General features: G+C 44.8%; 1 protein-coding gene across 1 annotated transcript; it reads left to right on the forward strand.

Annotated features, from left to right (window-relative positions):
- The first annotated feature begins 6,555 nt into the window (after positions 1-6,555).
- On the forward strand, positions 6,556-366,345 carry DDX10 (DEAD-box helicase 10). The gene is made up of 18 exons (XM_074981972.1): positions 6,556-6,777; positions 11,575-11,635; positions 11,841-11,971; positions 14,879-15,037; positions 15,894-16,014; positions 20,162-20,351; positions 22,925-23,051; positions 25,049-25,211; positions 27,534-27,618; positions 52,510-52,611; positions 55,121-55,208; positions 73,285-73,373; positions 102,848-103,292; positions 222,820-222,933; positions 233,618-233,779; positions 273,550-273,606; positions 342,538-342,671; positions 365,697-366,345. Exons 1-18 carry the CDS (start codon positions 6,604-6,606, stop codon positions 365,884-365,886), a joined length of 2,592 nt encoding a protein of 863 aa, XP_074838073.1. The 5' UTR covers positions 6,556-6,603; the 3' UTR covers positions 365,887-366,345.
- Positions 366,346-576,716: the final 210,371 nt, after the last annotated feature.

Genomic DNA, 576,716 nt, shown 5'->3' on the forward strand with positions numbered 1-576,716 from the left:
GGGTAGGCTGGGGACAAGTCACTCCCTGCTGCTGGTGCCAATGTGCTTCAGGAGAAGACCTGGGAACTACAAGCTTTGGGCTACAAACTGTGGCATGTTGGGAGACCTTTCTGGTTCCTGTCAGGATGGAACCTCTGTCTCCCCACCAGTCCCACCCCAGCAGGGTCTCAGCACTGACTGAGCTGGGAGCATAGCACATAGGCTGCAAGCAGAGAGAAAGTTGCTGAACTGCAATCCTGTTTTATGTTCTTTACAGAATAAAGTCTATTCCTGGGGGTTTCTTTATGTGGGACTGGTGTGAGGTGCACACACTGACGTACAGTGCAGAATACACAAAGGATCCTAAGGCCAAGTCTCCCAAAGTTGTGTAAAAAGTCACAAAGCTTCCACTATGTTGAATAAGCTCCCACTGGGCTAGTGAACAGGAGGGGCTACATCCCCCTGAAGTGTGGGGCCCAGAGTGCTTTCCCTGGTCTGCGCTATGGATGGGATAGATCTACTTGGACTTGTTTTGGGCACCACCAAAATTATGCAATCCTAGTGCCCATGCCATTGTGTGCTCTCCTGCACTGGTGTCTCCCACCCTTTTAAAGCCAATGAATTTTTTGAAATACCTTTTCTTGATAGCCCAACTTGGCAATTCATTATTGTTTGCAGTTGCCAGGCTACCCATGGTGGCTACATGCTCTGACTTAGAGTAGACAAGAGATACTGGTTCTCCTGAGCTTATTGGGAAATGAGGCTCGGAATTTATGAGCAGATTGCCCTGAGGATGGGGAAGGAGTGATGGGACAGGGACAAGCAATAGTGCTGTGTGAAAGTGAGGGAGCTGGGGCAGGCATATGAGACGCAGTGGTGGATCAGCCAGTGGACCAAGGGAGCCTATGTCAAGGAGCCTCAGCCTATTGGGGCACCCAGAAAAATAGATGCCCCCCGATCTGCTTCTCCCTCCGACTTGGCACCCTTATTGGGGAGTAGAGCCAAGGTGAAGGGGTTTGCCTTACTCTGCCGTCCTGCTGCAGGGAGCAGGGAAGCCCCTCAACCCATCCCATTTCCCCAACAGGAGCACTAGGGGTGGGGCAGGAGGGGAGAGAATGCAGGCAGAAGGGGTAGGGAGTGTTCCCCACTTGCTCAGGTCCAGGGCCCCACAAAATCTTAACGCATGTCTGATGAGAAGGGCAGAGAGGTCAAGAGTCAATCCAGTGCCAAGCCACAGACTTGCTGCTTTTACAAAACGCTGCATGCCATGCTTGGTGAATACTGCATCCCATCCCTGTCCACGCACCACCATGGATACCTCCAAAGAACGCAAGTCAGGAGGCCCTGGCCTGGATGAGGACAAGGAGGAAGATGTGGAGTATGTGAGTCAGGGGGATCCAGCTGTGCCATGAGCTTGTTTAAGGCTCCATAACAGTCTAGTAAGTCTCAGCAGCTGAGCACAGGCAAACCCAATGCTAGGGAAGAATCCTTGGGCAAGCAAGTAAATTATGTCCCATTACAATGATGGTGCCCCCAGCTTAACAGGACAAAGTTATCAACTGTCATTAATTTAGTCGCATTTGAAGAGACAGCAGTAGACCAAAGAGAGGGAGCACTGTCATCTGCTTTTCAGTCCTTTCTACAGGTAGACACAAGCTGTTTAGGTACATGGGGATGTGCCTTGAATCCTACTGAGTATGGGATGAGGAGGTTTATAAGACATTCTTTTTCCTGTAGGCATGATTGTGAATTGATATCCTGGTATACTCATCCCTGCTATGCACCCACTTGCTTAGTTCTACGGGAAGCAGACCCAAACTTTTTAATGGTGTTTAATGACTTAAAGGTACCTGAGGGTATATCCATTCTTCTTGAATGTCTAGTAACCTGAAAACTTATGTCATAAATGTGTTATTATTGGGCAAATATGAAAAACTGACTAACTTCAGATACAGAAATGATATATGTGTACTATTGCCCGAGGGGTCTGGACACACAAGCAATAATTAATGTGGGCGCCTGGTGTCAGTGCCCCAGCAGAAGAATGGCTTCATCTTCCTGCCATCCATATCTGTGACCTTGGAATCAGTGGTGAAATCCTTTCTCCCACACCTATTATGTGATGGGAAAAAGAAAAAAGATGATATCAAGGTGGAAAAGATTCATGGTATCAAAGAGTAAGTTAAACATTAGGAATGGGAGAAAACTTGATGCAATTGATAAATTCAAACAAACAGTGGAAACAAACAGACATAAAACCTAAAACCTAAATATAACAGTCCCTTGGCTAGGTGGAAACAAATGGTAAGTATTCCCTAAAATGCATTAAGCTTTTGCCTTGTCACAGAATCGCAGTGGTAACTACAGGGTTGCCCAGGACCTGCTACCCTTGGATCAGTTGAAAAAAGCCACCTGGGGAGTCTACCAATGTCTGGAACTCTAGTGAAGAGGCGCCACTGTTGGATGGAATTGTGTCCAGATGGTAGATGGGTGGTGTCCCTCTTTTCTCTGTCATTGCTGCTGCTGGGCCTTTTCCTTGCTGTTGGATGGCGATTTGTAGGAATCAATGTACATGCTGCCACTAGGGCAGACAGCCTCAAATGACTGCAGTGGAGTCCTTGTAGTAGTTTAGGAGCAGGATAAGCTCAAACCCACATGAAGCTGCATCAGGGGAGAATTTGTCTAATGAAGTGCTGCATATGCATCACAGCACTTCATTTGTAGTCTCCCATCAGCCTGATTACCATGCCCCCTTCAAAGAAGGGGGCAAATGTAGACATAGCCATAGATTACTCGTGACTGTTCAGATGCATTCTTAAGTGCTTATATAATTTTCATTTAAGTCTTAACAAGAGTTTTGCTTAAGAAATCTTCCAGAGTTTAATTACAAGACATGCAGCTGAATTATCTTGGATATATCATGTTGTTACATCAGGGATCAAATTGGCTTGAAAAGTTCTATATTAATTATTGATTAAAGGAACTTAGTCTACATCTACACTAGCCCCTTCCTTTCAGAAGGGGCATGGTAATGAGTGAGGTCAGAAAATGCTAATGAGGTGCTGCCATGAAAATGCAGTGTCTCATTAGCATAATGGCAGCCACAGAGATTTGAAAGTGCTGCTTTCGAATCGCGCACCGCTCGTGTTTACGGGGGCCTTTCGAAAGGACCTCCCAGTCTTTGAAAGCCCTTTATTCCTGTTCGGTTTCACCTCATTAGCATCTTCCAACCTCTCTCATTACCATGCCCTTTCTGAAAGGAAGGAGTTAGTGTAGATGCAGCTTTAGTGATAAAGGTTCATAAGTGAATTTGTTCAAGATCTTATGTAAAACTAAATGTTAGATGCACTGAATTACACTCAGATCCTGATGTAATGCTTGTATACTTTTAAGTAAGGTGACCATATCTACTTGTCCCAAATACAGGACAGGGAGATATGGTGGGAGGGGTGGCTCCTCCCAGCTCCATCAAGCCCTGGGGAGCCCAGAAGAAGGTGGCAGCTGCCGGCCCTCCCCTGGAGCCCCAGGGAAGTGGCAGCTGCCAGCGCTCCCAAGGAGCCCTGGGGAAGCAGCAGCCACCAGTCCTGCCCCAGAGCCCCAGGGAAGTGGCAAGGATGCGTCAGCTGCTCACGCTTCTCCGAGGCTTGAGGACATGACTTCTGTCAGCAGCTGCGTCTGCACAGCTGCTGGCGGAACAGGTCAGCGGGGGATGGGCTGAATATATGACAATTTTTCCCTTTTTAAAAATAAGTTGGGATGCCTTTTTGGTGTCCCAAATACGGGACTGTCCTGCCCAACACAGGACAGATGGTCACCTTCCTTTTTAGAGAATGGATGTTACCACAGAGACAAATTCTGTGTTCAAATATGTGAATGCAACTTCCCCTGGAAGGTGTGGGAATTGATGTAAACTACCTCAGTTCAACTTGTTTTCAGTTTCAGATGATTTAGGATCCAATTGCGAAGACCACTTACACACTTAACGTTAAACTCATGCTTAAACGCTTTCCTTAATTGGAGCTATAGCCTCTCCTAGGGCACTCTGATGTGCATTCATGAGTAAGACTTGCTGGTCTGAAGATTTCTTTTCTGCCTTTAATTACTATGCTCCTAATGGACCCAAGTGTGTTACGACCTCTCGTGGTTTAGATTCTATATGAACTAACAGACGTACCTGGCATTGATCAGCTCTTTAATTAAAGACATTTTTGAAAATAAATGAAAAATGTACATTTTTTTCAATCATAATATTTTACAAAGATGAAAAAAGTTAACTTCAAGGATGAAGAGGGGCTGAGGCTAGGTAGCTGAGGGTAGAGGATTCATGGAGGCTCAAGGTGGGGGACTCAAGGCAGAGGATGGGGGTGCAGAAGTCAAGGCAGTTGGGAGGGTGCAGAAGTTAGGGTAGTGGTCTCAGGAAAGGGAGTCGAGAGGAGGGGGTGTTATCAGGACCACCTGTGCCGGTGAGCGTTTGACATTGCTTCAGTGGCAGCTCCTCCCAGGGGGCCAGGGCGGCAGTCCCTGGCCAGTGGCTCCTCCTTGATGTGGTCAGGGCTATGCTCCCTGTCTAGTGATTCCCCTCGGGAAAGATCCAGGGCTGCATGCTTTTTGGGTGTGGGCGGGGGCTCTGTGAGCTGACCCTGGCCTCCAGCTGCCCCCTCTTAGCCTGAAGCCTATGGGGGTCAGCACTCTGGGGCAGCCCCCAGCCTGTCTTTGGCCTCCAGGTCTGCAGCTCCTCCACGGAGTTTTTGCTTAGGGTAATGGCCACCCCGTCCTGCAGCTTCTTTGGTGAGGGCAAGGGGGAGGCAGCACTAAGAGGGCTGACTCGCCTCCAGCTGGTCATTGCCCCAGCCCTGCACTGGTTTGTGGGGGGAGATGGCACTTTAGGGGCTACCCCCAGCTTACAGTGGCCGCCTCTATCCTGCAGCCTGTTTGATGGGGCACTCCAGCAGCTGGCCAGGCTCCAGGTGCTGGCCCCAACCTCCAGTGCCCCCAGTGGCCTACAGGATGTTGGGAGGCACCAGGCTCTGGATGTTGCCCTTCCCTCCTGCAGACACCTCCCCACATGGTCTGTTGGCTGTTGCAGTGGGAGGTGAAGCTCTGGGGGCTGTTCCCAGCCTCCAGGAGCTCCCCTTACCTCACAGCCTGCAGGCTGTCTGAGGGGAGACTACAGGGGACAGCCCCCCATTTATACCTGTGTGGCCTCCAGGCTGTTGGGAGGCGGCAGGGAGAACAACCAGACTCCAGGGACTGCACCTTCCTCCTGCAGGTAAGAAGCAGGACTGAGCCCTATTGCAACACCACTGGATGCCTTTGAGATTGTAACAAAGAAACTTTTAATAACAAGGGAGGGAAGTAGTTTGGCATTAATTTGGGATAAGACCACAAATAGAGCTGACAAACAAAACCATGAGTAAAAGTCCAACCCCAAATAGGTTGAACAGTGAGTGTCCTTTTCCTCTCAGGTTCTTAAGTCCAGCAACCCAAATGTCCCCTTCACAACTGCTACATCTACACTAAAGAGTTTTCGCAACAAAACTTGCAGACCATCTACTCACAAAATGCGCTTTGTTGACAGCTGCGTAGATGCTCCGAGGGGCCCTCTTGTTGACAGAGCTGGTCAATAGATTGATTTGCTTTTATGCGTAGACGCGATTGGCAACAGTTTTGCCCAACTTCTCGTCCAACAGTGACTACTGTAGACAGATGCTTCTAGACTCAACATAGCCAAGAAGTTTAAGGAATTTAACAGGATGTGGGTCTTCTTCTGCAGCAATAAAGAATTGACCACATGGTCACACTAGTGACTTCCCCCCTTTTGATGAAAAGTTTCTTTGCTACACTTAGACTCTGTGCTTGCGAGTGGGTAAGCATTGCCTCTCCGAGGTGCCGAGGAGTGTTGTGGGAATTTCCCAGGTTACTGAGCAGGAGCTCAGCTGCTTCTGTGTTGGAAGGATGGAGAGGAACCCCCAGAAACTGAACATAGCCCTGAGAGCTGCTGACTCCACCTGCAGAGGGATACAGCCGTGAAGCTGTGTGCACCAAAATGAAAAATGGCACTGAGATGCAGTACCTGGGGGCTTTGCTCCACCCTAGGTCCGCACACAGGAGGATTAATAAGGATTTGGGAGAGCGATAGCTCAGTGGTTTGAACATTGGCCCACTAAACCCAAAGTTGCGACTTCTGCCTTTGAAGGCGCCATTTAGGGACCCGGCGAAAAGAGATTTAAAAAAGGGATGGTGTTTGGTCCTGCCAAGGGGGCGGGGGGGAACTGGACTCGATGATCTCGTGAGGTCCCTTCCAGCTCTCTGAGCTGTGTATCTCCATAGTTTATTTTATCACACGCCCCGCCAAGTCAATCCCGCTCCACCAGACACGGCCCCTCACGTAGAGCCTTTCGGTTCCCTTCTGTGCGGACAGCCCACCCTGCTACGCCGGGGAAGTGACACAAGAGACAGCCCAAGCACCCAGCCTGGAGGCAGGCGGAGCCGGAGCCTGCGTCTGCGTCTGCGTCCCGCTCACCGTGGGAGGAGCAGCGCTGGGCGGAGTTGGGTGACGCGCTCTCCCTGCGCCTGCCCGGCCGGCCTGCGGCAGCAGCGGCGCGTGTGGCTTCAGCCAGCGGCATGGGCGGCTCGGGGCGCCGCGCGGGTTTGGATCCGGTGCGCAACTTCGAGCGCTGGAAGAAGAAATACACCCGGCGCAAGGACAAGCTGCGGCTGCAGCGGAAGCAGCAGAAGCGGCCGGCGTGGGAGGTGGAGCGCGAGGCAGTCGCCCGGCTGGAGCAGCGCTACCCGGAGGTGAGGGCCCGGGCCCGGGCCCGAGGGCACGTAGCATGGGAAGGGAGCCGTGCTGCGGCACCGCCCTGCAGTGAAGGGCCCCGGGGGTGGGAAGGAGCACGGTCTGTGGTAAGGGCCATAGTCTGGGGCTTGCTAAGTCATCCTGGGGCTAGGGGCACCCAGGTGTCCTTAGGAGGGTTCACTGCCTGGTGGTTGCAGAGGTGTCCGGGGGCCCCTGGTGGGTTGGGAATGTCCGTGGGTTGCAGGGCTGCCCTAGGCCGAGGAGCATTAGCCACTGGCAGTGAAAAGGGGCATCGCAGGTGAGGGGGGCACCCCGTGGGTGCTGTCTCGAGGACGCTGGCCTGGAATCGTGCTGCTTCAGAAGGGAGGAGTACCTGCTAGGAGAGGTGCTGGCTCGAGTTTCAGCTTACCCGTTAGACGCATTGCCCAGCTAGAAAGGTCCTTTCTGCCCATCGGGGAGACATTCACCAAAGGGGTAAGTCTTCCACCTGAATCGGGCAGGCTGTGATGGGATCCACATGTAGTGTGTTTGTGTGGGGAGCTACAAAAGCAGCTCTGGGCTGGGGCCTAGCTCAGCTGTGGTATTACTGGGGGGGCATTTGCTGTGGGAGATGTGATGACATCAGCTGATTAGAGTAGCAGGGAAGGAAGGGGATACCAGCTGGTTTCAGCTGAGCGACTCTGCAGAGGAGAGTGGGGCCCTCTAGTTTCGAAGATTGCAGGATGGGGAAAAAGTGTGTGTATGACCGAGGGAGGAAGTGGTTCGTTCTGTACTGGTTGTAATTGTTTTGGTACTGGGGATGGTGCTTATTTGTTATGGAGGTTGTAAAACTCTGCTTCGCTTTTAGCAAGTGGAAAGGTTCTTTAACTGCGGGGACCCCACCAGGAAAGTGTAAATGACCTGATGCTTCTTATCTCATTGATTTCTCCAACAGGAGCAGGAGAGGGCAACTAGGATCAGTTTCTCTCTGAGGCTGCTGCAAAGTCAGTCAGATCCTGTGCAGTGACTAAGTCTTTGTCTGCACTACCTTTTTTTTTTAACCACTTTGGTAAAACTTCTGTGGCTCTGAGATGTGAAGAAAGATCCCCCAACTGACATCAGTTTCACTGACAAAAGTGCTGATGTGACAGGAGAGGCAGAAGACATTCTGTTGCTAGCATAGCTACTGTTGCTTTCTGAGGGTGGTTTAATTATGCCGATGGAGGAGATCTGTGTCCTGTGGGCATAAAGCAACTATATGGGAGATTTTAAAGTGATGCTGTTGTAAAAGATGTAATGCAGATATAGCCTGGGATGAGAGGGATGGATGCATGAGAGAATGGTATTGGGTCTCTCTTACTGCCTAGCGGGGATGTCTTTGTGTATTGGAGAGTAGAGGGAGAAAAGGTTTCCAATCATTTCAACACTGTGGCAAAGATGATGAGATTAAACAAGTTGTTTGTAGCCAATATTCACTATAATTTTACTCACCCATGTGAGAATCAATGACTGTTGTGTGCACCACTGTGGCGGTGATTGGTACTGTTTGACTGGGCAGCAGCTCTGGAGCTTTCCGCAGCTGGAGGAGGTTTGTGGAGGTGGGTCTGAACTGTTTGCTGCTTGGAGTGTCCCAGCCAGTGGTGAGTTACTTGCACCCAGGAGCACCGATCCATTTGAGGGCCCCTGAAGAAATGGGCTCCTTGAGTCTTGACAGAAGCCACAAGCTTCTGGGCTCTGGTAGGAGCTACTGAGATGAAATCCCTGTGCTGTGACAAGAACTCAGCACTTCCGGCTCCACACGGAGATTAGATTTCAGAGGCAAGGACTTCACAGTCCCTGACACCTTTTTCACAGCTGTGAAACTGGTAGGGCTCTAATTATTACGAAGAGGCAGTAATCTTTTGATGGATATGATTCAGTAAACTTCCGTTGTAGGATTCCACACTAGCGCACCTTACACGTTATCTCAGAAAAGTCATTTGGCCTGAAGATGGTTAAATAAAATTGCTTAAGTTATTCACCATAATTAAAATTAGTCCAGTTTCTTTGTCTCCCCTGTACTTCAAACTGACCTGTTACTGCATCTTTGAATTTAATATAGAATTATATTTTGATTATTGTTGTATTCTGGCTACATATGGAAGGGGGGATGAAAAGGACTGTAGCTAAGAAAAAAGTTTAGGTTTTTTTTTTTTTTTTGGGGGGGTGGAGGGGTTCGTGTAGCATGTTTGGGCCCAGAGCTGCTCTGATTTTAACACACTAGGTTTCCCCCCTCCTGCCACTGACAGTGGTAGCACACTGACAGTGTGTGTGAGAGCACCTTAGCTGGTTGCATTTTAGAAAGAAAGGGCTGTTGTATAGATGACAACTAACAAAGATCTTCTTTTGGATTAAATGAAAAGCTTGGAGTTGTGAGACCAGGGCTCTTGCTCTTTTTTTGTAGGAACGTGTGGCTTAATATGGAGAGATGTTAACTCTTTGAAAGTCAAGCTGTAACTACATTTCTGTTAGAATATGGATTGGAATTACTGTTGTGATTCCAAAGAGAGTGAGTTGAGAAATCCTCAATCCTTCGGATTTTTAGGATTAAACCTTGTTGACGACTGACATGTTCTGCCTGGATTACATTAAGGATTTCCTGAGTTAGAGGACTTAAAATAGTTCCTTTTTGAATCGTCTGCCAAATTTCTTGTGTTTTTGTGTTCCTCTGCCTGCCAGTACATCTCAGCGTAGTGTAAAATTTAAAACGTGGGTCGCCTTTAATGTTGGCGCATGGATATGTTACTATACAAAGGCTATAATAGTGAAGTGTTCAAGCAATTTCACTGTCAGGGTTGGGTGCAGCCTTGCCACTAAGTCTATGCTGCAGGGCAGGTGGGGATTTTCAGGATGATATTCCACCTCTTGAGCAGCCAGATCATGGCCCTTGCCCTGACTGCTGTGCCTGCCCTGAAGAGGTGTGCGGCTGACACAAGCAGCTCCAGGGAAGCCTCAGGAAACTTTAGCCGGGGTGCCATTTAGGGAAGGTGGAGGGGCAACCTCCAGCCCCTTGTTCTGTACTGAAGGTTTGCTCATGGTGTACAACCCAGCTCCATTTGGACCTCTTACCTGCTGTACCATGCAGGCAAGTTCCCTCCTCCAGGAGCCAGGGTTTTCCCATGATCAGTTTCCTTCAACGCACTCAAGCTCCTGGGGATGGGCAGACAAAGGAGGTGGTCTGTTGGTGGGGGGAAATATAGGGTACCCCAGGACTGAGGTGTGGGAGGAAGCACAGGGCCTGGGTCAGATGGGGAAAAAGCTGGAGAATTCCTAGTAGTGGGATAGCTTTAGAAAAATAGAGAGAAATTCTGCTTTTAGGGTTGATACTGTTTTATCAGCTATTTAGTGTGAACAGTTGCATGTCATGCCTTCAGTTTTTTTGGCAAGTAGTATATGGAATGCTTAAACCTTGATTAAGTATCTTAGCATTTTGTTACAAGAGGATGTTGCTGAAGACCCTAGATTAGCAGTTCCCGGCCTTTATGAGACCGAGACCCATTTCGACAATTGAGGAAGATGTGGTGACCCAAGGTAATTCAAAACCAGGGGAGGTGTGTGTAGTGGGGAGAGGAGGTTCTCCCCTGGGAAGAACACCCCCTCCGCACCCTGCTTCCTGGCTTTTACCCATCTCAGTCCCAAAATGCCCCCCCACCCTCCGGTCTTAAACTCCTCTCAGCTAGGGTTGCCAGATTTTTGGAAAACTTTTGTGGGACAGGCAGCCCCACCTGCAGGATCCGCAGCCAGGGCTGCCTGTCCTGCATAAGATTTTCAAAAGCTGGGGCGGGGTGGGGTGGGCAGACCTTGGCAACCCTGCATCTGGAAGCTGGCTGGGAAGCAGAGTCCTGGCCAACAGCACAAGCTGCAGGATCCCCAGCTGGCAGGGCAGAGATCTGGGAGCCAGCTGGGGTGTGGAGTCCTGGCTGGCTCTCAGCCCCCTGCACCACAACTGACAAGTTCCGGGCGCTGCTATTGCTGCCTCCCACTGCTTCTTCCCTAGTGGCTCTGCTGCTGCCTCCTCTGCATGGTGCTCCCCAGCCTTCCTACTCTCTTCCCCCACTTGCAAAGTGAGCAGTTCCCTGCTCTGCTTTGCTGAAATGGGACTCAATTTAATTGGTTTAATGGATGGATCCCTCCTGCTGGCCGTTAAACCAGTGAAATTGCAGCAAGGCAGGGCAGGGACTGAGCGCTGGAGGAATGAGTGGCGGCAGAGCTGCAAATGGCTTCTTGAAGAGCCACCCAGCTGGTGACCCTTACCAAACCTAGTCACGGCCAATAGGCTGGGAAACCCAGCCGTAGGTTGGTGTTTAAGATCTCAGTTGAACTGCTGCTGTATGTACTAGAATAATATTGAGAGTGTATTTTGCTATACTTTCTGTATTTCAAGATTCATTGATTAGAAAAAATTGTTGAAGTTAGATAAACCTAATGTAGATGCATGAACGTTGTTTTGGTTGGGGTCTTGACTCCCCGCTCCCAAACAAAACAAAACAAAACAAAAGCCTCACAACTACACACCATAGGTAGGTTTGTAATTTGTGCCCCCATGTGGGGCCCTAATGGCCTGACTGGAACTTGTGCCCAAATATAGAGATCACAGTACACATATGTATAGATACAAGACCTTTTACTTCCCATTATCTGGTTGAGATTGAGTGCCAGGTACCTCTAGAATTAAGCCACTTAAAATTCTACCTGTGTTATCAGCAAGTTAAAAAGGATGTGATTTAAATTCTGTGGTGCCCTTATATTCTGCCACTGATTAAGTTCTTTTGTTTCAGATAAACCCAAAAGAAATTGAAAGATTTTCAGATTTCCCATTGTCAAAGAAAACTTTAAAAGGTAAGTACACTACAGTTCTTAGAAAGGTATTTGAATTAAAGACCATTTTAACCAGTCTTATTCATTAGCAGATTAAGGAGTTTTTGCTTTTAAAGATCTGAGTTCCAAAAAAATGTTGCCACCTCCAGTATTTTAACTGATGGGAAAATATATCATTATTCAAGGCAAAAAGTAATAATTTTTTTTTTCCTTTCTCAAATGCTAGGTTTGCAAGAAGCACAGTATCGCATGGTTACTGAGATACAGAGGCAGACCATAGGCTTGTCTTTGCAAGGTAAAGATGTACTTGGAGCTGCAAAGACTGGATCAGGCAAAACCTTGGCTTTTCTTATCCCAGTAAGTAATTTATCTTCTCATTAGAAGCTTGAGCAAAGTGGAAGTATTGGACATTAAACAGCATACTTTGGCTAATAGAAGCCAGGAGGTGATGTACAATTTGATTGGCAGATTTTTGCAGCATCAGCTTTTGTGGGCAAACACCCGCTTCTTTGCCCACGAAAGCTTATGCTCCAAAATATCTGTTAGTCTATAAGGTGCCACAAGACTTGTTGTTGTTCTCGAAGGTACAGACTAACATGGCTATCTCTCTGATACTTATAATTTGATTGTAATTTTTGTTCACATAAAGCTATGAGTGACTGACTTAAATATTGCTGTCTGAGGTTTTGTAAGAGGCAGCGAATATATTTTTATCTTTAGAAACATTTTGACACTTTGAAATCATGTTCTGACGTTTTTATTAAGGGTGAGATTATACATAGAGTTTTTTTGTAGTCTTTTGCAGATATATTTTGTCTGCTAAAATAATTGATCAAGGACAATGTTCCCTCTAATCTTTTCCATGCATGTGTGGAATGAATTTTTTATGTGCATCACAGCACAAGCGAATGTGCCCTATCAGTAGAAACAAAACCATACCTTTTGGCTGCTCTACTAATCCGCTGGGTGGCATTTGAATCTCTCCTGGGTGGCTACACGGTGTGCAGCTTATAGGGAACCCTGACCAAGGAACCTGTTTACACTTAATCTTTAGTAAAACATACTACATTGATCTTTATAAGTTAGAATATAGTTCATTAAAAGGGCGGTTTGCAAATCAGTCTGAAAACTGACTTATAAATAATATTCCTTAGAGGGTGAAGTTTATTGTTGGTTCATGGAAGGAACAGACGTTTGACACCATGTAGATTCAAGCACAAGACCTTTATTATGCACAGTTGGCAAAATGTCACTTTGCTTGTTAGGCTCAGCGAGACTGACAAACCTATGATTACAATGAATTATATAGTGTGCTGATTGATGGGGTGGGCATTCCCGAGCCCCTGGATAGATGCTAGCAGCAAGACCTAATTAGCCAGTAATCTAAAGATAACATAAGTGCTCTGTCCATGGCTCAGGTTTACGTGTTTGTAAATACACAGGTGTTATCCTTTTAAGTTTTCTCTTGAAGAAGATAGGTTAAATTCCAATTCCAGGTCTTTAGAAATGACGCATGACACCTCCCAACAGGTTTTCTGCGGATATATTTCGACATGGCCTTGAGACAAAGAGACCAATAAGCAGAGCATACATTTGCAATAGTATATAATTATCCATGCCATTCTTTTTTGGGCTCAGATTGGTGTCTGTGAGAGGTGGACACCAACACTCATACTGTCATATTAGAACAAAAAGCAGTCAAGTAACACTTTAAAGACTAGCAAAATAGTTTATTAGGTGAGCTTTCGTGGGACAGACCCACTTCTTCAGACCATATGGTTTGTTTTGATAGTGTATAGACTAGCACAGCTTACTCTTTGTCATATTAGACCTTTTCTTGAGCTCAGATTTATATTTGAGGAGGATGCGCTGTTTTATCTCTTCCTCAATTGGAGTGCAGACTTTTGAGGACCCTCTTCAGTAATTCATGGGTCTGTAATTCAAGATAAGTCCCAATTACTGTTTTTACACCCAAGGTTGTGCTGTCTCAGCTCTTGCTTTAGGCCTAGTTACACAAACAAAGGTTTGTTCTGTTTTCGGTGCCATGCCTTGTTTATTGTTCAGTTGGGCTTCAGGTCTGCTTTGTCTGGGCATGTGTTAAAGATTATGAATGAAGACTGTGGTCAGAATCTTGCATAGTATTATTGGGATCTTGGCTCTTCAGTTCACGTGGGAGGTCAGGCTTTGCATTTATTTTCTTCAGTACTATAGAAATTTTCCTTAATATAGATTCTAATTTGGAAAAAATCCTATCAGTGGGTGATCAGGTTGGGGAGAGGGCAAAACTTAATTTGGTTTTAAATTATGAGACTAGTAATTAGCATTCAATTTAGATTATTAATTTAGGGCCCAAGTCACTTCCATTGAAGCCAATGATAAAATAGTGGAAACAGAAATGAGAATTTAGGCAACCTCTCAAATTAGTGTATTTTATGCTAGATCTTGATGATGATGATGATAAGGAAATAAATGTATGCATTTTGGAGTGGGGGAGAAAGATCTGCTGCATGTAGAGAAAGAGAGAGAGAAAATTTTCTTAATTAGTTTATACCTGAAATTGAGAAATACAGTTCTTGAAACAATTTGTTTTATGTCCATGCATTTAACGTTTTATAGAGGAGGAGCCTAGTGATAACTAGAACTAAGTGTGACACAGAGTCTAGGAGACAAATTTTGGTCCTTGTGCCTGTGGAAAGTACTGTCATAGGGACATCATGTCAGCCCTGGTGAAATCTTGTTGTACGGTTGAATGCAACAATTTGACAGTGTATGAATTTGTGATAGCAGAAATGGATCTGCATCGTGGCAACAGAACATTTAGTTATAATGCTCTGTTTGAGGAGTGGTACTGCCTTGTAGGTTTGAACTCAGAAGTATTATAGCACTTGCTCTTATTATGTCTGTCATTCACAATTTTAGGAGCAGGAGGGTTACTATTGTATCACACTGAATCTCATTCTCTGAAGTTGTCTAGTGTTAAATGTTGGTTTTGTTGCACATTAAAATTGTTTTAATAAACAGATTGTCTTCCTGTCCCAGTCTTTCTCCAAGCCCATTATTTGGGAGCGTAGCTTTGGCAAATAACAGTAGTACCATTAACCGTAGAATTATAGTTACACTTGAGAGGACTATAATTTAATGTGTATGTTGATGTAAATAAGACCTGAATTTATGTTATCTGCTTTTTAAAGTATTTTTTACCGTGGTTATATATTACGCAGTGGAAAGGATGGCTTTTGAAATGAAACTGCTGTAAATTTTCAGGCTTTGGAAAAGCTGTATCGCCAGCAGTGGACATCAATGGATGGCTTGGGGGTTCTGATAATATCTCCTACAAGGGAGCTGGCATACCAGACCTTTGAGGTTTTGCGTAAGGTGGGGAAGAATCATGACTTTTCAGCTGGCCTTATCATTGGTGGAAAGGTTAGTTCTCATTAAACGTTCAGTTTTTTTATATGGGAAACACAAATGACTAAATGTGGAGATAGCAGGTAGAGGAGCAGTTGGGAACCCCTGCAGCATGGTAGAAGAATTATTCCTGGGAAATTCTGCATTACTGTCTTCTGGTGGGTGGGTTTTTTTTTTTAATTACTCCTTTTTTTGTCTTTTGAAGCTTCATTATTATGCCTTTTGCCAGGCAAGATGATTGAACAGGATACCCTTGCCAAACCTTTCAGGACTACCCTTTGCTTTAAAATGGGTGGGGAATTTTTTTTTGGTTGTGGGCCACGCACCCACAGAAAAATCTGTCAACCTGGCCCCCAAGTGAGAAGGGTTAAAAGAACCTTCACTCACATGGCCCCCAACTGAGAGAGAGGAAGAAAAGGACACTCATTTCACTCATGCAGCTCAGGGCACTGGGGTTCCCCTTGCACTTCAACCCTGCAGGGGTGTGGAGGCTAAGGGTTTCCTCCAAGGCTGGATTAACTGTTCTGGAGGCCTGGGGCTAGCAGACCTAGGTCACCCCCAACCCCCAGCTGCTCCCCCCCCAACTTCAGGCGAGGAGTCCCGAGCCTCACATTTGACACCAAGGAAAGCCAAGGGGCTGAACACAGGCCCTGGGCTCCCCATCCCTGCGTTAAAAGTTATTCTGAAACGCTTTCTGTTCATATCAGAGTTCTGGGTGTGCTGCAGGTATGGCACTTGTCAGTGGAGCTTAGGGGAGTAGAGAGAAAATAGGGCTAATGTTAATAATTGCTGGTTTAAGATGTCTTGAGATTGCTTGGTGTTGAGTCAGCTTAAAGATGTGTCATCAGAACTAACCTGCTTTAATTTTCAGGATCTGAAACAAGAGGCCAACAAAATTCATCATATAAATATACTTATTTGCACGCCAGGTCGACTTCTACAGCATATGGATGAAACTTCTTATTTCCATGCATCTGATCTCCAAATGTTGAGTAAGTTAAAATGTTTGAAATATATAAATAAAAAACTGCTAAATTTTCTGATGTTACACTATACTTAGAATAAAAGATTGTAGTGCCAGAGGAAATCATTATGTTGTAGAGGAAGGTGAAAGAACACCCCCCCCAGTCTCTGCAAGATGACTTATGGAGAAAATTCCTTCCCAGCCTCTCATGGCTGGCACTGCAGTTAGATCCTGAGCATGTGAGCCAGACACCTGGGAAAAAATTCTCTGCAATAACTCAGAGCCATCACTGGCCATTGGGGATTCGGTGATAGGAAGAAGGGCTTTCGAAAACTGGGGGGTCCTTTCCGAAGGTCCCGTCTCCACGGGTGGCGCGTGATTTGAAAAGCCACACTTTCGAATTGCTGCAGCTGCCATTATGCTAATGAGGTGCTGCATATTCATTGCAGCACCTTATTAGCATCTTTTGAATCTGCTCATTAACATGCCCCTTTCGAAAGGAAGGGGCACGTGTAGACCCAGCCTAGAGGTCTGTATACCTGTGCAAATTGGATCTGGGTGTCTGTAGCAGACCGTGATTGTATTAAGGGAATTTCCAGTAGCTTTTATCAGCAAACGGACTCTTCTAGCCAGTCCATCACTTCCAAGTTCTTTACAGTCTACCTCATCATTGCTATCTAAAGCTTCTTGAACATCTTTGCTTTTACTTCTGTCTCTTCTCAGTATAACATACTATTGAATACTTGTTCTCCAGTCATGATATCTATTCCATCATGTTTATCCTTTTCTTAGCTGGTTTCATTTCCAGCACTAATGGTTCTGGTTTCTCCATTTTGTTACCTAGTGCTCCTTGCACGGGTGTGAAAACTTCTTAATTTTTACTGCTTGGCTTCACCCAGATCCCTCACCTGATGTGGGTACAGTCATTTTACTGACAGTATTAACTACCTGACTGTTTGCTTCATTGGTATTGGCACTCTTTCCTCTTAATATTCATTCTCCTACCCACTTTTGTACCTTTCTCCCTTGCTGTATTCATTCTTTCTTGATATTTTTTTTTCCCTCCTGTTAGAATCAGGTGTGTAGATTACATGAGCATCTTCCCCAAGTTTCTACTTTTAAGCTCTTGTAATCAGTTGTGCCTATCTCCATTCCGGACATTTATTTCCCTCCTTATTTAAGTGTATCCCGTTGCATAAAAACTGTCCTCAATCTGTGAACATCCCGTCTGTTTATCATCATAATCTAGGCAGAATCCCCCTCAAGATCACTTCAGTCTCCATTTCCTTAAGCGTCTTCCCCAGCATAACACAGTCTTCTTTGATATGTTCCAGCAAGAACCTAGCATTAACATTCCATCCCATGTGAAGGACAGTCAGTTTTTTCCTGCTCCCATTAGGATCCTCTTCAGTCTCTTATCCACAGACAGCACACTCTCCTGTTCTCCGGATCAGCTCTGCTGACCTGCTTTTCTGTTCTTAATAAGAAGCCACCAGTCACATAGACCTGTCTCTTACTCATGATTGATTGTGTTTTTTCCAGCCTTCCTCCTGTTCTTTCCAGCTGCAAGTCCTCTTGTCTTTTATTCTTCCTTATAATCATATAATAATTCTTATTTATAATCATCTGTTGAGTCATGCTGTATCCTGCTGAGGCTATGAATTCTGGCTCATCTATTGGCTCTTCCCCTCTTCTCACAGGAGTATCTGAGCTTCTAGTTGTCTTTGCTCTCCCTCCTTCAGTTATAGCCAGCTGTGCCCCCTTTTTGGTTTCCAGATCAGCAAACCTGCCCATGAGCATCTTCACCAGCTTCTTTTCCTTTCCCTTGTTTTTGTAGCCACCTGTTTCTACTGGTCACTTTCCTCACCCAGCAGTGTCCCCTCAGAGTTCTTCAGTCCAGTTTACTTCCAAGAGTCTTGGCTCTTCCCTCCAGCCTCCTTTCAGCTCCCCTCCATCTGCTTGAATCCCATTTGGAACTCAAACTGAGTTTCTGCCTGCGTCTCCAAACCTCATACCTTTTCATTCAGCTCTGTTATATGGCACTTCAGACAAACACAGCTCTCTTCTGGAATCAAATATAAGTTGAACCTCTTGTCTGGCAACATCTGTAATCCAGCATGATTTTAATGAGCTGGACAACAACTTACCCTGGGTGTGGCCAAGTTTCCCATGGTACCATAAAGTTTGTATATAGTCACCAGTCCTGGCTCTCAGTGTTCTGTGTTGTTGTTCAGCTGTAATTTACCCCTAAATGTCTTCTAAGAGCCCAGTAAACAGTGCAGGTGTTGGTAATGCTGGTAGACAGTTTTGGCTTCCTATGATCCGGTAAATTCTCACGTTCGGCACCAGTCAGGTCCTGAGGCTCAGCCTGCATTTGTCACAGCTTCCACATCCATTCATCTTCATTGTCTCTTCCATTTCTTGGATCATTACCACTGCTGCCTTTGTGTCTATGATAGCTTCCTGTCTGTCATCCTGCCAACAAAATAAATAAACCCAAAACAACAAAATCAAAACACAACTACCCATCCCTAAATTCCTTTTAGAAACTTCCACTCAAACTTTCCTGTTTACAGCTCTCTTGGCTAGCTCCTGTGCTGGCTACTACTTGGTCAGTAGAGCCCAGGTAAAGTACAAATGATTTTTGGCTGTGCACAGATGAAGGTTTTCTTTCCCCACACCAAGCAGCTCCCTCTAGCACAACTGCTTGATAGCAGTAATAATCACAAGTAGTGTTGCTAGCAGAGTCTAAAGGCAAACTTGTCACTCCATGGTATCTTCTCCATAGAGTAAACCCCTGAAATACGCAGCTCAAGTTGCTCATAACTCGCTTTAACACAAGTTAAGCACAACTCGGAGCTGCTCTGCGGCTGTCAGCCTACCTACCTGCCCGCAGCTGTGGGCAGCTAGGCAGGCTAAGAGCCCCTTCACCCTGCCTTTCCCCCACCTGTGCGGCTGTCAGGTGGGCTGGTCAGTTTCCTGGGTCCTGCAAGTGGCAGGGAGCTGGGAAACAAGCAGCAGCCTGGTTCCCGGGTCCCCACCCCGACTTGCATGAAAACTTGAGCTACACAGGGGTTACAGGAATGAAACCCCCATGTAACATGGGGATTTACTGTACTCCTAGGTAACATAGGCCTCAGCCAACTCTCCTGCAGCACCATTCTCTTCTTGATGTACTTCCACCGGCCACCCATCTCAGAAATGTCTGCCCCTTTTTCATATTCTTTCTGGGTGTAGCTCTCCTGGTCTCTCCAAGTGATATCTAATGGCCCTTCCAATGTGGTTTAGCTAGTGTAGACTCTATTTTAGTCACTGTCCAGAAACTTTAATTTCTTTAAGAGTCAACTGAGGTTATCTTTTCCTCACAGAGTTGTTGGCCTCTTGTTTCTTTTTCTACTGCATTGTTTACCTGAATACTGATTTCATCTTACTGGAAGGTTTACCTACTTGTACGTGATCAGTAGCACTGGCTTGGAAACTTACAGTTCTCATTATTTTCTTGATTTGCTTTTGGAAGCTGTTGGTGGCAGGGGAGGAAATGTCCTTATCCTGCTAGCAGAGAGTTCCTTTTTGCAGTCACATACATACCTTGCAGGCTTACAGACCCATAACATAACCGACAAATTACCCAATATTAATCTTGCTATAGTAAATATAATTCATACTGGACAGGTAAGAGACTGACCATCACAGAACTGTCATTAGCATTGACTCTTGCCTTAGCCTTTGCAGCTCCATTCTGTGTGTGATTATGGCAACTAGACACAGGAGTAAATTGGTTGACCTGACTACTCAAACTGCAATTTCACCTTATGCCCACCTTTCTATATTTCAGTCACAGGCCCTCGTTGCTAGGAAGCAATCTACATGTATACTGGTAGACTAGAAATCCTGATCTTCTCCATATGAAATTAAGAGGTGTAATTTATATATTATGCGAGAAGTCAAGGGCTCTTATGATAACACTGAATGGAGTGTGAACAAATCTAAAGAAAAATCAGTGAAAAATGTAGCTTATGTAATTCCTGGTCTAAGTGTGTTATTGTTAACAATTTTTTGCAGATACAAGAACTTCAAATTTTGATTTTTTTTTTTTTCTTTTTAAAAATATCTCAAGGTTTGAATGGAAAAGAATTTAAAAATCCATTTCTCCTAAACCTGTTTTCTAATTTTAGTTCTTGATGAAGCTGATAGGATCTTGGACATGGGCTTTGCTGAGACTATGAATGCAATTATAGAAAATCTTCCTAAGAAACGCCAGACGTTGCTTTTTTCAGCAACACAAACCAAATCAGTGAAAGATCTTGCACGACTGAGTTTAAAAGATCCGGAATATGTTTGGGTTCATGAAAAAGCAAAATTCAGGTAAGTGGGGTGGTTTGTCTAGGTGGTTGTACTGGAGGAAGAACGCGGTGATAACTGCACTTTCCTTAAGTTCTTTTCCAGTACCACTGGGAATAGGTAGGTAGGATGTCATTTTTCCATATTTAACCCCTCCTACTCCACTCAAAGACTGTTTCTTTGTTTTGTTTTGAAAGTACATTGTGTTACTAATTGTGGTTCACTTATAATTTTCACAAAGGTGTTTTAGTGTTTGTAAATGCAAAAGGGTTCATGTTGTCTTCTGTGGCATTATGTTCTGAGAGAGTTAAAAAAAGCAGAGCAAACCGCAAGTGAAGAAAACAGTATTTGATACAATAAAAGTTTTTGCTTCTGTAGGCTCTCTTTGAGGATCTCAAATGACTTTACAAACATGAATGTTAACTGGAACTGTTTGAAATTCAGATTTCCTTTTTTATAGGAAATTCACGGCTGTTCCAGAAGTTGTTCTGGTTCTGAGTCAGAAGTAAAAACAGATATTTTTCAAATTTTTTGTGAAATGGAAATTCTAAAAAAGAGATTTTAGCTATTTTGGGAAATAATTCAAAATCTTAATTTTGAAATTTAATTTTTGTTTTGTCTGCAAAATCTTTAAGGATGAGTGCTGCTAACTACAGATTGGAACATCTTATTTTACAATTGGTCTCTATTATGAAACTATTTGACACTTGATCCAGAAAATAAGATAAATGCTTATCATACAAATTAGAGAACCAGCTGTCTTTCCATATCCTACAAAAATTGTTCCGAACTAACACAGTGAATGATATTGAAAATAGCAGCTCACAGCATTAGTAATTACTGAGTTTTGTGCATGTTTTTGTCTTATTAATGTCAGTGCCAAATGTTTGTTACAACAAAAGCAGGAGACTTCTCGGTCTAGAAAATAAGATGAAATGTTTGTCTTTACTAAGTAGCAGTTACCCTTTTTAATACTTTAAAAAATAAAATAAGATATTAATAGACTTTTGACCACTTTGTCATGATGACTTGTTGAAAATAGCATTAGCGCATTGTATGACCAGATTTGCCATATGATATATGTATTCTTACCATTGTCATCATGAAATAATGTAGAAATACAAGGAAAATAACCTGTAAAATTAATTGTAAAGCTGTTTTGAAAATTTCCAACAAGAAAATCTTTTCACTTAGAATTTTTCTTTAACAGCATGTTTATTCAAAATTAATACAATGATGTGACAAAAGCTAGTTTAATTGTAATGACATTTTCCCATGGGTAACTGTTCTAGCAAGCATTTTCTGACCTGTTTGAATGATAGAATCTATTGGCGCCCATGTGAGGTACCAAAATACTTGCCTACATTAAACACTGATGGAGGGGAGAACAAAGCGCACTGAAGTCATGTGCCTAAAAATCACACGTTGGCAGAGTGGAGAGCAGAACCCAAGTTCTGACACAGAGTTCACTACTAAAACACTCTAACCAGCTTTTCAAGTCCTTATTTCACCTATACTTGTGACTGCATCACCTGAGAAAGTTGGGTCTGGAATAATTGGAAACATTAGAAAAACAATTTACGTCATTAATTCCCTTTCTGCATGGTGGAACAAGACAAAAAGACATAACTAAATATATAGCTAACTTAGTAGTTTTTGAGCTAGTGTATCCATTTGTATACTCAATTGCATTTCCCTGTTGAGGTGCAAATGTCTTTATTGTACTGCTGCCGCGAGAGAGCTTTTGAAGTATTTCAGTAGCTGTGCAATTAGTCAACAAGATGAAGCAAAAATAAATGAAAAACATTTTGTTTTGAAATTATGACCTTAGCAGGCAGTATTTCACCCGTTAGCGAAAAACAATTTCCTGCAAGAGATTTACAAAATGGCAGCGACTGTAGCATATCTCAGAGTGCTACAAGCTGAATAAAAATCAGAGTGCAAAAGCATTGTAGTTTCATCTGAATAAATGGCTCCAAGTTACATATAATTTCAGTTTGGTTGGTCTGTGGTGGGAGGTAAAAAAGTGTCAAAGCAGCATTTTAAAGGATGTTCAGAACTAATTTTTCACAGGCTATTCTTTATAGAACTGAAAAGTGAGGTAAGATGATAATTTAGACCTTTATGGAGACACTCTGTATGTCACAGTGCAGTCAGTTGAAGATGTATTTTCTAATATGCTTAGACTCTGCTTTGACATTGCCTTGAGCACAAATGGTGCTTTAATAGAAAGAAAAAAGAAAAGTTTGCGTTTAAGGTAAAGGCAATTTCAGTTTTACTATTTAGACCCAGGGATTTTTTGAATTAATAGTTATCGTGATCTAAAAAGTAACTTAACAGATGATAACGCTGTAAGTAAGAATATCATAAATTTTCAAAATGCATGTGCTTATCATTGACCATTGCAGGCATGCTTCTGAAAATAGGGAAGACAGTGTACTTCTCAGTGTAATTAATACAAATTAATAAATATAAAGCGAAACTTCAAATTTTCAGACAGCTGAAAACAGTGACAGGTCTCTTGGTAGCCATTGGCTCTTCTGGTTTTCTTATGTAACTGATCTGAGCAGTCTTGAACTTGGCGTTTTGTTTTTCAGTACCCCAGCAACTTTGGATCAGAATTATGTTGTTTGTGAGCTGCAGCAAAAAATAAACATGTTGTATTCCTTCCTGAGAACTCACTTGAATAAGAAGAGCATTGTGTTTTATGCAAGTTGTAAAGAGGTACAACTCGTATTTCTTTTTCCTAATAGAGGTTCCTTTTGGATGTAATCAAGTATGGTGGAATGAAATGAATGACTTTGAAATCTGCAGGAGGGATTTAAATGGTAAAATGAGAATGCAGAAGTTCTCTTCAGTAAGAGTCAGTTGTAATAACTTGTATGGAACATTTTGTACTTGGTTTGCATAGGATGTAAAGAGGTAACTTTTTAAAAGCCAGAGCCTCGTATGCTTTGGATGCAAATAATTGTGTGGTATTAAGTAAGGTGGGCAGTTTAGATTGTGGTCTTATGACTTGACCCTGCAAACCCTTGAGAGAGTGAATTTACTGTGTGTTTTGCACAGTGGTGCCATAGATCATGGTTTCCCAAGCTAGGGGGTGTGAAGAAATTCCAGGGGGGGTGTGAGGCAACCCAGCCCCCTTCATCATCCCCCCCACCACTGAAAGAAAGAGCTGGCCTTTGCTTCTGGCTCTCAGCCCCTGCCACTTTACATGGGTGACCTGGTGCAGCCACTGTAAAAAGCAGGCAGCTGGCAACAACCCACATGCAAAGATGAGGTGAGTGGGTGGAGGTGGAGGAGGTAGGGTAGGGTTAGATGGGGGCTGGGGGCGCCTGGCTTGGGTAAGGGGGATGGGGTAGGAGCTGGGGGCTGGTGGTGCCTGGCTTTGTGGGAGGGGAGGGGCTCAGGCGGGCAGCTTGTGGGGCTTGGGTGGCTGGTCAGCTTGCAGGAGTCACGGGTCTTGGGTGGCTGGCCTGGGCATTGCGTGGCACAGGCTGACAGGCAAGCAGCTGGCTCTCGTAGCATGGGGCTCGGTGGCTCAGGCTGGCAGGCGGCTGGCTGGCACAGGCAGCATCGTGCTTGGGTAGGTGTCTCAGTTGGCTGGCCCACCGCTGGAGTGGGCTGCTGGAGGTTGAGTGGGTGGTTGGCCCTGGTGGTGTGGGGCTTGGGCGGGTGGCTCTGGCAGGGCAGGTCTCAGGTGGGTGGGGCAGCTGATGTGGGCAGCTCCGGCGGCTGGCACGGGGCTCAGAGAGCTGGCCAGCTGGGACTGCACCAGGCAACCACAACGGAACAAGGAAAACTATTTGTCTTATTTTTAAATAACATTTTTTATCAAATTTTCGTGTCTATTGTGAATTACGAATTGAATTTTTTGTTAAAAGAGGGTTGGATGGTGGTGGTGAAGAGGTGAGGGACATGAAGTTTTTTCAAAAATCAAAAGGCGGGGCGTCATGCTGAAAAGTTTGGGAACCCCTGCCGTAGATATTTAATCATTTCTGACTGCTTAAGTTGCAGCCTCCCAGATTACTTTATTTGAAAGGCTTTTTTGATGTATTTGTTTTTCAGTTTTTAAATGGGCTATACATCCATTTTTGCTCTCATTTATACAGGATGGTATGAATATCCATGTTGCCATATTGCTTACTTCAGTATAGAGAGAAAGAAATAGATAGAACTTGTTTCTGTTAGTGAGTAAGGAAATATATATAGTTTCTTCAACTCTTAGTTAAAAATGTTCTTTGAACTTACCAAAAAAAAAAACAAAAAAACAACACACTTTGTTGCTCACTATAACAAATAGGCAATAAATGTCTTGCAAGTATTAAAACAAGGTGATTGTCGCTATGCCTTGATTTGCAATTATGGTGTCTGCGCATATACACTCAAATGTCTGAGAGTGGCTATTCTAGTGAAGTCTAGTCAAGCCCATATAAGTCTGACTCACCAAGGAGAAATATCATATCTCCCTTGCCCTCTCCCTAGCTTTCTGCAGGACCAGGCGCACACTCACCTGGCATTCCACAGAGCAGGAAATGTCTTTCTGTCTTGTGAATGGGGTGAGAACGATAACCTCTCTCCACTGTCACTGTCATGTCTCAGCCCATATTTCCTCCCAGGTTGGCGGAAAGCTGTTTTGCTTTAAATGATAAGAATATATTTACTTACTAGATAACTACAACCATCACAGTGCTTCTTCTGTTTGACGTGTTGACCAACAGGTTCAGTATTTGTTCAGAGTGTTCTGTAGACTCCGCCCGGGAATACCTGTACTGGCTCTCCATGGCAAACAACAACAGATGAAAAGAATGGAGGTCTACAATGACTTTGTTCGCAAGAAATCAGCAGTGCTTTTTGCTACAGATATTGCAGCTCGAGGGCTGGGTAAGAAACCTTCAGTGCAATCGTGTTATTCCAAACCTGGTCAACCCTTAGCAATGCAAGTAGCAGTGCAGCCAAAAGGAACCGGGCTTTACAAGACATCTGATTTGTTGCCTCCTATTCTAAAAGCAAATCCTTATGTTCCAAAAATCAAAATAATTCAGATATTTTCTCCCCAATGCAGTCTTTCCAACAGGGCTTCACTTTAGTAGTCTGGTTTATCTGTACTTAGTTTATCACTACTTGGACTGAATCCGTGTGGCGTTCTTATCCAGTGTTTCCCTATGTGTGGTATGCATAAAGGATTTCAAGGGGTACGTGGCAGAAAATAAATTACTAATAATCAGGAGATGGGCTTTATTAGTGTATCCCCCTAACAATGCTTAAGTCCTGAAAGAGGTATGCAAACATTTTAAGTTTGGGAAACACTAATCCATAGTCCATCCAGCAGTGTGGCACTCGCTAACTTGTGTTAAGGAAATGGGTAACAAGAAGGGGATATCATGAATTGCCAGGAGAGCTTTCATATGTTTTAAATTCTGATACTTCTTGCAGTTCATGAGTTAGTTGAAAGAGGAGCTAAAATGAGCAGCCAGCCAGTAGCTGATGATAGGAAGTGGGAGGGATTTTTGTTAATGCCTGCCTCTGTCTTGAGATGTGTCAGTGTGAGGGAAAAATCAGCTCTCTTGTTGCTTCTGAAAAGGTAAAATGGCAGCTGAGGCAAGAACAAGAACATTCCTATTGATCAAGTAGTTTTCCATAGGTCTTGCTTTCTTAGATTGGCTTTTACTAGCAGGAAGGTGTAAGCTGTTCCCTTATGTTTTCCCAGCGTGGTGATGTACCTTAAAATATAATTTGTTCTGTGACAAAGGCAGCCCTATTCCTGGGCCTCTGGCACCTACTCAGTCCGTTGGGCCCATTCAAGGGCCCAGTTGCCCTCGCTGGGGCAGAGGGTGGTCTGGGGGTCACCCGGCCCCTGCCCACTTGTGCCAGGTTCCAGCCCAGGGAGCCTGTGCGGCTGCTAGTGGGGAGGGCTGACTCCCTTAGCCCTTGGTGCATCAGTTCTCCCTGGACATCTTCCCCAGACAATTCCCCCTGGTACCTTCTTTGGGCTGCAACTGTAACAAGTCCCTCTCTCGATCTGATGCAGGTCCTTAGTCTCCCTCTGCGGTTCCTGGTGTTCCTGTTCTGCTCCTTTCCAACCTGCTTTCTCTCACTGCTTCTGGTGTCCTTGTCTCTCTCCACTCGCATCTCACCCTCTCTCCCTGCCCTTCCCACTATGAAGGGTTTTTAAAGGCCTCTTATTAGTCCAGTCATAGGGGCCAGCTGGCCTCAGTTAGGCTGAGCCATCTCTCACCCAGTTCCCTGTGATTGTCCTGCAGGCCCTTCTGTTTATTTGGGCTCCCTCTGAGGGGCCCTCCACCCTGTCCCTGCCACAGTTCCTACTTTAAGAGTGATTAAATGTAATTATTCAAAGTGCTTTCTAGAACTCACTTTCACTTGTCTGGCACTGAAAGTTGGGCTCTAACGTTCAGCAAGAAAATTCACTGGCCCAAGATATCATCTTATCTCCAACAAATTAAAAGAGAAATACTCTAAATTAAGAGAAGACAATGCATAGGCCTAACATCCTTATCATCTTTACTGTTTGGTTCTCGTGCCTAAGGAATTTATTTGGATGCATCTTTTTAGAAATAGTTGTGTGTGTATATATTGTTGCATGTCCTGTGGCTAGAATTATAATTAAATAGTAAATATTGACTCTATGCCATGCAACAGAGTTTTGCACCTTAGCATGGAATGGCCATTAAGTTTGAAATTTTCTTCCTTTTAACTATGACTCTCTTTCAACATGGATGCTTACCTAGCAACCACCTCCTTGCTGTCATTGAAATAGGTAATGATGTATTATTGCCTAGGTAGGTGTGGTTGTAGCATCTGTTCACAGTTAATTTCAAGCTCTGATTGTGTAGTAAATTGATATTCTACATAAAGAGTGGGTTAAATCTACCTATTTAATCATTTAAATGCCAGGGCATTTTATTATCTGTAAGACACAGAGCATCTGTCTGTCCTTGTCGTGTGTGAAATGATGTTCCATTCATTGCACTGTCATTACTTTGAAAATGAAGACACCATTAATTTCAGTTCACTTTGACAAAGGGGATAGCTGTTTATGATATGCTGATGCATGCAATTAATTTTAAATTCGGAGATTGTTCACAGGTAATGCCTATAGATATATTTAAATGATGGTTCTCTCAGGGAATAGCATTGCAACATAAAATATTGCAGTGTCTTAAAACTTTGAATCTTTCTCCTCAGATTTCCCTGCTGTGAACTGGGTCATTCAGTTTGACTGTCCAGAAGATGCAAATACGTACATTCATAGAGTGGGAAGAACAGCCAGGTATGTGGTTTTTAATTATGATTTGTATTTCAGTGTTTGCAATTAGATGGCTGTGTGTCTTGATACGAAAACTGATCAACTCATCTGCAAGGTACAGGTTGGAAGGGATTTAGTCAGTACCACCTGATGGCTGTTTGGCAGCTTGTCTGAAGTGAGTTTGTGTTTATCAATGCTTCATATGTATACAAAAAATTAGAAAACCAGGAATATGCAATATATGAAAAACCCATAAAATGTTACCTTTGGACATACTCCTTTTACTATAGTAAAGAGACTGAACTGTCCTCTTGGTTTTTTTTTTTTTAAAGAGGTGATCCAACCAGGTAGAGTGGAAGGTGGGATGTGTGATGTGGGGAAGCTTGTGCTGTACTTGTTCTATACACCCAGCGTTTCTCAAACTGTGTTCTATGGAACACTGGTGTGTTGTGCAATGTGACTAGGTATTCTGTGAAAAATTTTCAATGCCAATAGTATTTTCCCTTCTAAAGTGTTAAGTAAGGAATTGTGTGTATCAAAAATACTAAGGTATTTGAATTATATTTAGATTATAGCTGTATTGATAACGCATGAATAATAGTACAGTTGTTATGAGCCTTGTAACAGAACAGAGATACAAAAAACACATTTCCCACTAAAAAGCTGTCAAATGTTACTTTTATTTTTCAGTAGTTTTCTGAAAATATATTTTATAAAAAGACAAAATTTAAAAATATTTTTCCATACCTAATTTGTTTTGCATTTCTTTTTCCTAAAAAATGTTTTTTTCTAACTTTAAGGAAGAACAGTCCTTTTTTGAACCATATCGTTCTTTCTACTTTTGTACAAAAGAACGATACTATCCATCCTCCTTTTGACTGTTCCGTTGATTTTTTTGTTATAGATTTGTACATAATTTTTTCATTTTTATACTTAATTATAGGGCTGCTAACAGTCCTCCTATCTGAAGCACATTAGTTGTTCATTCAGATGATTTTTTCCATGTTGTTTTTTCTTCTTTGCAGAATAAGACAGTGGAAAAAAAAGACTAACTCTTTTAACTCAGCTTTTTTGAGCATTATGTACAGCAATTATTTGGTATGAAAGCCTCCCCTCATCTCCCCGGGACCAGTATGTATGTATTCCGTCAATATATTCCAAACTCAAAAGTGTTCTATGGCCAAATTAGTTTGGGAAACACTGATTTAAATAGATAAGATTTCAGTCTCTGGGACTGGCAAGCCATTTGCTTCCAGTGGCATTAAATTCATTTGAAAAGAATGATGCAGTGTTTTGTGTTCTCATCTGGAAAATTTTGATGTAATTCAAAATCTTTAATTTTCATCTTTTTATATAATCATACTCTTAGGCAATGCTTTTTAGTTTTTTTTTTTTTTTTTTTTTTAAAAAGAGCTGGTACTCAGCTGGCTGCCCGTCCCTAATATGCAGCCAATCCTGGGGCTGCCAAGGTGCCAGTACTCAGTACTGGCAAGTACCAGCGCAAAAAACCACTGCTCCCTAAATTCATTTCTTGAAAGAAAAATGTAAGATACCTATTTATATGAAAGCTTACCGCATAAAACCTTCCAAAATATACAGACGTGAGAGGGGGCATTTCTTCTCAGATGATAACTAGTGCTGAATAGAGATCATTTTTAAATACAAAAATCTTTGAGCAGTTGTGCTAAGTTCAGTAAAGGTTTGATTTTTTTTTTTGATATAAAAAGCCACATCAAATGAGGAGGAAGGGTCTTGAGTGAGAAGGTGGTGGGGGGTGGACAGGTTTGGCATAGCAGCCCCTCAATCATGATGTGGAGTGGGAAGCCAGGCCTAGTTCAGCAGGACAGAAGCTATTACTGAAAGATGAATTTATTAAAATCACAGGCACAAAGACATATTACGGACAAATGGGAAAATCAGTGTATCCCTGATATTTTTCCCCCCACTGTGAAAAACTTACTGTTTGATTAGCTTGCATCTATTTTTCCCTTCTAGAAGAGTGATGGGTTTTGATCTCGTTATGAACTGAACAATTTGCATTCTTGAAAAACGTATTAAATGCTAATTATCTGTGGACATACCCCTTTCACTACGGTCTTAAGGTGTATTTAAATTCAGAACTGTGGTGCGGAAGTTTTCATTTGGAGGAATTCAGATTTGGTTGTTATTGGGTCTCTGCATGGGAATAAAATATGTGCATGGCTGTTACCCAGTTCTTCCCGTCCTTGAACTTAAACCATCTATGGTGTCATTATCCTATGTTTTTGTGTCATCACAGCATTGTCAAGGAAAAGAAAATGTAGTAAATTCAGCATTGTTGTGTAACTGCAGCTTCTAGCAGGACTCCTGAGAGTTTTCTCAGTATTAAGGTACTTACCTGAAGTGTGTCAGACTCTTGGTGCTGATTTTTCCCCTGGGGGATGATAGGATGACTTGTCTTACACAGAAGCTACGGGCAATGCTTCTAAAGCCCTATGGAAGTTCTGACTGTTGTCAATATAACTATTAAAAGGGGGAAAACAAATGGCATTTAATTCTAAGACTCCTGAGATGATTTTTCAGTGAGCCTCTTTTACAAGGGACTTTTTCTGTGATAGTGTCAATACACGTAGTGGAATGTTGGGGACCAAGGGCCTTTTTTAACTTGAGGTGCTATTCTGTCTGCCATACAGACTGATTACCCCTTGGCTTTACCACATCTTTGTTGGGATCTCCTTTCAGGTGAATTTTTCCATAGCCTGTATTTAAGGGTTTATGGAAGTTTCATGGGAAGGGTGATAAGTACCAGCCTTCAGATATATTTACTGGCAGAGCTGAGATCGGAAGAGAGCAGTTGTGCCTTGGGGTCAGAGACTGGGGCAGCAGTTTTTAGGTGGAAGCAAGAGAGGGATTTGGATGGACAACATAGTTTCCCATGAGCAACTGTGCAGCTTCCCATTAAATCTGGTGCTGGTGCTCAGGGCAGAAGCAGGGAGAGATCATTCTCTCCAAGCCCTGAAGCGGCTTGGGCCACAGGGAGGAGACCTTGCCTAGATAAGCCTGATCCCCCCAGCACCGCCCACCTCATCCTGAGGCTCCTTCCAGCTCTGAGGACACCCTTCTGAATCCCACAGCCTTCATCCCTGGCCACACCCCAGAGCTCATCTCACCACATTCCTGAGCCTGTACCCCCTCTTGCATCACCATCCTGCACCCCAGTCCAGACCTCTGAGCCTCTCCTCGACCTGAACCCATTCTCCTGAACCCCAAATCCTTCATGTCCAGCCCGACCCCAGAGCTTGCACTGCCCTCCAGAGCCCTTGAACGCCAACCTTCTGTTCCAGCCCTGAGCCCCTCAATACCAGCCTCACCCTAGAGCCCACACCCCAGCCAGAGCCCTCATGCTCTTGCTCTTCAACTCTCTGCCCCTGGCCTGAGTGCCTTCCCACACGCAGAATCCCTTAGCTCCACCCCTTTGATGTGAAATTTTGTTATATGCACCAATATGAAAGTGATGTGTCACACATCATCTCCAGGTTGGTGCACAAAACAATCTTTCTGTTCTGGGTGGAAACCATTAGAGGAAACGCTGATGGATACCAAGCCATGGTTGAGATTCCCACCCTGATTTGGAAGGACCTTGATGCTGAGTGAGTGTGCCAGGGCCCACTCAGGCCCACCTATGGCTACGTCCCTATTTTCAGGTGTTCACTGACTCCTAACACACATGAATGGTAAGGTTGTCCTGCATCATGTTTTCATTGTGGGGCAGTTAGCTAAATTCTTGTAGCTTCATTGAACATATATTTACTGAACCAAAAATAACAGCCTAAAGCAGTGCTCAGCGCTTTTTATCACCTCATAGCACACTTCAAAACTGTTATATATTGGGTGTGCCGTGAAATTATATAACCTAGTCCCCCACCCCTCCTCCAGAGCCAGGCACCTTCAGCTCCCTGCTCTAACCCAATGCCCCCACCCCTCCTCCAAAGCCAGGCACCACCCTTCCACCTCCTGTTGTAACTTGATGCTGGTGACTCACTCAAACTGCCACTGCCACCATCCCAGAGGTGCCACCACCACGCACTTCTCCCAACAAGCGATGGGACGGACACACACACACACACACACACACACACACACACTCTCTCTCTCTCTCTCTCTCTCTCTCTCTCTCTCTCTCTCTCTCTAGTGGATGGCACTGCTGGCACGCTGCTCTGAGGCCCACTAAGCACCACGTCACGGCACAGTGGTTGTGGACTGCTGGCCTAGAGCAACGTATATATTGGCTACATCAGCACTATGGAGATCTTTCGAATGAACCTCATCTGAAAGAGAGCATCCACACTGGCTCTGCTCTTTTGAGAGAATGGTCCAGAGATGGAAAAAAACAGGTGCTGTGAGAACTGTTCTTGGGAAAGGAAGAGCGATTTCAAAAGGAGCACTGCGTTCTTCTGACTTACTGTCAAAATAACACTTTGTGTGTGGATGCTCTATGGGATCTTTCGAAAGAGCCCGCTGGTGTAGATGCAGCCAATGGGAATAAACTGGGAAAAATATACAAAATAAATTGTGAATAAGCTTTAACTGCCAATACAGGTTGTACACATTGAATTTCAAATAAAAATGAATAGTGAAAATTGTTTTTTAAATGAGTTCTAATTGTTGAGTAGGATACTTTGGCTGTATTTAGAGGGTGGCATTAATATATGAGAAACCTACAGTGTGTCTAGAAACTTAATAAAAATTAAACTGCAGTTGAATAGTCATCATTAATTAGGCTAGAGAGAGTTTCATGGGCCATAGGGTGCATAATTGCAAGGAATAACAGCTAAATTAAATATCTTAGCTAATTAGAATAGCCTGTGTGTCATCTGTGTTTAAAATGGGTTTTTAGGATGATACTTATTTTTTAAATCAGATTATAGCAAAGTAAATATATTTAAGTCAAGATTAAACATACTTCCTTCATCTTTGATCCATGCTATAGTAACACTCACTTCCCTCAGTTGGGGGGGAAAAAAAAAAGTCATGAAATATTCAAGAATGCTATTACTTAATAGTCGGGTTTGTATACCTTTTTTTTTTTTTTCAATTTGATTAACTTGGAAGCAGTGTATTTTTTCTGTGAATGGAGAGTGCTGTGTTATATTTAATGTGACTGGAAAATGTTTCAGGTAGTTGCATTTTGTAGATAAGCCTGTAAAGTCTGGGCAAATGAATAACTGATTTTTTTAACATACTGAAAAATGCAGTGGTAATATCCTTTATAATGTGACATGAGGTTTTCTGAAATATATGGATTTTGAGATCTGTAGAGTCTTGTTTCTTAGGAGTTTTAATTCAGACAGTCTAAGGAAATATGAAATATCTGTGGAGGCATTCTTTGTGAAATCAACCCCTCTAGCAGTTAATTTCTTTAGATGTGTGCCAGGCTGTAGTCCATGAAATCTGTAGTAGTAGTAGGCATCCTTCGATCCCGAGGGATCATGGGTTTGCGCCCCAGCTGGACTGATTCGAGCAGCATCTTCTGTGGCTGTGCAATCCAATCCGGGAGTGGCAGTCCTTTCCGCACTGTGAGCAGCAGTAAGCAGATGTCGCTCTGGTATCACGGGCACGGATCTTCCTGAGGGAACTCCTGTCTTCCGCTTCCTTCACTCCCTGTTTGCAGGCATGCCTGTCTGAGGCGAGCAAATGCCAGGTGTTCACACTGATAGCGAGAGCGCTGAGGTCACGCTTGCACATGTCCTTGTAGCGCAATTTAGGTCGCCCTTTCGGCCTCTTTCCAGATACCAGTTCGCCGAAGAGGAGGTCCTTTGGTATTCGGCCATCTGTCATGCGTGAGACGTGTCCCACCCAGCGCATACGCCTCTTTTTGAGAAGGGTGAACATGGAGGCGGTGCCTGCCCTCTCAAGCACTGCGCTGTTGGTTACCTTGTCCTGCCATGAGATACCGAGTATGCGCCTAAGGCAGCGCGTGTGGAATGTGTTGAGCCGCTGCTCTTGTTTTGAGCGCAAAGTCCATGTTTCACTGGCGTACAGCAGTGTGCTCAAAACGCAGGCTGTGTAGACCTGCACCTTGGTGTGTACAGTGACTTTATTGTTAGCCCATACTCTCTTCGTCAGCCTGGAGGATGTTGTGGCGGCTTTTCCAATGCGCTTGTTGATCTCGCTATCAAGTGACAAGTTGTCCGAGATCGTCGAACCTAGGTACACAAACTCATGGACGACTTTCAGTTCGTAGTCTAGCACGTTGATGGATGGCTTGTTACCCACGTTTTGGCCCATCACCTGAGTCTTCTTTAAGCTGATTGTGAGGCCAAATTCCATACATGCATCCGCAAAGCAAGTTATGAGTGACTGCAGTTCCTGCTGAGTGTGAGCAACAATAGCTGCATCGTCAGCAAAAAGGAACTCCCTTAGACGCTTCGTAAGCACCCTGGTCTTCGCTCTAAGCCTCGACAGTTTGAAGAGGTTGCCGTCCGTTCTCATGCGGAGAGAGATGCCCTCTGTAGCAGTTCCGAAGGCGTATTTGAGCAAAACTGCAAGGAAGATGCCGAACAGTGTTGGAGCCAGCACACACCCCTGCTTCACTCCGCTGAGAATCTCAAAGGGTTCGGATGTAGATCCGTCCTATACGACGGTCCCCTTCATGCCTTCATGGAAGGCCCTAATAATGCTGAGCAGAGTTGGGGGACAGCCGATCTTAGCCAAAATCGCGAACAGACCTTTTCTGCTGATGAGTTCAAATGCCTTGGTCAGGTTGATGAAGGCAATATACAGAGGTTTGTTCTGCTCCCTGCACTTTTATTGTAGTTGCCTAACAGAGAAAACCATGTCTATGGTGGACCGTTCAGCTCCGAACCCACACTGAGACTTAGGGTAGACTCTCTCCGCAAGAACATTGAGCCTCTTCAGAACAACACGTGCAAATAGCTTCCCCACGGTACTGAGAAGGGAGATGCCGCGATAGTTGTTACAATCGCTTTTGTCACCCTTGTTCTTGTAGACAGTAATGATGTTAGCATTCCTCATATCTTGTGGTATGCTGCCTTCTCTCGAGCATTGGCAAAGTGTTCCATGCAGCTCTGAAACTAGGGTACCGTTGGTACATTTGAGGATTTCTGCGGGAATACCATCTTTCCCTGGGGCTTTTCCAGAAGAGAGTGTTTTTAGCACGTCGCTGAGTTCCACCCAGGTGGGCTCAGCATCGAGTTCAGTCATGGTGGGCAGAGGCTCGATGGCATTCAGGGCTCTCTCTGTAACTACAGTCTCTCTGGAGTACAACTGTGAGTAGCGTTCCACCCAGCGTTCCATCTGCTTGGTTCTGTCCTTCAGGACCTCACCTGTGGCCGACTTAAGTGGGGCCGTCTGTCTTTGTGATAGACCGATGGCCTGCTTGATCCCATCATACATTCCTCGCATGTTTCCAGTGTCCGCGGCCTGCTGAACCTTGGAGCAGAGTTGTAGCCAGTAATTGTTGGCACACCGCCGAGCAACCTGCTGCACTTGACTCCGAGCAGACCGGAGCGCCTGCAGGTTCACCTCACTGGGAGAGGCCCTGTGTGCAGCCAGTGCCTGTCTCTTCTTCTCAATCAGGGGCATCAGCACTTCAGTGTGGGCTTCAAACCAATCAGCAGACTTGACTGTCTTCTTCCCAAAGGTAGATATCACAGTATTATAGATAGTGTCCCGTAGTTGTTCCCATCTCTTGCTGATATCAGTGTCGTCCGGGCGGGGCAAGGCCTGTTCAAGTGCTTGGACAAACTCACATACTTTTGAAAGGTCACAAGTCTTGCCAGTGTCAATGTGTGGCCTCCCTTCCTTTTTGGAGCAAAAGAATCTTCACAGCTGGATGTGCACCTTACTACACATGAGCAAATGGTCAGTGTCACAGTCTGCGCTGTGGTAGCTACGTCACCCTGACATTACCTAAACGGCTGCATTTGGTAAGGACGAGGTCAAGCTGGTGCCAATGTTTCGATCTTGGGTGTCACCATGAAACTTTTTGCTGGGATTTGATGTTGAAAAAGGTATTGGTTACGCAGAGGTCATGTTGGGAGCAGAGTTCGAGGAGGCGCTGTCCATTTTCATTCATCTTCTCTGTTCCAAACTGTCCCAGACAGGATGGCCAGCAGTGGTGGTTGCTGCCAACTCTGGCGTTGAAGTCGCCAAGGATGAATAGCGGCTCATGGGAAGGTACGTCACTGATGACAATGCTAAGTTCATTATAGAACTTGTCCTTAAGTTCCTGGGCAGAAGTTAAAGTAGGCGCGTAGACGCTGAAGATGTTGACCATGCCCACTGGTGTTTGAAGCTGGATTTTCAGCATTCTCTCAGTTCCCACATTTGGTGGTATGACTGAGCCAACTAGGCTGTTTCTGACTGCGAAGCCAACACCATATTCCCATGTCTCTTCTGGAGGCTTCCTATGCCAGAAAAAGGAAAAGTCCTTCTCCCTGAGACATCCAGAGGATGATAGCCTGGTTTCCTGGAGGGCCACGATGTCCATCCGCAGTCTTCTCAGCTCGTTGTTAATGATTGCTGTCTTCCGGGGGTTACTAATGCTCTGTAGGTCTTCCGTAAGGCCTGGAGTCATGGTGCTTACATTCCATGTGCCCAGCCTGAAGGCTGGATTATTTTGTTGCTTGTTTGTTTTGCCTGGTGTAAGGTTAACGATCCACCTGTCAGTGATTCCCTAAGCCCCACACACCCAGTGGAGCAAGTGGCGAGGCAGCACCTACTTGGCTGGGGGCCGCCCAGCTTGAGGTGGGCGGTGGCTGCCCAATGAGATCTGAAGACCTCTCCCACCATTGGAAGCAACCCCTGGCGCCTGACTCTACGCCAATCGAGTGCAGTGGCGTAGTACCGGTAATGCTGCTTCCCGTGTTGTGTCACTGCTCAGAAACTGATGCCAGAGTGTCGTCTCCAGGGCGCAGGTCTGGGCAAGTAAGTTTGAAGAACCAGCTGATGCCCAGCAGCAGGTTTCCCCTCTCCATGCCACTGATGTAATCCAAGGGAAAGGCAGAAGCCAGTACAGCTTGGCACCATTGTCGTCGCAGGAGCTGCCAGAGTGAGATTGAGCACAACCTCAAACTGCCTTAGGGGCTCCATCTCCGGATTTTTCCTCGGGGTTTACTCCCAAAGCCTTTCCCATGACTAGGTATCGCAGCAAGGCAGCGGAGGTTTTAAATCAGAGTTTCCTTCTCCTAGGTGGGCGGCCTTCCCAGGCTGACGAGCCCCATCTGCCCCAAGCAGCTGGTTTTAAGGCGCCAGTCACCCGCCTTCACCCCTTCTCCTGTCAGTGCAAACAGTTTTGCCGGGCGTAGAAACTAAGCCACACGTGAGGGCCAAGAGATAGACTTCGGTTGTCTGAGGCTGTTGGAGACGCATGCCATGGGAGCATTTTATAGATAGTGGGAGCTTATCCCCACTGCCACTCCGGCTATGACAACCCTTGAAACCATGAAATCTGTATTTGATTTGAAAATGTCTTTTGATCACATTTGTGGAACAGAAGGTAATGCCACTAGGGGACAGTAGAAGCTAATTTTCACTTTTGAAGTTTTACTGTCTATGTTCTTTTAAAAATGTAATTTTACCCGTTGTGTTGCATGATGAGGATATGTCATTGAGAGAAATCTCATACAAAGGCTATTAACTGGTAAGTAGGAAAGACTGCTTTACAGAAACTTTTGATTTCATTTTCCAAAATAGGAGGAAAAAAGGCTGCTTTGTTTTCCCATTTATTCAGTGAATGGACAAGTTTCTGTATTTATTACTTAGCACACTATTGTGACTAGCTCATGTTAAATAAATCCAATTCTCCCCCCATCTCCCTTCACTAAAAAAGCCTGTAACACCCTAACTTAAGTCTGTTTTTCCTGCATAAGGAGTTATGTTAAGCCATTAAATCTCAAACAGAGGAAAATAGAATCACCTTTCTTTGGAACCGTAATAGTTTGTGTTGAGGGGGTAAATAAAGCTGGAGCCCTGTGTTGTATGTGCACATAATGCAAACTACTTGTGTGGGACCTGATCTAGTGCCAGTCATTAGGAGTCTTTCTGTTGGCATCCGTGGATTCTCAGCAGGAAATCTGGTGGTTGATGTCAGTGGCTCTGGAGATGGTCAACATGCCCTTTGGTGGATATATTTTTTTGCGAGTGTACTGCATATCAAGCTAACTTTGTTGTCTTACTCAGTTTTGTTCATTCTCACTGGTATCCCAGATAGGTATCTTGCATAAAAAACACTCACAGTCATCATTGTCCATTCTCTGTTGGACAAAGCAATATGATAATGGTAATTAGTTTAGTCCCATTAATTAAAATGGTTGGCCCTTCTGGTGTCATATGGTTGATGTAACATTTTTCTGGCTCAATAAGTGTAACTAAATACTTAAGGTTTTATATAGCTCAGAAGAGTTTACTACTTTTTCTCCAGTGTAAAAAATCAGAATTTGCCTTCAGTCCAGATACAGGATGTGTTTCCTGAGATGCCAAATTAATCCAAATTGCCAAGATTACAGCTCCTTGCATTAATTATTTATTATGCTAACAGCCAGTTTTAAGTGGTTTTTTATTGATCTTTACTGTAGTGTTTAGTCCATATTTCATACAAAATTCCAATCTTCAATTCATTGTCTTAACATAAAAAAAAGCTGTCAGCAGAGATCACAAGAAACACCCTTCACCACTACATATTTAACTCTGAATCCATATTATTTAAATCTCCTTACAATTGCCTACTGAAGCCGATACGCAATTCTGATATTATCCTTCAGTTGCAACAACTTGGACTATGAAAAATTAAAAATAAATAGTAAATATATGTTTCAGTACAGTAGAATGGATGCAGCTGCTGTTGGAAATAGGTTGCTTACTAGCTAGGGTGGAGGGACCCAGTAACTTTTTTATTCAGCAATTTTGCAATCAACCTGATAAGGTTGGTATAAACTGACAAACACATTCTTTTCCCTAAAATATGTCTGTTCATAAGAAAGAAAACTACATTGTATAACTAAGTGAAGGGAGATTATCATCTTGTGGCAGCAATGAAACCTGGCTGGATGATTCTTATATACATCGGACAAACTGGTCTCTACGTAAAAGCATAAACGCACACAAATCAGACATCAGAAATGGCAATGTACAAAAACCCACAGGAGACCACTTCAATCTCCCAGGCCACACAGTAGCAGACTTAAAAGTAGCTATCCTACAGCAAAGAAATTTCAGGACCAGACTCCAAAGAGAAATTTCTGAGCTACAATTCATCTGCAAATTTGACACCCTCAGCTCCGGCTTAAACAAAGACTGTGAATGGCTGGCTAAATACAGAAGCAGCTTCCCCTCCCTTGGTGTTCACACCCCCAGATCAACTGCTGGTAGTAAGCCTCACCCTTGCTGACTGAGCTAACCTTGTTATCCCCACCCTTGCTCTGGCTTATTTATACCTGGCCCTGCAGATTTCCAAGACCATCATCTGATGAAGTGAGTCTGTGCTCACGAAAGCTCATGCTCAAAACTTTTCTGTTAGTCTATAAGGTGCCACAGGACCCTTCGTTGCTGTTTCCTCAGTGAGTGCAGGCAGCTGAAGGACAGAGTTAACAATTGGCTGGGTTTACGTGAGCAGCAGACATTGCCAATTTGGTTGACTTAATATACCTTTTCTACAGAAACACATTGTACACAGTTGGGAAGCTTATTATACCTATGTTAGGATGAGGTATGATGCAGAGCTGCCAAGTGGTGCCATTATGCTAGAAACTGAGGTAAACAATGACACCATCAATTAGTTAAAATGCCCATTTAGCTTAATGACTCTGTACTACTTCAAGACATATAATTGGATTTCTTTATGACCTCAGAGCATAAAAATGATGATGTAAAGGGTAAAAGAAAATCCAATAATAAATTCATGGGCAGGCTATTAAAGTGTTGTAACTCTGGTAACATTTTTAGTCAACAGCATAATCATCTCGTTTAACGTGATCTCTGAGTGTGGGGGTTATCACAGTCTTCATTTATTGGCAGGTCTTTGCTGGGAGGATTGTTCTGACTACAGACACAGTCCATTGTGCACTGAACATGACTTAGGCTGTGTCTACATGGACAGCCTCTGTCGGCAGAGATCACTGTCAACAAAGACACCTTGGCAGTACCTTTGTCAACAGATCATGTCCACACATAAAAGTGGCTCAAAAGAGCAAGATGCTGTGTCGACAGAGAGCAGCCAGACTGTCCTTCCGTCTCTTGACAGAATGGCTGCCTGGAAGCTCTGTGAACAGGGCTGCCTGGGGAATCGGAAGCCCTCTCTGTCAACAGAAGTGTCTACCCGGGCACACTGACAAAAGGCTGTTGACGGAAACAACACGAAGTCCTGTGGCACCTTATAGACTAACAGATTTTTTTATGGTGCCCAAGCTTTTGTGGGTAAAGACCTGCCTGGTCAGATACATGAGTGGGTGGATTCCAGAGGAGGGTTTAAAGGGTGAGCCTCAGTCAAGGGGAGGGCCACAGTTGACAAGGTCTGTTCAGTCACTGAGGATGTGGCCCGTTACCAGCAGTTAATGTGGAGTTGTGAACCTCGGGGAGGAGAAGTCAGGTCAGTTCAGCCAGGGAGGAATATGGCCCATTATCAGTAGCTACTGTGGAGGTGTGAACATAAAGAGCGGAGAAACTGTGTATGTTCAATCCTTGGTTGATGGTATCAGATTTGCAAATGAATGGAAGCTCTGCAGTTTCTCTTCGGAGTTTAATTTTGAGTTGTTTGTTTGCAGGGCTGCGGACACCCAGTAACAGATTTTAAAAGTAGCAGTCCTACCACAGAAAGGGAGTTGTGGGGGTGGGGGAAGAAAGGGGCCATAAGGTTGTTGTAGTGGGGTTGGTTGTGGTACCGCTACCCTTATTGCTAAGCTGTTGCTGGCCATATTAAAGCTGGACAGCGGGAGATTGGCAGCTTTTGGCTTGGAGCCCAGCTCTGAAGGCTGCAGTAAGAGTGGCATGGTGTATTACAATGCTCATGCCCTGCTGCTGGTGAGGCACTGCCTTTAGAGCTGGGCATCTGGCTAACATTTGCTGCTTTCCAGCTGCCCAGATATGAAGGATGTGCAGAAGTAACCTTTTGGATCAGTATTGCCAATTTCAGAAATGCTGGTCTCCCCTTATGAAATTTGCATAATATAGAGTAAAATCGCACACAAAACCAGATTTCACAGTGGGAAGACCAGCTTTCATGGTCTCTGTTTTTGGTGGCTCTCAGTTTGGTAGGGCCCTATTCATGAGCACCAAACTCTCCATTCAATTAATCAAAGTAGTATGGGATCTTCCTCACTCAGCCATCCCCTTCTGCCTCTGTTCACTCAGCCATCCCCACTCTCTGTTCAGAGGCAGCTTTGTTCTCCGTTGTGTTTCCATTTACCACAAAATAATACAGTATTAGTGAAGTTCTGTTAGTTTCAAGGCTCAGTCGCTGTTGAGTAGATATTCAGGCAGTCAGACTCTTCTCATCCAGAATGAGTAACCAAGAAAAACATATACAAAAGTTCTAGAGCTGGTTTGGCTGCAGCAATTCCTTTTATAAATAAAGGTTACTGGTATCTTGTGTACAAGGAAACTATAATAAAATTGCAATACTAAAGTGAGACCTACTCTGGGCTCCTCAGATATTATGAAAATGAGGCAAACATAAGGATCACTTACTGGTTGGTATATAGATCTCACAAATTGCTTTTATTGATTAAGAATGCCCTAGGATTTAGTTAAAAAATGTCGTGTACAAGGTAGCTGTGTTACAGAAGTGTTGCTTAATAAATATCTCCATTGGTAAAACTCTAATATTTTCTCTGGTGCTCCAAGACAGCTGTTTGGTTTTGGAAAGAGTGGACAGGCTGGAAGTAGCAGGCTGTATGAATCAGAAGAGGATGCTATTTCTTTCTGTACAGAAATAATAGTGGCGACCTGGAGGAGGCACTTTAAAAATTTGAGGTTGGCGTTTTCTTTGCTGCTTCATGATATAAAAAATCTGAAATTTTTTATATTTTCTTATTCATTCACATTAATTTCAGGAATGTTTTCCCCAGCTTTGCTGGAGGACTTTGTAAGGATGGGTATTGTGATCATTTGTAGCAAGAGCTGATCTGCAGCTAGGTTTTCTGCTTCAAGTGTTCAAGTTAAATAGGCATTGATGAAAACAGAGTTTTAACCAAATGTCCTTTTGTTTCTCGGGCCAGTTTTTAGTCTCTTGTGAGGTCATTTCAGCAGTTAGCTATTTTCCATAGTGTCTTCAGAGGTCTATAATGCACAGATTTCTAGTACGAAAAACAAACAGGAAGGAAAGCTCTTTTTGAGAGAGAAACTTTCAGTCCTCCATTATGGATCATAAACCACCTCCAACCAAGAAAAGAAAAAGCACAAACTCAGTTTTTGACTTTGCAGGAGACTTTTTAAGTGCAGTGATGGTACAGGCCATTCATCTTCTATTAACATGTTGTTTGAGGAGAAAATAGCTAATCTCTTGGACAGCAAGTCTATCTTTGTTTACATAAAGCTCCTTTACTTTTGGCTTGCCTTCTCAGCAGCTGAACCACCATGAAAATCTGAACAGATGCAAAATCTTCCAGATGGTGTTTCAAATCATTTAGTTTTCAGTTTATCCAAATCTTTGATTTTTTTTTTTTTGTATGCTTTTTCAGTGAGGAGGCACAGCAGCAGCATTTGATTGTCTGTTTTTCAGTCACTTCATTTTTTGGGTGCACTGGTTGTTTAACTCCAACCTGCAATATAAGACTCTCTAGTCAGACTTTTCAAAAAGGCAGTAGAATTATTTTGTGTACCTAAACTTAATTAGGTGTAAAGAAGCGGGGGAGTTGCTTTAATGAATGATTAGAACCTACCAATAAGATCAGGTTTCTCTCAATCCCTTCAAATGCCTCTTGCCTCCCACACTGGGAAGCAGTGCCCTTCTTGTTAAAAGAGGAGCTTGTACTCAGCTGGCTTCCTTCTATTCCCTCATCAATCATCATCATCAACAACCGTGGGCTCAGCGCCCGTTGGTGTCTGTCTGATGCCTCTCTCACTATTTCCTTCCATCTTTCTCTGTCCAGTGCGGAGTGGCTTAGTTTCTGTAGACTAGCTCCGCACCAATCTACTATATCATCTATCCATGCTCTGTGGGGTCTGCCTCTCCTGTTCGAACCATCCATTATTCTGAATACTAGGGTCTTCATTTTTTGTTTGTCGTTCATTCTGCAAATAAGCCCAGATAGTTACAGCTTCTAGTTTATAAGCTTCTGCAGCAGGTTCTCTTTTGGCTGTATCTTTTTATGTAATTTCTCATTGGTGACCTTCTGCATTCATCCTATTCTCAGAATCTTTCTATAACAATTCCTTTTGAATGCCAATATTCTTCTTTTTGAATCTTTCATTATCACCCATGTCTCACATCTGTACAATGTGCTGCTGAATACACGTTTTCAAGACGCTCAGCTTTGTTTTGAAGCTAATCACTTTGCTTTTCCAGATCTTATCCATTGCCTTCAAACTCGCTCTTGCTTTCGCTATTCTAGTCGCTGTTTCCTTCTTACAGTCTAGATCATACGTTATGTTGCTCCACAGATATGTGAACTTCTCTACATTTTCTAGTTCAATACCATTGACACTGATCTTCCTTCCTATTTACTTATCTCCAAATACCATTGTTTTTGTTTTATCGATGTTCATAATCAGTCCGTACCGCTTCCCTTCTTCATTTAACACCTGCACCGTTTTCGCTAGCTTCTGCTCATCTTCCTCAAAGATAACAACTTGAGGTTCGTGGATGATATAGTTAATTCTTTTCCCATGCACAGATATCCCTTCTATCTCTTCCTTGATCTTGTCCATTGCTCTCTCCAGATGCGTGATGAAGATACTTGGTGATATTGGATCTCCTTTTCTCGTACCTCTGCTTGTTTTAAACCAACTTCCCAGCTCCCTTCATGTTCTCATTGCTGCCTCTGCATTGCCATTGACATCCTTCAACAATCGTATGTCTGCTATCCACTTTGTATGACTCCAACACCGCCCAAGTCACTTTCTGATCTATACTGTCAAATGCCTTTTGAAAATCAACGAAGAAATTGTATATGTTCTTGTTCTTTCGTTGAGCTTTTTCCGTTACCAGTCTTAGTGCCAATATCTGCTGTATGGCACTTCTATCTTTTCTGAACCCCGGTTGCTTGTCTGCTATATGTTCTTCTATCTGCGATCTTAGTCTTTCAGTCAGTATCATCAGCACCTTACCTAGATGACTCATTAGGGCAATCATTCTGTAGTCTTTGCACTCCAGCGTACTTCCTTTCTTGTGTATTGTCACCAGTACAGATCTTGTCCATTCCTTAGGCACCTTCCCTTCTTTCCATGTTTTATTACATAATCAGTGTATTTCCTGAATCATGCTTTCTCCACTGTATTTGATCATCTCTCCTGTGACCTGATCATTTCCAGGGCTCTTGTTGTTGTTTAGTCGTTTCACTGCTTTTTCTACTTCCTCCTTTGAAATATTGGTCTCACTCTTGATGCTCGGGGGAGATATCTCTAAGTTCTTCAATCAGTCTCTCTGACACTCGGGTCCAGTTGTGCTTTGTATGGGTCGGTGCAATATCTCATCCATTGCTGCACAATCTTCTCCCTGCTCATGAGCACTTCTTCATTCTCATCTTTGATCACCCTCTGCTTTGGTTGCCATTTCCTATTTATATTCTTAATTGTCTTATACACCTCCCTGGTCTTACATTTGTTGTAATACCACTCTCTATCTTCACACTGCTCCTCTAACCATTTCTCCTTATCCTTTCTGGCTGCTTTCCTGACCTCATTGCATTTCACCCTATATTGCTGATTTTCCATCTCAGAAACATCTTTTCTGATCTTCAGTGCTCTCTTCTCTTGGACTAACTTCAGTGTCTCCTGGATAATCCACATTTTACTGATCTTTTCTTCTTCTGGAACAGTCTGCTCAGTTGCCTCTTCTATAGCGATGGCTATCCCTGCGACTCTTTTATCTAGGTCTTTCTCTGTGGCGATATTCTTAATCTTCTCTTCGAGCGCTGCTCTGTATGCATTCCCTGTTTCTTCCTCACATAGCCTCGCCACATCTCTTCTTTTCTTAAACTGTGCCTTACATTTTCTTTTGAGTTTTATCTAGATGTTTGTGATCACTAGACTGTGGTCCGAGTCTATATCCGCTCCGTGGAAAGTTTGGCACTGCTGTACTGATGTTACCCATCTTCTCCGTATCAAAATCTTATCTACCATGGACTTCCCATCATTCGATTGACACGTCCACTTCCTACAGTCCTTTTGTTGGAATCTTGTGTTGCAGGTCACCATCTCATACTCTGTAGCAAACTCTAGTTTCTCACCTTGTTCATTTCTTTCTCCATATCCAGACCTTCCCATGACTTTCTCTGAACCTTCGTTATCTGTTCCAACCTTCACATTCCAATCTCCTCTGATGATTAACATATCTTTCCTCAATATCTGTAGCCAGACAAAGTCTCCCCCTTACAAGCCAGCTTGCTCGCTGCCCCCCCGCCCCCACCGAGGAGCACACAGGGCATGGAAATGGCTGCTGACAGCACAGTCTTTGATGCCCTCATTGAGGCCCAGATATGCTAGCTTATCGTGACCCTGAGAAGCAGAAAGTACAGCTAGAAGGGTAACAGGCCAGACTGTCAACATGGGGGGGGGGACCCTCAAGAAATCACCCCAGCTGGCATTCATGGATATGATGCGCACACACACACAACCATCCCAGAAGGGGACGTGCCCCGCCTGCACAGAAAGAATGTCCTGTACTCCTAAATTGCTTATCTCCTGTCTTACAAGTGCAAATTAAGTAAGAAATGCCCTTGTAACAAACTGGCGTCACAAAGACAGACCAGTATGATCTGGCACCATAGATAAGAAAGAGAATACGTAACCCAAAAGGGGTATAAAAGGTGGGTCCAGCAGAACTCTAACTTTGAGTGCATTCCACCAACTACCTGCTGGTCGGGTCAGGTGATTGCCTCCCGAGGTCCACTACTGGGGACGCCCAACCTCGTATTCGTCTTTCCGCGGAATTGAGTGACCGATCCGGCTTGGCTACGCTGGTATCGAGAGACGCAGAGAGGGTAAGATACACCCATGCTAGGTCTCCGACTTTTTTGTGCACAGCTAAAGAATTAGAGCTCTGTAACTAGATGTCATTGTGTCAAGATATCATTGTGTTAGATGGTAACAGATATCTTTGTATTGGATTGTAACGTAACTTGTTAACACCTGTACTTTGCTAGCATATAAGAAGTAAACAATAGCCTTTTGTAACCGCACGCTTATAACTGTAGCTTAATAAACTTGTAACTAGTTAAGATCCAAGCCTAACCATTTTGTTAAACCTTTTGTCACTGCAACACAGCTGGCACAACAAAAGAACTTTAACCGTTTGGTTACTACAGCCTGGCCGTGGGTGAGAGTGCTAGGAGCTGCCTGCTCTAACAGTAAAAAACTGGGTTGTTTAGGACACAGGGGAGTACCTCACCGCACATTACCTGGCCACCGGCTAACAGAATCTCCTCCACTGTCTTTGTCAAGTCTTTATAGAATAGTCCAATCTCTTCTTCCGTACTGTCTGACGTGGGTGCATACACTTGAATGACTGAGATGTTGAACGGTTTTGCTTCGAATATTGCTACCATCATTCTTGCACTCACTTGTTTGTAATCCTAATAATGCTCTTCTAGCTGTTTTTCTAAGAAGGAATCCAATTCCTGTTTCGTGCTTCATTTCATTTCGCTTCCTGACCAAATAAGTTCGCAACCTCATATCTCTCCTGATGCCGTCCAGTGCAGCTCTGCCAGTCCAAGTATATCATATTGGTATCTCTCCATCTCCTTCTGAAGCAGCTCTAATTTTCCAGTTGTCCATAGTGTTCCGACGTTCCATGTTCCAATGGATAGCATATGTGTTTGTTGTAATTTTCTTTCAGTAGCCAACTTCTCAACCCAACTTCAATCATTCGATTGGTATTGCGGACTGTGTTTATCTGGGTGTTGTCCAAGATGGCATCTTTTTATCATTTAACTGTACTGGCATCAGATTTCATTCATTTTGTTGTTTGACGGTCAGCGCATCGGCATACATCTGATCAACCGTCCTCCTTCATCCAGGCTTGGGACTGGCATGAAGGTCATAGAGGCTTCATGGAGGAGTTTCTCCTCCCTCCACTCTCCCCAATCCCATGACTGGGGCTGCTGAAGTGCCAGTACTCAGTACCGGCACATGCGCACAAAAAAATGAACAAAAAAACCCCAACAAAAACACAAATAAGAATTAATACTGCTTTTCATCCTAATAGCAGCAAATTAATAAAAAGAGAATATACTTGAAGACCTTTCTTCATATTCTTGGCCTAATTTAATGTGATTGTTTCTCTTCTGAGTTTTAATACCATTTCCTTGCCTCAGGGATCTAAAAGATGTAATTTAAATTTTCAAATTATGATAATTTGCTTTTTAATAAAAAATTTAATAAAATTTCCAGTGTGCTTTTCACTTCTATATATTTTTTTGGTTTCTGGAAAGGCAACTTATTCACTATACAGAATCTTTGACACTGCTGTTGTTTGTAGCTTAAAACTTATATACAAAAAAACCCCTGAATTAAAACATTACTTTTGCAAAGACAAGCCCTCAAAAGGTAGGAAATGCCAGAATTTAGGTAGTTTGTGTTATTTTCTTGTATCTTTGTCCCCTAGATTAATGAGCCATTTGCAATCGGAGAGCTCTTCCCTGTATAGGTACTTGCATACCAGTGGTCTCCAACCTTTTTAAGTACAGGATCACTTTTTTAATTTAAGTGCAACCCAAGATTGGGCCTTGTGCTGCTCACTCCATCCTTCTTCCAGCCACTGCTTACTCTGCCCCACTCTCACTCATTGTCACCAACCGACGGCAGAAGTTGGGATGTGAGAGGGGTGTAGGCTCTTGTCTGGGGCCAAGGGGTTTAGTGTGTGGAAGGGGGCTCCACGCTGAGCCTAGGGCAGAGGGAGGGCTTGGGAGGCAGGAAAGGGTGTTTGAGTGCAAGCTCTGGGAGGGAGTTTGGGTGCAAGAAGAGCTCTGGATTGAGGCAGGGTTTTGGGTGTAGAAACAAGTGTGGCCTCTAGGATGGACTTGGGGTACAGGAGGGGGCTCTGGGCTGGGGCAGTGTTGGGGTGAAGGCGCTGGTGATATAAATGTTGGCTCTGGGGGGGACACAAGGCTGTGGAAGGTATTGGGGCTCTTGCTAGTGGCTTCCTGCGCTGCTGGGACTCACCAGCGTGGTTGGACTGCCCAGCCATGCTCCTGGCTTGTGTTGCTGGACTCCCCATGTTGCCAGACTCCTCGACCAGAATGTCTTGGACCAGAGAAGTTCGATCTGTGTTTGATTATATCCACAAGGATCCTGTTCTCCCTCTTGACTACAGCACTTGATTGGGAGCTCATGTTCAGTTAATGGATGAACAGCTGAACTTGAGGCATGACTATGAAATGAACCATGATATATACATGTCCTCTTGAAATCAGTGCTTTCTAGGGTACAGTCTCTCTTCCAATCATGTTACATTCTTTGTTTAGAAATCTATGGCCTTGCTTTTGGCGATGTTAAAATACTTGTTGTTCAAATGACCATATCCTGCCAAGCAATCTTGGTTGGCCTGTATACATGACCTGACTCCATTATGCTTGTCATCTGCAACCTTTACCAGTAAAGAATTTGTTTTCCTCCAGATTATTGCTAAAGATATTGAGCAAGTCCTGAGCTGAAACCCCAGTAGAAAAACCAGCCATGACGTGATGGGTCCTAATTTAAGAACTGTTTTGAAATCTGTTAACAATTTTAATTAATTTAATATGACCTGCATTAGTTGTGCATTGTGCTAATTTAGTTATCATAAAGTAAATTGGGATGAAATCAGATGCATTACTGATGCCTGAATATATTATGTCAATAGTCGCTTTTGTCAAATCAGATGTGTAATATCAACAGAAAAGGATAGCAGTCTTGTCTGACTAGATCAGTTTTCCATAAGTATGTGGATTGGCACTAATTGTATTGCTATCTTTAAGTCTTTACAGACTGCATCTCAAGTTGATTTTTCTGTGATATTTTTGGGTCTAGGGGTCAGTGTGAGGCTAATCTGTAGTTTCTTTGGAACATCTTGTTTGCTGCTACTCCTTCCCCATATCACCTATCTCAGCTGCCAGTCCCAGTCTATTGCCCTCTGTTCTTCATCCTGCTACGTTCCAGTTCAGTTTGTTCTACCTCCTCCTGCTTGGGTGGCAGCCATGGGGTTCATTCAGAGCAACCAGATGTCTTCCAGCTCACTTCCTGTGCCCAGTGCTACTGCATCCTGTGGCTGCTGGGAGTACTTGCGTTGAAAATCCTCAGCACCTGTAGACTTTGGTTGGATTATATGTACTACAGGCTGCATCTTCTGTGAATTCAGCTGCCAAATGCTAGTAAGTCTCTACTGAGCAAACAAATTTCCATTTGGTCATAATTTGGCTTAATTTGGATGAATTTTCACAGGGATGGCAAATGGCCCATTCTTTACAACAGGGCTTCCCACTTGAAAACTTAGTCTCTGCTCCAAAACCTAGGGGCACTAGAGCAGTGTTTCACTATAGTGTGGACCCCCGATCACCATCCCCCCAAACCATTCACAGACCCCCACCAAAGCCAATTCTACCCACTATGTACCCATAATTAAATGAAAAAGGAAACCACAACATAGATTTTTGGACAGCAGTTAATAACATTATTGGAAGATATTTAATTTAAAAGTAATAATTGATTGTAACTTTGCAATTTATTTAAAACATTTTCTATGCTCATTTTTATGTATCTTACTTTTTTCATGGACCCTCTTGCAATGCCCTTGTGGACCAACCTCCAGTGGTCCTTGGACCCCAGTTTGGGAACCACTGCACTAGAGCATCCAACTGAACTTGTTGTAAGACTTTAAAATAGGCAAAACAACTTATCCTCCCCATCTTATTGGCTGTGTCTACACTAGCTCCCAACTTCGAAGGGAGCATGGTAAGTAGAGTGCCAGGAGATTATTAATGAAGTGCTGTGGTGCTTATGCAGCACTTCATTAAGCTAATTCTCCCCTGCAGCAACTTCGAAGTGCCGGCTTGCGTGTAGCCGTGGCTCACCTGTGGCTACTTCGAAGTTCCCGGGCTACTTCAAAGCCCCTTTACTCCTCAGAACACTTCAAAGTTGGCACAGGGGAGAATTAGCTTAATGAAGTACTACATATGCACCGCAGCACTTCATTAATAATCTCCTGACACCCTACTTACCATGCTCCCTTCGAAGTTGGGAGCTAGTGTAGACACAGCCATTGTACTACATATTTGTGGGTCTTTTCCAGTCTGGTGTTCTCAGGTTCTTCCAGGAAAGGAATTCCTCTAGTGCCTTTCTCTGGGTCTCCTCACTCTGAGTTGAACTCTGTTTAAGTAGTTCTTTCCTGATCCTCTCAAGGTTGGAGTCATTATCTGAAGCTGCCATATCACCATCTGCTGGTGGCTAGCTGCCTGAGCCTGTCTTGCCTTAAAGGACCAGCCCATCTGTGACAGTGTAATTGGGTTGACAGGTGTATTTAATGGGGGATCTTACACACTGTAGATACTGTGTTCAGTCTCTAAACTTGTCTTAGTTGAATTAAATATGCTTAATGTTTGTTTCCGTGAAGGTACATTTAGAAGATGCAAAGGCTAGTTGATTACTATGCCTCTTTTAATAGGATTCATAAGCAAAGATATGTTTATTTACCACCAGTGATAGTTATTTCTCTCTCCACCCACCTCCATCTTTCCAATTAGTGATAAGAGAGGAAGCAACATAGGCTTACTGTATGAAGGATGCCAACAAATAAGAGATATTAAGAATGAAGTGTAGGTGTTCTAAGCTTTTGGCCACACACAAATCTGGGTAATTACCAAATTGACTGCATCTCAAACACTTATTGAACAGGCTGAAGAGAGAATGCCAGACCCAGTTTTTGTACTGACAGTCTCTTTGCTTTTATTCTTTGGCATCCATTACTGTTTTCAGTGTGGAGTTGTGTTTTTTGTTTGTTTGTTTGTTTGTTTGTTTTTTTAAATTAAGTGGGACCGTGATAAATTGTCTAAATAATCTTTTTCGAGGGAGCAAAGTAAAACTCCTATTTGGAAACAAGTTAGACCAAGGATTTTAATCCTTCCTTACCTACTAGTCTTATTCAGTAAGAATGAGATCCATTTGGAGTACACACACACGAGATCCTGTCATAATCAAGTGTCAAAATTCTGTAGTTAATTGCATCTCTGGCCCCTCCTGGGTCTTCTCAAGAATTACTCTTTTAGTCTCAAGCCTTCAGTCATCACCTCAGTGCACTGCATCCTTTTCTGTTTGGGCCAGACTTGAGGGTTTCTTGCATTTGCCTTGCAACTTTCTGTGCTAATCCCAGCAGGTCTGACTTTAGTCCAGGGTCTGCAATTTTGCCATTTACTGGTGCTGTGACAGCATTTACTAGTGACCGGTCATTGTTCACAAAGCACAGTACTTTTATTTAAGACAAAAGTAGTACACTCATCCCTCATTAAATGAGTACTTTATTTATGAGTACTCACTTCCCCTAGTTCACTCAACTCGTGAACTCCCCCTGCTAATACAAGCCTTACCCCCTCCCTGCTGCTCCAACCCGCCACAGCCTGACCCCCCCACCAGCCCTGCAGACACCAAACCGCCACAACTTAAACCCCCCTGCCAGCCCCGCGCACCCGAACTGCCGAAACCTAAATCCTCCTGCCAGCCCTGTGCACCTGAACTGCTGCAACCTAACCACCCCGCCGCCTCCCTGCGCACCTGAACTGCTGAAATGTAACCCCCCCCCCCCCCCGCTGGCCCTACACACCCGAACTGCTGAACCTTAACCCCCCTGCCGTCCCACCTTACACCCGAACCGCTGCAACTTAAACCCCTCCACCATCCCTGTGTACACGAACTGCCAAAACCTAAACCCACCGCGCTGGGGGCCACCCAAACCACTGCAACATAACTCCCCCTCTGCTGACCTACACGCACCTAAACTGCTGCAGCCTAACCTCGCAGCTTTAACGCTCCTGCCGGCCCCACAGACCCAACTTGCAGCAACCTAAACCACACCCCCACCCCGTGGACCCAGCCCGTCCACTGTGTTTTAACTCTGCCTCCCAATCTGTCCCCAAACTACCCCCAGCCTTTAACCTCCCCCCCCCCCCCCCCCCAGGTTCACTTACTTATCAAAAACCGTGCCACCTGCTGCCACTCTGAGTGCTTGGAATCAGACTTTTTACAAGTATTTTAGTAGGAATTTAGTGTCCCTCTTACGGGTTTTCGCCTGCGAGCAAAAAGTTAGGAACCAATTGTGCTCATATAGTGAGGGATGAGTGTATAAAGAAAACATATACTTAACCAGTCTACACATGTGTTGGGCTTACCAGATATTGCCTGCCTTCCAGTGCTTCAGGCCTTTCCAGCAGTTGTGAATTAATGTTGTGAGTTACCAGTGGCTAAAAGCTGAAACAAATAATCAGATCTTATCACAGTGTACATTGGGCTAAATGGTTTAGCACTGGTAACCACAAAAACCTCTTGTGCAGAGACGTATGGCCTAGTGATCTAAATCTGTGCCTGGAAGCCAGGCTCTCTTGGGTTCTGTCCATACTAATTGCATCTGTGGCACTGGCAGATCATGTCTCCTGCCTGGCCCTGTTTTCCCATTGTAAAGCGAGATAGCTACCTGCTAGTTGGGACTGTTGTGAGAATCAAGCTTTGTTCAACTTGCCATATGCAATTACCTTTGTATAGTTTTGAAAAAAGACCCTTGCTTTATCTTTTGATCAGGTACAAAGAAGGCGGTGAAGCTCTGTTAGTACTGCTTCCCTCTGAAGAGAGAGGCATGGTTCACCAGCTGTCTCAGAGAAAAGTACCTATCACTGAAATCAAGTAAGTTGCCAGAGCTTTGTCTGTAATGCCCATCCATTTTTACAGTGGTAGTATGGTGATTTTGTCACAATACTTATTAATTCTCAGTGGCTACTAACCGGGATGGGTAGGAATGGTGTCCCTAGCTTTTATTTGTTGGAGGCTGGAAAGGTGTGATGGGGGGGATCACTTGATGGTTACCTGTTCTGTTCACTCCCTTTGGGGCAACTGGCAGTGGCCATTGTTGGCACACGGGACACTGGGTTAGATGGACCTTTGGTCTGACCCAATATAACCATGCTTATGTTCTACCAGCCACACATTATACCACAGAAACATTAACCCAGAAACCTATTCCAGCTCTGTTCATGTATCTGATGAAGCGGGTCTTAACCCACGAAAGCTTATGCTCCAAAATAGCTGTTAGTCTGTAAGGAGCCACAGAATCTTGTTGTTTATATCTATATCAAACGCTTTCAGTAGATTGGTTAAGTCTCTCCATATATCTGTACCAGACACAATCACTAGACGTAAGCATATCAGCCACGCCATCAGGGGCCCATATACCTGCACGTCTAGTAAAGTGATATATATCATCATGTGCCATCAATGATCCTCTGCCAGGTACATTGGACAAACTAGAGAGTCTCTGATGAATGGACATAAATCTGACATCAGGAACTGGAATACACGTAAACCTGAGTGGGAACACTTTTGCCTCCCTGGACATTCAGTTAAGGGTTAAAAAGTAGCCATTCTTCTACAAAAGCATTTTACCACGAAATTACAGAGGGAGACATCTGAATTGGAATTCATTTACAAATTTGACACTTTAAAATCAGGCCTTAACAAGGATCTGAATTATCTCATGTATTACAAAGGCAGTTTCCCCCCCTTTGACATTAGCAGGAACGACACCCATCCCACTTAGTTTGCTTCATCTACTGGTTCTATTAATGACCCTTTTTTCCTCTTCCCACCACCTCCTGCTATATAAACCTTCGATTCTAATTGTCTACTCCAAAATCTGAGGAACTGGGTCTTATCCATGAAAGCTCAAGACATAATAAATTTGTTAGTCTTTAAGGTGGTATAGAACTGCTTGTTACTTATGTTCTTATGACAGTCTTGCTTTATTAAGATGCCACTAAACAGCATGTTTTATGTGCAGTTGAATAGAAATAAGAGAATTTACATTTTTATGTCTTTGATTTGTTTTCTATGAATTCTATGATTCAATGCACAAGCATATATTTTCCTTATAACAACATCTATTTTATACCTTTTACATATACAATCCAAACTAATAGTTGTCTGCTTGGAATTTACCACCTAGCTGTGCAGACTCTTGTCTAAAATTACAGTGAACTTGTGTATGTATAATCTGGAAGGAAGTTTTAGCTATACTGCAGCTTTCTGCTATCCAATCCTGACAAAGCGTTGAAATTAAAATGGTAACTCAGAGAAGTTCAGAGATCTTTGTAAATTTTTTTTTCCCCTCAAGAGAAACATGCACTTACTGATTGCAACAGTACCTAGCTAGAGAAGAAATTATTATATGCAGTTTCTCACACAGGATTTTTATCAAGGTTTTGCTGCTCAGCCAGACTTAATCACTCTGAGTGCGTCTGATTCTTGGAAGCAAGGTTCTCGGAGCAGGGCTTATCATTTATTATACAGTCCTGGGTAAACAGATGGCAATTGAGTAATGTCATTTGTATCTAGATCGTCTAAAGATAAATAGTGAAGTTTTTCAAAAGACCATTTTCCCCCCACTTGTTGAAGCACATCTAACTGTGCTGTTCAAAAGCCTGGAGGTATAGGTGCCTGGGGATGGAGTTAGATGGGAAAGGAACACAGTGCAGAAACTAAACGACTGAACTATTAACAGCTTGAATAAAAGCAGAAAAGCAAAACAATTCGGTGACGTAGTCTTCACTGTAATGGAGCCTTAGATAACAAAACAGTTGTGACTTATCTCATTGAGCCCAGAACTTTGGATACTTTTAAGTCAGTTAATCTCAGTGTTCCTTAGTTTTACCCATTTGTAAAATGGATATAATAATGACATGCTTTGCTGATAACTCTTAGGGGTATTAAGTCTTCTTTAAGCTTTGAAAAATGTAAAGAGATCTTCCCACTAAAGCTGTTATCTTGGAATAAAATAACAGTAAAATACATTATGATTCCTTCTCTGTTCTGAGTTCATTCTCTACATTTTACAAATTCAAGAAGTGTTTTAATCTTTATATTGGCTTTACCTTAAAACAAAACAAAACAAAAAACAACACGCTTTTCCCTCTCAACATAAACTGTTCTCTGGATAAAGGGTTTGAGTCCCTGTTTTCTGTGCCTGCTTTGTTCATTTAAGAAGATTGGTCTTCACGATTTCAGTCAAACCTTGTTCACTGTAACAATAGTCTTATGCATTTTAAAATAATACAGATGGAATGAAAGTACTCTAGGAAACTTAATATAGGGTTCTTGGTACATTTTCTAAAGATTAAAATAATTGCTTTTTTAAAATTAGAATCAACTGTGAAAAACTTGTAGATGTCCAAAAGAAGATGCAGGCGTTTTTAGCTCAAGATCAAGAGTTAAAGGAGAGGGCTCAAAGGGTAAGTTATCTATAACACAGCCCTGTGAGTGCAAGTTTGTTAAACAGAACTGCTATTACAGTAACTGCCTTGTCAACTGTTACTAAGGCAGATTACTTAGAACTGCTGAATATGATCATGTTTAAATCTAAAAATTAGGTATCACTGGCAAATAATCATCTTGTTTTAGGAATTATGACAAGTATTTTAATCTTCTTTTGGTCATCCTCTTTTCCGCAATAAGGGTGGGATTATATACATGCTTCTTTAATTAACTGACAGCTGTTTGATTGAAGGGACATAGACATCTTGCTATTTCTTCTTGCTATGACTTTTCTTCTGGGAGCTGATACAGAGAATGTTAAAAATACTAATTGGTTATCAAAGTTTAAAGGGGGCGGTGGGGAGAGAACGTGCTGAAAACTGGTAAATGAGACTGCTGATCTTAAATAATTTACCAGCTAAACTTAGTTTTCAAATCAACTCTGCCTCACATGCCCACATCTTTAATCATGTTTTTTATTGTTGCACCTCTTGGATGTACAGGTCAGTTCATCAGTGACAGAAAATCCATCTGTTATTGTTACAAGGCAAAAACTATGCCTTCATCCATTTTAGTCCATCTGTCTCAGGTGTCTACGTGATCCTATCACCACAGTATCTGAGCATCTTGCTGCTTTTATGCTTTTATGTACTTATCTACGTGGCTTTCTGGGGAAGAGATGTATTATCATCACCATTTTATAGGTGGGCATCTGAGGCACAGTGAGACTATGCCTTTTCAAGTTTTTATGTATTCTAGGTGATGGAGGAGGGAGCCGAACCCAAGTCTCCCTTAGGACCATTGGATTCATTGTGATTAGGACTATGCATTTCAACCTTGTTTAGATTGGGATTTCTGGACTCCGGCCCTCAGTTCCCAACTGTGTTGATGACACAGGTGCACTTGTGTCACTGTGTGACTGTTTTGGCACCTGTAAGGATTTCCATTCAGGAGCATAAGGCAATATAAGTTTGTAGTGACACAGAAACAGTATCTTCAAAGCAAAGCATTATTTATTCTTCAAAGGTACAAAGCACCCAGAGCAAACAGTAAAATAATTAAAGGTCCGATGGTTTGTCTTACCAAGACAGGCAGGGAATGTCTACAGTGTTACCTCAGCCCAGCCCACTCTGGCTATGTCTGCACTACAAGATAATATGTATTTCAAAGTCACTGTAAATTCCATTAGCTTGATTTATGGTACACTAAAATTGACATAATATTGATATAATATTGTAGTAACCTGACAGGTACAGTGTTCAGTTCAGACTTAAAATTCCAAATGAAGGGTAGTGAGGAAACGCCATGTCTTTAAATCGAATTCATTAACCTCCAGACATGTCCCGTACGTGCCCCACAGTTCTCTGCTCTGGCTTCTTCCATGTCCACTGCTCTCAGGTGTGAAGGAATTAGGCAACAGGAAGACCGTTTCAATGTGGCACCAGGAAGACTGTGGCTAAAGGGTCATGAGAGGCTGGAAAATTCTTTTTGTTTGCTAGAAGCACAGCTGTGGGGTCTGTGGTTCTGTCTACTTCTGCTGGTTGCCTCTTTCTTTTTGCGCTGTGGCTATGTCTACACTATTCAAAAACTTCAAAATGGCCATGCAGGTGACCATTTCGAAGTTTACTAATGAAGCGCTGAAATACATATTTAGTGCCTTGTTAGCATGTGGGCGGCTGTGGCACTTCGAAATTGACACGGCTCAGCCAGATGGGGCTCCTTTTCGAAAGGATCCTGGCTACTTCGAAGTCTCCTTATTCCTATGAGCAGATAGGAATAAGGGGACTTCGAAGTAGCTGGAGTCCGTTTGAAAAGGAGCCCTGTCTGGGTGAGGCACGCGGCGGCGAGCCGCGTCAATTTCAAAGTGCCACGGCTGCTCACATGCTAATGAGGCGCTGAATGTGTATTTCAGCGCTTTATTAGTAAACTTCGAAATGGTCATTTGCATGGCCATTTCGAAGCTTTTGGCTAGTGTAGACACGGCCTGTCTGATTTGGGGATGGCAGGTGCTACTATAATTGAAATATTAATATAATCCAGCATTGAGAGACCATGGTGATTTTCCATAATGGTGCAAACGTTAAATTCTTTCAATCATATTTCAGTGATTGAAGACAATACCAAAACAGTGGAAATGTCAGTCAGCATTATCCATTCTTTCCTGCTAAAGCAGTAGAAGCAGTTAAAGGTTCAGTTTGACTTGTATTTTTTTTTTTTCTTGGCTGTCCCGTTTGGATGCAGATGGGTGTTGAAGTCTGCGAGGAATCACTTTTAATTTTAAAATGGTGGCAGCAGTTTGTGTGTATTTGAAAAGACACCTTTCAGAGGGATGGTAGGCTTGTGCTTAAGGCACCAAAATGAGCTCTGAGTTCAATTTATGGCGTTGCAACATTTTTAATGTAATAGCTTGAGGAAGTCACTTAATCTTTCTGTGCCTCATTTTGTAAAACAGGAACGACACTTCTCTCCCACCTTTTTTGTCACATGTCTGTTTACCCTGGGGGCAGGTACTGTCTCTGACTGTGTGTGTCTGCAATGCCTAGTTCTTCTTCGAGTGGTCCCTGTGGGTGCTCCACAATAGGTGTCGGGCTCGCCTGGCGCCGCAGATTGGAAATCTTCCAGCAGTTTCTCCTGGATTGCGCATGCGCTGGCGCACACCGCTCCCCCACGCGTCCCCGGCCACGTGCGTGATCCGGTCCCCGCCAGTTCCTTCTCAACCACCATCGGCTGCAGACGGAATCCACTCAGGCTAAGGCCAGAGTCAGATTAGATAGTTATTTTCTACGTGTAATTTGTTGTTTTTGGTTACTAAAAAAAAAAAAAGAGAGAAAGCAAAGCCAAAGAGAATATCAGCAGAAAAAAAGAGAGGAGCGGAGAAGAGAAGAGCAGACGTGAAGGCCGTTTAGGCCGCCCGCTGCCTCGTAGGCCGGTGATCACTATTTGGGGTGGAAAGGCACGGATTAAGTGCTAAGTACCCTATTAACAGTAAAGGACTCACCGCAATGGCCTCTTCAGGTTTTAAAAAGTGTGAGTCATGCCGCGAAGCTATGCTGGCCTTCGATGGGCATAGCGAATGCATCCGCTGCCTGGGGGAATCACATGTTACCCAGAAGTGTTCTCACTGTGCTAAGCTCACAGCCAGGGCCAGGAAGGACAGCGAGGTGAGGCTTAAAATGCTCTTGTCCGATAAGGCTCTCCAGCCGGACTTTCTGGAGAAGCCTCACCCAGAAGGGCCCTCTGGGTTGCAAAAGAGGAAGGCAGCTTCTCTGACCCCCTCGGTGCAGAAACGGAGGAAACTCTCCCCGGCTCGATCCTTGCCGGCGGGTTCAGCGAGCAGGACGAGCGGCGCACACAGCCCCCAGCCGCATACTCAAGCAAGCGGCAGCGCATGTGGCAGAGGCTGAGCCTCCGGTTACACAACAGCCGGCACACGCGGTGACCAGAGTGTCAGCGAGGCAAGCGCCGGACCTGGCGGCACCGCCGCAGGCAGCACCAGCCCCCGCAGCACCAACGGTGCAGGGGCACCAGGCATGGAGCCTGCAGGCGCAGGAGGAAGCTACCCACGCGGCACCTCAGCTGATTGTGCTGAGTGCGGTGCCGACAGCGGGGCCGAGATCCCCGGCACGGGAGGGGGCGGTGCCAGCCCCGCAGGGGAGGGGCAAGGTGAAATTAAGAACCCAGCACTGCAGCCCATCTCCGGACAGGGCTGCGCTGCTGTTAGCACCAAGCCCTCCTCCTGTGATACACACGCCGCACCAAAGTTCTGTCTCTCCACTGGCTTATCCAGAACCACCTCCTCCGTTCCTCCAACCAATGTCAGCATGGCTTGGGCCACCTTCACCATTTCTGGGAGTGGATCCCCTGGAGTACTATCACAAGCCAGTTTCTCCTCTATCTGTGTCGTTGCGGAGGTCTCGCTCTCCCAGACATCTGGGGTACACACTCCGTGGGTGGTCCAGGTCTCCACCGTACCCTTGCCCATGCTGCTATGGTCATCCTCATCATGCTGGACACAGACACCGCAGGCCTACATCCAGGGGGCAGGTTCCCCCACCCCCCGGACGCTCAATACTCCCGTGGACACTCTCTCGATAGGGGACAGAAACACAGCTGTCTCAAGGGGAGTTAGATTTAGAACCCTGAGACTTTCCTTCTCAATCCTCCAGGGAGCAAGTGTATCATCGACTGCAGGAGCCTGAGGGTTTGAGGGAGGTTTACCCCAGTGGTTCCTCCTCGTCCTCCCCAGATGAGGCCATGGCCCCCGGGGATGTCTCCTCCCCCTGGATGACCTTAAACAATTTCAGGAGCTATTTAAAAGGGTAGCTTTCACGCAAGACATTCAAACGGCAGACGTGCAGGAGAAACATTACAAACTCCTGAAAAATTTGAGACCCCCGGCTTCATCCAAAATTGCTATTCCACTGGACGAAGCCATTATGGAGTCAGCCACTACTATTTGGCAGACTCTGGCCTCTATCCCGCCTATGAACAAGAGAGCGGATAAGAAGTACTTCGTCCCGGCAAAGGGCATGGAGTTCCTCTTTAGTCACTCACAACCCAATTCTTTGGTGGTCGAATCGTCCCAGCAGAGGTCGAAGTCTTCTCAGTACAAATAGGGGGGATCGGACAAAGATGCTAAGAAGCTAGAGCTATTTGGCAGGAAGGTATATTCCTCTCTACCCTGCTATTGAGAATGGCAAATTATGCGGCACACCTAGCAAACCATAATTTTGATAATTACTCCAGACTTACTCCCCTCATGGATTCACTTCTGGAAGACAAAAAGCCGGTGTTAAAGGCGATTGTTCAAGAGGGATACGCAGCATTGCGGACGGGAGCCCAGATTGCCCTGGACGTGGCGGACATGGCAGCACATTCAACGGCTACAGCAGTGGTAATGCGTAGAGAATCCTGGCTCCAGACGTCTGGTATCCCTAGGGACCTACAAGCAAAGATCGTGGATCTTCCCTTTGATACACAAAGCTGTTTGCAGACTCAACTGACTCGGTCCTCCACTCTGGTAAGGACTCGAGAGCTACACTTAGAACCTTGGGCATTATACTCCCCCATACAGAAAAAAAAAAAAAAAAAAGTATCCTCAGCAAAGACGCTATGCTTACCAACCAGAGCATGCTCAGTATCAATGGGGCTATGACTAAGGGTGCCAGGGTGCTGGAGATCATAGCCATGGGTTACACAATCCCCTTCCAGTCGCTCCCACTGACAAAGCCTCCCGCCAGGCCTCACCTCAGGGACGCTGCCCACGAGGCGAGGCTCAAGCAGGAGGTGGACCACCTGCTACTTGCTAACAGGGAAGAAAACAGGAGGCTGGAGGCCCATTTTAGATTTTCGGGGCCTCATCCGTTACTTGTGCAAGCAACGTTTTCGGATCATCACAGTTGCCTCGATACTCACGGCACTGGACGATGGAGACTGGTTTGCAGCCCTCGACTTACAAGATGCTTACTTTCATATAACAATCCACCCGGCACACAGACGCTTCCTCCGCTTCACGTTCGGTGAGGAGCACTTCCAGTACAGGGTTCTTCTGTTAGGCCTCTCCTTGGCCCCCAGAGTCTTTACCAAAACCTTGGCGGTGGTGTCAGCCTACCTGCACAGACAGGGGGTGTTTGTTTTCCCATATCTGGACGACTGCCTGCTGAAAGGGGCCTCGAAGGCAGAGGTCTTACACATGATACGCGTCACAGTGGACACGTTTTTTTCGCTGGACCTAGTTATCAACCTCGCAAAGTCAAAGACCGAACCCACACAAGATGTAGAGTTCATAGGGGCATGCATAAACTCTATCACAGCAAGGGTGTACCTACCCGATGCCCGCTTCCGCGCAATTGGTTCGCTGGTGCAAGTCATCACATATAGCCCCACGGGTGCCGGTCTTAACGTGCTTACAGCTGCTGGGCCACATGGCGGCAGTGACGTTTGTGGTACAGAATGCCAGGTTACACATGTGAAGCCTGCAGCATTGGCTAGCGAGTATTTACAAACCGGCATCCCATACCGTCCACAGGGTAGTGTCGCCCACGACGGAGGTGCGGAGACTGCTAGTGTGGTGGGAAAATCCCAAGAACCTGCTAGTGGGGGTGCCCTTCCACCAACCACAAATTTGTATTTTTCTTACAACCGACGCCTCCCACATAGGATGGGGAGCGCACATTGGTAGCAAGGTGACACAAGGGCTATGATTCCCTGCGGAACAGACACTGCACATAAACATACTGGAGCTCAGAGCAGTGTTCAATGCGTGCAGACATTTTCAGAAATACCTGCACAGCAAAGTAGTCGGGATCAATACTGACAATACCTCCACTATGTTTTACATCAATCGACAAGGAGGGGCACGATCCCGTGCGTTATGTGCGGAAGCAGTCCGATTGTGGAATTGGTGCATTGCCAACACCATAACGTTGAAAGTCTCGTACTTGCGGGGCGCTCACAACGTGAAGGCAGATCAGCTGAGCAGGCATTTTGCACTCACACACGAATGGCAGATCCGCTCCGACCTGCTACGGCGCATATTTCGTGCCTGGGGGTTTCCCCAAGTTGATTTGTATGCCACCCAGTACAACAAGAAGTGTGCCCAGCACTGCTCCATAGCAGGAATAGGGCGGGGGTCCCTGGGGGACGCATTCATGATCTCATGGAAGGGCCCTCTACTCTACGTGTTTCCCCTCACAATGCTTATCCACAAGGTTCTGCAGAAAGCCAGAAGGGAGAGAGCTCGCGTGATACTCATCGTTCCAACTTGGGACCGGCAACAATGGTTTCCCTTGCTTCTGCACATGTCGGATCGTCCACCAATCCCCCTACCGGTGGCGCCGGACTTACTCACGCAGGCTCAGGGGTCCATAGTGCACCCGGACCCTCAGGGACTACTACTGCAAGCATGGTTAATCCATGGCTCAGCGCCTTAGAGAGCACATGTACGGAGGGAGTACAACACGTCTTAGAGTGTAGCCGAAGGACCTCCACCAGGAGGGCTTACGAACAGAAATGGACACGCTTTACGGCCTGGTGCTTCCCCGAACAGTTAGCTCCCCTTGATGTTCCTATAACTGTAATACTAGAATACTTATTGGACCTCAGACGAGATGGGCTTTCTCTATCCTTGCTAAAGGTCCACCTCGCCGCTATATCAGCTTTTTGGCACAAAGAGGAAGGGCCCACCGTATTTGCCTACCCTATCGTCACAAAGTTCTTGAAGGGGCTGGTAAATCCGTACCCCCCTCGAAAACCGCTACTGCCGTCATGGAGTTTGGACTTGCTGCTCCGCGCGCTATCGGGACCACCCTTCGAACCATTAGCCACGGTACCCCTCTGACTCCTTACCATGAAAACAACCTTCCTTCTTGCGATTATGTCAGCCTGCAGGGTGAATGAGCTCGCAGCAGTGATGGCAACGCCGCCCTGCACAGTATTCTCAAAGGAGGCGGTAATCTTACGGTTACACCCAGCCTTCGTTCCAAAAGTTTCCTCGGAGTTCCATCTTAACAAACCAATAGTTTTACCCTCGTTTTACCCGAAGCCTCACAGCTCCAGCAAGGAGGCATGCCTGCATCTCCTAGATGTGAGAAGGGCATTGGCCTTTTACATAGACGGAACTAAGTCCTTCCGCAAAATGGACAGTCTTCTGGTGTCTCTCGCTCCCAGGTCAAAAGGGGAAGGTCTCTCTTCACAGAGAATCTCAAATCACATTGTGTCCTTTATAAAACTGTGCTACGAGCTTCGAAAGACCCCTTTGCTGTCCAGGAAAGATAAAGCTGTATATATATTGTATGTTAAAGATGATATACACTGTAAAATTAGAAGTGATGGGATAGATAAACTGGAATGTGTTTGGGTCAAAATCACTTTGGGGAAGAAAGATAAGAAGGTCCCGAAGACCTAATTTTGATATGGATAGAGGCCTTTTTGACCTATTACTGAGAACTGAGAGATTAAGTGAAACTTTAATTTCCTAGATATAGATTTAAGATCAGGGGGCAGCTGATAATTGTAGGATCCAGATATTTCTGCATGCAGTAGCTGATAGATTATTTTTTCCACTAACTAGTCACCAAGCCAAGAATAGGTGACGTAATTTTAGATTTGTATGAATATTAGTAAAGGGAGAGAAATTCATATAAGAATTGGTTGCAGAGAACAAGTGTGATTGGAGTAACCATGGGTTAATTCAGTTTAAACTTAAATGGAAGGATAAACAACAATAGGTCTGAAAAAAGCAGGATAAGCAAAAATAGGGCCGTTGACTTCAAAAGGGCAAACTCGACTAAAATTAAGGGAATTAGTTTTGGAAATGGAGAACTCAAAGACGTGCATGTGAAGGAGGCACCTGGGGATTTGTTTCTTAATTGTTGACTTATAGTATATGGATCCTGCATCCCAAGCAAAGGGAAAAATCTGCAGAAAAGTTGTTGCAGAGCAAGTGATGTCAACAAGCATCCAAAACAGGTTATTAAGAGAAAGAGGAGACACTACAGGTAATGAAAGAAGGAATTAACCAGCAAGCAGAAGTACCTTATGGAGGTCTGAAATGGAAAAAGGGAGAGAAGCCAAGCAGAGTTGGACTTTGCAAAGGAAATAAAATGGGGAAATGTTCTTTAGCTATGGAAATAAAAAGAAAACAAAGAAAGAAGTGGGACCACTAAACCCCTAGGGTGGGGTGGAGATTAGAGGTAATTCTGATGTGGTACAGTACCTAAATTAATACTTTGTCTCGGTTTTTGATATGGGCAATGAAAAACTTGGGGGCAGTGGCAGGGTGGCTAATGGGAATTCAGATATAGAAATTACGTACTGCAGCCTAGATGGGTGCCAAATTCAAACATCTTAATGGGACTAAATTGGGGTGTGTGGATAATTTCCATCTGTGATGGGGCTCACTCACTACTATGGTGCCTCCTGTTGGCTGTCCCAAGGATTAGCTCTGCTCCTCAGGGCATGCTCCTTTTGGTACCTCACCACCATCACTTTTATTCCAGTGCTTGCAGCACTCCCAGGACCATGGTATTCCCTTCAGGGACACTGCCTTCTGGCTGTGCCACGCTCTGTGCCACCGCCTCCCCACCCTCGCCTTCCAGACAACTTATAGTCTCTGTCCAGCTGCTCACTTAGTGGCAACTGAATTCGACTGTTTCATGGGCTGCTTCCCAAGCAGCTCCAGTACCTTCTGCCGTTTCCTCAGAGTCTCAGCCTACAGGCCCAAACAGACAGCCAGGAGCTCACTCTAGTTCCCCCAGTCCCTGCTTGCATCACTGCCCTGTCCCAGGTCCTGAAGTGCCACCTTCCTCCTAGGAGCCTGCTTTTCTCTCCAATGTGCCATTCAGCTGCTGAAGCTGCTTGTCCTGCAGCTCTCCTTATATGGGTCTGCTGGGTCCTGACTGTCTGCTGCTTCTAGCCCTTCTGGTTGGCTGCCTCTTGTGTGGCCCTTGGGTGGTCTGTTAACCCCTTAGAGCTGAGTATGGGGCTGGCACCTCATTACATGATCCAAAAATATTTAAGGAACTGTCACATGAAATTACAAGCCCAGTAACAAGGATTTGTAAAGAGTTCATTAACTCAGGGATGGTACTCTATTTCTGGAGAATTGGAAACGTAGGACCTGAAATTAACAATGGAAAAAAAGAAGTGATCCAGGAAACTTATAGGCCCCTTAGTTGTGTGCAAGTTTTTGGGGCGAATTTTGAAAGCGAGCACAATTGTGTTTCAGGGGTCATGGAAATCACATAATCTGTGACTTCCATAGATCTGTGACATTTTCTGCTTCAGCCCTGAGCTGTCAGTGACAGACCCACCTACCCTCTTTCCAAGTGCTGTGAAGCAGGGTGGCCTAGAGCTTCCAGTTACTTGATTGGGTAGAGGATCCCTGGAGTTCCCTGCAGCAGTCCAGCCCCTATGAGTGGTGGGGCAGGGTGTGATGGGGTTCTGGGGTCCCCCAAGCTCTGCACCCTGTCCGCAGGCAGGAGAGTCTCTCACTCAGCAGGAGAACAGCGGGTTTATTAGCCGACAGGACACAGCATCGTACAGAGGAGTCAGTGCAGAAGGCAGAGACAGCCAGTCCAATCCATGCTGGGGAGAGGAGGCCCCGAGGGGCCCCCAGAGCCGGGGCCTTGCCCCCTCCTTGGTCTCTCTTTCCCTCAGCCCAGACTAACCGCTTCCCAACTCCCAGTTCCAATTCAAACCCCTCAGGCTCCACCTCCTCCTTTGTCTGCAGTACAAAGGTGTTACCTGGTCATCAAGGTTACCCTCAGCAGGAGCCCCACACCCTCTGTGAGTCACTCACACACACACACAGGTATCCCCCACTCCATCACATCTCTCCCCCCTTCCAGACCGAACTGAGCGGGGTCACTCAACTGGTGACCTGGGGAAGTTCGGGGCTCTCCCCTTGTGACAGGGCATTGGCTGTACCCTCTGTTCTCCCCTCGATGTGCACCACCTCCACATCATAGTCCTGCTGGGGGAGGCTCCAAGTCAGGAGCTTGGTCTTGGCCCTTTTCATGTGATGCAGCCGGGCAAGTGCCTTTAGTTCCCTTGGGTTGGTTGGTCTCGCTGCTTCGGCCCCGGTCCGTCAGCCACGTTCTCAAGTCGGGCGGGCAGAGCCCATACAGATGCTGCAGCACCAACAGATCAAATAGTTCTTTTCTGGTCTGGGCCCTGCCCTGTCTGACCACCAGCCCATACAGCTGCTCCGGCCAATGTCTGGAATTCAGTTACAGTCCAGTAAAAGAAGGTACGAATGCTTCCACCCTTGGCATTTAGCCAGACCACCACAATGGCTGTGTGCCTCAGTTTCCCCTTCCATGCCACACAATAGGTTTGGAATGTTCCTTCTCATGTCAGAGGTTGCAAGACTAGTTACAGGGAACAATGGTGACATTTCAGAGTTACAGACTCCTTCAACATACAATTCATGCTTCTACATCAATGTCATCATGTCACACGGCTCTTTCCAAACCTTCAGTACATGGTACAATTCTACAGCTTTTGGTAGCAGCACCCCTTGGTTACAGCAGTCAGCGTGAGTAACAGAACAAACCCATTGCAACTGCACATTTACGTTGCTCTTTGGTAGACCACAACCTTTGTGCAACATCCTTGAAAATCTGGTATTTTGGGGATAAATGGCTGAGGCCTTTCTTAGCACCATCAAGTTCTAATCTTCTCTCTTGCCCCCTGGGGTGGAAATTTGATCTCTCTGGCTGTGCCCTCCCTTCTAACAAGAGCTGGGCCATTGATGATCTCAGGGAGACGGCCCCCTCCCAGCCAGCCTGGAAATTTGCAAACCAAACTGCTTTCTAAGAGTTGTTTTGTGAGTCCCAGACGCAGAATCCACATGAAGGAATCCCTGTTTATCCCTTACTGGCCCACCAGGCCCACAGCACCTTTGTCCTTTTACCTCCAACTTCTGCCTCCCTGTGGAATCAGAATTGGAGTCCAGTGTGAGAATATAAGTGTTTCTAGCATCTGGAGATGGGGAATTGCTGAACCTCTCCTGCATCCTACAGAGATTGACTGTGCAGCTGTTTTACTTGGTTCTCACAGGGCTGCTCACATTCCCTGATAGTTTTTACTTTACTTGCACCAGCTTCCAATTCCTGAGAAACTTTTACACTGTCTGCTTTGGACCCTTGCAGAGCACAGCCAGTGGTTTCACACTCAGGCAGGTCCTGGCCATCAGGAGCTGAAACAAACTTCTCCCCAGGCAAAGGGCTGCTCTGGCTCTTACAGACAAGCACCTTTCCTGTTCACTCTTCTTCACCTCACTACCATTTTCTGCAGTCCCCACAGATGGGTCAGGAAAAGTTTCAGGGAAATTCTCTTCCTCAAGAGCTCCCCCAAACAATAACTCACCCCTGTCTGGCTCCACAGGGGCACTGCTCCCTTGAGCCACAACCAGCTCCTGGGGTTCACCTACACCCAGGATCACTTCTGGCCCATCAGGCAGATTCCCATGTAATCCCCCTCCAGGCAGACAGCCAGTACCACCGGACAGAAGGTTAGGGTCCCTTTCCTCCCTTCTGCTACCAGCTCCTTTATCTTCATCAGTCAGCATAACTCCATTGCCCGTCTGTTCTTGTGTCCTGGTGAGAGGATGACTCTGGTAGGACAGAGTCCTCTCACCCCCTCCCAATAACACCTCAGCATCAGGCAAAGAACAAGTACCAGAATCGTCTGGTCTCTGGGATTCCCTGATGATCCTAACTGGATTAGACCAAGTTAAAGCATCATCCCCCCTGAGAGACACAGAGGCAGGCCCACTTCCCATCTGGGCTTCAGCTGCCCTCAGATCCAGCTCTGGGATCTTGGCTCCATCTCGAGCCCCCACAGGCTCAGGCAAAGGATTCACTTCCCCAGAAGCAGAAGCACTTTTCTTGCACCAAGGACCAGTGTCCTTAGCAGGGATACCACTGCCCATCCCAGAGCCATTCCCTCTGCTCCAGCCCCCATGGCTGGATTCAGAGACACACCTGGAATGCTCTTTTCTGGTGGATCCTTCTCCAGCCACCCTAGGCTGGGGAATCTTCCTCAGACAATGGGCTAGTTTCCTCATTGGCACCTTTTCCAAACGCAGGCTCTGCTCTCTCCCCAGGCTGCTGCTGCTGTTCAACACAGACAGACAATGGGAGACACTCTCTCCTTTGTCCCAGCCCCCCCCGCTGGTCTCCACACACACACAGAAGGTGGAGCAGCTTCTCTCACAGACAACTTGCCATTCCCAGTGGACAAGCTGCTTTCCTGCACAGACACACAGGCACCTTCCTCCGCCCAGGCCTGGAAAACTCTTCGCAGGTCTGTCTTGGCCACTAGTAGATGATGGGTTGGAATCTCTCCTTCCCTCCTTGAGCTGCGGCAGGCCACTCGGTTCAGAGCTCCAGGCAGTCCAGGGTTCCCTGCCCCAATCCGGGCTCACCTCTGCAGGATTTTCCTTAACCCTCAGCTCTGCCACTGCACATCCACGCTGTCTTGTCCAGCTTCTTTAATCTCGATTCAGTTTCCAGGTGCTGCCACTTCACAGCGGAGTTGCTCAGCGTGGTTGCAGGCTCTCAGGCTGATGCCCTCTGCACCCCACGATTCCTGGAAGAATCCCTTCAGTGTGCCAGGCTCCTTGCGGGTCACAAGCTGCCCAGGGTTAGGCCGTAGGCCCCTCCGCCCTCTGGGACCGACTCCAACAGACTCCCAGCGGAACCCCTTCTTCAGTGTGACACCCGCTCTCAGGGACCATGAGCACCCTGTCTTGGGAAGAACTCATTCAGCGTCAGCCTCCTCAGTGGTCACTTGTTCCTGGGGGTTGGGCTCTCGGCCCCTCCACCTTCTGGGACCGACTCCAACAGATTCCCAGGAGTAACCCCTCCTCGGGTGTGACACCCCCTCTCGAGGACCACGACCGCAGTTGCTTGGGTTCGGCCGCAGGCCCCTCCGCCTTGGGGAGCTGCACCTCACTGCCCGTCAGCACACCAGGGTCTCGCAGGCCCCTCTTCTTCTTCTGTGGCGCCCGTCACTTACTACTGGATGCTCCATCCTCGGGGTACAGAACATCCCACTTCTGACACCAGTGTGATGGGGTTCTGGGGTCCCCCAAGCTCTGCACCCTGTCCGCAGGCAGGAGAGTCTCTCACTCAGCAGGAGAACAGCGGGTTTATTAGCCGACAGGACACAGCATCGTACAGAGGAGTCAGTGCAGAAGGCAGAGACAGCCAGTCCAATCCATGCTGGGGAGAGGAGGCCCCGAGGGGCCCCCAGAGCCGGGGCCTTGCCCCCTCCTTGGTCTCTCTTTCCCTCAGCCCAGACTAACCGCTTCCCAACTCCCAGTTCCAATTCAAACCCCTCAGGCTCCACCTCCTCCTTTGTCTGCAGTACAAAGGTGTTACCTGGTCATCAAGGTTACCCTCAGCAGGAGCCCCACACCCTCTGTGAGTCACTCACACACACACACAGGTATCCCCCACTCCATCACACAGGGGACTACCTCCCACCCCCAGCAGCTGCCTAGCCCCCGTGAGCCTTAGGGTGACTCCTGTTTTGTCAGGCATATTTTCAATGAAAGTGATGGCCAGGTCAGGGGGTTCTGCAAATTTTTGTTTATTGTCCGTGACCTGTCCATGACTTTTATTAAGAATATCTGTGACACAATCTTAGCCTTTCTGGCAGTTACATGCAAAGTGGTAACCGCACCAAGCATTTTCATATCATAGGGGTCTCTGGCTGGCAATTATCTAGTTACTGCTCTGCCACCAGTACATGACAGTAAAAACAGTTTATACTCCTAATAGGGCTGTGGTTGCCAACGCACTAGCCACATATGGCTGTTTGGCCAGTTGAGTGTGGTTAATTGGATAGAACAGTCAATATATTTTCAGAATAATGTGGCTAGTTCACTATAGTGTGGCTGCTGCTTCAGAACAAAGTTGGACATCACGGTAATAGATGACGTTTACTGTGTCCACACAGTGAATGAGCAAGGCTTGAGGCTCAAGAAAATGTGCACTGAACAGGACCCAAATCAAAGAAGAGATTACAGGATTATAGGACCACTACAGTTAAATAGGAAGATCTAAAATTATGCTCTTTTTGGGGGGGAGGGAGGTGGCTCGTGACAAATTCCCATTTGAAAAGGATCAGCTCTGTCTTTCCCTTGCTACATTGATTCTCTGCAAAACTAAAATATTAAATTCTAAAACACTGTGAAATAGAGGAATTACCATATTTCCTTCAGCATTTCTGTGGAGTTGAAATTAAGTCTATTCATCAGCAAGTGTAGATATTCAGTGTTATTGATTCATAGATTTAAACATTCTTTTAAAAATTGGAACAGTCATTTGCATTATTATATCTCAGGCAACAGGATGCCACCTCAAAATTCCATAAATGAATCAATAAACAAGACACAGTTATGTAGCTTTGGAAGTGATGCCCCTAAACAAAAATTGCAGAATGGTTGCACTGGAATAAACAGTGATTCACTGAATGATATACAACAGTTACCAGAATGTTTTAATGCTTTTCCCATGCAGGCTATCCAGTGTTATAGCAGTGATTTTTTTCCTGGTTTTTATTGTTATCTGTATAGAATAAAGCTGTAAATAGAATCTGCAGCTAGGGTTGTTTCAACAGAGGTGCTTCAGGGAGGGGGGAGAAAAAAATCCCTCCCATAAAACAAATTTTATTATTAAAAATGGTTTCCAAGGATGGAGCAAGGAGTTCAAATTTTAAGAACTAAAGGAGAATTATTTTTGGGAGTGAAAGAAGTAAACTTAATAAGGTAGGGAGTGGTAAGCATATGAAATACATGGAAAAACTAATAGTTTGAGATGATAGACAACATGCGGGGGGGGAATTGTTACTCTGCTACATCCTGTGTCACTGTGGGGATCTTTACATTGGTTTAACTGAGCTGCATCCACACTATGAGGTAAATTTGAATTTAAGGCAGTTAACTTGAAATTACCATGTGACTGTGTCTTCACTGTAAATATCACTAACTCGATTTAGGGAGCACTAATTTCGAGATTATAATATCACAGTTACCTGTTGGGTATAGCGTCAAGCTCGAATTCAGAAGTTCAATTAAAGGCTAGTGTGGAAGCACTACATCTTAAAATTGAATTTATTAGCCTCCAGAGGTGTCCCGCATGTAACCCACAATGCTCCTGAGTGCTCCTCTCTGGTCACTGCTCTCCAGTTAATTAGGTATCAGGAACGCTGTGGCTGTGGGGTTATGTTTGTATGAGAGCCTCAGAAATGTCTTTCTTTGCTATTAGCACTGTGAGCGTATCTACCCCTTGCATGGAGTTCATGGTTCTGTCTCTACGCTTTGGTTTATTTTCCCCTGTGCTGCCTGGGGCTGCACCATGTGTTAACAAAGCTGTTGTGGGGATCGTGCTTGCATAAGATGCTGCGAAACTTCTCAGTGGTTTGCATTTGTGTGCAAACCCCCTTCCCTCCCCACAGGTGCCATGCAGTCTGGGTCTTTCCTGCACTCAGCCACATCACGTGGGTAGCCCCCAACCTAATAAAAGGATGTGCCTGCCGTTTGGTGCTGGCCAGGCTGCCAGGCAGCACTAGGTCATAGACTGGCTAAGATATTCGGGGGCTTGCAGCCACTGTGGGTTAGTCTTCTCTGGCAGCTTAAGATACCTGGGGAGGACCACTTCAACTGGCCCCCACACTGAACCCTCCCATGCCCATAGCATGGGACCACTGGGGCTTGCAGCTGCTGAGGTGAAGTCTCCCTTGGCACCTAAGATACTCGGGAGTTTGCCAGCAGCTAAGATAATCATGGGGACTACTTCAGCATTAAAAGTGGCCTTGCAGCTGAAGACTACAGAACCCACCCACACCCTGCCAAAATATTTTCAGGAGCTTGCTGTCCATTGCAGACACCTGCTTGTTTTTATATTTCCATTATAAAATCCTTTTGCGAACACCTCCTATCAGTCTTCATGCTTTGACCCCCTCAGAAACACAGGGGAAAGGGGGAAGATGAGATTCCTATTTGCATTATAAGTTCAGTGTCTGATATTTCACTGCTATCACCCATGTTGGCAGTATCTGTGTAGGGAAGGGGAGAGTCAAAAATTCTTTTTTTTTCTAAGATTTTTCTATTCTTTTTCTTCTAACTTTGAGAATACAGTCCGGGACCCTCTATTATTTTCAAGGATCACATGCAATGATGGGAGGTGGGACGCTCAGTTGATGGCCAACTGAGAACAGAGTCGTTGCACAGAAGTGTTATTGTACACCGGAAAGCCAAAGACTCTCCCCACAGCAACAATCTTTTCAGAAAATCTTTTCCAGCATCTCTTTCTTCAAGCTTTTCGGGGTCCCTGTGTTACTTTCAAAAAAGTCAAAAATCTTTTTTCCTAAACTTTTCTATCCTCTTTCTTCTAATTATGAGAATACAGTCAGGGTCCCCATATTATTTTCAGGGATTGGATACAATCACAGAAGTGGGGACACTCAGTGGATGGCCAATTGAGAATTTCTGTACGTAAGAAAGACATTTCTGTAAACTTTTTTGCTATCTGTGTGGATGCCCTATTTTTCCTTCCTTCCAATGGGGAAAATGGACGTTTGCTTAGCACTGGGGGAGAATGAGGAAAATGCAGTGTGGGCTGTTGATGCCAAAGACCAGCAATCATACCCAGAACACTACGGGAATGAGGGAACTGTTGGATAGGTTCCCACAATGAACTACTGCAGCAGTTGATGTTTGCCAATTTGAGAGTGGCAGCAATGAGTCAACTTTGTGGGGAGCACGTGGAGAGGTGAGGATGGTCAAATTTGAATGTATTAATTCCAGAATTACAAAATTGATATTAATAAATGTGAATTTCTTGTAGTATAGACATAGCCTGAGACACTTTAATCCAATAACTTCAAACTTTTTCCCACCAGCTCTTGAGTAGTAAGTAATGTTTTCCTTTTCTAGCTGTTCTTACAAGAATTTTTTGCAGCTACAAACTACACACAACTGGCAAAATAAGTCAGTTGGGCTGCTCTGAATGGAGTACTGAAATAGCTTATAATAGTGTCTCTCTTGTTGGAAATCCGGATAAATAAGTTTTTAGAAAAAAGAATACAAGACTTCTAGTCTTTTTTTTTTCCTGCGTAGGCATAGAGCATAATGTTAATGTACAATTAATTGAATTAGGGATATAAAATCCCGTTTAATCAGTTAACTGGTTTAAATGCTAGGTTTAACTGGTTAACCGATTTAAAGGGGTGCGTCTGGGACACTGGGACGCCAGCTGGAGCAGCCCCTCAGTGGCTTCAGGCAGGGATGCTCCAGCCAGGCCGGAGCAGCCCTGGTCTCTGGCATGCCATAGGATGGAGCGTCCTCCACCTGTGGCAGCCTTGCATGTCTGGAGCAACCCCATCTTCAGGGGACTGCTCCTGTCCCCACCATTTAATCTTAACTGGTAAGCCTCATCTGTTTAGGGTAAAGCTCCAGTTAACTGGCTAATTGTTAACTTCCCTAAGCTGAATGAGAGCATTCTTCTTTTCTGTTTTAAAATATTTCTCTTCCTCTTCCAGTGTTTTGTATCCTACTTGCGTTCAATCTACCTGATGAAGAACAAGGAAGTATTTGATGTGTTTAAGTTACCTCTAGTAGAATATGCACAGTAAGTACCATCTATAGTAAAAGAAAAACACTTATGAATTGCAAATTTTTTTCACCCTGCACTTTCAACTGTATATTAAATAGCCATTTGGCCATGTTCACAGTTAGAATTTTAATGTATCTTGTAACATTTTCCTACTAATGTAGTTTATGAAAATTTTTCTAGACCCACATTTTAGGGCAAATGTTACTAAAATTGTACATTGTTCCATAAAGAGTAGTAATTCACTGCAGCAAAATCACAAATTGTAATACTTGATACAAAAGCCAGAAGTAATGGGATAAACATGTTTTCACATCATGATGTTCTATTTGTGATTTTTTCCCCCCTCCATCATTGACATTCTTGAGCCTAGAGTGTCTCAGAAGGATGTTAAAGAGAGGCTATCAAAGTAAAACGTTTTTAAATCAGCCGGTCCATCTAACTCCCTTGTCAGAGTTTTAAAACAGCTGAGAGGAGGAGTTTATAGGCCCATTACTGTTGTATTCCAGTAAGGCTTGAAATAGCAGGAAGGTTCCAGAAGACTAGAAAAAACTTAATGTTTTGCCAATATTTAAAAATAAGTGGATAATTGTAGGCCTGTCAGTGTAACATCAGTTCTGGGGAAGGAAATGGAGTGCCAGAACAGGACTTGATTAATAAATTGTATCACACTCCTTTAATGGCAAGCAACATGAATTTATGGGAAATAGATCCTTTCAAAGTAACTTGATGCTTACGTTTGACTTTGATTGATAAAGGTGATACTGTTAACATAATATACCTTGAGGCACATGACTTGGTGTCATATGACGTTTTGATTGAAAAACTAGAAAGGTATAAAGTTAACATGACTGAGGTTATGGGGTAAGCGATGCTGCTTTTCCACAATTTCTGCCTGTGCATGCCAGTGGAAGCATTCTATTGTGACAAAGTCGCTTGTCACTCACCCTGTGGGTCCCTGTGCTTCCTGGCGGTTTCTCTGTTGTGCCTCAGAGACTCATGGAGACCCTTTATCTGCCCAGGCCTTTCCAGAGGCAGGAGTCTCTGCTTAGCGAGCCATCCTCATCATAGGCAAGTCCCAACTGGGGAGGACACAGTCAGTCCCCTTGCAGGCCCGCGCCTGCTCCAGTGGAGTAATCCTCTGGGGAAGGGTGGGGGGAGTCCAGACCTGCCCTCTACCCTGGACTCTGGCCCAGGGTCCCTATAAGGTCACGAGGCTGCTGGCAGGGCCTACACCCCTGCCCCAATGTAGCAACCTCACCCTGGGCCACTTCACCAACCACTTCCATGTGATACCGTCTCGCTCTTGCTCTCTGGTGTGCCTTCCAAAACCTTCTCCCCTGCAACCAGCTAGGGGGAACCTTTTGTAGGGATTGCAGGGCCTCAGCTGTCCAATGACTGCTGATCAGACTCAGCTGTGGCTAATGGTTAATGAGGCCCCCAGCCGTCTGCCTTAAGTGGGAAACAGGAAGGCATTCCTCCACCAGCCAGTATACCTGCCTTGCAGAATTATGTAGCCCCCATGCAGCAGTCTGCCACACTACGTATAGGTCCAGTTTGTCATTTTGACCATTGGGGGAGTCCACAAGGAATTCTTTTTCTTGTACTGTAGGTGGGAGGGTACCTGTGGGTCAGTGTGCTGTTCCGTGTCATGGTGGATGTATTCCTTGAGTCGGAGACAGCGAAAGTAGGTTTCCAGATCACTGCAGAACGGAATCAAGTTTGTGGGGGTGGTGGGGCTGAAAGAGTCCTCAAGAAAAGGGCATTGCATATCCCATAACCTCAGTCGTGCAGAATGCAATGGCATCAACAGCCTCAGAAACAACTCTGACGTTGTCATCCAAGTGGCCGACAAGGAGAGGCACTGTTGTCATTATGAATAGGACAGACTACCAAAAAGAGGCTGCCAGGCAACTCTCCAACACCACATTCTACAAGCCTCTGTCCAAGGATCGCACTGGGGAATACACAAAGAAACTACAGCATCTGCTCAAGACTCTCCCTATGAAAACACAGAAACAAATTTACACAGACACACCCCTTGAACCCAAACCAGGTTTATTCTACCTGCTACCCAAGATTCATAAACCTGGGAATCCCGGATGCCCCATCATCTCAGGCATTGGCACCCTCTCCACAGGATTGTCCAGATATGTGGACCCTCTACTTAGACCCCATGCTACCAGCACCCCAGCTTTCTTCAAGATACCACCAACTTCCTCAGGAAACTACAGTCCATTGGTGACCTTCCTGAAAACACCATCCTGGCCACCATGGATGTAGAGGCCGTTTACACCAATATCCCACATGAAGATGGACTCCAAGCTGTTAGAAACATTATTCCTGATGAGACCGTGGCACAAATGGTGGCAGAGCTTTGTGACTTTGTCTTCACCCACAACTATTTCAGATTTGCGGACAAATTATACCTTCAAATCAGTGGCACTCCTGTGGGCACCCGCATGGCCCCACAGTATGCCAGCATTTTATGGCTGACCTGGAACAATGTTTTCTGAGTTTTCGTCCCCTAGCGCCCCTTCTTTACCTGCGCTACATTGATGACATTTTCATCATCTGGACCCACGGGAAGGAGGCTCTTGAAGAGTTCCACTGTGATTTCAACAGTTTCCACCCCACCATCAACCTTAGCCTGCACCAGTCCACACAAGAGATTCACTTCCTGGACACTATTCTGCACAAAAGTGATGGCCACATAAATACCACCCTATACCAAAAACCCACAGACCGTTATACTTATCTACATGCCTCCAGCTTGCATCCAGGGCATACTACACGATCCATTGTATATGGCCAGGCACTAAGGTACAACCATATTTGCTCTGATCCATCAGATAGAGACAAACATCTACAAGACCTTTACCAAGCTTTCCTTAAACTATAATACTCACCTAAAGAAGTGAGGAAACAGATTGACAGAGTCAGACGGGTACCCAGAAGCCACCTGCTACAAGACAGGCCTCGCAAAGTAAACAAGAGAGCACCACTGACCATCACGTACAGCCTGAACCGTAGGCCTCTCCAATGCATCATCAGCAATCTGCAACCCATCCGGAACAATGATCTTTCACTCTATCAGACCTTGGGAGGCAGGCCTGTCCTCACCTACAGACAGCCTGCCAACCTTAAACAAATCCTCACCAGCCACTATAGACCACAAAACAGTAACTTTAAGCCTGGAACCAACCCCTGCAACGGTCCTCACTGCCAACTCTGCTCACGTATCTACACCAGTGATATCATCACAGGACCTAACACCAACCATACCATCGGGGCTCCTTTACCTTCACATCTACAAATATATATGCCATCATGTGCCAGCAATGCCCTACTGCAATTTACATTGGCTAAACTGGACAGTCGTATGTCAAAGAATAAATGGACATAAATCAGACACGGTAATGTACAGAAGCCTGAGGGAGAGCATTTCAATCTCCCTGGACGCTCCGTAGCAGATTTAAGTGTGGCAGTCCTGAAACAGAAATTTCAAAAATCAAATGGAGAGAGAAATCTCTGAGCTGCAGTTTATTTGCAAATTTGACTCCATTATCCAAGGATTAAACAGAGACTGGGAGTGGCTCGCAGCTTACAAAGGCAGTTTCTCTGCCTTGGGTGTTAATATCTCTCCATTAGACTCTGACAATTGCTCATATCCCCCAGGTCTTATCTGACCTGTTTTTTTCCTTTCTTCATACATACCACTGATGATGGGCCTTTTCCACCCTTACTGAATAGACCTTGTCAGCTCTGGCCCTCCCTTTTCTGGGACCCCTTTCTTTAAATACCCCTCTGAAACCCCCCCCCCCAACTCATGCATCTGAGGAAGTGGGTCTTTGCCCGCGAAAACTTATGCTCCAAAATATCTGTTTAGTGTATAAGGTGCTACAGGACTCTTTGTTCTTGAAGATACAGACTAACACAGCTACCTCTCTGATACTTGTCAATATGTTAACACATTTTTGTGTAAAATATCTATCTATCTATCTATCTAGGATCAAAGAATGTCATAGTTAGGTGAAGTGATTCTATCCTGATAACCAGGGACTCTGGAAAAAGGTTTTGGAGGTTATAGTGAATAATCGTCTGAGTGTGAGCTCTTGGTGTGATGCTATGGCTAAAATGGCTGAAGAGATTGTTGTATGCATGCCTGGGGGAATTTTGTAAGACTGAAAAGGTTTTCTCACCTGCATTTGGCATTGGTGTGACTGCTGCTGGAAAAACTATTTCCAGTTCTAGTGTCCACTCTTGAAGCCAGATGATAAATTGGAGAGGGTTCAGGGAAGAGCCATGAGAATAATTAGAAAATGTGGCTTGTAGTGATAGATTCACGGAGCTGTAGCCCTGATTTGACATGAGCAGTTAGATACAGGTGAGGCCTCATGTCATTGGAGGCAGAATTAGGCAGCTAAATGGATCAGCAGATTGGAAGCAAAATGTCTGTAACCAACAGGTAAGGGATAATGTCTCTACTGGCTAAAATAGGGGGGATACCCAAGGACTCATTCAGAATGGACAAGATGAACCTGGAATAAAAGGTAGCATAAAGCAGGGTTTCTTAAACTATGTTCTGCGGAACACTCGTGTTCCAAGAAGAGCTTGCAGGTATGCTGGAAGCATCTGACACTTTTTTTGATATCATACGCTGGTGATGTATGTTTTTGGTTATTAACACCACACACAGTGTTACTATTTCATCACTATAATACCTGATTATATTACTTCATTTTGTTTTTGCTGTACACGTTACTCTTTGTTGTTGTTTTTTTTTTTTTGGTCTGACAAAAATTTTTTTGAAAAGTTTTGTAAGTGTTCCGCATGAAAAATACTATTCTCTGGTGTTCCATGGTCTCAAAGAGTTTAAGAAACACTAGTGTAAAGAATAGGTCTTGCATGGATAGTAAATGCGAAGTAATGTTTAAGGCTTTCTGTGTAGCCTTAGATATGTGTTATTCCCTGTATTCAACCCTTATGGCTGAGTTAGATCAATTTAACATAGAATCTGAGAATAATAGAACTGGAAGGAACATTGAGAAGAAATCAAGTCCAGTCCCCTTCACTCATGCAGGATCGTGTACAGTCTAGATCGGGCTGTCCAACACTGGGTCTGTGGAGCCTTTTTGTCTGGCCTGCAGAGCTGACAGTGGCGCCATTTTTAAAAGGTGGCTGGGGGCTCTGAGCTGCATGTGGCTTTTTAAGAAGCCATTTGCAGCTGCCACCTGACTCCTCCTCTGGCTCCTGTATAGCGCAGCAGGGGCAGAGAGAAGCGGCAGGGGGTATGTGCACTGGAATCGCATGCGGCTCTTTGAGAAATAACGCGGGTTAAAGCAGAGGGCTGGGGCTGCCTGGCTCTGGAGGGGCAGAAGGATGGGTTAAAGTGGCGGGAGGGCTGAGGGTGCTTGGCTCTGGAGGAGAGGAGAGGGGACTGGGGATTTTTTCATGTCTGAAAATTGTGGGCACCGGGGGTACTTCCAAGATTTTTTTGAAAAAGGGGTATTTTATATATAATACACACACACACACACACACACACACACACACACACACACACACACACACACACACACACACACACACACACACACACACACACACCCCCCCCCCAAAAAAAAAAGATTGAGAAACACTGGAGTAGAACACCATTTAATTGGTTTAATGGCCAGCAGAAGGGATCCAGCCATTAAACCAGTTAAATTGAGTCCTATTCTTTCAGTGTGTCAGAGTGCTGGGAGCTGCACTGCTGTGGTGAAGAGGAGATGGCCTGACGAAGGAGTAGTGGGAGGGCAGCAGCATGTGGAGCTCCTGGGTAAATTAATCCTGGGTTTAGGGAGGCAGTTTGGGGTTGCGAAGTGGGAGGTTAGCCTGGGGTGGACGGGGGCGGGGAAGCACTTTGGGCCTACAAGGGTTTTAATCCTGGGGGTGTGGTGGTGGTGGTGGTGGTGGTGGTTTGGAGCTATTTTCTGTTCGGACCCCAGAACACACAAAAAATTGCTGTGCGGCCTCCAATGAAAAAAGGTTGAACACCCTGATCTAGACCATCCCAACAGGTGTTTGTCTAACCAGCTCTTAAAAATAATCAGTGGTGGAGATTACACAACCTCCCTAGGTAATTTATTCCACTGCTTAAGCACCCTGATAGGAAATTTTTCTAATGTCCAGCCTAAATTATTTGATGCAATTTAAGCTGATTGCTTCTTGTTCTATCCTCAGAGGTTAAGCAACCTCTGGTAACAAACTTTTTGGTCCTTGAAAACTGTCACCAGATTTCCTTTTAGCTTTCTCTTTTTCCAGACTAAACCCGATTCTTTTAGTTTCCCCTCATAGGTCTTGTTTTCTAGACCTTTGATAATTTTTGTTGCTTTTCTCAGGACTTTTTCCAATTTCTCCACATCTTTCCTGAAGTGTGCCACCCAGAAATGGACAGTGTTCCAGCTGAGGCCTAATTAGCACAGAGCAGAGTGTCTTACTTAACAGCACTCATGCTAATACATCCCAAAGAGACGTTTCAATTGGCAACAGTGCTACACTGTTGGCTCGTATTTAGCTTGTGGTGCACCGTGTGGCCCCTAAATCTCTTTCCAGGCAGTCATTTCCGATTTTTGTATGTGTACGTGTGTGTGTAAGAACGGATTGTTCTTTCCTAAGTGGAATGCTTTGCATTTGTCCTTTGTTGAATTTCACTCTGTTTATCTCAGACTGTTTCTCCAGTCTAGATCATTTTGAATTGTAATCCTATCCTCCACAAGACTTGGAATCCTTCCAAGTTTGGTATATTCCATAAACTGTATAAGTGTACTCTCAGTGCCATTTTCTAAATCATTGATGAAGGGATTGAACAGAACCAGTCTGAAAACTGGTCCCTGTAGACATCCACTTACTATGCCCTTGCAGCATAACTGTGAACCATTGGTAATTATTCTCTAGGAAGGGCCTTGCATGGTGAATAGTCACAGAGAGGTAGCCATTTTAGTCTGTATCTTCACAAAACAAAAAAGCAGTCCTGTAATGCTTTAGAGAAAGAAGTGGGTCTGCCTCATGAAAGCTCATCATTTAATAAATTATTTTGTTAGTCTTTAAAGTGCTACAGGACTGCTTTTTTGTTTTCTCCTGGAAGGGTTATCCAATTACTTTATGCATCCACCTTATAGTAGTTTCATGTAGGTTGCATTTCCCTAATTTATTAAAGGAAAGGTCATGCGACACTGTATCAAATGCCCTACTAATGTCTAGGTATACTACATCTATTGCTTTCCCCATATCTGCCAGGCTTGCTAGGCTGCCAGGGAAAGCTACTGGGTTGGTTTCACATGATTTGTTCTTGACAAATCCATGCTGTTTATCACATCATTTTCTAGGTGTCTCTAAATGGATTCTTTTATAATTTGCTACATTTTCTTTCCTGATGCAGAAGTTGAGCCAATGGGTGTGTAATTACTCTCTTTTTATAGATAGGCACTATATTTACCCCTTTCCAGTCTTGTGGAATCTCTCATCTTCCATGTCTTTTCCAAGTTCAGTGGGCATGCTCCAAAATTAAGGGCAGGCAGAGCACAGTCAGTCTTAGCCTTTTTGGTAACTTGATTTGAATCAATGATTTTTCTTGGTGGAGATTTAAATCAACCAATTAACTTGTTGGATAATTTGTGCTCCGCTGTTATTTTCCAAGTGAATGTTTGGATAGTCAAAGTCCCCTATGACCCACCAAGTCCTGTGCTTTATTATTTTTTTAAAAAAAAGCCTCATTCATCTCTTCTTCCTAGTTAAGTGGGCTGTAGTAGACCCCCCTACCATGACATCCTTGTTTTTTTTACCCTTTTATCCTTACCTGGAGACTTCCCGTAAGCTGGTGTCCTATTTCAATGTGAAATGAAGTGTATCAATTTTTATATATGTAAGGCAACACCTTTTGCCTGTTTTCCCTACCTGTCCTTCCTGAGCAAGCTAAACTCTTGTATACCAATATTCTGGTTATGCATATTGTCATCCCCCGCAAGCTTTGCTGTAAGCCAAATAAAGGAATCTGAATGACAAGACTGGAGGCAAACTGAGTTCTTGAGAGCCTAATGGAATAAATCTTGGGGGAAGACCAAGAGGGGCTCAGTTTATTTAGGTGAGCAAAGACAATTTTAAGGGCTGGATTGATTACAGCCTATAAGTATCTGTTAATTATAGCAGGAATAGGCATAACATGACCTGGTGGCTGGATACTGAAGATGTTCAAATTGGTTTGTAAATAAGGTACATTTTTTTTCTAACCAGTGAGAGTAATTTAACCATTGGCACAGTTTACCAAGGATTATTATGGAGTCCTCATTATTAACAAATTTTAAATCAAGATTAAAATGTTCCCCACCCCCCACCCCCAATGTGTTCTAGGAATTATTTTGGGGTGTTCTATGTCTTTTTGGTATTATAAAATATATATAACAATATAAGACTAGATAATCAAAGTGGTTCTTTCTGGCCTTGGACTCCTGAGCTCTGAAGAAGTGAGTTAACTCACGAAAGTTCGTGCTCTAAACTTTTCTGTTAGTCTATAAGGTGCCACAGGACCCTTCGTTGCTGCTGAGCTCCTATTGTGACTGTCCTTTTTTTTTTTAAGAGTTTATTGCCTGAAAGAGAGGGCATAATATTTAAAGTGTGAAGATGATACATTGCAGCTTAGTTTTTGAGTGTAATGGAGGCATTGTTCCTTGAAGGTAAATGTCTTTTAAATGAGGTTCACCGCAGTTGGTGAGAGGTAGTGCTTGTGTGTGACAGAAGGGATTATGACACACTCTGGAATAGGTGGTTTGAAATATTATTCATCTTGGCTTATAGTTGTCAATGTCATGCTGTCAAAGTTTAAAACTGGTTCAGAGCTCATTGTATTTACATGAAAGGCAAGGCTCACCTTGGGCCAGGTTGAACCAACTATTTGACTTGCTGTTATTTCTTTGGATGATTCCCTTTTGTTCTCTGGAGACTGTTCTGATTTAAAAGAAGGAGAAGTGGGTCTTTACCCCAATGTTTATGTAGATGTGCTTGTTTCCTATATTCAGAGTTAACTGATGCATGCTTGCATTTGCAGATGTGCTGAAACAAACTTGGGGAGGTGCACCTTCCCCATTTGTTTCGTGGGTTATTTACTAATATGCTGAGGGGTCTTAGAAAAGCAGAGCAGTGCTGGAAGGGACCCCTGAGAAGCCATCCAGTCAAGTCACGTACACAGATGTAGGACAAAATACATTAAGGCCATCCCCTCGTAGCTCTTTAAGCCTATTCTTAAAAACTTGCATTGATGGGGATTTCACAGCCTTTCTTGGATGTCTATTCTAGTGATCAACTATCCTTACAGTTAAAGATTTTTTCCTTAATATCTAACTTAAATCTCCCTTAATGCAGATTGAAACAATTACTTCTTGTCCTACCTCCTGTGGACATGCAAAACTGATGATCATTATCCTCTTTATAAAGGTTAACAGACCTTAATGCATTTGAAGGCTGTTTCCAGGCCACTTAGTGGTCATCTTCTCAAAAATAAATACTCAGTTTTTTTTAACATTTTCTCATGGATCACGATTTCCAAAGTGCTCATAATTTTTGCCCTTACCCTCTGGCCTTTCTTCAGTTTGTCCAGACTCTTACTTCTGAGAGTATTCTGCACCAAAAAAATGTAAAATTCTGTAAATTATCTTTGTCAGTAAATAATGTGGACACTTCATCATGGCAGTGGGGAGCATAAACTGCTGACTAAACGGGTAGGAGATCATTCTGCACTCTCCTCCCTGGCCCTCCCCCTCCAACTTGGGTTTGGTAAAGTGGCACTAACCTTGCACCATGCAAGGACCAGGACTGTCCCAGAAATACCTCAGGGCCCTATCCCTCCATGCCAAGCGCACTTGATATAGGCAGGTGGGCTCAGCCTAGCAGGATCCAAATGTGGAGGAGGTTTAGTGTAGGGATATCCAGATATGGGATGAGAGGATTCTTTGTGAAGTAAACTGAGTGTGGGTGGCTGGGAATAGGGGAGATCTGGATGAAGAGAGGCTCATGGGGCGGGGGCGGTTCTGGATGCAGCCAGTTTCGCTCTCCAGGGGGTTCAGGGATTGGTGTTAGGGCTCGGGGGAGAGATCTGGTTATGGAGGCCTCAACAGGGAGGGTGCAGGTTCTGGCTTGGGGGTGTGTGAATCTAGGTGCTGGTTTGGTATGGTTCAGTGGGGTGTGAATCTGGGTGTGGGGGGTTAGTCAGTGTGGTCCAGATGCAAGTGAGGTTGGTATTTAAGTGCAGAGGGCACTTAAATCCCAGGAGTGCAGGAGTTAGTGCAGGAGTGGGGTCTGGAGGAATGGGGCTTAGGGGCCTTCTCCCTTTCCCATGTGAGGAGCGATGGGGGCAAGAAGTGAGCCAAGGGGTGTGAGGTGCTTCCTGAAGAGATTTCTGAGGGTCGATCTGACCAGCTCTGGCCACTTCTTGCCGGGGAAGAGGAAGTTCCATCCTTCCCAGCCAGTGCTGGTAGCTGAGCCTAGCAGAGGGTAGGAGCCACTGTTTGGGATGTCCACAACCCCAACCCCACCAGCGATTTACCACTCCACTGGGTGCTCTACGCACTTGAAACAACACACCCACATTTCTGGGAGAGGCCCATGACCACTTTTGTGGGTTTTTTTTTTTTTTCATTTGCTTTCCTGTCAGAAAGTCACTTTTTTGTGAGGAAGCAAAGAAATTTGTTGGGACATGAATTTTGCACACACACAGTAGTGCAGATTTCCCCCCCCAGGCGTCATCACTCTTAAAGCATGAGGCTCAGAACTGGATGATTTGGTAGTTCACAGCTGATAAAAGCGTATAAGAAGGGTGAGGGGATATATAAAGACTTGGGTAATCTGTGAATGGAAAGCCCTTTTTTTGCCATGAGTGGCTGACTTTTGGGAGAGTTTACCACCACTTCATTTCCCTATTTTACCATTGGAGCCAAAAGCTCGGAGGAAAGAGAGAAGTTTACAGGGCATCTGAGACCCATAAACCTCCAAAAGCCTGGGGCTTACATGTTGTTTAAAGTACTTTGTCTAGTTGTGCTATATTTCATGAAGTCTTTACATTTTGATAGATTAATTGTGTTGACGTTTTAAAAAGTTGAATTGTAGTTTTCTTTCTGCAGGACCTGTTGATTGTCCCTCACAAGTGTTTCTCTGACCTGTTCTTAAAAAAACTCCAAAGTGGAGATTTTATATCCTGTCTTGGAAGAAAGAACCTTTAAGACGTTACATATGAAAAAGTGGTACAAAGTATTTCCTGCTCATTACTTTCACTGGGGCGTATGATAGCTTCTGCTTAACAACTAAAGTAACCTAGTATTTCACCTTGAAATAAGAATGTTTCCCCTTTCTCCCCCATCATCTCCAAAAGATCATCCTGGTTATCTAAATACTTGTTCCCTTGTTGGACCATGGTTGCCATGATATAGCAACAAGAGAACTGCCTTCAGAGTTTGCTTCCATCTCTTGGAATACTCCTGGTATCCAGAGTGCTGGAACAACTCTAAATTCATGCCGCAAATCTGCATTTCAGTCAGAAATATAAAGTACATTTGCTTCTTGTTTCAGAACTTTTTAAATTAGAAGTAAATCTTATTTTTTGCCCTTTCTTTCACACGTTTGTGAAGTGATACAAATTGTGACTTAGATAAATAGACCAATGACAAGATCAGGGTTACTCATACACAATATTAGAATTAGCACATATTACGTTGACAAGGCTTTTAAACTGTCAGCTGGTTAACTGAGTAGTATTTATCAAAAGCGGTTTGTGCGATTTGATTCTAATTAATGCTGGTGTGTTTATATGGAATGTAAATATTCGAAATACAAAGTTAAGCAGGTATGATATAAAGGCTCTTCTTTGATTGCTTGCTCCTGTGCATTCCAATATGTATGTGCACACCTGCATACACAATCATTGGAAGATTTTTTTTCCCTTAGCAACTCTAGTCAGGTCGGCTGTAGTGTCTCCTATGGCAACATCTCCTCAGATATCTACCCCGACGACTTGTGCCCCACTCAGATCCTTCTTTACGCATTGACGGTCATTGGAGCATGAGTCCTGCTTCTTGTTTGCTGCTCTTCACTTAGTAGTTTGTTAGTCAGCAGCAGGGGGGTTCTCCTCTTTACTTTTGTATCATGCTCTCAGGACATACAGCAGCTTCATGCCTTTTTCAACATGCAGAGAGCACATACCTAAAGGCGACCTACATTCTGTATGCCTGAAGAGTTTGGCAGAAATCCATCTCCCAGGCAAGTGCTTGATTTGCTGGGGTTTAAGCCTAGAACTGAGAGAGAGAGACCAGAGGTTTACACTCCTTCTCATGGAGTTGGCGTTCCAACCACAGCAGCCAGATGCGTCTTTGACTCCCTTTGTGTGCTGTGCATGGTCCTCAGTGTGGCATAGGTGGTGAGGGAGGAAGAAATCGGCACTGTTCCATGATATGGTGCATCATCCTCAGGTAGACACTGCTTGCGTGCTCAGGTGCTGAAGACAGAGAAGCACGTGGTGAGGGAATGTGCACTGGGTCAGAACACAGAAAGGGCTCTGGTGGTGCCGCATGAGGCATCAACCCCGATGCAGCCTGGCATTGCAGCCCCGGCACTGTTGACTCTGGTGCCTGGGACCAGCGCGTTTCTGGATGGTCTCACTGGCCCTAATTATCCCCTCCCTGGATCTGTGGTTCTAGTTCACCGTCCTTGATTTCAAGGATGTTATTTCATATCAACATTATCCTGGCCCTCAGGGGTTTCCTCCGCTTTGTTGTAGCAAAGAGACATTATCAGTTCAGATGCTTCCCTTAGAGCCAGCCATGGCCCACAGGATGTTCATGAGGTGCATGGCGATGGTAGCAGCATTCTTGCTCAGGCACCAGGTTCAAGTATTCCCATACCTGGACGACTGGCTAGTTATGGGCAATTCCAGGGAGCTGCTGCTGTGGCACACAGACCTCACGAGGGCCATGTTCCCCCAGCTTGGTGTTATCTTCACATGCGCAAGTCAACGCTCATTCCTATGCAGCACACAGAGTTCACACAGGCCTTGCTTAATTTGACAAGGGCACTAGCCTTCCTTCGCAAGGACTGCTTCTCATGCTATGACTGGCCTCATAAGGGACCTTCAGTGCTGCCTGATGACAACGTCTCACCTTTCGAACTTTTATGTCCTCCCAAAGGGCTCCACCCCCACTTTGCACGCCCCTGCTCCAGGTGGAGTAACCATTAGAAGCGGACTTTGCAAACTTTGCCAAAGGGGTGTGCAACTGATTGCTAGACAGTAATAGAAAGCTAAAGTTCAGGAATCCTGGAATCTTTTCCTGGATCTAGGAGAGGAGTGCAGTCTTGGGGATTAAAGTGGCTTCAGTGGCAGGAGAGTCAAGTTCATGCTATTATGAGTTGCACGTGACTGGATAAGATTTGGATGTGCTGTATTAGAACATAAATCTTTTTTCCCAGTTCTGTTTTGACCTTGTGTAACCTCTATAATTAATTTGTAAAATCAGGGAAATTATTTGCGGTTGTATTAGGGAATGCTCTGAGTTGTGGTCAGTAAGGGTTGTAATGTGAATGACAATACAACAGACATTAATAGATGTGAGACTTAAACTCGGTCTTCTAGCTACCAACATAGTGCACCTGTTTGGGTAATGTAATGGACCAGGCAGCTGTATTTGTTGGAAATGCACAATGCTGTGCAAAACTGAGTATTCTGAAGAGCTCTACACATATTCCTTGCTGCTATGTTTATGTTGTGCAGGAGGGCATATGCACAAATTTAGGCAAAGTGGGAATAGGAACTCTTCTTTTGTCTTCAACTTCTGCAGATATTTTTATAAAAAGAAGTTTCTGGGCAGGGGCCTTTTGCCTTCTTGACAGATGTTACTTCACTGGAAATTCTGCAACCAGTACACAGATTAAATAGCAAACTTTTGTGGGAGTTAAGCAGTTTGTGATTGAGGTTATTGCCCGTTGTTTCTTTGCTCACTGCTGTGTAATCATAGCGAACTAGCACTCTCTCCATCTTCTCTAATGGTTTCTCTGCAGAGATTTTTTTTTCCCCCCAACATATTCTAGAGATTCGTCATCTTGCTGAAGTAGAAGTGCTGGTATATGAATTGGTTTTTGGAAACCACTGAAGAGAATGTAGTGGATCATGGCATTTTCTATTTGCTTCATAGGGTCATTTCAGGAGGAAGTGAAGCATTTCTTTTACAAATCATAGTGTGTTTGTGTAGGTAACTGCTGTGTAGAAAAACACATGCCTTAACAGATGACACTATTACTTAGAAAATTCACCAAGTAAGAAGCTCTCTCTCACTTGCTCTCATCTCTGTCTTCTATGCAAAATACTAGTTGTACAGGCCTTGCAACTTGCCCTGCCCATCATACTGCTCAAGTCCCATTTGATCAGTGATGAAAGAAAATTCTAAAGGGCAGCCTAGAGACCACAAACTTGAATGTTTCAGTGGATCTTATTTGTGCAGGGATTTACTGCAAACAGAGACCTACATTCAAAAATGCACGGGTCCCTCTCAAACCATATGGGGATCTTTATTGCCAAAAGAGGCACAAGTCATATTTCAGATTCAGGAATGCTATATTGTAAATATAAGCATTTTTCTGCCTCTAGCTGTAAACATTTAAAAGCTATTTGAGTTCAATTGTACCTTCCCTGGAATGTAGACAGGACTAATAATTTTCCTCAGGATGCTACAAAACACCTTAGCCAGATGGACACAATCGGTCACTGTGAATAAGGTGGTGCGGGTTCAACATCTCTCATCTGGCAGCTTGGGACCTGACCTGTGCTGGACGAGAGAATTTTTTGTAGGGTTTCTAAATGGTCCTTTGTTCCCCCTTTTGCAGTTTCGGATTCCAGTGTAATGTACAAAAGTGTTTGTCCTTTTCTTATTGTAGGTCAGCTAATTAGATGCTCTGATAGGCTCTATTTGGGACTTAGTAAAATGTCTATAGTGCATAGTGTCTGGAAATGTTGCATATTAAAGTTCCTACAGCCATGGCTTCGAGTTATATACTTCTAGCTCACCATTCAGAGCACGAAGAGAGAAATTTTTTAGGTGTAGATGAAATAGCAATGTCTCTGCAACACCACATACACTGAAGGTGAATACAAAAGTAAACATTCCTAGCTTGGTAGGTGTACAACAAAATCACCTGGCTCAAGAATAGTTTCCGTTCCGTTACGGCTGCAGACTACTGTTACCCAAGAGGAAGGTCATTTTTCTTTTGGGAGAAGTGAGACAACTGTGCCCAGCTTCTGGCTCTCTCCAAAATGTCGCTGTTAAACTGCTCTTTCAATGGCAGTGCACACAGACAGCCCAGGCTCTTCATGTTAGCATGAATTCCAAATACTTCTGTAAGCACACGGTGCTAAATCTTAAGGCAGTTAGATTATTCATTTCCGTTAGGATTAAATTGAAATGCTCACCAGGGTACAGTTTTTCTGTTTACTTGGACAGAAAACAAAGCTTGTATCATTCTTTAATCTCTAAAATATTACTCACAGAGTTTTTTTCTCCCCCTAATCTCACTTAAAAATAATTTTCAAAATAATTGTCACTTGGCAATGAAACAAATTAGTTATCTCAGGATTGTAGTTAAGGACATTGCTCAGTTCAGTTTGCTGGGCAGACAGTATCTGGTTATATCAGTTATCTTTAGATTCTGAAACAACTTTGTGACTGTCAAATATGACTTCATGCACATAACACCAAAGAAATTCAATTTCAGTTTTAGCATTGCCTTCAGAATCTGTTCTTTTTGTCTTGTACTTTCCACTTAAGTCACGCTCCCAAAAACGTCATCTCTGTTTTCCTGATTTTAAACATGATGAGGTTGTCCTTGATCCTGTTTTTTGGTTTATTTATTGAACTTCTTGTGTTAACAACTTGAGGAATGGATTCAGATGTTTCTTATAAAATTGTTGTAATCTGGGTTTACCAACCTTCATGAATTTACCTGGGAGAAAGGCATAGGAAGATTTTGACTATCCAGGGTGACAGTGTTCTTGATTGTTCTCAGTGTGGGAAAAATTGTTTTGTAAAGGACGGACAGATCTTTCTGAGGAGTGACACTATTGGACACTATTGTTGCTAGGTCAGCAATAAACCCAAGTCAGGTGTGCCTGAGATGTGAAGCAGTGTGCATCACAGGTTTGAAAACTGAAAGGAACCAGTATCCTCATGCATAATAACTATCTGCATGATGGAATTTTGCCTGCTAATTTCTGCATGAAGTTCATAGCTTGTAAATGAGCAAGAGGATATTTTAGGAAGAGTTTCAGTTAGATATCAAGTGATGAAAAAATCTACCACATCCCTAGGTATAAGTTTTTTTTTTGGTGCAAAATAACCATCATTTAAAAATATGTGCCTGAATTTATGTAGCTTCAGCTTCCAGCTGTTGACTCTTGTTTTGTCTTAGATTACATTGAAGGGCCTCTGTCAGAAATCTTTTTTTTTTTTCTGGGTAATTACCTGTAGACCATGATTAGGTCCTATCTGAACTGTGTCTTTGAGCTTTCAAAGTCACACTGTAAAGCAGACTTTCCAGCTGTTTTCAGAACTCTTTCCAGTATGCTTGAACCTCTTTAATCCAGAAATTTGAGGAACCAGATTAAAGAAATGTTGGAACCATGGAGGGCACTGAAGTGGGGTCTGGGAGGGAGGAATGGTGCATGAAGGGAATATGAGGGGGGAATAGGGTGGGGTGTTTACTTGGTACCGTGCTCTCTGGGGCACGTGGTGCTCTGCACCCCGTCTCTCCAAGGCAGTTATCGGAGTAGCAGAGTTAAAGATATCAAGTGATGCCTCTGGAGAAGAGCATCACTGCTCTTCTGTTCCCCCAGCTAGCGGGGAGGGGAGTGGCAGTTCATAAAGCTGGTTCCTTCTTACCCTGCCAGGGTCCAAACCCTGGGTGTGCCAGGGTCAAGGACACCTGTAGTATGGAGGTTCATGTCGAGTTCAACCTCTTTCTTATATCTTACAACTAGACACGATATTCCAGTAATGGTCTCATCAATGTTACATATAGAGTTAGTATTCCTACTTGATATAATACTGCTTATGTTCAAGGTTTCCATTAGCGCTCTCAGCCTCGGGACTGCACTGATTGCACATATTCACTCTGTTACCTGCCAAGAACTGTAAAGCCTTGTCAGTTGCTGTTTTCTAGAATAATTTTACGATCTTGTGTGTATGACCTTGAATTTGGTTATTTAAAAAAAAAACTGGGTGTGCTGATGAGTCCAATTATGAAGCAATCAAGATAATTTTAAATAGCTTGTCTACCATTTGTTCCCATGCCACTGTTTTTTGTCATCTGTAGATGTTACCAGCAATGAGTTTTTCTTCTAGATTATTGGTAGACACTGAATATAATTAGGCAAACACAGATTCCTTGGCGGAATCCCATTAAAATCCATTGGTTGAGTTATGTTTTCTCATTTACAATTATATTTCGAGACTTGCTGGCCAATATTTAATTCATTTTATATGTTTTCCATTGATTTAGCATAGAGTTGATTTTAAAATCAATGTCATGTGGTCTGAACTCCAGTGCTTACAGTGTTATATTTATCAGCCAGTCTTGTAATCTAGTCTGAAAACAGTTTGTTTTGTTTGATGAGATGTATTTCCACTAAACCATATTTATTTGGCATTGGTTATTAAGCAAATCCGGATTAATTTTGGTCTTCCCATGGTTTCGCTGAGATGGATGTCAGGCAAACGTTCACCTGGGTCATGCTGTTTACCTTTTAAAATAGTGGGAAATTAGCCTTTTATTTATTTTTCTCAAATGTCAATATTCAAGATATGTTAAAAATCAGCCTGTGTGCATTAGTGCACCTTGGTCAGTTCTTTTAATCTTCTTGGGTATAGGTTACTGGATTCTGCAGGTTTATTTTAATAGCTGCCTTTTAACTCCCCTTCCCTGCTACTAGTCCTAAACCCTAAATCGAGGGTTTACTATACTGAATGTATTAATCCAGTGTGATGGGTAAATATCTTCCATTTATTTCATCAATTAAAGGCACCAGCAGATAATTGTGTGATAATTTCATATTTTGTTTAGAGTCCTGGGATAAGAACTAGGCCCCAGCTCTGCAAATAGTACTTTGAATGACATTGTTCATGAGATTAAATTTAAGTGTGTGTACGTACCAAGTAATGAGTAATATACATAACCACATTTTGGTTAAAAATAAGCTACTTGCAAGTAGTCATTTCAGCAATTTTAACTTGTCAAGTGTGTGAAGTTGAGATATAGTGGGGGGTGGGGGTGGAAAGGAGAACCACAGATCAGAAGAAAGTCTAGGGGTAGGTTTTAGTCATTTTAATTGGTAGGTCATGTGGATTCAGATAACCAGCATCCAAGTTCAATGCAGTTGCCAAGTGCCCTGCAAAATATTACCTGTAATATAACCAATTTTGTCACGTGCAGGTGACAGTGACAGTAAGGTTTGGCCCCAGAGCAGAAACCAGGTGCATACCACATCTTGTTGAATTACAAAAATGGTGTTGCCAACCTCAAAAATCATGATTTGGGCCCCAAGATAATTAATTAATTGTTTTTGCCTTATGCATTTGGAACAGTATGTTGTCCTCATTTTCAGTCTCTCCCAGTAGTCATGACTGTTGGAAACATCGTTCTTTAGGCAGGGAGGGAAAGGGTTAGGTTATCAGTCCTGTACGCTAGCATCTTGCAGCCCTAACAAAAAACCATCAGATGTAGCACAACTTGTGATTGAATTTGGTAAAACTGTAAACATGAAAGTTGATTTAAATATGGGGTACAGGACTCTCAGTGCTTTACCTAAAGTTTGTCACACTTGTGTGGCAAAGGTGATAGGAAAGTGGGAAAAGTACTCAAATTAGCATTTGTTTAGTGTTTACAGCTGATTAGCTTTGATTCATTCAGAGAAGTTTGTAATCTCTTTGAATCTGGAATTATGTCTTCATTCATATTGTACAATGCCTGTTATAACGCGGCCTTAATCCTGATTTGGGCCGCAAGGGATTTCTTTGACTGTAAGTGTTACACCAGCTTCATTTCACCATTCCTGCTTCATTTAATCAATTAATTTATAGAGTTCATTTTTGTTTCCAAGGTAATTAGTAGTCATATGCTAAAATAATTTAAGGTAGACAATTAATTCCTTTCAGGTAAATGTGTAACATGTAAATCCTTTTTTGAGTGGGCCTTTGATAAATATGCAGTGTACTGGATGGAAACTTCCCTCAAATTGTCATCCTTACTTTTCTGCTCGGAAAAGCCCTGCTCAAATCCCATTGCTGCAAATTGCTTTGGGTATAATGTGCATGCACATGATACATAATCTTGAATGCGTTGTGATTGAGAACACAGAAGATCAGGCAGTATAACATTTTTAGTGGTTCTGCAAACTGATAACACATTTTCTTCTTCGAGTGGTCCCCGTGGGTGCTCCACAATAGGTGTCGGACTCGCCCGGCGCCGCAGATTGGAATTCTTCTAGCAGTTTCTATTGGATCGCACATGCGCTGACACGCGCCGCTCCCTTGCGCGCCCCCGGCCACATGCGCGATCCAGTCCCCGCCAGTTCCTTCTCAACCGCCATCGGCTGCAGATGGAATCCGCTCAGGCTAAAGCCAGAGACAGATAAGAGAGTTGTTTTTACGTGTAGTTTGTTTGTTTTGTCACTATCAAAAAAAAAAAAAAAAAAAGAGAGAAAGAAGAGGAACGAAGGAGAGAGGGGCGGACAAGAAGGCTAGTTAAGCCGTCCGCTGCCCCGCAGGCCGGTGATTGTTATTTTGGGTTAGAAAGCGCTGATTAGTGGCTAAGTACCCTATTAACAGTAAAGACTCACCGCGATGGCCGCCTCGGGGTTTAAGAAGTGTGAGTCATACTGCGAAGCTATGCCGGCCTCCGATGGGCATAGTGAATGCATTCGCTGCCTGGGAGAGTCACACGTTACCCAGAAGTGTTCCCACTGCGCTAAGCTTACAGCCAGGGCCAGGAAAGACAGGGAGATGAGGCTCAAAATGATCTTGTTTTGATAAGGCTCTCCAGCCGGAACCACTGGAGAAGCCTCACAAAGAAGGGCCCTCTGGGTTGCATAAAAGGAAGGCAGCCTCTTTGACCCCCTCTGTGCAGAAGAGGAGGAAACTCTCCCCGGCTCGATCCTTGCCGGCGGGCCCAGTGAGCAGGATGAGCGGAACGCAGAGCCCCCAGCCACGAGCTCATGAAAGTGGAAGCGCAGCAGCGCACGTGGCAGAGGCTGAGCCTCCGATTACACAACAGATGGCATGCAAGGCACCGCGAGTGCCAGCGAGGCAAGCGCCGGAATCGGCGGCACCGACACAGGCGGCACTGGCTCCCGTGGCGCCGACGGCGCAGGGGCACCCGGCATGGAGCCTACCGGTGCCGGAGGAAGCTACCCGCGTGGCACCGCCGCTGACTGGGCCGAGCGCAGTGCCGACAACGGGGCCGAGATCCCCGGCGCGGGAAGGGGCGGTGCCCACCCCACAGGGGAGGGGCAAGGCAAAAGCAAAAACTCGGCCCCTCAGTCCTTCTCCAGGCAGGGCCGCGCTGCCCTTATCACCTAGCCCCCCCGCCGCACCGACAGGCTGTAACTCCACCGGCTTATCTAGGACCTCCCTCTCCGTTCCTCCAACCAATTTCGCCTTGGCTTGGGCCACCTTCACCGTTTCTGGGCATGGATCCCCTTGAGTACTATCACAAACCAGCTTCACCACTATCTGTCGTCGCGGAGGTCCCACTCTCCCAGACATCATGGGTACACTCCCCAATCGTGGTCCAGGTCTCCATCACTGGGCCCTTGCCCATGCTGCTGTGGTCCTCATCATGCTGAACACAGATACCGCAGGTCTAGATCCAGGGGCAGGTCCTCCCCTGATTCTCATCAATACCCCCGTGTACACTCTCACTCTGGGACGGGAATACAGTTGTCTCAGGGGGAGTTAGGTCCAGAATCCCGAGACTTTCCTTCACAATCCTCCAGGGAGCAAGTATATCATCGACCTTGGGAGCCAGAGGATTTGAGGGAGGTTTACCGCAGTGGTTCCTCCTCATCCTTCCCAGATGAGGCCATGGCCCCCGGGGATGTCTCCACCCCGGATGACCTTAAACAATTCCAGGAGCAGTTCAATAGAGTGGCTTTCACGCAGGACATTCAAATAGCAGAGGTGCAGGAGAAGCATCATAAACTCCTGAAAAACTTGAGACCCCCGGCTTCATCTAAAATCGCTATCCCGCTGGACGAAGCCATTATAGAGTCAGCCACTAACATATGGCAGACTCCGGCCTCTATTCCGCCTATGAACAAAAGAGCAGATAAGAAGTACTTCGTCCCAGCTAAGGGCATGGAGTTCCTGTTTAGCCACCCACAACCCAATTCTTTGGTGGTTGAATCTTCCCAGCAGAGGTCGAAGGCATCTCAGTACAAATCGGGGGGCGGGGTCAGATAAAGATGCTAAGAAGCTAGAGTTGTTTGGCAGGAAGGTATATTCCTCCTCTACCCTATTATTGAGAATGGCAAATTACGCGGCACATCTATCAAACCACAACTTTGACAGTTAATCCAGACTTACTCCCCTCATGGATTCACTCCCGGAAGACAAGAGGCTGGTGTTAAAGGCGATTGTTCAAGAGGGCTATGCAGCATCGCGGACGGGAGTCCAGATCGCCCTGGACGTGGTGGACACAGCGGCACGTTCAACAGCTGCAGCAGTGGTAATGCGTAGGGAATCCTGGCTCCAGACGTCTGGTATCCCCAGGGACCTGCTGGTGAAGATCGTGGATCTTCCCTTTGATAAACAAAAGCTGTTTGCGGACTCAACTGACTCCGTCCTCCACTCCAGCAAAGACTCGAGGGCCACACTTAGAACCTTGGGTATTTATACTCCCCCATACAAAAAGAAGAAACTTTATCCTCAGCAAAGACGCTACGCTTACCAACCACAGCGTGCTCAGTATCAGCGAGGCTACGACCAAGGGCGCCATCAACAGCAGCAGCAGTACAGGACTCCCAGGCAACTTTCTCAACAAAGCCGTACACCCTCGGGGCAGGCCGAGAGACAACAAGTTTGAGGGGTATGTCAGGGGCTGCACTATCAGCACCATCGCTCAATGCCACTCTCATCTCATGTTCCATCATCGCTTCAAACTGTTCCACTCCCAATGGCAAAAGATCACCACAGGCAAACGGGTGCTAGAGATTATAGCCACGGGTTACACGATCCCTTTCCAGTCACTTCCACCGACGAAGCCTCCCTCTAGGGCTCATCTCAGGGACTCTGCCCACAAGGTGAGGCTCAAGCAGGAGGGTGGATCACCTTATGTTCATAGGGGCGGTGGAAAGAGTGCCGGAGCAATTCCAGGGGAAAGGTTTTTATTCACGCTACTTCCTAACAGAGAAGAAAACAGGAGGCTGGAGGCTGATCTTGGATCTACGGGGCCTCAACTGTTACTTGCGCAAGCAACGCTTTCGGATGATCACATTTGCCTCCATACTTACGGCACTGGACGATGGAGACTGGTTTGCAGCCCTCGACTTACAAGATGCTTACTTTCATATAACAATCCACCCAGCACACAGACGCTTCCTCCGCTTCATGGTCGGCAGGGAACATTTCCAGTACAGGGTTCTTCCATTCGGCCTATCCTCGGCTCCCAGAGTCTTTACCAAAACCCTGGCAGTGGTATCAGCTTACCTGCACAGACAGGGGGTGTTTATTTTCCCATACCTGGATGACTGTCTGCTGAAAGGGGCCTCAAAGGCAGAGGTCTTACGCATGATACACGTCACCGCGGACACGTTTACTTCGCTGGACCTAGTTATCAACCTCACAAAGTCAAAGACCGAACCCACACAAGATATAGAGTTCATAGGGGCATGCATAAACTCTATCACAGCAAGAGTATACCTGCCCGACGCCCGCTTCCGCGCCATCAACTCACTGGTGCAAGTCATGACGTACAGCCCCACGGTGCCGGTCCTAACGTGCCTGCAACTGTTGGGGCACATGGCGGCAGCGACGTTTGTGGTACAGAATGCCAGGTTACACATGCGAAGCCTGCAGCATTGGCTAGTGAGTGTTTACAAACCGGCATCCCACACTGTCCACAAAGTAGTGTTGCCCACGACAGAGGTGCGCAGATCCCTAGCGTGGTGGGAAAATCCGAAGAATCTGCTAGTGGGAGTGCCTTTTCACCAACCACAAATTTCTATCTTTCTTACTACCGACGCCTCCCACATAGGATGGGGAGCGCACATTGGCAGCAAGGTGACGCAAGGGCTGTGGTCCCCTGTGGAACAGACACTGCACATAAACATACTGGAGCTCAGAGCAGTGTTCAACGCGTGCAGACATTTTCGAGATTACCTGCACGGCAAAGTAGTCGGGATCAATACTGACAATATCTCCACTATGTTCTACATCAATCGACAAGGAGGGGCACGATCCCATGCGTTATGTGCGGAAGCAGTCCGATTGTGGAACTGGTGCATCGCCAACAATATAACGTTGAAAGCCTTGTACTTGCCGGGCACTCACAACGTGAAGGCAGATCAGCTGAGCAGGCGTTTCACACTCATGCACGAATGGCAGATCCGCTCCGACCTGCTACGGCGCATATTTCGTATATGGGAGTTTCCCCAAGTCGATTTGTTTGCCACCCAGTACAACAAGAAGTGCCCCCAGTACTACTCCAGAGCAGGAATAGGGCGGGGCTCCCTGGGGGACGCATTCATGATTTCATGGAAGGGCCCTCTACTCTACACGTTTCCCCCCACAACGCTTATCCACAAGGTTCTGCAGAAAGCCAGAAGGGAGAGAGGTCGCATGATACTCATAGTCCCAACTTGGGACCGGCAACAGTGGTTTCCCTTGCTTCTGCGCATGTCAGATCGTCCACCACTTTCCCTACCGGTGGCGCCGGACTTACTCACGCAGGCTCAGGGGTCCATAGTGCACCCGCACACACAGGGTCTGCGCCTACCAGCATGGTTAATCCATGGCTCAGCGCCTTAGAGAGCACATGTACGGGGGGAGTACAACAAGTCCTGGAGCGTAGCCGAAGGACCTCCACCAGGAGTACTTATAAACAGAAATGGACTCGATTTACAGCCTGGTGTTCCGCCAAGCATTTAGCTCCCCTTGATGTTCCTATAACCGTAATACTTGAATACCTATTGGACCTCAAACGAGACGGGCTTTCTCTATCCTCGCTAAAGGTCCACCTCGCTGCTATATCAGCTTTTCGGCATACAGAGGAAGGGGCCACTGTATTTGCCCACCCTATCATCACAAGGTTCTTGAAGGGGCTGGTAAACCTTTACCCCCCTCGAAAACCGCTTCCGCTGTCGTGGAGTTTGGACTTGGTGCTCAGCACACTATTGGGACCACCCTTTGAACCATTAGCCACAGTACCCCTCCGACTCCTTATGATGAAAACAACCTTCCTCCTTGCGATTACGTCAGCCCGCAGGGTGAGTGAGCTCGCAGCAGTGATGGCAAAGCTGCCCTGCACAGTATTTTCAAAGGAGGCGGTAACCCTGCGGTTACACCCAGCCTTCGTTCTAAAAGTTTCTTTGGAGTTCCATCTTAACGAACCAATAGTTTTACCATCGTTTTACCCGAAGCCTCACAACTCCAGCAAGGAGGTGCACCTACATCTCCTAGACGTGAGAAGGGCGTTGGCCTTGTACATAGACAGAACTAATTCCTTCCAGAAAACGGACAGGCTTCTAGTGTCTCTCGCTCCCAGGTCAAAAGGAGAAGGCCTCTCTTCACAGAGAATTTCAAAGCACATCGTGTCCTGTATAAAAATGTGCTACAAGCTTCGAAAGACCCCTTTGCTGGCCCTGCCTAGGGCTCACTCCACCAGGGTGGTGGCAGCGTCAGCAGCCTTCTTCAAGGGCATCGCGATAAAAGACATCTGTAGAGCGGCGACCTGGTCGTCCTACGACACCTTTGCCAAGCATTATGTCCTACATTGGGTATTCGAGGAGGATACCCGTCTGTCGACAGCAGTCCTCTCAGGGGCAAGCTGCACATGAATTGAGTACCCACCTCCTTACTTGGGTTACTGCTGGGTAGTCATCTATTGTGGAGCATCCACGGGGACCACTCGAAGAAGAAAGAGAAGTTACTCACCTGTAGTAATGATGGTTCTTCGAGATGTGTCCCCGTGGGTGCTCCACCACCCACCCATCCTCCCCGGTTCGGATCTCTGTCCGGTGTTTTTCAGGAGCATCCGAGGCTGTTGGTCAAGGAACTGGCGGGGACCGGATCGCGCACATGGCCGGGGGCGTGCAAGGGAGCAGCACGCGTCGGCACATGCGCGATCCAGCGGAAACTGCTAGAAGAATTCCGATCTGCAGCGCCGGGCAAGCCCGACACCTATTGTGGAGCACCCACGGGGACACATCTCGAAGAACCATCATTACTACAGGTGAGTAACTTCTCTTTCAGAGTTTGTGGAGAATTCAGCTGTTAGTAATTACCTGAAAAGGAAAAAGCATTACATTTAAGTTTCTTTACCAATACATACTGAATACCTTAAAGACCAAAAGGCAAGGGACTTTCATTAATTTTCATCATTTGACAGAAAGAAAGTTTTGGTTGGGTTGTATTTTTGTTGGGAGAAGTTAGGGACTTGTAGTACATACTGTGTACACTGGGAAAATGGAACTCTCATTTCTCAACAGTTTGCAATCCTTGTGCTTTTAGCTATTTTATACTCCTTACGTGCTGGGAGTTCAGGGGTCTGACTATACATGTTGATTGGTTAGATTCTTGAGCCCCAAAACTAGGCAATGCTGTTGTGAAGGGTTCATGATGGTGGATCATTATATACTGACATGTCTAAAATGATAAACCACTTTTGGTAAGGAGCGCAAGAAAGTCTTTAAGAAGATACTTAAAGTGATTCAAACAGAACAGTGGGGTGAGTGAGTGATGGATGATGAAAGACAGTGAAGCAGCTGTTTTTCCTCAAGAGTTAGTCCCCATGTGTATTCCACTATGGGTGAGACCCCATCAAATTCATGGCAATGAAAAATGCAACATGTGCCATGAAATTTGTTCTCCCTCTGTGAAATCTCATCTTTTGTGTGTTTTTTACCCTATACTATACAGATTTCATGGGGGAGACCAGTGTTTCTCATATTGGGGTCCTGACCCAAAAGAGTCAAAGAGGAGCCTCAGTGTTATTTAGGGGGGCACAGTATGGTCACCCTTACTTCTGTGCTGCTTTCGGAGTTGGGTGGCCAAAGAGTGACAACTGCTGGGCAGGCATCCAGCTGTGAAGGTGACACCCCGCTAGCTGCAGTGCAGAAGTAAGGGTGGCAGTCCTGTGCCACATCATCCTTATTCTGCAATACTGACATCAGACCTGGGTGGCTGGAAAAATGCTGGCAGCTAACTGAGGGCTCTGCAGGCAGCAGTGGAGGTGTAAGGGGAGCAATCAATGTTCCTTTTTATATTTTCTATCCATGTGCAGAAGACATTTTATGTGCACTGAGGCATGTTTGAATGCATACCTCCCCTAGAAGCACAAAACTTTACTGAGGGTGATCTGCTAGTCAGCTGGGCAGCACTGGAATTTCTCCTGAGTGGCCACCCAAGCACACAACTTACAGGGAGCAATGCCATACTCTGTCATCTTTATTTTGTTCTTCTAATGGTGGTGGCTCTGCCTTCAGAGCTGGGCTTGTGGCCAGCAGCCCCAGTTGTCCTGCTGCCCAGCTCTGCAGGCAGCACCGCTACCAGCAGGAGCAGAGAAGTAAGGGTAGCAGTACTACACCCCTCCTTCAATAACCTTGCGACTCACCTCTCCCCTTTTCATCACAGCTCTCTTTTGAGTCAGGACCCCTGCAATCACAGCTCTGTGACATTTCATGTATAAATACCTGAAATCGTGAATTTTTTTTTAAATTCCTATGACTGTGGAATTGACCAGAATGAACTGTGAATCTGGTAGGGCCTTGCCTCTGGGCATAAATGAACTTCATACACCTAGAGAGTTTTAGCAAGCAGTGTCTGTAGGTCCGTGCCTGTGCTGTACACTGAAGGTATAAAGGGTAGGGCAGACCAACAACCTCACTAGTTCTTTCTTACCTTCTCCTGGCCTGAGCTGTAACCTTTCATATCTGGAATGTCTCTCTTCTCTTATCCTTGTCTCCAAAACAGTATATATTTCAAAATTTAATTACCGTATTCTGCAAAATTTACGTACAGATGCTGTCACCTTTATGGTACTGGTATATCAAGAACTACACCACCTTTTTGACAGTGTTCCCTCCAGGAACCCAAAATTCATGGCCAGAGAGTCTTGGCTAATGTTTCCTTTAATTTGTTCTATCCCTGGATGGAATAAATTTTAGGTGCATCAAGACACGTGTGGCTCTGCACCACCAATAGAAACACATGCTGCCAGCTGTGGACGCTCTGCTAATCAGCTGGGTGACAACTGAATCTCTCCTGGGCAGCTGCCCAAGCACTCAGCTTACAGGAAACATTGGTTGTAACAGACATTTTGCCATTTATCAGGAGTGGGAGCCACCTGACTTATAGTGCAAAGCATTTAAACTCAGTGGGGAACCTCTGCATGGATCCTGGTGGCTGAAATGCAAAATATAATGCTCCAGGACAGATCAAGGAAAAGTGTTCTGGAGACATTTGTTTCCAGCTGCCTTGAGTGCCTTCCCTCTCCTTCAGGTTAGACACTGATGGAGAGTCCCCAACCTCTCTAGGCAATTTATTCCAGTGTTTAACCACCCTGACAGGAAGGTTTTCCTAATGTCCAGCTTAACCCCCTCACCTGCAGCCTCAGCTCTTGCTGCAGTTAAATCCGATTGCTTCTTGGCTTAGCGTCAGAGGCTAAGGAAAATAATTTTCTTCCTATCCTTTGTAACAACCTTTTAGGTACTTGAAGGCTGATACTGTGGCCCCCCCGGGGTTGTCTTTTTTCCAGAATAACACATCCAATTTATTCAGTCTTCCCTCACAGTTTTCTAGACATTTAATTTTTGTTGCTCTGGGCTTTCCCAAATTTGTCAGATCTTTCCTAAACGTGGCGCTCACAACTGGACACAGTAGTCCAGTTGAGGTCTAATTAACACAGAGCAAGTAGAAAAATTACTTCTTGTGGCTTGCTTACAACACTCGGGTGAATGCATCTTAGGAACTGATGTTGTCTTTGTTTGCAACAGCATCACACTGTAGTTGACTCATATTGAGCTTGTAGTGACCACTTTGAAGTAGAGCAGAGAGGCCCACTGGGCCTAACCAGGCACATGGCACTAGTGAGGTGAGAAATTGTATTGGGGGTCCATTGTAATTTACCAGTCTTAGATTATGGTATCTGCTGCAACTTGGGTTCCTCCTTGGCTTTTGTGGGGGATGGAGTAGCTTGCTCTACTAGCTTCTCTGGGTAGAGGTGTAAAATGTCTGCTCCTCTTCCTCCAGAGCTTTCTCTGTTCCCTTCTGTGTCCCTTTGTTGGCTTGCTATCAAACAATGAGGTGCTTGAAGTTGAGGAAGGCATTGTGAGCCTCTCCAGCTCTGTCCTGGGAGCACATGCGAGCGCTGGTTCCAGCTCATCACAGGAAACAGTATCTCCAAAAGAAACCTGGAGTGACAGCAAATGGCAAATTCAATTACATCTATAATATAATGACTATGTCTACACAAGCCCCCACCTTTCAAAGGGTGGATGCTTATAAGACACTTCGGCAGATGCTAACGAGGCGCTGCTATGAATATGCAGCGCCTCATTAACATATGGGGGCCATAGCGATTTGAAAGTGCCGCTTTTGAATCACACGCTGCCTGTGTAGATGGGGGCCTCTTGAAAGGACTCCCCCCAGTTGTCGAAAACCCCTTATTCCTATTTGGTTTTAGGAATAAGGGGTTTTCGAAGACGGGGGGGGTGCTTTCGGAAGGCCCCCATCTACACGGGTGGTGTGCGATTCGAAAGTGTCACTTTTGAATTGCCATGGCTGCTATTATGCTAATGAGGCACTGCATATTCATGACTGTGCCTCATTAGCATCTGCTGAAGTGTCGTCTTATCATCCCCTTTTGAAAGGTGTGGGCTAGTGTAGACATAGCCATTATATTGTTGATGTAATTGAATTTGCCATTCGCTGTCACTCCAGGTTTCTTTTGGAGATACTGTTTTCTGAGCTTTGCCCTCCTAATTAGCTCCTTATGTTCCAGTTGTTTCCCCCATATGTATTGCCTTGCAGTTTTGCAGCAGTTGGACTCTCCGGTTGTGTGTATACATTTAAAAAAAAAAAAAGGTGGAGATTAAAGTTCCTATAAACTCTAGTCAAAATACATTCAACCTTATCAAAATCATGTGCTTCTAACTTAATAGAATGGGTTTCAGTTTCAGATTAATTTTTTTTATTATTTTTAATCCCTCACTTTAGCTCCCTTGGCCTTGCTGTAGCACCTCGGGTCAGATTTCTTCAGAAAGCTCAGAAACAAGTGTCTGTGAATAAGTCCTTGGAAGGAGAAAGCCACCTGAAGGGAACAGGGCAGTGTGAAGATGCATGCCTCTTAGTCAGCAGCGAAGAGGTGGAGGAAAGCAGAACTCGTATTAATGAAAAGAGATCTACTGTTCAAAGAATGAAAGGAGGCAGGGAAAAAGAACCAGAGAGAGAGAAACTCTGCCACAAACCCATTGACAAAGAGGGCATTGAGTCAGAGGAACTTTCTGAAGAGGAAGAAGTTCCTTCGATAAACAAGAATCCAGAAGAAGAATCCATTAATTTCTTTGAAGATGATGATGATGATGACTTCAGAGATCTTGATTTGCTGACGGTGAAACGACAGAATGTGTTTGGCTTGGAAACTAAAGATCATACAGCAGTGGTGAGTTTGTTTTGGTGTGAACCTCCATGAATCTCATTTTAGGTTAAAGCAACCTGCATGAATGGATAGAAGAAGGTTAAAATTTGGCCCCAAACAATGCTCATTTGTTATTGAATGAGTTGCCTACATGACTTGCAGGATAGAATTGGCCCTAATTGAAATTACATGATTTATATTACTATTGCATATTAATTTTGTGCATGTGTGTGCATGCACATGTATAAGAATGAACAGTGTTCTACCTTCTGGGTGGCCTACATTCTGTTACCTGCATTGTACTATTCATAACTTAGATACCTGAAAAATTTGACAGTTTTAAGTCTTTACACTTATCAATTGTCTTGTACTTTCTCAAAAGGAGCTGCAGTCATAACTTGAACTAAATTGATGAGGTTTTACAGTTTATAGAGCTGGAAATCTCATTGTAATTCATTATGCAACACTTCATAATACAAATCATTATGAATGTTCTTTACAATAATGTATCCTTCACACCATGAATTTTACTTTTAATGAGACCTTTGCTATTGGGAGCTAAGCCAATAACTAAGAGAACGCTTCCTGTAAAACAGTTATAAAGGTTTATTAAAAGTGTTCATCTAGCTCTTTCATTTCTTTGGCAAGTATAGGTGGCTTAACACCTCAGTCTCCCTCTTTGCCTGATATGCTGACAAAAGTAGTATTTTTGAAATACAGTCTAAGTATAGTTATATGTATGCAAAATGCTTCTATTAAAAATGTTTCTTGATAATGTATCTTTCACCAGCAGAAAGCTAAAGTTAAATGACAGTCCATTTCAGGGTGGCTTGGTGAGGGTGGGTGTCTCTTTTATTTAGATATATTTATAAATAGCTCTTTCTAGTAAGCAAAATTAGTTTTTATTTTTCTAACTCTTTCATTGAATATTTATTTTCATGCAAAGTGGAAAGTGTTTGTTTTAAGTTTACACTCTCCAATTAAATTAACATGCCTGTTGAAATACATTAAAAAGCGTGAAACAATTTTCAGCATCTTTTCAATTATTTAGAAAACAGGCTTTTTGATAAGTGATATGTCACATTGGTTTGAAATTCTGGGCAGTTGGACAGTATTAGCTTTGTGTTCCAGCACTGAACTTCTATGGAAATCTTTTTGATTGTATTCCCTCTTCTGATACATGATATGTCTTGTTACTGTCCACTAATGGCATAAACAGGATACATGTATTGAACAGCTATCACTAGCTTTGTTTCTCTGTCGGAAGCCTCAGGCGGCATGTGGACTGGCATCATCCAGCTTGTAGGCTTGAGTGCAATATTTCCTTGCCTACCCCCCCATCTCCTTCAGAGTTATTAGGAAAAAGTAGCCAGAGACGTTTATATACCTCAGAAATGTTGATGGGTAATAATGGAGTGAGGCTGAGACAAGACTGTACGCTATTTAGTTTCTTGTCAGTGTGCATCTCTGGAGGGCCTGTCAGAGCAGCCTCAGCCTGCCTCTGGGCAATCCCCTCCATCGCCAGGGTTTTCCTTGATAGTGTGTTCTGCTTCTTTGGTATCTACGAAAATGTTTTGAATTCTAGAGCAAATGCAATGTGAAGAAAGCATGTACTGACACACACAAATCAGAAATGATAATATATTCTGTTTGTAGTAATATGGTTTATGCCTTCATTCAGTGGCTCTCAGCATTCCCAGTGTTATATTTGTCTCAGTACTCCTGGAAAGGAATCGCCATGTTTAAACAAAAGTTTTCTGTAGTTGATGTGAGAGATCTGTTCATGTTGATCAGGAATTGTGCCAATTTTCTAACTTGCTTCCAGGATAATGTTGCATGCTTAGGCAGATATAAATATTTATATAGTCATTGTAATAGGAGGTAGTTTTGAAGGGTATGTTTGACATTTGGCATGACACTCCCATTTTTAAAATGACACTCCTGTTTTTAAAAAGGCATTCAGAAATGTTCTGAAAAGTATTAGTGATTAAGGAGACAGACATTTTGTGTTAAAGATTTGTAAATCAGTGTATGTAAGCTCAAGCAAGACAGGATATTCAGGATATTTTCTTTGTTCAGGGTTGATATCTTGGTTTTAATTGTTTGCAGATTTTTAAGTCTCACATTAGGGTGGAAGAGACCCACATCATTTGTGAGCAGTCGTACATGAAACCTGGAAATATGCCTTGTGGCTTGTCCTCAAGCATTTCTATTAATTGAATTTTGAGTTTTGTGTTTGAACAGCTTTTTAATGATTTATAGTTTAAAATGTTGCCCTCTGTGAAGAGAACTCTTTTAAAATCTTACTTTCATTTGTCTGTAAGTATTGCATATAGGTAACATAAATACCTGGAAGGTGAGATGGGGAAAAGTGGATAGAAAATGCCTCTTAAGATAGCAATTCCATCATAATGCACGCTTTCTCTAGCGGCTTAGATTTTGCACGTGGGCTGTGAAGGGAGTACTACCTGATTGTTGGTTAAAAGTAATGTCTAAATGTGATACTTCTGACATCGGGGGTAGAATTAGTAATGTTTATGTAAAGTGAAAACTAAGTTTTATTTTTTATCGTAGAGGACCTTTTCACCTCTTTAGAAGGAATACCTTTTTCACATTCCATACACATAGGAAACGTTTAAATTTGCAATGTTGAGAATTTTAATCTTTAGGTTTTTGTTTCAAACAAGTTTACTGATCTTTCATGACATTTGTTTATCAACAATGTATTACAGCTAGGCAGGGGGAGAAGATGGTATTCTCTCTGTTTTTGGAGACTTAAGGCTGATAAAACAGACTTCTGTACTTAGGGCAGGTAAGGAGTTTTCTCCCGGCCAGTAACTGCTTTGTGCAGCTACAGCCTGCTAATGGGAGACCCTGTGGGGAAGAAACTTTTATTTCTTCTTCGAGTGTCCCCGTGGGTGCTCCACAATAGGTGTCGGGCTCGCCTGGCGCCGCAGATCGGATCTCCAAGCAGTTTCTGCCGGACTGCGCATGCGCCAGCACGCGCTGCTCCCTTGCGCGCTCCTGGCCACGTGCGCGATCTGGTCCCTGCCAGTTCCTCTTAACCGCCGTCGGCTGCAGACGGAATCCGAACTAGGCTAAGGCCAAGTTAGCGTATTCAATGGTTTTAACTGTTTTTTCTTTAAAGTTTTTAAATTCTTAGGCTACTGCAAGTTAGCCAGTTGTTATTTTTCCAAAAAAAAAAAAAAAAAAGAAACAACAAGCGGGACGGCATTCAGTCCAGTCCCAGTAACAAGCGGAACACCGGAGGCCAGGAGCCTAGGGCCATCAGCCCTCCTGCCGTGGCAGGCCATCGGAGAAGGGGAAAAACAGCACAGAGAAGGTGCTAAGTACCCGTTAACAACTGAAAGACTCACCAACAATGTCCTCTTCAGGATTTAAGAAATGTGAGTCCTGCCGAGAGGCAATGCCAGCGTCTGATGGGCACAGTCTATGCATAAGGTGCCTGGGGGAGTCCCATGTCACGCAGAAATGCTCCTTCTGTGCAAAACTAACAGCCAGAGCAAGGAAGGACAGGGAGATGCGGCTTAAAATGTTGCTCTTCGACAAGGCCCTCCAGCCAGATGTGCCGGAGCGGCCGCAGCAGGAGGGACCCTCCGGGGCCCATAAAAGGAAAGCCGCCTCCCTCACCCCATCAGCGCAAAAATGGAGGAAAGCCTCCCCAGCCCGATCCCTGCCGGCAGCAACAGCGAGCGGGACGGGAGGAGCGCACAGCCCCCAGCCGCAGCAACAGCTGATCGGCGGCAGCACGGAGAGCCACGTGGAAGCGGCTCAGCCTCCGATAATCAAACAGCCACCCTGCACCACAGGCAGGGCGGCGGCTAAACAAGCGCCGGTACCGGCGGCACCGCAAGCAGCGGCACCGACCCCGGGGAACCGGCGGTGCAGAGCGCGCAGGCATGCAGCCTGCAGGCACCGGAGGGCACCGCCCATGAGCGTGCTGAGCACGGCGCGGACGGGGCAGAGATCCCCTACACGCCAGGGGGCGGAGTTACCTCCTCAAGGGAGGGGGAAGGCTGCACGCAAAACGAGGCACCGCAGCCCCTCTCCAGACAGGGCTGCGGAGTTGCTTTCTTTCAGCCCTCCGCTTATGCTGCAGACTCCAACCAGAAGGCAGGGGTCCCCCCTAGCCTACCCGGAGCCCCCGTCTCCATTTTTACAACCAGCCTTGCCCTGGCTGGGACCACCTTCACCCTTCCTGGGGTTTGAGCCACTGGAATACTATCCAAAATCGCTCTCTCCAGTGTCCCAGATCTCTCGACGATCTCGCTCCCCCAGACGCAGAGGGTATGCACCAAGGGAGTGGTCTAGGTCACCTTCCCAAGAACAGTGCCTCTACTGCCATGGTCGCCCCTATCACACGGGGCATAGACACCACCGGCAATCTACCAGGGAAAGATCCCCACAGACGATCTCGTATCCCCGAGGGCAATCGCGAACGGGGACAGAGACTCAAGTATCTCAGGGGGGACTGGTTATGGAACCCCGAGATTTTCCCTCGCAAGCCTCTAGCGAGAGGGTGTACCATCACCAACAGGAACCGGAAGGGTCCAGAGAGGCGTACCCCAGTGGTTCCTCGCTCTCCTCCCTGGACGAGGCTACGGCCCCGGGGGACGTCCATCCTCCGGACGATCTCAAACAGTTTCAAGAGCTGTTTAAGAGGGTGGCCTTCACGCAAGGCATCCAGACAGCAGAGGTGCAAGAGAAACACCATAAGCTCCTCAAAAATCTGAGACCTCCGGCCTCCTCCAAAATAGCAATACCGCTTGATGAAGCGATCTTGGAGTCTGCCACTAAGATATGGCAGACCCCTGCGACTATTCCGCCTGTCCACAAGAAAGCGGATAAGAAATACTTCGTGCCGCCGAAGGGCATGGAGTTCCTGTTCAGCCACCCACCACCAAATTCCTTGGTGGTGGAGTCGTCGCAACAAAGATCAAAGACATCTCAATTCAGGACAGGGGGAACAGACAAAGATGCCAAGAAGCTAGAGCTGTTCGGCAGAAAGGTCTACTCCTCCACCACTCTACTGTTGCGAATGGCAAATTACGCAGCGCATTTAGCGAATCATAATTTCGACAACTATACTAGGTTAACCTCCCTCATGGACTCGCTTCCAGAGGACAAGAAACCGGTGCTCAAGGCCATCGTGCAAGAAGGCTACGTGGCCTCGAGGACGGGAGTTCAGATCGCCCTGGATGTTGTGGACACAGCAGCACGTTCCACAGCTACGGCAGTGGTGATGCGAAGGGAGTCCTGGCTCCAGACTTCGGGTATACCGAGGGACCTGCAGGCAAAGATAGTCGATCTTCCCTTCGACTCGCAGAAGCTGTTTGCTGAATCAACTGACTCGGTCCTTCATTCCAGTGAAGATTCAAGAGCCACACTTAGGACCCTGGGGATTTACATCCGTCCATACAGAAAGAAAAAGTACTACCCTCAACAAAGACGGTACCAGTACCAGCAACAGCGCCCCCAGTACCACAGGGGTTACGAGCAAGGGCGACATCAACAGCACCAGCAGTACAGAACTCCCAGGCGACGTTCACAACAGAGCCGTGCGTTCTCGGGGCAGGGCCAAAGGCCACAAGTTTGACACACAGATCCAGGGCTGCGCCATCACTACCATCGCACAAGGTCATCCGAAGCGGCTATTCCACCATCGCCTCCGACCATTCTACGACCAGTGGCAAAGGATCACCACAGACAAATGGGTGCTGGAGATCATAGCCACGGGGTACGCCATCCCCTTCCAGTCGCTCCCACCACCACGACCTCCACCCAGGCCCCACCTCCAGGAGGCCCCCCACGTAGCGAGGCTCAAGCAGGAGGTAGACCATCTCATGCTCATAGGGGCAGTGGAAAGAGTGCCGGAGCAACTGCAAGGAAAAGAGGTGACTCAAGGGCTGTGGTCCTCCACGGAGCAGTCACTGCACATAAATATACTGGAGCTCAGAGCAGTGTTCAACGCCTGCAAACGCTTTCGAGACCATGTACAAGGCAAAGTAGTCGGGATCAGTACAGAGAATACCTCCACCATGTTTTATATAAATCGGCAAGGAGGAGCTCGGTCCCGTGCCTTATGTGCGGAAGCAGTCCGGTTGTGGAACTGGTGCATCGCCAACAATATAACCTTGACAGCCTCGTACTTACCAGGCACTCTCAATGTGAAGGCAGACCAGCTGAGCAGGCGTTTTGCACTCACGCACTAGTGGCAGATCCATCCCGATCTGCTACGACCGATTTTCCACGCATGGGGTTTTCCCCAGATAGACCTGTTTGCCACTCAACACAACAAGAAGTGCCCACGACTCTGCTCCAGGGCAGGACTGGGATGGGGGTCCCTGGGGGACGCGTTCGCGATCTCGTGGGGGGGCCCCCTGCTTTACGCTTTTCCTCCCACAGTGCTGATCCACAAAGTCTTGCAGAAAGCCAGGAGGGAAGGAGCCCGAATGATCCTGATAGTCCCAACGTGGGATCGACAGCAATGGTTCCCCCTACTCCTGCGCATGTCGCACCGTCCACCGACGCCTCTTCCGGTGGCGCCGGATCTGCTCACGCAAGCCCAGGGGTCCATAGTGCATCTGCACCCCCAAGGCCTGCGACTACAAGCGTGGTTAATCCATGGCTCAGCTCCCTAGAGAGCACATGCACAGAGGAAGTGCAGCAAGTCCTAGAAAGTAGCAGGAGGACTTCCACCAGGAAGACCTACAAGCAGAAATGGACTCGCTTCACGGCTTGGTGTTCTACCAAACAGCTCGCCCCCGTTTCGGTGCCTATACCTGTCATATTAGAGTATTTACTGGACCTCAAGAGAGGAGGACTCTCACTATCCTCGTTAAAGGTCCACCTTGCCGCCATTTCGGCGTTCAGACACGAGGAGGAAGGGCACACGGTGTTTGCCCATCCCATGGTTACCAGGTTCCTCAAAGGGTTGGTAAACCTATACCCCCCTCGGAAACCGCTTCCACCTTCGTGGAACTTGGACCTGGTGCTTAACGCGCTAACGGGACCACCGTTCGAGCCCTTGGCCACGGTTTCCCTCCGCCTCCTTACGATAAAGACGACCTTTCTTCTTGCAATTACGTCAGCTCGCAGGGTGAGCGAGCTTGCGGCATTTATGGCAACGCCACTCTGCACTGTTTTTTCCAAGGAGGTGGTAACCATACGGCTGCATCCAGCCTTTGTTCCCAAGGTTTCTTCTGAGTTTCACATTAACGAACCTATTGTTTTACCCTCGTTTTATCCAAAGCCTCACAACTCTAACAAAGAGGCGCGCCTACACCTCCTGGACGTGAGGAGGGCACTAGCCTTCTATGTAGACAGGACCAAGTCCTTCCGGAAAACGGATAGACTCCTAGTCTCTCTCGCTCCCAAATCAAAAGGAGAAGGTCTCTCTTCACAGAGAATCTCGAAGCACATCGTATCCTGCATAAAAATGTGCTATGAACTCAAAAAGACTCCTTTATTGGCCACTCCCAGGGCTCATTCCACTAGGGTGGTGGCGGCATCAACAGCCTTTTTCAAGGGTGTTGCGCTAAAAGACATTTGCAGAGCGGCGACCTGGTCATCCTATGACACCTTCGCCAAAGATTACGCCCTTCACAGGGTATTCCAAGAGGATACTCGTCTCTCGACAGCGGTCCTCTCGGGGACAAGCTGCACATAATCTGATTACCCACCTCCTATCTTGGGTTACTGCTGGGTAGTCACCTATTGTGGAGCACCCACGGGGACACTCGAAGAAGAAAGACAGGTTACTCACCGTAGTAACGGTGGTTCTTCGAGATGTGTCCCCGTGGGTGTTCCACTACCCGCCCATCCTCCCCGCTTCGGATCTCTGTTAGTGTTTTGCAGGAGCATCCGAGGCGGTTGGTCAAGGAACTGGTGGGGACCGGATCGCGCACGTGGCCAGGAGCGTGCAAGGGAGCGGCGTGCACCGGCGCATGCGCGGTCCAGCAGAAACTGCTTGGAAGATCCGATCTGCGGTGCCGGGCGAGCCCGACACCTATTGTGGAGCACCCACGGGGACACATCGCGAAGAACCACCGTTACTACGGTGAGTAACCTGTCTTTTTGCCTAAATAAAAAAGCAGTCATGTAGCACTTTAAAGACTAACTAAATAATTTATGAATTATTAAACAATTATTATATTGTTATAAGTATTTGGACTTCTGTGCTTTATATATTCAGTCTATTCTGGTAAGGCTATGGATCTGGAAGAAGTGGATCTGTCCCACAAAAGCTCATCACCTAATAAGTTATTTTGTTAGTCTGTGAAGTGCTACATGACTGCTGGTTTGTTTTGATAGAATACAGACTAACACAGTTACCTCGGTTTGTTTTTGCCTGTAAAGTGCTGCAGAGGCCAGCTCCAGTGTCAGAAGGGGCCGACACAAATATTTGCTTTCTGTAGAACAGTGAATATTGTGCCATAGTTGTATGTGGCATGAAGGCCAGTAGGTACCCTTGAATGTGTGGACAGGTTGAACTTCTCTAGTCCAGCACTCTCTGGTCTGATATGATTTTAGTCAGTCAGATGTCTGTCTGTCATGGGTGTGGCCCAGCTTTCCTGAGGTCCCATAAAGTTTGTTTACATTCAGCCATTAGTCCTGGCTCTCAGTGTTCTGTGCTGTTATTTAGCTCTAATTCATTGCTAAATATCCTCTAAGAGCCTGCAATGCTGCTAGACAATATTATCTGGAAGGTTGCTGAGCTTCAAGAAAATGTACCTACAATATATTTCTGGTCAGAAACCACCAGTCAAGATACTCATGCTGCAAATGCCCAGTTGATGACACTTATTCGGTGAAACAGCTTTGCTCTCCCTCCAATAAATGTCTGTGTTTGGTGAGATTAAATCTCTCAGTAGGCAGTTACAAGGAAGCTATTGCCTATTTTTTCCTAAATCCAGCCTGGTTGAAGATCTAGTTATCTTGAAACATGAAGATAGAATTTTGATCAATGAAGTCATTAAGATGAATGATGTGCCTTGAAGGATGACATTACATGGTTTGATTTGCTGAACAGCTGGAAATGGCATGAGCTCCATGTGTACGCAAGTTTGTGATGTATAGTTATGCATATGAATCACTGTACTCTTAAAAATTAAAGCATAACATTTCTGAAATGTGAGATTTTAATTATTTGATTAAAAAAAATCCATTGAAATACTTCCTAGTACAGGTTGAACAGGCCTCTGATGCCGAATGAGAGAATTTCCTAAATCTCAGGAAGTCAGTGTTGTCTAGCAGTATTACCAACATTTCCACTGCTTGCTGAGCTCTTAAAAGAAATTTAGGGGTAAATTAGAGCAAGAACACTGAAAGCCAGGAATGTTGGTAGCAAAACAAACTTTATGGGACTGCAGGAAGCTTGACCACACCCATGGTAAGTGGGCTTTGGCTAAATAAAATTATCCCAGACTACAGATGTTGCTGTATTAGAGAGGTTCAGCCTGTATGTGTATTTGTTAATATAGAGGCACAAAGCACATTTATTTAACCTGTGCAGTTAATGTTGAATGGTCTATATAGCAATACACTGTTTATAGTAGGCTACCAAGGAAAATTGTCAGTCTGGGGCTCAACATTTTAATGTAATGGTTTCTTAAATTTTTCAGTAGAAGACTTACTTTGTTCTTTAATCTAGAAATGTGTGCCATAGAAATTGTATGGAAGGATTCAATCACAACACATCTTTGGTTTGCTTTTTTGTGAGTCCATTTCATAGATATTATAATTATATAGAGTAATGATTACAGTAATTTGTCAGATTTTTTGGTCTTGTTTGCTTTATGTTGGAATTTTTATGTGAAGTTACTTACCTTAAAATAGCAGAATTCTAGGGATTTTGGAAGCATGTATATAATTTTTATGATGAGCAGATTTGTTTAATATCCCAGTTTGCATAGTATTAAACCAAAGAGGAAAAATAGCTAGAATTTTGATGTTACGTTTTGAGTTACAAGTGTTGTTGAAACAAGGACTATAAAATTTCTTGTATTGCGTGATAGGAGTTTTAGCCTGACAAACTTGTCAGCATTATATAGGAAGTGGAGCACCAATCTCACATAAATTCTTCCAGCAAACTCATGATGTATTGTCTTTTCTTAAGCTTCCCTGTTACAGAGAGATTGTTGGTCTCATATTTCTTCAGTGACTTTGTCAAAACAAAGTTTTTAATGCTCACAAGGACAAGAAAAATATTGCCTTCTGCCTCACAATCAGTAATTCTTTAATTACAGTTTTTTACATTTTTGTTTTTTTCTTCAAGGCCTTATATGGTGCAGAGGACATACTTGCATTGAGGATGAATCAGACTGTCTGATTTATATGTTGCAGAAATTGGAAGGTGTGTAGTAAACACGGCAGGGGATGCAGGAGAAGAATGGATGGCTTCATGTTCAAGGCAGTTAAATGGTGCTTTGGACAGATGGAGTTTATCCCTGCCTGTGCCATGGAGTTCTTACGTGATGCTGGGCAAATCATTTAAACAAAACATTATGGGTCGTTAGTGCATTGCTCATTTTCTGGGTGCACAAATAGCTACTGTAGGGTTTCATTTGTTGTAGCGCTGAGCACTGTCAGCAACTGAAGTCGATGGGAGTTGTGGTATGAACGCTTAAAGTACTATATAAAGCTCATACCTAAATCTTAAATTGATCTAGCTAGACCACTCATGCCTGTGAAAAATATTGTTCCCTGGGCACTATTTATGTTGATTTAACACCCCCCTGCCCAGCTTCCCTCAATTTAGGTGGATTTACTGCAGTGATGGGAAAATCCCTTTACTTGTAATTGCCAGTGCTACAGAGGCATAGCTGCAGATGTGCCACTGCAGTGCTGGCAGAGTAGATGTACCTTTATTTTAAATATTCTGAAAAGTCAGGTCTTATGTGGCTTGAATTGAGCACCAAAGTTTGTGGATACTGTCGACTTCTTCAGTCTCTGAACCTCAGTTCCCCATCCGCAAAATGGAGATAATGAAGCCTCGTTCTCACAAGGGTGTTGTGAAAATAAATTTGTACAGTAGTGATGCATTATCACAGGAAAATGCACAGTTCTGTCTGCAGAACGGGTTTTACATAGTGTGCACTAAATACAACCTGGGGTGTCACATTGTTCAATGAGGAAAAAACAATACCGAATAGCAGCCCATTAAGCGATTACTGTCCAGCAGATGCAGGGAATGAGATAGGAGTCAGTAGGAAAATTAGCATATGAGCATTAGGGTGACTGTATAACCTGTTCTGCCCAGAAGCTTTTTAAGGACCCTGCAATTTTTTTTAATTTTTGGACAAAATTTTGCATTTGTCCCGTTTACTCGTTCCTGGGGGGAGGGAGGAAGGGGAGAATGTTTGGGCAACAGCAAACAAGACAAATGTCCAACATTTAAGCCATCACATCATCTTGGGTGGGCAGCGATGCCAGGTAGGTTGGGCCTATGGCCTCCTGATTCAGTGCTAGGGTCAGCAGTCCTCTGCTGTGCTGCTTGTGTTGAAACCAGGTAAGAACACTCATACTGTGTCAGACCAAAGGTCCAGTTAGCCCAGTATCTGGTCTCACATCAGTGACCAATGCCAGGTGTCCCAGAGGGAATGAACAGAACAGGTGGTTCCCTCCCATCATCCATTTCCAGCTTTGACAAACAGAGGCTAGGGTTGTCATTCCTACTCATCCTGGCTAATAGCCATTGGTAGAACTAACCTCCATGAATGTACTGAGTTCTTTTTTTTTGAACCCTGATAAAATCCTGGCATTAAAAACATCTTTTGGCAAGGAGTTCCACAGGTTGACTGTACAATGCATGAAGAAATATTTCCTTTTGTTTTATACCTGTTATCTATTAATTTCATTTGGTGGCTCATAGTTCTTGTTCTATGATAACACGTAAAATAACTTCTTCTTATTCACTTTCTCTACACCAATCACAGTTTTATAGAACTCCATCATATTCCCCGCCCCCCGAGCCTCCTCTTTTCTAGGCTGAAAAGTCCTAGTTGTCTTAAACGTGCCTCATATGGCAGCCATTACACCATAATCATCTTTGTTTCCCTTTTCTGAACGTTTTCCAATACCAAGGTATATTTGAGATTAGGTGACCACATCTGTACACATTATTCAAGATAAGGGCATATCATGGAATTTTACAGAGATAAGAAGATACTCTCTGTCTTATTCTCTATCCCTTTTTAAATGATCGCTAACATTCTATTTGATGTTTTTAACTGCAGCTGCACATTGACTGGATATTGTCAGAGAACTATCCACAGTGAGTCCAAGATCTCTCTCTTGAGTGGTGATAACTAATTCAATTCCCATCATTTTGTACAGTTCCGTGCAAATTGCGGGGAGCTGGGAAACTGACCAGCCCAGCAGGGGTGATCAGTTTTCCGGATCCTAGAGTGGCAGCGAGCTGGGAACCAGGGGCAGGGGCCTGGTTCCAGTCTGTCTGGCTTGCAGGACTCGAGAAACTGACCAGTTCAGGGCCAGTCAGTTTCCCGTCCTGCCAGCACAAGAGAGCCGAGAACCAGGCTGCCACTTGGTTCCCAGCTCCCCACTGCTAGTAGGAAGTGGAAAGCTGGCCAGCTCATGACTGGTCAGCTTCCTGGTTCCCACAAGCAGGGAGCTGGGAACGAGGCTAAGAGCCTTCTCCCTCCCTTTCCCCAGCTGCGTGGCTGTTAGACATCTGTGTGGCTAGGGGAAGGGAGGGAGAAGGCTCCAACTATGAGGCTGCAGGTCTCCCCGCCCCCAGACCAGGGACCCTGCATCTGACTCTGCTCCACTGTATACAAGGGGTCAGCAACCATCCGGCATGTGTGCCAAGAGTGGCATACAAGGCCATTTTCATCGGCTCACAAGGCAGGAGCTAGACTCTGCCTTACATCCCCCATGCAGTCAGGAGCTTGCTCAAAGCTGTGCTGCCTGTGGATTAACAGAAGACCAGCTAATGCTACCAACCACGGTCTAAATGCTAAAGCTCTGGATCTTTATTTATTAATTAAGCTGTTGCAATCAGGATTGTTAGTGATTTTAAGAAGTATCACTGGCCCTCAGACAGTACATAGAAGCCAAAAGGTCAAATTTCTGCACTCCGCATCAGAAAGGTTGCTGACCCCTGCTGTATATCATAAGTTACCATCATTGTTGCCTCACCTGTTTTCCATTTGGGTTAAAAGTAGAGTTTTCCTGGTTCTTTTGAGTCGTAATAGGCAAGCACTGTGTTCTATGTAGAATCTATAAAAGTGCTCTGAAAAGAGAAGTAAGCTGGTATAGGGTTGGATTATAAGGAAGATAACGTGCTTCAAGAACCTGCCACATAATGGGAAAATAATTTTATTTAAAGAAAGAGGAAACAAGACTTAATCTTCTTCAGCCCTGAGAGCAAGCTGCATGTGCATTCTAAAAATTAAATTAAGATGAGCGTGCAAGATAATAAATTCTTTGTATGCAACCCCAATAACTTCAGTTCAAGCAAAACTTGCTTTCAGGAAAGATTGTGACAAGCAATTGGACGTCATTTCAAAAAACAGTCAAATCAAGGAATGTGTCTATACTTGACAGAGCTAAGTAACCAGTGATCTCCCGAGGGACATGGTTCAATACTGATATGTTCGTAGTGCTTTCTAGGAGCACCCTTAGATGTGGGGCTTATTGTGGCTGTCCATCTTCCTGCTAGTATTATTTTTAAACAGTGTTTTTTTTCATGCTCTGACCTAGTAAGAATCCTGCAGAGGTTTTCAAATTAGTTTAAGGGTGGGAGCAGGGGGATAAAAATGTGTTTTTCATGGCTTTAGGTTCTCTTGCTTCGGTATCTTTTACGTCATCTTTTGAATGTAGCCCTGATGTTTTCTCTGCCAGGCAAAAATGCTTTGGTATCTTTTACGTCATCTTTCGAATGTAGCCTCGATGTTTCTCTGTCTCCCATTCCAGCTTACTATCTAAAGACTTCAGCGCATAGTACGGTGTTGGTTATTTCACAGCTTATATACGTGGATCGCTCCTTGTGTTCACTGTGTAGTGCCTCCTGTGGAGCTCAGGTAAATGGGAAAGTTTGCAGAGCAGGGAAGAGAACATGGTTTGTTTGTGTTTTTTTTTTTTTTTAAACATTCAAATAGCTCCTCTCCATTTCTTAAGTTGTGTGTGATGCATAAAATGGCTGTCCTTAGCAAGTAATCTTCCCAAAATTGTATTGATTACTTATTTAAGAGTGAGTGATGCTTGATGCCTTCATTTTGAAATGTGCCTGTTCATCATAAATATTGAATCTTTGTCGTTTGAGAATGCTTATTAGTGCAGGTTCAGTGTATGGCCTTGTATGCCATTCTGATATGCAAATCTCGCTTCTAAGCAAAAACCTAAAAGTTGAAATTTTGTGAATGTGGGATCTTTGAGGCTTTCAGCTCCTTTTCACTAGATTGTGACCATGAGAATCAATCTTATGCTAGCATATTTAAGGAGGAATTTTCCTTGTGCTAAGTTACGAATTGCATATACAACGATCCAGATGTTTTCCTGTTAAGAATGCAGGTATTGCAGAGATGGAAAGTTTGTCTCAAGTACAATCATGCACCCTTACGATTGAGGTGACAACATTTTTGTTAGCTTGTCGGCTTTTAACCTATTTGATCTGTTTACACCTGACTTACAGTATGTTAGTTTAGTTCATTTACAACTAGTGGGTTTGTAAGCTGCAGAAGGTATCTAAACACTTCACCTCTCTTTCAAGGACAGGTAGAAATGAGCAGTGGCACTTTACCAAGATACAGGCTTTTGAAGCAGTGCTGGTTCTAAGATTTGAAACTAGGCTAGACTAGATATTTTTCAATACGTGTGCATGGCAGGGCTGACTGCTTTCCTGTTTTCTTCCTAACCCGTAAACGGCTTGGAGACCACCTTCTGGATAAAACGCCCTGGTCATTTTATTTACTGTGTTCTTTCTTTCCCTCTCTGTTCACATCCTCTGCAGGATTACATCAATAGTACCATGAAGCCCTTAGCTCCTGAGCCATGGAACGGAGAGATCTCTCCTGTCTCTGACTACTACAGCCTTGCTTCTCTTTCTGTCTCTTGCTCTGTTTGCACTTAGTTTCTGTCCCTTTTGTGAGATCTGGGCTAATAAGGTAATTAGCCTTTGATTCTCTTCATCCCAACATTATCTATCACCTGGGTTCAGTTCTCACAGTCCAGTGTACCCTGGCTCAGCTAATGGGAGGAGCAGTTATCAGAATGCTGACTCAGCCGCCTTTGCCACACACTCTATAACATGGTGGTGTATAGATAGTTCCTTTGAGAGGAGTGGAGTTTGAGAACCAGGTCACTTACATCAATTGTTAAAAGCTAAAGTGGCTTTTAATTGAATCTAAATGTCATATTTGAACCACGTGCACTACTTAACGTGTCATAAGCAGAAGCGCCTAAATGCCTTACTGTCCAATGACTGAGTATTGGACTCCATCTCATATGAAATAACGTTAAATGTCATTTGGAGCATCGTGTCTAAGTGTTTTAGGCTGCACTATTTGAATGGGTGTTGAGAGCTATGAGTGACAACACAACCTGGACATGACCTGCTGTCCTTATTACTTACATTTCTGATTGAAATTTCAATCATTTAGATAGAAAGAACAAACATCTTCCCAAACAAAACCTCTTCAGTGAACTGTCATGTGGGCTGAGAACAAGAGGAAGACCAAAGCTAAGATTCAAGGATACATGTGAAAATGCCATGAAAATGTTCAGCATCAATCCAAAATCTTGGGAATCTACATCACCAGATCAAAATCTCTGGTGATGATTCCTATGACAGGGCACATCATCCTTTGGTAGTATATGTGCAAAAACCATGCAAAAGAACTTCGTCTTGGAAGGAAAAGCTCTCAGACTCAAGAATTTGGAAATAGACTGACATGTAGTTATTGCAGTCGACTGTGAAAATCCAATATTGATAGATAAGCCATGAGAGAAGCTGCATATTCAAGCACTGCCCATAGATCCTCATCACCATTGCTAACCACCATCTCTTGAGATGAAAAGGGGCCAAATTATTAATTGAACTTCTAATTAACAAGTGTGTAGAGGGAATGCTTCCAGGAAGACTTATAGTTCTGGGTTACCTCTTCCTTTTCATTGCCCTTCTTTTCGCATTGTTGCATGCAGTTCCTGTGCTGCAGATGCTGCTAGAATGATGAAAGCCAAGTTTAAAATTATGTAGGTAGCAAGTAACTCTATCTAAAATGGTGCCAGCAAGTGTCCCATGAAGTGTCTTGAGAAATGTATCTTGTTCTCATGTATTAACTTATCATAGTGCACAAAGTTTGCAAAACAGGACCCACTCTGTGCCCTGAGGTGTTTTGAAGATATTACTGTGCATGACATGATAAGGAAGCAGAGAATGGGCTGTAACAAACTCCTGAGTGACACCAATAATATATTGTGATAACTCAGAGTGACACCTGTAATATATTGTGATAACTCAGAGAAGGTTATTTCAACACATTTCTGTTAGTGGAATAAATGCCCTAACTAATTTCAGGCTGGAGGAAATGTGTTTTAATAGGATGCTTGAACAAAGATAGCTGAGTGGGCTTCTGAAGCAGGTTAGGAAGGATGTCCCAAGAATAAGACATCTTGGAAGAAAGCCTAAAGGGATAGTTCAGAAAAGTAGATGAATGCGGTATTGAGATGGACAATATTGGTGGTGATAGGAAAGCCACAGGACAGGCTTGAAAAACCCTGTGAGACCAGGGTAGTTAGGTTAGCTATGTATAGAAAAGAATATCTGGTTCATGAGACATGTTCTCATCTTGACCCTTGGCGAGCCCAGATACTGATGTCAGAAGACTCCTGACTCCTTTAATTCAATATCCTATGTCACAGTAATTGACAGTGGCTCTCATGAGATCTTCTGTACCAATTTTAAATGTATTTATTACAGTTCTTTGTTCAGTATCAAAATCGGATTGCTAAAATAGCTATTACTGCATATGGTTACCTTATTTTACACTAGAGACCATGCCAGGATTACACTCATTTGGTTTTATTAAATGCTATTATTGGATTAAAGGAAAAATGGGAACTGTCTTTCAGGTGCGCGCCTGCGCGTGCGCACACACTCTCTCTTACACAGGTGAAGAGTTGCACGGGATATAGCAGAGGAAGCCAAGGCATAGAGGGTCCAGTGTGTCTGGTTGCTGTTGTGAATCTGGGATGGTGAGCTGATTGTATGATCCCCCTAGTCCGCTTGCTCTCTTTCTTGTCAGTGTAGTAATCAGGAGCAGGCAGTCCAGTACCATACTTCCTGGGGAGAGGAGGAGAGGGCCAGGGCCTTGGGCTTCCTCCTGTCTCCTCATCCAGCTGAGACTGCAGAGTGGTGATGGCAAGAAGAATCCGCTATAGCTTTGCATCTGTCTTATGTATGCCAGTCCAGTAGCAATTGTCTTGTCCCAGTGCCCCAGGCTGATGTATGTCCATGAGTTATTACCATTGCCCTAGGACTCTGTATGACCACAAGTCATCAGCTAACAGCAGATGGGACATTGATCTTCTCTTGATGGTGCCTCTTTCTCTTTCTGGGGTGGATTCTTTTGTAGGGCTCAGCTCCTATTATTCTCTGGCCCATCAAGGTGCTCCTGGCAGCTGGTTGTCCAGACAGGCTGGCTTCAGGGGCTGATTCCATTGCGCGCGCACACATACATTCACGCTTTCCTCATTCACACCAAGGAAAGTTCACTTCAGGGAGAGAAATTTGATTTACAAAGGAACAGTTGGGATTTCTTTGACTCATGGAACCTATAAACAATTTCTTGCCAACTTATAACACTCAGCATAGACCCAGCAACTGCCACAAAACAAAATTTACAGAAAGTTACAGGACTTACATCTGCATTGTACTGGGCTGAACGGAGGCTTCATACAGCACATACTACTTTAACTGGTAAGCTTGATGAAAAATAGTTACTTGATTGGCCAGCATAATAGTGTAAGTTTTGTTGTATATATGTTTTCACGGTCTTCCCTCCCATGGTAGTGCATCTCTGGACCAGTGCTGAAACAAGACTATGTTAAGTTTATTTCTGTGGTTTCTTTATACCAAAGTAGATGAAGAACACAATACATTTTAAGACCAGATGGTACCATGAGATCATCTAGACTTTGGACTTACCTGTTCTGTTCATTCCCTCTGGGGCACCTGGCATTGGCCACTGTCAGAAGACTGGCTACTGGGCTTGATGGGCCTATGGTCTGGCCCAGTATGGCTGTTCTTATGGCCAGGCACGTCAGCAGACACCGACAACCATGCCTTGAGGCACCTGAAAGCACACTCCACCTGGTTGTGTGCATAGGTAAGGTGGCATTGAACAGTTCCTGGCTTGGGTCCAGGTGTCCAGTGCAGGGGTTGGTGGCATCCCCACAATGGCATGTCCACATCCCCAATAGGCAGCTCACAGTAGAACTGCACTAGAGTGAGGGAGATGAGGGATCTAATGAAATGGTGCGGGATAGGAGATCTGAGAGTGAGTAGGGTGAAAAAGGACAAAAATTACAAAATAGGAATTGAACTTTCTTTGGAGTGTCGAGAGATGTAATTAAATACTCAGGATGTAAAAACGCAAGTGAACACACAGTGAAACGTTATTACTAACATGTTAAAATCAAATGTAGGGCATAATTCTTTGGCAGATGTTGCACAGATCTTTTAAGTATGGGGGAAATGATGTGGGAGTTGATGGTTGAATATTTTGATTGATGGAACTTGAGTCAAATTATTGTTCCCTGTTGGTGTATGTATTGTAATTAGCTTAACAAGGGAAGCCTTTTTAAAAAGTTATGTGCCACATCAGCAGGTAATTTTTCTCTTCTGTTTCAGGCCCTGCATTAGACAAATTGAAGCGAAAAGTTATATTTCAACTTTCCAGCATTGATATTGAAGCACTATTTAAAAAGACTGTCAGTGTTTAAAAAATTGAAAGCATGAATTACTAACTTCTGTAACTTTTCAAGGCTGATTTCATTTTTTTAATATGAGTAAATTATTTAATGGGTCATCAAAACAAATTGATCTTTTAAAAAACTTGTCATTTCTGTGTTACAGCTAAGCTCCTTTTATGATGTAGAAAGCAGCCTCTTCATATTAAATTCCATATTTTGGATATTTGTTCTTTAGTAGACAAATTATTTTGCTGATGAAATCTTACAAATAACTTTGCCATTTCTATATTGCAACTTAGCCTCCTTTTACGATGGCAAAAGTAGCATCTTAATACTTAATTCTGTCTTTTGGATACTTGGTAAAGAGCTCTTATGCCATAAGTGCATTTTTGATGTTCAGTTTTTACTACCAGAAAGGTATTAGCAGTCAAAAGAAAGCAAAGCCAGTTGTGGGTTATTTACAGAGTATCTGGGGAGGAGATTAAGAAACAAATAATCAGTGGTTAGAGGGAAGTGTTCAGTTTAGATGGTGAAGAAACAATTGAAATTATAGCATTAGAATGCTGATAAGTTTCATATTTCAAATCAAACAGTTTCAAATTACTGTCGAATTGCTGAGAAACTGGATAAGAAGACGCATGCTAAATGAGGAATGCTTGGTCTTTTGGTCATGAAGGAAGCTGCTGATCTGGGAAAAGAAGTGTTGGTAATTTTTAAAAAACTTCTTCCTACAGAACAATTGAGACTTACTGGTTTTGCTGTGCTTGCCATCTCAAGAGTCTAAGTGGTTTGGCCCTGTGTGTGTGTGCAGTTTGAGTTTTGTTTGACACTTCAAAGTTGTTACGAAAAGGCTGCACTATGGAAATCGTATGCGTGTGATCCATCATTGTGGACAGCATATGTAGTTTATATACCCAGGTAGAGGACAAAATACTCTGGGTTAATAATGGCGCTTCTACCATAGAAGTTAAGCTTAAGAATGACTGCCTCTTTGCCATGTATTGCCTGACAGAAGGCAATAGTAAACCAGAAGGTTGCAAAACACATGATGGCAGGATTCTGGGAGCAGATGATGTTTATAGCAATGAGGGAAGTATAAAAGGCTGAGCTGAGCAAGTGCTAAGCCAGCTGAGCAAGTGCTAAGCCCACTGAGCAGTGGGTTCCAGTTCTCAGAAGGGAGCATTAGGCAGACTTTCTGCACTGCAAGAGCATGCCTAGGTGCCCTAGCCAGTGGGTGTGTGTGGGTTTAGTGGCAAGACTGCATTTAGGCTACAGAAAGCTTAAAATACTCAAGGATTTGGCGACTGGATACTTCAAGCGATCTCCTAGATGGCCAGCAGGGGAAACCTGACCATCTATGACACCCAGGCCCCGTTAGTTTGCAAATCTCTCTTTGGTGGACACATTGGTGAGTGCATATAATTTGATGAAAAATGTTCGTGGCAGTTCAGTCTTGCCCATTTTGGTTTCCTGTGTGTTTTCTTTTGCTATTTTTCTTTAGTATGGCAGGTTAGTTAGTTTTCATTGGCCCATTTCTGTAGCATTCTTTTAACTCTTATAATCACTTTCCAGGCAACTTTTTGGTGGGTCGTGCAAAAATAGTTTAGATGAAGTGCTTAGAAGTTAGATTTGTAGTGAGTCTGGCATGCCAGACTGATGGAACCTGGTGTGCTCATTTTTAATTGGTTGTGCTGCCTATTGGAGAAACTATAATGCTTAGCCTGTTGTGTAATGGAATTCTGTTCAGTAACTATATTATCATTCACCAATAATGTGAATGATCTTTGGAAGAGATCATATTAAGGACAGTTTAAGGCCTAAGCAATTACTATGGTGATGAGGTGAGGGGAAAGGATTGGAAGAAGCAGTAAAAAGGGATGCAGCAAAAAATTCCAATTTATGGTTTTCCCAGTCAGGAAATTTTAAACGTAAAACAGATGCCTCCTTCCTCAAATTGTTTTAACATATCATAATTTTGACGCACTGTACCTCAGAGTAGTACCCTGGAACCTCCCTGTTCTCCAGTCTCCTATTACTATTATGTTTTTTATGAAGTACACCCTGAGGTCTCTGAACATTAACATTCTGTTGGGTTGTATGTATTATCACTATATGTGAAGTTGTAATGTTCTGCTGTACATGTTACTGTAATATGTTTGAGATGGGAACACCCACAGGCAGCATTTCAGTTACAACAAGGGCGTAGATATTACTGTCTTAAGATGGTCATCAGTAGCTCATCAACACAGAATCTGTTGTCTGGGGCCAAGTCTACACTTGGATTAGATTAGGTTAGATTAGGTCCGGGGCATCATTTTGCGCGTATTCTGAGTTCACTGTTGAACCCGGATCTCCTTGCGAGCCGAAAGGATTAAGGAATGCTGGCAGGAGGAGCGCTCCCATTGACATTCTGCAGTGAAGACGGGGACAAACGTCGACGGCTGCAAAATCAATTTTCGGTATGCAATTGGTGTACCTAAAATTATGTCACAGCCATTGACATTTCCGGTAAGTGTAGCTATAGCTCAAGAGACTCCTCAGAGAAGGCAGGTACACAACTGCCTGACCTCTGCATCGCATCACACATCTTCCTGGCAGCTTGACCAAGGTAGAGAGAGACTCTATCACTTGACTGCTTCTCCACCTACCCCTGTCTCAGCACCATGTACGTAGGTGGTCTGGAAGAAAAAGATTGGGAACTGGGAAGTTTTGGCCCATGGTGGAAGGTTGTCCAAGGCCGTGTATTGAGGAGCTGTAAACTGCTTGTGACGTCTTTCAGGGTAAGACATTATTTGATTTGGCTCTTGCTTAGACTGAAGATTAGACATTTGATTTAGGATCATTCGCATTATGTGAAATGCATGTCTATCTTTTGTTTTCTTAAGGTAACTATCTCTGATTTTTATGCCTACCACTTATAAATGCTTAAAATGTCTCTGTAGTTAATCAAGCTCTTTGAATGTTTTATCCTTAACAATGTGTTTTGATTGAAGTGATTGGGAAACCTCAACTCATGTAACAAGGACTGGGACATTTCCACTTTGCTATGAAGAAATTGAGTTTAATAACCTTTATGCTTGAGCACTACAAGCTGGTATATTTCCATGGCTCAAGACTGGAGAGCTGGGGGGAACTGGCTGGAGTTTGTCTTTGATGTGTAATGGGCTTGGACTCACTGCACCAGTCCATTTTGTACCCTGGCACTCCACCACAGAGGAGTAGGGTGGAATGTGCACAGATGGTTCTTCCCAGTGAGATTTACACTTCATACACTGGTGTAGAAATTTCCAAACTTTTCAGTGCTTGACCTGGCAACCTAAAATGAGACTTAGTGGTATGGTTTCCTGATGGTAACCGAGAACTGCATGTTGTTTAAAATGTGTTATATAAGTGCGTCAAAAGAATGACTTTTTAGCAGATTGGTAAATTGTGTTAGTGACTAGCATGCAATGTTAAAGTGGAAGTAAGCACACTTTCTTGTGCTTGCTAGGCATTCAGACAAAAAATGCAAATATAGTAGAAGCTTGATCATCTGGCGTGCTTGGAACCAACGGTTGCTGGATTATCAAATTATTTTAGTTATGGCCTTGCTCAGCTAGCCCTGGTGGGGAGGGGCCAGCCCCACTCCTGTGGGCTGCGGGATCTGGCCCTGACTGGGGAGCCCACCCTGCGGCAGCCAGCCCCAGGGCAGCCACCCTGAGTTCCAATTAACAGTGTGTGCCAGTTATCTGAGTGTGGGATAACATGGGCTTTATTGTAATTGAATAAGAATATTAACATTGTGAAGAGTTATTTCAGTTAAAGCAGTTTTTGTCCCATAATATGGAAAGGTTTTCAGGGTGCTACAAATCTTTCATTCAGGTAGGCATGGAATGGTAGATAAACTCTGACTGCATCATTATTGGTTCTGCCAAAGTTTTGGAAGATTTATATTTCCTAAGAAAACTCATTGGAGTATGTCAAGTTATTTTGCTAGGACTGTGTTTAGGGAACTGTGACTGTTTGTTCAAATTTGGTAGGGTTGCTATAGAAACTTGTAAAGGCAAGAACAAATGTGTAACTTGAGACCTTCCATTAGGGTGCTCATCTACAGTAATCCCTGAGATACATGCATTCATGTGAGGGGGTGGGGGGGCAGTGCTGTGTAGGGAGACTTAGTAGCACTACTCCTGGAAGCCAGCTGGGCAGTGCCTGGCAGGCAGAGCCAGCCATGGGGTTCCCGGCTGGGTGCATAGGGGTGGGGGGGCCCACAGCCCTGTGGCTGGAGGCCAGCTGGGCAGCACCCAGCTGGCAGAGCCAGCTGCAGGGTCCCTGGCCCAGGGACGGGGAGACCCACAACCATGCAGCTGGAGGCCAGTTGGGCAGTGCCCAGCTGGCAGAGCCAGCTGCAGGGTCCCTGGCCAGGGGGCAGGAAGACCTGTGTCTAGAGCTTTCTCCCTCCCTTTCCCCAGCCGCGTGGCTGTCAGGGAGGGAGAAGGCTCTTAGCCTGGTTCCCAGCTCCCTGCTGCTTGCAGGAACTGGGAAGCTGACCAGCCACGAGTAGCTGGGAGCTGGGAGCCAAGCAGCAGCCTGGTTCCTGGCTCCCCTTCGCTGATGGGACCTGGGAAACTGGTGGGCTGGTCAGTTTCCTAGCTCCTGCAAGCCCAGGGGAGATGGGAACCAGGCTGCAGCCTAGTTCCCGTTTCCTTCCCCCTCTCTCCCCATCTTGCATGAAAATTTGGATTATGCAGGGACTGCAGGAATGCAACCACCACATAACTCAAGGGTTTACTGTATTTATTAAAATTGGGTGATTGTTCATATGTTTATCTTTAATTGTGAATACAGCTAAGTTGCTCTTGTAATGCATAACAAGACACCATTTCCTCCTTTGACCTTTTCATATTCTTAGCAAATGTTTTTGCCGAGTTTCTACTGTATTACAATTCCTAAAATGTGTTCCTTAACATTTTATCTACATAAAAGAGAATACTAAATGACAAATTTAGTATTTGAAACATACAGTATGCAAGGTATATCTTTTTTGGCAGAATTTTTGAAAAAATATACTTGCTAAAACTTAATTCTTACAGATAAATGGGAGGATTTAATTGAGATGGCTGTCTGCTTATATATGGGAACTCTTCCTTTGACCATATAGTTCTTGGAAAAATGTCTTAATACAAATTTCATGTTAAAGTGCAAAGAAAACCAAGAAAAGGTGAGCACCACAAGCCCAGGACAAACATGAAACCAACCGAAGAAATAACACATCTTTATGTTGTTAGTAAGTTTTGTGCCTTTTCATATGTTGCCTTGGTGATTACATATCTATCTAGTTAAATAGCATTACTGATATAGTGTAGGCAAACGTAGCAAAGCGAAATAGGTTTGGAGAATAATGGAGGATTATGTCATAGTTTTCCCATGGAGAGCATTAAAGTTCAAACTTTCTTACTCAACATCTTGTTTCAAGAAGGCAGGATTTGAAATGTTACCTGTACCTTTTCTACTGGTGTTGAGTGTAACTTACTTCTCAAGGAATTCTGTGTCGCTTCATGTACACAGAATTCATGTCCAAGGCTCTTCAGATTTCTTTGCTTTCCTGAAGATAAATGAATGTCAATGGGAAAGCAAAAGGAAGCCACAAGAGCCATCACATGCCCCTCCTGGGGAATGGGGGCAGATCGGTTAGAGTGCCCAGAATGCACAGTAGAAATACAAATCACCACTGAGGAGGAATGGGTAGTTTTGTGTGTACGTGAGTGTGAGTGAGAGAGACGTTATCTCTCTCTTGCTCTCTGTTGCAGTATGCTTGTTGTGGAGAGGCAGGACCTCAGGGTGCTTTTGGGGTGGCAGGAGTCTGGCAGACTCTCTCCTCAGATATGGCAGAATGTTGACTCTCTGAGGTAATTCTGCACTATTCCAAATGCAAACTTTTGCAGAAGTTAATCTTCATTGTTTCCTTTCCCCCACAGTATTGGGCTGCAGTGCGACCAGCTGCTAGCAGAGGCCTCTGGATAGGCAGAGCCCTGCTACCATAGAGAGACTGCTAGGGAGTGGGGTGGGAGCTAGAGGGTTCCTGGCACCTGCATTTCCCAGCATGCTCTGAGGGAAGAAGAGAGCAGGGTGCAGGATGCCTTGGCTCGGTGTGGGGAGTGGGGAGAAGGAAGGAAGGAAGTGGGCAGGTGTCTGGGGTATGGGGGAAAAGAGTGTGGGCATCTGGCCAGGGCAATCTGTGTGGCTGAGGTCTGGTGGGGAGGAAGTTTGGGCATCTGGACTGGGGGTGGTGGCTGAGCTCTAGGGGCAAAGGAATTTAGTATATTCACCAGGGGGTGCATCTGAGTTGGGTGGATGCTGAGGGTGTCTGGCTGCTCTGGTGGGCTCGGGGAGAAGATGAAGAGGACAGAGAAACAGGAATTTGGCTATCATAGGGGATTCTGTAACTCTCTACTGCTGTGGAAATTTTTGGTGTCTGTACTGACTGACTTACTGATGGGCATTTTGAAATAAATTAGCAAAATAATTGATATTGGTGTGATTGTGTGTTGTTTTGACAAATAAAACTGGTGGAATTTTTAATTTTTGGTGAAGAATACTCCTGCGGTAATACACAGCAGGGGTTTTAAGATTGCATTGTGCTATGACCCCTTCTGACAATAAAACTTACCATGTGACTCGAGGAAGAGGGACTGAAGCCTGAGCCCGCTCAAGCCCTGTTGCCCTGGGTTGGGGTCCAGTTTCTGGTGTGGCCAAAATGGAAGACCAAGGGCTTTTGCTCAGGTTGCCCTAATCTGAACCCCACCACTCAAGGCTGAATCCCTAGGGTTTGGCTCTGGGTGGTGAGGCTTTGGCCCTGGGCCCCAGGAAGTGTAATGCCAGCCCTGGAGTCATGATCTACTTTGAGGTCCAAACCCACAGTTTCAGAATGACTGCTATAGTGTGAAAATTTTGAGTCCAGTAAATAAAGGCATTCTTTCAGCTGTAATATGCAGAGGTGGAAAAAGTACCGAAAAAGTTACTTGAATAAAAGTGCAGCTGCTTTTTCTTCTGAATACTTGGGTACAATCTAGATCTGATGTGTGTGTGCGCTTTTTCTCAAGTAGATTTTTAGAGGGGTACCAGTGACTTAAGTACACCTTTCCCTCAAAGTAGCAGTACTTCTACTCAAGAAACTTTTTGGATACCTTTTCCACCCCTAGTAATAAGTCAATTGAAATGATATTCTGGAGTAGTAAAAGTAGGCAAATCTAGTAGATTTTGTTTACTCAGCTACCTGTACCTTCAAAATAATATTTTCCTCGATATGTAAGACAGTAAGGCTGTGTCTAGACTGCAGACTCTTTCTGAAAGACCAAAGTTCTCTTGGAAGAAGTCTGCTGCATCCAAGCAACCTGTCTGCTCTTCTGAGACCACTTTTGTAAAAGTGGATGCATTCTGCACACATCCCCTGTACACCTCATGCCATGAGGCAGCAGAGATGTCCTGGCAGAGAAGCTTTTCCAAACATTTGGTCCCATGTGGACCGGCCAAATGTTGGGAAAGCCTCTTCTGACAGAACTGTTGGCAAAAGGTATGCAAATTGCAGCACACAATTTACACATCTTTTGCCAACAGTTTTCCGTTGTCTGGACCCAGCCAAACTTAAAATGCTTTATCAGGATCTGTATTTAGATTTTTCCACAAAAAATGAAATGAGAAAAATGTCTTTTAACTTGCTCCAGAAATGTTCCTATAACAGCAGTGCCTGCTACTTTAGATATATAATACAAAGAAAGTAGCCACAAATTACAAAAATAGGTCCTTAAAGTTAAGCTTCCAAATCTATATTAAATACCTTAAAATAAGTTAGCTGGCTGTCAAAATTCTTGAGCATTTAACAGTTGCCAGTGAAGCAAAGGAGCAGTCAGGTGCCCCTTGTTCTTGAAAACTGGGCATTTATTCATTGCCTAAATTTGAATTTAAGATCCTAAAGTGTAGCCATTTATTTTTGAAAGTCTTGATCTAGGTTATAAGAAAAACATTAAAAATAGTTCACATTTAATTTTTGTGCCCAGCAGATTCTACTTTTTTGTATGTAGTATTTATCATTTAGGCTGTGGCTACACTACAGAAAGAACTTGGAAGTAACTGACTTCAAAGTTGAGCGTCTACACACATTCTACTTTGAAGTTAAACTTCAAAGTAGGGCACTACTCCATTCCCGGGAATGGAGTAAGGACTTTGAAGTTAACTTCAAAGTAAGGGAAAATGTGTGTTGACTCTCTGCTGGCTACTTTGTAGTAGTGCCTAACTTCGAAGTTAAATTCAAAGTTAGTTCCTAGTGTAGACACACCTTTAGAGATATAAGCTCTTGTGTGCATTAAACTGAAAAATATCTTCTCTGTCTTTCCAGAAATGATCCTGTTCCTTCTCAGTTATTTTTCCCCCTCTGTCTTAAGATTGCTGTATTGACAAAGAATTGGTAGGACTTGACAAGCTCCCTCTGGTTCTGATTGATTTTTTGTTCAGAAGGTGAATACAAAAGGGAGGAGACTTATCTTTTCAGTTTTCATTTAAGCTTTTGCCACTATTAAGTGGCACTCTGCAGGTGGCTGGAAAATATGCAAGTTGTCCTTGTTACTGTAAAATGCTAACTCGTGAGACAATCAATACACTTTGTTTAGAATTTTTAATATATTCAGGATAAGTAAATGTGTCCTACTAGGCCTAATCTGTATTTAATTAATACGATACATCTTACAGGATTATGTGTCCTTGCATTTCCAGATCTTAAGAAGCGAGTCTGTCCCACGAAAGTTCATCACCTAATAAATTATATTGTTAATCTTTTTAAAGTGCTACAGGGCTGCTTTTTTGTTTTGTGAAGATGCAGACTAACAGAGCTACCTCTCTGAGACTATATTAAGCTTATTATTACAGCTGTTTGTTTATATATTCATTAAAAAAACAAACCTGTAGCATATATTCTTTCATGTAGTTAGTGAAATTACGGATATAAAATTCTTTGCACATTAAACAAAGCTTTTAATCCCCTGTTACGTGATGGTAAAACAATGGCTCTTTGGTTAGTCTTCTCTCCAGAAAATGCACTGATTCTCTTTCAAAATGTTCTTAATTGATAAAACTTAAATTGTGTTCTGATGTTGATACACAGAATTAATTCTGTACTGCTGCCATGTGATTAACTGCATTGCCAGTAGTGCCAGGTGACTTAGGCTGTTTGTCCACATCCAACAGGGGAACCTTAGTTTCGTGGTTCCAGCCAGGAATTTGGGAGGTCAGGACATTAGCCTTTTGATTTTCAGCTTAGCAAATGACACGCTGTCTCCTGCTGGGTTGCTTAACCTCTTCATGCATTAGTTTCCATGCTCGTAAAATAGAGAGTCTTTCTTATGTTACAAAGAGGTTGGTGGAACTTCAGTAGCATCTACCATTCTCTTATGAATACTGGTGGCCTGCTTTTAGGAGTTGCTAAGCACCTCAGGTTGGCTACAATTGCAAAGTAGGGGAAAAAAACAGTGCAAGTTCAAAACATATTTATCTCATGATTGAAAGCCTATTATGTTGTCCCAAACTTGTATTCTCAGGCTTCTTAGTCTGGTTTCTCTGAGTGTTTATAGTTTTTTATATGATTCAGTTTAACAAATAACAGCTGTAACTATAATTGCTAGAACAAGCCTAAATACACGACTTCATGTAAAACTGAGTATTAACACATTATCACAGTCTTGTGTCAAACTTCTAGCATCCTGATGTCATGCTCTCTAATTATACTTTAAATGAGCCCCATAGATATTTTGTATAGCGTTTATGCTGTGACTGTAAAAATTAAAAAAAAACCCCAAACATTAATTTTAATTATGTATAAAACATTGTTTTAAAACAATACCTGAAGGCTGAACCTACTCATTTGCAAGAACTTGAAATTCAGTGGAACGTTTCAATTTGAAGTCGGTCTGTCTTGTTTTGCAAAGCAAGTGTAGTTCCTTATTAAATAACACATGGAATTTGCCTTTCTTGGTTTACTACACAAGAGGTTTGTTGTTTTTCTTAACTCCTGCTTTCTGGAGTATTGGTAGGATCCCTTCCTTGCCATACTGATTTAAGGCCTAACTTAAATCTGATCTAAAGATACATCTGTTTTTTGTAAAGTATTAAAGGTCTTTTTATCTTTAAATCCCTAACCCTCACATTTATTCTGAATTCCATTTGACACTGGTATTTCAGAACTTTTTCTAGAAGTTGTAGTTGTTTTCTCCACAGTTATTGCTTGAAAGGAATAATGTAATGATCACACCCCTCTTTTTTCCACCAGAATTACGATTGTGGCATTAGATGGCCTCAGGTAAGTTCTGTCACGTGAGCTCTGTCGGTCAGTGATTTGAAAATTACTGAACGTTACCATTTTGACATTGGGTCAGGAAGAAAATCTAAGTTTATCTGTACTATGCCAACAGCTGGGGTTTTTTCCCTTGGAATGGCTAATTCTCTCCACCTTTACTATGTTTCTGTTAGTCATATGTTGAGAGAGCCTACAATCACAACAGAGCAAACATGCTTGCTTTCTGATGGAGGAGAACATTTTATGTCACTTCAGGACATTCGTAACTTGGTTGTCTCAGCATTGGTGTTGACTGACTTCAGAGAAAATAAAAACTTGCTTTCCTTTGGTTAACCAGCCTGACACAATACCACAGAGATGGGGGAAAATGGCAGAATTCTCAAAGGGAACCCTATCCTTTAAAGAAGAATGAGGTAGACTCAGTCTCCTGGCTGTCCTGTTTTATTACGTCTGGTATGTTCTGCTTTGCAGCTCTCTGAGGCAGGGAATCTGAGCAAGAAATGGACTCTTGAGAGAGAGGAATTCTTTAAAATGTAGGTTTGTGAGGATGATTATACAGAGGAATACATGCTGATGTAGTTTTCCTGTGCAAGGTAGAAATACAGTCCCTGCCTTAAAGTGTATGTCTACATTGCAGTAACAGACACTTCCCCCTCTTGCCCCTGCCCCACGGGCTCCCGGGGCTCTGGCCGCAGGACTATACAATTGCAGTGTAGACATTTGGGCTCAAGCCGGAGCTGAGGTTCTGAAACCGCCTGGGGGCAGGAGAGAGGGTCTGAGAGTCTGGACTCATGGTTAAACCCAAATGTCTACACTGCAGTTTTATCCTCCAGCTCAAACTGCACAAGGTATCTGAAAATCCGAAGGAGTGCATCTTACCTACGAACACACATTACCTAATTAATAAATTGGTTAGTCTTTAAGGTGCTACAGGTCTGCTTGTTTTTTGTGAAGGTCCAGTCAGCTGACAGTGGCTCTGAGACTGTCTTGAGTGTCTTAGCTCAATGTAGACATACCCTGTGGAACTTATAATCTCCCTGTTTCAGTGGTTTAAAATATAATGATAGTAATTTACATTCCTTTCTGAGCTAAACTGGGTGCCAATGTCATCTAGACATGGGGAGATAATAATTACCCCATTTGCTGCTGGATGCTATGGAAGTGTCCACATGCCACAGCAATCTGTGTGACCTAAGAGCAGACCTAGATGACTAAGGGGAAGATTGAATTAAAGTTTGCAATTCCAGCTATGTTAATTACACAGCTAGAGTTGAAGTACCTTAGGCGAGGTCTACACTAGACCTTAATGTTGATTGCTGATGCACAATTCCAGTTACAGCAATTGGGTAGCTGGAATCAGCTTACCTCCAATTGACTTATCTGGCTGTCCTCACTGAGGCAGGTTGGCAGGAGAAACTCTCCTGTCTATCTCCCTTACTTCTCGCGAGAATGAGTACGGGGTACCGTGACTGTTGACCCCTGAGAGTTTGATTTCATGCCTCCCACTAGGCATGTGATATCAAACCCTGGAAGATATACACTAAATTTGGGCTTCTGGGTCATCTCCATAAAGGGAGTTCAGTGGGAGCCTGCACTCTCGTCAACTACCCTTGCTCTTAATGGGGGGCAGGAGTATCATGGCCGACAGAGGCATCCTGTAAGTTTGATTTAGCACATCTCCACTAGATACGTTAAACTGAGCTGTGGAAGATCGACTGCGGCAGGGTCCATCTTCCCTGTAGTGAAGATATACCCTAAGAAAACTAAATATAAAACCTGTTTGTTTATTCAGCTTTTGTAAGTCACTTTGAAATCTGTTGATCTAAATCAGTTTTTAAAATTTATTAATAGTGTAAAAAAATTCACTAGTGGAGTAGGAGGGAAAGGAGCCTTGTCTGTTTCCATATGCATTTTGAGCTCTGACAGCGGCTAATCCAAAAAAATCTGGCTTGCATAGTGTTGTAGGGATTATGCACATCAGATTCCGTCAGGGTGCAAGGGTTTGCATTACTTTAAAAAAATACTATTGAGAAAGAGAGAAAACAATTTTCAGTCCTACAGAGAATAATATCTCAAAGAAATGTCGTTATGCTGCGTTAAGTTATTAAAGGAAAGCCAAGTCTGTATTCTTGAGTTAAGAAAAATGTAGCGTTATTAGATGTGGTCCTTAGCCATTGGTCTTTAAAAGAGACATCCTTCTGAAATCCTAACCCTGGAGCCGAAATCTATGAAATTGAACAGTTTATGGCTGCCTATCAATCTTTCTTTCTCAGTTGTACTTTATGAAATTCTACTGCAATATATAGCTACTGTGCTTGCATGTTCAGTCTAAAATGACTTCAGTACAAAACAGAACCTTAGAGTTTGTGCCATGAGACCCGAGGCATCTGAATGTCAGACTCCATCTTATGAAATTGCTTTCTTCTTCTTTCACTTTAATAAGATTGTGCAGTAATAGTTTAAATTTATAGTTGCCATAAGGAGAAGGTCAACAAGTAGATCAGAGATACATTGGAATTGACACTGTTTTTTCTTTACTCAGGTTAATTTAGTGACTCACTAAGCTATTTAGCCTATTGTGTTGCAGTGTATGGTGAGGTTCTCTTACAGATTTTAGGATGTTTTGGGCTTTCTGAACCAAGTTATTGAAACAGCATTAGCCCTAATCATTGAGTACATCTACACTAAAAGCATCTGTCTACAGAAGTTACTGTCAGAAGAGAGGTTCTGACAAAACTTCTGTTGACAGATGATGTCTACGCACAAAAGCAGCTCGATCTTTTGACCTGTTCTATCGACAGAAGGGCCGCTCAGAGCATCTGCACAGCTTTTTTGTTGACAGTTAGTCAGCAAAATGCATTTTGTGAGTAGATGCTCTGAGTTTTTTTGACAAAACTCTCTAGTGTAGGCGTAGCCATTATGTCTCCAGACTCAGGTTTCCTGAGTAGCGCCATCTTAACAAGCACATAACTCTTGCACTTATGAAGCCTACCCCGTTACGGAATCTACTGTAAGTGTCAGGGAATGATAGAAGGGGGTGTGATCCGTTACTTTTGCAATGATTCTTGTCACCCAGACCCCGAGTATTGATGCCAGTGTAGACGTATTAGATTTTTTTTTTGTGTTTTGTTGGCTGGAGGAAGCACTGTTTCAGAAGGCTGAGAACTAACAATAGGAGAGGCCCCAAGGAAACAACACCTCTCTTACAATCACAGAAAGCTATAACTGAAGAGGTCTCAAGAGGTTGTCAAGTCTGGTCCCCTGCCCTCACAGCAGGATCAAGCACCATCTATATCATTCCTGTTAGATATTTATTCAACCTGTTCTTAAATATCTCCAGTGATAGAAATTCTACAACCCCCGTAGGCAATTTATTCCTGTACTTAACCACCTGTCACTTGGGAAATTTTTCTCAATGTCCAACCTAAACCTTCCTTGCTGAAATTTAAGCCCATTGCTTCTTGTCCTATTATTAGAGACAAAGGAGAATAACTTTTCTTCCCCTGCCTTGTAACACCCTTCTAGATACTTGAAAGCTTTTATCAAGCCCCCTCTTAGCCTTCTCTTTTCAAAACTAAAGAAACCCAATTCTTTTAGTCTTCTTTCCTCAGTCATATTTTTTAAAACTTTAATAATTTTAGTTGCTCTTCTCTAGACCCTTTCCAATTTTTCCACATCATTCCTAAAATGTGGTGCCCAGAACTGGACGCAGTACTCAAATTGAGGCCAAATCAGTGCAGCGTAGAGTGGGAGAACAGTGCACAGGAAGTTAGTCTGTCAGGGGTAGGCAATAAGCCAGAGGCTGTTCACCAGGGTTAGCCACTGTCAGGCCACCAGTGCTTCATTTACCTATGCATCTGCAGGTACAGCTGCTTGCAGCTTCCATTGGCCATGGATCAGCATTCCCAGGCAATGGGAGCGGTAGGAAGTGGCATGTACTGTGACATCACTTCTTGCAGGTAAACTAAGGCTATATCTACACTATGACATAATATTTATTTTAAGTCATTTAGCCCGATTTTAGAAAGTGCCTGTCTTCACTGTAAATTCCATTAGCTGGATATATGGTGCACTAAAATTGACATATCAATTATATAATATCATAGTAACCTGATGGATGTAGAATTCAGTTCGAATTTAAAACTCTGAATGAAGGATAGTGAGGCAGCACCATGTCTTTAAATCAAAGTCATTAGTCTCCAGAGATACCTCATATGTGTCCCAAAGTTCTCCGCTCTGGCTTCTTTCATCTTCACTGCTCTCAGGTGCAGAGGAATTAGGCAACAGGAAGACCATTTCAATTTGGCACCTGGAAGCCTGTGACTTTAGGGTCGTGAGAAGTTGAAAAATCTTTTTCTGCCTGTCTGTCTGATTAGTGTGGCTGTGGGGTCTGTGGTTCTGTGTCTAGCTCTGCTAGTTGCCTTTTTTTCCTGCACTGCCTGGTGCCAGATGCTGTCATCCCCCCACCCCTCCCCATGCACCATTGGCAGCTAGGCTGTGGGTGGGGATCGTGCTTGTCTTATAGGACGAGAAACTTCTTTTCAACAGTTTACTTGTTGTCCTGCTGCCCACATCCCCTCCCTTCCTTCCCCTAGAGGCACCAAACATTCTGGAACTTTCCTCACCCACATCACATGGCAGCTAGTCTGTGGGTGGGGGTCCTGCTTGGATGAAGTACCTTAGGTGAGGTCTACACTAGACCTTAATGTTGATTGCTGATGCACAATTCCAGTTACAGCAATTGGGTAGCTGGAATCAGCTCACCTCCAGTTGACTTATCTGGCTGTCCTCACTGAGGCAGGTTGGCAGGAGAAACTCTCCTGTCTATCTCCCTTACTTCTCGTGAGATTGAGTATGGGGTACAGTGACTGTCAACCCCTGAGAGTTTGATTTCATGCCTCCCACTAGGCATGTAATATTAAACCCTAGAAGACATACCCTAAATTTGGGCTTCTGGGTTATCACCAGACAGGAAGTTCAGTGGGAGCCTGCACTCTCGTCAACTACCCTTGCTCCTAATGCGGGGCCAGGAGTATTATGGTCGACAGCCATTTGCGGGGCATTTTTTTTCCCATGCTGCACCAGAATGCTACGAGGCTCAGGTTACTGTGGGATAGGTTCCCACAATACGTTGCTGGAAGAGTTGATTTAAGCTACTTGTGTATGTGACAGCAATAAGTTGATTTTGTGGTGAGCATGTGGGAAGGTGAGGATGCTCAAAATTGAATTGATAAAACCCAGCATTAACAAATTGATTTTAATAAATTCGATTTTAGCTTGTAGTGTGGATGCAATCTCGGTGCTGGTAGTCTGCTAAGGGCTAACCCTGATGAACCACATCTGGCCTGTGGGCTGCTAATTGCCCACCCCTGCTCTAGGTGATGGCAACACTACAAAGTACATAGCTGTATATTGAAGTTCTCTGTTGCCTTATTGTACTATTTGCTTTTCTCCCCTCTGAATTTTTTTATTCATTTTTTGCTGTCTATAACATAGGAATGAGGACAAGCAGACACTCAAGTTTTCTTTCCACTCAGCTAAATCTATGTTGTTTCAAGGGTGTGCATGATTAGATTTTCAAAAAGTCTGAATGAGCCAGCCCTCTCTATAGGGCTGACTTTGTATATAATTTAATATGAATTATGTTAATTAATATATATCTTGGAAATTCCAGCTTTAAAAGATATCCTCCTCAGTAGGCAGTAGCAGTGGGACTCCTTTCCCATTATTTACTAGCAGCTCTGGCTGCCTTTAGAGAATTCAAGACAGGAAACTAACCCTGGGCAGAAGGGTCAATAGACAAATGGGTAGTAGTTGTTTTTTTATTTTACCTGTTCCAAAGAAAGTACTGCTAGACCCAAGGTCCAGTAGAATTTTTAAATCAATATATTCAGAATAAACATGTTGTTTTGAAGCAGTAGAGCAGGAAGCCTAAGCTTTATGTCACCAGAAAGTGTTTTCGAATTTCAAATAGCAGAAAACCTCTAATATTTGCCATTTAAAATATTAGCTTGCAAAAAAGCAATTGGTAATGAGCAAAACCGTTTTCTGAAAATTCACAATATCACATCTATAAATATAGGGATGGATGAATGTGAAGGCTGACAGGTCAGGTAAACTTTCTAAGAACTGGTCATGGACCAGTGGTCAAAAATTGTTCATCCTTAAGCCATATATTGTAATAGTCAATCTCAAACATTTTATGCAATTTTTTTTTTAAATATCAAAACAAAAAATAACTCTAGATTTAGATTGAAAAGTGCAAGAAGTCCCATCTGTGTATTAAAGTGTAGCATAACAGGTCTGCTAGGTGCTGCTTTAACCATTGACTACTTTAGGTGTGTTTGAAGAGTTGCAGGCAACAAAGGAAACATAAGTTTCTATAATGACTGCTGAAAAAAGAATGCCCTGGAAATGTTGTTTTTTTCAGGTGTGGCACAAAATGGCTGAAAATAATAAAGTAGTGTGTGTAGCTGTGATCAGGAGTACCGTTACCATGTGGGCTGTGTGGGTAAATGCTGGGAAAATGAGGTTTTTAATTGATGTTTCACAGTTCCCGAGTGTTAAATTGTTCTTCCATTTAAAATACCATGGAGTTACTTAGTTGCTATGGTGATGATGGCTTTATAAATTCTAGATATCCTTGACAGAGAAGGATAGTGTGTTTAATGTAGTAGACAGGAGAGAGGGATCTGTGGTATAGATTTTCCTGTATGATTGTGGGCAAGTCACTTTATCTGGTTGGCTCCACTCAGCAATATACTTATGTATGTATTGAGCCTCAGTGGCATTGCTCATATGTTTAAAATTAAGCACACTGTTAAGTGATTTGCTGTATTGAGCTTGTGTACTTCAGTTGTCCGCCTGTAATAAAGAAGAAATATGTCTCTATACTATGGGTTTTGTGACGGTAAAGTGTTCTGATCTCTCATTAATGGAGGCCATATAAGTACCTAGCTAGGAATATGGGAAATGCCACGTTGCATCAGATCAGAACTCTTTAGTTCAGTATCTTATCAAGTGTGGCCAGTACCAGATGCTTTATAGGAAAATGGAAGAATCCCTTGGTATGCAGATGCAGGGTAGTCAGGGATTCAAGTTTTTCCTGATCTTTAATATTTGGCTTTGGCTCTGAAGCCACAGATTTAATATCCCTTCCAGGGTTTTTAGTAGTCTTAATTATAACTCAGTATTTTTGTTAGCTATATAAAATATCAAATCCCAGTTTTGATTCTTGCCAAGCTCTTGATCTCTGTCATTTCCATGGTCTAATTATGAGTCACATGAAAAAGTATTTCCTTTAATTGATTTTGAATTTGCTACTTTTTAATTTATTTGTTCGACCCATTGTTTTGTTATAAGATACAACTGAAGTTCCTGATTTACCATTTATTGCAGTGATTATTTTCTATATTATCATGGCTCTCATTTGTCTCCTGTCTCAGGAGAACAGTCCAAACATTTTCAACATCTCTCTTCATATGAGAGTTTGTTTGATGTCATTCTTCTTACCTTTCTTTGGGCTGTGCATGTCTATATAGGTTTGTGTGTATATATACATACACACACACTTTTAAACTTCCTTTCCTTTGTTGGGCAAGAGATTGATGGAGGGGGTTTATGAGGTCCTCTATTCTTTTATTGTTCAAGGCTGCCACCAATACTGCCACAACCTTGGAAGCACCGCTAGGCCAGATATGAAGATGTACTGCAACAGAAACCAAAGAAATCAATGCAAAAGAAACACTGGCGCATCAGAAGTTGAAGGGAGTAGAGAAACGCACCCATTTTAAATTCCTTGACCTCAGTGATTTACTCTGAAAGCTTCATACCTTATACATGGAGTTCAAGTCCCCAAAAATCAGGCACAAAAAGCAGTCTTGCATATCTCGTAAAATAAAATTGAGCATTTAGAAGGTTTTAACCAAAATAATGCATATTGCTTGATGTGACAGCTGTATTACTTCCAAGCTTAGTCATAATTATGATAAGCACCTGTGCTGCTTTCATTTTAATAAAAACAAATATTAGCCTATTGATTGAAGGTTTTAACTGCATAAACCTGAAAACTATTTGTCTTAAGGATGATTTTATTCTGGATTTATGTTGTATGGCCCTGAGGCATGTAAACAAGCAAACCATCGTGGAGAAACTTCACAATTGACTTATAGTATGGGGTTATGGCTATAAAGTGCTATAAGCACTGGGTAGAATTAGAAGATAAAGAAATGTTATCCCATGCTGCTGCTTCTGTGCAGCTGGGAAGAAGATTCTTCACTATAGCAGAGGTCACAGGTTATTCCCAGTAAGGCTATTCCACTGAGTTTGCATAAAATCATCTTAAAATCGGTTTAATTCTCTTATCCTGCATACTGAAGCCTAAGGAGACTCAGGACACAGGGCCATCTTGTAAATCACGGGTGGCCAAAATACAGCCTACTTGGCAGACACTGTTCACCAACCCACTGGCTCCAGCCCATGTGAGTGCTGCAAGCCCAGGGGTGGGGGTGCAGATGCTTTGCATGCTGCCCATGCCCACAGCACAATCTAGCAGCTCCCATTGGCTGGTTTCTGGCCTATGGGAGCTGCCTGTTTGTAGGACAGGCAGCAATCAAAGTACCTATTCCCTTTCCCAGGCCCACAGCATTTAGAGCAGCACATGGCCCCTTCCAGTTGCTCTGAATGGTCTTCAGAGGCATGGACTGCAGGGAGCCTGGCTGAGGAACCTGGTGGGCGCAGGGCTGCTGACTGGGAGCTGCCCAGGTAAGTGCCTTCTGGCCAGATCCTACACCTGATGCCCCAGCTACTCCCTCCTTCCCCTAACTCTGCCCCCTCCCAGACCCTGCTCCCTTTTCCTCCTCACCCTCTCCTGCATGCCTGCCCCAGGTCACAAACCCTTCCCAGACCCCACATTCCCCCTGCACTCCTCCTCTAGGTCAGCACATTCCTGCACTCATATTACCTCCCAGGCCCTGCCCCATCACTCCCTTGCCCCTGGTAACAACCCTACCCCCTGCACAAATGCCTGCATGCCTTCCCCAGGTCACAATCCCCCTCCCAGACCCTGCGCCCCCATCTACACCCCTTCTCCAGGTCAGAATCCTCTTCTGGAGCCTACACCCAAATCTCGTGCCCCAGGTCACAGTCCCCTCCTATGCCTAAACTTGCTCCCAGATCCCATAGCCCCCTCCCTTCTCCAACAATCCCTTACCCCAAGCTCCCATTTGCACCCCACCGCCACCCCAGGCCCCACACCTCCTCCATTAATATTGTAGAAGAGTGTGTGGCCCATGGCTACTTAGCAAATTCTTGGAGTAGCCCTTCCATCAAAATTATTGTCCACCCCTTTTGTGAATGCTGTGCTGTGCTGTGCTGGTACCAGAGACCCTTTTGTACACATACTTTATATCATGGTATATTAAAACAATATATTCCAATTAGGTTCCTGTTCTGGGTGCTCCAGTATAACTTGTGCCATCCCTGCCTTTCCCTCTTGTGTCTGGAAAGATGCTAACGGGCAACCTCACCTTTACTACCCCCATGAGAAATGTTTACTTATGCTAAACAATTGGCTGCAGCTTGTATTTAGCTTTGACACTCTGAATACGTTCCCCAGACTTGAAGAAGAGCTTTGCATAAGCTTGAAAGCTTCTTTCTCACCAACACACACAGAAGCTCAAGATTTAATTTTAATCATTGTTAGTAAAAGACATGAATTGATTCTAGGAAATAAACAAAAATTCACAGAAGCCATTACCTGTCCATGACTTTCACTAAAAATAATGGGGTAGGGTGGGGCGTAACCGCCAGGGGGAACTGACAGCCCAAACCCCGCCATCTGGGAAGTGGGTGTGGGCATGGGTGCAATGTCAGGCTTCAGTAGCTTGACAGCTCTAGCCGTGAAGTTACAGTTCATTAAAGTCTTAGAATCCATAACTTCTGTGGCCAAATCATATCCTTGAACCTTAGATATTACCTCACCCACCATAACCTTCTTATCCTCACACGTTTAAGTGTATAGACAAAGATGAAGAGAAGCTAGCAGTTAAAATGGTTTTAAATTTGGAAAAGATATTTTTTTAGCTTTGAAACATGCCAGCACAGATGCTTTTATTATTCAGCTTTTTTGAGCTATTTCTGAGATTTTTTTCATTTACATGAATTCTTTTAGGTCATAGTGCTTATATATGATTTTGGAATAGGAAGGGTACTTTGATGAAAGAGTTCAAGAGCCAGAAAGTCCTGGGAATTATTATAATTTGCATTTTCATATTCGTATTGTTGCTTTTAAGTGGAAGACAAGGTGACATTAATTTTAGACGGAGTTTATTGCAATGTCTGTTTATTGCCCCACAAGAGCATATGTATACTTTCACTCTAAACGTAGAAATAAAATATTTTAATTACTATTTTGACATACAAATATGCTTACTTCATTTTCAAACTTGTGAAGTTTGACAGTTTTCCATTAAATTGATGAATTACTGAGGTTAGAAGACATAAACCTATTTCTGTACTAAATATGTCTAGCCAGTTGTGGATTACATTTGCAATTCTATTTTACATCTTTTAAACAAACTTTCAAATAATTTAACTGTGTACTTCAGAATAGCAAACATAAAAGGAATACATGATGGGGTAGATTCTTATTTCTCTTTCAGTCTTAACTGGATGACACAGTGCTCTACTTGTACAGTTCATAGCACAATGGGTTACCAGGGTGTCACTGAGGTTCTTGGTGTTATGGTCATAGCATAATAAGAATACTCATTGCATGTGCCATGTCAATGTAGTGCTATTCAAATGTAATGAAATTAGGTATCTGTCTACAATTGCTTGTTATTAATACAGTTTGTGTACTACAGAGTTGAACTTCTCTCATTCAGGACACTTTGGTCCAGCAACATCCATGGTCCAGCCAGACCACACATGTTTCTGGACCAGAGAGCCCCAGTCACAGAGGTAGCTAGTGGCTGGGGGCCCAGCTGGTCTAGCGGCAGGCTGCTGTGCTGGCTGGGAGCGGAGCTGTCACCAGCCCCGCGCAGGGAGTCCTTGTGATGGGGGACACAGAGCAGCCGTCTCTGGGATAGGGAGCCCTGGCGGCCATGAGACACAGCCATGGCTGGTGCTGCACACAGACTATCTAGGAGCCAGGAGTACTGCTGGCTGGAGTGGGCTGGCCCAGAGTAGCCTGGTGAAAAGTTTTTTAAAATGTCTGACCAAAAGCCACAATGATACACAAGAGTACAGACCATGTATTGTGTAAAGTGCAAATAATTTCTCATCAATGACAAACTTTTATATTTTAGCCCAAATGTTGCCCTGTGAACAGAAGTTTAGGATTTGCCTACTTGGTTGACTGAATGGAAGCCAGTTTGTTGGTATCTGAAAGCAAAACATACTTGCTAGCCTTTCATAGACTATCCTGGGGTAAAAATATACCACCTTCCCTTAGTAACACATTGCAGGCAGAAGAATCTGCTCAGAACATAAGAACACAAGAATGGCCATACTGGGTCAGACCAAAGGTCCATCTAGCCCAGTATCCCATCTGCCGACAGTAGCCAATGCCAGGTACCCCAGAGGAGGTGAACCAAAGACATTGATAAAGCGATTTGTCTTCTGCCATCCATCTCCCGCCTTCGACAAAAGGCTAGGCACTATTCCTTACCCCTTGCTAATAGCCATCTATGGACCTAACCTCCAAATATTTATCAAGCTCTTTTTTAAACTCTGTTAGAGTCCTGGCCTTCACAGCGTCCTCTGGTAAGGAGTTCCACAGGTTGACTGTGCGCTGTGTGAAGAAAAACTTTCTTTTATTAGTTTTGAACCTGCTACCCATTAATTTCATTTGGTGTCCTCTAGTTCTTATATTATGGGAACAAGTAAATAACTTTTCTGTATTCACCATTCATGATTTTATATACCTCTATCATATCGCCCCTCAGTCTCCTCTTTTCTGGACTGCAAAGTCCCAGTCTCTCTAGCCTCTCCTCATATGGGACCCATTCCAAACCCTTAATCATTTTAGTTGCCCTTTCCTGAACCTTTTCTAACGCCAGTATATCTTTTTTGAGGTGAGGAGACCACATCTGCACGCAGTACTCAAGATGTGAGCGTACCATAGTTTTATACAGGGGAAATAAGATATTCTTTGTCTTATTTTCTATCCCTTTTTTAATTATTCCTAACATCCTATTTGCTTTACTGACTGCCGCTGCACACTGCATGGATGTTTTCAGAGAACTATCCACAATAATTCCAAGATCCCTTTCCTGATCTGTTGTAGCTAAATTTGCCCCCATCATATTGTATGTATAATTGGGGTTATTTTTTCCAATATGCATTACCTTACACTTACCCACATTAAATTTCATTTGCCATTTTGCTGCCCAATCACTCAGTTTGCTGAGATCTTTTTGAAGTTCTTTACAGTCTGCTTTGGTTTTGACTGTCCTGAACAGTTTGGTGTCATCTGCAAACTTTGCCACCTCACTGCTTACCCCTTTCTCTAGATCATTGATGAATAAGTTGAACAAGATTGGTCCCAGGACTGACCCTTGGGGCATGCCACTAGTTACCCCCTTCCATTGTGAAAATTTACTATTTATTCCTATCCTTCGTTTCCTGCCTTTTAACCGGTTCCCAATCCATGAAAGGATCTTTCCTCCTATCCCATGCCCACCTAATTTACATAAGAGTCTTTGGTGAGGGACCGTGCCAAAGGCTTTCTGAAAATCTAATTATACTATGTCTACTCGATCCCCCGTCCACATGCTTGTTAACCCCTTCAAAGAACTCTAATAGATTAGTAGGACATGACTTCCCTTTACAGAAACCATGTTGACTTTTGCTCAACAAATCATGTTCCTCTACGTGTCTGACAATTTTATTCTGTACTATTGTTTCTACTAATTTGCCTGGTACTGACGTTAGACTTACTGGTCTATAATTGCTAGGGTCTCCTTTAGAGCCCTTTTTAAATATTGGTGTTATATTAGCTGTCTTCCAATCGCTGAGTACCGAAGCTGATTTAAAGGATAGGTTACAAATCACTGTTAATAGTTCTGCAATTTCACATTTGAGTTCTTTCAGAACCCTTGGGTGAATACCATCGGGTCCTGGAGACTTGTGACTGTTTAGCTTATCAGTTAGTTCCAAAACCACCTCTAATGACACTTCAGTCTGGGACAGTTCCTCAGATTTGTCACCTATAAAGGATGGCTCAGATTTGGGAATCTCTCTAACATCCTCAGCCATGAAGACTGAAGCAAAGAAATCATTTAGTTTTTCCCAATGGCATTGTCTCCTTAATTGCTCCTCTTTATGTCTGTATAGTCCAGAGATCCCACTGCTTATTTAGCAGGCTTCTTGCTTCTAATGTAATTAAAAACATTTTACTATTGTTTTTTGAATTTATGGCTAACTGTTCCTCAAAATCTTTTTTGGCTTTTCTTATTACCTTTTTACATTTAATTTGGCAGTGTTTATGTTTCTTTCTATTTTGATCACTAGGATTTGACTTCCACTTTTCAAAAGATGCCTTTTTATCTCTCACTGCCTCTCTTACATGGTTGTTAAGCCATGGTGGCTCTTTTCTAGGTCTCTTACTGTGTGTCTTAATTTGGGGTATACATTTAAGTTGGGCCTCTAATGTGGTATCTTTGAAAAGTTTCCATGCAGCTTGCAGGGATTTTGCTCTAGTTACTCTACCTTTTAATTTCTGCTTATCTAACCTCCTTATTTTTGTGTAATTCCCCTTTTTGAAATTAAATGCCAGCATGTTGGACTGTTGCGGTGTTCTTCCCAACACAGGAATATTAAATGTTGTTATGTTATGGTCACTATTTCCAAGCGGTCCTGTAATAGTTGCCTCTTGGACCAGATCCTGTGTTCCACTCAGTACTAAATCAAGAATTGCCTCTCCCCTTGTGGGTTCCTGTACCAGCTGCTCCAAGAAGCAATCATTTAAGGCATCAAGAAATTTTCTCTGAATCCCTTCCTGAGGTGACATGTACCCAGTCAATATGGGGATAATTGAAATCCCCCCATTATTAGTGAGCTTTTTATTCTGATAGCCTCTCTAATCTCCCTTAGCATTTTAGCAGCACTATCGCTGTCCTGGTCAGGTGGTCGATAATATATCTCTAGTGCTATATTCCCATCAGAGGAAGGAATTGCTATCCATAGTGATTCTATGGAACATTTTGATTCGTTTAGGATTTTTATATCATTTGATTCTATATTATCTTTCACATACAGTACCACTCTGCCACCCACTCGACCCATTCTGTTCTTCCTATATATTTTATATCCTGGTATGATAGTGTCCTACTGATTGTCCTTATTCCACCAGGTTTCTGTGATGCCTATTTTGTCGATCTCCTCCTTTGATACGAGGTACTCTAATTCACCCATCTTATTAGACAGACTTCTAGCACTTGTGTAAAAGCACTTTAAAAAACTACCACTATTCATATGCCTGCTCTTCCCTGACGTATTGGATTCTTTTATATGTGATTTTTTTTCTCATCTGATCTGGCCCATACTCTATCATCTCCCTTCTTCTCTTTCTGACTGAATTCCAGAGAATCTCTATCAATGGAGTCTCGCCTAAGAGAAGTGTCCGTCCGATTCATGTGCTTCTCAGCACCAATCGGCTTTCCCCCATCTCTTAGTTTAAACACTGCTCTACGACCTTTTTAATGTTTAATGCCAGCAGCCTGGATCCACCTTGGTTTAGGTGGAGCCCATCCTTCCTGTATAGGCTCCCCCTACCCCAAAAGTGTCCCCAGTTCCTAATAAATCTAAACCCTTCTTCCCTACACCATCGTCTCATCCACGCATTGAGACTCTGAAGTTCTGCCTGCCTACCTGGCCCTGCTCTCATCACTTCTCTCGGAATCCTACTGTCCCCTTTACGGGAGACCCCAAATTTCCTTCAGCCTTTTTTTTTTCAGGTTTCTCAATGAAAACCATTAATAATTTAAGCTGTGGAATTTCTCATTTCTGGTTTGTCAGCAGAACTACATCTTCATTGCTTGTTTTCTGTCATCAATATGCAAATGAGCTGCTACTTTGAATTTGAGACTGCTTATTTGCATCAAGCTGCCGGCCCTAGGGCTGAGTGTAGCACTAGGCTGTTTCCTCTGGAAAATTGTGACATTGAAAGAAGTGTAGTCAAAGATACTCAACAATAGCTGTAACCAGGGGTATGCTTACACTGCAGTTAGGCACCCGTCTCTAGTCCATGCAAGCTTGCAGGGCTTGGGCTCAGGGATTCTTTAATTGCTTTGTAGATGTTAGGAGTCAGGGTGTTGTCTGAGCTCTGGGACCTCCCACCTTGCAGAGTCCTAAAGCTCAGACTCCAACCTGAGCACAGACTAGGGATATAAAAATCCAGTGAATTGGTTAACTGGTTACATGGTAGGTAAACCTACTAGTAGTAGTAGCATCCTTCAGTCTACGTAGACTACAGATCGCGCCCTTCGTAGTTCAATTTGGGATCATCATTTGCAGCGTCGACTGTGACTGTGAAGGCCCACACGAGAGTGACAGTCCTTGCTGCATCTGTTGCAGCATATCTCTGATGAGGACTTCCCACACCTTAGATTTAGCTTTCCGCCTTGCAAGATTAAACAGTTTCCCATCAGATCTTGTGTGCAAAAAGATGTCCTCTGTTGAAGATCCAAAGGCGTGCTGCAGGAGGACCGGAACAAAGATCCCGAACAATGTCGGAGCAAGGACGCATCCTTGTTTGACGCCGCTCCTGATGCTGAAAACATCTGATAATGTGCCGTCATATTGGATGGTTCCTCTCATGTCTTCATGGAAAGACTGGATCATCTTGAGTAACTGTGGTGGACAGCCTATCTTGTGGAGCAGTTTGAGCAGTCCATCCCTGCTGGCCAAGTCGAAGGCCTTGGTCAGGTCAGTGAAGGCAGTATAGAGTGGCTTCCTCTGCTCCCCGCATTTCTCCTGCAGGTGCCTCAGAGAGAAGACCATGTCAGCAGTAGATCTCTCTTCATGGAATCCGCACTGTGATTTGGGATGCACCCTCTCAGCAATCTTCTGGTGTCTGCCGAGGATGACACGAGTGAACAGTTTACCAGTGATGCTTAGGAGGGAGATTCCATGGTAATTGTTGCAGTCGCTTCTGTCTCGTTTTGTTCTTATACAAGATTATGATGTTAACGTCGTGCATATCCTGTGGAACCTCTCCCTCTCTCCAGGACAGGCACAGTAGCTCATGTAGGGGTTCCAGGAGAGTGTCTGTGGCACACTTGATTACCTCTGGTGGTATACCATCCTGGCCCGGGGCCTTTCCTACTGCAATTGTGTCGATGGTTTTCTTCAGTTCATCCACAGTTGGTTCCTGGTCCAATTTGTCCATTACTGGAAGGAGCTCGACGGCATCGAGGGCTGTATCAACCACAATGTTCTCGCATGAGTACAGCTCAGAGTACTGCTCGACCCAGCGCTCCATCTGTTTGGCTTTGTCAGTGATGACTTCACCAGATTTGGATTTCAGAGGTGCCATCTTGTTCTGGGTGGGTCCTAATGCCTTCTTGGTGCTCTCGTACATTCCCCTGAGATTACCAAATTCAGCACTGGTCAGTTCCTCATTTAGATTAACCAGCAAAAAGGAGTGTGGGGAGCCTCCCCAGCTTTGCCCATGACATGCTGGGTCTCAGGGCTGCATCAGCCAGGCTGGAGCAACCTTGCCCGTGGTGTACCAGGGACTGGGGCTGTTTCGGCTAGGCTGGAAAGGTCTCCCCTGTCCTCCCGGCCCCTGCAGAGTGGGGCTGCTCCAGTCACACTGGCGCGTCCCCAGAGCAACCCCCTCCTAGTGCCATTTAGAATGAGGCTAACCAGTTAATCATTAACATCCCTACCCAGACATCTATATGGCAATTAAATATCTCCTTAGCTCAACTCACCTGGCAGGGGCCAGCTGGGGGTTTTCAGTTGCAGTAGAGACATACTCTAAGAGGCCTGGGTTGTTGGTTTTTTTTCTTTGAATTGGTCAAATGTTTCTGTATGAAATGTACTCTATGCTGTACACTCATCCCTCCTTAAATGAGTATTTTATTTATGAGTACTTGCTTAAACGAGAGACACACGTACCTCCCTGAGTTCACTCAACAAGTCAACTCCCCCCCGCTAATATGAGCCTTACCCCACGCCCCGCGGCTCCAGCTCCCATAGTCTGACCCATTCCTCGCCAGCCCTGCAGCCCCAACCTGCTGCAACCAGACCCCCTGCTGGCCCCACAGCCTGACACCCCCTCCCCCCGGGTGCCCTACAGCCCCAAACTGAGGCAGCCAGACCCACCTGTACCCTCCGGGGTCCTGCAGTCTGACCCCAGTCCTGTGGCCCCAAACCATGGCAACCTGCCAGCCCCATGGCCAGATCCCCCTTGCTGCTTGACCCACCCTCTGCATCCCCAAACCATGGCAGCCAGCCCACCATACCAGCCCCACAGCCTGAACGCCCCACAGCCTGATGCACTGCAGCAGACCCTGCTGCTGCCTGTACCCCCTGCAGCCTGACTCCCCCCGCCAGCCCCGCAACCTCAAACCACAGCAGCCAGACCCCCTAACTGACCCGCAGCCAGACCCCCCCGCTGCCTGTACCCCCCATGGCCCTGCAGTCTGACCCCCGTAGCCCCAAACCACAACAGCCTGAAACTCCCCCAAATCCAAATTTTTAACCCTCCTTCCCGCTCACAGCCCCAAACTACCCCCAGCCTTTAACCCTCCTCAACCCAAGGTTCACTCACCTTTCAAAAGCAGCACCACCTGCTGCCACTCCTTCCCTGAGTTAGGAGCCCCAGGAACTAATCAGAGACTTTTACATGTAATTTAATAGGAATTTAGGGTCCCTCTTAAGAGTTTCTGCCTACGAGCAGGAAGTTGGGAACCACTTGTGTTCGTATAGCGAGGGATGAGTGTACAGAATTACAATTCTATGCATTTTATATTAGTGCTTGTTAGTTGCCTGATCAACGAATGGGTGATCACTCTACTATAGTGCATAGGTAGAAGGTTGATATGAGAATTTTAATTATTCCCTTACTCGTTTGTGGCACAGTATTAGTTCAAGTTTCCTGTTAATAAAAATTGTGCAGTGGAATTAGCATTATAAGTTGTGGATATGTATATAGATTAAAGAATTCAGCCACCTTAATTTTATTTGTCTGAATAAACAAGTCTTTTTAACAAGAAGGCATTAACTCACTTGCAACTATCATAATATTGTGGGTTTTTAAATTTTATTAGGTAAAATCATGGGTAAAAATTCAAACCTCTCTGGAGGATAAGTGAAGGAAAAAAAAGTTGTCATCTTATAGAGGTGAAGTAGTAAATGTGGAGATTAACATCACTTTGAAGTCCATTGCTGTCTTAGAAGAACAAACAAATGGTAGTTTATGTTAAAACCATCTGAAGTATCAGGATGGGTAAAGATTTATGGGCAATCTTAAATTACTTTTTGTAGTGGTACAAGAAACACAAGATAAGAGCAGCTGGTTGAAGCTGAAACTGAATAAAGTAGAATTTGTGCTGCTTAACAGAGAATCATAGGACAAAATAACAGAATACAGGAACTGAAAGGGACCTCAAGAGGTCATGTCCAGTCCCCTCCACTCCTGGCAGCACCAAGCACCATCTAGATCGGAGTCTGCATTTGAAAGAGAGAGAAGCCTCTTTTTTTCAAATTCAGTTACAAAATCAATACTTCAGTAGCTGTAATGTGTGTGAGTATGAGATGGTCCTTAATAAGCAACGTCAAACCATACTTTTTGTCACCCCTGTTTTAAGAACAGTGCAAACACACAGTGATTTGTACCAGTTAGAAAGTTGTTACCCCATCTCCAGGCTTTACCCACCTCTGTCCACAAATTCACCCCCCATCCTCCAGGTTTAATCCCTCTCAGCTCCAACTCCCCCGCCCCAGAATTAAGCTCTTTGAGCCCCAGACCTGCTCCCCCATCCCCAGGATCAACTCACCTCAGCATGCACAGCTCCTCCGCAACTACCTCCTCCTCAGCAGACTGCGTGGCTCCAGCTGGGGCAGACTCAGCTGCCCCTCCCCCCAGCTCTCCTGCTTAATTTCCCCTTGTGCAGCAGAGGTGGCTCCCTGCCCTGCTAGCTTTCTCTTCTGGGGCTCCCTGCTGCAGCTGGCTGCTCAGCGGTTCTGGAGGCTGCCGCCACTAGAACAAGAAAATACTAAATTCTGTTGGTTTAATGGTGAGTAACTGAATTTAGTATTTTTGTTTAAGTGGCCATAGCGCTTGGAGCTGAAAGCGTATCCCTAAAGAATCGCAGGTTGCCTACCTCTGATCTAGACTATACCTGGCAGGTGTTTGTCTAACCTGATCTCAAAAATCTCATGATGGAGATTCCACAACCTCCCTAGGCAATCTATTCCAGTGGGTAACCATGCTGACACCTGGGAGGATTTTCCAAATGTCCAACTTGTGCCTTCCTTGCAACAGTTTAAGACCATTGCTTCTTGTCCTTCCATCAGAGATCAAAGTGAACAATTTTTCTCCTTTCTCCATGTAACAACGTTTTAGGTACTCAGAATCTGTTGTGTCCCCTCTCAGCTTTCTCTTTTTCAGACTAAACAAACCTGGTTCTTTCAGTCTTCCCTCATAGGTCATTTTTTCTAGACCTTTAATCATTTCTATTGCTGTTCTTTGCATCTGCTCCAGTTCCTCCATGTTTCCTGAAATGTGGCACCCAGAACTAGACTCTTTACTCCTATTGAGGACTAGTGAATGCCAAGTTGAGGAGAAGAATTATAGTTTGAACCACTGTTGTCTGTGGCCTCCTGGTCTGGCAAGATCACAGATGTTTCTGGATCAGAGTGCTCTGGTGTCCACCTGGACTGGGGCTGGGATGCTGGCAGCTGGAGAGGATCTGGGAGCCAGGGGCGTGGGAGTGGCAGTGGAGCTGGGCCTGGAGGGAGCTGGGGCTGGGGCTGGGGCTGGTGGTGGAGCCCTGCCTGGGGCATGGAGCAAAGCAGCCAGCAGGGTAGGCCCATTGGGAGTGTGGAGACCAGCAGCAAGACTAGCTGCAGAGCATGGACCAGGGTGGTCGCCCAGTGGCAGGGAGCCCAGTATTTGCTCCACCGTAAAGAACCAGACACCACCTAGAAAAACAACAAAAAATAAGCTAGTGGCAACTAATTTTAATGTTTGGAGTTCTCCTGGAGAGATGCAGCAGCCCTAAAAAAAAAAAAAAAACAAAAAAACCCAAAACCTTAAAACAAGAATTTTGATATGTCCCTTCCACCCTATTCATATCCCCAAACAAAATTCACATTACTGCCAAAAATGTTCCTGGTGAATTGAAAAGTCTGTGTTAGCTACTCACTAAAATCCTGGTTCTCTGCCAAATATTCAAAAGTAAGGCTATGTCTACACTAGCCCCAGACTTCGAAATGGGCATGTAAATGGTCATTTCGAAGTTTACTAATGAAGCGCTGAAATACATATTCAGTGCCTCATTAGCACGCGGGCGGCCGCGGCACTTCGAAGTAGGCAGGGTCCTTTCGAAAAGGAGCCCCATCAGGATGAGCTGCGTCAATTTCGAAGTGCCGCGGCCGCCCGCGTGCTAATGAGGCACTGAATATGTATTTCAGCGCTTCATTAGTAAACTTCGAAATGACCATTTGCATGGCCATTTCGAAGTTTGGGGCTAGTGTAGACATGGCCTAAGTGTCAATTGATAGCAATGGGGTAAGATCACAACCTAATTACATTTGTCACTCCCTTGAACTATCCAGAACAAAGAGAGAGAGTGCTGTCTGGCGACCTGCCAGCAGTGAATAAGATTCTAAAGCGGGATGGCCGACCCGCGGCTCTTGAGCCACTTGCATGCGGTGGGGAGGGATTGCTCAGTGGTTTGGGCATTGGCCTGCTGAACCCAGGGGGCCATTTAGGGATCTGGGCAAATAATAAAAGCAAAAAAAAAAAAAGGGATGGGGGATGGTGTTTGGTCCTGCCAAGGGGGTCAGGGGACTGGACTCAATGATCTCCTGTGGTCCTTTCCAGGTCTGTGAGATGTGTATGTGGGCTCAATGAAATGTGGCTCCTGCTTGGAGCTGCTGCCTGGACTGCTCACTGCTGTTCTGCGCTGGTGCCCCAGTGCGTGGAGGGAGGAGCATGTGGCTGCAGCGGTGGCCACGGCTCCAGTGAGACACAGGCACTGGTTGGGGTGGCTGGCTGTGGGGGATGGGAGGGGAGGGGCATTGGGTTCAAGCTGGGGGCTGGGAGTGCTTGGAGGGCATTGTTAGAACAGAGAGGGGCTACAAGCCCTCCACCACTCGAACTCAATGACCCACCCATCCCCCAGCCCCAGACACCCCCAGCCTTCCTGCTTTAACCCAGTGTACCACCGCAGCCATGGACCTCTCCCTCTAGGTGCTGGGGTACATGCACAAGAGTGGTGGTAGGCAGTTTGGGCGTAGAGCTCCGAGGAGGAGCTGCATTTCATTGAGCAAAGATCTGCATGTGGCTCAAACGCTGTGGGTTGGCCGCCCCTGGTCTTTGCGGTCATGAACCTACGTGAGGCTCCTTGTCAGAAAAACTAAGCAACGTGGGAAGAGAGAAAAGCTGTGGTTTGCTATGGTGTTGGCTGTCTTAGGAAATTGCTATATGCATGGAATACAACTAAATGATATTAAAGTTGTAATCTCCAATTAGCTTTATACAAACAAAATAGGGTAACTATAAGAATAGCTTGTTATAGGAGATGATATGACAATCCATTATGTGGGAGAGTGGGAAGATCAATTGCCACGTTCACACACCAAGGGAGGTTTCAAAAGTCAAGAGATTGTTCCCACAAAAAACCCCCATGCTTTTTGGGCCAGTCTCATGAGTTAGAGGAGAAGCCAAGATTTTTATTTTTTTTAACATTGCCATTACTCAGTGAGTAAGCGTTTAATTTCTCTGTATCTTAAGATATACTTTGTATGTTTCAGAAAATGTAAAAAGCTTTTCCTGGCAGGTCTTTATCAGCTAAATTAATGTGTAATGTTTCAAGTTCGCTGAGACTTCAATGAGTATGCTTGCCTTAGCTGTGTGCCCCAACAGACATTGCTATTTATTTGTTGAAAGAATATAATCTGAGTATTCCACTCAACCACTTTAATGAGAAGGCTGAGTGTATTGTTGCAGAGTAGAGCTGTTCTTGACACCTTGCTCTGCGTTGATATGGTTAGGGCAATAAATAAAAGGTACTTAATTTACGTAAGCTTATTAAAGGATATTCTCTAGAGAGGTGTTCAGATAATTTCAAACGCTACTTACAGTGGCGTGCCAGCTGATCCATTTACAAATTAGGTTAAGAATGGTGGGATAGCATGGCTAGTGCCAGGGATGCTGCAGTTAGTTCAGTATGCAAATGACATCCAACATTTCTTCCTTTGTGAAAGGAGGAAACACATCTCCTGCCCTCCCGAAAATTGAAAGTCTTAGTGAGGAAGATGTAATTTCCTGACGGGGGAAACAGCAGAGTGCTTTCTCTCTGCACTGTTTGCTAGTGATCTCTATTAAACATTTTCTCTGTCCTTAGATGCCTTGGAAAATTGCTGTCTGTTATGACTATGCACTGTGTGTATACTGTAGTGCAGGGGCAGGCAAAATGCCATCAACCAAGTCATTTGGAATCTGGCCTGCCCCTGTGCAGGAGGGGTGGGGAGAGTCTTCGCACATGCTGCCTCTACCCCAGCAAAATTTCTCAGTTCCCAATAGTAGTGGAGAGAGATTTTGCTGGGGTTGGGGACAGCATATGAAGACACTCTTCCACAGCAAAAAGAGCCACATGGAGTGGCTGCTAGCAAGCCTGGAAGCTTCCCTGAGAGGGCTGGTAGCTGCTTAGGTAAGCACCTCCAAGCCAGAACCTGCCTCTGTCATCCCGGCACCCCAACTCTTTCCCAGACCCTGTAGCCCTTCCTGTACTCCTCCCCCAGGCAGAGCCCTCTCCAGCACATATACCCCCTCCATGATCTTGCATCCCAATCCACTGCCCCAGGTCACAATCCCAAACTTCACCCAAAATCCTCCTCAGATCCCACATTCTATTCTCCACTCCAGTCCCCTACCACTAGCTCCCTTTGCACCCAACCTCTGTTCCGCGTCTCACACCCCCTCCATAGAAAAGTGCAGCCCTTGACTGTTTACCGAAATCATGGAGTGTCCCTCCATCAAATATTATTGTCCACTCCTGCTCGAGTTTGTCCTAATCTGGTCTTCCTTTGCAATTGATTGGAAATGTATTCTTTTAAATAGTGCAGATTATGTAGCATCTGAAAAGATAGGTCATATACATAGAAGTTATGGGAAACTGAGGGAGATGAAAGAACTTCTCAGGGCTAGTTTGATGTTTGAAATATGCAAGTGTCCCTGGGGATTGGTCCATGCGTGGCCTTGTGCTGGTTTAACTAAAGATTTTTGATTGTGAATTGATTTATTTAAACTGATACAAATTTGTGTCTAGACATTCACAATAAAAACATCTATCTGGCATAGCCTGAACGCCACATTTCAGAAGGACAAATTGAAAAGAAAGGTCCTGAGGAGAAGAGCAACAAAAATGATTAAAGATTTAGAAACTATGACACATGACGGAAGATTAAAATAACTGGGTTTGTTTAGTCTGGAAAAGAGAAGACTGAGAGGGGACGTAACAGCTTTCAAATAACTATGTTACAAGGAGAGAGGAGGAAAATTATTCTCCTTAACCTCTGAAAAGAGGACAAGAAGAAGGGGCTTAAATTGCAGCGGGAGAGGTTTAAGTTGGATATTAGGAAAAACTTCCTATCTGACAGGGTGGAATAAATTGCCTAGGGAGGTTGCAGAGTCTCCATCACTGGAGATTTTTAAGAGCAGGTTAGACACAGCTGTCGGAAATAGTCTAGAATGGTACTTGGCCCTGTCATGAGTGCGGGGATTGAACTTGATGACCCCCTCAAAGTCCCTTCATTTTTTTTTTTATTGTCTGATTCTGTGTTGGGGGAATGGTTGATGCCAGTCAGTCCAATATTCTAGTTCGGAGTGTGGAAGGGGGCTGAGTCAGGGGAACGGGATCCTTGTGGGGGCGGGGGATGTGGGTTCTGTGGTTTGGCTGGGGCTTTTTAAACAAGATCAGAAATGCCGGTTTATAGAGCTTTCTGGCTGGTTCAGATCCAGATAAAGAAGTTTTTACTGTATTTTGGTTTGGAAGTGGCTTATTGTGGCTTAGTTAAAAACAACAACCCCTCCCCACCCCACCCCCCAAAAAAAACCCAAACCTGACACAAAATAAGCTTCCTTAAACACACGCATTGGAACTGGCTTAACTACCTGTTTTAAATATAAAATGTCATTTAAACCAGTCCTGAATCAGAAGGTAGCGGCAATGATACAAGTACTTTTTTAAAGTGTGTGTTTTGATTTTTTGAGTTTTTTTTTTTAAAGCAATAGGTGTCTTTGACTTTAAGAACTCGTAGCTCTACCCAGTGTTGTTTGGGTCCTTAACTCAATTAATTTTTTAAATAAAAGGAAAATGTACATGCTTTATTTAAATATTTGTTTTTTTTTACTAATAAAGTTTTTGAGTTATTTTTATTTCAGATTTCTTGGAAAGGGGGGTTTTATTTATTTTTTTTTTTAGTACATTTTTTAAAATGGGAATTCTGCTAAGTATATATGTTTTCTCCATCCCTATAAACCTGTATGTTTTAACAAAAAAGGGCTGTGGTCAATTTGGTTTCCAATAAAATTTTCTTCTAGTTTTCAAACATTATTCCCTTTCCCTTTCTACAAAGTTGTATGTCTAATTACATGAACTATTTCCACAGCTATTATAACAAACATCAAAGGTGTTAATGCTTTCTAGTTTAAAAATTTCCAGGGTAATTGTACCCAGAATTAACAAGTCATAAGCAGTAAAAATCAAGCTTATTTGACAGTGATGCAATTTTCAGTCCCATTCCTATAAGTAAGATGCTTTGATTTAAGTGTCTTTTCCTTGTTTAGTGCAGTCAACAGAATTGCAACTCGTAAATGAGACTGCCTTGGTTTCACCATGAAAATGTGTACACTTGTGTTAGCTTATAAGCCAGTTTGCATTTACAGCCTTCACTAAAGAATTTGAAATGTCTCCCATCTTTATCTGTCTGCTCCCTTTAGCCATATTTGATTACAAGCCCTTTCAGATGGGACTGTCTTTTTGTGCTCTGGTGCAGCACCTGGCTGGTCCTGACACATGTCTGAAGTTGGTATTACCACAATACAAATAAAAATAATAATTTTACACTCATCAGTTAAACATAACACACTTGTGTCAGAGGTTAGTAATAAATCACATTAACAGGAGAGGCTGGCCTAAGCTTATGTGAGGCTGCTTTACCACATCTGTACGCTTGGGTTAACACATTTCTCCTCATAGCGGTAGTGTGTGTGTGTGTGTGTCAGTGTTTGTAAGGGTCTTTTAAAGGTGAAAAGTGAAGTGGCGCAATTATGTTTTGGAGGTTTGGAGCTATTCGTAGAGCTCCCCTACAGACCCATATCAGGACTTACTTGTTTCTGGAGCCCATGCAGTACCTATACTCAAAATATCCATGATTGAAACGGCAATTTGTTCGAACCCTGTCTCTTTTCCCATTTCAGAAATCTAATCTCATGCACACGGCAATATTCATGGTTTGTGTGCAGTTCTCCATCCCCTTATTAAAAAATACTTAAGTGATGGAATGGTCTCTGACTGCAGTATTCTTCTGCAGCAAATAACTCGTAGCCCTTCTGTTATTAAAAAATTGTGAAAAAAGTAGAGCTGCCACTTAGCTGTTTAAAATGATCATAATTACATTTAGCTTTTTGTCTTGAACAAGCAGCAGAAATAATCTCTGTAAAATATATTACTCTGCACCTCTTTATATCCATTTTGAAATAACTAGAGTGATTGTTTGAAATAGAAAAGTTTGCTTTCTGTAGTTTCTGGGGTGGCTTGCCATTCATTATTGGTAAATATTGATACATATCTCAGTTTTAACAATGAAATGGTTGTGTTTTACCATACAATGAGGGATTAAACACCTGAGCTTAAAAGGGCATCTAGTTAGAATACCAAATTTTATGAGACAAGTAGTGATTTACCTTATTTACCATAAATATCAATGGCTGTTATCCAGATCAGTTTTCAGTATATTCTTCTCTTTTGACAACAGAGGTGAGACAACAGAGGTGAGCCTTTCTAATTTTAAATCTAAAAATATTTTTACTTTTCAGTTTGGAAGTTTTTTTCAACCAGTTTAAAAAACCAAACCCCGATTTATTCTCCCTTTTCTCTTTGGCTTATGTACCGTGGCTTAAGATGAGATAATTTAGCATGTGCATTTATACTATGCAAGCAATGTATTTGTTCGCCAATATCTGGTACAAAATTCAAGGTAAATAAAATTAAGACTGACTCTTTGTATTTACAGATTACCAAAATACTCTGCTGGCTTTGTTGCGCGCCCCCCCCCCCCCCCCCCCCCCCCCCCCCGGCTTTTTAAATGGTTTCTGTTCCAAGAACGTCTATAGTGAATTCAGTGACTGCTTACAGATAAAAGAAGAAACCTGAAATTGGATTTGTTATCTAACTGCAAAGACCAGTGTCTTGAGTTTTAAATGATGCCAAGCCCTTTTACAGACTGCGTCATGCAAATGTTTAAACCTCTGCATGGATACATAGCTCCTTCATACATAAAGCTATAAAAATATTAATGAGTGCATTTTAGTGCATATGTTAGCAAGTTACTGATTACACTGATGGAGAATTTCCAGGTGTCACTACTAAATTGTCTCTTCTGCATCATAGCATGTTTTTTTGCTAACAGTCTAACCTTTAAAAATATTTTAAAATAAAGTTCAAAATACCATGTCTAGCTGAAGATATGGATGCATTTTAAATAGACAAAATATAAGTATGCGAATTTGAATTTGATCAAGACACTGTCGGTGAAACTCTAGCCTCTTGCAAAATGAGCCATGGGATTTTTGTGGCAGGACCTCTGTTTCACATTGAGAAATACTGCACCCCAGCTACCATTTTAGAGCACTAATGCAAGTGCATCATTTTAATTCACTAGTGCCATTTAGCCTTTCCTTTGCAAGTACTGGCTATGTCTGAACCGGCTCAGCTTTTGAGGTCTAGTAAGAACGTATGCTGTGTTTAGTTCTAAATCCAGTGTTAAGAATCTTCCTGGAAGCTGTATGCATAACAGAGATGACACTTATGAATAAGTGGCATCTCTAGCGTGTTGTGGTGTTTCTGCAAAATCCTCTGAGCCAGTGTTAGTACTGTTAGTGGGCTCAGTGGATTTAATTTCTATACACAGCAGTGGCTTTCATGATGAGCCAAGTAATTATGGATAAGGTTAGCAACTTTTGTTAGAGAAGTGTCTTCTCGAGCAGGTTGAGGCTTTTTTTAGTGTTTTGTAAGTCCTGTAACAGAGACCACCTGATCTTATGCAGTGTTCTCCAGCGACTGCATGGTGTCCTCTTCTAAGTAGTACTTGTGATGCATTTAAATTTCTAAGAGGTAGTTCTAATACTTGCCTGAGGGCATCAGCTAGTCCAGTGCACTGGATTTACCACTGTGCTATTTTCCTCTCTTTGTAGATAGACTTTCTCACTGCTTACCTGCCTGGGAATGCCTTACCTCAATCCAGTGGATAATGAAAGTTGCAAAGTGGACTACTCTTTCCACTTCCATTCTCCTTCTCAGTCTCATTTCCACCCTCCATCCCTCTTCAGGGAACCCTCTCATGAAAATGTTTTAAGATAAGAGGTACTACATCTTCACCACCTATTCAGGGTAAATAGAGCTGGTGCCAACAGAAGGTATCGGGAATGGATTCTATTCTAACTTTTTTCTTTGTTCCCAAGACAGAAGCTGGAGAATGAATTTGGACCTCAGGAACTGAATAACTATATTTTACCATAACCTTTGGGAATGGTGTCATTAGATGCTATTCTTCCATTGTTGGATCCAGAAAACTGCTTTGTTGCCTTATCTTTTCCTGAGAGAAACTGAACAGTGCTCCATTTTGGACAAGGACTGTCTTTTTACTGCATGTTTAGAGAGGAGCTCTCATTCTTGAACTTCAGGTGTTAATGTAATCCAAATTAGTTTTAAAAAGAAGCAAATTAGGAGATAGGGTTTTATCAATGGAGTTTTAATTTGCATGTTAATAGAAAGTTTCAGCTGTAAAATTTGAGTGATTTTTTAGCTTCTACCAGGTAGCCAATTAGAATAATCCACTTCCATAGATGATATGGGGAATCATAGGCATTTCAAATATGTTAGAAAGCACAGGTTAGCAACCTTTCCAAGGCAGAGTGCTGAAATTTGACCTTGTGACCTCTACGTACAGTCTGAGTGCCAGTGATACTTTTTAAAGTCACTAATAGTGCCCTTTGTGAGGGGAATTAGGAAATGTCTTTCAGTCACGAGCTCATCTCACCAAAGAACTGTTTCTTTTTTTACAAGGCAACATGTTTCATGGCACTCTGACAGGCGTTAGCTGTTCATATGCAAAGGGCACTGCATATCTCATCCTGAGCCACGTAGCATGAGGCCCAGAGTGGGTTGCACCTCCTTGGTCTGGCACAGTCTGGACCTGTTAGGTCCTGAACAAAAGAATTTTCAGGACTGGGGAAATCCAGGGCTTCTGCCCCAGGAGGCCCCAGCTTCTCACTTCCATAAGAGTTCAGGCTCCCTGGGCTGCCAGGGGGCTCTTCTCCCACACTCCTGGGTCTACCACAAGGTTCTGGCAGGTGGGCGGCTCCAGTCCCAGCCCTGCGCTATGACAGGGGCTTTGGTGGGGGCTCTAGCCTTCTGTGCTGCGGCAGGGCCAGCCTCAGCCCCAGGACTCTCTGCATGGGGGAATGAAGGGCAGGGCTGAGCTCCTGCCATGTGCAATTGAAAATCTGCCTAGATGGCGCACTTGGCACATGTGCCAGTGGGGTGGTGACCCCTGTTATAAAGCATTGATGAGATGAGTATAGAGACGTTTCCAGGAAGCTTCATAATACCACTAAGCCCCAACTGTATATCTTTGGGGATCTCTCTAGCATTCAGAACAGTGTTTAGTCTGAGGACTTTACAAGTAGGTGTGTCTCATGGTGAACGCAGTGTGGTCATGAGAATGGTTCCTGCCTGGATGTATAGCTCGTTTTCTAAAGTTATAAATGAGGCACAGAGGCACAGTTTAAGCACAGTTATAAATGAGGCACAGTTTAAGCACAGATACTTCTTGTAAAAGTTATGGCCAGGTAGAACCAAAAAATCAAGACCCATGTCTTGTCTATGGTGTGTACCATAAATAACCCAGATGGAACCATAAAGGGGAAGCGAGAGGAGACATCTGTAGGGCCCATGGGTGCTGGAGAAGGAAATCCTGAGGGTCCAATAGGTGCTCAGACTGCCACTGAGGCTACATCTACACTAGAGCGTAAAGTTGATTTTAAGGCACCTTGCTCAATTTTACAATGTGACTGTTTTCACTGCAAATGCCATTAGGTCGATTTTAAGGGCACTAAGGCAACTTTCTCGCCCTGCCCTTCCCAGGCGGTGTTATGCCAAGTTCGATTTCTAAAGGTCAAAGTAATGCTAGTGTGGAAACAGAGATACTTTAAATCAACTTTATTGGCCTCCAGAGGTATCCCACAATGCCCAGAATACATCCATTCTGGCTGCCTTCACCTCTGCTGCTCTCCAGAGCCGTGTCTACACGTGCACGCTACTTCGAAGTAGTGGCACTAACTTCGAAATACGCCCGTCACGGCTACACGTGTAGGGCGCTATTTAGATGTTAACATCGACGTTAGGCGGCGAGACGTCGAAGCCGCTAACCCCATGAGGGGATAGGAATAGCACCCTACTTTGACGTTCAACTTCGAAGTAGGGACCGTGTAGTCGTTGCGCGTCCCGCAACATTGAAATTGCGGGGTCCTCCATGGCGGCCATCAGCTGAGGGGTTGAGAGACGCTCTCTACAGCCCCTCAGCTCAATGGTGGCCGCGTGGAGCGGCCCCTTAAAGGTCCCCGCCCCCTCCCTTTCTGTGCAGGAAGCTGAGAGAGCGTGCAGGCAACAGCAATAACACACAGCCAGCCTGCACGCTCTTCAGCAGCCCCAAGAACCCCCCAGCGCACCGATGGCCACCCGGCAGCCCCCCCAAGGGGAGCCAGGGCAGCCAGGCTGGCAGCCAGGCCGGCAAGTGGCAGCGGGGCCCCTCCTGGACGGAGGCTGAGCTTCGGGACCTGCTGGGGCTCTGGAGCGAGGAGGAGGTGCTCCCGGTAATGGGGAGCAAGAGGCGGAACGCAGATGTGTTCGCTCGGCTGGCCGAGGGCCTGGCCGCCCGGGGTCGGCCTGGCCGCCCGGGGTCGGCCTGCCCACACTCCGGACCATGTCCGGAGTAAAGTCAAAGAGCTGCGGCAGGGTTACGCCTGGGCCCGGGATGCGGCCGGCTGATCTGGGGCCGCCCCCGTCACTTGCCCCTTTTACAGGGAGCTCAGGGACATCCTGGGCCCTCGGCACACCTCCTCCCCTCCGGCCACTCTTGACACCTCAGCTGAGGAGCCCCAGCAGGCCCCGGAGCTGGAGTCCGCCCCGGAGGTAAGCCCTGCACCCCAGGGGCCCCCCCTGGAGCCCACCCCCGGGGCATCGCAGCAGGAGGAGGAGGAGGAGGGGGACTCCTCCTCCACTGAGATGGGGCTGCACATCCTCCTCCCATCCCGGAGCAGCAGCCGGGCGTCTGCCCCCAGGGTGTCCCTGGACCGTGGGAGTGGACCTACAGGTATGTACCCTACTGGTGTACACCCCCGGGGTTGAGGGGCGGGGGTAATAGATATGTGGCCAGGGCCCTCCACATGCCCAGATGGCCGTGATCCCAAGGACAGCAGTGCCACGTCCCTCACAGGAGTGCATCATCCTCTGACCCTCCCCACCAGCACGACAGTGCCATGCCCCATCCCTGGGGCAGGGGGGAGCGGAACCTCTAGGGTCCCCCGGGAGGAGGGGCAGGGACACCACGCAGCAGCAGCAGCAGCCGCAGCAGCATGTGATGGAGTGGGGGGAGTGCAAATGCGAGACTCAGGCTAGATATGAGCAACAAGCTGAATAGCTCCCAGGGGCAAAGGATGATCCTGGGGCTACAACTGGCAGGTGACACCTCTGCCCTGAACAAAGAGGAGGGAGGAGCCGAGCTGGCTTTGAATCGGCGGGGCCGCAGGTAGAGGCTAGGGGAAGGGAGAGCTGGAAGGCAGCCAGCCTGAGGAGGGGGAAAGCTACACCCCAGAGGGGCACCCCTTGGGGTCTGCTCCCCAGGACGGGTTGGAAGGACTGTCTCTGACTGCTGTACTGTCACTCCTGGGAGAAACTGGGCATCTGTGGCCTAAGAAACCTTTCCTGTCAGACCCTGCTGAGTGAAGTGAGAGTCACTCCTGCCAGGGGATGGGGTGCAGTGCAGGGGGACCCGTGAACCCCATCACAGCAGCATCTCCCGGGGACGGGGATGGGGAACCTGCAGCACAGGGGTGAGGGGACAAGGGCCACGGCTCGGGGCCCGCACTAACGCCTGTCTCCACTCTTCTTCCCCCCCTCCTGTGTTCCGCAGCTGCACCATCGGAAGGACCGGAGAGCGCTGGCGAGGCTTCAGTGGTCCCGGAAACCCCTCCGGGGCCATCTCTCCAGGCAAGCCCCTCGGCGGAGGACCGACCGGCCCCACGGCAGGCAAGACAGCGGACCCAGCAACACCACACGCTGGCGATGGACCCCCAGCTGGTGGCCATCCATCGTCGGCAGCTGGAGGTCGTGGAGCAGTGTCTGCGGGTGGAGCAACGCCACCTCCACCTCCAGGAGCGGGCGCTGGCCTGGCGCCAAGAGGCATGGGGGGCCTACATGGAGACCTTCAACCGCCTCGTGGACTACCTGGCCCCCCATGCCGCGCCAGCTGCCACTGCGCCCGCCCTGAGTGCTCCACCTGCCACGCCACCCGCTGCTCCGCTTGTTGCCACGCCGTCCGCCGTCGCCCCGCCACCCGCCACCGAGGGCCGGACCGCCGAGGGACACCTGGGGCCAGCTGACACTCGCCGGACGTATCTTCCGGTCCGCCCGGCCCCCAGCCAGCCCCGGACAGGGCTGCGGCCGAGGCGGGGCTCCCGGCCGCCCACCCGCAGTGCCGGACTATAGGGGCGTGGGGCCCAGGACGTGCCCCCCCCTTGTATATTGTTTTGGGACTTATTTATTTGTGCCCCCTGTTTGCCCCCCCCCATGTAAATAGTTCTCCCCTTCCTTGTAATCCCTGGTTTTCTGTTCTTTGTACATATAATATCTGCAAACTTTTTTATTATTCACTTATATAATAGTTTAGTTAGAAGGTCTTGTATATAGTTTGTTGTTATTAGTTAAAAAAACAGTTCAGAGAAAACCAGTGTCATTTCACCAACAAGTGTCTGCTTTTATTTGTCCAGGAGAAGTGTGGGGGGCTGTGCTGTTGGGTGCTCCGTGGTGTGGGCGTAGGGGCAGGGACTGTTGTGGAGGAAGGGGTGGGGCAGTGGGGGGCCTGGCAGAGTTCACCCCGCAGCCTCATCGAAGTGGGCCCGCAGGGCCTTCCAGACCTGGGTCCCTTCGGGGTCCACCTGGTGACTGGGGGCAGCGGGTGGCTGGACATCAGCCCTGCCGGCCTCCACAGCCCAGCCCTGAAAAAAGGCCTCCCCCTTGCTCTCCACCAGATTGTGTAAGGCGCAGCAGGCACCCACAATCTGGGGGATGTTGTTGGGGCCCGCATCCAAGCGGGTCAGGAGACATCTCCAGCGCCCTTTGAAGCGGCCAAATGAGCGCTCCACCACCTGCCGTGCATGGTTCAGGCGCTGGTTGAAGCGCTCCTGGCTGGCGCAGAGATGGCCCGTGTACGGGTGCATGAGTCAGGGCCGGAGGGGGTATGCCGCATCTGCGATGACGCAGAGGGGCATGGTGGTGTCCCCCACAGGGATCTCCCGCTGGGGGATGTAGGTCCCCACCTCCAGCCGGCGGCACAGGCCCAAGTTCCGGAAAACCTGGGCGTCGTGGGTGCTGCCAAGCCAGCCCACATAAATGTCCTAGAAACGGCCCCGGCTGTCCACCAAGGCCTGGAGGACCACTGAGTGGTAGCCCTTCCTGTTTATGTAGCGTCCTCCACTGTGTTCCGGGGCGCGGATGGGGATGTGGGTCCCATCCAGAGCCCCGAAGCAATTGGGGAAGCCCAGCGTGGCAAAGCCCTCAATGGTGGCATCTGGGTCCCCCAGCCTCACGAGCCTGTGGAGGAGCATGGCGTTCATGGCGCGCACGACCTGCAGGGGAAGCACATGGGAGAGCACCAATGAGGGGTGAGCAGGGTGTGCGTGGCCCTGCCCTGCCGGGGCCCCCCTGCCCCCCCCCCCGTGGGTCCTCTTACCTCCATGAGGACAGCCCCGACGGTGGCGTTGCTGACGCCAAACTGCTGGCCCACAGATTGGTAGCTGTCTGGAGTGGCCAGCTTCCAGACAGCGATGCCGACCCGTTTCTCCACTGGGAGGGCAGGCCGCATGGTGGTGTCCTGGTGCCTGAGTGCGGGGGTGAGCCACTGGCACAGCTCCATAAATGTCTGCCGGCTCATGCGAAAGTTCCTGAGCCAGCGGTCGTCGTCCCACTCCTCAAGCACCAGCCGCTCCCACCAGTCGGTGCTGGTGGGGTAGCTCCACAGCCGCTGGCATGTGAGGCGGGGGGGAGGTCGGGGTGCTGCACGGTTGGGGGTTGAGTCCTGCTCCCCTGCAGGCTGCTCCTCCTCCGGTGTGGCAAGGAGGTGCTCAGCTGCCTCCCGCATGGCATGGATCAGGGCAAGCCCTGCTCCTTCAGGGAGGGCTGGGTGGACCTCTGGCTGCGGCTGCTGCAGCTGTAGCTGCTGCTGCTGGGGGTCCATGACCATGTCACCCGAGGTCTGCGTGCCTATGGCTCTTCAGACCGCGTGCTGTGCAGGCTGAGTGTGTCTGGGAGGGGCACTTTAAGGGAGTGGCTAGCTGTTGCCCCGGAAGCGCTTGTCCGCCCTTTGACCCTGTCTGCAGCTGTGCCTGGCATCCCTATTTCGATGTGTGCTACTTTGGTGCGTAGACGTTCCCTCGCAGCGCCTATTTCGATGTGGTGCTGCGCAACGTCTATGTTCAACATCGACGTTGCCAGCCCTGGAGGACGTGTAGACGTTATTCATCGAAATAGCCTATTTCGATGTCTCCACATCGAAATAGGCTACTTCGAAGTAGGCTTCACGTGTAGACGTAGCTCAGGTGTGCAGGAAGTAGGAAACAAGAAGCTGGGAAATTTGAATTCATTTTGTATCTGGACAGTTCAGCGATCACATCCAGCCATAATTTCTCAGGGTCACAAGAGCCCCAGCATGGAGTCATCAGAAGCGCCAGGATCTCATTTCTGCGTGCGTGGATGAATCTGTGCTAAGTAAACACCCTGGATGCTCAGCAGTGGTGGGTGAAAATCAAGCTCCCACACACACCCACATGGCTGCTGGGCTGTGCGAACTAAGCCTGCTGACAGTGCCATGCCCTGCATTGTGTGGGTTTCAGTGTGTGAAAGGGCTTCTTCTCTGCACAGGATTTAGCAGGAGAGGCTGAGAAATTTTTCTCCACTTCCCGTTTTACTGGGTTTCCCCCAACCCCCTGCAAGCTGCTATATGGCGATTACATTTTTAAGTGGTCACTGCTTGGGCTGCTTCATTCTGTCCTTTTTTAAAGAACAGTGACTTTTAAAAATAACTCTTTTGAGCTTGGGTCAAGAATCATAGGGATGGCAGCAGAATATGACGGACAGGTTGAGGGGTATACAGCGTACATGTGGCTTGGGAGAGGATTTCGTTGGAAGGAATGGAGCTTGCTTTTTAAAGAGATTGCTTTTTTTAAAGAATAATATCCTTGTTACCAAATGAGTTCCCAGCTGACCGAACCATTTCAACAGGTTGTTCAACTTTGTTTTCTGTGCTTCACATTTGTATAGGGCAGCCCTCCTCCTCCTCGGTGCCATGCAGCTGGTGGGCTAGCCCCTGCTCCACCACTTCATGTGGCGGCTGGGTAGTGTGGACCATGCCTGGAGGCAGCGCCACGTCCTGTCCTCCATGGGCCTTCACTGCTTGAGAGGGCTTACCCTCATTGGGACGGCAGCAGAATGTGACGGGGGGATATAAGAAGTACTCTCCCTTCCCAAATCGTGTGGCTCGGGGGGGTGGGATTTCCTTTGGTGAAATGGAGCATGTAAGCTTGCCCTCTACCTTCCATCTCTCACACAGGTAGTTCCTAGGTATAAGGCTCTTTTGCCAGAAGAGGCAAGGGAATCCCTTCATTCTTTCGTCAACTCTTCTATCTTGTAATGCTTCCTTAGCTTTTCCTTCTTTTCTCAAGCCACTACTACGTCTGATGGGGAATGGCTCCTTCCAGCAGCCACTAGACACGAACACGCTCTGGGATTCTTTCCTTCTCTTCTGTTTAGTCTTAAGGATTCATAAAAGCTGTGTCTATACATGCATGCCTCCTTCAAAACACGAATGCAAATGAGAGAAATTGGAAATGCAAATGAGGAGATGATTTACATATCTCATGCTTCATTTGCATAATGTCTTTTCAGAAGAGATTCTTTTTAGCCGTGTCTACACATGCACGCTACTTCGAAGTAGCGGCACTAACTTCGAAATAGCACCCGTCACGGCTACACGTGTTGGGCGCTATTTCGATGTTAACATCGACGTTAGGCAGCGAGATGTCGAAGCCGCTAAACCCATGAGGGGATGGGAATAGCACCCTACTTCGAAGTTGAACGTCGAAGTAGGGCACGTGTAGACGATCCGCGTCCCGCAACATCGAAATAGCGGGGTCCGCCACGGTGGCCATCAGCTGAGGGGTTGAGAGACGCTCTCTCTCCAGCCCCTGCGGGGCTCTATGGTCACCGTGTGCAGCAGCCCTTAGCCCAGGGCTTCTGGCTGCTGCTGCTGCAGCTGGGGATCCATGCTGCATGCACAGGGTCTGCAACCAGTTGTCGGCTCTGTGGATCTTGTGTTGTTTAGTGCAACTGTGTCTGGGAGGGGCCCTTTAAGGGAGCGGCTTGCTGTTGAGTCCGCCCTGTGACCCTGTCTGCAGCTGTGCCTGGCACCCTTATTTTGATGTGTGCTACTTTGGCGTGTAGACGTTCCCTCGCAGTGCCTATTTCGATGTGGTGCTGCGCAGCGTCGATGTTGAACATCGACGTTGCCAGCCCTGGAGGACGTGTAGACGTTATTCATCGAAATAGCCTATTTCGATGTCGCTACATCGAAATAAACTACTTCGATGTAGGCTTCACATGTAGACGTAGCTTTTGAAAGGAAGAAAGAAAGCACTGTAGATAGGGCTCTTTCGAAAATAAACCCCGTCTTTGAAGGAACCCTTATTCCCACTCATACACCTCTCCCAGGCTACATCTACACAGCAGCCTTGTTTCAAAATAAGATATTCCGGAATAGCTATTTTGAAATAAGGCTGCTACACACAAAAATGTATTTCAAAATATCACTTTTGCTATTGTAGCGCTCTGTGTTTGAAATAGCACGTATTTCAAAATAACTGTTTTGAAATATAGTAACAGAGAAGGAGCCATGTTAGGCTATATAGTATCGAAACAAAAAAGCAGTCAAGTAGCACTTTAAAGACTAACAAAATAATTTATTAGGTCAGCTTTCGTGGGACAGACCCACTTCTTCAGACCATAGCCATACCAGAACAGACTCAATATTCTCTATGCCTTAAATATTGAGTCTGCTCTGGTATGGCTATGGTCTGAAGAAGTGGGTCTGTCCCACGAAAGCTCACCTAATAAATTATTTTGTTAGTCTTTAAAGTGCTACTTGACTGCTTTTTTTATTTTGAAATACGTGCTGTTAAGACAGGGAATAGGGCTTATTTTGAAATAGCTGTTTTGACAGTATCCTATTTCAAAATAGGCACTATTCTTCATGAAATGAGGTTTATCAATTAAGAAAGAACATGCCTGCTATCTCAAATTTATTTCGAAATAGCATGTGCATAATATAGATGATAGCAAAGTTACTTTAGAAATAACAGCTGTCATCTTGAAACAAGTTGGCTGTCAGACATAGCCCTACTGGCCAGAATACTCTCCCGCACCCTGCACCTCAATCCCCTGCTCCAGATCACCCCCAAAACCCTCTGTAATCCCCTCCACTCCCCCTGAGACTCTGCATCTGCTCCTTCTCAGATTCTGCACATGTTCCTACATCCCTATCCCAGGTCCAAATACTCCCCAGAACTACTCCCCTGCTGGACCCTGCACCCCAATCTGCTGCCCCAGGTCACCACCCACACCCACTGCAAATCCCCCCCCGCCCTGTCCATTTACCCTAATCTGGGAGTGGTCCCTTCCGTTAAAAATTATTGCTCACCCCTGACTTGGTGTGGTCCATGGAACCAGCCACATTGGCTGCTGTTTAGGCAGCCTTGGGATCAGCCACACTGGCTGTCACGAAGGCCACGGGAAGTCACAGAATCCATGACTTCCATGACCCCATGAAAAACCCGGAGCCCTACTTATTAATCTGATCCACTATTGTAAACCAAGTGGCCCTACTGCAAAACTGGAATGTTAAAGAGGATTGTGAAAGCTAAATAATCAGTTTTCAGACAGGTAGAATGTGTATGCTAGCACGTTTGTATTTGTGAGGCCTCTGACCCCTGGTTTTATGCTATACCTTTAATTATAGAGTCAGTGATGTATGGTATGGATGGAACAAAAAATCCTTTAACTCCCAGAAAACCTAGGTCTGTCACATCTGATTGAAATTAGTAGCTTTCTTTAAAATGTGCTTTTGTTTAGAACTCTAAAATCTATTGTAAATTGTTCAGGGAAGACAAGCAGAATATTTCACTTAACTGTTCTCTTACTGTATGTATGATTACAGATGAAGTGGGTACATCATTTTAAGGAGAAGTAAAGATTAAATCAGACTCTCTTTTGGTTAAGAGACAATTTTAAGGAGTGTTGGTTATCAGACGCATACTATAAAATAGTGTACTTGAGCTAATATTTCTATAAATGTGATTTATTGTAAGAAAAAACCCTTTTGCCACAACACTGGTTGAAAGCAAAGAAGATTGTTGTGTAATCTATATCTACATTCCTACTTTACTGAGTTTACCAAGTTTGTGTATCCCTAACTCTTCTGCCAATAAAGATGGATGTAAACACTATTTCCACTTTCCACAGCTTCGCTGAATCTTGCGGAAGGGGATATTCATCATCACTAATACATTTCTTTAAAAAATAAAAAACTAGTTTGTTAAATCCTTCCTGGGTCTCTTTGGGATTTAAGGATTCTTAGCAGCTGCCTTAGTGTTAGGGTGATAGAATTGGATTTTTTAAAAATAATTTGGACAGATCATATCCATGTTTATTTTAAGCATTTTTATTAATTTACATTTTCACAATGGTAGGAAATGACTCTGTGTGTGTGTGTGTGTGTGAGAGAGAGAGAGAGAGAGAGAGAGAATTAAAATGGTGATTGAAATTCAAAAAGTTAAAGCTGTAAAACTGTTTAAAGATCAATTGTACATGACACATTTAATATACACAATTTAAATGTCCATAAATCAAAGCCTAAGATCCCAAGCATAATTTTTCTTTCTTTGCCTGTGTGATAGATTTGGTCACAGAAATCCCTCTTGTGACTTGCACTAGATGTTCTGAAATACTGCTGAGCCTACCTTCCTGCCCCCCGGGCATCCCTCAGCTGTGTCCTGCTGAGCCAGGCTCTCCGACCTCCTCCATCATTAACATGGACGTGGGGTCACAAGTAGTCTTGGGCAGTGTTTTACAGACACTGAGATCAACCAAAAGGACTGCCATCACCACCCTGGTGCTCAAGTTCAGTGTCACTTGCGCTCCAGATAAATCCACTTTTAGTTTTAAGCCCTTACTATTCTTCCTCTTTCTTATGTAAAGAGAGAAATGCACAACTGCTTGCTCCCTTACTTGGCAACAATTTTTGCTGTGTTTATTAACAAACAAAAGTGACTGCATTATGTATAAATAGTAGGGTTTAAGTCATAAGTAATAGCACACAGAACAAAGGATGTTACTAAGCAAAATAAAATAAAACAAAACACACCAGTTAATCTTAATGCACTAAAAGAAACTTGTTACATGTAATTCCTGACCCTAACAATAATTCTAATAATTTTCTTTTACAGACTGGAAAGTCACCAGATTGGGCCCAGTCCTTCTTAATATTCACTTTGAGTTGCTTCCAGCAGAGATTTTAGATGGTAAATGGGAGTGTTCTCAGGACTGGCAGCTACCCCAATTTTTTTGGCTTCCCATCTTTATATCGATTTGGCCAAATGCAGGAAGCCTTTGTGTTCAGTTTGCTTTTTCTTACTCTCAGTGGAAAAGTACACTGTTCAAGATAGATCCCATCATCAGGTGAGGTGGTCTCATGTTTTGGTAGGCCCAGCCATAGCTTCCCTCTCCCAGGCTCACAGGAAAAGCCAGTCCATGTACAATTAATTGTTTTCTTGCTAATGAACCATTACAATCTTGAAGTACCATTCATGGCCCTCATTTAGCATAAGTACTTTAACACATATATAGGAATAATTATATGCAGTAGTAACAGAGAGGAAGCTGTGCTAGTCTACACACTATCAAAACAAAAAGCAGTCAAGTAGCACTTTAAAGACTAGCAAAATAGTTTAATAGGTGAGCTTTTGTGGGACAGACCCACTTCTGAAGAACTATTCAGAAGAACTAATAAACTATTTTGCTAGTCTTTAAAGTGCTACTTGACTGCTTTTTGTTTTGATATATTCAGTAGATCTCAGAGAGACAGCCATGTTAGTCTGTTTCAGCAAAAACTACAAGGAAACTGGTGGCACTTTAAAGACTAACAAGTATATTAGGATATCAGGGCATAAGAGCTTATGCTTAACACCCTACTAAATTTGTTAGTCTTTGAAGTACCACTGGGCCTTGTTGTTTATATTCAATAGATTACAAGTTTTCCAGTGATACCTTACATGAAGAATTTTGCATAAAGCATACTCCAGTGATGTCATATTCATATTTATAAGCATATTTTAATGAAGCATATGGTTAGCTGTGAGACAGATTATCTTTTAACCTGTGTTGTTATTGATGGGAATTCTTTTGTCATTATTTGTGTGCATATCAGTGTTTAATGATCAAATTCTAATTCTTCCAAGCTACATGTTATGAGTTATTACAATGTAAAATTCATCTTTACAACCTTAAATGCAGATTTTTATTTTTGTTTTTTTACTTAAGCTCTAATTTCAGCCGGTTGTGAAAGTGAGTTGTATGATCTAGTTTCATAGTTTTAAAAACTTGTTTTTTAACCCATATTTTAAAGTGATACTGCCATAGCTATGCCTTAAAAGTAGATTTTGTATAAGAGTTTGAAAATCTTTAAACAGATGTTTTCATGAAATTATATTTTTATTTATAAGTTTTCAAAAGGCAAGCATAGCCCTCTCTCTGCCATTGCAGGAGAGCCCAAGAGCAAAGCAGATGAAAGATTGATTGGTTTAGCAGCACAATGTTAAAAAGTAAACTAGATATTTAATTAGGTTTAGTAGTCTGAAATTATAATCATAGTGCAAATAGTGAGGCCTCTCTTAAGCTGATTAAACTGCAAATGTTCCTTTATATTTCTTCTAAAGTCATAGTGATGTGGAATAATTGTTTCTCACTGGATCATTTTGTAAGCGTGTCTTGTGGCTGAGAAAGGTAAAAAGTGTAGGCAAAAACTCCGTATCTAGTCTTGAGTAAAGGGATAAATGAGAAACTCCTTTTTATTCTTAGAACAAACTACATTAGCCCTATCATGATATGTTAAGTTTCTTGTGATACATTCTTTTTAATTACACTTGATTACATTTTCAACTTCAATTTTGTTCCATCGTTCCGCAGTTCCTTAAATTCTTACGTATTTCTTGTAATAGTAACAGAGTGGTAGCCGTATTAGTCTGTATTCTAACAAAAGAAAACACCAGCCTTTAACAGAATGACCTACTCCATTGAAGTGATCACTGACGGGCTTACATGTACATTGATGTCTCGAGTTAGGCAAGAGCTGCATTCCCATGCACCCTCATGTAACTTCAATTTTGCATAAGTTGGGTGTGGCTTTTTCCCCTGGAGGAAGGCACATTCTGTAGTCAGGGAAGCAGCAGGAGCACCTGGAGCTCCTTTTGAAAGGTATGTCCTGAGGTCGGGGTTGGGTGGCAGTTGGGGAGGGTTAAGCCTGGTTGTGGGTTGGAGCTGTGAGAGGGGGGCAGGAGGGTTAAGCCTGGGGTGAGTTAGGGCTGCAGAGAAGGTGCGAGGTGCGGGTGGAGTTGAATTGGAACTGGGCACGGGGGTGGTTGAACCAAGGGCGGGGGGTGAACCAGAGTCATGTGTGGGGGGTTGAACTAGAGCCATGCGCGGGAGGTGAGCCAGGCCACAGGGAGTTGAACTCTGGCAGAGAGGTTGAGCTGGGGGAGCAGGAGGGGGAGGGGGGTTTGAACCAGGCTGAAGGTGGGGTTGAGCCAGAGCCATGTGTGGGTGGTGAGCCAGGCCACGGAGGGTAGAACTGGGGCTGAGGGAGGGACGGTTAAGCTGGAGCTGCGTGTGGGGGGTTTGAACCAGAGAGGGGTTGGAGAGCGGGGCCACAGGGGGTTTGAGGCAGAGGTGGGGTGGTTTAAATGGGGGTGGGGGCGTTGAGCTGGAGCTGCAGTTGTGGGGGTATGGGGGTGGGGGTATGAACTGGCAGGGAGGTTGAGCTGCAGTTGTGCCTGAGGGGTGATGAGCTGGCACCAGAGCTGGCTGCGAGGGTGGGAGGTGAGTTGGAGCCATGGGCAGGTGTTGAGCTGGGACTGTTGGGAGCAGGATTTTGAGTTGCATTAAAGTGAGTTAAGCACAATTTGCAATTGTGCATTTTGAGGGTTTACTGTGTTGAGATTCCTAATGTTTACTCTGTGTCCATTCATGTTTTGACAAAGTGTTTGCCTGGTTCATCCAATATATGTTGTAGGGAGGCATTGCTGGCACACAATGGGATATATATATAATATTGGTCGAGGTACAAAAGAATGAGCCTCGATCTCGTAATTAATGTGGTTAGGTCCTGTGATGGTATCCCCAGAATAAATATGTGGACAAAGTTGGCAACAGGGTTTGTTGCAAGGAAAAGTTCCAGGATTGGTATTACTGTGGTGTAGCCTGTGTTTGCTAGTGAGAATCTTCATTAGGTTAGGAGGTTGTCTATAGGAGAGATCAGGCATGTCACCTAGGGCCTTCTGGATTGTAGCATCATGGTCTAGAATAGGTTGCAGGTTATTATGTTGAATTGCAGAGGTTTGAGCTGGGGACTCAAACCTGACCTGACCAAAGAATATGTGCCCTATGGCAAAGAGACTTTAAAAGCAGATTACATAGGGAGATTTGCGAACTGGGGTTCATACTCAAATTCAACACATTAAAACTTGGTATGAACAAAGACAGCAATTATCTCACACATTACAAGGATTGTGTCCCTTCTTTTGATGTTCATAATTATCTCTGGCAAGACACTTAACATCTCCCACCCCTCACCCCCCTCCTTCAGTTCCATGTGTGTGATTTGTCACTTTTTATTGCAATTTTTTTTGGACCTCTGTGCTATATAACCAAGTCTGGATTGGAAATCCTATAGATTTGAAGAAGTGGGTCTGTCCCACGAAAGCTTATATTTCTTGTGAGATCAACTGTACAGTGTCCCTCAATGCTAGTCTACATAGTAACCTATCCTAAAAGGTATAGATCCACCCCTGTAAATTTTAGCTACTTTGAGTATTGCAATCAAATCATGTTTAATATTTCCTGTCAGACCAAAAAATGTTTCATGAGACTAAATCTCTCCTTCTAACCTTCTTGGTACCATTTCCAAATTGATATGTTCTTCAGGTAACATCACCAAAACTGGATGCTATTTCAAGAGTAATCTACCAAGAAGCCTACATACAGAATAACAGTTTCTCTGAGCTTTTGTAAATGCCAACATCTTATTAAATATGACTGCTTCTTCACATTGAAAGGAGAATTTAAAAGCCAGATTTATCAAAATATCTTTTCTTCTTGTATTATCTAAATCAGAACCTTTAAAGTATATTCACCATAGGATGGGCATTATTTCTATTCAAGTGTATCACTTTACATTCGGGCATATCAAATTTCATGTTCCAGCTCAAGTCACATTAGCTTTTTATTTGTCTTTTAGAGAAGCTATTTCTGTGTCTTAACTGTATCATCTCTTTTAATATCTGCAGATATAATCATTTTGAATAATCCTGTTCAAACAGTTCAGTAGTCACATCAGCAGGGGTACTTGTGAAGGCAATCCAGGCCTTTGATCCTCCAAGTGGGTATAATTCTGTTTTCAGACTTACTGAGAGCCACTTGATGCTTCCTAGGGTTTCAGTGATATTTAGCTATGTTTTTTCCATCTTTCTTTTTTTCTTTTTTTAAGTGCCCACAAAAGCATTTCACGTTGCTATTAAAATCCCAGTAACAAAACCAAATGATGTTTTTCTTCCACAATTTCATTTTCAGCAAGCGTTAGTTTTATTTTACTGCTTTGAACTTCAGATCATTAATGGATTAAAAACACATTATTTTGGTTTTAGCATCCCCTGCTATGCATTTTCCCTTCCCCTTCTTTTACGCCCTTCATAGTCTCTCCTTTTTTAAAAAAAGTTCTTACAATGCTGTACATCTTTGCATCCTTTTTCTTTGGTCACAGAAATCCTCTGTTTAGAGCTTTTTTTGTTAGCTTAGATTAAAACGTTATCAGTCACACTCATATCTTTAAAATATTTGTTTAGCTATGCATAATTATATGCACTGTATTTCCAAAATAGATTCCATTAGAAGAAATGGCAGTTACAGTATTATGAAGGGGAAGGGTAGTAGAAAGAGAAGAGGTCTCTCTTTCTTTCTGTTGTATACACGTTTTGAACAGAGAGCACAGCTGCATGGGCAGAACTGCATAGCTACCTCTGTGTGGCTTTTAAAAATCCCTGTGAAAACCTTAAAATTTTATTACAGCTTCTGATGTTAATAGAGAGAATTTTTGGTATTTTGTAATAGACACAAGGAGCACCAGTGTCTTATCTGCCAAGGAGCCTATTTTCTTTGTTGACCATAACGGCTATACATAAGGCACGTCTACATTGTAGGCTTTTTCCTGAAATTACTTATTTTGACATTTTAACATGAAAATAAGTAATTTCGGAAAATTGCATTCATACTCCCAAAGCATTTAGAAAAGGAGCATTAACACTCAGAGAGCCCAATTTCAAAAGAAGAGCAGTGCATTTTGGGCATGTATCCCACTAGGCCTGGCACCTCATTTCCTCGCTAGGCATGTGGGATGGCAACAGGAATGCAAGGTTTCCTGGGAATCAGGAAGCTGTTCCATCAGTGCCTTCCCTTTCTGGGTTCTCCTCCCACACCCCTATGCAGTTTCCGGTTCCTTTGCGTGCCATTTTAAACTGGTACAGGGAGCGCAGCTTACCGGCATTTGCAGGCAGCAGCTGTGGATCCTACATTCCAACAAGATTTAGTGGCAAAGCGGTCACGGATCTTTGAAGCACAGCAGATGATGTGAGGTCTGTAATATTGAGCTTTCTCTCTCGGTGGGCGGAGTCAGAGGAAGAGGAGGCAGAAGAGCTGCAGCTTCCACACAGTCTGCATTCTCAGACTGCAGCAGATTCTTCCTGCCCTGTCATAGGGCCTGGGAACTGAACTGTCATTTCTGGGCCAGGGAGACCAGGATGGAGTGGAAGAATCGCATTGTCCTGCGGGTGTGGGAAGATGACCAGTGGCTACAAAATTTCAGGATGTGTAAAGCCACCTTCCTTGAGCTGTGGGCTAAGCTGACACCAGTACTTCAGCACAAGAACACCCAGTAGATAGCTGCTCTGCCCATGGAGAGGCGTGTTGCCATTGCTCTGTGGAAGCTGGCTACCCTCATTGCAACCATTCAGTTGCCAATCAGTTTGGAGTGGGGAAGTCTCCTGTTGTGACAATGCTGGTGCAGATCTGTAGGGCAATCAAGTACATTTTGCTGCACAGGATTGTGACTCTGGGAAATGTGGATGAGATTGTGTCTGGCTTTGCAGAAATGGGGTTCCCTAACTGTGGAGGTCTGACTGAAGGGGCACACATTCCAGTCCACACCCCTCCCCCGCTCCCCATCTCAGAGTACATCAGCCATAAGGGCTACTTCTCAGTGGTGCTCCAAGTGCTCAGAAATAGAACAGTTGTAGGTGATTTTAATCTCTCCATAGAGCTGTCCACAGCCTGTCAGTTTTATCTCTGCAGCTTCTGAGAGTAAGTCTGAAGGTAAGTTGATTTCAGATACTCAATTCTAGCTATGACATTTGCATAGCTAGATTCAATGTATCAGAATCAATTTCCCTAGCATAGTCCGAGTCTCTCTAGTCTCATGTTGAGGTCTCTTACTCCGTGCAATAGCATGGAGTACAGGGGTCAACAGCCAAGCCCAGAGAGGTCACTTTTGCTGCATCTTCACCACATGCACAAAATGGAACTCTGGAAGATTGACTGAAGTGCGTTAATCTTCTGGTAAGTATAGACTTACCCTTAGAAGATCAGCCAAAAATGTTGGATGACTCTCTTATGCATTAGGTACGCCTATGTCCTCTGTTCATGAGTTTCTAAGCAAACCCCCTTAGGAGTCCAGCGTCTTTCCCTAATCTGTCTTGGGTGGAATTCTATACATTTCTCATACTTAGATCAGACACTGGGCAAGAATATTCTGTTTATCAGTTATTATTACTGAAAAGGCCAGGCCAACTTCAGGCATCTGAGCAGTGGCTTTCAGTAATCAGTTACTCTTCTTAAAACTTAAATTGTGTATGTGTTGTTGTTGTTGTTGTTTTTTTTGTTAAAGGAGTTTTAAACAGTCACTTTACATGCCACTCTTTCTTATCAAATGGCTTGTTGTCCGCTGATGATCACCTGGCAGGGGTATGTTGTTCAGGTAACTCTAGCAGAGTGCTGTCTGTTTTCACACAAATAGCTATCCTCTCTTTGCATGATGAATAGTCACAGATAGGCAGACGTGTTAGTCTGTATCTTCATAAGACAAAAAAGCAGGCATATAGCACTTTAGTGTTAGTCTTTTAAAGTGCTACATGACTGCTTTTTTATTTATCCTCTTTGTTAGAGATGGGCCCTTTTAAGAATGCTTCAGTTTGTTTGTTCTTCTGTTCCTGGGCTTTAGATCTTCTGGTCCAAGCCAGTCCAGTGGGCTCAGCACACAGTCAAGCCAGAGTCTACAGCACCACTAGGTTGGACATTATCCTTTAAAGTAAAATGCAAAAGCAGTCATGTAGCACTGCTCTTTCCAGTCCTGCACTGTCTCCAGATTTGCAGAGAGGGTCTACCCCATGAAAGCTCATCACTTAGTAAATTATTTTGTTAGTCTTTAAAGTGCTATGTGACTGCTTTTTTGTTGTGTTAAGATACAGACTAACACGGCTCCCTCTCTGTTACTCTACAACAAAGTTTGGGTTCATGGGGAGCTTATATTGAGCCATTCTTTTCCCTGCTTGCTTTTTACATACAGCCCTTAACATCTTAATAACCTGCTCAACATACCATATTCAGAAATTATTATAGAGCTGCTTCAAATCTGCCAGCTTCAAATGGTGGTACTGTTGTAAAAAGAGTGGAACAGGAGACGTTATTTTAAATAGGAATAATGCTTTAAAAGCTTGTTTGAGAGACAGACATTTGAAACTTAAAAATCTTTTGGGGAACAAAACATTTTGAGTAAATTCCTATTTGCTGAAAATTGACGATTTCAGAAGTAGCTTGTTTAGAAGAAAAGTTGCTTAACAGGGTTTGTATTCTACACTTTGCAAAGTTTTAGCAGCTTTACTTGTTTCAACTTTAGATTATTTTTGTCCTTTGTAGCTCTCATTTAACATGTTATATAACTTTCTATCCCCAGAATGTGCAGTTCCACCTTCATGTATGCTGTAATTTCTTAAAGATCGAAAATTTTAATTAAATTCCTTTAAATCTATTTAGGAGGTGTGTCCCTGGAGATAATAGAATAAGTAATATGCAACAATTTGTGGGTTTCTTGTTTTTGAAATATTACTTAAAATAATTTAGTTAAAAGGTAGGGGAAATGAAGTGGGATTTCAGAGCTACAATTAGAGTTTAAAAAAATCCATTGCTTGTTGTACATGGCTTGAAAGAAATACAGTAAATTAAAGTAACTTTGCCTATCACCACCTTTAATAAATAATACAGTTTATGGATTTTTGAGGTAAAATCTTGATTTAGTCATAGGACAACATGTTATTGTATTGTTATCTTGTTTTATGTAAACAAGAAACCACTAGTGTGGCTTAACAAATGAAGGTTTTTTCTGCTTTAATTGCATGTTAAAACAATTGAATAAATTTTGTCAGTTTTGTTTACTTTCATTTTAGCCACATGGTCCACTAATCTTGTGATATGTAGGACGCGTTTGGGAATGGCTCAGTTGTAAATGTGTTTTTGATCTTTACGTATTTGAAATCCATGTTCCTTAAATAAGAGCAGTCAAAGGCAAAACTGTTCAGAAGTTAACTCTAAAAAAAAAAAAAGATGAGCTTACAAGAAGCATGTGCAGCTATACTGAGGGGTTGTTTTTTTGGCCGGGGCAAGGCGAGAGTTATTCAATTCCGAACTAAAAAGCTCGCTCCACAGCGCAATAAATTAAAAATTTTCTTGAAAATTTACATATTTTGATAACTATTGAAGTAGTGGGTGGGGAACACTCAACACACTGAATGACAGCAGGGAAACAAGTTGGACAGAAAAAAATGCATTGCATATGACTGCATCTTCTGCTGCTCCTGATTCCCTCCACCCCCTTGTTTGCCTGAGGCCAGAAGTTCTCTGTCTGGCTCTAAAGTTTCTTTCTCTCACCAAAATACTTTGTCCTGCAAAAAATATTACTTCATCTGCTATGTGTGTCTAATGTAATAAGCAGTAGTTCTTTGAGTGCTGGCCACTGTATATATGGGATACTAAAAAGTCTTCAAATCACAAGCTACAGACATTCATAAACAGATGCCTGAGTTACATCCTTCATATCAAATGGCAAGGCTTGGTGTGATGGAGTGGGGGATACCTGTGTGTGTGTGAGTGGCTCACAGAGGGTGTGGGGCTCCTGCTGAGGGTAACCTTGATGACCAGGTAACACCTTTGTACTGCAGACAAAGGAGGAGGTGGAGCCTGAGGGGTTTGAATTGGAACTGGGAGTTGGAAGCAGTTAGTCTGGGCTGGGAGAGAGAGACAAAGGAGGGGGCCAGGCCCCAGCTCTGGGGGCCCCGTGGGGCCTCATCTCCCCAACATGGATTGGACTGGCTGTCTCTGCCTGCTGTACTGACTCCTCTGAACGATGCTGTGTCCTGTCGGCTAATAAACCCGCTGTTTTCCTGCTGAGTGAGAGACTCTCCTGCCTGCAGACAGGGTGCAGAGCATTGGGGACCCCAGAACCCCATCACACTGGTGTCAGAAGTCGGATGTTCTGCACCCCGAGGATGGAGCATCCAGCAGTAAGTGACTGGGGCCCCGGAAGAAGTGGGGCCTGCAAGACCCAGGTGTGCTGAAGGGCAGTGAGGTGCAGTCCCCAAGGCGGAGGGGCCTGCGGCCGAACCCAAGCAACTGCGGTTGTGGTCCTCGAGAGGGGGTGTCACACCCGAGGAGGGGTTACTCCTGGGAATCTGTTGGAGTCGGTCCCAGAGGGTGGAGGGGCCGAGAGCCCAACCCCCAGGAACAAGTGACCCCTGAGAAGGCTGACGCTAAATGAGTCCTTCCCAAGACAGGGTGCTCATGGTCCCTGAGAGCGGGTGTCACACTGAAGAAGGGGTTCCGCTGGGAGTCTGTTGGAGTCGGTCCCAGAGGGCAGAGGGGCCTACGGCCTAACCCTGGGCAGCTTGTGACCCGCAAGGAGTCTGGCACACTGAAGGGATTCTTCCAGGAATCGTGGGGTGCAGAGGGCATCAGCCTGAGAGCCTGCAACCACGCTCAGCAACTCCGCTGTGAAGTGGCAGCACCTGGAAACTGAAATCAAGATTAAAGGAGCTGGACAAGGCAGCGTGGATGTGCAGTGGCGGAGCTAAGGGTTAAGGAAAATCCTGCAGAGGTGAGCCCGGATCGGGGCAGGGAACCCTGGACTGCCTGGAGCTCTGAACCGAGTGGCCTGCCACAGCTCAAGGAGGGAAGGAGCGATTCCAACCCATCATCTACTAGTGGCCAAGACAGACCTGCGAAGAGTTTTCCAGGCCTGGGCCGAGGAAGGTGCCTGTGTGTCTGTGCAGGAAAGCAGCTGATCCACTGGGAATGGCAAGTTGTCTGTGAGAGAAGCTGCTTCACCTTCTGTGTGTGTGTGGAGACCAGCCGGGGGGCTGGGACAAAGGAGAGAGTGTCTCCCATTGTCTGTCTGTGTTGAACAGCAGCAGCAGCAGCCTGGGGAGAGAGCAGAGCCTGCATTTGGAAAAGGTGCCAATGAGGAAACTAGCCCATTGTCTGAGGAAGATTCCCCAGCCTGGGGTGGCTGGAGAAGGATCCACCAGAAAAGAGCATTCCAGTCTTGCAACCTCTGACATGAGAAGGAACATTCCAAACCTATTGTGTGGCATGGAAGGGGAAACTGAGGCACACAGCCATTTGGGTGGTCTGGCTAAATGCCAAGGATGGAAGCATTTGTACCTTCCGTTACTGGACTGTAACTGAATTCCAGACATTGGCTGGAGCAGCTGTATGGACTGGTGGTCAGATGGGGCAGGACCCAGACCACAAAAGACCTGTTTGATCTGTTGGTGCTGCAGCATCTGTATGGGCTCTGCCCGCCCGACTTGAGAACGTGGCTGACGGACCGGGGCCGAAGCAGCGAGACCAACCAACCCAAGGGAACTAAAGGGACTTGCCCGGCTGCATCACATGAAAAGGGCCAATACCAAGCTCCTGAGTTGGAGCCTCCCCCCAGCAGGACTATAATGTGGAGGTGGTGCACATCAAGGGGAGCACTGAGGGTACAGCCGATGCCCTGTCACGAGGGGAGAGCCCCGAACTTCCCCAGGTCACCAGTTGAGCGACCCTGCTCAGTTCGGTCTGGAAGGGGGGAGAGATGTGATGGAGTGGGGGATACCTGTGTGTGTGTGAGTGGCTCACAGAGGGTGTGGGGCTCCTGCTGAGGGTAACCTTGATGACCAGGTAACACCTTTGTACTGCAGACAAAGGAGGAGGTGGAGCCTGAGGGGTTTGAATTGGAACTGGGAGTTGGAAGCAGTTAGTCTGGGCTGGGAGAGAGAAACAAAGGAGGGGGCCAGGCCCCAGCTCTGGGGGCCCCGTGGGGCCTCATCTCCCCAACATGGATTGGACTGGCTGTCTCTGCCTGCTGTACTGACTCCTCTGAACGATGCTGTGTCCTGTCGGCTAATAAACCCGCTGTTTTCCTGCTGAGTGAGAGACTCTCCTGCCTGCAGACAGGGTGCAGAGCATTGGGGACCCCAGAACCCCATCACACTTGGTCACAAACGAAGAGCTTTGGAACAGAGCAGGACAAGACCCACTTGATGTTCAAATCAAGAGAAGAAAGTGGGGATGGCTAGGCCACACTCTCAGTAAACCATCATCCAGCATAGACTCTCAAACTCTCAAATAGAACCCACAGGGAAAATACAAAAGTGGATGACCTCAGACATTGTGGAGAAGATCTGCTGAGATAGCCTTGTACTGGAAATATTTCAAGTACAATCTCCAGATCTGAAGAAGTGGGTGTGTCCCACAAAAGCTCATCACCTAATAAATTATTTTGTTAGTCTTTAAAGTGCTACACGACTGCTTTTTTGTTTGGTTAAGATACGGAGTAACACGGCTACCTCTATGTTACTGAACAACTGGGCTGCTTTTGGAGTCAGTTAGAAGTTTTGTCCTGAGACAGAATGTAGTGGAGGAGACTTGTAGATGATCTTTGCTCCACTCGGAGTACAAGCGTTTAAGTCAAGTCAGTCAGTTTATGTACATTCCACTCAGTGCGTATGTGCTTCATGTGCAGCCAGATAATCTTGAAAGCTTAGTCCATTAGTTGTTGCACAGGCCCTCATTCTTCTCGTGCCCCAGCAGAAACCATAAAGGGCAGGGTGGATTAACTGTTGCACTTGTTCCTTCTTATCTCATGGTCTGAGTTGGAACCCTCAGTGTCCAGAGCTTTGTCTTTGTTTTTTTTTAATCTGTTGATCTGTAAATACATATGCCCATATTTGTGAATAGTTTTGGAATTTTATCCAGTCATTTTATTTACTGGTTTTATAATTAGATAGGTCAGCTAACTAAAAACTATCCTAGAATACATGTGGCACTCAAAGGTAAAGGAACACTTATTTACCTTTGCAACTGAAGGTTCTTCTAGATGTGCAGTCCTTATTGCTTTCTATTTCGGATTGTCCTGGGTGGTAGAGAAGCTGCTGCAGAGATAGTCAGTCCACCCAATTTTTTATCTCTGTAGTTGTAGGCATGAGCAGAGATAGTATGCATGTGCAGACAAACAGACCCTTCTTCAAGACTTAATAGCTTCAGGTGTATGAAGCACACAAGCATCCTCAATGGTATGCAGATAAGGACCACACATCTCAAACAACTTCTAGATAAAAAGGTAAGTTATTTTGTTTTACAGCACACCAGCTTCCTCAATATTGTCAACTGTGATGGTCTTACACTGCCTCATTTATACTACAGTGAGAGATTTTTCTTATGCTGTTTTAGGCCATAGGCAATGAATGTTTAAGAATACTGCTGAGACCTGTTAGTTGGTAAAGTGCTAGGAATCAGTCTTGAGATGTCTGCGTGTCCAGTTTGTGGGTAGGTGGCTACAAGATTTTACATGTGTGAAAAGGTTAGACTAAAATAATTAAATGTAGGAAGAAATTGTTGTTGAATTGATGAGGGCATAAATGCTAATCTTGAGACAGATTTTCTTTCCGATACTGCATTATTAGCTTAAGGGGTAGCTAAAATTAACTGGTATTACGTAGTTACTGCAATAATTTACTTACAACTAACAAAGGCATTTCCAGAGAACATTAAGTAAAAATGCTCTTGTCCTAGATTGGATTATTTTTGTCTGTTTTGTAAATTTCCAGGTTATTAGGTTACATTTATAAAGTTCATTTTAAGTTTCCAATAGAAATTGTATTGTTTTGCTTCCCCCGTGTATACTCTTTTTTTTTTTTTTTTTAAAGGTTCTGATAGAATAGTCCAACACAATTCAAGTATCAGAGGGGTAACTGAGTTAGTTTGTGTCTTCAAAAACAATAAGAAATCCTGTGGCACCTTATAGACTAACAGATATTTTGGAACATAAGCTTTTGTGGGCAAAGGCTTGCTTCATCAGATGCAGAAAGTCTTGGATGTAACTCCAGAAGTTACGTACATTTTTGAGAATTCTAATATAATTAAATATTAATTTATTAATGTGTTCTATTATTCTCCCAATGAGAATTTTCCGTAAGAGTTTGAAAGGTCAATTGCCGTTAGCCTTAATGTCACCTTCTAGTTGCCTGTTGTGGAGATGATTAATGTAATTTTAAGGTCACTTTGTTAGAATTGGATGTGAAAAAGGGTGCTTGAAATTCTGTCTCAAAGGGAAAAAGCAGAGAGCGGGGGCAGTTGATTAACTTAATGTTTAATTTCAAGTGAAAGCTCTTTATATTTGATAGGGAAACCTGTTAAAAACGTAGGTAGCAGAGAATAGATGTGGATCATTTGCTAATTGTATACCTGTTGTTATTGGAAATTAAAAAGTTAACTGCTTTCTGAGAAAAATGTCTGTCAGTAAGTTGAAGAAATGCTGCAAAAAACTTGTAATTATGCTACAAATTTTGTTGTATATTACAGAAATATTTGCCTGTCTGTCCACCCATCTGTGTGTCTGTTTGTTCAAGAGGTCATCCTAAATTATAAGAGCTAGGACTGCCAAATTTGGTGTGCAGCTTCCTCTTATACTTAAAGCAATGTTGAGGTTTGTTTGTGCCAGGAAAATGGGGTGTGCCTGGAATACAGTGGTTTTGTGCCGAATGAAAAGAGGGGTATGACAGCAGGGTCAGTTATACTCATGCGTGACCACAGTGAGGGCAGCAAGCACAGGGGACAGTTAGACTCATGAATGACCACAGAAGGGTAACAAGGTCCTCAGTGAGACCAGGAGACTCTCCTTCCCCCACACCACCTGAGATTAAGCTGGTGGGTGACCTGCATGACCCTCTCCTGCTCTCAGGCTGTCAGAGAACACCTGAGAACTTCTGATGTCTAATGTTTATTTTTCTGTCCATATGATTACACCTATCAGTTGATTTGCAAACATAATTAGTTCGATGAAAACTGTTCATAAGGTGAAAATTGGTAAATCGAAAATGGAGCTGCCGGAAGAGCACTGGCTGTGCCATGAATGCTTGGGTAAAGGTTGGTTCTTCATTTAATCAAAAACACCGTTCCTAAGTTGAAACATAAGTATAAATTTACTTATTTCCTTGTAGGGAAAATTCGTTATTCGGAAGTTTGTAAATTGAGGGATAGGTGTATTTTACTGAGTCAAAGGACTAGTTCTCTGTAAAGGATTGTGTCATATTTGTTTTTATGATTAATTACTCATAACATAGGTCTCTCTTTGAAATACTATCTGCAGGCTACTACAGGTTGTGCCTCCGTGGTCCAGCAACTTCAGCACCTGAGTGGCCCAAAGGAGGGGATTTGCCAGACCAGAGGAAATCAGGCCTCCAGGGTGCATGGGAAATGGGGGTGGAGGCTCCATCCTGCTGGCCATGTTTCCCTCCTGGCTTTTGCTAGCTCCGGCTCCCAGCCCTGGCGCACTGTGTGGGGCTCCAACCCCCCCACCCCCACTCAACTGCATCACCCTGGTGCATACACCCCCTTTTAACACCCCCACCCAGCTCAAGCCCTCCCCCCTGCACGCTCCAGCTCAGCCCACCGCATTGCGTGGGGCTTCGGCTGTCAGGTGCCAGTGATGTGTGCAGGGGTTCTAACCCCCCTGCCAGCTCAACCTACCCTCTCCCAGGGTCACTCCCATTCAATACCACCTCTGCCCAGCTCATTCTGCCCTCCCCACTGGAGCCCAGCATGTGCTGGGCTGTTGGCTGCCAGCATGCACAGGGGCTCCAGCTGTCAGCCACCGCAGGCGCACAAGGCTCTACCCTGCCTCCAGCTAACCTCCTGCCCGGTTCAACCTGTTCAACCCCTCCCCATCCCCCAGCTCACACCCTCTGACATGTGGGGCTTCGGCTTCAACCTGCGGCCAGGGCTCACAACCCCCAGTGCATGTTTGCATGGGGGGCTCCAGCTCCAACCCCACTACTCACCAACCCTGTGGCCCTGGCTCCAACCCCCTGGCCAGGCTCAACCTCTGCCCCAACCTTCTGCTGCCCAGGTCCAACCCCCTGCATGTCCCGGCTCAACTGCACCCTCCCACCACTCCTGCAGCCCTGCCCACCTCAGCTTAAACCCCCGACCGCTCCCAGGGCCCCAACCCATCCCCCCAAGCCCTCCCCGACTTAAGCTGTTTTCAACTTACATGGTGACCTTCGGAACGAACTAATAGTGGAAGTTGGGGAATTACTGTATTTCTTAAGTCCATTTTCCTCTGTAAGGAGCGGATGACTTCACTTTATGGGTTTAATCAGCTCAGGAAGTAAAACTACGAGGTTATATATTGAAATATGGTCTGAGCCATTACAATGATAAATTTGAGAGCATTGTAGTTAATTAAATTTAATCTAAATTGTGCCACTTATTTTGCATATATGCTTAAAGCTTTGTTTAAATCTCAAGATTTACATAGAACATCTTAAAAGGAAGGTATTTACTTTCCTTGCATCTCGAGCTCTGTGATTTAAGTAGCTCTGACACTGTACGTTCCAATTTTTCTCCAAGTAAAATATTGATCACTTTGCATTAATGGTGTGCAGCTGCCTCATTAATTTTTCCCATAGCTTTTTATGACAAGCTATTCTACATTTTGAAGTCTGTTGATATTCTAAATAACAGAGTAGATATATAAAGTAATAAATTATCCCATTTATTCTCTGGGGACTATTAAATGGATAGAAACTGTCTTTTATGTAACTAGGGTCTTGAAAAACCAGCTTTCTTGTGTGATATCGAGTTAACTTAATGGAGTCCTGAATATTGACCACTTATATCTTGTGCAGCTTTTTTCATCCAAAGACAAATTAGCTAGCTCATCTTTTGTTCCCGTATAAGCAGAATTTCCTATCTAAATTAGAACTGGTATGTAAGAGTGCTGCTCAGGAGCCTGAAATTAAAGGTAGCTTTTTAGCAGCAATGATTTTTAAAACTGTCAGCTTTAGGTAAACCTGTATTTTCTCTACAGATGAATTTTTTTTCCCCTAAAACTGTTGAAAAATAAGGCGATGTAACTTTACCTGTATTTATGAACATGGCATATATAACTGCATTATATGCGTGGTTTGAAAGCTGCAAAAGAATTAAAAATGTATTGTGCATGCAGAAATGTGTCTTAAAAAGTTTATAGATGGATTTAAAAACACATTTTATTTGAATAAACGTAGAGGGTACAGTATCTGCTCCTTTTAAAACACAAACAAAACAAAGCCTAATAAATAGTACTTTCTAACAGAATTTAAAGTTCTCAAGAGGGGTGAAAAATTGTCTGAAATAAATCCTCCAAAGTTAATATGTTTATGATCTGAAATGCCATAATTTGTGGGTGTGTGACATCAGATTTACTGCTGTTAGTTTTGTTTGTTACAACTTATCTGACTACATTAAGACAAATAGTGCATGTTAACTTGGGAGTAGAAAGATTTAAATTTGTCCTGCTGTATCAAGCGATTCAATCTTCCACAGAATTTTATAGGAATTTTTTTATAAAATTCTGAAAGGGAGAACAAATGTTTTCTTACTGCTTCTCAAAATCTCCTCTTTAGGATTGTAACTTACAGCAGGGATACACTTATTTAACTAAAAAGAAAATTTATATGTTGTAAATTTTTTAAGATAGGATAGGGAGACTTGTACATGTGTTGAGAAATCCATGCAGTACATTGGTGTCTGATTTGCTATCTCTGGCTTTACTCAGCCTCTCCTTTGAGGCATTCTTAACTTTAGCAGTAATTTTGCCTCTGCTTCTGTTGGGATTGTGCCCCCCTTCCTGTATTTTCTATAGTTGTCTGGTTTGATAAAGAGATCCTGTGTTCTGCACATCGTTAGTGTCTGATGCATCTTTCTTGTGTAAAGAATGAGTTTATAGGAAGCCAAAAGTCTGGATTACAAAATCTCAAACTGTGTGGGGCCTGGATTTTTGGTGGTCTGGAGCACTTGCTGTTGCTATGTGAAGCTGCTCCTGCCACAGTGGAGAAGTGTGCACAATTCAAATAGGAGACCTCCCCACCATTCTAATAAGGTTTTATTTTCACGTAGATCAGTTGTATTAGTCTGTATACTGACCCATTTATCCGTCCAAACACCTTTGGAAGCAACTCTTTGCATACTACTTGGTATCACATATTACAGGCCACCAGTGCCACTCAGCACCCACATGTTTTGGTAAGATGGGTTCTATGTTGTGTTTTGTTCTAGTGAAAGCAGCCTTACGTGACTTAAACCCTTGTACTGTGAGTGGAGCATAGGTCATCTACAAGTCTCCTCCATTTCACATTGGCTGTGACTACACTGCGTTCCTCTCGAAACAAAATGTAAATGAGGGAAACCGAAAATGCAAATTAAGCAGTAATTTAAATATCTGACACCTAATTTGCATAATATTTTATGATTGCGTTTCTGGAAGAAACTTTTTGAAAAACAGCTGTATAGACAGGGTTTCTTTGGGAAAAAACTGTTTTCGAAAGAACCTTTCTTCACATTTTTTTTTTCACAAAGAAGGGTTCTTTTGAAAATGGGTTTTTTTCCGAAAGAACCCCGTCTACACTGGTTTTTTTTTTTTAGAGGGGCAACCTCTTCCGAAAACGCAGTCGCATGAGATTATGCAAATGAAGCTTGAGATTTGTAAATCAGCACTTCATTTGCATTTTCAATCTCCCTCATTTGCATTCCTCCTCCGAAAGGGGAATGTAGTGTAGACATGGCCTCTGTCTTGGGGCAAAACTTTTAGCTGACCCCAGGAGTACCCCAGTTGTTGTATTTCTGTCTTAGTAGATCTTCTCCATGTTGTCCAAGGTCTTCCTCTTTTGAATTTTCCTTGCAGGATCCATGTGAGAACTTGACGGACTCTGCTGGATTAAGGTTTTCTGAGGTGACCTAATCTGTTAAAAATTAGACTGGGGGCATTTATAGAGAAGTAGTCTCCATAATAAGTCATTCTGAACATCAGATATTTAAATATGAGAAGAAAGTCCAAAATGTGCATGTATTTGTTTCTTTGCTCTTCTAATCTGTGTTCAGTTATTCTGATCTAAAGTATGTCTGGATTGTCTGTAGTGGAATAAAAGAGGCATAGCTAGCCCATGTCAGCTACTTTGGCAAGTAGGGCTAAAACTTGCTGTGTAGCTGTTTGGGCTCAGAGACCATTAGTTTTACAGGTCTACAGCCAGAGCCCGAGTCAGCTCACCTGGGCCAGTTGTGGGTATTGGTTTGATGTGTGGACATGCTCTAATAGACCCATATAACAGAAAGCTTTTTTAAATTAGTAGATGTCTTGACTGGTGAATCCTATTCTCTGAGTTACAGAGATGGAAGTTGTGAATACCATACAATAGTGAAGGCGTGGTAATACAGTAATCCCCAGAGGTATGCGAGGGTTGTGTTCCATGCAGCCCTCGCATACCTTGAATTTCACATAAGTGAGGGAGGGCTTGGGGGGATGGATCGGGGCCTCGGGGAGGGGTAAGGGGGTTAAGCCAGGCTGGGTTAGGGCAGCAGGGGTGGTAGGAGGGTGCAGTTGAGGTGGGGCTTGTGGGGGTTGGGGCGGAGGTAGAGCCCGGACGGGGGTTGGAACCAGGGCTGCGGGGTTGGTGGGTAGGGAGGTTAGAGCTGGAGCCCTGCATGCTGCGGAGTGTGAGCTTGGGGGGTTGAACGGGGTGAATCGGGGCTGGGGAGGGGTTAGCTGGGGGTTAGAACCTCATGTGCCTGCAGTGGCTGACAGCTGGAGTCCCTGTGCACACTGGCGGCTGACAGCCCAGCATATGCCTGGGGTGCGGGGGGTCAGCTGGGAATGGGGAGGGGTTGAGTCAGGCAGAGCAGGGATTGAACAAGAGTGAACCGGGGTGGGGGTGGGTTGAGCTGGCAGGGGAGATAGAGCCCCTGTGCACAATGGTGGCGGCTGACAGCCAGAGCCCCAAATGCGGGGGGGGGGGGTGCGGGGAGTGTGAGCTGGGGCCATGGGACCAAGGGTTGAGATGGGTGGGGGGTTGAAAGGGGGATGCACCAGGGCGGGGGGCGTTGAGTGGAGGGGAGCTGGAGCACCAGGCATGGGTAGATGTCAGAGCCCCATACATGGGGGGGGGAGCTGGGGTCGTGGGGCAGGTTGAGCCAGGTGGGGGAGGGGTCGAACGTGGGTGCACCAGGGTGGGGGGCAGGTTGGAGCCCTGTGCATGATCTGGGGCCACATGGGGGTTAGGTCCTGGTCCGTAGGGTTGGGGCTGGGTGGGAAGGCTTTGAGGCCCAGGTGTGCAGGGAGGCTGGCATACGGGGGTTGGAGCTGGGTCCGTGGGGGTTGGAGGGGAGCCCCCTGAGTTTGCAGCTGAAGCCTCCTGCTGGGGCAGGTGAAGTGGGGTATGCGGGGGGGGGGTTGAGCAGGGGCCGCAGGGGAGTTGTGGCGGGGGGGGGGGGGGGGCTGAGCTAGCAGGAGGTTTAATGGGTGAACTGGCATGGCTGTCAAATGGCGCCACTCTAGACAGCAGGGGGAAGGGGGTTTTAGCCTGCCTGGCTGCCCATAGGGGCAGGCAACTAGGCAAGCTAAAAGCCTTCTCTCTATCTTTCCACAGCGGTGCCCAGCACTGCTCTATGAAGCAGGGGGCAGGGGCTGTTAGCCTGCCTAGCTGCCTGCAGCTGCATTAAGCTGGGTAGGCTGAGAGCCCAGCAGCTTTGTGTTGTGTGAATGTGAAGTCACATAAAGCGAACGGTTACTGTATGAATTGGGTCAGCCACATAAGAGTGGGGTTGCGTGCTCTGGATTCGCATACTCTGAGGCCTTACTGTATCTAGCATAGATTACACAGAACTTTCCTGCCGTTGGTGTGTGGAAAAATGTTTCATACTGAAAGGGAGCAGACAATCTCTTGATTTTAACTTTGTCTAAATAATATAGCATAATTCCTGTGAGTCAAAAGATAGAAGCAAAGCTTATCTAGGTTGAATGTTGGATGTGATGATTTCCCAGGGTTAGATTTCTCAGGTTTTCTGGCTTCAAATATCTTCTGCTGGATGGGCTGGTGTGTTTCAGATGTCACTGTTCATAAAGCTTTAGATTCTTAATCTTTACAAGGATTTTTTTAGATAGTGGTAATAAATTGCTTAAATTACCCACAGAGTGAGATCTGATTTCCTGATAGTTCACAAATTCTTGACAAAAAGGGAATTTAATTACTTGGCATACAGCTTGTATTCCTCTATCAAATACATACAGTCCTCAGTGTAACTGAAAATTGGGCAAGTGGCATTTAGAAAAAGAATATGGTAATGAAAAAAACTGTGCAATGTGTTTTCTCCAGAATGAAGTTTTGTTTATAGTGATGGAACAAATGTAAGAAGCAGATAAGTTTTCTGATTTAAGAAGCTATGTGAAAGACTAATAGCAAAGCTTTTTGACTCATTGATCAAAACTGCTTTGAAATAATATTCCCTTTCCGACAAGGGTCTCAGAGTGCCTTAAAGATGCAGGTAAGTGTGATATTTACATTTTACAAATGGGAAAACTGATATACTAGGAATAAGTTAAATTTGCTAACTACAAGAGAGATCAATCTGAGATTACAATTCACACTGAGATGGGGTCTTTATAATAATTGCTAAAATGCATTTAATTGCCCTCTTTAGCTGCATGTAAACTACATTTCTCTTTTGAAAGAGGAATGCAAATGAGGGAAATCAAAATGCAAATGAAACGCTGGTTCTTCTTCGAGTGTCCCCGTGGGTGCTCCACAATAGGTGTCGGGCCTGCCCGGCGCCGCAGATCGGATCTTCCAAGCAGTTTCTGCCGGACCGCGCATGCGCCGGCGCGCGCCGCTCCCTTGCGTGCTCCTGGCCATGTGCGCGATCCGGTCCCCGCCAGTTCCTCTTAACCGCCGTCGGCTGCAGACGGAATCCGACTAGGCTAAGGCCAAATAGCGTATTCAACGACTTTATCTGTTTTTCTTTGAAGTTTTTCAGTTACTTAGGCTACTATGAGTTAGCCGGTTGTTATTTTGTAAAAAAAAAAAACAAAAAAAAAACAACAACAAACAAGCTACAAGAGGGACAGCTCAGCCCAGTCCCAGTAACAAGCGCCGGAGGCCAGGAGCTAGGGCCATCAGCCCTCCTGCTGAGGCAGGCCATCGGATGGGGAAAACAGCACAAAGAAGGTGCTAAGTACCCACTTTAAAACTCAAAGACTCACCAACAATGTCCTCTTCAGGCTTTAAAAAATGTGAGTCCTGCCGAGAGGCGATGCCAGTGTCCGATGGGCACAGTCTATGCATAAGGTGCCTGGGGGAGTCCCATGTGGCACAGAAATGCGCCTTCTGTGCTAAATTAACAACCAGAGCACAGAGGGACAGGGAGATGCGGATCAAAATGCTGCTTCTTGACAAGGCCCTACAGCCAGACGTGCCGGAGCGGCTGCAGCAGGAGGGACCCTCCGGGGCCCTTAAAAGGAAAGCTGCCTCCCTCACTCCATCAGCGCAAAAAACGGAGGAAAGTTTCTCCGGCCCGATCCCTGCCGGCAGCAACAGTGAGCGGGACGGGAGGAGCAAGCAGCCCCCAGCCGCAGCAACAGCTGATCGGCGGCGGCACGGAGAGCCACGTGGAAACGGCTCAGCCTCCGATAATCAGCCAGCCGCCCCGCACCGCAGGCAGGGCGGCGGCTAAGCAAACGCCGGTACCGGCGGCACCGCAGACAGCGGCACCGACCCCCAGGGAACCGGCGGTGCAGGGTGCGCAGGCACGTAGCCTGCAGGCGCAGAAGGACACCGCACGTGCGGCACCGCCTTCGAGCGTGCCTAGCACGGTGCCGACGGGGCCGGGATCCCCCGCCCATCAGGGGGCGGAGTTACCTCCTCCAGGGAGGGGGAAGGCTGCTCACAAGAGGAGGCACTGCAGCCCCTCTCTGGACAGGGCTGTGGAGCTGCTTTCTCACAGCCCTCCGCTTATGTTGCAGACTCCAACCAGAAGGCAGGGGTCCCTCCTAGCCTACCCGGAGCCCCCTTCTCCATTTTTACAACCAGCCTCACCATGGCTGGCACCACCTTCACCCTTCCTGGGATTTGAACCGCTGGACTATTATGCTAAATCGCTCTCTCCAGTGTCTCGACGATCTCCCTCCCCCAGACGCAGAGGGTACGCACCAAGGGAATGGTCGAGGTCACCTTCCCAGGAACAGTGCCTACACTGCCATGGTCGTCCCTATCACGCGGGGCATGGACACCATCGGCAATCTACTAGGGAAAGATCCCCACACACTACCTCGTACCCCCGAGGGCAATCGCGATCGGGGACAGAGACTCAAGCATCTCAGGGGGGACTGGTCATGGAACCCCGAGATTTTCCCTCGCAAACCTCCAGCGAGAGGGTGTACCATCACCAGCAGGAACCGGAAGGGTCCAGAGAGACGTACCCCAGCGGTTCCTCGCTCTCCTCCCCGGACGAGGCCACGGCCCTGGGGGACGTCCATCCTCCGGACGATCTCAAACAGTTTCAAGAGCTGTTTAAGAGGGTGGCCTTCACGCAAGGCATCCAGACAGCAGAGGTGCAAGAGAAACACCATAAGCTCCTCAAAAATTTGAGACCTCCGGCCTCCTCCAGAGTAGCAATACCGCTTGATGAAGCGATCTTAGAGTCCGCCACTACCATATGGCAGACCCCTGCAACTATCCCGCCGGTCCAAAAAAGAGCGGATAAGAAATACTTCGTGCCGGCGAAAGGCATGGAGTTCCTGTTTAGCCACCCACAGCCAAATTCCTTGGTGGTGGAGTCCTCGCAACAAAGATCAAAAACATCTCAATTTAAAACAGGGGGAACGGACAAAGATGCCAAGAAGCTAGAGCTGTTCGGCAGAAAGGTCTACTCCTCCTCTACTTTAACGTTGCGAATGGCAAATTACGCAGCACACTTGGCGAACCATAATTTTGACAACTATTCTAGGTTAACCTCCCTCATGGACTCGCTTCCAGAGGACAAAAAGCCGGTCCTCAAGGCCATAGTGCAAGAAGGCTACGCGGCTGCGAGGATGGGAGTTCAGATTGCTTTGGACGTTGCGGACACAGCAGCACGTTCCACAGCAACTGCAGTGGTGATGCGACGGGGTCCTGGCTCCAGACCTCGGGTATACCGAGAGATCTGCAGGCAAAGATAGTTGACCTTCCCTTTGACTCGCAGAAGCTGTTTTCTGAATCAACTGACTTGGTCCTTCATTCCAGTAAAGATTCAAGAGCCACACTCAGGACCCTGGGGATTTACACCCCTCCATACACAAAGAAAAGGTACTACCCTCAGCAAAGGCGGTACCAGTACCAGCAACAGCGCCCCCAGTATCACAGGGGTTACGAGCAAGGGCGGCATCAGCAGCACCAGCAGTACAGAACTCCCAGGCGACGCTCACAACAGGGCCGTGCGTCCTCGGGGCGGGGCCAAAGGCCACAAGTTTGACATACAGATCCAGGGCTGCACCATCACTACCATCGCACAAGGTCATCCGAAGCGGCTATTTCACCATCGCCTCCGACCATTCTACGACCAGTGGCAAAGGATCACCACAGACAAATGGGTGCTGGAGATCATAGCCACGGGGTACGCCATCCCCTTCCAGTCGCTCCCACCGTCGCGACCTCCACCCAAGCCCCACCTCCAGGAGGCCTCCCATGTAGCCAGGCTCAGGCAGGAGGTGGCCCATCTCGTGCTCATAGGGGCAGTGGAAAGGGTGCCGGAGCAACTGCAAGGAAAAGGGTTTTACTCCCGGTATTTCCTAACGGAGAAAAAGACAGGAGGCTGGAGGCCCATCTTAGACCTTCGCGGCCTCAACAGGTATCTGCGCAAACAACGTTTTCGGATGATCACGATTGCCTCCATCCTTACGGCACTGGATGATGGAGATTGGTTCGCAGCCCTCGATTTACAAGACGCGTACTTCCACATAACCATCCATCCGGCTCATCGGCGATTTCTCCGTTTCATGGTAGGCAACGAACACTTCCAATACAAAGTCCTACCGTTTGGCCTATCCTCGGCCCCCAGAGTCTTCACCAAGACCTTGGCGGTGGTGTCAGCCTACCTGCACAGACAGGGGGTATTTATTTTCCCGTATCTGGACGACTGCCTGCTCAAAGGGGCCTCGAAGGGGGAGGTTCTGCGCATGATACGCGTCACAGCAAACACGTTCTCCTCACTTGGCCTGGTTATCAATCTGGCAAAATCAAAAATAGACCCCACACAGGACATAGAGTTCATAGGGGCTCGCATAAACTCGATCACGGCGAGAGTATACCTACCAGAGGCTCGCTTTCGAGCCATCGGTTCCCTCGTGCAAGTCATCACCTTCAGCCCTATGGTGTCGGTCTTGACGTGCTTGCAGCTGCTGGGCCACATGGCAGCGGCGACGTTTGTGGTACAAAACGCCAGGTTGCACATGCGCAGCATGCAGCACTGGCTGGCCAGTGTATACAAACCGGCAGTACACACCGTTCACAGGGCGGTGTCGCCCACACCCGGGGTGCGCAAATCCCTGCAATGGTGGGTAAACCCCAGGAACCTGCTAACAGGGGTACCCTTCCATCAGCCGCAAATCTCGGTTTTCCTCACCACAGATGCCTCCCTCATAGGGTGGGGAGCGCACATGGGCGAAGAGGTGACTCAAGGACTGTGGTCACCCACGGAACAGTCACTACACATCAATGTACTGGAGCTCAGAGCAGTGTTCAACGCCTGCAAACACTTTCGAGACTACATACAAGGCAAAGTCGTCGGGATCAGTACAGACAATACCTCCACCATGTTTTATATAAACAGGCAAGGAGGAGCTCGATCCCGTGCCTTATGCGTGGAAGCTATCCGCTTATGGAACTGGTGCATCGCCCACGATATAATCTTGAAAGCCTCATACTTGCCGGGTGCGCACAACGTGAAGGCAGACCAGCTGAGCAGGCGTTTCGCGCTCACACACGAGTGGCAGATTCGTCCCGATCTACTACGGCCGATTTTCCACACATGGGGGTTTCCCCAAATAGATCTGTTTGCCACTCAGCACAACAAGCAGTGCCCACGGTTCTGCTCCAGAGCAGGACTGGGCTGGGGGTCCCTGGGGGACGCGTTCGCGATCCAGTGGGGGGGCCCCCTGCTTTACGCGTTTCCTCCCACGGTGCTGATCCACAAAGTTTTGCAAAAAGCCAGGAGGGAAAGGGCCCGGATGATCCTGATAGTCCCAACGTGGGATCGCCAACAATGGTTCCCCCTACTCCTGCGCATGTCGGACCGTCCACCGATGCCTCTTCCGGTGGCGCCGGATCTGCTCACGCAAGCCCAGGGGTACATAGTGCATCCGCACCCCCAAAGCCTGCGACTGCAAGCGTGGCTAATCCATGGCTCAGCTCCCTAGAGCGCGCATGCACAGTGGAAGTACAGCAAGTCCTAGAAAGTAGCAGGAGGACTTCCACTAGAAAGACCTACAAACAAAAATGGACTCGCTTTACGGACTGGTGTTCTACCAAACAACTGGCCCCCCTTTCGGTGCCTATACCTAAAATTCTAGAGTATTTACTGGACCTCAAGAGAGGAGGACTCTCGCTATCCTCGTTAAAGGTCCACCTCGCCGCCATCTCGGCGTTCAGACGTGAGGAGGAAGGGCACACGGTGTTCGCCCACCCTATGGTTACCAGGTTCCTCAAAGGGTTGGTAAACCTCTACCCCCCTCGGAAACCGATTCCACCTTCGTGGAACTTGGACCTGGTGCTTACCACACTCATGGGACCACCGTTCGAGCCCTTGGCCACGGTTCCCCTCCGCCTCCTTACAATAAAGACGACCTTTCTTCTTGCAATTACGTCAGCTCGTAGGGTGAGCGAGCTCGCGGCAGTCATGGCAACGCCACCCTGCACTGTTTTTTCCAAGGAGGCGGTAACCATACGGCTGCATCCAGCCTTTGTTCCCAAAGTTTCCTCCGAGTTTCACATCAACGAACCTATTGTTCTACCCTCGTTTTATCCAAAGCCTCATAACTCCAACGAAGAGGCGCGCCTACACCTCCTGGATGTGAGGAGGGCGCTAGCCTTCTACGTAGATAGGACCAAGTCCTTCCGGAAAATGGATAGACTCCTAGTCTCCCTCGCTCCCAAATCGAAAGGAGAAGGTCTCTCATCGCAGAGAATCTCAAAGCACATTGTATCCTGCATAAAAATGTGCTACGAGCTCAAAAAGACTCCTTTATCGGCCACTCCCAGGGCTCATTCCACCAGGGCGGTGGCAGCATCAACAGCCTTTTTCAAGGGCGTTGCGTTAAAAGACATTTGCAGAGTGGCGACCTGGTCATCCTACGACACCTTCGCCAAACATTACGCCCTTCACAGGGTATTCCAAGAGGATACCCGTCTCTCCGCAGCGGTCCTCTCGGGCACGAGCTGCACATAATCCAATTACCCACCTCCTATCTTGGGTTACTGCTGGGTAGTCACCTATTGTGGAGCACCCACGGGGACACTCGAAGAAGAAAGAGAAGTTACTCACCGTAGTAACGGTGGTTCTTCGAGATGTGTCCCCGTGGGTGCTCCACTTCCCGCCCATCCTCCCCGCTTCGGATCTCTGTTAGTGTTTTGCAGGGGCACCCGAGGCGGTTGGTCGAGGAACTGGCGGGGACCGGATCGCGCACATGGCCAGGAGCGCGCAAGGGAGCGGCGCGCTCCGGTGCATGCGCGGTCCGGCAGAAACTGCTTGGAAGATCCGATCTGCGGCGCCGGGCGAGCCCGACACCTATTGTGGAGCACCCACGGGGACACATCTCGAAGAACCACCGTTACTATGGTGAGTAACTTCTCTTTTACACATTTCATGCTTCATTTGCATAATATCATCTGATCACTTTTTCTGAAGATATTCTTTGGAAAATAAAAAACAGTGTAGATGGTGTTCGTCCGGGCAGGGCGCAAAAAATCCCTTTTTGAAGGAGCCCTGTAAACTGTTTTGTTTTTGTTTTGTTTCTCCAGGAATAAGGGCTCTTTTGAAAAAGATTGTTTTCAGAAAGAACCACTTCCAAAAAAGTGATTGGACGAGATTATGCAAATGACTTGATAGATTTGTAAATCAGCACTTCATTTGTATTTTCAGTTTCTTTCACTTGCATTCCTCTTTTCAAAGAGGACTGTAGTCTAGTTGCAGCCTTTAATTTTAGATCTATTTGTGATTCCTAATGTTAATTGCTATTCTGAAGTAGTGATATAGTGCATATTATGCTTGATTGTTGTCCATGGCTACTATATCACAGAGAGTCTGCATCCTAAAACAAAGAGACTTGAACATCAGATTGTAGAGGGGGATATCTGAACTGGAGTTTATTCTCAAATTCCACACTTTGCGTCTTGGTCTTAATAGAGATACCAATTATCTTACATATTACAAAGTCAGTTTCCTCATCTTTGATATTCATAGTGATTTCGGGCAAGTCGCTTGACTTAATAGACACTTTCAGAGTAAGTAATTTTCTTTCTCTTCACCTCCCCCCTCATACTGTCCCTCTGTCCTATGCAGGTGATTTGTCAGTTTTCATTTAATTTTTTTCTATCTTGTATTTCCATGGCGCCTGTTTACTTTCATCAGAATTTCCAGGTTTGAAGAAGTGGGTCTGTCCCACAAAAGCTCATTGCCTATAAAACTATTTTGTTAGTCTTTTAAGGTGCTACTTGATTGCTTTTTTGGTTTGTGTTAAACGTAACTGTAGTGTCAAATGTTACCATGTGCCCTGTCTGACAATTTTAGCCAGGAAGCAGACACGGGTGTAATATTACTAAGATGTGGAAGATATTTTCTGTGCTGCAGAAATTGAAGATTTTGTGAAACTGACTTTTTTGTAACAGCTAGGATTTAAACAAGGTGTTTTACATTTTGATTGCATTCTGTATGCTGTGATAATTTACAGCGCGTGAAGAAAAGGTGCAGATCATAGTGCACGGATCTGTCTGCAATTGTTAACTTTTCAGGCATCAGAATTAGGACTGCATTAGTTATACTTTGAGGGGCTTATTAAAATGTAAGAAGTTTACGATTGTTTTGATTCAGACATATAGAAAATTTCCATATACCACAAACTAGATAGATTAAAAGTTCATGTGTTTGCATTTCCTTAAGATTTTAGCATGTTATTAGGCTAACCTGCTGGGTTTGTTACAGTAACTGCTCTTTCCTTTAAAATATGTGGGATAGTTCTTAACCACATGTTAGGAATCCATATTATTTTACAAGATACAAAATAAAACACATGCTTGGTCCACTGCAAACAGCCAGCCAGATACCTTACTTTTTCAAGACCACTATAGAGAGTTGGGGTATGTGTGATTGGGTGCATGTTGATTGGGTGCATGTCACCTCAGGACGGGATTCAGAGATTAAATTTCTTGATGCCTTAAATGACTGCTTCTTGGAACAGCTAGTACAGGAACCCACAAGGGGAGAGTCCATTCTCGATCTAGTCTTGACTGGAACGCAGGATCTGGTCCAAGAGGTAACTGTTACTGGACCGCTTGGAAATAGTGACCACAATATAATAACTTTTAATATTCCTGTGTTGGGAAGAACACCGCAGCTGTCAAACACTCTGGCATTTAATTTCAAAAAGGGGAATTACACTAAAATGAGGAAGCTAGTTAAACAGAAACTAAAAGGTAGAGTAATTAAACTAAAATCCCTGGAAGCTGCATGGAAACTGTTTAAAGACACCATACTAGAGGCCCAACTTAAATGTATACCCCAAATAAAAAAACACAGTAAGAGACCTAACAAAGAACCACCATGGCTAAACAGCCATGTTAAAAAGGCAGTGAGAGAGAAAAGGGCAGCTTTTAAGAAGTGGAAGTCAAATCCTAGTGAGGAAAATAGAAAGGAACATAAACACTCCCAAATTAACTGTCATAATGTAGTAAGAAAAGCCAAAAAAGAGTTTGAGGAACAGCTAGCCAAAAATTCAAAAAACAATAGTAAAATGTTTTTTAAATACATTAGAAGCAGGAAGCCTGCTAAAAAAGCAGTGGGGCCCTTGGATGATAAAGATATAAAAGGAGCGATCAAGGAAGACAGTGCCATTGCGGAGCGATTAAATGATTTCTTTGCTTCAGTCTTCACGGCTGAAGATGTTACAGAGGTTCCTAAATCTGAGCCAGCCTTTTTAGGCAACAAATCTGAGGAACTCACTCAGATTGAAGTGACATTAGAGGAGGTTTTGGAATTAATTGATAAGCTGAATAGTAACAAGTCTCCAGGACCAGACGGCATTCACCCAAGGGTTCTGAAAGAACTCAAATGTGAAATTGCGGAGTTATTAACAGTGGTTTGTAACCTATCCTTCAAATCCACTTTGGTACCAAATGACTGGAAGACGGCCAATATAACACCAATATTTAAAAAAGGCTCTAGAGGAGATCCTGGCAATTATAGACCGATAAGTTTAACATCAGTACCAGGCAAATTAGTAGAAACACTAGTAAAGAGTAAAATTGCAAGGCACATAGAAGAGCACGAATTGTTGGGCAAAAGTCAGCATGGTTTCTGCAGAGGGAAGTCGTGTCTGTCTAATCTATTAGAATTCTTTGAAGGGGTTAATAAACATGCGGACAAGGGGCACCCAGTGGACATAATATACCTAGATTTCCAGAAAGCCTTTGACACGGTCCCACACCAAAGGCTTTTATGTAAATTAGGTGGTCATGGGATAGGAGGAAAGGTCCTTTCATGGATCGGGAATTGGTTAAAAGACAGAAAACAAAGGGTTGGAATAAATGGTAAATTTTCACAATGGAGGGGGGTAACTAGTGGTGTTCCCCAGGGCTCAGTCCTGGGACCGATCCTGTTCAACTTGTTCATCAGTGATCTAGAAAATGAGGTAAGCAGTGAGGTGGCAAAGTTTGCAGATGACACCAAGTTGTTCAGGACAGTCAAAAGCAAAAGGGATTGTGAAGAACTACAAAAAGATCTCAGCAAACTGAGTGATTGGGCAGCAAAATGGCAAATGAAATTTAATGTGGGTAAGTGTAAGGTAATGCATGTTGGAAAAAATAACCCAAATTACACGTACTACATGATGGGGTCAAATTTAGCTACGACAGATCAGGAAAGGGATCTTGGAGTTATAGTGGATAGTTCTCTGAAGACATCCACGCAGTGTGCAGCGGCAGTTAGTAAGGCAAATAGGATGTTAGGAATTATTAAAAAAGGGATCGATAATAAGACAAAAGATATCATACTTGCCCTATATAAAACTATGGTACGCCCACATCTCGAGTACTGCGTGCAGATGTGGTCTCCTCACCTCAAAAAAGATATATTGGCATTAGAAAAGGTTCAGAAAAGCGCGACTAAGATGATTAGGGGCTTGGAAAGGGTCCCATATGGGGAGAGGCTAGAGAGACTGGGACTTTTCAGTTTGGAAAAAAGGCGATTGAGGGGCGATATGATAGAGGTATATAAAATCATGAATGGTGTGGAGAAAGTGAATATAGAAAAATTATTTACCTTTTCCCATAATACAAGAACTAGGGGACACCAAATGAAATTGATGGGTAGTAGGTTCAAAACTAATAAAAGGAAATTTTTCTTCACACAGCGCACAGTCAACCTGTGGAACTCCTTGCTCGAGGAGGCTGTGAAGGCCAGGACTCTATTACGGTTTAAAAAAGAGCTTGATAAATTTTTGCAGGTTAGGTCCATAAATGGCTATTAGCCAGGGATAAAGTATGGTGCCCTAGCCTTCATAACAAGGGCAGGAGATGGATGGCAGGAGATAAATCACTTGATCATTGTCTTCTGTTCTCCTTCTCTGGGGCACCTGGCATTGGCCACCGTCGGCAGATGGGATGCTGGGCTTGATGGACCTTTGGTCTGACCCAGTATGGCCATTCTTATGTTCTTATGTTCTTATTCCATAGACTCTCTTTCCTCCCCAGCTCATTGCAGACCACCCCCCGCCCCCCCCAGCAAAAAGTGGGTACTTTGCCTTTCAAGAGGGTGGTAAAACCCATCTTGTCTCAGTTCAGGCATTGGGGGAGAGAGGGTTCTACTCAACATACTTTCTCGTTTCCACAAATGGTGAAGACACCACCCCATTCTGCATACATTTATCAGAAAATCCAGATTCCACATGGCAACACTGCTGTCACTGATCCACTCCTTATACCAGGGAGCAGAGTTTGCAGCTTTTGGAATGAAAGATGTTTACTTCCATGTGTCCGTCCACTTGTGACATTGCAAATTCCCCCATTTCCAAGAAGGGCACTTCCATTACCAATTTTGTGTCTTCTCATTGAACGTAACAATAGCTCCAAGGTTGGGTACAATAGCCTTTGCAGTGGTAGCGGTCCAAATGCCGCTCAGTGTTCCTCTATCTAGATGACTGGTTCCTGGTGTTGCTATCAACAGAAGGCACTTTCTGTAGGCCAGGGTCTTTGGCAGCCTCCTAGCATCCTTAGGTATCTGTGTCACCAAAGACAAGTCAGTGTTAACACCCACCCAGACAATAGATTTAATTGGGATATGTTGTGGGTACAGGCCTTTCTCTTGGCAGACCTTCACAGTTCTGACAGTTCTCAAGTCTTTGTTGCAACCTGCATATCACTGTTTCCCATTCTTTCTCGTTCCTTGGGCATATGGTGGTGTGGACTTACATGACACTGCACATACAGCTCCACATGCACTGTCTACAGATGTGGCTTCTCTCCATTTACAAGCCTAGTAAACACCATATTGAGTCTAAGGCCACCATTCCCAGTGACCGTGCAGTCCTCTATCACTGTGGTCTGAGCCTTCCAAGATCATTATCAGCACCCCCTGTGTCTCAGTCATACTACATGACAGGCACCTCCCTTGCAGAATGGGGAGCCCACATAGGCCACTGCAGAACTCAAAGTGTGGATTCCATGGGATGCCGGATTCCACATAACATGCTGGAACTGCAGGCAGTCCCTTTGGCATTCAAGGTCTTCATCACACTCATACAGTCCCCTTATTTTCAGTTCCTCTCTGACAGCTTCACAGCAGTGGTTTACCTTAATAAGCAGGGCAGTGCCAGATCCCCTTGCTGTGTTCCTAGTTGGTCCAGCTGTGGAACTGTTGTATCTGCAACTAGGTGACACTGCTGTCTGCATATCTTGTGGACACCCAGAATTCCCTGGCCAATATCTCTCTACCTTTGACTCAACTGGAAGCTACACAATGCCGTGCTCCGTCACCACTTTGCCAAGTGGGATCCTCTTCTGATGGGATCTTTTTACCACTCGTGGGAATTGAAAGCTCCCCCAGTATTGCTCCAGAGTCCTAAGAGAGAGTCCTCAGGGTGCCACTCCTCTTCCATGGCTGAATGGGTGGACCTCCATTATGCCTTTCCCCTCATCCTGCAAGTGCTACACAAGATTTGTACCTACTAACCTAGCCCCCCACCCCAGCAGGGCCACCGTGTATTTTACACAGGTGTAAGCCTCCTCCTTGGCGTCACTGGTGGATGTGTCCTGTCAAGATGCATCGAGCAGCAGTGTGGCACTTTCTTCACGTGTTTCTAGCACACTGTTCCGTAACACAGACGTCAGAGACAGACGTGGCTATGAGCCATGCCACACGGCAGGCTGCAGTCCCATTAGTATCCTTGAACTATTCCTACACTAATCACTGGTTGTGAACCACCCACCTGTGGAATATACATAGGGACCATCACACGAGGATGACAGAGCTTACTTACCTGTAGATGAGGTTCTTTGAGATGTGTTCTACCTATCAGTATTCCACCATTCAGCCTCTGTCCTCTCTGCTTGAGACTGGATTATGGAATGATAAGAGGGAGGATGGAGAGGTTTGATCCACCATACCTCTTACATTGTCTGCTGGGAGCAGAGGGAGGCATGCTATACTCAGTGGGTCAATGGAAACTGCTAAGAAACACTTTCAGACTAAAGTTCATGGCCTGTTTGCACACCCACATAGACTATAGATGGGGAACACACATCTTGAAGAACCCCCCCGTTATAGACAAGTGGCCTCTTCCTCTGAACTTGAACCCCAACTCAGAGGTGAAATATGTTATATGGTCTCAATTTCGTCATCTTCCTGTGGGGGAGGATGAAGTATTCATTACCTACTTTTCCTCTTGCTGAGCAGAATGCCTAGACCTGGAATATGGTGCTTGTGATTTGTGATGTATTATATTTTTTCTTAATATAGCTATTAATATTGAAATTAAATTTTAATAAGAAATGTTGAGAGATGTCATAGTCAGGTTTTAATTCCATTTTAATCACTCTCTTGATGTCAGTACTCCAAATATATATTTTATTTATAATTAAAAATTGTCCTCATTTTGATTTTATGCAATATTTTAATGGTAGTGAAAATTTGTGAAAAACATCATATATACTAATTAAAAGGACTGATTGTTAGTACCCTGTCATGAGGTTGATAAGTCCGTTACGTTTTTAATATTATTAGAGCTTGTTTCATAATATGATTGAAATATTTTTTTTAAAAACTTGGATTATAGATTTTTTGTAACACAGGCATATAGAAGTGTTCATGAAAAGAGTAAATTCCATCTTACAAAATCCTTTTAGCTTAAAACTTTGTATTGTCATGTTATTTCAGATTTTTAAACCTTTGAATTTTTTACTATTAGTATGGCTGTGGTTGCACATAGCATTTTATTCAGGGCATATAAATTCACTTCATAATATTAAAGTTGTAATTTTAGCACAAAAGAGTAATGTGAAAAAGAGAACATAGGTATTCTTTGAAATAGAAATGCTAGAAGGGACTAGAATTTGGAATTTTAATTTTGTATTTGAGATGGCTTTGTGACTGCTGAAATATTTGACTGTACTCAAGCTACTTAATGTTTCTTCGTAATAATCTCCCAGACTGAAATTTTGAGTTTGAAACAATCCTATATATATGTCAAAACTGCATTAGTACAGTGTTATGTTGCTAACCTAAAAACAAATTAGGAGCTATAAAAGTAACATTCCTACTGCACTGTTAACATGTCCACTTTTTACTTCTGTGATGTTTTCCATTTCTCATCTATGTCATACATTGTTTCTAAATATGTGCCACCAAATGCATAACACATACCGCTGTCACCACCAGAGCTGCCAAATACTCCTCTTAGCAGGGATGCGGGTGTGTGTGAATGCCGTCTACCCATGTATATGCCCCACCTCTGGTGGGAGAAGTGCGTGGCAACTCTGACAGCGGTGGTGGTCTTGGCAGTGGTGGCTCTAGTGGCTCGGCTAAGTCCCATCTTTATTTTTTTTTGGGGGGGTGTAGTGTGGGATTTAGGATTTTATGGGCCCCAATTAAGTGGGCTTTGGGAACAAGGGGGTCTGGCAGATGTCAGTTGTTCCTGAAGTCTGCTAAATCAGGGTCTGTAAAATTGAGGATTTACTGTTTTACTCAAATATCTGACTGCGCGTTCATTAAACATTATAGAAATTCACCTGTGGAAAGAGACGGCGTGTGGAAAATTCCACCCCCAAAGCTAGGTATTTCAGTAAGCATGTGAAAACAATGTTAAAATGTAAACTATACTGCATTTCTAACTGAAATAGTTACTACCCAAGTTTAGTAAGTGTTATGAATTTACTCAGTCTCCAGCTTTTAATACAAGTTAAATAATATATGCATGTCTTGGGCAGTAAGACCCACACAAAGCAAAGAATACTTATCAGTCAGAAATGCCCTTGTAAGCTAAAGCCAGAAGAATGTCTTCAGCAAAAATTTCTCTGGAGTTGACATTGGAACCATACATAAGAAAGCATTTCCATTTTGCCATAGAGTAGCCTGTCACATAACCACAGAAAGAAGGTTGTAGCAGCTGCTGGCAGCCCATCTCTAAAAACAGCTTATCTCTGAGGGTGGTTATTGAAGGAGACAAAATAAAATCATAGCAGACTGATTCAGTCATGCTGACTTTCATCCATCCAAATGGATGTTGGACCCACCGGTATTCAGTATAATCATAGAAAACTGGGGTTATGGCCACACTTGGCCAAAACTTCGAAATGGCCATGCAAATGGCCATTTCAGAGATTACTAATGAGGCCCTCAATTGAATATTCAGTGCCTCATTAGCATTAGGACGCTTCCGGCTGTGCTGCTTCGAAAGTGCCGCTTTCGAACCCTGACAGTTTGGCGTGGCTACCTGGGGGGCCTTTTCGAAAGGACCCTGCATGTTTTGAAATCCCCTTATTCCCCTCAGCTGAGAGGAATAAGGGGATTTTGAAATGTGCAGGGTCCTTTCGAAAAGGACCCCAGGTAGCCATGCCGAGTCACGAGGTTTCGAAAGTGGTGCGGCCAGAAGCGTCCTAATGCTAATGAGATGCTGAATATTCAATTCAGCGCCTCATTAGTAATCTTCAGAATGGCCATTTGCATGGCCATTTCGAAGTTTTGGCCAAGTGTGGCCACAGGCTTGGATTGGTAAATATTCTCTGTGTTGAACATATTTCAGATGGTGGGAACCACCTGGGAGCAGCACTATGAGAGCAGGAGAGTACGTACACATGGATGGTGCTTATTAATGCTAGAAAGCTTCAGTTGAGTATCTGCTGCTTGTTGTTGCTTTACTTTCATGTTTCAGTAAGATGGTGGACTGAGTCATGTTCTCAAATACCCTGCTAAAGTCCTTGATGAATAAGTTAAGGTAGGAGTTAATACACATTGTCACAGTAAAATAAACAACTCCCAGCTATATTATCGCCTTTGCTCTATTGGAAGGCTACTCTGTTCATTTTTAATTGAAGAGAGATTCTGCTTCTCTAGTTTATTCTGGAATATTGTGTATATTCGAATGGTGGCATCCTACAGGGTAGGTAATACACACCATCCCTCTGTTTATCTTGCAATTAAGAATGCTCCTCTTCCTGCCCAAAACACCCATCTAACTTTCTGAAAACCCCACCACTTTACAGCTGTGTGATTGAGTGCTTGAATCATAAAAATTAATTACTGCAGGGATTTTGTAGAGGATATGTATTTAAACAAACAAGCAAACCCAACTGCAATACTGGTCTGTTTGGCTTATTTTGATAGCTCAGTATTATGGACATTAATTTTGTTTTCAGTATAAACAAGAAAGGGAGAGAGAAGGCTTGGGCAAATAAATGTGTTACTGGCCATAGAAGAGAATTTGTGGAAGGGATCTTGACTGCAGTCTTTTCTTTTACATTGTGACCAGATAGAATTTAGTGAATGTAGGATTTAAAAAAACAAGCAAACCAACCCTGTTTGGGACTGCACTCCATGACCTCTTGAGGTCCCTTCCAGTTCTATGAGACGTGTATATATATGTGTACTAGCGCCTTCTGTCATTTCTAACTGCTTTTTTAAGATAGGAAGGGAGAAAATATTTGCAGCTGTACAACAAAGTTAATTGTCTTTTGCGATCCACTCCCACCCCTAAATGCCAGTTGGAAAAAAAAATCTTACAACGTATATTTAGAATATATTCCTCATGCTGTGTTATAGGCTGTCATTTAACAAATAATTATAAAACAGATGCATAAAAGAAAGTGTGGAAAATACAGTAAAATAAAACATGCTGAGAGGTCTTTGTTTTCTTTTATTATGAAGAAGAGTCTCTCTGTTCAGTTTGCTAAATGATATAAGCTATGCCAGCCTGTCAGGGAGTCTGAGGATTGCATCATTCTCGATGTTTTCATCTTATGTTTGGGGGTGGAAGTGGATCACAAAAGACAATGAACTTACTGTGATACTTAAAAGTATTCAGCATTGTGTGTGTGTGTGTGTGTGAGAGAGAGGGGTGTGTGTGGGTGTGTGTGTGAGAGAATAATTGTGGTGTTTCTAGAGACTGGAAAATTAGAAACAAATGTTGCAGAATGTTGGTGTACTTTTAAGACTTTTTTTATTGTCAGCAGTACCTTTTTTGTAGAAAGTGAAAATAAATAAAAAAAAAAAAAAGAGATGCTGGTAGTCAGCTGGCTCCTCACCCCACTTCCCTCAGCTAATGCCTGGCAGGGAAAACAAAGACAAAAACAAAAACACTGATTACAAGACAAGGCAGCTTTTTCCTGTCTTTTCACCATATGTTTGTGGGTTTCCTTTCGTATTTTAGAAGGTAATGAAAGATGAGGGATGGGAGATCTTGTTGTCAAGACATGGAATCAGCATTGTCATTGCTCAAGATTTGTTGCATAATTCTCCCCTCCCTCCAAAATGAACAAATCACTCTCCAAATTGGTTTCAGCTGCGTGATTCCTGATGTAAGAGATCTTGATTGAAAGTGACAGATGAAAAATTGGAATCCAAAGGCAAGATTTGATTGGCTGTGTAATTCGGTTAAAGCACATAGGAAATATTTGTACCTTCATTTCTGTTTTGTCTTGTTTTGGGTGGAAATCATTGTGAATAGAACCTTAATGATACTTTTCTCTTAGTAAAATGGAAGCTAGGGAATGGGGACAATGGTATAATATTGCGCTAAACTATTTTTGCCTGAGGTGTAATTGAAATATGCTTTGAAATGTGTGGTTATTTAACTTCATCATGAAGGGATTAAGTGTTTTAATGATACATTACGCCGTGGTGATGCAGTGTTATGAATGGGGGATTAAAATCAGTTTAATCCAATTTGGGGCTGCACAATTGCATGGTTATTGTCTCATGTCGCTTCAGGGTAGAGATAAGGTTGTTTAAATGCCCAGAACTGTGCATTTCCTTACCTTTTTCTGTATGAATTTCAAGTTTATCCTTCCTAATATAGCCTATGTCTAGGTTTTATTTTCTAGGTTTATACTACTTGTTTTTGAAATAATTATAACATCCCATTAATGTGTCTTCCTAAGTTATTCACTCTCAGTGATGTCTTCACACTGACTTTGTTTTGACTGGTAATTTGTAATATAGGTTGCTGTTCAGAATCATAGAAGATTAGAGTTGGAAGAGACCTCAGGAGGGCTAGTCCAATCGCTTGCTCAGAGCAGAATAACTCCTAGCTAAATCACGTCAGCCAAGTCTTTGAAGCCTGGTCTTAAAACTGCTGAGGTTGGAGATTTTACCACCTCCCCATATAAACTGTTCCAGTGCTGCTTCATCCTCCTAGAGAAGTATTTTTTCCTAATATCCAAACTATTTCTCCCCTGCTGCAATCTGAGACTTTCACTTCCTACTGTTTGTCTGCTACCCCTGATATTAGCCTGATTCCATCCTCTTTGGAACCCCACTTCAGTTAGTTGAAGGCTGCTATCAAGTACCTCCTCACTCTTCTCCTCTGCAGACTAAATAAGCCCAGTTCTCTCAGCCTCTCCTCAGAAGTCATGAAACCCAGTCCATTTGATCACCCTCTGATAGCCTCTATCCAATTTGTCTGCATTCTTTCTGCAGTGGGGTCCCAAAACTGGATGCAGTACTCCAGGTGTGGCCTCAGTGGTGCCGTGTAGAGAGGAGTAATTTTTTGATCTTCTAGAATGCTCCTATTAATGCAGTCCAATATATTATTAGCCTTCTTGGCAACGTGGGCACGCTGTTGCCTCGTGTCCAGTTTCTCATCTACTGTAGTCCCCTGGTCCTTTTCTGCTTGCTTGCCGCTTAGTCAGTCAGTCCCCAGCCTGTAGTAGTATAGGGATTCTGATTTATTTTGGTCCAGTCCCCAATTTGTGTAGGTCACTTTGGGCCCTGTCCCTACATTCTAGCATGTCTGTCTGCCCCAGCATAAGAAATTTCTTTGGGAAGTCATGTAGTTGCCTGCTACTGGCTTGAGGCATCAGAAGGGATGTCAGTGCTGCTAATGTTGACACCTAATGGAGCTTCTTTTTTAGTTTAAGTGATAAATTGACTGCAGTTGAAATCCAGGGTTCCTTGCTTCAGTGCCCAGCAGGGACAGATTTTTCGATGTACACAGATGTTTTTAAGACTGTAAGTCACAGTCTGCAAAATTTCAGATGGTAATTTCATCCACATCGACACTCTTAATGACAAATTTTAAAACATGCTTTTTTAGGCCTTGTCGCTTCTATCCTTTTTAGAGACATTTCAGGCATGATAGTTTTCATAAATAGTTTCTGGTCAGAACATTGAATTTGCTGCTGCATAAGAACTGTTTATTTGTACAAGAAGAAATGCGACCTGATACTATGATGCATTGTGGTTACATAAATTTGTGGTAATTCCAGGTTAAACATTTGGTTGCTTCCAGACCCACTAGATTGCAACTTTCACTGAAAATTAATTAATAGAAATGTGCATGTGTGTTTTAAATCAGAAATGCATTGCATGTTGCTTTCTTTTGAAACAGCTTCAGCTTTTAAATTAGGGTAGCAACATTAATATTCTTTTCTAAAGCAATGTGCAGAAATTCAAAAGCCCTAAAGAGTGAGTTTACACCGCAGGTAAACCCCCTTGGCTGGCCTGTGCCAACTGACTCCAGCTCAGTTTAGTAGGGCACTAGATCTCTGTGAGGGAAGAGAGTGCCAGAGGTTGGGCCCGAGTATGAATGTCTATACTGCAGCTAAACAGCTTCCTAGCTCAAGTCCCATGAGTCTGAGTTAGCTGGTGTGGGCTAGCCATGGTTGTCTAATTGCAGTGTAGACATTCCCTAAGGTAATTGAGAGTGGAGGGGGGAATCTTTTCACCTCTGTGAGTTAGAGTTTAAATTGGTGTCTCATAGCTAGAGCTGGGTTGAGGTCAGAAATTCTGGTATGAGAAGGATTTTGAGAGTTCAGCATTTGTTTTTATTTTAGTTAAACCCCACACATTTCAACAGGCTCTGAAGAAAAAAAAAAAAGGCAAATTAGGCACTTCCTTTTTTATTTTCAGTTAAATATATTATGTAATACAATTCAAACCAAAAAGTAACTTGAAAATGAAATAGCAACACCTCATTTAATGTATTTTGAAATGGGGTGTATCAAAATTGTTGCTGCTCTTTTTCTGGATGTTCTCCAAGATGAAATGGATGGAAAATGGTTCTGTTGAAGTGTTTTGTTTTTTTTTAAACGCACTTCGGTCAGAACCTTTCTTTTATTTTTTAAATTTCCCATAGAGGCTGGCAGCTTTGCACCTTCCTTCCTTGTTCCCTTAAGATGTGCCCTGCCACAGTTCCCACTTTCTTTTTTCCTATCCACATTCTTTTTCCTTCCTCCCCCACATATCTTTGCTGACAGGGTGCTGCTTATCCTCCTACCCAGATTTTTGTGCTTTCCAGTTCCCCCAGCTCTCCTTGCTGGAAGGCTGTATGCTACCTAGGTGGGTGCTTTTGAAACTGATTTAAATACAAAATGAGCAGGGAAAAGCCTGAAATGCTGCCTGAACCTGCTCCTCTCCTGAGCCAATGAGAGGGGTTCTTAGCCTATGTTTACATTAGGCAGAGTAAGTTTGACTGCAGATACATAATTCTAGCTATGGCAATTGTGCAGCTAACTTATCTGCGCCTAACTAACTTGGCTGTATATACTGGGAAAGGTCAACAGGAGAGTTTCTCCTGTCAACCTCTCTCACTCCATGTATCTCACAAGGAATACAGGGGTTGACTGCGACCCCAAGAGGTCGATTTTGTGCACCCATACTGGACATGCAAAATTGACTAGTGGAAGATAGACCCTGAGCAGGTCGATCTTCTGAGGTAGTGTAGACATAGCCTTAAAGTGAGTACAAGTTGAGGGGGAGGCCAACCAGTGTCTTTTAAGAATTTCTTTTAATGGGGAGTATGATAGTCCTGGGTCAAGCTGTCTTTCTCAGCCTTGCTGCTATGTTCTTATGCATTATGCCATTCCTTGTTGTTGTTGGGCATTTTTTTTTAAGAGCTACCTCTGGGGCTAATAAGTTTGTTCAGTCTCTGTCCATTCAGCCTTTGTCATCTTTGCTCAGACTGTTACTGAAGAATGCCACCTACCATGGTAGGATTTGTAATTTGAAGAAAAATCTCTTTTGGAATATACTTCTAAATGTATATAAAATACATGCCCCTTGTGTGAACTACGTAGTCATGATAAATCCAACCGCTACTGTTATGTTCTACAGAAAATGATATTCAAAATTTAAATGCTGGAAATGACAAAGATTTTGTGATGCCTACATAAGAAGGAGATAAGATTACTAAATATTTTCCATAGGTCACTGAATGGCTGTCATATAAACACTTTTATGCTTACATTCCTCACCTGGATTAGAAACAATGTGTTGAGCAGGGCTTTTTTGTTCCTGGTGGAATGCACTGGATCAGTGTTTCGCCACCTTTTTCCGTATTGCTTTAGTGCCATAAGGTGCCTTCAGCTGCTGGCTGCCTCCAGCTGCAGTTTATAAGCCCCAGGGTGCCTCCAGCTCATGTCTATTGACAGAGCATGTGGCCGCTGTCAGAGCCAGGCAGTCAGGGAGCTTGCCTAGGAAACCTGCAGGGCTGCTGGCTGCGAGTCACCCCAGACCTGCCCCCTGCCCCAACCATCTGCCCCCCACTTCTGCCCCTCTATTCTGTGTAACTCAAATCCTCTGCCTCCCTCCTGTACCCTTGCCCCCTCCCAGACCCTGCATCGCAGTCACCTGCTCCAGGTCACAACCTACTTCTGCCCTCTGTCTCAGCTGAAACCCCTTCACCCTCTCCAGCACCACAGTCCCTTGCACCAGGTCACAAACTCCTCTTGCCGTAGATCATAACCCAACCCCATGTACTGCAGGTCACAACCACTTCCTTCACCCAAACTTCTTCTCAGACCCCACAAACCCCTGCACTCCAATTCTTTACCCTAAGCTCCCTTCTGCACACAACCTCCATCCCAGACTTCTCCATTAATATCTTGGAAGGATACAGCCCTTGACCACTTTCTGAATTTTTGGTGTGGCCCCTCATCAGAAATTATTACTCACCCCAAGTTAGACAGAGGAGTGTAGCGGGCCCCTGAGACTCACAATAAGAAAGTTGGTTGCTGCTTCCCGTGGAAGAAGAGCATAGCCATAGTACGACGGTGCTCCGTGGTGGGCCAGGGGTTGAGACCAGTGTGAGTCCGGGAAGGAAGAGGAATAGAAGTGACAGTGGTGGGATGTTGCTAGCAGAGGATGCCCTGGGTCAGGGGGTCACTATAGCTGATTCCCGGACAGCTCAGTGAGAGGTGTTGGGGCAGAGATTCAACCCCCTGACATTGCCTCTCCTCACCCCTTAATTTAAAATAGTTGTTACATATTTTAGGAAGTTTTTACATGTTGGTGGGGGGTGTACGATTCCACTGGATCACTTTCCACAAAAAAAGTGTTTTAAAACTGTTATTTTGAATTATTTTCATTACAGTTGAACATTCTAACTCCTGTGAGGAATGACCAGACTTGAGTGTCTATACAATTTTTTTTTCCAGGAAAAAAAGCACTGGTCTTGATAGACAACAATTTTTTCTCTTTTCTGATCCATCCTGTGCCTCCATTTTCTCTCTTTCTTCTAATAAATGTGAAGTATGTTACAAATGAATCTTTTAACGTAAGTGAGATAAATGCAACTCATCTGCATTAACCAAATCTTTCATAAAACAATGGGGTCAAGATCATAGAATAGACGAGTTACAGAACATTCCTCTTACTTGACGAGGGCCAGGTCTATACTAGGGAGAAAAAAATCATTTTAAGATGTGCAAGTCCAGCTACAAGTATTGTGTGGCTGAAGCTAACATAACTTAAATTCTTTTTTGCCACTACTCCCGTGGTGGCAAGTTGATGGGAGAAAGTCTCCGATTGACTTACCTTCCTCCTTGTGACTACAAGGAATACTGAGGTCAACAGTGATGCCCTGATAATTGGACGTATTGCAGTCCTACTAGGTGCACTATATTGAACCCTGGAAGATTGACTGCCAGCGCCTCGATCTTCCTGTGAGTATAGACCTGCCCTAGGACTTGCAGCTAGCAGGCCTTATTGTTAAATGGAAAAAGACACCAAATTGCATTACAAGTTGAAATGCTCACATCTTCATTTTCAGAGTTTGGTTTTTATAATCAGCCCTGCCTTGCTTAATTCCATCTGTTTTACTGACATTAATACTATGTGTACACAGTAGGTGATGAGCCCTAACCAGACTTCTATATCCAAATTCTCTTAAACTTAAAGGAAGTTTGATTTCAAATATTACCTGATTGGGCCAGTCACTAATTGAAGAGACCACCCTACCATCAAATAAATGAAAAACCCAATTAAACTGTGTAATTTACAGTTTTCTTCCAGTCTAGGGTTCTCCAACATACTGTTTTCCTCAGATTTCTGTGTTGAAAGTGGTAATCTAAATGTAGGGAATAATTTGGTCAACTCCTGATCCCTAGCTTTTTGCATACCAACTGATTATCAATATTTAGTATACAGACACGGAAATAATCTTTTACTTTTCAGTGGTTTGATGTATTAGGTGGTATTGTTCACTGTAATCTTTTTAGAAAGATACATAAACTATATAGTTTTTGTTACAAGAATAAGTTTATTTACAGTAAAACATTGGTACATCTCAGATCTAGCCTCTTTTATAACAGGTTTGAAAACCAAATAAACAATTCACATATTGACTAGTTTGGTTACAAATGAGTTCCTGGATTAGGATTTGTGTGTTTGGTATTAAATTATCGAAATGCCCTTGACTATGCTGTATCAGCACCTCTGCTGGAATTTTCCATGATACTAATTAAAAGGGACAGTGTTTTCAAACGGAGCAACCATTTGCAAAATTCAGGATCATGTCAACCTTGCTATTTGACTGATGGTCTTCCCATGTTTGTACTGTAGTGAATAGAGAGTACACGAAAGCTATTGTTCGTCTTTTGAATACAAAATCTGTCTGGATCCTCATCTTCACAAATATTCATGTAAAAGCTAATCACTGCTGCATACCTACAGAGCTCTTATCCTAGCAAGCACCTACAGATTTCAGATTCTTTTTTAAGCTGCTTTGAAAAGCACTTAGCCTGAAAATGGAAAGAGAAAGAATGTCTTAAATGAGGTGAGCACCATTTCAAACCAAAACACAGCACTTATTTTATTAAAGTCTGGGCACCAGATGGAGCAGAGGGTATAGAAAAGTTGAGAAGTGCAGGCAAGGCACATGAGACTTGGTGACTGCTGCAAGCTGCTCACTTGTAGGCTTCTGGTCTGCCTTTCACAGAGTCATCAGGAGAGGAGCAGAGAGTATCAGCTGCCCTTGCTCTCCTTTACTTGTACTAAGAGTGAGATGTGGGGGATTGGACTTTGGAGTCTGCTTGTGTTGCTTGTAACTATCACCTCTACACAGGGGTGTAAGGAGTAGTCATACTGTGCCTCTCTGCCTCTTTTGTCTATGGAAATCTGTAGAAAGGGGTGGGAATTTAGCTACATTCTTCTTTCTCTTCCCTTATTCTTTGCTGGAGAGAGAGTGACTAGTAAATGGTTTGTGTCATGCAGTTTCATGGGGACTGAATGGGAATTACTGTTCCATGTTTGATGTAGAATGCACAGCCAAGTGGCAGAAGAACATGGGCTCTCAAGTAGCTCTGCTGGAAGTCTCTTCTGAAAGGCAGGATATTATAACATTGATTAGTTCAGTGTCAACAGTGGGAGCACTATACAAGATACAAAGACGAAGACACCCTCTGCATATTCCTGTAATTTGAAGATGTTTCTATGTGGCGAAGAGCTGTGAGAACTATATACAGTTTAGAAAGAAGAGTTGAATTGCAGTGCGATATTCAGGATGGAGATCTCTCAGCTCCCACTGGATAGCATCTTGGAGAAATATAAAAACGAGTGTGTGAAACTGAGTACAAAACATTAAGTTCAGCAGCACTTGCTGTCCATTTCTGGTTAAAAATAATAAGAAATGGTGCTATGTGGCTTCTGAAAAATAAGAGTTCATGACCTTTCTTCCCAGAAATATGGAATAAATATCCCAAGACTATAGGAAAGCAATAACACATTATATCTGAGATGACATAGAAATGACAATTCTGTCATGACAGTTTAGCCCTGGCTTTGGACAGCTGTTGTGGTGAAGACCCCCTGCTCATTTTTAGATTAACAGGTGGTGAACTTTGCCTTACCTGATGACTTGTTAAGTGAATTGAAATGAAAGATGAAAATTGTTTTTTTTCCCCAGCACCCACATGTGGCAGCTTTTTAGCAATCAAGACTCCACCTCTGATGTAAAGATACAACAATGGACTGGAGGTGATCTCATGCTAAACTGATGAAGGCCATATACGTATGCACCTAAGTAGATACATTGGGAACTGATCACTGCATCTGGTTTTGGCTCTCATGATTTTATTGAAATATGAACAAGCAACTGGAATTTGTGTTCAGACCATTAAACAGTTGAACAAAAAAAAAAAGGCCCTGAAAAAACTGGTGTTCCCATTTCTGCTGTATTCTCCATTGATAAACATATTGTCATGGGAACTTCTATGGCAGAGCCAATAGACAGCTGTTGAAGGGAAGTGATTATTCCGCTCTATACAGCACAAGTGAAGCCACACTACAGGAAGGATGTGGGCAGACTAGAGAGAATCCAGTGGAGAGCAACAAAAATGATTAGGAGCTAAGGCTGGTACCAGGAGACCTGTTCAGGATTAATCTTCTGGAGTTTGATTTCATCTGTCTGGTAAGGATGCACAAAATCGATCTCTCTGGGGTCTGCAGTGGATGCAACGCTCCTGTTGACCTCCCTCAGTGAGGCTAGACCTTGCAGTTGTCTGCAGATACATCGATTCTAGCTATGCAACTGTTGTAGCTAGAATTGCATATCTGCAGTTGATGGTATGGTCAAGTGTAGACCAAGCTTTAGTCTCTTTCCAAGCTTAAAAATCCTAGTCTTATTAATCTCCCCTCCTAGGGAAGTTTTTTCTTACCTCTTCTCATTTTTTAGCTCTTTTCTGAATCTTTTCTTATTCCAATATATCTTTCCTACAAATCTCTCTAAGTTAAGAACCAGGTTCTTTGTTCAGGAAATTAATGAGCTTGAATATCTGCAGCATTGTTTATCTTTGTGAATATATCGTAGAGTTGCTTAATTTCATACTTTTTATGTTTCTGAAAACTTTTATTTAAAATGTAAACTTTGATACAGCAAAAAACATCTGTTATGTGTATGTGGAAGAAGAGAAAAGCAGGCTGACAATAATCTACTTGTGTAACTGGGTGTGCATTTTGTAGATGTTTGGTAAAGAAATTCCTACTGGAAGCTACCTTCCAATACTTTGGAACTATGTAGCATTTTAAATATGCTAATTCTCACCTCACAACTGGAAGGTCATTTAACAATTGTCCAAACCTCATAGAGGGGGAAAACTGAGACTGGGGGGTTTTATGGATCTACGTTTTCAAAAGGTTCTGAGCACCTGCCTTTTTCTTTAAGGTAAATTGTATTCTTAGGTACCAAGTACTTCTGAAAATAAGATCTGATTGTAACTTTGGTGCTAACCTTTTGATATGCTTAATCCGGAAGATTTTCAAAATAGTGATAGGAATTAGAACATAGTTGATCCTAACTCATTCCAGGGACCATGCTACATCTTTAGTTTACAGAATAACAGTGTATCTTTATTTTTTGCAAGATGATGTTGCTTAGTTGTTTACCATTTTCTTTTCTTGATATTATAAACCATGCAGTGTTTCAGTCAGGTAGTACTTTTGCTCATTTTTTTTTGCTGTTTACCCTTCATCTCATAAGGTGATAACAGTTTCAGCATATGCGCTCATAACCACTGCAGACAGTCTGTTCCTGTTTGAAGGTTTATTGGTCTAGTTCACCCATGGGGCCCTGTTACTGCTTGATTTAACTTTTTTCTCTACGTGCTGCAGAGTGAGAGGTACTGCTTCTCTTCGGCATATATGCTCTGCAGCCAGCAGGAGCAGGACAACTGGCCAATGTGACAACCCCATAGGAAGAGGGTCACCTGAGACACGACCTGAGCCCAAAATGATTGCATTGCAATGCTTGTAGTTGGGTCCCGTAGCATTGTGGAAAGCTCTAGTTTGTAATACAGCAATTACACAAACCTAGTTATAACAGAGATACTGTAACATTATTTCCTCTAAACAGTTACATTGCCTTTCTGGTGTATAATGAGTTTTCGTGACGATTTGACTCAAAGCTATTTGTTCTATTAAAAAGACAGACACATGGAATCATATTGTTGCAAATACAGTGTTTAATATGCTATTTAGATATATAAAATATGCACCGGTACTTAAAAATAAATACACTTCAGGAAGGGAGGAACTTAATGTCTCAGCTCCCAGGTAATGAATAAGTCTCTGGCTTGTTGGCTTTCAGTTTGAGCATATTAGAGAGTGCAATATTTACTCCAGGGAGAAGGGGGGAATTCTGTTCAAAAAATTAGAAGTTCTGTGCACAGTTTTAAAAATCTGCATATTTTATTTATCAAAATAACAAAAAATCACTCCAGTTTCAATTATTTTGGAATTTATTTCAAAATATCAGTCAGCAAGTATTTTGTAACAGTACAACCCCCCCATCCCCAAAAATCAGGAATTCTTTGACAAGTGTAGTCATATTAATACAGAACTCTATGCCTTTAAACTACAGTACAGAAATTTTATTTCGTGCACCCTTCAGAAGCAGTGCAAAGTCTTGGAGCTCTTGGGGGTAATAGAAAAGGAGAGGGAAGGTGCTTGCAGAAAAGCTTGATAGAGTAGGAAATCTTATGCAGCAAACTGACACATTGCTCTTCAGGTTAGTTGAACAAAAATACTGTGGCTCACTTTATGGTTTTAATTGTTAGTGTGAATTATAAATTCAAAAGTGGTTTCACATTGGCTTGTAAGTGCCACAAATCAGAAGAGAAGACGGTGGCAATATCTGCCCTTCGACAGAAAACAGAATAGTGAAGAACTCTTGAGGGAAGTATAGGAAAGAGCCCAGTAATGCCCTGTCTAGCAGCTACATTTGGCATTTGTGGAGAGACAGAGGATTTATAAATAAAAAAGACTTGTCCTCAAATAGTCTTGGCTGATCCTTGGCTTCCAACCTATGACTTTCCCTTTAAGGTAAGGCTAAAGAGAATCACAGGGGTGCTAGAACAATTTTCGTAGAGTGGGTGCTGAAAGTCATTGAACCAAACTGTGAACCCAGTGTATGGTGATAACCACTGAAGCCAGGTGGTGCGGCATCACCCCTACTTCTAGCAATTATATAGAATTACACTTGTGCAGAAACTCAAACACATTGAGTTTGCAGGGCAAATGATGGCATTGAGACAAGGGTATGTGGTGCTAAGCTGTTAGTGGAAAAGGCTATAAGGCTGGTCAGTAATCACTACATAATGCAACAAAAGTAGGTGACTGCACAGCTTTGCCATACTTCTGTCATTAGCAAAGTGCTGCCACGGGCACTAGTTGTCGTAATAGATGTGGTTGCCATCTGATCATGTGGTTCATTAGCCTGTCATAAACCATTTTCTCTTCTCTTTTGTTAAGGTGGTTGTATTTTATGGTACATTATTTTGAGTGCATTAGTGTACTGACCATGTGCTTTTGCCAGTGAATTTTTACACTTCTCTTTATATTTACTGTTGTGCAGTAGATCACATAACTATAGTATTTCAGGTTCTCCTAACCATTGTTTTCTTAAAATTTGTACAGCCCCTTTCTAACTTCAGTCAAGTGTTGATACCTCATTCAAAGACAGTCCCTCTTGGGGTGAATAGCTGTGTCTTTCAGGAAGGTACTATTCAGGGGTGATGTATGTGTATGAGGGATGTAATAGAGTATCCAGTTACATGACTAATCAGTAAGCATCTGCTTATCTGTTAGTGCTATAGGTTCCTCAGAGCCCACCCCCCCAAGTAAACAGAAAGTGGCTGGCTCAGCCTCTATCCCTACTTGTGCCAGGATCAGGCTGTTTCTTCTGCTGCCACTCTGCATGTAAAAGGCTGAGCCAGCACTTAGGTTGGCTCAGCTTCTGTCCCCACTATGGGGATTGGGCTCTTCTACCCTCCCTGACAGGGAAGAGTCCAGTCCCCACAGCAGGGACAGCAGCTGAGCCACCGTGTGTGCTCGCTCAGCCTTTTAAATGCAGAGCAGCATAGGTATGGAGAGGGATAGAAGCTGTGCCATTTTGCATGCCAGCGCAGCCTTTTAAATGCAGAGCAGCAGGGTTTGTGTGGAGAGGGGGAAAGGGCTGGGGAGGGGATGGTTAACTGACGGAAATTTTGGCCATTACTCTCTCTTTACATCCTAAGGTATGCTTTCTAATTGCTCTTTGTAATCTATTTTGCCATAAGATACCTGCTGTGCTAGTAACTGTAGCTGAAAGTACCTGCTGGAAAAGTGTACTCTGTGCCACTTGGTTCCTAAATAATACATCTTTTGTATTTAAAAACACTCTCAAATTACTGAAGTCTGGAGCTCACATCTTCTGTGATTCTATGGCCATATAGTCCTTGCGTGGGTGTAGGTTACTTGTGAAATTGAAGCAACTGTCTTTCTTGATAGTCAGCATTAATGGTTTCACTGTGGATCATTTTGAAGAAACCTCTGATAATGTGCTTGTTTTAGGGGCCCACAGTACTCCAGATTCGAAAAGCACCAGCTGTTCCTTACCTGTTGGTCAATATCTGTGGCTTCCTTTTCTTCCAACAGTTTATGCAATGTAGTTATATCAGTTCCTAAATCTCAAGCACGAGAGAGAGAAAACATGGGCATAGAAAAAAATAAATTCACGGGGCTTGTGCTGCCTGTATTGTTGCTTTTTCTAGATAGTTCGGCTCATTCCACTGTAGTCCTGGGAGCACGTGTTGTGATATATGTATATTTCTTACTGTTTCTCGTGTCCCAGCTTTCATTTCACTGATGTCCTTGGAATTTTCTGTTGCACTCAGGCAGCTTTCTGCTCAATGGGATGAATCTGATGTGAAAGCTGAGTGCTGCAAGGGTTGGAACTGCAAGCTTAAATGCTGTTTTATGCTCAATATCAACACCCTCTCTCATCTGGACAGTCCAATGCATACAGTCATTCCTTTCTTACATAATGTGTTTGGAGCATAGGAGGGGAGAGCTGTGGTGCTGGCGAGATCCTTGCTAGCCATTTGTCACATGTGATTGGGAGAGCAGAACCCTAGGTGGCATCCTGCACCATCTGGTCTGCTCTTCCCTTCAGGAAGGTGAACTGTTGCAAAGTGGCTACAAGCAGACCAGTGGTGAATGCTGCAGAAGTAGATGGAGTTGAATGTAATACCCAGATAATGGTACCAGTCCATGTAAGGTGAGACTTGTAGACGCAGCATCTGTTTGCTGCTTTCCTGTTGTGAGAGAGGTGAAGAAGTTACTTAGGCTCTCCCTGTGAGCCCAGCCATTGGCAGAAATACAAGGGAAGCCAGTGGCTTTAGCCCCTGATATCTCATTCTGTATCTTGAGTGTGCCAATGGGAGAGGAATCTGTCTCTCAGTTCCAGCAAGTGAGTGTGAGCTGGAAGGTCAAAGGCTGCGTGGTGCTAATAGGATTTAAGTTATTAAGAATACTCAATAAAAATATTTGTTCTTTTATTATATGGCCTGATTCAAGCAGGTTACTTCTATGAACAATGGCTTAGCCTTGTTTATATTAGGCATTCTGTTCTGAAAGTCGTCTATAGTGTGTATGTTTTGGCTAACAGACGTTTTACTTAATGCCATAAATAGAAGTTATGTTTTTAAAATCTTGAAGTATTCTTTTCTGGCCCAAAGTAACTGTGTTCTCTCATCTGCTTTTTTTGAAAATTCAGAATATGTCAAATTCAAAAGGGAAGAAGAAAATGACTAAAGTCAGAGAAGCCAAAAAAATATTGAAGAAGAAGTTTAAAGTCAACACAAAAATTATCTTTACCGAAGAGGGGGAGGTAAGATCAGTTCAAAATATACTGCATATACTGTCAATAGCTTAATTTGTATTTTCTGTGAAAATATACTTCTGAGTCATGCACAGGGATTTTTGTTTAAGGTTTTAACTGGGGGACACCAATAAAACATTCTCAGTTTAAAAACTTGTTTATCCATTGAACCACTGAAAAGAACAGCCTTTGCTGTGTGTTTCAGAGAAATTGTCTAGATCGGGGTCAGCAGTCCCTGGTACCTGTGCCAAGAGTGGCAAGTAAGCTGATTTTCATCAACGCGTCAGGTAGCTGACGCTTAATCAAAGCCATGCTGCCTGTGGGTTAACAAAAGACCGGCTAATGCTAACAACCATCACACAAACAGTGAAGCTCTGCAGCTGAGGCTATTTATTAATGACACTGTTGTAAGCGGGACTGTTAGTGACTTCAAAAAATATCACTGGCATTCGGACTGTACAAAGAGGTGCAAAGGACAAGTTTCAGCACTCCATCTCGGAAAGGTTGCTAACCCCCGTCTAGATGGAGCAATAATGCACACTACGTTGGTGTGAGTTCTAAAGTACCTAATGTGTTTAGTTGGTCCATGGAGATCCTATTGGTGTACACTGGAGGTTCCCTAGTATGTTATAACATAGCTCTAATATGTGAAATAGTACAGTAGACCCCTGAGACACGCTCACTCAAGTTGCGCATATCTCGGATTAATGCAACTCTGGCTCAGAGGAGCAGGGAAACTCAGCTGCCACCGTTCACAAGAGAGGTTTCCCCTCTCCTGTCAGGGGTGGCAGCCGAGAGTCAAGCTCTCAGCTGCAGCCACTGACAGGAGCAGGGAAACTGAGGAGAGCAGCTGCACTGGTCAGTTTCCTGTCTCTGCAAGCAGATGGGAGCCAGAAGCCAGGCTGCCACCTGGTCCCCAGCTCCACTCCACTCATTGGAGCCAGGAAACTGACCAGGGCTGGTGCCCTAGTCACTTTCCTGGCTCCCTCTAGTTGTATGGTAAATTTGACTTACACAAGGGTTGCAAGAACGCAACCCCCAGGTAAGTCAGGGGTCTACTGTATTACATTAAAGCACACTAGGGTATATAACAAAGAGAGTAGGCTTTTTACAGTATACACTACTGTTATAAATTATGTGCACTGGACACCTATGTAAAATTCAAATTACTAAAAAAGAAAATTAAACCCTGAAAATGAAAGGAATAAACCTCAAAAAAAACAAACCCCCCATTTATCAGTTTGGTTCAGATTTTCAAAAGTACTTTCTGCTCATTATTGGGGCTAGAATTGAAAGACAGCTCAACCCATTTAAATCGGATTATATTCAGAACAATAGGAGCAGTATACTGAATATTTTTCTTATATTTCAATATTTAAACATGGATTCTTTTGTAAGTCTGGACCTGCCAATGGCAGAAGGGAAAGTCTACGGTGTTTAAGCAAGATCTGAAAAATCCCATTGCTCTCACTTGAAAAAGCTCTACCTTTCCCTTATACAGCAGTAGAATTAGAGAGATATCCTGGTTTTTCTCTCCAGTGTCCGATATTTGTAGCTTTCATATGTTAGCTGACTAAAGGAGGCATCAAGCTTATATTTCAAAATAAGGGGAGATAGCTGTGCATTGAACTCTCTAGTAATTTAAACAGCTATTCCAACGCCATTTGGAAAAATATATGAAATTTATTTTGATGTAACAGAGAGGGAGCTGTGCTAGTCTATATACTATCAAAACAAAAAAAGCAGTAAAGTAGCACTTTAAAGACTAACAAAATAATTTATTAGGTGAGTTTTCGTGGGACAGACCCACTTCTTCAGACCATAGCCACACCAGAAAAGACTCAATATTTAAGGCACAGAGAACCAAAAATAGTAATCAAGGTTGACAAATCAGAAAAAAAATGATCAAGGTGAGCAAATCAGAGGGTAGAGGGGCAGGGGGAGGAGGATGGATTAAAGAATTAGATTAAGCCGAGTATGCAAAAGAGCCTCTATAATGACCCAGAAAATTTGCATCCCGGTTCAAACCACGTGTTAATGTGTTGAATTTGAATATAAAAGAGAGTTCGGCAGCCTCTCTTTCCAAAGTAGTGTGAAAATTTCCTCTTCAGTAAGACTCAAATTCTTAAGTCATTAACAGAATGTCCCACTCCATTAAAATGTCAGCTGACTGGTTTGTGGATCAGGAGTGTTTTTGTCTGTTTTGTACAGTCAAGCCCTTATGTACAATTGCATTTGCTCTGATCCTACTGACAGAGACCAAAAACTACAACATCTTTACCAAATATTCATAAACGTGAATTACCTGCAAGGAGAAATGAAAAAAACAAATCAACAGGGCCAGATGAATACCCAGAGACCAGCTACTCCAAGAGAGGCCCAAAAAAGCCAAGAACAGAACACCACTGGTCATTACCTCCAGCCCCAACTCAAACCACTGCAACACATTATTAAAGACCTACAACCTATCCTTAATCAGGGTTCCACGCTCCAGAAGGCCCTAGGTGACAGGCCTGTTCTCTCCTACAGCCTCCCAACCTTATGAGGATTCTCACCAACAGCCACAGTCTACACCACAGGAACACTAGTCCTGGGACTTTTCCTTTCAACAAAGCCTGCTGCCAGCTTTGTCCATGTATCTATTTTGGGGATACCATCACTGGACCTAACTAGGTTATTCACAGAATCACAGGCACATTCTCATGTTCCTCAGCTACCATCATATATGCCATCATGTGCCAACAATGCCCAGATGCTTTGTATATTGGACAGACTTCAAACTCCCTTAGACAAAGAGTTAATGGGCACAAAACAGACACAACACTCCTGATCCACAAACCGGTCAGCTGACATTTTAATGGAGTGGGCCATTCTGTTAATGACTTGAGAGTCTGCATGTTACTGCAGAGGAATTTTCACACTACTTTGGAAAGAGAGGATGCTGAACTCTCTTTTGTATTCAAATTGGACATATTAACACGTGGTTTGAACCGGGATACAAATTTTCTGGATCATTATAGGAGCTTTTTTGCATACTCGGCTTAATATAATTCTTGACGAAACGCCCCACCCACTCTCTGACTTGCTCACCTTGATAATATTGTTTCTGATTTGTCAACCTTGACTACTATTTTTGGTTTTCTATGCCTTAAATATTGAGTCTTTTCTGGTGTGGCTATGGTCTGAAGAAGTGGGTCTGTCCCACGAAAGCTCACCTAATAAATTATTTTGTTAGTCTTTAAAGTGCTACTTTACCGCTGTTTTGTTTTTATATAGATGTATTGCTAGCCACTCAAGTACTGTTTGGTTGTAACCCCCAATGAGCAGACATCAGTGTTGCTTAAGTATTAACTAATTACAATTTAGCAAGTGTCAAAATTCTGCTTTTTCTGTTTTGAGAAAAATGTTAGCTTTTGCACTGGAGCAGTTTCAAGAGTTAATGGGATTGTACGTTAATATATTGGTCACTTTTAAAGCTCTTAAGTTGCCTTTGTAACTAAGTAACATTATCAAGGTATGCTGAACTGTGGAAATGATGTGGTAATATTACTTAGGTATCAATATTTGAAAGTTTTAAGGATGACCTTACAGCAGTCTGTACAAAACTATAAATAATTTCAGACATGGAAAAATTCCCTCACTAATTTTGAAGTACATATTCAACCTCTCTAATCCATAACTCTCATCCAGCAAACTCCATAATTTGGCATGGTTTTAGTAAGCCGGACAGCCACTTTTCTTGGGTGTGGCCCCTGTGGTCCCATAAAGCATGTTTACAGACACCAGTCCTAGCTCCCAGTGTTCATAATCATCAACCATGGGCTCAGTGCCAGTTGGTGTCTGATGCCTCTCTCACTATTTCCTTCCATTTTTCCGTGTCCAGTGCGGAGTGGCTTAGTTTTTGTAGACGAGCTCCGTGCCAATCTCCTATATCATGTACCCATTCTCTGTGAGGTCTGCCTTTCCGATTGGAACCCTCCTTTCTGCCGAATGCCATGGTCTTGATTTTTCATTCCTTCTTCATACTGCAAATATGCCCAAATAGCTGTAAATTGCACTGTATAACCTTCTGCTGTAGGTTCTCTTTCAGCTCTATCTTCCTGTATAATTCCTTAGAACATAGAACAGAATAGTAGGAATGAAAGGGACCTAGAGAGGCCATCGAGTCCACCCCCAGCCCTAATGGCAGGACCAAGTACTGTCTAAACCACCCCTGATAGACATCTATCTAGTCTGTTCTTAAATATCTCCAGCGATGGAGACTTCACAACCTCCCTTGGCAAATTATTCCACTGTTTAACCACCCTGACATTTAAGAACTTTTTCCTAATGTCCAACCTCAACCTCCCTTGCTGCTGTTTAAGTCCAATGCCTCTTGCTCTATCCTCAGAGGCCAAAAAGAACAAGTTTTCTCCCCCCCGCCCTTATGACACCCTATTAGATACCTGAAGACCACTTTCATGGCGCCCCTCAATCTTCTCTTTTCCAAACTAATCAAGCCCAATTCTTTCAACCTTTCTTCATAGGTTACATTCTGTAGACCTTTAATCATTCTTGTCGCTCTTTTCTGGACCCTCTCTAATTTCTCCACATCTTTCTTGAGCTGCGGTGCCCAGAACTGGACACAATACTCCAGCTGAGGCCTAACCAGCGCAGAGTAGAGCGGAAGAATGACTTCTCCTGTCTTGTTGACAACACTCCTGTTAATGCATCCCAGAATCATGTTTGCTTTTTTTGCATCAGCATCACACTGTTGACTCATATTTAGCTTGTGGTTTACTATAACCCCCAGATTCCTTTATGCTGTACTCATTCCTAGACAATATCTCCCCATTCTGTATGTGTGAAACTGATTGTTCCTTCCCAAGTGGAGCACCTTGCATTTGTCCTTATTAAACTTCATCCTAATTTATCCAGATCATTTTGAATTATGACCCTATCCTCCAAAGCAGTTGCAACCCCTCCCAGCTTGGTATCATCTGCAAACATAATAAGTGTACTTTCAATGCCAATATATAAATCATTGATGAAGATGTTGAACAGAACCTGTCCTTAAACAAACCCCTGCAGATCCCCGCTTGTTACACTTTTCCAGAAGGATTGAGAACCATTAAGAACTACTCTCTGGGTATGGTTATCCAGCCAGTTATGCATCCACCTTCTAGTAGCCTCATCTAAATTGTATTTGCCTATATTTTTTTTATAAGAATATCATGCGAGACCTTATCAAATGCTTTACTAAAGTCTAGGTAGACCACATCTACTGCTTCTCCCCTATCCACAAGGCTCGTTATCCTATCAAAGAAAGCTATCAGATTGGTTTGACATGATTTGTTCTTTACAGATCCGTGCTGGCTGTTTCCTATCACCTTACCACCTTCCAAGTGCTTGCAGATGATTTCTTTAATTACCTGCTCCATTGTGTTTCCTGGCGCAGAAGTTAAACTGACTGGCCTGTAGTTTCCTGGGTTATTCTTATTCCCCTTTTTATAGATGGGCACTATATTTTCCAGTCTTCTAGAATCTCTCCTGTCTCCCATGATTTTCCATAGATGATAGAGAAAGGCTCAGATACCTCCTCTATCAGCTCCTTGAGTATTCTAGGGTGCATTTCATCAGGCCCTGGTGACTTGCAGACATCTAATTTTTCTAAGTGATTTTTAACTTGTTCTTTTTTTATTTCAGCTTCTAACCCTACCCCTTTCCCACTAGCATTCGCTATGTTGGGCATTCCTTCATCAGACTTCTCAGTGAAGGCCGAAACAAAGAAGTCATTAAGCATCTCTGCCTTTTCCAAGTTCCCTGTTACTGTTTCTCCCTCTTCACTGAGCAGTGGGCCTACCCTGTCCCTGGTCTTCCTCTTGTTTCTAATGTATTTATAAAAAGCTTTCTTGTTTCCCTTTATACCTGGAGGTAGTTTGAGCTCATTTTGTGCCTTAGCCTTTCTAATCTTGCTCCTGCATTCTTGTGTTGTTTGCCTATATCCATCCTTTGTAAATTGTCCTAGTTTCCATTTTTTTATATGATTCCTTTTTTATTTTGAGATCATGCAAGATCTCCTGGTTAAGCCAAGGCGGTCTTTTGCCATATTTTCTATCTTTCCAATGCAGTGGGATAACTTGCTTGTTGGTGTCCTCAGTGTTCTGTGTTGTTGTTTAGATGTATTTTACTCCTAAATATCTTCTTGTAGTCCAGTAAGCAGTGGAAGTGTTGGTAATATGCTAGAAAATATTGATCTCCCATCGTCTGGAAAATTCTGTTGTCTGGCTCCCATCGGGTCCCAAGGGTGTCGGTTGAGAGAGGTTCAAATTGTCTATACTTCTCCAAGAAACACATTTAAACTGGACTCTTTAGATAGGTATGGTGTGCAATGGACAAAAACCCTGGTTACTGGAGTTATACCAGTAGTTAATTAGGCTCACTTGTTCACTTGATTTCAAAGATACTGTAGCGAATCTAAAGTGCATGGGATTCCATCCCCATACACAGTTCGGTAAAGATAAATTGTATGTGTTTGTAGGGGTTTTTCAAAGGGAAGATATGAAAATTGTTCTAATTAGGCAGAAATCTAAATGCTTTTTTTAATAATTTAACATATTGCTATTTTTTCAGGCTGCTTTTGAATCGAAAGTGACTGTTGGGGGTGGAGTGAATGGTGTGTAGTAACTGATAGAAATTCTTTGCTTTAATTTTTTAGCAAATGCTTTAAAATATTTCTCTTGCACTCTGAATCATAGATGCTGGTCTGTCAGGTTTGTGTAATTAGGACAATGGATTACGACTTGTTCATGAATTTATGTGAAGGATGATCATGACTGCAGCTGCCCTGTGTTCAGAATATGAAACAGAAATACTGTTCTTGTAAAAATTCTTAAGGAAGTCTCACAGCGCAAATTGGCTGAAAAAGATTATATGTGGCTTTAAGAATAGAAGCCTTAATTTCTAGCTATTTGTGCATACAGTTAACATCATTGCATGTGTATGTTGGTCGCAATTACTTGCCCAAGTGGTCAGTAGTGCATATAACTGGACAATTCATTATATGCACCTAGTCAGTCATGCATTTTTAAAGATGCAGTTACACACAGCTCCTTAAAATGCGCCCGGAATTAGTTTAAGTAACTCAGTTAATACTGCACAGAGGTAATTAGATCCGACTGCCTTTTTAAAAATATAAGCTCGACTACAAAATTTTGAGAAGGGATTCATTTGTTTTGAACCCCCAAATTGCTAGTTGAAAGTATGAAGAGAAACAAAGCATTCGGATTGAGCTGGTGGGCACATCAGTTTTTCCTGTGATCCACTGAAACATAAAGCAATGAGGACAGAGACTAAACATGGGCATGGAGATTGCAGTTTGAACAGCAGCATAACAGAGAATGGGGTTTGGAGATTTTTATGCAATATGAAGCTTTTCCGCTGCAGATGTTATTTTGACATTCTGCTGGGCTCTAATGAAACTGCACACTTGAAGTCTTACAGTGCTACCTAATGTATTTCTCTTTAGGCAAAATAAAACTCCTTAAAGACCTGTGTGTTCTGATTATTTGTACATAAACTCAGTTTTATAATAGGGACTACATTTCAATTGGTTTTATTTGTGGTTATTCGGGACTAGGAGGATGCAACATAGTAAGTGATACTCTTTCTCCTTAACTGACAGCAAAGCAAAGTTCTAAACTTGTTTTCTTTCTTTTTTTTTTCTTCAAAATATTGTGGTGCATCATATACTTTTCCACATACATCCACTCCTTCATTTAAAGAAACCTTCTTACCCTAATACACACCTACTGCCTTTCTGAAAAGCTACTCCAAAGGAGAGTTGCTCATCACTTGAACAGAAGTTTACACAATTTTGTTGAATACTGTAAGCCCTTGTCTTAAATCGTTGAAACCCAAGATCAAAATGCGTTGAAGCCAAGCCCAGGAGTAATGAACATTCTGCCTGGAAATCAGATGTGGTCTTCCAATATTGCTAATTCAATCTGATAGTTTTATGTTAGTTATTCTGTCTGAAGCGGTGATGTAGCCTTGATATTAGAGACACAAGGTGGGTGAGGTGTGTCTGTTCTTGGATCAACTATTTTTGGTTGGACATACAAACTTTTGAGCCATACAGAGCTCAGAGTTTGTTTCTCGGAGCTTAGGTAAATGTGGGCTGTTTGGCGGAAAGCAAACAAATGAGGGCTTGAGATTGCTTGCAGAGCAGATGGTGGGTTGAGGTCCTTGTGAGGAGAAGTCTGGGAAACATGGACAAGACTGTTCCTGAAAATTGGTGTGAATGTAATTTCCATTTAATTATAGTAGCCAACTAAAATATTTTCTTGAAAAGAAATTTCCTAACAAAATAATTAAAAATGTCTGTAGTCTGTTTGGCAGAGAGGGCAAAACAGATATCCAATAGATTTCAAGGGCAAACAGTGAAATGTACTTTAATGAACAGTTTTCAATAAATATGCATTTTTAATTAATGTAAATCATATATAATGTTAAAATACCGATTTTTGTTGTTTTTTTATATTATGTGTTATATTAGTATATAAAGATGGTGTTATTTACTACATCATGGCTACGTCTACACGTGAAGCCTACATCGAAGTAGCTTATTTCGATGTAGCGACATCGAAATAGGCTATTTAGATGAATAACGTCTACACGCCCTCCAGGGCTGGCAACGTCGACGTTCAACATCGACGTTGCGCAGCACCACATCGAAATAGGCGCTGCGAGGGAACGTCTACACGCCAGAGTAGCACACATCGAAATAAGGGTGCCAGGAACAGCTGCAGACAGGGTCACAGGGCGGACTCAACAGCAAGCCGCTCCCTTAAAGGGCCCCTCCCAGACACAGTTGCACTAAACAAGACAAGATCCACAGAGCAAACAACTGGTTGCAGACCCTGTGCATGCAGCATGGATGCCCAGCTGCAGCAGCAGCAGCAGCCAGAAGCCCTGGGCTAAGGGCGTCTCTCAACCCCTCAGCTGATGGCCGCCATGGCGGACCCCACTATTTCGATTTTGCGGGATGCGGATCGGCTACACGTGCCCTACTTCGACGTTCAACTTCAAAGTAGGGCGCTATTCCCATCCCCTCATGGGGTTAGCGGCTTCGATGTCTCGCTGCCTAACGTCGATGTTAACATCGAAATAGTGCCCAACATGTGTAGCCGTGACGGGTGCTATTTCGAAGTTAGTGCCGCTGCTTTGAAGTAGCGTGCACGTGTAGACACGGCTCATACTACACAAGGTTTCTCAAATTAGGTATTGGGATCCTTTGGGGTTGCAAGTTTATTACATAAGGGCTGCGTCTACACGTGCACGCTACTTCGAAGTAGCGGCACTAACTTCGAAATAGCGCCCGTCACGTCTACACGTGTTGGGCGCTATTTCGAAGTTGAAATCGACGTTAGGCGGCGAGACGTCGAAGTCGCTAACCCCATGAGCGGATGGGAATAGCGCCCTACTTCGACGTTCAACATCGAAGTAGGGACGTGTAGACGATCCGCGTCCCGCAACATCGAAATAGCGGGGTCCTCCATGGCGGCCATCAGCTGGGGGGTTGAGAGATACTCTCTCTCCAGCCCTTGCGGGGCTCTGTGGTCACCGTGGGCAGCAGCCCTTAGCCCAGGGCTTCTGGCTGCTGCTGCTGCAGCTGGGGGTCCGTGCTGCATATACAGGGTCTGCAACTAGTTGTTGGCTCTGTGTGTCTTTCACTGTTTAATGAAAGTGTGTCTGGGAGGGGCCCTTTAAGGGAGCGGCTGGCTGTTGAGTCCGCCCCGTGACCCTGTCTGCAGCTGTGCCTGGCTCCCTTATTTCGATGTGTGCTACTTTGCCGTGTAGACGTTCCCTCGTTGTGCCTATTTCGATGTTGGGCTGAGCAACGTCGAAGTTGAACATCGACGTTGCCAGCCCTGGAGGACGTGTAGACGTTATTCATCGAAATAGCCTATTTCGATGTCGCAACATCGAAATAAGCTATTTCGAAGTTGGGTGCACGTGTAGACGTAGCCAAGGGGTCACAAGATGTCAGCCTCCACCCCAAAACCCACTTTACATCCATCATTTTGTAATGGCGTTAAAATATGAAAAAGGGCGTGGGGGCGGGGATCCATGCCCAAAGGCTTGCTATGTGAAAGATGCACAAAAGTTTGATAACCACTAATGAAACACAAGAACAAACGGTCCCCCCAAAAATGAATAGCTAGTAGGTTTTAAACAAGTATAAGGAAGCATTACTTCAAACAATGTTCAATCAACCTGTGGAACTCATTGCCAGAGTGTTGTGAAGATCTAAAGTATAACTGGATTAAAAAAAAAAAAGACGTTAAGTTCACAGAGGAATCGGTGGCTATAAGCCAAGATTGACAGGGATGCTACTTAAGAGTCTGACTGCCAGAAAGTGTGGGAGTGGATGATGGGAAGAATCACTCAATAATTGTCCTGAGGTGTTTGATTCCTTCTGAAGCACCTGGCACTTGCTGCCATTGAAATACAGGATACTGGGTCCTATGAACCATTAGTCTAACCCAGTATGACCATTCGTAAGTTCTTAATACATAATCCTTTACAGATTTTTTTTTTTAGTCTAGCAGAAATGTAATATGTGGCTACTTAATGGCATAGTAATTAAATGCATTTAGCATTGGACTCAGGAAAATGGCTCTAAACATGTTTGCTGTCTTGTATAATCCAGGCAGTTCAGCAGTGGCCACCAGCACAAAAATCCAGTGTGGACAGAGAAGAGAAAGAGGATGATTCTGGTGGCATCAATCTAGAAAAAGCAAAGGAAAGGTTACAGGAAGAGGACAAATTTGACAAAGAAGCATACAGGAAGAAAATTAAAGAAAAACATAAGGTAAGTCAACTCCTTCACCAATCACTGAAATAGATAGGAACATTCTGTAAAATGTTTAAATGTGTCCATAAGAAAATACACAAATGTTGTTCTACACTGAAGTTTAATACAATTATTATATTCCAGAAGTTTTTTCATCATTGTGCAAGGCACAGTGAAAAAAATAAGACAGTGTCTACATTTAATGTTCTATAAATATATTTATAGCCTTAATAGCTTGGCAACACAAAGCACTAGAAGATGCCAGAGGTTGATTCTAGCTTTTGATGATTTTTAGAAATAAAAGGCTGATGAGGACTATCACGTCATGGAATTTTTACTGGCGGGATAGTGTAGGAAATGAAGGCTAAGACAGGGCTATTAAAAAAGAGGAAGAGCTTGCTTGGTTGTACACACTGTAACAAATCCCCAGCCATTAGTAAGGGAGATTGAGTGACACGTAGCTCTGCTGAAGCATCTACACAATACCATGGTCATGTGTACATTACAAACTTTGGTTGGCACACATTAATTTTGTATATCACTCATGCGCATGCATACCCTGGCTGTTTGTGCCTTTGCTGTGTGTATTCGCCATGAGGGCTTGTGTTGATGCAAAATGTAGGAATCCCAGTGTTCCATGCACCATCGTCCATCATGATGCCTTTTGGGAAATTGTCACTATGGCCGTTTCTACACAAGCTGCTTCCTTTGGAAGTGGCATGCTAATACACAGAGCGAAAGATGCTAATGAGGTGCGGATGCAAATTCCCTGCGCCTCATTAGCACAACGTCATGTGATTTGGAGTCCAGAAGACAGTTCTTCCACACTTCAAAACGCCGTGTAGAAGCGTGGGGCGGGGGGGGCGCTGTCAGAAGGAAGTTCTTGCTGAAAATTTTTGGGAGGAAGGGGCCTCCAGAAGGAGGACTTCCTTCCGGAAGCCACCCCCCGTGGCTATGCTTCTACATGGTGTTTTGGAGTCCGGAAGAACTGTCTTCCGGACTCCAAATCATGTGACATTATGCTAGTGAGGCATGGGGAATTTGCATCGCGCCTCATTAGTATCTTTTGCTCCATGTATTAGCATGCCACTTCTGAAGGAAGTGGCCCGTGTAGAAACGGTGTATGTGTTTTGGAAGGGAAGATTGGCATGCTCAGGGATGTCTGAGAGCTAAGGGTCATTTTCCCAGCACCTGCCTTTTCTCCATCCCTTAATGCCATCCCTATTCTGTAATTTTTGTGCCTCTTTTAATTAAACATGAAAAAGTCCCACAAACTCAGGCAGCTCTTTTTTGGAGTCTTACCATCTCTGATGGAAATCTGAACTTTGTACAGCTCTGATTGTTCTCATGAATGTGGCAGATAACAGGATTCACAATTCTCCTGTATTTGCAGACCCAAAGGCAGTATTGCAACTATGGGGGATGAAGGATTCAAGGCCAGTTTTCCAAGACACAGAGAAAGAAAACAAGTCAGGGTTGTTCGTGGCATTGACAAAGCAGCTGTAGATGGGGAAGTTCAGTGTCTGGGCTTCAGAAGCAATCCCCATTGCCACTGCTAGTATCCTAATGTAGAGTTGGCATGACAAGCAGTGGCTGCTGACCTTTTGGATGTAAAAAGCCGAGTTTTGGTCCTGCGTGCTAAGCTTACCCATGCGCAGGAGTGAAATTTGCATTGGATGTTTGTAGTGCTGGATTGCTCTGTCAGTGGGAAATCCAGTCTGGAGCTGGAAAATGCATAGTGCCTGTTGTTGTCATGCAAGTCCATAGTAATGTCCTGCTATGTAGGTCTCTAACTCTCAGAAATATGCAGGACATAGCGGATGGACTTTCTGCAGTGGGTCTCCTGAGCTCAAATGGGTCACTAGACAGCATTGACATCCATATTTTAATACTAATTTGCTACAGGACTACATCAAGAGAACATGCTGTTTTTTCTGCAGTTATGCAAGTGATGCAGGATCACTGGAGATGCATCATTGAATTTAGTTTGGGCTGATCAGGAAATTGCATGGGCATTCGCATCTTTTAGAGCCCAAATTTCTACCCCTGGATGCAGGGCAGCAGACATACATTGTTCTTCTTTCACCATTGCAGTTCCTAAGAAAGCCCTGAGGTTCAGCAGATACCGATGTCTATCCACAGATAAAAATCTTTATCTGCACAGGGCTCTATGCATCTTTAAAAACAGTGGGACTGAGTGGAAAATTACAAGCAGGAACAGTATTTCCTGACAGCACATTACCTTTTGCACTATTGACATGCCAGTAGTGATCCTGGGGGACCCAGCTTTACCCTTGCTCCCCAGCTCTTAAAGCCATACTCTGGCTAACTTCACAGCACCAACAAAAGAGTCAGCTACCAGCTCAGCAGGTGCAGAATGATTATCAGATGTGCCTTTGTTAGTTTGTGCTCGCCAGATTGGATTTTGGTGAGCAAACTATCCCAGTGGTTGAAATTGCTGCTGCAAGGATGGAAGGCAGATATGGAGCATCTGCCTGCTGAATTTGAACAGCCAGATGCCAAGCATTATTACAAGGGACATTTTAGAGTTATGCAGGTGAGGGAGGCACTGTAATAACAGCAGCATTGTTCTCTGGCCTGGGAGCTTTGGGTGCTGCTGAAAATTACAAATGAACAGCAAGCAGCATACAAATGACTGAGTATTTTTCTGAACTTGTAAATTACATGGTAGTTGCTGTATGTCTAAAAGTACTGCGTGCTTTCACTACTGCTAGCATTCTGCAATATTCATTACAAACAAATAATAATAATTTGATTCTCCAAAGATGGTGCTTTATTGAGTGGGTAAAACAGTGTTGATAATTAATGTGCAAAAGAAAATTCAAGAGAATTTGAATTTTATGCATAAATGAAGAGCATGAAACTTCAAAATTGGAGCGGGAGTAAGCATTTCTGTCCATTTGCAGAAATGCAATCCGTTATGGCTGTATGTACAGCAACTGTGATCCTCTCCGCGAAGCTGCTTCCCCAGCATGGTATGGGGTAAGACTGCAGCCCCTTGGACCAGATGGTGTGTGGGAGAGCAGGGACTGCAAAGGGTGGAGAACCTGGTATTTTTGGACCTGTAGACTATATGTATGAAGTGCAGCAGTTGAGTTTGTGGCCTGAAAAAACCCATTATATCTGGTGTGTCTCCCTCTTCTTGTCCTGCTGGCACTCTTGGTGCTTATTGGCACTCTTGCTGTGGAACGCCTTGCAAAGTACCTGCTCTCCAGCCTTAGCCATGGTCACTATGGTTTGCTGGGGTGAGGAACAGAAGGCTGCTCTGTCGCATGAAGACATTTAATTTTGGACCCCATTCCATGGGTGTGAATATGGGTCAATGGCACTGAATACTGGCACTGTTTTCCACAGGCTCTGCTGCTTTTGGCTGGTATCTCATTCCTGAGAATCACAAAGGCACAGAGGACACAGCTTCTGCCAGTATCCAAAGCTGTCCAGGCCCATATGCTGCTAGTCTGTTTATTGCAGTGGCACCACTCATCACAGAGTGACATGGGAAAGTGCCCTGTTGTGCAGGAAGATGTAATGGAGCCCTCCATATGAACCTTTGGGCGAGGACTGCAGAGTATCTCCATGAACATTTTGCTGAAATATGTCAAGAAGAATGCGAGAGATATCTTTATGTACTTAAGCAAAGTATGCCAAATGCTTTGGCCCTCTGGCCCCAGATTTACCCAAGAGGGTAATAAAAAGCAGGTGCCAATTCTCTTCTTGTATCTCTACCTCTTCTGGTGTGTGTAACTCAATGACCAGTCAATACCCGTGTCTTGTTAACTTGAGGATGGGCCAAGTGTAATCCGCAAACACAGAAAGGAGAAATGTATGCACACACTTATCAGAGTCCCCTTCCCCTTTGGGCTCATCTGAGGGTTGGCAGTGGAATTTAAAATTGGGACCAGAATGTCAGGCAATGTGGGACAGATGATAGATGACTTTTTGGGTAAACGCTGGCAATGTGGTGTGTGTACACACAATGTATTTTAGTATCAGAGAAGTAGCCATGTTAGTCTGTATCTTCAAAAACAACAAGAAATCCTGTGGCACCTTATAGATTAACAGATATTTTGGAGCATAAGCTTTTGTGGGCAAAGACCTGCTTCATCATATGCATGACTGAGGGAGTTTCAGAGGGGGTGTCACTAAGGGGGAGGGCCAGAGCTGACAAGGTCTATTCAATCAGGGTGGAAACGGCCCATTGTCAGCAGTTAATACATTTTAGTGCATCACTATAATATGGCACTTATGTGAACTGGAGACAAATTTAAGTGTAGACACGTGCATGAATAGGTTGATGTAAGTCACCTTCCATTGGCTGTCTTCCTAGCGTAGATGAGGCCTATGAGTCCAATGAGCAATACTACATTTTAGCTAGGAGGAAAACTGCTAATTTTTGCATAGATCTCATTGGGCTCATCAGAAGTATTAAATGAATTATTAAAGTGACACCTTTATAATACGCTTTATTCTAGCTGGAGTTCAAAAATTTTAATGCCTGCACTTAGATTTCTCTTTGACATTTAAAAACCTTGAATTTCAAGACATACATCTGCAAACTTCCGGACCATTGTTTTGTTGTAGAACAAAGTAGAGGGTTTGAGAGCTTGGCAATTAAGAATTCCGAGCATGGCTTGTGAAATCAACGTCACACCCCAGGGAGAAGAGTCAGAAGAGTTTGGATTTCCTCACTCAAGCTCTTGGAACCAGAAGGGGCAATCCCCCGACTCCACAGGCCATGCCCCTTCCCCACTCTATCCCCTCCCAACCAAGCAGGCCAGGGATTACCTGGGGCAGGGTGTGGCAACAGCAGGGGGTTACCACCTCTTGTTGCCCTCCTGCCCCCGCGCTCACTATGCAGTGCAAGCAGCAGCCTGCTTCTCCTCCACCATGCCATGACTTCTGGCCACTGAGCCCCACTTCTTCACAGGCCGGGGGAGAAGAGGCGCTTCCCACTTCCCGGGGCCACGAAGATGCAGAGCTCAGCAGGCTGGAAGGGCGTGGTGTGGCAGAGCAGCCTGCTGCTTGTGCCTCTACCCTGGTGAGTGCGCGGTGTGTTTGCCAGCGTGTGAGAGGAGGTGACATATTGTTCCCACTGCCACACCCTGCCCCAGATAATCCTCCCATCCATAGGACAGCTGGACCAGCTACCATGGGGCCTGCAAAAGCACAGGGCCTGGAGTGGCCTCCACAGTTGATCCTGTGGGTGGGACGGCTCTGCTTGAAACCCAGTAGCTCTTTAACATCATGTCGTTTACATATCTTTATGACAAGCTACTGTGTACAGAACTGATTGTAACTATGGAGTGTATAATATTAAAATTATATAATAAAATGCTGCCATAAAACTTTCTTTTCAAACCTTCCAAAAGCGTTGTTTAAAATGTACTGTTCTTCTTCGAGTGTCCCCGTGGGTGCTCCACATTAGGTGTCGGGCTTGCCCGGCGCCGCAGATCGGATCTTCCAAGCAGTTTCTGCCGGACCGCGCATGCGCCTGTGCGCGCTGCTCCCTTGCACGCTCCTGGCCACGTGCGCGATCTGATCCCCACCAGTTCCTCTTAACCGCCGTCGGCTGCAGACGGAATCCAACTAGGCTACGGCCAAGTTAGCGTATTCAATGGTTTTAACTGTTTTTCTTTAAAGTTTTCAAGTTCTTAGGCTACTGTTAAGTTAGCCAGTTGTTGTTTTCAAAAAAAAAACAAACAAACAAACAACAAGCGGGATGGCATTAAGTCCAGTCCTAGTAACAAGCAGAGCACTGGAGGCCAGGAGCCTAGGGCCATTAGCCCTCCTGCCGCAGGCTATCGGAGAGGGGGAAAAGAGCACAGAGAAGGTGCTAAGTACCCCATTAACAACTGAAAGACTCGCCAACAATGTCCTATTCAGGATTCAAGGAATGTGAGTCTTGCCGAGAGGCAATGCCAGCGTCTGATGGGCACAGTCACTGCATAAGGTGCCTGGGGGAGTCCCATGTCACGCAGAAATGCTCCTTCTGTGCAAAATTAACAGCCAGAGCAAGGAAGGACAGGGAGATGCGGCTTAAAATGCTGCTATTCGACAAGGCCCTCCAGCCAGACGTGCCGGAGCGGCCGCAGCAGGAGGGACCCTCTGGGGCCCATAAAAGGAAAGCCGCCTCCCTCACCCCATCAGCGCAAAAACGGAGGAAAGTCTCCCCAGCCCGATCCCTGCCGGCAGCAACAGCAAGCGGGACGGGAGGAGCGCACAGCCCCCAGCTGCAGCAACAGCTGATCGGCGGCAGCACGGAGAGCCACGTGGAGGCGGCTCAGCCTCCGATAATCAAACAGCCGCCCCGCACCGCAGGCAGGGCGGTGGCTAAACAAGCGCTGGTACCGGCGGCACCGCAAGCAGCGGCACCGACCCCGGGGAACCGGCGGTGCAGAGCGCGCAGGCACGCAGCCTGCAGGCACCGGAGGACACCGCCTGTGCGGCACTGCCCATAAGCATGCCGAGCACGGCGCGGACGGGGCCGAGATCCCCTACACGTCAGGGGGCGGAGCTACCCCCTCAAGGGATGGGGAAGGCTGCACACAAAACGAGGCACCGCAGCCCCTCTCCAGACAGGGCTGCAGAGTGCTTTCTTTCAGCCCTCCGCTTATGCTGCAGACTCCAAATAGGAGGCAGGGGTCCCCCCTAGCCTACCCGGAGCCCCTGTCTCCATTTTTACAACCAGCCTCGCCCTGGCTGGGACCACATTCACCCTTCCTGGGGTTTGAGCCGCTGGAATACTATCATAAATCGGTCTCTCCAGTGTCCCATGTCTCTCGACGATCTCGCTCCCCCAGACGCAGAGGGTATGCACCAAGGGAGTGGTTTAGGTCACCTTCCCAAGAGCAGTGCCCATGCTGCCATGGTCGCCCCTATCATGCGGGGCATAGACACCACCGGCAATCTACCAGGCAAAGATCCCCACAGACGGTCCCGCATCCCCGAGGGCAATCGCGAACAGGGACAGAGACTCAAGTATCTCAGGGGGAACTGGTTATGGAACCCCGAGATTTTTCCCTTGCAAGCTTCCAGAGTGCGGATGTGCCATCACCAAGAGGAACCGGAAGGGTCCAGAGAGGCGTACCCTAGTGGTTCCTCGCTCTCCTCCCCGGACGAGGCTACGGCCCCGGGGGACGTCCATCCTCCGGACGATCTCAAACAGTTCCAAGAGCTGTTTAAAAGGGTGGCCTTCACGCAAGGCATCCAGATAGCAAAGGTGCAAGAGAAACACCATAAGCTCCTCAAAAATCTGAGACCTCCGGCCTCCTCCAAAATAGCAATATCGCTTGATAACGCAATCTTGGAGTCCGCCACTAAGATATGGCAGACCCGTGCAACTATTCCGCCTGTCCGCAAGAGAGTGGATAAAAAAAAAAAAATACTTCGTGCTGGCGAAGGGCATGGGGTTTCCTGTTCAGCCACCCACAACCAAATTCCTTGGTGGTAGAGTCGTCACAACAAAGATCAAAGACATCTCAATTCAAGACAGGGGGAACAGACAAAGATGCCAAGAAGCTAGAGCTGTTCGGCAGAAAGGTCTACTCCTCCTCCACTCTACTGTTGCGAATGGCAAATTATGCAGCACATCTAGCAAACCATAATTTCGACAACTACACTAGGTTAACCTCCCTCATGGACTCGCTTCCAGAGGGCAAGAAACCGGTGCTCAAGGCCATCGTGCAAGAAGGCTACGCGGCCTCGAGGACGGGAGTTCAGATCGCCCTGGATGTTGCGGACACAGCAGCATGCTCCACAGCCACGGCAGTGGTGATGCGAAGGGAGTCCTGGCTCCAGACTTCGGGTATACCGAGGGACCTGCAGGCAAAGATAGTCGATCTTCCCTTCGACTCGCAGAAGCTGTTTGCTGAATCAACTGACTCGGTCCTTCATTCCAGTAAAGATTCAAGAGCCACACTTAGGACCCTGGGGATTTACACCCCTCCATACAGAAAGAAAAAGTACTACCCTCAACAAAGACGGTACCAGTACCAGCCACAGCGTCCCCAGTACCACAGGGGTTACGAGCAAGGGCGACATCAGCAGCACCAGCAGTACCGAACTCCCAGGTGACGTTCCCAACAGAGCCGTGCGTCTTCGGGGCAGGACCAAAGGCCACAAGTTTGACACACAGATCCAGGGCTGCGCCATCACTACCATCGCACAAGGTCATCCGAAGCGGTTATTCCACCATCACCTCCGACCATTCTATGACCAGTGGCAAAGGATCACCACAGACAAATGGGTGTTGGAGATCATAGCCATGGGGTACGCCATCCCCTTCCAGTCGCTCCCACCGCCACGACCTCCACCCAGGCCCCACCTCCAGGAGGCCCCCCACGTAGCGAGGCTCAAGCAGGAGGTAGACCATCTCATGCTCATAGGGGCAGTGGAAAGAGTGCCGGAGCAACTGCAAGGGAGAGGGTCCTAGTCGAGGTACTTCCTCACGGAGAAAAAGACAGGAGGCTGGAGGCCCATCTTAGATCTTCGAGGCCTCAACAGGTACCTGCGCAAGCAACGCTTTCGGATGATCACAATCGCTTCCATCCTTACGGCACTGGACGATGGAGATTGGTTCGCAGCCCTCGACTTACAAGACGCGTATTTTCACATAACTATCCATCCGGCTCACCGACGATTCCTCCGGTTCATGGTAGGCAAAGAACATTTTCAATACAAGGTCCTACCATTTGGCCTCTCCTCAGCCCCCAGAGTCTTCACCAAGACCTTGGAAGTGGTGTCAGCCTACCTGCACAGACAGGGGGTATTTATATTCCAGTATCTGGACAACTGCCTACTCAAAGGGGCCTCGAAGGAGGAGGTACTACGCATGATACGCGTCACAGCAGGCACGTTCTCTTCGCTCGGCCTGGTTATCAATCTGGCAAAATCAAAAAAAGACCCCACACAGGACATAGAGTTCATAGGGGCATGCATAAATTCTATTACAGCGAGAGTGTATCTACCAGAGACTCGCTTTCGGGCCATCGGCTCCCTCGTGCAAGTCATCACCTTCAGCCCTACGGTGCTGGTTCTGACGTGCTTACAGCTGCTGGGCCACATGGCAGCAGCGACGTTCGTAGTACAGAACGCCAGGTTACACATGCGCAGCATGCAGCACTGGCTGGCGAGCGTATACAAACTGGCAGCACACACTGTTCACAGGGTGGTGTCGCCCACAACAGAGGTGCGCAAATCCCTGCAATGGTGGATAAACCCCAAGAACCTGCTAACAGGGGTACCCTTCCACCAACCACAAATATCGGTTTTTCTTACTACAGATGCCTCTCTCATAGGGTGGGGAGCACACATGGGCAAAGAGGTGACGCAAGGGCTGTGGTCCTCCATGGAGCGATCACTGCACATAAATATACTGGAGCTCAGAGCAGTGTTCAACGCCTGCAGACACTTTCGAGACCATATACAAGGCAAAGTAGTCAGGATCAGTACAGACAATACCTCCACCATGTTTTATATAAATCGGCAAGGAGGAGCTCGGTCCCGTGCCTTATGTGCGGAAGCGGTCCAGTTGTGGAACTGGTGCATCGCCAAGAATATAACCTTGAAAGCCTCGTACTTACCAGGCGCTCACAATGTGAAGGCAGACCAGCTGAGCAGGCGTTTCACACTCACGCACGAGTGGCAGATCCGTCCCGATCTGCTACGACTGATTTTTCACGCATGGGGTTTTCCCCAGATAGACCTGTTTGCCACTCAACACAACAAGAAGTGCCCATGATTCTGCTCCAGGGCAGGACTGGGACGGGGGTCCCTGGGGGATGCATTCGTGATCTCCTGGAGGGGCCCCCTGCTTTACGCTTTCCCTCCCACTGTGCTCATCCAGAAAGTCTTGAAGAAAGCCAGGAGGGAAGGAGCCCGAATGATCCTAGTAGTCCCAACGTGGGATTGACAGCAATGGTTCCCCCTACTCCTGCGCATGTCGGACTGGCCACTGATGCCCCTTCTGGTGGCACTGGATCTGCTTCCGCAAGCCCAGGGGTCCATAGTGCATCCTCACCCCCAAGGCCTGCGACTACAAGCGTGGTTAATCCACGGCTCAGCTCCCTAGAGAGCACATGTACAGAGGAAGTGCAGCAAGTCCTAGAAAGTAGCAAGAGGACTTCCACCAGGAAGACCTACAAGCAGAAATGGACTCACTTCACGGCATGGTGTTCTACCAAACAGCTAGCCCCCCTTTCGATGCCTATGCCTGTGATATTAGAGTATTTACTGGACCTCAAGAGAGGAGGACTCTCACTATCCTCGTTAAAGGTCCACCTTGCCGCCTTTTCGGCGTTCAGACACGAAGAGGAAGGGCACACGGTGTTTGCCCATCCCATGGTTACCAGGTTCCTGAAAGGGTTGGTAAACCTATACCCCCCTCGGACACCACTTCCACCTTCGTGGAACTTGGACCTGCTGCTTAATGCGATAATGGGACCACCGTTTGAGCCTTTCGCTGCGGTTGCCCTCCACTTCCTTACGATAAAGACAACCTTTCTTCTCGCAATCACGTCAGCTCGCAGGGTGAGCGAGCTTGCGGCAGTTATGGCAACGCCACCCTGCACTGTTTTTTCCAAGGAGGCGGTAACCGTACGGCTGCATCCAGCCTTGGTTCCTAAAGTTCCTTCTGAGTTCATATTAACAAACCTATCGTTTTACCCTTGTTTTATCCAAAGCCTCATAACTCTGACAAAGAGGCGCGCCTACACCTCCTGGACGTGAGGAGGGCGCTAGCCTTCTATATAGACAGGACCAAGTCCTTCCGGAAAACGGATAGACTCCTAGTCTCTATCGCTCCCAAATCGAAAGGAGAAGGTCTTTCTTCGCAGAGAATCTCGAAGCACATCGTATCCTGCATAAAAATGTGCTACGAACTCAAAAAGACTCCTTTACTGGCCACGCCCAGGGCTTCTTCCACTAGGGCGGTGGCGGCTTCAACAGCCTTTTTCAAGGGCGTTGCGCTAAAAGACATTTGCAGAACGGCGACCTGGTCATCCTATGACATCTTCGCCAAACATTACGCCCTTCACAGGGTATTCCAAGAGGATACCCGTCTCTCGACAGCAGTCCTCTCGGGGACAAGCTGCACATAATCCGATTACCCACCTCCTATCTTGGGTTACTGCTGGGTAGTCACCTAATGTGGAGCACCCACGGGGACACTCGAAGAAGAAAGAAAGTTTACTCACCGTAGTAACGGTGGTTCTTCGAGATGTGTCCCCGTGGGTGCTCCACTATCCGCCCATCCTCCCCGCTTCGGATCTCTGTTTAGTAATTTGCAGGAGCATCCGAGGCAGTTGGTCAAGGAACTGGCGGGGACCGTATCGCGCACGTGGCCAGGATCTGCCCAACACCTAATGTGGAGCACCCACGGGGACGCATCTTCACACAAGTTAGCTATAGATACATTTCCCTCGTGGTGATGTGACATTAAGTCTAGGGATATAGAAAACATTATATTTGAACAAAACACTATGGGTTAGATTTTTGAAAGCTCCAAATGTTGGCGCTCCGCTCCCATTGAAAGTTAGTGGGAATTAGGTGCTTAATTTGAAAATGGGCCCCTGTAGTCCTGTAAACAGTTATCTGAACTCAACGAAAAACCACTTAAGAAGCTTTCCAAAGAATGGGTGCTTTGAGAGTAGCTGCAAAGAATGACATCTTTCATCCATGCTATCAGTGAAACCAGTGTTTTGATTTTAAAGGAAGCAGAGCTGCTATTTCAAGGGCATAGCATAATGAAAGAATAGGAAGAATTGGCTAGAAAGTTATAAAGCAATCAGCTTGTTTACTGATCCATTCATAAACTTGAGAATGAAGATTTTGTACTTCTGTTATCAGAAGCCAATGATTAAGTACTTTATCAAGCAGTCCTTCTGTGTGCCTTCCCTTGTAAGAGAGAAAGCGACATTAATCTAGCATGTATTTATATTTTAAAAATTACTTCATCTGTTAAAGACTAGCAAATGTATTAGGTACGGAGCTTCTGTGGGTAAAACCCACTTCCTCAGATTAATCCACAGACACACACACACACGGGGGATGGGGTGGAAATAATCTGAGAAAGTGGGTCTTTCCCATGAAAGCCCAGTACCAAATAATTTTATTAGTCTTTAATATGCTACGGTTCTGTTTATTTGTGAAGCTACAGACTACCACAGCTACCCCTCTGAGACTATTCAGCTGTCATTTTGAAGAACCTTTTTTAAAATAAGTAACGATGCAGAGGAAATCAACCCAACACATGAGAACAAAAACTGATTTTTTGTTGTTTAAAAACATTGTTTAGTGTAATCTAAATTATTTCATTCAGGTTGGTTTTAGTTTGTACAATACACTTAATTATTTTATAAAATGAGAATAACTGGCGTGACTACTGAGTAGGATTACCAAAAGAAGCATTTAAGTAGCAGCCGGCAGAGTTAGTGGCATCTCTTACAATGTGTAGAAGTTTTTACTTCTGTTTGGAAACAGATTGTGAATTTTATTTCTTAACTTATTAATATTCAAATTTGAGGTGAGAATACACAAATAAGTACCCAAATGAAGTATTTTGGAACTATTCAATTCCTTGGTTGTGATTTGACTTGCTAAAAGGCCTTGCAATTTTTTTAATATGCTCATTGTTTTCCCCGCTGCAAATTGAAGGAAATGAAATAGAAGTGAAAACTGCAGCAAAATGTTAAGTGGACCTCGAATTTAAGACTTGCTTTTACTGTCTAATTCGTACAGTAAATCCCTCGCTTTACATGTCTTCATGTTGTGCAAAACACACTTTAATGCAAGTTTCACACAACTTGAAGACATGTGGCTGTCAGCCTGCCTAGCTTCCAGCAACTGCAGGCGGCTAGGCAGACTTAGAGCCCCTTCCCCATGCCCTCCCAGAGTGGCTCTAGGCACCGCTCTGGGAAGATAGGGAGAAGGCTTTCAGCTTGCCTAGCTGCCTGCCGCTGTGGGCAGCCAGCCAGGCAGGCTAAAACCCGCTTCTCAGAGTGGCGCTGCTGTCAAGTCGACAGTGGCCCCTCTCTGGGAAGGTAGGGAGAAAGGTTTTAGCCCCGCCTACCAGCTCCATAGCTGCCTGCTGCTGCAGGCAATTAGAGGGGCTAAAACCCTTTGTCCCCCCCAGGATCAGCCCCATCCCATGGCCCCAGCTCAGCCCCAACCCATGCACGGAGCACCCAGCCCCCACACAGTGCTCAGGCTCCAGTCCCTGGTGTGGCACACAGAGCTCAGGCTCCAGCCCCCTGCCCACCACCTCCGCAGTCCTGGCTCCAACCCCCACATGCCCCAGCTCAACTCCACCCTCCTGCCCTCACTGCAGCCCTAACACACCCCAGGTTTAACCCCTCGTCCCCAACCCACCGCCCATGCCCCTCTGACTTACCCGAAATTCAGGATATGTGAGGGTCGCGTGGAACACAACCCTCATGTATCCTGAGGGACTACTGTATTCTCAGGCACCTCACCACTCTCATTGTAGAACAAGGCCGTGAACCCCAGGAGGCAGTCAGGTAGGAGTAGCCAACTCATCTTATAAATAAGTTAGCAGAGAGGCTACATAAAGCTATACTGCCCTTCACATGAAATGTTAGTTGTCTTCTCTAGCCACTAAACCACATTTGTTGTCTAGAGCCACTGCTAGAACCCAGGATTCCTGATTGACAGCAGGCTGCTGCTGTTTAGCAGACACACCCACTGGGAAAGGGCATGCCAAGTACTTCTCTAATGGTTGAACTAAGTAAAGCAGCAGTCTCCAAACCTTTGAGGGTCACCCTGTCTGTGCCTGCTGCCCAACAAGAGCTGCTAGTTGAAACCTGCCTTCAGGGTGGGGCATAGAGAGGGGACAAGAGAGCTGAGTCTGGGGCTGCAGCTTGGGGTAGGGTGGAGACAGGAGCAGCTGCTCTGTTGTTGGGGCCAGCAGCCAGCCCCCTATCCAGGTGCAGCTGTACTGCTGCCCTTAGCCCTAGGCTGGGAACAGAGCCATGGCTGAGGCTGGGGACTGGCTTGGGCTTGGGAGCGGAACTATGCCAAGGTTGGAGACAGGGCCAAGCATGAGAGCTGGGGCCAGGACTGGAGCAGAGAGCAGCTGGGCTCCCTCTTCATCCCCTGTGGGGGCTGACTCAGGCCCTGCTGCAGCACCCTCCCCATGTTCCCACACGTCTCCATGAGAATGCACCCCACAGAGGGCATCGATAAGAAGCTGATAGTTCAGATTTTTCCAGTGTCTCCCCATGAGGCAGTATTATTTTGCAACTTTGTTTTTAAAAATAAGTAATTTATTTAATTCACACTTTGGGCAAATAAATAGTCTGTAGCTCACATTTGTAATTTAGACACTGTTATCTGTAAACTGTAGCAGGATACCCTGAAAATCAGGAGTTTCACATTTTATTAATTTTTATCTTCTTCCATGAGAAGATAAAACCATAGGGAGAATTAAAATGAAATCGAAATGATGACCCTTCTCCATTGCATTTTAATGCATGGTTTTGTATTTTTCTGAGATAAACGCAGAACCATGCACAGACCTAATTACTAGAGGCAGCCTTGTCTAGTGGCTGTAGCACCATTCTGGAAGTCAGGAATTTCTGAATACAGATATTGATTCTTACACTAATGTTCTAGGCAAGTCACTTAATTTCTCTGCCCAAATTCCTCATCTGTAAAATTGGACTAAAAACACTGCATATGGATGTCCAAATTGTTTAATGTTTCTACACAGCTTTGAAAATGTAAAGGGCGTTTATAAGGGCCAAGTATGTAATGTTTCATTGATTGGAGTGGGGTGAAACCAGACATTAAATCAGATGGTCCCCAATTCAGGAAGGGATTTAAGCATGTGTATAATCTTCAAGGATTATTGATATAAATTAGGCAGGTGCTTAAAACCATTTCTGAAGTGAGCCTTAATGCTAAGCGTTTAGTCATGTGCTGCTTAAAGTAAATTTAAAAATCTCTGTTGACTTCACTCTTACAGGATCAGCTTTAACCAACCACCCATATTTACCCCAGCTGCAAAATCTACAAGCCTGCCTGTAGGAAGTCTAAAGTTTCTAAAATATATTGGGTACTCACAGGTTATGTCTACATTATGAGTTCAAGTTGAATTTATTAAAATTGGTTTTATAATGCTGTTTTTTAATTCGATTTTGAGTATCCTCACTTCCCACAGTCTCCCAACAAATTTGACACATTGCTTTCGTACTGAAATCACCAAACATTGACTGTTGCAGCAGTGCATTGTGGGAATCTATCTCACAGTTCCCTGAGCCCTGCCTTCTGATCCAGGATGCAGGTGCAGCAGAGCTGTCAGTTTCCCGCGTTGGCAGCTTGGAGAACCCAGAAAACTGACAGTGCAGCAGCCCTGGTCAGTTTCCTGGCTCCTGCTAGTACAGTAAACCCTCCATTTAATGGACTAATAGTGGGGAAGGATTGTCTGTTCTTCCCCGTCGTCCGTTAAATGAGAGGGTTGACTCCCCCTCCCCGCAGGCTTCTCCAGCCCCAGTCCGACTCCATCTCCCCCCAAAAAAACAAACCCCTAAAATGCACCGAGAACACCCCACAAAAACAAAACAAAAAAAAACAACCCATAAATCCCTCTCCAAAAAACCCAAACCCCTGCCACTCACCAGCTCCAGTGGAAGAGCTGCTGGAGCCTGCTTGCTGGGGGTGTCTGGCTGCTGGTGGCCAAGGACGCCTGCAGGATGGGCACCTGATCATGGGTGCCTGGCCTTGCATGGCTCAAGCCGCCTGGCTGCTGGGTACCTGGCCGTGCACCGCGGTACAGAAGCCTGGTCAGTTTCCTAGCTCTGCTAGTAGCAGGGAGCTGGTAGCCAGGTGCAGCCCTCCAAGTTTTGTGGGATAAATAGGGGACACTTGTGGAGGCTAATAAATTGGATCTTAAGGTATGGTGCTTCTACACTGGCCTTTAATCAAACTTCTGAATTCAAGCTCAATGCTATACCTATACTGCGATTTTGTAATCTTCATATTAGTACTCCCAAAATTGAGCTAATGGTATTTACAGTGGAGACAGTCATGGGGTAATATCAAGCTAACTGCCTTAAATTCAAATTTATCTCATAGTGTAGACGAAGCCTCAGACTTCCTGTTAGCTCTGCAGCATACACCTAAACTAAGGAGTTTAGGAACTCTATAATGCACCTTGATAGACAGATAATTGAAAGGGGAAGATTGTTATAAACCAGTGAATAAAATTAAATGAAATTTATCAAACAAATTATTCTGTTGTAGGTTTATTAAAATGTATTCAGCATCACATATATAATGCAAAGCTTTAATTACTGGGAGAGAGGTGAAAAATAAAATGTCTATTAAAATAGATCATCTTCGTATAATAATTTAGGCCATGAAGCACACTTTTAGTATCACATTTAGGTCCCATATCAACTGATTTTAAATACATAAATCCGGTGTATCATTAGGACAGCTTTAAGTCTCTCCTCACTTTCTATTTCAAAGATAATAAAAAGAAAAGGTTGGGAATTTTGTGTTGAAAAGTTAGTTTATTTTCCTACGCTCCAAATATGTATTTAAGCACATGTACATATTACTATTGAAGTGATGAGGACAGTGAACCACTGTATTACTAGTTTTCTTGTAGTAGCAGTTGTAGTGATGGTGGTGGTAGGTAGATTTATTCTTATGCCTAAAACCATACTTTGCTGTTAGTAATCTTGCATGATAAATAAGTACTCTGTGGGTCTTTCTGCTCCATGCAATATTTAGCAGAAAACTTATACAGAAGGCAAAAACTAAGCAAATGTTGCTGTTCATTTGTGATTTATTGAAAGTGTTCATTACCTCTGTATAAGATAAAAATCTAAGAATGAAAAGTTGCTGCATGATGCCAATTACAAAATATAGAGAATGAGCGCAAGGGAAACCAAACATTGACTAGAAGGGCTATCATATTAGGATTTCAGAGCTGCTCTTCAAAAATTGAATTGAATGTTGCAGTGTATTTTTCTGATATTGCAGAAGGATAAGAATAATCATGGGGAAAATTAAATATTGTGAGATAAAGGTGAGGTTCAAAGGACAATAAAGGCTTTAGAGGAGAAAATAATGTTGTATTTGTTTGTTAGTTACTATTTCCATATGCATATGGAAACTGAAGTTGACTAAGATAACCTCTACTACATGACTTGCTCGTGGGGATCAAGACCAGAAAGAACAAAACATACTACATAACATACTGAGCAAAGTTGCTAGTGCAGGTTGAACTGACCGGTGCTAGATGAGAGAATTTGCTCTAAGACAGGATGTCAGTATTGTACATTACCAAGACTTTCACTGCTTACTGGCTGTTAGAAGACATTTAGGGGTAAATTACAGCTAAATAACAGCACGGAACACTGAGAACCAGGACTGGTGGCTGTAAACAAACTTTATGGGACTGCAGGAAATTTAGCCACACCCATGATAAGTGGTTATCCAGATAACTAAAATCATGCTGGATTACAGATGTTGCCTGATTAGAGGGGTTCAGCCTGTAGTAACTTTTTAGGCAAATGTATGATTCATCCCAATTAGTGTACGGATTTTAACTGTGGAAGAACGGACTCTGGTGTATTTTAGAAAACTTGAAGTAAAATGCAGTTTGTTTGTTATGCCTGCAGCTTGGGTACAATGTGAAAGAACTATGGGAAGGTTAAAATGAGACCACTGTTGTGGGGAATATTTTAGAAGAATTATTTGTATAGTAATCACCTAAATAAATATACACTGCAATATCTGGGAAGTGCCGAGAATTTATTTTTTAAAGCTGCTAGTTCTAAGATAAGATAAAATAAAAATGCAAACAAACTGAGAAACATCACCATGACTTCGTCAGATACAGGTTTTAGTCCTGAAAATGATGTGTATTGAATCCAGAACAAGCAACAGAGGGTGGGAGGATTTAAGAGTCTGTATTTTAGAGAGCAGATGGGAGATTAAATTTAACTTTGAATAAGTGTGGATTACTACAATTGTATTAATACAACATGAAGCAAAATATATAACAAATAATAAAATTACCAAGGGTGGTGTACGTATTCCTTGTATGTGCAGTTTAACACATGCCAAAATTACATAGTTTTCCTGTTTTAAATTTTAGTTTTCTCACTACCACAAATCCGTCAACATCTCTGCCCTTTTCAGTACTTTTCTTCCATCACTGGCATCCCTCTGTGACCAGGTGTGGGGTATGGGGATTTTAATCCTATGGTCAGCTGGCATGTATTTTCTGATGCTCTATAGTTCCCTGCAGTGTCCCTAAGTTTCACTAGGCAGCATCAGTGCATATTGGTAATATGAATTCATGGGAGACCCCTAGTTAGTAGCATCCTTCCATCTATGTAGACTATGGAACGCACCCTTTGTAGTTCCGTTTGCAACATTGGCTGTGCCTGTGAAGACCCACACGAGAGTGACAGTCCTTGCTGCATCTGTTGCATGTGTAATGGGTGTCTGGCAGGTCCTTGCTGTGCTTTCTGTGGGCTCGCTTCTCCTTTGGCAGCTGTGTGATCCTCAACTCACCCTTCTGAAGGCCCTTGTATAGTTCCTGCCTCCATCTGCTGCGATCATCTGCCAGCTCCTCCCAGCTGTCTGGCTTGATGTCTACTTCCGTGAGGTCTCTCTTGCAAACATCTTTGTAGCGCAGCTGGAGGCATCCAGGAGGTCTTTTGCCAGAGGCTAGCTCGCCATACAGGATGTCTTTTGGGATCCTTCCATCATTCATCCTGTGGACGTGGCCAAGCTGTCGAAGCCGCCGCTGCCTGAGGAAGGTGTGCATAGTTGGGATTCCAGCTTGCTCAAGGACGGTAGTGTTGGACACTCTGTCCTTCCATGATATGCCAAGGATGCGCCTGAGGCAGCGTAAGTGGAAGACGTTCAGCCTCTTTTCCTGGCGGGCGTACAGGGTCCAAGTCTCGCTGCTGTAAAGGAGGGTGCTGAAGATGCAGGCTCTGTATAGTTGCATTTTGGTGTGAGTGTACAGCTTGTTGTTATTCCACACTCTCTCGCTGAGTCTGGACAGAGTTGTGGCTGCTTTACCGATCCTCCTATTTAGCTCAGTCTCCAAGGACAGGGTGTCAGTGATAGTGGACCCGAGGTAAATGAACTCGTGGATGACCGCTAATGTATAGTTGTCAATGCTGATTGATGGAGAATCCGCAACGTCCTGAGCAAGTACATTTGTCTTCTTTAGGCTGATGGAGAGCCCAAAGTCCTTGCATGCTTTGGAGAACCAATCCAGCAGCTTCTGAAGCTGGTCTTCTGCGTGTGACACAACAGCAGCGTCATCTGCGAACAGCATATCTCTGATGAGGACTTCCCACACCATAGATTAGCTTTCAGCCTTGCAAGATTAAACAGTTTCCCGTCAGATCTTGTGTGCAAAAAGATGCCCTCTGTTGAAGATCCAAAGGCGTGTTTAAGGAGGAGTGCGAAGAAGATCCCGAACAATGTCGGAGCAAGGACGCATCCTTGTTTGACGCCGCTCCTGATGCTGAAAGCATCCAATAACATGCCATCGTATAGGACGGTTCCTCTCATGTCTTCGTGGAGAGACTGAATCATCTTAAGTAACTGTGGTGGGCATCCTATCTGTGGAGCAGTTTGAACAGTCGATCCCTGCTGACCAAGTTGAAGGCCTTGGTTAGGTCAATGAAGGCAATATAGAGTGGCTTCCTCTGCTCCCTGCATTTCTCCTGCAGCTGCCTCAGAGAGAAGACCATGTCAACGGTAGAGCTCTCTGCGCAGAATCCGCACTGTGATTCAGGATACACCCTCTCAGCAATCTTCTGGAGTCTGCCGAGGATGACTCGAGCGAACAGTTTACCAGTGATGCTTAGGAGGGAGATTCTATGGTAATTGTTGCAGTTGCTTCTGTCTCCTTTGTTCTTATACAAGGTTATGATGTTAGCGTCGTGCATGTCCTGTGGAACCTCTCCCTCTCTCCAGCACAAGCACAGTAGCTCATGTAGGGGTTCCAGGAGAGTGTCTGTGGCACACTTGATTACCTCTGGTGGTATACCATCCTGACCTGGGGCCTTTCCTACTGCAGTGTTGTCGATGGCTTTCTTCAGTTCATCCACAGTTGGTTCCTGGTCCAGTTCGTCCATTACTGGTAGGAGTTCGACGGCATCGAGGGCTGAGTTGACCACAATGTTCTCGCGTGAGTACAGCGCGGACCAGCGCTCCATATGTTTGGCTTTGTCAGAGATGACTTCACCAGATTTGGATTTCAGAGGTGCCAACTTGTTCTGGGTGGGTCCTAATGCCTTCTTGGTGCTCTCGTACATCCCCCTGAGATTCCCAAAGTCAGCACTGGTCTGGATGCTGCTGCAGAGCTCGAGCCATGGGTTTGTCTGTTTATTTGGTGTTTGGAGTGCTGAGCTGTCTGTTTGTTTGTTTGAAAGGCCATGTGCTCAGGGAGACCCCTGGGAAACAGGATAAAGGGGGTAGGTGGGCTTGGCTGGTTTGAGTTGGAACTGGGAGTTGGAAGGCAGTTAGCCTGGGCTGGGAGAGAGAGAAAAGGAGGGCCAAGGCACTGGCTTGGGGGCCCTCTCCCCGAAATTGATTGGACTGACTGACTTTCTGGTTGTTGTACTGACACCCCTGTACTAGGCTGTGTCTCCGTCAACTAATAAACCTTCTATTCTACCTGCTGAGTGAGAGTCACTCATGACTGTAGATGAGCGGCAGGGCCTAGGGATCACCACACTCTGTGACATCCTCCTTTCTGTTGATTTAATAGTTCTTCTTCTGCTCTCCTTCATTCTTTTTGTTTGATTTTTTTTTCCTTCCTCTTCTCCAATTTTGTCTATTCCACCAATCTCCAGCTATGGCTACTGTCTCACTTGCTCCTATGTAGCTGAGCACCTTGGTAGAAAACTCAGATCCCATGCGAGCACCTTCCGTGCAAATGTTTCTACTTTTCCTTTAATTCAACCACATTTCTTGACCACAAATGTTAAGAACATAAGTATGGCCATAGTGGGTTCTACCATAGGTCCATCTAGCCCGGTATCCTGTCTTCAAGCAGTGGCCAATGCCACATATTCCCCGAGGCAGCAAACAGAACGGGTAATTACTGAGTGATACATCTCCTGTCATCCATTTCCAGCCTCTGTCAAACAAAGGCTAGGGACACCATTTATACCCATCCTAGCTAATAAGTATTGCTAGGCCTAACCTCCATGAAATTATATTCAGGTTTTTTTTGAACCCTGATAAAGTCCTGCTCTTCACAACCTCCTCTGGCAAGGAGTTCCACAGTTTGAGTGTGCATTGTATAAAGAAAAACTTTGTTTTGTTTGTTTTAAACCTGTTACCCATTAATTTAATTTGGGGACCCTTAGTTCTTATGTTATGTGAACAAGTAAATAATGAATAGTAACAGAGAGGGAGCTGTGCTAGTCTATACAATATCAAAACAAAAAGCAGCCAAGTAGCCCTTTAAAGATTAGCAAAATAATTTATTAGGTGAGCTTTCATGGGATAGACCCACTTCTTCGGATGGTTCATTATTCACTTTCTCAAATTGTTCTATTTCTCTTTCTTTTCTAAGTTTTGTATCTGTGATTCCCACTGGGTTTTCTTTAGCTGTGATCATGTGGCCTTCCTACTTTTCCTGTGTGCAGGATCTCACCAATTCCACCTCCCCCGCATCCCTCTGGGAGAAAATTGAGGCTGTCTGTCACAGTATTAAGTTGCTCACCTCTCAGCTGTCTCTTACAAGTGGTTTTTAAACCCATAATGTCTGACACTATCATTTTGTCTCCCTTACAGTATTGGACCTCTGATGGCTGTCTTTGTGTCCTACCACCAATTACAACTCAACACAGCAGAGTGTTTCTCCCTTCTCTTTGGGTGTTAATGATTCTGCTTTCCTCCCTGTCACGCAGTGTTACTGTTATTGGTGACTTCTTGCCCCTAACACAGACTGTTACTAAATCCTATCAGTTCTTCCTCTTGACATCTCTTTATGAGAAGATGACCCTAGCAGTTGTAACTCTTACCTTTGCCTTGGTCTCCTCCAGCCTTGATTACCACTTCCCTCTCTCGGCCTTTCAACTCAGTATATCCAAAATGCTGTCACTAAAATATCCCTCTTTAAATCCTTTCACCACCTTCCCCCTCACCATCTGCATCAAGTTTAACTTCCTTCTCATCACTTTCATGGAACTGCCATGCTCTTACCTGCTGTGACAAGTTCCTTGTCCACCCCGCAGGGGTTTTGTGCTTTCCGGTGGCTTCTTGTGTGCCACAGAGACTCACGGTGGCCCATTTGCTGCCTTGCGGCTTCCCAGAGGTCAGTGCCACCACTTACCAAACCTTTCTCATCATGGGTGAGTCCCAAAAGAGGGGAAAGCAAACCCCCTTCAGCAGGTCTTGGGCTGTTCCTGTCCTTCCAGTAGGGCAATCCTCCAGCTGAAAAGTTGGGGGAGCCCAGGCCCATGCATTTCTCTGGGCTCCAGCCCAGAGACCCTAGGAGAGAGTCAGTTGGTGGAGCTTCTGCCCCTGCCCCAATGCAGTGACCTTCCCCTGGGACCCTTCACCCACCACCTCCCTCTGGTACATTCCCCCTGTACCCTGCCAAGCTGCTGCACTCCTTTGGTTTCTCAAACCTCCAGCCTCGCTTCCTTGTGCACTTCTCAACTCCTTCCCTGCTTCTGCTTTGGGGGAAGCCTTTTATAGGGGGTCACGAGGCATTCCTTAGCAACAGGTGCCTGATTAGGCTTTGTTACCAGCTGATTCCTAATGAGCCCCAGCTGCTTATTCGGTCTGCCAGGCTGCATGTTCTGTGAGCCTAGGAGAGGAATAAAAAGGTATTTATCCAACTCCCAAAATATTCGCCTTCCATCAGGCTCTTGCCATATGTAGCCTGTGATCTGCCCCACCTGCCTACATCTTGGCCCTTGTTTCATAGAACAATAGAATCACAGGAAATGGAAGGGACCTCAGGAGGTCATCTAGTCCAGCCCCATGCTTCAAGCAGGGTCAAACCCATCTAAGTCACCCCAGCCTGGACCTTGTCAAGCCAGGACTTAAAAACCTCTAGGGATGGAGGATCCACCACCTCTCTAGGCAATGCATTCCAGTGCTTCAACAGCCTCCTGGTGAAGTAGTTTTTCCTAATATCCAAACTACTCCTCTCATTCTGTAACTTCAGACAATTACTCTTTGTTCTGCCATCTGTCACCACTGAGAACAGTTTCTCTCCATCAGTCTTTCCTCCTGCTCTCCTCCTGCTTCTTTTGCTGCCTGTTTCCTTCTCACATTTTTCCTTGTGTGCCTTCTTCCATGCTGACCCTCACAGTTGGTGCGGTTTTCCCTTTTATTGTGCATGTTGCCAGGCCTGCTAGCCGAGGAGAGGGAGCAAGGGGGACAATTTCCATGGGGCCCAGTGATTTAAAAGTGCCCATTGCTCTGGATGTCACCACCAATGCAACAGCAGTAGTGGCCAGATCCCCACATTGCTGCCAGAGCACCACCATGGTGGCTTTGAGGGCTGCTAGGATGCGGGGAGGGAGGGGGCATAGCATGACAGGCTCCAGATGGCGCTAACAACTGGCTGTCCCAGCTCCGCCCCTTCTAACTGAGGTTCCGCCCCTCCTGGGAGTTTGGAACTCCTCTCATGTTGCCTAGGGGTCTGGCAAGGCTGTTGGTTCCCCTGCAGCTTGTAACTTCTATTACAGCCTTCAGATCTCTCTTCAGAATGCATTACTTGCATTTCAACCTGTTAAAAGATAGCCACTGTAAAATTCATATGCTGCTTCTCATTCATACCAGCACACAGTGTTCTGTGTTTCATCTGAACTGTTTGTTGGATCAAAGCTAGATAACATGCTTCTTGGAGCAGGGACTATAATGACTTTTATCTTCAGAAAGCGAATTGGCACTTGACAAATAACAGTGACATGAGGAAGCAAAATTGGTCAAAGTTTGGGCATACATTTATCCCATTTATTTGCATGTAGCAAATGCACAGTTGTTTCTATGGCTGTATAGTTTGGTGTGTGTGTCTTTAAAATACTATAGTATACAGCTTATTAAATTCATGAGTATTTTTGGGGCTGCTGTGAATTTGTGTACTAGCTGAAAGTGTGAACAGTTCATTTACCTGTCTAATTTCACTTAGACCATTTTATTAATGTTCTTGACACAAAAAGTAAGATCATGAAGTTTGCCAATGATGCACAGTTGGGAAGCAACATGAATATAGGGAGGGACTGGAACATTATGTAGGAAGATCTGGATGACCTTGAACATTGGAGTAGGAGAAATGGGATGAAATTTCAATAGTAAAAAGTAATGCACTTAAGGTCTGATAAGAATTTCTGTTGCAAGCTGGATTCTCATCACTTGGAAGTGACAGAGACCTGGGAGTGTGGGGTGATCGCAGAATGACTGAGACATCAACGTCATTCAGCCATTGGGTGAAAAAAAAAAGCAAATGTGATCCTAGGATGCGTTAAGTGAAGCATTTCCAGTTGAGGTAGGGAAGTATTAATGCCATTTTATGAGGGGTACTGGTAAGACCTCATTTGGAATGCTGTAACAACAAGCAATCCTCTGGCACTTTAAAGACTAATAGATTTATTTGGGCATAAATTTTTATGGGTAAAAATCACTGTCACATGCATATCCCTTTGAGATTTGGAATGATGCATATAATTTGAGTTATCCACATTCAAGAAAGGTGAATTTAAACCGGAACAGGTACAGAGAAGAGCTACTAGGATAATCACAGGACTGGAGTCCCTATCTTGTGGGAAGAGATTGGAAGAGCTTGGTTTGCTGAGTTTCAGAAAAGGAATGTGGAGAGGGGGATATGACTGCTCTCCATAAATATGTTGGGAGAGGAGGTAAATTTCAGGGATGGAGAAGAGGTATTTAAGCTGAAGAATGGCATTGGCACCAGAACCTCATTCCCAGGCTCTACTCCCCCAACCCCCCGCAAACTTGCTTCCCATCACCAAGCTTTACCTCCCCCACCCCCCATCCCCAGGCTTAACCCCTCTCGGCCCCAAACCAGCTTCCAGGACTAACACATCCTGGAGCTGGCTGGGGAGCCTATCCTGGGTGGCCACCTGCACCCAAATGAAGGAAGACCAGTGTGGAGGTGTTCCCCTGGAAGCAGTGAGCTGAGCCACGCCCATAGGAGGGGAGTGGCTGCTCAGGTAGTGGGGGGAGTGAGGGGCTCTCTGCGGCTCCCTGCCTTGTCACTGCTGAAATAATGGAACTAAATTCAGTTGGTTTAATGGATGGATCCCTCCTGCTGGGTGGAACAGCAATATTGAGTGAAATGCAATGAGGTAAGGAAAGCAGTCAGAATAAGGTGAAATGGTTAGAGGAGCAGTGTGAAGATATAGAGAGGTATTATGGCAAGTGTAAGACTAGGGAAGTGTATAAGATAATCAGGAATATTAATGGGAAGGGCAGCTGAAGCAGATGGCGATCAAAAACAAAAATGGCGAGGTGCTCACAAACAAGAGAAGGTTGTGCAGCGATAAGCAAGATATTGCACCAATCTACACAAAGCACAGTTGGACGCGAGTGTCTCAGAGAGACTGATCGAAGAACTGAAAGATGGATCTCTGCCGAGCATCGAGAGAGAGAGAGACCAATATTTTGAAGGAGGAAGTAGAAAGAGCAGTTAAGTGACTACAGAACAAAAAGAGTCTTGGAAATTATGAGATCATAGGAGAGAGATGATCAAATACGGCAGAGAAACTATAATTTAGGAAAACACTGACTATATCATATAGCTTGGAAAGAAGGGAAGGCACCTAAGGCATGGACGAGATCCTTGCTAGTGATAATACACAAGAAAGGAAGTGCATTGGTGTGCAAAAACTGCAGAACGATTGCCCTAACAAGTCATCTAGGCAAGGTACTGATCATAGAATCATAGAACACTAGCACTGGAAGGGACTTAAAGGGTCATGGAGTCCAGTTCCCTGCCCTCTTGGCAGGACCAAACACCATCTAGACCATCCTGCTCTTAACTATTTCCAGCAATGGAGATTACACAACCTCCCTAGGTAACTTATTCCAGAGTGGAAGAATGGCTTCTCATGCGTTGCTCCCAACACTTTTGTTAATGCACCCCAGAATCATGTTTGCTTTGTTGGCAAAAGCATCACACTGTTGACTCATGTTTAGCTTGTGGTCCAGTATGACCCCTAAGTCCATATCCGCCATACTCCTCCTTAGACAGTCGCTTCCCATTCTGTAAGTATGAAGCTGATTGTTTCTTCCTATGTGGAGTACTTTGCATTTGTCCTTATTAAACTTCATCCTGTTTGCCTCAGACTTTTTCTCCAGTTTGTCCAGATCATTTTGAATTATGAGCATATCCTTCAAAGCAGTTGCAACCTCCTCACCACCTTGGTATCATCTGCAAACTTAATAAGCATACTCTCTTTGCCAGTATCTAAATCATTGATGAAGATATTGAATAGACCCGGTCCCAAAACAGATCCCTGTGGAATTCCACTTATTATGCCCTTCCAGCGTGACTGTGAACCATTAATAACTACTCTCTGAGAACAGTTATCCAGCCAGTTATGCACCCACACAATAGTGGCCCCATCAAAGTTGTATTTGCCTCATTTATTGATAAGAAGGTCATGCGAGACTGTGTCAAATGCCTTACTAAAGTCTAGGTATACCACATCCACCACCTCTCCCCTTATCCACAAGGCTTGTTATGATGGTGATGACACTGACAGAGAGACTGAGATCGCAGATGGAAGAACATCTAGCAGACAAGCAACCAGGATTCAGGAAAGATAGAATTACCATGCAGCAGATATTGGCACTAAGATTGATAGCAGAGAGAGCTCAACGAAAGAACAGGAACATCTACAGTTGCTTCATTGATTTTTCAGAAGGCATTTGACAGTATAGATCAGGAAGTGACCTGGGCATTGTTGGAGTGGTATGGAGCGGATAGCAGATTGATATGGTTGCTGAAATATATCAATGACAATGCGGAGGCAACAGTGAGAACATGCAAAGAGGTGGGAAGCTGGTTTAGAATGAGTCAAGGTACGAGATAAGGAGAGCTGATATCACTGAGTATCTTCATCACGCACCTAGAGAGAGAGATGGACAAGATCAAGGAAGTAGCAGGAATATCTGGGAACTGGCTGAGAATCAGTATCTGGAGCTTCACAGATGATATACTTATCATTGAAGAAGTTGAAGAGAAGCTAGCCAGAACAGTGCAGGTGCTAAACAAGGAAGGGAAGCGTTACAGACCGATTATGAATGAACATTGATAAAATGAAAACAATAGTATTTGGAGATAAGGAAGTAGAAAGGAAGATCAGTGTAGACAGGATCAAACTAGAGAATGTAGAGAAGTTCGCATATCTGGGAAACAACATAACATGATCTAGACTAAAAGAAGGAGATAGTGACTAGAATAGTGAAAGCAAGAGCGAGTTTGAAGGCGATGGATAAGATCTGGAAAAGCAAAGCAGTTAGCTTAGGAACAAAGTTGAGCATCTTGAAGACGTATTCAGTGCTACTTGAGTGCTTTTTGTTTTGATGTTGTACACGTGTGAGACATGGGCAATAACGAAAGATTCAAAGAGAAGGATGTTGGCATTTGAGAGGAGTTGTTATAGAAAGATCCTGAGAATGGGATGGATGCAGAAGGTTCCCACTGAGGAATTATATCAGAAGATATAGCTGAAAGAGAACCTACAGCAGAAGGTTATACAGTGCAATTTACAGCTATTTGGGCATATTTGCAGTATGAATGATGAACAAAAAAATCAAGACGCTGGTATTCGGCATAATGGACAGTTTGAAGGGGACAGGAAGCTCCACAGAGAACGGGTAGATGATACAGTAGAGTGGTGCGGAGCTAGTCTACAGAAACTAAACCACTCTGCACTGGTTAGGGAAATGTGGAAGGAAATAGTGAGGGAGGCATTGGACACAAATACGGGCGCTGAGCCCATGGTTGATGATGATGATCGTGATGATGAATATACATTGACAAAACCAGCCTTAATTCAGATTGATACCTCTCCTAAGGAAAGAACAATTGGAATAATAATTTGAAGATGGAAACTTGTAGGTTACGGCTGGGGTTTTCAGGGGATATAGGATGATTGGGTACATTGAGGGGAAAAAAGAATTAGAAAACGACATAAAATGTTTTATTACATACCCTTATTTCGAGAATAGTACATCGTTTTGGTGTCCTCAGATTATATTGGAAGGGAGATTGAAAATATCTAGTGACATTTTGTGGAACTTGCATATAATTGCAAAATCTAGAATTATTTAACCTTGAAAGGAGAAAAGTTAGTGGATTCAACTGAGCTATTTAAGCTTACGAAAGATGTTGTAAAACATAGCTTGATGCTTACTTTTTTTACAGTTTATCCTAATATCAGAAAGATTCTCTCTAAATTAATGAAGAGTGTATTTAAAATAAAGAGAAGTAAATGTTTCACTCAGCTTGTGCTCAGTCACAGCTGCAGGTCAGAGTCAGAGGCCTCAGCTGGATGTTATAGTCATGCTTTGCTTCACCTGTGAGAGTAATCTAATTGATTTCAAAACAAAAAGCAGTCAAGTAGCACTTTAAAGACTAGCAAAATAGTTTGTTAGGTGAGCTTTCGTGGGACAGACCCACTTCTTCAGCCAGGCTAATAACCTGTTTTGCTAGTCTTTAAAGTGCTACTTGACTGCTTTTTGTTTTGATAGTGTATAGACTAGCACGGCTTACTCTCTGTTACTAAGTGATTTCAGTTTGAGTGTACACTTGTGATTTGCTGAAATGGGACCTCAAACCCTATTGCTCAAGAGGTATGCCACTTGAAAAGTGAATCAGAGAAGGAATGAGGGCAAGAATGATCTGATAGGATAGGAATTAGGAAGAAGAATCTAGTTTAACTGGAAAGAGGTAGGTAGAGTGAGGTAAAAGAGGAAATGTTTCCCAAAATTAATGCAGTGTCATTTTTCTATATGGGAAGAACTTAATTTTATTCCCTGTAATCTCTTCTCCCACTTATATTGGTGTATATTTCCTATTTGTAATTTTTGACAGACCCCATATATGATATGTTATCTGTGGTATTAAATTACGTGTGTGAAGTATAGTATGTCTTCAAAGAAATGACTGTGTCAGGAGCCTAGAGGGCTGCCTAAATCCAAGTACCCACTATGGGTTTGACGACATGATAAATGTCCCAGCCTGTTGCAGTCATTTTGTGTGAATTAGAGTATAGCTATAAAGTATAGAGGTGTGAGGATTTTTGTTTGGAAGGAGCTATTTGCTGTTCTGCTTGCCTAAGTGGTGATTTTCTCTAAAAAGAGTTATGTTAACAACTAAAGATAATGCTGTTTGTCTACTCTTCCCATTCCCCCGTGGCCTATTTTTAGTAGGGTCTCCCCTGGCATCTGCTTTTTTGGGTTCAGTTTTGCTTTTGGGGTTAGTTATGAATGCAAATACTATAGTTTATGGTAGCGCTCTTAACAACTTGATCTGCAAGCATCATCAGGTCAATTTGCAGTCATAACACCAGTGTTCCCTGAAAGCTGTGTGTTTGTGTGGCCACTTAGGAGAGAGTCCAATGCCAGTCAGCTGATTACCATGGCACCCGCAGCTAGGTTTGTGTCTCTCCTGGTGGTGCACATTCGCACATGCCTCAGTAGGCATAACCACATTTATTGTGCATGTGGATGGAAAAGAATAGAAGGATCATTCACACCCCGAACTGATTGCTGGACACAAAATTACACCTGTAAAAATGGATGTACTTTTCAGAATGAGGCTCTTGCGCACACACAAGGGGAAAATCTTTCTTTTAAAAAATGAGGACTGATTACTCAGTGAACCTATTTATGTGCTTCACTCTTTGTCATAGGCTTCAGGGTTTTTTTAAATATACCTGAGTCAACTAAGTCAATTTTAGCATTTGGTTAGACAGCTTAAATTTGTTTTGATGATCTTTTGAGTGCATACGATTTCCCGAGACCCATAATAAACCTAATATTTAAAACAAAACTTAAATACAGGTTGAACCTCTCTAATTCAGAACTCTCTTGTCTAGCCACATCCATAATCTGCCATGATTTTAGTTAGCTAGGTGACCACTTATCATGGGTGTGGTCAAGTTTCCCGTGGTCCCATAAAGCTTGTTTACAGACACCAGTCCTGGCTCTCAGTGTTCTGTGCTGTTATTTATCTGTAATTTACTCCTAAATGTCTTCAAAGAGCTCAGTAAGCAGTGAAAGAGTTGGTAATATGCTAGGTAATATTGATCTCCCAGGGTTCAGTAAAGTCTCTTGTTCAGCACTGGTCAGTTCCCAAGGATGCTGGATAAGAACGGTTCAACCTGCAGGTTATGTAAACAAATTGACCGCTGAAGTGGTATATTCTTAATCTGTTAAGACTGCACTCAGACAGATATGGTGTTCTTGTTGACAGAAATAAGTGGTTTCTAGCTTTCCTGTTACTTCTGCAATCATTATGGCGAGTTCTCTGAAATCATCCACTCAATGTACAGCAACATTAAAAAAACCCAAAGCAAAGAAACAAACACAGACAAACAAAAAGCAAACAGTGTTGGGGCTCATTAAGAAAGGGGTAGAGAATAAAACAGAGAATATCTTATTGCCACTATTTAAATCCATGGTACAACCACATCTTGAATACTGCATGTGGATGTGGTTGCCTCACCTCAGAGAAGATATCTTGGCATTGGAAAATTTTCAGAAAAAGGAAGCAAAAATGAATAAGGGTGTGCCATACGAGAAGGCATTAATAATTGTGACTTTTCAACTTGGAAAAGAGGAGACTAAGTGGGAATATGATAGATGTCTGTAAAATCATGATTGGTGTGGAGAAAGTAAATTAAGAAGTGTTATTTACTCCTTCCCATAACGTAAGAGCTAGGGGTCACCACATGAAATTAACAGGTATAAGGTTTAAAACAAAATGAAGTCCTTCACACAGCATACCGTCAACCTGTGGATCTCCTTGCTGGTGAATGTTGTGAAAGACAAAATTGTAATAGGGTTCAAAAAAAGAGCTAGATTTATGGGGAACAGGTCCATCAATGGCTATTATCCACGATGTTTGTCAGAAGCAGGGAATTGGTGGCTGGGGATGGACCACTTGATGATTACCTGTTTTGTTCCTTCTCTTGGGGACACCTGGCATTGATAACCGTCAGGAGACATGGTTACGTGGACCTTTGCTCTGACCATTCTTATATTCCAAGGCCACAGTGGGTGGGTGCCATTTCCATTTCACAGTAGTTTGGTCCCTCTCTGCCCTGAGGGTGTTCACAAAACACATGGCCTCTTTTCTGAGATGTTTAGAGGTTCATGTCTATCCTTATTTTGACAATTGGCTTATCAAGGACAGGTGCAGATGTACCTCAGTCTGCTGTGATCTGGGCCTCTTGATAAATTAAAGGAAATAGACCTAAGTGTAGACTTAGCCCTACTTAGTGTTACGGTGTTCTATGCATATATATATATATGCATCTATTCATAGTTATAAGCTATATTTGTATATCCTAATGACCCCCAAGTTCAGAATATTACAGGTTTTCTTAAAAGGCCTTACTTGATACCTATTTATGCCCAAAGGCAATCAAAGAATCATAGAATACTAGGACTGGAAGGGACCTTGAGAGGCCATCGAGTCCAGTCCCCTGCCCCAATGGCAGGACCAAGTACTGTCTACACCATCCCTGATAAATATCTATCTAACCTGTTCTTAAATATTGCCAGCAATGGTGATTCCACAACCTCCCTTGGCAATTTATTCCACTGTTTGACCACCCTGACAGTTAGGAACATTTTCCTAATGTCCAAACTAAACCTTCCTTGCTGCAGTTTAAGTCCATTGCCTCTTGTTCTATCCTCAGAGGCCAAAAAGAATGAGTTTTCTCCCTCCTCCTTATGACACCCTATTAGATACCTGAAGACTGCTATCATGTCGCCCCTCAATCTGCTCTTTTCCAAACTAAACAAACCCAATTCTTTCAGCCTTTCTCCATAGGTCACATTCTGTAGACCTTTAATCATTCTTGTCGCTCTTTTCTGGACCCTCTCTAATTTCTCTACATCTTTCTTGAACTGCAGTGCCCAGAACTGAACACAATACTCCACCTGAGGCCTAACCAGCTCAGAGTGGAGCGGAAGAATGACTTCTCGTGTCTTGTTCGCAACACTCCTGTTAATGCATCCCAGAGTCATGTTTGCTTTTTTTGCATCAGCTAAATATGTTGACTCATATTTAGCTTGTGATCCACTATAACCCTTAGATCCCTTTCTGCCGTAGTCATTCCTAGACAGTGTCTCCCCATTCTCTATGTGTGAAACTGATTGTTCCTTCCCAAGTGGAGCACTTTGCATTTGTCCTTATTAAACTTCATGCTGTTTACCTCAGACCATTTCTCCAATTTATCCAGGTCATTTTGAATTATGACCCTATCTTCCAAAGCAGTTGCAGCCCCTCCCAGGTTGATATCATCTGCAAATTTAATAAGTGTACTTTCTGTGCCAATATCTAAATAAAAACAAAAAGCAGTCAAGTAGCACTTTAAAGACTAGCAAAATGGTTTATTAGGTGAGCTTTCATGGGACAGACCCACTTCTTCAGACCATAGCCATCTGGCTATGATCTGAAGAAGTGGGTCTGTCCCACGAAAGCTCACCTAATAAACCATTTTGCTAGTCTTTAAAGTGCTACGTGACTGCGTTTTGTTTTGATAGTGTATAGACTAGCACGGCTTCCTCTTTGTTAATATCTAAATAGTTGATGAAGATATTGAACAGAACCTGTCCTAAAACAGATGCCTGCGGAACCCCACTTGTTATACTCTTCTAGCAGGATTGAGAACCATTAAGAACTACTCTCTGGGTATGGTTATCCAGCCAGTTATGCACCCACCTTATAGTAGCCTCATCTACATTGTATTTGCCATGTGTACAACCAATTGATTCAATACTTATTCTTTGTAGTTCACTCCCACCCCCACCACCCTGTTTGCTGTTAGCAATGTCTGCACCCTGATGGTCATACTGGCTTCCTGTTGCCTTCTCCAAGTCCTTTGGTTCTGCGGCCTGCACTCTACCTGCCAGATTCTACGCAGGTTATTCCTGTACATATGTCACGTGTTGGTCACTGCCATGTGGACCCTGCTGCCACATGCTAACAGTTATCCAGTGGGCTTTATCTACCCCACTGCGACACGGGAATATATTAAGCTGCACTAGGAAACTTTAATATTCATCGACAGGACACAGTCACTTAATATAGAACAAATTAGTTCAGGTTAGATTTGTACCCCTGCTTGCTGGTCACTTAGTGTTTGTATAAGCCCCTCATCTGGAAGAAGGGTTTACCCTGTACAGGGTGTGCAGTTGGATACAAATGGAGAAGCCAGAGAGGCACTTCTTCTACGGCCACTATCGGGGAGAAAACCTTTTAATCTGTGGGGCTCTGCAGCTTTAACTAACAACACCATGCCGCTGTTTTATGAAATTATGACATACAGATATTGACAATAAAAACGAATGCTGTTCTCAATAACAGGGTCTGCCTTTATGCTTTATCCGTGGAAATTTGCAATATTAGGGAAATGTAGAGCTGTATCAGATAAACCAGTTGGTAGTCCAAGAGTCTATGTAATGAAGTATTCATACCTTGAAACATAATCTTCTGTTTTCCTGCTACTAGTAAATTTGATTTTCATTGCTGAATTATATGCTATTCTTTCAAATAATGATTTAGAGCATGATATAAGCTTGCATTCTTATTATGTATTATGCAAATACATACTGCAAGAAAAGCCTAAGTCTTCTGCTGCTTGTAGAAAATTGTAGAAATTAAAGCATCAGCGATCTTAATGATTCATGAATCCCTACAGATACAGGCTTATCTGTAAAATGAGAATTATCTGGCATGGACTAAATTTGATTATCACTGGCTAAATCTACATTTGTTTGGTCGCCTTTTCTAGCTATCTCACAATATAATGTCCACATCTATTCGCTTCCTTTCATTCTGCTTTTCTAGCAGAATGTAATTTAAATGAAAGGAAGAAAGGTCTTATAGGTTAAAACACCACACTGTGAATTAGAAGTTCTGGATTCTATTTTCTGGTTCCCGCCATAGAATTCCTTTGTCATAGTAGACTAGTAATTTCATTTCTGTCTGTCTGCCCTGATGTATAGTAGAGGTATTGTTTAATTTCTCCCACCCATTGTCTTGTCATTTAGAGTAACTCTTTCCAGAAGAGACTTTCTTGCTCTGTGCCAAGAAAAATGGTCCTCAGTCTCAGCTATGTCCCTGATTCACTACACTGTACTGCTCTTTAGGACAGCGTACCTGATTTCCATAGAATTTATGTAGATGTTTAAGCATGCGGTTAAGCACTGTCCTGAATAAGGATTCATTCCTAAATTGGGGACTAAATTAATAGTCTTTTTCCATTTACTTTCCTCCTTTGTCTAAGATGAACTGATTTCTTTCCTTTCTCCACAAAGTAAAATTACATTTCCAATTCTTGTTACAGTTCTGATGGCAGCAGTTCTCTGATACAAAGCTTCCCCTCTAGTGTTGCATGCTATTGCTTGTGTTCTGTTCCTTCAGAGCTCTAATTCGACTCCTCCTAACAATTGTTGCTATCCTTTCACTGCTTCACTGTTGCTAATAAACTATCTTATGTACTATTTTCTCATCTGTCCTCCTCTCTACTGTATTATCTCAGTCTTGTGCCTTCAGACCTTTTTCTGCATTATACAGCTGTAGCTCCCTGGAATATGAACTACTACTTTCATTTAACCCTGTTCCTGGAGCCAATGTTGAGCCACCGTCTCTGCCATACACAGTAGAAATTTCCCCTGATGAACTTTTGGTACTGTTCATTTTCATAACACTTCTATCCTGCCGTGGAATGTCAGCCATCTCACTTTCCCAACTCACTGATAATCACACAAACTTCTCTTCCATCTTCTTTTCAAAGTAACATTTTAAAGAGAGCAGGTAGTTTCATCATAAAACTGAGAAAGTGATGCTGATTCAGGTGACATGCCAGAGCCATAACTAAATACTTTGGAAATCAGACTGGAAAATTGGAAAATGTAATGCATGCTGAGTGAAAAGTTCTGCTTATGAAAAATACTGACATCAAGAAGAGCCACAGAGATGGGTTGCTAGAAAAGCAAGAAATGGCATATACTGCAGCAGAACTACTGGGGAATGGGAAAAGGTTAGAAAATCTGCTCTGCTCCCTCTGGGTAAGCTCAGAATTCAGTTATTCATGTTTGTTCTTGTGGTTTCCTCCTTTCTTCACCAAAGGCTATATCCTTATAGGGCTTTCTGCATATAATGAAGAAGTTGGTTGATTTTTATGAGTCAATAATTCAGATGATTGCAAAATTTAAAATTTTGGCAAGTTTATATTTGAAGGGGGATATATTTTCTGTTTGTATTTCATATTGCACAGAATTTGGGAGAAGCCAATACTTTTTTTTTATAAATAGCACTATACATGTCAATTATTAGGGTATTTAGGCTGTGGCCACACTTGGCCAAACCTTCAAAATGGTCATGCTAATGGCCAAATCAAAGGATACTAATGAGGTCCTGAACTGAATATTCAGCGCCTCATTAGCATTCGCGTGCTCCCAGCTGCCGTTCTTCGAAAGCACCGCTTTTGAACGCATGCAACTTGACGTGGCTACATGGGGGTCCTTTTCGAAAGGACCCTGCACGTTTCAAAATCCCCTTATTCCCCTCAGCTCAGAGGAATAAGGGAATTTTGAAAAGTGGAGGGGTCCCTTCAAAAAGGACCCCTGTGTAGCCGCACCAAGCCGCGCGCGTTCGAAAGCAGCACTTTCGAAGCGCTGCAGCCGGAAGTGTGCGATTGTAATGAGGCGCTGAATAGTCAGTTCAGCACCTCATTAGGATTCTTCTATTTGGCCATTAGCATGGCCATTTCAAAAGTTTGGCCAAGTGTGGCCGCAGCCTTAGAATCATGATTTCTGCTACAGATTGAACCTCTGCAGTCTGGCACCTTTGGGACCTGACTGGTGCCAAACGAGAGAATTTGCTGAGTCTTGGGAGGTCAGTATTGTCTAGCAGCATTACCAGCACTTCCACTGAACACTAGGTTCTTCGAAGACATTTAGGGGTAAATTAGAGCAATATAACAGCACAGAACACTGAGAACCAGGACTTGTGGCTGTAGACAGACTTTATGGGACTGCAGGAAACTTAGCCACATCCCTGGTAAGTGGACATCCAGCTAACTAAAATCGTGCCAGACAATGGATGTTGCCGGACCAGGCAGTGCCAGATTAGAAAGGCTCAACCTTTATGATGTTATAATTCTCATTGGTGTCAGTCAGTGTCCCATTTAAAAACTGCTCCCTGAATTAGCTATTTGCAAAAGGACACACACACCCCGCCCACTCTCTGCACACACTTACCTTGAATAAAACTCCTTCTCCTGGTCATCTTGCTCATCTGTGAATGTAGAGAACCTCCTCAATAATTGCCTTGCCCTCTGCATCCCTCCAATAGTAAAACGAGTTCTCCAGTTACCATGCATCCTACTGTCCAAGTCTCCGTAGAAGAAAATTAATATAAGTTGACTGACTCTAGTCTGGCACCCTTTTGGAACCTGACTGGTGCTGAATGAGAGAATTTGCTGGGCCAAAGGAGGTCAGTATTTTCGAGCCCCATCACCAACACTTCCACTGCCTACTTTAGGGTTAATTACAGCTAAATAACACAACAGAGCATTGAGAGCCAGTAATGGTGGCTATAAACAAACTTTATGGGACCACAGGAAACTTGGCCACACCCATGGTAAGTGAACATCTGGCTAACTAAAAGCATGCCAGACCAAGGATGTTGCTGGACAAGAAAGTGCCAGATGGAGAGGTTCAACCTGTAGTAACAAATTTAAAATCTCTTGAGTTCAGGAAAGAGTCCCACTTCTTAAAACTGTTAAATTTCATTTTTTTTTCTTTCTATGACATGCATGCCATAAACAGAATACATGATGGATTTCTTTGATAAGGGTAAAACAGGATGAGACAGGTAATGATAGGCCTGTCAGTGTAACCTGGATTCTGAGCAAGTCAATAGAATGTCTTGATAGGAAACTGAATTAATAAAGAATTAAAGGAGGGTGGTATAATGTATGCAAATCAATATGGGTTTATGGAAAATTAATTCCATCAAACTAATATGGTTGTTTTCAATGATGTTGCAAGTTTGGTCAGTAAAGGTAATAATGTTGATGTAATTTATTTGCACTTTTGTAAGAGGATTGAGTTGGTACCACATGATGTTAGTATGAAACCTGAAAGATATAAAGTTTTCATTGCACATGTTAAATGGATTGAAAGTTGGCTAACTGATGGGTCTCAAAATTTCATTGTTAAAGGGGAATCACAATCAAATAGATGTGTGTATGTATTCCAGTGGGGTACTGTCTGAAAACTAAGTATGGCTGCTTCTACACTCTCACTATCCTGTCGGAGGTGACATCATAATGAAGCAATTTGAAGCGGGCTAATAAGGCGCTAACATGTATATTCAGTGCCTCATTGCCATAATGGCAACCACGTGAATTTTGAAGTGCAGACTTTGAATTGCAGACTGACAGCGTAGATGAGGGAAGCTTCGAAATAAGTGCCCCTCTTCGATATTCCTTTACTCCAATCTAGTCTTATGGGAGTAAGGGAATGTTGAAGTGGGGTACTTATTTCGAAGCTGCCTTATCTACACTGTCAGTCTGCAATTTGAAATCTGCACTTCAAAATTCATGTGGCTGCCATCATGCTAATGAGGCACTGAATATGCACGTTAGCGCCTCATTAGCCTTCTTTGAATTGCCTCATTACTGTTCCACCATCGACGGGCGGGGGCGAGCGTAGAAGCAGCCTCTGTTTTAAAGCGGCCAAATTTAAAAGTATGCATCTGGGAATGAGGAATGTAGGCCATACTTACATCATGGGTGGCTCTTCCCCTGGGAAGCAGCAAGTGTTCTTGGTGAATTCTCAAAGATGATAATGGTTCTGAGATTCCTTTAGCTACGTTTAGGAAAGAAAAATCAAATGCACAACTGCAAAATGGGGAATAACTGGCTCAGAGGTAGTACTGCTGAAATGTGTCTGAGGTTTTATAGTGGATCACAAATTGAATACGAGTCACTGCGTGCTACAGCAACGAAGGGTCCTGCGGCACCTTATAGACTAACGGAAAAGTTTTGAGCATGAGCTTTCGTGAGCACAGACTCACTTCATCAGATGCATCTGATGAAGTGAGTCTGTGCTCACGAAAGCTCATGCTCAGAACTTTTCTGTTAGTCTATAAGGTGCCGCAGGACCCTTCGTTGCTGTTACAGATCCAGACTAAAACGGCTACCCCTCCAATATTTGACACCATGTGTGCTACAGAAGTTGTGAGGAAAAAGCTAATATTTTTAAGAGACTTGTGCTTTTTTCATCACTGCTGAGGCCTTGGCTGAAGTATTGTGTCCAGTTCTCTGCAGCAAACTTCCAGAAAGAGGTGGACAAACTCAGGCAAGTACAGAGAAGAGTAACAAAAATAATAGCTTAGAAAATCTGGTGTATGAAGAAAGATTTTTTTAAAAATGACTGGTTAGTTTTGAGGGAGAGGGTGTCGATCTGGAGCTGGGGTGAGTTTGGTAAATCTTCAATCATGTTAAGGATAGTTATAAAGAGGGTGATAATCAGTTATTCTCTGTCCACTGAAAATAGGGCAAGTAGAAATGGGCTTAATCCCCAGTACAGGCAATTGAGGCATTATGGAAAGCATCTGGACATGGTAGAACAGATTACAAGAAGCACTTGTAAATTGAGATTACGTGGGAGGTCAGTGTGGAAAGCATAAATATGAAACTTGACAAGACCACGTTAGTGTTTTAAATGCAGTAACCTCTTAAAATACTATCAGAATGCTTAAATGCATCATTCCTTAAAAACTGAATTGACCTTGTCAGCTCTGGCCCTCCGCTTTACTGAGACTCCCTCTTTAAATCCTCCTCTGAAACCCCCTCACTCAATCATCTGACGAAGTGGGTCTTTGCCCATGAAAGCTTATGTTCCAAAATATCTGTTAGTCTTTAAGGTGCCACAGGACTTCTTGTTGTCCTTAAAAATGGTGTGTCTCAACTTTTTCCAGACTATCATACCTCTTTCAGGAGTTCGGGCTATGTTTCATCACACTTGAAAAGTATTTGTTTACAAAACTGGATGTAACAAATGTCACAGCACACTGTTACTGAAAAATTGATTTTCTCGTTTTTGCCATGGCATTTAAATATTATGCTTGAAATGCAAGTATGTAGAGCTGTACGAACAAGCTGTGTGAAATTTGACTTTGTACTGACTTCACCAGTACTTTTTTGAGTAGCCTGTTGTAAAGCTAGGTAAGTATCTAGTAGAGTTGAAACACCTCTTTGAACAGCTGCCTTAAAAGATTAATGTTGTCTATGTTGTGTTTCAGGGGATGAGTAGGGTTTTAATCTGCACTGTATTTAATCCTCGATGCTAGGACAAAGATGGATGAACAGTACCTCTGTCATACATATATTCATTGTTTTTATTCAACTGATACACAGGAGGAATAAGTTAAATGGGGTAGTTCTACTTTTTAAATTATTTTCCTCTTTTGATGTGAAGTGGGAGTATGACTTTAAAATTATAATAGGCCTTGTTATTTCTCACAGGAGAAAAGGCTAAGAGAAAAGGAAGCAAGGAGAGAAGCCAGGAGGAAAAACGAGAAGGTAAGGGTTTTTTGTTATTTTGCCAGACCAATGATTATAGTCCTGAAACTGGAATTTATATAACTGCTCTTTTTTTCTCATTAAACAGTTGCTTTATTTGATTATTTTGACAGGGTTTACCTAGTACAGTAACAGTATAAAGAATTTCTCTGTTTGCTTTTCATTTTCCTCCCCATAGTCTCACTTTGTTTTGGTGTTACAGGTGGTAACGCTTGTTGCCCACTGAAGCACAAGTTACTTGTTTTTATGTTGTCCTTTTCTGGTTTTCTCTCTCTGCAGTTTTATTCTATGCCCAGAGCATTTTCTGGGAGAGGCACTGACTTTATTCTATATATAAAGCCAGTTACGGTTTTTAAGACTGACTATCGTGTCATCTGATTACCATGTGCTTGTGTATGCTTATGGTTCTGCATGCAAAATGGCAGCCTGTAAGATTTACACTGAAATTTCTTTTGGCTTTTATATTACAATATTCAGGGAGAATTTGTGTATTTAAACTGAAGATTTTGACATGCAACCCCCCTGAAGTACTTATGAACATATTGTAGCTGTACAGTTACAATTTTGTATTTGCAGATTAGCATGAAGCTTGTGCTGACCTGAGAAAATTCAGTTGCAATGATTTTCCAGAATACAGCCCACTAATGTGTGTCGTTTCTCATACTGTATCTCATTACGCTATGCCTGAATAGTCATGATTTGTTCTTGGCAGTTAGCACAGATCAGACTCCCTTGACTAACCTCATAATGTTCTCTGTCAGATTTTTTCCATGCTGGCTATGGCACTTGGAGTGCAAGTCAGAGATGATAACTTATGTTGTAGTTCTGAAGTGGGAAGTAATTACTCTACAGCATAAGGTGAAAAGTCTGGTTATGCTGGGTGTTGAGTATCACTCCATCTTCAAAGACACCTTAAAAAGAGACCTCGTTGCATCGTGGATTTCTCAATCAGACAGGCTTTTTTTGTATACAATTAAAAATATAAATTGGTATATTTTCTGTGTAAATGTGGAAGGCTGGTAGGGAAATTGCAGAATCAAAACTTAGCGAAATGTAAATATGTGAATAAAGTATTTATCCTATTCAAGATATTTAACGCTTAGGAACAGTGTATTGCTTTTTTACCTCTGCACCTTTTTAGGGAATAAAAAGCAAATCCATGATGATTCAAAAGATGAAAAAATTAGGGTCTAGATGTCCAAAGGAATCCGCTTATGCAGCTGTTTCTCTTTTCCTGGGTCTTCATATTGTTTTCTCCTTATTTTATTAACACTGATTCAGTGAAAACTGATATCTGGTTAAAGAGCATTTCTACCCTCTGAGTTATTTAGGGAGAGCAGTGGATATTTATGGCACTGTACAATTTCAATTAAATATCAATCCCTGCTCTGAAGACCTTACAGGATAAAAGTGGTGTAAGTAAGGTTATACCGGGGTGGCCAACCTGTGGCCTGTGGGCCAAAATCTGGCTCTCCGAGCCTTTTTGCCCAGCCCACGGAGCCAGCAGTGGCGCCATTTTGATAGCCGCCTGTGGGGCGCATGGTTGGCAACCTGCAGCTCCAGAGCTGCATGTGACTCTTTAAGGAGCCATTTGCGGTTCTGGATGCTGGCACCACTAACTCTTTCTCTGGCTCCCGGCTTTGTCGTGTTTAAATAATGGAACTCAATTTAGTTGGTTTAGTGGCTGGCAGGGCGTCAGGAGGGATTTGGCTGTTAAACCAGTTAAATCTAGTCCCCTTTCAGTTCAGGGCAGGGAGCCGCCTACATTGCACATGGGGGAAGGGAGTAGGAGGGCTGAGGGAAGCCATGCTGAGGAGGTGGTGGCGGCCCGGCAAAGGTGCAGTGAGGGGCAGCAGTGGCAGTGTGAGACAGTTTGAGGCTGAGAGAGGTTAAACTGGGTAGGGGGGCAGTTTTAAATACTTGTGTTACTTTTTTATAATATGAATGTTAATTGAACAGTGATGCTTGAAAAATGTGCATGTGGAGAAAATTAGATCCACATGTTATTGCAAAGTGACTTGTTTGATATTTTATGCAATTAAGCGTGGGGGTGGGGGGCAGCTGGAGGCTGAGAGGGGTTAAGCCTGGGGGTGCAGTGGGAGGGCAGTTTGGGACTATTTTGTGTTTGGCCCTGAGAAGGTGTAAAAAATTGCCATGTGGCCCCCAGTGAAAAAATGTTGGCTACCTCGGGTTATACCATCTTTCTCTTAGATTTGTGTTGCGTTTATATCTTGAATGCTGTACAGCATTTTCGCCAGTCTGTTTCTCCTGCATGTGTAAAAGAATTTAGTGCTACCAGTACTTCTGGGAGGTCGTAGAGGGAAGCTTCTTGTTGAAACTATTCTCAGCCTGAATCTCTCCCTGTTGGAAAGCCTGTTGAAGCTTCTGAGGTGTGACGGTTAGAGTGAGCCACTTAATTATTTTTTCAAGTATCAGAGGGGTAGCCGTGTTAGTCTGGATCTGTAGCAGCAACGAAGGGTCCTGTGGCACCTTATAGACTAACAGAAAAGTTTAGAGCATGAGCTTTTGTGAGTTAACTCACTTCTTCAGATGCTGGTCTTAATTATTTTTTCTGACTGTCACTTAGTGTGGGGGAGCCCTGCCTGCTCCCCGCCCCCGCAGCTAGACTCTCAGCCAGCAGGTGGAAGAGGTTTATTAGTTGACTGGGATACAGCATAGAACAGACTTGTCAGCACAGAAGCTGGAAGCAGTGAGTACAATCTATCTTGAGGATAGGGGCCAGGGCTGAGACCCTGGCCCTCCACCCTGCCTCTCTAGCCAGCCAACATGCCCTCACTGTATGCAGCCTGGTTCAAAACCAAACAGCCAGGCCCATCCTCTAGCCTTTGTCTTGATTCCTAAATAAAATGTGTCACCTTTTTGCACCCCTCTCAGATTACAAAGGGCATGGCCATTGTGTACGTGCAAGAAGCTGTCACACCCCTAACTCCCAACACCATTGGTACAGCGCCTGGGTACACTACCACAGGACAGTAGGAAACACATGCGATTTTACCAAGAGAATAAAATCCCCACTTTGTCGCACAGTCAACAGTGTTTCTTCATAAGTTTTTTGCTACTGTCATCTGTGCAGTAGCTTCTAAAGCCGACAGCTCTGTTGCATAGGCAAAAGTTTGGTTTTAAGTACATAAGGGATGTTTTTCGTTAGTGCTCTGTGCAGTGGAATCATGTCGCTTTTCAGTGGCTCTCACTGAATATCTTGGCATTGGCCTTTTGAATTAAAAATGCTTCCAGTGGGATAGGCTGGCAGTTTGGAGCTGGGATTCTGGGTCTGGAAAATGAAAGGGAGTTGCAGATAATGTATAAACATGGCAGGTCCAGGCTGTCAGGCACCTGAGGAATGAAATTAGAATATTCTCTAGTCCAGACAACTTCACAGATAAAGCACGTCTGAAGCTTGTCACAGTTCACATGAGGTTAGACTCAGCCAGTTCCATGTGGACTCTGAAATTTAAAACACAAATTTAAAAACAGCATACACTGTGGGGGAAAAAGGCACTGCTGTTTAAAACTATAGAATACTAGAACTGGAAGCAACCTCAAGAGCTCATCAAGTCCAGTTCCCTGCCCTCAGGACAAAGAATCATCCATCGCATCCTTGTTAGATATTTATCTTACCTGTTCTGAAATATCTCCAATGATAGAGATTCTACAACCACCCTAGGCAATTTATTCCAGTAATTAACCACCCTGACAGTCAGCAGTTTTTCGTAATGTCCAGTCTAAACCTTCCTTGCTGCAATTTAAGCCCATTGCTTCTCGTCCTATTTTCAGAGGCTAAGGAGGATAATTTTTCTCCCTCCTCCTTGCAATACCCTTTTAGGTACAGTAATCACCCATGTATGTGAGGGTTGCATTCCACGCAACCCTTGCATACCTCAAAATTCACGTAAGTCGGGGGGCTTGGGAGGTGGGTAGGGGTGTGAGGGGGGCAGGGGAGGCTAAGCCTGGGGTGGGTTAAGGCTGCAGGGTGAGGTGGAGCGTGAGGAGTTGAGCCAGGTCTGCAGGGGTTGGCGCTGGGGCACACTGCGGTGGCTGGAGTTGGGGGCTGTGACAGAGGCTGGAGCTGGGGTGTATTGTGGTTGCTGGAGCTGGGACGCGTGGCAGAGGCTGGAGCCAGGGCTATAGTGAGCCACTGTGGCCTCCCGCTGACTCAGAGGCAGAGGAGGTTGTGCAGAGGCCCTGGTGGGCGGGCCTGGAGCCAGAACACCAGTGGCCTGTCCCTCAGAGGGTGGGGCCTAGAGCCAGAAGGGCCAAGGGCAGAGCTCGGGACCCATTAAAGCCTGGGCCTCCAGGCTGGGAGGGAGCACCTTCACGGGCTCCCGGATGCCGGGGAAGAGAGCCCGCCGCCGCCCAGCCGGTCGGGAGGAGCAAGCCCCCAGTGGCCCAGACCAGCCAGGACAGCTACGGAGCCGGATGCCCCAGCGGACCTATCTGGACTTCCCAGATCTTCCAGGGCCCTCACGCTGGCAGAGGACCCCCTCCTTGGAGGAAACCCCAGGCCCAGCCAGACAGGTGGGGGCTAGCAACCACAAGGCCCCAGGAGCGGCCTGCCCCAGAGTTCCAGCAGACCCCTGCAGCCCTCAGGCCCAGGATCACCTCAGACCCACCGTGCTACCGCCACCGAACTACCCCAACAATGTGGAGATGACCAACTGGCCGGAGTCCCCAAAGGTAGATGATTTGGAGGGGGCTGACCCCTTGGGACCCCTTGATCAGGTGGACTGGGACCCTGCCCTGATGGAGGTGGGGGTAGGAAGTGGCCCGGGGAACGCTGCACCAGAACCCATGGCGCTGTGGAGTGACCTGGATCCCCACTGCTGTGGTCACATGTAAGCGACCCGTAGGGCCCCGGGCTGGGTCGCAGTGGTGTGGGAGGGCCTGCGACCCCCTCCCCTCCTCGACAGGCTGCTGCCCTGCCCTGAACTGAGAGCTGGGCTTGTGCTACAAACCTTGGGCTGCTGCCCCTCCCTGAACTGAGGGCTGGGCTTGTGCTACAAACCTTGGGCTGCTGCCCCGCCCTGAACTGAGGGCTGGGCTTCCCAGGACAGCAGGGTGGCTGTGGTCTCTTCCGGAGCTATGGGCACTGCCATAGCCCCACGCGCCTACAGCGGCACTCGGGGAAGACTTGGCTTCCGCCAGCTCTGTTCCCCTTTGACGGGGGATCTCCTCTCCCCCACACCTCGATGGCTGCCTGGGGCTGGGGCTGGAGCTTCTGGGGCCCGCCTCCAATCATGCTAATGTGAGAGACGCTCATTTGACGTGCGTGTATCTTGAGGGTTTTACTGTATTTGAAAGTTGAAATCATGCTCTCTCTCAGCCTTCTCTTTTCCAAGCGAAAACCAAACTCAATTGTTTTAATCTTCTCTCATAGGTCATAATTTCTAGGCCTTTAATCAATTTTGTTGTTCTTCTCTGGACTATTTCTAATTTCTCCACATTTTTCCTAAAATGTGGTGGTCAGAGCTGGACAGAGTTCTCCAGTTAAGACCTAATCAGTGCAGAGTAGAGTGGAAAAATTACTTCTCGTGTCTTGCTCATAACACTCTTGTTAATGCATCCCAGAATCATGTTTGCTGTTTTTGCAACAGCAACATATTGTTGGCTCATACTCAGCTTGTGGCATACTATCACCCTAGATCCCTTTCTGCAGTACTCCAATTTAGGAAATCACTTGTGTGCTGTGGAGAGACTGTCTTTTACAATGTGTCCTGTGGACAATTGATTCCCAAACTTATTGCTAAGGCAACCCACTAGCTGCCTTTTGTATATATTTGCAGCCCACCCTGGGTACAAATTCATCTGGGAGATAAATTTGTGGACCACTTACTCTGTCACTGGCAGTGACATAGAATTCTTACGGCAACTACAGCAATTGCTTACAGGGGAAAGCAGCAGGAAGAATGTACAAATGTATTTTAATGCAGCTTAGCAGCTGAAGAAAAGGGCTAGACCCCAGACTGTCTGATCAACCAAACCTCTTTTGATCACCATTCGCTACTTTCTCCTGACTATTCCCCATCCATCATGGCTCCATGTGTGCCTCCGCCGCTGTATATTCTTTGGGACGTGAATTGTCACTTATTATGTTTCTATGATGCCGAGCACAATTTTTGTCACACCCCAAACTGTGTTACAGATGGGCCACTGTCTGCTTGAATGTATTGGCCTGACTTGATATTCTTAACTTTAGATACAGTAGAACCGCAGCATTGTGAACACCAGAGTAAAAAATTGACCAGTCGGCCGTACTCCTCCTTTGGAACTGGAGGTACACAAGCAGGCTGTAGTCTCCCCTGAACTTCTGCCACAGGCCCTGCCTCAGCAATAACGCAAATACAATCCTCTGTCACATGTAAGCTACTCTAAAGAAACCCATTTTTCTTTTACTTTGTTTTAATCAATGGTGAATTTCTGAATGTACAGTCATATTTTATTCAGTTGTAAATGTTTCAAAATTATGAACACCCGGAAAAGTCGATGTTCATAGCTCTGAGGTTCGACTGTATTTCAGAACAAAGTGGAAGCAAGAAAATACAGATGCAATAGCAGATACCAGTTTCTGTGCTCAGAAAGTCATCACTTTTTAGTGCTCTCACTGCTTTATAAGTGATCCTGCTTTGCTGTGCCATGAGAATTCTCCTTCTGACATCTCTGGTCAGACGCCTTTACTTTTAAACAACACCATCTTAGGCACTTGTATAAATCTTGCTCTGCTTTTTCTCCTTCATTAGCCCTTCTGTTTGGTGATTTTTTTGAGCTGTACTGAGGACACTTCTTCTGTTTGTTGAATTACAGTGGACGCAATATTATCCAGCACCCCTGGGGAGCTAATAGTAGGGCTCAGGTTACAGCTTTGGCTTTGTCCCACACACTCCTATGCCCTCCACCGCACCCCACCACACACACACAACAGCAGGGTTTGTGTGGGCTCAGACTTCTGTCCCACCTCCTGGGATCATGTAGTAATTTTTGTTGTCAGAACGGGGGGGTCATCGCTCGGTGAAGCTTGTGAACACCTGAAACAGACAGAACAAATTCCTTTTCCTTCTTTTAAAAGTTGCAGACAAACAACTGGAAACAGGGTGCCGTGCAAGGAAGTGTAGGGCAAACTTACCATAGGCAGTACTACCACCTTCACCCATGCAGTAAATCCTCGCTGTAACGGACTAATGGGGGGGTTGGGGGAAGGTTGTCCGCTATTCCTGAAGATCTGTTATGTGCAAGGGTTTACTGCTCAACCGCCCTTGCCAGGCTCCCCCAATCCTTCCCCTCCCCCCCCGGATAAAACCCTGCCACTCACCAGAGCCACCATCGATGGAGGTGCTGGACCTTGCAGCTCTGCTGGAGGCACCTGGCCACATGGCTGGAGCTGCCTCGCTGTATGCGGCTGGAGTTACCACCATACAGCCTGGAGGAGCCGCTGCCACGTGGGCATGGTGGCTCCAGCTGAGAGGGTGGTTCCTCCAGGCTGCACCAGTGGTAAGTCTTAACTTTTGTGAGGGGGGAAAACAGAGGGAGGGGAGATGATTTTACAGATCCCAGTGGACTTTGGGAACAACAGGGGGATGTCTGCTGTTCCTGGAGCCTGCTAAATCGGGGTCCGTAAAATTGAGGGTTTACTGTAATGAAGACATGAATGCACATGCAGGAAAGAAACTGATCATCAGGAGGATTCCTCATTCCCTAGCTCTGTTTTAGAAAAATTCAAGTATCTGCTTGTAAGTGCAACAGTTTCCAGGGCCAAATGAAAGACTGAACTAGGTTTTTAAAACACTTCACAGCTTTGCTTTGAGTCCATTATGTGGAAGGGCAATTGGCATGTCTTCAACTTTTTTTTTCTCATCAGCATACATGTAATTCAATTGTGAAATTCACTCTTAAATGAATTTAGATAAATCTAATAGATTAATTTATTAGTGCTGCATTGTAATTTGAGGGAAGTGTTTTAGGGGCACTTTGTACTGATAACATCACAGTATCTGTCAAACTTTTATTCACTACACCAGAAATAAATGGGCAGTTACTTTGTCTTTTTACAGGCTAACAGTACACTGTTACATACATAATCAAGGACTACAAAAAGTGGAAAGTACTGATATGGTAGTAAATCTATAATAAATATACTGCTAATTACCATTGATATATATGTTGCACATTACTAGAAGCAAAAACTAAGGCACAGCATTTTGATAGTCTATCATACAACCCTTTAGAAAAAGCCTTTTGAACATCAGATGAAACCTAAAAGTAATGTCCTGGTGATTTATGGTTATTAGAGATCACAAGGAACAGCGGGATTAGCTGCAATGAAACCAGTTTGTAAATTTCATTTGTCCTTCTTAGTCTGTTTAGTGAGTTGAATATTCTAGCTCTCCTGGCTTAGAACAATGTTATTGTTTCCATTTCTAGTGATGTGAGACAGTGGTTTTAAAAACCATTGTTCAAATATGAAACATCAGCCGAAGACCTCTGAAGAATTTTCCAGGAGGTCTCTGAGAGGAGATTGGATCAGCAGTCCACATAGCTTTATTTTGTGCCTCAGTCCCTGACCTAATTCACGATGTCAGGAAACTCATGGCAACTTCTTGATTATCAGTATTGTTGATTTTTTTTGGCATAGCCTTTTTTATTGTTTGCTTCTACAGAGAAGAGCTATACTGAACTCCAGGTATGATCTTCTTGCCATAAGACAGGTAATGAGGACTGGGCCTTTAAGAAGGCATCATTGTTCTCCAGAAGGAGGCTGCATAACGGTTGCCAGCAGCGTGCGGGAGCTGGGGGATTGCTGAGCCAGAATAGGGCTTCAGAGTTGGATAGTCCTAGATAGACTTGCAGCACCCCTCTAGCAGCAATGACCACTTGCTGGGCTTGTGTTAGCTATTAAAATGGAGAAACAGAAATTGGCTGCCATTCAGTATGTATATTTTGGCTCATGTTTATTAATGGTCATTGCATCTGAGACCAGCCTTGCTAAGCATAGGCAGTGATAGTGTTCTGTGCATGGTCTTGGCAGATTGTGTTGTGATTGTCATACTCTTTGCTTGAGTAAAATCTCTGGCAAGTGTTGAGGGTGTGACTGAGGACAGTGTTAGTAACTTCTGTTATGATAGGACTTCAATTCTGTGTGTGCCCTGCAGATGGAATAAGATCATAAATATACCAAAGCTGGTACTTTATGGCTTTATATTTCTTGGGTTTACTTCCATTTTTGGCTCATTACATCAATCATCTTTCCTCCATTATTCTCTTTTTTTGCTTACATTCTTAACTGACTTCAGCCCTACAAAAGCTGTTTTTGTGTGTACATATGTTGCATGAAATACAAGCAAGGTAGCTTTTTGGGGGGGCTAACTTGCAAAAAATTGGGTATTTATCAGTGTGGATCTCTTGCCATACAACTGAACATACTTTTGATGGGCTCTGAGTGGTTCAGGAGCTCAAAGCCAATCAGAAAAGGCTGGCATCCAGCACACGAAGGATGAGGTATTTCGATCCGTCTCCACAAAACAGAGACTCTTTCAAAAAGCCAAGTGCCCAAGGTAGTGTGCCTGTTCTCTAAAGGTGTTTTCCTCCCCTAGGCAAGAGTGAGTGCTGTGGTCAAGTCGCTAGACTAAGCTAAAGGGAGAGAAATGTTATCCAGGAAGAACACTAAATTGTGGTCTGGCTGCCTACTTTACACAGAGAAATGAAATCCAAGCTTTCACTTGTAGTGTCTCTTTCACAGGAAGGAATTCTTCTTGAGTAGTTTCAAAGTGTTTGTATTCAAATTGGCATCAGCATCAATATAATAAATATGGACCTGCTCTTTGTCACTACCTTTTTGTCCTGCCAGCACATTTTGCAAGTCCCAGAGGAATTCCACTCCTACATGTGTATGAGGCTTTTGGGTCTTCTTCCAAGATTGTCTCAGAGAGCAATAGGGAACAAAATCTTACTACATTTTATTTGAATATGGGCAAGGATCTTGGTGGGAGAATATGTGCAAAATGCACCCAAATGGTGGGGAGACAGATAGTTAACCTTACATGATCAGGTTGATGTGACTCTGAGCCCTTTGTGCCAAATTCAAATGCAAAGAAAGGGAAAGGGTCTTACTTTGCCGAGGTCAAACCCCATTCCAATCTGCTGGGACTTCTTTGGGCTTAGTCTTATTCATAAGAGGTGCTGAAAAATCTGCAACTTCTGGAAGCCATGCCTAGGCATATGGCTGGAGCAAGAACACGTACTTGCTTGGAGTTCCCAACTCCATGCATGAGACCTGTCTCAAGAGCACCTGTATAAGGTGAAGGTGGAGGCTCTGGAGATCCTTTGCAACTGCTGGATAGATGGTATTCATGTGAATGAAGGGTGTCTTCAAAGTGGGGGGAGAAAAGTGGAAATGAAGGAGGATTTGTGATCTCTGTGCATAATGGGGGTGTTGGCAGGCTTTTGCTAGCACCCCATTCCTCTATCCCAGAATGAATGAAAGTAACTGGATCATTTGATTAACCGCTCTGTTTTTTCCTTCTGTGATACCTCGCACTGGCCATTGTCAGAAGATGGGATACTGGCTTAGAGATGGACCTTTGGTCTGACCCACTATGGCCTTTTGTGTGTGTTACAAACTCAGCACTCGTCCAGAGGGAGTACACACAGGAAACTATGTGAGAGCCAATTTCTTGTCACCACCTGCGGCTGTTTCAGGGGAAGGCAGCAATCTGGCCTTCATTTATAAAATCATTAAGTATACAACGAAAAATAAGAGCAGGCAGTGAAGCGGTGTTAATTACATTCACTTATGAGTAAACTCTTCCATTGTCTTATATGTATTTAGATTCAAAATAAAATTACTTTCATGCCATAAGTGAGACACGTTTCTTGTAAGGAACATTCCTTTCTGGCCAAAGTCAAGGAGAAGGTAGTTCCATTGCCAAAAAAAAACCCAAAACTTATATATTTTTATATATATAGCAGCTGTCTGTCATAGGACACTTACAATTTAAAGATATGTAAAGATGATGAACTATATACACTAAGTGATTTTTTTCATACAGTTCTGTGCTTATATATCATTAATGGCATTTTTGATAAGCCCTTTAATATTCCCAGGGTAATTCTGCACTTACTGCATTTGGAGCCATAGTAAAATTGCAGAATTCTTCCAGGACTGCTTGAAGTGGAAGATTGCTTTAATTCAATATTTTAAGTACTAATCAGAAGGCATATCAACATTTTTTAAACCTCCTGATTTAGAGTGATTTCAGCCAGGCTACTCACAGCAAATTGAGAATCTCACATTCAAATTAAATCTCCCAGATCATTTGTGCTCTAAAATGGGAAACTTTATGAATGTAAGTCATGGTATGTTAGTTTAAAATGCATTTCCCCATTTTTAACAAACTGTTTTCTAAAGTGAAATTTTATACAGCATCTTTATGGTTGGATAATCCTCAGTTGCTCTTGAAATATTTTAATACTGTGTATAGTGCTGAGCATTTGAAAACAGGCAGTTGTGAATATGTAGTGATCTTCCTTTAATTTTAAATAACGTTGGAAACAGCATGTTGATGGTTCCAGTTAATATGGCACTAAAATTGCTTCTAATAATAAACCACAACTTCTTTGATACTAAAATGTGTATGATCAAGGCAACTCTACCTAACTCTCTGAGCTCATAGTAACCTGATCTGATCATGCTACAAAGGATTCAGAGATGATTTTTTTTTTTTTTTTAAAACAGGGTAGACACACACACTTTTCCATTGTAATCACCTAAATAGCATAGGGTATTGAATATAAATTATTTCCATTTGGTAATTGAAAATCAATTCTTGTCTTTATTAATCAAAAATAATAATGGGCATATTTCTATGTGGAATAAGTTGATCAACCCAATGAAATGGCACCTTTCTGCAAGCTTGGCAAAGAGGCTTAGATTTGAACAGACATAGAAAGTGACCCAACCTCAAGCTCCATGAAAGTCTAGAATGGAGTCAGCATCCTTTCCAAAGAGAAGTGCAGAAATTTGACCTTTTGACCTCTCTGTAGAGTCTTAGTGCCAGGGATACTTTTTAAAGTCACTAGCAGTCTTACTTACAACAGCTTCATTAATAAATTAAAATGTAGAGCTTTGCCATTTAGGTGGTGGTTGGTTGCATTAGCTGCTGTTTTTTTAAATCACAGGTGGCATGGCTTTGAGCAAGCTCCCGGCTGCATAGGGGAGGAGGGGCAAATCTGAGCTTCCAGCTTGCGTGCCAATGAAAATCTGTTTGTGTGCCATTCTTGGCACACATGCCAAGGGTTGCTGACCTCGGTGTAGAACAAGGAGAAGGATGGTCACTGGATTTGGCAAAGGCAAACTTTCACATTGTGTGTGTTGTGCCTGTTGTGTCAATTAACACTCATCCACTATTTTTTATTGCACAATTTGGTTTATTTTTTAAAAAGACATTTTATAGGAACTTTGGGACCTTTGTGGTGATATTTTAAATACACACTTCGTTTCCTTGTTTTCAGAAGTCTTATTTTTCAAAAGGTTGAAAACTTTATCTCCTGAAAGTCGGAAGATAAATGTCATCCTCATGGCACAGTGCCTATCATACGTATGGAAATTCCCCCCTTTCCTTAAGGGAGCAGGTGTCTTTTAGTAATTTTTGTGGCAGTTCAAGGACCTGTACACTGCCCTGTATTAAAGATGTGAGGTCTTTCCAGAGTAGTTTTTTGGTCAGATGCCTTAATAAATCCTTTTAGAATCTGGACTGTGTGTGCTAGTTTAGCAGGCATCAAAATACACATTACATGAGATTGATTGCCAAAGAAATTTAAACCTAGGCTATCAAAAACTAATACCTCACATCAGGCTTGTAAATCCTTATTTGGATTCCTAAATAAATGACCTGATTTTCAAAACATACAGAGGCTCCCAGATGAATATCTTTTGAGTGGTAAATCATTTAGCCATGTGCTTCTGTATTGATTTAGGGGCCTTATTTTTATAGTTCTGTTTTAAAAATCCCTCCTTTTTAGAATCCAGTTGTGTAATGTTTTCTCATTGGTTTTTGCTGTGACTTCAACTGTCCATTTTGTTTTGCTGGTATCTCTGAGACTAACCAGACTGTGCAAGGCTTACTAGGACTGTTAGAACAGTGTTGTAGAGTCAAACACGCTATACTAGATATTGCTTTGTTGATTTGCTTAGCATGCTGTCGATGGCTGTCTTCAGTTCATCCACTGTCGGTTCCTGATCCAGTTCGACCATTACTGGTAGGAGCTCGACGACATCGAGGGCTGCGTCAACCACAACGTTCTCGTGTGAGTACAGCTGGGAGTAGTGCTCAATCCAGCGCTCCATCTGTTTGGCTTTGTCAGCGATGACTTCACCAGATTTGGATTTCAGAGGTGCCCTCTTGTTCTGGGTGGGTCCTAATGCCTTTTTCATACCCTCGTACATTCTTCTGAGATTACCAAAGTCAGCACAGGTCTGGATGCTGCTGCATAGCTGGAGCCAGTGGTTGTGGAATAACAACAAGCTGTACACTCACACCAAAATGCAACTATACAGAGCCTGCATCCTCAGCACCCTCCTTTATGGCAGCGAGACTTGGACCCTGTATGCCCACCAGGAAAAGAGGCTGAACGTCTTCCACTTGCGCTGCCTCAGGCGCATCCTTGGAATATCATGGAAGGACAGAGTGACCAACATCCCCGTCCTTGAGCAAGCTGGAATCTCAACCATGCACGACGTCCTCAGGCAGCGTCGGCTCCGCTGGCTTGGCCACGTCCACAGGATGAATGATGGAAGGATTCCAAAAGACATCCTGTATGGTGAGCTAGCCTCTGGCAAAAGACCTCCTGGATGCCCTCAGTTGCGCTACAAAGATGTCTGCAAGAGAGACCTCAGAGAGGTAGACATTGAGCTGGACAACTGGGAAGATCTAGCAGATGACCGCAGCAGATGGAGGCAGGGGTTACACAAGGGCCTTCAGAAGGGCGAGATGAAGATCAGACAGCTAACAGAGGAGAAGGGAGCGCACAGAAAGCACATTAAGGACTTGCCAGACACCCACCACATCTGCAAGAGATGCAGCAAGGACTGTCACTCTCGTGTGGGTCTTCATAGTCAAAGCAGACGCTGTAAATGAAGTCCTCAATTGAAACTTTAAAGGGCGCGATCCATAGTCTATGCAGACTGAAGGATGCCTACTATCATTGGTAATGAGATAGTTCTTAACAAAGTATTCTGTTAGGACCCTTCTGCAATGTGTTTTTAGGGCCTGCGCTTAGCACCTCGTAGTGTTTTACACCATTAATCATGTTTCTGCCCAATTCTGTTAGCAAAGTCTGTCTCTTGCTCACAGCTTAGCATTAGCACAGCCTTGCCTATTGTGGCGTAAGCGTTAGGCCTCGTATCAGGCCTGTGAATGGTATATGGACTTATGTTTCAGGCCCTCATCTTGCTACATTAGTCTCAGTTTACAGATGAGGACATGAGGCACATAGAATCCAAGCAACCTGCCGAGGTCACACAAGTAATCTGTTGCAGAGCAGGGATATGAATCTAAAACTGCGAAGTCCCAACCACTGGACCGTTCTTCCTCTCCAAAACAATTCACATTCATCCTGAGGTTAATCAAAAGATTTTTCAGGTCAAAGGGGGAGAGTTACATGCAGACTTGCTAGAATTCCTGCTCATTCCAATAGTAGCCAAGGCAGTTGCTCGGGATCAAAGCATTTCAAAGGGGCCTGGAGATCCAGGCTCTGCCACTGCTATTTTGGCAACAGCAGCACAAGCTTTGGGCCCCTTTGAAATGTCACGGCAGCCCTGCTGTGGCACTCTGCATGGCTGTGTAGGAAGGGGGCCCCCATTGCCACGATCTGAATGGCGCAAAGGGCTGTCTGCTGTTGACCCCTACTCCTTCTACCCTTGGCCCTTCCCCTTCCAGGCTGAGGGGCTGGGCCCACCTTGCCCGAGGCCCATGGTGGCTGTCGGCACTGCTGTTTGCACACATTCATGTAGCTCTTCTGTTGTCATGTGCAACTGGGGGGTATGACAGCGGAGTTAGCAAAGTGAGTGAACAACATTGCTAAACTGTTATTCATAACTAGCTACAGGCAGTACTTAGAAATATCTGTTAATTATCAGGTATTGAAACAAAAATAATCGTATCACTTTTAAGACCTGGAGTAAAATTTTCAAAAAGGCTGCGTCTTCATTAGTGAGTTCTTTTGAAAGATTTTTTGAAAGAAGGAGGCTCTTTCGAAAGAGCTCATGGAACGTCTACAGACAAAAAGTGTTCCTTTGAAAGTAAATCAACAGGATGTGCTGCTCCTTTCAAAATCGTTCTTCCTTTCCCGTTTCAGGAAGAGCGCCCCCTTTTGAAAGCTTCTTTCTAAAGAAAACATGTATAGATTCTCTGCAAGCCTTTTTTTCGAAAGAGCAGTCCTCATGGGGCCTGCTCTTTGATCCCTGGCCCATTCTTTCGAAAGAGTAGGGGATTGTGTGGATGGTCTCTTTCAGAAGAGATGATTGCTCTTTTGATCTGCTTTTTTGTGTGTGGACACACACTTTTGAAAGAAGCTCTTTTGGAAGAGATCTTCTGGAAGAGCTTCTTTCGAAAGATCTCTACAGTGTAGATGTAGCCAAAGTGATTTCAGTCCTTATGAACCTAAATCACCTTTTCATTGTGGCTTACTTTGCTATGCTTGCATAGGTTTTGTAGTGTAGCAATAGCCTTTTTTAGTCTTTTCAGAAACTTAAGCAATTTTGTAAGTGTTACCCCTTTTCTACATATAAACAGTTTGTGCTACATTGGTTTAGGCTTAAAATAGGTTCTTGAAGTGCAAATGTAGATGGGCTGCATTAGTGCAAAGTGGGGCTTACACCAGTGTAGCTTAATTCTTTGTGCTTGTGCAACGGGTCTGTCAAGAGCTCCAACCATTTTACCTGAATTAATGTTTCTCTTATAGGCCATGCAAGTTTTCAAGTGGGTGTGCTGGTTTTTTACAATCTCTGCTTTGTCTTTTCTGTTATATCAATTGTTTAATAAGTGGGGCACTATCAAGAGAAAAGTATGACTTTATTTGTATTACCATAAGCCTAGAAGCCTGTGTCATGGACAAATACCCCTCTGTGCTAGGTGCTGTACAGTCACAGAAAAAACTGACTGTCCCAGCCCCATCGAACTTACAATCAAAAAGTGTTGCTTGGTTATTACCTCTCAGTAAGAACTTACAAATAGAGTTCTTCTCAGTGTTTGCCAGTATATTACTGTTGTTATACAGGTTGAACCTCTCTAATCTGGAACTTTCTCATCTGGCAGACTCCATCTGGCATAATTTTAGTTAGCTGGATTACTACTTATGGGTGTGGCCATGTTTCCTGTTGTCCCATAAAGTTTGTTTCCGGCCACCAGTCCTGGTTCTCAGTGTTCTGTGATGTTATTCAGGTGTAATTTACCCCTAAATGTCTTCTAAGAGCCCAGTAAGCAATGGAGGTATTGTTAATGTTGCTAGACAACATGACACAGACTCTCTCATTGGGAACTAGTCAGGTTCTGAGGGTGCTGGAGGACCAGAAAAGTAAAAATGAATGTAAACTAGCTTGTTTTGCTCTCCATGCTGATTTGAATCAGAACAAGTCTTCACAGGTTAGTAGTGAAGAAAGAGGTTTTTAATGTGGATTATTTTGGGTGTATAGTTAGTGTCACAGGTAGAAATTGACTTTATGTAATTATCTTCATGACAGGTCTACTCTGAGTGTAGCCTGTAATGTTTCACAGTATGTATATGTCACATTTTCATTTAATGGCTTAGTACTTTCTACTTTCAAATCGAAGGGAGAAACATCTGTTTTTTCCGCCAGCTGCTGGTCTACTTTGTTTCTGATGAAGAGACAGGTTGAATTTGCAAGTAGAAGAGAAACAGCTTGTGGATTTTTTGCTTATAAATGTGTGAAGGAGAGTGAGAGAGTTGCATTTACAAGCTTCTACCTACATTCCCCTTTCCTATAACTGTAGTATGCAACACAGTTAAAAAAAACTCTCAGTGGACCTCTGGTTTCAGATATTCTTAAAAAAGGCATTGTTCCAACATTTTCTTTGCTGTGTCTAAATGAATTAAAAAAAATCATCCAAGTGAGGTTTTTCTTTAAACTTTTGCAACAGACTCTCCTAACAGGTCCATTACCATTTTAATCCCAGTCCCAATACTTTTGGCATGTCTGTTTAATATTGTGTAAAGTTATGTACAGAATTGACTTATGCACAAAACTGAACGCAGAACATCTCACCAATTACCTAAAACTCTAATTCAGGTTTCATGTTTATTCTTCTTTGGTTGTTTGTTTTAAAATGGTTTCTTCAGATTTGATGGATTCAGTAGAGTTTGGAACCATCCTAGACTAGACTTCACTGCTCAGCTGTGGAGCTTTCAACACATTTACAGAACAAATTGAGATGTTTGCATTTGTTCCAGAATGTTAATATTTTGGCATTAAGCAAAGCCTCAATATTTTTCTATTAAAACTTTGGGTTATCAAAAATTATGAGACTGTGAAACAAAATAAATATGTGCCAGCATATGCACATGTTCTGTTTTCCTTTTGAATACTGTGAGATTTGTTAAGCTTTATTGAAACGTATGGGTTAAAATCACCTGCTGGTGGTTGAAGGAGTGTTGTTATTAGGAAAGCATTAAGGGCTGCCATGGCACGTTTCAGTCCACCTTAAGTAAGTGCAATGAGTAGCTGAGTAATATCAAAAGGGGACTAGAAGCAAATTGTAACTTGTTTCTTTGCTTCTGGAGGTAGGACATCCCAATGTCCCAATTTTATAGGGACCCTCCTAGTATTTGGGACTTTTGTCTTATATTGGCATCTGTTACCCACCACCCACTTTGTGATTTTTCACACTTGCTACCTGGTTGTGCTACCTGGGGTCATAAATTGAACCAGCCCTTTCCCCAAAGCAGCTCACTTCCCCCTTCATACCAGGGAATAGAGTAAAGGCACTTCTCATTTTCTAGATGGAGTCACAGCCCAGCAGCAGTTACTCTCTCCCCATCCCATCAGGCATTGACAATGTAAATCACCTGCAGGAGAAGTTCTGTAGCCTGTGGAGTCTACTGTCAATCTCCTCTGCAGTCACGCTTTTTACTAGCTATGAAAGCTGATCCTTTACAATCAGCAATCAGGATACTATTATCTCCATGCCGGTTGATAATGCCATAGCTGCCAACACCTGGAAACTTCCAGTGGCAGTTTTGAAAATAATCCAGGGTCATGCAGTCATCAAGATCCCAGCTGCCACAGGGATTTGTGCACAATCGGTTGAATTTTAAGTGTCTTTTTAAAAAAAAAAATGTTCATCAGTCCCTCAACTGTTAGAGTTCAGGGCTGTTTTTGGATATCTGTTCTCCTTTCAGCTCAAAAATCTGTTAGCTCCTTCCTCCTTTTGCCCAATATGTCATATTGTGGGCTACGTCTACACTAGCCAGAAACTTCGAAATTGCCATGCAAATGACCATTTCACAGTTTACTAATGAATCGCTGAAATACGTATTCAGTGCCTCATTAGCATGTGGGCGGCCGCGGCACTTCGAAATTGACGCGGCTCTCTGCCGCGTGGCTTGTCCAGATGGGGCTCCTTTTCGAAAGGATCCCAGCTGCTTCGAAGTCCCCTTATTCCTGTGAGCAGATGGGAATAAGGAAACTTAGAAGTAGCCGCGGTCCTTTTGAAAAGGAGCCCCATCTGGACGACCTGCGTGGCTGCAAGCTGCATCAATTTCGAAGTGCCACGGCTGCCTGCATGCTAATGAGGCTTGAATATGTATTTCAGCGCTTCATTAGTAAAGTTCGAAATGGCCATTTGCCGAAGTTTTTGGCTAGTGTAGACGTGGCCATGGTGGCACATCAATCCCCAACAATTCGATCTGGTGAAGACCTCACCTGAAAATAGCGAAACAAAATAAGTGGTAACAGATCCCTAATAGTTCAGTGCTTATTTAGGCCTTGTGGCCTTCCCCAAAACATCCACATACATCTCACCGATCATGCACCCTGTGGGAGAAGCTCAGGGCATGTCTGCTGCAATTAAGCATCATCACAGCCCAAGCCCAGCTAGCCTGAATCAGATGGCACTGGCCAGGCACTAGTGTGTGTGGTGTAGACGTACCTCAAGTGGCTAGCTTGTCACCATTTAGTGGTATTAGCCCTTGCCATAAAGCCTGCTTCCTCCTGGCATTGTCCTCCCCCATTTGCCACCTTCCTCACTGTTCAGTTTCCCTCTGCCTCTTTTTTGTCCTTCGATAGAATTTCCCCCCTTCTACCTTCCTCTTCCCCCATATGAAGTGTGTGTGTGTGGGAGGGTGCATCCGCCCTCCTTCAGTTTCTTCTTCCTGATTCTTCATTCTGGCCAATGAGCCAAACTCAAGCTGCTTTTGGTTCTGGTTGTCTACCTTTGTGTCTGTACAAATAACAAGAAAAGTGGGAGAAGAGGGGACAAGTCAGACTCTAGAAGCCAGCATTAGAAACTGCAGAGGAATAAAGATTTTCGACAATAAGCTTGATTGCAGACAGATAAAAAAGGCAAACACCCCATACTTTACTGCTTATAAGCATATTTCTTTTATTGGGCTATGTAAGCCTAGCCCTGCTGGATAAAAGGTAGTCTAAGTGGTTGCCTCCCTCTCGTCTTTCCCCCTTGTTCCAGGGGGACTGTAATAGGGAACTTATTCATTCTGTCTGTCTGTCTGTCTCTGTCTGTATGTCTGTCTCTCATTACAGGAACATCAATAAGATGCAAAGTCAAGCACTTGAGATCCTGTGGAAGAACTAGCGTGAGATCATGTAATTAAAGCATGTGTCATGCAGGGACAGAAAGGGACAGAAAGAGCTCACGGACATCCTTAGTTCTGGCATTTTCTACCGTCTGGGTGCTTGACTTTGTAACCTTTATGGCATAGTTTTTTGTGTGCAATTTTCCAGGGTTTTAATCAAACAAACTGGAGTTAAAAATCATTGTGGCGTCGTATTGACACTCAGGCCTGTAACCTTTAGATCCACCATACAGCTCTCTGCCACTGGAGCTAATGAAATAACTGAGAGCAGTAGCAAGTGGCTATCTTCTATGTAGATCACCATGTCGGGGGTAGGGAGAGAGACAGCCAGCGGCTTTTATAAATATTTGCTGACAATGGAGGAATGGAGAGACTTGGGAAATGTTGGCTTCTATTCCAGACTTTAGAACAGTGGTGTCCAATAGGAATTCAAAGATCGCCACACTTGTGGTTATCGTCCTTGCATACTCACCACATTCCCCCTTCCCACTCTAAATAAATGCCCTCCCCCACAGCCAGGCACTCTCTCCCCTCTCCCCCACATAAATGCCCCTCCTCCCCCCAGAGCTAAGCATCCCCGCCATCTCCAGCCCCCCCCCCCCCCCGCCATTCTAATTCAATGCCAGTGACTTGCCATGACTGCTGCTTCAGCCACCATGCACTTCTCCCACCAAGCTGTGGGACGTGTGCGCGGAGCAGGCGGACGGCACTTCCCACGTGTGGCTGTCAGGAGGAGCAGCATAGTTAAAGGCTCCAAGAGCCACATGTGGCGAGTGGTGAACCATTGGACACCCCTTCCCTAGAGAGGCATATTCTCTAAGGGACATAAATTCTTCCACCCATTCTCCATAAGCTCAGCCCCTTCTGTCTGGCTGCAGCGTTGTGCAAGGTGCTTGAACATCTTGGTGTTAGAAGAGAGATCTCGAATAGCAAATGATGGTATGCAGGGTTGTGTCTTTGACAATTGTAATAGGTCAGGCCAACAGACCCCAGCTGGAAGGGTGAAAGGCAGCACAGGACTCAGCCTGGGCCAGGGGAAGGAGAGAGAGCCAGTTAGGCTCCCATTGTGGATGCAATCGGGAGTGTCAGCAGCTAATCAAGGAGGGCCAGCTGACCTCAGTGTCAGAGTGCTGGGAGGGATTAAAAAGCTGTTCCAGTCAGCAGAGGCAGGAGAGAGTAAGAGAGGAGGTGAACAAGGTAAGGAAGCAGTAGAGGTGGAGATGAGAGGAGACATAAGGAGAAGAAGTGACATTTACAAGAGACATCAGGAAGGAGAGGGAGTAGCTCAACCTGGTCTTCCCTCCCCCAGCGAGACTGAAGCCCTGACCATGGCAAAGGGGGAAAGAACGGACCAGCTAGCCCAGACTGGCAGAGGTGGGTGCAGCCTAACCTATCCAGTAGAAGGGAGAGGCATGGGACCCTGCCAGACCTAGGGATGCCCTGCCACCCAATGGAGATACCTCAGTACCTTTTGAAGTATCAAATGGTTTAAAGCAAGGATGTGTCCTAGCTCCTCACCAGTTCCGCACCTGCTTTTCTATGATGCTGTTAGTTGTTTTCAAGGATTGTGAGTTGGGCATACCCCTTCGGTTCCAAACTACCAGCAGCATTTTCAGCCTCTGACGACTTCAGGCTCACACCAATTTGTTTATTACAACGATCCATGACTTCCTGTTTGCTGATGACTGCACATTGATGGGTCAGTCAGTTGAGGATGCACAGAAGCTCTTTGATTCTCTTCCTTTTCTCACTGTTTTGGACTCACTGTAAGCCTCAAGAAGACAGAATTTTTGTGTCTGTCTCTTTGGAAAGCATCCAGGACTACAACTTTGCAAAACGACTCTTACAGTCATTTGTTGACTGCTGCCTATCACAGGTTACCGTGGAGGATAGCTCACAAGGAGCTTCAAAGTAAAGAGCTCTGTCCAACAAGGCTGCTTGTTGACACCATTCCTCTTTCTCCTGGCGATCGACTGGGTCATGAAGATGACAACAGCAGGGAAAGGAAATGTGATTCAGTGGACACTGAGGGACCCAGCTGGACAACCTGGACTTCACCAGTGATCTGGCACTTCTGTCCCACAGCCACCGACAGATGCAAGAGGAGGCTGTTAATTAGCATGCCACTTCCGGAACAAGTGGCATGTGTGGAAACAGCCACTGTGTTCAGGATCTAACGTTTGATTGCTGTGCTTGACTGCTGTAATGATGGAAACTGTGGACATTAGCAAAATAATTGTTTTAAGTAGACTGTACTTTTTGGTAGTGCTGCAATAACTTCAAGGCGTCATCACAAGGCACACAAGAAAAGTCATTAGAGATGGTATGGAGCTATTGCATGTGCCCTATCTAGTTCAACACAGCTTTCTACATAGGCACCAGCGTAGTGCAGACACCAAAAGAGGCATACACACAACTAGGATTTGGATTAGCTGATCTCTTTCAATGTTAAGCCAATACTCTGCTGCCAGTTTGCATAGCAGATTGCGACCGATATAGATATCTTTAGAGTTTCTTTTAAAGAGAGAATTTTCCAATTTAATTAGCCTCTGTCTACAAGTATGTCTATCTTTATTGTGAGGTCTCTGGGGCAAGGGCCATTTCTTCTCACCTTTTTTAAATATGTGTGTACTTCCATAAACAGATAATACGTCTATACTTGTATATATGTAACTGTGTTTTACTCCTTACATTTATTGAAGCATCAGGCCTTCTGTCTAGCAAAATAAAGACACTTTGGAAGTTGCATATTAAGAGTTACATATAGTTTTTCAAGAAACTTCTTTTATGCAATCTGTCACTGGATGGACCTATACCATCAAGCCAGTTTGTCTGATCTAATTTTTTAATAGCAGGGAAAATGAAAGATTGAAAACTTGTTTATGTAAGTGAATATCTGTGATTATCACACCCCCGAGGGAATTCTTTTTACCAAATTCATGTAGGAGAATATTTTTGTTTCAAAGGCTTAAATTTTCAAAAGATTTTCAAATTGTGTCATGTGATATCTGGTTTTGTTGGTCCCACTAGGAATTAGGTTAGCAATTGCTCTTTTTTCAATAGGCATGTTGCTTAATCAAATGGTATATTCTGACTTCAAACTTTGTTAAAAGGGAGATGATTTTGTTGTGTATGCTGCAGTAGAGGCTGTAGTTTGCTCAGGTGAGCCCAATGTTGGCAACTTGCCCAGATCAGGAGGATTTTAGTTAATTGGTATAAAATAGAGCTGATAGTGGTGCACTTTGTCTTTACTATAAAGGTGCACTCCCCAGAGATTGCTAGTCTCAGCAGACGGACTGTAATATTCCATTTTCAGCTGGGGCCATGTCTACCCAAGAGACCTTACAGTGGCACAGCTGTACCCCGACAGGATCTCTCCAACAGGAGAGACCTCTCCTGATATAATTAAATCTCCTGCAACAAGCAGTGATAGCTGTATTGGTGGGAGAAGCTCTCCTGCCAACGTAGCACTGTGCACACTATCACTTACGCAGATAAAACCTACATCGCTGCAGGGTGTGCTTTTTCACATCCCAAAGCGACGTAAGTTTTGCTGACTTAGCTGGTAGTGGAGTCATGACCCAGACTCCTTTGGACTGAGTGCTGATGGGTCAGCTGAGCTTCCTTGTAGAGAGCCCCCTTCTATTGCTCAGGAAGAGCAGTGTAAAATGGACGAGTGCAGCTTGGAACGTTTGACATTCACTTGCTCAGGTTTAGGTGCAAGAGAGGAAAGAGAAAGTAGAAAAAAGAGGAGAAGGAAGATGCTTCCACCTCTATGTTGAGAAGAGGGAGGATGGAGGTTCGTTCCCTCCCAGTGACTGGGGACAAGAGGACAAGAATGCCAACCCTCACTGCTTTCTTTGTATGCATTTCAAGGGACTTTTTTCAAATGCATACACAAATGTGAGGCTTATAGGGGAAAGTAGTGCCTGCACCTGAACTAGATTTCACAGAAATCTTACTGGTGTCTGAACAACAGAACTGCGCGCCTCTATTCTATAACTTCCTGCTGTGAGAAGATGTTATATGCATGGAAGGAAACACAGTGACTCACAAAGTCTTACTGGGTTATTTTGTCCTGTACACTATGCTCCCATTCATGTCCAGGAGTTTGTGTCTTAATTTTTGAAGAGCTAAATCCAATGGATACCTTTTAATGAGCGTGTTTTAACTGCCTTCCTAAACAGATTGTCCCGTTTGCCTCATATATGAATTATTTTCTGATACTGTGCTTGAAGATTTTTTTCTTCTTGCACAAGACACAGTTTTACATAATATCTTTCTTTTTTGATTCCTGAGTGCCATCACTGCAGTCATGCAGGGCCTTTTTGCATATTTTTTCATTGTTTTGTATTAATGTTCCTTCTGGCATTTTCCATTCATTTCCTGTCTCTTCATCCTTGTTTTCTATTCTTGTTATTGAAAAACTCATCACTCTGTGATCATTTGGCCAGAATTTTCCATCTTCATTTTTACTTGGCTGTGACCAATAGTAATGGCTTCGCTTACTAATTTTGAAGTTCTTAATCAAAAATTGTTCATGGCTATTTAAAATCTTAACTTTGTCTTACATTGCATTAGTGTCTTATCAGCAAATATTTAGATAATTAAAATCTATCATGATGCTCAAATCCTGGAGCTGTGACATTAGTATTATATGGTTAAGTAGGGTTTTATGCAGTTTTTCCCTGTAGTCTGGAAGACATGACCACTGGAATTTACCCTCTTTCTGGCCATAACCCACGAACTTTCACTTTTGTCTTTTTCCTCAGAGTCCGTCTGTATTTCACTGTGTCCATACTTCTAATGGTCAGTGTGATGTTATCCCATTTTTTAAAATTTTTTTTCTGTAAAAGATCTATCCTTATGTATTACAGAAATCCTGCCTTATATCATGATCCGTGACACGTTTTTCGTGATCATGAATTTGGTAGGGCCCCACTTGTTATTCGAAGCCATGAAAAACATGTAATGGGCCATGAAATCTGATCTCTCACTGTGAAATCTGGTCTTTTGTGTGTTTTTACCTTACCCTGTACAGAATTCACGGTGGAGACCAGCATTTCTTAAATTGGGTGTTCTCACCCATGTTGCAGGGCATCACAAGGTTATCTTCCTGGCGGGGAGTGGGGAGTGGAGGGAGGGTTGCATTATTGCTGCCCTTACTTCTATGCTGTCTCAGGAGCTAGGCAGTCAGAGAGAAGCAGCTGCTGGCCAGACACCCAGTTCTGAGGATAGCAACCTGCCAGAAGGAGTGGAGAAGTGAGGTTGGGAACACCGTATCATCCTTACTTCTGCATTGCTCACTTCAGAGCTGAGTGGCCAGAGCGTGGTGGCTGCTAACTAAGGGTGCAGCTCTGCAGGCAGCAGCTTTGCCTTCAGAACTGGGATCCCCATGAGCAGTGGTCAGTCTTCACCTGCCCACCTCTGAAGGCAGCACTGTCACCAGCGGTAGCATCGAACACAACCCTCATCTCTCTTATAACCCCATCCAGTTCTTTTTTTCTCTTTTTTCCCTTCTCAGGATCCTTGCAATTACACACCACCATGAAATTTCAGATATAAATAGCTGAAATGTTGAAACTATTTCATAAATCGTATGACTGAAATTGACCAAAACAAGCCATGAATTTGGTAGGATCCTACTTATCTTGTGTTGTTTTTTGTGATGTGGAGAAAGAGAGGAGATTGTCTCTCTGTTTTGCTTGTAATTCCTTCATTTCTTTTGTTGGTCAGGAAGCTCTGCGTGGGGGCATCAAAAAGCCGTTTTTATTCTAATCGTGGATGCTCACATTCTGTCATCATGAAACCGAACGGTATCTCCTGGTTTCTTTACTCATTAGTCAATAACTTTATTTTGTTTCCCACCAGAGAGTCACATTCTTTTGGCACCACTTGGTCTGTTACCCTTGTATTTTTAACCATCTGAAAGTTTGGAGTTTTGAAATATGACCATTTAAACGATCTTTAAATGTCACAGGCAAGAGCTAAATCTGGTATTACACAAATAACGATACCACCTACCTGCTCTTCTCTATCTCATGGATTATCATATTGACGCTACATATGGAATTTTCTTTCTTAAAATTGTGGTGTTTTCTCCACATAAAATAAGAAACTTGCATAAAGGTCTCAATTAACAGATGTCAGGCTAAAAAGCAGCTACAATTAAGAGAGACAAATTAGAGGAAAGTGTGCAATCTCTGTGCAGAACCTGAACTTACACGGAACTATACCAGCCAGAGTTACACATTCAGAATCCAGGTGACACCATGATTTAGGGCCCCAGGATGGAAAATCTATTATGGGAGTGGGTGGGGATGTTGTGATTCTGAAGCAAAACCTGTACATTTCCTGCACCACAGCCTGCAGAGCATGGTCTTTATCTCCAGATCCGAGTGGTCATGAGGGTAGCTGGGAGCTGGGCTGATTCAGTCCTCGGTAAAATATTGCGGGACAACAGCAAAGGCAACACCATCTGCCCTCTTTCGATCTTGTATGAATAAAATAAATGTTATGAACTTCAGAACTGTTTTCTGATTAAATTGTGATTGATATTCAAGCATATAACAAATATAAATATTGGAGAAAGCATGTGGAAGGTGCTATTCTGCCTGGCAAGAAGTTGCCTTCTCATGAATTGGTTTTTGCCAACTCTGCAAAGGAGAGAGACGCCTGTAGTGAGCATTCCTTTTGGTACATAAACTGTACATCCACTAGCATGGGTATGGGCCATGGGGCACTGCCCAGGCAAATAAAGACACTGCTGAACTCTTTGATCATAAACCCTACCTACTTTCTGTGCATCCTCACCCCCAACATGCTGTAAAAACTCCTCATCCCAGCTCTGCCACAGCAGGTTTTTGGCACATAAAAGGCAAGGCCAATATTATGGCGGTAAACAGGGCAGTTGCCCAGGGCCCCACGCCACTGGGGGACACCACAACATTAAAGTTACTCAGGCTTCAGCCTTTGGTGGGGTTCAGAGGCCGCAGCTGTAGTCCCATTCACTGGGGCTTTGGTCTTCTGCCATGGCCCCAGCAAATCTGATTCTAGCCTTTTTTGGCAGGCCCCCTGAAACCAGCTTGCAGCTGCTCAGGAGCCCTCGGACCCCCATTTGAGAACTGCTACCTTACGTAGCTCTCAACTCGCCCAAGGATTCCCTCCCATCTACACTCCTGTTTTCAACAGTATAGTGTCCCACTGCTTCCCCACTGCCAGAGCCTTTTTCTGCTGCAGGAAACACTGTGGGCAAAGTTATCCATTATCATGCCTTTCTCTGCTGCCTCCATTTGCCAGAGCTTTTTTCACTGTAGTATATAGCTACAGAATACTGTAAGGGCCACAACAAGAGCTTTGCCATCAAGATGTAGCCTTTTTGTTGATGACCCATGCACATTCTATTTCTATTGATTAAAAATGCCTGTTCCCCATCTTCATGTCATGTTTGAGTTGGTAGCATTGGTGATGCTCCACTGGGACATAACTATGTTTTCTTAAAAAAACAAACAAACCATGCTTACAGATTCCTCCAGCAACAGAGAGATAGCCATGCTAGTTATATATTATCAAAACAAAAACCAGTAATACCAGGCCATAGATATTTGTGTGACTCAAACAGCAATCAGTCAATAGGACTGACGTATTTATAACGTAACAGAGAGGTAGCCCTGTTAGTCTGTACTCCAACAAAACAGAGCAGCAGAAGTGTAGCACTTTACAGACTAACAAAATGATTAATCCAGGGAAGAGTTTTCGTGGGAGATTATTGTGAATGCATAAGAAAAATAGTTTCCCACGTTCTCAAGAAAATGTGCCATATTATATTTTTGCTGGTATATATTTGCAAGACAATTCCTAGTGTAAATCTAGTAAGCCTCTCCTTTCAAAAACAGTCTTATTAAAGTTCATAATAACAAATTGCTGATTGCACTTTCTGTCAGTCGCTTTTAAAAGCTTTCTTGGTGTGAATATAAAAGAGAATTTAAAAGATTATTAGAGCCTGCCTATGTATCAGTTTTTATTTTTTCCTTTGTGAGTTAAGTCATTCACAGTGGCAGTTAGCATAAAAATATTTCAAACTACTGGTTTCTTAGCACCCTGTGACTCAATAGAAGGTACGTCACAGAAAGTGTCTTTGTGTAATAAATTAAATAGTAACTTAATATTAGGTACCAATGAACTCTTGCTGTAAGACCAAAATCCAGCTCAGATAGAAGCTATGACACAGGAATCACTTGGTGAAATTCTGTGGCTTATTTTATGTGGCAGGTCTTACACTGAATATGACCTTCCTGTCATGCACTGTGATAGCTGCAGCAAACCAGCCTAAATGGCAGCCACCGTGAATTTCTTTCTCTGTGACAGCTATGAATGGCGCGATTTACTCCATGCAGTTCTTTCTAAGCACCCAAATTTATTCAAATGACAAAAAATTACACAGGAAACATATGAAAGAGCCCTACCAAATTGATGGTCATAAAAAATATGTTGCAGGCCATGAAATGTGGCCTTCTGGGTACTTTTATTCCTATACTGGGGTTGGCAAACCACAGCTCCAAAGCCACAGGCAGCTCTGTGGCTGCCCCCTTGCAGGCACCGCTTTGTTTGTTTGTGTTTTGACAAAAGTGTACTTATATTATTTGCTCCTTTACGCTCTGCACTTGGGATTGACTGGTCGATCCTGGAGGCCCTGCCAGTTGATTGTGATCTCTGGGCTTCTCAAAGTCCAATGGCAGTGCACAGCTCAGGCAGCAGTTGGCTGCTCCCACTCTCAGCTGTCCTTACTGTTCCCATTAGCCCTGTCCCACACCCCTTACTCTTTCCTGCACCGCAGCACTCTGCACCAGCCCAGAGCCCCCCGGCACCAAATCAATTTTAACCAGAACTTAATGTAGAGTTAATAAGCAGTTCATTAAATATGACATGGACTGAGTTACTATGTAATGTTTTGGTGACAACACAAAAGTACAGCCAAACTGTACTGTTAAAGAATAACCGGGGGGGCAGCGGGAGGGGGGAAAACCTAGGTAGATGCAGTTTATTCTATCTTACATTTTATTTAAGTCAGAATCTGTCATCTGAGTATCTGCTGTCTTGTGTATGTGTACAAATACCTTTTAAAGAAATCCTTTTTTAAAAAATTCCTTAGCTTACACTAATACTCATTTTCTGGAGTCTTTATGAGGTGAGGGATGGTGTAAAGTTTCTGTAAAAGGAATAGCAACGGGTTACAGGCCAAAAGGCCAGGACAGCTCTAATTAAGCTTGCAGAGAAAAGGAAAAAAACATAAGACCATTTCAGTAGATGCGAAATCTATTGTAAAAAAAAATTCAGGGATCCAGCATGTGAACAGACTATGGAAATCAGTTAATTAAGAATTGCAGATACCAAGTGGTAAGAAAAAGGAGAAGCTGAACAAAATTGAAATTTTACTAGGAAAAATATTTTAGACCCAAAAAGAGAGACTTTGAAATTTAATTTCTGAGAACTATTTATTTCAATATCATAAATGCAGTGTTCCTATAGTATTTAAGCTCTGAATATTGAGAAACGTTGAGAAGCACTTAGGCAGAAATGTTGAGTTGGATATTTTTTGGTTCATAAGTATCTATAGATACGGCCAAACCAGTGCTATATTCAACATCTCTGATATAATCTATAATCTCAACAGTTCTTTCTGAAAGTGTCTCCAAAGCCAGACTTTAAGATTTAATGTCTCATATGATGTTAAAAGCCGTGACAATAATTTACTGACAAACTCTCCTTTTAACAGAAAATTGCAGATTAGAATTAAAAACTCAAATACAGATTCCCAGTGGCTTCCGGTAGACTGTGAAATGTAAAAAACAATGTTAAGTATACAGATTGCATTCAAATAATGGATACATTGCAATCCCCCTCAATTTTCAAAATGAACTTATTAGCAGGATGTCTTCAAAACAGTTTAATTCCTCTGAGTTCTGGTAGAAATTTTTACATATCAGCATACTTATGACAGCTCCTTCTGAGGAGTTGTCTCATTTGGAGGGTTACAATGCAAATTTCTAGAGATGTGTCAGAGGAACTGCAGTAGGCAGTCTTGAGAAATCAACATTGTAGCATGAGACAAGAGATGGGAGTTTGAAGGAGGTGGAGAGAGGATGATTGGCTGTAACCTTTCATTTGCTATTGTGCCAGTGTTTTCAGTGCAGTTCTTTGTAAGTTACATCGACAAAGTGTGCTTTTGTCTCCATCTGTGATGTTTTGGCTAGTTCTGCAATTCTATATGACTGCTACTAAAATACACTATCTAGGTTTGGAGCCAAAATTCTAAAAGGAAGTTGGTAACTTGGTGAGTGTTCAGAGCTGAGCCAGGAGAATAATCCAAAGATTGGAAAATACGCCTTGTAACATGACTCAATAAGTTAAATATGATTTTGGTAACAAAGCAAAAGTTAAGGGATGGCTTGATCACAGCCTAGGAGTACTGGCTTAGGCTTTCCTCTTTGTTGTTAATTGAGTTGAAAGTATCTGGGCCCCATTAACATTTTTAATGAAAATGAAACTACCTTGGTGAAGGAAGTGGAAGACAGGAGAGCCCTCAAGAAGATCCGTGCCCGTGATACCAGAGCGACATCTGCCTACTGCTGCTCACAGTGCGGAAAGGGCTGCCACTCCCGCATTGGATTGCATAGCCACAGAAGACACTGCTCGAATCAGTCCAACTGGGGCGCAAAACTATGATCCCTCGGGATCGAAGGATGCCTACTACTGAAGCAAAATATGCATTACACACATCAACTTCCTTGATATTGTCAGATTTTAGCTTTTCTTTCCTGCTTAGTATGTGGGGTGACCATCACGACAGTTTTTTCCAGGACAGTCCCTTATTTAAACTCTCCCACAGGAGTCCTGACTTTTTCAAGAAAAATGATCAAATTGTCCCATATTTTGTGGGGCTCTGTTCCTGGACACCTAGTGCCTTGGGGCAGCAGCCTCTGCTGCCAGGGAGTGCCACTGCAGGGCAGCTGCCCAGTTCCCTGGCACCCTCTGCCTTGGGGTGGCACCCTCACTGCAAGAAAGCTCCTCTGTGGGGAGACTGACCTATTGACTAACCCCATCCTCTATTCCCCCTCACTGAGAGGGTGTGAAGCCTCCATCCCCAGTTGCTCACTGTGGGGCAGCAGCTTCCAGTGCCAAGGAGCTCTGACATAAGAGAGCATCTCTGGAGGGGTGTCCCATGTTTGTCATAGGGCAACGTGGTCACCCTATTAGTCTGAGACTTATTACACTCTCCTTCCTCTTTCTCTTGCTCCTAATGTGTTTTTAAAGAACTGTCTTTTTATTGCCTTGCTACATGTAACTCTTTTTGTGCATTAGCATTTCTGATTTTGTTCCTGTGAAGTAAAATCACAGAAGATAGTGGATGGAAGAGACCTCAGGAGATCATCTATTCCAGTTCCCTGCTTAAAGTAGGACCAGCCCCACCTAAATCATTCCAGCCATGGCTTTGTCAAGCCTGGACTTAAAAACACCCTAAGGATGGCGATTCTGCCACCTTCCTAGGCAACCCATTCTAGTGCATCACTGTCACAGTTTTTCTTAGTATCTAACCTACACCTCTCATTGCAACTTGAGACAGTTTGCATCTGGTTCTGACATCTGCCACCAGTGAAAAATAGCCTGGCTCCATCGTCTTTGGGAGTGAATGACTCCTTCTCCTCAGGTGTTGGAGTCCGTGTTTCATCTCCTGTTGCCAGTACAGCACGCCAGATCTCCACTCTGGATGGAGGGACATACAGAGATGAACACTATCTGTTGCTCAGTATAGTCAGCAGCTTGTCTTTTTGTAGAGTCACCATTTCTCTTTGATTTTTAAGACCAAAAGGAGATGTGATCATCACAGTTTGACCTCCTGCACATTGCAAGGCCACATAACTTCACTCACTCCCTTCTGTAGTAGACCTAATAGACTCAGACTGAGTTACTGAAGTCATTAAATAATTATTTAAATTCTTCAAGTTTCAGAGAATCCACCATCTTACTATGGTTCAAATCAGCAAGTGACCTGTGCACTATGCTGCAGAGAAAGGTGAAAACCTTCTGGTGCTTTGCTATTCAGATTTGGGGGAAAATTCTTTCTCGACTCCAAATATAGGAACCAGTTGAACCTGAGCATGTCAGCAAGCTCCACTAGCCAGACAGCTGGGAAAGGATTCTTTGTAGTAACCCACAGCCTTCTCCATCTAGTGTTCCATCTCTGGCTCACGGTGATTTTTCCTACTAGCAGTGACAAATAAGCCTGCCACCCTCTCCGTAAATGTATCATGCTGAGTCTTAAAACAGCTAATTTTTTTCCTTCACTGTTTTCTTTGGAAGGCTGTTCCAAAACTTTATCCCTCTGATGATTAGAAACTTTTGTTTAATTTGAAGTCTAAACTTGCTGATAGCCATTTTACTTCCATTTATTCTTGTATCAACATTGGCACTTAATTTAAATAACTCCTCTGACTCCCTGGTGTTTATCCCACTGATGTATTTAGGGAGAGCAGTCATATCTCTCCTCAGCCTTCAGTTAGACTAAGCAAGCCAAATTCTTTGAGTCTCCTCTTGTAAGGTAGGATTTCTGTTCATCTGATCATCCTAGTATTACTTGTTTGCACCTGTTCCAGTTTAAATTAATCTTTTTTCAAACAGGTGAGATCAGAGATCCATCCAGTATTCCAGATGAGGTCTCACCAATGCCTTTTATAATGGCAATAACACCTCCCAATCTCTACTGCAGGGTTTCCCAATCTGTGATTGGAAGCCAAACGTGGGATGTGATTACATTTCAAAAGGGTCTCTGGCTAGGCTGGGCAGCTCCACAGGTGGCTATTAAGAAGCCATTCGCAGTCCTGAAGTGGTTCTCAACATCTTAATTGGAGTTAAGCCAGTCAATTACATTGAGAACCATTTCAGCTGCAGGGCAAAGAACTGCATACCTGAGGAGCAGCGCCCAGCTCAATAAGGTGGGGAACTGAGTCCGAAGTTGGGAGGGAGGGCAAAGCTGATCAGCTCCCTGGCTTCCAGCCTCTGCAGGGAAGGTCCCTGCAGACCCCAGCAGGGTTCCCGCGGCTGGCACTGCCAGCCAGGACTCTGCACTCCAGCCAATGTCCAGCTACAGGGGTCGGGGTTCCCCCTGCACCTGGGTAACTGTCACAGCTAGCCAGAGCACCGTGGCCCAGCTGGCTTCTAGCCTTGGGGATCCCTGTGCCTCCCCTAGCTCCCTCCAGCCTGTGAGTGACTCCTAGCACCTGAGTGTGACTCCCCTTGCCCCCTGCATCCCAAGTGACTCCTACTCCTGAGTGTGACTCTCCTAGCTCCCTGTAGTCTTGAGTGTGACTCCCCGAGCCCCCTCTAGCCTCCTGCAGCCCCTTATTGTTGGCTTTAAGCTCGGGGAGCAGTTTGGGGATGAGTGACTTTCTACCACCACAGCTCTGACTGACTATAGTAAAGGCAGTGTTGTTATTTTGTTAATATATTTCCCCTTTTCTGTGAAATAACTGTTACGAATAGACAGACACAAGGGGGCACAATTTTCTATTCTTGCCTCAGGTGAAAAAGTAGCTCGTTATGGCTCTGCTCTTTCTTTCTTCCCCTCACCCCTGTTTTTGAATTGCATTGGGTCACCAAGTCTTCCTGAATTGTCAAAATGGGTCCTTGTCTGGAAAAAGTTGGGAACTGCTGCTTTACTGCAGATACCTCATTGGATACCTCCTACTATTGTATTAGCTTTTTTCACAGCCAGATCACATCGGTGGCACATATTTTTCCTGTGTTCAGCAAGGAAATACCTTTCTTCTCTTCTGTCTCTTCTATCTTCTCATATGTCTCCAGTTTATAGCAAAAGTTGTTTTAGTCCCTAAGTTCATGACCTTGCACCTTACTGTGTTAAATTCCATCCCATTTATAATTAGTCCAGTTTACAGGGTCATCCAGATCTTCCTCTATGATGATATAGTTCACTTTCTTATAAAAAACAATGGGAAGAAGGATTCTTTCGAAGATGGGGTTTACTTTCGAAAGAGCAGTGTCTACACTGGTTTTCTTCTTTTGAAAGAAGCTCTTTGGAAATAAGAATATGCAAATGAGGTGCCAGATATGCAAATCCACACTTCATTTGCATTTTCAATTTTCCTCATTTGCATACCTCTTTTGAAAGAGGAATGCAAGCGTAGACACAGCCTTTATGCGCAGATGTTCACAACCCTAGAAACACATGGTGCCCATTCTTGGTGGCCGTGAGTTTTCTGCTAATCAGCTGGGCCGCACTTGGACCTCTCTTGGGTAGCTGCCCAAGAGCTCAGCTTACAGGGAACACTGTTGGCAATACCTCCAGACTTGGTTATCTGTAAATTTTATCGGCTCTCTCCCACTTTTTGTGTCAAGGTCAAGAATGACAGTGTTAAGTAAGATTGATCTGAAGACCAATCCCTTTGAACTCCACTATAATTTCCCTCCAACTTTACAGTTCACTTTTCAGTATGACCCACTGTATTGTCTCCTTCAACCACTTCTTTAGCCGCTTTATCCAGTTTTCATTGTAATCTCATCTTCTCCAATTTAAATAATAATTTCCCATGTGGAACAGTATCAAATGCTGCACTGAAATCCAGGTAGATTAGAACTAGTGCATTTCCTTTGTGTAAAATAGCAGTTTCAGACTAATATTCTGAGAAGTTTTTCAAAGAAAGACATCAAGCTGGTCTGGCCTCATCTATCCTTTGTAAAACCCATGTTCTGTTTTCTCCCCAATTACTGCTTTAATTCCATAACAGATTTCTCTTTCAAAAGTTGTTCCAAGACCCTGCCTACAGTTAGAGATGAAAGAAAAAGGGCCCTGTACTTTCCCGTTTCTTTTTTCCCCTTTCTTAAAATAGGTATTAGCAGTTCTCCAGTCATAGGGTCTGACCCCCAAGTTTGTGGATTCATTGAAAATCTTTGCTCTTGGGCTTGCAGTTTCATGTGCAAGTTCTGTAATGTTCCTGGATAGAGATTATCTGGGCCACTCAATTTCGTCCCATTAATTGGTTTGAATTTGCCTGCCACCTCATATGTGGTAACTTTTGCTTTCATAGCCTCATTTCCATTAACCACCTTGCCATTCCCCATAAGATCCTCATTACCCTTACTGAAAACTGATGTATTAATTCATCACTGGAAAAATATAGCAAAGGGTATGGTGGATTCTCCATCACTAGAAATTTTTAAGTCAAGTATTATCCACAGAAATTAATTCAGCAAAATTATATGACCTGTGTTTAAAAAGATCCAATTAGATGATTTTGATGGTCACTTCTCAATTTATAATCTATGAATTCCGGTGAGTCATTCCAGTGAAGTTAGGGTACTACTTAGGTGTGCATGTACTATGCTTAGTTAAAATTTAGGAATCATTGATAAGGTTCTGATACAGGTGAGAGTAGATGTCACATTCTTGATTTCTGATACTTTTGTGGGATCTTCCCTGGGTTCTGTCTTGGAAGTTAATGGATTTATGCTGCCTAATTTTATTTGTTTATTTTCATTTTTGCTAAGACATTTAAATGCCTCTTTCAAAGAGAAACATTCCATTCCGAATTTCTGTGCAGTTACAGGTGCCAACTTTACAAAACACATCAAAGGTTTTTGTTTGTTTTTTGTTTTTGTTTTTAAATGTACAGGGCTGGGAATGTGTTGTAATTTTGCACAAATACTGTTTGTCAGCTTGGAGAGCAGTATGTTTTCACACCCAAGTTCTCATAAATTCTTCTAGGCTGTGCAAGTGTCAGAGATGAGCATCGTAATAATAATTGTCTTGAAATTGAATTAAAATGATCTGTTTAGTGAGCAATGTTCTTACAATATAATTAAGTAAACTAATGCATTGTAGTGACAGCAGCCTCCTTGTTTTAGTGACTGATGTAGTCTTGATTGCTTTCCCAGAAAGCTGCATTTAACAGACTGGTAGCTGGTTCAGTCGTAATTTTATAAAGTCTGGTAATTCAAGATAAGAAGTTAAATCCAAAAATTATGACTGCCTGCATAGTTTTTTAAGTGACAAGGTCATTGAGGTAATACCTTTTATTGGACTAATGTCTGTTAGGGGAAGGAAAAGTTTTTGAGCTTCACAGAGCATGTAAACACAAGAGCAAACATCATCATCTTCAATAATTGTGGGCTCAGTGCAAACACTTTTCATAAAACAATCACTGCATGTCTGGTGAGACCGTTCAGTTCCTCATCTGCTAAGGAAACCTGCACAACATCTTCAAAAGAACAAGCCAGGGAACTTAATCCACAACGCCGCTAAGCACCATGGATTTAACTGATGCATTGCTTTTATGGCCCATTACAATATTACACACTCTGCTGCCTACTAACACTCCATTGTCCTATGGCTGCAGAGGTGTTAATTGCTCACCTTATTTTAAGTGATTTTCTACAACATCTGTCCCACCTTGTGTTTATCTTGGAGACTCCGATTTCCTTTTCCATATTTGAAGAAGGGCACTGTACAGGTCAAAATCTTGTCCCTTTCAGCAGCAGAAGGTGGTCCCATAGAAGATGTTACCGCACCCATCTTGTGTGTCTCATTATCCTGAGGCCAGCAAAGCTTCAACAGTGCAATCAAAATAAATATCTTTGTTTCTCTCCACCATTTTCACACCACCAAACTGAATTCATCACCATGGGATTTTTTGACAGAGAAGTGGACAGATCTTTATGCTGCTGCAATACTTATATTAATAAAATAACTTATTTTTACATTAGAACATTACAACTTGTTTATGCCATTATTGAATATGAATATATAGTCATGAGTCTTTTATCTTGGTTGCTTGAAAATATATCAGTTTCTGTGTAAGCTTTAGTTATATTACAAAATGTTATAGCTACTTAAAAAATTGCGGAAGGTTTCTGCTTTCTGTTCGAAAAGACAAACCAAAAGTCAGGAAAAGACCCTTTCCTACCCCTCCCCCCAAAAAAAACATGTTTAGTGCCCTTAAGAGTGTCTTATCTACATCAGAACATACTCCTTTGTATAAGATACCAGTTTAATACAAACATAATCCTTATCTCAAGGAAACAAATCATGTAAAAATTCATGTTTTAGGAGAAAACATGAGTATGAAAAGTTGTGTTATCAAAGCAGTCAATATAGGTGTAAAGTGGAATTTTTCATCTTAAGAAAATCTAGAAAACTCATTCAAAGAATTCTACTTGAAAAAAGTTTTATAAAAGCTTTCAGAGCCAATAAGTAAAATGTGTACTTAGAAATGGTTTAAACCTGGGGTGACCATCCATCCTGTTTTAGGTGGGACAGCCTATATTTTGGGCTTCATCCCAGGGTCCCGATTTATTTTGCTGAAGTAGCTAATTGCCCCCCATTTCTTTTTTACAGTGCAAGTGAATGCCCCTGATTCTGGCTTCTGCGCAGCGGTGTGGCTGTAGCCAGCTTCCCCTAGCTTGAGGGCGAGCCAGGAGCCAGACCCACACAGTGGCATGGCTGCCGCCCAGCTTCTCCCAGCTGGTGGGAGCCAGGAACCCGATTAGTGTGGATCCTGCATGGCTTCCACAGCCAGTGGAAACTGAGAGCTTTGTTGGTGGGATGATAGCCCTGTCCCCAGTGCCCCAAGTCATAGGGCAGCAAGAGCTGCAGCCTGCAGGCCCCCACCAGGCAGCCACTGCTTGACTCCCAGGTAGGGTGAGCATCTGTCCCATTTTAGCTGGGATGGTATCGTTCCCCCATGTCCCATATTTGGCCAGGGATATATAGTCACTCTAGGTCTACAGCGAGTATGACATGCAGCTCTTTGTAAAAGAGGCAGGTTTTCAGGGCAGCGGAATTCACAGTTGAGTCCAGAGTTGTCAGTGTGGTGCATTATGGGACAGCTGCTGGAGGACAGTTAGAGACAGCATGGGTATTTCAGTGTTGTGCTGTGTTGACTTCAGTACCTTACCCATAGCTTAATGCTATTCACTGAACTGGCATTATTTTGTTGGCATAATGGGATATTTATCTTGGTGGGATACATTTAACACAACTAGGTTGACATAAGGCTGTATATGGTGACCTAACATTGTAACGTATACCAGGCCTAACTCAATATTAAATCGTAGTGGAGAGAAAGCAGTTTGCATTTTTCATGAAAGTTATGGACTATTCTTATGGAAAAACTCATGAAAACTACAAACTGCATTATTTTCATTGGGATTTTACCTTATGTTAGTTGCTTTGACTGAGCTTAACAGGTTAAAAAATACCTTTTTACCGCCCTGCTGCAGACAGAGCTAAAAGAGCATCAGTGACTGTGCCTCCAACCCAGTCTGAATGTTGTTAGATTCACTGTGCTACAGATTTATGACTGTAAGCCATGTTCAAGGGTCTTGATCAGTTGAGATCCACTTCTTGTATCTTGGCCAAGTTTCAGTAAGATTCTAAACTTACCATAAGAACTGTGCCTTCCCATATATTGGAATTGTGTTTGTACAACAGGACTTCGGTCTTGACTACACCTTTGGGGTACTACTTCAAAATAAATATTAAACAACAATTACATACTGTCTATTGAAATTCCCATTCAAGTTTCAATAAGTCATTTACTTCCTTACTGCTTGTGTACTGTAAAACGTTTGTGGTTTGTTCCGCCCCGGAAATGAATTAATTTCTGCGGGGGCTGAGTGATTTCTGAGGATACACAGATTGTAAAGTGTTCTGTGATTTGTCAGGCTGTTTGTGTAAAAGATAGAGAACTTAGACGTTTTAAGAACATCAACTCTTCATTCTTGTAAAATTTGTGCAGCTGTACAGAGTAAGCTGGTTGTGCCTGTTAGTTACTAAATGGTATTTTTGTAAAGAAGCACATTAGCTGCCGTATTAAGTTCTTAAGTAGCTTTGCCCTGTGACAAAATGATCCTTGGTGTATGTATTTCACTTGAAGTAAAAGAATTTACTTCAAGAATAAATTTGATCCTTCATAGCTAATATCCAATTGTTAATAGATCCATTTAAAAACACTGAAATGACTATGCTGTCCTGGACATTGCAGTAATAGTATTGCTCTTCTAACCAGCTGATAACATTTACAGGCATAGGATTAGCTTCACCTCAACAATGAATATTGAATATTGCTTTTCAGTTTGGAAAACAGAATGTGCTGTACACTTCACCCTTGGAGCCAGTTGAACTAAATGTTTATTTCTAGAGCCAATCTGTGCATGGAATCTGTTACATATTTTGTTTTGTGTTGATTTCAGATGCAAAGCTGTCGGTTCATTTGGTTATCAGAGCAAAATCTTAAATGCTAAACTGGGCATAGGTGATGAAGTCCCATCTAATTGGTGAATTTAAACAATGTTGATACAGATTTTTCTGTACCGATGAGATGGGGCCCACTTACTTTCATTCTGGATAGCTTACGACAGGGTAATATATTTCACAGGAAATTATTTTGAGGGTCTGCTTGTATAAAATGAAGCTGTTTAGCGTGAACATACAGCACTGTAGAAGAAAAGTACATGATTTAGGAATACATGGAGGACTTTGACCACACCAATCTTGGAAATGAAGAAAAGGATACTCAGTTGTTTTCTGCATCATGTTTGCATGAAGCAGTGTAAGCACTTAAGAACATAATATAAGAATGACCATCCTGGGTTAAACCATTGATCCTGCTTCTGTAGTAATCCTGTTTCTGATAGTGACCAGTGCCATCTGCTTCAGAGAGAGAGAACAGAACAGGGCAATTTTGAATGATCCATCCCCTGTTGTCCAGTCCCAGCTTTTCACAGATGGCGGTTTAGAGAGCACCCAGGACATAGGTTGTGTCCGTCATCAATTTGCTAAAAGACATTGATGGACCTCTCATCCATGAATTCATCTAATTCGTTTTGAACTCGGTTATACTAACTATAAATCAAGGCAGGTGCTCTAAGATAAATGATTTTTTAAAAATGGATTGTACATAACAAAGGACATTATTTCACTGTTCTTTATTAATAGAGCCTTAATAGAAATCAGGTAAGTAAAAGGACTAAGAATCATTAAAAACAAGAAAGAGGCAAACATGAATATATTTTGGCCAACACTAATTGATATGATTAGACAGACAAGTGAATAATTAGTAGTAATCTAATTTATGCAGGAGCCAGTTGGTGTATTCATTAAGCTGCTATAATATGTAAATTTTAATATTGAAGCAAACAATCTTACATTTTTTCCAAATGTTTCTGTGAGATGTTCACTTTTTTCCCATGTATATTGAGCTTGAAAATTCAACCAGTCAGTCTGTTGAGGCAGACGGAACATCAGATTTCCATTTTCAACCTGTTTCTCACTATTGATTGGTAATATCTCCTGCAATGCTCCTAACATATACGAGCTCTTGGAGATGAACATTAAATGAATGCCGTGTTCCAGAAGTTTACAGACCTGTAGAGTATGTGAGAGATTATCGATCTCCAAAGGCCCAACTGCAACCTATCTCCCATTTGTTACGAAGCTAACCTTTAGCAATGATCCTGCAGTCCAGTTACATTATTTCATACTTTATTTATGAAGAATCATAAATATAATGAACTTTGAGTCTCATATTTACTCAAGTGATAGCTGAGGTTTCAGTTGGTATTGTTGCAGTGAATTCTGTTTCTTGTTTTTCTAACATCCACACAAATTTAATGGTAGAAGAATATTTCTTGGATATTGTCACTTGCTCTTCTGAAGAGTAAAAGTTTTTAGTAGACCGATTTGTCACTATTCAGACATACAGAATATATTCATGAACTGAAATATATATTTCTAGATTACAATGCCATTTTTATATGTTGGTAATATGCAAAATAGTTAGGGACCTTGAACACAGAGATAGGAAAATTCTGCCCCCATCTTGAAGAGTTTATAATCCAGTTACAAAGAATTAGTAAATATCAGCTTTCTGCCAGTCTCGGGGAGGTTCCAAACTTGATTGCTATCAACTATGTTCTGTATGGGATTGACACACTGACCCAGTAATTTTTCATCTGTAAAATTCATCTGGCCCATCTGTAGAATTTTCCTTTTCCTGTTTATATTGGAATCTGTTTTTGTTTTGTTTTGTTTTGTTTTGTTTTTCAGTAGACATATTTATCAGATTAAACCTCTTGTGATTTATAATAGTATATATACCACAAAGCTCTTCTCAGGCCACCTAGGCGTGTTGAACAGGAAAGAAAAATAAAACCTGTGCTTTTAATACGTCATTGTCAAGTGAGAGCACTTAATGTGGAAAATCACCTTCATTCCAGTTTGGCTTTGTTCTGTCTAAACTCAATAAGTCTTATTCATTGATGTCTTTGAAAGTACGTCAGGGATGAGATTGGCCAAAAGCCTGTTGTCTCTTTCATATTAAATGGCTTTGTTTAGCATGCAGGAGATTAATTTCAATTCACTTCCTGTAATTTCCAAAAAACATTGTGTCATGTGGTAGCTACATTTCCAGATAAACATGCTTCAGCAAAATGGGAGACAGCAAAATGACTTATTCAGACTATGTTGAATAGTAACAGAGAGGTAGCCATATTAGTCTCTACTCCAAAAAACCAAAGCAGCAGAAATGTAGCATTTCAAAGGCTAACAAAATCATTTTATTAGTCTTTAAAGTGCTACATTTCTGCTTCTTTGGATTGTTTTTTTATGCAAACTATGTTAAAGGGTCTCAGTGGATTGGAATGAATTGCAAAGGTGTGAGGAATAAAGAAAAGTAGAGAAGAGTAAGTTTGGCAAACTGATTATCTGACAAAGAGTAAAATTGAAAAGTCCTACTACAAGCTAACATATTTCTCCATCTTGCCAAAAATGTCAGTATTGGAAAATGGTACATTACATTTGCAGAACAGAGTTTATTTGTTTTTGGTGGTGCTATTTGTGGATGTCACGCTTTGGAATATAATCTAGACCAGTGAGGGTTTGTCACCTCTTACCGTGTATAATCCTGGATTCCCCTTGATACTTTAGTACTCTAGCTCTTTGCCTGTGTGTGTGTGCTGTCAGCCAACTCTGGTTCAGCAACTCTGACCCCAACAGTATATCTACAGCTCCACTCTGACTTCCATCAGCCTTGGTTACAATAGGAAGGTGGCCCAGCACATTTCCAGTTCCAAATTTTCCCCAACCCATGTGCCCTGAAGTTTCCAGCCCTCTGAGATGAATAGTAAGGTATGTTTGGTCCTCTAAAGACACAAAGTGTACAGCTTTACCACTTCCACTGGAGTTAACCCTTTAATTGAAACACAGCTCTTTTGGTTTAAATAGATAGTAAAACAAGTTGATTAACAAAAGAATATATGATTTTAAATGTGATCACGTCTAAGAGTAGAGATTGAAATAGTTACAAACAACTAAAAGTGAAAACATGAAATTAAAGATGTAAAACTTAGTCTAGCAAAGTTCAGGCTTTGTTCAAAATGACTTTCCTTAACTAAACTTCCAACAAGATGGTGGCTGACCCCTGCCTCTGTCTGATTCTTCTCCAGAAGTCTTTGTTGTCATAGGTGAAGGAGATCCCTTGGGGTTCCTTGCTCTTGTGTTTATAGTCCAGTGAGCCTTTGAGATGGATTCCTTTGATGGTCCCTCTTCAACGAGCTGTGAGGAAGGTGACATGGAATCTGGTAATGAAGGATGCTCTGTGCACTTTTCCTCAAGAGTTGTTTGCTAAAATACAACTGGTTGTTTTCTGCCATTTTCTCTCCCTACTGCCTTGAAGATCCTGTTTACTCCTTTAATGTAAATCAAGGTAAATTCACATAGCTCTGTGTAGGATAGCTCTGTTTAACATTTTTACCTAGGCAAAGTCATCTGGTCTTGAACATGTCTGGTAACATCATATGGGGGAATAACTTTACATACAGCGCTGCTACATGCCATATTTTGACCAGACAGTTATTGGTTTTTAAATCATACCCCACAAGCCATATTTTATACACGTATTATTACAGTAGGATAATGGGGGAGAATACCTGAAGGTTTTGGGTCATAGGATCTCCTAGTAAGTGCTTTCAGCACACAGGCTTAATTAAAACAGTAATTTTACTTGAACAATATGATTTCCCCCAGGTACAAGGTAGCCTTTTTTAATGTTTACGTTTCTTCTCCCATGCTTTGAAAATGCTTTGAAAGTAATTTGCAGCTTGTCAGCACGCATTTTTAGAGCACTTTACTTCCATTTGTTTTGTCCTAGTTTATGACACAGAGTACCACATCAACATGCACGCAGCTTGCAAACACATCGTAAATGTGATGCATCCAAGAATGATTCTGAAAAGTGAGTCATTTCTCAGGCTACTTTCTGCAGGAGATCTAAGGTTCTTTGATGCTTGTAAGAGGTGTTGCATTTCTTCTGTCCCTCACGCTGGGATATTACAGTGTTGGGGCACATTCTCATGGTGACAGATTCAGGAAGCCCTCTGTGGACTGATCTCGAGTGGTTGTGCCTAATAATACAGACTAAGGTGCCATGGACCAACAGTACTTAGGAGAAGGGAAATTGATTCCAAACCCAGGCAGCCTGAGCTCTCTAAGCCTTTTTAGGTGCATCAGTCTGGAGAAGGTAACTCTGATCTCAAACCTGTGCTCTCTGCCTCCAGTGCATGTCGCTGTTGTTGTGTCCGTGCACGATGGTCAGTGTGAGAAGAGAAAGTGGGGCTGGAACTCACAAGCCAGCCCCACTTAAACCTGTTTATATTTGAAGGTATCCTTCTTGACACTAAACATTTACCTCTTGAAGAAAGTCCGAGGGCAAATGGCAAGTGACATTGGGTGCAGGTGGAGGATACCACTGGAAGCATTTAGTCACAAACCTGCATGTAGGTGGTCCAGGTGTGGTGATTGTCTGCTGAACTGGAACCGCAGCTCCTGTATCCTGCCTAGGTGTCAAAGCAGCCCTATTTAGGGACAGTGGTGCTTTCTTTGAAAGAAGATGGGGAGAGAAAACAATCCCTAAACACAGCTTGTTCCAATTGCTCCCTGTCAGTTAACCACAACTGACTGGATATCCAATTTTTGCAGTCTCAAGAGAAAATCAATGAGTAAACAGAGACTACGCTTTGCATCCTGGAACATGTGCACGCTTCTAGTTTGCGATGATTGCCATGAACGCAGGAAAGTTCCCTCTATTGGTAAAGAACTTGCACGTTATAAAATTGATGTTGCAGCTCTGAGTGAAATATGTATTTCTGGTACCAGCCAGTTCACAGAGATTGGAGCAGGCTATTCATATTACTGCATGGGCTACCCTGAAGGGCATCCAAGGCAGGCAGGAGTTCGCTTCACCATCAGGCCTGAATTCAGTGATCTCTGCAGTACCTTTTAAATCCAAGCTTATATATACTTGGCGATTTTAATGTTAGAGTTGGTCAGGACTACACCACATGGCCAAAGATGTTTCGACATCATGGTATTGTAAGTGAGAACTCAAATGGCACTCTCCTTCTTCAAACTTGTGTGCAGCATGAGCTTGCTATTGAAAGCACTTCCTTCCAATAGGTGAACAAATACAAAACAACTTGGATGCACTCTCAGTCTAAGCATTGGCATAAGATTGACTACTTCATCGCAAAGCGAAGATCTTTCTGATGTCAAGTTGACTCTTGCAGTGTGTGGCACTGGCTGCTGCTGCTCTGACCACTGCATGGTACACGGTGTTGTCTCCATGAACCCTTGTCCACAAAAAGTCATTATTCTGCTATATGCTGAAAAAAGCTGGATGTAGGTAAACTTGACATGCTGGAGACACAAGCGCTGTTTCAACGCAGTCCTGATGCTTCCTTAGTCATCAGCAATGAAGGTGCAGAATAGTCACCCCCCTATTGAGGATGATTGGATTAACATCAAAGAAACAACCTACAGAACTGCTGTCGAGATACTCTGTTTCCAAAAACGCAGGTACAAGGCCTGGTTTGATGACAAGGACAGAAATGCCCAAGCTGCTCTTGATAAGATGCATGTGACACACCTGGCTTGGATCAATGATGAAGAGAATGTTTCCAGAAAATCGACTTATATTTGAGCCAAGTAGGAGGCACGAGTCAAATTACGAGAAATGCAAGAGGACTGGTGGAAATATCAAACAGTTCAACTCCAAGATGCAGCTGATAGACTCGATCTTAAAGCATTCTGTGATGGGCTGAAGGCAATCTATGGGCCATGTATTGCTGGCTGTAAAGCAGTGCACTCTGCGATGGACTCACTTTGATCACAGATAGTGCTAAAATGGTTTACCGTTGGGCTGAACGTTTTCACAAAGTATTGAACCAGACCTCAACTTTTGACAGCAGCATTCTTGAAGACATTCCTCAGTGGGCTAATGATTTACCACTGGTCATACCATCAACTCTTGACGAGGTACAAAAAGCTGTTAACCAGATGCAACCTGGAAAGGCACCTGACGATGCAATTCCATCAGAAATTTATAAAGCTGCTGGTGGTCAGTTGGTGTACCATCTCACCCGTTTAGTTAGCACCATTTGGTAGAAGTAGCTAGTCTCTCAGGATTTCAAAGATACCCTGGTTGTACACATACAAAAGAGAAAAGGTGACCATGTGTGTTGTGATGACCATCGAGGCATCTCCCTATAGCTGGTAAGATCCTGCATCCTTTCAACCAGCTTTCACTGCATGTGTTCAAAAATGGCATCGTTCCTGAAAGCCAGTGCAGTTTTTGTGCTGGCCGAGGCACTGCCCATATGATATTTACAGTCGGACAGCTACAAGAGAAATGTAGAAAGCAACATTAGGACCTCTGTGATCTTCATCAACTTGCTCTGGAAAATACTTGGGCAAATTGGCTGTCCTAAAAAATGTATCAGCATTGTTCAGTCTTTTCATGCTGGCATGCTTTGTTGCGTCCTAACCAGTGGAGAGACATCAGCACCTTTTGAAATATCAAATGGTACAAAGCAAGGATGCTGCTTGCACCCCTCCTGTTCAACATCTACTTTGTAATGATGCTGTTAGGTGCTTTTAAGGACTACCCATTGGGCATAGCTATTGAGTTCCGAACAGATGGCAATATTTTCAGTCTCTGGAGACTTCGGGCTTGCACTGAAGTGGTTAGTATAACTGTCCATGACCTTCTGTTTGCTGATGAATGTGCCTTGTTGATTCATTCAGTGAAGGATGCACAAGAGCTTTTTGATCACTTTGTTACTTCTGATCACTGCTTTGGACTCTCAGTGAGCCTCAAGAAGACAGCATTTATGCCTCAGCCTGTTTGGAAAGAGCTCAGCACTCCAGTGATCGCTGCTGCTGCTGGTACAGTCCTTAAGGCTATTGACAAGTTCTGCTACCTTGGAAGTGTACTGTCCTGGAGCATAAATATGTTTCATGATATATCTGTTCAATTAGCCAAAGCCTTTGGAAAATTGACCAGATGCCTATGTAATGTCTATGGTATTAAACTCCATACCAAGGTAGCAGTTTATCAGTGAGTTGTACTGAATATCCTGTGGTACGGCTCAGAATCATGGACAGTATATCACTGCCATGTTTTGAAACCCAATCAGTTCCATATGCGGTGTCTGAGGAAGATTGCCCACCTGAGTTGGTGGGACAAAAACCCTAACAGGGAGGTTCTTAATCTGTGTGATGTCATGGGCATGGAAACAATGCTTATGGACAGGCAGTTTCACTGGATTGGTCATGTTATGAGGATGGATGACACATGGATATCAAAGTTAGCCTTTTATGGCCAGTTTGCTCATGGAAAGCACTTTAGTGGTGGTCAGTAAAAGCGCTATAAATACATCTTACAGGCCAACATGAAGTCATGCAGCAAATCTCCCAATGATCTGGAAACTCTAGTTCAGGACAGTGTGTCCTGGTGGCAAACCACTGTACAGGCTCTCAGTTGCTTTGAGGGCCAGCATATCCAGGCAGTACAGGAAAAGAGTAGAATCCAAAGAGAAAATATAATGGCTGCAGTTGGCATCTTTTTATGTGACACTTGTAATTGGCTTTGCCTATCATGGATTGGTGTAGTCACTCCCCAATAGCTTCATTGAAGATGAGATCTATCGCCCAATGGCTCAGTCCAAGAAAATTTCTTCTCTCTGACAGAATGTAAAAGATTCAGACTTTTGTTTCCGCAACACAAACTTATAGTATTCATTTTGAGTGTCCTGTGTAATGATATTCCAGCACTCAGCCTTTGTCTGCACAGCAGTTTGCACCAACTGTATGCAATTGACATGTGAGATGAGAATTTTGTCAACATGTTCTGGTAGTTCAGATTAAGACCATTATTAGAAATGGGTAGATCAACATTAAATTTAAAGATGTTTAGAGAGTGAAATATTATCAGTGTTCCAGTTCAGTTGTCTGGCTTTCACACATTCAATAAGGTTTTCAGATGAACCAAAAGTTGTCAGCTTGCCTGCCTGAATACGTAAATGATTTTCTTCCCAGCAGGATAATAGTTTTATGGTCTTTTAATAAGCCCCTTGTTCCAAAAGAGAGAGAGTTATGTCTAGCTTCCACTTCAGAGCAAAATAGTTGTTAGCCAGTGAAGCTACATTCATTTACCACGTCTGATCTGGATCTGAAATGAAATGATTTAGAACTTATAGTTTATGTAATGAGAAGAGAGCTAACGGAATTTCACTTTCAATGGGTTATGAAGCGTGTGCTAAAGATTTTTTTCTTTGACAAAAGGGAAAAATAGTTCTTGCCAAAGATTCAAGTATGTGATCCTAATGGAATTCCCATCACTCTAAATTTTGGATGCTTAGTCAGGCTGCATTTGCTATTTAATAGCAAGTTCTGTTGGCCACTCAGCATTTTAATTATACAAGTTCTCTTTCTTTTCTTGAGACCCTTTCAGTATTACCAGTATTAAGTGTGCAGTACTTAAGGGAAAAAATATTTCTTGTGTTGGAAATTCCATGCCAATTTTTCTTGGCCAAGAGGTGCAAGCTAGTCATTAATGTCATTACTCCCTTGAAAGTAAGTAGTGAGGGTGAAAGTGGCGGTCTTGTCCATCTTCCTGATTGAGGGTGAGGACTCAGGCAGGGATGTGTGTCCTTGAGATAAATGCATGACTGTGCAGATGGTGCTGATGAGGTGGCAGTGGCTTTCCCAACCAAGGGATGGCTTTCGGTTGAGGATGACTGCTGGGAGGAGAGTGAGAAGATCATTTTCGTGCACTGACTCTCCAGCCTTGTAAGGAATGACTTTAAAGTACATTCAAAGGGGTCAGGTTGGTCATTGGAAACTCAGAGGAAGGACACGAAGGGCACAAGCTAAAAGGAGACACATGACCTCCCCACATGACTCCACCCCAGCCCAGAGCCCCTCCCCATCCCATGTTGCTAGGAGGGATGAGGGGGAGCCTCCACCTTCCTGCTGTACTGCATAAAGATTTCTGAGCTGCATGACTATCTGAAACCACAGTGGCAAAAAGGAGCAGAAAGCTGGCACCACCTCATGTGCAACTGCATTGCCCCTCATGTTTCTACACGGCTTTATCTCTGGGGGTCTGTACAGCTTCAGTCAAGGGCAGCACTGAGGTGGTCCTACAATAGCTATGCCAAATAAGCTGCCAAAGTCAGAAGCTGGCTTCCTGGAGCAGAGACTCCAGGTTCTCTCTTCCTCCTTCCCAGGCATCACCTTTTCAATATCCCAGAAGTAAGTATTAAAAAGGCAGTGCTAGCAGAGGGCTGGTAATATGCCATGCACAACATTTCCACTGAATTCTTGGAATGTGCTGGAGGCAGCTTTTAGTTTCAGAAAGTGGAGGGAATAACCAGGGTGGCAGCTGTTTTTCACAGGTTCTGTCCAACAAGTTGCCTGCCTAAGGAGGGAAGGCAATTTGGATGAAAGCGATCATCAGATGATGGATTTTCCTGATTGAAGGAGCAGTAGAGTAAGGACAAGGGACTTCAAAACAGCATGATTTACGAACTCAGAGAGATCTGATAATAAGGTCCAACAGGAAGATGATCTTAAGGGTAAAGCAGTTCAGGGGACCTTGCTCTTTCTAAAGGAGGCATCATTCAAGGCACAACTACAAACTACTATAGAGTTGCCAACTTTTCCAACTGGATGGCATTGCCTCACATGGCATCTGATCAGGAAAGTTGGAAACCCTGAAGTATTCTGATGTTAAGGAAGGATAGGAAGAATAGTAATAGGTCAATATGGCTCCTGAAGGAGCATTTTTAAAGAGGTGATTTAAAAAGAAATCCTGTAAAAAGTGGAAACATTGACCAATTGGAAAGGAGGAATACAAAAGAATATTACGCATAAAGGGAGAAAATTGAGAGGCTAATGCATAAAATGAGTTATATCTGCTAGAGTAAAAAACAGGTTATTTAAATACCTTAGGAGCAAGAGAAAGGAGAGTATAGATTCTCTACTTAGAATACAAAGATTGCTAAAATTGATGACAAGGCTGTGTGTTTTAATGTCTATTTTGCATCAGTCTTCCCAAAAAGCTAAATTTAAAAATTGGCATTTTCTCTTCCCAATTAAAAACCATGCTCATTTTTGATTGCAGAAACAAAACAAATCAAAAAATTAAATATTCATTGCATCTGGCTTATTGTCTCCAAACATTTGAAGCTCTTTTTATTTTTTTAAAGAGGTTCTGTTTTCTGTGGCTTAGTCAGTCAGTCCTGGCATAACTGAAAAAACACAAAATAAAAGACACTATTGACTGCATGTTGTCCAGACATGCTTTCATGCCAGCTTTTTGTTTTCAGTGACTTAAGATTTGAATTTAGCTCTCTTTGCTTGAAAATTTGTAAGTGATGTGGTCATCATGAGATCTTTAGTATTTAATAAGTAATTTTAGGTACTGTACCTGCAGAGTTTCTCTACCAATTTTTGTGGTTTTGGAAAAAAGAATTGCTTTACAAAAGTTGCCGTTCTGTCTGCATGTGAAAGATGTACACAAACTAAACAGAAAACTGAATGCATGATGAAAACAATGAAACTGAAGGTACACACGATACTCTCTCTTGGTGGTAACTCAACAACAAGTAGGTCATCTTCATGTCTCCCTCCTGTTTGTGAGTCTGTTGATGGCTGATCAGCCAGATTCTGGAGCTACAAATTTTACCACAAAAGGGGGCAGGTGTTGGTAGCTGTTGGAAGGGCTCAGGGCAGTTTTTGATGCTCTTGTCTTCTTCTCCCCTCTCGTCTGCACTGTGGCGGGATCTCTCAAATTGCACCACCACCTCACGGATTGCCTTTCTCCACTGGGGACAGTCTCGGGAAAGGTTCTCCCAAGTATCGACACCAATTCTGTGCTTTCTCATGTGTCTTCAGTGTGTCCTTATATCGATTCCACTGGCCCCCAAGGCTCCTCTGTTCTTCCTCCAACAGAATCTGTTTTGGGAGGAGCAGATCAGACATTTGAACCATGTGACTAGACCAATGAAGTTGTTGATGAATGATAATGGCTTCAATGCTGGTCATGTTCAACTCTTCCAGGACGCTAAAGTTTGTGCACCTATCCTCCGAAGAGAGATTTAGGATTCTCCTGAGGCAACGTTGATGATATTGTTCAAATGCCTTCAGGTGACGCTTGTATGTTGCCCAGGTTCCACATGCATACAGCAGCACTGGAACAACCGCTGTATGGTATACAAGGAGCTATGTCTTGGAATAGATATCTTGGCTCTCGAAGACTTTGTCTTATTGCACTTGTGAGGAGGACGACATGCTGTTCCAACCTATGGACAATGAAGTAGTCTATGAGGTGCCAGTGCTTCAATCAAGGATGTTGCTATGAGTTCTTAAATTCATCGTTCTGGCTGAACAGGTTGTTTTTGATGATCAGCTCATGTTCTGCACTCCTTTCAAGTTGCTTTTTCCAACTCCTTCTTTCCTAGTGATAGTCTGCGAGAAGTCTGCATCTCTTCTGACCCTGGCATTGAAATCCCCCAAAAGAATAATCTTGTCATCTTTGTGGATGTCTTTCGGGACTTGGTCCATTTGGGTGTAGAACTTCTTCACGTCATCTTCGGCGTCTAGAGTTGGTGCATAAGTACTGATGACAATTGCCTGTTGGTTTTTGGCAAGCTTCAAGTGGAGAGTCATGAGACACTCATTGATGCCAAGAGGGACTTCAGATAGGATCTTCATCAGTTTGTTCTTGATGGCAAATCCTACTTGATGAACTCGTTTTTCTTCCTTTGGGGTTCCTTTGCAGAAAAATGTGTATCATTGGCCATCTTATCTTAGCTGTCCTCCTGGCCTACGCGTTTCTTCTATGGCAGCTATATTAATGTTGAATCATTGCTGGTCATGGGTGATAATTGCTGTGAATCTTTCAGATCTCTGTCTGTGTTGTTCATTAGAGTCGAAACATTCCATGTTCCAAAGTTTACTGTTCAGTTTTGAATGCATGGAGGTGAGCCCACTGGAGGCAGTTATCAAGTCAGGGGATTGAGGTGAACTATGTTTAGGGCACTTTTCTAGACCCCTCCCCCAAGTGGGGTGAGCAGAGTGGATCCTGAATAGGCTGCTTAGTCGTGAATGCAGCAGCCAGACTGTTCTACCACCTCAGTCCTCTAAATGGAATGACTGAGAATACATCCACCACCCGTATGCTGGTCCATGACTAAAAGCTTCCCATTCTTCTGTTGCTGTAGGGCTTAAGTTTAGGAGAATAGTATGCAGAGGAAGACACCTGTGAATGACTTCTTTTAATGTGGGGGGACTGTTGCACTGCCATCTCGTGGTTCTTGATGGATAAAAGGCTCTGGTCCAATGGCACGTAATCTACGACATCTGGGAGTATCCTCTCTGCTGCAGCCTTCATCTTCCTTCACAGCCATTGCAGCATTACCCGTACTATCCTTCTCCTTTTCTGCCGTTGAGGACTTTTAGGATCTTTTGTCGTTTGGACCCTCCCCTTTGACTGTGCTGCCATGTGATCCTGCTGGAAGTACAAGACTCCCTACAGCACCGCTCTCGGGTTCATTGGAACACAAAAGACCGCTCACCTTGACAAGGTGACAATCCAGAGAGTGAGACACAAGGTATTATCAGATGTAGAATGTAAAGCGAAAAATTAATGCAAGACCACACAAGTCATACTTCTGCTGGAATTCTGTACCCAAAAAATTAAAAATGTTGCATGCAATATATTAAAATTCTGCATATTTTGTTTATCACAATAACAGTATAGTCCCAGCAGTTTTAGTTACCTTTGGTCATTTATATCAAAATACCGATCAGCAAGTATGTCTATAGCAATGCAGACAGGAAAACACATTCCGGAAGTCTTTTTTTGACCAATAGATTACTTACTAGGCATATTAACACAGATTGCTGAAAAATAATTAATTTCAACTACAATACAGAGCTGTATTGCCTGCTCCTGTCGGAAGCAGTGCAAAGGCCCCGGGGAGTCAGAAGTGACGGAGGAGTTGAGGGAGGGCTGTGGGGATGAGTGGAACAAGTATGGAACAGGGTTTTTTGGGGAAGGGGCAGAGGGTGGGAGGATCTTTAGGGAGCTTGCCCTATGCGGACACTGGCTGGCCTCCAGCCTCTCCCATTCTCGTCACCATGTGTCTGTTCACCACCCAGCCACTCCCCTATCCCTATGCAGCTCTGCCCTCCACCCGCATCCCCAGTGTGTCTCTGTGCCCTCCTCGGCCGTTCCCCTGTCCCTCTGTTGATATGTATCTCCTGTGTATCACCACGTACCTCTTTATCTCCCTCCCTCCAAGGTCCTGTGACTCCACTCCCTTTCGGATCCTATCCCCATCTGTATTTCCCCACTAGCTTTTAGGGGCCTCTGTCTTGTACCCACATCCCCTATTTCCTGATTTGGCCCCAGGCACTCTGAAGAAGGCAGCTGTCTCGTCCTTGCCTAGCTTGGAGCTGTACTTTTGTTCAGGGGTCACAGCACCCTCTGGTGGGTGAAAGGGAGTTATTTTCTGCTGGAAGCTGCTGCTGTTCTTGCACCACAGCTCCCTCTGGTGGAAAACGATGGAACCTACAGCAAGATTTTTACAGAAGCTTTTTTTTATTTGTAAAAAATTAGGAATCTGTGGGGCTCATTAAAAATCCATACAAGCAATAGCACAAAATTCCCACAGGAGGAAAATGATCTAATTCTGGTCTATGTCCCTGGTTCTTAGGCACTGTCACAATACAAAGATTACATAATAAATGCTAGGATAAAAGTTGTTGTTATTTTAGTTATTCTAAGGACTGCCTACTTCAGGAGATCTGTAGTAGACTTCTATGGCTTTTTCATTACATTGGGCCAAGGTTAATAACAACCAATAGCCATTACCACTCCTGCACCTCTGTGATGTGAAATGGTGGTCTTGCTGTTCCAAATGGACAGCTTTATGTTACAAAAATCACAATCCGCTTTGGCACCCTTATTTCTCAATGGTTGGGACCTGGCAGTTTTTAAATCCAAGCTTCCTGTGGGATTTTTGTTCTGGGTAAATAATTTAGATAAATATTTACCCACCTTCTTCCCTATTGTCATGGAAAATTTGTCTGCTCATTATGAAAGTGATTGGGAAAGGAGATATAAAAAAAACCCCATCTGTCTTACTGAGATCTGTATTACCCATACTTTTTTCCAGGCAGTTAATTCAGGATAACATTTCATTTGTGCACCAAGTGAAAATTAAAGGTGTAGTAATGGACTGTGCAGTGTTAACTTCATCAAGCATACTTAAGTTTGATTGCTCCTTGGTGGCATTACCAAAATGTAATTTTTGAGGAGTTCATGAGAGTAAGAAAACAAGACTTTTCTGAAGAATAAGTACAAATGCATTGTGTTCTGTTGTTTGTTATGGGTATGATACATTATTTATGCAATCTAAAGATTTTTCAGCTGTTGCTGTAATATAAGGCAAATGAGTAACTAGAAAACAGCATGGCTATTAGATGAAAATTCAGATTTCATAGATGACGCTAAGATTTGTAGAGATGGCCTCAGAACCTACCGTGTGGTTTTGGTCTAATATGCTTCAAATTTTATAGGAGAAAACGCGGACTTCATAATTAAAATCATTTACGTTCATTACACATTCAGACCAGGTCCAGGATCTCTGCTGTAACACATATATCATTTACATTTGAAATAATGAGAACTCAGTCCTTATTCCTTGATTGGAAATGAATTTGGAATGTTTTTGGAAGGTTAGGTAAGGTGTGGCATGCTTAATTGGTCATCTTGATGTGAATAGAAAAGGATCTTCACATAAAAAATCATTATGCTCTTGGCAGAAAACAATGCCTGGGCTTGGATTTCTATTGCCATCTTAAATTTCAAAACACTTTGGTTTTACACCGAACAAACTAGCAAGAGCTTTTCCTGGCTCAGTTAAGAAAGTACCATACTTCTAGAACATACCCTTCTCTCCACTGTTGCTTCCAGTGCCACGTGTCTCAGCTTTTCCTTGACTTGCAGTCCATCAATGTTCATGTCTTTTTGTCTGCTCTGAGCCGTCTCTTCTCTGTGCTTTCTTCCACTGATTCTTTCCTTCTATCTTCAGCTGTTTTTCTCTCCTTCATTGTTCACTCTGTTGTCCCTCTCTCCAACAAGGACCATCTTGTCTACCTGCGTCCCTGCCTCATCTTCAACTCTTGCTTTCTCAGTGTGTAGTGCATCTCTTGCAGAAATCCCATGACCAGGCTGCTGTCCTTCGCTATAAAATCACTCTTCTCTTTTAGTTCTGTCGTGTTGCTATGTAAACAACTGTATTTCTCCTACTTATGACTCTCATTTCTGCAGTCACAGCTACATTTTTACCACCTTTGATTCTTTTCTCAAACCTTCCCCTCTTTCTGTTTCAAATTCCTGGTAGAGGATTTTGCCAGTGTCTTCCAAGAAAAAATAACAAAATATGATGATTTCCCCCGCATTGTGGCTTGCCTTCCCTGCCCTCTTTCTCTCTTAAAACTTGGTCTTCTTCCATTTCACTGATGCTCTCCTCCTCTAACCCTTCCACTTGCCTCAGGGCCCCCATTCCAGGCCCTCCTTCACCCCCCTTTTCACCCTCTCCCTTACTGTTCTCCTAGTAAAATTTTCAAACAAGCATCTTTGTGCCTTTTTGTCATGCTGCCCCTCACCCTTTGGGGGAACTCCCTGTAAGCATCAGGAAAGCTACCTCATAACCCACCTCAAAAGTCTCCTTTCCTATGGTGCTTAAAAAATTGACATCAGTTAGGCTGTGGTCAAAATGCATAAGCAGCCTATCATGCTGACTCTTAGTCACATTGTTTCTTTGTACAGATTGAACCTCTCTCATCCAGTGCCCTTGCGCCCTGGCCAGTGCAGGATGAGAGAATTTGCCAGACCATGGGAGGTCAGTATCGTCTAGCACATTACTGACACTTCCACTGCTTACTGGGCTCTTAGAAGACATTTAGGGGTTAATTACGGCTAAATAACAGCACAGAACACAGAGCCAGGACTGGTGGCTGTAAACAAACTTTATCAAACTGCAGAAAACTGGGCCACACTCATAAGTGGTCGTGCGCCTAATTAAAATCATGCTGAGTTACAAAGTTTGCTGGACATGAGAGTTCTGGATTAGAGAGGTTCAACCTGTACTTCCCCATTGATCTGCCTGTATGCTTCTGTTGTGTCTCTTTTTATGCTTAAATTGTAAGTGTTTAAGGAGTGGGACCATCTCTCTTTTTTTTTTGTGTCAGTACAGCACCTACAACACTGAGGTCTGCAAGTGTACGTATGTGCAACTTCATTTACATTAAGTATTCCCATTAAAGACAGCAGCCTTGGTTACTCATGTGTTCATGTTTGCAGGGTTGAGACTTCAGAGCATATTGCAACTGTTGAGTGAACTCTGAGTAATATTAGGTAAACTGTGTTTTGCTATCACAGCAGACACCAGAAGAACTGTAGAAGCACAAGAAGCATTTCCTCTTAATTTGGTGTTTTTCCTGTAATTTTCACATACGTGTTCCACCTGCAGCATTTCAACTAAATTTCACTCTGATAAATTAATGGAACTCATATTCTCGTTTCTTGTAAATATGTCATTCTAAATAGGTACTCTGTATAACACACAGGCCTAATAGTGAGAGTAAATGTGTGTTATGACCTAACCAATGCTGAGGAATATTTCAACATTGTGGGAAGACATTTTTCACTGCATCCAGCAGATACCAAATTCTCTGCTGTTGTTAATGTGTTGATCTCTTACCAGTTGTACCAAGAACAAAATAGGAATAGAACTTACTTCATTCTCAGAATCACATAATTTTCCAATGGTTTCCCTTCTGATTTTCTTTTTTTGTGTTCTATACAGTAGTCTTTAATCTATTGCTTTAGGATAGACACGTTTTGATTCTTGAGAAACTCACCCGGTTAATAAACGATTACTCTCTCTTTCTCACCTTCCTTCCTCAGCATATAGCCATATGTATGTCTTTCGCTATTGAAACAGGAAAAAATGAAGTCTCCTGGCTTGTCATCCTTTTCTAAGAATTTAATTAAAATGTAAAAAAAAAAAAAAAAAAAAAAAAAATGTAATTTAGGAGTTCCACACATTCATGCAAAGCAAACTCTATCTAGACTGTCCCAGTAGGCATATGTTGAATTCCCTGAAGAAGACTGATGTGCTGAAGTGTTTAAACAGAGAGACTACTTTGAGAATTATTTTCTGTACATGGGCTGACAGCTGTGACTGCTGTGAACCCAGAAGTGAAAAGAGTGAGGAGCAGAGGAATAGAAAGATGCATTTTAATCATATTTCTGAAGAATATAAATAAAAGTGTTTAGGGTTTTTTCCTGTTTTTAATACTAGCTTGGATATACAGAGGTGAGATGAGATCCTTCCTTGTCCGTATATTAACCTATCTCTAACTACCTACCCCTCTTTTCTTAAAAGGTATCCTGAACAAGGCTTTTGTTTCGCAGCTTAGTTGTTTGTTGTTATGAGCAACTCCAGGCAATCTAGCATCAGAAGAATTTCGCTTTAGAAATTGTTTGGGACTCCATCTCATTGCAGAGGATTGATTGAAATGCAGCAAATGACAAATGTAAATGCAAATACAATTGAGAGAAATCTGTAGCGTAGGTGAGCTTTTTCAGAAGCTGTTTTCATTGTCTAACTCTGCTTTTCACTGAAGTTGAGCAGAGGATTTGTCATTGACTTTAGTGGAAGCAGATTTAAGCCAGGGCTGGGAGCACTTTTGGAAATCAGTGCCTCCCTGAAGGCATGTGCTATTTTTTTCTTTTAAGGCCTGTCAGTTCTCTCTAGGTGCCCTCAACAAAACTTAAAAACACACACCAGAAACCCCTCTGTAAAAACTAAACTTCAGCCGTTTCATTCTGTACAGCCTGTACCCAAAACCAGGGACATTAAAAGTGTATGCCACCCTCTGTCTCCAATAACCAAACTACCCTTATAAGTCTCTCCTGTTTTATATTCTTCTCAGGGGAAATAAACTTTTATACTAGAATCTTTCAAACCCAGTAGATTGTATTAAAGTACTTGTTTCAAACAAAGCCGCCCTGACTCTTCAAGCTCTTAAAGAATACAAGTGTATAACACTGGTTTAGTTCTATTGATTTGCTCTGAGGTGTGATGTTTGTACATGAAATACTGCTACAAGTGGCATTTACTATCTCTCTTTCTACCTACCTTCCTATAATGCTCACATTTATTCTTTTGCTTATGACTCTAACATTATGAAACTAACAAGGTAAATTAAATGCTTCCTGGAAGTATACTCTGTCGATACAAAGAAAGATTTGGTACTGAGAGAGATAGGAGAGAGAGCATCCTAGTAATTCTGAAAACTGGAAGCTGATATATGATACTTCTTAAAACTTCTATATATTTTCTAGTTCTGAAATATGCCCATGACAGGAGCAGTTGTCAATATAAATTTCTTTGTCACTAGTACACAGTAAGAGGCATACAGGAGTAGAGGTAATAGCGTTACATGAGCAGTGCAGTAACCAATCTTGACACAAAAATATGTTAGAGTGCTGCAAAAAATTTGAAAATGTTGAAATAGCTCTCTTCTGTATCTACAAGAGACCACTTGGAGGGATAATGAGACAACATGGGCTTCTGTGCCACTGGTATGGTAAGGACATTCAACTGCAAGTTTAAGCATATTAGGGTGTTTGCATAGAATTCAGCACTTCTGTCAGGTAGTCTACTACCAATAATTAATTTATAGTTAGTATTAAAATCACAAGCACTTCTCTTCAGTTGCTACCAGAAGCCAAATGCATCACTAATGAATGCTTACAGGTGACAGATCTTGACGGGTATTCCGTCAGTGTTTTAATATAGTCACATGAATATTTCATGGCAATAACTATTAGTAGACTCAGACCAAGAACTCTTGAACAAAGCACAATACTTTTGTATTGTTTCCTTAGCCAAAGAGAAAAACTGAACCATTATGCATTATATAAATTACTATAGACAGAGCTGACAATACTGAAATAATTCCCTCTCCAGGAATCAGTAAATGACTTAAGTGTTTGAACATACAAATTGCAAATCAAGATAATGTAATCAGATAAGAACTAATTCATAACACATTTTATACAGGTACACACACTTTCATGGTATGTTTTTTGCCCTCCCCTTTATCTCACTTTGTCACTTATTTAAGCAAACAAGTATCAGAGGGGTAGTGAGTTAGTCTATATGTTCAAAAACAATATGAAGTGCTGTGGCACCTAATACACTAACAGATATTTTGGAGCATAAGCTTTCATGGGCAAAGACCCGCTTCATCAGATGCATTAAGCAAACAGTGAACTTTGAGCTTATTTTTGTCGAGGTGAAGTGCCATTCAATGAACTTCATTGTAATAGCTTTTCGTCTTCTGTGTATCTTCTGGAACAGGACTATCAAACTCCTGACTTGGATCTGAGCTCTGTGCTGCTTGAGGTATCTATCTCACCAGTCACATGCTTCTATTCCCCAGGGCACAGGTTTTTGATAGCAAAAATAATGTAGTTGCAACTGCACATGGTTACAAAGATGCCATCTTAAAATAAGTGAATGTCATTCTGTCTCAGCTTGACTCAGTAGCTCTAGAGATATGACCTGTACCATTCATCTCAGTGGCACTTTAATTATGAATTCTAATAAAGGTATTGTAGGGGCAAGATTATCAAATAATCTTAAATTATTAAATTTTCAATCTTGTAACTAATTCATGCATACATGTAAAACATAGCAACACATACTAGGTAACTGTAGTGGCAAACAGCCAAATCAACAATGTGTAGAAAGAGTATTTGTGACTTAAGAGAGGGACTAATCACATGTTTAAACATGTGCATAAATGCTTTACAAAAGTGGGCCTAAATTTATAGGCCCCAATTCAGCAAAAGTGTATGTGATGACTGGAATTATTCTAAGATCCATTCTGTTTAATTTAATGGGATTACTGTTGTGCATAAATGTTTGCTAATCCAGCGGCACATCCTGTCTCCACATCTTTTTTCAAATAATTTTCACTGACATTAATGGAAGTTCTCTGTGAACTGAGCTCTTATTTATCTTGATAGCCCGTGACTCTAACTGCCCCTTCTTTCTGTGATAGAACTTTGTTCTCATTTGTGCGAATGGAATCTTGGAAGTTACCTTGGGCTCTGTAAATTAGGTCAAAATATCTACATGTTCTAACTTAATCCATTTTCTATTAGTTTAGAAGAAAACATTCCTAATTTACCAAACATATCTTTTTATTTCAAGTACTTGCTGAATACTTGTATGTATTAGCTGAATTTATTTTGACATGTATTCTGTGGGTTGCTTGACTGGTTTGCTTCGTCTGCTCAGTATTTCTTACCATAATGGATTATGTGAAAATTCAGTCATTAAGTTTCTGCTTCCTAATTATATGACTGAAACTTATGAAGTAAGAATGCAAAATAATAAGCTTTTATCATTAATCTGTGGAAGATATATAATAATCGGTTTTAATATTTTAATAAATAGGTGATGCTCCTAATACCAAATATTTCTTCATAAATTTTACTATATAAATATGGCACTTTTGCCAGTTATATATCTTTAGTTGTCATCCAGTTCTCAGCCTTTTGACTAAGATCAAGTGTAGATCAACTTGAGTAGATCTTCACAAGTTTCAGTTTAGGAAATGAATCTGTAATGAGAACATAGAGCACAAACTAATATCTCTGTTCTATGCATATGGCTCCCTTTCATGTATGTGTACGCAAATAATGGGAGAATACATGAAAGTAACATCATATCAGCATTTTATTGCCTAAAATTAAGATGTCTACATTACTTGAGTGAGTTAGACAGTCACAAAATGAGTGCCAGTAAAACCTTTAGATCACACCATTCTGTAATACGCATCCATATGCATGTATTGCAAAACCTTGAATTCCACGCCCCACCTGGCTTGTTATGTTACACAGGAGACGAAGCTAGTGGATCACACTGATCTGTCTGGCTTAGGAATTTGTGAATTAAGATTGTTTTAGTTATTTCTGAGAGGGGACCAAAGCCTGGTGGAGTTGGGGAGAGGTGACTCATTGCTGTGGGCAAGGTGGTCATAACTGAAGCTCAAGGCTTTGGACCCAAGCTGGAAGCCTGCAACCTTTTGCTTTGGCACTGGGCAGTGGGTCTTGGGCTTTAGCCCTGGGCCCCGGCAAGTCTCAGCCAGTCTGGAGGCTATGTTCAAAGGTTCCAGCTCTCAGCATGAGAACTGCTGATCTAGAGAACAGGTGGAATGAGAAGGGTGCTTTTAAAAAAGGTCAACATTCTGTAATCTAAGTTTGGACATGGAGACGCCTCATCGGAAAGTTGACCTCCAAACTATCTTTCTGTTGTAGTACTGTTGAGTTCTGTTTAACTGAAAGCAGTAGTGGGTTAGCCACTGGGTCAACAGGGCCTGTGCCAAGGTGCCTCAGACAGTTGGGAGGGTTGGGAAAACGGGGGAACTGACCACCTCCACCTGCCCAGTGCTCCTTCCTGGAAGCTGGGTCATGGTGTGGGGGCTTGCCTTAAGTCACCCACCTCGAAAGGAAAGACTTGTGGGTAGAGGAGGTGCACCTTTGTGCCCCAGCCCCATTTCTCTAGCAGAAATCTGAGTAGGGAGAGAGACTGACTGTGAGTTGAAGCGGTAGGGAAGGGCCCCCACTTTTCCGGGCCCAGGCCCCCATAATATGATAATCTGCCTTGGAGCAAAAGACTCTAGAGAACTGTAATTTTGTGCAGTAATTAGTGTTCTTCTTCGAGTGGTCCCCATGGGTGCTCCACAGTAGGTGTCGGGTTTGCCCGGCACCGCAGATCAGAATTCTTCTAGCAGTTTCCACTGGATCGCGCATGTGCTGATGCGCGCCACTCCCTTGCGCACCCTCGGTCATGTGCACGATCTGGTTCCCGCCAGTTCCTTCTCAACCGCCAACGGCTGCAGATGGAATCCGCTCGGGCTCTAAAGCCTGAGACAGATAAGATAGTTGTTTTACTTGTTAGTTCGTTGTTTTTGACTATTATACAAAAAAAAAAAAAAGGCGTACAAAATAGTAGAGAGAAGAGGAATGGAGGAGAGAGGGGCGGACAAAGAAGGCTGTTAAGCCTTCCGCTGCCCTGAAGGCCGTGAATGTTATTTGGGTTGTAGAACGCACTGATTAGTGGCTAAGTACCCTATTAACAGTAAAGACTCACCGCGATGGCTTCTCCAGGGTTTAAGAAGTGTGAGTCATGCCGCGAGGCTATGCCGGCCTTTGATGGGCATAGTGAGTGCATTCATTGCCTGGGGGAGTCTCATGTTACCCAGAAGGGTTCTCACTGCACTAAGCTTACAGCCAGGGCCAGGAAGGACAGAGAAATGAGGCTCAAAATGATCTTGTTTGATAAGGCCCTCCAGCCTGAGCTGCTGGAGAAGCCTCACAAAGAAGGGCCCTCTGGGTCACATAAAAGGAAGGCAGCGTCTTTGACCCCCTCTGTGCAGAAGAGGAAGAAACTCTCCCCGGCTCGATCCTTGCCGGTGGTCCCAGCGAGCAGGACGAGCGGAATGCAGAGCCCCCAGCTGCGAGCTGATGAAAGCGGCAGTGCAGTAACGCACGTGGCCGAGGCCGGGCCTCCGACTATACAGCAGTCGGCATGGAAGGCACCGCGAGCACCAGCGCGGCAAGCGCTGGAATCGGCGGCGCCGCCGCTGCATGTGGCACCGGCTCCCGCAGCACCAACGGCGCAGGGGCACCGAGCACGGGGCCTACCGGCGCCAGAGGAAGCTACCCGCGCGGCACCGCTGTTGACGGTACCGAGCGCGGCGCCGACAATGGGGCTGAGATCCCCGGCACAGTAGGGGGCGGCGCCCACCCTGCAGGGGAAGGGGAAGGCTAGAGCCAAAACCCAGCACCTCAGTCCATCTCCAGGCAGGGCTGCGATGCCCTTATCACCCAGCCCCCCTCCCGAGATACACACGTTGCATCGCCGGGCGGCAACTCCACCAGGTTATTTCGGGCCTCACTCTCCGTTCCTCCAACCACTGTCGCCGTGGCTCAGGCCACCTTCACCATTTTTGGGCATGGATCCCCTTGAGTACTATCACAAACCAGCTTCACCATTATCAATGTCGTCACGGAGATCCCGCTCTCCCAGACGTCATGGGTACACTCCCCGATCGTGGTCCAGGTCTCCATCACTGGTCCCTTGCCCATGTTGCTATGGCTGTCCTCATCATACTGCACACCGACATCGCAGGTCCAGATCCAGGGGCAGATCCTCTCCCACTACTCATCAATACTCCCGTGTACACTCTCGCTCTGGGACAGGAACGCAGTTGTCCCAGGGGGAATTAGGTCCAGAGTCCCGAGACTTCCCTTCACAGCCCACAAGGGAGCAAGTATACCAGCAAACTCGGGAGCCAGAGGACTTGGGGGAGGTTTACCCCAGCGGTTCCTCCTCATCCTCCCCAGATGAGGCCATTGCCCCTGGGGATGTCTCCCCTCCGGATGACCTTAAGCAACTCCAGGAGCTGTTCAAAAGAGTAGCATTCACGCAGGACATTCAAATAGCAGAGGTGCAGGAGAAGCATCATAAACTCCTGAAAAATTTGAGACCCCGGGCTTCATCTAAAATCGCTATCCCGCTGGACGAAGCCATTATGGAGTCAGCCACTAACATATGGCAGACTCCGGCCTCTATTCCGCCTACGAACAAAAGAGCAGATAAGAAGTACTTCGTCCCAGCCAAGGGCATGGAGTTCCTGTTTAGCCACCCACAACCCAATTCTTTGGTGGTTGAATCATCCCAACAGAGGTCGAAGACGTCTCGGTACAAATCAGGGGGCTCGGATAAAGATGCTAAGAAATTAGAGCTGTTCGGCAGGAAGGTCTACTCCTCCTCTACCCCATTATTGAGAATGGCAAACTACGCGGCACATCTATCAAACCATAACTTTGACAATTACTCTAGACTCGCCCCTCTCATGGATTCACTTCCGGAGGACGAGAAGCCGGTGTTAAAGGTGATTGTCCAAGAGGGCTACGCGGCAACGTGAATGGGAGTTCAGATCGCCCTGGACGTGGCGGACACAGCAGCACGTTCAACAGCTGCAGCAGTGGTAATGCGCAGGGACTCCTGGCTCCAGACATCTGGTGTCCCCAGAGATCTACAGGCAAAGATCATCGATCTTCCTTTTGACAAGCAAAAGCTGTTTGTAGACTCAACCGACTCGGTCCTCCACTCCAGCAAAGAGTCGAGGGCCACACTTAAGACCTTGGGTATCTATACTCCCCCATACAAGAAGAAGAAATTCTATCCTCAGCAAAGACGCTACGCTTACCAACCACAGTGCGCACAATATCAGCGAGGCTGTGACCAAGGGCGCCATCGACAGGAGCAGCAGTATAGGGCCCCCAGGCGACGTTCTCAACAAAGCCGTACACCCTTGGGGCAAGCCCAGAGGCAGCAAGTTTGACAGGTATGTCAAGGACTGCACTATCAACACCATCGCTCAGTGCCATTCTCACCTCATGTTCCATCATCGCCTCAAACCGTTCCACTCCCAATGGCAAAAGATCACAACAGACAAATGGGTGCTAGAAATTATAGCCACGGGTTACACGTTCCCCTTCCAGTCACTTCCACCAACGAAACCTCCCACCCAGCCTCCTCTCAGGGACACTGCCCAAGAGGCAAGGCTGAAGCAGGAGGTAGATCACCTCATGTTCATAGGGGCGGTGGAAAGACTGCCGGAACAATTCCACGGGAAAGGTTTTTACTCACACTGCTCCCTAACAGAGAAGAAAAGAGGAAGCTGGAGGCCGATTTTGGATCTACGGGGCCTCAACCGATACTTGCGCAAGCAGTGCTTCTGGATGATTACAGTTGCCTCCATACTTACAGCACTGGACGATGGAGACTGGTTTGCAGCCCTCAACTTACAAGACGCTTTCTTTCATATAACAATCCACCCGGCACACAGACGCTTCCTCCGCTTCACGGTCGGCGGGGAACATTTCCAATACAGGGTTCTTCCGTTCGGCCTATCCTCGGCACCCAGAGTCTTTACCAAAACCCTGGCAGTGGTATCAACCTACCTGCACAGGCAGGGTGTATTTATTTTTCCATATCTGGACGACTGCCTACTGAAAGGGGCCTCAAAGGCAGAGGTCCTACACATGATATGCGTCACCGCGAACACGTTTACTTCGCTGGGCCTAGTTATCAACCTCGCAAAGTCAAAGACCGAACCCACGCAAGATATAGAGTTCCTAGGGGCACGCATAAACTCTATCGCATCAAGAGTATACCTGCCCGACGCTCGCTTCCGCACCATCAACTCCTTGGTGCAAGTCATGATGTACAGCCCTGCGGTGCCGGTCCTAACGTGCCTGCAACTGTTGGGGCACATGGCGACAGCTACGTTTGTGGTACAGAATGCCAGGTTACACATGCGAAGCCTGCAGCATTGGCTGGCGAGTGTTTACAAACTGGCATCCCATACCGTCCACAGGGTAGTATTGCCCACGACGGAGGTACGGAGATCGCTAGCATGGTGGGGAAATGCCAAGAACCTGCTAGTTGGGGTGCCCTTCCACCAACCACAAATTTCTATTTTTCTTACCACCGACGCCTCCCACATAGGATGGGGAGCGCACATTGGCAGCAAGGTGACGCAAGGGCTATGGTCCCCTGCGGAACAGACACTGCACATAAACATACTGGAGCTCAGAGCAGTGTTCAATGCGTGCAGACATTTTCGGAAATACCTTCACAGCAAAGTAGTCGGGATCAATACTGACAATACCTCCACTATGTTCTACATCAGTCGACAAGGAGGGGCACGATCCTGTGCGTTATGCGCGGAAGCAGTCCGATTGTGGAATTGGTGCATTGCCAACAACATAACGTTGAAAGCCTCGTACTTGCTGGGCGCCCACAACGTGAAGGCAGATCAACTGAGCAGGCGCTTCGCACTCACGCACGAACGGCAGATCCGCTCCGACCTGCTACGGCGCATATTTCATACCTGGGGGTTTCCCCAAGTCGATTTGTTTGCCACCCAGTACAACAAGAAGTGTGCCCAGCACTGCTCCATAGCAGGAATAGGGCGGGGGTTCCTGGGGGACGCATTCATGATCTCATGGAAGGGCCCTCTACTCTACGCGTTTCCCCACACAACGCTTATCCACAAGGTTCTGCAGAAAGCCAGAAGGGAGAGAGCTCGCGTGATACTCATCGTTCCAACTTAGGACCGGCAACAATGGTTTCCCTTGCTTCTACGCATGTCGGATCGTCCACCACTCCCCCTACCGGTGGTGCTGGACTTACTCACGCAGGCTCAGGGGTCCATAGTGCACCCGCACCCTCAGGGACTACGCCTACAAGCATGGTTAATCTATGGCTCAGCACCTTAGAGAGCATGTGTATGGAGGGAGTACGACAAGTCTTAGAGTGTAGCCGAAGGACCTCCACTAGGAGGACTTACGAACAGAAATGGATATGCTTTACAGCCTGGTGCTCCGCCAAACAGTTAGCTCCCCTTGACGTTCCTGTAACTGTAATACTAGAATACCTATTGGACCTCAAATGAGACGGGCTCTCTCTATCCTCGCTAAAGGTCCACCTCGCAGCTATATCAGCTTTTTGGCACAAAGAGGAAGGGCCCACCGTATTTGCCCACCCTATCGTCACAAGGTTCTTGAAGGGGCTGGTAAACCTGTACCCCCCTCAAAAACTGCTACCGCCATCGTGGAGTTTGGACTTGGTGCTCCACACGCTATCGGGACCACCCTTCGAACCATGAGCCACAGTACCCCTCCGACTCCTTACCATGAAAACAACCTTCCTTCTTGCGATTACGTCAGCCCGCAGGGTGAGCGAGCTCGCAGCAGTGATGGCAACGCCGCCCTGCACAGTATTCTCAAAGGAGGGGGTGATCTTACGGTTACACCCAGACTTCGTTCCAAAAGTTTCCTCGGAGTTCCATCTTAACGAACCAATAGTCTTACCCTCATTTTACCCGAAGCCTCACAGCTCCGGCAAGGAGGCACGCCTGCATCTCCTAGATGTGAGAAGGGCATTGGCCTTTTACATAGACAGAACTAAGTCCTTCCGGAAAACTGACAGGCTTCTAGTGTCTCTTGCTCCCAGGTCTAAAGGGGAAGGCCTCTCTTCCCAGAGAATTTCAAAGGACATTGTGCTACGAGCTTCGAAAGACCCCTTTGCTGGCCCCGCCTAGGGCTCACTCCACCAGAGCGGTGGCAGCATCAACGGCCTTCTTCAAGGGAATCGTGTTGAAAGACATTTGTAGAGCGGCGACTTGGTCATCCTACGACACCTTCGCCAAGCATTTACGCCCTGCATCGGGTGTTCGATGAGGATACCCGTCTGTTGACAGCAGTCCTCTCGGGGGCAAGCTGCACATGAATCGAGTACCCACCTCCTTACTTGGGTTACTGCTGGGTAGTCACCTACTGTGGAGCACCCACAGGGACCACTCGAAGAAGAAAGAGAAGTTACTCACCTGTAGTAACGATGGTTCTTCGAGATGTGTCCCCGTGGGTGCTCCACCGCCCGCCCATCCTCCCCGGTTCGGATCTCTGTCCGGTGTTTTTCAGGAGCATCCGAGGCGGTTGGTCAAGGAACTGGTGGGGACCGGATCGCGCACATGACCGAGGGTGCGCAAGGGAGCGGCGCGCATCAGCGCATGCGCGATCCAGTGGAAACTGCTAGAAGAATTCCGATCTGCGGCGCCGGGCGAGCCCGGCACCTACTGTGGAGCACCCATGGGGACACATCTCGAAGAACCATCATTACTACAGGTGAGTAACTTCTCTTTTAACTCCCAAAATACCTTCCACCATTTTGTATTTTGGTAATTTTGCTTGGAAGCAGCATCGGAGATGCAAGGCAGGCAGCATGCTGCTCGCTTGCTTATTTTTCCTTAGGTGGTTTGCAGAACTGTTGAGTGCTCCTCTATGCTTGAAACATTGCATTGCGCCATAGTGCCAGCGCTGCAGCAGTGTCTCTGTAGTGCCTCCAGGTATAGTGCCTTCGTCGATGGGAGGTGTCGGTCATTCTGTCGACGTAGTGTGCTTTGCCATGATGGTTATTTGTATCATTCGGGTATGGATTTTTTACATCCCTCAGTGACCTAACTGGGTCATCCTAACTTATTAATGTTGATGAGGCTTGAGCTTCACATTGCTTCTAGTGGTTTATAAATACCACACTTCATGCATACAGTTCCCATGATTAATGTTCTGAAATATTTTGGAAGACAGTGCACTAATGCTGAGTGTACTGCTTCTAATAGTAAACCTGTTTTTGTTCCTTTCCTCATGCTCATACTCCAAGACCTTTTCAATTCATGGAGGGATCCTTGTTTGGGGGAGCATCAAGGGGATTCATGCAGTGGTAACTAAGTCATATTCTCCTTGCTGTTTCCTCTGCTGTGTTTTTGCATCCAAAGGCCTTGAAGAAAACTTTTCCCAGAAGAGTTTTTGCTCTGGTGAGGGGTGCATATGTATACCTAATACCATGAGTGGAGATAGGTGAAAGGAGGAAAATAGAAATAAAAGGATCATTAAATGTCAAGCATGCACATTTGTATGATAAATAACTGTTTAGGTCAAAGGCAATTTAAAGAATAATATTATTGTGGGAATTCATGTCATGCAAGTGCTAGTTATGTGTAAAATATAGTATGGCAATGGTTTTGTTTATCTATACTTGCATTTCACATTTTCTTGTCAGTTACAAGAGTGAACAAATTCACGATTCATATTGCTTAACATTACCTAGGGGTGTCTACAAGCTCTGGTTGGTTTGATTTGCATGAAAAGCGATATGTTCCCTCCAGTCAGCCTCCTTACCCCAGGCCTGTGAACAAATAGACTAGTAAGATTTACAGTGGCAGTGGGCCTGAGTATATCCCCCAAGACCTTTGCATAGACTCAGCACCTCAGGAGCTAATCAGACTCTGCCAAACTTTCCCAGGCTCTTCAAGGGACTCTCCGAAAGGTGTTGAGTAGGTGCAAAGGGAAGAGGTGGGTTTAGGGTAGGCAGGGAGAGGAGAGGGTAGATTAGAGGAACACTTATCTATTGCTACCTATCTGAACTTCCTTGAAAAGCTAATGCATCTGTAGTTTGCACTTGCTCTGTGGCATGTTATGGCATATAGCAGCAAGCCAACCAGACTGAGTTGTAAATCAGTCTGTTTTATAAAACACAAATTACGCAACCAAATAAGATGTGCACACCCACATGTCATCTTAGACTTTCTCAGAAATACATTGTCATTTTAAAAGTCTTGTCATGCATCTGCTCTCAGATGGGTGTTTTTAAGTTGCTGCCAAAATCTTTTCTGGATTTTTCAGGTTTAAACAGAATTACCTGAACATGCAACATTGGAACATACATTCTCTGGTTTTATTTTTAGATATTTTCTTTGTTCAGTCTTGATCCTTGCTAACAGTAGAGAACCCCAGCGATGAAAGGCTGAAAGGAATCCCTTTCTCCCTGCTTGAAAAGGAAGTAGTCTAGATCCATAAATCTGTTGGTGGTGATGTTCCTTTGGAGCCCTTCCAGTGCTGGGAAAGCAGAAAATCTGGAGTTGTCTGCTTGAGTCTGTAACTCTTCATTCTCCTTCAGGTTGACAAGGAAGCTGAGGCCTTTCTGGATTATAGTGGAAGCGAAGAGGAGTTTGACCCAAGCACCCTTCCAGACCCTGATAAATACAGAGACTCTGACCGAGAGGATGATCTGCATACTGAAGACAGCTATGGGTATGCTTTTTAGTGTGAAATACTGAAGCACATTTTTTCCATTTTCCCTTCTCTTACTAGAGGAAAAAATAGTGCAAAGATATTAGTGTATCTGTGAGATGCCTTAGCTCAGCTTTTATCAAAAGAAACACAGCAGGGTGTTGTGTATATTTCTAGTTTAGCCACAGGTCATTTCAAACATGCATTTTAAGATGTTTCTACTTTTATATGACGATTTGCAGTAGGCTCTTTTTTAATGCTCCCAAAACTTCTTGGCTGAGCAGATGCACAAATTTTGCTCTTACGAATTTAGCCGAAGCATCCTCATTTATTTTATCTATGTTAGATTTAGGATTATGAATCAGTGTCAATGGAATCTCAGTAAGAATATTTAAATATAACAAAGTTGGCCAATTCCCTGGACCTGATCGTTAAGTACAGAAATAAATTTCTACACTGCCACATTACAGGTTTTATTTGATAAGGAAATATTGAAGCTGTAGAGTAGATTGGAATATATTTAATGTGTTTAAAATGATGTGCGTGGTGAACGTAGAGATTCAGTGTTGTTTGGCATATTTAGCAATGCAAATGAAATAGAATATGAGTAGAAATGTGCCGTGGAGTTAGCGGTGGCTTAAAATGTATAGTAAATTCAAAGTAGTTCCCTGAAGGTTATTTAAAAATACACTTTTTATTTTAAGACCAAATGGTATAGGATGGGCATTCACAAAGGGAGAGAGGGAGGGACCCAAAGTGTGTTATGTTGGCTTACTTGCATTTCTTCAGTACACATATACTGTAGGTTTGCCAGAAGATTCAAGCTGAAATTCTGGACTCATTTAATTCATCATGGGTTTTGCAGTTAACTTCAATGGGGTTAGGATTTCACTTCGTATGCTTCTATGGTAAATGGAGGATGCCCTTTGTTATAGGCCCTTTGAAATGATGACAATGGTGCTTGCTGCATTAGACTGGAAGACAGATGTTAATTTGGCCCCTTTGGAACTTGTAGTTGTCAATTTTATAAGTATCATTTGCCATTCCCGTCTAAATCAACTGAAATTACCAAGGTGAGATTGTTGCCAGTCCTAATATGTCTTCAAAGCCAGGAGATGGAATAGTGGTTAGGGTCAGGCCTGCTGATAGGGAGGACAAATGGGGGCAACTGTATAGAGGCCCAGAGCTCCCAGCCACCAAAGCTGCCACATTAGCTGGGAGGGGAGGCAACTGCCCTTGACTCCACCCCTTCCAAGGACATGGAGCCAACCGTCCCTCCTCCACCTTCACTCCCAGGTGCACAGAAACCTGGCCCCTGGGCTCAGAGTAACTCTTGATCCCACTGGTTAGGACTACTCAGATTTTGACTCTGGATCACTGCAAATAAGTTGGTAGCATGACTTTTCTTCTTCCACTGGCCAATAGAACTGGCCAGGCATCAGTGGAAGAAAAGAAAGCTTGCATCCTTTTTTGAGATGCAGTAAGTGCCATTGGAAGTGGGAAGTAGGAAAGATATTGTGACTCTAAATCAAGTTTCTTCCTAGTTTTACCCTCCGGTATGATGCAGCAACTGCCTGCTCATGGCTGAGTGTGGAGACTCAATCTAGTCTTCTGAGATTTAGCAGAATACGTTAAAGGAGACCCCCAAAAATAACTAAATAAATTCCTCCAGTGTGTGCTGAGCTTCCCCACTAGTAGAAAAGTGTGATGACACTCTTGGTCTTCAGCTGCTCTTAAATGTCTAGTTACCACCAGAATTTCCTAATGACCATTGTTGAATGGTTGGTTGTTTTTTGTTTTGCTTTTTATTTGTTTTTGCATATTAGCTGTAGGTAAAAGACGACAGACTACGAGCGCATTTCAGCATAGCTTCATACATGGTGTTTTGGTCTAAGCAAGACTTGGTGCATATTCAACAATTATCTCTTGTATTTCACTAGTTAAAAATTTGCATTGTCTTTAAGTGGCAAAGGCTGACTTGGCAAAATCACAAACTGTTGTATAAGAATATTTTTAGAGCCTTTTAATACAATCAATTTAAGAATCACTCTTCACTCTGGAGACTAAAATTACTGTAAAAGAGATTAGAGAGAGCATTTTTTTCTGTTGTTTTGTTTCATTTACTTTGTGCATCTGACAGCACTTTTCCTACCCCATGTAATCAGCTAATCTTCAGTCCTATGAATATATAAGCTTACAAATAAAGTAGATCCAATGGACCAGATTCTCAGCTGGCATAAATCAGCATCAATCCCTTGGAGTCTGGCTCACTAAGTTCAGCCTGACACTTGTACTTGAAGATACACACACGGATGAGTCTTTGCTGGATTGGGGCCTTGGTCATTTTCCCTTTTGTGGTTATTCATCACAGCAAGATGGAAAAGAAATTTAAAAGAAGGAAACTTAATTTTAAGACCACAGAAATAGTGATGGGCTCACAATTTTTAAAAAAAAAGCAAAACAAAAAAAACCCCCAAAACCTTATTTAAATTCAAGATGGCAGTGTTCCTTTCACCAGTAGGGTCATAAGATGGTTAATTGTCCACATCGATATAGCTTAGCCCTTTTTATTATTGCACGTTGCAATTTTTGCTCACCCTGTATGGAGAGAATTAATTTAAATCAGTGAGTCCTTATGGTGTGTCGCAGATCTGACAAAGCATAGTATCATAAATCGAAGTTGGGCTGAAGAGGCAGGCATTGCAGCTGATATGCAGAGAATAGAATCTCATAGCTCATGGATGCGATAACAAGTCCAACGTCTACTGTAGCATTTGGATTTTTTGTGCTATGCAAAGAGGTTGACAACCAACAGGGTGCCATATGTTAAACTAATTTTATCACAAGCGGTTATCTTTTCAGTTGCAAAATGTAAAATAAATATATTGCTGACATTATGACTTGAAAATAACATGAGAGACGACATAGTTGAGGCAATATTCCTTGGCTAAAAATATTAGCTCGCTCACCTTGTCTCTCTTGTCAGGGGACCAACACTTCAAGAATAACACTGCAAAGAACCTCAAATAAAGTAGCATGATAAAAAGCATTTTTCACACAAGAAAAATATTTTAATTGCTAATTAGCTTCATTGTGTACCCAGCTGAAGTTTACATATATAAATAAATTAAAAATGTAAATTGATTGAGGGCTAGTTTATTAATAGATCGTTTTAAAGCAGTGAAACAATTTTCTGTTTTTGTTTATTGCAACTTATTGCAAGTTATTTTGAAAAATGCATTTAAGCTGTTTTCAGCATCTAGTCATGCTTGAACTCTAATTAGTCTGTAAAAGTCACATTTTAAGTTTCAAGTACACTTAATTTGTAGTCAGGTATCACATGCTTTTCTATATTCCTTTCCCCTCATATGTGAAAATTCTTACCAAGGAAGTGAAAGTAGATTAGTCCAAATTACAGGCAGTCCTTAACTTTACAGCATTTGACTTAAAATATTTCTGAACTGACATTTGATTTAACTTAGGAAATTGGTTTCTACTTTGATAGTTGGTCCCACAGTGGAGTGGATTGCAGTTCCAAGTTACAATGTTTCAACTTACAAAGTAATTTTTAGGAACAAATGTGTTGTAACTCTGAGAACTGCCTGTGCATATTCAAAAGCTTAATAGCAAGTTAATGGTTATTCAGTTTTTGTATCTGTGTCCCTTCCAGAGCAATTTGTACAATAAAAATTCACTTGTTCCTATGGCTTTCATGTGCAAAAAGAAATACTGAACCGAAAAGTTGCCATTTCCTAATATTTACATTTATGGTTTTCTGTGAAAACGCCTCAGACCATTAAAATTAGGGAAGTTTTACATTTATTTTTATTATTTTAAAATTGACTGGGTCAGTTTTGCTAACTTGAGTAAAAAGTTTTCTGTGTGAACTTGTCATGTTGTCAGTTCTGTGCCACGGGAATTATGATCTCCTAGGCTGTGTTTTGCTGTCAGTTTGTGGCTTAAACTGTCCGTTGATAGCAGCAGGACATTCTCCGTGGAGCAGGAACTTTCTCTTATGGGACTCCATCAGAGACAGAATCTGGCATGCTTCAGAGCACAGTGTAAGACCCATTTGTGGGCTAGGCTTTTCATGGACTTATACTCAGAGTGAAGTTCTTGCAAAGGAGTTTAAAAAAAAAGTTTATATCCATTTTTTTTCTTATGATATGAATAAGGCCAGATTTTTTTCTTTTCAGGGGAGAAATATCATGAAAGTCATCTTGTGTTTGTGTCTTACATCTTGTGTTTGTGTCTAATCTATTAGAATTCTTTGAAGGGGTTAATAAACATGCGGACAAGGGGCACCCAGTGGACATAATATACCTAGATTTCCAGAAAGCCTTTGACACGGTCCCACACCAAAGGCTTTTATGTAAATTAGGTGGTCATGGGATAGGAGGAAAGATCCTTTCATGGATCAGGAATTGGTTAAAAGACAGAAAACAAAGGGTGGGAATAAATGGTAAATTTTCACGATGGAGGAGGGTAACTAGTGGTGTTCCCCAGGGGTCAGTCCTGGGACCGATCCTGTTCAACTTGTTCATCAATGATCTAGAAAATGAGGTAAGCAGTGAGGTGGCAAAGTTTGCAGATGACACCAAGTTGTTCAGGACAGTCAAAACCAAAAGGGATTGTGAAGAACTACAAAAAGATCTCAGCAAACTGAGTGATTGGGCAGCAAAATGGCAAATGAAATTTAATGTGGGTAAGTGTAAGGTAATGTATGTTGGAAAAAATAACCCAAATTACATGTACTACATGATGGGGTCAAATTTAGCTGCGACAGATCAGGAAAGGGATCTTGGAGTTATAGTGGATAGTTCTCTGAAGACATCCACGCAGTGTGCAGCGGCAGTTAGTAAGGCAAATAGGATGTTAGGAATTATTAAAAAAGGGATCGATAATAAGACAAAAGATATCATACTTCCCCTATCTAAAACTATGGTACGCCCACATCTTGAGTACTGCGTGCAGATGTGGTCTCCTCACCTCAAAAAAGATATATTGGCATTAGAAAAGGTTCAGAAAAGGGCGACTAAGATGATTAGGGGCTTGGAACGGGTCCCATATGGGGAGAGGCTAGAGAGACTGGGACTTTTCAGTTTGGAAAAGAGGCGATTGAGGGGCGATATGATAGAGGTATATAAAATCATGAATGGTGTGGAGAAAGTGAATATAGAAAAATTATTTACCTTTTCCCATAATACAAGAACTAGGGACACCAAATGAAATTGATGGGTAGTAGGTTCAAAACTAATAAAAGAAAATTTTTCTTCACACAGCGCACAGTCAACCTGTGGAAGTCCTTGCCGGAGGAGGCTGTGAAGGCCAGGACTCTATTAGGGTTTAAAAAAGAGCTTGATAAATTTTTGCAGGTTAGGTCCATAAATGGCTGTTAGCCAGGGATAATGTATGGTGCCCTAGCCTTCTGAACAAGGGCAGGAGATGGATGGCAGGAGATAAATCACTTGATTATTGTCTTCTGTTCTCCTTCTCTGGGGCACCTGGCATTGGCCACCGTCGGCAGATGGGATGCTGGGCTGGATGGACCTTTGGTCTGACCCAGTATGGCCATTCTTATGTTCTTATGTTAAGGTTAGAGAAGTGGAGTGCAAGCTTTCTCAGCTCTAACTGCAAAAGAAGCAGTGCCGAGTCTTTACAAAACATAAATAATGTAGTAGTAATATTTCACCATCAATTCTCCAGTCATTTGAACTGAATAGCCATTAACAAAGAGAAGACAACACTTGGGATGGGATAGCTAAAGATCACCTTAGGGATACCGCAGTGGAAGCAGAGGCATTTGGGCACGGCCATGATACAAGGAAGCAGTGTGAAAACAGTCAGATCCCCCCGCTTCTGCCACACACACATTTCATGGGTCTGTATAATGGTGTAATGGTGCTGTCAATAACAGAGAAACGGCAGGGTCAGACTGGCTCTGGAGGGAAGGCTTCTCCGCACAGTGGGCACGTGATCTGTGGAACTCATTGGTAGTGGGTGTGGTAAAAGTCACAAGTATAACAGAGTTCAAAACAGAATTAGATAAATTCACGGAGGATGGGTCAATCAGTGGCTGTTAACAAAGATGGTCAGGGACACAACCCCAGTGCTTTTGGTGTCCTGAAGGATTTGACTGCTAGAAGCTGAGAGTGAAGGACAGAGGATGGATCATTCAGTGACTTCCTGTTTTGTTCATTCTTTCCAAAGCATCTGGCTTTGGTTAATGTCAGAAGACAAGAGACTGTAATCCCTTGAAATGCACAATTTTGAGTTTCGCTTAAGTCTCATTAACATGAGTTAAACGCAACTCAAAATCCCGCCTCTCTGGTCCTGGCTCAAGCCCACCCCTGGCCCGCATGGCCTCAGTTCAACTGCCTTCTCCGTTGCCCTGGCTCATCTCCACCACGTGTGGCTTCAGCCGGGCTCCCCCCACCCGCGTCTGGCTCCTCACCACCCTGCGCAGCCCCAGTTCTCTCACACACGCGCCACACCTGGCTCCGGCTCACCACCCACCCCCGTGACCAGCTCCTGATTAGCACCCTGTGTGGCCCTGGTTCTCTCTCCTGTCTGACACACGCACACCGAGCTGGGCTCTGTCTCCCAATCCTGCATGGCCCTGGTTCACCCCCACCCTGCACAGCTCCGGCTCAACCCCCTGCAGGGCCACGTGGCCCAGCTCAACTCCACCCCCCACCCTGTGCCCCATACCTCCAGCAGCCCTAGCCCACCCAAGGCTTAACCCCCCCACCACACCTGCAACCCACTGCCAGGCTCTGCAACTCTCCCCCCCCACCCCCAAACCCCAGGATTTACCTTTCAAAAGGAGCTCCAGGTGCTCCTGCTGCTTCCCCGGCTGCAGAATGTGTCCCCTAGGGGGAAAAAGTCACCCACGACTTACGCAAAATTCGAGTCATGTGAGGGTACGTGGGAACACAACCCTTGCATAACTCAAGGGACCACTGTACTGGGCTGGATGGGCCGTTGGTCTGACCCTGTGTTACTATTCTTGTATTCCAATGCGAGAGATCAGTTTTGACCATGTTTGTTTTAGGCGGTGGCAAGATATCCAGAAAGAGAGCTGGGATGGGGAAGCTACTATAATGATTAGAGTAAGAGAGACAGATAAGGCAGATAAATTGAAGAGTCAGTGGTGTAAGGACTGGAACTGAAGCCAGGTGAATGGTACCAGTGTGTATATAGCTGCGTCTACACGTGCACGCTACTTCGAAGTAGCGGCACCAACTTCGACGTTAGGCGGCGAGACGTCGAAGTCGCTAACCTCATGAGGGGATCGGAATAGCGCCCTACTTCGACGTTCAACGTCGAAGTAGGGACCGTGTAGACAATCCGCGTCCCGCAACGTCGAAATTGCTGGGTCCTCCATGGCGGCCATCAGCTGGCGGGTTGAGAGATGCTCTCTCTCCAGCCCCTGCGGGGCTCCATGGTCACCGTGGGCAGCAGCCCTTAGCCCAGGGCTTCTGGCTGCTTCTGCGGCAGCTGGGGATCTATGCTGCAGGCACAGGGTCTGCAACCAGTTGTCAGCTCTGTGTATCTTGTGTTGTTTAGTGCAACTGTGTCTGAGAGGGGCCCTTTAAGGGAGCGGCTTGCTGTTGAGTCCGCCCTGTGACCCTGTGTGCAGCTGTGCCTGGCATCCCTATTTCGATGTGTGCTACTTTGACGTGTAGACGTACCCTCGCAGCGCCTATTTCGATGTTGGGCTGAGCAACATCGAAGTTGAACATCGACGTTGCCGGCCCTGGAGGACGTGTAGACGTTATTCATCGAAATAGACTATTTCGATGTTGGCTGCACGTGTAGACGTAGCCATATATAAGAGAGAAATAACCCATGGCTGTGGTATTTCATAAGGAGTAGAAGGATTTAGGGATAACACACCAAGGAGCTGCTGAGAGGTAGGAGTAGAACTGGGGAAGGCAGCACCGTAAAATCCAAGTCTGAACAAAATTTCAAGGACTCTAGAAATAGACAGTATCAAAGCAACTTACTCATCTGGGATGGAACTGGGGGACTGAGACATGGTTCTGAAGATGTCATTGAGAGGCCTTGGCAAGGGAAGTTTTTGTGAAGTGGAGAAGGCAGAAGCTGGAGTGAGGGGCCAGATCAAGGGTGACATTTGAAAAGAGGAACTCGGAGAACTGTCTGTAGCTAGACGGTACATTAAGCTTAAAGGTAAAGGCAGGAGGGACAGAGGTGGGTAGCAGAAGAGGTTGGTGGAGTAGGAGAAGTGATGACAGAAAGAAAGCAGGGAAGAAAGCTTGATATTACTACCTGAGGAGAAGGGCAAAGGAGCAGGATCCTTTGTGACAACATAAATGCTCAATACATCACCTGGGAAAGTAAATGTAATTACACGGTTAGTCACTTCTGGTGCCTGAAACATTTGTCGAATGATGTTATCTAAAACCATACATAACCCAGCAGTTGCTATGATGAAAACCTGACTTTGAGATTAGAAAATGCGGTTGCATTTTGCTGTTACACTTTTGAAATTCTGAGATTTACGCCTACAGTGCTGAAATAAAATAGAACTGCTTTAGGCTGCAGCAACTCTGCTAGCTTTACAGGAGAACTATCCAGCTAAAAGGGCTAATATTCAAAGCATAAGGCTTTGGCCTTCAACAGTCTTTAAAAATGGATCATCTGTCTGTGTTTTTTAAGAAGTCAAAATATTTAATAATCTGTTTTTCCCCCCTTTAAGCATTTCTTTCACTGGTGGTGGTGGGGGTTATACACTCTACTAGATAAATTTGCCTTTGAATAAAATACCCTTCTAACCACATATCTACCAGATGACTAATTAATAATTTCAGGCATGTACTATGTGATCAATTTTTGTATATCTAGCAACATTCATCATATTTGGTTTAAGGCTATCTTAATGTGAATTGTTACCGAAGTGGAAAATTTGCAGCATGTTGAATTGGGTGGAAAGAATCAGCTGGATATCCTAAATAGTCATTGCACAGTTAAATTGAATTTCTAATATTCCTAATCCCTCAACTTTGTAAAATAAAAAAGTGAGATAGAACATGATTGTGGTTGGACTTGTCATTACATTTTGCTCACCTTTGATATGTGGGACTAGTCATCTTTATATTCATTCTTAGGTAGGACAAAGTGGAATAGATCTTGGAATTGGGAGAAGGGGAGAGAAGATGACTACATCACACGTACTGAAAAATCATTAGCTGTATCGTTTTTATTGTAGTCCGTCATATGGTCTCCAATGAGTTGGTAGCTGTGTTCATATTGGTCACCCATTTAGTGCTGTTTTTATGATTCATTGTTTGCTAGTTCAATGACAGGTAAAGCTGCCATTTCTTCCTCCTCCTTTAACACATTAAATCAGTTGCTGTGAGTGATTGTTTTGACCTACTAAGTGTTGTACTGTTCTTGATCAGTCTGCAGTCTCTCGTTTTTATGGTCTAACTTACTTTCAGGCCATGGTGTTCTACAGCATTCTAGACGAAAGACTGTAAGTATGAGTGTGGTCAGGAATCAGAGGGGTAGCCGCGTTAGTCTGGAACTGTAGCAGCAACGAAGGGTCCTGTGGCACCTTATAGACTAACAGAAAAGTTTAGAGCATGAGCTTTCGTGAGTTAACTCACTTCTTCAGCATCTTCTTCTGTTAGTCTATAAGGTGCCACAGGACCCTTCGTTGTTGCTGTGGTCAGGAAAGCTCTTTACACGTCATTTTGAGGCAGTGGTGTTAGGCCAGTTTTGTGCTGTGCCATCAGAGAGGAGGGTAGAACACAAGAATCCTGAAGTGATGCTTAGTACAGTAATACAGGGGCCTTTAGCAGTCTGGGGAGTGCATAAATAAAAAGTGTTAAATATTACTTACCTTCCTGTTGGGCAAATTGTTCCATTCATATTGTCATATTTATTCCTGGGATTAGGTAGATTCTCGTTTGTATTTTCTAAATTTGAGATTTTTTTTTGTTTTTTATTGCATCCTGTGAATACGTTTTGACTATTAGCAACAATCATAGTATTTCATTTTTAGAGCAAGATTGACTGTTTTGCTAAAAGACATAATTTATGTGAAATAGGAATTATTTGGGGAGAACCCTGTGGCCTCTATTGTGTAAGGAGTTAGACTAGAACAGTGGTTCCCAAACTTTTTGGCATCATGCCCCCCTTTTGACTTTTGAGAAACCCTCATGCCCCCACCTCTTCTTTACCATCATTGAACCCCCCTTTTAACAAAACATGCAATTCTTTTTTTAAGATAAACACAAAAACTTGGTATACAAATTTTATTTAAAATTAAATAAGCACAAATAGTTTTTCTTGGCCCAAAATTTAATAAAAACATAATTTAACATCAGAAATAGCAGAAACAAAATGAATTTAATGTGAAGGATGCTGCTGCGTTTTCTTCATGAGTTGGGAATCCTAGGTTTGAAAGATGAAAGTGCACAATGCGAATTGTTTTTGACATCTAGTCAATTTCTTTGTTTCATTTTTAATGTGACTAAACTTGGAAGGCTTTTTTCACAGAGGTACGTTGACGAAAATGGAAGAATAATACATAGCGCTTCTTCTTCTTCAATTTTGGATTACATTGGAAAATATTTTATCCAAAACACTCTCCAAGCTTGAGTTTTCGAAATTATCTTTCACACTTAAATCCTATTTTATTTCGAGAGTTTGTTCTGGCAACGAATCGACATCAGTGTTGAACGGACTGTGTAGTAATTTATGAATGGGGTTGCCAAAAAAGTTGTCTGCAAAATAGTAGATGAATTCAGAAGCGAGGGGGTCCAGATGAAATACAATTTTGTTCTTCACATCCTCTTTACAAAGTTCTTGGAAACCTTCATTTTCAGTAAGCGATGAAAATGTCAGCAAAGAGAAAAAGTTAGACGTCTGAGCTTGTGTTCAACATTTTCAAAGCTGTATTTTTACATATTTTGATGGCATTGTGGTGTGCTATAATGTTTGCAGCATTCTTTCCTTGCAGCTTCAAACTGAGGTTGTTCAAAGATTCAAAAATGTCCACAAGGGGTGTCCATGAAAATTGAAACTTTTGCTCTGTAGGTTCATGATATAACTCTTCTTTCTTCTGTTGCTTGAGGAAAATTTCCACTTTGTCTTTCAGTTTGAATAATCTTGAAAGCATGTTACAAGTACAGAGTGAGAGCCAAGCATTTCTGGAGTGCCATCCGTGTATATACCAACCAGTTTCCCCAAGAAAGCGTATTTTGTTCAAAAAAAAAAAAAAAGTCGGAAATAGTTTTATAACATCAGAATGTACACAAGCAACTGATAGCATTGTGCTACATCAGTGATATCATTGCACTGAATTGTGAAAAAAGGAGAAGCCAACACTGCCTCACAACTCGAAGTTGAAGATCTTTCACCAGATCATCGATGCGATGTTTCAGAGAATTGCCAGAAAGTGAAATTTATGACAGTTTTTTTCTTGCTCTCAACACCAAGCACAATATCAGCTGCTTTCAACAAGCAAGGCTTCACAAGAGTTTCTCAGATTACATGCGCTTTCTTGGCTTTAGTGATGAGCACTGACAGTTCATAAGATGCTTCTACCGCTTTGGCTGACACTTGATGAAAAGCTCCAGTAGTGTCCAGCTTCATGCATTTCAAATTTTGAAGTTTAGCAGTGAAAAACTTTTTTGGTTTGTCTGTCAAAGTGCTGTGGTTCTTCATCAAGTGTCACTCAAGATGACTAGGTCTCAAGGTGTCATTGCTGAGAACTCTGTAAAATACTACACGTTGAGAATGATCGATCCCATTTTTTCCATGACAGTGAAGCCATACTTAATGTAGTCTTCATCATACTTCCGCCTTTTAATCACGGCCATAATATGTTAATTAAAAAAACTATAAAAATAATTTTCCTGATTAGAATAAAATGGATGCAAGTTACTTTGATAAATTATCGTGAACATTTATTTACTACCACCATTATATACAGATGTGTGCTGCCTTATTTATACCCCGCCACCAGTAACCGCACAAGACCAGCTATCTACTCCTACAATAGAACAGTCTCAAACACTGTCATGAGCACGCAAGGAAGTTCAAAAAAGTTCCATTGCCTTCTACATCATTCTTTGGCCTCCACACTGACCTAACTGGTACCCTTACATGTTGAAAGGAAAAAAAAAAAATTGGTCTTTATGGGAACTGTTTTGTGTCAGGGGTCACTGACCCCCAGAAAAATAAGTCAGGGACCACACAAGAGATGCAAAAAACCGAACCAAAACAAAAACAAAAAACCCCAAGCTCCACTCATGTGGCCCCAACTGAGACACCTCCCTCCCTGGCACCCTAGCCTCGTTGAGGGGAGGATAGGTAGGACTGAGGTTCAAGGCCTCAGGCCAGATTAATTCTTCTGGGATTCCAAGGTTAGTGGAATTTGTGGGCCTCTCTACATGCTGAGGTGGGGCCAAAAATGAGGGATCCAGTGTGTGGGACAGGGCTGCCCGTGAGTGGGTTAGGGATGTGGTAGAAAGTATGGTACAGGAGGAAGCTGGGGGTAGGTGTCTGGCCAGGTGGTAAGGGGCAGGGGGTAGAGTGCTCTGGCCAGGTGGTAAGGGGCAGGGGGTAGAGTGCTGGTTGGGCCCTGGGCAGGGAGCTCATGGGGGTCTGGGCGGGTACTTGTGGGTGTCTGGGCACACTAGCGCCTACTCCTCCCCCCTCCCTGTCCGCGCAGGAAGGCAGCAGATGAAAGGAGATTGCCGGCGGGCAACAGCCCTGGCTTTTCAGGAAATGCGCTGGGCTGTCTGGGGAGGGGAAGCAGCTCACGTGCTTCCTGAGATGCCGGCTCTGGCGTGCAGCTGTGGGAGCTCCCCCCCGTGCCACAGCAAGCCATCACTCCCTCCATTTTTATAGGAAGTAACACCAGTGCAGGCTCTTTCTTGGGGTGGAGGGGATTGTCTCGGGGTGGGGAACTGGGTCGTCTCGTGCCCTCCCACCTCCGGAAAAATCTTCCCACCCCCAGTTTGGGAATCTGTGGACTAGAAGGTCACAATTGTGCCTTCTGCACTTGTACACCATCTATTACAGGTTTCCAGAAATGCAGCGTACTTCAGCTGTAATCTGATGTGTATAACCGAGATCAAATCTATGGGGAGTGAGGTAGGGGAAGGAGGAGAAGAGGGAAGTGTGAGATTGGGAGCCGGGACATTAAAAGAGGATGCGCTTAGGTTTCTGAAGAAAAGGAATGGGTAGAGAGGAAGGAGCTGGGGCTAGATAGTAACGGAACTGAATCTGAAAAGAAAGGTGGAGGGATTGGACTAGGGTGTAGGCTAACTGGAGGAGTCAGACCTGAGAAGTAGAGCAAGGTGGGAAAGGCTTTTCCCATCCCACAAAAACTGTTGAAATTTCAAAAAATATTCCCTTCTCCCTGCCCCACAAAACAGAAACCCTTTGGTTGTCCCACAGAGGAAGAGAGAGGGGCATCAATCCTAAAACAGCCAGGGACTTGAACCCACTTTGTTATATCCCAAGTGCCCCAACCATCTGCTTATTAGTTATTCTAGAGTGAGTCACCCACAGTCTTTCCTGCTGGAGCTGCTGTTCTTGAGATGTGGGTTCAAATCCCTGCTGCAAATAAAACAGGATGGGGAATTGAAGTTTCCTTTTCTTTCTGTCTCTGGCAATGACCAGAAATTCCATCCTGGACCTGAAAAAAAATCTTTCTGTTGAAAATTGACTTGAAACTGAGTTTCCCACAAAAAGTTTCGGTTTTGACAAATCAGCATTTTCCAACACAAAACTTTTTTTTTTCTTTCCAAACAGCTTGAAGGGGGAAGGAAATGATGAGGCGTGATAGACAATCACAGTTCAGGTCCTAAATAAGTGACTGACTTAGGTTGTTCTTAGTGAATTTTACCACTGTATGAGCAAGGCCATTATTGGAATACTGAGTCCCATTCCTTTAAAAAAAGTTAAAAATTGGAAGGGTTTCAGGAAAGAGCGACAACACTCTTGTAAGGTCTGGAAAACATGCCTTCTAGTGAGAGACTAATTATCAGTGCATTAACTCTTTCCAAGAGAAGGTTAAGAGATGACTTAATTATGATTTGGAAATAGCTACTTGGGGAAAAGTTTTCTGTTAGTAGAAGCCAATCTAGTTTACAAAGGCACAAAGAGATTCAGTGGTTGCAATCTGATACAAGAAAAATTCAGACTAAAAATAAGGTGTAGGTTTGTTTTGCTTAGCAGAGAAGGTAATTAATCATTGGAACAATCTCTTTCTAGCTAGAGACAAGGTGGATTTTCCATTAATTGAAATAATTAAATTAAGATTGATGAATTTCTAAAATATAAGCTCTAGCACAAACGAAAGATGAAGCTTGATGAAGGCAATCTCTTGGTGAAATGCTGTGGCCTTTGTTATTAAGGAGGTTCTGCTTCTGAACGTTAAGTGTGTGAAATTATGAAGGTGTACCTAAATAAGAGAGCCACATCATACCTGAATCTGCTGTAAGTAAAAGAGAGGTGGGCATATGGTTTTATAGTACGATTACAATATTAACTGGGTTGGCACCTCAATGGGAGCAATAAAGAGCATCTGCAACAAATGGTAAGGAGGGTAGACCAAGATTTGAAGCCTGGTGTCAGACTAAGCAGATGATGAGTCAATTTATTTGAGAGTCAGGTGGAGGTGGGAACTTTTTCATGGAAAATTTTCAGACACACTGTGCAGTGAGTTGTTGATGTTTTTAATTTCAAGTTTTATTTTTATAGTGTCTATGCAAAGTATGGAACGTATGGGGTCTTTGGAGGCTGGCTTTTTGTTTGTTTTTATTTTGTTTTTTGTTTTTATAATTAGTAAAGTACTTTGCAGATGTAGCCACCCTACCCTGGGTATTTGAATGAACTGCTAAATATAAATACAAAAGGAAAAACACCAAAAAGAACGGGTGCTTCAGAAACGTAGTGAACTTAACTGCACACAAAGTACTTAGGTGCTGCTGCTGTTCATTTAGTTTACTAAGGTCATCCAGGACAAGTAATGTAAGAGGCATGAAAAGCGAGTTGGTTCAGTTATTAAGAAAGCACAATGTACTGCCCTGAGTTATCTCCACCACCAAATCATTTTTAATACTTCCAGTAAAGTGGAGAGAATATTGAACGGCTGGTTTTGTTCTGTGTTCTCCATTTTTTTTTCCAGGCTCTAGTAATTCTACTGTAAGACAGATTCATCCTTTGGCTTCAGTGCCATTACACTCATAATGAAATACAAAGAGATTAATCTTCTCTTTTCCCTCTGTTATTTTGTTAAATCTGGTTTTAGAAGAGTTTTGATTTACGTCAATGTAATGACCAGTGGAGAGAGTAACATAACACAATATATTTTCATTACCATTACTATATGCTATAGTATTCTGACAATAAGTTGGAAAGAAGCTGCACTGGGCTTTATGGAAGGGACTGCAGTAATTAATTTTCATTAGGATTGTTGCCATACCCTTCTAAATTAAAATTTATTATATGGAAGAAAGTTTATGGAACATGTTTGATTAGCAAAATGCCAATACTTAAGGGATAAATTATTCTTAAATATTCTCAATTATTTTTTCTGAGCAGATTCATTCACTATTAACTTAGTTTCTTTAGGAAAGTTGAACTGCCAGGCATGCTGGAATCACCCAGCAGCTGGTTGACTGCACTGTACAGTAGGGTCGCAACGTTTGCAAAGGGTTCCATATTCGGAACCCTCACAAATGTTGATTTTCACAAACATGCGGGGCTCAGAGCCCCAGGGAAGCAGCGGCCATGGGCGATCCCCCCCCCCAGAGCCCCGGGGAAGTAGCGTTTGTGAATAATTGAATTCACAAATGTCGCCCTAGCGAATGTCGCAACCTTACTGTATTTACACAGGCAGCATTTCAGTGTAATGTTGTCAAACACACCTTGCAAGAAATACTATAGAAAATCTAACTACATACAATAGAGGGTTTTATCGGAGGCTTTCAGCGCATCACATTGTCATTACTTAAATAAGACAGTAATGTTTATGTGCTTGAAGCTGTACGTACCCCATTATTTCAAACAGTCCCTCTCGAAGCCTGTCCAATCTAAAGAATAGAGACTTTGTGTTGACAAGACATACTTAGAAATCTGAAGGAGATAATTGCTAGAAAAATTAACTCAGTTCCTGTGGCTGTCACCTGGTCACACCTTTGGAAAATATGTAGTAATTTCCCCCATTTTATAGGTAGTTAAACTGAGATGCTGAAAATTACTTGCTCAAGACTGCACAGCGAGTGACCATCATGATCAGAATTAGAGCTCCACCTTCTTGAATCCCAGTGTCCAGTGTTAGTAGTCATTTCAAAGATGTATTCATAAGCTGTGTGATTGTGTGCATATGTAGCAAGAACAACAAGACTGTTGTTGAAAAAACAACAAGAAGTCCTGTGGCACCTTATAGACTAACAGATATTTTAGAGCATAAGCTTTCGTGGGCAAAGAGTGTTTTTGCAGATACAGACCGACTACCCCTCTAATATAAAATGAAAGCACCCAATTTGTTGTGTGTGGGTTAATGCATATAAATGGTGGCCTACAGGAACTATTGTGCCCATCGCTGAAGTCTGCTATCAATACCTTGCTGCTGAGTAAATCATGCCATCAGGCTACCATGAAGCAGTGTGGGTCATTCAGGCTACTGCAGCAGTGAACAGCTGAACTATCAGTGCAAAGAAAGATTGCAGTCCAGCTGCACAGGCCAGTATCTCTCTCCCTTCCCATTTATAATATTTGGAAAGTGGGAACGTTCAGTGAGAGAATCTGTGTGGCGGGGGAGGGTGCATGAGTTGGCTGAACATGGCCCTGTATGAACATCTGCTTTGGGAGATGAATAAAGGCCCACATGAGGTCTTATTTTATCTAAACCAGTTGTCAGCATGGCTTGGTGTTCTCTTCAGCCCATCAGAAGCACAGCTATGAGAATCATCTTCCTAGCTTGGCAAACCAACATCACCCCCACTCAGTGTCTCCACTGCAAATTTAAATTTCTTCTTACAATCAAAGACTCAAGTGATTCCCAACCACTGCCAGGCACACACATCTTCCCTTATCAAACATTGTGTTGCTTCTGTTCTCTGCCGCACTAAAATTGCCTGTCTTGAGGTTCTCTTCAGCCAGTTCTCTCAGAAGGATCTTCATATTCCCTTCGTGACCACACCCCTAGTTTCTTCCCATGTTAGATTCCCTCCTTTTCCACTTTCCTTTCACTTGCCTATTCTCTCTCAGTTCTCCATTTAATAAGCAAACAAATAGGCTGCTGAGATGCACGTACTTTTTGAATCATGCCCCATTAACTATCAATATGCCTTTTCAGAAAGAAGAGTTTGGCTCAAGCTTAGCCTTCTGACAAAACTTTCCGTAAAAGCCTTTGTTTTGATGGTTTGGGTTATACAGAGACTGGAAAGTTTCACATAAAGTGTATTATGTAGTTAAGCTTTTTAGATAACAAGGTCTGAGCCTAATAGTATCTCCATCCAGTTTGAGGCATATTTTTATATTACAAGCCAGCTGCTTTCTTACACTGTACTATTTTTTCATTGTTTAAATTACTGAGATTGTTTTGAACTAGCATCCTCGCTGCAATATCAGTCAATTATGAATGCAGGCGAGGTTTCAAAGCCTATTCGAGTATTGAAAATAATTGGCAAAGCATCCAAGATTGTTTTTATTTAATTAGACTTTTAGCTTTATTCTTTTTAAAATCAACCCCCATGAACTGACCTAAGTGTACAATTGGTTCCTTGGAAAACCTTTGTGATTGACATTAGAATAAGTATATGTCCTGTCAATATACATTGTGTAGTATTTATATAGCACTTAAAGTATCCTAAGGACTGCAGAGGAGAAGTAGGTGAAGATCTGAGCTCCTCTCTCCCCACAAGAATTTATAAACCAAGTTTCAATAGCAAATATCTTAAAGGGGCACCTTCCAGGTTGAAAGAAACAAAATCACAGTAGATCTAAAGATTGCATTTTTAGAGGGCGTGATTCTGGAAAAAAAATGCTTTCCAACTTGAGTGCTGCAATATTGTTTAACTTTCCTCCTATACTCTACAGGGCAGACAGAATAAACTTAAGGTTCTTAGATTGTATGGGACATGGGTACACGAGTTTGTCTCTTGTGTTTCTTCTCCTTCTGTCTTCTTTTTTCATTTTAATGAGTAGGCAGAGGTTGACATCTGCAGTGTCTGTTCTCATCCTTTTTACATGGTAGGCAGACATACAGATCACACACCTGCAGCCTCAACACAATGAAGGCAAGACAGGCAGCAAAATAGAAACTTGGTCATTTTCTTTAGTCTAAGTTAGAAAAGGGAATATCATCCTGTAATACTGAGTGGTTTCTGGAGGTACTTGAGTTTTGTGGTATTTGGCTGTGCCACTCATATTTTGAGTCATTTTAATTATAAACCCTACTTCCAGAAGGTTTATAATGTAGGCATTTTAATGTGCCTTCAGTTTGTTGCACTTTCCAAAGAGATAACGTGTGCAGTTAAGGTTGGTCTGAAAATGTGAGCACAAATTTTGTTACTGGCAATCCAGAGGTGTCTGATTTGTAAGTTTTTTGTCTGAGGAGTCCAAAATACAATTGTGCCTCATAGTTGTGTGCAGTGTTGGTACACATTTGTGCTATTTATAACAAGTTACTTGGACTAAATATTATTTCTAAGTCTTTGAATTAGTGTATCATTGGGAAATTCTTAATTCCCTTAAAACAGAGGATGTGTTTTACAGTACTAGGCGTGACAAACTGCACTCACTCAGAAAAAGGCAAAACTGCCAACTAAACTTGCAGAATAATATTTGAGTTATTCATCTTCCCACATTAAGAACAATGTTTTCTAATGGTCTTTTTTGTACCGTGACCACAGTGTAGCGTTCCATGTTATTGCAGGCGGAGTTGGTAAAATTGCCTGATAAGGTTGCCCAGTGTTTCCCATTATAAAACCCCATTCTAGGCTGCTTGTATCTTTGCCAACTTTTAGCCATTTGGACTTAAATTTTGCATGCTGGGTGTGTTCCTCAGGCTGAAGTATATTGGAAATTTTCAGCCAAAACAGTTCAGGCATTTCTGAAAACAAGGGTTGGGTGGGAATACACTAAACTATTTCATATCCGCCAGCTCTGGGAATGGGAGGTTGCCAAATACTCAAATATTCTGGATAACAGAGAGTTATACCTAGCAATGTATAACACTAAAGAAAAACAGGATTAGATATTAAGAAACAAACACAAATGTATGTAGAGTACTTTGCTTACCAACAACAGTAGTATTGTACACTGTAAATGTATACTGGATTTGCTGTATTTATTTGTGTTTACTCTCACTATACTGTAGTTATGGAAAATGTAACTAAAATTTACTTATGGTTAAAATGCCAGTTATTTGAGGGTTGTGGATGATTGAATGTGGATATGAAAGAGTTTACTGCACATTGTTTTTTTCCCCGTCCCCTGAGGAGGAGAAAGCCCACTGATTCAAATGCAGCAGGGAACAAGAGGTAGATCTAAGGAGCCTGGTGGGTAGTTTGGGACAAGGAGCTTTGGATGGACATAGAAGAAGATGGGGAAGCTAGCATGGGGGGAGAAGAACAAGGTTGGGAGTTTGGGTAGGTAAGACTCAAACTGGCTGGGTGAAGGAGACTGGAAATAGGAACTGAGAAAATAGGTTGGGACTATCTAGAAAAGTGGTATTGTGACCATGTAATTAAAGACTGTATTGTAATGCCTACACACAAGGGTTGAATTAAAGTTGACCTTTTGCTTTTTGTAGGGGGTTGGTTGGCTGGTTTACTTGGTTTTGACATGTAATTTGGAATTTGTCCACCCAGCGTCTGAGTGTGGCAAATCAGTGCATGAATGTGTACAGCACTTCAGCATGTGACACACTTAACTGGCTGTGAGGACCTTGTTACCATGCACTAAACATTTCACAGTATGCATTTGTGTACTGCAGTCTCAAACAGCCCTATGTCCAAGGACACTGTGGAACTTTGAGTGCGTGCTAGCAGGGTCCAAGCATGGCAGATTTACAGCTGGGTTTGCCATGCGCTAACTGACTATATGGACAAGCTCTGATCTAGAGTCCAAGTGTGATGGATAGTTTAAAGAACATAGAAGAGACATGGTCCAGCCCCCAAGAGCTTTTATCTTAATTTAGATAAAACAGAAGTGTGCAGAGAAACAATGAGAAGGACAGGAGGAAGGGCGACGAGTTACAGTGGTGTGTGGTAACCTTGGTTATGTGCCACCTGGGTGGTCTCAGTGAGTCCATAAGACTTCCCCTCCTAACATGATACATTAGAGTTTATCACTAATGAGTGAAACACATTAATTTGACTTTGTGGGGAGGAGATGTACAGCACTAATATTATGGGAGCAAGGCAAGCAGTGGAGGATCGGAGGATGGGAGAGTTTGAAGAGAGCAGGGATATGAGGCAGGAAGAGCTACAGGTAAGTAAAGAGAGGTGTGAGCTGGTGATCTCTGCCCTCCTCTGAACACATCCACCAGCACTGGATGTGCTCAAGATCTACCCCTTTTCTGGAGCTGGGTTTGCATAACATCAGTGAGCATAAAACTCTTCTTCCTAAGCTTTCTCCACAAGGTTGTCTGTTCTTTGGGTCTCTTTGCAAGACGACTTCCAATGTTCCACACACCATAGTTTCCTACATCCTAGGGACACTAACTCTATGTCCTGTTTGCAGCTAACAAGGTTCACCCACCAATAGGAGCCTTAAATTGTAAACTCTGGGGAATGGACCATGTCTGCCCATGTTTATATAGCTCTAGATGGCCCCAGTACAACAGGAGCTATCTTTTAAAAAGGCTTCCCTGAAATACCTGATATTAGTGCTGACAACCCATGTGTTTTGAGTGGCAAGTAGTTGAGTCCTGGTGTCCCTGACTCTGGTTCCTTGCTTGGCAGAGAAGGGGTAGAAAGGATGGACAGGGAAGACCTACTCACATCCTGTTTTTCTGGCTTCTGCAAGCTGGTCCAGGGGCCTTCCAGAAGGAGTGGGCCCTTTCTAAAGGTTGCGAAAGGAGGGGGAGCATCTAAACTTGGAGCTTAGTAAGGAAATTATGCACGATATGAAATAGTTTTCCTAATGTACAGTGCTAAGAAGACCATTTGAAGTCAATGTGGATATATAAAAACCAGGAAAATTAAGCAAGGCTTGGGCTTTGTGCTTTAAATCTTTCTGGAAAGGCTTTGAACGTGTTTATGACTTTCCTTTCTGAACTTGTCTTTAATATTTGGAATTTATGTCATACATTAGTAGCAGCGGAGGAAAGAAATCTTAGTTAATGCCAGAACTCTAATCGTAATACTTCTCAGCGTGACTAGACATCACACCGAATGCTGCATGTGATGGTTTTATACATTGTGAGCTGCAGTGTCAATGCTCCGCAGTGTGATGGGGGAGAAAGTCAGGCGTGTGTCACCCTTACCTTGAGTTTCCTCGTGGGGTTCCTGCTTGGTTGTCACCAAGTTAATATACAGTTTGCATTTAATATTATTGGGTGTATTAACTGACCTAGCCAAAAAATGCCAGGTCTCCCTTTCCTCCCCTCCCCCAGGAAATGTTGGGTTGTGTTTATTTCAATTTGGAAAATTTCCCATTAAATGTATTTTATGAAAAAGTGAAATCAACATTTTATCCTGTTTTAGTTTTAAAAAACCAAATGTCCTAACAGAAAGCAAGTTTCCAAAGCTGATTATTTTCAGGTTTTGGCTTTGGTATTTCATTAAAAAACTGGAATATTTCTACCAAATTGTGTTGTCATGTCACAAAAATAATTCCCCCCCCGCCCCCCAAAAAAAAAAAAGTTGCAGCAACATTTAAACCAACTCTAATTTGACAATGGATGGCAGGTCTTTTAAAGCAATAGTACCTTCTGTGCTTAAAAGCACTTTGAAATGGTTGTGTGGAATACTGACCCAATCAGCTTCTCTGAGACTATTTTAACCACATCCATTTGTTCCTGATGCACCATGTAGAAACCTCACGTATTAACTTTTATTAGCTCAGAGAGAATTGGTGTAAAAGGATTATCATATCCAATGTAGGAACTTTGGGGAAAGTATGAAACACAAGAGCAATGTCTGAGTTTCTTATCCTCAGATGAAATTTGGTTACGTTTCGGAGGTACTTAATGTAACATTGTGCATGCCAGTCTCTGAATTAGACTATGGTGGTTCAAAGCCATAAGTGGTCTGGAGGGGGAAAATTACGGCAGTTGCACAACACCATTTTATTTGTCAGATCACCTTCTCCATATTTTAATTTTTAATCATTATTGCCAACCCTAAGATGAAATGCACTGCTGTTGCCCCTCTCCTTCTCTCGAGATGGTGACGCACTCTACTGATGTCTCTCATTACATGGTATACATAATTGTTCTCAGCTGGGTAGACAACAGAGCTTCTGAGCCCCGTTAGTATAAAATCCAACCTAGAAAAAGCTATTATAATATTTTAAGGTGTCTGAAAAATCCTGGTGCTGGATATTTCTCTTCCTGTCATCATAAAGGCCTGTGTAATAGTTTCCTGGGATTTATTTCTAGGGGAAATATTTTTAAAACATCAAATGGGCCTCCAAATCAAACCCTGTGTCCCCACTCTCGAATGTTGTGGAAGCTTGGATTCTTCTCTGGATGACAAGTCTAACATTGTGACTGCTGTCTGGGTCAGTTGACATATCACTAATCAACTTTCCCAAGTTTTCTATTACTATAGAGCAAAGCAGGTATTCTCAGAAGCCAGTATTGATTTCTTTATATATTTAACCAATTACCTACTAAATACACAACAACACATTCACTTCTGTGTGAAAAGGATTCTAATTTAAACATTCAGAGTTCATCTAATTCCATTGCTATCCCCTTCTGAATAGTAACTTTGTTTGCCTCTTCCCCGGCCAAAAATTTGCCTTGTGCCAGTGACTTGTTTGATTGCATAATGCGATTGATTACCAGAGTTGTTAAAAAGAGTAATTGATTTGTTTCTGCAGTGAGTGTGCAGAGAAGAACAGAACAAGGAAGAGAAGCAATAGCAGCGATAAAGTTGCAGCTGAAGAAATGCCACTGGGAAGGAAGAAAGCTAAACTCCATGATGAGGACTCTTTTGTGCCATTAGATACTGGGCTTTCTCTGGCAGAGGATGAAGAGCTCGTACTACATCTGCTCAACAGTCACAGATAATTATTCCCCCCCCATTTATTTTTCTATGTCATCTTTGCTCTTATGTTGGAAGTCTGCATAAAATCAATCTGGCGTCAGAGCGAATGGGTATCTGTGGACATTGATAAATGAGTTTCATGCACAATGGACTTGCCAGAGATCAGCTAGTCAATTGTATACAAGGTTTTTCCTTTCCATGGTGCATATTCGGGGTGGTTGGGTTTGGATTATAAAGATTTTCCCACCTAGTTTTCCAATCTAAATCCCCTGATGACATTTTGTTAGCACATTTGTAATGGAAAAGCTCCAACTTTGATGTATTTGTTGTATCTGTCTTTGTAAAATTTAAGCTTGCTTCAAATACAAAAGCCTACTGTGCTCCGCTTTGAATTTTTCTTGATTTTTTTTGGCAGATTTGTGATATCAAAATATAAACAAGGTAGAATAAAAAGTATTAAAATAAATATTTTTACAAGCTCATATGGTGACCAGAAATTACTTATGAAATAAAATGCAGGTTTGTTTTTATTACAGGCAATACACATTTCTTTAAAAGCTTTTAAAGTTTTTTTTAGATAAATTATGTTTATATCTCTTTAGCTTCATTGGGAAAACAATTAAACTTGTCCAGCCAGTTCAGCTTTCCATTTATACTTCCAATTCCGTCAGCTTTGTTGCACCAATCATAAAAAGAAAAAAGGAAAAGAGAATATTCTTCAACAGCCTGGCAGACAAGAACAAAATGCTGTTTTCCGAGAGCCAAGACGCAAGATGCCATTCTAAGAGCATGTCTACGCTAGATGGCTGTATGTGCCACAGCCAGTTGCTGAAAGTTAGGCAGTGTAAACACAGTTGGCCTTTTGTCAACAAAAAACTTCCACACCCTGTGAGTGATGTTTTCTTTTTTTCATGGTGGATTGATTTAAGTCATGGAGATTTAAATCAAGTTACCAAAAAAGCTAAGACTGACTTTGCTTAGAGTGCACTTAATTTTGTAGTAAGTGCTATTGAACTCACTGGCACTTCTGTTTTTGGGAAAACAAGTATAGAATGGGGTTCCCTTAGAAAAGCTGAGTTATGCTGAAGTAACATAGAGAATAGTATGGGAATACTATGGCATCACCATTATGGTCTGTAGCCATGATGCTCCAAAATAAGGGGCATATATTACGTAATATAAGATATGAAAATTACACTTGGCAACTGGTAACTCTAGATTTCTCATACTGCAGCTTTCTGTATTGTATATTTGAGTGATTAGAGTCTAAAACTAGTTAACTAATTAAAGAAGCCAAAGGGATTAGCTAAAGTAAACCCTTTTTTCCCTAACAAAATCAAACACAGAAAACAGCTTGGGAATTTACTTGTCAAATCACATACACATTAAAAGACAGAGTCTTGAAGAATGATGCCTTGCAAAGTGAACTCAGTTAGTGACGAGTTGATCCACTCAGCCATACTAACATCTTCAGCCACATCATTATCTCCAAATAAGCAGTTTTCTTTCTGATGTTTCATCCTTGCACTAGGCCTAACATCATTGTCTTGCACTGCTTACACGTTGACACGTTGTCCTTTTTTGTCCCAGGAGCAAATGTGTTCAAAGTGTTTCCAGTTAGGGTCTCTCTTATGTCCAGAAGCCGTGATGGGGTTTTTTGTGGCAAAAGTGTGGTGGACTATAGGAGGCAGTGAGTACACTGCCTGTCTTCCCTTTTTCTTTCCAGTCCACTCCACTGTTCCTTTCTGTGCTGCCTCCATCCTTTCCTTTATATTGTCTCTCTGTCTTTTAAAGAATGTCTTAACTAACTCCTCTGCAGTGCGTGGCCAAGGTCCAGTATCATATAAGCACTGAGCAAAAACAAGCCTCTCCAGCCTGTCTGTCTGTCGGTCTTTGTACATACCCAGAACTTTCAACAAGCAGGCTCTAGTAGTTAGGCTGGACAGATTAGAGCCATTAATGCATTTTTATGAGCCTTTAAGTATTTGTGTAATTTGTGTATCATGTTTGTGATGAGATGTGATTTGTAAATGTTATTTTTAAATGAGAAACTTAGCACTTTAAATTTTTTAAAATCTGTTCTTATTCACCTGGCTTTGTCAGCCAGAGTGCTCTCCTGCTGACAAAGCATTGTTTACACTAGTACTTGCCATGACAAAGCTTTTTTCATTTGCAGGGAAAGGGTTAAGCATCTGCAAATGACAAAAGCTTTGTTTTTCAGTTACCAGTGTAGACAAAGCCTGAGATTGGTTAAGCTTCTGAAGTCAATGGGCTTGGGTCCATTGATGTTGATTCTCATGCAAATTACTGACACTGGGGTTATGTCTACACTGGCACAAACCTTCAAAATGGCCATGTAAATGGCCATTTTGAAGATTACTAATGAGGCGCTGAAATGCATAGTCAGCGCCTCATTCCTATGTCGGCGGCCGCGGCTCTTCGAAATTGCCACATGGCTCATCCAGACGGGGGTCCTTTTCGAAAGGACCCCACCAACTTCAAAATCCCTTTATTCCTCTCAGCATATAGGAATAAGGGGATTTTGAAGTTCCTAGGGTCCTTTTAGAAGAGGATCCCTGTCTGGACGAGCTGCATGGCAGCGAAACGTGGCAATTTTGAAGAGCTATGGCCGCCAACATGCTAATGAGGTGCTGAATATGCATTTCAGGTGCCTCATTAGTAATCTTCGAAATGGCCATTTGCATAGCTGTAGATGTGTCGTATAGACATAGCCTGGATGTGTGATATCTCAAAGATGGTAGATAGCGTTGATAAACTTGGACATGCACTTGAATGTTCAAGCAATCTATTCTGAGATCTTTCCACAAAAGAAAGAAGGTGGAAGAAGATTCTAGAAGTGAACAGCTGACTAGGTAAGTCATGTAGAGAGGAGGGGTTTGATTTTTGTGGAACACTGAAATGTAGAAGTGTGGCTGTGTCGTTTGGCTAGTCCCTACCTCATCAGAACAGAATTCAGTCTCCTTGGAGACAGGCTAGCTAGAGTGGTAAGGAGGGTGTTAATAGGAAAAGGGGCGGGGATAAAAAGAGAGAAGCTGTGAGCACTCGGAACAAAGTTGTGGTGTTGAGAACAAAATTGATCAAGAAACCAAAGACCATGGAGGGAAAAAATTCTTGAATTTCCTATGCCCCAATATTAGGAGCCTGGGTGACAAACAAAAGGAAGTGGAATTATGTATTTCTGAGCGTAAATTTGATTTGGTTGGTTTTACTGAAATGTGCTGGAATGAGTCCCATGTATCTTGGGACTTGCTTTTTAATCCCTGATAGGAAAATGTGTGTTGTTTTCCTTTTAAAATTAACTACACATGTACAAGCTGTGAGGCAATGTCCAGCTGAATATCTAAGACCAGCACCAAGCCATCCAAATTTCTGTTATGTCACAATGGTGGAGGAGTAGCGATTTAGCTTCATTTTTCAGCATTTTTGAAGTTACAGCCTGCTAAACACCATGCTACATTTGTACATGGAAAGTGAGGAGTTAATAGTGCTGCTCTCTGACAGATTGTATTCATGCTTGCCTGTAAACTCTCATCCTGATCAACAGTCACTGAGCTTTTGCAGTGCTGTACCTTGGCAGAAATTGCAAATGACTGTAACTGTGGTGATTCATTGAGCAGGAATAGTCAACATGGATTCACCAAGAGCAAGTCATGCCCGACTAACCTAATTGTCTTCTGTGATGAGATAACTGACTCTGGGAATATGTGGAAAGTGTAGGATGTGATATACCTTGACTTTAGGAAAGCTTTTGATAAGTCTATCACGGTACTCGTGCCAGCAAGTCAAAGAAGTGTGGATTCGAAGAATGGAGTATGAGGTGGACAAAAAGCTGGCTAGATCATTGGGCTCAATGAATAGTGACCAATTGGTCAGTGTCTTCTTGACAGTTGATATCAAGTGGAGACCACCAGGGATTGGTCCTGGGGCCAGTTTTGTTCACCATCTTCATTCATGACCTGGATGAGGGGATGGATTGAACCCTCAGCAAGTTCACAGATGACACTAAACTGGCAGGGAGAAGTAGCTATGTTGGAGTGTAGATAGTGTCCAGAATGACCTAGACAAATTGGAGGATTGGGCCAAAAGAAATCTGATGAGGTTCAAGAAAGGAAAGTGCCGAGTCCAGCACTTAGGAGAGGGAGAATGTCATGCACTGCCACAGGCTGGGGACTAAAGGGCAGTTTTGCAGAAAAGGATCAGGGTATTACATTGGAGAGGAAGCTGAATATGGAGTCAACAGCTTTCCTTTGTTGCCAACACGGCTAATGGCATACTGGGCTGCATAAGTAGGAGCATAGCCAGCACATTGAGGGATGTGATTATTCCCCTCTACTCTGCACTGGTGAGGCTATATCTGCAGTATTGCATCCAGTTTTGTGCTCCCCATGTAAAGGATGTGGAAAAATTGGAGAGAGCGCAGTGGAGGGCAATGAAAATGATTAGGGGGCTGGACACATGATTTAGGAAGAGAAGGTGAGGGAACTGGCATTATTTAGTCTGCAGAAGAGTGAGGGGGGATTTGATAGCAGCCTTTATTACCTCAAGGTGGGGGCTCCAACAAAGCTAGAGCAAGGTTGTTTTCAGTGGTGTCAGGTGACCGAACCAGAAGCAATGGTCTCAAGTTGCAGTGGGGGAGGCCTAGGTTGAATCTTAGGAAAAATAATAGTCCAATAGGAGGGTTACAAAGCACTGGTAGAATCTCCAAGCTTAGAGGAGGCCCAGCTTTGCAAAATTCTGGATGGGGTGGTTTATTTTGGATTGGTCCTCCTTTGAGCATGGGGTTGGACTAGACCTCCTGAGGTTCCTTCAATCCCTAATCTTCTGATTCTACTGAGCAGTTGCATTTGATAGATATTTACCTACCATGGATGCTACAGCAAGGCTGCACCTACGCTACAAACTAACTTTGAAGTCAACTATGAAGTAAGGGCTACTTTGAAGTAGCATCTACATGCATTTCCTTACTTCGAAATTAACTTTGAAGTAAGGGAGGCTAACTTCAAAGTCACTATTCCATTCCCAGGAATGGAGTAGTGGCTTACTTCTAAGTTTAACTTGGAAGTAAAGAGTACGTAGATGTTCTGCATGCCTGACTTCGAAGTAAGGGATCTGCCAAGGAGGTGGCCACCCCAGAGGATGGAGACACTCTGGCCAGCCCAGGCAAGGCTCTGTGGTCCCTGCTGGCCCCCTTAAAGGAAGCAGCTCCCCAGCAACCCGAGGCAGGAAGGTGACACTGTGCCAAAAGCAGGAGCAGCATGAGCTCTCCCTTGGACTGCCCCCTGCTCAAAGCACCAGTCAGCCTCCACGCACCATGGCAGCACGCCACAACCCCACTGCCCCTCTGGGAGGCCCGGACAAGGAATCTGAGGGCTCACAGTGCTCAGGCAAGGGCCATGCCAGGAGGTGACCCTTCTGGTCCGAGGCTGAGCTGAAGGACCTTCTTGCTGTGTGGGGGGAGGAGGAGGTCCTTCGCCAAACTGGCCCCCCGCCAGTGCAATGCTGAGGCCTTCGACCAGCTGGCAGTGGCCTTGCCACCCAAGGCCACCACAACTGCACTGGCAGCAGCTTCAGGACAAAAGTAAAAGAACTGAGGCAGGCATATGTCAAAGCCCATGATGCTGCCAGCTGGTCAGAAACATAGCCTGTGCACAGCTCCCACTATAGGGGGCTACACAGGCTCCTGGGGCTGATGAAGGTGGCCACCCAGAGCACCTGGCAGACACTGCTGCCTCCCTCCATGCCCCCGTGGATAGTGAGGACAAGGTTGACTCCTCTGGCACCACCAGTCCCCCTCACAGGGAGTGGTTCACCAAGACTGAGGGCGATGACAAGGGCTCCAGCAATGGGACCCCCATCATCACTCTCCCCTACAGTACAACCAGCAGAACCTCATCAAGCCTCGCCTCACCCAAGCTCCGGGAGGTTGCAAGCAGTATGTATGGGGTGAGCAGGATGTCGCAAGGGCTAGGGAGAGGGCCACCCTAAGAGCAGCCCTACAGCCCACAAGCCTGGGGTGGGAGAGGGAACACAGGCTGACCCTTGCCAGGAGGGAACCTCTGGGCACCTGCGATCCCATGGGGCTCACAGGCAATTGGGTAGCAGGAAAGTGGGATGGGGGCCAGCGGAGCAGGGCCCCAGCCCCCGCCCCAAGGTTGGGACTCAGCACTCACGGGCTGTCCCCCGTCTCCTTGTATCTCCACACATCCCTCTTCGGGGAGCCACCGCAGCCCACCGGATCAGGCCGCAGCTGCAGGGAGCCGGGAGGCTACCACATTGCCCCAGCCTGCACCACCCCAAGCTGGGCCTCCCAGAGACAGTGCTGGAGGGACGAGGAGGTGGCCACCAACCGGGCAGTTGTGTGGGAGATGACTGGGGTGCTCTGGCACTGGCTGGTAATGGAGCGGAATGTGTGGGTGCAGCTGGCCAGCAGCCTGGACACTGTGGCCCAGGCCTTGGCAACCTGCCTTGTCAAACCTCCCACACCCTCACCAGCCCAGCCCACAGCTGTCCCCTCCAGCAGGTGCCCCCACAGCTGCCCCCTGTGTGGTGGACCTGTCACTGGCTGTCCACCCCTAGCTGGCTCTGTGGCTGCTGGCTGAGGTGGGCACACCTGGCCCAGCCCCAGTGCCCCACCCCCACCCTGTAGAGGCCAAGCCTGTGGCACCCCCACCCTAGTCTTACCTCCTTGTGGTCCCATCCCCATTGCAGCCCTGAAGGGGGCCCCACACCTGAAGCAGAAGGGGCAGCCGTGGCTGCCAGCCCTCAATGCCCCTGGGTGACTGACCCTTCTCCCATCCCAGTCCCCCCATCTGTCCCCCTGCCTCTCCCCTGTGCACGGTTCCCCTCATGCTATGTAAATAGTTTCACACGTTCTGTTTTGTTGTACAGTGACATTTATTTCCCAAAGTAAAGTTTATTGTAAAGGATGGGTTTGGTCCTGCCTTGGGCAGGGGGCTGGACTTGATGGCTTTTTAGGTCTCTTCCAGCTGTATTGTTTTATGATTCTACCCTAACCCTGTGTCCTTGGTGCTTGGTGGGAGGGTGGTGAAGTGGGGGTGGGAGGGGGTGTTTTTGGCAGGGGAGCATGGGTGGTGGGGGAGTGGGGGGGGCCTATGGTGTGGAGTGTAGCTGGAGGGGGTCAGGGCACGCTGTGCATGAAAGCCTGGCATGAGGCCTCCCAGCCCCTGATCCCATCCCTTTGGGCCTCTGGCATGGGGCAGTGGGTGGCTGTTCATACCCAGCCCCCAGGTCAGTGGCCCAGCCCTGGATAAAGATCCTGGTGGCCCTCCACAAAGTCTTGGAAGGCACAGCAGGTGGCGATGGCCGAAGGGATGTTTGGGAGGCTGACATCCAGCCTGGTCAGGAGGCTGCGAAACCTTCCCTTCAGCCTCCCAAATGCCCATTCTACTGTGCGTGGTTGAGGTGACCATTAAAGGTATCCTGGGCAGGCATGGTATGTCCAGTATAGGACCACGTGAGGCACAGGTGTAGAAGGTACACAGCAGGGGGGCACTGTGATGTCCCCGAGCGGAAGCTCCCATGGGGGGACATATGTGCCATCCTGCATCTGGCATCCCAGCCACCAATTTTGGAACACCCGGGTGTCATGGGCCCTGCCTGGCCACCCCATGCACACATTCAGGAAACGGCACCTCATGTCCACCAGGGCCTGGAGGACCACAGAGTGGTACCCCTTCCTGTTAATGTAGGCACCCCTGCTGTGGTCCAGAGCCCAGATCACCATGTGCGTCCCATCCAGGGCTCTGAAACAATTGGGGGAGCCCATGTCCACAAATGCAGCATCCAGGTCCCCCAAGTCACAACATGTCACAGGAGCACCCTGGTGATGGCTCAGACAACCTGCGGTGGGGGGAGAAGGAAGGCATGTCCATGAATGCCTGACCCCCCCTCCCCGCTACTTCCCTGCTAGGGGCCCCTTTCCTCTTGCCCAGTAGCCCCCTCCCCAGGGTGGGTCCATGGTGGGGCCAGGCTTGCTTTGATCAGCACTGCTCTGATGGCAGTCTTGCTGATGCCTTATTGGTGGCCAACGGATCTGAGGCTGTTGGGGGGTGGTCAGCCTCTCCCACTGCTCTTAGTTCCAATACAGCAGCATGAAGCCAGTCACTAATTTCAGCAAGGTAGAAAACAGCTTTGCCCAGGAAGGTTGGGCTAACCCAAAATGGGATAAAGAAATGCTAGAAAGGGAATGGGAAAATCCTGAGGAACTGTGGTTGCAGTTCTGTAGTTGGAGAGCTGCTTGTAGAATAAAGCAGAAAAAGGGAAAAGGAGCTTGTATCTGGCTGTTTAAAAGTGCCTTACAAGCAGCATGTAACAGCCATGCTAATCTGAAAGCAGAATTAGAGAGAGTAAAAAGCGAAAGACGTGAGTTAGAGCAGCGCTGCCAGAATCTAGACACCCGACAGCGCCTGCTAAGTAATAATTTGCACCAATTAGAACAGCACCTCACTCCGTTAATACAGAAGGAAGGAGTGAAGCGGAGGGCGAGATTAGAGAGCAAGCCCAGAACAATTAATCAAGCTAAAGTAGAGGCTGCTCTCTGGCTAGATCCAGAGGATTGGGATGGGGACATCTGGGATTCCTCTGATGATGAGGTATATTCCACCTATTCCTCCCCTAAATTAGGAAAAACCCCCATCCACATGAGACCCATCATCACCTACCAAAAAGATCTCACTGAGCAGGGAGAGGGTGAGTCTAGCAAGAAGGCAGAGCCACAACCCAGCCGAATCACTACCCGCACCTATGAGCCTGCAGAATTGAGAAAGATCCAAGAGGAGTTTGCCGAAAAGCCTGGGGAAGGAGTGATAGAATGGCTAGGCAGAATATGGGATACAGGAGCAGGCCATACACAGCTGTCCTCCTGGGAATGTGGGAGGGTAAATCTGGGTGCAGGAGTATTCCTTACCCCCAGAAATAAGGAGGGTCCGAAGTCTATTTGGACCTTTGCCTGTAGATGGGCTAGGGGAATCCACTGCACTGATAGAGGTGAACCCACTGTCACCCCGTGGACAAATGGGGATGAACTTAAAGGAGCCCTGCAGACTGTGTCCATAACAGCTCTGCTCAACCAACCTAGTCCAGAGAATGTGGTTGAAGAGGAGAGCCCATGGGAACAGAGGGTAAAAACCGAGGATTTGAGACCAGTGCTTAAAGGGGCTCCTGGACCTCATAGGGCAATAATGCTAGCCACCAGAAATCATGCTCAGGAGCATAACTATTCCTATCAGGAGCTATTTGAACTTATGCTAAGAGACCTCCGAGAGTTTGGGGAAACTGAGGCACCACAGGCCAAAGTTAAGATAAGAAATTTAAAGGGAAATGATAAAAGACAGCAAGAAGGCTTTAAGCCTAGGCGTGAAATAACCCCAGAGGGAAAGGAATTAAGAACTAAACTGTGCAAACAGTGTTTAGATCTAGGATACCCCTGAGATTTGCTGCAGGGAATGCCAACCGGGAAGCTAAAGCTCCTGGCTTCCTTAAAAGGGGCTAAGCAAGGGAGGGAGGTGATTACTCCTAGTGCTCCCCCCAGCTCCCATACCCCTTACACCCAGCTGCAGCAGCAATTACAAGAGCTGCAGCCACTAGTTAAAATTGACCAGGAAAATTAACTAGCAGGGGAACAAATCTCTCTCTCTATAAATGAGCTCAAACCGGCAGGGAGAGAGAATCAAAGCAATAACCCCCAGATCCTAGTAACAGTAAATGATAAGACTACTGTCTCTCTTTCCTGGCAGACCCCTACGGGTAGCCCAATTAGCAAGGGATTCTTCCCTACAAGCAAAGCCTCTCTGACTCCAGCAGCACCACTAGCAAGCTCCAAATATGCCCCTGGGAATACTGTGGTAGTTAAGCACCCCAGCCAGGGCGCACACACTTGTATACTCCAGTCTTACAAAGGAAAGGGAATTCGGATTATTGCAAACCCCCACAAGCTGCCACTAACCATTTCTGGGGCTTGGATTGTATCCAAGACCTGCTGACTTTGTCCTTTCTTTCAGGAAAGGAGTTAACAAGATAACAACCCACACAGGACTTGCAAATACACCTTAAGGGCTCTTCACTTATCAGCCTGAGCCAATCCCAACGCACACAATAGCATGACGCCGGAATTAGCTGCAATGTTCCTCCTGATCACTGTGATCTCAGCTGCACCTGAGCACCCACTCAAAAACGCCATCCGGACCATTGCCTCTGCTGCTGGTGCTACAAACTGCTGAATGTGTACCCTGCTAAACTCCTCCACAGGACTTGGAGTTGAATTTGTTCCTTTAAACTTAAATGACTGGTGGAACAAAAGCGACTTTTTCCAGTGGGGACCAGCCTGGTTTGATGACAGCAACCCCAGCGATCACAACCTTTTAAATGACTCTGGGAAGGGAACTTGGGGGTGGCATGGACAATGGAGACCTACACTGTGGGGTCAACCTTTGGAATATATAACAGGAACCTCCAGGGAAGTGTACCCCATCTGCTTTGAGAATAAAAATGGCACAGGACCCCACCTCGGGTGGTTAAGGGATCAGCAGTGCACCCACATCGTAAGTTTTAATAAGAAATTAAAAATCTGGGATATCTATCCCAGTACAACCCCCCAAAAACCATTAAGGTGCTGGGGATATAACATCTCCCACACTGGCACATTATTGCAGAGGGATGTCACTGTTATTCCCCTAAACTTTAGTCAATACCCTGAGGGAAAAGCCTGGTACAATCATTCCCTATTCATAATTCCCACCACTGGACAAATATACAACCCCACACTGGTAACCAGTAACACCCTGCTCTCAAACCAGTGTGCCAGAGCAGACCTTTTTGCTGCAGACCAAGCCCTACAGGACCTGCTGTTTGCCTTGCATTGCACAACTGCTAATGACAGTCACTGTGCTACCCACCATATTCCAAAGAAAGGACCCTCTGAAACAGGGTGGTATAAGGGACCCTATTCCCCTATCCTAAAGAAAGAACCAGGACTGTTTTTCATCTGTGGGCAGCAAGCCTACAAGTATCTGCCACTAAACTGGATAGGGCGCTGCTCACTAGGGCACGCTGCCCCTGGGGGACTTACTGTACACCCCCACATTATGGCTCCAGGTGTCACTAACCTTGGAAGTTTCTTGCACCGAATGCCAAGAAGATTCACCACAAACCCCCTTATAGAACGCCCTGCAGGTTTCCTCCAGTTCACCCGTGCATTCCTGCCCTGGCTTGGAGTAGCTGAGCTGGAAAAGGCACTAGTAAATGTATCTGGGCAAATAGAGCAGGCTCTAAACCGCACTGCAGATGCCCTAGGCTTACTTAATAAGCAAATACAATCAGTAGCCCGTTATGCCCTACAAAACAGAATAGACTTAGATGCAGTTTTAGCCCAACAAGGGGGAGTATGTGCAGTAATTAACCAGTCTTGCTGTTTTTATGTAAATAAATCAGGACAAATTGAACAAGATGTACTCGCTATAAAGGGCGCTATTAAGGTACTACATGCTGTAACTGAGGATGGAAAAAATCTCATGGCTAGATTGGCTAGCCCAACACTTAGGACTTTCATTAACTCCATTCCTTCACTCTATTGTAAATACTATATTAACCATTTTACTCATTGTAATTGCTTGCTGTATACTTCTATGTATTGTTAGGCGTTTTGTGTACACAGCTGTCTCCTCTGCACAAATCCGGTATATGGCATTGACAAGTGATCCTAATCAATCCCTTGATCCAAAATTACCTAATCAGACCCTGCCAATAGGGTGGTTTTAGCTTCCTCCAAGGAGGGCAAGAGGTGCTGGCATCACCACCACTTTGCTTCCTGGGACGTAATAAGGCATGTCAAGGGGGTGGAATGTAGCCAGACATGAACCCCCCCATTTGGCCTTTTTTTTTTCCTCTCCCCCCCCACTGGGAGAGAGAGAGAGAAATAAGCAGGGGAGACAGGCGGCCTTTGATGTCCTGGGAACACAGGTGTGCTGTCTCACCCAGCCTCTCTACTATACACAAAAACCAGACAGTGAATGGGCTAGCTAATGGCCGCCCTTCTGGCTGATCTCAGTAATTGACACGCCTTGATCACTTCCCCAGCCTTGATCACTTCCCCAGGAAGATTGGGGAACCCCACCCATCACCTCCAAAGGTGCCCAATTGTCCACAATTCACAGGTGCAAATTGAGCCTTGCATCTTCCCTGGGAAACCTGGGGTTCAAAACATTCCTCCCAATTGGCCGCTTAAGACCAGGAAGAAGCGTACATGACAAAAGCAGTATAAAGGGGCTTGGCAGACCACCCCACCTTTGTGTTTTGATCACCTACACCTGCCGGCCAGGTCTGGAATTAACTCCCGAGACTGGGGACACCTGGTTCGTATCTACTTCTTCCCAAGGGATTGAGAGAATTTGGGTCACACTGGATCTAGGAGGCAGGGGTAAGAATTACACCTGTATTCCACTTCTTTCCTATAGGAATTGAGGGAAAGACTGTGGTTCCACCAGGTCTAAGAGGCAGGGGTAAAAATCACACCTGCAACAGGCCTTTCTTGTGTACACATTAATTGTATTAGTTTAAGCTAGCTAGTTTGTCTAAAACTTTTCTTAAGTTAAATCGTGTTGTTTCCCCTTTAAGAACATCTTTGTATAAATAAAAAGTAGCTGTTAAAGCCTCTCTAAGAGTAATTTTCCTCTTGCTGCTGTATCCGAACTAAACACAAACCAAAGAACCCATCCTGCCCTGGCTGCTTAGCGTAGCTGCTGGTGTATCATCACCCCCGCCCTTTTGCCTCACCAGACCTTTAGCTGGCACCTGGGCATCGGCTCACGCCCACAGCAGGAGCACTGGCCACATCCTTGTGTCCCAGTGCTAGAGGACTGGGGCAAGCCAGTGGCAGAGGTCCTCGAATGTCTGGCAGGTCTTCCAGAAGTTCCTCAGCCACCGCTCATTGTCCCATTTCTCCATCAGCAGCCAGTCCCACCACTCAGTGCTGGTGGCAAAGGCCCCCCTGCACTTGGCTGGGGAGGCCTGGGAGAGGGGCAGCAGGGCCATGGCCAGGGCCTGCAGGCTGGGTCCCATGTGGGCAACCCAGCCGCACCACTGAACGAACAGGGTGACTAGCATGGCCAGCAGTCGGCCAAGGTAGAGAGGACGTGGTCCTAGGGGAGAGTGAGAGCAGGCATAGTGTGTAGCTGTTCTCCCCAGCACGTGCTGTGCTGCTGTCCGCAGCCTGGCAGTCCTGAGCACATGTAGGATGGGGGCATTGGGAGGGGCCCTTTAAGGGGTTGGCTGGCTGTGAGCCTGGAAGGGCTTGTCGCCCATGTGACCCCATGCCTGGATCATTTCCTGGCCCCTTACTTTGAAGCAGGGGCTAACTGTGTGTAGATCTTTTACTTCAAAGTAGGGGAGGAGCCTAAATTGACGTAAGCCAGGGTGCTTTTTATGTGTAGATGCTCTACTTTGAAGTTTTTTTGTGGTGTAGACACAGTCTAAGGATGTTAGGGCTTAGTTGAACCTTGTACCCTAACTAGAATGTACATTCTTTGATCTAGCTTGTCCTGAGGATTTCTCACTTTCAAGGGGACTAAAATTCAAATTGACAGAACATTTTAAAAGAAAAGAAAATCTGTCATCTTTCTGCCTGTGTTTCTTCTGTTCTCTCTCTTGGTCTTTTGTTGTTTATCTGTGCTCACTTTCCTTTGCAACTCATCTCAATTTGGTCTCATCTCTCTAGGACTGCGTCTATACTAGCAAGATCTTTCAAAAGATTTTTCAAAAGAAGGGGGCTCTTTCAAAAAAAGTGTTCTTTGGAAAGTAAACCTAAAGTATGCGGCGCTCCTTTTGAAACCTAAAGTATGCGGCGCTCCTTTTGAAATCACTTTTCCTTTCCCGTTTCAGAAAGTGTGTGCCCTTCTTTCAAAAGAAAATGTGTGTATAAGCTCCACAGGGCTCTTCTTTCGACGCTCTCTTTGAAAGAGCAGATCACTCTGTTGAGCCGCTTTTGTGTGTGTGGACACACTCTTTCAAAAGAAGTTCTTTAAGAAGAGATCTTCCAGAAAAGCTTCTTTTGAAAGATCTCTGTAAAGTAGCTGTAGTTCTTAGGTAAATTAATGGCTCTCAAAAGGTGTTTCGATTTTCTTTTTAGAGATGCTTAAAATGTCAGGCCAGTTTGACAAAGCCCTGACTGGGCTGAGCTGATGGGTTTAGTCTGATGGGGGCTGGACTTGATGGCTTCTTAGGTCTCTTCCAGCTCTATTGTTCCATAATTCTATGAATATATCCAGAGTAATACATTACGGAATTTGCTTTTGCACAAAGCTTTGAAGGGCCAAAGTGAACATTTTTTTTAAAAGAACGTAAGGCTCTTGCCAAACTTGAAAGGTAACTGCTGGATGTTTACAAAGTGCAATTTAAAAAGTGTAGTTCAGAAAACTGATTCTTATCAGAATGAGTGAGTGAAGATAATGCCATGATTAAATTAGAGTAAAGCCGAAGAAAGTTGTTGATTTCCATCCATACCTAGTACATTGCCTATAATCTAACTTTGGCAGAGGCTGTTCATCAGATTTAGTTTTTTAAAATGATGACTTAAATTACACTAGGCTAACTGCTATAACATTTATCCAGGAGTGGAATCTTTTGGATAGGTGCCATCTAATGAGCTTTGCATAGCATCTTAGCTTTGTTTTGTCTATAAAATACGGATACGTTCAATTAAACAGAATTAGTTTTGCTGAACAGCATTTGAAATCCTTTCAAGTTCAGAAATAGTCTTGGCGCAATTTCAGTCTGGAATTTAGCTGAACGAAGCCAAATGAACAGCATTTTCCTAATCAAACATTCTGAGTTCTAAAGTAAGAAACGCTACTTTGCATGGCCTTCGCATGCTGCAAAATGAATTCAGGCACTCCTCCCTTTATGTACATTGTGTTCCTTGGATTTTGATACTACAAGTCTGTATGTAAGTGTATGTATGTAAAGCCAGAACTGGTACCAATTTTTTGTTTATATTAAAACAGAGTACACATCTAAGAGGAAATGGCTACTGAGCCCATTTTTCAAAAATCTACTACATATCAATCACATTACAGTTTGTTATAGAATCTAGGAATGCTGCCAACTTGGTATATTTTAATAGCCGTAATCATTTAATTTTTCCCAGCAATTTTATAAGCTTTTACTAAAATGCTAATTGATTTGTTCCACATTATAAAAATTCTTAGCCATTTATATTAATTGTGTGAGTGGCATATGGCTAAAAATGGTTGGATGCCAGTAAGACTAGCTCAAGAACTTTACAAAATTAACTTAGAAGTCAACCTAAATATTTTGCAAATCTTTGCTGAAACAAGGAGATACGCATATCTCAGAGAGCTGGAAGAGACCTCAAGAGGTCATTGAGTCCAGTCCCCTGGGCTAGGGCTATACTACAATGGTCCTTCGAAAGAAGTTCTTTCAGAAGACCTCTTCCGAAAAACTGCTTTCAAACAATCGCGACCACACACAAAAAAGCAGATCAAAAAATCAATCAAAAGAATGGGCCAGGAAACACCATGGAGTGAAAAATCTGGCACCGTATAGGGCTGCTCTTTTGAAAAAAGGGGCCCTGAGGTGTCTACACACATTTTTTCCCAAAAGAATTTTTTCGAAAAAGGCATTCTTCCTCATCCCGGAGTGGAAGAGGACCACTGGGAAAAGTACCATGTTTTTTAATTTAATATTGAAAATGTATTTTGTGTGTAGATGCTCTGTGGGATTTTCTGGAAGAGCCTTGGCTTTTTTGAAAAAAAACTTGCTAGCATAGATGTAGCCCTGCACTCACAGCAGGACCTGTTGCTATCCCTGACAGACATGTTTTTTTTGTTTTTTTTTTGAAAGAAGATCAAACCTGCCCTCTAGCCTCAGGAGGACCCCTGAAGAATTGAGCTCATAACCCTGAGCTTATAAAGCCAATGCTCTGGCCACTGAACTATCCCTCTATTAGGGGGATATTTTTGTGCTACTGCATGGAACACCATTTTTAACTGGAGCTGTTTCCAGACCTTAGTGTAGAAATATTGGGGTGGAGAGTGGGGGGTTAAGAGAACTTTAATATTCTATTTCTCACAAGAAGTTCAATATTTAAATATTTCCCATAGTGTTAAGAAGGTGCATTTCTTACAGCAAAGAAACTGATTTGCACTGAATGCCACACAAATGGACTTTAGCCAAATGCCACCTCCTGATAAAACACAAGGGCTGCCAGCAGGTGAACAGGTATCACAGTTGTCTTGAGCATGGCTCTTACAGGCTTGCCTGTGCTGCAGCTAGAGATACAGTGGCATGTTGGTGCCATCTCATAAGTAACTTCTTTCCCCATTCATTAAGTACTGAGAGAAGTAAAAAATGCTTGACATGTTTAAGAAGTGAGGGAGCCATGATAAATAGGCTGCGTGAGTTCATAAAGATCAGACCATGCCTGACCAACTTGATTGCTTTTTAGATGGCCTTTCAAATTCAAGGGACAAAGGGAAATCGGCCAATGTACTATTGGGAAGGGTGTAAATTATTTCATACCATCCCACAAACTATTGCAGGTTCAAATAAATTGCAGTCTACTTGGAGATGGACAGCGCTGCCTGGAGTGAAAGCTGCCTGGCTGGTCATAGGCAAATGGTTACACTCACTGGCAAAATGTCTAGCTAGAAATGGTATAACATCATAAAAACCTTTTAAAAAAGCATTTCCAGCATTTCTCAACCAGTGGTATGAGTACCTGAGGGCGGGGTACACCAATGTCTTCTAGGGGGTACATTAACTCATCTAAATATTTGCCTCGTTTTACAACAGGCAACATAAAAAAACACTACGAAAGTCCATACAATCTATAAATTCATTCAGTGACTTGTTTCTATTGCTTCATATGCCTTACGCTGAAATGTAAGTACAATATTTCTATTCCAATTCATTTATTTGTTAATAAGATGGTAGAAAATCATCTTCTATGATATTTTTGCAAATAGTTTTTAATTGAGGTGTAATTTGGTGGTATGCAAAACAAATCTGACTCCTGAAAAGGGTCCTGTAATCTGGAAAGGTTGAATGGCACAAGTTTCAAGATCTCAGATTTCTTTAGCACCATGGTTTTCAACCGGTGGCATTCATACCCTCAGGGGTACATGAGAGAAGTCTGGTGGTACTTATAGTTTTTTTTAAAGGGGGGTACTTTATAAAAAATGGTTGAGACACTTTGTTTTAAAATATCTTCCTTAGTGACCCAGATGCAAAATAAAGACTAAGTTAATACGGCATGTCTCGCAAGATTAAATTTGGAGGCATGGTGAAGACCATCTTGAATACTGAGACCCCATTCCATGTCTGTAAGGCATGGCCCGCTCTTTAATAGTGAAACACTAGGGCTGTCAATTAACATGTGTTAATGCCTGCAATTAACACAGGGCAGAATTAATGTGTTAAAAAATTAATGCGTATTAATGCTTGTTAATTGACAGCTCTATTGTACACCACCCAGTGCCTGAGGCTGTAGTAACGCAAAACAGAAATTCCAATAATGCAGCAGAGAGTGCTTTGGATTCCCTTAGACCATTTTAATGCATTAATTAAACCCTGACTTGCAGCAGGTTTGCTCAACCCAGCTGCACTTTACCACACATAACAAAAAGGATGTGTGTTGACTGGATAGTAATTTACTAAGTGCTGGGGGAAGCCACAGGGGGATAAGGTGGAGGTGCTGGAATTAACTCTTAGAAAACTGTTGGCTTGCAGAATGGTAGCCGTGTGACTACTTTGGTGAAGGGGCAATATATTATCTAGGGAGCTAGAGAGAGAACTCTCAATAAACTTAAAGGTTGTGATTAAATTTTTCAAAAGGCCTGGAGCATACCAGTATCCTTTGTAATGTGAGATAATGGAATGTTATGCTTCAGGTCACAGGCTGACAGATCCCAGGTAGGAAATTCCCCTTACCATGCTTACCAATTCACTTTCCTGTGTCAGAAACTGGCCTCTGCCGGAGGCACAATACCAGATAAAATCCTGGTCCTGCCATGCTTTTGTGGATGCCTTTTTCCCATCGTAGGATTCTGTATGGGTCTGCATTAGCAGATCTCATTGTAGTATTAGCACTTACAGGAAATCCTGTGCAAAATGGGCAAAATTGCATGCTGTAACCCTCCCGACCCCCAGCTGCATTGCTCACCTCAAGCATTTAAAAACCAGGTGATTTAATTTGCAAATCAAGGTTCTGGTCCCTTAGGGTTCCCATGTTCGTGTTTTTTTCTCTACAACCATAAAGGCTAAATTTTTTAAAAAATAAATTATTTAACAGCGTGATTACTTGTGATTAATTTTTTTAATCACTTGACAGCCCTACAAAATACCATAATTTTTAGCTGGAGCTTCCTGCTTCTAGGGCTTTTACCTGCAAGCCCTTGTCTCCCCTTCTTCCCCAGCCCTCTGATTCAGATACATGCAAACATGGTTTAGATTCCCTGCTTGGGACTGCTAAGAGGCACATGCTGTGATGGAGTCAGGAAAGAGCTACATCCTTTCGTATGCAGGCAAAAATGTGAGTTAATACATCTGGGAGGGAAAGTAATCCAAAACATTGAGGTTTTGTAGGAGGAAGAAACCGGGAAAACAGTAAATCTGAAAGAGACCTAAGAGTGATTCTGTACAGCAAATTGCAAACTTAAGTCTAATGAGATATAAGAGCAGCAAGCACTGTTTGGGATTGAATATTCTGAGTCTCTGGGTGCATCTACATTAAGAACTAACTTTGAAGTAGCGGGCAGAGCGTCTACATGCATTTTCCCTTACTTGGAAGTTCACTTTGAAGTATGGAGCCCAACTTCTAAGTCCTGCCTAGTGCCCTACTTCAAAGTTTAACTTTAAAGTAGGGTGTGTGTATATGCTCAACTTCAAAGTCTGTTAACTTAAAAGTAAGCAACTTTGAAATTATTTTTGCAGCGTACACTTGGTCTCTGTGACACAAGCCTGGAAGGTGATTGTTCCAACTACGCCTTATTCTGATGGTTTTCTTCTGTCAAAGGCCACTGGTTTTATTCTTGCACACAATATTTCAGTAAAGCAAACAGTGTCTTTTTGGAGCATTATCTTGATAAATACTTAGTTGTGTTTATTCCTTGCCTGTGTATTAAACCTTGTTTTCTCCCTATTTATATTTGTAACCCCAGAGGCAGTGAGACCACTGACAAGGGCAAGGGAATGGAGAGAGAAATTTCTGAGCGGCAATTTATTTGCAAATTTAACTCCATTAACCATGGATTAGATAGAGACTGGGAGTGGCTCGCAGTTTACAAAGGCAGTTTTTCTGCTCTGGGTGCTAATATCTCCCCATTAGACTCTGACAAAGGCTCACATCCCCCTGTCTGATCTGACTTGTTTTTAACTCTTTTGATAAGTACTGTTGGTACTGGTCCATTTCCACCTTGCTGAATAGACCTTGGCAGCTCTGGCCATCCCTCTTACTGGGACCCTACTCCTTAAATACCCCTCTGAAACCACCCCCCCGCAACTCATGCATCTGATGAAGCGGGTCTTTGTGCATGAAAGCTTATCCTCCAAAATATCTGTTAGTCTGTAAGGTGCCAGAAGACTGCTTGTTGTTCTGTAAGGGAGAGGGAAGTCTCTGCTCTACACTCTTGTCTGAGAGCCAGCTGGCCTTTAGCTGATGGGATGGAGCACTGGGCTTTAGCCCCTCACTGTGCAAGTTTATTCCTTCCTCCCAACAACATGGGTGTGTCGGCCTTACACATGGATAACACTGGCCTATTCATTTCTTTTACTGTGCCTTTTTTGAAATGTTGATTTTTCTTAACTTATATGTTTGTCTAATTTTGGATTCATTGTTATTTGTATCTTTTTATTTTTATCATTTTTAATTTTGTTTTCATTTTGTTTCACCAAGGTATGATTTTCTGGCCTATGGGAAGAGAAACAACCAGACATCCAGCATTTATTACAGGAAACACACAGCATATTTTAGAGCATATAAATCAGTCTAAGTATATTTATTCCTCAAACTTAAGAAAGTGCACCGGATGACAGGCTTGTAATGTATTAAATAAACCACGAGAACACAGTCCCCTGTCTGCTAATAAGGCCTATTGCTCTTATGCAACTTCTCGTAATACTGGACTACTTTTTCCAGATCAGTTGCTTCTCCAGGGTTTAATTTCAGCCTATCTAAGCCAAACATGTAAAAATGCTGCTGAGCTGAGGCGAAAAGGCAAGACTGCAGCTCACTGTAAGAACTTGCTAAATCAAATTGAGAACTGACAAAACCAGCTTCCCTCTGTCCCAGGACGCTGGTGCGGTGGCTGCTCTTATTCTTCCCAAAGCAGCTGGGGCCTGAAAAGGACTAGCTCCCACTGAGAGTTCCTGGCCCACAGAGTGGAGGTACAGGCCAGAGCACAACTTCAAGGCTTCCTAATGGGGTTGGGTGGCTGGAGGGTGTAGATAGGACCCATAGGTGATGCATGGGGTGCTCAGAGGGTCACATGCAAACCCCACTCCCCTGGACTCACCGTGAGCGCTGGGCTGCCTCAGATGAGTAGGGGGCAGTCCTGCCTTCCCCACACAATGGTGAGTCCTTCAAGCATTACTGCTAGGCTGTGCTGCTCCTTGAGGAGAGCAGGGCTAGCCCGGCACTTGTGGGAAGCGACGTGGCACTTCTGTGAGTAGAGGCAGGTGAGGGGTGGGGTAGGATTGTGGCATGGGCAGAGCAGAGGTGGGACAGGAGGGGGGTTAGTGGGGAGGGGAGGGGAGGGGCGGGGCAAGGCCACCTTCTAGAATCCCTCTATAGAACAGTTAAGAGCTAAGTCTGTGACATGGAGCTGATCTATTCACTGCGGGAGGAAAGTCACATATGGTGCAAACACTGAAGGGCAAGCGAAATTCCTTAAAGTAATAAAAGGGACCAATCACGAGCTAGCTGTAATGATGCTAAGCAGTAGGGCTGGATAGCAGGAGGGCTGGTCAATGGGAGCTCAGAGTGTGACCAGATTAGGGAGATAATTTGGTTAACAATGGCTAACGTCTTACAACACTCATATGCACAGGTTTAGTAGCTTCCACTGTGTGGTAGTGGAAGTAGGTTACTAGGCCTCCTCCTGGGATGACCAGGTCCAGATATAACACTTCTGAAGGTGTTTGAATTGTCCACACTGGAGTTTTAATATGTTAGTTAAAATATATTAGTGAAAGTTTTAAACCCCGCTTTGCCTAGAGGGCAGCTTAGGCTGTGGAATAGTCTCAAGAGAAGAGCAGCAAAAGCCCTAATGCTCAGGTCGAGACTGGCCAGAACAATAGACTGTTTACCGTGGAAGCACTCCTGCCAGCGAATGGAGACAGGCTAAGTGGGCTGGCCCATTTCTAGAGGTTGATTCTAGATCTCCATGCAATACAGAACCAGCCGAGGTCATCCCGTGTCAGGGAGGAAAGTTACAGTGTATGAGAGAGAAGAGGCCCAAAAATCTGATACTTTTCCAGCTTCAACAAATTAACCCTGCTGTCTTTCGATTCTGGCTCAGCCAGCCGTGCCATCTGCCTTCCTTTGGACCTCCTGACTTTCCTGCTCTGGCAATGCAGAAAAAGGGCACTGGGGATCGGAGACAGAGACAGGTCAGAACAGAGCTTGGGGACAGGATAAAAGACAAGCGCAAAAAATATGGTGTTGTGGGGGAAGGAAGATCCTGTGGTTAGTGTTAGCTGGGGCTCCCCACTCAATTCCCTGTTCTGTCACAGGCTCCCTGTGTCCATTGGGGCCAGTCAGTTCTCTTTAGCAGCAGTTGAACTGTAATATGGAGATAATAGCACTGATCTACACTGGTGGAGGGGGCAGTGAGGGGAAATACAAGGTTGTGAGGCACTCTGATGCTAAACTATGGCAGAGAGGCTAGAAAGATGCAACTACATCATGAAAAAGCAGTGTGGGGAAAGGCTGGCAAGAATAAGCAGAAACAAGGGAGCTTATGTTTAAAGCAGGTTAGGAGGTGAGGCAATGAGGGGATGGGGCCTGTATTTACATCTTGTCCTGAACACTGCAAGGCCTGGCTAGGGCTTAGATAACATCAGCCTTAGTAGTTTTGTGTTGCCCACATCTATGTAAGCTATACACGTATTTCCATTTGCTGCTTCTAATTGCTGAATGTCGAAAATGTGCTTGGTGCTGTCCAAATATTTAAGGAGGCACCATCCGAGCCCGAGTTTACCATCCAGTTCTGGGGTGGTCAGGAGCAGACCATGGGCCAAATCCAGAACACTACATGCTCTTCAACAGACCCTGAAATCTGTTAAATGACTTATCATTATTCTTGTATTATTATTGTCTCTCGAATGTAGACCTTGACTATACCTTGACCCAGCATTTTGGATTTTGACAAAAAACACATGAACTACTCCTATCAAAGGCACTGTGAAGGTGCTTCTGAAATCTTGGAACCTCAGATTTTTTTCAAGGCTAAAAAAAAAAATTAATGTCTATTACAAATTAACTAGTGTAGTTGAAAAAAAATAAAAGAAAATCGGCAAGTGACTGACTGTTCAATGGAAACAGATTACTCTATAGAGCTTAGAAAATGTAAAGACCTCATATTGGCAAAATCGAAGAAAAATAACCACTATAACTGGCAAAATGGAAAACAAAGAAGTTCAACATGAGAATGCAGTTGAGACATCATAAATCCTGCCTGTGTCTCTGGGGGAAATTAAACTGCCACTCCTTGTAACATTTTCAGGTATCATACCAGCTGTAGAATGCAGTATGGTTATGGAAGAAGCCCTAACAAGACATTCAAACAACATCTTGATGTGACATGCTATAAAAATGATGTTTTGGAGGCAACCCTGGACATCGCATTGGTGAGCGTGAGCTAGTGAGCTCATCCCAGCTCGTCTCACCCTAACAAGCACTGTTAGATTAGGTGATCTTGACGGCAAATACTAACATCTGCTGTCTGTGAATCACACCTCCCAGAGCACCAAACAAAATGCAGGGGAAGCTGCTTGTCTCAGGAGTGTCTCACCTTGACTACAGCTGTGCAGCCAAGTTGTTCCTGGCAGAAAGAGCAAACACCTGCCATCAAATTACACAAGCCTTTCATGCAGCTATTTAAAGCTGGATTCAATTCAAATAATTAAAAGAATGCCAAAGCTGACTGGTCAGGTGAATGCTGCGTCAGAGAGGTCCTCATCTGCTGCTAAGTAAATGAAAGAATTGTATAGCAATGGGATCTCTGAGCTGTCACTGTGCCAACTATACTTTATGTATTTTACAGTTGAAACATCTGACTTGTAACCTACCATGTAGGGAGGTAGCCCAATGATTCAACAGTGCTATTTATTTAGATTTATACAAACATCCCTTGAAAAGGAGCACCTGCCCCTTGTGACTACACCAGACTATCCTGGAATTGAATTAGAAATGCAGGATTGGAGAGTGTTTTGAAAAGTCTTCATGTCCAGCCCCTGCCCTGAGATAGGACCAACTAAACATAGGTCATCCCAGACAGGTGTTTGTCTAAGCTCTTTTAAAAACCTCCAGTGACCCTGTCCACAACCTCCCTGGGAAGCCTAGTCCAGAGTTTAACAATCCTTATAGTTAGACTGTTTTTTTTTTTCCTTTTCCTAATAGCTAAGCTAAATTTCTATTGCTGCAGATTAATCCTGTTACTTCTTGTACTGCCTTCAGTGTGCATGGAGAATAGTTGCTCATATCCTCTTTATGATAACCTTTCACATACTCGAAGTCTGGGGTATATGAGTTGTAATAGTCAGAAGTCAGTGGGGTGGTGTCCTGACATGTCGCCTGTGCTGCCAGTGGTGATAGTCTTACAGGTATGTGTCGTGTTGGCTTGCACGAGTAGCTAGTACAGCAGACTCCGAGAGAGCCCCACTCCCCAAAGGCTATCAGCTCAGGTAAGGATTGAAGGCACTAGACCAGGTTTACTATAATAGCTTCCCCGGATCAGATGTCTACCAGTAGGCTAAGACTTTGTGCCCTTGACAATGGACATGACTCCATGACATGGGTTCGTTCTATCACTGCCCCCTAGGTTGGACAAAGACAGCTGTTGGGCATACACGTTTATACATTGGTACAGACAACTTATACGTGACACCTCACATATCAGGTTGCCACCCTCTGACGTTGCGTAGATACTGCCCATTACTCAGTACATGAGGGTTTGGTCACTAGCTATCAGGCTAATTTTAAACCCTGCCCTGGGCCTGGGTGGGTATGTTCCTGTTCCTGTTATCTGTGAGGTGTGCATTGGTAATGAGATAGTTCTTAACAAAGTATTCTGTTAGGACCCTTTTGCAATGTGTTTTTAGGGACTGCGCTTAGCACCTCTTAGTGTTTTACACCATTAATCATGTTTCTGCCCAATTCTGTTAGCAAAGTCTGTCTCTTGCTCACAGCTTAGCATTAGCACAGCCTTGCCTATTGTGGCGTAAGCGTTAGGCCTCGTATCAGGCCTGTGAATGGTATATGGACTTATGTTTCAGGCCCTCATCTTGCTACATTAGTCTCAGTTTACAGATGAGGACATGAGGCACATAGAATCCAAGCAACCTGCCGAGGTCACACAAGTAATCTGTCACAGAGCAGGGGTATGAATCTAAAACTGCGAAGTCCCAACCACTGGACTGTTCTTCCTCTCCAAAACAATTCACATTCATCCTGAGGTTAATCAAAAGATTTTTCAGGGCAAAGGGAGACAGTTACATGCAGACTTGCTAGAATTCCTGCTCATTCCAATAGTAGCCATGGCTAATTAGCTCCCTTGTCATAACCAAACAATCCTTTTCTTTTAATACATCATTTCAGTATTCATTGAATAATTGGCATGGCTCGCTGTAGCCTAACATGGGGTGTATTAATTGTTCACTTTGATTACTCTTTTATTACTCAGTCACGTACATTAATGTGGTCTTGTTTCTGCTGCCAGCTTGGGAAACTGATATTTTTCAAAACATAAGGGCTGCAAATAGTGCACATCTGGCATGACATTTTGGAGGAAAAATCATTTATGCTGCAGACTCGGAATGTGGAGGGAGGTCAGTAACACTTACCTGAACACGCAGCAGGCATCTGCGCTCAGTTACTCTGCAAACCAAGCCCACTTTACTTGGAAAGAGCTGTGACTTTGTCGACACAGATAGCCTCATCACTGATGCAGCTCACTGCTTTTTCCACAGTGTCCTCTTTTGCATGACTCTCATCCATGTCCTCCTGTGAATCCTCCATACAGGATTCACCCCATGTGTTGAAGACCTTCCTCGTTTTTTTCAGATCTCGTGGATACCAATGGAGTATACGCCTGCCCGTCTGCTGTCGCTCAGTCTCACAGCATGATCAGCGCATCTCCTTTTCCAGTCATACATAACTTGGATGATATGGTTGACACCACTTTTGGCACGCAAATCATTAATAGTAACAAGCTGTAATCTACCTATGCCCACCATGCATCTTTCCATTGATCTTTGGGTGGTTTGCAGCTTTGAGACTTTTGTAAGGCTTCGTCTACACTAGCTCCCCCCTTTTGGAAGGGTCATGGTAATGAGCGAGTTGGGAATATTCTGATGAGGCACTACCATGAATATGCAGCACCTCATTAGCATAATGGTTGCCATGTGCGATTCGAAAGTGCCACTTTCAAATCATGTGCCACCTGTGTAGGCAGGGGCCTTTTGAAAGGACACCCCCCCGGACTTTGAAAGCCCCTTCTTCCTATTTGGTATTTGCTTTCGAATCGTGAGTGGCTGCCATTATGCTAAAGAGGTGCTACATATTCATGGCAGTGCCTCATTAGCATATTCCCAACATGCTCATTACCATGCCCCTTCCAAAAGGAGGGGCTAGTGTAGATGCAGCCTAAGTGTCGTATTCCACATTTTGTAGCCATAGAGCATTATTGGCAGCATACTGGTGTTAAAGAGATGGACTTTCGCCACAGCAGCAGGTTTGGCATCAAAAAAGCCCACTTTAATGAACAGACATATTCATTCACTCTAGTAAAGAGCTTGAACAGTGGTTTGACATGGCTGTGCACTTTCCTGCCAATACTTACTGTTCTGTAGCTGTAACTCAGTCTAGCAGAGGGAATGGGGGTGCTACAATTAACATTTCCCTGGTCTTCAGGAAAGGATGATTGGATCCAGCATCGTCAAAATACAGGTTTAGCTGACTATGACTTTGAGCTTGCACTGAGCCAACAGGTGTGAGCTGGAGACCAGAGACTGCATCCTAACAAACGGGGCATATGGCTCAGGCCATTATAGAGACAAGTAAAAACAACTGCAAGGTAAATCCTTGCTCCAAAGTGCAGGCATAGTCAGATCCATAGCTTTGTCATGGCCCTGTCTCTAAGGCCTTGTCTATGCTTACCTGCACTGTCAATCTACTTCAACTATGCAAACAGTGTAGCTGAAGGTGACATATCTACCACGACATCTTGCATGAGGGAAGGTCAACAGAAGCTGCTTTCCCATTGATGCCAGCTACGCGTCTCATCCTGGTGGCATACCAGTATCAGAGGGGCAAGCTTGGAGATGGATTTATCATGTCTACAGTAGACATGATAAATTGACAGCCAGTGGATTGATTGGATTGACTGCTCTTGCATCAATCAATCCACTGCATAGGGGAGACAAGGCCTAACTTAGGGGCAAGATGTATCTCATATTCCACGCACTTGAAAACCAAGGGGCAGACCAACAATTCTGCCACTGGGGGAAGAAGAAAAGAGAGAGACAGGGATACTCAGTTTATTAAAATTTATCTGAGCTTTATAAAAACCAGTTGGTATTATATTCTTGAGAGCAGAGGTACATTTTAAATAGCAAAGGAAGAGGAGGCTGAATTAGCTCAAGCTGTTCAATCTGTGTTGCTTAGTGATTGTACTATATAAAGTGATGAAGAATAATGGAAACAACCACTACTCCACATACTGTAGATATAAAAGGAATCTGCTTCTTGTAGTATTAATACAGTGGTTCTTGAACTGTGGATTGCGGCCCCAAACTGGGTCCCACCCGCATTTTAATGGGCTCCCAGGGACCAGCATGAGACACCCCGCTGCTTGGGCCTGAAAGCTGAGGCTACAGGCCTGGGGGCTTTGGTACTTCTCCCTCCCCTGCCCAAGGTGAAGGGGCTTGGGTTCCGGCTCTGACCTCCATGTAGGATCATGTAGTAATTGTTGTTGTTGGAAATGGTTGTGGCACAATGAGGTTTTAGAACCATTGGTTTATTCTATTCCTTCTACTAACCTGCCAAGAACTTCCTATATTGCATTAAGTGATGAGACCAGCTTCTGTCACTTGTGGTTCATTTGCGCTCCTCATCTTCTGATTGGTTACTGAATGTGATTCAAAACTTCATTGATAATTACAGCCTGGAGCCAGCTGAAAAGGATCCATGCAAGCATCTTACCAGCTATGGAGAGAGGAGAGATGCTACAGTAATTACAAGTCACTTTTTGAGGCTGTTTGCATTTATAGACTATAATAACACTGGTATCTTTCCATTGTTGCAGTATGATAGCTTGAAGCCAGATATGGGACAAAATCAGAAAGCTCGTCATTGAGAAGATTATCTTCATGTCTGAAAACTTCAGCTGGAATGGTATCAGGACCAACCTGTTCGTTCCATTCCTTGTACAGACATCAACACTTCAGCTTGTATGGGTGGTTTGGCAAGTGCAGTAAGTATAGACAGTTTGCAGACGTATCCAAGGACTTATCAGACAATAGACAATTAGATAATTTACTAAAGTGACCGATTATCCAATTACCAGGCTAATGAACCCCAGCCAGCCAGCCAGAGCCCCATTAGCCACGAAGTTTGGGACTATATCCCTGCAGGCCATCCTGGAGAGAATAGCTTGCCAACCATATTTCACCCGACAAAGCAATTCTTCCGATGTGGTCTGTTTGCTCCATCCCACGTGTGAAGGAAGGGTTGGACATGTGGGAGGCACATCCCTAGATTCCTCATGTTTGGCTCTTAAGATAACAGCCAGTGCTGCTGGAATTGTCAGCAAGAGGGAAATAAAATGCTTTCTTCCAGTATTTGATAGAACCTTGTCTGTTTATTTGACATGATTGATTGGCTGAGTTGTAAGAGTAGATGTTTCAGATACAGGCTTTTGTATCACATTACAATCCATGCTTGCTGCTAGGAGAAAAGATCACAAATGATCATAACGGAGCTATCTGCATAGTGTTATAAATATTTAAAATAGCCTTTAAAATCCCACTCAGATTCTATTTTTTGCCTTGAACAATCAGGGAAACTGCATTACAGTATGTCACCCACAAGTAACTTCCTCTGTGGGTAGCAGGCAACAGTCATTACTTCATGCCTAACTATCAGCTTAGCTGCTAAAGTTTTGTTTCCACTAGTCAAGTTGGAAAGCACTGCAAGAAGCAGTTTTACAAAGGCAATAAGAAGTCCTGTGGCACCTTATAGACTAACAGATATTTTGGAGCATAAGCTTTAGTGGGAAAGAATCGCTTTGTCAGATGCATGAGTGGATGGGTTTCAGAGGATGATTTAAAGAGGGAATCTCAGTAAAGGGGAGGGCCAGAGCTAACAAGGTCCATTGAGTCAGGGTGGAAATGGCCCATTTTCAGCAGTTAATGTGGAGCTATGAACATCAGGAGAAGAGAAATCAAGTCAGTTCAGTCAGGGAGGATGTGGCCCATTGTCAGTTGCTAATGTGGAGGTGCGAACATCGAGTGGAGAAACTGCTTTTGTAAGGGGCAAACCACTCCCAGTCTCTGTCCAGTCCTTGGTTGATGGAGTCAAATTTGCAAATAAATTGTAGCTCAGAAATTTCTCTTTCTGTTTTATTCTTGAAATTGTTCTGTTGTAGGACTGCTACTTTTAAATCTGTTACTGAGCGTCTGGGGAAGCTGAAGTGCTCTCTTACAGCATTTTGTGAAAGTGCAGAGGGGAAGCACATCTCCTCAGCAGAGGGACAATATTAGTGATCCAGCCCGACTGCAGCTATTACATACAGCTGTGCCAGCTACTGGCAACTAGAAGCCAGGATCTCCCCAGGATCGGATGACAAATGGAAGTTAGGAAGTCTGAGCTTTTCACTAGGGAAATAAACATGCCTCAGTATAAGATACCTTCCTCCCCAGTTTAAAATTCTCGCCGTTGTCATCAAGGTCCTAAACTGCACGCCTCCCTGTTTTTTCCACACTATTCCTTTTCATTGTCACCCCTTCCTCTCCGTTTCAAAAGCCGTCATGTTCATCCACTGCCATTTCCCTGCAAAAAGCAGCTTCTTGCTTTTCACATAGAGCCTAACACGTGAGTAATGCCTATCCTTGATTGGCCCAGAGAACTATCCCTCTCTCTTCACTTGAAACATCCACCAGAAGTTCCCATCAAACAAATCAGCAGTGTTTCAGATTTGAAACCTATATCTTCCATATCGTATAGATGTACAAAATAATAAAACGTTGCGGATCCACTGTGATGTACACACACTTCAGCTGAGTAACTTTAGGACATATACTGAAGTGACTTCTGTCCTTCCTTGTGGCACCTCTGTTCTGCTTACTGTAACCATTACTCATCTCTCTTGAAATGATGACCAGCTGGGGCACAAGCTTCTGGAAAGCACCTAACACATCTGTGGATAACAAGTTATCCCACGATATTGCTACAGCTTATGGTGTAGTTGCTTCTCCGTGTAATGAATTAACCAAATTATCAGTACATTTCCATTACTGTGCTAGGTACTTTGCAAACACAGAGGAAGACAGCAGTCCTTTGGCTAACGAGCAAACATTACTAATCCTGTATTTATTACACAAACACATACAAAATAGTACGGACGTTTAAATGATCAGAAGCATGTATCTTGTAATGGTAACTGCAATGCATGGAAATGGGAATTTATCAGCTGTATTTGGATGGAGGGAAATAACTACACTTTACTGAAAATCTATTGACTGCCCATATCATTAAGAAAATTGTGATCTTTATTAGTTTAACGGGTGATTGAGATACAAAGAGCAACTTTAGTGAGATATATGAAGGTTAATGAATGCCTGTGTGGTACATCTCATTTAAAAAAAAAAAAAAGGTGCTCCAGCTGCCATTTGCCAAGCTCAGATTCAGCTGTGGAAAATAAAATGTGTACTTGGAGCTGAGGTGTCTATAATTGCTTGCTTTGCTATTTTCTGGGGAAGGAAGAAATATTACACCCATTTGACAGACAGGGAAACTTGCTAAACTAATGACAGGGCTGAGAATAGAATCCAGACATTGAAATATATTAGCTCAGCAAAAGTATATCACAGCACTGTCCCTGCTGCTGCCTCACAAAGATAAAGCCCTTGTTTGTGTCATTAGCAACTTCTGTGCTTGTTAACTTCTACTGATGGGCACCAGAGGGATTAAAATGGGTAGTACTTCCACCGTCCAACAGTGGAAAAGAACTGGGTCAACAAGCATGCACTTGGGAGGTAGCTGCAGCTCTCTGATGGCAGTACTATCACTTCTGTTTCCACACTCATAGTATCACCTAAAGAGACACTGAGAGCTTTCAAGGACATCAAAAATACACAGATGGGGATCTTCAAATGCTCTCGGCTAACTCTGCCCTTTGAAGTCATAGGGAAAACTTCCATTAATTCCATTTGGGACCCAGCTCGATCAAGCCTTAGTGCCTTCTGGAAATGTCACCTTCAGCCCCAGATGCAAATAGTTTGCCATCTACAGGCCTAGTTCTGCAACCTCCATGCACATCAAGTAGCATGTACTGATACAAGTAGTTCCACTGAGGCTGCATCTACACTGAGATAAAATCAATTTTAAGTCAGTTAGCTTGATCTTTCCAAGTGACGGTCCTCGCTGTAAATTCCATTACCTTGATTTATGGACCACTAAAATCAGCATAATATGGATATCCTAAAATCGTAATAGCCTGACAGGTGCAGTGTTCAGTTTGAATTTAAAATTCCCAATGAAGGGTAGTGAAGATGCGCCATGTCTTTAAATCAAATTCATTAGCACATTCCACAGATGTCCCATATGTGCCCCACAATGCCCCACAATCTCTGCTCTGGCCTCTTCCATCTCCACTGCTCTGAGGTGCAGAGAAATTAGGCATCAGGAAGAGCATTTCAATTTGGCACCTGGAAGCCCACATCTGTAGGGTCAGGAGAGGCTGAAAAATCCTCTTTCTTTTTGTTTGCTAGGAGTGCGGCTGTGGGGTCTGTGGTTCTGTGTATACCCCTGCTAGCTACCTTTTTTTTTTGCACTGCCTGGCGCCAGCCACTGGACCGCTCCCCCCACCCCCATACCAAGTGTCTGCTAGGCTGTGGGTGGGTGAGGGGGGTCACGCTTGCTTGGTAGGATGAGAAACATCTTTTCAGCCATTTACATATTCTCCTGACACCCACATCTCCTCCCGCCAGAGGTGCCTCACAGTCTGGAACATTCCTGTGCCCAGCCGATCACGTGGCTTGACCCTGAACCAATGAAAGGACATGCTGCACAAGGTGCCAGGCAGCTTGCGTGCAGAGAGGGTCACAGTTTTCGGGACTGGCTGTAGCTGGGGGGCCTTTTAGCCTCCTGAGAGAAGTCTGTCTTGGTGGTCACAATTTTTGGGGCTGGCTGTAGTCTGGATTCTTTAAGTGGCCGTGGGACATCTCCTTTGGTGGTCACAATTTTCGGGGCTGGCTGTAGCTGGGGTTCTTTTATTCACCTGGGGGATGTCTCCTTTGGCAGTCATGGTTTTCGGGGTTGGCTGTAGCTGGGGGTCTTTTATCCACCCCAAGCCGTAACTGTTTCAATGAATCATTTGAGTTTCAGTGTAGCGACTGTGTCTACTTAAACATAAGGGTCTTCTTTCGTCGGAGGCCTAAATCCAGATTCAAGTTCCTGAAATGGTCCCTGTGGGCCGTCACGATTTTCGTGGCTGTCGAACGTCTACTGTCTTTTAGCCACCCCGAGCCATTACTGATAATTAATTTGCGTTTCAGTGGCACACCCTTGTCTGCTCAGAGTCCTCTTTCCCAGGAGTCCTAAATTGGTATCCAAGCCCAAAATAAAGACTAGGCATGCTGTTTATAGGGGCAGGTGGTGGGTCTCCGTGGGCGGTCATGGTTTTTGGGTCTGTCTAACTTCATGATTTTCAGGTGCTGGCTGTAGACAGGGGTCTTTTAGCCACCCTGAGCTATACATATTTCAGTGAAGGCAATGTATTAGCTATACAATTGCCACAGTTCTTGAAGTAAGGCTTGCAGCGGGGACTATTCTTGTCCTAAGGGTCTTCTTTTGCAGGTCTAAACCCGGCTGTAGTCTGGGATCTTTTAACCTCCCTGAGCCATAACTGTGAATGATTCATTTGAGTTTGTGTAGCACCTGTGTCTGCCTTAACATGGCAGGGGACTGAAATGTGGGAAGATGTTGTCATATACCCACATCTACTTGTGGGGACAGAATGCAATGGGGCTCAGGGAACTGTGGGATAGGTTCCCACAATACACTGCAGCAGTGCTCGATTTAAGCTGCCTGTGTGTGGAAGCAGTAAGTCAATTTTGTGAGGCGCATGTGGGAAGGTGAAGGTGCTCAAAATCAAATGGGTAAAACCCAGTGTTAAGAAATTGATTTTAATAAAATCAATTTTATCTTGTAGCATAGACGCAACCTGAGTTTGGTTAGTCACAGCATTACAAGTGGGCCGGCCCTACACTTGCCTTGTTGGGGAAATCTGGCTTTGTTCCACCACTGGCAACAGCAGACTCATATTTTTACCATCATGTTGCCTAATCCTACTCAGAACAGCTCTAGACAACAAGACGGTAAAACATCTGTGGAGATTTCCTATAGAAGCCTAGGGTAAATAAGCCCTTGCATGGTAGGTGGAAGGGGAGCAATGATTACTATTAAGCCCATAGGAGTGCTTGTTTACCGGTTTACTCATCTTTCTGGTCAGAACAAAGGTGATTCACAGATTCCAAGGTGAGAAAGAACCACTGTAACCATCTATCAGGGAGGCAGCCGTGTTAATCTGTAATCATCTAGTCTAACTTCCTGTATACTACAGCCCATCAGACTTGCCCAAAATAAATCCTAGGGTCTATCTTTCAGAGAGACACCCAAATTAGGTTTAAAAATTGTCAGTGATGGAGAATTCACTTTGCTGATTGGTAAATTGTTCCAAAGGGCATTTATTCTCCCCATTTAAAATATACACCTTATTTCCTGTCTGAAGTTGTCTAGCTTCAACGTCCAGCCATTGAGTCATGTTATAGCCTTCTCTGCTAGACTCAACAAAACTCCTTGTGTACTGTGCAGTGGTTGTTCCAATGCTACTGTGTGCATGTGAAACCTGGACAACATGTAAGTGTCACTTGAAGGCACTTGAACAGTATAATCAACGCTGCCTCAGGAGAATCTTAAATATCTCTTGGGAGGACAGGTGCACAAACACTAGAATCCTGGAAGAGTCAAACATGACCTGCTTTGAAGCCATTATCATTCATCAATACCTTTGTTGGGCTGGTCATGTGGTTTGGATATCTGATCAACGCTTTCTGAGTTGGTGGAAGGATGGAGGAACATTGCGGGGCCAGCAGAAGTAATATATGGACATGCTGAAGGCACATAGGAAAAAGTGAAGCATTGGTGTTGACACTGTGGAGAACCTTGCCCAAGACTGTCCCCAGTGGAGGACAGTAATCTATGAGAAGGTGGTGCAATTTGAGAGTTTCTGCTGCAGTGCAGATGATAAGTGGACAAGAAGAAAAGAGAAGCAACAACTGCCCTGCACCCCTCTAACAGCTACCAGCACCTGCCCCTTCTGTGATAAGATCTGTGGCTCCAGAATTGGGCTGATCAGCCATCAATGGACTCACAAATAGGAGGGTGACATGAAGGCTTCCTACTCGTTATTAAGTGACCTCTAAGACAGAGAAGAAAAAGATCATAGAATCATAGGATTGAAAGGGACCTCAAAGATTATAACCCTCTGCCAAAACACAGGATTTGTTGTATTTAAACCATCGAAAGGAGATAGACACCTGACCAACCTCCTTTTTAAAATCTGCAGTGAAGAAGCTTTCACAACCTCCTGAGACACTCCGCTCCATTGTCCTTCTGTTCTTACAGTTTGGAAGTTTTTCCCGAGATTTAATCTAAATCTGCTATGATGTAGTTTGAACCCACTGCTTCTTGTGCTTATCCTCTGTGAGGAGAGAAAACAACTTTCCTCCACCTTTTTTATGACAGTTTTTTGAGTATTTGAGGGCTGCTATTATGTCCCTGCTCAGCTTCCTCTTTTCCAAATGAAATATGGCCAGTTCCTTCAACCTTTGTCCAGGCCTTTGATTGTCTGTTGCTTGCCTTTGGATCCCTTCCAGTTTTTCCACATGCTTTCTGTACCTTAAGGACCAAACACAGAGTGAATGATATTATCAGCTCCCATGACTTGTATAGCCATGCCTCTGTTGTAACCAAAAAATTGCATTTATGACTCTCATCAAATATTTGTTTTGCATGCAGATACAGATAGTGTTTGGGGGAGCAGTTTACCAAGATTATACTCAATGAAATTATGTAATCTATGTAGGGTAAGGCATTTGAAAATTTCAGTGTTCACTTCATTGCAACTGGTTTTTAAGTGGGGGGGTAGATGCTCATGTGCCAGAGGTAACCTTCCTGGTAAAGAATTTACACCAGATCTCAGTGGTTCCTCATGCAAAATCCCATGCTGTTGGATTCACTACATTGTACTGTTCTCTGGTTTTATTCTACTGGGAAAGAAAACACATTTATTCAGGATCCCTTGATGAGCAAAACATGATTCTGGGATGCATTAACAGGAGTGTTTGTAAACAAGACTCAAGAAATAATTCTTCAGCTCCACTGTACACTTATAAGGCCTCAGCTGGAGTATTGTGTACAGTTCTGGGTACTGCATTTCAGGAAAGAGGAGGAGAAATTGGAGAAGGTCCAGAGAAGAGCAATACAAATGATTAAACATCCAGAAAACATGACTTATGAAGTACAACTGAAAGAATTGTGTGTGCTTAGTTTGGGAGAGACTACTATGGGGGACATAACACCTTTCAAGCACAGGGTTGAAACTCTCTTGTCTGGCGCTATTCATGGTTTGGCAGGAGCATGGATATTGCAGGACCAGAGAGCACCTGGACCAGAGAGCTCCAGCTGCATGACTGCAGTGGAGCCCTGTTGGTGGCAGTGAGCCCCACTGGTAGTCCACTCTGGTGAGCTCCAGAAGTGTGGGGCTGGGTTGGGGAGCCCCACTGGCAGACCTGTGGCAGGGAGCCCTGCTGAAGCACAGATCCCCTTCAGCAGCCCCGAAGCAGGGTGAGTCCCGCAGTCCCATGATAGTAAGCAGGCCGGGGAGCCCAGCAGTGGCAGAAGAGTCCTGCAGTCCCGCTACTGAGAGATAGACCAGGGAGTCTGGATGGGGAACAGAGCCCCTGTGGCAGAAGGGAGCCCAGCCAGGGCATGGGATTGGACTTGATGACATCTCAAGGTCCCTTCCAGTTCATGTGTTCTATGATTTTATGATGTGGCCTTACTAGTGCTGGATAGAGGGGAGTGATCACTTCTCTTGATCTGCTGGCAATGCTCTTATTACTGTAGCCCAGTATACTGTTAGCCTTCTTAGCAACAAGGGCACACTGTTGACTCATATCCAGCTCCTTGTCTACCGTAACCCCCACATTCTTTTCTGCACAACGGCTGCCTAGCCATTCAGTCCCCAGTCTGTAGCAGTTTATAGGATTTCTCCATCCTTATCCTTTTCAAACCTCATCAGATTTCTTTTGGCTCAATCCTCCAATTTGTCTAGGTCACTTTGGATCATATTGTTACCTCAAGGGGAGGAAGAAATTCTTTTTCAAATTATTTGAGGGTAGAGAGAACAGAAATAAGAAAGACCCTTTTCCAGCAAGAAGCAGCTCCACCTATTTTCAGGATCTGTCACCTGTGGAATAACCAAACTAGTGTGGATTAAAAATAAAGAGGACCCAGCAGGTAAGGTATAAACAAGAGAATTGTATTAAGAGTACTAACACAACATGGGGATACAGGGGGAAAATAAACATAAAAGCTACAGTGCACAGTGACTGATCCCCAGAGCATGAAGCTCAGTTCCCAACTAATAATGACATCTTTCTATGTCTCCATAAAACCGCAAACAATACCCCAAAACAGACACTTATTTCCTACCTAAATTCCAGACATTGATGGGAATGTGGCAATGAGGCCCAGGACCTGCAACCTTCTGTCTAAATTTTAGCCTTAATGAGGAAATTCTGGGGAGTCTAGTGAATGGTGTTTATCTTTGCCAGTGGAGAAGCCCTCATGGAAGATGGTCACTCAATGACAGGATTCATGGCAGGTAACTTGGATTCTCTGTAGGGATGATGTTAAAGATGTTCTGGGCAGACTTTTCCTTTCCTCAGTCTCATCTTGGGAATGCTGGTATTCTTCAAGTACCTGACAGGACAGCTCAGAGGCCTGTACTGCAAACACTGCCTCTCCAGTAGACAGAAGTGTGCAAGTGTTGTGTAAGTCCTTATACAGTTGTTGCTGGGAAAAATCCTGAGGTATTGGAATGTTGAGACTACTTCTGGCAGGAAAAGCTGATTTCAGCGGGCACCAGTCTGTATTAACTCAGTGCTTGGATGATGACATGCACAATAACAGGCATGGAGTCTGGGGATCAAAGCCCAAATATGACATATTGAGTCCATAATGGACTATTTTTATCCCCTTTAACAAATAACAATAAACCAGTTTAAACCTCTACAATTAAAATTATCCCTATCCTTCATCATATTGCTCCTGCCCAGCCCTCAAACCCCCAATCCCAGGTTAGTGTTATCTGCAAACTTGCTTAGGGTGCAAACCAATCCATCATCCAAGTCATTAATGAAGATGTTGAACAAAACCAGCTCCAGGACTGATCCTTGGGGTTCTCTGCTTGATACAGGCTGCCAACTAGATGACAAGCTGTTGACTGCTACTAGTTGAGCCTGATGACCAAGACAGCTTTCTCTTCATCTTACAGTCCATTCGTCCAGACCATACTTCTTTAACTTGCCAGCAAGAATATTCTTGTATGAAGGACAGGGGTACTTGTATCAAAAGTTTTGCTAAAGTTGAAGTATATCATACCCACCTCTTTCCCAGTATCCATAGAGCCAGTTAACACTTCACAGAAGGCAGTTAGGTTAATCAGGCATGCCTTGGCTTTGGTGAATCCATGCCGACTGTTCTGATTGCCATCCTCCTTTCAATCTTGATTCTTTGAGGACTTCCGTTGTGACTTTTTCAGGCCCTGAGGTAAGGCTTATCAGTCTCTAGTTCCTTGAGTCCTCCTCCTTCCCATTTTTGAGGGTGGGCGCTTTGTTAGCCCTTTTCCAAATGTTAACATCCCTGCCCATAGCTTACAGAACACCTTATCTCTAGTACAAGTGGTTTTCCTTAACAAGTTACTGAAATAAAGCCAGTATCAGAGAGGTAGCTGTGTTAGTCTGTAGATTTGAGAACAACAAAAAGTCTTGTGGCACCTTATAGACTAACAGATATTTTGGAGCATAAGCTTTTGTGGGCTAAGACCTGCTTCATCAGAAGCATGAGTGGGGGACTGGTTTCAGAGGGGTATTTAAAGAGTGGGGTCCCAGTAAGAGGGAGGGCCAGAGCTGCCAAGGTCTATTCAGCAAGATGGAACCGGCCCATTATCAACAGTACTTATCAAAAGAGGAAAAAACAAGTCAGATTGGACAGGGGGATGTGAGCCTTTGTCAGCATCTATTGGGGAGCTGTGAACACGCAGAGCAGAGAAACTGCCTTTGTAAGCTGCGAGCCACTTCCAGTCTCTGTTTAATCCATGGTTAATGGAGTTAAATTTGCAAATAAATTGCAGCTCAGAGATTTCTCTCTCTGTTTGATTTTTGAAATTTTTTTGTTTCAGAACTGTCACCCTTAAATCTGCCATTGAGTGTCCAGGGAGATTGAAATGTTCTCCCACAGGCTTCTGTACGTCACTGTTCCTGATGTTTGATTTATGTCCATTTATTCTTTTATGGAGAGACTGTTCAGTTTGGCCAATGTAAATTGCAGTGGGGCATTGCTGGCACATGAGGACATATATTATATTAGTAGATGTGCAAGTAAAGGAGCCCCTGATGGTATGGTTGGTGTTAGGTCATGTGATGACGTCACTGGTGTGGATATGTGAGCAGAATTGGCAGTGAGGACTGTTACAGGGGCTGGTTCCAGGCCCAGAGTCATTGGTTTGTGATTTGACCATTGGATTAGACAAAATGTCATTGGATTAGACTAATGACTCTAGGCCTGGAACTAGAGTCAGAGTTCAAAATGATCTGGCCAAACTGGAGAAAGGGTCTGAGGTAAACACAATGAAGTTTAATAAGGACAAATGCAAAGCACTCCACTTAGAAAGGAACAATCAGCTTCATACATATAGAACGGGAAGCGACTGTCTAGGGAGGAGTACTGTGGAGAGGAATTTAGGGATCATAACAGACCACAAGCTAAATATGAGCCAACAGTGTGATGCTATTGCAAAAAAAAGCAAACATGATTCTGGGATGCATTAACAGGAGTGTAGTGAGCAAGACATGAGAGGTCATTCTTCTGCTCTACTCTGTGCTGATTAGGCCTAAACTGGAGTACTGTGTCCAGTTCTGGGCACCACATTTCAAGAAAGATGTGGAGAAATTGGAGAAGGTCCAGAGAAGGGCAACAAGAATAATTAAAGGTCTAGAGAACATGAGCTATGAGGGAAGACTGAAATAATTGGGCTTGTTTAGTTTAGAAAAGAGAAGACTTAGAGGGTCATGATAGCTGTTTTCAAGTACCTTAAAGAGGGTTACAAGGAGTCGGGAGAACATTGTTCTTCTTGGCCTCTAAGGATAGGACAAGGAGCAATGGGCTTAAACTGCAGTGAGGGAGGTTTAGGTTGGACATTAGGAAAAACTTCCCATGGGGGTGGTTAAACACTGGAACAAATTACCTAGGAAGGTTGTGGAATTTCCATGACTGGAGATTTTTTTAAGAGCAGGTTAGATGGATACCTGTTGGGGATGGTTTAGATGGTGCTTGGTCCTGCCAAGAGGGCAGGGGACTGGAGTCGATCACTTCTCAAGGGCCCTTCCAGTTCTAGTGTTCCATGATTCTATGAATGCAATTGGGTGGTGTATTTCTTCAGTACCTCAGTCTTCTTCCTCTGACTCCTGGAAGAAGGCTGCTGGTTTGGAACAGTGAACTGCTACCTTACTGTCTACCAAGCCAGCTGTGGTTCCCTCCAGGGTATTTACTCACATTCTTTAGTAATGACCATGTATCACACTCAATAATGCAAATAGGTTCCTGCTGATGTTATTAGAAAGCCACCATTGTCTGCTGGTGTTTACTTTTGGTGTGCTCAATTCCAGATGATAACTCTGTCTTGTGCAGCGAAGTCCTTCTTGCAGCATTTTGTTCCCTGTTAGTTCAGCAGGTTTGACTAGTGTCCATTTTGTGGGGCTGATCAGATCTTATTCCAGAATATTCCTCTAAGAAGCGTATCCTGTGAGATGTTTTCACGCCATTTGTGTCAGTTTGACCAGTAACTCTGGGGTCTAGTGTGTTTCAACATTGACAACATCTGCCACACCTCAGATGTTGAGTCTTGGTGCACTAGTAAGACAAATCTAATAATGGTTAATAATATGTAACACACCTGTAATGGAATTACACCCGAAATTGGTGTTATTCCAGGTTATGGCAAGCACAATTAAGAGTTCTGGTGGGAGGTGGGGCAGAGGTGGGGGTTCTGGAAGGCTACGGTCTTTCTTGTATTCTGATATCAAATACTCATTTTCATCAGTACTGCAGGTTAAATATTTTGAGGGAGAGCTTCCCTCCCCAGAGGAAATAAAGGCATGTGCATCTTGTAATACTTAGTATAAAGCCCTGACTACGATCATCTGATTAGAATATTCAGAGATTCCAAGGCTTGATCCTCCTGCCTAACACTTCCCAAAATAATTTGTAGATCAGGACTCTTTGAAAAACAACCAATTTTTATTTGAAACTTCTCATTGAGGGTGATCTTACCTGGGTAAATTATTCCAATAGTTAATTTTCTCACTGTTTAAAATGTGCGCTTTGATTCTAGTCTGAATTTCTGCAGCTTCAGCCCCCACCCATTGGATCATGTTGTCTCTTACTCTGCTAGACTGAAGAGCTCATCATTAGACACTTGTTCCCCTTATAGGTTCTTAAAGATTTAACTAAATCACCCCCTAACCTTCTCTTTGTGAAGCTAAATAGTGAGAGCTCCTTGAGTTTGTCACTATAAGGCATATTTTCTAACCCCTTACTCTCTTCTCTGAACTTATTATCTATCTTGAACGCTGGATACCAGAAGTAGACACAGTACTCTGATAGCAGTTGCACCTGTGCCAAATACAGAGGTAAAATAACTTCTCTGCACCTACACAGGATCCCTGAGGTTAGGCATCCAAGGACTGCCTAAGCAATTTGGGTCAGAGCTTTGCACTGAGAGCGCATGTTCAACTGATTATCTGCCATGACCCCTAAATCTTTTTCAGTGTCAACGTTTCTCAAATGGAGTCACTGGAAGCAGGGCCAACATTCTCTGTTTCCAGATGAATAAATTTACATTTAGCCATATTAAAATACACATTGTTTGCTTGAATCCAGTTTACCAAGCCATTCTGAATCAGTGACTTCTCATCTTCATTAGTTACCGCTTCCCCAATTTTTGTATCATCTGCGCTCAGTGGTGATTTTATGTTTTTCCCCAAAGGAATAAAAAAAGATGTTGAACAGTTGAGGGCTAAGAACTAACCCTTGAGAAACTGTTAGAAATGCATCCAGTCAGTGATGATTCCCTGTTTCTAATTACATTTTGAATCAACTTTTAGCCATTTTTAAGTCCTTTGAATGTGTGCCTTGTTAATTTTATATCTTGCTAGTTCTTTAATCAAAATATCATTCTATGCCCTGTCAAATGCCTTACAGACGTCTGAGTTATATCAACATTATTACCCTTTATCAACCAAACTTGTAATCTCATAAAGATCAAGTTAGTTTGACAGGATCTATTTTCCATGCCTCATGTTGATTGGCATTAATTATGTTATCTTCCTTTAATCCTTTATTAATCAAGTCCTGTATCAGTTACTCCATTATCTTGCAACAGATATATGTCAGAATGAAAGCCCTATAATTACCCAAATTATCTCATTCACCCTTTTAAAACATTGACACAGCTGTCTTCTGGAACTTACTGAAAAGCAGCATTAATGACCCAGCGAACTCTTTAGCCAACTCTTCTAAACTTTTTGGGTGCAAGTTACCCTGACCTACTGGTTGAAAGATGTTTACCTTTAGTAACTGCTGTTCGAGATGCCTCCTGAGGTACTAGCAGAATGAAAAGTGTTATCACATGATATGATGATATATTTTTTCTCCAAATACAGAGCAAAAATATTTATTTCTGCATTATTTTTGAAGATTGTACCATTTCCATCAAGTAATGGACTAATACACTTGTTAGGATACTTTTTGTTCTTAATAGACTTTATAAAAACCCTCCTCCTCATTGTCTGTAAGCATGCTAGCCACAGTTTTCTCCTTGTGTTCCTTTACATCCTTTATCTATTTACTATAGTTTCTAGCTTTTGATACAGATTCATTGCCATCAACTTCACCTTTCTTCCATTTTTCAAAAAATAATTACTGGCTTCACTGAGTCATGTTTTATTTTTCAACCTTTAGAGTTGAAACCTTTCAACCTTTATGGTTACATCTTTTTTTCAACCTTTTTCTTCCCTACTTTTGGGATGGTGGTTTTTTGGGCATCTAATAAGGTGTTCTTAAATTATTCCGATTATTACATTTTTCTGAGTAAATTCTTTCTCACAGCTGATTTAGCTAATAATCAGGTTTGTGAAATTGGCCCTTTAAAATTACCAAGTATATATAGCTGGTCTTTATTGGTATAAATGTGATCAAGTCACAATTCCTTGTACCTAAGTGGCCATTAATGCTTAGTTCTGTGATCATTCCTCTTCAGCTGTGATGACTAGAGCTATTAGAGACTTCCCCTGTATTTGAAATACCATGTTATGTGCTGGGATAGTATCACCTATAATGGTTACAAGTACCAATGATGTTTTGGTACTGAGAGCATGAGACTTTCAATATATGTCATTCACATTGAAGTCCCTTGTCATCGCACACCTTCTTCTTGTACATATCATAGATGTGAGTGGAAAGAGTCACCCATCCTCCTCCCTAATGTGATTTGCTGGCCTGTAGCCAAGACCAAACAACCATCTTTTGCTTTATTTGCTTGGAAGTCGATCCATAAACATTCAAGAGTATCTTCTTCCAAGTTATTTGTGATTCAGAACTACGTAATGCCACTTTTCACAAAGTGCCACTTCCCTGTCCCTTTTGCCCATTTGATCCTTCCTAAATAGACTACAGCCATTGATTTTAACATTCCAAACATGGGAATCACCCCACTGGGTTTCCATAACACTAACTAGACAAAATTTATGCTCATAAATGAGCAATTTCAGTTCCTCTTGTTTGTTATCTAGGCTCCTAGCATTGGGATATAAACAATTACCCTGTGTCTACACGTGCCCCTTCCTTTCGAAAGGGTCATGTTAATCAGAGGGTTCGAAAGATGCTAATGAGGCACTGCAATGAATATGCAGCACATCATTAGCATAATGGCGGCCGTGGTGATTCGAAAGTGCGGCTTTTCGAATCATGAGCTGCCCGTGGAGACGGGACCTTCTGAAAGGACCCCCCCAGTTTTCGAAAGCCCTTCTTCCTATCTGGTGATTGGAAGAAGGGCTTTTGAAAATTATGGGGGGGGGCCCTTCTGGAAGGTCCCATCTCCACAGGCAGCGTGTGATTTAAAAAGCCTCACTTTTGAATCACCGCGGCTGCTGTTAAGCTAATGAGGCACTGCATATTCATTGCCTATAAACTGGGGGGGTCCTTTTGGAAGGTCCCGTCTCCATGGGAGGTGCACGATTCGAAAAGCCGCACTTTTGAATCACCACGGCTGCCATTATGCTAATGAGGTGCTGCATATTCATTGCAGTGCCTCATTAGCATCTTTCGAACCTGCTCATCACCTAGAGTCCCCAAATCAAACCCCTGCAACCCATCATTAAAAACCTACAACCTATTCTGGATCATGATGCTACACTCCAGAAGGCCCTAGGTGACAGGCCTGTCCTTGCCTACAGACAACCTCCTAACCTAAGAAGGATTCTTACCAGCAATCACAGGCTTCACCACAGTAATATTAATATGAAACTGAGGAACTGTCCTGGATTGAAGTGTCATTACAGGAGGTTTTGGAACAAAGAGATAAACTTAATATTAACAAATCACCGGGACTGGATGGCACTCATCCAAGGATTCTGAAAGAATTCAAAGGGGAAATTGCAGAACTATTAACACTAGTTTGTAACCTGTCCTTTGGATCAGCTTCCGCACCTAATGACTGGAATTTAGCTAATGTGACACCAATATTTAAAAAGGGCTCTAGAGGTGACCCTGGCAATTATAGACCGATAAGTCTAACATCAGTACCAGGCAAATTAGTAGAAACAATAGTAAAGAATAAAATTGCAAGGCACGTAGAAGAGCACGAATTGTTGGGCAAAAGTCAGCATGGTTTCTGCAGAGGGAAGTCGTGTCTAACTAATCTATTAGAATTCTTTGAAGGGGTTAATAAACATGCGGACAGGGGGCACCCAGTGGACATAATATACCTAGATTTCCAGAAAGCCTTTGACATGGTCCCACACCAAAGGCTTTTATGTAAATTAGGCAGTCATGGGATAGGAGGAAAGATCCTTTCATGGATCAGGAATTGGTTAAAAGACAGAAAACAAAGGTTTGGAATAAATCGTAAATTTTCACGATGGAGGAGGGTAACTAGTGGTGTTCCCCAGGGGTCAGTCCTGGGACCGATCCTGTTCAACTTGTTCATCAATGATCTAGAAAATGAGGTAAGCAGTGAGGTGGCAAAGTTTGCAGATGACACCAAGTTGTTCAGGACAGTCAAAACCAAAAGGGATTGTGAAGAACAACAAAAAGATCTCAGCAAACTGAGTGATTGGGCAGCAAAATGGCAAATGAAATTTAATGTGGGTAAGTGTAAGGTAATGCACATTGGAAAAAATAACCCAAATTACACGTACAACATGATGGGGTCAAATTTAGCTGCGACAGATCAGGAAAGGGATCTTGGAGTTATAGTGGATAGTTCTCTGAGGACATCCATGCAGTGTGCAGCGGCAGTTAGTAAAGCAAATAGGATGTTAGGAATTATTAAAAAAGGGATAGATAATAAGACAAAAGATATCATACTTCCCCTATATAAAACTATGGTACACCCACATCTTGAGTACTGCGTGCAGATGTGGTCTCCTCACCTCAAAAAAGATATATTGGCATTAGAAAAGGTTCAGAAAAGGGCGACTAATGTGATTAGGGGTTTGGAACGGGTCCCATATGGAGAGAGGCTAGAGAGACTGGGACTTTTCAGTCTGGAAAAGAGGCGATTGAGGGGCGATATGATAGAGGTATATAAAATCATGAATGGTGTGGAGAAAGTGAATATAGAAAAATTATTTACCTTTTCCCATAATACAAGAACTAGGGGACACCAAATGAAATTGATGGGTAGTAGGTTCAAAACTAATAAAAGGAAATTTTTCTTCACACAGCGCACAGTCAACCTGTGGAACTCCTTGCCGGAGGAGGCTGTGAAGGCCAGGACTCTATTAGGGTTTAAAAAAGAGCTCGATACATTTTTGGAGGTTAGGTCCATAAATGGCTATTAGCCAGGGGTAAAGTATGGTGCCCTAACCTTCAGTACAAGGGCAGGAGATGGATGGCAGGAGATAAATCACTTGATCATTGTCTTCTGTTCTCCTTCTCTGGGGCACCTGGCATTGGCCACTGTCGGCAGACGGGATACTGGGCTGGATGGACCTTTGGTCTGACCCAGTATGGCCATTCTTATGTTCTTATGTTCTTAAGAACATAACTTGATGGGCAAAAGTCAACATGGTTTCTGCAGAGGGAAATCATGTTTTAGTAATCTGTTAGAGTTCTTGGAAGGGCTTAACAAACATGCAGACAGGGCAGATCCAGTGGGTATAGTATACTTAGATTTCCAGAAAGTCTTTGACAAGGTACCTCATCAAAGGCTCTTATGTAAATTATGTAGTCATGGGATAAGAGGGAAGGCCCTTTCATGGACTGAGAACTGGTTAAATGACAGGAAACAGAGGGTAGGCATAAATGGTAAATTTTCCAAATTGAGAGGGGTAACTAGTGGTGTCCCCCAATGGTCAGTCCTAGGACTAATCCTGTTCAATTTATTCATAAATGATCTGGAGAAGGAGGTGAGCAGTGAGGTGGCAAAGTTTGCAGGGGATGCTAAACTGTTCAAGATAGTCAAGACAAAGGCAGACTGTGAAGAACTTTAAAAAGATCTCATCGAACTGAGTGATTGGGCAACAAAATGGCAAATGAAATTTAATGTGGGTAAGTGTAAGGTAATGCACATTGGAAAAAATAACCCCAACTATACTCACAATATGATGGGGGCTAATTTAGCTAAAACTAATCAGGAAAGAGATCTTGGAGTTACCGTGGACAGTTCTTTGAAAATATCCATGCGGTGTGCAGAGGCAGTCAAAAAGGCAAATAGGATGTTAGGTATTATTAAAAAAGGGATAGAAAATAAGACAAGGAGTATCTTACTGCCCCTATATAAATCTTGAGTACAGATGTGGTCTCCTCACCTAAAAAAAGATATCCTGGCCCTGGAAAAGGTTCAGAAAAGGGCAATTAAAACTACTAGGGGCTTGGAACAGGTCCCATATGAGGAGAGGCTAAAATGATTGGGACTTTTCAGTTTAGAAAAGAGGAGACTGAGGAGGGACATGATAGTAGCAGGCATCCATCAGTCCTGGAGGACTACGGTGTGTTGTTGCACCCGGGGTTGGATCGACAGCAGCGTCTAGTGTGGCTGTAAAGTCCAATTCTTGAGTGACAGTCTTTTCCGCACAGGGTACAGGAGAACACTGAGCCCTGGTTGATGGACTGGGGGCGGGATTTCCTCAGGGTTCTTTTCTCTTCTGCTTGTTGCCTGAGGTTGTCTTCATACTGAGACAGTCCTTTTTTCACCCATTGCTTCCACAGGCATCGATCGGTGGCGAGTGTCTCCCAGGTGGCAGTGCTGATGTTAGCAGCCTTCAAGTCGCGCTTTCACACATCTCTGTAGCGGAGATGAGGTCTTCTAACCAGCCTGGTCCCTTTCGCCAGTTCACCATGGAGCAAATCCTTAGGTATGCGACCATCCTGTATATGGGAGATGTGACCTAGCCATTGCAGGCGTCTTTGCTTGACCAAAGTGTGCATGGTGGCAGTCCCTGCTCATTCGAGCACCATGTTGTTGGTCACCTTGTCCTGCCGGGAGATTCCCAGGATGCATCTCAGGAAATGCATATGAAATGATTTGAGCCTCTTTTCATACTTGGAGCTCAGTGTCCAAGTTTCGCAGCCGTACAGGAGGGTACTCAGTATGCAGGCTCTATAGACTTGTGCTTTGGTGTGCTCTGTGAATTTCCTGTTGGACCATACTCTTTTTGTTAGTCTGGATAGTGTGGTGGCAGCCATTCTGATACGTTTGTTAAGCTTGCTTTCAAAGGCGAGGTTGTCGGATATTGTGGATCCTAGGTAAACAAACTCGTGGACAACTTCCAGCTGGTGATCGTTGATGCTTATGGCAAGCAGATGGTTAGTGTCCTGACTCATCACTTGTGTTTTTGTGATATTGATGATAAGCCTGAACTCTTTGCAGGCATCCACAAAGCGATTCATGAAGTGCTACAGTTCTTCCTGTGTATGAGTTGTACTAGCTGCATCATCCGCAAAGAGGAAGTCTCGCAAGCACCTTGTTTGCACTTTGGTCCTTGCTTTTAGCCTAGACAGCTGGAAGAGCTTGCCGTCAGATCTCATGTGAAGGTAAATGCCTGTTGTGGCTGAACCAAAGGCATATTTGAGCAGGACAGAAAAAAATATTCTAAAAGGGTAGGGGCCAGAATGCAACCCTGCTTCACTCCACTGTGGATACTGAAACGTTCGGAGGTGGATCCATCATAGACAATGACTCCCTTCATGTCCTCATGGAAAGACTTGATGATATTGAGCAGGGTAGGGGGACAGCCAATCTTTTCCAGAATTTGAAAAGGACCATTTCTGCTAACAAGGTCAAAAGCCTTGGTTAGGTCAATGAAGGCAATGCATAGTGGCCTTTGCTGTTCCCTACACTTTTCCTGCAGCTGCCTAAGGGAAAATTCATATTGATGGTAGATCTTTTAGCTCTAAACCTGCACTGTGACTCAGGATAGACTCGTTCTGCGAGGACTTGGAGCCTCTTTAATACTACCCGGGCAAAGAGCTTTCCAACGATACTAAGGAGGGATATACCGCGATAGTTGTTACAGTTGTTCCTGTCACCCTTGTTCTTGTAAAGAGTGACTATGTTGGCATCTCTCATGTCTTGTGCTACTTTCTGCTCCTTCCAACACTGACACAGCAGCCCCTGCAGTTGTGGAATCAGGCTGCTGTTAGCACCCTTGAGAATTTCTGGTGGAATGCCATCTTTACCTGGGGCTTTCCCAACTGCCAGTGAGTCAAGTACCTGGCTGACCTCCAGTGCTGTTGGTACATTGTCGAGCTCTGACAAAGTTGGAGGGCACCTAATGGCGTTCAGTGCTGCTTCTGTGACAGTGTTCTCCGAAGCATACAACTCTGAGTAATGCTTCACCCACGTTTCCATCTGTTTGGAACGGTTCTTAAGGATCTCTCCATTGAGTGCCTTCAGGGGAGCAATCTTATTTTAAATTGGTCCAATGGCTTCCCTGATTCCATCATACATGCCCTTTCAAGGCATGATAGAGGTATATAAAATTATTACAGGTGCGGAGAGGGTGAATAAGAAGTTATTTATTTGTGCCCATAATACAATAATTAGAGGACACTAAGTGAAATTAATGGGTATCACGTTTAAAACTAATAAAAGAAAGTTCTTCTTCACTAAGCGCATAGTTAACCAGTGGAACTCCTTGCCAGAGGAGACTATGAAGGCTAGGACTATAACAGAATTTAAGAAAGAGCTAGATAAATTCATGGAGGTTAGGTCCATAAAAGGCTATTATGCACTGGTAGGAATGGTGTCCCTGGCCTCTGATTGTCAGAGGCTGGAGATGGATGGCAGGAGACAAATCACTTGATCATTGTCTTCGGTCCACCCCCTCTGGGGCATCTGGTACTGGCCACTGTCGGCAGACAGGCTACTGGGCTGGATGGACCTTTGGTGTGACCCAGTATGGCCATTCTTATGTTCTTATGCTCTTATCCTGGAACTTTTTCTTGCAACAAACCCTGCTGCCACGTTTGTCCACATATTTATTCTGGGGATACCATCACTTGCCCTACCGTGTTAGTTACAAGATCAAAGGCACATTCTTGTGCACTGCCAGCAACATTATGTATGCCATTATGTGCCAACAATGCCCTGCTACTATGTACATTGGACACACTGAGCAAAACCTTTGCCAAAGAATAAATGAACACAGAGCAAACATCAAGAAGCTCAATACATATAAGCGGGTCCGTGAACACTTCAGTGGCATGGGCCATTCTGTTAAAGACTTGAGAATTTGTGTCCTGGAGGAAAAAGAATTTAAAAACAGATTAGAATAGGAAATTTTGTGAGTTGGAATTCATGTTCAAATTTGACACATTAACAGTTGGTATGAACAAAGACATCAATTACCTCACGCATTACAAGGACTGCTTCCCTTCCTTTGATGCTCATAATTATCTCAGGCAGGACAATTAACATCCCCTGACCCCTTATCCCCCTGTGTCAGTTTTTATTGCAATTTTTTTTTGGTCCTCTGCACTTATAGTCGTCAGTCTGTATTGGAAATTAGATTGATCTGATGAAGTGAGTCTGTCCCCTAAAAGCTCATTACCAAATAAATCATTTTGTTAGTCTTTAAAGTGCTACATTTCTGCTTTTTTGTTTTGCTCAAGTAAAGAAGGAAGGTAGAGAGAACCAGGAGAAAAGTCAGCATTGGGCTCAGGGAGCCTGCTGCATCAGGCCATTCACAAGTGATGATATTCCCAGCAGGGCAGCAGCAGTTCCAGACCCACTGAGTATCTCTCTCAAGCTCATTCCATTTCCAGGAATGTCACTCATTTGAAATCGCAAAGTAATCTAGATTTCACACAGTTTTTTCATCCAATTTCCTTGTTATTAAAAGATATTCCCACCAGAAATACAGAATCATGGAAAGAGTTTGTTATGCTAAAAGGAATGAGTCCTACAACATTCTAAGAGTCCTTCATGAATGATTCTGAGTTTTTCTGGTGTTCGCTCTCAGAACATCTGCTCAAGCCACCAGACAACAGCAGACAGAGCAGCATAGGTGTGGACAATGCTACGGGAAAGCCAAGTGCAAACACTACACCAAAAGAAGGCAGGGACAATAAAATTAATGGAGCCCTAACAAAATGAGAGGGATTGTGGGGATCTGGCAAGGATGTTACAAGGGGAATGTTACCAGCCAGGTGGAAGCAGTTGTGGCCAAGGCAGAGAGCCAGTCGTTGCAGAAACTGATGTAACTTTGCAGAGTAGAAAGCTAATCTGAAGGCAGAACATGAGGAATGGGAGCAGAAATCAATTACAGAAAATCAGATAGAGCTGGTATCTGCCACTGACGAAAGAAAGTGGGGAAAAAGGTCACAGCCTTCAGTAATAAAAAAGAGCTTTTTCAGTCCCTGGATGCAAAGTTAAAACCAGATGCTACGAGTTCAAGAAAGAGCAAGAACTGCCTTTTTCTTTTGTTTTAGTATGAGGAGGACTAGGTGGTATAGATAAAGCCCATGTGGGATTTTCAAAGAATCACTTTAACCTTATCAGTATGAATGTATTTCTTCTACAAGTAACTTACACAGAGAGAGAGAGAGAGAGAGAGAGAGAGAGAGAGAGAGAGAGAGAGAGAGAATTAGTTAGTTCTTTGCCAGAGGCACCAAGAGCTTTGCAGAAATAGTATTTATTAACTTTTGATTTTTAAAAATGAATTCATCACAACATCTGTCAGGGTGGAAGCATGAAAGACTGAACACGACATACAGTGAGTCCCTTGATCAGTCTAAATCTGAAAACTGAGTCCAATTTATTGCTGCTGGAATGACTCATCAGAAAAAAAAAGGAGGTAGGAAATCAGCAAAGTCTTTTTCTCATGAAACATTGTTTGTGACAAGCTAGCAACGTTATTTTTATTTGCTTTACAGTAGCACCTAGAGGTTCTACACGAGACTGGGGACTCGTTGTGCTGGATGACATACAATATACATGAAGATTGTAAACTCTTTCAGGCAGTGACTGAACAGACAAGAGACCCAAAAGGTGGGGGAATGAAGGAAAGTACAAGTTCCATTTTATAGATGGGGAACTGAGAGATGATGTGACTTGCCAGATGTCACACAGGACATTTATGGTTGAGCTGGAAAGTGAACTCAAGTTTCCTGGTCACATTCCAGTTCCTTAACTCCACTCTACATCCAAATAAATGACTTCTGCATGTTGTCTGGTTAATGCCACACATGTTTAATACAAAGCAATTGAAAGCTATGATCTCTAGTGGGTAAATGGTGTGAGATCATGTCATTAGAGACTGTTTTGTAGTAGGCTCAAGGGACAGAATTAAGGTTGCACATTACAATCTCCTCACTTGTCTGTGTTTCACTGAGCAACTTAAATATTCTCTTCACTGCTTTACATACAAAATACACATTTTACACACATACAGACTGTGTCTATTGGTGGAGGATGATGTATGGGTGAGTATTCACAATGTCACAATGGTTTTCATCAAAGCGATCCCTCTTCCGTCATCCATTTCCAGCCTCTGACAAGCAGAGGTTAAGGACACTCTTCCTGCCCACCCTGGCTAATAGCCATGGATGGACCTGACCTCCGTGAATTTATCCAGTACTTTTTTAAACCCTGTTGAAGTCCTGGTCTTCACAACATCCTCTGGCAAGGAGTTCCACAGGCCTACCACGCAGTGTGTGAAGAAAAACTTCCTTTTGTTAGTTTTAAACCTGCTACCCATTCATTTTATCGGGTGACCCCTTAGTTCGTATGTTATGGGAACAAATAAATAACTTTTTCTTATTTACCTTTTCCATACCTTACATTGAACTCTATCATATCCCCCATTAGTATCCTCTTTTCTGAGATGAAAAGTCACAATCTTTTTGATCTTTCTTCATATGCACCCATTCCAAACCCCTAACCACTTTTGTTGCTCTTTTCTGAACATTTCCAATGCCTGTATACCTTTTTTGAGATAAGGCAAATCATATCCACGTGCAGCATTCAAGGTAGGGTGTACCAGGGATTTAAAAGAGGCTCCCTTTTTTTAATGATTCCTAACATTCTGTTTACTTTTTCGACTGCTGCTACACACTGAAGGGATGTTTTCAGAGAACTAGCCACAAAGACTCCAAGATCTCTCTCTTGAGTACTTATAATTAAATTAGTTCCAATCATATTGTATGTATAGTTGGAATTATTTTTTCCAATGTGCATTACTTTACAGTTATCAACATTGAATTTCGTTTGCCATTTTGTAGCTCAATTATTTAGTTTTATGAGATCTTTTTGAAGCTCATCACAGTCTCCTTTGATTTTATCTGTCTTGAGCAGCTTAGTATTACCTTCAAATTTTGTCACTTCACTGTTTACCCCCTGTCTCCAGATCATTTATAAATAGGTTGAATAGGATTGGTCCCAGTATGGCTTCTTGGGGAACACCACTAGTTACTATTCTCCATTCTGAAAACTGACTATTTATTCCTATGCTTTATTTCCTGTCTTTTAACTACTTATGAGTGCATGGGAGGACCTTCCCTCTCATACCATGACAGCTTACTTTACTATAGAGCCTTTGGGTGAGAGATTTTGTCAAAGGCTTTCTGGAAATTTGTGTACTATATCCGCTGGATCAACCTTGTCAACATGCTTATTGACCCCCTCAAAGAACTTTAGTAGATTAGTATGGGATGAATTCACTGTACAGAAACCATATTGACTTTCCCCAAACAAATTATATTCATGCATGTGTCTGACAATTTTATTCTTTACTATAGTTTCAAATAATTTGTCCAGTATGTAATTGCCAGGATCATCTCTAGAGTCCTTTTTACATATTGGCATCATGTTATCTATCTTCCAGTCATTAGGTAAAGAAATAATAACAGAGAGATAGCTGTGCTAGTCTTTATACTATCAAAACAAAAAAGCAGTCCAGCAGCACTTTAAAGACTAACAAAATAATGTATTAGGTGATGAGCTTTCATGGGACAGACCCGCTTCTTCAGACCATAGCCGTACCAGAACAGGCTCAATATTTAAGGCACAGAGAACCAAAAATAGTAATCAAGGTTGACAAATCAGAAAAATATTATCAAGGTGAGCAGAACAGAGGGGCAGAAGGGGTGGGGGGAGTCAAGAATTAGATAAAGGCAATTATGCAAAAGAGCCCCTATAATGTTAGAAAATTCCCATCCTGGTTCAAACCACGTGTTAATGTGTCGAATTTGAATATAAAAGAGAGTTCAGCAGTCTCTCCTTCCAAACTGTTGTGAAAATTCCTATTCAGTAAAAAGCAGACTTTCAGGTCATTAACAGGGTGGCCCACTCCATTAAAGGGCCGATGAATTCCCCCACCCCCCACTCTCTGATTTGCTCACTTTGATAATATTTTTCTGATTTGTCCACCTTGATTTACTATTTTTGGTTCTCTGTGCCTTAAATATTGAGTCTGTTCTGGTACGGCTATGATCTGAAGAAGTGGGTCTGTCCCATGAAAGCTCATCACCTAATTATTTTGTTAGTCTTTAACGTGCTACTGGACTGCTTTTTTGTTTAGGTAAAGAAGCTGATTCAAAGGATAAGTTACAAAACAGAGTTAATAGTTCTGCAATTTCCTATTAACACCTATTAACATAAAACAGAACCTGTGAAAGAGCCATTAACTGGGTAATGAAGCTATTTAACAGGCATTTGTCAACCCTGAATTTACTGAGGAAAACACATGTGTATTACTATGTCTACAGGCCCTTAGTTTAAAATTTGCTTTAAATATTTCATTTGTTTGTGACTGAAGCTTATAAAATCACATCTCTAAAAATCCTTGCTTAGAAATTTAGATGCACATTCTGAGTATTCAGCTTTAGCCTTAAATGCTTGAGTCTGCAGACATAGCTTTTTCAAATACATTCTTCAAAAGACCACCCAGATCTAAAATAATTTTTTAAATTTTGATTACTATAGTACAAAAACTTGCTTCCAAAGTCTTCCTGTCCTTTCTATCCACCCCTACTCCCTTTTCACCCTACCTGTTGAAGAGAACCCTCAAGCAGACAACGTTCCTTTAATTCCAGGTATCTGGGCAAATGAATTTTCTTTTTACATCTATTTGACAAACTAGCTTTAGGAGAATCCTCCACAAAAACCAGTACTTTATGAAAATATAAAATCCTTTGATACACCTAAGATTGTTAGAGACATATGTTAACATATAGTGAAATTTCATAAGCATGTCTTGTTATGAAAATTGCACACAAATTAGTGTTCCCATTTTCTAAAAGCAATTAGGTTTGTTATGAACACACTAAACTGTTCTGACTGATTAAGTTAAAATGTCTGTTTCAGTGAGTTTAAATATGTAGTAATCTGGAATGATTTCTCTATGAAGAATTTAAGAGCATATTTAAAATATCAAATCAGTTTAGAAATATCGATGAAGAAAACATAAAACTGAGAAAAGCTGCATCATGTATTCCATAATATTTAATGTATTCAGCTGGACAACTGACTTACCCTTACTACAAAGTCTTTGCACATAAATCTCTGATAAACTTCAGGGTATATCAAAAAAAACCTGTGACCGACATTTTTAATTCCCATATATAGTGTTTTTAATTAACTGCCTTCTGCATGTCCAGTCTTCACAATCTGTCATGCACTGAAAAACATGCTCCATTTTTCTTTAGAAAGAGATCTTACAAGAGATTTTTTCCTGAATGTCATTTGCTATATTTGGGGTCAGAAATTTGGCAGGAACACGTGAGCAGAGAGAAGATGGAGACGGTGGGAGGGAAGGGGGCAGTGGGGGAGGGGGCAGGGTCTGGGCAGAGCAGGGTTGGAGTATGGGCAGGGGCAGAGGCTGGGGAGCTTGGATCCCCAAGCAGAAGCTTTACCCACAGCCCATGGAAACTCTTCAGACACAATAGGTAAGTTGTGGTGGAAATGATATTTTATCTATTACGGGAGGCCCGGCCGCAGCTCTGCTCGAAAGCAGAAGTTGGGCTCGAAGGAGCTTCTACGTGTATGGGCCAGGCCCCTCGATGGCCAGGGGAGGGGTGGGGCTGGCATGGTGTGTGTAGGGGAACTCTGTGTGGGGGCTGGGCCAGGCCCTGTGCTGGCCAGGAAATGGGCTGGGGCTAGCACCATGGGGGGGGGGGGGGGCTCCATTGGGGGGTTTGGCCAGGCCCTGCACTGGTGGGGGAGGGGCTAGCACAGTGGGGGGAGTTGTTGGGGGGGGTTGGGCCCGGCACTGTGCCAGGAAAGGGGCTGGGGCTGGTATGTTGTGGGGGGGGGCCTCCATCAGGACTGGGCTGTGCTGAGCCCTGTGCTGGCTGGAGGAGGGGCTGGGGTTGCTGCGGTGTGTGGGAGGGGTTCTGTTGGGCTGGGCTGGGAAAGGGGTTGGGAGCTGGCACGGTGTGGGAGGACATGGTGGAGCCTTGCCCAGACAGACAGATGGAGGGACACAGCAAGAATAATATATATGATAGAAGTATAAAACTTGAAGCTCTGGCTTCATGTTTATTTCAGTATAACTTGTGATTGCGTTTTCTCCTTGACTATGTCATCTTTAAATCTGTGGGTTTTCTGTTATATCAACTTTTTGTTTATTTTTACCCAAGCAGGTCTGTTGTGCAACTTATGTGCCTGCTGTGGGCCAAAGTGACCTGGTAATGGGGCAGGGTGCTAGTTTCACACCTTTGGGGACAATGAAGTAAAGGATAAAGTCTGAGTGTCTTGTAGTTAAGAACTAGGGTGGATGGATTTGCAGAAGCTCAGGACTGGAAGGGCTGTTGGTCACTCTGCAAGGGATGAGTAGACAGGGAAAAGCCAGGGTGAGACCTTGTGCTTGTGGACAGGCTACCAGTGTACAGGACCTGAACCCATGCTACATGGGATAAAGGCACCCATGGTTAAAGTGCAGGTACTGACAGAACCCCTTATTGATCTGAGTGTTCTCCAAAAGTTCACAGACATCTCCAGTGGAAATCTGGCTATTACCCAGTGTGGTGGTGGTGCTTCAGTACTGACACGATACTCAAGATACTTTCTTCACACAGGGCACAGTCAACCTGTGGAACTCTTTGCCGGAGGAGGCGTGAAGGCCAGCACTCTAACAGAGTTTAAAATAGAGCTTGATAAATTTTTGGAGGTTAGGACCATAAATGGCTATTAGCCAAGGGTAAAGTATGGTGCCCCTAGCCTTTAGTCAAAGTCTGGAGACAGATGGCAGGAGACAAATCGCTTGATCATTGTCTTCGGTTCACCTCCTCTGGGGCACCTGGCACTGGCCACTGTTGGCAGACAGGATACTGGGCTGGATGGACCTTTGGTCTGACCCAGTATGGCCATTCATATGTTCTTATAAGAAAAGTGCTATGAGCACCGTGGTGCAGGCAGAGATGTAAAACTGGGGACCAAAGCACTGACAGTCATCATATACTGCAGTTCTTAAAAGAGCATTGGTGTTAGCTAGATTCTAATTTGGATGACTAATGTATCTTCAGAAATTACCCTTTATTGTTGTTTCAGTTAACGACATCCAATTGTCTTTTCATTACTTCCTTTTCTAAGCCACTGTTCTGCCTTATGTAATCTGATGCCTGCCCCAGAGGAGTTGATAATAAAGATCACATTATGTAATGGCGTTCTCAATTCACCAGTCACCTGCTTAGCAGTTCAGAGGACTCTTATGTGGCCTGCAGCCCCAGCTTCATCCGTGGGGATCCTTTCAGATTTTACAAGCTGAGCACAGCTGGGATTAGAGACCGCCAAAGAACATCTTGTTGCAGTAGGAAGTGAGGGTGTTGGTGTAATAGATGGCGTTCTCCGCTAAACTGAGCTAGCACTCTGTGATCAGGGCCCTGAGCGGCTGGGTGTGCCATTTCTCCAAGAAAAATTAAAAATATCCCTGCCAGAATCAAGTTGTATATTCCAGCGTAGCCCATATTTCACTCTGAGAATATCAGAGGAAAGGCTCTATCACAGGGAAAGATTTCTATTGTCTGTCAGTATGTGAAAAATGTCTAAAAATGAAACTGGTGTTGCTCTTAAAGGGACTTTGTTAAGTAGTTTAAAATATATACATTATTCATGGATGGTGGAACCAAAGGAAGCATTGGAGGCAAAGGAAGGCGTTGCCTACCCAGAAAGACAAGGGTGGTCCCCACCCATACTCCCCGCAGGTCTCCTGTGACCTGTGTGCAGAAAGCTGTGGCTGCTTCTGGCTCAGCACTGGGGATGAAGGCTTGAGTGGGAGAGACAACAAGAAGTCTTGTGGCACTTTATAGATTAACAGATTTATTGCAGCATGAGTTTTCATGGGCAAAGACCCACTTAGGTCTGTCCCACAAAAGCTTATGCTGCAATAAATCTGTTAGTCTATAAGGTGCCACAGGACTTCTTGTTTTTTTTGCAGATACAGACTAACATGGCTACTCCTGTGACACTTGAGTCAGAGAGGCGTCTGGGGACTGGGTCTGGCAGCATGTCCTGCGCTTCCCAGGCCCCAGGTGCTCCAGGGCCAGGAAGGCTAGGGCTGGGCTGCTGCCTGGTCCCCAGTGCTTTGAGGTTGAGAAGGTTGGTGCCATGTGGCTGGTCAGCTGGCCAGGAAGGCTGGGGCCACAGCTCCCACTGGGAGAGGGCATGTGGGGTGTCTGGGGATGCTCTAGGGCTGGTAACACTAGCCTGGGGCAGGGGCTGGCCACTGCAGTGGAGGGGTGGGCTTGGCTCCACGTGGCAGGGAAGGAGGTTGTAGAAGGGGTGGAGCCTTGGGCAGAAGATGTGTAGCTGGGGACATGTCTTCCCCATCTAGGAGTTCACTCACTGTCCAGTAAATTACATTTCATGCAATTATTGTAGAATTAGTGAATAAATATGTGTTTTTGTTTTTTTTTAAATTCTGAATTCTGAGCTTTCAGCTCATGGTCAGAGGGCATGTGGTTTTACCCCCTAAGATCACAGGTTCAATTCCACCTGCCACTCCTCAGGCTCCCCATTGGCTTTAGGGAGCTGGATTTGATGACCTGCTGAGGTCTCTTCCAACTCTATGCTTTACTTCCTGTATTTATAATGGAATTTGCAATTAACAAGGTCTTTTGGTTCACTTGCATGGAATCACTGAGGCTGATGCTGGAAGTAAAGTTGGCTATTGCTGAAGGACCAACCAAAGGAGCTGAAAATATGGCCCTACTTAAGCATTTTGTAGTTGTGGTTGTTTCAGAATTTTCTAGACAAATAATAGTGGCAAAAGGAAAAAGTAGACATTTAAGATCTGGTGTATTAGGAACACTAAACTGTTGTAGAGAGAGTTAATTTGTATTCAATAGCCTCACAATTGTCTAACTATTTTAGGGCACCGTGGTTCTAATTGGGATCTTAAAATAAATTGACAGCATCTATTGTAGTGTTTGAAAAAGAGTAATACATACATATATGCACACACACACTCCACATAATTCCATTTTCACGCCAAATAAATGAATTATCCTGTATTTTTTCTAAAGAAGCTTTTCCCTAAACGAAAACTACAAATTGACTAGGAGCACAGATACTTTTAGAAAGAGTGTATTAATGTAGGTAATCAATAGTTTATGCTATACTCTTTGAACACACAGCATAGAAATTATGCTTTGTACCACCCAGAATCTCTTAACTGTAGCTGCTCATATGGCAATATAAATTTAATCTCTACTGTGGTCACCAACCAAACCAGTGTTCTACATTTTATATGTTAAATATTTATTGAAAGCTCACACAGAACATAAATTACTGTGATTAGCCAGAGGTTTTACAGAGGACTGTTTCTATCTATATTGAACAAGAAGATAATTACAAATTTTATACCAAAACAATAAACCAGAATGGACTCAATCCTTTTCTCACCAGACCTTTAATTAGTTCTCATGTTTGCTTTTTTTGCGACAGCATCACACTGTTGACTCATATTTAACTTGTGGTCCACTATAACCCCTAGAACCCTTTCTGCCATACTCCTTCCTAGACAGTCACTTCCCATTCTGTATGTGTGAAACTGATTGTTCCTTCCTAAGTGGAGCACTTTGCTTTTGTCTTTATTAAACTTCATCCTGTTTACTTCAGACCATTTCTCCAATTTGTCCGGATCATTTTGAATTTTGACTCTATCCTCCAAAGCAGTTGCAACCTCTCCTAGCTTGGTATCATCTGCAAACTTAATAAGCGCACTGTCTATGCCAATATCTAAATTGTTGATGAAGATATTGAACAGACCCCTCCGGAACCCCACTTGTTATACCTTTCCAGCAGGATTGAGAGTCATTAATAACTACACTCTTAGTACGGTTATCCAGCCAGTTTTGTGCCACCTTATAGTAGCCCCATATAAGATGTATTTGCCTAGTTTATTGATAAGAATATCATGCGAGACTGTATCAAACGCCTTACTAAAGTCTAGGTATACCACATGCACCGCTTCTCCCTTACCCTCAAGGCTTGTTATACTATCAAAGAAGGCTGTCAGATTGGTTTGACATGGTTTGTTCTTGGCAAATCCATGCTGGCTGTTCTCTATCAGTTTACCACCTTCCAAGTGTTTGCAGATGATTTCCTTAATTACTTGTTCCATTATCTTTCCTGGCACAGAAGTTAAACTGACCAGTCTGTAGTTTCCTGCCTTATTCTTATTCCCTTTTTTATAGATGGGCACTATATTTGCCTTTTTCCAGTCTTCTGGAATCTTTCCTGTCTCCCATGATTTTCCAAAGATGGTAGCTAATGGCTCAGATACCTCCTCCATCAGCTCCTTGAGCATTCTAGGATGCATTTCATCAGGCTCCGGTGACTTGCAGACATCTAACTTTCCTAAGTGATTTTTAACTTGTTCTTTTTTTATTTTATCTTCTAAACCTACCCCTTTCCCACTAGCATTCCCTATGTTGGGCATTCCTTCTTCAGACTTCTCAGTGAAGACCGAAACAAAGAAGTCATTAAGCATCTCTGCTATTTCCAAGTTTCATGTTACTGTTTCTCTGTCCTTGCTGAGCAATGGGCCTACCCTGTCCCTGGTCTTCCTCTTGCTTTTGATGTATTTATAAAAAGTCTTCTTGTTTCCCTTTATGCCCTTAGCTAATTTGAGCTCATTTTGTGCCTTTGTCTTTCTAATCTTGCCCCTGCATTCCTGTTTTGTTTGCCTGTATTCATCCTTCGTAATTTGTCCTAGTTTCCATTTTTTATATGATTCCTTTTTTATTTTGAGATCACACAAGATCTCCTGGTTAAGCCAAGGTTGGTCTTTTGCCATATTTTCTATCTTTTCTACGCAGCGGAATAGCTTGCTTTTGGGCCCTTAATAATGTCCCTTTGAAAAACTGCCACCTCTCCTCCATTGTTTTTCCCCTCAGCCTTGCTTCCCACGGGACCCTACCTACCAGCTCTGAGTTTACCAAAATCCGCCTTTCTGAAATCCATTGTCTCTATTTTGCAGCTCTCCCTTCTACCCTTCCTTAAAATTGTGAACTCTGTGATTTCATGATCACTTTCACCCAAGCTGCCTTCCACTTTCAAATTCTCAATCAGTTCCTCCTTATTTGTTGAAATCAAATCTAGGACAGCTTCCCCCGGTAGGGTTTTTCAACCTTCTGAAATAAAAAGTTGTCTCCAATGAAGTCCAAGAACTTATTGGATAGTCTGTGTGTTGCTGTGTTAGTTTCCCAATATATATCTGGATAGTTGTATTCCCCCATCACCACCAAATTCTGGGCCCTGGATGTTTTTGTTAGTTGTTTAAAAAAAGCCTCATCCACCTCTTCCACCTGGGTAGGCAGCCTGTAGTAGACTCCTAGATGGACATCACCTTGTTTTTACCCCTTTTAGCTTAATCCAGATGCTCTCAACACATCCGTTTCCTATGTCCATCTCCACCTCAGTCCAAGTGTGTACCTTTTTAATATACAAGGCAATACCTTCTCCCTTTTCCCCTTGTCTATCCTTCCTGAGCAAACTGTACCCTTCCATACCAACATTCCAAACGTGTATTATCCCACCAAGTTTCTGTGATGCCAACAATGTCATAGTTGTATTTATTTATTAGCACTCTCAGTTCTTCCTGCTTATTAACCATACTTCTTGCATTTCTATATAGGCATATAAGATAATGATTTGATCTTGCCTCCCAGTTTTGTCCTGACCCTCCTTTTTCTCTGCCATTGTAGCCCATGCTTCCTCCCATTTCCAACCCATCTCCCAGGTGTCCATCTTCTCTACTTACCCATGGGCTTTGCTCCACTGTCCCTGTCAAACCTAGTTCAAAGCCCTCCTCACTAGGTTAGCCAGATTGTGTCCAAACAGGGTCTTCCCTCTCCTCGAATGGTGAACGCCATCTCTGCCCAGCAGTCCTTCCTGGAATAGCATCCCGTGGTTGGGGAAGCCAAAGCCCTATTGGCAACACCATTTACGCAGCCAGGCATTCACCTCCAGGATGCACCTGTCTCTGACTGGGCCCCTACCTTTGACAGGAAGGATTGAAGAGAATGCCACCTGCGCTGCAAAATCCTTCAGCCGTACTCCCAGAGCCCTGTAGTCACCCTTGATCTGCTCAGTGTCACACCTTGCGGTATCTTTAGTGCCCACATGGATGAGTAGCATGGGGTAGTAGTCAGAGGGCCAGATAATCCTCAACAACACCTCCATAACGTCTCGGATACGGGCCTCCAGCAGGCAGCATACCTCCCGAGATGAAATGTCAGGCAACAGATGGGCACCTGTCCCCCTCAGAAGAGAATCGCCGACCACCACCACTTTATGTTTCCTCCTCACAGTGGTGGTAGCTGACCTTCCAGCCTTGGGGGTATGAGGCTTCTCCTCTGCTGTATGGGGTGATTCCTTGTCTCCTGTATCAAGTACAGCATAACGGTTTCCTAGTACCATGATGGGAGGGTTCGGAGCAGGGGCGGAGCACTGCCTACTGCCAGAAGTAACCAGCTGCCAGTGTCCACCCTGAGCCATCTCCTCCTCCATCAGTGGTGTGTCAGCAGTCCTGTGTACTGGGACGTCTCCACATGAATACTGTCCAGGAATTGTTCATGGATTCGGATACTCCTCAACCTAGCCATCTCCTTCTGTAGCTCTCCCACCTGCAGGCACCTTTCACATTGGATGGTCCCCCGCAGCCTGGATATCAGTAAGTGGGAACTGCAAGCCACAGTCCTTGCAAAACCAAACCAGGATCTGGGTAGAGGCAACCATGGACAGGCAGTCTGTCTGGCTACAGGCAGAGGCAGAGGAGACAGAAGCAGAGCTGGCACAGGTGTTGCGGGTCTTCCTGACCATTGTAGGCCTCCGTATGTCGGCAGCCCCCTGTCCGCTTTGCTCCCCTGGTTGCTCTGCCTCTGGCTTGTGAAAGCCTGCTGGCCTAGGTCAGGCCTTCCCCCTCGTTAGTCACACAGGGGAAGGCTGATCCTGAGGCTGATCAAAGGCAATCAAGGGAACAAACGGCAGGAACTCAGTCCCAACTGCCCCAGAAACTGAAACTGAAATCACCCACCCGAAATCAGAATCACAATTCAAAATTCAAACAGTCAAGCACACTCACTCACCCCAAAAGCCAGCGCTCTCACCTGGTAGCGTCTTCAGTGGCAGGATCGCTTGCTCTCCCTCTTAAACTTCCCTGTCTGCAGCCCCCTGTCTACTTCACTCCCCTGGTCACTCTGCCTCTGGCTTGTGAAAGCCTGCTGGCCTAGGTCAGGCCTTACCCGTCCTTAGTCATACAGCGGAAGCTATTGATATTGATCCTTTGTACAGTACTATGAGAGCTGCTAATGAGAAGAGCTGAGAATTATTCCTGTTTTTCTGACAGGGAACTGGGAACACAAAGATTAGGTGACCAGGCAAAAGTCACTCAGGAAATCTGTGCCTGGCTTAGGTGACATAGGAAGTAGGCAGGGGGGCGGGGCACACATGCACCCCCAGCATTGTCCCTTCCTTGCACTCACTGCCAGTGACGTGCTGCTTCCAGTGAGTGTGGGGGCCTTTCCCGGAATGGTACAACTTGTGCTACCCCTTGGTCAGGAATGGAGGGACTGCCATCCACACACCAGAAATGGCTGGCAGGGTGGAGCAGGGGTGGGAGCATGGGTGAAGGAGGGTCATGGTTGGGGTGTGGGAAGAGCAGAGGTGTGGAGGTCGGGAGGCTGGGGCCAGGGCCGGGGCAGGGGCACATGGCTTGTACCCCCCCACCCACCAATCCCCACACTAGTTGCCTCTGGTGGCAAATCTAGGAAATGAGCTCAGCTCTCCTAACTCCTACTTCAGTGCTTCAGCCACAGCCCATCCATGACTCAGTAGCGAGGAGGGGTAGGAGTGGTGGCCCTAGCTTCTCTTGGCCAGAGGTAGGAAATGGATGACAGGAGAGGGCTCGCTCACTGATTACCTGTTCTGTTCCTTCCCTTTGGGGCATCTGGCATTGGCCACTGTTGGAAGATGGGATACCGGGCTAGACGGACCTTTGGTCTGACTCAGTATGGCTGTTCTTATGTTCGGTATTAACTCAGATGCAGGGTACAAATTTACTGATTCATTACTACCACTTCCCAGAGCATTTGCAGCTGTAGTTCCGTGGAAGTCTTAGTTTACAATCGCAATAGAAGACAAGAGACAACAGCTGGATCTACACAGACTGATGAGCTGTGCAGGGGTGTCCACTCCACACAAAGCAGGACATAAGAACATAAGAACATAAGAATGGCCATACTGGGTCAGACCAAAGGTCCATCAAGCCCAGCATCCCATCTGCCGACGGTGGCCAATGCCAGGTGCCCCAGAGAAGGAGAACAGAAGACAAGTGATTTATCTCCTGCCATCCATCTCCTGCCCTTGTTATGAAGGCTAGGGCACCATACTTTATCCCTGGCTAATAGCCATTTATGGACCTGACCTGCAAAAATTTATCAAGCTCTTTTTTAAACCCTAATAGAGTCCTGGCCTTCACAGCCTCCTTGGGCAAGGAGTTCCACAGGTTGACTGTGCGCTGTGTGAAGAAAAATTTCCTTTTATTAGTTTTGAACCTACTACCCATCAATTTCATTTGGTGTCCCCTAGTTCTTGTATTATGGGAAAAGGTAAATAATTTTTCTATATTCACTTTCTCCACACCATTCATGATTTTATATACCTCTATCATATCGCCCCTCAATCGCCTTTTTTCCAAACTGAAAAGTCCCAGTCTCTCTAGCCTCTCCCCATATGGGACCCTTTCCAAGCCCCTAATCATCTTAGTCGCCCTTTTCTGAACCTTTTCTAATGCCAATATATCTTTTTTGAGGTGAGGAGACCACATCTGCACGCAGTACTCGAGATGTGGGCGTACCATAGTTTTATATAGGGGAAGTATGATATCTTTTGTCTTATTATCGATCCCTTTTTTAATAATTCCTAACATCCTATTTGCCTTACTAACTGCCGCTGCACACTGAGTGGATGTCTTCAGAGAACTATCCACTATAACTCCAAGATCCCTTTCCTGATCTGTCGTAGCTAAATTTGACCCCATCATGTAGTACGTGTAATTTGGGTTATTTTTTCCAACATGCATTACCTTACACTTACCCACATTAAATTTCATTTGCCATTTTGCTGCCCAATCACTCAGTTTGCCGAGATCTTTTTGTAGTTCTTCACAATCCCTTTTGCTTTTGACTGTCCTGAACAACTTGGTGTCATCTGCAAACTTTGCCACCTCACTGCTTACCTCATTTTCTAGATCATTGATGAACAAGTTGAACAGGATCGGTCCCAGGACTGAGCCCTGGGGAACACCACTAGTTACCCCCCTCCATTGTGAAAATTTACCATTTATTCCAACCCTTTGTTTTCTGTCTTTTAACCAATTCCCGATCCATGAAAGGACCTTTCCTCCTATCCCATGACCACCTAATTTACATAAAAGCCTTTGGTGTGGGACCGTGTCAAAGGCTTTCTGGAAATCTAGGTATATTATGTCCACTGGGTGCCCCTTGTCCGCATGTTTATTAACCCCTTCAAAGAATTCTAATAGATTAGACAGACACGACTTCCCTCTGCAGAAACCATGCTGACTTTTGCCCAACAATTCGTGCTCTTCTATGTGCCTTGCAATTTTACTCTTTACTAGTGTTTCTACTAATTTACCTGGTACTGATGTTAAACTTATCGGTCTATAATTGCCAGGATCTCCTCTAGAGCCTTTTTTAAATATTGGTGTTATATTGGCCGTCTTCCAGTCATTTGGTACCAAAGTGGATTTAAAGGATAGGTTACAAACCACTGTTAATAACTCCGCAATTTCACATTTGAGTTCTTTCAGAACCCTTGGGTGAATGCCATCTGGTCCTGGAGACTTGTTACTATTCAGCTTATCAATTAATTCCAAAACCTCCTCTAATGTCACTTCAATCTGAGTGAGTTCCTCAGATTTGTCGCCTAAAAAGGCTGGCTCAGATTTAGGAACCTCTGTAACATCTTCAGCCGTGAAGACTGAAGCAAAGAAATCATTTAATCGCTCCGCAATGGCACTGTCTTCCTTGATCGCTCCTTTTATATCTTTATCATCCAAGGGCCCCACTGCTTTTTTAGCAGGCTTCCTGCTTCTAATGTATTTAAAAAACATTTTACTATTGTTTTTTGAATTTTTGGCTAGCTGTTCCTCAAACTCTTTTTTGGCTTTTCTTACTACATTATGACAGTTAATTTGGGAGTGTTTATGTTCCTTTCTATTTTCCTCACTAGGATTTGACTTCCACTTTTTAAAAGCTGCCCTTTTCTCTCTCACTGCCTTTTTAACATGGCTGTTTAGCCATGGTGGTTCTTTGTTAGGTCTCTTACTGTGTTTTTTTATTTGGGGTATACATTTAAGTTGGGCCTCTAGTATGGTGTCTTTAAACAGTTTCCATGCAGCTTCCAGGGATTTTAGTTTAATTACTCTACCTTTTAGTTTCTGTTTAACTAGCTTCCTCATTTTAGTGTAATTCCCCTTTTTGAAATTAAATGCCAGAGTGTTTGACCGCTGCGGTGTTCTTCCCAACACAGGAATATTAAAAGTTATTATATTGTGGTCACTATTTCCAAGCGGTCCAGTAACAGTTACCTCTTGGACCAGATCCTGCGTTCCAGTCAAGACTAGATCGAGAATCGACTCTCCCCTTGTGGGTTCCTGTACTAGCTGCTCCAAGAAGCAGTCATTTAAGGCATCAAGAAATTTAATCTCTGAATCCCGTCCTGAGGTGACATGCACCCAATCAATATGGGGATAATTGAAATCTCCTATTATTACTGTGTTTTTTATTTTGATAGCCTCTCTAATCTCCCTCATCATTTCAGCATCACTATCACTGTCCTGGTTAGGTGGTCGGTAATATATTCCTAATGCCATATTCATATTAGAGGAATGAATTGTTATCCATAATGATTCTATGGAACATTTTGATTCCTTTAGGATTTTTACTTCATTTGATTCTATATTATCCTTCACATATAGTACCACTCCGCCACCCGCACGACCTGTTCTGTCTTTCCGATATAATTTATATCCCGGTATGATAGTGTCCCACTGATTGTCCTCATTCCACCATGTTTCTGAGATGCCTATTATGTCAACTTCCTCCTTTGATATGAGGTACTCCAGTTCACCCATCTTATTAGACAGACTCCTAGCATTAGTGTAAAAGCATGTTAGAAAACTACCACTATTTATATGTCCGCCTTTCACAGACGTGGTGGATTTTTTTATGCACGATTGTTTCACATCTGATCTTGCCCATATATTATTTCCCACGTTCCCTATCTGACTAACTTCTAGGGAATCCCTGTCTATGGAGCCTCGTGTAAGAGAAGTCTCCGTCCGATCCAGGTGCTCCCCCGCACCAATCGGCTTTCCCCCACCTCTTAGTTTAAAAACTGCTCTATGACCTTTTTAACGTTTAATGCCAGCAGTCTGGATCCACCTTTATTTAGGTGGAGCCCATCATTCCAGTATAGGCTCCCCCTACCCCAAAAGTGTCCCCAGTTCCTAATAAATCTAAACCCCTCTTCCCTACACCATCGTCTCATCCACGCATTGAGACTCTGAAGTTCTGCCTGTCTATCTGGCCCTGCGCGTGGAACTGGAAGCATTTCAGAGAATGCCACCAAAGATGTTCTGGATTTCAGTCTCTTTCCTAGTAACCTAAATTTGGCCTCCAGAACATCTCTTCTACCCTTCCCTATGTCATTGGTACCAACATGTACCACGACGACCGGCTCCTCCCCAGCACTGCCCATAAGTCTGTCTAGATGCCTCGAGAGATCCGCAACCTTCGCACCAGGCAGGCAAGTCACCATACGGTTCTCCCGGTCATCACAAACCCAACTATCTATATTTCTAATGATCGAATCCCCCACTACTAAAACCTGCTTCTTCCTAACAGCTGGTGCTCCCTCCCCCAGAGAAGTATCCTCGGCACGAGAGGATACAACATCACCCTGTGGAAGGAGGGTCCCAACTACGGGATGGTTTCCCTCTGCTCCCCTTGACTGCTCTCCTTCCCTGAGCCTTTCATCCTCCGTAACAGCCTCAGGACTGTCAGATTGGAGGTGGGACAGCCCTACTATGTCCCGGAAAGTCTCATCCACAAACACCTCTGCCTTCCTTAGCTCCTCCAGTTCAGCCACCCTGGCCTCCAAAGCACGCACTCGGTCTCTGAGGGCCAGGAGCTCCTTGCATCGAGCGCACACATACGCCACCCGCCCACAGGGTAGGTAGTCATACATACTGCACTCGACACAATAAACAGGATAGCCCCCACTCTGCTGCTGGGCTTCTGCCTCCATTTCCTACTCTAGTTATATATGAGGGTTAATTAAATGTTTCAGATAGAGGTTGTTATAAAGGATTTAGTTTAAGGGCAACAGAAGTCACTGGCTCCCTCCAAGCTCCCCCTCTCAACTCCCCTCTCCAAACTCCCTCCTGTTAGCACGCACCCTGTTTGCCAGCACCCGGTCGCAAAGCTCCCTGGTCGCTTACTAGCAGGGTTTAAGTGCTCGGCCTCCCTGATAGCTCCTCCCTCTGCCTACAGCTCAGCCAATCAGCACACGGTGTTTCAATTCAAACCTAATCAGCTTCCAACTGCCTGCCTGCCTGCCTGCCTGAGCACACGGCCTTTCAAACAAACAAACAAACAAACACTCAGCTCAGCACTCCAAACAAACAAACTCCAAACTCCAAACAAACACACAAGCCCAAAACCTCCAAATATAAGCAGCCACTTACCCCAAGGTGCTTTAGTTTGCTCCTTCCTTCTCCTCCTCCAGGAGAGCCTCTCCAAACTCCCTCCTGTTAGTACGCACCCTGTTTGCCAGCACCCGGTCGCTGGTTAAATTAAGTTCATTTCCCAGATAGGTTTCACCTGTGGGAGAAAGAGGTCCATTTAAAGATTAGATGCTCTTTCTGGTTTCACTCATGCTGGTATAAATCAGGATTAATTTCACAGAAACAACATCATTTAAAGGCAAAAATAAGCAGGATCAGATTGAACCCATAATCTTTCTCCCCTTGAAATGCCCCTCACCTCCTAGTGCACATTTTCTTTATGTAGCCTAGTTTGATATCATAATTTCTTTCAGAAATTGACAACAGTCACTTTTGGTCAACTTATTCCAGGGAAATACTGGCAGATGAATGGGAGGTGATTATCTCTGTGGTCTCACAAGGAAGCAGGTAACACACTAATGTACGCAAGAGGCTAAGGTGACCATCCGTCCTGTTTTTACCAGGGAAGTCCCTTATTTAAGCTGTCTCACAGGTGTCCTGACTTTTTTAAGAAAATGGGCAAATTGTCCTTGATTTCACAGGGCTCCTGTTCCCTGGCACCCTCTGCTGCCAGGGAAGCTCCTAGGCAGGGCAACTGCCCTGTTCCTTGCTCCACCTACCAGGATGCTGCAGAGCCCCTATTCTTGGCATCCCTCACCAGAAGGATATGGAGCCTCCATCCCCTGCTCCCCGCTATCCCTGATGCCTCACTGTGGGACAGCAGCTCCCATCACCAAGGAGCCCTGACATGGGACAGCAGCCCCCTCATCTCTGGAGGCCAGTGTCCTATATTTGCCATAGGGCAATGTGGTCACCCTACACGAGGCAGGTTGCTGGGTGGAATTTAAGAATTATGCACAATTCCATGGAGGAGGGATCTGTGGGAATGAGGCTGGGATGCAGAGAACTAAGGGTACCAGGTATTGTCACCTTTATGTGGCTTCTGTCCTTTTCACATTAGAACTTTAGAGTACAATCGCAATGAACAAAATACAGCCCCACAGAAACTCTTCTCAATGTGTTCCAAGCCATCATCATCCCACCTTTTAAGAAACTTTCTTCTTAACCTACTTATGTTATCTTTATTTTTGCAAATGGTCTATTTTGTACGAACCGTCCAACGTTCATTTGCACCTAGATTGGACTGAGCCTTTGGATCCTTCCTCATTTCTAACATCCACTTCTCACAGGCAAGACTCCAGCATTCTGCCTGGATAAGGAGTGATTTAGATCTAGGGCCCTGATCCCACAAACATTTAGACACAGACCAAACTTGGTGCACTTGAGTAATTCCATTGGCTTCGTAGAGGGGGGACTTATTTACACAGGTGTGCTGTGTTTGCAGGAGCAGAGCAACATCTGAAGTTTGACCAACGCTGGTGAAACAGATTGTCCAGGTAACAGCACAAGGGGAATGAGAGGTCATTTTTTAAAAATAAATGTAATTAACAAGAATTTTAGCATGTTCCGATTGTATATTGTTTGTCTTCTCAAATTAAACTATATGCTCTTTGGAGGCAGGGATTGTCTTTTTATTTACTGTATGTATTGTGCCCTAATATTGACAATATGCCTCAAGATACTACTGGCAGAATAAATAGCCTTCACTGAAAATACAGCCCATTTACACAATAGTACCAATAAAATAGAGATTTAATGTTCCTAGCTGTTTGTAGGGCAAACAACACCAAAAAAGTTTTCTGAAAGGAAAGGAGGGTTACATTCTATAAACTCACTGCAGCTGTTTGTGGCTTAGATGATATTACCCTAAGGTGGTGTATGACTGATGGAAAAGCCATACCCAAAGGGTACTTTCAATGGTTCACTGTCAAATGGGAGGACAGATCCAGTGGTGGCTAATGGGAGTGTACCCTGAATGTCCCACTAGTCAACATTTTCAGTGACTTTTATAATGGACTAGAGAGTATACAGTAAACCTTCACTATAATGAACTAATGGGAGGGAAGGTTGTCCGCTATTCCTGAATGCCCATTATATGTGAGGGTTTACTGCCCACCCATCCCTGCCAGGCTCCCCCAGCCTCAGCCTCATCCTCCCCCACACCCAAAAGATAAAACCCTGACACTCACCAGAGCCACTCCTGATGGAGAAGCTAATGGACCCTGCCACGTGGTTGGAGCTGCCTTGCTGCATGTGGCTGCAGGCACCTGGCTGTCTGACTGGAGGCACCACTGCATGGCCTGGAGGACCCTCTGCCATGTAGGCCTGGTGGTTCTGGCAGAGGAGGTGGCAGCTCCACCAGGCTGCACCAGTAGTAAGTCTTAACTTTTGAGGGTGGGTGGATGATTTTATGGCCCCCAGTGAGCTATAGCAACAACAGGGGGATGTCCGCTGTTTCCAAAGTCTGCTAAATAAGGGTCCATAAAATTGAGAGTTTACTGTACTTACAAAATGTGCAAATGAGCAGCTGACAGACTGCACCTAAGCTGGGTAAAAGAGATCATGGGGCAAGAAGAGAAACAAAAATTGATGCAATTGAGTCCAAAAGGGAAGTGAATGATCTGAGCAGGTTATGGGCCCAGGTCAAGGGGAAAGGAGAAGGAGAAAAGAATAGGCTTGAAGCAGGATACAGGAAGACAAACTCTGAATATGTATATGTTCTGGATAAACATACAGCCTTTGGATGAGGGGGGGGTGCTAAGAGGATCTCTGAGACAAACTCTTTAACATTCACCCAGTCAGTGTAATTTCCTAATGAGGTACATTCATTACACTGCAGTGCTCACTAGGAGTCATCAGCTCTGTAAGTTTATTTGGTTCCTGGAATTCCTCATTGCAACCATGATTTCAGATACCTCTAGGTGCAATTGTTAATGAGTTCTATAATTCACAGAAAAATTAGTGAGTGTTAACTACTTATTGTCTGCAGTGATGCTATAGCACTGTTGATCCCAGAATATCAGTTACAAAAGTTGGGAGAAGGTGCATTTTTCAGCATCACGACTTCTGCTGGAGAGAGATAGAAGTTGCAGATTACATGAAGCTCTTCTTCTGATGAAGTCTGGGTAGCTTGAAAGCTTATCTCTTTCACCAGCAGATGTGAATTACTTGTGTTTTATTCAGTGGCAAAAAATCCTGATATTAGTGTGTCAGTAACCATCCTAGCTGTCCACATTCAGAACAAATGTACTCAAACGGAATTTAAAATAATTTATCATTCTCTATGAAACATTGTTTAACTATTAAAGGTCTAGACATAGGACAGCCACTAAAAATAATTCAACACTCTGTCACCACAGATGTACTTGATCGTATGAAGCAAATTGAATGAATGGCCCAATGGCAGGTTGAGTGTAATATATACCTCCCTCTGCAATCATTAGTGAATCCAGCTTTGGGTTTCAGTGTGTATTATGGGCCTGATTCTGCAGCCCTTACCCTGGCAAGAGTCCCACTGAAGTGAATTGAAACTTTATATGTGTAAGGGTTGCCAGATCAGACTCCCTGCCTATTATTTAAAAAGTACCAAAAATGCTCTTGTCAGTCTGCAGAGTGAATACATAGATCTGCTCTGGTTCCTGCCCTGGAGAGTTCACAATCTAATTTTAGATGTAATGCAAAGGACGAGAGCAATAAACAATACAGGAAGGAAGGACAAGTGTAGTGGTAGGAACTTGCAATCACTCCATTTTGGTAAATACCAGTTAGATGGTTCCTTTCAACATGCAATTTTTACGTGGGATAACTGGCTTTCTGTGGGTGACATGGAGGAAATGAGGTTTTTAGTGGGAGTGGAATGAGGAAGGGTTAATAAGAAAATGGAACTAATGAGGCAATTTATGTGGGCTCTTCCCCCTACTCTCACGCCTTTCGAATTCCTCTGTGCCCCCTCTAGTTAAGGTAGTGCACATGCCAACCCATTTCATAGACTGTTGCTGTGGAGCCAAACTTCCTGATCATTAAAATCCATCGTAAACATTATATCATGAATCACCTGGCAGTCCATTAAACCCTTGTTTAAGTGAGTACTCCTATATGAAGTACTTGTTTAAAAAAAATATTTGGAGATACACATCTAGAACTGCAAGGGACCTCAGGAGGTCATCTAGTCCATTCCCCTGCCCTCTTGGCAGGCCCAAGCACCATCCATGATATCTATTTGCCCCAATCCCTAACTGGTCTCCTCAAGGACTGAGCTCACAACGGTGAGGTTAGCGGACTAATGCGCAAACCACTGAGCTATTCTTCCCCCACCAATGAGGGATGAGTGTACTTTTTTAACTTTGCTCAGGAGTGGTTAGTAAATACTAACAGGTTAATGTTTCATGGCTTAAAAGGACACTTTCTGTTTAACATGTTACTCGCTCTTATTTGTGATCTTGGCAGACTGGAAATTAATAATCAGGTTTTTTTTAACTTTGCGTTTACAATTTCAAATTTATACACAAGTTTCTTCAGAGTTTCAGGTCAGAAGAGACCAATAAATTACCTAGTCTGATCTCCTGCAAATCACAGGCCACCAGCAACCATCTAGCATTCACCCACCAACCCAAATAAGTCCTGAGTGTTTTCATACTGTGGCACCAACCCGGCAAGGGACTTAAGCTCACGCAGAACCATGTTCATATGAGCAGCCATTCCTGAAATCAGTTGGACTTCTCACATAAGAATAGTTAGGCATCTGTTGCAGCATCAGCAGAAGCTGCAACTGGAGAGAAATTGAAAAGAACTTTCATTTTTGTGTTTTGTTTACCATTTGGGAAGGAATTTTTGTCATTGCTTTTCAAATGTAGCCATACTTGCCATGTCTGTGTTCTATCTAACAGAACCAGCAGCCATAATTTACTCGATAGTCATTATTTGATTTATTTTATGATAGCCCTTTAGCCAATAAGGTTAAGTTGTTAGCCTGCCATACCATATAACATGCTTCTTGGGCTGAGTTATATTAATTTGTTGTTATATTCTTCTGTCACTGAGCCATGTTTTCAGGGTCTATCCTTTATTCATCATAGTCATGCATAGATTTCCATACTATTTTGCTGTAATACAAGAAACCTACAGGCCTGTAACCTGTATAACTAGCTAAAGCAAGTTAGTATAGATACTTGTAATGTTTGGCATAGATAACATGGCCTACTGCTTGCCCCTCAATTTTTGGGGGAACTGAAAGGAGGAACAAAACATAAAATTGAATCTAACAGGTTTTTAGAACTGATTGGCAATTGCAGAATACAATGCAGAACATGGAAGTTACAAATAAGGCCAAAGGTAACAGTTTTGTGAATGAGATAATCATTAATAATACATAAATATAGGTTTTACAATATGTTAACCTGTAGAGCAAGTGTAGGGTTAGTGTCAGGGCTGCCTCCCCACTCTGACACTCCGGCTACGTCTACACGTGCAGCCAACATCGAAATAGTCTATTTCGATGAATAACATCTACACGTCCTCCAGGGCCGGCAACGTCGATGTTCAACTTCGACGTTGCTCAGCCCAACATTGAAATAGGCGCAGCGAGGGAACGTCTACACGTCAAAGTAGCACACATCGAAATAGGGATGCCAGGCACAGCTGCAGACAGGGTCACAGGGCGGACTCAACAGCCAGCCGCTCCCTTAAAGGGCCCCTCCCAGACACAGTTGCACTAAACAACACAAGATCCACAGAGCTGACAACTGGTTGCAGACCCTGTGCCTGCAGCATAGATCCCCAGCTGCCGCAGAAGCAGCCAGAAGCCCTGGGCTAAGGGCTGCTGCCCACGGTGACCATAGAGCCCTGCAGGGGCTGGAGAGAGAGCATCTCTCAACCCCCCAGCTGATGGCCGCCATGGAGGACCCAGCAATTTCGACGTTGCGGGACGCGGATCGACTACACGGTCCCTACTTCGACGTTGAACGTCGAAGTAGGGCGCTATTCCTATCTCCTCATGAGGTTAGCGACTTCGACGTCTCGCCACCTAATGTCGAAGTTGGTGCCGCTACTTCGAAGTAGCGTGCACGTGTAGACGCAGCTTCCAAGTGCAGAAGGCGGGGGCCTGCAAAAACCTTACAAATACCTTGACTTTAAAGGCTCAGCTTCAAAAAGTTTTCCAAAGTCACAGATTCCCTGACCCTGCGGGGCGGTAATCGCCACCACCAACCAAGTGAGAAAACCCCCTTTAACCCAAGAATACACACTTGGAATATGTCCCTGTGGGGTAAACCCTAAGATCTTAACCTTCCCTTAGGAGAGAGCTTAGAAACAAAGAGCTGTAATCTGATAGCTGACCTTTCAGTCTAAGGCATGAATATACACAGACCCTTCTCTAGGATACAGGAATCAAATAATTGCCTTTAAAAAAACAATTCATTCACAAAATGAGAGAAAACAACTCAAAGCATTCTGGCTGCAGCACAGAGAATCACTTCTCTGGGATTCAGCTTAGAAGTTACAGAGTACAGGGGAAATAAGTCTTTCACTATATCCAAAAAGTAAAAAAATAACCGGATCTCATCTAAATAAACATGTCCTTTCTACTTACATACTCATGTGCTGATTATGAGACAGCCAGGAGATTTACTGGACTCATTGAAGCATTTTTGGTCTCATCCTGCTCCAGTTGCAGACCCAGACAGATACCCCTCAGACTGCAATTGTTCTCAGTTTAAAAGAATTTTGCTTCCTCCCATTGTCTTACCTGACTGCCCCCTATAGAGGGTGCTCTGTTAACTCTTTAGAGGCATCCATTCATGACAACTAGGAACACAGGTGATGTGTGAAGGTGCACAGGGGACCACATGCATCCCCCCCCACCCCCCTCAATGATTGAGCACCGTGCTGCTTCCAATGAGTATGGAGGCAGTCCTGCTTCTGCTTTGTAGTGGCATGACCCAAAAGGAGTACTTGTAGCAGTGCTGCTCCATGGAGGTAGGGGCATTACTCCTGCACCCACTGGAAATGGCTTGGCACTTCTGCAGGTAAAGACAGGTAGGGGCAGACCTGGGGTGGGGAGTGGGTGGGGCATGGTCAGAGGGGAGAGGCATGGGTGGAAAAAGGGTGGGGCAGAGATGGGGCAGGGGTGCTTGGCCAGTGCTTTGCCTCTGGGCATGAATTGAGTAGTACCAGGGACCTATAAAATTACAATGCTAAGGGTTGCATGGGTGAGTTGTTCATTCTTCAGCTTCTACTTTCCACCAAACTATCAGCTCCATTTTGCCATATAGCTTATCCACTCAAAACTCTACCTGTCTGAACCATCAGATTCATTGGCCGTGCTTGGGCAAGGCTGGTCCTCCATTTCTTACCATCAACTCATCAGGGAAGGGTGTGAGTATGCTATGCTAAGTAGTTCTTTGTCATAAAAATGTTACCACAAGAAGTAATAGAATTGTACTATTGTCTTGTAACCTGATGTGTCAGCACATTTATTGTTCTTTCATTTATTTTGATAAAAGTTTTAATAATTTGGTATTGTTCTCTATTTAAGTGTCCTTGCCACACCCTGAGAATCCTCTTCTGAGACAGAACTCGCTGGTTCTCTCACTCTGTAGCCTGAATGAGAACCTAAATATCTTCTGGTCAGATGAGGCTAGTGGTGAGCCAGTACTCCTAGCTCATAAGGTCAATAGTCCTAGCAAGGAGATGAGTCCTGTAGTCTAATTTTGTAGCTAACAGCAGAGACACAATGTGTTTGTTTTGTTGTAACTGTCTCTGCAGAAGATCACAAAACATTTTTTGGTCTTTCAAAATACTGATTTCTTTTGCTGAATTAAAAAAAAACAGATTAGAAAAATTCTTCAGTGAGGTGACTGCAGTGACTGAAATGTTTGAATTTAAAGAAAACCTAATTCATGGTATTTTAGAGGGAGTAGGTTGTTGGGTGTTTTGAATAAACGAATGTTAAATTCAGTCTCATTCTTTTACATAGTTATGGGCTAGATTATAACACCCTTACACAAGTTGACATGCACGATATTCCACAAATTGTACAGCAGAATTCAGTTAAAGAAAAGACAATGTTTTGGAAAATTTGGCTGACATATCAGAGGGGTGGCTGTGTTAGTCTGTATCCACAAAAACAATGAGAAAGTCCTGTGGCACCTTGCAGACTAACAGATTTATTGGAGCATAAGCTGTTGTGGGCAAAGACCCCCTTCATCAGATGCAAGATATCTGATGAAGTGGGTCTTTGCCCAGGGAAGTTTATGCTTCAATAAATCTGTTAGTCTATAAAGTGACACAGGACTTTCTCATTGTTTTTGACTCTTTGAAGTGTCTGTTCTATCAAATGAGCACATAGGTACCAGTATCTGGCTTCAAGGGTCACATTCTGTGAAGTACTGAATACCCTTTTGCCTTGACACTCAGCCTTGCCTTTCTCAAGGTGCAGATTGTCTGCGATTTCCCTTAGCTCCAGTATTCAGCACTTAGTATGTCAGATTGGAATGGCCTTGCTCATTAACCAGAATAGTTTTCATTTAAAAGGAAAAAATAGCTTGGGAGACCTGTGTAAATATAAGGATAAAATTCATTCGATAAAAGTTTTATATTTCTGGGTTCAGAAGCCTACAAACCAGATCTCAGTATCCTAGCATATTCAGACCCAGTGAAGTGAAATCAGTATTTTAGTATTCATATCAAATTCCTTTGACAACTTTAAATAGAAAAGGGCAAGGAAAAGTTAATGAAACAAAATCCCCTACAAGGAAATGAAGAAGCTTATTAACTTGCCAGCTTCAGGGAAATACGCCGATCCAGATGGATGCCTGACAGTCCCATCAAATTTTCATAGATGCAATTAGTTCTCTGTATTTAGAAACATTAAGTTAGAAGTTTCCAATTAAGTTTAAACCTCCATCATTAAAACATTATTAACTCTCCAACCCACTCCAAATAACATGAAAGTCATGGCTAGGGACGAACAAAATGGCTGGTTTACAATGTTAGCTGAAACTCACCTTTTTCTCCAAGCTTGAAGATGTTTTTGTCAAGACTTGTCATTTTCCTGCAACTTGGATGATAATACTTCGAATATAAAATAACACTTAGGCTGTGTCTACACGTGCCCCAAACTTCGAAATGGCCATGCAAATGGCCATTTCGAAGTTTACTAATGAAGCGCTGAAATGGATATTCAGTGCTTCATTAGCATGCGGGCGGCAGCCGCGCTTCGAAATTGACACTCCTTGCCGCCGCGCGTCGCGTCCAGACGGGGCTCCTTTTCGAAAGGATGCCGCCTACTTCGAAGTCCCCATGGGAATAAGGGGACTTCGAAGTAGGCGGCATCCTTTCGAAAAGAAGCCCCGTCTGGACGCGACGCGCGGCGGCAAGGAGTGTCAATTTCGAAGCGCGGCTGCCGCCCGCAGGCTAATGAAGCGCTGAATATGCATTTCAGCGCTTCATTAGTAAACTTCGAAATGGCCATTTGCATGGCCATTTCGAAGTTTGGGGCACGTGTAGACACAGCCTTAGTGCACCAATGGCACCTTCTGCCCATGGAGCTTTATCCATGTGAATGAAGTAAGCCCTGCCCCTGGCACCCAGCCCTTTTCTATACCCGTTTTTACAGACGCCCAGATTGATAGAACTAAGTGACTTATTCAAGGCCACAGAGTCAATTGCAGCCATTTCCCTAGTCCTAGTTCTTTGCTCAGCCACTGAATAATGCTCTTGCTCCATGCAGTATCTGATGTCATCAAAACTCTTTGCAAACATTAACAAAGTACTTTAAACTGAGTATAATCAACTTATCAAATTATCAACTCTGATAATTTTTTTTCTGATTTGTCAACCTTGATTACTATTTTTGGTTCTCTGTGCCTTAAATATTGAGTCTGTTCTGGTCTGGCTATGGTCTGAAGAAGTGGGTCTGTCCCACAAAAGCTCACCTAATAAATTATTTTGTTAGTCTTTAAGTGCTACTTGACTGCTTTTTTGTTTTGATAGTATATAGACTAACACGGCTCCTTCTCTGTTACTATTAAACTGAATACATTTCTATGCAGAACAGGGTTGTGTGGAGAAATTGAACTTTGACCCCTGGGGTGTGTGTGCACATTTTTGTGCCCTTTCCCAGCCCAGGGAGAAGCTTGCTATTCCCTCCCCTCTGACTTGCCCCGGCTTTGGCAGGAGCATTCTCTTCCTTGCCCTTTCCTGGCCCAGCAGGGCCTTGCTTTTCCTTCCTTTGCTCTGTGCCCTGCCCTCAGTTCCCCCCAAATGATTACTGAGTGGGAGGGGGATGCTGCCTGCCATTTCTTGTGCGTGCCCGGCTTCTGGTGCAGAAGGTATATAGATGCATTGTTTGTAACCTTGAGGTCTGCTAAGCACCTGAAACCCGCCTTTCCTCTGAAGTCAGTAGGAACGGAAGGGATGTGCCATCTCCTGAGATGGAGCATTTTGATGGGTTTAGGTTTGGAAACTGAGCAGGCTGCATTTAGGAATGAGTTGGAATTTGAGTAATTAGCTCTGTGGACAAATAGGGTGCTGCTGGCTGACAATATACACAGTGAGCAGGGCATGACAGCTCTCCTGGAGAGAGAGAACGTGAGGGAGACCATTTCTTTTATTGGACCCACTTCTGTTGGTGAGACAGAGTGAAGCTTCTGAGCTTATGCTGAACTTTTCTTTAGATCATGTTTGATTCTTTCAGAGTCCTTCTGCCATTGCAAGTTTATGATCTATTGAGTTTAAGTGAGTGGCATTAGCTCCACCCGGTATCGGTTACAGCTCCTTCCAAAGTATATTAATCATACACTCTTTTTTAAAAATAGGGAATATTAAAATGATTCCTTGAAAGGTTTGTGGTTTAGCAAACAAATGGTCTCAGGTGGCTCCTGGAAATATGCCTTGCTGGACAGCTGTAGTAATGGCTCATCCAGGCTTTGATATAGCACATGGAGGACAGACTTACTGAATGTACTTGGGACCAAATTCAGTCTTGCAGTGCTAGTGTAACTCCCACTGAAGTCACTGTGCCATGTCAAGGCTGATGTTTGGTTTTCTATAGTGTCATGAATGAATGCCAGTAAAGGGCTAAACTCAGAGAGACTGGGTTGGCAAGCAGCCTGATGAGCCAATGGGAAGAGAGAGGGATCTTGAAAAGAAACAGTTACCTCCTTAGGGGTCTTTTCTCTTGTGTGGCCAGTGGAAAGAGAGAGAGAGAGAGCGAGAGAGAGAGAGAGAGAAAGAGATGTTTAAGCCTCAGAAGGGCTTAAGGAATTCAGTAAATATCCAGACTGCAAGGAGATCTGGGCATACAGATATGTAAGTAGACAGGAAATGTTTAATCAGAAGCGATCAGTTTATTTTTTATTTTGAGTTGGGTGCAGGACTTCCCAGGCTGGCTGATGTATTCTCTGTGGTTTTATCTACCTTTTCTTAAGTTGCTCTGAAACACCTAGCAACCAAGTATGCTTTATCACTTTATTTGTGTACTCTCTTTTGTTTTGTTACTAAATCACATTATTAAGGCAGTCATTTGATTTCTGTGTCCTAAAGAAGGGTCTGTGTAAATACATGCCTAGGACTTCAGATATCATATTACAGCTTAGTTTCTTCCTCTTTGTTTTCAAGCTTTCTTCTAAGGGAGGTGCAAGAGTTTGGGGTTACCCCACAATGAGATATCCCAAGTGTGTCTTCCTGTGTTTTAAAAAAGTTTATTTTTTCTCACTTGGATGGTGGCAGCTACATTCCAGGGTCAGGGAATCTGTGACTTTGGGAAATGTTTAAGCAGAAGCCTTTAGAAGCAAGGTATTTTAAGATTTCTTGTGGACCCCTGCCACCTTCTGCACTTGGAGTGTCAGAGTGGGGATCAGCCTTGACATATATGCATGACAAAACTTACACTGAAACTTTGCAAAAGTTGAGGCACATAACTTGTACTAGTTTTTTTAAATGAAATAGCTCAGCTTTTTTAATTCCAATAATCCACAAATATATTCCACATTCTCAACTAATGACCTGTGAAATCTTCCATTTAAATAGTCACCATTTTTAATTTACAGGAGGTCAACCTCGCTAACGATTTTATTATGTTTCACTCCTTTAGCTGGAAACAACCAAAAGGATTTTTCTTTAAAAGACCTTTTGTTTCCTGTGAGGAGACTTGTATGTTGAGTTTCAGACTAGATTGAATTTGTGCTATGGCCAAGTTATAAACCCTTGAAAATAGTCTTTATAATGGAAATGCTGAATGCAGCCTTAACTGCAGCAGCCAGATTGATACCGCAATGATACTGCTAACATTCTTCAAAACCTTCTTGCAGGATTAATTCTTTTCTTCACTCTTTCTGTTCCACAGCCCAGTGTCTTAGCCTATTCAATGGCCCCGCTTTTTATGAAACAGTTAATACATTCCTTTAATTGTCTAGTGGTTACTGTCTGTCTTACAGCCTATGTTCGGTAATATTAATGTGTTTGAAATAAACTTGTTTCGCTCTTGGTTTTGTCCTTACGTATTTGCTCCATGGCCAGTCAATCAATGAGACATGTCTCTACTCCATCTATGTATTGATTTGTATACTATTAGTAGCATTGGGGAAAATTTAAAATGTTCATGGAAAAATTTCTATGAAAAATCAGATTTGAAAAATTTCAACAACTTTAATAATCTTAATAAAGTTTTAATATATAGTTCACATATAACCTTAGTCATCATTGTGCATTTATAGACCCATGCTTTTTAATTATATAACCTCATGATATTTCTTAAATAATATGATACATCTAAGATTCATAAAATTGTGGAAAAACTGAAATTAGGGCACTGTAGTGTCCAGAGGCCGTAATTCCTTCTGTTTTATGTGTGTGTCTATAAGAGTATAAGCAAACTATTTAGAACCCAGCTGCCCCTTAATTTTTACATTCTAATACCCTCAAACTCATTAGACTAGACTTTTGAATGAAGACAGATAATTAGTACAGGTTGAATCTCTCTAATCCAGAAGTCTCTTGTCTGGCAAACTCCATAATCTGGCATGATTTTATTTAGCCGGATGAGCACTTAACATGGGTGTGACCCAAGTTCCTGTGGTCCCATTAAGTTTGTTTAGAGTCACCAGTCCTGGCTTTCAGTGTTCTGTGCTGTTATTTACCTGTAATTTACCTCTAAATGTGTTCTACCAGCCCTGTAAGCAGTAGAAGCGTTAGTAATGTGCTAGAAAACAATTGACTGCCGGTTGTCCAGCAAATTCTCTCATCCTGCACCAGTCAGGTCCTGAGGATGTTGGACCAGAGAGGTTCAACCTATACAGTAGAATCTGCGTTAGCTACCGCCTATGAGGAAAGATCAGCTGTTATGAGTCACTATCGGCAGAGGTCACAGAAATTCCCCTCCCCTCCATAATTAAACAGTGAAGAGTGAAGTGACCAGTTGACCACATTTTCTTACTTCCTTTCAGAACTGGCTGCCTGATCAGCTGCCACTCTGATTGCCAGCTCCAAAGGCAGCAACTGCTCACTGGGCACCCAGTTCCAAAGGCAGTGCTGCGTCCTGCAACAGCGCAGAAGTAAGGGTGGTAATGACCCGCCTTTGATGATCATCCACCTCTTACAGACAACCACTTTTGATTTCTCCCACAGGTGGTCATATTGGCAACTTTTACTGTATTTGTGGCTCTAAGGATGGAGTGCTGTGATATATGGATCCTATCTTGTCATGGTATGTCCTTTGTCAGTGATTTATTTGTGAAGTTCCTATATGCTCCAAGGGGAGGAAGCCAATGAAAGTTCTTGAACCTGTAAACCAGGGTATTGGAACTCGTACTCTAATGTGAAGCCACAGAAGAATGCATAGGAGACAGACAAGAGAATCCCCTGGCTATGAAACTGTGAAATGTTAGAACCAGGGAGTAATAGTTAAATTTCCTTGGAGCTGTCCAACAAGCCACACACACCAGCATTACAAAGAGAATTGATGGCTTTATACAGTTGGATTGCTCTGTAACAAAGGCTTGCTGTTAAAATGTGCAGTTTTGTCAACAAATCAGTGCAGTGAGCACATGGGCCTTTAGGTAAGTATTTGACACAGTGTGGGAAGTGATATTGAAAATATACAGGGATGGGTCATAAGAGTAATGTTATTACACAGACCTAAATTTTACACTATAAACTCACAGCTGAATTCTGCTGTAATGTAATTGTCTCTTACCTGCATGATCCCATCAGAGTTCTGTTATCCATCTGCACCCTTTGTTGCATTTATTATGGTAGCAGAACTCTTATAATAGCCATTTACCTCCCTTTGCCTTCTGTTATAGGGATTAATATAATTGAAGAATCCCATTTAAACTTATTGTATGTGGAGTACCTTCTGGTTACGAATCCCAGTCCACCAGACACTTGCCCTTCCATCTGCTTAGTAGGAATTAAAATAAAGTCACATTGCAGGGATATGGTAAGCCTAGGGTAATCTACTCTAGCATCATTTGACTATTAAAGCAAAAAATATTCTCTAGGTATCTCCTTTTAAATTGACAAAGAATTAAATGTTCATATTTATTTCTACCTCTTAACTGGTGTATAACTTCTACTTTATTCTCTTCTCTTTTCACCTGGTCAATTGGGAGATTTTCCTGCTTTTCTTTAATAGGTCATATTATCATAATTTAAATGAATGTTCTCCCACAGTTTTAATGCTTCCAATTTTTATCTCTGTGATCTTTTCAATAACTCTTTAATACCCTAACTGTCAGACCCCCTGAGGAAATAAGGTCATTGGTGTTAAAGTGTGATTAATTCAGTGCTCAAAGATTTTTGTTTGTTTGGTGGGAGAGTGAGCCAAAGGAGAAATGTTTCAGCTAGTTTAGTGAATGGCGATCATTAAAATATATGTGTCCTTATTTGAAAATAATAACCATGCCACCTCATCTTGAAATGGCCACAAAATATGATTTGTTGTGCTCCTTACTGGGAAATGCCTTAGTAAAAACAATGATTTGCAAGTGTCTGAAATTGAGTGTGACACATATGGCACACTAAAACAAGGACTTAAGTCATTTTAATATTTGTAAGGCTTAGACAACAGTAGGCCAGCCATGCATGGCTAGTTTTGCTGCATGTTAAATTTACTGGGCAAGAGAGAGGGTTTGTGGAAAAGCATATTATTTCTACTGTGGTTTCAATAAAAGGACCTTGACAAGAGCCCCATTATGCTTTGCAAAAGGGGTGACCAAATTTCCCTATGCTGAATATGGGATAACAGGTAAAATTACTCATACTCAAGTGAGTTCAGTGGCAAGCAAGAAGAACTATGCAGTTCAAACATTCCTATTAACACCAAGTTGACTAAATTCCTGTTATAAAGAAATACTGCATAGCTACAGCCTTTTATTTACCTTCTTACCTTTAAGATTTGCACATGGAGAGGTCTCTCTCGCTCTGTCTCTCCGCCCCAACAACCTCTGTCAGACCTGGATGGGGGTGACTGCTTGACATGACTCAAACCATCACTATCCAGTGTTCTCCAACACTGAATACCTGAACAGAGGAAAGAGTAGGGCAGGGAGGTGACCGAGCATCAGTGAGATTGCTCTTGGCTCCTGCAGCCTGTTTTAGAGACCACATTTTTAAAAAGTGATGAAAGTAATCCAATGTCTTCACTGCTAAAGAAAAACAGCTCCTTGTGAGCTACCGAAAGGAGCCCAATCTGTTTCGCTTCTACAAAAGAACGCTGAGAAGTGACTTCATTGAAGTGTTGGAGTGCCTTCCTGGAGAGAACGTCAGGCATTAAAGGGGCTGCTTAATGCCATTAAGAACGAGCCCAGGTGCCAGAAGAGCCAAAAATGGACAAATTCATCCTAGAAATAAGGCACAAATATTTCATACTGAGGATGATTCAGCATTGGAGCAAACTACCATAGCAAGTGATGGGTTCTCTATTTCTTGATGTCTTCTAATGAAGACTAGATGCCTTTCTGGTGTGTGCTTGAATCAAAACTAAATTACTCTGATATACCCGAGGGCTGGGGTATGCAGGGATCAGGTGCAATGCACCAATGGTCCCTTCTGGCCTTAAAGTCTACTACTCAATGAAAAACTGAGCATGGCCTGGGTAGCATCCTCTGGGCCTTTACTGTGCAGCCAGCTTTAGCCCCAGACTCAGCAGTCACTTAGTGGGATGATCCAGGGGAAGCCACAAAAACCTCCAAAGAGGCTGGCCAAGGTCAGGACACCAGCCTTACAAGGGATGGGTGGGTGTGGCAGTGACATCACAAAGGCCTGTTGCAGAGCCTCAGACTACTGGGGACAGTGATGGGGAGATGGTGACCTCACAGAGAGACCCTGACATCAGCCTTGCAGAACAGAGGGGCAAGGTAGGGGCTCCTCAGAGACTCCCCTGGCTTTGTGGAAGGAAGGCTCTTTCTCTAGGTTTCTCCTTGGGGACCAAGAGAGCATTAGGATGAATGTACATGACCATGAGGTGGAACCTTGGTATTTTCTTCTTCCCTAACTACAGATTTTGAGTCCCTGTTTAGAAGGTAAGAGCCTGAGAGAGGTTTGAAACCTGTTCAGCCTGATCCACTTGGTACCAGGTGAATTCTAGGCATGAAAATCACTAGGTTAAGGTGATATGATTTCCTACCAAGGACTTTGTCCCATAGAGACACTGCGGGGCGTTGGGATTTTGTCCTTTTAGGTTTCCCTTTTCCTCCTTCACTCCCCTTTCTCTTCTTCTCTTGCTGCTTTCCCCTTTTCCGTTCCTCACTTCCTCCACCAACAAGGGTGTGTGGGTGTGTTGTGGGCTTGCTGTCACTGTGGGGAAGCCCTCACAAAGAGGTGGGGTTGGAAAAATGCTTGGAGACTGATCCCCTCCAGTGGTGACCTGCTCCATCCTGTTAGACTTCTGCTGAGAGTCCTCTGGCTCCCAGCTCTCAGAGTCTTGATGCTGATTGGCCAAGGGGGTATCTATTGACTAGGAAGACTCAGGTCCTGCTGTTCTCTTAAGACCAAATAGAGAGCATCATTTGACTACGCATTTGATTGATGGTGCTGCTTCTCTGCAATTATTGTGTCTGCGCAGTTCCTGGATGTTCCAATTCTTCTCTAATACTTGCTTGATAATTACTATGAACAACTGTGGGGCTGAAAATCATTTGAGAGAACTTTATTGTGATCAGCTGGTGCATCCCAAGGGGCAGGCTAGGGGCAGGACACCAGCCTTGCATGGGAGGGTGGATGTGGCAGTAACATCGCAAAGGCCTATCACAGGACCTCAGCCTATTGGGGGATGGTGGTGGAGTGGTCATGACCCCACTGCCTTGTGGGTTATCCTGGGAAGGAGAAAGGCTAAGAGAGTAAACCCGGACAGAAAATCCGGAGTGGAGTCCGAAGGCGGTTCGGTGTCAACTTCTGGCACTGTCCCGACAACTCCTGCAGCTGAGCTGGTGCCAGACGTGGAGGTTATCCTCTCCTTTGGACTATATCAGTAAAGCTGAGAGGGGGACACTAGTGTCTGGGCAGCCCAGAGTCTCCATAATAAGTGCCCAGGCTCACGCCCAGAGAGGTACTCTGGCATTGCTGAACAGCGTTGCGTCAACACGGGAGGCAACAGATACCGGTTATAAGCTCTTGTTCGATTGGCATAGAGAATGAACACCAGGGGTTGCCTTCGATGGTGGGAGAGATCCTCGCATCTCACTGGACAGTCACCGCCCACCTCAAGCTGGGCATCCCCCAGCCTATAGGGTACTGTCCCGCCACAGTTCACCTGCCTCGCTGGGTGCGTGAGGCTTAAGGTTCCTGAACCTGACAAGTGACTGTAATTTGGGCACCAGGCAAACCAATAAGAAAATCAACAAGAAATGAGAAACATCAACAATTTAAGCTTGCTTGCTGGAATGTGTGGACCATGCTGACCGGCTTGACTGAAGATCTTCAGGCCATCAGTGACACCCAAAAGACCGCTGTCATCAACAAGGATCTGAAGAGGCTCTGAGTTGATATCGCTGCACTGCAAGAGACGCAACTCGCAGATTCGGGGTCTCTAAAGGAAAAGGACTACACCTTTTTCTGGCAGGGTAAAGCCCAAGAAGAACCCAGAGAGCATGGTGTTGGCTTTGCTGTCAGAAACACCCTTCTACAAATGGTGGAATTAGTCATGGGCGGATCAGAAAGACTTCTTCGGATCACGCTTCAAACTTGCGCCGGTCCCGTCCGCCTGATCAGCGCTTATGCTCCAACCCTGTACGCCACACCAGAAGTAAAAGACAAGTTCTATAATGTGCTTAGTGCTGCTGTAGTGAAAATACCTGCTCATGAACAACTGTACATCTTGGGTGACTTCAATGCAAGAGTTGGAGCTGATTGGGCCTCATGGCCTTCCTGCTTAGGCCACTTTGGTGTGGGAAAAATGAATGACAATGGACAGTGTCTCCTTGAACTGTGCACGTACCATGATCTGTGCGTCACAAACACATTCTTCTAAACGAAGCCACAGCACAGAGTGTCGTGGAGACACCCACACTCGAAGCACTGGCATCAACTAGACGTGGTCATCACTAGGCGTAATAACCTCAAAAACGTCCTTCTGACACGCAGCTATCATAGTGCTGACTGTGATACAGATCACTCTCTAGTTTGCCCCAAGCTCAAGCTGAGACCCAAGAAGCTGTACCGCTCTAAACCTGCTGGAAGGCCCCGCATTGACACCAGAAAGACGGCAAACTCGGAGAAAGCTGAAAAGTTCAGAGAGACCCTCCAGGAAAATCTGTGCAGCGGCCCTGGGGGCGCCAATGTGACACCCAAATGGCAACATCTGAGGGATACAGTTTACAACACAGCCTTGTTGGTGTTTGGAAGAAGAGCTAGAAACACGAACAACTGGTTCGAAGCTAACTCCGATGAGATGATTCCAGTCATTGAAAAGAAGCGCGCTGCACTCCTGGAGTACAAACGCTCACCGAGCCAGAGTACCCAGCAAGCACTTAGAGTGGCCAGAAGAACAGTACAGCACACAGCCAGGCACTGTGCCAACAACCACTGGCTCCAGCTATGCAGCAGCATCCAGACCTGTGCTGACTTTGGTAATCTCAGAGGAATGTACGAGGGTATGAAGAAGGCATTAGGACCCACCCAGAACAAGATGGCACCTCTGAAATCCAAATCTGGTGAAGTCATCGCTGACAAAGCCAAACAGATGGAGCGCTGGGTTGAGCACTACTCCGAGTTGTACTCACGCAAGAAATTTGTGGTTGATGCAGCCCTTGATGTTGTCGAGCTCCTACCAGTAATGGATGAACTGGATCAAGAACCCACTGTGGATGAACTGAAGAGAGCCATCGACAGCATTGCAGCAGGAAAGGCCCCTGGCCAGGATGGTATACCACCAGAGGTAATCAAGTGTGCCGCGGACACCCTCCTGGAACCCTGACATGAGCTACTGTGCCTGTGCTGGAACGAGGGTGAGGTTCCACAGGATATGCACGACGCTAACATTGTAACATTGTATAAGAACAAAGGAGACAGAAGCGACTGCAACAACTACCGTGGAATCTCCCTCCTAAGCATCACTGGTAAACTGTTCACTCGTGTCATCCTTGGCAGACTCCAGAAGATTTCTGAGAGGGTGTACCCCGAATCCCAGTGCGGATTCCGTGCAGAGAGGTCTACTGTGGACATGGTCTTCTCTCTAAGGCAGCTGCAGGAGAAGTGCAGGGAGCAGAGGAAGCCACTCTACATAGACTTTGACTTGGTCAGCAGCGATGGTCTGTTCAAACTGCTCCACAAGATAGGCTGTCCTCCATGGTTACTCAAGATGATCCAGTCGTTCCACGAAGACATGACAGGAACCATCCAATATGACGGCGCACTATCGGATGCTTTCAGAATCAGGAGCAGCGTCAAACAAGGATGCATGCTTGCTCCGACATTGTTTGGGATCTCCTTCGCACTCCTCCTGAAGCATGCCTTTGGATCTTCAACAGAGGGCATCTTGCTGCACACAAGATCTGATGGGAAGCTGTTTAATCTTGCAAGGCTGAAAGTTAAGTCTAAGGTGCGGGAGGTTCTCATCAGAGACATTCTGTTCACAGAAGATGCTGCTGTAGTGTCTCACACAGACCAGCTTCAAAAACTGCTGGATCGGTTCTCCAAAGCGTGCAAGGACTTTGGGCTTACCATCAGCCTAAAGAAGACAAACATACTCGGTCAGGATGTTGCTGAATCCCCGTCAATCAGCATTGACAACTATACATTAGAGGTCGTCCACGAGTTCGTTTACCTCGGGTCCACCATCACTGACACCCTGTCGTTGGACACTGAGCTAAATAGGAGGATCGGAAAAGTGGCCACAACTCTGTCCAGACTCAGCAAGAGAGTGTGGAATAACAACAAACTGTACACTCATACCAAAATGCAAGTCTACAGAACCTGCATCCTCAGCACCCTCCTTTATGGCAGCGAGACTTGGACCCTGTATGCCCGCCAGGAAAAGAGGCTGAACATCTTCCACTTGCATTGCCTCAGGCGCATCCTTGGAATATCATGGAAGGACAGAGTGACGAACACCGCCGTCCTCAAGCAAGCTGGAATCCCAACCATGCACACCCTCCTCAGGCAGCGTCAGCTTCTCTGGCTTGGCCACGTCCACAGGATGAATGATGGAAGGATTCCAAAAGACATCCTGTATGGTGAGCTAGCCTTTGGCAAAAGACCTCCTGGACGCCCCCAGTTGCACTACAAAGATGTCTGCAAGAGAGACCTCAGAGAGGTAGACATCGACCTGGACAACTGGGAAGAACTAGTAGACAACCACAGCAGATGGAGGCAGGGGTTACACAAGGGCCTTCAGAAGGGCGAGATGAGGATCAGACAGCTAGCAGAGGAGAAGGGAGCGCACAGAAAGCACACTAAGGACTTGCCAAACACCCACCACATCTGCAAGAGATGCAGCAAGGACTGTCACTCTCATGTGGGTCATCATAGTCACAGTAGACGCTGTAAATGAAGTCCTCAATTGGAACTATAAAGGGCACGATCCATAGTCTATGCAGACTGAAGGATGCCTACTACTACTACTGGTCGTGACCTCACAGAAACCCTGACATTAGCCAGGCAGGACAGAGGTGCAAGGTAGGGGCAACCACAGAGACCCCATCATGGCTTTGTGGGAAGCCGTCCCAAAAAGGCAGAGCTGGTATTTGATATTGATCCCCTCTGGTGATGACCTGTGCCATCCTTTGGGAGACTGCTGAGACCTCTCAGCCTCCCACTTCTCAGAGTCTTGATGCTGATTGGCTCGGCAAGGGGCTATTGACAGGGAGGAGATATTTTTCTCAGTTTCTCACCTGTGACCTTTGACTGTCCCTTCCTTTGCAGGCTCTGCACAAGGACTGACTGACCTCGGGCATGCCACGCTGGCAGAATCCCTGGATACAGACAGGCTCCAGTACATCTTGTAAGTGAGCATGGTCAGGAGGGGGAGAGGACATAGTTGTACCTTAGAGCTGGGGAGAACTGGAAAGGAGAGACAGGAAATTAATTTTCCTGTCTGCCAATCTAGCCTGCACCCCCGTGGGCCATCCTTGGCCAGGGCAGTGAGGACAGTGCTATTGGAACCCACACACCTACTGGGGGTGGTTCACTGTCCCCTGTAGTGACACCTGGACCACTCACACAGAGAAAGAACAATTTGCTTCCAGGGCTTGAGCTGAGAGGCAGCTGACTTTTAGCTCAAACCATAGAGGCTCTTACACTAAGCTCTAGAGGTCCCAGGTTTGAGTCTGCCTGTGGATGGTTACACTATGTTGTGCTCTTCCCCTTTCAGGGATAGGAGAAGGAAATAGAAGTTCAAGGCATGGTCCTGGCTGGAGGTGAAAGCCTTAAATCCCCTGTCCAACCTCCCTTTCTCCTGCCATGAGATCCAGGAGAGAGTTCTCACAGAAAGGTCATGGATGCTGTCCTAGAGAACCACATGGCCCTGAAGGGAACCAGCACTTCTCTCTTACCGGCCCTGAGATTCACAGTGGGTGGGTGGGTGGAAAGCATCCTCATAGTAATTCCCTTCCTCTGACCAAGGGCTTCTGAGCCAGCGAGAGGCAGAGGGTCTGTTTCCATCCTGATGAGCTGCTCATGAACCAGGAGCTCGGAGATGACAAGACCAGCCCAGATACTGAACATTGTCCTAGTCTAGAGAGAGAGAGACCAACTGTGACAAACGTCTTCTCAAGTGCCGTGTCCAATTAATCAGATATTCCACCCTGAGCACATGCACACTGGTTTGTTGATCCTGACCTGCCTCCTTCCCCCACAGTGTGTCAACTTATGTATCTGATCTAGAGTCTTAGGGGAGAGCAAAGGCTGTAAGGAGCAGCAGAGCCCCATTCTGATTCACCATCATCCTTTCTGAATTAGATGTGGGTGATCTCAGACTCTGGCTTCCTGATGCCAGGTGTAGGCAGGCTGGCTCTGATGGGCTGTAGGATGTGCAGCTGCAGGTGCTGTGTGTTGGGAATGTTCCCCACGGGACAGCAGAGTCAGAGCAGGGAACGAGATGGTCTTGAGTCAAGTTTCCTGGTTCAGTGGAGATCCCGAGACTTTAAGGGGACCATGTTCCAATCCCTGCTGCAGCCAGATTCATGCCTGGTGCTGGCTTCCTGCTCCTCCTGGAGCAGCTGGGGGTGCAAGTCCTCATGGAGGGCCCTGTCCCCCATGTCTTGGCTCCAGGATCCCCTGGGGACAGAAGGAGCTGAAGGTCTAGTGCTCTCCCCCAGTGTCTCCAGAAGAGAGACTTGGGCTACAGACTCCTGGCCCAGGGGAGATTGGGATCCAACAGGAGGATACTGATGGAGCCCCCCTCCCTCCCTTCCATTAGAACTCAGCTCAGTTGCCCAAATGAGGGAACTTGGTGGCTTAGCTGCAACTGTCCATCAGTGACCCACCCAGGAACATTGGCTAGCTGGATGGCTGGGGAGGGGATTTACCAGCTCTACAAACTGCTGCTGTGCCAGAGGTAAGGAAACCCAGCTGGGAAATGGGACCCAATATAAAAGTTACACTAAGAGAAGCCAGACAATGGGACCCCTGCTGAAATGAGCCACTTTCTATCTGAGATTATTCCCCCTTGGGTAAGGGGAGTCTTGCTGAAACACACCAAATCCTCTGAGATTGGCCCTAACTGGAGGATGAGCCTGTTGCTTTCTTTCTCCCCCTACTCCATTTAGGATCAGCACCAACCCCAGGCACCAAGCACAATTCACCCCTGTAGGGAGTCCTACTGTTCCATGGGTCCATAGATGCAGACCAATGGGAATGGAAGAATACAGACACCAAAACAACACAGCGCAGTCTGACAATGAGTAGCTGCCAAGGAACAGCTGTCATAGGAAGATTGAGAGAATGGAGGCAGGAGCTCCTCCTATAATGGGGTGGAGAGTTCTGGCACTGGAGTTCACTAGAAGGGAAGATGAGTCCATCCCAGGGTACCAGTTGCCATTAACCATCCCTGATTCCTGGGGGCATCTAAGTCTCAGACACACCCTTGTTGTCTTCGGGCCGGAGGACGTTATGGCCATGGTGATGTGCCAGCTCCACTGCATGCAATGCTGTCACCAGGTGCCCATGCCTCTGCAGGGGCTGCATGTCTTAAGGGGCCTCTGATCAGATGTAGAGCTCCACACTGGGGCAGGAGGGTTTACAAAGCAGGCCTGGGCTGATGGGATACCACCCCCCCGGCCCTGAAGAACCTGATCCAGATGGAGGAAGAGTTTCAAAGGGAGCCTGTCATGGGGTGTAGATGGCCACAAGCTAGCTCAGAAACTAAAAGGTTAATCCAGGCACTGCCAGTCACAGCTGACTGGCAGGGTAACAACAGCTGGGAAGATAAGAGGGCTGGGAAGCAGACTGGCAGGGCTGCTAAAGAGGAGCGAGCAGGCAGCAGCAAGTTACTGTGGTCAGCAGAGTGCCAGAGACCCATCCCGGGCAGCCGCCCAGCAAGGGGCAAAAAGACCAAACCCATGCTGGCTTGAGCACAGCGTGAATTTCCCAATTAGACAGACCAAGTGGGACTGACAGCCCCATTGTGCTGAGTGAGCTGGAGCCATATCTACCTCCCTTTGGCTAGGGGATGCACCTTTGTACTGAGGTGCCTCCTCGCTGAGCCAGACAGCTTCAAAAGGGGAGGGACAGCAGAGAAGGAGAGACTGACCTGGACTGGTGCTGAAGAAGGTGCAGCAGGAGTCCTGGCTGCAGGTGAGATTCTGCCAGCAGCAGCAGCTGCCCCAGGCCTGAGAGCAGGAGCCAGCCTTTGCCTAAGACTGCAGACACTTTGCTGTCACATCTGGAGGATCCTGGGTGAGGCATGAGGCCATATGCCCAATGGAGAAGAAGGGCCCAGGCTTCCATAAGAGCCAGCTATTTCATGGAGAGGACCCAGACCTTTTTTCCCTCCACTGGGCAGGAGAGTGCAGATACATGATAAGTCATGAGCTGTTTACAGGAGCAAGAGGTGGGCAGCAGACCCTTTCTTTTGTGGGGACATTAGACTGTACATTGTGTTGCACTCTGTTAACCTAGAGCTCAGTTGGTGAACTGGCCAGAGGGCCATAGCCTCAGATTCCCATCACTCAGCCTGTTTGAGCCCAGGCTAACCCTAACCCAGGCATCCTCTTATCTCCATTACAGCTGCTATATGGGAGACAGCTTCCACAGGGTCCTAGATCTTCTCCACAAGGCATGGGAGGAGCCAGGCCCCAGGACAACCAACAAGGTACAATCTGTGTTCTGGCACAGGGAAAACTTTGAGCCCCTGAAGGTATTTTTGTGAGAGAATGTGCCAAAATCCCAGAACCAGGAACAGCATGTCAACAATGAGCCCAAATATGAAAATTTAAACCGGGAGAGGGTTTGTTGTTGCTGCCAACCTTGAATGAAAACTGCTGGTCAAGGGCAGTTGGTGATGAAATCCACCATACAGGGAAGAGAAGTGAGACAGAGGCTGTACCACACAAACCTACTGATGACTTGAAAAGACCAAGAGGGTCTCCTCATCATGCCCTTTCAACCAGAACCTGGACCCTTAATCCATGATGTTGGAAAGGAAAGAAACACAAAATACAATGAATTGAAGACCATCCCTTGGTGTTTGTAGCATCGCCAGACTACTCCAACAGAAACTGCCATCCAGAGCAGATCATTACTGTAGTGCCGCGAGGGTTCCATTCCCACACACCCTCGCGTAACTGGAATTTCACATGAGTTGAGAGAGAGGTGTTCTCCCCAGCAGAATGCATGTTCTGCAGCTGGAGAAGCAGCAGGAGCACCTGGAGCTCCTTTGGAAAGGTGAGTTCTGGGGTTGGTGGGGGCAGTTTGGGAGGGTTAAGCCTGGTGGTGGGTTAGGGCCATGGGAGTGGGGCAGGAGGGTTAAGCCTGGGGTGGCTTGGGGCGGCAAGGGGGGTGGAGCTGAGCCAGAGCTGCCCATGGGGAGCAGTTGAACCAGGGTGGGAGGGGTTGAACTGGGGAAGGGAGTGGTGGTGATCTGGAGCCTCATGTGGAGGGGGTGGGTTGACCCAGGGCAAGGTGGGGTTGAGCTGGAGCCGCATGTTGAGAGGTGGTGATCTGGTGCCAGAGCCAGAGCCAGAGCTGGGTGCAGAGGTGGGGTGAGCCAGAGCCATGAGCGGGGCTAGGTGGTTGGGTTGAACCAGGGCCAGGAGGGGTTGAGCCAGAGCTGGGAACGGGGTATGTGGTGAGCTGGAGCCATGCACAGGGGTTCAGCAGGGCTGGAGAAGGGGTTGAACCTGGGCCACATGGGGTGGGGGGGGCAGTTGAGCCATGGCCGGGGGAGTGGGATTTTGTGTTGTGCTTAACTCATGTTAATGTGAGTTAAGCACAACTTGAAATCACGCATTTCGAGGCTTTACTGTATAGGGAAAAAGGTCCATGATTACCTGACTTGGGCCTATCAATTTCAAAGCCATGAAAAATGTGTCATGGACTATGAAATCTGCCCTGCACAATGAAATCTGATCTCTCCATTCTGCTATGAGCCTGGGGCTCCCAGCTGCTAGTCTGGCCAGGCTAGGGAGGGACAAGAGTTGTCCTTTTGCTACCTGGTCACTCTTGGTGGGGAGATCAGAGCTACTTTGAGAGGCAGTGCAGAAATGAGGGTGGTACCTACTCTAGCCCTGCCCTGAAGGCTACACAAAACTGAAGGTGACATTCTTGGGACCCTCCTCCCCACAGCATCTTTGCAAACCCTCCACCACCACCACCCACAATCCTAAGGTGGGTCTGGACCTGCGCGGTTAGAACACAAAGAAATTTCAAATGTAAACATCTGAAATCGTAAAACTGATCAATTTGGAAAACGTCTGGCTGTGGAATTGAGGAGACTGTATGATGAATTTCGTAGGCCCCTTTCTATGACCTATTCAGTGGAAGTTGTAGAAAACGGTCTGCCAGAAACCTTTAGCTGTGTTGGATCTAAGGGTCACTGGTTAATCCTCAAGTGCAGCCTTTCTCCAATGGGGGCTCCCAACCCAAAAGGCTAGTGTAGAGGGGTTGTGAGTAGGGTCACTATCTGTCCAGGTTTTCCCAGCCATGACCTCTTCTTTTGATCCTTGAATCTTCCTCTGGCCAGATTTTGGAAATACTCAAAAAATCTGTGATTTTTTTCCCCCTTGGCTTTCCAAGTTGGGTGGCTGGAGAGCAGTGGCCACTGTCTGGGCCCCTAGTTTGAATGGCAGTGCCACTGCCAGCAGCACCACAGAAGGAAGGGTAGTATGCTATGGGACTGCCTCCCTTCCCTTTGCACTGCTGCTGCTGGTGGCACTGCCTTTGGATCTGGGCTGTAGCAGAGCAGTGGCCATCAGCAGGTCACCCAGCTCAGGAGTCAGTGCCACAAATAGCAATAGCACAGAAGGAAGGTTTGAATGATATGGTATCACATTCCTTCCTTCTGCGCTGCTGCTGGTGGTGGGGCTGCCTTCTGAGCTGAGTGACCTGACAGCAGTGGCCCCTGGCTGGGTACCCAGCTCACTTCCCAGTGTCACAGCTAGCAGCAGTGCAGAAGGAAGGGTGACACGGTATGGTATGGCATTGTCACTCGTAATTCTGTGCCACCGCTGGTGGTTGCACTGACTTCCCAGCTGGGAGTCCTGCAAGTGGTCAGTACTCTCTGGCCACCCTGCTTGGGCATCGGAGCTGCTAACAACAGCCGTGCAGAAGGATTTGCAGAAGGATTTGGTATGGTTTTGCAATGCTTCCTTCTGCACCACAGCTGGTGGCAGTGCTGCCTTCCAAACGGGGTGGTCAGAGAGTACCACTGTCCTGGTGTCTGCCTCAAAAAGCAGTGCCCCCAGCTGCAGAAATGCAAAAGGAAGGATGACATTGACTATTATTGCCACTCTTTCTTCTGCGCCGTTGCTGATGGCAGCTCTACCTTGCAAGCTGGGCAAATGGAAAGTCAATACTGTCACCAGTAGCAGCATGGAAGGAAGTATGGTCCGGTGTGGTATTGCCTCCCTCCCTTCTGTGCCACTGCTAGTGGCAGGATTGCTTTCTAAGAACGGTGGCTGGAAATCAGTGGCAACTCATCAGGCACCTGGCCTGGATGACAAAGCTGGCACTTACTGGTAGGACATCCAGCTCAGAAGTCAGGTCTGCTATCAGCAGCCCAGAAGGAAGCCAGCTACAGAGTAATGGGCTCTGGTCATGTGCCTAGCTCAGATGGTAGCACCGCTGCCAGCAGCAGCACAGAAGGAAGCATGGTGTGGTATTGCCACCCTTCTATCGTCACTGTTGCTGATGGCAGCTCTGCCTTTGGATATGGGTGGCAGCAGAGCAGCGGCTGCTGGCAGGTCACCCAGCTCAAAAGTCAGTGCCAATTCTAGCAGGTGTGCAGCACAGAAGGAAGGTGGGAATGATATTGTATTGCTTCCCTTCTTTCTGCACTATTGCTGGTGGGGAGTGGCCAGACAGTGGGTGTTGCTGGCCAGGTGCTTACCTCATAAAGCAGTGTCACTGCCAGCAACAGCACAAAAGGAATCCTGTCATTGAATGGTATCAACCTTCTTTCGGTGCCATCGCTGGTGGCAGCTCTACCTTTCAGGCCAGGCAGTCAGAAAGGCAGTGCCAGCACCAGCAGCAGGTGAGAAGGAAGGGTGGCCTGGTGTGGTATTCCCACCCTTCTGTGCTGTTACTGAGGGTGGGTCTAACTTCTAAGGTTGACAGCAAAAGAATGCAGGTGCAAGGCAGTCTGCCACCATCAGCAGCACAGAATACCTTCCTCCTGTGCCAGCACTGCTGTCCCAGTTGAATGATGATAGAGTGGCAGCTGATAGCAGGACACCCAGCTCAGAAGTCAGCTCTGCCCACAGCAGCAGCACAGATGGAAGAGTGGCATGGCATGTTATTACCACCTTTCCTTCTGCACTGCTGATGGTGGTGGGGCTGCCTTCTGAGCTGCATGGCCATAGACCAATGACCTCTGGTGAGGTGCCCAGCTCGGATGGCAGCACTGCTGCTCGCGGCAGCACAGAAGAAAGGGTGATGTGACATGGTATTACCACCTGTCCTTCTGTACCGCTGCTGGTGGCATCTCTGCCTTCCAAGCTGGGCAGTCAGAGAGAGCAGGAGCCCAACTTTGAAGTCAGTGCCACAAGCAGCAGCAGCAGCAGCAGCAGCAGCACAGAAGGAAGAGTAGGAAGCTATGGTATTGCCACCCTTCCTTCTGTGCTGCTGCTGGCACTGGCAATGTTTTCCAGACTGGGCAGCTGAGAGCAGCTGCCACTCCAGCCACACAGCTCTGAAGGCAAATGAAAATTATGGACATTTTTTTTCATATTTCCAATGTCCACCTGGATGGAGGTGGGAGGACTAAAGAAGAGGTCACAGCTGGGAAAACCCAAACATATGGTGACCCTACAAGCGACCCTCCTGCACTCACCCTTTTGAGGTGGGACCCCCAGTCTGAGAAATACTGCGCTAGGGGATTCCTCTACGGGGTCCAACATTGCCAGTAGTTCTTGGGAGACTCTTTCCCACAACTTCCATTGAAATGGTTGTAGATTCTCAGGGAATTTTTTCGTATTTCAAATATCTGTCTGGGTTGAGATTGAAGGACCAAATAATGTCACAATGTAATCAGTGTGGTTTCTCTATAGCCATATTGAAAGCCCTAGAGCTCTTCTGCAGCCAGGATAAAGAGCAGCAGCCATTAACTGTGAAGCTACAGGTCACATACTCACTTTCCACCTACATTTCAGCACAAGAGAGTCACATCAGGCTGTTAAGAAGAAGACCACCTCCTAATGCCACCCACTGTCACCGGATAAAGAAACATATCTCAAGATGGGTGAAGAAAACTTAGTTAACAGCATTTCATCTGGCAAGCAATGACTTATCAATAGCTGAGGTGGTAGAATCACCATTCTATGATGCTTGTCTTCACTTTTCTACAGTTTTCTGTACAATGTCTGCCCGGTTTATAGTTGCTTTCATCTGCTGTGTAATTAATTTTGTTGGGTGTAAATCAGTTAAGGTGGTGGGTTACGATTGGTTAGGTAATCTGTTACTGTAGGCTATTATTGGTTAGTAAAACTGTACTAAAATAATTGGTCAAGGTATAGCTAAGCAGGACTCAAGATTCACTACTTAAACTGGGGCCCAAGCAGGAAGGGTGATTGTAGAGAGTCACAGACTAACCAGGGGTGGGTAGGGTGGGATAGTTTGGTGGTTAGAGAATTGGCCTTATAAACCCAGAGCTGTGAATTCACTCCTAGGGGCTTTCCAAGGCTTGGGGGCAGGTTAGTTTTTTCTTTTTCTTTTTTTTTTAAAAGTCTGTCAGGGATGGTGCTGGGTCCTGCTCTGAGTGCAGGGGAGTGGACTTGGTGACCTCTCAAGGTCCCTTCCAGTTCTGTGTGATGTGTCTAGTGGCAAGGACTCCTGGCTCTTCCAGTGACTGGGCATAGGATACAAATGTTTAACAGTGAGATCAATTAACCATTGGAATGACTTAGCAAGGCTTGCATGGCTGTTCCTTTGCTAACAAGTTTTAAGCCAAGATTGAAAGATATGGCCTAGGAATGATTAAGGGGCAGTCAGACTAGGTGATCACAGCTGGCATATCTGAATGCATTAATTAGGCAGGGGTCACTAGCTCAGGAGGTGCCCTAGAGAGGTGCAGACCCTGGGGCAACCCTCCCAAGCGTCCTGGAGTGGTGACCAGGGAACCTCCCCTGTCTCCAGCCTCAGGCCCTGGCCCCCACCTCACCTCTGCTCTGCCCCAGGCCCTGTCATGTGTTTACTTAAGGTTGGAAGCAAAAATAACTGTTTTATGTGAGATGTAATTTGGGACTGTGAGATTAGAGGCTGCATCTCTGGAGCTGCAGTGGGACCTGGACCTATTTGAATGACTCCCCTCCAAAACAAAAAGGGGGAGGCGGCTCTGCTGGGAGGACCTGTGAAAATATGGGACAGCACAAGCCACCCAGGGGGTTTTCAGATCCATGGAGCTAAACATCTTGTAGATTTTTAGGGGTGAAGAGAGGGCACCAGCCTTGCCCCTTTTCCTCCCCATGCACTGGTGAGTACCCTGTGTCTTCTGTTCCTGGATGGGCTCTGCCGCTCTGCTTTGTTCCCGAGGTCCCATCGCTGTTTCTCCTCTGAGGCTCACTATCTGTCACTGATTCTTAATAGCACAGGTGCTGTTGCCTGTTAGAGTCTCCCATCAGTCCTCCTTGTGATTCCTGGTTATGATCCTTATTTTATATTATATATTATATTGTTGTTATAACCAACAACAATTATATTTGGTAGCACTTTGGGGCTAGGTAAAGAAGAATGAGACCCAGAGAGTCAAATGGTTGACATCCTGTTGTTCCAGGAAACCATTTAGGGATTTGAGTTTTTATAAAGGATAATTTATGAAACCCCTGAGCTGATTGTTCAGCTGTTTCTTTATCGCCTGGTGAGAAAGCACTTTTAATGAGCTTGCCCAGAAATTTTCGAAGATACCTCAATACTATTAGTCTTTCAGCCGGGAAACATTTCTTCGAGTGAATACATTTTTATATTTGCCCTAATGAGGCTTGAGCTATTGATTTCAGTCCATTTCGCCCATTTATCAAGATCATACCCTGGCTCACCTTATCCCGTTAAGTCTCTCTGATTACTTACAAACTTTATATTATCAGCCTTCTGTGGCTCCTCGCTGTAATAACATCAATGGAAGGCACGTGCTTCAATTCCCCTCTGGTTTCTACACTGAACATTTCACTGCCAGAGGTTTACGGTGGAAATGTATGTGACAAAGAAAGAAAAGGGAGAAGTGCAAAGAAATCGCATTGCCCATCAGAATACATCTAGCAAGCTACCTGCAAGAGGCGAACAGCAGCAGAGAGGCCCAGTGGCAGTATTGTGACCTAAAAGAACCTAGGGCAGCAATGGGAGACCAAGAAGAATGAATGGGCTGGATGAATGGCCCTCCTTCATCTCGGTGGGCTGCAGCAGCCTACAGCACATTGAGGATCCACCCATGGCCTCTGGACCCCTTGTGTACCCCACTCCCCCGCACACCTCTCGTGCACTGGGGCACCGGAGCCCTGCACTCCCTGCTCCTCCCCTTCTCTCCCAGCACCTTCAGAGTGCCACAAATCCACTGATGTGTGCTCCATCCCTGCTCCTGTCCCGCCTTTCCTCCCTCCCTCACCTTAACAGCTGGTCTGTGGCCATTCCAGCTCTGGGAGGGAGAGAGAGACATGGTGACTGTGGGGCACCAGTGAGAAAATGTGGGGAGGGAGTAGGAAGTGTGAGGCTGCAGGGCCCCATAGCATGAGACGTGCTTGGGGGAAGGCATCAGATGGGGGTCTGTGGGCTGCAGGCGGAACCCCCAGTTGGCCCTGGGCTACAGGTTGCCCACTGCTGACCTATGGCTTGATCCAGTGGTGACAGACATGAACAAGACGACTCTCACTAACTTCAGTGGGTATTGACTTGGGCCCCCTTGCATGGATTCCTCAGCCACTGTGAGGAAAACTCTCTCTTGGCTGGAAGATAAAACACCCTCCCGCAGCAATCTGAAAACTCGAAGTGCTTAATTAACATTTCAGCAGAAGCCATTAGGTTCTCTCAATGCCAATTAATAAATTAGGGAAAAATCTAATTAATTTGCCCCGACTATCAAACTACTTGCACAGTCTCTTGGGCTGCTGCTGCATACAGAGACACATCATTCAAACCCCTAAGTAACTGTTATGTATTTCCGTAAGATGGCAGAAACATCATTAATAATTTAAAGGGTATGTTTTATGGCTGATAAGAGCCGCTTTGTAAGAATCTCTCAAAAAGAAATGCAACATTCATAAAAAACCCTGGTAATTGTATTCCAACAGAAAGATGAGGAGCTGTGTTATGAAGTGTCATGACTAACCTCTGCCCGGTGTGGGGCTGGTCTTGCTCATATCCTTTCCCCTGAGGGATAATTGTGTGTGCAGTGGCATCTTTGGTTGCAACAGCAAGTTTTGCTTGGGGCCTTGTTTATTTTATTGTGCTTGCTGCTTGGGGTTTCTGTTAGAGAAGGCAAGGGCAAAGATGTGTGGGCCTTGCACCTGACGTGGGAGATGGTGAGTTCTGGCATGGTCCTAGGTTCCTTGTTGAGTTCATTCCATAGTCTCTGACTGGCCCCTAAGAAAGCTCTTTCTCATGGCCATTATGTCCCAAGGGTGCCTTTATAGCCCTGCATCCTAAGAAAGCCTCAGGGGAACAGAGTGGGTCAACCCAGAAAGCAGATGGTCTGAATGAGCAGGCGAGTTACCAATGCTGCTGATCCAGGCTCCTGTTTGTTAATGTAGTATAGGCTTTTCAATAATAGTTCACCTTCATGGCATCTGTGTAGCAAAAAACTATTAGTGGATGTATTGGTCCAATACCCCTGTCTTTTGAATAATCTGAAAAAAAGTGTGCAGCACCATCTGAACATATAAAGAATGATATGAAACTGCATTTGCTGGCTCTGAAATAATGGTTATAGTCTACAAAAAGGTTCATTTTATCAGTAGTAAGTTGCTAACATATAAAAAATGTGAAAACTGACCTGGGCTTAACATTTGTCAAAAGAACATGCCCAAGCAGCCTTTAGAAGAAGGTCATCTGCCAGTTTTACAACTGTAAACGTCTTTCCAAAGCCTTGTCGCATCCTGCCACATGGTTCACATATACATCTACTTAACAATTTTTTCCACAGCCTTCATTAGTGTTTAGGTTCAGATGGTACTTTCCATGGGAGACTATGTCAAGTGGGCTCAGTTTTCCTTTTCTACTGCTGCCTTCACCCATGTAACACACTGGTGGAAGTAGCTTTAATTTCCTACCATGGCCTCAATTATCTTTCTTTGAAAAGCTTAAGGCATACATCTCTGTTTTTGTGGTCATCCCACCACATATCATCAATCAATGACCACACAAACAGACCTGTCTAGTGGGTTTATTGATTGAATACATGTTTTGGTACCTGACAAAGTCTTCCAAACTGTCACAGATCGGCAGAGAGATACAGAGAGGAGGAGAGAGATCAACTCAGCATCTCATTCTCTTCATGTCTCTTTCCCCTTCCAAAACACTTTTCATTCTTCTCAATCCAAAACATAGTTTCACCTTACAACACCAAATGACATCCTTCAAAGAATACCCTTCCTCAAAAGGACAGCTCCTGCTCTCCACATTTTTATTAAGCACCACCCAGCCAATTCAATTGTCAACATGTTTCTCTCTCAGTAAACTATATTCATTCTGGCCGCATCTATACTAGCAAGATCTTTTGGACTAGCTGGGGCTCTCTCACTTAGCTATTTTGAAATATGGCTTCTACACACAATATGCAATATGTCTTATTTCAAAATAGGCTCCATTTCCTGTCTACACAGCCTCCATTTTGAAATAGCAACCTTGTGCAATGAGGTATACCCTTTTCGAAATAAGCCAACCGCTATTTGAAATTATTTCGAAATCACAGTTGTGGTTTGTAGATGCTAGGATAGCTATTTCAAAATAATGTCTGTTATATCAAAATAACTGCTGTGTAGAACTACCCTTAGTTTAATCTAGGTTTAAATTATTCATGGTGTACCTTAATGAGGAATTAATGTTGAAGTTAACTTCAAAGTTAGGCACCACTTCGAAATAGCCAGCAGAGAGTCTATATGCCTATTCCCTTACTTCGAAGTTAACTTTTCCCTTACTTCGAAGTAGGAAGCCCAACTTCAAAATCCTTACTCCATTCTTGGAAAAGGAATAGTGCCCTACTTAGAAGTTTAACATCAAAGTAGCATGTGTGTAGACGCTCAACTTTGAAATCTATTACTTTGAAGTAAGCAACTTCGAAATTATTTTTGTAGTGTAGACACAGCCTCAGTTAAGTAAACTAAGTTAGCGTTAGTAGCTCTGAGCATTGGCTTCTGCATTTCACACTCAAGAACTGAGACACCTGGACCTGAAACCGTCTTAAGGCCTGTCCTTCATCTCATATCACTAGGTTTTCAAGAATAGTGCAAGTATATTAATCACGGCTTATAGAAATAATGCTGCATGTACCTGAGACTAATATTATATTTGTAACCCTGATTTATTTTACTATTCTATTTGATTTCTATTCCATATATTTTAATAAACTTTCAAACTATTTTGTCTCAGTGTGAACATTGTGTCATATCCCAAAGAGTCCTCAGTATGCTCTGTGTAGCCTGATTCTGGAACGAGAACCTTATTATCTTCTGATCAGTTCAGCTGGTGAGCCTAACAACCCAGACAATCCAGATTAATAATGTTAACTGTCCTAAATCAGGGGTCCTGTGGCACCTTATAGACTAACAGTTCGTTGCTGCTACAGATCCAGACTAACACGGCTACCCCTCTGATACTTGTCCTAAATCAGGCAACATTGGCATTTGATTTAACAACAAAATAAACAAAAACACGGCTAGTTCTGATACCAGGTGACCTTTATTTTAATGTTATGTCATGTGACTTTGGGCTGGGAATTGAAGACATTCCTGTGTCTGTCATATTATATTGCAGGCCTTTTATGCTGAAAAAAGAATAACACTATATTATCTTGTGTTTAGCCAACCCCAAGGAGTTTTCTGCTCAATGCCTGCTTACCTCGGGTGTACCTTGTAAATATAAGGGCAGCACAAGAAGCAAAAGCTAAAAGGCACTGAAGAGTATAAGTCTTAAACTGAAAAAACAAATGCCACTGCCATATAGGCTGTCTGCAGCTTGAGGTTAATACTGGGTATCATGGAGGAATCATACTGAGCTACTTCTGTGCCAGTCCCATGGGGCACATTCTGACAGAGGATAAGTCTGTGACCAGTGGTGTTAAATGCTGACAAAAGAGCCAAAGAAACTGAAAGAAAAGAGAACCTGAGTCATCGGCTTTGTATAAATAATTTATAAACCTTGATGGGCCAGTGCAGCTGATGATGAATCCTAGAAACCTGATTGAAAATTTGCACAGAAATTAAACTGAATTAAATTGGCTGGGGGGGAAGCTGGGCAGGCAGACATGCACAGTGGTGCAGCTTCTCCCAGCTGGAGGAAGTCAGGTAGATACCATGCCACTGCAGCTGACTGATCCAGCTTCTGCCAGGTGGCGGAAGCTGGGGAGAAGCCATGTCACCATGGCTGTCCGTCTCTTGGCTCCTCCAGCTGGCAGAAGCTGGGTGGGCAGCTGTGCCTGGCTCCCAGAGTGGCAGGGAGCTGCGTGCCAGGCAGCAGCCTGGCACCCAGCTACCCTGGGCTTACAGAAGCTTGGAAACTCACCAGCACACCAGCATTGGTCAGTTTCCTGGCTCCTGCCAGTGGAGGGGAGCCAGGAGTCAGGTTGCCACCTGGTTCCCGGCTCCCCACCCTGCCTTGCATGAAATTTGAGTTACTCCGGGGTGTGCAGGAGTGCAACCCTCATGTAACTTGGAGGTCTACTGTATTATGTTGCAGAAGAAATCAGAAAAAGCTGGGGCTGCTCAAAGAGCTCCAAAAACCTGTGTGGAAAAGGTGGAATACAGACAATGAAGAACATGCAGACAACTTGTAAGTGTAAGTGGTGTTACCCATGAGGCTTTGTTTGCAAGGTATCACGCATGCACACCTTTTCATTCTCATGCAAATGATCTCTGGAAGCCTGTTAGCTGGTGGCTGGGTAATGTGCGGTGAGGTATTCCCCTGGGTCCTAAACAACCCAGTTTTTTACTGTTAGAGCAGGGAGCTCCTAGCACACTCACCTATGGCCAGGCTGTGGTAACCAAACGGTTAAAGTTCTTTTTTATTGTGCCGGTTGTGTTGTAGTGACAAAAGGGCAACAGCAGTCAGGCTTAGATCTTAACTAGTTACAAGTTTATTAAGCTACAGTTATAAGCGTGCAGTTACAAAAGGCTATTGTCTACTTCTTATATGCTAGCAAAGTACAGGTGTTAACAGGTTACGTTACAATCCAATACAAAGATATCTGTTACCATCTAACACAATGATATCTTGATACAATGACATCTAGTTACAGAGCTCTAATTCTTTAACTGTACACAAAAAGAAAGGAGACCTTGCATGGGTATATCTTACCTTCTCTGCGTCTCTCGATACCAGCGTAGCCAAGCCGGATCGGTCACTCAATTCCGCGGAAAGACGAATACGAGGTTGGGCGTCCCCAGTTGCGGACGTCGGGAGGCAATCACCTGACCCAACCAGCAGGTAGTTGGTGGAATGCACTCGAAGTTAGAGCTCTGCTGGGCCCACCTTTTATACCCCTTTTAGGTTACGTATTCTCTTTCTTATCTAAGGTGCCAGATCGTACTGGTCTGTCTTTTGTGATGCCAGTTTGTTACAAGGGCAATTCTTACTTAATTTGCACTTGTAAGACAGGAGATAAGCAATTTAGGAGTACAGGACATTCTTTTTGTGTGGGCGGAGACTTCCTCTTCTGGGATGGCTGTGTGGTCATCATATCCATCAATGCCAGTTGGGGTGATTTCCTGAGGTCCTCCCCACTCTCTTGTTGACAGTTTGGCCTGTTAGCCTTTTATCTGTACTTTCTGTTTCTCAGGGTCACGATGAGCTAGCACATCTGGGCCTCAATGAGAGCATCAAAGACTGTGCTGTCAGCAGCCGTTTCCGTGCCCTGTGTGCTTCTCAGTGGGGGCGGGGGGGTGGGCAGCGAGCAAGCTGGCTTGTAAGGGGGAGACTTTGTCTGGCTACAGAGCCACACTCCTTCCAGCCTTCAGCAAGGCACCACTCGTGCACACGCCTGCATTTTCACGTAAATGATCTCTGGGAGACACACTCCTCCCAGCCCTCACCAGCATCAAGTTCCTGCTGGCCCACTCCTTACATAAGCGCCCACTTCTGGACACACACACATCACACTTCTGAGTTTGGGTCGCAACAGGCTGGAGCCATGTGCACTAAGCTACCTGAGTCTAAGCAGAGTCCAGGCATTGCCTCTGGGTTTCTAGACAGTCTCAAGGTGCGGATCATTCTCTATCAGCCCTTCTGAGAGTTGAGACAGTACAGTTCAACTTCGTAGGCCCTGCACTAATGCTGCTTCCCCTGACTCCTCAGTAGTTTAAACACATCTTTCCCCAGAGTTCCAGCTGGTGTAGTTTGCAGTTTACTTCCCAGGGAGACAGGATGATTAAAAAAAACAGACCCAGGCTTTGCAAAACGAGTCCAAGCCCAGCTATTCTTTATGGAAGAAAGCACAACCGATACACACCTTTAGACAAAACAATGAAATGTCTGTCAACCATTCGCTGCCTTGCCACTCTGGGGTGGTCTGCAGAACTTGGCTCAGTGTACTTTCAGCATTTCCAGTCCCTTCTGCTGCATCTCTCACCTCATGGTTTTTCCTGGAATCTGGAGTTTACGCTCTTTTCCCTCCATTTAGCTTCATTTGACATTGTTTAATTCCAGTTAAAAAAAAAAATCCCACTCTCCCTCCAGAAGCCAAAATGCAAAGCAATGTATATTGGGAAATGTAATTCCAACTATATGTACAAAATAATGGGGCCTAACTTATCTGTTACCGCTCAAGAAAAAGATCTTACAGTCACTGCTGATAGTTCTCTAAGAACATCCATTCAGTGTGCAGCCACAGTTAAAAAACTAACACATGTTAAGAACCATTAGGAAAAGGATAGATCACAAGACAGAAAATAGCATAATGTCACTATATAAATCCATGGTGCACCCACAACTTCAATATTTCATGCAGTTCTGGCCATCCCATCTCAAATAAATTATATTAGGATTGGACAATGTACAGAGAAGGGCACCAGCAACGATTAATGGCATGGAACAACTTCTGTCTGAGGCAAAATTAAAAAGACTGGGACTGTTCAGCTTTGAAAAAATTACTAAGAGAAGATATGAAAAAGTCTATAAAAAAGTCTGATGTGGTGACAGTGAATAGTGCTGAAGTAACTGACCAGGGCCCGTGCATGGCTGGACCTGCTGCTTACAAACGGCATAGAACTAGTGCGTGAAATAGAAATAGGTGGCAACCTGGACTGCAGTGATCATGAGATGGTGGATTTTAGAATTCTAACAAAAAGAAGAAAAGTGAGCAGTAAAATACAGGCCCTTGATTTCAGAACAGCAGACTTTGACTCCCTCAGAGAACTGATGGGCAGGATCCCCTGCAAAACTAATATGAAGGGGTAAGGAGTTCAGGAGAACTGGCAGTATTTTAAAGAAGTCTTATTGAAGGCACAGGAGCAAACCATCCCAAGGTGCAGTAAGAAAAGAAAACATGGTAGGCAACCAGCTTGGCTTACCCAGGAAGCCCTTGGTGAGCTTAAACTCAAAAAGGATGCATATAAGAAGTGGGAACTTGGACAAATGACTAAGCAGGAGTATAAATATATAGCTGGAGAATGTCAGGGAGTAACCAGGAAAGTGAAAGCACAGCTGCAACTGCAGCTAGCAAGGAATGTCAAGGGCAACGAGAAGAGTTTCTACAGGCAAGTTAACAATGAGCAGGTTATCGGGAAGGGTGTGGAGCCGTTACTGGATGAGGGATGTAACCTGTTGACAGGTGATGTGGGAAATACTAAAGTACTCAATGGTATATTTGTCTCAGTCTTCATGGACAAGGTCAGCTCCCAGGATACGGCACTAGGCAATGCAGTATGGGAAGGAGATGGGAAATGTAGTGCGCATCTTTAAAAAAGGAAAGAAGAACAAGCCAGTGAACTATAGACTGGTCAGCCTTACCTCAGTGCCCATAAAAATCATGGAGGGGGTTCTCAAAGAATCTATTTTGAAGCACTTGGAAGAGAGTAACATGATGGAGAGTAGCCAAGTTGACTTCACTAAGGGAAGTGAACGGATGTGATGTATCTTGACTTTAGCAAAGCTTTTGATACGGTCTCCCACGAGATTCTTGCCCATAAGTTAAAGAAGTATGGTTTGGATACATGTACTGTAAGATGGGTAGAAAGCTGGCTAGAAGGTTCGGCCCAACGGGTAGTGATTAATGGCTCTATGTCTGGTTGCTAGTTGGTTTCAAGTGGAGTGCCACAAGTGTCCGTTCTCAGGCTGGTATTGTTCGACCTCTTCATTAATGACCTGGATGAGGGGATGGATTGCACCCTGATCAAATTTGTGGATGACACTAAGCTGCGGGAAAGGTAGATGCATTGGAGTGTAGGGGTAGGGTCCAGAGTGACCTAGATAAATTGGAGGATTGGGCCAAAAGAAATATCATGAGTTTCAACAAGGACAAGTGCAGAGCCCTGCACTTGGAATGGAACGATCCCAAGCATTGTTACAGGCTGGGGACTGACTGGCTAAGTAGCAGTGCAGCAGAAAAGGACCTGGAGATTGTGGTGGGTGAGATACTGGATGTGAGTCAACAATGTGCCATTGTAGCCAAGAAGGTTAATGACTTATTGGCCGTGTCTACACTAGCCCCAAACTTTGAAGTGGCCATGCAAATGGCCATTTCGAAGTTTACTAATGAAGTGCTGAAATACATATTCAGCGGTTCATTAGCATGCGGGCGGCCGCGGCACTTTGAAATTGACGCGCCTCGCTGCCGCATGGCTCGTCCTGACGGGGCTCCTTTTCAAAAGGACCCCGCCTACTTCGAAGTCCACTTATTCTCATCTGCTCATAGGAATAAGGGGACTTCGAAGTAGGCGGCGTCCTTTCGAAAAGGAGCCCCGTCGGGACGAGCCACATGGTGGTGAGGCGCGTCAATTTTGAAGTGCCGCTGCTGCCTGCATGCTAATGAAGCGTTGAATATGTATTTCAGCGCTTCATTAGTAAACTTCAAAATGACCATTTGCATGGCCATTTCGAAGTTTGGGGCTAGTGTAGACACAGCCATTGGGGTGCATTAGGAAGAGCATTTTCAGTTATTATTCCCTCTATTCAGCACTGGTGAGGCAACATCTGGAGTATTGCATCCAGTTCTGGAATCCCCAATATAGAGACGATGGGGATGCATTGGAGCGGGTTCAGTGGAAGGCAACGGAAACGATTAGGGGGCTGGAGTACATGACCTATGAGGAGAGGCTGAAGGATTTGGGTTATTTATTTTGCAGAAGAGAAGAGTGAGGGGCAATTTGATAGCAGCCTTCAACTTCCTGAAGTGGGGGGAGGGGCTCTAAAGAGGATGGAGAGAGGCTGTTCTCAGTAGTGATGGATGCCAGAACAAGGAGCAATGGTCTAAAATTACAGAGGGAGAGGCGAAGGTTGGATATGAGGAAAAACTATTTCACCAGAAGGGTGGTGAAGCACTGGAATGTGTCACCTAAGCTGCGTCTACACGTGCACGCTACTTCGAAGTAGCGGCACCAACTTCGAAATAGCGCCCGTCGCGTCTACACGCGTCAGGCGCTATTTCGAAGTTAACTTCGACGTTAGGCGGCGAGACGTCGAAGTCGCTAACCTCATGAGGAGATAGGAATAGCGCCCTACTTCGACGTTCAACGTCGAAGTAGGGACTGTGTAGACGATCCGCGTCCCGCAACGTCGAAATTGCTGGGTCCTCCATGGCGGCCATCAGCTGGGGGGTTGAGAGATGCTCTCTCTCCAGCCCCTGCGGGGCTCTATGGTCACCGTGGGCAGCAGCCCTTAGCCCAGGGCTTCTGGCTGCTTCTGCGGCAGCTGGGGATCTATGCTGCAGGCACAGGGTCTGCAACCAGTTGTCAGCTCTGTGTATCTTGTGTTGTTTAGTGCAACTGTGTCTGGGAGGGGCCCTTTAAGGGAGCGGCTGGCTGTTGAGTCCGCCCTGTGACCCTGTCTGCAGCTGTGCCTGGCATCCCTATTTCGATGTGTGCTACTTTGACGTGTAGACGTTCCCTCGCTGCGCCTATTTCGATGTTGGGCTGAGCAACGTCGAAGTTGAACATCGACGTTGCCGGCCCTGGAGGACGTGTAGACGTTATTCATCGAAATAGACTATTTCGATGTCGCAACATCGAAATAAGCTATTTCGATGTTGGCTGCATGTGTAGACGTAGCCCTAGAGAGATGGTGGAATCTCCCTCCCTAGAGGTTTTTAAGTCCTGGCTTGGTAGAGTCCCGGCTGGGATGATTTAGTCGGGATTGATCCTGCTTTAGGCAGGGCGCTGGACTAGGTGACCTCCTAAGGTCCCTTCCAGCCCTAGGATTCTGATTCTATGAATAAGAAAGCCTTATTTACTCAGACACGTAACATAAGAACCAATAAAATTAATGGGTAATGGCTTAAAAACAAACAGAAGGTAGTACTTCTTGACAGAATGCACAGACATCCCGTGGAACTTGTTACAAGGGGGGATGTTGTGGAGGTCAAAACTATAATGGGATGCACACACACAAAAAAAGCTAGATAATGTCTTGGAGGATAGGTCAGTGGGTATTAGCCAAGGCAAGGCAACCTCATGCTGTGGGTGAGTCTAGCCTTTGAGTGCCAGAAGCTGAGAGTGGGTGACAGGGGATGGTGATCAGTTGCAGATTGCCTGTTCTGTTCATTCTCTTTTAATCAGCTGGCATCGGTCACTGTTGGGAAATAGGGTATGGAGATAAATGGAACATTGGTCATGCTCAGTGTGGATGATCTTGTGTTAAAACAGTGTCTTTATTCCTGTCCTGTGCCACAAACTTCAGTTTTCTTTTTAAACACTTGTTCTGTCTTTTCTGTCCCTTTGTTCTCTTGTTTCAGGATTTTCCACTCTTTAGTCCCTGAAGGTAAACTTGGTCAAATTCGTTTTTTTCACCTTTAGCACTCTCCTGAGGAAACCTAGGCTGGGTCTACACGTGCCCCTTCCTTTCGAAAGGGGCATGTTAATGAGCAGGTTCGAAAGATGCTATTGAGGTGCTGCAATGAATATGCAGCACCTCGTTAGCATAATGGAGACTGCGGCGATTCAAAAGTGCGGCTTTTCGAATCGCGCTCCGCCCGTGGAGACGGGACCTTCCGAAAGGACCTCCCCCAGTTTTCGAAAGCCCTTCTTCTGAGATAGAAGGGCTTTTGAAAACTGGGGGGGGTCCTTTTGGAAGGTCTCGTCTCCACGGGCGGCGCGCGATTCGAAAAGCCGCACTTTCGAATCAGCGCGGCCTCCATTATGCTAATGAGGTGCTGCATATTCATTGCAGCGCCTCATTAGCATCTTTAGAACCTGCTCATTAACAGGCCCCTTTCAAAAGAAAGGGGCACGTGTAGACCCAGCCCTAATGTTCAGCTACAGCACAGTTGTTAGGGTTAACGACTTCTATTGCTTGTTGTGTAGCTGAGGAGAATCTTGTCAGTCTGTGATTGAATCGCTACACATTGAGGCATTCAGTGATACTGTGACTTCATTAAATTAACCAGAATTCATAAGTTGTACATAGAAAATTCCCAAAATTGTCACACAGGCAAAAAAGCAGGGGCTAAGTCAAGGGAGAAAAAAAGGGAGAGAAAGTAGTTTCACTACTAACTGAAGAGGGGGATGAAAGGATTGATGAGTCACAGGAGGCTGAGATACTCATTTTCTTTTTTAAAACCATCTCTGAAGGAAAATAAAAAGTGTGTATAATGAGGAAGTAATAAAAACCTTGTTTGAAATTAACAATTGGAAAAGAGCAGATAAAGGACTACTTAGAAAATCTCTACATAAATCAGCTGCCTGTTGGATGTGCATCTTAGTGTGTGAAGGCTAATGGACTTACGAGGCCACTGAAAATTGTTTCTGAGAAGGCCTGATCCAAAGCTCATTGAAGCCAATCAAAAGACTGTGACTTCAATAGGCTTTGGAACAGGTCTCTAGGTAGGAATCAGATGATTGGAGATATGAGCAAGTAAGAAAATGATCTTGGCACTGAATGTGCAATAGTCTAATGTCTATTTCAAGTAATGGAACGGAACAAATATTAATGAAAGAAAAATCTTTAGAGATGAAATCATGAGCAAACCTAGAGCATCTTTTTATGTCAGACAACCCGTGATTGCCTTTTTGATAGAAATACAAAGTTAGGTTGCAATCTTACACCTTTAACTTTATGCACTCTGAGTGTAAGTGGCCCCATTGGTGGTAGTGGAACCAATAATGGAAAACAAAGCAGGTGCATAAGAGGCTGCAGAATTGGGGCTTTCATCAACTGGGTAGATGTAATTTATTTGTATTTTAGTAAAAAATTTGCTGTATGCATCTTGCAGCCATACAAGCAATGATTTGAAATGTGGTGTGAGTTTGAACCTGGGCACAAGGATTGCAAATTGGTGATGGCATGTTAATCCTCTAACTACAATGGCTGGCACAGCTGAATCAAGAAATAGTGTCTCTTTTGTTTGTGGCCCAAATGTATTTCGCATGTGCATAGTCATCTAGGCAAGTGATGGCATCTTCAGAGGCATGATGCAGTTCTTCCAGATGGCTTGATCAGGAGCTGTTCATCGATGCTGTGTCATTATCTGTGGTGTACATCAGTCGCATAAAGGGCTGTCACAAAGGCCCCAGCTGCGCTGGTTAGCTGCACAGAGACCTGGTTTCCCTCTTTGGTTTTAGATACATGATTGAATGGATTTTCAACAACCAAGCACAATAACTTAAACACTCAAGCCAACTCTCCTGCCAGGCGTTCCAATAACTAGTGTAATTGCTGCAGTTGCTCAGAGTTACGGTATTCTGAATGTCTGAGATAGCAGCAGCATTGTGTATGGAAAGCAATGGCTTCTATTGTTTGTACTACCAGAAATTTCAGCTTGTACACTTTTCCTTGGTATTTGGTTTATAATGTACATTGTCCTAGGGTATGATGTTTGTGTCACTGAATAATTTGGCTTGAAATTTTTGTTTTCTTTGGAAATGTGGAGATATATACATATCTCATAGAGCTGGAAGGGGCCTCAAAAGGCCATTGTGTCCAGTCCCCTGCCCTCAGAGCAGGACCTCTCACCATCCCTAACAGACTTTCTTTTTAAACCTAACCTGCTACAGACCCGTGAAAGGCCCCCTCAAGGGCTGAGCTCACAACCTCAGGTCTACAAGGCCAATACTCTTAACCACTCAGCTGTCCACTCCCCTCTTCCTTTGTAGCTTACTTCTGAAGCCTTTGTAGTCTAGCACATTGACCGATGCCCCACTATATATTTCTACAGTTATACCAGGGGTGGGCAACCACCCAAAGGTAGTCCCTGGTAGGTCCCCACCTCTACATTTACGTGTGCCTCCTCAGGTGCCAGGTGACTGCTGCTCTTGTTGGCCATGGATCACTGTAGCCAGTTGGAATGGCAGGAAGCAGCATTCTGGTGTGAGCTGCTTCCCGCCACTTTCATTGGCTGCGAATGGTGATCTGCGGCCAATAAGAGCTGCTATCACCTGATACCTGCAGAGGTGCAGGTAAATATAGAGGCAGACATCTGCCACAGACTAAACCTGGGATTTGCCCACCCCTGGTATAACTGTTTAACCCTGTTAGTCCACTGCTTTTTTATCACCCACCCTTGAGTTTTACAGTGTTCTTGTAGCTGTAATGGCCCAAGGGTATTGGAGATACAAGGTGGGTGAGGTATGGGGCCTACTTCTGCTGGTGGGAGAGACAAGCTTCTGAGATTACACAGAGCTTTTTTCAGATTTTGGAAACTAGAAATTAATCCAATAAAAGACATTACCTCACCCACCTTGTCCCACTTTCTATTTGGCATTCTGTTTCCTGTTACTGTTCTGCTATCTTGTCTTTGCATCTGGTGCTAGTCTGAGCTTAGGAAACCATTTATTTTTGCCATTTTGCACTATGAATTAATGTCACATACATACAAAATCTTATTCTCTGATTCATGGCTTCCTTTCTGGGATTTTCTTGCCTTCAAGTTTTGGTATAATTTTTCATGTCACTATTACTGCCTCTTCAGGGTACTTTCCATTATCATGTTTTCTTCACAGAACTCAGGCTCTTCCTTTGCAGTTTAAGCACCCTCTGCTTTGTAGTTTTACATTTGCTTTTGTACGCCTTTTGATATGTATTCCCTTGTATTTTCAGGCTTCCCCTGTGCAAGTTGATGAATTATTTCCTGGCCTTTTCCATATATGTTCTTAATTTGGATCTGAGCTTGTTCGCTAACTTTGCACGTTAGCAGAGTTAGTCTGGGCACGCTCAGCATTCTCATTTGAGTACCTGTATCTTTCACCTCCATTCATAATCTATCACACATTAGTTCATCTTTTAAGATTTGGTAATCACATGAGTCACCATTTTTAACAGTTTGGTAGTATCCTGATCTATCTCCAGATTCTTGATTACAATTGTTGAAAAGACAGTTTGACATTCAGAAATGACATTTTTTGTGGGTTGACAATGCTCTGGGAGCTCTTCTAGGATTTTACATGTCTCTTCCTGGCCTGCTTTTAACATATCCAGATGCTATTGGAGCCTTTGTTCATTGCAGCTAAAGCTCTAGTTGCTTTTGTTTTTTTTCACATCTGTAGTTTCCCCATTCTGCTCCAGAAGATGTTCAATTGCTGAACTACATCCTCTTTCATGATGTTCTCCTTGGGACAGGAATCTGGCACACTCATCCCTTGCTATACGAGCACAGCTGGTTCCCAACTTTCTGCTCATAGGTGAAAACTCTTAAGAGGGACATTAAAGTCCCATTAAAATACACATAAAAGTCTCTGATCTGTTCCAGTGCTCCTAACTCGGTGAGGGAGCGGCAGCAGGTGGTGCTGCTTTTGAAAGGTAAGCGAACCTTGGGTTGGTGTGGGTGGGAGGTTGGAGAGGGTTAAAGTTTGGGGGCAGTTTGGGGCCATGAGTGGGAGGGAGGGTTAAAACTGGGTTGGGTTTGTGGGGCAGGCGGGAGGGGTTAAGGCTGCAGTGGGATGGGTCCATTGGGTGGGTGTGGGGGTTAAAGCTGCTGCAGATTGTGTCTGTGGGGCAGGTGGGAGATTTAAGGCCATGGTAGGTTGGGTCTGTGAGAACAGGAAGGTCTCAGGGTGCAGAAGGTTGGGGCTGCGGGGGCTGGCAGCGTTTCAGGCTGCTGTGGGCTGGGTCTGAGGGGAGGGGGGTTAGGCTTGTATTAGTGGGGGGGAGTTCACTTGTCTAGTGAACAAAGGTAGGTAAATGTGTCCCTCGTTTTAGCGAGTACTTGTGAGTAAAGTACTCATTTAACAAAGGATGAGTGTATTGCTTGTCTTTGGCTAGTTTTTGTTTTCAACCTACTCCAACAGTCTTAGGATCTGATTTAATTTGGGAGAAGCTGAGTCCAGGAACAGAATTAATTTGGGATTTGCAGCACCACAGGGAAGACTAACGGAGGTCTACTCCAGAGAGTTCAAATGTAAGTACTTCCTGCAGCATCTCCCCTCCCACATAGTCCTTTACTGCTGCTCTAAGACACACCTGCTTCTTCAGCCAGCTGGTGGTGGGTGTCTGCATCAGAGAGGAAAGGGTTTCATACCTCGGGAAGGGTTCTGTCTGCCTGGAGGGTGGTGCTGGGAGCAGTCAGGCAGGTGCAAAGAAGAGTCCGGAGCCGAAGGCAGTTCTGAGAGGTAGAGCGGTTAGATGGGGACAGGAGTAGCTCTCGCTCTGAGGACAGATGTGCGGTTTGGAATGGAAGTAACTGCATAGATGGGGGGAGTTGGTGAGCTGGGAGAGGGAGAGTTGATTAGGCAGGAAAGAGCCAATGGGGGCTGGGGACGTAGGTAAGGAAGCGGTGGTGGAGAGCTGGAATGAGCTCTGAGGTGGGAAGGTAGGCCTAGAAGACAAGAGTAGAAGCAGCATAGAGGGAGGAGCACTGCCCCCTCCGCACTGCCCTTCTCTGTGTGCAAAGGGCCCCAGGTCCCATTCTGAAAGGGAGAGAGAAAGACCCGCTTCCTTCCTGCTGATTTAATTTGGGAGATCTGATTTAATTTACATGCAGGAGCCAGCTGACAACATCATGTTCCACGTTCAGGCATACAGAGCAAGAGAGAGAGAGAAGCAGTGTAATCTTTGGATGGGCTGCTAGAGTTTTCTTTCTTGCCCTTCTCTAGTGACTTAAACCCCCTCTCCACAAAAGTAGCTGGAGATCACTAGCCAGCTGCAAGATGTTTCGGTGAGGGAAAGCAGCCTGTTTTCTGTTCCTGGACTCAGTTTCTCCCAAATTACACAGGGCGCATGGCCTTTAGTGAAACAGCTGCCCTGACTGCTTGCCTAATGGAGTCTGACCCCAGCAATGGGGAACCTATTAGAATTTGGAGCAGACCCAAAATTACCACACCCAAATCTGGATGTGAAGTGCTATATCTGCTTAGCAACAATGATCCAGACACAATTCGCGTCTACCCCTGACCCTCTGGCGTCTCATAGAAGCATAGAATGCTAGGAGTGGAAGGGACCTCGAGAGGCTATCGAGTCCAGCCCCCTGCCCTCATGGCAGGACCAAGTACTGTCTAAATCATCCCTGATAGACATCTATCTAGCCTCTTCTTAAATATCTCCAGCGATGGAGATTCCACAACCTCCCTTGGCAATTTATTCCAGTGTTTGATCGCCCTGACAGTTTGGAGCTTTTTCCTAATGTCCAACCTAAACCTCCCTTGCTGCAGTTTAAGTCCATTGCCTCTTGTTTATAAAAGATATCTCCCTGTTAGACACATGGATTATACCAAAACAGTGCAATGTTCAAGCGTTATTCCTTACACCGCACATGCCGTTCTTTCATCAAGCACTTCTTGAAAGAGGAATGCTCTGTGTTTCTGTACATTACAGTATCAGAGCATCCATATGGGGAAGCTATTTATTCTAACATGGTGAGACTTCAGCTTGCAACCTCCTCCCCTCCTCTGCAGTCTGAAGATCTTATTGTCCAAGAGACGAAACTGGGCTGTGATGGTAGAGGTTGTCCTGGTCAGCGCTGTGTTTGGGTCACAAGAATGTTGGTGGGGAAATGGGAAGGAAGCGGGTCTTTCTCTCTCCCTTTCAGAATGGGACCTGGGCCCTTTGCACACAGAGAAGGGCAGTGCGGAGGGGGCAGTGCTCCTCCCTCTATGCTGCTTCTACTCTTGTTTTCTAGGCCTACCCTCCCACCTCAGAGCTCATTCCAACTCTCCACCACCGCTTCCTTACCTACATCCCCAGCCCCCATTGGCTCTTTCCTGCCTAATCAACTCTCCCTCTCCCAGCTCATCAACTCCCCCCATCTATGCAGTTCCCTCCATTCCAAACCGCACATCTGTCCTCAGAGCGAGAGCTACTCCTGTCCCCATTTAAACGCTCCACCTCTCAGAACTGCCTTCAGCTCTGAACTCTTCTTTGCACCTGCCTGACTGCTCCCAGCACCGCCCTCCAGGCAGACAGAACCCTTCCCGAGGTATGAAACCGTTTCCTCTCTGATGCAGACACCCACCACCAGCTGGCTGAAGAAGCAGGTGTGTCTTAGAGCAGCAGTAAAGGACTATGTGGGAGGGGAGATGCTGCAGGAAGTACTTACATTTGAACTCTCTGGAGGAGACCTCCATTCGTCTTCCCTGTGGTGCTGCAAGTTCAGGTGCTGGAGGCTGTGGGGAGCATGTGCATGAAGCCCTAGATTTTGTCCTTCTGAGAGAGGGCTCAGGTAGCCTGCCACAAGCCCTTATTCCTTGTTCTGTACCTCTTCCTTGTATTGCCTGAAGCACGTCCCTCAGATGCTGGCAATTAATAATTATTCTGTTTGCTCTCAGAGGGTACAGTGCTGCATAGTACTGAGCACCTATTGCAAGCAGCAGGGTGTCTTGAACACCCATTGGTTTCGGGAGCAGTGAAGAGGAATAGCTGCCAGGATTAAGCACAGCATATTTAAATATAAATCAGTAGTTTTCTCTATGAAGCATTGGACTCTGAAAAGTAGCTAATGCAGATTTATGAGGTTTTATTTTTATTTGAAGAACATGGTGGGTTTTCACTCTCCTCTCACTTGGCATGCAAGTAGAATACAGTGACTCTTCTCTAGCAGGAATAAGGCTCTGAATTCACTTTGTATTTTCAATTTTGTGGAATGAAATTGCCTCTATTTTGCTTAGCTCTGTAATCATGTATATCTGTGCAATTGACTGTCAGCACCTTCCCACTACTGAAGTGACTCATGGGCCAGATCTACACGAGGAGATAAAATCGATTTTAGAAATGTGAATACAGATTGCATAGCTGGACTGGATGTATCTAAGATGGATTTTTGGCACCATCTCCATGGTGGGAGGTCAACAGGAGAAACTCTCCCATCAACCTCCATTATTTCTTGTATCTGCAGAAGTACCGGGGTTGACAGCAGTGCCATGACAGTTCAATTTGGTGTGGACCCACTAGAGGCGCTAAATCAAACCCTGGAAGATAACCGCCAGTGCATCAATCCATCGATGAGTACCCATAGTGGGCTAATGTCTAGTGCTAAGAAGTGTTCTTTAAAAAGGCTTAAAGATAAAAGTAAGCAAATAGACAATCAGCTCTGGTGATGTATGCTTTTGTTACTTGTATTTTATGCGTTAAGCAGATTGTTATCTGAACGACTGTGGCTTTCCTCGAAGTTAGCAGATTTGCAAAGCTTGCTTGCGTTCAGAAGTGAGGAGGCTTTCTGCTTGCATGATAGTAGCAGAACTGGCAATGGCACGGATTCTGTAGTTCTCGTGGGCAGCTCTGCACGGGAGCCGGAGCTACCATTTTCACTGTGGATAGATACACACCTATGCTAACTCCAATTGGGCCAACATGCTAGAACAACTGCAGTGTAGCTGCAGCCAAGTACATCTAGCCCTTGGTACATACCTAGCTAGCTGCCCTGAGTAAGAACTTCAGGTTATACATACATAACAACACCAACTCTACTTTTCATTAATTCTTAACTTGTCTGGGAACTACAGTATTTTCCTCTTGGTTTGGGAGAGTTGTGTTTTATGCCTTAGTATTGAACAGAGTCTTAGGTAAACCTTGTGAACAGTTTGATGTCAGAGCAAGGGCAAAACTTTCTTGTGATAGGAGACTAGCTAGTACTCCCTTCTTTTGGTGGTGTGGGGCTTGGGGGTCTGATCTAATAGCTGGCAATCCCTTGTTGACTTGTATTTCTTCTGTGTCTTGCTGATTCAGTCTGAGAGGAGCACACATTTCACCATCATGCATGTCCTTTTTTTATAAATGTAACCCATCTGCCGGAAGGAGCTGGCAGCAACCAGGGCCGGGTTCAACATGTAAGGGTTCCTTTTCATCCATCTCACATAGAACTGGCTCAAGTCCCCACCCAGTAGCCTGGGAAATTCACACACCCCTGGGTGCCTCAGAGAGACAATTCTTCTCCACTCGCAAGCACAGAGTCTGAGTGTAGAAACAAACTTTTAATAAAAGAGGCAGAAAGGTCAATTAGCATAAGCTTGGGAAAATACCACACCCAGAGTTCATAACCAATCATCAAGTAACTGTCCCAGGTCAAATGCATTGAGCAATGTCCTTGGCCTCTCAGGCTCACCAGTCCAATACTGTAAACAGCCAATCCACGCACCCAACTTTCTCCGCACCCCCAATTCAAATGCCCCACTTACAACTTGGTTCAGTTTGTGCGGGCACTGACACCTCACGCTGATGCATTCCCTCATGGAACCTGAGACAATGCCACCTTTGCGCTGGTCTAGCATTCTGCTTGCTCCTGCTGGCCGTCCGCCGGTTGTGCTGTACGTCCACTGCTGGTCCTACCGGCTGGCTGCCAGTCACGCTGTCCATCCATCCGCCGCTGCTCCTATCGGCCGTCTGATGCTCCTTCTACTGGCTGGCCACCGGTCGCACCGTCTGTCTGCCGCTGCTCGTACCAGCCATCCGCTGGTCGCACCATCCACGCACCACTCCTTCCACTGGCCATCCACTGGTCGCACCATCCATCTGCCACTGTGGGTTTGGCCTGAGGCAAACCCTGTGATTTCAGCTCTTAGCGGCCTTAGCTGCCACCCTGTGATTTCAGCTCACAGCTTCTACCAAAGTACAGTCTCATACAAAATGTGTATGTAGTCCATTGTGTCCGACGATGACATCCTGAGCTTGCACAGGCTCATCAGTTGTGGACTCTCATGTGGCTGAGGAGACCAAGCTTTGAACATCATGGGCGTTCACAGTGGGGGCAAGGGAATTGTCCTGGCTGTGTTGGTGCGGCTGCTGCTGTTGCTTTCTTCCTCTCATGAGCATCAATGAGGTGTACGTGTCACTGCTCTTCAAAGTTGTCATACGCATATCGTACGAGAGCACTCCAGCCTGATCTTTTGCATGCTGCTGTAGCTGATCTGGTTTTAAACCAGCATGAGAAAGGTTGGTCTTCATGCAGTCTTTATATCTCTTGCGAGGCCTACCTTGAGTCCTTTTGCCCTGGGAGAGTTCACCGTAGAGGAGTTGTTTAGGGATTCTTGACTCCTTCATTCATATGATGTGCCCTGTCCAGTGAAGCTGGGCTTTCAGAATCATGGCTTTGATGTTTGTGGTTCCTGTTCTGTCCAGGACTTTCAGGTTTGTAACCTGGATCTTGTACAGAAAACATATAAAACTGCTGGAGTGCTTCCGCACATGCAGCCTGGGGTCAAATGTGCAGTTTTGACCCCAGGCTGCATGTGCGGAAGCACTCCAGCAGTTTTATATGTTTTCTGTACAAGATCCAGGTTTCCCAGTCATACAGGAGACTGGTCAGGACTACAGCCTTGTACACTTTCAGTTTAGTGGACTGTCAGATATTGTACTGATTTAACACTCGCGCTCTCAGACATCCTCGTGCCCGGCTGGCCCAGCAGATTCTGGCATTGATTTCTTTGTCGAGGGAGCCATCACCGGCTATCACACTGCCAAGGTACTTGAACTCCTCTACTGTTTTAAACTCTGTTCCTTCAATAAAGATTGAAGCGGGGAGAACAGCAGATCCGGGAGCCAGTACCTCTTTCCTAGGCTGATGGTCAAACATGAGGCAAGTGGCATCAGCAAACTTGTTGGCAAAGAGCTGGAGATCAGATTCCTTGTGTGCCATAAGTGCACAGTCGTCAGCAAAAAGGGCTTCAAGGATGAGCCTCTCAAGTGTCTTGGTTTTAGCATTCAGATGACAAAGGTCGAAAAGTGACCCATCAAGTCATATTTTATGTAGACTCCATGGTCCAGGTCCCTAACTGCATGGCGGAGGACACACGTGAAAAAGAGGTTGAATAACACTGGGGCCAGCACACACCCTTGCTTCACACTGTTGGATATCTCAAATCGATCTGAGAACTCGCCATTTGAAAGAACAAAGCCAGTCATGTCATCATGGAACAGGCGTATGAGGTTAACGAATCTTCTCGGGCAGCCAAGTTTTGACAGGATAATCCACAGGGCTTCTGTGTTGACGGTGTCAAATGCCTTGGTCAGGTCTATAAAGACAGCACACAGATTCAAGTTCTGTTCTATGCACTTTTCCTGGATCTGATGAATAGCAAAGATCACGTCAATGGTGCTGCGGCCTGGGCGAAAACCATACTGTGCCTCTGGTAGGCTCTCCTCTGAGATGCTGGTGATCAGATGGTTGAGGATGACTTGAGCCAAGATCTTCCCAGCAGTACAGAGAAGGGAGATGCCCTGGTAATTTCCACAGTCAGCTTTGTTGCCCTTGTTCTTGAACAGAGAGATGATTGTGGCATACTCAAAGTCTTTGGGCATGCCTTCTTCTTCCCAGATGCTGATAAAGATGTTGTGAAAGGCTTCAAGTGACACTCGTCCTGCTGCTTTGAAAATTTCAGCAGAGATACCGTCCATCCCAGGGGCTTTGCCAGAGCAGGTCTGGCTGATTGCCTTTTTGACCTCATCCATTGTAGGGGGCAGGTCAAGACTGTCTATTGTGGGTTTCTGAGGGATCTGGTCTAGGGCCACAGGGTCGACAATGGACGGTCTGTTGAGAAGGCTGCTGAAGTGCTCTCTCCACCTATTGTTGATGTTGTTCTTCTCCCTCAGAAGGGTCATGCCATCTGCAGACAGGAGAGGTGTAGTACTTGGCTTTGAAGGTCCATATATAGCTTTGATAGCACTGAAGAACATCTTGGAATTCTTGGTGTCAGCGTAGTATTGGATTTCATCAGCTTTACTCTTTTACCACTCATCTTGCATTTTGTGAAGTGCCATTCACACCTAGCTCTGAAGGTGTTTGAAATAATCACAAACACTAGTACCCAGCTCTATCTTTTAACAGGTGGGAAGGGCTAGTCACACCAGTCTTATAGCTATATGGTTAAGGCTTAGGCAGGACCAAGGCATTTAGCTAACCAGTTCAGCCCACATCCCTCCCCCACAATGCCTTAAACCAGGGAAGCCTTGCATAATCCATGTCTTATGCAGTTATGATAACTGCCCTGTCCCCCAGACTGACTTGGAGCATTGGTGAGATTTCACAATTCTTATACTGAGTGTTAGCATAACCTGTGATTTCACAACAATATGGCTACGTCTACACTAGCCAAAAAGTTCAAAATGGCCATGCAAATGGCCATTTTGAAGTTTACTAATGAAGCGCTGAAATACGTACTCAGCGCCCCATTAGCATGAGGGTGGCCGCAGCACTTCGAAATTGACACAGCTTGCCACCACGCGGCTTGTCCAGCGGGGCTCCTTTTTGAAAGGACCCTGGCTACTTTGAAGTTCCCTTATTCCCTATGGGCAGATAGGAATAAGGGGACTTCGAAGAAGCCAGGGTCCTTTTGAAAAGGAGCCCTGTCTGGGAGAGCCGCGTCAATTTCGAAGTGCTGCAGCCGCCCGCATGCTAATGAGGCGGTGAATATGTATTTCAGCGCTTTATTAGTAAACTTCAAAATGGCCATTTGCATGGCAATTTCGAAGTTTTTGGCTAGAGTAGACATGGCCTATGGTTACAATAGAGAAAAACTCATTGCTTCCTTGCTAACCATCAGGTTTTTTTTTGCAAGGTATCACATATGCACACCTTTGCATTCTCATGCAAATTATCTCTGGGAGACACATTCCTCCCAGCCTTCAGCAAGGTATTACATATGCACACCTTTGCCTTCTCATGCAAATAATCTCTGGGAGATACATTCCTCCCAGCCTTCAGGAGCATTGAGTTCCTGCTGGCACATCCCTTGCATAAACTTATTTGTAATAGGTGTATGTATTTGTGATTTTGGTGAAATATATGTGTAACCCACACACCTACTGAGTGTGGTTCATTGTCCCACTAGTGGCACTTTTAGACAAAAAGAACAAAGCTCATCTACAGCCTTAGCAGAGCACCAGCTTGCTTTTAGCTCATGTTCTAGAGAAGTGGTTCCCAAACTTTTCAGCATCATGTCCCCCTTTTGATTTTTGAGAAACCCTCTCACCCCCTGTTCTCTTCTTTACCATCATCCAACCCCTTCTTAACAAAAACTTCAATTTGTAATTTAAAACAAACGCAAAAATTAAACATAAGCACAAATAATTTTTCTTGGCCCCTTGCAGATGCCTGGTGCAGCCCCAGCTGGCCAGCTGCCTGAGCCCCGTGCCAGCCGCCCACCTGCCTGCTAGCTGCTGGGGCCAGCTGCCCACCCACCCACTCGCCAGCTGCCAGGGTCAGCTACCCGCCCGCTCGCCAGCCACTGGGACCCAGCATTGCCAGGGCCAGCTGCCTACTCACCTACCAGCTGCCCCAGACATAGGCCAGCCGCCCAAGCTGCTCGCACTGCTGGGGCCATCCACCCACCTGTCAGCTGCCCAAGCCCCATGTTGCCAGGACCAGTCACCCGCCCATCAGCCTGAGCCACCCAACCCACATGCTGCCGGGGCCAGCTGCCTGAGCCCCATGCTGCCAGGGCCAGCTGCCTGACTGCCAGACTGAGCCGCACAAGCCCCACACTGCCAGGGCCAGTTGCCTGAGCTGCATGTTGCCAAGGCCAGACGCCCGAGCCCCACACTGTCGCGGCTAGTTGCCTGCATGCCAGCCTGAGCCACTCAAGCCCCATGCTGCTGGAGCCAGCTGCCAGTCCACTAGTCCGAGCCACCCGAGGCCCATGATGCTGGGCCCAGTCATCCAAGCCCCATGAGCCCTGCAAGCAGGCCACCGAAGCCTCCTCCCCTCCCCCAAAGCCAGGCACCACCAGTCCCCCACTCTTACCCCATCCTGCTCCCTCACTCCTCCCCAACCCACAGTCATTCACCTTTGCAGGAGTCAAATAGCTCCATGTGGGTCTTCACTGGCTGCCTGCTTTTTATAGCAGCTGCACCAGGTCACCCATGTAAAATGTGGGCTGAGAGATGAAGGCAAAGGCTGGCTGTTTCTTTGGGTGGGTCAAATGACGTGGGGGGGCTGGGTCACCTCATTCCCCCCCCAGAATTTCTTCACACCCCCTCCAGTTTGGGAAACCATGCTGTAGAGATCCCAGCACTCAGCTCCAGATGTCTCGGGTTTGGGTCTGCCTATTGGTATTGTATATGCTCATCCACTGCTTTATATGAAAGAGACTTTCATCTTTTGACACGTTACTTGCTTTGAAGTACAAGGTTAGTCCTGAGGAAATAATTTGAACCTATCAGTTATTGAGAGGTTTTTAGCTTGTTAGTCATAATAGGCTTTGGTCTTTATGTGTGTGTGTGTGTGTGTGTGTGTGTGTGTTCTTTTTCAGTTGTTACTTCTTCCACCACTGCCAATGGTAGTAATTCTATGTCTATAGGCACCAGTGTATGTGTGTGTTAACATCAGGAATCGTGTTAGGCTCCTATTCATGCTTTCTGTGGACACCTCTATTCAAGTATAGTTTGCCATACGTTGCTGGGTTCTTTTTAGCTTTCTTTAGTAGAGTTTTCGCAGTTTAAACTGCTGATTCACTCTGCCATTTGACTGATTAGTGTATTGTGATGATATGATGTGATGTGAGTGAATTCTCATTCCAGAGCAAATTGCATAAACCCACTGTGAGTAAATGGGGCCCATTGTTGGAAACAGCACAGTTTGCAATGCTGAAATGTTTCATTGCTTCGTCCGTGATGGTTCCAGTGGCAATGACTGAAAATTAGATGAATAGTAATGTATGCTAATGGTCCCTCCCTGCTTTGCTCCAATATTTGCTGGAGATGCTGTATATTTTCCTTGTCTCTTTTTGCTCCTTTGCTTGTGATGCCCCATCTGTTATGTCACCAGCACCCTATCCAGTTCACTGCCCATTTTTGGTCAAGTTCACCATCATGGAATTTAAAATATTTTAAATTTAATTTCAGCTCTTTAAATCTGAAATTTCCCTGTGTTGTAATTGTAGGGACCCGTACCAGTATTCTCGCTCACATTTTCCTTCCTTTTCCAAGAATAATTCTTTATGTGCAATGCCAGTATTGTGGTCATGTGGGGATGTGCACCACCAGTACGAACCAGTACGAAAAATCCTGGATACAAATATATATTTTAAACAGTTCATGTGTATGGAAGATGAGAAATATTTAAACAAGGGCTAATGAACAAGGAGCAATGCTTGAGATGTTTATTTAATATGCAATCAAATAAAAAGGAAATGAACACTACCCTTGGAGTACATGGATTTTATCATCGTTTCTAACAGCTTAAGCTAGTAAACACACCAAATGGGGCATACTGAAAACAGCTATATGAATAAATCAAAGACATGACCATTAATAAAAGAATAAAAAATATGTTCCAGACCCCCAATTTATCAGCCTATTCCCATAGACCACTAAATCTTCAGCATCTCCACTTAAGTTGCTCTGCAAAAATGAAGTGTTTGCCAAAACACTACCATGCTGTGGTCTTTTGCAGTTCACAAAACCACCCCTGCTGCATGAATATCATTTGCACATGTAGCTCAGCATAAGATGCTAAGCAAATCTGTGAGTCAGCTAGAAGAAGTCATGGTCTTATCACAAATGTTTTCTGATACTGGTAGGAGCATAAAAGGCATTTTCTCTCACTCATACAATGTCTGAGGATATCAACTCAATTTAATACCTCACACACAGAAAACAGTAAAAATAAATAAAGCAACAAAGATCAAACAAAACTGCAAACAAACAAATAAGAGCATCTAATACAAAAGGAAGTAAAACAAGTGGTTGGTTATGTGTGTTTTAAATGACTGTTTAGGACAGACACAAGCTACGTCTACACGTGAAGCCTACATCGAATAGCTTATTTTGATGTAGCGACATCGAAATAGGCTATTTCGATGAATAACGTCTACACGTCCTCCAGGGCTGGCAACGTCGACGTTCAACATCGACGTTGCACAGCACCACATCGAAATAGGCGCTGCGAGGGAACGTCTACATGCCAAAGTAGCACACATCGAAATAAGGGTGCCAGGCACAGCTGCAGACAGGGTCACAGGGCGGACTCAACAGCAAGCTGCTCCCTTAAAGGGCCTCTCCCAGACACAGTTGCACTAAACAACACAAGATCCACAGAGCTGACAACTGGTTGCAGACCCTGTGCATGCAGCATGGATCCCCAGCTGCAGCAGCAGCAGCCAGAAGCCCTGAGCTAAGGGCTGCTGCACATGGTGACCATAGAGCCCCGCAGGGGCTGGAGAGAGCATCTCTCAACCCCTCAGCTGATGGCCACCATGGCAGACCCCGCTATTTCGATGTTGTGGGACACGGATCGTCTACACGTGCCCTACTTCGATGTTCAACTTCGAAGTAGGGCGCTATTCCCATCCCCTCATGGGGTTAGCGGCTTCGACGTCTCACCGCCTAACGGCGATGTTAACATCTAAATAGCACCCTACACGTGTAGCCGTGACGGGAGCTATTTCGAAGTTAGTGCCGCTACTTCGAAGTAGCGTGCACGTGTAGACACGGCTACACTGTGCAAAGGCAAAAGAGTCCTGTGGAAAAGGCAAAGTTTTCCTTATTTCACACAGTGTTTCACCAACTTAACAAAAATCAGAGATTTTACACCACTTAAGGAAAGGAAGTACCTTAACAGATGGCTTTGGAGTTTGCATCCCCATTTCAAAGAGCTTGCAAATAAAGTCTTTATCCTTCAGAGCTTAATGCCCACCCTAATAGTCTCAGAGGGGCAGCTGTGTCAGTCTGTAGCTTCAAAAACAAAACAAAACAAAACAAAACAGCAGTCCTGTAGCACCTTAGAGATGAACAAATTTATTTATTAGGAGTAATTTTGAGGGTAAGACCCACTTCATCAGATTTCTCTCAAAAGCTCATTACCAAACCTAATCTTGCTACTTATGAGTCACCGAAGCACTCTGAAGAGCCAGAATTACACTAGCTAATAAAGATCTGGCCTTAATGGCTTTCAATACATGTCCCCAAACAAATTCTAAAACCTAATGGAAAATACTTGTCGGGAACCCATGTGATTTCCCTAAGTTTCAGAAACTGTTTGGGAGGAGGCATCTTTCCTGGACTGGGCAGCTGCAGCCCCTGAGCTGGCGCTCAGACATGACAGGTTAACAATTCGAGAATTTGGATTCCTTTTAAAATAGAAGCAAACCACAGTTACTGGAGTTATTCTCCCACCAGAACTTCTCTTTTTGCCCAGCTCCCACAGCCCAGCTGGGGCTGGAAGGGAATCAGACTCCCCTCTAACTGTCCCCAGAGCAGTTGGAGCTTAGACTTTCCATCTCTCCCAGCTTCCACAGCTCAGAAGGGCTGAAATGGAGGTGGACTGTCCTCTGTCTGCTGCCCCTACACACCTGGAGGAAATGGGTCTTTCAGTATTCCCCCCTCCCACCAGTTTAAGCCCCAAACTCAGTTTCCAACCCCACCTAACTGATCCTTGCCCACCCCTGTATTTTGCATACCCGCAGCCCACCTTCCTTATCTTCTCCAGAGTTTAGGAGGCACATAGTGGAATCACAGCTATGCCTGCGACATTCCACTAATTAGATGCATGTATCATGTAAGCTGCGTCTACATGTGCACGCTACTTCGAAGTAGCGGCACCAACTTCGACGTTAGGTGGCGAGACGTCGAAGTCGCTAACCTCATGAGGAGATAGGAATAGCGCCCTACTTCGACGTTCAACGTCGAAGTAGGGACCGTGTAGACGATCCGCGTCCCGCAACGTCGAAATTGCTGGGTCCTCCATGGCGGCCATCAGCTGGGGCGTTGAGAGATGCTCTCTCTCCAGCCCCTGCGGGGCTCTATGGTCACCGTGGGCAGCAGCCCTTAGCCCAGGGCTTCTGGCTGCTTCTGCGGCAGCTGGGGATCTATGCTGCAGGCACAGGGTCTGCAACCAGTTGTCAGCTCTGTGGATCTTGTGTTGTTTAGTGCAACTGTGTCTGGGAGGGGCCCTTTAAGGGAGCGGCTGGCTGTTGAGTCCGCCCTGTGACCCTGTCTGCAGCTGTGCCTGGCATCCCTATTTCGATGTGTGCTACTTTGACGTGTAGACGTTCCCTCGCTGCGCCTATTTCGATGTTGGGCTGAGCAACGTCGAAGTTGAACATCGACATTGCCGGCCCTGGAGGACGTGTAGACGTTATTCATCGAACGCAACATCGAAATAAGCTATTTCGATGTTGGCTGCACGTGTAGACGTAGCCATAGAGAACTATGACTCAAGACTCAAAAAGGTTATTGTGAGGGGGTGGAGATTGTGATATTGCTATTTCTGCTCTGCTGCTGGTGGAGTGCTGTCTTCAGAGCTGGGCACCTGGCTAACAGCTACCGCTTGATGGCTGCCCCAGTCTGTTGGCAATGCAGAAAAAAGGGTGGCAATACCGTGACCACCCTGCAACTCTCTTTTGGGTTAGGACCTCCAACTTAGGCAACACTAGTCTCCCCAGGGAAATATGTACAGTGTAGAGCAAAAGCATCCAAAGGACTGTCTTTCATGGGCAGAAACCAGATTTCAAAGTCCATGAGGCATTTTTTGTGGCCATGAAATTGGCAGGGCCATTATGTCTGTTGCTAGAGTATTGCTCAAATTTTTAGGACTGATTATGAAGTGATAGATTTTTGTTCAGAGCAGAGAATTTTTGTTTTCACCATAAAACCCTATTAGATGGTAGAAATCTCAAAATCATGTTTACTCCTGAAAATATTAATTTCGTTACAGGAAAATGAATCTGTTTTGCAATAGCTCTGTTGATCTTCCTTTGCTCTCTTACTAAGGTTGATGGAAGATTCCCTAGTCTGCAGCATGTGGAGCTCTTACTGGTGGTCTGTGCAGAGCTGGCAGGCCACAAGGTGGTTCTTCTTCTATTTTGTTTCCAGCAGCTACTTTTAATTTAAACCAAGACCTTTAAATCCCCATTCCTAATGCTACTTGTCCATATGAGTGTTTGCTCTAGTATTGCAGGGATCTTTTGTGGGCAGGAATAGGAAGCAAGGTTGTTTCCCACAAACTGCTAATGGGAAGGCAGTGGTTCATTGTCACTCTCTCTATCAAGATGCGGTTTGCCCTAGGCAAACATCTGAAAAGCCCGGCTATAATTCATGCAAAATCGTTCATAGTTTTTTAAACTCTCCCCTGCAGCTTTCAGTTGCTGATGAAGAAAGTATACTGCTGTAATCCTTTGTGGGCCAGTCCAAACAGGGAGTGCACTATTCGCTTCGCAAAGGGTTTTTGTGAGCGGGTAGTGTAATGATACATGCTTACAGACAGCTTCTCTATGGGACATCTATGAAGACTGAATCCAGGGCATCTGGATAGAAAAGCATGAGCCTTTGTTATTGGAGCTAAAGGACCAGGTCTTTGGCATGCACATTAATAAACCTCTATAGGAAGTTTAACTGTTATAGAATGATACTGGGCATCCATGTGTTAGCATGGATTACACACGTATTTAAATTGACACATTTCTTATGAAACTATACGTGAAAAAAGGCTTCCCTCTGGACCTATTATGCTCCAAGAGTGGGCTCTGTTCCCAGGTCTATCTCAAATGATCTTGTGTAAGTCTATAATTTTCTTTGCTCTGGAATCATTAAGATATAGTTTGAAGCCTTGCCTTACAATGAGAGCAGCGAAGGACACAGAAATATTGTGTGGTTAAGAACTTATCTTCTTGTTTCCTCTCCCATTCCTGCCCCCCTTTCCCCCGCCCCCAGTTTTAATTAAACTTAAAGTTTTCTGAAAAAAAAACTGATTCCACTTGCTGAAATCCACAATTTGTTTTATTCATGTCCATCTAATCAATTTTTCACCTCAAGTCTGAGTAAAAATGCAACAAAAGATAGAAAATCATTTCCCAGCCAGCAGTGGGCTGTGAACCTGCAAAGAATTCCATGCAGTCAGCCATGAGAGCCAGGTCCACTGAAATAAGGCTACAGCTATATTATAGTCGCTATTTCGGGATACAAATTGATCCTGAAATAGCAGCTCTGTGGCTAAACACCGTGCTTGCAATAGCAGAACTATAGCATGATATTCCAGTTCTGCTACCCCTTATCATACAAGGGGTAGCAGAAACTGTGAAATAGCCACTTATTTCAAACTTTAGTGCTGTTTGGACACACTGCGCAGCCTCCTGCTTTCTGCCTCTGCATGTTCTGCCTTTAGGTGAAGCTCAGACAGCTGCTGCCCTAACCAAACACCCAACCCAGAACTATAGGCCCCTTTCCTAGCACGAGGCCAGCACCACAGGCACCATTATAAACCTGGTGCTGTTTCTCTGAGATCTCTGTTGAGCTGAACAGTTTAACAGAGCGGGTTAGAAAAACAGTTTGCTAATAACAAATGAAAAATCAGAACATTGAAAATCAAGCCCCTTTATCTTCGAAGACCTGCGCCTCTACAGTCTCCAGGGCTTGTGTGTTTCTGATCTTTCTTGGAAAAAGGGCTTGTGAAGTGGTGTTCCACAAAACAAGTCTTATCTTGAAATATGACTTTAAATGTCACATAATAAAGTACTGCTGCAGAGACATTTTCATTTGCAAAGTCTTGTTTGCTCTTGGTTAGCTCATTGTTCCTCCTTTAGGGGGTAGGACACAGGAGTGGGAATATTAATATCTTATGTCCATCCACAGAAAGGTCTTTCTTCACCCGGGCCTCTGCTAGCAGATGTTCCTTATCTGTTGCATTTTAGAGGACTGCTTTTACTGTTGAGTTACCATCCAGCTGTCTCTGCTTCTCTTAGATTAGGGACCCAGAAACAGTTATCTGCCTAAATAGAATTTTCTTTTGGCTCCAAACTCATCTGTTTAGGAATTCTATTTTAAACCAGACTGTAGGATCAGCTTACTTAGCATCTCCCGGATTCCCCAGTAGGTAAATTCTGGTAACATTTGTAAAGGCTTCTAAATGAGGGTCACTTCTAAATTATTGCACAACAGTGTTTTTGATCCCCGTCACCTTTTTCCATTTTGTTGTGATGGTTCCTGTTCAGCCACCCTACCAATGAGATTATCACTCAAGATTACCTTTTTGTTTGGAGTTTCCAAACTGTTTCCTAAAGCAGACAAGGTTCTTTGTAGTTTGTTTAATTGTAATCAAGCAGGACTTATTTTCTGCCAGAATGCCCCAGAACGGCGTTCTGGCACCTTTTTTCAAGAGCCAGCTGGGCAGCTGAGTGCAAGCCACATCTGGCTCTTTAAGAGCCTTTTGCAGCTCAGGACACAGCTGCCTGAGCTGACTCCTCCTCCTCTCCCTGAAATGCTGGCAGGCATGAGGAGGAGGCAGGGCAAGACATCAGAGGTGGGGGGGGGGCTGTGAGGGTGGGGGGCATCTTGGGGGCTGTGAGGAGGGGTAAGCCTGGAGCAGGTAAGCCTTGGGGTGGCTCAGGGGCCACACCAGGGGGTGGGTTGGGAGCTGCGGGGGGAGGGGTTGGTCCCCCCCCCGGGGGTGGTTAAACTGTTGTGGGGTAGCTTCGGCCCCACACAGCAGGTGGCTTGGGCCCTGGGGGGTGCAGCTAAGCTGCTGGAGGGCTGTGGGTAAGCTGCTAGAGGGCAGCTCAGGCCCAGTGTGGAGTGGTCAGAGACCTGCTTGGGGGACAGCTTGGACACCACTGGTGGGGTTAAGCTGCTGGGGGGAAGGTTGGGCCTCAGGGTTGCAGGGGGCAGTTTGGGGCTTGAATTCCACCACCTTTTTTCAAGAAAAAAGCATGGTAATCAAGGCATCTAAGAATTCTGAGTATGTTGGCAGTGTAGTATGGCTTGGTTTTCTTTCCCCATGGTGATATCGGGGCTGCTATGAATATATGTACAGTTTTGTATGTTGTGGGCAGATGGGTATAATGTGCACTAGAAACAAAGATATTTTGTCTTGTTGTGCTTAAAATTATTTGCAAATAATATTTAAAAATCAAAGAAATGATGAACAATCATCTTCCAGTTATTTTTCCTTACCATCCTCAGCCCATGAATCTCTATACAGTAAACCCTTTCATATCTCACATTCCATCATCCGGAACTCTCAAATAACCAGCATTTTAACTATATGTAAGGGTACGTCTAAACTACAAAACAAAGTCGAATTTATCAAAGTCAAATTTATAACACTGGATTTTATAAAGTCGAAGTTGAGTGTCTGTACCTGCCCACAAAAGCTGCGTCTACACGTGCACGCTACTTCGAAGTAGCGGCACCAACTTCGAAATAGCGCCCGTCGCGTCTACACGCGTCGGGCACTATTTTGAAGTTAACTTCGACGTTAGGCGGCGAGACGTCGAAGTTGCTAACCTCATGAGGAGATAGGAATAGCGCCCTACTTCGACGTTCAACGTCGAAGTAGGGACCGTGTAGACGATCCGCGTCCCGCAACGTCGAAATTGCTGGGTCCTCCATGGCGGCCATCAGCTGGGGGGTTGAGAGATGCTCTCTCTCCAGCCCCTGCGGGGCTCTATGGTCACCGTGGGCAGCAGCCCTTAGCCCAGGGCTTCTGGCTGCTTCTGCGGCAGCTGGGGATCTATGCTGCAGGCACAGGGTCTGCAACCAGTTGTCAGCTCTGTGGATCTTGTGTTGTTTAGTGCAACTGTGTCTGGGAGGGGCCCTTTAAGGGAGCGGCTGGCTGTTGAGTCCGCCCTGTGACCCTGTCTGCAGCTGTGCCTGGCATCCCTATTTCGATGTGTGCTACTTTGACGTGTAGACGTTCCCTCGCTGCGCCTATTTCGATGTTGGGCTGAGCAACGTCGAAGTTGAACATCAACGTTGCCGGCCCTGGAGGACGTGTAGACGTGTCGCAACATCGAAATAAGCTATTTCGATGTTGGCTGCACGTGTAGACGTAGCCAAAGTGTCTTAGTGTGTCCTTACTAATCGCCAAAATTCAACTATTGCAGCAGTGCATTGTGGGAACCTATTCCCCAGTTCCCTGAGTCCCATTACATTCTGTTTTTTTCGCTACTGCATTATGGGATAAAATTCTCCACAAGTGGTTGTGGGAGTGTGATGTCACCTTCCCTCACTGCATTGCCCTCAAAACAACCAACCATTTTTCAGAAGTCTCTTTCCTCAATGTGATATTTTTTGAGTCATCTGCATCACAGAACTTTTAAACAAATGTGCCCTGATAGCACCCAGTGCCATCTTCCCAGACTGCATTGCCCTGATTCTCCTCCCTTTGACACCAAATGACTAATTTTCAGAAGGAAATTAGGAAGACTGGGGAATCCCAGAGGGCACTGGTGTCCAGAGGTTAGCATCACTGAGAAGAAGAGAAGGAAAGACAGAGTGCCTCGCTTTCTAGTGGTTAGGCTTTCTTCTGACATTGAAAATCACGTGAACAGGAACCCAATGAAAGAATACCTTCAGTCCCATAGTGGATTAAAGCTGGATCACACGCAGCCAGGTAGAGAGGAAATGCCAGAGAGCTTAGGTGTGTAGTAAAGCCTGTGTGTGAGAGGGGAGAAAGAGAGAGAGAGCACCAAGCTCCATTAAAGTCAGGGAGCTGTTAATCCCATGTATTCGGGTGTCCGTTCTCCAGATGTCTGTGCCATGCTAACAGGAACCTCAGTGGTCCCCTGGGGAAAGTGTGAGCCTCCTGAGAAATCTGGACAGGAGCCCAGTAATCTATGAGCATTTCAGGAAATGTGTAAATTTTCTTGTGTTCAGCAGGGCTGGGCACCTGTGGTCCCCAGTCAAGAGTTATTCAGCCTGTGAATAGAAAGAGTGCTTTCCCTGTTCTGTCTGTGCCATGCTAACAGGACCCTGAGTGGTTCCCTGGGGAAAAGAGACCTCGAGTGTGAGCCTCCTGAGAAATCTGGACAGGGCAGCAAGTCAGGGAGCTGTGAATCCCACATATTATGGTGTCTGTTCTCCAGGTGTCTGTTTTCCCATGGTGAAATGAAAAAAACAGGACATTGCTGAGAAGCGGGGTGTGGGGGAAAGGGAGGATGGGGCAGCCCACAAGTCAGCCTTGACTGGGCTTAGACCCCAAAGCTCTGGAGACAGGGGCTGCAGAGAGGTTTCCGTTAGCATGGCGCAGGCATCAGGATCATCAGGATATAGGGGGCCAGCCTACAATGTAGCTTTGCCCAGGGCCAGGCCCCCAAACCTCTGGAGCCAAGGGCTGCAGTGACAGCGACAGCCAGTCCCCGAAAATCTTTCCTGCCTTCGGGGCCTTCACTGCACACAAGCCAGGACATGTTGCTGTCTGGAAGGGTGGTCCACACTGCACTGCAGGAATGTGTTTTTATTGGGTCGGGGCTAGTCGTGTGGTTTGATTGGGCAAGGCATAGGTGCATGGCACCTGTGAGAGAGGGAGAGCTGCCCCATACAAATGTGACCTGTAGAAAAGAAGTTTCTTGGCCTCTCATACAAGCATGACCCCACAGCCTAGCCTCCATGTGGTGAGGCGGGGCCTGGCCTGCCACATGGCATTGGGTGTGAGGTAGCCACATGGTGAGGTGAGTGCTAGACCTCCAACCTCAAGGTGCTTGTGGGGAAACAGGGCCTCCACCTACAAACGTGAAGTGCTGAAAAAAAATCTTGGGCTCTCTTGCTATATCGTGTGCAGGGAAGAAGCCTTTACCATGCACAGGACATGACACCCCGCTCTCTCATGCACCACTGTCTGGCCCTCACAGTCAAGCCATTATGTTCTGTGTTGGGGGTGGAGGCTCATCTTCAAGATGAACTGAGACCCCAGCTCTCCTGATGGTTCCATGCTTGGGCTCACTAAAGTGACTAGATGTGATAGCCAAGCTGATCATAAAGAAATGAATTCAAAATGCCGGCCTGCCTGTTTTTTACTTCCTGCCCACCTGGAGCGATGACCTGAAAGGATACTTTGAGGGGCATTGTGGGACAGTTTCTAGGGCTAGTAAAATGGCTTTTAACCTTGGTTAATCTACACTGTTTTAGCTCAACATTGTGAATTTGATTTTTCGAGTAACTTCATTGGGAGGTCAGCAGTACTGAAGTTGATGTTACAGCTGATTCGAACTGACTTATTGGCCGTGTCTACACGTGCCCCAAACTTCGAAATGGCCATGCAAATGGCCATTTCAAAGTTTACTAATGAAGCGCTGAAATGCATATTCAGCGCTTCATTAGCATGCGGGCGGCAGCGGCGCTTCGAAATTGACGCGCCTTGCCGCCGCGCAGCGCGTCCAGACGGGGCTCCTTTTCGAAAGGGCCCCGCCTACTTCGAAGTCCCCTTATTCCCATGAGCTCACGGGAATAAGAGGACTTCGAAGTAGGTGGTGTCCTTTCGAAAAGGAGCCCCGTCTGGACGCACCGCGTGGTGGCAAGGCGCATCAATTTCGAAGCGCCGCTGCCGCCCGCATGCTAATGAAGCGCTGAATATGCATTTCAGCGCTTCATTAGTAAACTTCGAAATGGCCATTTGCATGGCCATTTCGAAGTTTGGGGCACGTGTAGACGTAGCCATTGAGTGCTGGGGTATAGACAGAGAGTTTTTAAAATCGCCCATAGAACCTTAAATTTGACTTTATCTCCTAGTGTAGACTAGGCCTAAATTTTAGTTACACTTTCCATAAGCACAGTATAGTGAAAGGAAATACAAATAAATACAGCAAATACAGCATAAGTTTACAGTGTACAATAATACAGTTGTTGGTAAATATAGTACTCAGCATATATTTTTGTTTCTTAATATCTAATATTGTTTTTCTTTAGTGTTATGCATTGGTAGGTATACCTCTCTATAGCTGTGGCTACACTTGGCCAAAACTTCGAAATGGCCATGTGAATGACCAAATCAAAGAATACTAATGAGGCACTGAAATGAATGTTCAGCACCTCATTAGCATGCTGCCAGCCACGGCGATTTGAAAGTGCCGCTTTAAACACACACCACTCAGCTACACGGGGGTCCTTTTCAAAAGGACCCTGCACATTTCGAAATCCCCTTATTCTTTTAGCTGATAGGAATAAGGGGATTTCAAAATGTGTAGGGTCCTTTCAAAAAGGACTCCCATGTAGCTGAGCTGTGCTCATTTGAAAGCGGCACTTTCAAAGTGCCATGGCCAGCAGCATGCTAATGAGGTGCTGAATATTCATTTCAGCACCTCATTAGTATTCTTCGATTTGGCCATTAGCATGGCCATTTTGAAGTTTTGGCCAAGTGTGGCCACAGCCTATTATCCAGAGTATTTAAATATTGGATAACCTCCTGGTCCTGGGGCTGCCGGATATGAAAGAGTTTATTGTATAACACTTCTCTTTCCCAAAAGCTAATCCTGAGTCCATAACACCTGTGCTCCACCACCCTATCTAGAGTTGCCAACTGTCAAGGATTGGCTTGGAGTCTCCAGGGATCAAAGATTCATCTTTAATTAAAAATTCCATTAAGTGAGGAAACTCCAGGAATACATCCAACCCAAACTGGCAATTCTAACCCTGTTTGACTGCCCTTATGTGAAAGTCTAAGACTTACAAATTGAATTTTATCATGGAACAAATAGGCAGATGTTGTACTTCATGGCACACCAGTGTTATGTGCTTACAACAAGCTATTGTGACCTAAGAACTCTTTAAGGTCCAGCTGCCTTGGGGGGAGAGTTGGGGGGAGGTCACAAGAATACCCTAATTCTGCTATGTCCTGGTTCACCAAAGAATGTCATGGGAGGCCTCATGATTTTTTCTTCTGGTGGAGTGCACCAGAATAGAGTTCTGGCACTGTTTTTCCTGGCGCCACCATTTCGGAAGCCATCTGGGTGGCTCCGAGCCACATATGGCTCTTTAAAGAGCCACTTTTGGCTCCCAATGCTGCTGCTGCTCACTCCTCTGCTGTTAAATTAATTAAATTGAGTTCTACTCTTTCAGCACAGCAGGGCAGTAAGAGCTGCCCTTGCTGTGCTGTACACAAGGGCAGCAGGAGGGCTGGGGGGCTCCATGTAGCCACGGTGAAAAGGAGATGAGAGCCAGCTAAGGAGCAGTGCTGTGTGTGGGTGGGGGAGTGGCAGCATGTAGCGCTCCTTGGTAAGGTGAGTGAATCCTAGGTTTTGAGGGTGGTTTGGGGCTGCAAGTGGGTTAAGTTTCGGGGGGTGGGGGAGCAGTTTGGGGCTGTGAGGGGGTTAAGGCTGGGGACAGGGGAGCGCTTTGAGGTTGTGGGGTAGAGGTAAAGCCTTGAGATGGTTTAGGGGTGCAGGGGTTAAGCCTTGGGGCAGGGGGTGGTTTGGGGCTGTGGGGGGTTAAGCTGGGGGTGGTTTGGTGTTGTGGGGAGTTCTGACACCTTTGTTTCTAGAAAAAAAAGTGCTGGGGGGTCTTAAATGAAGGCCAAGGTCACACCAACCAATAATGTAATTGTGAAATGTATCTTTCAGATACTGTGTGAGAATCTCTACATCCATACTGAAAATATGTTCTTGAATTCTATGTCATAGCAGAGATGAAATATCAGGCTTTCTGTCAAATGAGACATTTATTCACCTTTCTTTCTGACAGATGCAAATTAAGCATTGTGAACTAATACAAGGGATGTCCCTTTACACGCAAAGTTATCACAGAGAAATGAAGTCAACAGAGAAGCCGCCCATAGAAGGATAACAAGCCAGTTGCATTGTCTTTGAGACAATGAACTTTAGAACTATAAGTAGAAGGCAAAGAATATAGACCCTTGTTCTGCACCTAGGAAATAAACAGACAGAGTGGTTACCTTCATGACACCTGGATCTCATCCAGCCTGTTTGAAACCCCTGATGAAAACTTTGGGCGAGATAAACTTCTTTAAACAAGAGTTACTCTTTCTTAAGCTTTAGAACATATTACAATATTGTTTTATATATAAGCACATTTTTCCAGTATTTGCATTCATTATTCCCTGAATCTTTAATTTTGGTGGTAAATATATCTCAGTGTGTGCACATTACTCACTTGGGAACAACGGACTTGGTATTTCTGTATGGCTACTGCTACAGGAGAAGTCCCCGTCAGCAGAAGTTACTGTTAGAAGGGATTTCCTGGCAAAAGTTCAGTTAACAGATTACGTCTACACATAAAAGCACATTGAAAGAGAAATCTGCTCTGTTGACAGAGAGCAGTCAGGCTGCCCAGTCCTCTCTCAACAGAATGGCTGTCTGGAAGCTCTGCAAACAGGGCTGCCTGGTGAACGGGAAGTCCTTTCTGTTGACAAAAGAGCCCCAGAATGTCTACACAGCTGTTATGTTGACAGACCACTGTTGAGAGAGGCGTTATACCCGAAAAGGGAGCAGTATAATCCTGCCGATGGATGTGCCAGGTTTTGTTGACAAACTGTCAACAAAGTGCATTTTGCATGTAGATGCTCGGTGTTTTTTCCCAACAAAACCCAGTTTTGCCAGGAAAAGTTTCTTGTGTAGATGTAGCTTCTGTGTTCAGTGGACAAGGGCTGAATACGACAGAGGGAGTGAATAAGGGGACCCAGGACTGAGCTGTACCTTTTGTTCTGTGAGGCTGACATAGTCCAGCAGAAAATGGATGGGTGACTAACAGATTGGTGGGGTTGGGGAGCTGACATGCAGTTAAGCTCTAAAAAGACTCTCTCATCCTGGACACAAGGGGACAACAAGGTGGTTCACAGTTCTGGGTACCTCAAGAAACTGCCAAGATGTTTCATTCATCAGGCGAGCCACTGCCTTCTGTACCAGTTCTAGAGTCTGAGATTGTAATTGTCCAACACTTCAAAAGTTTCTATGAAAAGATGATTGAAAAAACATCAGGGGAAGGTATGTCTCTTCCTGTGGGTTTGATTGGGACCTAACACATTTTGCTGGCACACTGTAGTAAAAAAATAATAACTGTTACTGGAGGTTAATCATGATTTTGGCTTTCCCAGAATTTCCAGAATGGTTTATTGTGAAGTACCTGTCTATTCTTCCAGCCTTCTGACGTATGGTCCCTGAATTTAGGAAAGTTTTTGATATCTCCTGAAATTTCATAAATGGAATTTTACCTCTTGTACAAAAACATGAGTTCCTGTGACCCTGAGCACTGCTTCACTGAGCTTTCCACATACACCTTTTTTCAAGCTGCTAAAACTTCTTAGATCTATTGGATACAATCTGACTTTAGCCAGCTATGGGTCAAACTAATCTTCTTAACCCCATTAGACAGCATTTGAATGACTTGTCTATCTTCTCCTGTATATTCCAACTGTTCAATATTGTATCAGGATAAAATACATAGATTAAACTTCTCTGGACACAGCTTCAGGAGTTACCAAGAATATTGGCAATTGAAGTAGTAACAATGATATTACACAACTGATAGATTACGGAGACACTTGATGCTGCCTCTGAGCCAACTGTTAGGATCCAATTTGGCAGCTGGCTTGTTAGTTATGAGCATCAGATGCGAGCATGATTTTTTTCTCTCTCTAACAGTGACATCTGGTTTTGTGTGACCTGGCTCCTGTTGTACAGATAGTGGGTTTGCTAATTAGGATGTGGTGAATCTCTGATTGGCATTATTTTCTTCATGTTTGTTTCTGTGGCTGTAAGAGATGTCTGCCCTAGAAAGAAATTCATGAAGAGCTTTTAACACATATGAATGTGGTCATGGGTTTGAGCCTTAGACGAACTCTCAGTCCAGTACAGATTTACGTAACTAACTTTATAAACCAGGTGGTGCTGATGTATATTTACAATACTTAGCACTTTTCATGCAAACGGACAAAGCCCCGACTCCAGTGTATGCAGTCCATGGGAACACTGTCTCCCACCACTGAAATGCAGCCACCTGCTGAGTTCAGCATGGCTGCTGTTTAAAAACATACAGCTGTACCATTTGACCCATTAGAGACTGCAAAGGGAAACTTTTACTTAGGCCGAATATAATTACCCAAACTGGAGGCTGGTCAGGATACCTTTCAGAAAGGATGACTTAATAATGACGACTGCTCAGGACCTCACTTATATATTTCATTTGAGAAATGCTTGTTCCACTTCAAAAACTAACAGCTTGTTACTAACTTACTTATTCCACTTCAATACCGACTTAGAGGAAAAAATGCCACCTATTGAATCACACACACTTTATTTTGCAGCAGCTATGGTTTTCAGTAGTCTTCCAAACTAAACATGCACACACTGTGCAGTTTATCCTATGCAACAAGAATCTAGCCCAGGGCAATATACCAGCAAGACTTACCTTGATTTCAAAGCTTCTTTGCTTCAAGAGCAAAGTCTGCGTAGGACATTCAGGATGGTTAACTATCAAAGCTCATAGTCTCTGAGGTGTAGCTGTGTGAGCCTGTAGCTTCACTCACACACACACACACACACAAGCAGTCCTGTAGCACCTTAAAGACTAACAATTTTATTTATTAGGTAATGAGTGTTCCTAGGTAAGACTCACTTCTTCAGATTCTGGAGCAGAAATGACCAAACAGGATAAATGTAAGACAGGGAGGGGTTAAAAGAGAAGAAGAAGGAGGGAGAAAAGAAGAAACAAAAAGAGGGAGAGAAAAGAAAACAAGCTGGGGGGTAGCCCCCTATTATTCAGAGGGCCTTGGGAAAGATTAAGTGGGATGGCTGCCATTCCTGTGGATATCAGAGGTGGGGAAATTGTCTGTGTAATGCATAAGATAATTGAGATCTGTGTTGAGCCCCCAGTTAAATGTGTCAGGCTCGTAAATGAATTCCAGTTCCAGTCCCTTTGTAATTTTCAGCTGGGCTGCCCCCTCTCAAAGAAACCGAGGAACCATCTAATCAATATCCTGTACAACAAACAGGAGAGGATCAAGAATGACCTCTCTGACCTTGATATTCTCATCAGTAATCAAATTTCCACACAACGTGCCACATGGCAGGACTTCAAGAACTCAAGAGAAACTATTTTCACCTTCCTGCAAAAGAAAAAGGATGATAAACTATCCAAACTCCTTCATGACACAGGGAACTACAACTATGACAGGCCTCAACTCACCAGGTAGCATTGTTAATCTTTCCAGCTCCAGACTTTGACCAGCTGAAGAATCTGTCCTATCCCGGGCATTCTCTTTCTGCCCCACCTTTTTAAGGTGCTATAAGGCTGCTTGCTTTTTTGTTCTGTTTGCTTGTTTTAATCAAAGCTCATGTTTAACATTGCCCATTGCAACGATACAAATGGCAGCGAAGAGGGAGAACAGACCACTTTGTGCTACATTTTTGCCTTCTTAGTATTTCATGTGCTTTTGTCAAGAAAAAATTAAAAGGGAATTTGTAGGGAAAATTAGATAAAAAGGATTATGTGGCATTTGGGGATTGCTTGCATTCAAACTGGAGTGGCTAGAGGCAAAAGTCTGTTGTTTGCATTGCTACTTGATTAGAGAGGGGGAATTGTTGAGGAATCCTTTAACAAAATGGAGTCAAGCTCTGTGGTTTTGTTGTCTGTTGAACCGAGGACTCAACCTTGATCCTTTCAGAATGAACTAACAACAACTTACAGAGCTAGTAACTTAACCTTTATCTTTGCTTGCAAAGGATTTTTCTTGCTTTCACCTACTCAGTAAGCTTCATATTTTCATTTCCAACTTTTCTGCAAGTGAAACACAGTTCTTCGGCTTCACTTACACCAGAAACAGCCTTTCTTATGACTGATTTTTCAGTACCAGCTTTGTGTTTCAGAGACACCTAGCATCATTTATCAGCTGGGTAGCAATCCATCTTTTGGGTTCTTTCTGACTGGCTGAACAAAATATGAAACATAGTAAATTAGCTCTGGGCCATATTCTGCCACACTTGCTGCAGTACTGTACTCTGCAATTAGACCCACTGACTTCATGGAATAAAGTGAAGAGTGTGGCAGAATCTGGCCCTGTTTTTAAGGTAATTTTTCAAACCTTTGCAGTGGGTTTTAGCAATGTGACTTGGATTACAGTCAGTTACACTTCTCTAACTAAAACTTCAAACCCCACTTGTTTATTTGAAAATGTAGAGGCATGTGACTTTTACACACAGAGTAAGAAGAATACTTGGAATTAGTAGAGCAATTTACCTCTGTTCAAATATGCGCTTATTAACACAATACTATTTGTCTGTGGAAAAGCCTTTATATTTTGAGAGCTGGGAAAATAATGAAAGGAGGAGGAATTGACTGCAAGAAGGGCTGCCCAAACTCCTCATTTTTATTTTGTAAATTAGAAGACTGTTCAGACTGGCCCCAGGCAGTGGCTGTTTCAGTCCATGGAAGGGCTCACATTGATTTCAGCAGGGCTGATCAGAGACTTTGCTGGGCTCTGGGGGGAGCTGATGCCAGGTTCCCCAGACGACATGGGGCCTCAGACAGAAGTGGCAGGGCTGGGGAATAGCCTCCCCCAGTCAGCTTTTCCCTGGCACTGGGACCAGAGGCTGTGCGCTATTGAGGGCTCTTGGGACGATTCAAAGGGCCTATGGCTCTAGCTCAGGTAGCAGCTGCTGGGAGCCCAGGGCCCATCTAAATGGCCAAGCCTTGGGGCAGATGCTCCCTCTGCCCTGCTGCCTGTGAGTGGCCCTGGATTTCAGTGTGTATTAGCTATGACCCAGAGTGAACTTCCTTCAAACAAGATAATTAGGGTGGGGATACCGTCTGCTTCAGATCACCCAAACCTAAGCCCTTTTTTTTTTTTGTTTTATATGTATAAATACAGCAAGCTTTCTTAACAAATATGTCCAATACCACTGACAGCACATTAGCAACTGTAAATCTGTTGAAGGCCCTCACCGGGCTGCATAGTATCTGAGCACCTCACAATCTATAGTGTATCCTTCCTCTCCACGCACTATCCCTGTGAGGTAGCAAAGTTCTGCTGACCAACTTGGAAAACAGAGACAGAGAGAAACTATGTCCCTGAACCTCAGTGGCATTTAGACTTCTAATGTTCAGGGGATCCAGGCGCAAAAGATTTAGTCAATGTCACACAGGACAGTCTATGGTGGAACTGTTCAAAAGACATGCATGTGCTGTTGACTGAAAATATGGTTCTATTGACTCAACATGTCAGCAGAACCTACCAATTTACTGAAATGACACTGAGGCTAAGTGAGCACATCTCCCTGGAGTTTAGAGGGGGAAAAACAAAACCAGACTCTGTCATGACTAGCTATTATCTAAGTAGAGATCACTTAAAAAACCCTACTAATATTGTAGGGTAAAATTCCTAGGCAAGCCATGATAGTCTGCTAAGAACTACTGCTCTGAATTTGGGTCTGGAAACTAGGCCTACACCAGTACCATGAGTTCCCTCCAGCTGAGCCCATCTGGGTGGCCATCCCAGCCCAAACAAAGACAGAGACAGTAACAGAGAAGCATCCGTGTTAGTCTGTACTCCAACAAAACAAAGCAGCAGAAATGTATCACTTTAAAGACTAACAAAATGATTTATTCAGTGATGAGCTTTCATGGGACAGACCCACTTCTTCAGATCAATTTCATTTCCAAAACAGACTGACATTTATAAGCACAGAGGACCAAAAAGGAAAAAAAATTGCAATAAAAACTGACAAATCAAATAGGATTGAAGGTAGGGGGATGTTAATTGTCGTGTCTGAGATAATTACAAGCATCAAAGGAAGGGATGCAGTCCTTGTAAAGCGTAAGGTACTTGATATTGTTGTTCATACCACATGTTAATGTGCTGAATTAGAATATGTACTCTAACTCTCAAATCTCTCGCTCTAATCTGTTGTTAAATTTTCTGTGTTCCAGGACACAAATTCTCAGGTCTTTAACAGAATGGCCCACTCCACTGAAGTGTTCAGTGACTGGCTTATGTGCATTGAGTTTCTTGAAATCTAGACTGTCATTATGCCCGTCGGGGGAGTCCACATAGAATTCTTCTTCTTTTGGTATTGGGGCGGGGGGGGAGTCTAGTGAGTCAGACTGATGTTCATTGGTGTGTTGGATGTACTCTCTTAGATGGAAATGACGAAAGAAGGCCTCGAGATCACTATACAATTGTATTAGGTTTGTCGAAGTGGTGGGGCAAAGACAGAGATAGTCACTCTTGCAACATTCCAGGAAGAGAGCCTTAAGATGTCTCAGAGGTGGGGCAGGAACAAATGCTTGATTGTCAGGTACCTTCATTGCCTTCTGCTTTGATTCTTTAGATATAATATGAATGGTCATATCTGTGTGAGGATAACATTGTGACTTGGACATCACCACTTTACACATTATTGTCAATTAGTGTTTGCTTTGTTCAAACAAGTTTCTGTAAGCTATAGGTGAGAGCACTATTCTAACCTTCTCAGATTGTCTGCTAATTGTGGTAATTTCCCTTGCTGTTAGCTTTGATCCAGGGGTTCTGGGGTCTCTCCCCTCCACCCCTGTTGCTTTACTCTCCATCCATCGACGTTCTATATAATCAGTTGTAAGTGGTTGTTTGGCTGTCTTCACTAGCCTACAAGCAAAGTGACACTCCACAAGTGCTATGTGTGTAATAAACCCTCCTGCTTGCTTCATACACGATGTCCAGACTTTGTTCCAACAACTGGGGGGCTCATCTGGGATCGAAGCTTGTGAGCTGAATGGGAGCCAGAGACTTAACATCCAGGAGAGGTGAGTATGTTTACTTTACCACCTCACTAGGCTAGGGATGTGGGTCTCTTTTTCTTCAGACACGTCTTGATGCCACTTTCCAAATTTTCACTGGAAGGAACCTGCACATGTGTGATCCAAACATAAGGGTCAGAAAAGGTACCCATAAAAGGGGGACAAGTACAAGAGGGTTGTGTACTGTTTAAATTAAGGGGTCTGTTACAGAGGGACTGGACAAACCATCAGGGAACAATTGAACTGTACGTTAAGCCCAGGACTGGCTGGTTATGCAAGGCGGCAGGCAGTGTGAAGTGAGCAATGTTAAAGAAAACTGAAAACCACTTCCTTTCCTCAAATTCTGGCTTCTTTGCCCTCTAATTCTGGGAAGGATACTATATTTGAATTCAGGAATCTCTTATTTTTCCTCAAAACAGTGAAAAATAAAAATTAACTGTCTAAAGATGAATATTTCCTTTCAAAATAACCTGAAGTTTTGCAGACTAAAGGCAGGGGGTGGTTCAGATAAAACAGGAGCATATCCAAACCTCTATGTCAAAAATCAGACTGGACCTTTTAATAGGTTAGAATGTGTTCAGCTATATTTTCCTCTCCCCCTGCACTGGTTTTCATTTTTGTGTGTCTGTGTGCAAGCAGAAGCAGGAGTGTAGAAATAAAGATGAGGCTAGAGTGTTATTATTTCTGGCTTACCTGAAAGCTGAAAGTATTGAAAATCTAGCTAGCACGTCTGTTATCAATTTTATATTCTCTTGTCTAGATAGTTCAGCTGTACTTCTGAGTTCTGGTCCCAGTCAAACTGGGAGTTCAGTGCTGCTTCCACTTTGTATGCAAGGTACAGGTGCTTAAACTGCATTTAAATGGAGCCTGTATTGGTGCCTATGCAAAACTAACAACCTGGTGTTTCTCCATTGGACTCTAATTGTCCCTGAATTATGATATTGAAATTGTGCCTGTTTACGGCACATATAAAGCACCGGAAAAGTGGATTTTCCCTATCAAAATGGGATCATGCTAGTCCAGATACTGGGTGAACTCAACACCAGAGCAGAGTTTAGCAATCTGTAACTTTACTGTATCACGTACCTCTATATCAGAAAAGTAAAGATGATACAAGGCGAGGTTGCTTTGCTTCTATTCTTCTGGAGCTTTGCAGATGTCAGTGTTTAGATATCTTTCCATTTCTCCCCAGGACAAATCCCAGCAATGCTAGTGTTTCATAGTGTAATGCAAATGTTTCCGTAGCCGTGAAACACAGACTGGCAAACTAAGGAAGTTGTCTATTAAGCTTCCTGAGGACCACAGATATTAAGTGAAAGACTGCATACAAGTTTGTCCAGTGAATGGAACCAGATTTTCTTTCTTTCATTGGGCTGCTGACTTTCATGCAATGATGGTGTCTTTATGCATTAGAACACAGCAGATACTTCAGGTTGTCCCAGAATCTGTTTGTTTTTTCTTTTTCTTACTTATATTTATTGAGAGTTTGAAAGAACCTGTTCCTGTGGAACGGCTAACTAAGAAAAGGAAAATATCTGACTTTGATTAAACTTCTGTTGCTTGGGAAGGATCATGCAAATAATGGTTTATGTCGCATGTGTTGCTTGGTATCTTTTCTGCTTACGGATTACAGGCTTCTAGTTTGTCCTAGAATTTTAATGTGCATTTGTGATAAAGAATCCTGTGATTCATGGAATTGTGCCTGGATCTGACACACCTGAAAGCATCCTAAAACTGATACTATAGATTTTTGAAGTACACATAACCTGTAGAGTTGATATAATATAGTGTACTCAAGTGATCATCTTTCAAGAGAGCTTGAACTTACCTAACTGTGCATTGTCTGCTTATATTCCAAAATGCCACAGCAGCAGCTTTCTTTGAAGCACTCAGTTTTTTGTCTGTCTCTATTTTTTTTCTGTTTCCTCTTTCCTTTTGTTTCATCATGTTCTGTAGCTCTTGCTTACGTTTTAATATAACCCGTCTTTGCAACAATAGAATACACCTTGTTGCATGTACTCTGCTTCTTACTTGCAAAGCTGCCTCCTTGTGTGAAAATCAGTGAGGCCAGTGACATTTTTATCTCATAACCTGATCACAAGCTAACAGCTCTCACTACTGTACTCAGATGATGTACAGTAGAACGACTCTCATATAGGAAATGCAGAGGAGACAACAGCCTCTCTGGGCCCCTGGCCAAGGTGAAGTGGGGCCCAGCTTTGTGCTCGTGGAAGATGTGGGTCCTGAAGCAGAAGCTGTGAGGCAGCCAGACCGTAGCAATCCCCCGAACATGACCTGCTGTGCACACCTGCCTCCTCCAAGTCCCGGCAGCCCTCAGAGCTGCCCAGAGTATGCCTTGGCAATGATTTATAGACCCCAGGGCTCCAGCTGCCATCTCTAGCAGGCGTCCTGTGCCCTTTTGACTCACCAGGCCCCACGGCGATTGGCCCCGTCCTCCCCTCCACCCTTCCCCGTCAATGAGCCTGAGGAAAGGGCAGAACTGTAATGGTGTTTTTCCTGATAGTCTTCCTAAATTATTATAGTCTTGTATTATACTAATTAATTCATCTCCCACTCTGGGACCAAATTCAACAGACAGACAAAAATAGAATTAAGAACATTTATTAAGAAGGGTTTACAAAGACCAGATCTTGCCCGACAAACTTGATTGTTTTGTCTTTTTAGAATATTCACACCCAGAGGACAGAAAAAGAAAGCAGTATAGCTGAATTTTCCTGCATCGTTTCAATCACTTTTTGCAAAATGTTTGCGCTCAAATAATCACAGACGTGAAAACGATTGAAGATAGGGTGCCCATTCATCCCATATTGGAGGAGTGTGACATCCTGATTTATGATAGGTTGTAGGTCTTTAATGATGCATTGCAGTGGTTTGAGTTGAGAGCTGTAGGTGTTCTGTTATTGGCTTTTTTGGGCCCATCTTGGAGTAATTTGTTTCTTGTTTCTGCCACGCTTCAGAAGGCCCTAGGTGACAGGCCTGTTCTCTCCTACAGACAACCTCCCAACCTGATGAGGATTCTCACTAGCAACCACAGGCTATACCACAATAATACCAATCCTGAAACTTGTCCTTGCACCAAGTCCCATTGCCAACTTTGTCCACGTATCTATTCTGGAGATACGATCACTGGACCTAACCATGTTATTCACAGAATCATGGGCACATTCTCCTGTTCCTCAGCTAACATCATATATGCCATCATGTGCTAAAAATGCCCACACACTATGTATATAGGACAGACTGCAAACACTCTTCCACAAAGACTAAAGGGACACAAAACAGACATAAAAAAACTCCTAAATCACAAGCCTGTCAGCCACCACTTTAATGGAGTAGGCCATTCTGTTAATGACCTGAAAGTCTGTGTTTTACTGAAAAGGAACCTTAACAATCATTTAGAGAGGGAATGCTCAGAACTGTCATTTATATTCAAATTCGACACATTAACATGCTGTTTGAACTGGGACAGCAATTACCTGTTCCGTTATAAGGACTCTTTTACATACTTTTTTTTCTAACTACCAAACATAGACAGCTGTGTGGAGAATACAAATGCCTGCGTCCCTAGATCCACAGGTGTTTGAAGTCTCTGGTGTCTGAGTGAAGTTCAGGCAATCTTGGGATCCTTAGGCCATGTTTGGCATGCAGAGATGCAGGGTAGGATTCCTGCCTGAGAGATGGAACCCACTGCCTGACTCCCCAGCCCCTCTGGGGACAAGGAAGGCCCCTCAGACTTCTCTGAACTTAAGCACATCCTCTCCTAGAACTTCACCTCAAAGGTGTGAAGCTTCAGGTTTACAGTTGAGCTCCTGTAGGAGGCTTGTAGTAGCCATGAAATAGAGTACCACACAAAATGATGACAATCATGCTTCCTTTACCCCTGCCCTTGTGAATTTAGACTCTGCTTCTCAGAGCAGAGTCTGTCGCTTCTTATGCGTTTTTACTGTGCCTTCCCAACTTGGTTAGGACTCCTGTCAGACAAATAATAATGAAAGAAAGTTAATGTAAGAACCTAGAGCATGTCATAATGGAAGACTTTTAAGGTGGTTGTGCTTTATTTTGTGAGGTCTGCATGTCCCAGAACATAGCTCAGGGATTGACAATGGATTAAGGCCTGTTGTACTGTTGTCATCACATTGAATTAAGATTAAATTAAGGGTTTAAATTAACAACTGAAAGGTCATCAAGAGTGCTGCACTTTCTTTTGTATCTCATTCCATCAATTTATTCAGTGTCATGTCTTACTGTGGTGCATTACTCACTCTATTTTGAAACAATGAGATGCAAATAATTCTTGTCGTGCCCTGGCACTACCACTGCAAACACTATTTCCAAACATTGGCAGCTCACTCTCCAGGCTATAGTGGCACCTCTGCAGAAAATTCCTTTCAGAAAGGATTGCTGTGAATATGTGAAAACATTTTTCTAATATTACTATGTGACAAAAGTATAACACAGCAGCACTGAAAATTGTAGAGAAGTGTCATTCTTTTTATACTATAAGGTGGCTGAAGTGAAGATTTATCACCCGTGTTAACTATGTGGGTTCACCTAGTGACTTACCATTTAAAATTGTTATTTTGGGAGGAAAACTGAATACTTTTTACTTAATAATGTTAATGATCAATCTATATGTCCCTTCTTTTTCTACCATATTTTTTGAGATGGGATGACTAGAGCTAAACAGAGGGGCTTCGGTTATACAACAAAATCTGTCGACAGAAGAGACTGTCAGAAGAGATTTCCAGACAGAATTTCTGTTGACGGAGTACGGTCACACACAAAAGCCAATGGGAAGAGCACTCCACTTTGTTGACAGAGCAGCCAGATTGCCCAGCCACACTCTCAACAAAACAGGCACCCAGAAGCACAGCAGACAGTGATGTCCATTATTCTGGATGCCCTGTCTGTTGAGAGAAGCTCCCCCCGCGCCCCCCCGCCCCAGAGGCTATGGTTACACTGACTCAAACTGTTGGCAGCAGTATGCAAATAGCAGATTTCAAAAATGCAAATGGATGCTCATTTGCGTATTCACTCCCTGGCAGAGGCTGCTTCCCTCAGAAAAAAAGCAGTGTAAATGTGGTTCTCCTGTTGAGAAATCAGGCATAAGAGGCTGCCGACAAAGGGGAAGAAGGTGCACCAGCAGAACCACAATCACACTGCTTTTTTTCTGTGGGCAGCAGCCTCTGCTAGGGAGTGAATATGCAAATGAGCATGCACGTGCATTTTTGAAACCTTCCATATGCATACTGCTGCCAGCAGTTCAGTCAGTGTAACCATAGCCAGAGTGGCCGCACAGCTTTTGTCTTGACAGAATTTGTTGACAAAGGCACTCTTCCTCATCTGGGAGAGGCAGAAGGTTGCTGGCAGAAGTGCCGACTTTTGTTGATAGACCGTCGACAAAATGCATTTTGTGTGGGGACCTTCTACCAGTTTTGCCAACAAAACTGGGGCTGGCAAAACTCACCAGTGTAGTCATAGCCCAGGTGTATTCCATTTGTACTGTTTACTGTATAATAGCATTATGGTATTTTCAGGTTTTGTCTAGGTTCTTTACAAATTTGAACCTTTGAAGTTGGTTTGATTTCACATGAATTTGGTTCATTTAGCGAACTGGCAATGATTTTATACAGCTATATGTGTAAACACTTACTCTAATTACTGTGAATATTTTGAGGCTTCTGTTTGTCCATTTAGATTTCCAATTGTGTTTGCTTTGAAACGTCACAGGGAGAAAGTCATATGACTGGTTGTGATACAGCTGTTCATCCTACTACTCCTGAAAAACCAGCTATTCTAAACTTAGTGTAAAAAAAAAAGCTGTCCTTAAAAACTAAAACTAACTAAAAACTAATCCTTTGCACTTTAAAAACTAATATATTTATTTATTAGGTAATCTCAGAGGGGTAGCCATGTTAGTCTCCAGCTTCAGAAATAACAAGCAGTCCTGGAGCACCTTAAAGATGAGCAAATGTATTATCTATTGCCTAATAAATAAATTTGTTAGTCTTTAAGGTGCTACAGGACTGCTTGTTTTTTGTGAAGCAACAGTCTACCATGGCTACCCCTCTGAGACAAACCATAGTATTGAATCACAGTAAGAGCCAACCAAAGGAAAATGAGCTTATTTTAACGCCAAATGTATTCATCTTCAGAGCCTGTAAATCCTTGTAAGCCATTTGAGAACTACTGATATACATTGCATAAGCCGATGTGCCAATTTATGTGCTAACTTGTCAGTCATGTTATAACCTCTCAGCCTGCTGAGACCCATGTGGAGAAATTAATGTGTGTCAAAGACTCACACAAAATTATTCAACTTAAAATCCTGAGGAAATGATTCCTTTAGCATAATTAATTCTTTCTGTAACCTGAACTTCACAAATTTTTATGTCTGTTGTAAATAATTTTCCTTGATAAAAAGGAAGGGAACACCTAATTGAGGTGGAATGTAGGTAAGTTTGGGAATAAAATGAGTGCTGTCCTGCAAACTGAGGTACACTTGAGGCAGGTAGGAGTGTAATTCTGTACATGATTCTAACCCTGAGAATCGAGAGTGCAAACAATATTGTGCCCAGTATAAGAGCCCTGCCTCACTAGGCCTATACCACTGACTCCTTTAGTTGCTGGTAGTGCTTATAGTTTTGGAACAGGAGGATCTGCCTGCTAGCTCTGTTGTTGATAGAAAGCTCTAAGGGACCACAGTCAGCAGCACAACGAACACTTAATTTGTAAATTATAGATGGAGCCCCATTGCTGTAATGTTGGACCATCTCACAGTCTTTAGTGCATGTAAATCCACAATGCCCCATTTATCCCTCAATTTAAAGAGGGGGCGCTATGATATAGTCAAACCATGTGTTCGCTCAAGATCTTAGATGACATCTGTGGCATAGCAGGGACTTATACCCAAGTATAAGGTTCCTAAATCTGAGCCAGCCTTTTTAGGCGACAAATCTGAGGAACTCACTCAGATTGAAGTGACATTAGAGGAGGTTTTGGAATTAATTGATAAGCTGAATAGTAACAAGTCTCCAGGACCAGATGGCATTCACCCAAGGGTTCTGAAAGAACTCAAATGTGAAATTGCGGAGTTATTAACAGTGGTTTGTAACCTATCCTTTAAATCCACTTTGGTACCAAATGACTGGAAGACGGCCAATATAACACCAATATTTAAAAAAGGCTCTAGAGGAGATCCTGGCAATTATAGACCGATAAGTTTAACATCAGTACCAGGTAAATTAGTAGAAACACTAGTAAAGAGTAAAATTGCAAGGCACATAGAAGAGCACGAATTGTTGGGCAAAAGTCAGCATGGTTTCTGCAGAGGGAAGTCGTGTCTGTCTAATCTATTAGAATTCTTTGAAGGGGTTAATAAACATGCGGACAAGGGGCACCCAGTGGACATAATATACCTAGATTTCCAGAAAGCCTTTGACACGGTCCCACACCAAAGGCTTTTATGTAAATTAGGTGGTCATGGGATAGGAGGAAAGGTCCTTTCATGGATCGGGAATTGGTTAAAAGACAGAAAACAAAGGGTTGGAATAAATGGTAAATTTTCACAATGGAGGGGGGTAACTAGTGGTGTTCCCCAGGGCTCAGTCCTGGGACCGATCCTGTTCAACTTGTTCATCAATGATCTAGAAAATGAGGTAAGCAGTGAGGTGGCAAAGTTTGCAGATGACACCAAGTTGTTCAGGACAGTCAAAAGCAAAAGGGATTGTGAAGAACTACAAAAAGATCTCAGCAAACTGAGTGATTGGGCAGCAAAATGGCAAATGAAATTTAATGTGGGTAAATGTAAGGTAATGCATGTTGGAAAAAATAACCCAAATTACACGTACTACATGATGGGGTCAAATTTAGCTACGACAGATCAGGAAAGGGATCTTGGAGTTATAGTGGATAGTTCTCTGAAGACATCCACGCAGTGTGCAGCGGCAGTTAGTAAGGCAAATAGGATGTTAGGAATTATTAAAAAAGGGATCGATAATAAGACAAAAGATATCATACTTCCCCTATATAAAACTATGGTACGCCCACATCTCGAGTACTGCGTGCAGATGTGGTCTTCTCACCTCAAAAAAGATATATTGGCATTAGAAAAGGTTCAGAAAAGGGCGACTAAGATGATTAGGGGCTTGGAAAGGGTCCCATATGGGGAGAGGCTAGAGAGACTGGGACTTTTCAGTTTGGAAAAGAGGCGATTGAGGGGCGATATGATAGAGGTATATAAAATCATGAATGGTGTGGAGAAAGTGAATATAGAAAAATTATTTACCTTTTCCCATAATACAAGAACTAGGGGACACCAAATGAAATTGATGGGTAGTAGGTTCAAAACTAATAAAAGGAAATTTTTCTTCACACAGCGCACAGTCAACCTGTGGAACTCCTTGCCCGAGGAGGCTGTGAAGGCCAGGACTCTACTAGGGTTTAAAAAAGAGCTTGATAAATTTTTGCAGGTCAGGTCCATAAATGGCTATTAGCCAGGGATAAAGTATGGTGCCCTAGCCTTCATAACAAGGGCAGGAGATGGATGGCAGGAGATAAATCACTTGTCTTCTGTTCTCCTTCTCTGGGGCACCTGGCATTGGCCACCGTCGGCAGATGGGATGCTGGGCTTGATGGACCTTTGGTCTGACCCAGTATGGCCATTCTTATGTTCTTATGTTCTTATGTAAGTATCCTGACTCTTGGGCCCAGCATGCTAACCACTGAACCATCCTTTCTCCCGTGAAGAAGGGTTTCTTGTAGTTTTTTTCTAAAGGAAAGAAAGTCCCCAAAATGTACTCTATTGCGGTGATGTGTTTGTGTCCTTAGCGGTAAAAGCCTTCCTAATTCTACTTCATGTTTTGAGCTTTGTTAGGGTGGCTGCTTTTTATGGGCCAGAGGAAAAGCAAGGAAAGCTGGCAGATGGCCCCTGGCTTACTCAATCATGTAGTTTCTGTTATACATTCTAGCTAAACACAGTAAAAATGTCAATGCAGGTTCCAACTCAGTTGTTTCTCTCAGTCAGAAATGAAGCTCATTTCTGCCAGCTGAATCCCTTCCTTTTTGATTGATACAATGCTACTGAGCCCTTCCTTGTTTTTCATATTTGGTCAGTGTAGAGGAGCGACTCACTGAAATTCTTTGGAATGGTTATTTTGTGAAATGTGCTATAGAATTGCAAATCATAGTTACAGGTTAGTGACACAGTTTTCAGCAAATAACAGCATCTATCAGCTACCCATATGTCTTTCATTGCTTCATCTTAATCCCATTTAGTCTTCAAAAATAGGGCTTTTAAAAGTTCCTTTCCTCCCACAATAGTTGCTTGGTAGCATCTTCCATTGTTTAGTCAGACCACAGAACCAGTTGAATTATTTATTGCAAATACTTACTTGATGAGTTTACACATTTCTGTTTGCACATCATTCTTGGGTCTATTCTGCTTTCTGAAAATGTATTTATCTTTCATAATAGTTACTGGATGGTTTGGAAGAACTGATGAGTGGGAGATGAACTTTAGCTATTGGTTATTCAGACTGTGTGATTACTCAGACAAGGCACTATGGTTTTGTTCCTGAATTGGATGACTGAAACATTCTAAAGATGGGCACAGTGAATAGCCAATGGGGAATAATATTCTTGACTGTGTATGTACCCTTTCTCACATGTGGCCTTGTCTACACTGGCAAATTCATCCAGAAGAAGCTGGCACTCTTCTGGAAGATCCAAGAAACATCTACACACAAACACTGTTCTCCCAGAAGGAATCCACAAGAACACGGCATCTCTTCCAGAGTCCACATTCCACTCCCGTTTCAGGAAGAGCATCTGCTTCTGGAAGATCCCTCCAGAAGAAAGTGCATGTAGATGGTTTGTGAGGCCCTCTTCTAAAAGAACAGTACACCATGGCGCTGGCTGCAGGGAGCACGGCGACGCTCTATGCAGCCCCAGTGAAGCTGTATGGCCCAGTGCTCCAGCTGCCCTTAAAGCGGCAGCTAGTCCCACAGACCCCAGCGCACCAAGATGATGGCGGTGCACAAGCAGGGACAAGGGCCAGGCACTCACACCTCCCCACAACCACCCACAGGGCAGACACCCATCCCCCTACCCCCAGGCTCTCCACCATGGACAGCACACCACAGTCCTGACACACAAGGGCCATGCAGCGGGGCAGGAATAAGCTCACAGAAAACCCCGTTTCCCTGGCAGGCTGGCCACGTGGTCATGCTCCAACCCCAGTGATCCCATGAAGCAGGGCTGCCCCAGTAAATGGGCTCGCATGCACACGACAGCCAATGCCCGCATCCATGGACAGTGCTGCGAACTGAACGTGCACAGGGAGTGGCTTAGGAATGGCCCAGCCATGCACAGCCTACACATAACCCATGTGGGGACCCCCATGTCTGGGCAAGCCCCTTGCCTGGCAGCCTATTACCTGGGGGGCCTGGGAGCCTGGGCCCCTGCACCCAGCTGCCTGCACAATGTGTTGTCTCCCCCTACCTGGCCAGCCACACCACCTGAGGGCCATGGGGAACCCGCCCACCCCACCGCTGGAGGGATCTCTGCCTCCCAACCCCCCGGGGTAGCCCAGACTGCACTCTGTGCAGGACCCCACACATGGACCCACATCCCTATCTCCATCCCACACCACCCCCAGGGTAGACTGGGCACCCCTGTGCATACGTAGGAGAGAATGGCACAGCCTGACCACGGTGCATCTGCTTCAGCATCGTTGTTTATTACATACAAAGAGCTATCTACGTCAGCTACAGTAACCAGTGCCCCAAAAGGGCCATCACAGAAATATATGTAAACCCCACTCAAGGAGCCAGCACCCTCATGTGCCTGGTGCCCGGCGAGGGTGGGCTGGGCTCCGGGGAGAATAGGTGGAGGAGGCCTGGCGGGGCCGAGGTAGCGCAGCACCCACTGGCCACAAGAAGCCAGCTGTGGCCTCCTGAAGACAGCTCATGGGGCCTCGCAGATGAACTCCAGCTGGCAGGTGTCCTGAATGCAGAGTGCCATGAAGTTGTCTTCAAGCCCTTGGGCCGCCTCAGGCTCCTTGTAGGTGTGTTCGGTCTTGTCCAGCCAGGCCTGGGGGAAGGGGCCCTCCCTGGCCTCAGTGAGGTTCTGCAGGATGCAGCAGGGCAGCACGACCTGCGGGATATCCTCCACCCCCACATTTACAAATGTCAGAGGGATCCGAAAGATGCTCGTAAGTGGGCAATGGCACACTCCATGGGGGCAGGCACATGTGCCAGGTGGTCATTGAAGAGCTCTTGGGAGGGCTTGAGGCACCTGGCATAGGGCCATATCAGCCACGGCAGCAGGAGGCAGCCCGGGTCACCCGTCACACACACGAACACGCTCATGTCCCTGACCAAGTGCTCATGCTGCGGGATGAATGTCCTGGCCTCCTTCCTGCAGTACAGGCTGGAGGTCCGGAACACATGCGCCTCAGGGCCAGACGCAGGCTGCCCACGCAGATGTCCATAAAGTGGCCCCGAGGGGCCATGAGAGGCTGTAGCATGACGGAGTGATAGGCCATGGGGTTCACATGGGGTTTGGGGCCCTGGTCCGGGGCATGGATGGCGATGTGAAATGTGTGGAGCACACCAAAGCAGAGCAGGACGCTGAGACCCAGGAGCCCCACAACCACCGCGTGCAGGTTCCCAACATGCACCAGCCTCAGGAGCAGCGTGTGGGTGATGTCTGCCATCATCTGCAAAGGATGGAGTGTGGGCATGGGTAGGGCTGGTCACACGGCTGCTCCTGCCCCACCCCCCACCCATGGGCCCTGCGGGGAAACCCCCCCACAGCAGGGAAGCCACTCTGACAGTGGGCTCAACTCTGGCTGAGGTGGTGCGGGCGCCTGGGGCCAGGCCTCACTGCCCCCTGTGTCCCGGTGCCAGGGCTGTGAGTGGGGCAGGCCTTACCAGGCAGAGGGCAGTGCCGAGGTTTGCCTTGCTCACCCCAAACTGCTGCCCATGGCCCAGTAGCTGTGTGTGGTGGCAGGTGTTCAGCAAGTAATGGCCACCTGCTTCTGCTTGGTCACCGCAGGCTGCATGAGGGTATCCTGGCAAAGGAGGCTGGGGGGAGGCACCTGCAGAGTTCCAAGGAGATGTCCTTCCTCATGCGGAAACCCCACAGCCAGCACGCGTTGTCTGACTTGTGGAGGACAAGTCCCCGGGGCTGGCAGTGGGGCTGTGAGCGTGGCTGTTGGGTGGAGTGGGGGGGGCGAGAACCCAGCAGGGGCCAGGGTGCTGGCCCAGGGGAGACCACAGGGGAGACCACAACATTCATCAGCACCCAGAACACATATACAATGGTGGTCAGGAGGGAGGCCAGTAAGCAGATCAAGCTGTGCAGGCGGGCATGGGAAGGCTGAGGGCCCATGCCTCTGGGGCGTGGGGCTCAGCCGTGTGCAATGCCTAGCCTTCCCTGCACCAGGCAGACAGCTCCACTGGCTTCCCTAGGGATGCACAGGGAGTGCAACATGCAGGTGGCCTCAAGGCCACATGAGCCTGGGGGTTCCTCAGCATGTGCTGGAGTTGATAAGGCCGGGGGGCCCTGTGCAGGTGCACATCCCCCTGGAAGGGCTCGGTGGCCATGCAACCCCAGGTGCGTGTACAGCCTCTGTGACCCCGGGTCCCCAGGTCACGAGGCTGAGAGTGTGCAGACAGTTGGGGCCACGGCCTGCTCTGCACCACACCCTAACAGCCAGCGGCTTGCACCAAACACGTCCAGTGGCCGGCACCTGTGGGGCCCCCTGTTCCTGCCTCCGCACTGCTTTAAATGCTGCCATGACCCAGAAACCCCAGGGCAGGAAGCTGAGTGGGTGGAAGCTGTGAGCACATGTGGCTTTGCCAGAAACACCCCACAGACTCTCCAGAGACAGTGAGAGGCCCCATGGCCAGCAGCCAGCCAACCCAGGGCTAGAAGGGCTCCCCCTCAGGGAGCTGGCAGAGGGCAGCCAGGAGGCTGGCTGGGCCATCAAGTTCAGGGCCCCCTCCTGGACTGAGCCAGAGCTCCAGGACCTCCTGGGGCTCTGGCAGGAGGAGGAGGTCCTGTGGGACACCACCAGCCATCACCACAATGCCCCCGCATTCACCCGCCTGGCCAATGGACTCGCTGCCTAAGGCCACCCTGCCCAGCCCACTGACCAGGTCTGGTGCAACGCTGAAGAACCGTTTCAGGGGTACATGCGGGCCTAGGACAGCACCAGGCGGTCTGGGCAGGCCCCGGCTAGCTGCCCCTTTTACAGGGAGCTGTGGGAGCTCCTCACAGGCAATGAGAGCTCCCCACCCAGCAGTCCTGTGGACACAGCAGCCCCAGAGTCTCCGCCAGCCACAGAGGGGGAGACAGGGCCCAGCAAGGAAGAGCCCAGACTCTCTGGCCAGGCCAGTGCCCCAGAGCCACAAGTTCCGTCCGGGGATGAATCATCTGAGGGATCCCTGGAGATAGAGGTTCTTCCGCCTCCTCCAGCAGAGCCACCTCGGGCTGGACATCCCCTGACCTGTTTGAAGGTCCCTCCAGTAGGTGCTCTGCACATCGCATCCCTGGGGGGTGGGTGCGGGGCGACCGTGGGCCACATGGATTCTGGCCCGCCCCAAACAGATCACCCTGGGGCACTCCCGTGGCCAGCGGGAACACCCGCAGGTGGCACTTTCCCCCCACCCCACTGGGCAGCACCGCTAGCCATGTGTGTGTCCATCCAGCCCATCTGCCACCTGGCTGTGGGGTCCCCCATGCCTGTTTGCGCTCCCCCCCCCCCAGCCATGTCTTTGGTTGGGGGCCTGACAGAACTCGCCCCAGCCACCGCTATCCCCAGGGCAGCATGGAAACCTTGCTCCCATCCCGGCACCCTGCGCATCTCTCGGGTCACGGGGGGCACACAGGCACGGTGGGCATGAGCACAGCCTCCTGGGCCACCACAGGCAGCAGACTCCCCCTTTCCCCTCCTTGAGCTCTGTTGCAGCTGTGGCATCCGTGGGTGGGGGCAGCCCTGGCACATCACCTGGGCTGGCCGGCCCTCCCTGGCCCAGAGGTGCTCCGGAGCCCTGAGCCAGGGGCTGGACCTGTCCCGCCACCCGCACCCCAGCGAGCCTGTCCCAGCGACACTGACGCTGCGCCTGGGACAAGGAGGTCTCAGCCTATACAGTTGCCCTCCGCCACCAGCACAGCCTGGCAGAGTGGCAGCTGCCCTTGGACAGGGCAGAGGTAGCCTGGCAGTGAGAGACGTGGGCAGAGACACTGGGCCTGCTGCACACAGTGCTGCATCCCTGCTCGGGCAGCCGGCCCAGCCTCCAGTCTGAAGGAGGATTGCTGTAGTGTGTATACGGCCACAAGGAAGAACTACAGCCATTCTGCGTATAAGCAAAAACCCTGTTTATAAATGTTAGTAAATATCTTTTTAACAAGAGCATGAATGTGGATGTTTTCAACCTGATGCTAGTGAATGCTGTTTTGCAGTATTACTAGGGTGACCATTTTTCCCTATGCTGAATACAGGACACCTGGGAAGCTTTGTTCCCTGGGTCGTATTTTTGTGCTCCTGCCTTTTCTAGCCCAGACAGATACATCCAGAGCCTGGTAAAGTGGCTGTTCAAGCAGGATTCCCCTGAGACTCACTGCGCCTTGCCTGCCTGTGTGTGTATTTTCCCAGAATGCATCCACTCTGCGAGGCATTGCCAGAAAGGAGCTTGCCTCCATGTAATCACTCCTCATATTCCTGCTCACTGAAGCTATGGGCTTGAGCTTCCTCCTTACTGAAGGCAAAGCCTATTTTTTGGGAGGAACAAGAAAACTATCCCAGCATGTCTCATATTTTCACCCTGGGGAGCTCTCTTGCATGGAGTGCCTGGAGATGCCCAGCGGACCTTACACTTACATATGTTTAATGAATTATTGAGGTCTGTTTTTGCATTGTGGTTTATTTAAAATGTATTATGGGTTTTGTGCTTGTGTCTGTGTGTGCTCAGCTTTGGTTTTTGCACCATATTCCCCAGAAAGCCTGCAGGAAACATATCTAGCATTCTTGCAGGCAAGCGGAGTGTCAGGTCTTTCCTTATTATTTGTCACAGTACACAGGAATGGTTCTGATTTCTTTAAAAAGGTGATGTCTGGCTGCTTCCCATCAATTAAAAATAGATTGGATGAACCGGAACGGAAGGAAGCTGTTAAACCTTGTGTTTGAATCCTGCCCCAACGTTGTTTACTTAATACGATAAAAACATCATGAAGAAGCGAATTGTCAACTACATGACACAAAACCAAATAAAATTTACAAAAGAAAGATATGTTAAATTAGCTCAAACCTCTTCCATTGATGACAAATACTCCGATCACAAGCTAACGTATTTCGAAGGAACTTTCAGTTCTGCTGGAACATTACTTCCCAAGAGAGCTAGGCTGCTAACAACTGTAATGCATAATTAAAGAATGGAAGCAACTGAATGTTAGACAATTGTGGTTACGTAATTAGATGCTGTCATGTCACATGATTTAGTAATGAAAGAAATGCCCTTGAAATCATGAGCCTGCATCAGACGTCAGCCCAGGTCCCGGCATACCTGGATTTTTATCTGTGGAAAAAGTTCTTGAGGTGAAAAGATTCCTCAAACAAGAAAGAATCGTGTAGGTGACTCCCAGAGTAGACACACTATTTCTATTAACTCTGTCGCTCTAATTTGTGGTGGTCTATAACTACAAAACTTGTTTTAAATGGCTAGATTGTGATCTTTCACCTATCTTAAAAAAGACCCAGGCTCCATTCAGAGATTTTTTTTTTAAAGGAAGAAATAAGCATAGTAGCAAGCGACTTTTGTGTAATTTGCAACTGGTTGGGAATGTGTATCGGTTTCTTTAATGTGGATGAAACGATGGGTGCTACAGGTTGAACCTCTCTAGTCCGGCACTCTTGTCTGGCAGCATCCGTGATCCAGCATGCTTTTAGTTAGCCGGGTGACCCCTTACCATGGCTGTGGCTAAGTTTCCCATGGCCCCATAAAGTTTGTTTACAGCCACTAGTCCTGGCTCTCAGTGTTCTGTGCTGTTATTTAGCTGTAACTTTTCTCCTAAATGTCTTCTAAGAACCCAGCAAGCAATGGAAATGTGGGTAATGCTGCTAGATAATATTGACTTCTCATGGTTTGGCAAATTCGCTCAGCACCAGTCAGGTCTTCAGGGTGCCAGAAAAGCGATACTAGATATCAATGCATACTAGATATGTTCAGCTTGCCATTATTTTTTGTGCCGTACAGCAGGATGAGTCAATTCTGTCATTCTAGAATTTGTTCTGTTTTCGGTGGAAAACATATTTTACTACTTCTGCCTATTAGGATTTGGACTTTTATGTGTTGGGCTGGGGTGATCATGACTTCAGATGAAATGATTCTCTGCTTTGGGCTGTAACAAAATTCTTAACACTTGTGGGAATTTTAGTACTTGTAAGCTATTAGGTTTATATTCTCCCCTTAAAATACTAATCAATAGAACACGTAAAAGAAGCACTCACTGCCCTGAATGCTTTTTGTTTCTAGACTTTGCCAAGCTCAGCATTCATAGCTCAGCTTAATTTAAATTTAATGCAAATGAAATTACCCTTAAGAGTTCAGCAGAATTAATTGGGCTCAGGTTGTAGGCAAAATCATTGGGCAGGCACTTCTCACACATGTCAGCATTTCCTATCCATTCTGCTGGGTCTGTAAACGTCAATAGATGGCACCTGATCGAAACAGTCCCTTTAAATTATAGCCATGGCAGTGCTCCAATCTTTGCCCAGGAGTCTATACGTTATAATAGGCTTAGAGGTAAAGCTACAGTAGTGCGGGACGAACATTTTATAGAGAGCGCTGATGTTAACAGGTGCATGCCCTTCTGCAAAGTTAGCAAATATCTAGCCCATGGGTTAATGATTCTTTTGTGATATTAGCTTCATCATCCAGTAGCATTTTTTAATATGGCAGTGAGCCTGTACCATCAGCTACTAGCCCAGAGTAATGCTCATGTGCGGAACTGTGGCATGTTAGAGGTGACCTAATAAAGTTTAGTTTTTCAAAGGCTCCAAGAACAGTGGGAGTGGGGCTGGTTCTTTGCTTGATCACTTGTTTCAATTATGATTAAATCTGAGCAGTTTTGAATACAAACTATAACTTCTATACAAGTGCTTTGCTGGTGCTTTGAACAATGGACAGTCTTTGTCCTGTATCTCCTACTTACCTTATTCAAGGTCACTGGGCCTGATTCTCACCCTTCACATTTATGGAAGAAAAAGCAAGGGCTTGAATGGGGTGAAACCATTTTGGCTGTATAGTATCAGAGGGGTAGCCCTCTTAGTCTGTGTCTGCAAAAACAATGAGAAGTCCTGTGGAAGCTTATAGACTAAGATTTTTTGGAGCATTATCTTTTGTGGGCAAAGACCCACTTCGTCAGATGCATCTCGTGCCCTTTCCCCACAAAAGCTTATGCTCCAAAAAATCTCTTCGTCTATAAAGTGCTACAGACTTTTTGGTGTTTTGTCTGTGTAGAAATGTAACTGGGTCCTAGGGACATAATTCTGAAAAATTTCAGACTGTGTTAGAGTGTGAGATCCCTTCGGTAGCATTTTGAAACAGAAATGAATGGAGAATCAGATTCCAGGAATGGCATTCTGTAGGTTAGTTTAAAAAATGGTGAGGAATCTTATGGTTCTCTATTGCATTCTACTGGAGCTCTGCACTTGTGGGACTGACTCAGGGTGGTGCAAACTGCTGTACCTCCCTTCACCGGCAAGGCCAGATTCACCCCGTGTGTCATGGGGTGGAAGGGAGGAGGGTACATAGTCCTTCTCCATGGGGTTCTCTGGGAGAGGTGGCAGGTTTCGAGTCTGCCCGGAGTTTCAGAGGAGCTCCCCCAATGGAGATTACGGCAGGCACTTGCTGAATTTTCTCATGCCACCTTCTTTCCACCTTTTCTTGCCTGTGTTTCAGGCTTCACTAGCCTGCTTTGGCTGTCTGAGTGTAATGCAAGTTGTGGCTGCTTTGCACTGCTGCACCAATGGATTTTCTGCCAGTTTTCCCTGAGAGAAGCAAGCAGTAAAACAAGACTAAGTTAAATTGTCTCCTGCTGCCTGGAGTAGTGCAGAATGCTTATACTTATCCAGTATAGTGGTGTTGTGTTATTTCCTAAATTATGTCTCTTCCTTCCTTCCTATTGCCCTATTCCAAAATCCATCACAGAGAATATGCATGACAGTGAAGAGCTCTATACATGGCTGAGAGTGATGCTGGATGGAACACAGTGGAGAGTTTTTCTAAGCTCGGCATTACATTGCTGCCTTTTATGTCCTTGGATGTGAGGCATGATTGACAGTAGGTCCTTGGCGAGGTGATAGAGGCTACTTTTAAGATGTTAGATTTGTGCATAATAAATATGTAAATTGCACTTGGAAGTGTTAGTCAATGGCGTGAGTAACATTTTTGTGGCCTCTTTCCATTTAATTTTTCCCTATGTCACTTTGATCATTCTCACATTTTATCTGCTCAAAGTGAGGGGGTTTTTATTAAGTATTAATCCTCTTTTCAGTCTGGCACAAACATGCAGCTTTGAGCCACTCCTCTGGATTGTCCGTGCCTATTTAGAGAAAAACTAACCTCGGGGATTTTGAAGGAATGTACACTGCACACTGTGTTGTCTGGCATGGTTTATTGTGGGTATGCAATAGGTGGTCTGAAAATAAAAACACCACCTCTTCTGGCCATCACTGCAAGTTTGTGCCCCGGATTCAGTACAAACTTGTTCTGAGGTTTAGAAAAGTTTACCTAGTGCTTTTCGGTTTTCCTTTCTTAGACATTCCTCTTCCATTTCTGGATTATGGCTGGGACAACAAGTGAAGTGGCCAGTTTATGTACAGATCTTTAGGAGATCAAAATGAGGATCCTGAACTGCATTGGAAAACTGACAAGAAGCCAGCATAGTTTACAAATGTCTTTGTTGTGTACCTACATAGATATACTACCTTAGACATTCTGCAGCAGCAAGCTCATCAGGTCAGGGACCATGCTTTATGTTTGTAGCCCAGGACCTGGATCAGGGCTTTCAAGTGGTACCTCAGTAACAACGATAATGACAAAGCTTTTGAGTTGTCTTCAGTCACAGTGTAGTCACCTGTTAGACATTATTGAAGGGTTCCAACCTGGAAGTGACTCAGACATGATGGGCTCTGCTGAGATCTGCAATGAGCAGTGAGCATGACCCACAACTCATAAAATCAGAATTGAGCTGCTGTTTTGCAATAATCGCACAAGACTTTGTGGTCTGAAATTGCCCCAAGGCAGCAGGCACAAAAGGTGGGCATCTGCCACAAAAGGATGTTGCCATCACAAGTGCCATCAAACTGGTGGGATGCGTTTTGTACCAGATGGCAGTTAAGTATTCTGATTCCAAGCTCTCGCTCATTTTTTTACAAATATAAATCCTCCTTGGAGATCCTGTGTCACATCTCTGGCTATGCTGAGCTCACAGCTGAGGAGGGAGAGAGACAACGGCGACCCTATATTTCTCCCTCAATCCTGGGGTCAGCCAGGAGTCAGACAGGCTTCTCCTACAACTTAGAGCAGCCACAGAAGCTCAAGATTGTAGGAGCACATTGGGATCTGCAGACATACAGGAATCTGCATTCCCAAAGATTCAGTTCTGTCAGTTGCTGCTAATGAACCCAATTGCAGCTAGTGGGGTATGGCTTAGCAAGAAAGAGGATTCCATCTCCACTCTCAACACACACTCTTCTCTACCACCATGTGCCAAGGAAAGGAATGGGTGATGCAAAACCTCATGACTACAGAAGCCTGCCCTGGATGGGGGTGGGAGATCCTCAGCTGCCTGGAGTCTTTTTAAGACACTGGGGCTACGTCTACACGTGCAGCCAACATCGAAATAGTCTATTTCGATGAATAATGTCTACACGTCCTCCAGGGCCAGCAACGTCGATGTTCAACTTCGACGTTGCTCAGCCCAACATCGAAATAGGCGCAGCGAGGGAACGTCTACACGTCAAAGTAGCACACATCGAAATAGGGATGCCAGGCACAGCTGCAGACAGGGTCACAGGGCGGACTCAACAGCCAGCCGCTCCCTTAAAGGGCCCCTCCCAGACACAGTTGCACTAAACAACACAAGATCCACAGAGCTGACAACTGGTTGCAGACCCTGTGCCTGCAGCATAGATCCCCAGCTGCCGCAGAAGCAGCCAGAAGCCCTGGGCTAAGGGCTGCTGCCCACGGTGACCATAGAGCCCCGCAGGGGCTGGAGAGAGAGCATCTCTCAACCCCCCAGCTGATGGCCGCCATGGAGGACCCAGCAATTTCGACGTTGCGGGACGCAGATCGTCTACACGGTCCCTACTTCGATGTTCAACGTCGAAGTAGGGCGCTATTCCTATCTCCTCATGAGGTTAGCGACTTCGACGTCTCTCCGCCTAACGTCGAAGTTGGTGCCGCTACTTCGAAGTAGCGTGCACGTGTAGACGCAGCTTGGGAGTGGTACAAAGATGACTTAGCTGGGGCCAAGTATCTGGCCCAACATTTCATAAATTCTGTATAGTTTTGATGTCCTCTTTGCTGCAATCAGACACCATGTAATTCCTCCATCCAATCAGTGCTATCCTGCAATAACGCCTTTCATTAAAAAGTATGGTTGTCCTGCCAAAAAGTAAAAAACATAATTCCTCCTCTGGCGAGGCCAAGTGCTTTGGCGATCTAGGCATTTTAATCCAATTCATTCTTTCAACTGGGGACAGCAGTAACTGCTTCCAGCATTTAAAGTCTATTTCCATTTGCTTGAGTGGGGTTTGTAATTATTTTTATACAACTAATCAATTGCCATGCTGTAATCTCAATGATTAAAGAACGTGTAGAGATTTTGAAAGGCACCATTAAGGTGAGGTTTTGTTAAGATTTGTTAGTGTAATATCACTAAATGATTCCAGTTTATTTTCAGCCCGTTTCTGAAGGTTCTTGCCATGAGATATATAGGTATCCTGGTTCAAAGACCAAAAAATTGCATGACGGAAATCAATAATTTGCAGGATGATTCTTGTGATTCACTTGCAGTGCGAGCCAATACACCAACCTGTTAACTCACTCAAATGCGGCTTTGATGTTAATAAATGCCATTGAAACAGCTGGTTAAATTCTCGGTGTGGCTCAGCTGGAAGTTGGAGGATGAAGACTACATCCTTAGCTGACCAACTAGCAGTGAAACCTAAGGAATGTCTCCTAAGGAATGTCTGCATCCTCCAAAGTGGAACATAAGAAAACACCTTTCCAGAGATCGGTAATGTTGAGGTTGGTCTGTCATTGCAGAACTCAATGCGAGATCCTTTGCCTTGCACAGGGATGCTATAATGCCATCTTTCCAATCTGCTGATACTATTCTTGATGTCACACTTTTCAGAGCAGCTGATGCTGGCCAGTGATCATTGGTTCTAAGGAAATTTTGAGCAGCTATGTGGAGTACCATCAAGTCAAGTGACAGGTCCTTCCGTAACTTTGGATAGAGGTTCTTGCTTCCTTGAATAGTGGAGGATCAACATTTGCTTGTGGGTCTGGAGCCATGCAATTTGCTAGGCCACGTAGCTCTGTAACAAAACATCACTTGATGCTAAATGCTGAAATGCTATTGAATGCATTAGAATAATGAGACTACGTAACATTTATATAATGCTTTCCAACCACAGATCTCCAAGTTATATTGAAGTGAATAGGCAGTATTGACCTGGATAAACAAATAGAGTAACTGAGGCACAAAACGGTTAAGTAACTTGTTTATTCAGTCATTGTCAGAATCAGGAACCCAGCTCAGACCTACTAACTCCTAGTTCCAGGCTCTGATTGCTAGGCCACATATGAACCCCTTCCATACCCAAAACTGCATTTTTATTGCTACAGATGGTGATATTTTCCATCAATTGCTTGTAGATACAATGCTTTCAAATATACTGACACTACAAGAGAACAATTAACATTAGCACCAAAATGATATGTGCCAAAATTATTATGGGAATAACTTACACCCATATGGGCAGATAAATTAATTGCTATAGCAGTCTCAGGATCACAATGAAACTTTCTCATCAGCGACAGGAGGAATAAAGAGAGGCTTAAAAGATGGTTAAATCTCTGCATTGTAGAATAAGGACAAAAGCAGTTACCTGAAGCTCTGTCTGCATAAGTAGAATTTGTTATCCATAACAACCTCCTTGAATGCAAGATGTAAAATCAGAGAGGATTTTTAATTCTGTGAAATAAGAACAAACAAGATGGGAGTAAAAGTGGATTTTGGAGCAGACCAATCATGCCATAACTGCGTTGTCAGATTGGGATTGGAGAACAAAGAGAAGAGACGGAAGTAGGGGAAGGCATTAATGAATCCAAAAGCAAATGACAGCAGCAAATGGCTACAAATGTTGGATGCTAACTTCAAAGCCATTCCTGGAATAAATGAAGTGACTATCACCATCTGTAGCAATGGATTGAGATCATTTCATGAGAAGTAGAGATGTGAAAGAGATCTGCATTCATCTTAGATCTGGTCTATGGTTAAAATATAGGTCAATATAGCTACATTGCTCAAAAGTGTGCAAAAATCCACACCTCCAGGCAAAATAGCTTATATTAATGCAGTTATTGGGTTTGACAGCACATGGGCAACAGAAAATGATGTGAGAGATCTCAGTTTGGAATCAAAAACTGCCATATCAGATGGCCAATTTCTCCTAGTTTCAGATCAATTAGCAATAACTTGAAAATAACCTAGCTTTAAAACAGTAGTTTGGCAAACTTTTCTATTTGAGAAGTCTCTGAAGAGGTAGCCATGTCAGACTGGCTCGGCAAAATCAACAAGGAGACCTGTGATACTTTACAGATTAGCAATTTACCCACAAAATTTATGCCCAAATAAATGTTAGTCTATAAGTTCCACAGGACTTGCTTCTATTTGAGGTTTGCTTAGGAGATTTTTGTCCATTTTTATTTTATTCAAACTGCTTTACATAGCTCTGTAATTTACATTTTGGTGCCCATTCCCATGACCTTGAAAAACAGGAATTGCTTTGATGATTTGCCTTCAGTGGTACTTAAACAGTTTCAGTGTGGTGTGGGGGGGAACTTTTTCCCTTCAAGAGACCAATTAACTGATCAGTTGGTAGAACAATATTAATATAGTCTTTTGACTTCAACTAATGATGAAGTTGTCCCTAGGTATGGGGGAACTTTAGTCTCTTTCTTGCAACAGCTGGAGGTGAGGTTCCCTTTCTCCAGTTTTCTACCTTCAATACTGTTAATCATAAGATGCTATTAATTGGCCTGTGAATGCTAGCAGAAGTAGATAGGGGCTTTGTTCTTTCCTTTCAGAGGGATCCTGGAAGGTAGATTGGGAGCAACTGGCCTTTTGCACTAAATGATTTCTTTAGTGGGGGGGTTCAGGTTTCTCTCTTCAGCCAGAACACTGAAACGCCTAGGTTACAGTATTCTTAGTTTTCTGGTGGCAACATAGTTCTCTTTCTCTGACTCCCATGAGCTTTATGCAGCATTTGGTAAATATTAGGACATGGGCAAGGGGCTAGCTGTGGTAGTGTTATGTTTGGAGAATCAGCAGTAAGATGTTGCATGGAGTATATTTGAAGGTTGTGGGCCTGCTATCAGTCACTCGAACTCACAGTCCCAGCTGGACTGGACACTCCCAGCTGCTGGATGACCAATATAAGGGGTGTGCAGGGAGGCTTTTATCCCATCTAGAATGTACAATCATTTATTTGGCTGAACATTTCTAGTGTAATTCACATCTCTGTCATCTTACGTGAGGTACACCAGATATCTGTCTGTAAACTAAAGATGGCCCAGAATGCAGCAGCCCAACTGGCAGGTAAGATATCTCACCATGCACATATCATCATAGAATCATAAATCACAGAGTTCACAATTTTAAGGAGGGGTAGAAGGGAGAACAGCAAAATAGAGACAACGGATTTCAGGAATGTGGATTTTGGTGAACTTAGAGAGCAGGTAGGTAAGGTCCCGTGGGAAGCAAGACAGAGAGGAAAAACAACGGAGGAGAGTTGGCAGTTTTCCAAAGGGACATTATTAAGGGCCCAAAAGCAAGCAATTCCGCTGCATAGGAGAGATAGAAAATATGGCAAAAGACCGCCTTGGCTTAACCAGGAGATCTTGCATGATCTCAAAATAAAAAAGGAATCATATAAAAAATGGAAACTAGGACAAATTACAAAGGATGTATATAGGCAAACAACACAGGAATGCAGGGGCAAGATTAGAACAGCAAAGGCACAAAATCAGCTCAAATTAGCTACAGGCATAAAGGGAAACAAGAAGACTTTTTATAAATACATCAAAAGCAAGAGGAAGACCAAGGATAGGGTAGGCCCATTGCTTACAAAGCAGGGAGAAACAGTAACAGGAAACTTGGAAATGGTAGAGATGCTTAATGGCTTCTTTGTTTCAGTCTTCACTGAGAAGTCTGAAGAAGGAACACCTAACATAGTGAATGCTAGTGGGAAAGGTGTAGGTTTAGAAGATAAAATAAAAAAAGAACAAGTTAAAAATCACTTAGGAAAGTTAGATGTCTGCAAGTCACCAGAGCCCGATGAAATGCATCCTAGAATACTCAAGGAGCTGATAGAGGAGGCATCTGAGCCATCAGCTATCATCTTTGGAAAATCATGGGAGACAGGAGAGATTCCAGAAGACTGGAAAAGGCAAATATAGTGCCCATCTATAAAAAGGGGAATAGGAACAATGCAGGAACTACAAACAAGTCAGTTTAACTTCTGTGCCAGGAAAAATAATGGAACAAGTAATTAAGGAAATCATCTGCAAACACTTGGAAGGTGGTAACCTGATAGGGAACAGCCAGCATGGATTTGCCAAGAACAAATCATGTCAAACCAATCTGATAGCTTTCTTTGATAGGATAACAAGCCTTGTGGATAAGGGAGAAGTGGTGGATGTGGTATACCTAGATTTTAGGTAGGCATTTGATACGGTCTCGCATGATATTCTTATCAATAAACTAGGCAAATGCAACTTAGATGGTGCTACCATAAGGTGGGTGCAAAACTGCCTGAATAATCATACTCAGACAGTAGTTATTAATGGTTCTCATTATTGCTGGAAAGGTATAACAAGTGGGGTTCCACAGGGGTCTGTATTGGGACCGGTTCTGTTCAATAGCTTCATCAATGATTTAGATATTGGCATAGACAGTACGCATATTAAGTTTGCAGATGATACCAAGCTAGGAGGGGTTGCAACTGCTTTGGAGGATACGGTCAAAATTCAAAATGATCTGGACAATTGGAGGAATGGTCTGAAGTAAACAGGATGAAGTTTAATAAAGACGAGTGCAAAGTGCTCCACTTAGGAAGGAACAATCAGTTTCACACATACAGAATGGGAAGCGACTGTCTAGGAAGGAGTATGACAGAAAAGGTTCTAGGAGTTATAGTGGGCCACAAGTTAAATATGAGTCAACAGTGTGATGCTGTTGCAAAAAAAGCAAACATAATTCTGGGCCGGATTAACAGGTGTGTTGTGAGCAAGACACGAGAATTCATTCTTCCACTGTACTCTGCGCTGCTTAGGCCTCAGTTGGAGTATTGTGTCCAGTTCTGGGCACCGTATTTCAAGAAAGATGGGGAGAAATTGGAAAGGGTCCAGAAAAGAGCAACAAGAATGATCAAAGGTCTAGAGAACATGACCCATGAAGAAGGGCTGAAATAACTGGGCTTGTTTAGTTTGGAAAAAGGAAGATTAAGGGGGACATGATAGTGGTTTTCAAATATCTGAAAGGGTGTCGTAAGGAGGAGGGAGCAAACTTGTTCTTCTTGGCCTCTGAGGGTAGAACAAGAGGCAATGGACTTACACTGCAGCAAGGGAGGTTTAGGTTGGACATTCGGAAAAAGTTCCTAACTGTCAGGGTGGTCAAACAGTGGAATAAATTGCCTGGGGAGGTTGTGGAATTTCCATCGCTGGAGATATTTAAGAACAGGTTAGATAAATGTCTATCAGGGACGGTCTAGACAGTACTTGGTCCTGCCATGAGGGCAGGGGGCTGGACTTGATGACCTCTCAAGGGTCCTTCCAGTCCTAGTATTCTACGATTCTATGAGATGACACCTTTGTTCCGGGGCGTGCATTGGCCATCTCTTCCAGGTGTTTAAGGGGTTAGTTATGTGTGCGTGTTTAAAGGTGTCACCCAACTGTAGTTGCATTCAGCCTAAGTATTCACCAGATATCCTTTCATCTCACCTGAAAGTCCTGAAGTCTTTCCATGCATCCAGTTCTTACCTTTGTCTGTGTAACCCGTCCAGTTCACTAGCCCAGTGAGAGGTTAATTAGCATAGGGAAAGCCTTGGAATTTCTTGCACAATTTGGGAGACTAGGCCTGAGGCTCCTTGGTGTGCTCTGTGTTGTGTGTTAATGTGTGTGTACCTCAGACCAGACCCACTCAGACAAACCACCAAGAACAGGCTTTATTCTTTAGAAAAACACAAAACAGGATCACAGTTCAGCAGCCCCGCTCCTCTGCCTGTAGCCTGCAGGCTGCTTCAGCTCAGTCTCTGCTGAGACCCTGTTGGGGGCAGCGAGCACATCCTAGCAAGAACTAGGGAGCTCTCCCAGCATGCTGCAGTTTGTAGTCCACAACTTTTAGTTCCCAGGGCTGGTGCTGAAATGTACTGGTCCTTGGGCTACATCTGGATCATTTCAGCCTCTGGCTGCGTCTACACATGCACGCTACTTCGAAGTAGCGGCGCCAACTTCGAAATAGTGCCCGTCACGGCTACATGTGTTGGGCACTATTTCGAAGTTGAAATCGACGTTAAGCGGCGAGACGTCGAAGTCGCTAACCCCATGAGGGGATGGGAATAGCGCCCTACTTCGAAGTTGAACGTCGAAGTAGGGCACGTGCAGACGAGCCGTGTCCCACAACATCGAAATAGCAGGGTCCGCCATGGCAGCCATCAGCTGAGGGGTTGAGAGACGCTCTCTCTCCAGCCCCTGCGGGGCTCTATGGTCACCGTGTGTAGCAGCCCTTAGCCCAGGGCTTCTGGCTGCTGCTGCGGCAGCTGGGGATCCATGCTACATGCACAGGGTCTGCAACCAGTTGTCAGCTCTGTGGATCTTGTGTTGTTTATTGCAACTGTGTCTGTGAGGGGCCCTTTAAGGGAGCGGCTGGCTGTTGAGTCCGCCCTGTGACCCTATCTGCAGCTGTTCCTGGCACCCTTATTTCGATGTGTGCTACTTTGGCATGTAGACGTTCCCTTGCAGCGCCTATTTCGATGTGGTGCTGCCCAACGTCGACGTTGAACGTTGACGTTGCCAGCCCTGGAGGACGTGTAGACATTATTCATCGAAATAGAGTATTTCAATGTCGCTACATCGAAATAAGCTATTTCGATGTAGTGTGCACATGTAGACGAAGCCTCTGTGTGAGGATTTCCATCTATTTATACCCCGGCCTGTGGCTTGCCTGGATCTGAACCCCAAGGCTCAGGGCTCCCTCCCCGGCTTCTAGGCCACAGTGGAGCAGGGGTGCATGGAGTCCAAATCAGGCAACCCTGGGCCAGGTCTGAGCCACGGACTTTGCTGGGGTCTGGAGGAACAGGAAGCAGCTCTAGGTGGTGTAGCTACTGCTCACTGCTATCCCCCCAGCTGAGCGAAGGGCAGCCGGAATGGCTGCAGCAGCACTGCCAGGAGTTTTCACCCCACTGCTCTAATTGGCCAGAATTCAGGACAATCAGAACAGGGGAGGGCTGTGCCTTGGCATTGGGGGGGAGGGGGCACTAAGCTGCACACTCCATCACCCAGGCCCCACGCCCCCAGAGAGTGCCTGCACCCCCTCCCACCTAGACACCCATTCCCACCCCCTCCTGCGCCCTCCCTCCTAGCCAGACTCCCCGTCCCCCGGTCCTGACCCCTCCCTGCCAGACCCATCAGCCCAACTCAGATGCCTTCCTTTCAGACCCTGCACCGCAAACTCTCCTGCATCCTTCCTCCTCCCAGAACGCACACCCCAGCCCACTCCTGCACCCTCTCTCACCCAGGACCCCTTCCTGCAGCCTGCTCCTGCACCTCACTCTCACAGATCACGCACCCCCAGCCCATTCTGCACCCTTCCTCCTACCCAGACCTCCCAGTTCCCAGCTCACTCTTGCACCCTCTCTGCTAGACCCCAGACTTCAAACCCACTTCCTGTCAGCCTCCTTCCATACTGAACCCCTAATTCCCCTCACACACCAGCTCCAGAGCCTAGGGGACCCCACAAAATGTACTAGCCCTGGCCCCCTAGGCTCTGGGGCTGATGTATGAGGTGAATGAGGAAAGTGTCTCCTTTTTGTTGTTTTTCAGTCAGGGGCCGCATCAGTGAGGTGTTTTTTGTTTTGTTTTATTTTTTTCTCACTTGAGTGGGCCCTGACTGATTTGTCCATGGGTCAGTGGCCCTGAGCCTGAAAAAGTTTCTCCACCTTACCCTTGGTTTATATAATGACATAAGCATATTGTGGTTGCAGAGTTGTAGTCTATCCACATGGGCTACGTCTACACTGCATTCTGCTTTTGGAAGCGGAATGCAAATGAGCGAGATTGAAGATGCAAATGAAGTGCAGATTTGCATATCTCATACCTCATCTGCATATTCTCTTCCAGAAGCAAAAACAGCTGTGTAGGTGGGGTTCCTTCGAAAGCAAACCCCTTTTCAAAAGAACTCTTTTTCCAGATTTGTTTCTGGAAGACGGGTTCTTTTGAAACTGGTGTTTGTTTTTGAAGGAACCCCATCTACATGGCTGTTTTTCCTTCTGGAAAAGCCTTTTCCAGAAGCGTGACTGTGCGCAAATATGCAGAAGAGGCGCTAGATATGAAAATCCATGCTTCATTTGCATTTTCGATATGGCTCGTTTGCATTCCAGTTCCAAAAGTGGAATGCAACGTAGACATAGTCATGGTGTTTTCACTGATGTCCAACCTCCCTGCTCCCTAAATGAAAGCCAAATGAAAACAAAACAAAACAACCAACAAACAGAATCTGTTCTGGTGAAAACAAAAGCTTCACCAGTTTTGCTTTATGCATGAAATGTTTGCAATATTACAGCTGTCAGCAATTTAAAGATTTCTACCTTATATGTCAGAAGGCAACTGGCTGAATTAAAACTCGATGGTAGAGCAAGCATATCCTGTGCATGCCAATACACATCATTAAATAAATTATGTATGTTTGGTTATGCATGCGTATATTTTTAGGAACAAAAAAAAAAAACCCTGACTATATGTGATTAGGTCACATAATATGCTTAGTTCTTAAAATATTTTGAGGGCTATGGAGGTGAAGTTTGGCTGCCTATGTGAAAAACTACTTAGAAAATTACTTTGGCAAGCAATTCAGAACTGCATTCATGAATTTGATGAGCAGGTTGCAAAGAGGGAGGTCAGTGAAGATGCTACAGCTCCTGCCAACTAGTTGCTCGTTCGAAACTATCAATCATCCAGCGATGTCAAAAGCGAGACTGAATAGTATGAGCCCAGTGATGAAATGGAAGTGCTAGATGTGTTCCACTTTGCGATTCCAGCAGACTCTGCTGCAGAGTTATTTGCATAGCTTGTTTGCATGTGTCCTAAAGAGAGGGGTGTAGCCTTGTGTTCTTAATTAGGGAACTTTGAGTTCTAATCCAGCTTTGATATCTGTGGTCCTTGGCAAGAGGCTTTGTGCTGGTTTACAGAGCTATTGTGCTTTTGGTTTCCACAGAGCTACACCATTTTACGCACGTTGAGAATCTGCCCTTATTGTGGCTCTCTTAACTTCCCATGTTGTTAAATGAGAACAGTAACACCTATTTCAGAGGGGTGGTCTGACGATTAGAGGCCCATCCTGCTCTCACTGAGGTCCACTACAAAACTTCCTTTCAGAGGCAGCACGACGGGGTCTTCCATAGTAAGTGTTTGCAATGCACTGATGTAACCCACCCTTGGAGTTCCCATATCCCTGGAATCACAGAATGAGTTTCGAGGAGATTGCAAAAGGACTACAGCTAAGACGGCTACCTGAGCCCTGTGACACCATTTCTCAGCATGCTGGGAGTCAGGGCTAGGGACAGAAGTAGAAACTCCTGCTATGGTTTCTATACCAGATGCGCAAGACTCCCACTGGGCCAACGATGGATCAAGGCTCTGCAGCTCCCAGCAAAGGCGAAAGTCTGACTTTACAAATCGAATAGACAGCTTAGGTTCGGTTTGGAGCTCATGAAGTCCTTGTTGAACTCCCACTCCTCTGAAAGGGAGTTTTTGCCCTACTGCCTCGTCAAGTGCCATAACTCAGCCAACTCTAGCACTGCAGAGACCAGCATCTAGAAGACGCAGAAAGATCTGACCTACCTTCAGCTGCCAAGACCTAGCTGAGACTCAGGCTGGTTCCAGGCCAGACAGCAGCAACCCTGTTTGGAGTCAGGAGAGAACCTTTCCCCATCCAGGGATAAAGGAAGGGGACATTTGTTAAAGATGGCCAATGCCACAGCACTGCAACACTCTGTCCCAGGACATTCAACCTCAGTGTACTATCTGCCTCAGGAAAGTTCTAGGGAAGAAGTTGGAATCTCTGTGTTAATGTTTATAACCAATATCCTTTCCTCCCCCAGATCCTATTTTCTTCTTCCAAGTAAAGTTCCCTTTGTATTATTTGCTATTAATTTTGCTGTGTTATTCCTTGGCTGGGGTTTGTTTCATTTTTTGTCCCGTGTGCCAGACTTCATGCTCCTTGTCATGCAGTAGTTGTATAGATTTTGTCAAGGGACAGCAAAGCTGTGAATGTGCCACACTGACTTGTTGTGTTGGGTGGAAGCACCAAGTGCCAGAAAAGAGCCTTGGACCCAACACATGTGAGGAGAGGGAAGAAGGTGCTCCAAATATTGGTGTTAGTAAGTTCCACACTTATGGGGAGGAGCAACACTTAGAAGATGAAAACCAGGGTGGTTTAAACAAATGTGCCTTGCTGTAATATTCATGCCGTGTCCAATACATGACAGTGGAGAATAAACAGCTTTAGTGGTAAGAATGGAGACTGGAATTATTGCTTTTATTGAAAAATGCTCCCACAAAAGAAAACATTTCTGTGAACAGTGCTCTCCACTGCCTTTTGTTCTGATGATTAACACCTCACTTTATCATCTCCTTCAGGAACCTCTCTCTTTGGAGGTGAAGCATGAATCTATAAATATCTGGTAGATATCCTCTGATGCACACCATGTGGGGCCCCTCCAAGCAGTGTAAACAGCTGAAGAAGATCTGCTCAAAACAACCTTCTTTCTCTTCATAAAGCTGAGATTTTTCTGAGAGGATTTGCCTCAGGGAAAAATATTGCCTTTTCTGCACAGAATTTCACGGTCATTTTGGAGTCAAACAGTGCATGTGAAATCTGCTTTTCCTGGGAACTAATGCTAAATTCAAGACAAAACCCATAAAATCTCTAGTATTTTGCTGGTTTTTCACATTGCTGCCAATTGGGCCTCTTGATTTACCCCAAAGATCAATTTTATGTTGTCTTCCTTGTTATGGTGCTTACTATCAATATCCAGCTGCTTTTTATTTGGCGAAGTGCTACCAGTTCTTGTAATGATGTGTTATTAAGAAGATTCTGGTTACGGGTGAAGGCTCATTATTTCATGTATCACATTGGGATTATGTGCTAATAATAATGTCTCTGTGCAGTCACAGTATTAGAGCTAGACACTTGCAATGCATCCAGCATCTTCCATGATTCTTTATGTCTTGGTTCATTTATTAGAACTGTTCTAGGAACACTGATGTCAACTATATGTATTTATGAGGAGGTCGTGTGTTTAGCTGTAAACAGCAGTGCATATTACTCAGGAATAACTGTTTCATCTGGGTGTCATCATAAAGGCTGTGTCTACACTACAGTGATCCTTTGAAAGAAGTTCTTCTGGAAGAGATCTTCTGAAAAACTCCTTTTGAAAGACTGCATCCAAACACAAAAAAGCAGATCAAAAGATCGCTCTGTTCTCTCAATAGAGAGCATCCATGCAGCTCCTCCTCTTCAGAGGGAGGTATAGCTCAGTGGTTTGAGCCCTGGCCTTGACAACTCCTGCTTGTGAGCTCAATCCTTGAGGGGGCCATTTAGGGATCTGGGGCAAATAGATTTAAAAAAAAAAAAAAAGCCTGGTGCTTGGTCCTGCTGAGAGGGCAGGAGACTGGACTTGATGAAGTCCCTCCCAATTCTATGAGATGGGCATTGTTTTATTTTTATATATATGTATTTCAAAAGAATGAGTGAGGGACTGAAAAATCTGGCACCATAGGAACATCTGCACTGGGATGCTACATCGAAATAGCTGATTTCAATGTAGCGAAATCGAAATAAGCTATTTCGACGAATAGCGTCTACACATCCTCCAGGGCTGGTGCCGTCAACGTTCAGCGTCGACGTTGTACAGCACTACATTGAAGTAGGCGCTGCAGGGGAGCGTCTACACACCAAAGCAGCCCAAATTGAAATAAGGGTGCCAGGAACAGCTGCAGACAGGGTCACAGGGCGGACTAGCCTTCCGGGGCAATAGCAAGCTGCTCCCTTAAAGGGCCCCTCCCAGACACACTCAGCCTGCACAGCACACGGTCTGCAGAGCCACAGGCACGCACACCCCATGTAAGCAGCATGGACCCGCAGCAGCCAGAGGCCCACACACCCACCCCTGGAGGAGCAGTGGTTGCCTTGCTCAGTGCCATGCAGGAGGCAGCTGACCATCTTTTATTTCAGGAAGATGAACTGTCCTTGGGGGATGAGGAAGCAGCCCCAGACCTTGCTGCCCTCCCAGCCCCCCCCGCCGCACACGCCACCGGCTGTGGAGATACCCCACAAGCACGGACTGGTGTGAGCGGCTGGTGCTCGGCCAGTGAGACAACGACCGCTGGCTCCGGAACTTCCGAATTAGCCGGCAGACATTCCTGGAGCTCTGCCAGTGGCTCACCCCTGCCTTATGGCACCAGGACACCCCCATGCGACATGCCCTCACCGTAGAGAAACAGGTCGGCATAGTTGTCTGGAAGCTGGCCACTCCAGACAGCTACCGATCCATAGGGCAGCAGTTCGGCGTGGGCAAGGCCACCGCCGGGGCTGTCCTCATGGAGGTAAGAGGACCCATGGGGAGCCCAGGGGGGAGGGGGGGAGCCCTAGGGGGGAGGGGGAGAGCCCGGGGGGGAGAGCCAGACACACCCTGCACACCCCTCACCGGTGCTCTCTCCTGTCCTTCCCCTGCAGGTTGTCCGCTCAATGAATGCCCTGCTCTTCCACAGGCTTGGGGACCCGGATGCTGCCATCGTGGGGTTTGCCAGCCTGGGCTTCCCAAATTGCTTTGGGGCTCTGGATGGGACCCATATCCCCATCCGTGCCCCAGAGCACAGCGGAGGACACTTCCTCAATAGGAAGGGATACCATTCTGTGGTCCTCCAGGCCTTGGTGGACAGCTGGGGCCACCTCTTGGCCATTTATGTTGGCTGGCCTGGCAGCATCCACAACGCCTGGGTGTTCAGAAATTCAGGCCTGTGCCGCCAGTTGGAGGCAGGGACCTACATCCCCCAGCGGGAGATCCCTGTGGGGGACACCACCATGCCCCTTTGCATCGTCGCAGATGCGGCGTACCCCCTCCGGCCTTGGCTCATGCACCCTTACATGGGCCATGTCACAGCCAGCCAGGAGCGGTTCAACACGCGCTTGAACCATGTGCGCCAGGTGGTCGAGCGCACTTTCGGCTGCCTCAAAGGGCTCTGGAGGTGTCTCCTCACCCGCCTGGATGCAGGCCTCACCAACATCCCCCAGGTTGTGGGCGCGTGCAGCGCACTCGACAACCTGGTGGAGAGCAAGGCAAAGGCCTTCTTCCAGGGCTGGGCTGTGGAGGCTGGCAGGGCCAACGTCCAGCCACCCGCTGCCCCCAGTCGCCAGGTCGACCCTGAGGGGATCCGGGTCTGAGAGGCCCTGCGGGCCCATTTTGACCAGGCTGTGGGGTGAATGCTGGCAGGGCCAGCTGCGGGTGAGCCACCCACTGCACCCCCCCATCCTCCACAACACTCCCTGCCCCCACACCCACACCACAGAGAACCCAAGAGCACACACCCCCCCAACACCTCTGTACAATAAAAAAATGGAATTTTTTTTAAACAAAACCCTGCAAACCTTTGTATTATTAATATGAAAACAGAAGAAGAAGGGGGGAACTATGTACATGGGGGGGGCAGGTACAAAACAGGGGTAGAACAAAAACTATTTACACAAACATGGGGTGAATGAGTCCAAAGGAGGGGGCCTTGGGGGGCAGCGTCCTCGGCCACGCACCCCTATTGTCCTGCACCTGGTGTTGGGGGGGCGTGACCCACGTCTCGGCCAGAGGCCCGGTTGAGGCTGCGTGGGGGCCGGGAGAACCAGCAGATATGGCCGGGCGGTGTCCGGAGGCCCATGGTCCCCCTCGGTGGCAGGCCCCAGGACGGCCGATGGTGGAGGGACAGAGGGTGGAGCGGCGGGTGGAGCAGCGGGCAGAGTGGCGGGTGGGGCCAAGTGCCGTGCGATGTCCTAGAAAGTGCGCATGAAGGCCCCCCAAGCCTCCTGGCACCAGGCCAGCGCTCGCTCCTGGAGGTGGAGCCACCGCTCCTCCACCTGCAGGCGCCGCTCGGACACCTCCAGCTCATGCTGGAGGGTGGCGAGCAGCTGGGGGTCTGTGGACACCCACAGATGGCCCAGCCGCTGTTGGGCTCATCCTGGGGCTGGTCCGTGCTCCGCTGAGGGGCTGGCCTGGTGGGATGGCCCCGGTGGGTTCTCCGGGACCACAGACGGTACGCCAGTGCTCTCCGGGCCCTCCGATGGTGCAGCTGCGTAACAGAGGGGGGAGGAAGCGTGGAGACAGCCGTTAGTCTGGGCCCTGACCCATGGCCCTTGTCCCCCCACCCCTCTGCTGCTGGTTCCCCATCCCCGTCCCCCGGAGATGCTGATGATGATGACGATGGGTGTCCAACCCCTCCCCCCAGGGGACCCTAGGTTCCGCTCCCCCCATCCCCAGGGATGGGGCATGGTGCTGTCCTGCTGGGGGGCAGGGGCTGATGGACTCTTCTAAGGGACATGCCCCTGCTGTCCTCGGAGCCATGGTCATCTGGGTGTGTGGAGGGCCCTGGTCATGTCCCTTGTCCCTGCCCCTTAACCCCGGGGGTGTGCACCACGGGGGTACATACCTGACGGTCTGCTTCCACGGTTGGGGGGACAGCCATCGGGCAGACGCCCTGCTGGAGCTGCGGGAGGGGAGGGTGATCTGGAGCCCCCCATCGCTGGAGGCCCCCTCCTCCTCCTCCTCCGGTGTCCCAGGGGTGGGCTCCTGGGGGGGCCCCTGGGGTGCGGGGCTGGCCTCCGGGGCAGACTCCATCTCTGGGACCTGCTGGGGCTCGTCGGCTGATGTGTCAAGGGTGGCCAGGGGAGGAGGTGTACCGGGGGCCCAGGATTTCCCTGAGCTCCCTGTAAAAGGGGCAAGCAGTGGGGGCAGCCCCAGATCGGCTGGCCGTGTCCTGGGCCTGGGCACAACCCTGCTGCAGCTCCTTCACCTTACTCCTGACATGGTCAGGAGTGCGGGCAGGGTGACCCCAGGCAGCCAGGCCCTCGACCAGCCGAGCAAACGCATCCGCGTTCCGCCTCTTGCTCCCCATTATCTGGAGCACCTCCTCCTCACCCCAGAGCCCCAGCAGGTCCCGGATCTCGGCCTCCATCCAGGAGGGGCCGCGCTGCCTCTTCCCCCGCTGGCTGGCAGGCTGGGAGCCCTGGGTCCCCTTGCAGGGGGGTGCCCTGTGGGTGCTTGGGGGGCTGTCTGGCTGCCATGGGGTGCAGGGTGCTGGCTTGAGGCTGCGGAGGGACGTGCAGGCTGGGCACATGGCAGTGCTGCTACTGGCACGAGCTCTCAGTTTCCTGCACAGGAAATAAGGGGGCGGGGAGCTTTAAGGGCTGCTGCACGTGGCGACCATAGAGCTCAGGGGCTGTAGAGAGTGTCTCTCAACCCCTCAGCTTATGGCCTCCATGGAGGACCCCGCTATTTCGATGTTGCGGGACACGGATCATCTACACGTACCTTACTTTGACGTTCAACATCGAAGTAGGGCGCTATTCCCATCTCCTTATGAGGATAGCGACTTCGACATCTCTCCGCCTTACGTTGATTTCAACTTCGAAATAGCGCTCACCTCGTGTAGACGCAGTGGGTGCTATTTTGAAGTTGGCACGGCTACTTCAAAATAGCCGGCTAGTGTAGACGCGGCTCTTGAGGACTAGTTCTTTCAAAAGATGCCCCACCCCCGGGCATCTACACATGTTGTTTTTCAAAAGACTCCTTCAGAAAAGGGCACTCTTCCTCATCTGGGAGAGGAAGAGGGCCACTGGAAAAAGGGCTGCTTTCTTTCAATTTCAGATTGAAAGAATGCATTTTGTGTGTCGACACTTTGTGGGTTTTTTTCCAAAAAGGACTGGCTTTTCTGAAAAAAAAAAAACTTGCTAGTGTAGGTGCAGCCAAAGTGTAACTACAGTTTGGGATGACCAGGCTGACTTTGCATCTGAGCAGTTGTGTTATCTGTACATGAAGAACAACACATACCTCTCAATCTAAATGCATTTATTTTAGATTAAGAAAAACAGCAACCAAACTCCTTCCCCACCCCTGTCTTCATTGGAGATTTGACATTTGTGCGGCAAGTACAATGTAGCTGCCTTCTCATTTGGCCTGGTATCTTTGGCTACAGTGATCTCTTGATAGAAGTAACTGTCAGAAGATATCTTCTGATAAAACTTCCGTTGACAGACTATGGCCACACACAAAAGCAGATCACTCTATTGACAGAGAGTGGCCAGAATGCCCAGATGCTCACTCGACAGAACAGCCAACCAGAATACAGAAGACAGGACTGCCCGGTGACCTGGAAGCCCTGTCTGTTGACAGAGGGACAACCCCCACCAGAGCATCCACATGGCTTTTTTGTTGATAGATTCTGTTGAGAAAGGCGTTCTGCCTCATGGGGGAGAGGCAGAAGGCTGTCAACAAAAGTGCCAAGTTCTGTGGACGGTGTATCAACAGAACGCATTTTTAGTGTGGACATTCAGTGAGTTTTATCAATAAAACCAGGGTTTTGTTGACAAAAGTCTTTAGTGTAGATATAGGTTTAGAATTTTAATGGTGAAGTTTGCAGATATCAAAGGAATAATAATAATTAATAAATACTTCTCATCTTTAGTGTTTAAAGCACATTACATTGAGGTCAGAATCCTTATTCCCATTTCAGAGATGGGGAGACTGAGGCATGGAAAAGGGAGTGGTTTGCCCTCAGTCACCTAGCAGGCTAGTGATAGAGCCTGTGATTGAACCTCTTAGTCCTAGTTCAGTGCTCTTACACTGGACATTACTGTCTCATACCTGCACAGACCACATGAAACCTTAATACACAAGCTGATGTGGTTCTGTTCACATTGGTGGAGGAAGTCACAGTACATTTCCTTTTTTGTGTGACCAGAACTGCTGGTTCAGTGAAAAAATAAATGTTAGGCATTATGTCAGAGGGGAGATCTCTGGTGCAAATATAACACGATCCTCTGGCTTTTAAGGAAAAATTGGTTCTATGTACCAGATTTTATATTTTAAGAGAGAAAAATGACTGTGATTCACAGCTGCAGCCTGCTTTCTGTAGCAACTGGCTCCTTAGGAATAATCAGGGGCCCTCACATTAACAGCCAAGTAAATGGAATTTGCTTCTTGAGGAAAATGCTAGCTTGTACTGTGCAGAATGTGATTCTTTAATTTAGAGTAGGGCTACACAGCAAAGTGATTTCGAAATACCAGCCGTTATTTTGAAATAACTATATTAGTGCCTACACAATGCATCCACTTATTTTGAAATTGGTAAACCTAATTTCATGAGGAATAGCTCCTGTTTCAAAATAAGCCTTAGTGCGTGCAATGGCTCTGTTTCGAAAGAGGGTGTATGTGGCCATGTCTACACTAGCCCCCTCCTTTCAGAGGGGGCATATTAATGAGGGATTTTGGCAGATGCTAATGAAGCACTTCCATGAATATGCAGTGCCTCATTAGTGATTTGAAAGTGCTGCTTTTGAAACTCACGCCACCTGTGGAGCTGGGGGACTTTCGAAAGGACCTCCTGATTTTGAAAGCCCTTCTTCCCATTTGGTTTTGGGAGGAAGGGTCTTTCAAAGTCAGGGGGGTGCTTTCGAAAGGCCCATCTACATGAGCAGCGTGCGTTTCGAAAGCGGCACTTTTGAATCACACATGACCACTATATGCATTTACTTGGTTGCATATTCATGGTAGTGCCTAATTAGCATCTGCCGAAATCCCTCATTTATATCCCCTCTGAAAGAAGGGGGCTAGTGCAGACATGGCCTGTATTTTAAAATAGCTAAGTGATATTCCAAAATACATTTTTATGTGTAGCAGCATTATTCTGAAATAAGCTATTCCAGCATATCTTTTCCAAAATAGCTTATTTTGAAATAGGGCTGCGGGGTAGACATACCCTTAGGTTACATCTACACAAGAAGCCTCTCTCAGAAGGGATTTCCTGGCAAAAGTTCTGTCGACAAATGTGTTTACACATAATAGCAGTTTGAAAGAGCAATCCGCTCCATCAATAGAGAGCAGCCAGACTGCCTGTCTCTCTTTCGACAGAATGGGTGACCAAAAGCTCTGCATACAGGGCTGCCTAGCTAACTGGAAGCCCTGTTTGTCGACAAAAGAGTTCCGGAGCATCTACATATCTGTTTTGTCGACAGTATACTGCTGAGAGAGGCATTTATACCTGAATGGGGAGAGTTATAAAACTGCTGGTGGATGTGCTGGGTTTTGTTGACAAACTGTCGACAAAGCACATTTTACGTGTAGATGTTCTGTGGTTTTTCCCAACAAAAGCCCAGTTTTGCCAGGAAAAGCCTCTCATGTTGACATACCCTTAAGCCGTTTCTACACATGCCACTATACTAACAAACAGCCTGAAAAATGCTAGTGAGGCGCGGATGTAAATTTCCGGAACCTCATTAGCATAGGGTCACCTGATTTGGAGTCCAGAAGAAGCCCTTCCAGACTCCAAAACAGTGTGTAGAGGCACAGCCCCGGGTGATCACTCAGAAAGAAGGCCTCCTTCTGGAGGCCCCTTCTTCCTGACAATTTTCAGGAAGAAGGGGACTCCAGAAGGAGGCCTTGCTTCTGGGAGGTCCCCCATGGGCAGCGCCTCTACACGCTATTTTGGAGTCCGGAAGAGCTTCTTCCGGACTCCAAATCAGGTGATCCTACGCTAATGAGGTGCTGGGAATTTACATCCGTGCCTCATTAGCATTTTTCGAAAGTGGCATGTGTAGAAAAGGCTTTAGAGATTAGATTATCCATGCTCTGCTCAATACAGAATTTGTGGGAAAAGTGGCTTTTCTATCTCCCCATGTTCTGGGGCCATTTGGGGAGCTGTCTGGTCCTTGGAATAGATTGAGCGCAGTTTCTCTAGACTGCTCTAGTCCACGTTTGGCTTCTGGCACTGTTCTGTCAGTCAAGAATACCTGGAATATGTTTTGTTCTGGCCACACTCCCTTCCCTATTTTGCTTTGCTGTGCTATTTGCAGCAGATGCAACATGTTGTAAGTAATTTAGTCTCCTTTGCTGTAGCTACACTAATATTTTAAAGCAAACTGAGCGGTAAGTGGAGTAGAGCTCCTTTTGTTATCACCCAGGAAACCTTCTGCCTTTGGAGTTGTTCCCAGGGACTGGTTCTGCTTTCTCTGAAGCCCCTTTATACAATAAGGGAGAATAAAAGGACAAGAGTGGAACACGGAATCTGGCATCAAAAATTTGATCTGTAAAGAAGTGGGAAAGGGGATTTATTCCTGATTAGTTTAAATTATGCTAAATTTCTGGATCATGTAATTATATACAGCTAAATTTTTTAAAAAATTGTAAGAGGTAAGTGGGCAGTTCATCTTTATCGTTGATGTGTCATTTTTAAAAGGAAAATGAAGTTTTTTTTAAAAAGGCACATAACTCGTTTTATAAACACTAATAATTCCACTGAAGAAAGCATTAAAATGTTGTGATTTACTAGGCCATAGCTTATTAAAAACATAAGTATGGATGAGTAGGTTGTTTTCCTTGGTGATAAAATGCTCTGATCAAGACAAATACCGCACAATGAAAATGAACATGAATGCTCTTTGCTTAGCAGTATGTAGTTTTGGCTTTCTCCCTGCTTCGTCTGTTGTGCTAAAACCTTTGTGCATTCTGCAAATATGATGAAATAGCTTTTGTGTGATATTTTACTTGCTTCTGCTCTTTTCGCCTAAACCTCAATCATATTAGTTTGAGGTTGTTTCGTCAGACAATCATTTGTATCAAATGTCATCCGATAACATGGAAATAGTGGACATTTATATTTTAGGTTAAAATGAACTGTATGACTACCAGCCACTTGAAGTTAATGATGGTAGGACAAATTTGCATGACATATGGGAATGTAAACGTGATAATATTGGAACAGTGAAAAGAATGGTGCTCATATATCTATTAATATCTGTATCTACATACACCCCCATGTATGCTAAATATATGTGCAGTAGTTATAACTTTCTGCAAGTAAAATAAGGATCTATAGAGAAGAAAAGAGGGAACAAAAAATTAAACCAAAGGCAAAACCACAATAAAACTGCTAATAATCAGAATGAATTACTGAACAAAAAAAGACCTTAAAAGTCATCTATGAAAGGAAAAACGGGGAAATACTGAGATATTTCCAGTTACAAAATGGCTGGTGAAGGCTTACTGGGCTCACTGAAAGCAGAAGAGAAGTAAGGACTGTCTTTTTGTCTGTGTGATTTATATTGTGAGGAAAAATCAAGTGCTCTTTCAAAATAATGGGAAGTATTTTAGGAATAAGACACATCTATCCTTCAAATATACCCTGCCAGCTTTAGGTTAATCTCAGTCCCATCTTCCTGTTGTTTGAAAAACAAAACAAAACAAAAAAACTTCTTTTACCTTTTTTTAAAAACAGGTTTCTCTTGCATTCACTCAGCTCCTCTGTGTAAGGAGTGGTAGAACTTGAATACAAAACCCAAAAGGCTATCACATAGTTTATACCCCTCCACAACTGCTCAATAGCATCTGTAACTTGGCTACCATCTGTGACTCATTGGCTACGTCTACACGTGAAGCCTACATCGAAATAGCTTATTTCGATGTAGCAACATCAAAATAGGCTATTTCGATGAATAACGTCTACACGTCCTCCAGGGCTGGCAACGTCGATGTTCAACTTCGACGTTGCGCAGAACCACATCGAAATAGGCGCTGCGAGGGAACGTCTACACGCCAAAGTAGCACACATCGAAATAAGGGTGCCAGGCACAGCTGCAGACAGGGTCACAGGGCGGACTCAACAGCAAGCCGCTCCCTTAAAGGGCCCCTCCCAGACACAGTTGCACTAAACAACACAAGATCCACAGAGCTGACAACTGGTTGCAGACCCTGTGCCTGCAGCATTGATCCCCAGCTGCCGCAGCAGCAGCCAGAAGCCCTGGACTAAGGGCTGCTGCCCACGGTGACCATAGAGCCCCGCAGGGGCTCGAGAGAGAGCGTCTCTCAACCCCTCAGCTGATGGCCGCCATGGCGGACCCCGCTATTTCGAAGTTGCGGGACGCGCAATGACAACACGGTCCCTACTTTGACGTTGAACGTTGAAGTAGGGCGCTATCCCCATCTCCTGATGAGGATAGCGACTTCGACGTCTCGCCGCCTAACGTCGAAGTTAACTTCGAAATAGCACCCGACGCGTGTAGCCGTGATGGGCGCTATTTCGAAGTTAGTGCTGCTACTTCGAAGTAGCGTGCACGTGTAGACATGGCTATTATCTGTAGAGGTTCCACAATGCAGGAAGTTCTGACTTGAGTTCTTGGTCTTAGCCTTGTCTCAGTGATCCCCGATTGACTACATGGTGACTGTGTGGTTCTCTAGCTAGCTGCCATGAGTACCCTGCTTCTGAAATCCAAACATTGACCTCTGTTCTCGCTTGGATTCTGACTCCCAATTCCCCTCTAAAATGCCAGCACAGAGCCTGATATCTAGTATGAATTCTTAGCCTATATCCATACAGAGTCAAACCAAAGGTCCATCTAGCCCAGTATCTTGTCTTCCAACAGAGGACAATGCCAGATGCCCCAGAAGGAGTGAACAGAATAGGTAGTCATTGAGTGATCCCTCTCTGGCCTCTAACAGAGGTTAGGGACACCATTCCCGTCAGTCCTGGCTAGTAGTTGTTGATGGACTTAACCTCCATGAATTTATCTACTTCTTTTTTTGAACCTTGTTAAAGTCTTGGTCTTCATAACATCCTCTAATAAGGAGGTCTACAGGCCCTCCCTGCTCTGCGTGAAGAAAACTTCCTTTTGTTAGTTTTGAATCTGGTTTGGTGACCCCCTAGTTCTTATGTTATTCTTGACTTTGTGTACAGCTTTGACCCTTGGCTTAACCCTAATAATAATATATTGCTTTCTGGAGCAGGGCAAGTGATGATGTCATGATGAAAGGCAACCCATTGTAACAAAATCACCCTTTTTGTGCATTACGTGCGAGGTGCATGTGAGATGCCAGATCCCCCTCCATTTGTAGGTGTGCATTGAGCAAATCTAGTTCACTGAAACGGTCTCCTTCACTTACAGTACTAAAGAAATCTTCAACATGAAGTAGTGGATACTGCTTTGCACATAAAACTAGATAGCATTACTTCGAAATCATCCTTCTTAATCGATGATATGATGGATATAGTCCATTCAGTATGTGAAACTGTTGACAGGACTCCACATTTCACTAATTGGTCAAAATCACCTTCTACCAAGGCTTCAGAGCATATAAGCACAGCTGTGGGTTTGCAACAGTTTAGCTGGCTGTCATACTTAATGGTGAGCTTTACTGACATGTTGCTCATCAGTCCAAGCTCTTCTTCAAAAACTGTGCAGTGTCTTTCCAGTATATCTTGAAGATCTTGAGATACTTTCAAGTTCGCCTTAATGTCAGTTCAATTCAGCACAAGCTCCTCAAGCCAAGATCTACCAAAGAATGGCAGATATCAGCGTTCCCCTCTATTTTTTTTGTATCTATGTGGTAAATGAATTTTGTGATGTGAACCAATACGGAAGTGATGCATGACACATCACCTCCACATTGGTGCGCATAACTAAACTCGTTCTGTGCTTGGATGATCTGTGGCAGGGTGGCTCAGGTTGGGGGGTGGGTGCAGGCTCTGGCTGAGGGTGCCAGCTTTGGGGTGGGGTTGGGAATGATGGGTTTGAGGTGCTGAAGGGGGCTCAGGGCTGGGGCAGAGGGCTGGGGTGCAGGGGTGAAGGCTGTGGCTGGGGGAGCAGGAGCTGGGATGGGGTTGAGGATGAAGGGTTTGTGGGTCCAGGCTTCCCCGGAAAAAAGGGCTCCTCCCAGTTGTCTCTCGCTGCAGCAGCTCCAGGCCAGGTGACAGGCACCTCTCTGCCAGCTGTGACAGCTCCGTTGACACTGGGTTGGACTGAGTGAGGGGCGTCTTTCTCCTGGCTATGGCAGGTCCGTGTTGCTGAGGACAGCCCAGGGAGAACTTTAAGAACACACCTCTCCCATGGTCATGGCAGCTCCCTGTTGAGGCTGGGGGCACATTTCCCCCACCCGTGCAGCTCCATGCGTGGCATCCCTGAGCCCCTTCAGTGGGCTTATCTGCCTTGTGGCCATGTAGCTTAGAGAGAACACTAGTGGATATTATCCTTTCATTACATCTATGGGCAAAAACCTGTTGTCTATCAAGGTGAACTTTCACTTGGAACTTCCCTTTTGGAGCCACCTGTCCTGTCGTATAAGTTTTCAAAACTATGCGGGTCCACAGGAACTTATGACAAACTCAGGTGGTGGGCAGATGCAGAAATCAAAGAAACAGCAGCTCCAGTATCAACATCCATTCTTGCAAGAACTCCTTCAATCGAGGGTATGATCCAGATACCATCTCTGAATCTGACTTGTGATACCAGGCTATGAATTCTCAGCTTTTGCCCTTTCTTAGGTTCATTCTTCACAGGCATGTTTTGGCTGGTTTATTACTCTGTGTTGCTGGGCATTGAGCTTTGAGACAAGTCATGGAGATGTGTGCTTTCTTCTTCTATTTTCTACAAATAACCTGGCATGCCTGGCAATCTTCTTAGGCTACGTATAGACTGCAGGCTTCTGTCGATTAAAGTTTTGTCAACAGTGTGCTCATCCAAACTGCAGATCTCTTGGAAGAGATCTGCCAGTTGGGAGTGGTCTATCAACATCCCTGTACACCTCGTTCTACAAGGAAGAAGGGATATCTTGACAGAGGAATTTTTTTTTGACATTTGGCCCATGTGGATAGGCCAAAAGTTGGAAAAGTGTCTCCTGACAGAACTGTCAGCAAAAGATATGCAAATACATTGCACAATTTGCATATCTTTTTCCGACAGTTCTTGGCAATCTAGACACGGCTCAAAGTCAGTAGTTTGTGCACAATGGCCACATGGAAATTCCTTATGTGACTGTGATCCTCTGTCTTGCTGGTTCAGGAGGTGAACTTTTCATAGACACTAAATTTCTTACAATGCAAACTGCAGAATTCTTTCTCAAGGTATAGTTGGGTTCCATCTGCAGGCAACAGGTTAAGCTGCTTGCCAGTGGCCAACAAAGATGGCTGCTTTTCTCTCACAGCTTCTTTGTTTGAACATCTCTGGAGGCAGCCTTTTCCTTTGTTCTGTTGTCAGTTGCCAATTTCCCCTTTCTAACTGTCTGGTTCCCCTTGTTCCTGCAGCACAAAGCCACAGTCTTTCACCTTCTACCTTTAGAGGAACTTTCCCTCTTTGAGTTAGTGTTGCTTGCTTATTTTTTAGTTCTTGCTCAGACATTGGGGCCCTACTCTCTCATGGTTTAGTAATCCCGTGTTGCATATATAATAGTTGGACCCAGCTGAGAAGGACATAGATACAGACATAGAGGGAGCGGATGGAAGCATAATTGTCTGCTATGCTCACATTTCCTGTTCTGTCTGCAAAACTAAAACTAACCTGAAAATCAGGCTTTCCACTGGGATGGGGAAGGGCTCAAACATTGCCAGGACAGCCCATCTCATTCACATCTTGTGGCTGGCCACTAGTGATTATACTTTGGTGTGAACAGAGAGCCAGTTTCCATTTGAGTTCTGTCAGCAAGTTCACCTCAAGTGCACCAAGTGCAGGAGCGCCACTGGATGAATCATGGCTTCAAGATGCATCCCTACAGCCTGAGTCCAGGACATTGCTGAGAAGCCGCAGGGCCTAGACTCTGGCTCTGGTAAGACCCCTGTCAGAACACACTATTGCTCTTCCTGCCAAGGTCCATGAGGACATGGATGTCTTTAAGAAGAATACAGATGCCCTATCACAACACAGATTGCCAGATTCAACCTATAGCCTGGGCCCAAATAAATTCCAGTCACATCTATACCATATGAGAGCAGGAGCTGGCTATTCTGCAGTCCTATCTCCAGGGTGCATCTGGGTCAGCATGGCCTGATGGCCAGAGTCAGTTACAGAAGCTGTTAACTTCAGGATAGTGTGGCCCTATGGCCAGAGTCAGTTACAGACGCCCTTTTCCCTTAGGCCCACCCTAAGGTCCTAACAGCAAAGGAGTGGCCCGTGATAGGGTCAGTGGGGAATGCAACATGCTCACTCCGTCAGCTTGGAAGTACCACTCCCTCCTCCTCTCTGCGTCATTTCCTACCCTATGCCCCAAAGCTACCATCGCCAGGCTGTTGGAGTCCCTGAGCTCCTCAGCAAAGCAGATTCTCTGGGTCTCCCTGGGTTCTGTGATTCATGGGTGTTCAGGGTTTCCTGGCCCGTGTACTGATGGTTCCCCCATGGGAGCCTCCATCCCAGAACCTTCATCTCCAGCCATCCACCCTGAATGAGCTGAGCTACTTACTCCCTTTTATATCTGGCTCCGATTGGAGTGTGCCCATCAGGGCCATGATGTCCTGGGCTCCTTGGACCAAAGACTGGGATTAACCCTCATAGTACCAGTGCAGGGCTGATGTGCCCCATCACAGAAATGTATTTCTCCTGATCTGTGATGTGACACCTGGATACACACAGCCACAGATGACAATGACCTTTTCTGCTATCAAATTACATTACAACAAGGGTGGGGACCCTGAAAAAACCCACGCAAGTGAGAAGCCAACCAAAAAAAAAAAAAAAAAAGAGAGAGTGAGAGAGAGAGACTCAGCAGGGCGAACTACAACTTGTGCTCTAGATCATTCAGGGGATGGAGGGGTTCCAAGGCTCAGAGACTTACCACAGGGGTGAAGCATGAGCGCTGGCTCTCCCAGCTGTGGGGCAAAGCCCCAAGCCTCTCTGCTGGCCAGCTCAAAGTAAGCCGGGGCTGGATCTGGCCCATGGGTTTCCCACCCCTGCAATACTAGCTTACGACTAATTTGCTGTTCTCTAGCCTTTCCCTGCATGTGATGAAAGCAGGTGGCATGGACTCTATGTTTGTATGACTAGCAAAAACAGAACACAAGTGGACATTGCAATTAAAAAGATAAGCTGCAGAAGCAGTAGAGTAAATTAGTGTTTGGGGATCATATATATACTGGAATAGAGCTGAGCCTGTACAACGTGGACAAGCATTTCTCGGATATTTAAGCTATGGATCATTCTGCAGGTGCTGGATTGCATATCTATGTATTCAACCAATGAGGCTATTTCAAAGAAATTGGAAGATGACTGTGATTCCTTTGAGAAAGTGTGGAAAGAATGTGGCCTCTCAGAATGTATGAAGGTGTGACTGTTGAAAAGTCTAATATTTTCCATCACAATTTATGGATGTGAATTGTGTAACTGTAAGAAGTCCTGGGACGCCCAGCCCTTGGCCTAGGGCGAGGCGGCCACCACAAGGGTTATAACACCGGCCCGCACTCAGCTGGGGGCGGTCAGCAGTTCCCAGTACAATACAATACAGGCCCCAGTCCTCTATCTAGGGCAGGGCAGTAGTTCTCAATAGCAATACAGTACCGGCCCAGCCCTCAGTTCGGGGCGGGGCAGCAGTTCACAATAGTGGTACAATCCTGGCCCAGCCCTCAGTCCAGGGCAGGACAGCAGTTCATAATAATATTACGATTCCAGCCCAGCCCTCAGTCCAGGGCGGGGCAGCAGTTCACAATAGCAGTACAATTCCAGCCCAGCCCTCAGTCTGGGGCGGGGCAGCAACACAAGGGGTCTGAGCCCAGGCCCAGCCCTCAGTTTGGGGGGGGGCAACAGCACAAGGGGTTAGCACAGGCCCAGCCCTCAGTTTGGGATGGGGCAACAGCACAAGGGTTTGAGCATAGGCCCAGCGTTGGCTGGCCCTGTCAAGGAGGGGGTAGGGGGTCACAGGCCCTCCCACTCCACTGCGACCCGGCCGCACTGGGGGTTGCTCACACATGACCACGGCAGTGGGGATCCAGGCCGCAACACACTGCCATGGGTTTGGGAGCGTCGTTCCCCGGGCCACTTCCTACCTCTACCTCCGCTGGCAGAAGGTCCCAGTCCATCTGGTCAGGGGGTCCCTCTAGGTCGGTCTCCTCCAGGTCATCCACCTTCGGGGGCTCCGGCCAGTCGCTCATATCAATGTCATTGGGATAGTCGGGCGGCGGTAGCACAGGGGACCCGAGGCGATCCTGGGCCAGAGGGCTGTAGGGATCCGCTGGGACTCTGGGGCAGACCGCTCCTGGGGCTTCTTCCAAGGCGGGCGGTCTCCGCCGGCGTGAAGGTCCTAGAAGGTCTGGGAAGTCCGGGTAGTCCCCCTGGGGCATCTGGATCCGGGGTTGTTCAGGGCCGCTGGGGGCTTGCTCCTCCGGCCTGGCCGGACGGCGACAGGCCCTCTGCCCTTGGCGCCGGGGAGCTCATGCAGGCGCGTCCTCCCTGCCCGGAGGCCCAGGCTTTAATGGGTCCTGAGCCCTGCCCTTGGCTCTTCTAGCCCTGGGCCCCACCCTCTGAGGGGCGGGCCTCTGGTATTCTGGCCCCGGACCCGCCCACCAGGGCCTCTGCGCAGCCTCCTCTGCCTCTGAGTCTGCAGGAGGCCATACTGACTCACTACAGTAACATTAATGCTCCTGACAAAAAGAAAACTGAAGCTTTTGAAATGTGGTGCTGGTGAAGACGCTTGCATATGTCCTGGATTGGATAAAAAGATGAATGCTTATGTTAGAAACACGTAGAAGCAGATCCTGATGTTGAAATCAACAGATACAAAGGTATGCACTTTGGTTACAGTCAGTGCTGCGATAGAAATGACCGTGTGAAGGTTATGGCAGGAATGGTGGTGACTCATCATAGTAGGGGATGACAAGGGAGGAGATAGATGGATGATGAGCTGATCACCGGAAGGTCAGCTACTGGGTGCTCTAATTTAGCAATGCATCATGAAGACTTTCACAAATTCTTCTATGATGTCACTGATATTCAGACATGAACAAAAGAATTTGCTTACTTATCCTCCAATGTCTCTTTTAGCATCACTGGGTTCTGGGTTCCTCCTTCTCATGGAATTTGATTTTTGGATTAATTCACTCTGACATACTAACTTGCATTTTTCCAGGGTGATTCTTATTTTGATCCATGTTTCTAATTTCTCTAAGTCCTTTTGTCCTATTTTCTCTGTCCGCATGGTGTTCCCATTTCCTTACCTTTTAGTGTCATCTGTGAATTTAATTAAAATGCTGTCTACTCCCCTTTCTAATTTATAAATATATTAAATGGATGAGGCCTAACACTGCTCTGCTGTATTTACTGCCTGTCTCCTTAATTTGATACTCTGAGACTTAATTTAGCATTTGTTTTTGGCCTGTGAGTCCAGATTTGAATCTACATGAATATTTGCACCCAAGCTTATCTGAATTAAAGTATGCTTTTGTGTGTTACAATAAACGGAATTGCTTTCTCATATACTTCCATTTTACCTCAGTGTAACTCTGTGGCTGTGGCTACACTACTGCGTGATTTTGAAATGCTAACTTTTGAAACCACCTTTCGAAAGACAGCCACTTCAAGAGCATGCATCCACACACAAAAAGTGGATTGCGATTGTGATCTGTGCTTGTGAACGGTGGGTCCCCATCTTTCGAAGGGGGGTGTCCACACCACCTGGGCACTCTTTTGAAAGAAAGGGCCTGGAAACACTGCAGATGAGGCCACACGAAGGACAAGCCCTTCTTGGGGCTGCAGCCCGCCTCCCCTTGAAAAGGCCCCTCCCTGCCCCTATTGGTCTGCACGCTCTGAGGGCTGGCTAGCACATCACAGACCCCGAGCAAATGAAGGAGATACTTTGGGGCACACTATGGATCCCGAGCAGCTCCTGGATGCCATATTCCTTGAGGCCGTGAGCAGTCTGCTGGCCACAGTGCTATTTGCCATCCTCCAGTGGCTCTCGGGGGGTCACCCTGATGGAACTTGGAGATGTTTGGGGGGGTACTACTCCACCAGGGTTGAGGGCTGGGACCTGTGCCAGCTGTGGGAGCCCCTACCACCCCAGGTCTGGGGTTCCCGTCGGGGATGGGATGGGGAGGGGAGTACAGGGAGATAGCAGCATGGGATGGGCCTGTGGGCTCAGGCCTGGCCTTGTTCTCAGGCTCACAGGGAGCCATGAGGAGGGAGGGCTGGCTTGCTGCGGGTGGCACTGGCTGTGAGCTACTGGGCCCGTGCCAGTCAGGAGGCTAGGGTGAGATTGGGCAGGAGCAGGGCTGCAAGGCCTTACACCAAGCAAAGGGGTTTGGGGGGGGGCTGCTGAGGGGGTGCTGAGGGAGTGGCTAGCAAGAAACCAGAAGCCTGGCTCAGGGAGGTAGTCACAACCTGGGTGAAGGTGTCCAGGCTGACTGCCACCCAATCCCAGGCCACCCACTACATCGCCAGCCACTCCCACATGACGGTGGTCATATCCCGCAGGGCGGCAGTGGGGGCAGAATCAGTAGCATCCCCCTCCTCCCCACGGTGATGCCACCGCATGGCCCAGTGCCAGCCCCATGTGGCTGCTGGTTGGGATGTAATCCCAGCCCCCTTGCCTCCTGGTGTGGGGCTCTGTGGTGAACAGTGGAGCTGTGGAGATAGAAGGGGACAGAAGTACAGGCCATCACTATAGTGACCTGGCCCTGGGGGTCTTGTCCCCCTCTCCTCCCCACTTGTCCATTGCCATGGGGGCCCTGTGGGATCCAAGGTGCTAGGGGTTCCCACAGGGGTGTGGCACATGCAGGCAGCAGTCCCCCCACCTCCTTCTCTGGGCACATGGCCTGTGGTGCTGTCCACAGGGGCAGGTGCTGAGTGCTGTGTGCAGCCCCCGCCAGGGCCCATGGAATGTAACTGTCTGGGGAGTGTCCCGACTAGAGCTGCCACACGTGTGAATGGCCTGCTGCCAGCTGTGGCAGAGGCAGGCACTGCCTCCCCACATACCGGGGTGCCCAAAACACATGAGACCTACCTGCACATCCCTCCAGGAGCTCAGGGGAGGCCCAGATGGAGGGGGCCCAGCTGGATGGCTCAGAGGGGCACATGATGGTGAGGGCCTCATCACTTAAGAACCTGTTGCTGCTTGGGGCCTCTGTTTCCATGCCCGTTGGTGTGGGGCTGCTGCCTGCGGCAGTTCCCAGCCCCTCCTGGGGCTTGCTGTTGGGCTCTGGGTCCAGACTGGCGGTGTCCAGCAGGTATGTGGTTCGTTCTGCCTCCTTGGGCCCCAGGGGGCAGTGAAGCTCATGGTAGCGGGGACAGGTGTTGGCCCCACCCCCAAGTGGCTGGCCGCGTCACAAGCCCAGCAGTGGGCCTGCCACATCTCTTTAACCCTGTTCCGCCCCTGTTCTCTGGTGCGGACAGGGTGGCCTTGGGAGATCAGCCTGGTGGAGAGGCAGTCAAAGGCTGCTACATTGTGGTGCCGCCCAATTGTGTGGAGCAGCAGCCCTTCGTCCCCCAAAGAGTGCCAAGAGGTCTTTAACCTTGGCCTCGCTCCAGGAGGGGGCTCTCTTTTCCTGCCCCCAGCTGCTCTGCAGGGACCCCTTAGTTAGGATGGAGGGAGACCCTGGGGGGCATGGGGCTCCTTGCCATTGGCTATTATTGCCTTGCAGGGGCTCGGGGACCTGTGGATCTGGGTGGTGGGCATGCTGATGGGAGCTCATGCTCTGTCTGCTGCCAGCACGCTCTCAGCTTCCTGCTGAGGGGGTTCTGGGTCCCTGAGACTTTAAATGTGGCTGGTGGTACAGAGCATAGAGCCCTTCTTGTGCTGGAAGGGGCATCTCCACGTGCTTGAAAGAGCAACCTGTGAAAAGTCTACACGCATTCTCTTCTGAAATAGCCGATTGAAGTAAGCTGGTCTTCCTGAAATGGGAAGGGGGGCAGGGTTTTCAAAATGAGTGCTGCATTATTTCAAAATGACTCTTGAAATGATGTGTTTTGTATGTAGATGCTCTGCGGAGCCTTTTGAAATAGCCCCTCCTTTCAAAAAGTATTTTGAAAGTAACCACTAGTGTAGACACAGCCTATTTGATGGAGTCAGTGAAGAATCAGATTAATTATAAGTTAAGAAATATCTTTTTAAACATTATGTCTACTTCATTCCATTCATCCATTAATTTGGCAATTGTATTTTAGAAAAGAAATCAAGTTACTCAGGTCAGATATATTCTTCATAAAAACAAGCAACATTGCTCCTGGTTCCATTTTTTTCTCTAGAAATGCAGTGGCTTGGTCCCCTTAAGAGTTTTGCATTGTTTAACATGGGATAGAAATTAAATTTTAGAATGTGAAATTAGCAAGATCACTCTTTTTCCCTGTTATGTAAGCTAATCCACTACTACATTTGATTTTCTGCAGTCTTCTGTGACGTTTCCAGTTGTATACGACATTTCAACACTCGGAATAATAAATTGCTAATAACTATTACAGAAGCTCACAAAGACTCCCATAAGGATTGGTGGTCCCCAATAATAAGTTATTGTGTTTATTACCTTAAGGTTTTTAGAAGCAGTTTATTCAGACTGCATTGATTTATAGATGGATAGTAGTCAACATTCCCCAAATTTTGCATTAGCATAGGATGAAGTTCTGGTTCTAATAAAGACAGCGAGAGCTTTGCCATTGATGTCAGATAGGTCAGGATTTCATTTGCAATGTTTAGGATTTAAATGACCAAGTTCTCACATTCGACCATCTATGCCAAGAGACAGCATGTGTGAGTTGCATGTGAGCTGGTTTTCCTTGGCACGCAACCCAGGAGCTCAGCTCCGCTCCTTCGCCCTTATGCATTAAGAGCTTGCTCTCAAAGCCAGCCTGCCTGTGGATTAACAAAAGACCAGCTAATGCTACCAACCATCACCTAAATGGTAAAGCTCAGCATCTTAATTTATTTACAAGTGAAGCTGTTGTAAGTAGGTCTATTACTACATAGAGGTCAAAAGGTCAAATTTCTGCACTCTGCCTCAGCAAGTTTGCTGATCCCTGATCTATATTTTGTTTAATAAGTATTTTAACTGTGTTTGCTTCCCTAAAAAATGCTTCCGTACGTAAGATAAGTTAGAAATGTATGAATGGCCAACTGGTTGTGTCCCAAGGTCCATCTAGTTCACTGTCTTGAGTCAACAACATCTTCAGAAGAAGCTGTAAGTATTTTGCAGTAAGCAGATCTGGGACAACTCCCCCTGCTACGTTAGGTCTCATTCTTATCTCTAACAGTAGAAGACTGGTTCAGCTATTAATTTTGCATATACCTGTTGTCCACTAAAGATTTACCATTCTTCTAACTTGCCCATAGTCCATCATACATGAGTACCCCTATCATTGTGAACCAACGGGTGTGTCTTCACTAGCTGGCTACTTCGAAGTAGTTGGCACAACGTTGAAATAGCACGTGTCGCGTCTACACCTGCCATGTGCTATTTCGACGTTGAAATTGATGTTAGGTGGCGAGATGTCGAAATCGCTATTCCCATCTGAAGATGGGAATAGTGCCCTACTTCAACGTTCATGTCGAACTAGGGCATGTGTAGACAATCCACATCCCGCTACTTTGAATAGCAGGGTCCTTCATAATGGCAATCTGCTGAGGGGTTGAGACGTGCTGTCCAGCCCCTGCAGGGCTCTATGATCACTATGCACAGCAGCCCTTAAAGCACCACATACCTGGATTTCCTGTGGCAGGAAGCTGAGACCATGCAGGCAGCAGCACACGCACATGCTAGCTCTGCACACCCTCTACGGACCCTGACCCGACCACCCAGTGCCACAGCATTTAGCTAAGGTCCAGAGCACTGCCAGGGCTCCCTCCTGAGGAGACCCAGGGACCCCTGGCAGCCAAACAGGGGGCCAAAAAGCGGCAGGGCCCCTCCTGGTCAGAGACTGAGCTCTGAGACCTACTGGGGCTCTGGGGTGAGGAGGACGTGCTCCACATGATGGGGAGCAAGAGGTGGAATGACGAAACGTTTGCCCAACTGGCCGAGGGCCTGGCCACAGGGGGTCACCCTGCCTGCACTCCGGGTCATGTCCGTAGCAAGGTGAAGGAGTTGCAGCAGGGTTATGCCCGGGCCCAGGACTCAGCCAGCCGGTCCGGGGCCACCCCTGCCACTTGCCCCTATTACAGGGAGCTCAGGGCCATCCTGGTACCCAGGACACCTCCTCCCCCCAGGCCACACTGGACACCACAGTCGAGGAGTCCCAGCAGGCCTCAGAGCCGGAGGCCAGCCTGGAGGCCAGCCCCGCACCCCAGGGCCCACCCAAGGAGCCACCCTTCGGGACAGCAGAGGAGGGGTCCAGCAGCGAGGACGGGGGGCTCCTCATAGACCTCCCCTCCCGGAGCACCATCCGGGCATCCACCCACTGGGATTCCCCCGACTGAGGCCGTGGATGGTTAGGTACGTACTCCACAGGGCACACACCCCCAGGCCACGGGGCAGGGGCACCAGACATGACTGGGGCCCCCACACACTCTCAGTGCCCAGCAACTGCCCAGCCACAGAACCATCCCAGGATGGCATCATGCCCATCAGCACCCATCAGCACCCACTCACATGGACAGCAATGTGCCCTAACTCCGGGGGCTGGGGGACCATGCAATGGGGACACCCAGCAGGGACACCACACTTACCGATGGGGGATGGAGACCCAGCACCCAAGGGGGACCAGGGGGCATAGGCCACGGGCCAGGGCACAATACTAACAGCCTTCTCTCCCTCTCCGCAGCTGCACCATCTGAGGCCCCAGGCAGCCAGGTGCCCTCCGTGGTCCCTGAGAGCCCACCGGAGGCCAGGCACCACCAGCGCACGGGGACACCACTGAGGCCAGCAGGATGGGCACGCCACCGCTGGACCCAGGGGATGGCCCCCATGGACTCCCAGCTCCTGGCGGCTCTACGGCGGCAGGTAGAGGAGGCTGAGGAGTGGCTTCACTTCAACAGAGAGGAGTCCACCTGGCACCGGCTGGTGTGGCAGGAGTTCACGGGCATCTTCTGGGACATAGCCGGGTCGCTCTAGGAGGCAGTCGCCTGGCTCCCGCCCCCACGCTGCCCCTCCACCACCCTCCACACCACTCCACCCGATGCCCCCCTGCCACCCCATCTGCTTCACCTGCTGCCCCACCTGCCCTGCCTGCCACACAGCCTGCTGTGCCACCTGCCGCCCCGCTTGCCACCCTGCCTGCCACCCCCCCACGACTGGAGCCCCTGGGGCTGAAAACTGGCCGGTGGAGGGATCCCAGCTGTACCTGCCGGTCCTCCCAGCCCTCAGCCTGCCGTGCTGGGGACCACAGACAAGGGGTGGGGCACGACCCGTACCCGCGGAGGATCGCGCCCCTCTACACCCACCCCAGATTGATGGGCCAATGGCCGAGCCATCTGCTGGCCCCCAATTTGTAAATAGTTGTCCCCATTGTATATAGTTGGCCCCCTTTCTATATTGGTTCCAGTTTTTGCTGTGCACATAAGACAGTTTTACCAGTATTCAAAACCCCACAGTTTTATTTTCCAAAGAACCTGATACGTGTGCTTGTTGGGGAGATGGTGTGTGGGAGGCCCTCTGGGGAAGGCCAGGGAGGTGCTTAGGGGTTCCCCTGATCAAAATGGGCCCACAGGACCTCACGGACCCATACCCCCTTGCAGTGGTCCTGGTGACTGTGTGCAGCAGCTGGTTGGGGGAAGCCCATGCCGGCGTCGACTGGCCACCCCTGGACAAAGGCCTCCCCCTTGCTCTCAACAATGTTGCGGAATATGCAGCACAGGCCCACAACCTGGGGGATGTTCTGGAGGCCGACATCCAGATGGGCAAGGAGGCACCACCAGCGGCCCTTCAGGTGGCTGAATGTCCTTTCCACCAGCTGGTAGGCATGGTTCAGTTGGGCGTTGTAGTGCTCCAGGCTGGCGGTGAGGTGGCTGGCGTACGGGCACATGAGCCAGGGCTGGAGTGGGTACGCTGCATCCACCACGAGGCAGAGGGGCACAGTGGTGTCCCCCAGAGGGATCTCCTCTGGGGGATGTAGGTCCTCACCTCCAGCTAGCGGCACAGGCCTGAGTTTCTTAAAATGCAGGCGTCCTGTGTACTGCTGGGCCACCCCACGTAGACATCCTGGAAGTGGCCTCCACTGTCCTCCATGGCCTGCAGGACCACGGAGTGGTAGCCCCTCCGGCTAATGTATTTCCCCCCGCTGTGGTCTGGGGCACAGATGGGGATGTGGGTCCCATCTAGGGCCCTGAGGCAGTTTGGGAACCCCATGGCAGCAAATCTGGCGATGGATGCATCCAGGTCCCCGACTCGGACGACCATCTGGAGCAGCATGGCATTGAGCGCATGGACCACCTGTGGGGCAGGGACACAAGTGCCCATGAGGGTGTGCAGGGTGCCCCAGGCCACTCCCCCGGGCCCCCCTCCTGGTCACCTTCCCATGCACCCCGCCCCTGAGGGCACCCTTCTCTCCCCGGCCCCACACCCATCCCCCTCTCTCCCTGGCACCCCTCCCTCCCCAGCCCCACATGCGGCATCCCTCCCTCCTGAGCCCCACACCTCGGTCCCCCTCTGTGGCCCCTAGCCCCCCCAGTGTATGAATGCCCAGGCTTCCTTACCTCCATGACAATGGCCCCAACTGTGGCCTTTCCAATTCCAAACTGGTGGCCCACGGAGCGGTAGCTGTCTGGAGTGGCCAGCTTTCAGGCAGCTATTGCGACCCTCTTTTCGACGGGGAGGGCGCGCTGCACCCAGTGTCCTGGTGCCTCAGTGCGGGGGTGAGCCACTGGCAAAGCTCCAGGAAGATCTGCCGGCGCATGCGGAAGTTCCACAGCCACATGTCGTCGTCCCACTACCCCATGACCAGCTGCTCCCACCACTCAGAGCTGGTGGGGTAGCTCCAGAGGCGGCGGAGCACCCGGCAGGGGAGGAACAGGGGACCCCAGTGGTCAGGGGTGTCCCTATCTGCCCCCAGGGAGGGCACCCCTGCCAGAAGCTGCTGGTCAGCCTCCCATGCAGCACCTAGCAGGGCGCTTGCTCCCTGAGTAACAACTTGGAAGGCTTCCAGGTGCTGCTGCTGCTGCTGCTGCTGGGGGTCCCTGACTGCTGTGCGTATGTCTGCAAGAGTGTGACTACTGCTCTGCAGACGTCGTGCTGTGCAGGCCGGCTGTGTCTGGGAGGGCTTTTTAAAGGAGCGGCTTGCTGTTGACTCAGAAAGGTTAGTCCAGCCTGTGACCCCGCCTGTGGGCTTTCCTAACCCCTTATTTTGAAGGGGAACGCTTGTGTGTGTGGACTCTCCGCTTTTCCTTCTGGGGCGGCTCCTTTCGACATTCCCTGTCTCTATTTCGACGTTGAACATCGATGGCACCAGCCCCAGAGGACGTGTGGACGATATGTGTCGAAGTAGCCTATTTCAATGTTGTTACTTCGAAATAGGCTACGGCAGCATAGTGTCTTAGTGTAGACATAGCCAACCTGTCTCACTTTAGAAAGCAACGTGGAAGAAAAGCATATTTGGGAGTAAACAGATTGATTTTTTCCTCTTTCTAGGAGATTTAAACAATGCAGAACACAGAATATAGATTAAGGTGAAGCTGAAATAGCAGCTTCTAAAAATGAGAATTCTGGAAACAACTTCCAGAGTTATTTTGAAAACTGGAAGCAGAAGTAGTAAAAATAACTTGGGTTCAGCAAATAGACACATCAGTTTAACCAATTAAAAGAAAGCAGCTAGAGAAATCTGCATTAATATCCTTCCAAAACCAGCCAACAAACAAGCTAAGTGAAGTGTGTTACGTGACAGAAGACTGAACAATAAAGTCTCTTTAAAGAAAACTGGAGGACAAGAAGGACTCTAGACAAGATTACATATTACCGTAAATCCCATCAACCAAGAGAAACCTGATAAGAGGGGCATATTATTTAAAATAGGAGAAAAAAACACATTCCAGCTAAAATAACCATAAAAAGTGGATCAGATCATCAGTAAAAGAGAATTAAAGTTACCATTATAATTAAAAAAGCAACAGTTTTACAATCCAACACTTGCAGGATGGTCCATAGCTAAAATATCCTAGAAATGCTTGTTCAGGTTGTAGCAGGCTCAACTCTGTTCCAGCAGAGCTAAAAGCAGAGTTTACTGGAGGAGGGAGGGACTTTTGAATGAAATCTTAAAACCATATTTTGCTCTGTCAGGGTGAAATTTGAGGGGGAAGGGGAAGCTAAGGGTACCCCCAAGTTCCAGCCAAATAACTAACTCCAACTAAGTCAGCGTAATGAGACACCAAACATGTTCATAATATGATTGTGCATGATCTTTGAGCTTCTGGAACTTGACTCCCTCTTGGTGGAAACTATTATGTCCTACTGGGCTCTGCCACACTGTAATCCTGTTCTATGTTCTTTACAGAATAAAGCCCGTTCCTGGTGGTTTGTCAGGGTGGGTCTGGTGGGAGGTGCCCACATACTGACACACAACGCAGAACACACAAAGGAGCCTCAGGCCTAATCTCCCAAAGTTGTGTAAAAAGTCACAAGGCTTCCCCCCTGCTGAATAACCTCCTCGAGGGCTAGTGAACAGGAAGGGCTAGAACTGCAACGTGGAATGGGCTGGCATACCTGCACTACCATTAACCTATGTCACACTATAGCAGCTCCAGTGGAATGTACACGTCTGCTTGGGGACAAACATCCATTGCTAGCCTGCTCTGATGCCCAGGTCACTGCATCTTCACGAGTTTTAGTGGGTTGGCGATATTAAAGCTAGCACAAGCATGCTGCCATGAGCGGCGCTCACACCTCATCATGCAGTGTAGGAAAACCCTAAGGGAAAACCAGAACGAATGACCAGTGACACATTTCCCAAAAGCCTAAAGTAACTAAAACCAGAGACAATTCAAGAAGAATTTAAGATTTAGAAGCCTGAAGCTATGAAAGAGACACTTCAAGAGCACTGAAAAACACCACTGTATACTTTAAACTTCTTACCAGAAAAAAGACAGGTGTAAAGTACTTAGTGCTTGGATATTATAGATAGCTAAGATAGATAAATATGTAGGGCCAGATTGTTAGCTGATACATGTCACTGTAGTTCCTTTGCTTTGAGTTATGCTGATATACACCAGGTGAAGATCTAGCACTTACCACTTAGGGTATATCTATAGTACGTGGTAGGTCGACCCAGTCAGGGTTGATCTTCTGGGTTTAGTGTTGTGTGCCTGGTAGGGATGTGTGAAATTGAATTATCTGGGGTCAGCACTTGACCCCTGTATGCCTCAGTATTGCAGGGAGTAAAGGAGGTCGCCAGGAGAGTTTCTCCCATCAATGCCCCTTTCTGAGGATGACCAGGTAAGTCGATTGCAGGTAAGTCCATTCTAGCCATGCAATTGCTGTAGCTAGAATTGCGTATCTACAGTCAACTTTAATGTCTAGTGTGGACCTGGCCTTAGAGAAAGGAGAAAAACTAATTTGGCTCTCAGATTTAAAATCAGCTCAAAAGAATAACAAAGACATTTGTCTGATCTGTTTTCTGAAATAGGCTCTAGAGGCCTGATCAGGTACCAAAGAAAAACACTTAGACTCAGATCAGTTTGAGATTTCAGCCCGGATATGTAAAAGGAAAGTCATGCTTAACAAACTTGATTAATTGCTTCCTGGAAAAGACAGAAGAATGAAAAAGGTGAAGCAGTAGACATAATTCACTTGGGGTTCTGGACAGCTTTCAATACACTATTTGCCAAAACAGCAATGTATAAGGTTAACAGGTACATTATTGATGGGGAAATACTCAACTGGAGAAAAATTGCATTGGTAACATAAGCCAGGAATGGTTAGGAATATAGATGCAGTTGGAGTATGGCAACAAGCGGGAATATGTAAAGCCCATTCTTTTTCACACTATTTACAATACATAGCAGTGATCTACAGATGGAAAGGTGGAACAGAATGTACTGATCTGGAGATGGTATGAGACTGGCAGAGCTGCATAATACCAAAGAGGTGGGAGACTAGAAATAATGGAACAGAAATGATGGAACTATCAAGGGACGTGTATATGTTTGGAAAGTGGGGTGGGGCAAAGGGGTTTCTTTTTGCCTCAAATTCCAAACAATTTTCCTTACATTTGGGACTTGGGCAGTGGGTGCGGAGTAGAAAGAAAGGGTAAAATTGGAAAGATGAGGCAAGGGTAATCATTTAGATATGATTGGGGAGGGAGGGGTGCCAGGGAGGTAGGAGGCTGGGTGTGGGGCTGGGGAGAGAAGGGTGTCCTGGGAGGGAGGGGGTGGGGGTGCCTGGGGAGGTGCCCAGGAGGTGGGCCTGGGGGAGTGGCCTGGGGCACCTTGCACACCCTCATGGGCACTTGTGTCCCCTCCCCACAGGTGGTCCATGTGCTCAGTGCCATGCTGCTCCAGAGGGTCATCAGAGTCGGGGACCTGGATACAGCCATCGCTGGATTTGCTGCCATGGGTTTCCTGAACTACTTTGGGGCCCTGGACGGGACCCACATCCCCATCTGCACCCAGACCACAATGGGAGAAGATACATCAACTGGAGGGGCTACCACTCCATGGTCCTGCAGGCCATGGTGGACTGCCAGGGCTGCTTCCAGGATGTCTACGTGGGCTGGCCTGGCTGTACACAGGATGCCTGCGTTTTTAGGAACTTGGGCCTGTGCCGCTGGCTGGAGGCGAGGACCTACATCCCCCAGAGGGAGATCCCTCTGGGGGACACCACTGTGTCCCTCTGCTTCGTGGCAGACACAGCCTACCCCCTCCAGCCCTGGCTCATGCGCCCATACACTGGCCACCTCACCGCCAGCCAGGAGTGGTTCAACGCCTGACTGAACCACGCCCGCCAGGTGGTGGAAAGGACCTTCGGCCACCTGAAGGGCCGCTGGTGGTGCCTCCTTGCCCACCTGGACGTCAGCCTCCAGAACATCCTCCAGGTTGTGGGTGCATGCTACACACTCCACAACATTGTTGAGAGCAAGGGGGAGGCCTTTGTCCAGGGGTGGGCAGTCGATGCCGGCACGGGCTTCCCCCAGCCGGCTGCCACATCTACTCACCAGACCCACGGAAAAGGGGGATGGGTCCATGAGGGCCTGTGGGCCCATTGTGATAGGGGGACATGTTCTGCAGCCAGGGAAGCAGCAGAAGCACCTGGAGCTTCTTTTGAAAGGTAAGTGCTGGGTTGGGGGGGCAGTTGGGGAGGGTTAAGCCTGGAGGTGGGTTGGGGATGCATGGGGGTGGGAGAGTGGTGAGTGGGGGCTACTTGTCCCTTTGAGGGGTTGAGCTGGAGCTGGGTACGGGGGTGTACCAGGGCCACGCGGGGGCGGGGGGTGAGCTGGAGCTGGACACAGGGGTGAACTGGGGCCGTGCAGGGTGCTGAGCCAGAGCTGGACATGGGGGTGGGGGTGAACTGGGATCAGGGGATTTTAAAGCAGGGCAGGGGATGTTTGAACTGGGGCCATGTGTGGGGGTTTGAACTGGGGCTGTGCGGGGCAGTGGGGTGAGCTGGAGCCATGCATGGAGGGCTTTGAACTGGGGCAGAGTGTGGGGGCAGGGTTGAACTGAGGCTACATGGGGTGGGGGGGTTGAGCCAGGGCCAGGGGGAGCAGAATTTTGAGTTGCATAGTAACAGAGAGGGAGCCGTGCTAGTCTATATACTATCAAAAAAAAAAGCAGTCCAGGAGCACTTTAAAGACTAGCAAAATAGTTTATTAGGTGAGCTTTTGTGGAACAGACCCACTTCTTCAGCTCATAGCCGTACCAGAACAGACTCAATATTTAAGGCACAGAGAACCTGTGACCAGTGAAGCCATGACAGAGGGGCAGCCAGACCAAACCTGAACTGGTCTGTGCCTCACACTCAGGGTCAGCATGCCACTTGTTTTGGAGACCTCTGAAATGGGGGCCAGGGCAAATGGTCTTGTTTGCCTCTCCCTGCCTCTGAAAGATCTCCAGTCAGAACAAGGGCCCGACCTACCAGCTGCACTGAAAATGTGGTGGAGAAATTACTAGGCCATGCTCCCTGAGGAGCCTCAGAAAGCAGTAAGTTCCTGGCCCAGAAAACAGCAGTAGTGACTGAGCTGGCTAGGGACAGAAGGGTAGTGAGTGGACAGGGTACAGTGGTGAGCAGGAGGACTTGGAAATCTTGTGAGAATAGATGGTCTTCCCATATGTCTGCCGTTTTGGTTTGGATGCTGTAACACGTCCTGCTTCATTGGTGTCGATACTGAGGTGTGTTGTCAGCTTTTGTCAGCCAAGAAAGGTCCCTGTATTGTCTCCCAGCAGCCTTCCACGTGCTGTATGACAGTAACATCAGATATGGCCTCATGCTGATGCCCATGGACTATTTCCACAAAGAGACACAGGAACTGCAATGCCTGTCTTACCCCCCTGTCACCCAGTGGCATTCACACCCCCAAGTTAGGCAGCTGGCTCTCTATCTGAACCTGGATTCCCTCCCTCCAAACACACCTGGGAGGGCAAGGAAGAGTCCTAGCCACAGGGTATGGAACATTCTGTGGTGGGGCTCCCTCGATCTCTCTGGGTGAAGCTGTTTCACTGTGTGTAAACAATTAAATATACATCCTGGGTGAGCCTGGTAACTACTTGGATAAACATTATGGGAGGCAGGAGTAGGAAGGGAGTGGCCTCTCCCTTTTTGTTTTGGGTAAAAACCCAGCAGCGGGACTGGAGGAAGGCATGCCTAGTTTGCGGATCACCTTGGGTCAGGCATGACAGAAGTGCTAGGCACCTAGACTGAGACTGTTGTATGCATGCTCACTGTCCGAAATGTTTGTACCCAGGGAATTTTAACAGTGGGCATTTTAGGCACTCACAGTTAAGTGGCATCCGAGATAGGGTTTTGTAGAGTTCAGTGATCCCTAAACATAGATCTAACCCCCTCTCATTAGACAGCTTTTCCACTGCTTGATTTTTCATGTTCCTAAATTACATCAGGCAGGCAGAGGAAAGAGTCCTTTGCCACTGCAGGAAGTATTGTTTGAGGTAATTTCAGATGCATCCAGAGCACAGAACAATAAAAGAGAACAATGGACCAACAGTCCCTTGATATCGTTTTGCTAGTGTGATGTATGCAGTCAGGAAATTTCCACACACAGTTATTAACATGCAAAAATGTATTGCTGGATGACATCAGGGAGCAAATTTTATTGTGACATATTTTCACTCTGACTCTGTGAAATTTTGTCTTCATCAATCTGGATAAACACATAGCTTATTTAGGTCTGCCAAAGTAACCTTCGTGTTACAAATTCTTCCTCATAAATACGCCGAAACTAACAGTGAGTTTGACAGGCTGAGGGTGGGTGTTATGTTTAATAATGCATTTGCTGATTTAATACTTAACACTCTCCTTCTTTCATTTGCCTCCAACCTGAAACAGTCCATGACCGACTTGATTACATGAGGGACCAGCCTTGTAAATAAGAAAGCATTCAAGTAGCACTTCAAAGACTAACAAAATAATTTATTAGGTGAGCTTTCGTCAAGTGGCACTTTAAAGACTAACACTTCTTCAGACCATAGCCATAACAGAGCAGACTCAATATTTAAGGCATAGAGAACCAAAAACAGTAATCAAAAACAGTAATGGTTCTGTATGCCTTAAACATTGAGTCCGTTCTGGTCTGGCTATGGTCTGAAGAAGTGGGTCTGTCCCACGAAAGCTCACCTGAAAAATTATTTTGTTAGTCTTTAAAGTGCCACTTGACTCCTTTTTTGTTTTGATAGTATATAGACTAGCACGGCTCCCTTTCTGTTACTATTCAGCCTTGTAAATGTTAGAGTGAATAAGGTATTAAAAGCAAAGGGGCAGAGTGGAAAGGGGTGAAAAATGGGCTGCAATATCATGGAGCAGCGGCAGGCATCTTTATGGCACTGGGGATGCCACAGATTCAGATTTTTGCCATTGGAATCTGTGTGAAATAGAATCGCTCTTAGCCAAGAAGATGCCGGAAGCCCTCATGAAGCCCTGGTTAACGCCACTCTCTGTGGCCTGTAAAGAAGAATCTCGGTTGTTATTTTTGAAAGACAAACAATTTTCTAGCCCCTTTTCTTCTCACAGATCCTGGGACAAGTATAGCAATGTCAGTCACGTTAAGATTGTAACGATGGCTGTTTGTTCTTTATAGCACAGAGCCAAACCTTAGGGACCCCAAAGATCGTCTCACACACATGCTTCCTATGATTTTGTTCTGGCTTTTATCATTTTTCTGTGTGAGTACCTCCAAGGGCGTGGAGACTTTCTCATTTCACTCACGTGGTTGTTATTGGGGCATTTAGTGCACTAGATGAAGTACACACATGTTGTGATAGGCGTGGGTTGGAGCCAAGCACCTCGAAAGGCGAACTGCAGTATTACACATCATAGCAGTGGTCCTGCCCCTGCAGGTATTGCATTAGTAGTCATAGATGACATGTGGGGAGTGCACAGAGGATCACATGCACCCCCCCAGCATCGCACTGCCTCCCACACTCACCATCAGCGCTGTGCCACTTCTGGTGAGCATGGAGGCAGTCCTGTCCCTCCCTTTAGGGGTGCAGCCCAAAAGTAGTGTGAGCTTCCTAGTGCACTCTACTCCTAGGTCGTGCTGCTCCAGGGGGAGGTGAACCACATCAGCAGGATGAGGCAGGTGGGGTCAAGGGGTGGGGGTAAGTGGGCAGGGCAGAGGCAGTTGTGTTGTGGTTATTTAGTGATACTCCATATGGATTGCAGGGCTGTTGGGTGGGTGACAACCGGGGGTGTGTGGTCAGTGAATTTTTGTGTTGCATTTTTCTCTTTTGATATTGAAGCATTTTCTCTTGGAGTGCTTCAGTGGCCCATTCCATGGTGTGATCTAGTTCTCTGGTGAAGTTACCTTGTTTAGTGAATGTGGTTTTAGAACCATGGGATGGGATGAGATCTTGGGAGGTCAAATAGTCCAGTCCCCTGCAGTCAGGGCAGGACCAAGTATTATTAACACTGAGAAGGTGTTTGTCTAACCTGCTCTTAAAAAAATTCCAATGATGGAGATTCCCCAGACTTCCTAGGCAATTTATTTCAATGCTTAGCCACCCTGACAGCTATGAATGTTTTCCTAATGCCCAGTCTAACCCTCCCTTGCTGCAATTGAAACCCATTTTTTCTTGTCCCTTCCTCAGAGGTTAAAACAATTTTTCCCTTCTCCTTATAAAAACATTTTATATACTTGAAAACCACTGCCATGTCCCCTCTCAGTCTTCTCTTTTCCAAACTAAACAAACCCAGTTCTTGCAGTCTTCCCTCATAGGTCACAGACCCATATGCAGGGGGACAGCAAGGGGTGCATTCACACCCATCCCAATGGGCTGCCCCGCCCCTTCCATGTTCTGTCCCCCTCCCCAATCCCTGGCCTACTGCATGACCAGACTGGCCTGGGATAACCTGGAGCAGGAGGCAGGCACAGGAGATTGCCTCCCTGTGCCCGCTCTCCCTTCACACTCACCGTGTGGAGTTCCACCATGTCCTCTGCCCTGCCAAGCCCTGCCGGGCAGTTGGAGGCCTCCCAGCTGCCCGTGGAGAAGCAGGGCTCTGCAGGCTGGGAGGCCGAGGTTGAGCACCACATGGTGAGTGCCCCTGCAGCAGCTGCTGCTGCCATCTGCCCCTGCCGCCTACCCCCAACCCAGGTAATTCTTCCCATGCCAGTCAGAGTGGGGGTTCGGGAAGTGGGGTCTTGGGGCTGAGTGGGAGTGGGGTGGGGATACCTTGGGGCTGAGTTGGGGGTGGAGCGGTTCTTTGGGCTGAGTGGGGTGTGCGTGTTCAGGCTGAGGAGGGGGTCCTTGGGGCCAAGTAGGAGTGGGGGGTTTCAGATTGAGTGGGGGGGGATGTTTGGCCTGAAGTGAGGCGGTGCAGGGGATCTTTGGTCTAGCAGGAAGGGGGGGCTGCTTGGGGGTGGGGGGAGCAAACCGGGGGTGGTCCTGCCCCAGCTCTAGTGGCTTCAGCAACTGTGGTCCCGGCTGTGGCCACAGCCCAGCTCTGATCTGGTCCCAGCCCCAGTGGTCTAAGCCCCAGTGGTCAGGTAAAGTAACCTGGCCCCAGGGTAATCTCCCTCCCCACTTGCTGTACCCAACCCCCTATTCCCAGCCCCCAGCCATGCCTTCTGTACCCTCCCACCCCAACTCCCTGCTTTGAGTGCCTCATGAGCCCTGGTGCCACACTCTGGGCTCCTCAAACACCCCAACACTTACTCCTGAATCCCTGACATCCCCAGGACCCTGCCCTAACTTCTGCACCCCCTACACACTCCAATCCCACACCCTGACCACCTCCTATACCCCAGCCCTGATTCCTGCACCCCCACACTCCCAGCCCATTGCCCTGAGCCTCCCCCACTCCATCCCATAATTTTTGGTAGTATTTCTTATTGACTCATAGATTTGTTTATCCTTGTAAAGCTGAACGCCGTGTGCATAATCTGCATTTTGGTGTGTTCACTAGCTTGAGTGCTTAGAAAAGATGATAATACAACTACTCCAAGAGTAGTGTTCATTTTTTTCAGTTGATTTCATGTTAATTAAGCATTGTAAACATTGCCCCTTGTTAATTATCCCTTATTTTAATATATTTTCTTCCACACCTTCTACCATATATATTTATCTCTAAGTCTCTTGTTGGTGCTGCTGGTGCATATCCACACATTCCCTCAGGATTGGTGTTCCACGTAAGAAATTTGAACTGAGATCAACAGGAGAAACTTTCCTCTTAACTTCCCTTGCTCCTGGCGACTGTGAGGAGCACTGGGGTCAATGGCAATGTGGCAGTTATACAAGTAAGCTGCATATATAGTGCCTGGTGACTGAAGTTGCGTCCTGATTGTTCGATTTAGTGTGTCCCCCATGAGGTGTGCAAAGGCAAAGCCTGGAAGACTGACCGCCAGTGCTTTGATCTTCTGGTAAGCATAGCTGTGCCCTTAGGCTCACAAGGTAGGGTTGCAGGGCTATAAAACTGTGGACTAGATGTTAGAGGCTCTGGGATTGTTTCCTATTGTGAGATTGTGAAGCCCCAGCTTCAGCACAGGTCTTTAGACTGCAATTTTACAGCCCAGCAGCCCAAGCCCTGCAAGTGTGCCAGCTGGCATGGTCCCTCCAGGAGAGTTTAATTGCTATGTACACATACCCTCTAAATACCTTTCCCAGACTTGAAGAATAGCTTTGTGTAAACTGACAAACTTGGCTCCTTCGCCAAAAGAAGTTGTTCCAGTGAAAGATATTACTTCC

Source organism: Carettochelys insculpta, chromosome 1 (assembly GCF_033958435.1).
Source record: "Carettochelys insculpta isolate YL-2023 chromosome 1, ASM3395843v1, whole genome shotgun sequence".
In the NCBI taxonomy this organism is placed as follows: domain Eukaryota; kingdom Metazoa; phylum Chordata; order Testudines; family Carettochelyidae; genus Carettochelys; species Carettochelys insculpta.

Coding starts and splice junctions, on each gene's coding strand:
- DDX10 (XM_074981972.1), top strand. CDS start 6,604: ATGGGCGGCTCGGGGCGCCGCGCGGGTTTGGATCCGGTGCGCAACTTC. Junction 6,778..11,574: donor TGGAGCAGCGCTACCCGGAG/GTGAGGGCCCGG, acceptor CTTTTGTTTCAG/ATAAACCCAAAAGAAATTGA. Junction 25,212..27,533: donor TATTGCAGCTCGAGGGCTGG/GTAAGAAACCTT, acceptor CTTTCTCCTCAG/ATTTCCCTGCTGTGAACTGG.